The following is a 576,716-nucleotide window of genomic DNA, read 5'->3' on the forward strand; positions in this document are numbered from 1 at the left end:
ATATTGGTGTCACGTTGGCTACCTTCCAGTCATTAGGTACGGAAGCCGATTTAAAGGATAGGTTACAGACCACAGATAATAACTCAGCAATTTCCCATTTGAGTTCTTTTAGAACCCTTGGATGAATGCCATCTGGTCCCGGAGATTTGTTAACATTAAGTTTATCTATTTGTTCCAAAACCTCCTCTAATGACACTTCAATCCGGGACAGTTCCTCAGATTCATCACCCACAAAGGACAGTGCAGATTCAGGAATCTCCCCAACGTCCTCAGTGAAGACTGAAGCAAAGAAATCATTTAGTTTCTCCGCAATGGCTTTATCATCCTTGATTGCTCCTTTTATAGCTCTATCATCTAGGGGGCCCACAGGTTTTTTAGCAGGCTTCCTGCTTCTAATGTACTTAAAAAACATTTTGTTATTTCTTTTTGAGTTTTTGGCTAGCTGTTCCTCAAAATCTTTTTTGCTTTTCTTATTACATTTTTACACTTGATTTGACAGTGTTTATGTTCCTTTCTATTTATCTCACTAGGATTGGACTTCCACTTCTTAAAAGATACCTTTTTGTCCCTCACTGTTTCTTTTACATGGTGGTTAAGCCATGGTGACTCTTTTTTTAGGTCTCTTGCTATGTTTTTTAATTTGGGGTATACATTTAAGTTGGGCCTCTATTATGGTGTCTTTAAAAAGTTTCCATGCCACTTTCAGGGATTTGGCTCTAGTCACTGTGCCTTTTAATTTCTGTTTAACTAACCTCCTCATTTTTGTGTAATTCCCCTTTTTGAAATTAAATGCCAGGGTGCTGGACTGCTGAGGTGTTCTTCCCACCACAGGAATTGCTATGGATAGTAATTCCATGCTCCAATAATAAGAAATTAGCAGTAGGGATATATTACCGACCACCTGACCAGGACAGCGATACTGACATTGAAATGCTGAGGGAGATTAGAGAGGCTACCAAAATAAAGAACTCTGTAATAATGGGGGATTTTAATTACCCCCATATTGACTGGATACACGTCACCTCAGGAAGAGAAGCGGAGATAAAATTTCTCAATGGCTTAAATGACTGCTTCTTGGAGCAGCTGGTGCAGGAACCCACAAGGGGAGAGGCAATTCTCGATTTAGTCCTGAGTGGAGTGCAGGATCAGGTCCAGGAGGTAACTATTACAGGACCGCTTGGGAATAGTGACCATAATATAATAACATTCAACATTCCTGTGGTGGGAAGAACACCTTAGCAGTTGAGTTAAGCTGAACACCTCAGCTTATTTTGAGTTAAGCCCTTCTGTGCAGACACACCCATATATATTTTGGGAGGTACTTTAATTTTTTATAGATATTCTTTTTTTCAGGTGAAACTACTAAATTTGTTAAATTTTATGCTGACAGTTGTAATATAGGTTGGCCCTCCCTGGTCTGGCACCCTCAGGACCTGACTGGTCCCAGATGAGGGATTTTGTCAGACATGGGGAGGTCATTTTTGGACCCCTCTGACCGGCCCCCCCAACCTGGTCGTTGGCCTCTCAGCTGGCTGCCCATCTCCTCCTGGCCCTTCTGCCCTGCTGACCCACGGGCCAGCCATCACTGCTGTGACTCTACCGAGCAGCCCGGCTGTGGGGCTCCAGGCAGCTGTGCGCAGTGGCGCTCCCTGGGCAGCCCAGCACGTTGGGGCTTCCTGAGTAGCCGCATGCACTGGCACTCTCATCCCCACTGGGCAGCCACATGCTGGGCCTCCCAACGCCTCTGGGCAGCCGAGCTTCCAGGTGCTGGGCAGCCCCACCATCAGCTCCCTGCAGGCAGCCCACTATCCTGTTAGCCCCGCAGGAATCCTTACTGATGGCCCTCCACTGGGACTCTCTGGTCCTGCAACATCCATGCTGAACCATGGATGTTGCCGGACCAGAGAATCCTGGTTAAGAGAGTTTCAACCTGTACTTGAGATGAGAAAGAGATGAGAAGCCAGCAGATTCCATTACAGCTCCTTGGGGGCAAGCAAACTAAAAAGGCAAGGAGCCAGAAATCATTGCTAGCATGGTCCATGCCACCTCATAATATGCCAATAATCCAAATGGCTAGCTGATAGGGTTGAGCTTTGGGTGGGCAAAAGCAGATCTATCAAGCAGCCTCTGATGTTAATTAGTCTGGAGAATTCACAAATGAGTACGTGAGGGAAAAATTAGTAGTGATCTGAACTTTGTCCAGTGTTAAATGTATATTTTTCCTATTCAGCCAAAGAAATGGATGCATTTTGATCGGTGATAGGGTGACTAGATAGCAAGTGTGGAAAAACTCATGCACACTTTTTTCAAGAAGGTGGAGAGAAGCAATAAGTTGCATATGTAAGACATGGTCCCTAAGATCAGGATTGTTCTAAGAATACGGTGATATCTGGTCATACTAGCAAGTGGTCACAGGGTTTGAAATATCTTCAGATAATAGATTTTGGCCATGGTGTAAAATTTATATCAATAGTTTACATAAGAACCCATCTGATATAATTTTCATGTCCTACTTCTCTGATGTGGCTGTGCAGTACAAACTAATGTACAACACATTCACGGGGAAAAGTGAAACTAAATGTAAGTGAATCGTTTATTGTCTAACAGGGTTCAAGGGCCATACTTGGATTTCAGAATCAGGAGCTAAAAAGGAGGACTCAATCCACTGCCAATGTAGGATTGTTCCCTCTTGTACATTTTTTTAAAAGCAGTGTCCAGTCTAATTTAAAAGTGCCAACAATTAGGCATCTACCACTTCCCTACAGAGACCAACTTCCTGATATGTAGCCTAAATTTTTCCCTTTGATTCCTTTAGTTCTAGTTTCTTTCTTACCCCTGCACTTCATGTTTCATAGTAAAATTTGCACTCTCCTTGAAATTTACACTCTAAAGCTTTAGCATAGTATTCGTAGTAAGCCAGTCCAAATAAATTGCATCCAGATTTGCATCAGAGCATATTCAGGCTGTTACTTGGTGGCTTATGATGAATTACTTGATCATGTCCTATATGCAAACCAAAAGTGTTTTTGTGTAAAGTGGCGGGGGGGGGGGGGGGGGGACGGGGGGGGGGGACTTTCTGGTCTCAACAAATGTAAGGGGATTGCAGAAAATAATTTTGCTACATACAGTATCTCATAAGTAATGGTTCTGGGGATATTGCCTGACTCTATTTCTCAGTCTCTATAGATTTGAAGGATTAGATAGAGTTTTCTGATTATTTTGATTTTCTCTGATTGTAAAATCTGGTTATGCTGATTATCATGAGGAATAAAGAATTATGCACTTAAAACTGCAGTGGCAGCTGAGGCACATAGCTTAAAAATATCTGGTTGCCAAGGTGGGGGAGAGAAATAGAGACCAGCAAAGCCATAGCAGTGTGTAATCTCTGTACTAGAAAAGGGTATATGTAACAGGCTATTTAAATGGACTGAGTACAGACGGTTAAGTACAGAAGCTTTACTGTTACAAACCAGTGTTGCATATAATACTTACGGGAAAGTGAAGTGTGACCATTGCTTTATTTTCAGTAAAGATACAGAAATGGAAAAAGGGGAAATTATATGAACTTGTATTGAAAAAAATTACTTATTTTTCCTAAAATTTTATCAATTTCAAAATCTCTTTTGGGGCCATGAATGTTAAAGATTGATTTCCCCCATCAAAACTGAATGTGTACATCTGAGACAATATAGCTAATAGTTGCCAAGTTATGGTAAATAATTTCTGTTTTTTGTATCTCTGGATGTTGTCTTTCCCATATTTTGAGAATTCTTGTCCTTAATATTCTGATATCTTTTTCATTTCCTGCTCTTTGTACCCTGACAAAATCATACCTATTCACTGGAAAGAATACAATCCTAACCAGTTTCACTCTGCAAAAGCTTCCCCTATGTTCAAGCAAGAACATTGACCAATCACATGTGAATTTGTTTTGGGTACAGCCATTTCCTTGGCAAAGCAAAATATTCAAGTGCAGAAATACGTATTTTTAGTCCTCTCCAAATGTGGCATAGTCACACAGGGACTTGTAAAGCCAGAGAAAGCCATTTGAAGTTCTCAACCTAGGAATTATGCTACATATTACATTTCAGAGAGGTAGCAATGTTAGGGTACGTCTAGACTACAGGCTTTTGTCGACAGAAGTTTTGTCGACAGATACTGTCGACAAAACTTCTGTCGACAAAGAGCGTCTACACTACATTCAGTTCTGTCGACAAAGCAAGCTGCTTTGTCGACATGGTAGTGTAGACGCAAAGGACAGTTTACATGCAATAACACCTTCAGTCGACAGGAACTCTGTCGACAGAAGGCGTTATGCCTCGTAAAATGAGGTTTACCAGCGTCGACAAAACTGCTGAGTTCTGTCAACGTTATGTCGACAGAACTCAGCGGTAGTGTAGACGCAAGTATAGTTTTGTCGACAAAAGTCCACTTTTGTCGACAAAACTCTGTAGTCTAGACACATCCTTAGTGTGTTTCAACCACAAAAAGTCCTGACACACCTTCAAAAATTAACAAATTTAAAACTTATGCCCTAATAAATGTGTTAGTCTTTAAGGTGCTATAATTGTAGGGATAAACAAGTAGATGGCATTTCAGGATTCCTTGTTGTTTTCAACTAAATATTTACATATATACAAAAATAGAGCACTCTTTTAAACATCTCTCTTCCTATAGTGGAAAATAGGTAATCACAATTAACTTCAATCTTTTAGATGCTTAGACAACTTCACATCTCTTCCACTATGTCTAGTTTCTCTTTGTATCCTAGAAATCTACATGAAATCTGTTGAAATCTTATTATTCTGCATGTAACATTTAATGCTGTTACTGTTAGTTTTACTTTTAAATAAAATATTATTTTTGTTGGCTCTGCCATGGACCTGAATGTGTTACATAAATATCTTCAGTACAAAATGCAATTGGAAACAAAATGCAAACAAAAATGTAATGGAAGTAGCTGTTCCTCTTCTACAATAGAAGATAGCCAACTGCAGCCCAGAGAGAACAAATGCTACTCCTCCAAAATATTTGAAACCGTATCCATCATAGCTTTTTCCACAGTTAGGCTACATGGTGGTGATTTTTGTTTGTTTTAAGTTCTTATTCTTTGTGCAACCATTATTGAGCGTACTAAACATTTTCATAGAATGCAAATTTTACCGCCACATTTATTAAGTAGACATGTATGAGCCTAATTCTAAAAAACTGACAGACCCAGAACTCAGTTAATAAAATATTATAACTATCTAAATAGTAGGAATTTGAGGAAATATTGCTTGTAATATGGAAGGCCTTACTGTGGAAAAACCAATATGCTGATAATAAAAGAATAATAGTTATCCTTTATATGACTTATTTACTCACTAGCCAATCATGCACAAGAGAATTTTTAACTACTTGTAAAGTACTTGAAATTTTTTCCAGTGTTGTGTATAAAACTACTCTTTAATATAAATAGTTTGATTTTTTTGAAAAACATAGTAGTGAAGACATAAGCAAGAGATCAGTACCAGGCACAGAAATTGGGTTTGTTTCAAGGCACACATAGTTTAAAAAAAATGTTTACAAGTTTACTGACTTAGTATTCACTGGAGTTCTTTAATATGAATTGCTGTTATCAGACAAGTGCTATTTTATGTGAGTTTACAGCTAGCTTTCTTGCTTTGGCCCCTTACTGTAGCTAATTTAGCAAAACTGCATTTAAATGAGTCCCTGATGAGAGACCCAGAGTTCACATTTTTCCTTTAATAGACATGTTAGTCTTCCTGCATGATGAAATTTCATAAATGGGTCGTTATTCTTCACTTGTAAGACAGGTATTATATATCAGTCACTGCATTATAGTCCTGGCTTCACCTTGGGGAATTATTGTAGAAGTCATTGCATTTCTTCAAGCTGAAAGACAAGATTTTTAATTGAATAATTTAATATATCCTGTGTTCTTTGTCAGAGGAGTCTTGTGAAGGCTCCTTTTTTTTAAGTTAATTTAAAAAATAAACTAATCCAATACAAATAAGAGTGTGTTTCCTTTGGCTGGTGCTCTTGAAAGTTAAATTGTTTTAATTTCTGACTTTCTTCTAGGCAACACATGACATAGTCTTGTGGAAGCCTCCAGCTTGGGAACAGAGCACCTCAGGTTGATAGGAAACAAAGTTGATGGAGTTGTTACCCACACTGAACCCCAGCCTACACTGTTATAGAAATAATGGATCCACAAAATCAGCTGGTGGGTTTTGGTCCTCCTCATGCTTACGGGATTGTGTCTTGCAACTCTTCTGCTGTTCATATAAGGTGACCTTTTTGATGAAGGGGTAAGGTTACTTAAAGTGCTCCACCATCTAAACACAGAAAGCTGCTGTGACTCCTTGGTGATAAGAAGAAAATCTTACTTTGTCAAATAGATCTTGAACAGAAAAAGTTAGTAGGCAGCTGACGCAGAACTCTAGGTTTTTATGAAATGGCTATTGTTCATTAGGTTTATTATGATTTATCTCTATTAAACAATTCAATCCATGTATCAAATCTAAAACTGAGTAACTTCTGCAAAGATAATCAGCTATTACTTATGCCTTCCCTAAATGTATGTAATTAGGTTATTCTTACAGCTTTGAAATTCTGTGCATCTGAAAATGCCTGTTTTCATTTTCCACTGGAGAGAGACTGAAAATAAGGGGTGTGCTGTGGAAGAGAGGTGTTATACACTGTGGAGACATGTGTGACCCAGAGATTTGCCAAAGGATGAACTGTTGCCCAGTAGCCTTTTTTTTATAAGAGCAAAGGTATTCCAGCACCCCTGCAACTCAGTTTTACACAGTGAGAGGCAGAGTGTTGGTATTTGCTAAATGAGATGCATACTAAATCAATCAGAGAGTAAGAGCCCCCTCAGCCTAAAAGCAGAAAAAAGTCTGTTTGGGGCTTTGAATCTGAGAGGGATCCAGATTTGCAGAAAGTAGCTTGGACTGAGTTATCCAAATCTAAACACTTCTAAAATGTGGAGGAATTTGGGTATGTGAGCCTAATTTGGCCTCTCTCCCAAATATTCATTAAAACGAATAGCTTTTTACTTTCATTAAACAGTAAAGAGATGCTGAAATCTTCTGTTACAAAACATAGTGGAAAACCTTTTTGTGGAAAGGACAATAATGGAACTTTCTCCTGCTTTAAATACAAGAGAAAATTCTGAATTTTGATACTCCTATTCCTTCAAATGATCACTGGTTCACAATAGCAAAACACCTCCACATCACCAAGGTGCAAGGTTTGATGATACCCTTAACTAGCAGCTACACTCCCTGAGGCTTACACGGTCAGACGGCTTACCCTAGACTACCGACTGGATACCACTAACTGTTAGGTCTGTTGCGGCTCAAACCTCTAAGACCACATCCCTGCCTCTTGGCCTTAGGATCCTCTGCCCCCAATTCCTGACTCCAGCGTTCAACTGTGGTGTGACCAAGACTGACTGTACTCCTGGCTTTTACCTCTTTGTTGTACAGCCCATATTACATGTTCCAACAATGATCCCGAGCGCATGAAAATCGAACTTCTTAAATTTTTAACTTTCATATTTTAAGGTGTTAGTAAAACAGTGAAAGAAGCCTGTTCTTTTTAAAAATGTTAACCACATTAACTATTTAACTCTCTAATCTCATGATACATAGAAAGTAAACCTAGTATAATGGATCTTTGACTTGCCTAAGGTCTCTATGAACTACCAAAATATTTTTTAATAGTAATATTTTGTAGTCAATCTCTAGACATGTTATCTTGACTGTGCTCTTTAACCTAAAAAAAATTGAGCACTGAGGTCAAATGAGAGTTCTAGCTAAACTGCAGGGTTTATTATTTATTCAGCATCATACCAAGGATGGATCAGTAACAACAACAGGAACCTAAAATAAGCTGTCCTCGAAGAAATCAATGTCTGTATTAGAGAGTCACTTGTTGATAAATAAATGCAAAGGCTGAGTATGTAAGGTGAAGTATACATATTTTTGCTAAAATAAAAATATTTTAAATTGGTCTTCATCGTCATGTGACTATAATATTTCCTACCGATAGACAACATCTAATGTACTCTCTGCTACATTCTCATCTTTGTGGTTTCAAGAAGTAATACTGACATCACTACTGTGGTTTATAAGGAAAAAGAGAGTAATGTAATAGCAAAATTATGTATCTTTTCAAAAGAGTTTTCCCAACTGCTGCTCTTTAGTATAGTTAGTGAAAATCTTCTGTGATCAGTGTTTTCCTATCTGTATGAATTGGATCTTTATCCATCATTTCATTTTGCAAAACAGCACGCAAATGCATAGGATTAGCTTAGATCACTTTGTCAAGCCCATGATGTCTGGATATATGGGTATTACCCTGAGTTTGAACCAATGGTACTTAATGTCTCCTATACCCTGACCTCATGTTACATCAGAAAAAAGTTTTGAGACTCATTGACTGCAAACAGAGCTACCCTAATTTTAAATCAGCAGAAGATCTGCAGAAATAAACTTCAGATGAGATTAGATGCTTGTTGATAATTGTCTGACGTAGAATGTCTCTAAGTGCCACTTTTGTTTGCAGACTTGTTTTGAACCATTCTGATTTTGTTTTGTTTTGCTTTGCTTTTTATTTTATTGGCAGGTAGTGTCCTGCTACTATAGGTTTCCTTTCTACTTATCTTATCTGTGGGGAACCACAAGAATCTGTAGTAGACCTACTATTTAGAGTCATGTTGCTACCGGGACAATTTGTTGGCGGAAATGGTGGTGGTTCCTGCTGCTATGTTGATGACAGATCAATGTAGCACTAAAACCCAGATATTTTATTCCTGAAGTCTGTGTTGACACCTATATTACTGGATATGGACTCTAGATGTCATGACATTTGCTCCAGTTGAATGCAGATACAACAGATATAATTCTGGGGCTTCCCACAGGTTTTGAAAAGTGTGCCAGCAATCAAGATGAATTCTCAGGGACCTCTGAATCAATACTACATCTGAGGTTAGAATTCCGTGTCCTAATTTACTGTATGCTGTCTTGTAGTTATGTTGGTCCTAGGATTTTAGAGAAATGAGGTGAGTGAGGTAATATCCTTTATTGGACCAACTTCTGTTGGCAAGAGACAAGCTTTACCTCACCTACCTTGTTTCTCTAACTTACTGTAGCTTTTTTCCTCTGTAAATTCTCATCCTCCTGTTTTTTGCAAAGGTTTTGAATTTATCACTTGCAGTGTGATGTTGCCAAAATTAGGCCTTACCTTAAATCTATACCAAGTCTTGTTGGACTCTCAGCATTCTAATAAACTTTCTTCATACGACTGCTTGTTATGAATAAGTAGTATGCAGCTAGCTGAACAATTAATGAGGAAAATAATGTTTTATTCATTTCTTTAGAATTCTAGAACCAGAAGGAACATCTATTATGATCCAGATGCTCCGAAAAATTAAAACAAAAACTCACCCTAAACAAATCATATTTGAAATACATATCCTACACACAGTAAACATCACCTCAGAAACAGTATTTTCTTCCCCCTAAGCCCTAATAACAAGATGAACCTTGTTGTATCCTTGACAGTCAGCAGATCAGGATCATTTCAGAATAGGGAGAGTGCAGTGAGCAGGAGTGGCCGCTCACTGATCCCTAGGGGGAAGAACCCTTCTCTGAACCTGGGTGGGCTGGACTGGGTCCTGCTCCTTTAAATCCACAGAGGCCAAGGGGCAGGGCAGGGAGCATAAAAGCCCAGCCCAGGAGCTCAGTAGTCTCTCAGCTGCCAGAGGAAGCAGAAGCCTTCCCTGAGATCTCAAGCCAGGAGGGGCCTGAGGACCTTGGAGAGGCTGGGGACTGGCCCAGATCGCCAGGCCCTTGCTCTGAAAAGAAGACTTTCTACCCCCTGCCCCAGGGTTCAGACTACCACAGCCCCGATAACCAGCCGCCAGCGTGGAGCCTGGTAGATGTGGAGGGGGAGTTAGGTAGTGGGGCAGGAAAAGCCAATGATTGTGAGGCTGATCTCCTAACATTCTAGAAGGTTTCAGCATGTTGCAGGCCGGATTCCCGCTGACTCCAATGGCAGCCAGGGCCAGGATGTGGTTAAGTAGGGAAGGCCTGCATCCCTTCTACCACCCCACATCCCACAAATTGGCTGGCAGTCTTCCTTTCCCCGCTTGTGCCTGGGGAACTGCATTTGCTTTGCTGCCCCACCCTGAACCAGGGCCTGGGCCTTACTAACTGTGGAGCTGTGTTTGCATTGCTGTCCTGCCCTGAAGTAAGACCAGAGCCTTACTAACTGTGGGAGTATGTGTGCTTTGCTGCCCCCCCATACCAGGACCTGGGGCATTATTGACCGGGCAACTGCGTTTGCATTGCTGCCTGCCCTGCCCTCAGGTCCTGTGGTTTGAAAGGAGCCGCTGGGCCTTTACTCACAGGCCTGACCACGGGTCAGGGTCCAGGACTAAGACAGCTGGCTTACACGTGGTGGAGAATGAGGGCACAACCCAGCCAGGGTATACAGATTGTGTATTTACAAAAGCGGGGAGGAGGGGGAGAAGAAAGAACCAAGAATGGCTCTAGAGGCAGCTGGGTGGGTGGCCATGGTGGCGGGATGGGCCAAAGAGCAATTGACCACCCTTTTGGCCCCCTACTTTTCAGGGATTGCCGTGTGGACTATTGGGGATTCCCGGGGGAGTCACCCCAGGATAATGAGCAAACAAAAGTGGCTGTTTTAGAGATACTAGGGAGGCTGAAGTTGGCGATCATCCTAGCAAAAGATGTCCCGACTGCAGAGAACTCTGCTAGGCTAGGGGCTCATGACCCACCCCAGTGCTAAGGAAGTGGGGTCCCCAGCCAATCCCAAGACCCAGACTGAGGGCCACAGGGTCCCCAAAGATTGGGGAACAAGAGGGGGATGCCGCATGGCCAGGAGAGGCAGAAGCCCAGGAACTCCCAGTGATCACTTCTCCAGGAGGGCAGGATGGGCAATGTTGTTCCTCACCAGGAAATCCCATCTCAGGGGGTCACCCCAAAATGGAGCTTCACCATGGCTGTGACCACACAGACCACTTACAGAAGGGCTGCACCCAGGAGGACGGTAACTTTGGGTAGGTTTGTACAGGAGAAGCCCGTGCCCACTGTCCTGGCCTGGCCTGCCCAAGTTGACTACTTCCATAGAGCTGGACCTATGGGAGGTTGTGGCCATCTTGGACTCAGGGTGTGGCCAAATTTTGGTAAGAAGAGGGGTGCTCCCAGACTCCATAGTGAGAGATGGGGTGCTCCAACTACAAGCAACCATGGTAATATAAAGGTTTACCCCCATGCCAGGCTTGGCCTTACGATAAATGGGGTAACAGAGGAAATGATAGTAGGGATAGCTAACACCCTAGCCTACCCTGTTATTCTTGGCAGAGACTGGCCCAGGTTTAACGAGCTGCTCCGGGAAGCCAGCCTCTGGGGTTACACCTACCTGGGTTGCCCTGGAAGGGGACCCTGTTGGCAAGGGACCAAGCTAACCTGCCATCTGAGGAATCACTGTAGAAAGGCGATGAGGGGCCCTCAATGATCAATACCTCAGAAAGCCTGGAGGACCCATGCGGTACACTCGGGGAGGAATTTGGGGCAGCCAGTCTGGCAGACTTTCCCCGTGACCAGCAGAATGACTCGACTCTTCAGTTCACCTACAACCTGCTGATCTGAGTTAATGGGGCAGTGATGAACCCCCAGATACCTGAGCCGTGGCCCCATTTCAAGCTGGTGGTAGACCATCTTTACTGGGTATCTTGAGATCCCCAGACCCAGGAGGTCCAATCCCATCTACTGGTCCCCCACCCGCCAACAGAGGGCTGTTTTAAAGTTAGCACATGACATTCCTGCGGCCGGTCATCTGGCTCATCTGCCTCTGTAGGAGGCAGCAAGGGGGAACAGGAGTCTATGGAAGCTGATATGCATGGTAAGCTGGCTTGAAAGTTGGCTCCCGGTGCATATTGGCTCCATCTTACCCCCTCACCTTCTGCACTCTGCCTTTCTATCAGAGGCAGCAGTATGGGGGTGGCAGGTGCAGGTGGATCCAGTGCTCATGGGGAGCTGACTTTTAAGCTATCTCCTCCTGGGTACTGGCTCCCACTCCCCGCCCCCCCCCCCCCCCCCCCGCCTTTGCTGACTATGATACAGAGGCAGCAAGGCAGGGGAATGCATGTAGTTGACACACAGGCTTATTGGTTAATTGTGTAGTTGTCTACATGATGACATCCCTAGTTTTGAGTACATGCTCAGCTTGGCTTTCACAACTCTGACAATTCTTATCAGCTCTCCGCTTTTTCCCCAGAGGAAGTGGCTATTTTTAGTTTGGGACTTTTTAACGTGAAATGTTGAAATTTTTGGTATATTGGTCAAAGAAAGGAGACTTTTAGTTTGTACTACCATACATGTGGCAAACTGCATAGTTAAGTTGAATCCTCAATAGTGGTATTTAATACTTTGAATTGTGGCCTCTGTTGACAAGGATAGTTTTTTAGATAATTGTGTATAAAATAGAAGAATGCCTTTAAATAAAGAACTGTTGTATATACAATTTAGGCCTTGATCCTGCAGCTGGCAGTGTGTGGTGCTGCCCTCTGAATGAAGGTTTTAATTTAGTCTGAGTTAATATTTGTTCACAGGGGAGCTGACAGCCTGTGCAAGCCCCCAGGCAAGGGGCCTCATGTGGAAGAGGCGGGGCCAGGACAGCCAGTCCTCAGCCCCTAGAGCTGCCAGAGCAGTGCTCCGGCCATGATTTTAAAGGATCCAGGGCTCTAGTTGCTGCTGCTGCTATTGTAGTAGCCAGGCCCCTTGAATCACCAGGCCATGAGGCAACTGTCCCTTTTGCCCCCACATGTTGGCAGGCCTACTTGTTCGTATTTCCTGTTATTTGGAAATGCTACAGTAATTAAAAAGATGACCATCAAAGTGTACATTATAACATTTGTTTTCATAAATATGAGATGCTCCAATATCTAACAATCGTGGAATTCCTAAAAATATGAAATTTAAATGACACTTCAAAGCATTTAAATTGCTCTCAAGGATATATTGTAATTTACTTTTATTATTTCTAGTGTGGATTGGCCAGGTCCTATGGGGGTGGGAGGGTGGGGAGGGTCAACAGGGCCATCTGGCCCAGGCCTGAGGAGACAAAGGGGCCTAAAATTTTGACACTTTTTTTACCAAGTCCATGTATTATATACCTTGCGGTTATAACACTGACAATAAATTAAGATATATATACCTGCAAAAAAATATTTAAATCATTGTGGACCTCGGGTCTTTGCCAATTTTTCAGTTACACCTGAGTTTTTATCTGCATGATTGGAACACCTTGTGTGATTAGTGATTCTACGTTTATGAAATGCTGTTTACATTCTTTGCATAGTTCAGAGGTTTAGAAAGTTGTAATTAATTCTTTTGCTATAAAGTGATTTTGCTGTGTCTGAGGGTGAGTTCAGCCTTTGAATTAGATTTTTATCACTGCGCAGGAGATTTTTGTATTCCTGTTTTTTTCTTTTGTTGTCTTATACAATAACCATATCAGGCTTAGTTGTAAGTTACCTCTTCGTCCAGTGTTAGATTCACCTTTAAAGGCTTTTTTGTGATAATAAACTTTTAATTGTAGTTGCTTAATAAACATCTAATCTGGCAATCACCCCGTGTTCATATTCATAATAACACACCAGTTATTAGAGGAATTTAATAACAGGAATATGTTAGTGGACGAAATTTCAAGACTTTGTAATAAGAATATAAGGATCATAGCAAATAACAGCTTCAAATCATTATTATATAATATTCATTGCAAATTATAGACAATTAAAATTGTGTATAACCAATAGCCTTTAGCTAATTAGTTTTTTGTGTTACTGTGTTTTAAAAGAACCTGTTTATAAAAATGAAGTAAAGATTTGAAAGTGGTGCAAGTAAAAGACTGCGAAAGCAACAGAGTGAAGCAATAGTTATTAGTTTAAAGCCAATAACACCATTTCTCATGGAAAAGATGCCTCAGCCATAAGATGGTGACCATACTGACAGTGAGACTTCCAGTTCGGATGATAAAAACTTGGTACCCACAAATGACATTTCAATGCCACTGCTTCAAAATGAGGTGGTCATTCATTAATCAAGACACAGAAATACCAACAGTAGGAATAAATGCATAATCTATGCTCGATTTAGAGACCGTGCAGGCAGAAAATGAGGACTTCAGAGATGCTGCACAGCAAGAGGAAGAACTTATGACTGGCACAGCACACAGTGTAATGACAGTGGTATCAGAACCTGGTACTGGACTTCTTGATAAGAACAATGTTGCTCAAATGCAGTTGTTTTTCAAAGTTAGTTGTTTTCAGATTTCAAGTAATATACTGAAAGATGCTGAAGATCATGTTTTTCCCACTTGTCTGCTGACAAATAGTCTTCCTAATGGAGAGATCTACACAAGAGACTAGTTCTGCTGGAGCACGGAAAAATAGACTCTGTACTGTGTACCCTATTTCATTTTTAACAGTAATATTTCAAATGCATCAGTGCAGTCTGATCCATCTGGTTGGTGCATCAGTAGAGGTTTGAGGAAGTTGAAAGACCAAATACCTGAATATGAAACTTCAGTATTGCATAAAGATAACTATATTACATGGAAATCAGCTTGTAGAGCAGCACTAGCTGACAATTCAATTGAAAGTTTACTTCTGAGTGAAATAAGCACAGAAACTGATAACTTGGGGGGGAAAAAAACCATGAGCACATATTGAATGCCATTATTTTTCTTTCTGAATGGGGATTGCCTTTGTTTGGTTTCACACAACGTATTGGTGACCTTACAAATGGAAACTGTCTTGGTGTACTTGAACTTCTCAGCAAGCATGACCCACTTTTATCAGGAAATGTTAAGTGTGTTTGTGAATCGCAAGAGAGTGGAAAACACATGTAAGTCTACGAAAATACAAAACAAATTTAATGAGCTGTGTGGGACATTTGTGCAAACAAAAATTCTTGGAGATAAATCATGTGAAGTACTTTCCGATTATTATTGATGCAACTCCGGACTGTTCTAATAAAAAAACCAGACAACCTTTGTTGTTCGATAAGTTAAAATGGCAGGAAGTTCAAAGGAACAATTCATTTTGTTTGATAATTTCACAAAAATACTGGAAAAGAAATCACCACTGGTGTATTAGAAATTCTGGAAGGCTTCAAATTGAATTTTTAAGTCTTCATTGGACAATGGATTCAATATGGTTGGGAAGTACAATGGAGTACAAAAAAAATCCAAATTGTATTTTCTCCAGTTGTGGCAACCACACACTAAATCTTGTTGGTGTTGATAATGGGCGGCTGGTGAAAGCAGAGCTGAGGAAAACAATCCCCAGTCTCACCTTGCCCCTTCTCCTTTTGCTAAGCCCCATCCCTTCCCCACTCATGCGGTATGTCACACGTGAGCTCCTTCCTTCCAACCATGGGGAGGGGAGGAGAGTGGGTACGTGCTTGCTGCAGCCTCCCCAGCCCCAGTAGAAGGTGCACCATGCTGTGCCTCCTGGCTGAGCCAAACCCACCCTCTCAAGCACCGGGCGAGGGAGGAGGCTGTAAGTCTCCCTGCATCAGTGGCTTCAGGTGAATGCACATTCAATGTGTTAAAACAAGTAAAGAACTATCATCGTTCTACAATGAGACAAGAGTATATGAATGGGCTTGCAGTGCTTAACATTAACAGTGATGTTGCATGTAAATTAGATTTTTCTTCATTTATAAATGAGTTTGCACATAACAAAGCCAGAAAAGCATTTCTAAACTGAAGAGTTTTGCTTGCAGTAGAAACTCACAATTAAAGTTACATTTTTAATATACATGCTATTGGTATAATTACTTAATTGTTAATAAATAAATGTCTCAAGTGTTCATTTTCATATATTCTTTTGGTTTTAGTATGACTTTGTGGATGAGAAGTTAGATATGTTGGGGGGGGGGGGGTAGCCTCTAAACTCAAAGTGGCCTGGGCCTCTGTCATTCTCGGAGAGGGCCTGGCATCAGAGTTCCTGCTAGAGTGCGCACTTGTGCGGCCACACACAAAAAATTCTGTCCCTGCCCTCTGGAGAGCCACACAGCAGCACTTGCATGGCAGGTGGCTGCTTCAGTGGGTGGAGCCAGCCGGCTGAGATGGTATGGTGAGGGAGCCACTGGGGTAGGGGGCCAGGACCGGCCGCATGGTGGAAAAGCTTGTTCCAGTGGCTGGGGCTGCCATGTGGCGGCAGTGGAGGCCTGTTCTGGTGGCTTGGGCTGGGAATGGGACCTGCTGCATGGCGGGGGAGTGTGTGTGTGTCTGCTCTAGTGGCTGAGAATGGGACATGCTGCATGGCCGGCAGGGGGTAGGAGGTTCCTGCTCCGGCATCTGGGAACGTGTGTGTGTGTTAATAAATTGGTTGCCACAGTGCCACACATTCAAACCAATGAATGTGACCTTAATATTGGTCACTCACTCTGTCATGGTTGGAAAATCTTAGAGGGAACACTGCCTGTGACTGGCTAATATGATGTCATAGTTCAATCTATCTTTTATTGAAGTTAACAAGCGGTGGATTGGGCCCTAAATGTTTCTGTAGCATCTTTATGAAAATGTCCTGTGAACAAAATATGGTGTATTTTGAAAGCTTCATGCATTTGGATTCCCTGGTCTGGTTTCCCTTGTAAAAAGTATTAAAATAGACCATTCTGAGGCAAAGCACTTTACAATGTTCATCCAAGGCACTGTTAAATAAGAGGGTTCTCAGAACAGCAATTAGTAAAAATAAGCACTATTGACTTTATATAAAGCACCTTCCACAATAAAACTGTAAGGAAAACACAGTTGCAATAGATCTTAGGCATACTAGTTAATTATAAATGACTGTTACTAAAAGAATATGAGTGACAGAACTGAGTTATAAGAAAAACGGGTGAGTCTTAATTATTTCTAGCCCTTTTCATAGTAAATGAGGACAGAAATTGTACTTATGGGGGAGTCTACCTTCCTTTAAAAAAAAATTATTCTGCTTGTATAATTAACTAACTATTCTTTGCTCTAGGTAAGGCAATTTCTTTTTGTGCTGTGAATTTGTCCATTGAAAAATACCAGTATATTAAACAAACGTGGGAAATATAGTTGAACCAATAAATGTAGAGCAAATTAAATTTGGAACATTGCCATGGGAAACCAGTTCTGCTTTAATTATGGTGTGACAAGAATAATATAGCATTATTTACTTAGTGTTCTCCAATAACTTGTATTGTGATTAATTTGTAAGATTTCATCATAATTTATGCATTTATTATTATATGAACATTAATTCTCTAGCAAATCAAACATTGAAATGAAGTGGAGTTTCATTTTAATAAATTACTGTTTACATTGGTCAATTCTTGGAGTTCCCCAGTGGGTCATCTGGAAAGTAAGTTACTATGAGAGTCATGTACCAATGTTCCTAAAAATGTGTGGTGACTATGTAACACTGGTTATCTATTGGGAGAGTGAAACAAGTGCCCACTTATAGTGCCTGACTATTATATGTATTTGGGTTTGGGGCTTTTAATAGCCTTCCCGATAGGGTTTGTCTATGCAGGGGCGCTTCAGAAAAATTAATCTGGATTAAGTAAGGGTGAGAATTTAATGTGGATTATTTAAACTTCATGAAATCCTTGTATAGACTCTTGCTCATAATTCAAGTGGTCTTAATTTGGTTCCAATATTTGTTTCTAGACTTTGGGTATGCATAAAGACCCATGGTACTCTAGCTTTTACATACTCCCTGTTACCTGTTAGTGCTGTTGCTTCTTCTGACACCAGTGCCATCTTTGCTAAGCAGTAGCGTATGTTTATGGCCTTGGAGGCTTCCAATGGAAGAAAAACCTAAGTAAAACTTTTTATTTACACTAGTCCTGAAATGATCTAGTCAAATGGTATGCAAGACTACCCCTTCTTCCAAGAATCTCATTTTAACACCAATGCCCATTCCCAGAGAGTAGCTGCCTCAAAATTTACTCTTGATAAGAGTAGGATAAGATAAGAGGGGAAATTCTCCTGCAGCTCTCTCTGCTTCCTCTCTCCTAAAGTTGCTTTCACAACAAAACTATGCTTAGCCCAAAGTTAACATAGCCAGTCTTCTCAAGACTTTGTTGCATATTGAGAAAAAGAATGTGGAAGACTATATGTAACTATGCCACTGGAGGATGCCTACCATCTTAACAAAAATTTATAATCTTCATAAACTTTAGAAAACTGCTTTATCCTGTAAATTGGAGTCAGTATTTTTAGAGAAATTATATCTATTTCACTGTAATAACATGAAATAAGGTCAGATCACTACTGTATTTGTTTTGTATTTGGACAAAGATCTCTAAAAGTGACTTTTTAGTCAAAATGAGGAAAAAATTAATGTAAATGATCCTGTCATTAATTCAGTGGGAAAAATGTTTGATTTTTTCTAAACACTGCTTTAACTCTTATAAAATTAATAATGGGAAAATAATGAAACAAAGGGGTTTCAGAGCTGTCTAATTTTTGTTTTGATGTATTAGTATTATCTTATGTGACATCACAAATAGATACAGTGGTAGTAGATAGCTGGAAATTTCTAGCATAGTATTTCTTCACTAATTAGCTCCCAGGAGGTGCAAGACTTTTGTTCTGGCTTCAGCTCTGAAGGAAGAGAGGCAGCTTTGCTTTCCCTTTCCATTGATATTCAAGGAGTGTATTGTTTGAAATCAGAAACCGTAGCTGATAGCCTTAAATGATTAATCTGCTATTTATAGGATACAATGTATACTGAAGAAAATCTGCACACTTGTACCACCCTTTCAAGGCTTTATTAAGCCACATTACAATATAAGATAATGTTGGGTTTAAGGCTTAAACGCATCAAAATAATTCAGCATTAGGAGGATAGTCCCATGAAGCTGTTGTCTATTGTTAATACAAGTGCAATCTGTTCTCCTTCTAACCCAGAGTATCAAGGACATACAGAGTAAAATCATGTGCATGGATATGTTACTTGAGATGTAAATAAAGCTTACTTATAAGTTACTTACCTGTAAGCTGTGTGATTGTGTGGCTGCTCAGGAGAAAGTCAAATGCTGGCCAGCTGATTATCAGAGTGCCCACAGGTAGATTTTGTATTTCTATTGGTGATGCACGCTGGCGCATTGGCACATGCTTTAGTGCACATAAAAAATTATTCTGCATATGGATAGAAAAGGTTAGAAGGAACATTGGCCATGACCCAAAAGTGAAGGGGCAGTAATAGAAGGTAGCTTGGGGCAGTGGATGTAGACATCCTGCTGGAAAGTCCTTTATTCAGTGGTTGACTTTCACAGGGCCCTGGGTGGGACCTAGTTGGAGAATGAGCATGGGTGGCAGCTCACGTAGGCAGGAGGAGGCAGTACCTCACTAACTAGTCCTGCATGACCCACCGATGCTTCTCCCCAAACCTGCTCCTGCCCAGGGAAGTGCGCTTCTGCAGTTGCAGCTTGTGTGGCTGGGGCCAGATGTAATGGTGAACCCCTGGCCACTGATGCTGCACTGCCCAGTGGTTGGTTTTGAGGGGGGAGGAGGTGCTGGGCCTGCCACCCGGTGCTTGGGGGGAGATTGGGGCACTGATGTTTGGTAGGAGAGAGGGGTTCTGAGCTCTGTCAGGGGAAAGTGACACATGTTGGAGGGTGGGGACAGCCATGGGCTAGCTGGCAATTCACTGTTCTCCCCCATGAGTGGGAGGAATGAGGCACATTCCCCACTCAGGGCCAAAGTCAAGCGTTCCAACCAAAAGGCCACCCAGCCTCCAAGGCCCTTGTTATAGACCTCTTATTTACTGAATTTTATGATCACTTGAGTCACGGTAGTCCTGTATGACTAGCTCTTCCACTACTTACTAATACTAAATCTAAAATAGTATTGCCTCTTCTTGGTTTGGTGACTTTTTGGTGAAGAAATCTATGGACTACGACATCCAAGAAAATCTGGTCCCTACTTGATCTTAGCTGTTAGTAGCGCTTGTCCTCCAAAGTACATGTGGGAAATGAGTCTTCCATGGTCAACAATTCAGTATTTATTTAATCAGAAATATTAGAAGTGTCTATCCGTATCCAGACTGGATCCTGGAGGGCAGTAGCAAGCTCTAATCCACTGCAGTATGTGTTAGCTTTCTACTTTCCACTTAGCTTTCTACTGTGCTTTTGACCAAAACATTGTTTTATCCATTCTGTCACTTATAATTTCTTTACAGTTCATCCATCAGTAATTTACAATGCTTCTCTACTCACCATACCCTGTACACTTATTTCTTTTTCCTGAATAGTGCAACATTTCTATTCCATCATGTTTCTGTTATTCCCTATTACTAGTATCATTTCCTGCACCAGTAGTCTGAGCTCATCCATTTTGTAACATAGGCTCCTTGCATTAGTGTATGCATATCTTATTTGTTTGTGCTTGGCTTCATCCAGCTTCCTCATCTGATTAGGAACACTACTGCCAGTATTTCCTACCTCATTGTTACTGTCATAGTGCCAGTACCAGTCTTTCCTCTTGATGTCCATTCTCTTACTGTCTGTTCCTTTTTCCATTGCTGTATCCGCTCTTTCTTGATTTTCTTGCTGCTCAGTGTGGTCAGTAGGCCTGGAGATTATTACAACATCTTCCAACTATTCTGCCCCCCGAATTCCTAGTTCTAAAATGGAGGTTGATACAACTTACTAAAATAAGTCTATTTTCTCCCTATTCATGTGGAGTGTGCCCCATGAGAACAGTCCTGCCTGTCTCAGTGCTCATTAAAGCCCTCCTTATAGCACCACTCTCAACTCAGCAATCAGAGGTGTGCTTACAGTATGTGTAGATGTACTGAAGCTAACTTTCATCCAGCTAGCTCAAATAATAGCTTTGAAACCATAGCAACATGGGTACATATTTGAGAAGCTGGCCAATGAAGCTGCCCGGACTGAATGGTTTCACTGCTATTGTCGGAACTAGCTAGGTCAAATCTAATTTGGGTATGACTACGTGAGCTATAGTTGCATGTGATTGCTACAAGTTTCTGTCAGAATATGTCTGCACTGCAGATACTGATTTTTTTTTCATAAAAGCAAGGCTTGGGTTGCAACAGTGCAGTTGAACTTTATTACTTAATATGTCTACTAATTATTTATTGAAAGAACTTCAAAAAAATGCTAGGAAAAATCTCACAAAGCAAGTTAAATTCCATCCATGCTGAAGGCAGCATACAGTTGGAATTAAAAATAACACAAATGGGTGAAATAGGTAAGTTTGAGGGTGGAGGGAAAGACCAGGTGAATATAAAGGGATGAGAGTGGTTCATCAGTAAGGCAAATATGTCTCCCTACATTTTTTCAGAGGAAATCTTGCATAAGTTGAATCTCTTTAATATGGTGAGGCAAATGGCTTTCTGATAAAAAAAAAATGTGTATCAAAACTTTCAATGGAAAATTTAGTTTTTGTTTAAAGTAACTTTTCATTAAAAGTTATCTGATTTCAGCAGAAATTTCTATTGTTGTCTAAAAAAAACCTTGTGCCAGGAAAAAACCCTTCTTCTATTTTTGTTCAAAATTCTTTGGATTTGAAAATGCTACTGCAGTGCTTTATAGGAATTTTTCATTAGTTGTCTCATGTCCCTGTTATCTTCTTTGGCCTAGGCTTGTTATGCTTATAAGAAGCACACGGGATCTTTTTCAGGGGAAAAGCCAATATGCTGTGTTTATTGAGAATACAATAGAAACGCAATTAGCATATGCTCATGCTCTCTCTCTCTCTCTCTCTCTCACTCACACTCGCCCCCCATCTCTCTCTCACATGCACACGCATGCTGTCTTGCCAACTGATGTTTATAATTGCCAGTATATTGCTTGCCTTCACTAGTTGGTCAAGCTGGTGACAGAGATCCCAATGGAAGTGGCAGACGAACCTGAAGTCAGAGCCGGCCCAAGCTACGGGCTGACCGGGCTACTGCAGCTGGACTGGGCGGGGGCGGGGCCACACATGCGCCGAGCGCCCGAGGCAGGGCCATGCATGCGCCAGGTGCCCGGGGATGGGGCTGCGCATGCGCCATACTCCTGGGGGTGGTACCGGGATCCGGGGTGCATGAATGGCTCAGGCTGGCCCTGCCCGAAGTGTATGGCAGTGCAGCCCTTTCTTATAGCAGTTTTCTTGCTTTGGGACCAGTGGGTTTTGCATCATCCCTGCTGTTTCTCTCAAGTTGTTCTTCTCATCCTGAGTCTATTGTCTCATCATGCTGGTTTCAGTCACTGATATCTTGTCTTGATTGATAACTGCCTACCTTCCTCCTTCAGAGCTGTCAATATGGCCCCTTCTCACATTTTGATGAGGTTATGCAATCATCCCGGTACCTTTTCGTCCATCTTGGTCCCTTCCTAGAACATCTGGTGATGGCCTTCCTGCTTATCTCTTAACATATACATTCCTCAGTCATACAACAGGAGCTTTCATTCACATAGAAACATTCGGGAAAGGACAGTTACAGTTTTAACAGACACTTATCTTTTTCACAATATTCATCTCAAGTCTGAGTTCAAGTAATAATCATAAGGGTCTGTTCTTCTCCTTAACATCAGATACAAATACAAGCAAATATAAGCAATCTGCCTAATGCTAAATTATTACAACATTATCCTAACTGAAATATAGCTAAAATAGAATTTTATACTACAGGTTCCCTGACTAGACTACATCTCCTATGAGGCACCATGGTTAGAGGCTCCCATGATGCAATGATTCTGTTCTCCAATAATAGAGGCCATGGCACCTCATGAGATGTAGTGTGACCTGGAAGCCCAACTATTAGAGGAGAATGAGAGCTTGAGGCATCTAAACTACAACTCCTATGAGGCATTGTGTGGCAGGGTTTCAAATCCCTTTCCCCCCTCCCTTGCAAAGGAGAACACCCACTTTTGACTTGCTCTAGTTAGTGTGAGGAGGGAGGAAGGCACAGATTATAATAAATTTCATGTTAGATAACTGTTACTCTGCAGTCTGCCTTGGTCATGAGTGAAATAGCATTCATTCTATACTGTGACACTCATTTGTATATACTTTTTAAATATATATATTTTTTTACTTTTTAAAAGCTTATTGATGTGTTATGATAGTCAAATTAGATCCATATAATTTTCTGAAAATTTTCCATTTGGGCCAAATTTATTATGTTCATTCTTTCAAATCAGTGAAATTCCACAAACATTAGCAGTTAGGCAGGTTCACACTGGTTTTATAAGGAAGAGTTTAGCTTGAACAATATCAAAATAGCCTCCTTTGAAGATCCACATTCACTTAACACAGTGAGTGGTGAGCTCTCAGCATGTGTGAAGATCTTTGACATCATCTGCCCCCTCTTTGCAATCAAGTTTTAACATTTCTAAAAGGGACCCCCCCAGATAAACTATGTGTATCTTCTAATTTTGCCTTGTTAAGTCTATACGTGAAACCAAAAGAAGTAATCTGCACATTCAGCACCCTAACGGTATGTCTACACTGCAGTGCTATGTTGGGATACCGGAGTATCCTGAAATAGCAATTGTGCATCTTCACAACAAGCCCATTATTTCAGGCATTCTATATCGACGTCCCTGTACCATTCTATGAGGTGTAAGGGGCATTTTGGAATAGCACTTTGGTGCTGTGTAGGCAGTGCCAAATGATGAAATAACCTATTTCGAAATAGCATTGATACACAATTTGAGTTATGCAAATTATGTATATCTTATTTCAAGTTAAAGTGCAGTGCACATGCAGCTTAAATTCTTAACAAATGTGACACAACACATTTCTTACCTGAAATTAGCTTGTATTAAATTGTCTTTCTCACTAAGCATATATTATTGAAAGTCTCTGTACTCTGTGGCTATGTCTACACTACAAGTTTTTGCGGCAGAGAGTATGCTAATGACGGACTCATTAACATGAGTCATGATGTCATTAGCATATTTTCTGCCAATGCTTTTTGTGCAAGGAGCTTTTGCACAAAAAGAAGCAGTGTAGCTGCTTCCGTTTTGCGCAAAAAACGCCTGCCAGAGATGCATAAGGGTCTTGCGCAAAAGGTTTTTTTTTTGCAAAACAGAAGCAGCTACACTGCTTCTTTTTGTGCAAAAACCCCTTGTGCAAAAAGCATTGGCAGAAAATATGCTAAAGACATTGCGATGCATGCTAATGAATCCATCATTAACATACTCTCTGCCGCAAAAACCTTGTAGTGTAGATAAAGCCTAATGCAACAGTGACTAAAGCTAGCCTACTTAGCTTCTTTTTCTCAACCGTATTTATAAATATTTTCTGTTTGTGATGCTATCAGTCATTATAACTTGAGGCTTGCTGCAAAACTAATATAGCACCTAAAGAAGAAGCTATTTTAGATAAACACATACACCTAAAAGATGCCTGAGTCTAAAGCTCTTAAAACACAATTATTTTTCTTTTACCAAGATAGAACATAACAGGCCTTGAAAATAAAGTATGTCAATCTAAATGGGAAGTATAGGACCCATAAATTATGGCCACTTGGGTGTAGCTGTTGGGATGCATCAACTTAGATAAGTGATGTGCACAGTAGATTGCCATTTAGCCAATAGAAAAACAGCAAAAAATAACCAAACTATAGTCGCTTCAAGCAAAACATGCTTACTGAGCTTTGCAACTTTCCATACCTACCTCTCTTCAGTGATAGGGAGATAAAGAAAAAATTAAAAACAAACTAACAAAAAACCTGTACTGAACATGTAATACATACTGCATCTTAAATCTGAGTTGTAACTAGATGCTCTTAATAAAAATACACTGTATAAATTATAGTGTACACACTTGTTCTCTAAGACATTTTGTTTAAATATAGAGCAGTCATAGAGTACATAACTCTTTTGATAGTTTCAGCATCTTCATTGTCAGAAAAGTATGTATCTATTGGCACAGAAAAAGAAAGTCGATATAAATGCTTTCTAAGTGCATGTTTACATTAGGGAGTTATTTCAAAATAACTCCTGAAATAACAATTTCGAAATAGCGCTATTCCTCTTCACAAACAGGAGTTGTTGTTTCAAAATAACAGGCTTGGTAGTGTGGATGCTTGCCTTGTTATTTTGAAATAAGGGTAGTTATTTCAAAATAAGTACCTAGTGTAAGACATGCTCTAAATGTGTAATGTAAACAGGTGGAAACAAACTTGGGACCTCTGGAGCTCAGTGCGTGAGCTAAAAGCCAGCTGGCTCTCAGTTAAGGTTCTAGAACAAACTCATTATTCGTTCTGTAAGTGGTTTTGATGCCACTTGGTGGGACTGTACACCACAACCAGAAGGTATGTGGGTTACAAATGCACACCATTGGGAAGCATATTTTTTTCAGGGAAGGGATACTTTCTGAATATTTAACCATATTTAAGCTGATTTATATATGTGGCTCTTTGATGTTAGTTTATACAGTATGCGCAATGGAGGTCCAGGAGTGGGTATGTAAAATTTCTTTAGCCGTGAAGATGGCCTATTGGGATGCATCCTCTGAGAAGACAAATACTGTATAAAACAACTCTATGATGTGTGTATATTTACCCAAATGTGTACAAAGTCTATTACAGAACTTCATACTCATACCTCATATGAAATATATAATGAAAATACTTAAAATATAATTCTGTTTTGTTGTTCTCTTCAATTTAACTTCTTTCTTGATCCTATTTCTTCCCTTTATAGTTTCTCAGCTATTGCATTTCCCCATGTAATTACAGATTTCAGCCACTTCCACACCTTGTCATGCTTTTCCACCAGCCTGGTGGGGAGCTGCATGGTTTGGAAATTAACTTGTGAAACCTTTAAGTTCTTTTTCTCCCTAGCTCTGGGGACTTCTGTGTTCCTCCAGTGCTGTACAGATTAAGAAACAAGCAGACTAGAGAAGCACACTTTAACGATGCATTACTTCTCTGGTCTGTTTGTTACTGTTGTGAGTGTGGAACAAAATGGAGCACTTTCAAGGCATGCGTACAGTAGGAAATTATGTCAGAATAACTAAATTCAAAATAAGGACTCCTGAAATAACTATTTTGAAATATGCTTATTTCCTGAGGAAAGTAGGAATACAGATTTTAAAATAACTATCCCATTATTTTGAAATAATGGGCTTGGTAGTGTGGATGCTCCCTTTATTTTGAAATAAGAAGGGTTATTTCAAAATAACTGCCTAGTGTAGACCCAGACTTATGGTCAGAAGGAGGACTGGGTTTCTGTGGGGAGTGAAACTAGAGATGGATAACACTTAGGGTTATAGCAAAGGGAACATTTTGGGATCTAGGAATATAAGAGGGAAAAGATGAATCCTTTAAAGGGGTGGGTAGAATGAAGTTGGAGGGAATGAGAAGAACAGCATTGGGTAGGGAGTGAGTCAAGGCTTACAAGATGCTACTCTGGGTAAAAGAATGAAAATAGTGAACTAGAAATGTGATGGCAGTTAGCAGGTAAAATAAAACTACCTCCGAATGAGTTGGGGAAAGAAAATAGTAAATGCAAGGAAATACAGATTCCTTGGGGGAACTATGCAAGAGAAAGGTGGAGTCTGAAATGGTCAAACATGAACATAAAACTTTTCATGGAAAATTACTGAGGATACGTAGATAAGGAAAGGAGAAAACCAATTAGCTGTCATTCTAATGCACTTAGTAAAAGGAGGCTTATAAACCTGGTACAAGGTGGAATATTTTCCACATTTTGTCCTTGATGAGTGGCATTTCATCATTCTCCTTCTTTTTTTTTTTATCAGTGCCTTCATCTTCTGTCAAGCAGGCAGGAATATTTGCCATCAGCTACCTGTTTCAATATGGTTTAAATGTTCAGAATGCTGTTGGTCATAATGTAAGCAATAAAGTTCAAGTATTAAAATGAGCTTGTCAGAGAAGCGATTATATATATGGACTTAGTTGGTGGCAGAGGAGGGGTGTGTGTATATTGTAATAGATAGTCTCTCTGATTTTTGTACTGGCTCCGTTCAGTGTGCATGTCAAAGTAAGATTGTTCGAAATGCAAACACTGCAAGTACAATCTCTTCTGAAAATAAAATTTTCTTTCTATTTCATACATCATTATCAACAATAAAGATTCCAGGACCAGAAATGAGCTGGCAATTTTGTTGGTTTATGAAGTAGAATAGAATATAGCTTGCTCTTTTGCAACTGCCCTGACTCTGCAGTGAAAATAATAAAAACATGTTTTTATCAGAAAAATAAGTAGATATGGCTTAGAAGATTAGCCAGGGAAGAAGGTGCAGCAAACAGTGCCCTTCTCTGTCCCTTCTGACCTGAACCATGAAGGGAAAAATGTAAGTAATTTTTCCATTCTGATTTTATTCATGGGTAAGAACACTGCTCACAAAGCAAATGTGTTTACATCTCGTTATTTTGAAAATTTACCTTTACCAGAGGTGGAGATGAACAGCAGAAAAGTCATTTTGCTTTGTCCAAAAACGGATCGTTGGAATAGGAAAAATAAATGAGGGAGTTCTGTGAGGGAGTTCTTGAGGTGAAGAAGGAACTCTGTGTGACCGTTGGGGTGAGTTTGTTTTGTATGCTTGAATTTTTATACTGTGGTCATATGGTGGGCTGTACTCTTAGTGATGTGGTCTGCTAAGCTAGGCTGATAGCTTATTAACTATGTTCCTGCCTGCTATCCTTTGATCTCTTAACAGGAGAGTGGGGCCAACTAAGGGGGAACAGGAGTTGAAAAAGCAAACTTCTGAGCAATGAGAGAAGCTAGTGACTAAGGGAATGCAAGAGGCATATGCACCTAACAAAATACTCTACACTTAGATCAATAGCACCCCAAAACCAAACACACAACCCTTCTAGGAATAAAAATACAGGTAGAAGTCCAGCAGTGGAATGGAAGCTGAACAAAACATTGCACTGAATACATTATCTGCCTCATGAGCAAGTGGCATATCTATATTCAGTGCATGGCTGTCAGACAGAGTAAGGGCTCTTGAGACCACAATGACTGAACTGGAGAAGCTGAGGGAGAGAGAGGTACACACGAGACTTTCAGGGACACAGAAGAATGGTCCCATCCCTCATTTGTTGAGAATGATGAAAGTCTTGGGGAAGGAGACTATCAAGCTGGAGTGAAGGAAAACAATACCATAGTGGGGCCCTCCTTCCAAGTGATATCATGTTATCTTGTACAATGATTTTTATTTTGTATATATGCATCTGTCTGTGCATCTGTGAGTTTCGGTATGCAACTTCCTCTTACCCGAACTTAAACTTAAGGTCAGGGTTTGCTTGTGCCTGAAAAATGAGAAGTACCGGGAATTGGACTGTTTTCAATAACCTGGAAAGGGAGGGGGCAGAGAGCATATGGATGTGAAAGGGAAGGGCACAGAGAAGAGAGATGTGATACTGAGAGTGGCCACTGGGGCAGCTGCAGCACAAAGAAAGTGGCCAGTGGGATAGGAGCTTTGCCATCTTGCCTTCCTCCTGACTGGGTAAGGAGCCCCCTGCCCCAAACCCAGAGCCTACCCCTCCTGTGGAGAGTCTGCAGGCCACAGGGGCTGGTGCTGAAGGAGGGGACAGCTGCCAGAACCTTGCCTCCTGAGCCAGACAGCCTGCAGGCCACGGGGGGATGGAGGGGATGCTGGAGGGGGGATAGTACACAAAACCTTGGGGCCTCCAGCCAGACAGCCTGCAGGCTGTGGGTGGACATGAAGGCTGAGGTGACCCATGGAGCCTGGCCAGCCCCCCTGGAGCACCTCCCCAAACAGGCTGCATGATGGAGGAGGCTGCTGGAGGTCAGAGGTAGCCCTTGAAGTGCTGCCTCCCCCGACTGGGTGGGTGGGCAGCTGGAGGCCAGGTCCAGCCTGCAGAGTGCTACCCCATCCCCAAGAGGCTGCAGAACATAGTGACCATTGCCCCAAGTAAGACCTCCCTGAGCAGCAGCAGGCCAGGCGCTGCCCCCTTCCAGATAGGCTGCAGTCCAAGGGTTGGCAGCAGTGGAGCAGCTGGAGGTCAGGGCCAGCCTACAGATTCCCAGCCCCGACCAGCGTGCAGATCTAAATCTCCCCTGTCCTCCAGGAAGCGCAGCCCTCAGATAGAGCCACTGGCCAGGGAGCACTGCCACTTGCTAGAGCAGTGCCACCCTCACCACCACAGGCAGCCCTGGTAAGCCCCTGTCTCCCAGCCCTCTGTCCTGAGCCCCATGTCCTGAGCCTCGCACCTCACACCAGCCTTGACTTCTGCATCTTCACCTCCTTCCCCCTGCCCTGAGCCCCCCCACTTCCAAATCCTCTGCCATAAGCCACCCATCACCTGCCTCTCCTTACCCCTCAAAACCTCACTCCAGCCTTCATTTTCCTTCATTTTTTGTGTAAAAATAAAGTCTTTAAAATAGAGCAAGTATATTTTTCATGTATTTAAAAAAAATTACTTCAGTTAAAGATCCGAGCAATACCAGGTACATCTGCTAGGAAATAAATAAAAAGGAGTAGTCAGATGAGTGAAATGCATGTAGGCTGCATGGAAACATTTTAAAATACCATACTATATGCTCAAACTATATGAATACCCCAAAATTAAAAAAAAAAGTGAAAATACCAAAAAATAACACCCTGATTAAACAACAGAGTTTAGAGGTAAAAAGGCATCCTTAAACAATTGGAAGTGAAATCTTACTAAGGAAAATAGAAAGAAGCATAAATGCTAACAAGTAAAATTAAAAGTATAAGGCAGGCCAAAAAAGAATTGAAAGAGCAACTAGCAAAGGAGATGAAAAATAATAGCAGTTTAAGTACACCAGAAGTAGGAAACCTGCCAAACAATCAGTGGAGCCACTGTATGATCAAGGTGCTAAAGGAGCATTCAAGAAAAAAAGGGCTGTTGTGGAGAAACTAAATTAACTCTTTGTATTGGTTTTTATTTCAGAGGATGTGAAGGGGGATTCTCATACCTCTGCTAGTTTTTTTTAGATGACATATTTAAGGATCTATCTCAGTTTGAGGTGTCAATTGAGGTATTTTTTGAACATTATATAGGAATAAACCACCACAATAGATGATATTCACCCAAGAGTTCTGAAGTAACTTAAATATGACATTTTAGGACAACTGTGGTATGCATCACTTAAATCAATCTCTCTCAAATGACTGGCAGGTAGCTATTGTGATGCCTTTTTTTTAAAGGCTTGTGAGGTGTTCTGGCATTTACAGACCGGTAATCCTAAATTCAGTACAAGGCAAACTGGTAGAAACTACAGTAAAGAGCAGAATTATCAGACACCTGAAGGAATATAATATGTTGTAAAAGAGTTAGCACCACTCCTCTTGTAAAGGGAAATCATGCTTCATCCACCTATTAGAATTCTTTGTGAGTGACAACAAGCATGCGGACATGGGTGATTAGTTGATATTGTGTACAGTAATTCCTCATTTAACACGATAGATATGTTTCAGAAAATGATCGTGTTAAGTGAAAACATGTTATGCGGGGGCAATTTTCCCATTGAAAATAATGGAAAAGGTGGGGGCTGCGTTTCAAGTGGTGGTGTCTGTTGGAACCGGGACATAAGGTTGGGGGAGAAAGGGGACTGGGTTATAGCAGGGAGGGGAGGTGTTTGGCTCTGGGGAAGGGAAGGGGAGGGGAGGAAGGGGGAGGGGGTTGGGCTGGGAGTATACACCTGTGATGGGTCTGCCGGGACCTGCACTGCGTCCAGCGAGGAGGGGATCACCGGGGATTGGCATGGCAAGCGGTGAACCCTCTGCCACTTTGCAGGGAGTCAGGGGAAGTCCCACGCAGCTGCCGGCGATGGGCCGGCTGGAGAAACACAGCTGCCGGCCTGCAGGCGGGAGCGGAGGAGAGGGGACAAGGCGTCCGGCGAGGGGCAAACCCTCTGCTGCTTTGCAGGAAGGCGGGGGAAGCCCCGCGCAACTGCTGGCAACGGGCCGGCTGGGGAAATCGTGTTATTCCAGGGACAGTTGTGTAATTCAAAAAATGTTCCCTAAAAAAAATATCGAGCTATCACAAAAACGTGTTAAGCGGGCATGTGTTAAATGAGGAATTACTGTACTTGGGTTTTCAGGAAGATCTTCAAAATCATTCACCAAAAGCTCATAAGCAAAGTACAGAGTCATAAGATAAGCAAATAGGCCAATTAAAATGTAGGAAATGAAGGATAGAAATAAGGTGTCAGCTTTCAAGTGACAAAATTTGTAGTGTATACTAAATTCTTCAAGATATTTAAGGTCAAAACAGACTCCAGTGTGTTTCAAGGGGATCTCCTAAAAGGTGACTGGACAGGAAAATGGCAGACAAAATTCAATGCATACAAAATCATGGGATCTAAATTAGTTTCACAACTCAACAAAGAGATCTTGCAATTCTGGTCACCCCATTTGAAAAAAACATGTGAGAACTGTAAAAGATAAGAGGGACAACAAAAATGTCTAGATGTTTGGAAACGTTTCCATATGAGGAAAGATTAAAAAGACTGGGATTGTTCAGTTTAGAGGAGAACTGAGTAAGGGGGGAGAGATGTGATAGAGGTATGATTATGGCCAAGATTTTGTTATAGGCATTTTTAGTGAAAGTCATAGACAGATCAGGGACAATAATAATGGAGACTGCCTATCTGCTAGAACTGGAAGGGACCTTGAAAGGTCATTGAGTCCAGTCCCCTGCCTTCACAGCAGGACCAAGTACCATCCCTGACAAATTTTTGCCCCAAATCCCTAAACAGCCTCCACAAGGATTGAACTCATAACCCTGGGTTTAGCAGGCCAATGCTCAAACCACTGAGCTATCCCTCCCTCCTACATGGAACTTGTGACTTTTACTATAAGTATCTGTAAAGTCACATTTACAGATTATTTACCCTTTCACATTACAGGCAGTCCCCGGGTTACATGGATCCGACTTACATCAGATCCCTAATTACAAACGGGGTGAGGCAACCCCGCACTAGCTGCTTCCCCACAGCAGACCAGGGAGACGTGGAGCGGCTTTTCTCAGCAGACACCTCAGCTTGAGAATAAAGGACTGAGGGAAGTGAGGTGTGGGAGAATAAAACTGAGCTCTGGAGAAATGTTTGGCTAGAGTTTCCCCTACAAAATATACCAGTTCCGACTTACATACAAATTCAACTTAAGAACAAACCTACAGTCCCTATCTTGTATGTAACCCGGGGACTGCCTGTATACAAGAACCAGGGATTATCCAATGAAATTAAAAGGCAGCAGGTTTTAAAAGAAATAAAACAAAGTATTTCTTTACACAACCCACAGTTTTAACCCATGATACTTGTTGCCAGCAGATGTTATGAAGCTCAAAAGTAAAACTGGTTAAAAAAAAATTAGACAAATTCACGTAATCTATGTCTATCAGAGGCATGGGCAATATGGCCATATGGTGAGGAATGCAACTTAATGCTGTGGGTATACCTAAACCTCTGACAAGATAGGATGTTGGAAGAGAGGACACTGTGCTAGATGGTCCATTGGTCTTACTCTGTGTGGCCATTTGCATGCTGTAAGTCATTGCAGTTTTTAAAAACTTTGAAAAAGCTTCTCGTCTCTAAAAACAAACAACAAAATTGAAGAAAGTATTGAAGCATGTGCCCAGAGAGCCTAAATGGTGGCTAGCCAACCTGGAGCCCAGGTTAAAATAATCACCATGGAGAGTTGCTTAATTCCTTTTTGCTGTGTGCTTCACTTTCTTCATTTATCCACTTTTGTGAAGCACTTTTGAGATCAACAGATGAAAAGTGCCATCATTAGGCTTGCTCTGGCCCCTCCTCTGTCACTCTGCTAAGTACAGAGTGAACCTACTAAGCTATTTTGTGGCTAAAGAACTCAAAATTGGTCTATGTTGTTAGGGAAATTCCCAACTGGTGTGATCTATTGGGCATGGCCTGAGAACTTTTGTGCTTTGGCTGTTTGCAGCAAGCAGATGGCCTTTTGGGGGCACTCTTGGCATGATTTAAGCAGTCCCCAGCTGCTGTTAGCTACACTGAAGCCAACATAGAGATGGTCAGCTGCAATTGGCCTTGTTTGCCTTTGCCCCGCTGAATGCTAATATGTGAATTTAAAATATGTTTGAGTATTGAACTTGTGTTTCTAAATTCCTAGTTCAGGCTCCCATACTTTTTTTTTTTTTAAAGCATGTTCATCAGCACTGATTTTTTTTTTCCTGGCTCATTTCTTTCTAAGAGTTCAGTTGATAGTGTTAAGTTGTGTGGTTTGGTTTGTGGGTTTTTTTAGCCTTGTTCACATCTGTAATTCTGACTTTAACATACTCCTTGTAAATTATCTGCCTTGAGAAAAGACCATTAGTCTTTTTGTTTTGTTTTTCCTTGGCAGTAGATTTCATCTTTAATTGATCATTTTTCTTATCTAATCAAGTAAACACTACTTCCAATGCTTAAATGAGGAATAGGTTTCTGTTTTTCCTTGGAAAAACAAAAACTGCCTGGGATTACTTCAGTGCCTTGGAATACTTGATCTTCGCTATCTAGCTGAACACACTCTCGTTAGCTTGTACAAACTGCCAAATTTGTAAACTGGACTGAGTACCCATAGTGTTTGTTTGCTTTTCTAGCAAAAACACATAGGATTTGTGATAACAGCTAAGTAGTAAATTTTGGACAGGCTTTAGCATTACAGTTTCACACATTTTTTTGTTGCTCAGACACTGATAGAGAGCCCACTTCACAGAGCATCTGTAGCTGCTGGCTTTATTTCAGCATTATTTCTTCTGGGACTGAGTAGTAACCAGAAGCCTGTTTAAAAAGATAACTATTTTGAATGAGACTGAGGTAGCCTGTTAGAGACTCATTGGAACTCATTAAGCCCCAGTTTCAGAATGTACAGTGTTTTAAGTGTATTATGCCTGAATACAACTATCCACGAGCTCTGACATATTAGGATACATCCTTTCAAGCCAGGGAGCCAGCTGGAATATAACATAGATAGCTCTTTGGCCAGTTTTTGTAAGTCAACAATGCAGGCTTGTTGGGTGTTATATTTGCACCCACATTGAGTTAGCCTCTGAGAGTTCACATTACCGTGCCACATACCTTCCCATATCCCGTATATATGTGTCCACCTAGACAGAATCCTTAGGACCTTGCCTATTGGAGTTGGTCTAGGTATTGATTCCTAGTGTATTGTGGGGCAACATTTTTGTCCTGCTGGGGCCCTTTTTTGGGGAAATGGTAGCCTGAGAGTACTTCCTACTAGGGATGTTAAGTAGCGATTAATTTGCTAGTCAAGTAGTCAGTCAAATTTCCAGTGACTACTCAACTAGTCATTAGGGAAAAGCATTTACAGTGCTCACTTCTGGGTCTCAGCACAATTCCCCCATTGCTGCTCTGCACCCTTAAAGGAACAGAGAGGAGCTGGCATGCAAAGACGGGGAAATGAGGGGAGGGAAGGGGCCTTGTGCTGAGAGAGATCCGCGGGACCAGCTGCCACTGCTCTGTCCCTTTCAGAATGCAGAGTGGCAGTGGGGGAGGAATTGTCCTGAGACCTGGCGGGGGACCAGTGATTGAGCCAGCGTCTTTGTGTGCCGGCTCCTCTCTGTCCCTTTAAGAGTGCAGAGAGGCAATAGGGGGCAGGAAGGTTATCAAGTAGTTAAGCTCCTGCTTATCGGATAGTCAACAACTTGACTACTTGTTCATGTCCCTACTTCCTACTCTGAATTCTCATCATTTCTGACCTTTTTAACCAGGGGAAAAGCCATGGATTTGTTGGATGAGCCAGTCCTACATGCTCGTTGGAATGTCATTTCAGAAACAGAAGGTGGAGAGACTCTGAAGTCAGTTTGTTCACTGACGACAGAAATATCTAGATTGCAGTCACTGTGTCTGATGGCTCTGTAACCTGCACACCTACTGGGTGTGGTTCACTGTCCGATGTAGTGGCACTTAGACCACTTACAGAGAGAGAGAAGAATGAATTTCCGTAGCTAAGCATGCAATTGTTTTTTTTAGCTCAAGCTGTAGAGGCTCATGGACTAAGCTCCAAAGGTTGCTGGTTCGATTCCTGTTACATCTGCTTGAGACAACATACCTGATAAGTACTGCTAGGATGATAAAGGTGAAGAATAAACAAACAAAATCCCAAACAGCTGTCTTTGGGAATGATACCTCTAAAGTCCCATTTAGAAATGTCAATTATTTTAGACCTCCTAATGTGTGAAATATAGTGCTTGCATGATTCTAGCATTAACTAACGTAATGGTACTTCCTTGCTGTACTTATGTTTTTTCTTTTTGTCTCAGCAGTTTAAACTTTAGGATAGTTTATAATAGTAAATTTAGGACTAGATAAACTGTAAGAGCATTAAACAGGTCTGTACGGCACTATATTCCTTTAAGGACTGTAAGGGAGGACGTGGTTCTCGTACCATTAAATAAGGTATTTCCTTTTGAAAAGAAAGACAAAGGGAGGATACATATAAGGAAACAGTGATAGGTAAGTTTGAGATATGGTATTTGCTCTTCTGTAAATGTTAGCTGGTTCTTTGTCACCCCAAGTCACTGAGGGCATGTATAGATGGCAGTCACTAGCTGTGACTGTAGGTTTGAGCTGATATACCCAATCTAGTTTTAATCTAGCTAGTTTAGATCCTAAAGCAGAGAAACCATGGCAGCACGTTTCAACGACGGCTGCTGTTAGAAGCCCGTCTGTAACTCTGTGTAATTACTCCTGGGACAAACTATCACGAGAGCTTGCTCTGCTGTAGCTTAGTTGCTTCAGGATCTGACCCAGCTAGACACTTCTGAAAAGTAGATTTGGGTGCGTCTACACAGCAGGGCTTTACTTGAAATAATCTATACAATTGCATAGTTTATTTTGAAATTGGGGGCATGTACACAGCACTTATTTGGAAATAGAGCACTCTTCCTCTGACTTCCCTTACTCCTCATAGAATGAGGGTTACAGGAGTTGGAGTAAGAAGTCCTCCAGCTGGACATTATTTCAACATTATTTTGAAATAACTGCCTGCTGTGTAGATGCATATTAAGTTATTTCGAAGTAAAGGTGGTGTAGATGTACTCTTAATTATTATAAGGGGGGGATAGAATTTCTGGGCCCCTGGTCAAGGTGGTGGTGGCTCTGTGCTCTTGGAGGTGGAGGGAGCGGGGGCTGGGGCATCAGTGCTGCTGAGACCCTTCCCCTAGCCACTGTTGCTGCCAGCCCTTTTGACTCATTGGACCTTGGGGCAGTTGCCTCCTTTGTCCCCCTGTTGGAGGGTCTGCTTATTGTAGTAAGTCACCAGCTGTTTGAGAGAAACTTTCCCCCCATCATGCATATTTGGCCCTTGGCCCTTTTAATTTGGCAGAGCTAAGGGGACAAATCAAAGATACAAACCAGTGGTCTTCCAAGCTGCATAATGTTGCAGGCATCAGATACTCATAGTGCACTGGGAGAGGTATGTACACAATATGATCACAGCCTGAGTTCTTTGGACAAGTTTTCATCTCAGAGAGGTGGGTTCCTCCAGAGAGAGGTGCGGTTTTCATCTCCAGAGAGGTGCGGCTTCATCTAGATTGGAGAGAGAAATAGATGCTGGTATTTTTCTAAGCACCCCTCTGCTTATGACATGACAATAAGATGTTGCTGATCTCAGTATGCATCTCCCTCTCCTTTCCTTTTGGTTTTGGTCAGCAGTGAAATAGTTAATACTGAAATGATCATCTGTGGGTATGTAGTTAAAAGTCCATTGAAATTAAAGGGACAGATCACATATGCTAAACTATTACCTCAGCCTCTCTGAAAACTCGGAGAGGTATAGATGCATGGGTTGCAGGTTTTGTTCACAACCAAGAGAGCTAGAGAGACAAGACTAGATGAGCAAGGAAACACAGGAAGATGTGCTCAAAGTTCTGATGATGCCTTAACTATAGAGGGTGAGGCCAGTGATCACTCTAACACTATTAATGAATGGAACACAGGTGAGAATGGATTGTTTACAGGTTGAAATGAAAACCTTTGCAATCAATTCTGATTCTAAGCATTGGGAGCATGCTGCTTGATACATAATTATTTCTGAAATGTAAGAATAGGGCATATAGTTGTAACTGTCATCTGCCCAATTGACTACACCTAGTTCCTTCCAATTACTCTAGTGGTAATGTCATTGTGGGGGGCTGAGGTGAGAAAGATCTGAGTTATAGCTTCAGAACTTAGAGGACATCTGATTGCAGATCCAAACCTTGAGGCTCCACTAATATTAACAAAAAATTCTGCTTTGCAAGTCCCAAATAAGTTGGTGAGAAGCTCATCCCAGCTTTTTGTGACTCTATGTATATGATTCTTCATCCTTGCTAGGCATCCTTTAATATAAGGATTTTTGCATTTCCCAGTTTTAATATTGGGATTCTATTTTTTTTCAAAGAACTGATTTATTAAGTAGAAAAAGACTGATTCAAGAATACCTCTAGTTATTAAGGCCGGGTAGACTCATTTGTAGCATCTTGTTGGGCCAGGTCTTTACTCGCCACACCTGAGAATGATGTTCTGGAACTCAGTTTAGTGGGTCTTGTATTGACTCGTAAATCGAATGCTAAAGGCAGCTCCAGCTGGCATCTGTACTCACAGTCACAAGGACTAGGTGAAGTCTCCTGTTGGCCTTCTCCAGGGGGAATGGTGATAAGCTTGGCTTAAGGTAAGCAGACTCCAGTTTCATATTCTATAAAGTTGGAGTTGCGTACCTTAAGCCAACCTTCCAGGTCTAGTGTAGCCTAGCCTTAGTTAGTTATGTTAAATGCAACTAAAATCTACAGGGACTGTACTTCCAATATTGAGGACCATTATTATTTTCTTGGTAACAGTTACTATTTAAATGACTTTTTTTTAAAACTAAAACCAGAATTGTTATTAAACTATTGGCATATATAGGTGTTAAAGAAGCTAACTTTAAAAAAGCAATTTACCATGATCATTCTTTCTTGAACTCTTATTCTGTTGTTTCTTATATACCATAATGTTTTGAAGTGTGTACTTTAAAATGCAGTTTTGTTTGCTAATGTGCACTTTGCTTTTATGTCTGGGAAATAGCAAAACGCACCTAAATGTTCCTTGGGTGATTCAAAGCAAAAGTTATTTATGCCTTTACAGACTCTTGCACTTATATACACCAAATTTTGTTGCTAGCTATCTTTAGCACTTGAAACCTTTTGATACCATTTTTTGAAAACACAAATATTTGGATAAAATCAGTTTCATTGCTCTGACTTTTTTCCCAGTTGCTTGACAAGTTATGAATGGTCTCTCTCTCAAAAAAAAAAAAAAAAAAAAAATTAGCTGCCTAATATTGCATAAGCAATAACAAAAACTTTGTCCAAAATAAATTATAAAAAGACATGAATCCACTTTGATACATAATAGGAATTAGATTTTCCATTATACCAATGTGCTGGGGTTAATAAAATTCACAGCAATTAGCTGAAGGAATGTTCCATTTGAAGTTCATATTGGCATCCCTCCTCATTAACTTTTTGATTTAGTTTAAAATGTCCTGGATGAACATTTTAAAAATGACCTGAGATGTAACATGCTCATTTTTACAGAGCCACTAAGGCAGGAGCAAACTCATCAGTAAATTCAAGTTTCCTTTCATTTCCATCACTATACATCTTCAAATTACAGTAAATTTGTTCCTGAGTTGGAGAAGTGCCAGGAGTTTCTCATCTAGCTGTCTGTGGGCTGCATTTCCTTCTCTTTTTTTTTTCTTTGCAGCTTTCTGATGCCTATAGTGAACTCCTCTCAAAGGTTTTCAGCCTCACACTCGCCTGATATTCTGTAAGAGTCAGAACAGGCTCTGTAATACTGAGGAATACTGCTCCAGTATCAGGCTTAGTCTAATTTTCCTGCAGGTGATTCAGAAGCTCCAGGATGCATCTGGTAAGGTGTTTAATTTTCTAAATAAGCCACTTAGGTGTTTCCTTTGTGGTTATTTTTGGTACTTTAATATTCTTGTTTTTTTAACTAACTGAATGTAATGATGCTGGTGCCTATTGCAAACACTGATGCTGTTTGTTTTAGCTGTTAACTAAAGATGTGTAGGTAAATATCAGAAAGGGACCTTTGTTTTTAGATAACCAGGCTTACAAATACTAATGATCAGATGCCATTTATAACATACATAAAGCAATAATAAGTTTATTAGATTTAAATTAAGACTATATTACTCAAACTAATATTTGTGACCACAGAAATGAGATGTGTGTTGTTACGATAGATTTAAACGAGGATTTGAAAAATGCCTGTGAATTCACTAAATTCTAAAAGAACAGTGATGCTTCTGTAGGTTTTTAACTGCCTTTTATTTTTACTGTGGGGAGGGAGGGTGAAATGTGGATATGGTTCACAGTAACTCTTATAGGGCTTTTCTGTTTCAGTATTCAGCAGGCAGTTTAGCTATTTTAAACACTAGACCTTGAATAGTAATTAGATCTATGGAAAGCTTCTGTAACCACAAGTTAATCTATTTGCCAATATGTAAAAAAACACATGCACGATCGTGTGTGTATATTTACATGTGCACATTTATTATGTAAATTAGATGAACTCTTATAGAATATGATGTCAGTTTAAATTTGTGATTACTAAATTATTTGTATTACAGCTGGTTAACCATATTTTTGACATTGTCAAGAGACTAGTTCCATGGTTTTGCCCCTAGTGATTTAGTTTGAGGTGCTTATTAGCTGACTTGCACATGAAAGACATTCTTATAAAAACAAATTTTCTTACCCATTTTAAAATACAAAGTAGAGCATATTCAGTTTTGTGCCATGTATATTGTAAACAATTACTTACACTGCGTATTAGTTTAATAGACTTTAGAAATAATCCACACAGCTTTCTGTTTCATTCTTTCTCTTAAAATAGAGGACATAAAATATTCATCAATAAAAAGTTATTAATCTGAAGTACAGTTTGAAATGAGCATGTATAAGTTACTTACACTAGTATACCAAATTAAGAGAAGAGATGTGATAACGTAACACATTTTGGGGACAGTACATTGGAATTAAACCTAATTGTAAATTGTAGTTCTGACATTTCAATTTAGGATTCTTAGCAAGAAAATTAAAATGGCTTATACACTATGCAGGCAGTATCTAGCTCTCACTTGGCTGTTTCTTCACTTTAGGCTTGCTCCTTTTGAATTCCAGCATGGGGAGAGAATTGAATTCCAGCATGGGGAGAGAAATCAAGTTTTACATAGTGATATATCTGACATGGTATAGTTAGAGCAGGTCTGGCAAAATGTGGTCCACAGGCTCGATCTGGCATGCCAGGTCACTGGATCTGGCCAGTGGATGCAGCGGGAACCCCAGGCAGGCTCCTTGTGTGTCTCGCCCCACCCACATGCCACTCAGAAAAGTGGCTGCCAATCCGTTTCTCATTCACCACTGTGAGCCTGGAGGGAAGGAGGAGAGATGAAAGGCTTCAGGCACTGTGCCCGTCCCAAGCACAATCCCATTGGCCGGTTTCTGGCCAATGGGAGCAGCCTGTTTGAAGAACTGGCAGTACATGAAGCACAATGCCTCTCTCCCCTCCTTCTTGTAGTTATTTAGTCACGCATATGGCACCTGCAGCCTGTGCAGGGGTGGGGCAGACAGGGAGGCTGCCTCAGAAATGTGCTAGGCTGCTGGCCGGGAGTCACCCAGGTAAGTCTCCCGGTCACAGCCTTCCTCTGGCACCCCAGCCCCTTCTCCCTCAACCCTCTGCCTCCCTTCTGCACTCCTACACTCATAGACCCTCCTCCATACACCAGATCCTGTACTCCAATCCCCTGATCTAGGTCACAATCCCCTCCTGCCCTAGGTCACATCCCAGACCCCTGCACCCCCATCCAGTGCCCCAGGTTGCAACTGACTCCATCACCCAAACTCCCTTCCTGCACCCCAATCCCTTACGCCAAGCTCCCTTCTGCACCCAACTTCCATCTCAGACACTGCACTGCCTCCATTAATATCATGGAAGAGTGCAGCCCTTGACCAATTTCCAAAATCTTAGAGTAGCCCACCCAATCAAAAATTATTGCCTACTCCGAGTTAGAGAATGTAGGTTGTAGCTATAATGTGAGTATGAGAACAAATATTTAATGGCACATTTTATATAAACTAATATTAATATGAGCCTTTACATTATTGTAAACAAGCTTGCTGAGTGCATCAGAGTTGGACATGTTGGCTTTATTTTCCATTTGCAGTTTCAGTGTCTGGCCAACTGGTAGAAATCTATGAACGAGTATTCACTAGCTAGTAAAAACTAATTCACATAATTCAATATCTGAGATGATAAACGTAAAACTACTGTGGTGTTTCTAACTGCTTGAGACCTGCCGACAAGGTACAGTATACTGAACCATATTTTCTGCCATTTATCACTTGAAATCTACAGCTTTAATAGCATTTGAATATGCATATTGAAAGTAATTGAACAATACCAAGTAACTTGTTTTTAAATATTGTTCTGTGCAGTACTTTTAGCCAGGTAAATATGGTACAGTACACTTGATTTGGCATTGTCTGTTTTTTGAGATTCCTGAAATACAATGGCAGAATAATTGTATAACTTTTATCAGATTTAATCTGAGTAAAGCTTATCATAAAAGTGTCAATTATTGAAGCACTGGTCAAATAAAACACAAGACAATGACATAATTACTACTAATTGGAATTTATGTAAAGTTTAATCATGAGATGAATGAAGTGTCCTCCACTTTCTCTGCTCTTAGTGGAATTTGTAGATGCCTAGTATTTTGCAGGATCAAGTTCTTATTTTGAAAGACTATAACAAAAATTGTTTGGGAGTAAAAACAGGTATTCACTATGGGATGTTCTGATGTGGGGCTCTTTTGGTTTCTCCTGAATAAGCTGTGCCACTATGGATAAATAGTGACTGGTTGAAGCAGGCAGAGTAAACCAAGAATCTCCCACAACACGGGTGTATGCCCTGTACAGAATCTTGACCCCTCCTCACCCCCGTTCAAGTGCGGATAAATATTTACATGGTCGTTTTAAGTATTTTCATTAGAGTCTTATCTCTACTGTTTTACCACAGTGGAGCAATTACCTGAAACTAACCCAACCTTCTGCTGCAGGGTTTGCTAGAACAACTACATCTACTACTGACTGGTTATTACTACACTTGTGAAACCTTAAATTAGACACAGTTGGGCTAACTGGATATTGAAGTACAATTATCAGGAAGTAGAAGACAGCATCCGTCTCTCCTTTTGTGCACATGCACTCTCTTATAAACTAGTATAGTGAACTAATGTCATTTTCTTTGTCAGCCCACCCAACCAGGTATGAACATGTCTTTTCATGGGTAGGGAAAAAAAGAAAAGAAAAACAGCTTTGTCCTTTCAGTGCCAGGCGCTACTTTTAGTTTAGCAGCATCCTTATACTGGAAAATAATAAAAGCTAAAAGGAAGCCATTTTCTTCCTGGCTATGGATAATTGACTTAGTGAGACACCTTCAATCTCTGTCCACATTCACACAACAAGAGAAGGAATTCTTTTTGACTGACTCCATTTTTGGTGATAAATATATTGTAGCATAATTGATTCTGTTCCACTTTTTCCTAATTTTCCCCAGTAGTTTCAGGATATGGTTCTCATTTTCTGCACTAAACCATTGTCCACTGATGCTGTAGTGTGACAGTTGGTGTGATTAGCTGTTGCAGTATTTTAGCAGTAGATAATTTGCCCAGTTCTTATCCACTATACGATGTTGGTATTGGAATATGATAATGTGATATTGTATTTCATTATATAATTTGAAATCAGTTTGAAATACACATTATCATTTTGTATTCATGGTCTGTCTCTTTTAATATATTAGTCCTGGTTCTTTAAAATTCCATCTGTCCTGAAGGATGAATTGCATAAAACTGAGTCCAGTTTAGAAGTAAATCTCTACTTGTGGGACAGATAGGATTTTAATAGGGCCAGGAAAATATTACAGTTTAATACAGAATATGTAAGTTTGCCTAAAAAATTACTGGCAAGCAATGTTTGGTTTGCCGATTCTTACTAAGTTACAATTCCCTTGGAAGTTTGAATATGCGTTTTTGTTTTTTACTATGAGAGTTTGAGGACACTAACATGCTGTATTAATTGTATTATGTAGAAACATTTCAGCACTTACATTTAATACTAGAAAATCAGCTACTCCGAAAAAAGAATTTGAAATGTGGACAAAAATGGTCGAAATGTTTTTGGAGAGACTTTCAACTGCATTCCATTTTATCTTCAAGTGCATTTGTGCATTCCAGATTGGCTATATAAATTCAACCACCTTACTACTTTTGATAAGCCTAAAACAAGTATGGGATGTAAGCTCCTCTATTGTGGTCATGCTATGCTCAAAAGTAGGAGGGTTTTGGCATATGTCCTTACATCAGTTCCTCCAGCGTAAAAAGTAACTGAGTTTCTTTCTCTTACCAATCTGGGCATACCACCAGAAACATTAGGACTGGAATGCTTTCAAGAGAAATTACTCTTGATTATATTAGCTACTTGTCAAACACTTGTCTTGCCAGGAAATGGAAAATAATGATGTCCACCACCTCAACAAATGGACTAATGAGTTGAAATTGTGTAAACTTGGAAATTGTATTACAAAAACAAACCCAACTGTTCATGTTATTTGTATACTTGTAATTTTTTTTTTTGCTCTCCTTGATTAGTATTTATAATCAGGCTTCCCTCCCCCCCCCCCCAAGCAAGTCATTTCTGTGTTAATATCCAGGAGGCACAGTGTTTAAGACTGGATTGTTTAGTGGACTATACTATCCCAACAGTTACAGGCTCAACAGGAGAATACCAAAAATGATGCAGAGGCCAGCTCTATAAAAGGGCAGAGCAGAACTCTAAAAATAGGGCAAGAATATTAGTATTTATTATATTTATTGTACCTTGTGTCTGCTATTGCAGTGGTATTCAAACTTTTCAGGCTGCACACTCCTTTCCAAATGTACATGGTGTGGTGGCACAAAGGGTCATATGCACCCCGCAGAATTTTGCCTTCCATTTAGCAACAGCTTCTAGCTTTTCAAGCTGTGGGGCCTTAGGGAGGTTTGAGGAGCAAGTAGTGATCCCAGGTAGTTTGGGCCAGCTCTGTCTGTCTGGGCTCTGGGAGGATGTGCCACCTCCATCCCCTGACTTATCCAGCAGGCCTACGTAGGTTAGGAAGGCACAACCAAATATTGTAAATCAGAGGGGGCTCAGCTCAAAATGCATCGCTGCTTCCCCTAACTCCTGCCAATTTTCCCATAGTTTGAAAATCTGTGTACTAAATAAAATGTGTTGAAAACATCTGTACTAAATCCACCATTACAGGATTTTTCCTCCTGTATCTTCTGATGAAAGCTTGTTTGAAAACCATTGCAGCCTAACATAAACATAAGGGATAGGCTACTAGAAAGAGATTGAGACATGAAAGGTAAAGGAACAGCAGTGGTGGGAAAGTGTAGTTGGGGCCATATTACCCTTTACATCCCTCATCTGATCAACGTTTGGCCTCTAGTGGTAACTACTTTCCATACAGCTCTAACCCAGAAGCATCCCAGAGTGAGAGGCTGCGGGGCTTGTTATTGAAGAAACATATTTCCCTCTGTGAGCTTAATCTGTAAAGAGCTTTGGGTATGTCTACACTACAGCGCTAATTCGAACTAACTTAGTTTGAATTAGTTAATTCGAACTAAGCTACTTCGAACTAACGCATCCAGACTAAAAAACTAGTTCGAATTAGTGTTTTGCTAATTCGAACTAGCATGTCCACATTAAGTAGACCCTGAACCGGGGTTCAGGATGGCCGGAAGCAGTGCCGGCAGGGCATCAGATGAGGACTTAGAGCGTGGAGCTGCTGCCTCAGGCTAGCCGAGGGCTGTGCTTAAAGGGACCCGACCCCCACCCCGGACAGATAGTTCTCAGGGGTTCCCCGCTTGCAAAGCAGTCCTGGCTTGGAGTGCCCTGAGTGTCCACACTGGGCACATCACAGCACTCAGCCATCAGACCGGCTGCACTTGCCGCAGGCTGCCATCTGGGGAGAGGGAGCAATTGGGGGGGCTGCAGGAGAGCTTCCACCCCCAGAAACCCCCCGGAGAGCCAGCCCAGTCCTCCCCATCGGGGGCTAGTACCCCATTCCTCCCTCACCTCCTTCCACTTACCCTTCCCTAGCCTCCCTTCATGATGTGCAAAATAAAGAAAACGTGTGCTCAAAAATAGAAACTCTCTTTATTGAAAAAAACTCAGGGAGACTGGGAAAGGAGAGGGTGGGAGAGGGGAGGGCAACTAAAATGATCAGAGGTTTGGAAGAGGTCCCGTATGAAGAGAGGCTAAAGAGACTGGGACTTTTCAGTTTAGAAAAGAGAAAACTGAGGGGGGATAGGATAGAGGTCTATAAAAGCATGAGTGGGGTGGAGAGGGTGCATCAAGAAAAAATCTTCATTAGTTTCCATAATAGAAGGACTAGAGGACACCAAAGGAAAGGAATGGGTAGCAGGCTTCAAACTAGTAACAGAAAGTTGTTCTTCACAAAGCAAAGAGTCAACCTGTGGAACTCCTTACTGCAGGAGGCTGTGAAGGCTAGAACTAGAACAGAGTTTAAAGAGAAGTGAGATAAAGTGATGGAGGTTGGGTCCATGGAGTGGTATTAGCCAGGGGGTAGGAGTGGTGTCCCTGCCCAAAGTTTGTGGAAGGCTGGAGAGGGATGGCACGAGACAAATGGCTTGGTCACTGTCTTCGGTCCATCCCCTCCAGGGTCCCTAGGGTTGGCCGCTGTCGGCAGACAGGCTACTGGGCTAGATGGATCTTTGGTCTGACCCAGTACGGCCATTGTGAGCTCAGGGTTGGAGGTCTCAGTGGACCCCCTTGATTTTCATGCACACCTGCTCCTGGGTGGCCAGTCTGGCAGCTCTCCTGCCTTTGATGGCCACTTTCCTGTGCCTGGTGCGGAGGTCGTGGATGAGGTCCACAATGTCCGCACTAGACCAGGCGGGTGCCCGCCTCTTGCGGTCCCAGGCAAGCTCCCGGGAGCTGCCAGCCTGGTCCTGGGAAGAGGGGGAGGGCTGGGGGGCATCGGGGGCTGGCTCGAGCCGTGCCAGGTGCAGGGTCTGCTGGCTGGGTGCCGGCAGGGTCTGCTGGCTGGGTGCTGGCAGGCTTGCACCTGGCACGGGCATCATAGCCAGCCCGTGCCCCTTTAAGGGATCCGGGGCCAGGAGGGGGTCAATAGTTTCCCTGGTGTTGGCCAGAGTGGCCACCAGGGAAAGCTGGGGAGGGCTAGCCTCCCACTAGTTCGAATTAAGGGGCTACACACCCCTTAATTCGAACTAGTAAGTTCAAACTAGGCTTAGTCCTCGTAAAATGAGGTTTATCTAGTTCGAACTAAGCGCTCCGCTAGTTCGAATTAAGTTCGAACTAGCGGAGCGCTAGTGTAGCGCCTATCAAAGTTAATTCAAACTAATGTCCGTTAGTTCGAATTAACTTTGTGGTGTAGACATACCCTTGGAGATGTCCCTTGAAAGAGCTACTAGATAGAGTTTTATTATCACGGTTATAAAATTCATGCAGTTTACTTTGACAATAGCAATTGCCATCTGTTCTTTAGAAGCAGGACATTATTCATACATTGATTCAGAATTTAGGGACTGCACTACAGAGCTGCTGTAACTCCACCTGTTCTTGGTATTTAAACAGACCATAACTATGTCTGACTTCTCCAGGAAAAAAAAAAAGAGTACTCCTGTAGCATTTTAGAGACTATCACAAATATATAAATATTATCATGAGGTTTTCTGGGCAAAACTCACTTCCTCAGATGAGCAGAGACTTCTCCAAGTGAATAGTTGGCTCCTGGATCATTCCTAGACTGTGTGGCTTAGCTAACCAGTGTTCTGAATGTTGAAACTTTTAATTTAGATACTTCTCAGTGAGAGAGGTAATCATGTGTGCTAATTTGATTGCAACTAACACTGAACAAACTTGCATTGCTCAGTCTGCCTCTGGTATTAGAGCCTCTTCCTTTTTTACTTTCATCTCTAATATGAAGCTGTAGGCCCAAAGGTTACCAGTTGTCTGGTGCTGCAAGTAGATGCTATCATCCCTGAAAGAGAGGCACAAGTTAAAGGGCAGTTCTGTTCTCTATGCTGTGAAAGTTGCTTGCTGTTTTGGGCAATCTGATTCTTTAATAGCTAGTATTTGATTTAAAACAAAATACAATGAAATATTGATGAAAAAGTAGCTATGTAAACTAGCTCAATGACTCCTTTCCTTGTGTACTTAGAATTTTAGTGAATTTTGTGGATGATAATTGTCTTGTATAGGACCTAGCACACTATTGATGATTGATTAATAATAAGCTTTGGGAAAAACGATTAACATAATTAACTATATTTTAATTGCTTGGGCCAAGCCTCCCCTCTGTTAAAACTGTCAACTTAATTAAAAGCAATGTGTCCCAGGGCATAATTTGGAGATAGTGGGGTGGAGTACTGTCACTGATGACATAATTTGATCTGCAGAACTTGTGACTAGGGATGACAGACAAGATGCAGTGTTGCATGAAAAGTATTGAACAATCATATATTGGAAAGGTTTATTTATGTCCTAGGTAATTAATTCCATATGTTCAAAAGCAAAAATATCAATCTGCCCATCTTCAGAATACATGTGGCCTCCAAGAACTTTCATAAAACAGTAACCTTCTGTGACACTGTTAGGAATTTTTTTTCTGGGACATTGTTACGATTCATTCATGAAATATACATTCTTCTTGTCAAACAGTCTAACTTAATTACAACTTTAAAGTGTTTTGTTTTATAACCACAAAACCGTGCCCAGACATTACTCAGACCTGTACATTGTTCCGGAGCCTGCAATCTCAGCCACATAAGCAGGGTCAAGGGAACTTAGCCACTGAAATTCTGAATCATTTAAAGAAGGTGTGGAGAAATTGAGAGCTGGGATACATAGTCTTGAATCGGACTCTGAAAAGACATAAGAGTCTGGTCATGTAGATTCTATTGCAGGATTGTATAGGGCAATGTTACTTGTTTTAACCAAAATATTTTAAATATATTTCAGCTTATTGCTATGTAATTGCAGCTTACTCTTGAGCTGCATTTTTGCTAGCTACTGCAACATTATTGTGCATTTCTTGAGATTTGATTTTTCTTAAAGCCCTGGTTCCTGAATATCTGCTTTAATTTTTTAATATAAAGTAAGATTTTAGCCATGTTAGTTGCTCTGAAAAGCTTGCAAATGTGAATCCGACGGACTCAAAAACCAGAAGACAAATACAAAGAATCCAACATTTATTACTGTTTAAAATCTCATATTTAATTCAGACCCATGAATCGTTTGGGGGCATGACTCTTGAATTTTGAATGCTAATGAACTGCTGCTGAAAACTAGGTGCTCATACCATCTCAAATATATCAAATTTAATAAATTAAAATAGACCAGTTCACATACTGGTATTTAAATATATTTAAAGAACACCTTTTTAAAAAAAAGGGAAAAAATAGTGTTTACATTATATTAAAATGTAATTCTTGTCAGTTCTAATTTTCTTAGAAGCAAAATTAATAATCTAAAGAAAAAACAAAAAGCAAAGATAAAAATAACAAAGAAAAGAAATCACTATGAAAGGCATCATTTTTAGTTTTCCTATTAATTTTGTCTCCTTCCCCTTTAAGTTGGCTCTGAGGCATGGGATTCTGTCTTCCATATAATGTAGCAGATGAATAGGGTCATATATTTTTTTAAATCTTCATGTTGTAGAACTGTCCAGACTTACCAGACATTTTTAAAAGTTTGTGTTTTGCTGGCCCTATACTATTATACTCTTTCTGTTCTCTTTTATTTTTTTCATTTACAGATGTAATGTCTCTGTATCTGTCTTTAAAACAAAGATCTTTGGTGTTGCCAACACTTGTGAAATTATTGTGATTAGCACAATTTCAAGAATGACTTTTATAACTGCTCTTGATCTTGCATAAACCCCTCAGCTGCTCAGACTGCAGTGAGTACTTTCTTTGCTAGAGGCTGCTGTGTCACTTGTAGAACATGGGGAGCCATTACAGCTGATTGCTGTGTAGACGTACCCCTAGAAACTACAGTGTTATTCTGAAATAACATAGTCCACATCTACACTACAAGCAGTTATTTCGACATAATGTCAAGACAATGTCAAGCGGGAGGAATTCTCACGCCAACTCCTAATAACCCTCGTTTTACAAGGAGTAAGGGAAATCGGAGGAAGAGTGCTCTAACTCGAACTTCCTGCTGTGTAGAAAGTGCCAAAAACCGAAAGAAGCTATTTTGACTTAAGCTACACAATTGACGTGGCTCAAGTTGCATAGCTTATTTCGACTTTAGCCCTGCGATATAGAATGCCGTAGGTGTTCCAACTCCCAGTTTGTTTTCAACAGGGCATCACTGTGGAGCAGACAGAGCAGTGAGGAACCTTACCTCCAGCCCACAGAGTTCTGCAGCAGTAGACTTAACCCCCCACAGTAGTATACTGCAGTATATGAAGGGGGCAGACTCATTGAGAGAGGCAATCACAGGGATTCTAGCTGGCCAGCTCCTTCCAGCAAACATACTATCTCGTGGACTGGAATAGCCTCTGGAGCCTGCTGGGAGGGTCCCCTGAAGAGGAGCTGAAGGCTAGAACTTTAACAGGGTTCGAAAAAGAGCTAGATAAATTCATGGAAGTTAGGTCCATCAATGGCTATTAGCCAGGATGGATAGGAATGGTGTCCCTAGCCTCTGTTTCTCTGGAGGTTGGTGACAGGGGAGGGATCATGTGAAGATTACCTCTTGTGTTCCCTCCCTCTGGGGCATCTGGTATTGGCCACTGTCAGCAGACAGGATACTGGGCTGGATGGACCATTGGTCTGACCCAGTATGGCCGTTCTTATGGTCTTATTCCTTTTTTTATATAAGAAAACCAGCCTGACCTTAAAATTGGAAACTGAGAAATGGAATGGGAAACAGTACCAAAAACCCTGCTCAAGAATTGGCTATCATAACATAAGTCAATAATATAATAGGCTAGTCAGAGGAGCTTTTTGTTCTGTTTTAGATTGACAGGACTTTAAGGGAATGTGTAAATTGACTGTCTTCCATCCCCTCAAAAAATTCAGCAAAACTTTGATTCTGTATGAATTCAGTCTTACCAACTCTACGGGTATGTCTCAAATTTTGTGGCAGTGCCTTTTCATCTAAAGAAGACCCAAGAGCCTGCTACTGAGGTCAATGATGACTGCTGTGTAGCTTGCCACAGAACAAAAATCCTATAGTGACAATTATTGATCTAGAAATGTGCAGCTTTGTAATCACTGTGAAGTCCCAATGGAAAATGTCTCTCCTGCAAGATGAGATAAGTTAAGCTAGAGCTGTTGGTGAGTTTTATATTCAGCAGAGAAGTAAAGGAGAATGATATTAATCAGAGGTTCAGGAACAATTTTTATAATGGGGGGTATTCTGTGGGGAGTGCCTTTGAACCAAACTGTAAACCCTGTCTGTATATAATGGAAACCCTTTCAAGCCGGGGAGTTCTGCAGTATCCCCTGCTCCCGAAGCTCCAGCATTTATGGTATCAGGGCAAGTGCTTCCCAGATACTTTAGTACATAGTGACTAGTGCTAGCCTTTTCATGTCTTTGCTCTCCCAAAAGTGAGATCTGCTTGTTTATTTAAAAGAAAACCACCCCAACCAACCAAAAATCCTCTACATTTAAAATTTTCACTGAAATGTTCATAAGAACATAAGATCAGCCATACTTGGTCAGACCAAAGGTCCATCTAGCCCAGTATCCTATATGCCGACAATGGCCAATACCAGATGCCCTAGAGGGAGGGATCACAACATGTAATCTTCACATGATCCCTCCCCTGTCACCCACCTCCAGAGAAACAGAGGCTAGGGATACCATTCCTACCCATTCTGGCTAATAGCCATTGATGGACCTACCCTCCATGAATCTATCTAGCTCTTTTTTGAACCCTATTAAAGTTCTAGCCTTTACCACATCCTCTGGCAAGGAGTTCCACAGGTTGACTGTGCTGAATGAAGAAAAACTTCCTTTTTGTTTCTTTTAAACCTGCTGACTATTAATTACATTTGGTGACCTCTAGTTCCTTTATTGTGAGAATAAGTAAATAACTGCTCCTTATTTACTTTTTCCATAGCAGTTATGATTTTATAGATCTCTATCAAATCCCTCCTTAGTCTCCTCTTTTCTAAGCTGAAAAGTCCAAGTCTTTTTAATCTCTCTTCATATGGGACCCATTCCAAACTCCTAATCATTTTGTTGCCCTTTTCGGAACCTTCTCCAATGCCAATATATCTTTTTTTGAGATGTGGGCGTACCATGGTTTTATATAGAGGCAATAAGATAGGCAAAAGGCAAAATGATTCTGCTTAAAATCAACAGTCATACTCTTGAGGAAATAAACCTAAACACTACAATATGTATGGAAATGATTTTCTAGCGATGGTTTAAGTTAACATGGGGACCACGGAGAGCATGCAGTGGTCAAGGAATAGTGTAATCACCAACATAACTTAGTGATTTAGGAAACTTAGGTTTTCACAGAAACCTAAATCATGAAGCAAGTTAATGTTTTTTCTTATTGTTCTTTGCTTAGTGAGAAGTGGACCAGCAAATCAATGCCATTGAAGTAGAAGATTTAACTACTGATCTGCAAATTAGTCTGTTTTTTTCTCTAGGTTTATCACTTGAAGGAATATCTTTGGATAAAGTGTTGTGATTAAAAAGTAAAGCAGAGGCCTGAGGATGATAAATGCACCCTGTAGCATTTGCATACTGAGAAGCCTGTGGTTTTTCTTGGGCAAAATATTGATCCCTAGATGTATCCTTGGGACCCTGAACCTATTCAATTGTGGATTGCCAGGTGGGAAGCAATTACACATAAATCTTATTGACAGCTTCTGACACTAAGCAGCATATGAATATTCTTACATGAATTTCAAATATTGGTTTTATAGCAAAGCAATGAGTTCAATGATAGATATGCCCCACAATATTCAGTATGTAGAGATATTCTTTTCTGCACAAAGATAAAGTGGCTTAAGACTATGATTACTACTGGTGTCAATCATAAGTTTGAAAAATAAAAGCATTAAGTAACTTAGCATCCTACATTTATAATTGACTATGACTTACCCAATGATCTCTGACTGTGTAAACTTGTATTGTACTATTGGAGCATGGACTGGTGAACAAGATAAACGGTAAAAGAAGGCTAAAAACATTTGTCTTCCAACAAGAGTTGTGGCATTAATTTAGGCATGAATACTTGAATTTATGGCTTGTTAGGACTAAGCAGTGTATAATAATAGCACTTTTCAAGTTTATTACTGTTTTCAGTACCACAGATGGCTGCAAATTGTAGGGTTCTCTCCTATTGTCTTTCCCCTTTGCCAAATTAACAGAAGAATGTTAAATCTTGTCTAGCCATAATACAGTGCATATGTTCATTGTGTAAGCTGATTTATTACCCTTCTCAATTGCTCAAAGAGAAGCAAAATGTGTATGTTATTGGTTGGTTACTGGGTTCACTTTGAAATTCAAATATATGTTCTGTATTTAATGACTCTTTGGAAGACGAATAATTTTGCATTTGATGGGTGTCAGCAAGAGTGTTCCTTGTAAGATGTGGGCATGTGCAGCCGTTCGGGAGAGATTTAAATGTTGCTCAGCTTATTAACAGAATGCCCACAGCGAGGTTTTTTGTTTCTAATAGTGGTGCACATTTTCACGTGTCTTGGTACACATTAGAAATTTATTCCACACATGTAAAAATCCACCCATGGATGGAAAATATTAGAGGGAACATTGGTCAGCAAGGCAGTTTTTGTGTGCTTTTGTTCTGACTGGCCTCTACATAGTCTTCTGTATGCCCAACCAAAGAAGAAGGTGACATTTCTCTTTTTTTGAAATCAGTCATTGTAAATCCTAGAAAATAACAAGTTTCTCATCTCATTGCAGCTTGTATTGTTGGACCAGTAGAGCACGGACAACCATTGGGGTGCTGAGCAATTCTGAAGTGAAATAGTATGTCTATCTCTTATTTCCGTAAGGGGCTCAGAATGAAATGATGTTCACAGCTGATCTGACTGTGGGGTCACCATTCTGCATCCTCTGCATAATACCCTTTCCTCTTTCATGGATAGAATTGCCATTTGTCCAATATTTGACTGACCTGGGCTTTCTTTTTTATGGATTTGCTAGTTGCCAGGGAAATAATTTAATCTGACTTTTTATATGGGTCTAAAGAGTTGTGTTATCAGTGCACACTGGGATATCTAATGTTAAAAGTTTCTGTGTCTTGCTAAAGATGCTGCAGTGTTCCCAATTTTGCAGGTTAAGTGATCACAGATCAGCACAGCGGAAAATATAGCAGCTCCAATATGCAAGCACACCATGTGTGTGAGAGAGGGTCTGAGTCATGGAAGAATGAGGAGATGTGCAAGGCCATAGATTATATCTATGTGCATAATCTTTCTAGATATGATAAATGGCTGTTGAAGGCAGCGTATTGCAGAGTTGTCTTATGGCTGGAATGCTGGGATTGTGACAGGCTTTCCTAGAGGGGCGGGGAAAGGTGGTGCTGGGTTTTGGGTGTCTTTTCTGTCTTTTTTAAAAAGTGGTAACCCTATCCATGTATGATGTACTGATTACAGTGACTCTGTTGCAAATTATGCTGTTGGCCGAACTGCATTGCTCCTTTGAGTGTCAGGAAAAATTATCCTACCAAACAAAATGATCGGTGACATGTAGATATTTTAGCTCCGCCCCTAGCACCGTAGAGAGTTTGTTTCCTTAAGAATAAAAAGGCTAAGTATCATCAAACTTTAGCTGCAGCCCAGTTTGTGGGAGGATATATGGTAGGCGGTATGGGACCAGCTCTTGAGGTAAACAAGACCCCTCAAACTTCTGGCTAGGCCCTAGTTGTCTCGGGAGGTGACTGCATTTATGACTCTCACAGATCAAGAAATGCCTTATCTTACCTCAACAGTCAGGGGTTGGATGAGGAAGGTAGGCTGAACGTTACCTTCCTTGCCATTGCTGGTGGTGGATTTAAGCCAATTCTTCCCTCATACTTGACCCTTAACTTAAGTAGAAGAGTTGTGAGGCTGTTATTCCCCTTTGTAATTAAAATTGTGTTCGACTGCTTGTTGGCAGTCTTCTATTTTGGTATGTTTTAATTCATGTGAGTGCTCCATGCTAGTGATTTGATTATAGCACTACCCCCCAGAAACATTACCAATGCTGACTGGGTTTTTTTTCCTTTCAGTTCCAGGATATTAGCAGATTCAAAATTTGTCTGATTGTTGGTCCAGGTCCATACCTTGGAAAAACATATTGGTCCTGAAATGAAAGCCTTTCGCGCACAGGTTTAGCAGTTATTTCACCCCCCTAAACCACTAGCTGTGGCGCCTGATACGTCATACTTTTAAAGCTGAGACTGCCAATTTCCAGGTTTACAAAGCACTTGTTTCTAAGTGTTTGTGCCTAGCAGGTGGTTAAATTGGAGGGAGGGAGAGAGCAAGATATCAGAATGATATAGATTTAAGGTCTGACATCTAGCAAACCACTGCAGGCACTCCCAGCCTTTTCAGTCTTATACAGCAGTTATTTTCCCTCCTGTTGGTTAGTGATATCTGACCTTACTCTGTTGGACTTCATTGCTTCCTTGGCCTGGTGGATCTTTGGCTTTAAACTTGGACTGTTTTTTTAGAACTGTGTGAAAGAGCAATAAAAGTCTATATAAAAAGCATGTGAAAAATTCTTTCTGTTGTACAAAGCAGCTTGATCTGTTAAGCTTGGTGATTGATTTTAAGCAGGGCTATAATGTATACTTAAATATGGAGTATGTAGGCCAGGTCTGCTGATGGGCCTGGGAAATGGGGCAGTTGCCCTAAGGCCCAGCAATTCTAAAGGACTCAGGACTCCTGGCTGCAGCTACTGAGGCAGCCATGGTAGCCAGAGCTCCGGGTCCTTTAGAATCGCTGTTGGAGCGCCACACTATATGCTCCAGAGCCCTGCACCTCGTGCTCTGGGTGGTGCTGAGGACTGACCACCCCAGACCCACTCCTTCCACCTCTCCTCTCCATCCCCCTCGCATTGACTAAGGGTCCAAGGATCCTGTTGGCTCCCCGATGTACACTATCCTCTGCAGAGTCACTACAAGAACTACAGACATCCTTCACTAAGCTCATGCAATCCTTCAGCTCATGCAAAATGGGTACTGCATGTGTAAGAAGAGCAGGCCAATGTGAGAATATCACACCTGTGCTCTGCACTGCCTTTCACTTCACTTCTGCACAATTTGTGATGTTTTTATATGTGCTGTAGCTGGTCTTGGATTTAGCTAATCCAGAGGTTCCCCAGTTAATAGCACTTAGTGCTCAGTGGAAGTACTCTTGTTTGCCCACCTGCAGTTATAAAATTTACCCGGTTTCTCCTATCTGGAACTGCTGCTAAATGTCTAGTCAGGCTGGACTCTGATGGCCAGTCAGTCTGGATTACAAATTAGCATGGAATTTGTTGGGCCTGGGAGACGTGAGGGTGAGTTATCCCGAATATTCTGTCCAGAATGCTTGGCCACTTTGTAAGGTGATAATTCTTGTATTCATATCTAGATATTCTAGGGTCCACCTTGCTCAGTCTGAACTCCAGTTGGAAAGAATTGGATCGCTGTCTTAAAATCACAGTTGCAGTTGAATGTTTTCCTTGTTGTTTTATTCTAACTCTAACACGTCGATTCTAAAACTTTTGTATTGGTGACTCCTTTCACACCACAAGCCTAAGAGTGTAACCCTTCCCCTGTACATTAAAATGCATTTATAAATATTAAACACTATTATAAATGATGGAGGCAAAGCAGAGTCTGGGAGCGTATTGAGAACTCATGATCCACTAAGGAGCCACGACCAGTGTTCCCTCTAAGCTGCACAGCAGCAGCAGCAGCACAGCTTCACAGGTGATTAATCCGCCCTGGCCAGTCAGTCAGCTCTGTGCATGGAGCTCTGAGCCTCTGAGTGGGCGGGGCTAATTAATTACCTGAGAAGCTGTGCTGCCAGTGCAGTTTAGAGGGAACACTGGTCACAACCCCCAATTTGAGAACCTCTGCTATGACACAATTTTCTAACTAAAACTGAAACCCAAACCAACAAATAGGGCTTAATTTAGCTTGTTAGATTTCAGTGACAAAATATATACCAATGTACAAAAGCTTTCTTAGCAAATAGTTAAAATGTTTTGTCTATTTAGTTTAAAAGATCTTTCTGTAACAGTGAAGCAGAAGGTGATGATGATGATTTTTTGAGAGAGTTAATTTATTTTAATCTACTTGAAACACACACTGTCTTGCATTTTCTTTGTAATAAAAGTTAAATGAGTAAATATTTCAATGAACTCTCATTGATCCTCCTTGCCTCAAAGTAGCAGTTTAGAAAATGGTTTACTAATAAATAGCAGTTTAGTTTAATATAATTACCTTCTGTTTTGGAGTACAAGCAAATATAAAATGTGGTCTTGGGGAAATCTTGCCTAATTTGCCTTTTACACATGTGAAATTTCTCATATTGCTGATAGCTGAACTAGAGGTCACATTTGCTCCATAGATGCTTGTGCAGGTCATATTGACTTCAGTGGGAGCCTATGCAATAGATCTAAGGGAAGAATCTGACCCCATGTGTGATGTATAATTTATGCAAGTAAACAGATTTAAATTATGTAAATTAGTGTCTGCACTGAATCCACCATCTGGAAGAAATTATACATACAAAAATCTGTGGGAGCAATATGTGGGACTGAGTATCTTTGAAAAGGGAGCAAGATTTGATGTAATAAAGGAACAATTTGCCCTATAAACAAATATTTTAGAGGATACCGTCTAATAGCAAAGCTATTCTTCCATAAATACTGATCAGTTCACTGCATAAATGTGAAACTGAACAGGAACATTTTTTAAAATAAATTTTATAGCGTATTCAACAATGGCTCAGTGGGAACAAGTAGAAGGAATGGAGAAGAAAGCAAGTAAAACAGAGAAGTGAGCTCGTATATCAGAAGTACTGCTTAAGATCTCAAACAAAAGAAATAGAGGGGGGAAATTAGAAAATAATGCCCCAGAAGACAAGAGAATTTATGGGAAAAGTTTTAAATATAAAAAACTGTTTTACTCTACTATATATTTTAGAGAGTTTGTCTGTTAGTCTTTTTGATTAAGAACTCCTTCTAATCAGTAGGAGTTAGGAACCAAAATTCAGTAAACAACTTCCTTTTATCATATGTTAAAGCAAAATAAGGGTTTGGTTGTGCCAGGAAAATAGGATGTGCCTGGAATGGGATTGCTTCTTATAAACCAAACAGATGAGACAAAAATCACCAAATCAAGAACAGGTCTCAGAACTAACATAATTGAGCGAATGTTAAAAGAGACTGAGCTAAGATGAGCTAGAAAAATAGGATAAATCTGGAATAAATAAAACTTACAGAAAAGAGAGAAAACAGAGACATTTGGAGTGGTGTTCTCTTTTTGGCAAAACTAAATTAATGCTTTAGTTTGAAACTAGAAGAAAATGTTATTGGAAACCCAATTGAATATAGCCCCTTTTTTGTTAAAAACAAGTGAATGATAAATAAGTGAATTGTAAGATTTTATAGGGTTGAAAAAAATACACTTGTTAGAATTCCCATTTTAGAAATTTACTAAAAAATTAAACAGACACATTTTAACAATTCCTTTTTAAGAAATCCAAAATAGAAATTAACCATAAAATTATGCTATTTTTGAAAAATAAAATAATTTAAATTCCATTTTTATTTCCCCCCCCCCCACTTACATAACAGCATGTACATCCTGGCCCATATTAATTGTTACAAAGGTAATTTTGTGCCACTGAAAATAATAATGAGAACTCACGGATAAGAACATTGTTATGAAGAATGTCAGGTGATTCCCAGCACGTCATAGCTCTGCAGACAATCAGAGACCTCACTGAAGCTAATAGGCATACTAACCACCTTCCATTCAGGCTAAATGAGGGAACCAATACCCCTTTGATTGATTGATATTTGAAAAAATGGAAACTGCTGCCATGAAGAGCCTTCAGAATATTTGAAGGTCTCTGTGAGAGAGATGGTGTCAGGAAACTGACAAAGCATCAGAAAACCTTAAGACTATAAGGCTACGTCTAGACTGCAAGTCTCTTTCGGAAGAGGCTTTTTCGAAAGATACTTTCAAAAAAGCTTCTTTCGAAAAAGAGCATCTAGATTGCAATCTCTTCTTTCGAAAAAGTGAGCTGCTTTTTTAAAAGAGATCACCTAGGCAGTCTGGATGCTCTCTTTCGAAAAAGCCTTGTTTGCATTCAAGAATGCCTTTTTTTGAAAGATCACTTTCGAAAAAAGGCGTTCTTCCTCGTGAAATGAGTACCACCGTCAAAAGAAAAGCCGCATTCTTTCAATTTAATTTCGAAAGAACGCGGCTGTAGTCTAGACGCAGGTGAAGTTTTTTCGAAAAAAGGCTACTTTTTTCAAAAAAACCCTGCAGTCTAGACACAGCCTAAGAGTGTGGCCTTGAAAGAAAGCTAGTAGGGCTTTTGGATTGGAAAAGCGGGTTTGGAATTTCAAGGCAACTCTACTGTTGTTTGATGCTACTATTTTCAAGGAGAAAGGAATTTCTGTATATTTATTCTCAGTCAACAGGATTGCAGGAAAGAAATACCTGACCTCATCATCAATTTCTACTCCTATTGGAATCAACCTGCAGACTATTAAATATTGGCTAACCTGTTGGACTACAAAGGATAACGGTATACCATAGAATTAGCAATGACCTCTTGCAGAGAGCTTATATTTCAGTGATTTGTAACAAGATGTGGAGCCCATTTTAAATGTAATAGTTTATGGCTATAGAGGGGAATGGGAAACAGAGAATAATGGCTTTGCTGAACTGTGTGTGCACTGTAGACTTACAAAGAAAAAGAATGGGTGTTTGGATTAAGGAGGTATTTTAATCTTAAACCTAGTCAGGTGAAATGCATCCATTACATGTTTAAGAGTAAAGTACATGCTTTCCTTTTTGGAGAGTTAAGAGCTTAGTGGTCATGCTATTTTAATGCAAATTCTTCCTTTGGGGAGAAACATTGAAGAGATCATTCTCTAAAATGTCCATAAAATTTAATGAGCATATGATTTATGACCTTTATTCAAAATGGATTAATCAATAAAAACTTCTGAGTATTGTAATGCACTAACGTGATTGTTTTAATATAATTAAATTCAGATTAATTTATATACACCCTTGTGGGTCATAGTGCCCATTTATAAAAAGGGAAATAAGAACAACCTAGGAAACTACAGACCAGTTAGTTTAACTTCTATGCCATGGAAGGTAATGGAGTAAGTAATTAAGGAAATCCTCTGTAAACACTTGGAAGGTGGCAAGGTGATAGGGAATAGCCAGCATGGATTTATAAAGAATAAATCATGTCAAACCAATCTGATAGCTTTCTTTGATAGGATAACGAGTCTTGTGGATAAGGGAGAAGTGGTGGATGTGGTATACCTAGACTTTAGTAAGGCATTTGATACGGTCTCACATGATATTCTTATCAATAAACTAGGCAAATACAACTTCGATGGGGCTACTATAAGGTGGGTGCATTACTAGCTGGATAACCGTACTCAGAGTGTAGTTAATAATGGTTCACAATCCTGCTGGAAAGGTATAACTAGTGGGGTTCCGCAGGGGTCTGTTTTGGGACCAGATTTCTTCAATATCTTCATCAACGATTTAGATATTGGCATAGAAAGTACGCTTATTAAGTTTGCAGATGATACCAAGCTGGGAGGGGTTGTGACTACTTTGGAGGATAGGGTCATAATTCAAAATGATCTGGACAAATTGGAGAAATGGTCCGAGGTAAACAGGATGAAGTTTAAGAAAGACAAATGGAAAGTTCTCCACTTAGGAAGGAACAATCGGTTTCACACATACAGAATGGGAAGCGACAGTGTAGGAAGGAGTACAGCACAAAGAGATCTAGGGGTTATAGTGGATCACAAGCTGAATATGAGTCAGCAGTGTGATGCTGTTGCAAAAAAAGCAAACATGATTCTGGGATGCATTAACAGGTGTGTTGTGAGCAAGACACCAGAAGTCATTCTTCCACTCTACTCTGCCCTGGTTAGGCCTCAGTTGGAGTATTGTGTCTGGTTCTGGGCACCACATTCAAGAAAGATGTAGAGAAATTGGAGAGGGTCCAGAGAAGAGCAACAAGAATGATTAAAGTTCTAGAGAACATGACCTGTGAAGGAAGGCTGAAAGAATTGGGTTTATTTAGTTTAGAAAAGAGAAGACTGAGGAGGGACATGATAGCCGTTTTCAGGTATCTAAAAGGGTGTCATAAGGAGGAGAGAGAAAACTTGTTCATCTTGGCCTCTGAGGATAGAACAAGAAGCAGTGGGCTTAAACTGCAGCAAGGGAGGTTTAGGTTGGACATTAGGAAAAAGTTTCTAACTATTAGGGTAGTCAAACACTGGAATAAATTGCCCAGGGAGGTTGTGGAGTCCCCATCTCTGGAGATATTTAAGAGTAGGTTAGATAAATGTCTATCAGGGATGGTCTAGACAGTATTTAGTCCTGCCATGAGGGCAGGGGACTGGACTCGATGACCTCTCGAGGTCCCTTCCAGTCCTAGTATTCTATGATTCTATGATTGCTTGTTTAGAATGAATACAGAATTTAATCTGAATTTGTATAGCACCTCTTCATTGCTGTAAATGATACAACAAAATTAAAAATATACAACTAATAATCCCTAAAATACAGTTGCACATACATGGAACAGACAGGAACCTCCATATTAGAAATAGTCAAAGAGGAATAACCATAATGTTTGGCCTACCCAAAATAGGGAGTGAATGCCAAGATTTCTGACCCTCCACACTACCTGCCCACAGCCCCATCTGCAAAGCTCAGAGGACTCCAGCTCTAACACATCTGTTGACTTACATCTGGCATATTATTAAACAGGAAGAGAGAAGATCTCTCTGGTGACTTGGCTCAAAACAATGTAGAGCTTTCATATCAAACCCAACTTCATGTGGAAGCCAATCAGCAATCTATGCAAATCACAGAGCACAAGTGTAATATGCTTTGTAGCCAAAATACCTCTTAACAGGCAGACATTGCATTAACTTCAGCTCCTAAGAGTTACCAAGGTTAACCCCTTATAAAGCATACTATAGTGGCCAGTCTTAGTGACAAAAGCACAGAAGATAACTATGTGGTAAAATCTGTATCTGAGAGAGTGACTCGCGTGCTTTTGTCACCAGATATGGAATGAAAAATAACCCTTGGCCTTTCAGCAAATCAGACTGTATTAGAAATTGGAACAGTGCACTGAACTCAGTTACATTTATACGACTTAACATACCAAATGTTAGTAAGTATGGATCAGTTATTAGATCAAGTGACTTATTAAATGTATTAATATCCCCAAAACAAACTATTAATACAGAATAGTTCATCAAATTGTATTATTTTTACCGCAAACTATTGTGTGCACTATTACAGGAAGTTCTGAAAGGATTTTACTGATTGCATGCTTATTAACTCAGTTGGCTTTGTGTTTAATTTAAAAGTAACAGTGGGAGATCATCGGTGATGCTGTTATAAAATGTGCACTAGACACAGCTGCAATGCAGAAGTGAAACAAATGCTTCCCATTTATACTCAGCACACTGTAACCCTACAGAGCAAACTTGCTATGATAAACTACTGTAACTGAACTGTATCCCCCCAAGCCATTTCTATTGCCTGGTTAAACTATAACATGATCACATGTATTTCTAATTATTTGAGACATGTGAGGATAAGTGCTTCTTATAGCTATTTTGTTGCTTGCCATCCTCATAATTCATAAAGCACCTTGGAGTACCTTGTATCATTACATTATTATTGACTAAATATCCCTTTAATGAATTGTATCAGCAATACTTGCAATATACTGAGCTCTTAGGGTTTCTTAATACAAGTGATTACTAAAATTTGTATAGAACAGGTCACTATTTCGTCGCAGTTGATGTCATGGGAACAGCATGATTTTAAGGCAATACTTCAATTGTGATATGGGGCAGGTTGAGGACTGACAATTACTGGGAAGCATTTCTTCAGCTTGATATTTATAGATGCTTGCTTCTCACAGCAAATGTTTAACACTGAGTGGTTTGGGTGCCTATGCTACTGAGCTAGCTATGTAGGAAGATTTGGGCAATGCAAAAAATAGTCTGTCCTGCCTGAGAGGAAAATAATAGGGAAAGAAAATATTGTTTTATACTATATGGAGTGAATTATCCCCTATATTTTAAGTGGTTCCAGAGAGGTTTAGTCAAAATGTAGCTGGTCAGTGGGAGCTGTGAGGCTAAATCCTATTACAATTTACTATCTTTTATGAAAGAGCCCCAGTACAATCCATAAAGAATAGACCAGCACTAAGAAATAGATTCTGTAATCTGTGCCTTGGTGGTAGGTTTAGAATCACTTGGCTACCTGTTCTGATGTTTTTAGAAGTTGAGCAACAGTAAGTATCATCTGTGTTTTTCTTGTGATGTTGACTAAGTACAAGGTAATTACATGTGTGGCTTTAAATCTGCTTAACTCTGCGAACTTCTTTTTGGGCTGTTTTTCTGAGCAAGGACTTTCTTCATTTTTCTCTCATGTACATCATACAACACACTGACAGGTTAGCAAATAAATAATTATGGAAATATACAACTTTCCTCTTCCCCGCCTCACCATAATCATGTCTAGTCCTGAAGGAAAGCATCAATGCCATGTACAGTGTTAGGAAGGCATATTTGTCTGTAGGAAGTGCCAGATTATAGAGGACGTGCATCTCATGACAACACTGGTTATGGCAAGCTTATCAAACAAGTTGTCCACTATCTACATTGGCTTCCAATAGAATATGAAGTCAAGTTTAAGGTCCCAGTTCTTATTTTCAAGGTGGTTAGTGGCCTGGGTTAGAAAAATTCAAATTGGAAAGATGAAAATGTCAACAATGAGGGTAAATAACAATTTGACAAGTTTTCCAAGGGCTACAGTAGATTTTTCCATTACTTGGAAGTCTTCAAATATAAATGTCTTTCTAGAAAAGACGCACTACTTCAGACAAAAGTTCTAGGCTTCATGCAGGGATTACAAAGTGGAATTCTGTGGCCTATGTTATGCATGATATCAGACTATGCATTTGCAAATCCCTGATGGACTTAAAATCCATCACAAGTGTTGGCTACAGCTACCAGTTAGAGGACTTTTTATTGGGATCAAGAAGTAGATGTTCACTTTACTGGGACACCCAGACTATGTCTAGACTGCAGCATTTTTTTCGAAAAACCGTCACCTGCGTCTAGACTGCCACCACGTTCTTTCAAAATTAAATTAAAAGAACGCAGCAGTTTTTCGACAGCGGTAAACCTCATTTTACAAGGAAGAATGCCTTTTTTAGAAAAAATGTTCTTGACCACAAGGGCTTTTTCGAAAGAGAGCATCCAGATTGTCTGGGTGCTCTCTTTCGAAAAAGCGGATCGCTTTTTCAAAAAAAGTTGTGGCTGTCTAGATGTTCTCTTTCAGAAAAAGCTTTTTCAAAGCTTCTTTCGAAAAAGCATCTTTTGAAAGAAGTGTATAGTCTAGATGTACCCCTAGTGTTCAATTCCTAGCAATGACCAAGATGGCAGTTATTAGATATGCTTTTCCTCTTCCAGGTATAACATCTAATGAATTTAATATATGTTTTATTGTTTAAATAGAGGATGCCAGTAAGGTAAGAGTAGAAAATAGGGGCATACCAGGATGACTAGGATCAGGCATCTCAATGCTGCACTATATATATGTATATGGCTGCCACTTAAGTATCTTTCACACAACACTTCTAAAATTTAATGTCCTATAATGTGCAGCTACTTAATGTACTGTGGCAAGAATAGCAAGGGTTCCACCATAAGTGCAATAAGTATTGATTTAATCTATTGTGCTCCTCCTCTAATGGGGGAACATAGAAGGGAAAACGTAAGATTTAAATAGAAATTCATCTACTTTCTCCATAGTTCTGTGCTAAATTTAGTAATAATGAAGATCTCATTGCTTGTAACAATCTACTTCCTTCTTCTGTTTCATCCAGCATGATCAATCCTTTGTAAAAGCATAACTGTTTCCCTGCACCATTTGTAACAGGGTTTATGATCCTCTGTTGTAAGTACTGGATTAGTATGTAAGTGAGAGTATGTAGTCTGAATGAAGACTACTCTGTGGCTTTTTGTTTTTATTTTTAGCACACAAAATACTGAGATGCACTTATTCAACAGATGAAGATATTTGTTTTCCTCTAACCACACCCCTGAAAGCCATGATAGAAAGCATTTATAGTTTAAATATTTGTCTCTCTCATCACATGCAACTGTCAAAAAAATCAGCTGAAAAGAATCAACATTAGGTCAAATTTTGCATTTAATATTGGCCAGATAACCATTAAAGACTACAATCTTTAAAATGATGCTACACTCTTCTGGTCCCACTGCCAGGTAAGTCTGAAATTTCCATTTTCCATCTAAGGGCAGGAAGCTGTTCCTTCTCTCAAATGTTTGGTGGGCCTGTTCTGCGAGAATACTTGCCTAGTGCAGCTAATCATAAAATAGTGGTAGTGGGAATGCTTGTTTACCTGAAGACCTGTGTTTAGGGGGTGAGAGGTTATAAAGTCCAGTTCTTTGCACTCACGGCAGGGCCAGGCACCATCTAGATCATCCCTGACAGATACCTATTGTGGAAACCATTTCATATTTAGCTAGAAGCCATTCTGTATAACAAAAGCCATTTCAGTTTCTTGTGTCTGCACGTATGCTAGAGGGAGTGAACTGACCTTCAGCGATGTAAGAAAAGGCCACAAGGATGGGCTGTTGGAATGCGTTAATGAACTATTTTAAGCTGAAGCCCTTACTCCCTAAACCTGTTTCTTTCTTTGCTGATAATTCCTTTTTGAAGTTTGCTTTGATTTCTTGCCCTGACATCAGAGTTGTTTGGTTAAGGGTATAAAATACTAGGATTGATTGTGTTGAACAGCCTTACTAGGCCCGGCTCTGCTGCGGTCACGTTTGGCTCACTTTGCCTTATTGATCAATAAAGCTGTTGGTTAGCTGCCAAAACAGAGGGAAGCCTTTGCTTCAACACTATCTAACCTACTCTTAAATATCTCCAGTGATGGAGATTCCACAACCTCCCTAAGCAATTTATTCCAGTGTTTAACCACCCTGACAAGAAGTTTTTCCTAATGTCCAACCTAATCCTCCCTTGCTACAATTTAAGCTCATTGCTTCTTGTTACTGATCTCTTCCCAAAGGTTATGAGGTAGCCAGGCCCAAGTCTCCCAGTTACAGCCTTTGGGTTCTGTGGCAAAACATAGCAAGAACTACTTTGATGTTTGGGAGAAACCCAAGTCAGTGTGTGGCTGCGAGGGGCAGTATTGTCTAGGCTGCAGCTGATGGTACTGGAGTCCTTTACTGGCCAGCTGTCATATCACTGTAATTAAGACATTAAGCAGGGTAGTAAAACCGCATGAGAGATTGCATAATCTAGCAGAATAAACACAGGAGTAGGTGAGGAATTTCTGTACTATAATTCCATCAATGAAACTCTAGCACCTTGGCCAAATTAACTAAGGGCTTCTTTAGTAAAGCACATAAGCTGGGCCATACCCAGCTACAGAAAATACGGACACTGAGAGTAGCTCTGGGAAGATTCTGTTTAGGGGACTTACTAGTGCACCCAGATGTCCCCCCCCACCTCTTGGGGTACAAACCTAAAGTTATATGAAGTTTGCCTTCTTCCCTAATGTGAAAAGGTATGCACAGGCTCTTCTCCCCCCATTTAGAATTGTATATAACCTGGGTTATAATATAAACCAGAAATAAGTTTAACAACTACAAAAAGTCTGTATTTTAAGTGGTCAGAGAGGTAGCAAACAGAATAAAGCAGATTGCATAATTGTATTTGCTCAGTAATCTAAACTAGATTCACTAAAAATGTGGTTACAACTAATAAGTTCTTATCTTTAGATACCAGTTCTTTCCCCATCCTTTCAGTTACAGTTCTTTTTGTTTCCAGGTGTTTTTAAGTATCCCTTTGGAATGGGGAGGCAGAGGTAAAAGCAAACGGAGGATGTTCAGGCTATGTCTACACTACACATTTTTGCAGCAGAAAATATGCTAATGAGGGACTCATTAGCATAAGTTGAACATTATTAGCATATTTTCTGCTGTTTCTTTTTGTGCAAGAGGTTTTTGCGCAAAAAGAAGCAGTGTGGACATTTCCTTTTTGTGCAAAACCCCCATTTTGCGCAAGATCCTTATGCCTCTCTGGGACAGGCATAAGGATCTTGTGCAAAACAGATGAGTCCCTCATTAGCATATTTTCTGCTGCAAAAATTTGTAGTGTCGACGTAGCCTCATTGTTTTCTTTCTTCCCCTGCCCTATATAAAATTCCATGAGGTGGGAAACCTTTGATAATTCGTGGAACCGTTCCACAGTCTAAAATGTGGATTAGTATCAGGTGATCAGGTCGATCCATGGGTCAGTAGCATGGTAGAACATTCCCATGTAGGCCAGGCTGTTTCACCCAACATTTTACTAGCTGATGGGCCATTAAGCCCTGTCTGGCTTCTCCACTGTAGTTCCTGAAGTGTCTGTCAGTAGTGAGAGTGATCCACAGTAGCAAATATGAAATACAGACACACAGGTCAATATTCCTAACTTCAGGTACAAAAATGATGCATGCACACAAATGGGATAGTGATTCAGTAAGTCATAACCTTTCCAATGATACCATCTTGCATAAAGTATATGTTGTCATTTATATCATAAACACTTTCATAAAGCATATGGAAATTTATGTCACAGTTAGGATTTTAGTAACTTCCAACAACTGAGTTTGCCCCTCCCCCGTGATTTCCTACCTCTACTTTGTGCTGGTGGGCCCACATTCTTTCTGCTGCCTGCTTGCTGCTTCTAAGAATATGATGATTAATATTTCAAAGTGCAAAACAGATGGGGTTCTGTTACACTAGGGCTGAGGAATCCAGAATCTGGGTTATAAATGAAGACAAAGTCCCATAATAAGGATTAGGAAAATGTGTGTGTCCCTAGAACATTTAGGAAAAAGCAAGATTCAGATAATAGAGGGAGTTATTGGGTGATTTGAGCTGTAAGGCATAAAATGATTTTAAAGTTATGGTATTTCAGAGGTTGGCTAAATGGGGCATTAATACATATTTGCTTCATATGGGGGGGGAACGATGTAATTTAATCCATCTGTTTTTAATTTGTACATTCTGAAGTGCACAGTTACTAAATATTTTAAAATACTTGGATATTTTTATCATTCTTCATATTGTTGGTTTTCAGGATAAAAGTAATTCCTTTCCTTGGTTCATGGGCATCTCTTTAAATGCCACCTTAAAGAAAAATATTGGGATTAATTCTTGCAAACTTCAGCTGCTCATCTAATATGTGCACCATTGGATGTGTTATATTACTGTTAGCTCTCTCCAATTCTTTCTGCTTTTGATTTACCCAGCATTCTGATCAAAGTACAGAATGTCTCTCTCTGCTATGTAAGAATCTCCCCCTTTTTTTTTTTTTTTTTTTTTTTTTTTTTTGCTGGAAAAAATGAGTTAGCTTGCTAGGAAGTGGGGAACTTTCATTGTGATTGTTTTGTTATGTTCATAGTAAATAGCTGTGAAAAATAAAATGGATCAAATTATACATTCGTTATGGCAATTTAGATTGGTGCATGTAAACATTTCTAAAAGCACAAATTGCTTTTTGCAACTGTTTAGTCCTAAAGAGAGACTTTGATCACACATTTTATAGCCAGGCTAAAATGGACTGGGCAAGAGACTGGGAACCATTCATTTAAAAACGGGTAGGGCAGAATTTGTCCCTAGGGGTGTCTGATCAGAAGAACTGAAACTATATCTATAATTCATGTCCTGAGACTTAATACAGATAAGATGTACACCTGTTCCTTATGCTGCTCATAACCACTGTTGCATAACTGCATCAGCAACAAACAAATCTTTGCAATCCTTCACATAATTAAAGTTTACTTGCTTCTGAGAGACATTACATAATATTATTGATTTGACCTTTTTCCCCTTATGGTTAAAGTTTACCCACTTGTAAGGAGTAATCCATAGAACTAGTGATTTTTGACCCTTATCTCATGCTGGCAATCAAGATGAATGGAGCATATGAACACACATTTCTAACTTTTTTTTTTTATCTTGAATCTTCCAATTTTGACAGATGCATTCTATTACCACTGCAGTCTCCAGAACTACAAAGCAGAGAATCAGGGCAGCATCTCCACCTCTACATTTATACCACATGTAATATTACCCCCCACCACCACACAGAGTAAGGAAGGATGTGTCTTAATATGACTATTTGACCTTTCCTTTGGGTTCCAAGTAAATACAGTTATTTCTGTAGACTGTATAATAAGTTTTAAAGTAGTTCTGTCTTAGGACTTTCGTGTTCTTATTTCTGTATTTTAAACCCAGTGGAATAGTATATTAAACTGTTATAATTTTTATGCTCCACCACACATAAAAGGAGGTGCAACAGACCTAATTTTACAAATAATATCCAATGAACAATAAGTGTACATCCAAACAGAATTAGAACCATACAATTCTGCAAACAAAAGAAAATGGTCTTTTATTGAGTAATAAAGAGAGAAAACCCAACTTTTTTGTGATTTGCACTTTTTCTCATGTTTATTTTATTTAAAAATATTTTACACTCAGAAGGAATGGATTTAGATCTAAAAGTCATAGGGAAAACTTTTTTACAGTAACCTTTTTTGTGGCAAGTCATTTCATACCTGTATGATCGACAGTGGTCAGTCTTGCCATGCAGAACACTGAAGTAGGAGCTAATGTACTCTAAATCATAGAGAACCTATTACCCACTTTCTGCTACATGGTGAAAATTGACTCTTGTCAATAGACTGTTGGCAGCTTTCTTCGGTCAGGAAAAGTTAAGGGTGTGTTGTTGTTTTTTGTTGTTGTTGTTAATGGCAAAGAGAGCCATGGAACTCTGCATTAAGATAAGAATGAGTTAATATTTTAATACAGCTATGTTACAGCTTGCATCAGCACAACTGAACAGATGATTTTTGGAAGTTTAGCTATAGCTCTCCTGGAAATTCAAATTAACATTTATCACAGTCTGCAAGCTCCAACCATATTGTCTCTCTCATAGCTAAATTAAACAGATTATCTTCTGGGACCTCAATCTTAACACAAACTTTGATAACTGACCCATGGACCATGCCCTGCATCAAAGATTTCTAGTCTCTCTTCTCTACTCCTCAGCTTCTTTGTAACACACATGAAGAGGCTCTTTAGTGGAAACCAAGGCTATGTTCGCTGCCTATCTGATTTGCTAATGAAGTGTGTGGTTGCTTTTCTGCAGACCCATATAGGTTAGTGAAAGATCTTTTAAAACCCGTCTAAAACCATGGTGATTCAGGAGCACTCTTCTTGTCTCCTTATCTCCATCACTGGCAGCTGCTTGTGGAGAAGTTGGTTCGTACAAATTATGGCCCTTTGTGTACTGATGGAGGGGACTTCTCCTAATATATTGTTGTCTCTTAATAAGATGAAAGGGGGCGAGAAGCTCTTGTCATTCAGCAGTAATGTCAGCTGATACACAATTGCAAGGATGCTCAACTGAAAATTAGTGATGTAATAATGTAATCGATTGACTGATTAACTGATAAGCAAAAGTTTATAGGTTAATGCAATAGACTACACACATTTTTCTTCCCCCTCTTGCCAGCACATTTTTTTTTAGCAGGCTGGCTCCATCCTGGCTTGTGTCCTGGCTGAGACCTACCCCTTCTGCGTCTCTGCATTTAAAGTGTATTAGGAACTGGGCAGGTAGGCAGCCCAGCTCAGTCCTGGCTCATGCTGGGTCTGGGACCTACCCCCGCTGCAGCCCTGCATTTAAGTGTATTAGGAACTGGGCAGGCAGGCAGCCCAGTTCAGTTCTAGCTTGTGCTGGGTCCCGTAAGGGGGAACTGGTTTTTAAAATGGCTCCCCTTGTGAACCAGCTCCTGCCTGGTACCCTACAGTGCAGAGTGGCAGGGGGTCCTCCTCCAGAGTTGGGCCAGCTACCAGTCCCACCCCTGGGGACTATAGAATAGTTGATGAACTGATAAGAATTTGTGAGGTTACTTGACTATTCCGTTAACTGATATTTAACATCTCTACTGGAAATAGCATGCCAGAGCAACAGTTCTCTCTGACTTAAACCTATAACGGGCTGTAGAGGCACATGGGGGCGGTGGGTGGAGGAGAAGGCATGGATTCTCTTGTCACCACTTCTATGCCGTAGCTCTTTTTTGGAGTGGCAGAAAGTTTGAGTTTAGATGAATGGTCTGGTTGAACATGTTGTTAGCTGTTCTTGCAGTCTGCAGTCAGGATCTGGACATGATGACATCTCAATATCTTTTTATCCCTATATATCTGTGATTGTGACATCAGTTACACTCCAGTCATGTTTTCAAGCTTTCCTTTCCATTCACAAATGCTAAAAATTGTTTTTTAAATTAAATTGATTCTGATCTTGTTTGTGACTTGGTTCTAGCGCTCTAGGTAAGGACCTGTACTACTTATACCTTGATCTGAACCTGCTACAACCATTTGCTGGGGATAAAAGACTTGAATTTTTGACTTGCCTTGTCAGGGTACTAGAAATCTAAACATGAATTTCTGTAAATTACACTTATTTGCAATTGTCAAAATACACCAAACAGCAGAGTGAAACTATTCCTAAGAGAAAAATAATCAACAAATGTTATTCAATGACTGAGACTGACAACCTGTGAAAGATACCACAAAACTAGATTTGATGGAAAATAAACACAGTAGGTAATAATATAAGAGCTGATACTTTTCCACAATATCAAAGGGAAATTGTTTTGTTTAAAATGGCTACCAGGAACAGCTCAGAATTCTCTCTCCCCAAAGTGTATGGACTTGATTATTACAGGCAGTCCCCGACTTACGCAGATCCGACTTATGTCGGATCCGCACTTACGAACAGGGCTTTTCTCACCCCGGAGCTCACGGGCGGCGTGTCGCTGCCCGTGTCCTCCAGGGCGAGAAAAGCTTCTCCCGGTCTCCCTGGTCTTCTGGGGGGGGGGGGGGGTCCAGCAAAGCCGCTGGACCCCCCCAGCAGACCAGGGACACCCAAGCAAAGCCGCCCAGGAGGCGGGGGTCCTGCTGCCTGGGCGGCTTTGCTCCCGGGCAAACGAGCAAAGCTGCCCAAGCGGCGGCTTTGCTCGGGTGTCCCTGGTCTGCTGGGGGGGGGGGGGGTCCAGCGGCTTTGCTGGATCCCCCCAGCAGACCAGGGAGACAGGAGCAAAGCCACATGGGCGGCGGGGTCCCTCTGCCTGTGTGGCTTTGCTCGGGTCTCCCTGGTCTGCTGGAGGGGGGGGGGGGCGCACCAGGCTTTTGTTGCGGGACGCTTCGGGTAGAGCAGCTGGGGTGCTGCCGGGTTGGTCCTGTGGGAACCTACCGGGCAGCACCCCAGCTGTTCTGTCCCAGGCTCCAGATTCAGCAGCTGTTGAAACTGATCAGGCTGATTCCAGGAAGCTGGGGGCAGAGCTAGTCAGCCCCTGGTCAGTTTCAGTGGCAGCAGCTGAATCTGGAGCCAGTTCCGACTTGCATACAAATTCAACTTAAGAACAAACCTATAGTCCCTATCTTGTATGTAACCCGGGGACTGCCTGTAGTTTTAAACTTCTGAACAAGCAGCAAGTCATGCTATCCTGCTTTTCCTTTTAAATCTATTACTGAGAGCTACAACTTATTGCAAACTACATGGAATGGTTAGATCAGACATTTTGTTTTATTGATCCTGCCTTGCGAAAAGGAAGGTGAGTGTTTAGAGCTATGAATTATTGGAAAAGTTGGATTATAAATGTGCTTCTATGTTTGCTGTCAGTCTGGAGGCCTTACTATATGAAAGATTCTCCTTTCTGACATTACTAAGATAGTGGTAGCACATAAATAATGGTGCCCTCTCAAAATAGGCTACTGTAGTGTTGATTAGAACATATATTTAAAGTTCCTATATGCTAAATAAATATAGACCGGACATCAAAGTATATGAATTGTGTAATTTATATGAAGGACGTTCATAACAGCCATGTATTACTAACTCTTGTGTGTACTTCTTTGTGACAGATCTACTGTAATAAAGTAGTTTTAGTATATTTTAAAATGTTTCTGATCAGAGACTAAGTCCCATGTCTCTTTTCTTACCTAAAGTTTGTCTTTATAAAATGAAAAACAATGACTATATCTTTTTCTTTTAGATACCTTCACAAAATGGTCTGAGCTGTTTTTGAATTTGGCTAAGGCTTATGAATCTCCATATATGCAATGTGGAGTGATCTTTCTGTATGCTGATCTCATACAGAAATCATGAATGGTAACTGTTTTCAAGGAACTGTATGATGTATAAGTTGGATCTCCCTGGTCCAGCACCCTTGGGACCTGGCTGATGCCAAATCTGGGAATTTGCTGGACCAGGGGAGGTTCCTAGCCACCAGCCCCCCAGCATGCCACCCCTCCCCACTGCTGGCTTGGCTTCCAGCCTGGCTGCCCTACATGCCCCTGGCCCAGCTGGCCCCCCTACCAACAGCCCTGGATGTTCCCCTTACAGCCAGCCCTTCTGCTGCATGCTGGCCCCAGCCCTCCTGCCACCGGCTCCTGTCCAGCAGGCTCACAGATATTGCTGGACCACAGAGTCTTGGTTTATGGAGGTAAAGCCTCTATCATTTCATACGAGCTTCACAAGCTATTTTGTAGTATGCTTCTCACCAACACTGACACGAGATGTTACAATGTTTCAGTGAATCCTATCCGAATACAAGAAAAATATTGACAATGATCTGGATTATCATGGTGCTCATGATAAAATGTGTAGGGAACAAGCCCCAATCCTGCATTTGTTTCCTGGAACTATTGGTTAGTGCTCTTTGAAGTCCCAAGTGGTGATGAATCTGGTGAGCTACCACCAACCTATTTTCTCCCTACACTCTGTTCCTGCAATTAATATCAGTTGTGCAGTGCTTGCTTGTTTAAATGGTCAGTGTGAAGTCTTAATGTACAGCAATAAGGCTTTTCCTTCAAGATTCTCTCATCCCTGGAATTTTTTCCTTTCTTCCCATCAGTGTGGCTCAAACAACATATGGGAGGCTTATTTATTTTGCTTAGCATTTATTTAACCATTTGCCTTGTTTTTGTTGTTTTAATCACTATAATTGAAGTACTAAGCTGTCATGACTATGGGCACTGTAAATATTATAATATTCCTTTAAAATGTAGCTACCATCTTCCCCTTTCTTATGTTAAAAGGGGGCCAGATTGTGCTATTTACCAGACTTTCTTTTGAGTCACAATCTTATAAATATATTTCCATTTTTAGCCGTATTGGGAGCCATGTCTAACTTTGTCCTTTTTTACTCATATGTAAACATGTACTTCCTGTTAACATTTCTGCTTTTCAGCAAAATCAGAATTTCCATTGGAGAGCAGCAGGCTGCAAAAAAGGAGCACTAAACAAGTGAAGGTGTATTCGTGTCACAGGTGGGCATACCTGTGCTAGTTTTTATCTAGTTAGCACGAACGACAATAGTGGTATACACCAGGGGCATACCGGTGGGCCGGAGCAGATTGTGGCCCACTCACTTTGCATCCAGACCCACTCCACACCCTGGAGCTTACCCTGCCTCACCCTGGTGCTTTGGAATCCCTCCTGTCCTTCTGCTCCCTGGCTCCCATTCTTTCTTACCCACATCCCTTCTGGCTATGTCACTGGTGTAGACATGGTGGCATGAACTTCAACAGGGTTTAGCAAACAAAGAATGTATCTAGGACACTGTGAGGGCTCACAATCTCATTGCTAGTCTGTGCTGAAGCCCACGTTTATACTACTAATATTGCCTGTGCTAGCTAGATTAAAACTAGCATGGGTATTCTTACCTGTACTGTAATAGCTTCATTTGCAGTGCAGGTATAGCCCTAGATTACCAAAGAGATCCAAAGATGACAACTGGGAGGAGGAGGAAAGAGCTTTGCTGCTTGTTTGCTAAGCAGACTTCACATACTACTGAGTGTTGCATCTTAACTCTCCCATTCCTGCTCTTAAATCCAATTGGTACGTGGCTATTTTGTCAGATTACAGCAGGGATACTCAACTTTGAAGCTCTAGGGGCGACAATGATACTCACAGCACATGCCGAGGGCCGCAACTTAAGTGTGGTTGCATATACATGCAAATATATATGCAAATATATACAAATAGCTTCTTTTACAGTGGGTATGCGTACAAAGATTAAGGCAAGACTACACAACACACAAGCCCCATTTAAGTCAGTTCTGCTAATATTAATAAAATGCAATTATTTACCCAATTTCCACCAATATGACAGCAGTGATGAACCAGGAATTTAACTACTAAAACTCAGTACAATAGAAGACCATTATATTGACTACTTTTTTGTTTTGGCTCCCACCCGCGGGTAGCCTATTGAGCTCCACGTAAACCAAACTGCACCACAGACCACAAACAAATAGGCCGTGGGCCACATGTTGAGTAGCCCTGGATTACAGGATACTACTGACAGTCCAATACTGCACATTGTAAAGCTGTGACCCTGTGTTACAGTGATGGAGATTTCCTGCAATGTTCTGGGCAAACCTGACCGAATTAAGTATTTTAGACACCAATCACATTAAGAATTGCAAATATTTATGTACTATGGGATTGTATGGAACTTGTTTGAGGGAAGATTGAAAAAAATCTCTGGAAATTGTGAGCTTCAAAAGACTATGTTCAATATAATGTGACAGACACATCCAATTTTGTGGGATAATATGTGCAGTGGAATTCCTGGGAAGTACATGGGAGGGTGGTTTGCAAACTTCTATCTATGTACTCAGCCTTTAGTGTTTCACCATGGTGGTGAGGGGATTCATCTGATAATTACCTGTCATGAGAACATTTCAAAGACTAACTAAAAAGTAACTCACTCATGAGCATGTTCTTGTTCTAAATTCAAGCTATAACTAATTGTGATATAGGACTACAGGATTGCTCACCAACTACAACCTTTTTTGTAATTGAGAGGTGATCTCTAGTAAACTATTACTATGCCTGTGGGTTTTTTATTTTTAATGAGGTGATTCTGTAAAGCTTTCACCTTAGGAACAAACGTGCTTGCTTAGAAAGAGCCATTGGATAACTTTAATGTGGTAATTACACGGTTTACCATCTTTTGGGGAGGCACGTAAAGCAGACCAGTTTAGCCAGCCTGAATTTCTGGGGAAATGACAGCATAGCAGAGAGTTGTACATTATGAAAATATCTCAGACATGAGCAGGAGAGACTCAGATCTCCTCTCAAGATGACAGGTGGGAGCCTAGAATGGGTGCCCTTCCTGACCATAGCCGGGGGACAGAGATGCACTTGCCCTGAATTGAGACACTATAAATAATGCCTTTGGAGGGTGGGGAAAGAAATAAATTGGTTTCCTCTGCCCTCAAACCTGCTCTGAGTTTCCCTATGTCTTTCTGACTTCATAAAGTATTATGGTTTGTTTCAGGCAACAGGTTTGTCATCTCTACCATGTACAAGGCAAGGCTGAAAATATAGTAACATAACATTTAAGTGAAGGTAATGTATGGTAAGCATTCATTAAGGAAACATTTATTAAAAATGTAACAAATGGACAGAATTTCCATATCTACACACTTTTTTCCTCTCCAAGGGGTTAATTTAAGCATTTACTGCCGTGCTTTGCAGTGTTGTCACAGCTCCACGTGGGAGTTATTCTAAAGTCATCCCACAGTTCCATGGGGCAACTTCCTTAATCCGCTCCATGGTGACACAGTGGGGCCAACAGCCTTGCCAGGCCATTGGGCAAGGGGTGTGTGGGGGGAGGGAGGGCAGCTGTGTGCTCCCAGAATAGTTGGTGTCTCGGGTGGAAGGGACAGGGCTGAGAGCTGCAAGCCCTCATCACTGCCTGGAGCATGCTGTGTGGTGCTCTGGCAGTCATTTAAAGGGACCAGGGCTCCAACTGCTGCAGCGCTGCCCAAGGCCCTCTTTTGAATTGGGGCAACTGCCCCAGACAAAAGTCTGCCTTGTCCCTCTTCCCCCAGAAAATGGCAGCAGTTCAGGTCATCTTTAAGCTGATCTGTACTGATCACTGATCTACAAGCATCCTATCAGACAGCTTACTGGGTTTGCAATGGCACGAGAACCAATGAAGTGTTCTGCACAGCAAAAGGCAGGCAGTAAAATCTGGTGGTGGTAGGTGCTTTTTAGCACTATGCAGGCAGGAAGGAACAAGCTACTTACAGCCACATGGGAGTGGGGGAAAGTGAAGAGTTCTGCAAAGGCATGAGCCAGGTCATCCCTCTTCTCCCTACCTACAGCTGGAAGCAGCTCTTCTCCTTTCCTGCCTGCACAGTGGCTGCTGCTGGTCACATTCTGATGTGAATCCTGGCAGAAATCTGAGATGGAGCAGGTGGCCCTATGTGTTGCTCCAGGAAGATGTGGTACCAGGAGATGCTGTTCCATCCTGGAACTAAGCCAGGCAAGGAGGGTCAGGTCAGTTGACCACTTCTCCTAATCCCAACCCCCCAATGTGAGAGGTGTACAAGAGATGTTACCTCTCCCCCATGAACCCTAAAGCCTTAAGGATAAGGTAAAGACATACTACAGTACATAGTTAAATTCTTTTAAACAGAATTTGAATTTATTACTCTGAATATTTGGACTGCATTGTTCAGATCGCCATTGAATTCTCTTAAATGAGTAATTTTACCAGGTGTCCTGTATTCAGTAGAGAGAGTATGGTTAACTTACTTCTTGACGAACCCAACCAATTCAGAGAAAAGGCTGAATAAAGTAAAAAGTCACACTCTCCAGAGATGGGAGCTGAGGAGGAGTTCAGGGAGGAAGATGGGAAAGACTATATCTTGCACTTAACTAAAAAGGCTAACACCTGTGAAATGGAGTAAATGGAGCTCAGAACACTGCAGGATTCCACCTGAAAAAAACCACACAATCCACTTAATACCAACACACATTTTGTTGCATATTAAACATTTTGATATTGACACTGCCTTGATATTAAACATGCCTGGCTGCCATGTATTTATCTGCTGCTTGATGAAACTTTATCCTTTTGTCAAAGGAACCTGTTTTTTCCTGATGAGGGGGTAGATCTAAACAGCTATTGCAAGTGAATAAAACTTTGGAGAACCTTGCATTAAATTATGAATGATTTACATGTGAAGAGTCCATCAGTGTCTATTAGTGATCAGATCTTTCCATTAATGATTTGAAAAAGAATGGTAATCTGAAAAATGTTCACAAAACGTAGGTGGTCTATGGGGAAGATCTTTAGCTATGTAAACAGACATCAATTACACCAGCTGAAGATAAGGTCCACTATTTGTAAACTGCTTATTTCACAAACTCTTAATATGGGTGAACTATTTTTAACATCTGCAATGCTGAAAGAATCTGGACATGAAAGATTTAAATTCATTCTCTTAGTTTATTGCAGAGCAATATGTGTGGTTAATGGTCTTTCAAAGCAGCAGCTATTTCAGTGGTGGCTTCAAACATTCCGATTCTTTTCTTTTTCATTGATGTACATCCCACAGGTGCTCGGTGTTTAGCCCTCCTTGAAATCTGACCTCTGAAAAAGGCAGCAACACCCAGAAAGCAGCAGTTGAATGGATTTATTTTGGATTGTTGCTATGGATACTTACTGCTGATAGAGACAAGATGAAGGGGATGGAGGGATGCAGTGGCGGGGGAGGGGGAGGTGGGGGGAGGGAGAGGAGACAAGTACAAGATATTAGGTTTAGAAAAATCTTTTGCATATCAAGCCAGATTGAATGAATCAGTAAGCTGATCAAGTGTCGTGAGCATCTAGATGAGAAAAAATTCCAACTAGTATATTATTTTTAATTCTTGAATGGCATAAATATTTACCACTAAAGACCAACTTCCAGTTACAGGAAACTACAAAAGTCATTTTTGAGTATGGGAGTTCATATCTCTTGTATGGTAGCTTTGAATATGAATTGCATGACTGTCATTATGATTGTCCTAATTTTGGACCCAAATATGGAAATTTCTGCAAAATTCAAAGGGAAAAAAAAGCATGATCTCTGAACTACTCTGAACTACTTCACCCCTGTTCCACAAAGTGGAATAAATTGGCTTCAGATAGATTTGGAGGTTTACATTTCAAAGTGAAACCAGTGCCTTGTTGGGTACAGATAGTGGTCATGGCAAACTCACTCCAGGGTGTTAGGCATGATATGGTTAACTGTTTGAAGATACCAAACTCACTAAAATCAGTAGGAATTTTATCTGCAAAAGGGACACCAAGCTTAGGTCCAAAAAATACAAAGCAAAGAGGTTGGGGAATGTTTCTTTAGTTGACAGAAAAACAGGTGTTTGGCTAATTACATTTCTGTAAATTTGCTTATTTTAAAGATGACAACTCCTCCTTTCCTTGTAAGGGTTTTTTCCAGGAGAGTTGGATTTTCAATGTATGGGATCAAAGTTTCACCCACACTGAACACTTTTCAAAATACCATCCTAATCTACACTGAAATTAAGAGTTAAAAATGGAAATGATTCCATTCTGGAGTGTTATTAGTGAATAAACTTACTTTATAAACAATTGTACTTGGCTGGTTGCAAAGTAATGTATGTGAAGGCAATTAATATGCAGCAAAAATGACACTTAACATGGAAACATTATGGGTTATATTTTAATAGCTTTCACTGTGAACAAAGTAAAGTACCTACATTAGTTGACTTCTGGATGTAGCAGTCTTTGAAAAATCAGACTTCCTCAACAGCTAATTTTGTATATTTCTAATTAGATGAAAGTTCAGCTTCCTGCATTTCTGCAAAAGGTTTTTATTAAAAATTGTAAATCTTAACCTTATTCATCTTGACAAACATAAATATTTAGATACTTTAGCGGGAGATTATTTTTCTCTTGCTCATGTCTTCAATATAGTTAAAAGTGAACAGAGAGCAAGCCATGCCTAATGACATAGCTGGTAGAGCAATGAGTTACCATTAAGGAAAAACATTCGGAGAAAACTCTTATGCTATGTCAACATTACAGAAGTTATATTGGTATGTCTACATTAGAGGTTATATTGGTATAGCTATGACCGCATAACCCTATACCAGTGTTTCTCAAAGTGGTCCATGGGCCCACTCCAGTTTATTTACTTACCAGCTCCACAGCCATGGACCCTTGTGACTTCCAGTGGCTGCGGTTCATTGTTTGCAGCCATGGGGAGTCATGAGAAGCAGTGGGCCGCCGTTTTCTGTGGCTCCCCTTGACTGCAAACAATGAACTGCAGCCAAAGGGAGTCAAGGGGCTCCGTGGCTGCAGAGCCAGTAAGTAAACAAGCTAGAGCAGCCTGGTAGCAGCTTTCTCAGAGTGGGTCTGCAGACCTCTTTGAGAAACACTGGTTTAGACCAAGCCTTTGAACTTGAGCTGATGCTGACCCTGGAGAGATGGAAGTAGCATTGGTCTTTAGCACTGTTTCTGTTCATAGAGAAGCATCGTAACCTCTGGGGTTATTGTACACCTCATTTCAAGGTGTAAGCATCATGTGTATGGCAAATGTATGTAACAAGGTGAGGTACAATTAGCACTAGAATGTAAATGCAGGAAAAGATTCCAAAATGAAATTTCTAGGGGATCTTATCCATGGCCAAATTGTAGCCATTGCTCTGGGGAGCCACCCCTTAATTATTGTAACTTATTTGTAGGGGGTTAGTGTCAAGGAACCCCAGTCATGGACCAGGGCCTCGTTGTGCTAAGCATTGCAAACATGACAAACAGTTCTTGGCCCAAATAATTTGCAATCTGGCTTAAGGTAGAATTAAGAAGTGTTCTCGTGACTCTGAGACTTCTATGTAAGCATACAACATGAAATACAGACGCATTAGTGTTAATCATGGTATAACATGAAATCTGAGAGCTACACTGAGTTATTAGCACCAGTGTGAAAACAGACATCCTTACCAGTGTGACAAATGTGAGACCAGAGGGACAAGGTGGGTAAAGCGGCAATACCTTTTACTGATCCAACTTCTGTTTTGTGAGAGACAAGTTTTCAAGATACAAAACAGCTCTTTGTCAGGTGTGGGAAGCATATAGAGTGTCACAATGCAATATAAGTTGGAACAGAGGGTGGTAAACAAGGCTAAAAAGTATTTTCCATCTCTCTTTTTTTTTTTTCTTTATAGAACTGGAAGGGACCTTGAGAGATCGAGTCCAGTCCCCTGCCGTCATGGCAGGACCAAGTACCATCCCTGACACATTTGCCCCAGATCCCTAAATAACCCCTTCAAAGGCTGAATTCACAACACTGGCTTTAAGCAGGCCAATGCTCAAACCACTGAGCTATCCCTCCCCTCGTATAAAGCTGTGACACTGAGTACAGTTCCCAGATCTGAAAGAGACCTTTTTTTGTGGTTTAAAAGCTTGTCTCTCTCAAGAAACAGAAGTTCGTCCAATAAAAGGTATTTTCTTTTATTTGTTGTGTCTCTAATAGCCTAGGATCTCTGTGGTTTGTCTCTGAGGCTACGTCTAGACTGCTGGTTTCTTTTGGAAGAAGCTTTTCTGCAAGAGATCTTCCGAAAAAACTTCTTCCGAAAGAGAGCGTCTACACTGCCAAAGCACATTGAAAAAGCGATCTGCTTTTTCGAAAGATAGCATCCATTCAGTGTGGACACTATCTCGCATTAAACTGTGTTTACTATCGGCAGAACGGTCACCAAGGCACCTGTGCTTTTTCCTCTTTCCCGTCCACACACGCCTTTTTCCGAAAGAGCTCTTTTCTCGTAGAAAGAGGATTACCAATGCCGGAAAAACCCCTCTGTTCTTTTGATTTTCTTTCGAAAGAATGCACTTGCAGTGTGGATGTAATTGAAGTTTTTTCCAGAAAAACAGCCGTTTTTCCGGAAAAAAACCTCTGTAGTGTAGACATACCCTAATATCCTGGGACCAACAAGCATCATTCACCATTTCAGTGCCACTCCTGCCTATCCTGGGAATCAACTCTGGTTTGCCTATGTGCCTTCCGTAGGAATGGGAACTAGGGATGAAGGATGGGAGGGAGATACTGCATTACCCCATGGCTCCCAGCCCCACACTCTGGGTTCCCAGCTGCTGGTCCCATGCACTGGGGTCCTGGTTTGAGCCTCATATGTTGGAGGCCTCTGCTACTAGCCTCATGCCTTGGGTCCTGGCTGCCAGCTCCACATGTGAAGGCTTTGCTCCTGGCCTCACTTGGGGGTGGACAAGAATAACAAGGATCAGCACTCCCCCTTTTAAAAATATTCTCACACCACTGGCACCTTCACCAGTGTCTGGCCTGCTATCATTTCGATCTCCATCTCTAAGACACACATCACTCTCCAGAGTGTAGCATTCTCTTCTGGGCATGGCCCTCTGGCTGTGCCCCATTCCGTTATCTTAGGCCAGTAGCCGTTAGTCCCACTAGTTGCCTCTGCAACCAACTGCAGTCCAAGGTCCAGCCCCCCATTTCGGGGGCAAATTGTAGCCTGGATCAGCCACTCTCCTCATTGACAAATGGGGTGCAAATGGAGGACCCAGACGGATCCACTATTCTAGGTCCTGACTCAGGGACATTATAGCCAGTAGCCATTTACTGCCCCTCCTCCAAACTCTCATGCATGTTTTCCTGGGACACTTCTCCATAGCCCCAGCACATTTTTGGCCTTCTGTCGGGGTTTCAATCTGGCAACCAATCAGGCTCAAACTCTTACTCTCAGCTATTCTTTCTACCTTACACTACAGGGAGGGATTGCTGTCTCCTTAGCTGAGCAGCCTTCTTATATGGTCCTCCCTGGCTCTGATTGGCTGCTTCATCAAGCCTCCACCCTATTGGGTATCTCAGTATGCCCTTTCCCATTGGTTGGGGGTCTGTGCAGCCTCTCAGAGGGCTGCTTTAACCCCCCTGCAACGTCCTCACAACAACAACACAAACAAAATATCCTCACCAAACATAGACATAATAGCTCTGCCTACAAGTTTGAGATCACTCCGCTTATGGATAAATGCTTTCATGTAAACAGAACGATCATTTCTTTATAGCTGGAATTTGAGTACAGATTTGCAATAGTCATTAAGGCAAAAGAATCTGTACATTTCAGCATTCTAGAAGGAGAAATGAAATGGTATATTATTGAAGTAAATAAAAATTCATATCCAGCCTGTTTTCCATTTAAATCACCATTCCGTTTCGATAGTCTGTCACATGAGGGAATACCAAGACCTATTAGATTACTGGAGTAGATTTTAGTATTGCCACTAAATAAAATGGCTGATAAACAGCTCCCTTGTATATATCTTCCTTTAAAATAGCTACAGTAATTTCTTGAAAATAAGTAAACTTGTCCCTGCTTCTCTGGTTTCCCTCCGTTAAGGGCTCAAAGGAAAAATTGTGATTTGTCATCTGTCTCTGAATAACATAACTGCAGGGTGGTGCAATCCCAAACTAATGGGAAAGCATGTATAAGTAATACCCATTTTGTTTATTCTGCAGGAAAACCCTTAGCATACTGTAGCTAGGCATATGTTTATCACTGTGCCTGACAATGTAAAACAAACCATAAATCAACAGTTTAAGTTTACACTTGAGCATGTTTTATTGTTACTTTAATCTATTCTATAAAGGAAGAAAACCTGTTTTTAATACCTCACTAAATAAAAACAGGTTTCTGTTCTTCTATATGAGTAAGTAAATTTTCATTCCGATCTACACTTTATTTGAAGGCATGTTTGTCACATTATTTACTCTTTTTCTGCTGTGACACCAATTCAACTAAATTCACATGAATTGACCAAACATTCTGTTCTGAAACTTCTGTTAATAAAAAAAATTTAGTCTACAGGTTAACACTTTTACTCAGAAGGGGAGAACTTCAAGTCAGCAAAGTGACAGCTCCACTCTGAAGAGTGATGGTTACATAGACTATGTCTCCCTCCTACTCTGTGTATTCAGAATCTCAGCAGCTTGCTTCAATGACAAAATGAGTGTTCACTATTTTTTTGCTCCTGTGGTTCGGGTACATGCTGCTAAGTAAAGAGCTGGATTCTATTCCTTATGAATCATCCTGTTTACTGTAACAGGGTTGCTTGCTAAACCAATCTGATTAGAGAGTGAGCCCATTTGAGGGGAATCTGTCAATTCCCTATAAAGAGCAAAAGGTGGCTGCAGTAATGGAATGAGAGCTGGGCTTTAGGGGTGATAAAGCTCAGCTGAGAATGGGACAAGATTCTGATTAACCAGGAAGTGACAGAAAGACCCAGAGGTGAGCCCAGACCAGGGAGATGCGGAGCAAAGCCACGGAGGACCCGGGCGGCGGGACCGCGGCGCGTCTGGGCGGTCCTGCCGCCCGCGTCCTCCGCGGCTTTGCTCCGCATCTCCCTGGTCTGCTGGGGGGGGCGGGCCCCAACAAACCAGGGAGACGCAGAGCAAAGCCACGGAGGACCCGGGTGGCAGCACCGCAGCGCTTCTCGGTCCCACCGCCCGCGTCTCCATGGTCTGCTGGGAGGTCTCGCGGATGTCTGTGGTAGAGCAGCTGGGGCGCTGCCGGTTGGTCCCTCAGTGCTGCTCCTCGGTGCTACTGGACCAACCTGGCAGCGCCCCAGCTGCTCTGTCCCAGGCGTGCAGATTCAGCTGCTGTTGAAACTGATCAGCGACTGATTCCAGGAAGCCTGGGGCAGAGAAACTCCGCCTCGGGCTTCCTGTAGTCAGCCCCTGGTCCGTTTCAGCAGTGGCTGAATCTGGACGCCAGTTCCGACTTAAGTACAAATTCAACTTAAGTACAAACCAACAGTCCCTATCTTGTACGTAACCTGGGGACTGCCTGTACTACTAACTGTATTCCATTAGTTTTTCTTTTTATTTCAATAATCCATTTTCAACAGTATTTTTATTTGGCAGACATGATAGAAAAATAGAAAATGAGGAATTATGAAAGATATGAGAACATGCTGTGAAATCAATCATCTACTTCAGTTATATAATTGGTCCCATAATCCTCATGTCATGTGAAAGATGATTCTATCTTTGATACTACTTTTTTTTTTTTTTTTTTACTATCCTAAATCTTCCAAGTGTAGTCTGCGCATTATATTTTCAATTTGACTTTTCCCATAGAGGATCATGCCTCCAGAAGTTTTAATAAATTCTCCCCAAATGCTTCTTTGAAAACAAATTTCATTTCAAATGTAGATAATTTTATCATGGGCTATAAATAGTTAAATTCTTACTATGATGAATGTGGGAATGCCGGTAATATTTTATGAATACATTATGTTCTTTCTGTTTGTGCTATTTACTATATAATACCATGTCTACATATTCCTTGACTGACTCTATCATAGAGGCATCAGTCCCATGAATGGGAAGTGCCTATTGCTCCTCCAGGATCCTTGAAGTAGGGAATCAGTATCATTCCCATTCTACAGATGGGGACTTTGAGGCATAGAAAGGACAACTTGCCAAAGGTCACATGAGAAATCTGTGACAGAGCAGGAAATTGAACCAGCAAACCCCCATATCCCTGGGCAGTCAACCTTCCTACTCTGCTATATAAGGAAGGGCTACTTGCATGTACCCAGGAAAAGAGTAGTAGCCTCACTTATTTATAGTAAAAGGAAAATCCATGTGTCATTTGCTTTTGACATTTCACCTTTGGCCATGCTCAGTTTACCAGACTGGTTTGTAGTTGGGGGAGGGGAGAGATCCAAGAGGAAAACTGGAAAACAAACTTTGTGGCAGATTTTAAAAGTCCCTGAAAGAAAAGAGAGAAAAAAGAGACAGGCAGAAACTGTGAGAAACAGACTGAACCCACTGGGGTACCTAAAATAAGCAAAGTCCATCCAAGCCTATAGAGAAGACAGGTATGCACATAGACATCTTACTGGGTTTAAAAACATTTTTTTTCTTGTGATTACACAATACTTTCCTTTTGAAAAAGCTCTTTTGGGTCACTGTATTCACCTCTGGTCACAATGCCCAAAGGAGAAAAATTGTAGGTTGCTAAACCTGTTGGTCCTACTGAAGAACTGCAGTTACTACACAGAATGCTGTACTCTAAGGCTATGTCTACACTGGCAGCTTGTTGCACAAGAACAGCCGTTCTTGCACAAAAACTTGCGTGCTGTCTACACTGCACAAGTGTTCTTGCGAAAGTAAATTTACAGTATAGCGTTGTAAAACAGGGCTTCTTCCAGAAGAGTTATTCCTCTTCCCATGAGGAATAAGCCCTCTTGTGCAAGAGCTCTTTCACAAGAGGGCAGTGTAGACAGGCAACATGACTTTCTTGTGCAAGAAGCCCCTATGGTTAAAATGGCCATCAGAGCTTTCTTGCGCAAGAGAACGTCCACACTGCCATGGATGCTCTTGCGCAAAAGCACATCTCTTGCACAAAAGTACATGGCAATGTAGACGTGCTCTTGTGGAAGATTTTTTGCACAAGAACTCTTCCACAAAAGAGTTCTTGTGCGAGAAGCCGCCTAAGTAGACGTAGCATAAGGGTATGTCTATACTACAGAGTTTTTTCAGAAAAACGGTTGTTTTTCTGAAAAAGCTTCAATTACGTCCACACTGCAATCGTGTTCTTCTGAAACATTGGTAATCCTCATTCTATGAGGAAGAAGCCTTTTCCAAAAGAGCTCTTTTGGAAAAAGGCATGTCTGGAAGGGGAAGAGAGAGTTCTTTCGAACGAAGAGGGAAGAGGAAAAAGCACAGGTGCCCTGCTGGCCACTCTGTCCATAGTAATCACAGCTGAAATGTGAGATAGCATCCATTCAGTGTGGACGCTATCATTCGAAAAAGCAAATCACTTTTTCAATGCGCTTTTGCAGTGTGGAAGAAGTTTTGGAAGAAGTTTTTCCAGAAGATCTCTTCCAGAAGCTTGCAGTCTAGACATAGCCTAAGAATGGGTGAATTGTGGGATTCCACTGTGAGAGAGGTCCTACACTTTCACCTATCACCTATATGCATATGAAGAAGCCAGAGAGAACCAAAGGTGTAGCTGGAACTATGAAACTGACATTCAACTAATATCTGTGGTATCTTTCTTTCCAAAGAAAATTGACTTAAAGAACAACAAATGGCATTGAAAAAACTTGTACATGATGGACTGGGGTTTAAAACAGGCAAATGTGGCTTCTATAGGGTAAGAATACACTGATTGCACAAGAGCTTATGGTTTCTTCTATAGATATTATTAATGAATAATGCTCAAAGATTTTGCATATAGGGTTATACCCTACAAATAAGTCTTAAACAAAAAGTGAAAAATCATGTAATTGAAGTCAGTGTTTAACATAACAGAATGACTATATGTTAGTTTGAAGGGCAAGGCTTTTTGTGGGTTAAAGTATTCTCAGAGTAAGGAAGAAAACTAAACAAAATTTTATATTAAAGACTGTATTAAAGATTGATAAGGAACACATTTGGGAGCTGCATATGAATTTTTAATGGGTAATGGAAAAAATTATTGAAACATCAGACTTCATCTGTAAATAAAGCACTTGCAACCCATTTTTCACAATGTTGCCGAACAAAGTCCAAAGGCATTTCTGTAGTTTAGAAATCTTCTGTGTACCACAGTGTTTCAGTCAAAAACTCTGACCACTAGAATCTTACTTTTAAAAGCCTTTTATTAAAGTAACTGTGGCAATGCTAATTTGTATGATGTCTAGGGAGCAAGCACAAATCTTTGGAACAAGACTGATCTTCCTGTGTTTTTTTTCTAATAAACTGGGAGAACTCTAAATAATTAACATAAACAAATGAAAACTAATTTGCTAATTTTTAATGTTTACCCAATTGTCTGATACATGTTAATGAATAATTTACAAGTCAGAAATGAATATAAAATTAAAATATTTCTCTGTAGGGTGTACTGTAAGTGTTATCATCTGCATATGCTGCCTAGCTGACTGCTAATGTATAAAAAGTAACCCCAGAGAAAATGCCATTCATCAAGAACCAGGCTATAATAAAAAAGAGCTGCAGACTCCAGAGGTTTTACTATTTCCATATAGACCTAGGATCATTTGTCTGAGGCTGTTTTTTGAATTATTCATATAAACCAAAGCTTTTTGCTTTCAGAGATTGAATGCGACCAGCTTCCATCGTATGGTTTCACATGCTGCTTTTTTGTTTGCATTTTAGTTTTTTTATAGGATATCTTTTATTCAAAGACACTGCTGGATACCGCAAGTTGATATTGAGGTTTCCCATAGCAAATAAGGGAGCTGTGGCAGGGAGAGCCAGGAAAAATCAGGGAACGTAGTAATCTTAAAAGCTAATAAACCTTGAAAATAGTTTTAAATTTTTGCTTTCACATTGGAGTACTATCATTAAGAAAAACATATATAATTTAAGATCAAAATGCTAACTAGTAGTTACATGACTCTTTAGCACCTTGACATTTAAAATCTTTATGTAATAATTTGCAACATTATTATAGTGGATCAGACCAATGGTTCACATTCCTGTCTCTTTCACTGGTAATTTTTTTACTTTTTCCCTATGCCCAGAGTTTACCAAGGGTGCAATGCTGTATATTAGAGCAGTTTTTAAACTAAGGACTGGGGGAAAGCTGATGGGTGTAGAGAATCACGTGGATCAGACAGAGACATCTCTTAGGAGAGGGTCTGTTAATAGAGATTCTCTATGTTCTAGTCAGGAGGAGAGGATGGATGTATGGGTCAGATCAGATGAGACACAAATGAAAAAGAGTCTAATACATCAGGAAATGGCAGACAGGTAAATAGTGACAAATTACTGAAGTGCTTATATACACATGCTAGAAGTCTAAATAATAAAATGCGTGCACTAGAGTGCCTCTTTTAAAAGGAGAATATTGATATAATAGACACCACGGAAACTTGGTGGAATGAGGACAATCAATGGGACATAGTCATATCAGGGTACAAAATATATAGGAAGCACAGAACTGGTCCTGCGGGTGGGTGAGTGGCTCTATATGTGAAAGAAAATATAGAATCAAATGAAATAAAAATCTTAAATGAGGCAAAATGTTCCATAGAATCTCTCTGGATAGTAATTTCTTTTTCCAATAATAAGAATATAGCAGTAGGGATATATTACCGATCATCTGATCAGGACAATGATAGTGACTATGAAATGCTAAGAGAGATTACAGAGGCTATCAAAATAAAAAACTCAATAATGGTGGGGGATTTCAACTATCCCCATATTGACTGAGTACGTCACCTCAGGATGGGATGCAGAGATCAAATTTTTTGATGCCTTAAATGACTGCTTCTTGGAGCAGCTGGTTCTGGAACCCACAAGGGGAAAGGCTATGCTTCATTTAGTCCTAAGTGGAGCACAGGATCTGGTCTAAGAGGTAAATATAACTGGACCACTTGGAAATAGTGACCATAATGTAATAAAATTTAATATTCCTGTGGTGGAAAAAACACCTCAGCAGCCCAACACTGTGGCATTTAATTTCAGAAAGGGGAACTACACAAAAATGAGGAAGTTAGTTAAACAGAAATTAAAAGGTAGAGTGACAAAAGTAAAATCTCTGCAAGGTGCATGAAAACTTTTTGAAGACACCATAATAAAGGCCCACCATAAATGTATACCCCCAATTAAAAAACAGAGTAAAAGAACCAAAAAAGTGCAACCAACTTAACAACCAACTAAAAGAAGCAGAGACAAATAAAAAGACATCTTTTTAAAAAGTGGAAGTCAAATCCTAGTGAGGAAAATAGAAAGGAACATAAACACTGTCAAATTAAGTATAAAAATATAAGAAAAGCCAAAAAGGAGTTTGAAGAACAGCTAGCCAAAAACCAGCAAAAAAAATTTAAGTACGTCTGCTAAACAACCAGTGGGTCCCTTGGATGATCGAGATGCTAAAGGAGCACTCAAAGGCTTTGTCTACACTGCAGGGTTTTTGTGCAAGAAGCTTTTTGTGGAAAAGTGTGTCCACACCTCAAAAGCGCATCGCAAAAGCGCACCCACGCTGCATGGACACTTGTGCAAGAAAGTTCTGATCGCCATTCACAGAATGGCAATTTTTCTGATAGGCTCTTTTTGTGCAAGAAATCTCTGTTGAGCGTTCATACACACCTTTTTTCACAAGAGCTGTAGCATAAAAAGGAGTTATTTCTCATAGGGAGAGGAATAACTCTACCGGCAAAAACCCTCTGTTCTGTCGATTTACTGTATTTTTTGTGTGTGTACAAAAACACGCTTGAGGACACTCCACCGGTTTAAAAACCTTGTAGTGTAGACATAGCCAAAAATGATAAAGTAATTGCAGAGAAGCTAAATGAATTCTTTGCTTCAGTCTTTACGGCAGAGGCTATTGGGGAGATTCCCAAACCTGAGACATTCTTTTTAGGTGAAAAATCTGAGGAATTGTCCCAGCTTGAGGTGTCATTAAAGGAGGTTTTGGAACAAATTGATAAACTTAACAGTAACAAGTCACTAGGACCAGATGGCTTTCACCCAAGAGTTCTGAAAGAACTCAAATGTGAAATTGCGGAACTAACTACTGTGGTTTGTAACTTATCCTTTAAATCAGCTTCTGTATCTAAATGACTGGAAGTTAGCTAATGTGACACCAATATTTAAAAGGGGCTTTAAAGGTGATCCTGGCAATTACTGATTGGTAAGTCTAATGTCAGTACCGGGCAAATTAGTTGAAACTATAGTAAAGAATAGAATTGTCAGACACATAGATAAATATAATTTGTTGGGGAAAAGACAACATGGTTTCTGTAAAGGAAAATCATGCCTTACTAGTCTACTAGAGTTCTTTGGGGGAGGAGGAGTGTCAACAAACATGTGGACAAAGGAGATCCAGTAGCGATAGCATACTTAGATTTCTAGAAAGCCTTTGACAAGGTCCCTCACCAAAGGCTCTTAAGTAAAATAAATTGTCATGGGATAAGACAACTTTTTATGCATTGATAACTGGTTAAAAGAAAGGAAACAAAGGGTAGGAATAAATGGTAAGTTTTCAGACTGGAGAGAGGTGATGAGTGATGTCCCCCAAGGATCTGTCCTGGGACTAATCCTGTTCAGTTTATTTATAAATTATCTAGAGAACAGGGAAAACAGTGAGGTTGCAAAATTGCAGATGATACCAAACTGCTCAAGATAGTTAAGACCAAAGCAGACTGTGAAGAGCTTCAAAAAGATCTCACCAAACGAAGTGATTGGGCAACAAAATGACAAATGAAATTTAATGCTGACAAATGTAAAGTAATGCACATTTGAAAAAATAATCCCAACTATACGTACAATGTGATGGGGACTAATTTAGCTATAACTACTCGAGAGAGATCTTGAAGTCATTGTGGATAGTTCTCTGAAAACATCCACTCAGTGTGCAGCGTCAGTCAAAAGAAGCAAATAAAATGTTAGGAATCATTAACCAAGGGTTAGAGAATAAGACAGAAAATATCATATTGCCTCTATATAAAATCATGGTACGCGCACATCTTGAATACTGTACAGATATGATCTCCTCATCTGAATAAAGATATATTGACATTGGGAAAGGTTCAGAAAAGGGCAACAGAAATTATTAGGGGTTTGGAACGGGTCCCATATGACGAGAGATTAGAAAGATTTGGACTTTTCAGCTTAGAAAAGAGGAGACTAAGGAGGGATATGATAGAGGTCTATACAATTATGACTGGTGTGGAAAAATTGAATAGGGAAAGGTTATTTACTTGTTCCCACAATATAAGAACTAGGGATCACCACATGAAATTAATAAGCAGCAGGTTTAAAACAAACAAAAAGAAGTTTTTCTTCATGCAGCGCACGATCAACCTGTGGAACTCTTTGCCAGAGCATGTTGTGAAGACCAGACCTTGAACAGGGTTCAAAAAAGAGCTAGATAGATTCATGGAGGTTAGGTCCATCAATGGCTATTAGCCAGGATGGATAGGAATGGTATCATGAGCCTCTGTTTATCTGGAAATGGGAGACTGGGGAGGGATCACATGAGGATTACCTGTTGTGTTCACTCCCTCTGGGGCATTTGGCATTGGCCACTCTCGGTAGACAAGATACTGGACTAGATGGTGCCTTGGTCTGACCCAGTATGACCATTCTTATGTTCATATATATTTATTAGGAAGTGGAGATGAAGCAAGGAAACTTCTTCCTGAACTTGCGTTCAGAAGCATGAGGACTGATTGTCTTCCAGCATGGATAATCACTAATGTTGGTTGTAATTAGCCAGCTATAGAGTTGTGAGTAGATGATTGCTTGAAGTAGTGAATTCCACTGACACGCTACATGCTCTGTGTAATGTTTTCTTGATCTAAACAAAACTTTAAGATTCCAGTGATGTTTCATTTAAGGCTGAGGTGGCTCTTTACAACCTGACTTACAGTGAAGAAAAATTCCTTCTACTTTGCCCTTTTTAGATTTCTACAAGTCACTTGTTCTATACATTAGGCACTATGGCCTCAACTTCCTTTAAGGAGGCAAACAATAACATTTATAGCTGGTGTAAAGGCGTCAATGTTCCCTGGTTTTATAGCTGGAGTAAAGGCACCAATGCTATATGCTTTCACCTCACTTTGCTTTCTCACACCTGGAAGCATAAAGAGCAGCTCCATGCCTTAGAATTTTTTCTTTTCCAGCTTTCAAAAGAATGAAGAGCTGAGAGACAAGGGAATAGAGGAGCTAGTAACTAGGTAAGAGAACAGTGGAGGCTCTTCCATTGGGGCACCTGAGAAGCTGTCCTACTAAGCAAATGGATTAACTTTCAGTTCAATTCTGTATGCCATTCACAGGAGATAATTTGACAGGATTGATCTTGCAGGTGAAGAATGGATGTGATTCTTATGCCTCAGACTAAATAAACTGAATCTACAGTCGAGTAATGAGCACTACAGCAGCAGGACTTTGCTGAGCAGAGCCTTGTTAAGCACATTCCAGTATTATCACAAAGCAATGAGAACAGAAGGCTCAGCGCTGCTCCCTTATATCTTGTAAGCCACAACACAATACTGAGAATCTATTGCAAAAGTGGTCTTGAATAGTACTCATCTGCAGATTACACTGGCAACATTACATTGTGCCATTTAAAATGTTGGCTCAAAGCTGATGGAACCCATAATAAGAGGTTTGCCCTCTAATTCAAACAATTAAGGCTCATGCTTGTAGACCCTATTTAGGAAAAGACTTAAGCACAGTGTAAGTCCAGTCCCATTCAGGACAGCATTTAATCATGTATTTAAATCTTACTAGCTTGAAGGGATGTAGACAGGTGCTTAAGTGTTCTCATATATGAAGACTTCCTTGAATCAGGTCCCTAAATGAGAATCTCCTGAATTCAAATCCAGTTTGGGTCAGTTGCACTTGTACTGAGAATGAGGGGGAAGGACAGAATGGAAAAAAAAATATTTTGGCTTCAGAAACCCCATAATCAGGTCACAGGGTAAGCTAGGGCTATGTCTTCACTGGTGCGATCTTGCTCCAGAAGTATGCAAATGAGGCTAAGCATGGAATATTGCCGAGCCTCATTTGCATATCTAATGAGCTGCCATTTTTGCAGAAGAGGCTCTTGCACCAGAAGGAGCTGTCTACACTGCCCCTTCTTGTGCAAGAAAAACCCTCTTGTGCAATGCCATTATTCCTGAAAATAATCAGCGTAACGGAAGTGTGCAAGAGGGTTTTTCTTGCACAAGAAGGGGCAGTGTAGACAGCTCCTTCTGGCGCAAGAGCCTCTTCTGCAAAAATGACTTACTCTTACTTGTATGAGAACTTTTTTTTCATCCCTGTAAAATCTGACAGATCCACCTGCGTTACTACTTCAGTGGTATGTTATGATGATAGCAAGAAACTTGCAAGTATAAAAGAAAAGTGATGTTAGAGGTTGGGTTGTTGAGGTTAAGTGACTGCAGGACTGCTGAGGATTCTTACTGCACTCAAATATAAGCCATTTATTACTTTCTCCACTTTAAGTTTTGTCTGAATAGCATCTCAGTATATTTGACTGAATTCTAAAATTAAGTTTAATACAACCCTAATCTCTTGTGCTATTCATCCATATTTCCTGGATTGTAAATTGTATAGCTTGTCTCTCGTGAGCATGGTCTGTAGTATGCTATGCAGTTTTGAGTTAAGTAGTTAAAATATTTCAGAGGTGAAGCTCCCTACTGAGAGGCACGAACAGCAAAAAAGGCTTACAAGTTCTTCTGCCAGAGGAGGTTTGTCCCTTTTTTATTTCTGGCAAGTAACTTCAGAGTATAACTAACTGTGTAGGCATCAAAATTCTCAACTACTGTATATCTCCCCACAACCATCCGTTTGTGCTCCTTCCTTTCTCACCCACTACTATGCCAGTCTGGCTCACTTCTCTGACAATTACAAAGATTGCAGTAGAAATTCAGATTAGTCTGCTCTCTCAAAAGTTGACTTAGTGATTTAATGGTACAGACTCAGGCCCTCCAGCAGGGAATGGCAAGGGGGGCAGAGTGGGCAACTGCCTCAAGACCTGGCGATTCAAAAGGGCCCTGGGTTCCCAGCCGCTGCTGCTGCTAATTCGGGTGGTGCTTAATGGCTAGCGGCTGGGGGTGGTGGTATGAATGGCTAGTAGCATGGTATGAACAATGTTGAGGGCTGACTGCCCTGGCCACACCCCTTCTGGGAGTGCAGAGCCTCCCACTTTGTCAGCTTCCTTGTACAGATCTTCACTTGAGTTAAAAATACACCCTTTCACTTCCAGAGTATTAAATTTCATCCTCAGGGTTAGAAAGGTTAGAGAAATTACAGGAAAATAAAGCCACATACCATTCCACATTTCTAAAAGTTACTATTAAAGCAGTAAAATCATGAAGCTGTTTCATTTTGAACTAGAAACTTTTTCTGTTTTGAGAAATGGTTATTTTCCCATTGGTAGTCAATTTATTTAAGGAGCAAAATAAATGGAAAACATCTGGTATTGTGAGGTGGTGATTATGAGGAAAGGAAGAAATGTACAGATGGGATCCTATTGTATTGATATTGAAAAGTACTTTGATATTTTTTGAAAGATAAGATTTAGGGATTTAGGTGCCTAAATCCTATTGAAAGTCACTGGGAGTTGGTTAATTACTTTAGGCCCCTTTGAAAATCCCACCTGCCTGAAATATTTCAAAAATTCCCTAAGGCTCCAATCAGGATCTGATTCCCATTGTGCAAAGCACTTTATAAATATGTTTGAAAATTCAGGGTCTGTCCCAAGGAGAGATTTAAAGAACCATGTTGGTTTAAATTAAATCCAGCATCGGGTCTGAAAAGTAGGGGAAATTGCCTGCCCTTTAAAATAATTTCTCAGTCTAAAAATGTCTTGAATAAGAGCCAGCCCCCCACAGATGATAAACCAGGACACTTTGTTTCATGAAGTTTATGCATGATGGATTTTAGAACCTAATACTGAAAGGTAGGAAGCCCCAAAGTGCAAAAATTTACCTCATTGTATCTTTACAGGTTTCACTCTCTTCACTATTTCCTCTACCATGAAACCACTGACTGCTTAGAATCTAACAGCACTTCAAATGATATAATAGAAGTAATCTGAACATTTAGTGGCAATAGAAATTTAGCATAATGTATTGAGTAGCTAAATCCTAGCTTCGTTAATCAAAAATATTTGTATACTTTTTGTGCTATTTAGTAACTGTCATATGGTGCTCTTAATGGAAGAAAAATTCCACATGGTTTATTTTCCAGTGAACAGGATGTCCTACAGTTGGAAATTAAATTAATTTTTATACAGAAAATTAGATAGGTGGATTAGATGCGTATGTTTCCTCCTAAACCTGTTACTTTCCATAATAGCTGTAGGATTCATTTAACTGTAGCCAAGATATTAAAAAGGCAGCTAAATACTGCAGTAATTTGCCTCTGAGACTAATCAGTGTCCAGCTTTTTATATGACATGTTAAATTATACAGAGATTGTAAAGAGATCTCAGTAGATTGAACAATTATATTAATGACTATTAAGTGATTAACTATGGATTCAGTGCAGTAAAAATTAGATTATTTCACCTTTGAGACAGACAGGTAGTAAAGAGATTCCATATGACTGTTTAGCATGGTTTGTATTATAGCGATCCCCAATAGTGCAGCAGAAGTTAAGGGTGTATTAGCATTTCTTCTATAATCACCAGTTTTGTATCCTGCACTTTGGACATTTCAAATTGCTTTGCAGTTAAATGGGTGTGTTTATTGTTTCATAGGTAACAATTAAATAGAACATTTAGTTAAATGTTTATGAGACACTGTACATTTGGAAAGTGTTTTACCAAACACCTAAGCTCTGCCTCAATGAATTTATAATCTAGCTCTAATTGAATATGCTGGTGAATAACATGTATCCCCTCATTGTCAATGCATGTTAATATACCCTTTGTAAGATGCTGATATGACAGAAGGAAAAAATGAATCCCAAATCACACTGTTAAGTTATGTGCAAAATTATTTATTGTGTTTGACTGTTGTATTTTTTATTATGATAAATAGGAAAGCCAATAAACCATCATGGTCCCACACAGTGACGGTAATATCCAGTCACCAGGAACAACACAGCTATGCTAAGAACACTACAAAGAGGATTGAGTGCATTGTAGTTCTCTGTACCATCCTGTCTAAATACTAGATATCAATGTCATTGCAAAATTATACAGAACTGAAACTTGTTATCTATTTATAGATAGATATAGATATACTGTTGACTTTAGAAAAGTAAAAGCTTAAGTGTTTCCTTTTTGTATCTGAGTGAGAACCTGTACAATTAGAGTTCTGCTTGTGTCCCCTTAAAAGCCTCTCTTTATTTGGAGACTACACTATGAAAAGATGTCAACAGTAACAAACCATTTCTTATCATCAAACTAAAATTTCTACTTTGAAAAGGCTTTGGTTGGTAAAACTCTTTGTCCATGGCACAATTAAAATCAGGGCCTGCAGTAGCTAGTGTGCACTTAGAATAAACAGCTATTGCAGTTGATGAAATTATTCACTTTGTAATGCTTCTGCCTCAAATACTCAGGTACCATAGAAACAATCTTTATATAAGAGTCCAGTAATGAGTTGCTGAGAGTATTGAATGAAGGACCTTGCGTATCCAAGTGCCTCAGATAGCTATGTGACCAGAGACAGATTTGTTATGTGGCCTTATTCTATCAGTCGGTAAAGTGATATGCAAACCTACTTCCCAGGAATGGTGAAGCTGTGTTTGTAATGAACTGGGAAGTCCTTTTGATTAGATGCTATATAAATGCAAAGCATTAGTATCTACTTTGCAGGATGTTGTCTTGGAAGCAGATTATGAACAGCATCACTCAGAACAGACATAGTGCAGTGATAGTGCCATAAGGTTTTTCCATTTAGCAGGACTATTTTCCTGTTTAAGCATCTCTTTGTAAAATTGTTTGCAGAGGCATTGATATCTATGGGTAAAGAGTTTTTAGATGCGGAATATTTAATGTACTTAGATGCAATCATCCAATGTGAGCAAGATAAGTAGGAAATGTAAAACTGGGGACAAAAAGTGAGGCATTTATGTTTCTAACAAGCACAGATGTGACTGACACTTATTAATGAGTGGTGGATTGAATCTTTAGGGTTCCTTCAGACTTATAGTTCTTTGAGTGCTTGCTCATGTCCAGGGCTCGCCAAGCGGCAGTGAGCCCCGCTGCCAGCCACCCGGTTCTGCGAACTGCGCGTGCACAGATCGCACGGTGCCGGCTGTGCTGGCTTATAATCTACTCGCCACAGGCGAGTACTTGCCATGTGCAAATATGCGTACTTGCCATGTGTGCAAGTGCTGGAAATTTTTCCTCTAGCAGTACCTGTAAGGGAGTGCCTTTAGTGACCCCTGTAGTGGCACCTTTCTGGCATGGTATAAGGGATGCTGTGTGCTTGCCCCCCACTCATCCAGTCCTCTGGATTTAAACGTTGTGCAAACAGTCTATGCTGATTAGAAGCTACCTGTGCTGTCTAGGTGAGATTCATGTCAGCCACAGATGCAAAATCTGCAAGTCCTTTAAGCCCAGGACTTTGAAGAAGCAGGATGTTTGACTTCGAGCACTCCTCATGGAGTCAGCTGGCACCGGCACACTGATCAGAGGCAACACCGGGCACTGAGGGATCAGCATGTGGCATCCAGACAGTACTGCCCACTAGTCGGCAGCGAAGAACCAAGGAGGGCAACAAGGAGACACTACCCCTGTCCCATAAAAGGGGACAAGGCAGCAAAGGAGTGCAGACCCATGTCAAGTGGCTCAGTCTCCATTGAGTTAACTTGGCCCAACTCAGGCAGAGGGAAGCATCTCTGCTGACTTCGTTCCACCCTCTCCAAACAGTGGAATTTTAAGTCTCATCATGCCAGAGACCCTGCAGGCCACAGAGGAGATGCTATCGTTGCCATCACCAGCATCCTAGGCCTCTGTGACTTCATGTTCCATGCAGTAATCTGCATTTGGCATGGCAGGATCCCCTCAGCATTGGCAGTGGATTCCAGACTGGGAAGGGTGCAAGTGATAGCCAGGATACTGACAGAGACAGGTAGGTTGGCCTCACTAACCCTTCTCAAGCTATCGGGCTTGGTCCTATAGCACTGGGGTTCACAGCACTGACCGGTGCGGATGCACAGATTCTCACATGTGCATACTCCATAACACCATAATGGATCCATAATACTTCAGTGCCATAACACCTTGGCACCACTGTGATAACTCTCCATATGAGTGACACAGTCTCATCCAAGGGCGCCCCTCTTCTTGGCTGTCACCCAGATAAGGGTACCATTAACTATCCGTTTCTGGTTCCATGTTGTGCTCATGGCACTGTTTGAGAAGCACTAGGCATAGACCAGTGGCCACAGGCGGCCACCGATTTGTCACCCGCAGCCAGTCCAGGGGTAGCTGGGCTCAGAGGGAGTCCAGCTCTTATTTGTTCGCTATCTTAGCATTTCCAGGAGGCAGATAATAGTGCTGGTGAATTAGAGAGACAAGATGGGTGCTATGATATATTTTATTAGACCAGCTTCTTTTGGTGAGAGAGAAGCATTAGAGCCACACAGCTGCAGGGCTCTGTGCCAATGGATGCTCAGGCAAACCTTCTGGCGGCCCATCAGTGACTAACCCTGACAAACCACAAGCAGCCCATGGGCCAGAGATTCCCCAGCCCTGATTTAGGAGATCTCGTACTGGGAGACAAGGAACTTAATAGCCTTTATAGAATGTTAATCTTCAAGCAGTACCTGGAGTATAAGATCTTCAATCTGCCGATAAAATCGGTTGTCCTGTAATCAGATGAGTAACAGCCTGTGTTAAGCAGCTCAAATTCCCTGTTAGCTGATAGCGCCTTAAATGTTTCCAAGTTTGAGCAGATTGTGATCATGTTTCTATTGCCGTCACAAGCTGGGAAGTGATGATGTACTTTTGAGGACCCATGTTCAGGATATGTCCACGAGGAGTAATGGTAGTTCAAATTAGGATCTTTAATTCGAACTACCTACTCCGTGCCGCGTGTAGCCGCGGGCCCGGAGTTCGGAATAAGGGGGATTTAAAAATGGCGGCGCCTGGGAACATGCAAATGAAGCCCGGGATATTTAAATCCAAGGCTTCATTTGCAACTCCACTTGCCCTAATTACCCTACCTAGCTCGAACTAACGAGCTAGTGTAGACATACCCTCACTGCTTAATACTATAGCCGATGACACAGCTTCAGTCATATAAACTATTGTTGCATATGGGGAGGTTCTCTTGAGTGGAAAGCCTATTTCAGAAGATTTATTTCAAGTGAGAATGCTTGAATTTTGTTTCAGTACCTGATTTGGCTACAGCTGGCATAGTTCTTCAATCACATGATTGCACTAGAGCCAGCAGAGAAAAACAGAAAAACTACAGCACCAGATGAATGTTTTCCCTGCAAGATGCATGCTCTGAGTATATTAGGCCACATACTACAGTGTGAAAGTTATCCTACATGCTCCAGACACCTTGGAAAGAGAGTAGTTTTCTTCTAATCTTGGATAAAGTGTAGTCACTGCTCAATTCAGAAGAAAAAAACCCAGCTATTACTGTTATATCTGGCCTGTTCCTTTGAATAGAGTGAGATAGTTACTTACCGGTTCCTTTGGAAAGCTGAGTCAGAGTCTGGCAAGATTTATTCTGCTGAGCAGCATGTTTTTAATATTTGCTGATCTGCATTAGCAGAGACCATTGGGGATGGCAGGCCTAGCCAGTGCTTTTGATCCACTGATGCTCATTGTTTATTTAACAGCAATGTCAGACAGTTATAAACAAATGTAAAGTTTACTAACTTTCATCTGCCTTTCTACCTTCGATTCCCCCACTACGTACACTTTATGCATATGTTGGGAGTAGAGGAAGAAAGGTTTATGGCAGCAATTTTTATAAGTGAATATTTTTAAATGGGTAAAGTGGAGATTTGTCTTACTCTGCCATAATTTAAGTTTTTTAAGTGATTTTGATCAATGATTCATGAACATATAGTGATGCTAGAGGATTTACCTGGTCCTTGTGGGGGCTCAGATTAGAGGGTGGGGAGGTGCAGCAGTCAGGGAAGGGGCTGGAAAGTGGAGATGGTACTGATGCTTTATAATATGTGTATGTGCAGGAGCCAATGCAGAGTTTGGGGGGCTCACAGCAGAGGGATGTGCAGAAATCAGCAAAGGGAGGGCTCAAGGCACAGGGCTGGAAGGTTGAGGGGAGCTTCCTGGGGCTAGCTGTGGAGGCCAAGGTGGCACTGCTCCAAGTGCGGCTCCTCCATAGGGGCCGGGATTGTGCTGCCCTGGTGGCTTCTCTGGAAGGGGTGGGAGTGGCAGTTCATCCCATGCAGCTGGAACTGTGCTGCCCAGCCCCCATGGCCAGTGGTTCCTGGAAGGAGGGGAACTTTCCACCTCCCGCAGCCAGCCAGCCTGCTTAGCTGCTCCTCAGAATCATCCTCCCTGGCCTCTACTTGGAGGGGAGGCTGGCCCCCTGGCCTGTACTCATGCCGGGGGGTGGGCAGAGCTGGACCACAGTTCCCTGCCCCATAGCATTTCCTTGGGGGAGGTGGGGGAGGCAGAGCCAGGCTGCAGTTTCTAGCCCCTCAGGAATCTCTTGGGGGGATGGGCTGCCCTGCCTGGGGCTGCACTCCTGGGCTCTGGGGTGGTCCTGGGGGGCTGTGGTGGTGGGGCCAGTGGCCAGCAAGTCTGCCTCCCTCCCTCTAGCACTGTGGCTGAGGGCCAGGAGGGGAGGGTTTGGGGGTAGGAGGACAACTTACCTGTCCAATGGCTGGCAAGATGATGAGTCTGGCCCCAGCTGACCACTGTCTTGCTGGTGTAGCTGCCCCCCTCCAGTGGTCAGTTAACAGTATCGCTGTCCTCTGATCAGATGCCTCCCTTTCCATGTTATGGAAAACAATCCCACTCCAGTTAGGATAAGAAGAAGCTGCATAGCAAATGTGGTGGTTCTAGCTCTTATATAGGAGTGTTGGCGGGTTTCCTCGTACCCGAGGGTCACCCGGCCATGTCCCTTAACGAACCCACTTAGCCTGTTAAGTTTCTTATCGGTTCATTACCGTTCACTTTCGCTATAAGTGCGCCGAGGTTAACTATCCTCCCACCCAATTAGCATCAATTGGCCTGACGGTCCGCTGGGGGCAAGGGGGTTCGGGCCCGCCCTCGCTCCGAACCCCGACCCAGGGCCCTAAAGTCCGGATCTAGCGGGGGGGTGGGTGTCAAGAAACCCCTAAACTCCCCCGCTCTCGGGGTCCACTCCCCCGCCCTGGGCCGCTTCTTCCCCCCCCCCCCCGCGTTGGAAGACGCGTGGTCTGGGGACCCCGGGGTTAGGTCTCACCCCAAGGCCTCCACAGCCCGAGGAGCTCTGCTGGCCGCTTGCCCCGTGTTCCGCACCCTGGGGATTCCCCCCCACCTGTTGTCCCGGCTGCTCCTTTTAAACCCCCCTCCTCCATGGCTTCTCTCCTGACGTCCTCTTCCCACGCCACTTCCAGGTCGCGGGATAGTGACGTCACAAGTGACCTCACACCGGCCGGCTCCCGGATGTCCTGCCACTGCCCCGCCACCCGGCCGCGGGTTGCGGACCCCGTCACTGCCCGTCCGGGACTTTTCGCGGCGCCTTGCCCCCGTGCCGCCGCGTCACCGCCCTTCGAGCTCAGCGGGGGCCCGGCGGCTTCCGGAGGGGGCGGGTCCGACCCGCCACAAGGAGGTATTCTTGAACAAATGGACTCATGGATGGACAGATGCAAATTTCCAAAATATATAGATAGATTTCATTTACCCCTTTTGATTCTACAGCTCAGACATTTACCTCAAAAATAGTGCAATCAAGATTAAATGTTACATAGTGTGTTCTCTTTGGTTTTATGTTGTTACTCTATTGTAATATTTGTCGCCAAGTTTTATGCAAACCTGTTATTGCTTCACTCCCTCTCCTCAACACCCATTTGGCTGTTGCTTTCAGTAGTGCATCAATTACAGAGTAATACAGTTCTAAAGTGGATTAATTTTGTTTGGTTTTCTTAGCAAAAGTTAAAAAGCTGGTGTATTCTCAGAGCACTATTACTGAAAGACATAGATTCCTCTTTTAAAAGGCTTTTTTAACATGGCTCTGAGTAATACTTCAAGCTTTTCCGAACTGTTGCAACTATGGTATAATGCACTATACTATGGATTTTTTCCGGGATACCAGAGGTATCCTGGGAATACTCTGCTGTGTCCATGGAACATGTCTCCTCTTCTGCTTTTTTTTTTTTTTTTTTTTTTTTTTGCGGAAGAGCAGACGCGCTCTTTTGGAAGCCCTGTCTTTCTCCTCCCAGTGTAGATGGGCCAAATTTTGGAAAAGTCTCTTCTGAATGCAAATTTTCCAATAGATCATTGTAGCGTAGACAAAGCCATAGTAGAGCAATGGTATCTGTTTAGCAGATGCAAACAGAGATTTATTTTATTTATTTTAATGCTAGCAAAGCTGAAAGAAAGTGAGGACACTATGGGTACGTCTACACTACAGCGCTAGTTCGAACTAACTTAGTTCGAATTAGTTAATTCGAACTAAGCTAGTTCGAACTAGCGCATCTAGAACTAAAAACTAGTTCGAACTAGCGTTTTGCTAGTTTGAACTAGCGCGTCCACACTGATTGGACGCAGGGGGGCATTTAAGGGCAGCTGAAACCGGTTCTGGCAGGGCATCAGGTCAGCAGTTGCTTTGTGTGGCTGCTGTCTGAGGCTATCTGAGGCTCGTGCTTAAAGGGACCCCCCTGGACAGCCGGTTCTCCGCTTTTCCTGCTTGCTTGCCAACCTCGCCGAGGGACAGCAAAGCGTCGGTCTCTGTGCCCGTCTGTGTCGGTGCTTCCCTTCAGGGGGGCCGCCGCAGGTGGCAACATGGAGCCACAGCTCGCCCTGCACCTTCTGGTGCACGTTCTGGACTTGCTGCTGCAAGCCTGCCAGCAATGGCTCGAGGCTGCCTGGCACCACCTGGGGAATGTCAGCCCCCTGCCTCTCCGCCTGGCCGCCCTGGGGGCCATGGAGGAGCCGCGGCGGCGCCCCGGCACCGGCGTGCCCCGCCGCATCTGGCGTCTGGACACCAGCAGCGACTGGTGGGACCGCATCGTCCTGGAGCGCTGGGACGACCGACAGTGGACCCAGAACTTTAGGATGAGGAGGGACACCTTCCTGGAGCTCTGCGAGTGGCTCGCCCCTGCCCTGCAAAGAAGGGACACTCGCATGAGGCCCGCCATCCCCCTCCAGAAGCGGGTGGCCATCGCCCTCTGGAAGCTCTCCACGCCGGACAGCTACCGATCCGTCGGGAACCAGTTCGGCGTGGGGAGATCCACTGTCGGAGCAGTGCTCATGCAGGTAGGGCGCTCGTCGGCCACCGAGCCGGGGGGGAGGGGGGCTGCGAGGAGGGGATGGGCTGCCCCAGGGACAAAGGGGGGGCAGGAGGAGGCGAAAGCGCCCCGCACCGGAGGGGTCGGTCTGTCCCGGCTGTACTACACGCCGCCAGGGGGGTTGCTTCCGGGAGTGGGGCGCGGGGCACTGCCAGGGCACGCACGCTCCCAGCCACCCAGGCGCCCCACTGATTGACGCTTTGCTGTGTCTCTCTCCGCAGGTGGTCAAGGCCATCAACCGGGTGCTGCTCCGCAGGGTGGTCCGCCTCGCTGACCCGGACGCCGTCATCCGGGGATTCGGCGCCCTCGGCTTCCCCAACTGCGGGGGGGCCATCGACGGGACGCACATCCCCATCCGTGCCCCGGAACACCAGGCGTCCCGGTACGTCAACAGAAAGGGGTACTTCTCCGTCATCCTGCAGGCCGTGTGTGACCACCGGGGACAGTTCACGGACATCAATGTGGGCTGGTCTGGCAAAGCACACGACGCACGGGTGTACCGGAACTCCTCCGTGTGCCAGCGGCTGCAGGACGGGACCTTCTTCCCCGACCGCCACATCAGGGTCGGGGACGTGGACATGCCCGTGTGCCTGGTGGGGGATGCCGCCTACCCACTGCAGCCCTGGCTCATGAAGCCCTACACGGGGCACCTCAATCCCTCCCGCCAGGCCTTCAATAACAGGCTGACCAGGGCCCGCATCGTGGTGGAGGGGGCCTTCGGGCGACTGAAAGCCCGCTTTCGATGCCTCCTCACCCGTCTGGACCTGGCCGAGCACAACATCCCTCCCGTGGTGGCGGCATGTTGTGTGCTCCACAATTTGTGTGAGCGGAAGGGGGAGGCTTTCCTGCCAGCCTGGATGGCTGAGGCTGACCGCATGGCTGGACACTACGGTCAGCCCCGCACCGCCGCCGTCCGGGAAGCCCAGCGGGGGGCCATCCGGATCCGGGAAGCCCTGCGGGAGAGCTTCCAGGTGGAGGAGGAGGAGGACTGACCTCTCCCTGCATGCCCCACCGGGGCCTTCTTCCACCCTACCCCCCCCTTCCCCTTTCCCCTCCCTATCTACTGTACAATAAAGACACCTGTTTTTCAAACAAAAACGTCTGTTTATTTCAGAGAACTGGGGTGGGGGAGGGAGGAATGAAGGTGGGAGAAGGGAGGGGGAAACCTGGGACGAGGGAGCTGGAAGGGGAGGGGAGGGAAGGGAGGAAGGGAAAGGAAAGCTCAGGGGTGGGAGTCTGGGTGCCTCTCCCGTCTCGCCACACTGCGGGTCCGGGGGCGTCGGTGGGGAATGGTTGTGGAGGGGGGGGCAGAGAGGACAGGGGGTGTGGAGGAAGCAGGAGCGGAAGCAGGAGCGGAAGCAGGGGGAGCAGGGGGAGCAAGAGGGGGAGCAAGAGGGGGAGCAAGAGGGGGAGCAGGGGGAGCAAGAGGGGGAGCAGGGGGAGGAGGAAATGGAAAGCGGTCTAGCAGGCTCTGGAGGTGGCCTCGCAGGGCACGGCCCTGCTCCTCCAGGGCCTCCAGACTCCTCTGGCGCAGCCTGAGGTCCTCCTGGACCCAGTGGTCCTGGAGACGGAGCTGTCGGTCCAGGAACCGGAGATGCCGCCTCTGGTAGTCCTCCTGGTTCCTGGCTGTCCTGCTTGCCCGGGCGCGGGCGGCTGCTGCAGGCGGTGTGGTGCGCCCTGCAGGCCCCGGTGCTGCAGCTGTGGTGCAAGACGACCAGAGGTCAATGACCCCAGGGGCCCAGGTGTGTGAAACCCAGCTCCCCTCTGCAAGGCCAGGGCCCCTGCAGGATCCCCAGCTGCTGCTCCGTGGTGGGCAAGGCCCAGGCGCACGGTCCCGGGGCTCCCTCTCGCCCCAGCCCCCCGTACACATAAGGGGAACACGAGGGTACTCACAGGTGGACGCCTCCCCGGCCTCTGATGATGCAGGCGAGCGGCTCTGTGGGGTGCCTCGGGGGTCCTGGGTCCTGGGAAGACTGGCGGCAGGCTCCTGGCTCTCAGAGCCCTCCTCCTCCTCCTCCGTCTCCAGGAGCGGTCCCTCTGCCCCGGGGTCAATCACGTCCCGGGGGGCAGGGACGGCATGAGGCCCCAGGATGCGGTCCAGGGCATGGAAGTGGGGGCAGGCCTCCGGGTCAGCCCCTGGCAGGCAGGCCCGGGAGTAGGACTGCCGCAAGTCTTTAATCTTGCAGCGCACCTGCTCCCGGCTGCGCTGGTGGCCCCTGGCGGCCAGGCTGGCAGCCATGCGTCCATAGACGGCCGCGTTCCGGTGGCTAGTGCGGAGATCGTGGACATTTGAGGCTTCCCCCCAAACCTCGATGAGGTCCACGATCTCCGCACTTGACCAGGCGGGCGCCCGCCTTTTGCGCCCCCGGGCAGGCTCCCGGGAGCCGCCAGGCTGGTCGTGGGGAGCAGTGGAGGGCTGGGAGCCCTCGGATGGCTGGCTCATCCTGTGGCAGGTGCAGGCTGTGCAGGCACGGGTGCTTGCAGCCTTGCAACTGGCACAAAGTGAGTAGCCAGCCCGTGGCCCTTTAAGGGCTCCGGGGCCGGGAGGGGGGCAATAGAGTTTCCCTGGTGTTGGCCAGAGTGGCCACCAGGGAAACCTGGGAAGCCTTAGCCTCCCACTAGTTCGAACTAAAGGGCTACACAGCCCTTAGTTCAAACTAGCTAGTTCGAACTAGGCGTTAGTCCTCGTAAAATGAGGTTTACCTAGTTCGAACTAAGCGCTCCGTTAGTTCGAATTAAGTTCGAACTAACGGAGCGCTAGTGTAGCGCATAGGAAAGTTAGTTCGAACTAACGGACGTTAGTTCGAACTAACTTTCTAGTGTAGACATACCCTATTTTATTAATTTCATAGAAAATGGAATTTAGATTTCAGAGAGATACATGTGATAAATAATTGCTAAATTTCCAGACCATTGGTTTTCATTTAGACATAAGAGAATTCCAACTTTGACCTCAAAGTTGATAACAATGACAAATGAATAGAATTATTCGTGCCCGTGCTTGAAGCTCCCCAATAGGATGTAGTTTATTATGCTAAGTGCTATACATACATGGTGATAGGTGCTGTATGTTCTTGAAATGAACATACGCTGGGTGATCATGCAAGACGCCTATAACATGAAATATGTGGCAGAATGCAGGTGAAACCAGGTCCATAGACCTGGTTCAAAGGGGGAAGTTGCACCAGAGTCTAGTGATACAAAAGTCCTGGAGCTTCTGGCCTTTTAATTTGTGGCCAGAGCCCAGACAGCAGTAAGAGCTGTCTGAGGGAGGTGGTGCGCTTTCAGGGTAGTGCTGAGGGCTGCCTAGCCCTAGCCCTGCCCCTTCTGCCCAAGGCCATTCCCCTCCTGGAAGCATGGAGTAAGCCCCATGGGGCCCGGTGAAGCTGTCGACCCCACTGGATGAAACAAATCAAGAGACTGACTATTTTAATTAATGCATTATTTTTTAAAAGAGCATTATCAGTATAAACCCATGTCCTCTGAAATGGTGGCTGAGGCATGAAGGGGCATACAAATATTTAGCATATCTGGCAGTAAATACCTTGCAACTCTGGCTACAAATGTGTCATGCAAACACCTGTTCTCACTTTCCTGTGACACTGTAAATAAGAAGCAGGCAGCAATATCTTCCATCACTGTAAACTAACTTGTTTGTCTTAGCAACTGGCTGAACAAGAAGAAGGACTGAGTAGACTTGTAAGCTCTAAAGTTTTACATTATTTTGGTTTTGAGTTCAGTTATGTAACCAAAAACAATCTACATGTATAAGTTACTCTTTCATAGTAAAGAGTTTGTACTTCAGTACTTGTATGATCAAATGAAAAATGCTGTTTCTTTTATCATTTTACAGTGCCTATGTTTGTAATATAATAATATAAAGGGAGCACTAGACATTTTGTTTTCTGTGTTGCAATTGAATTAATATTGAAAATGTAGCAAAACATCCACAAATATTTAATAAATTTAACTTGCTATTCTATTAACCATGTGATTAATTGTGATTTTTAAAAAATAATGATTAATTATTTTGAGTTGATCACATGAGCTAACTATGATTAATCAGCAGCTCTGGTTAAAACATGAGCAATCCATAGCATGAGTCAATTGCTTAATGGCTACTGCTCCCATAAGTGTCTAATTTTTCAGTTAGAGCTCAAGAAATCTTGCTTGCAGTACCATCATTTAGTCATTTGCAATAAACAGCCAAGATGCTTAATGCTTTTCCCAGTGCTATTTTAATTGGTGGGTAACCTCTTTCCAGTTTGAAAGGCTTCAATTATGCCTACCATTTGTTTCTTGCTCTTGGCCTAATTTTCTGTTCAATGTGGCATTTTCTCTCTTCAAATTGCCTTTTGGCTTTTGATTGACGTTTTTATTTGATTATTTGGAAAGACAAATTCATGCATGAGAGCACCTACAACATGCAGCCTATATATCCTTATCACCTCTAACAAAAGAATAAAATCTTGTTATGCAGTAAGATGGCAGCAATGTTAAAAAAGACACATGATTATTCCAGCAATCAGGATGAAGAGCCACAAAAGACAAGTGAAGAGAGAGGTGGGGAAAAGAGAGGGAGGCAGGAATGGTAGAGGAGGTAACAGAGGAGATATCTAACTTTATTTATTCTTATAAAAATAGAATGTGCATGATATTGTATTGTTGCACCTTGCAGTCCATGCTGAGATCAGAGCCCCATTGTGCTAGGCACTGTACAAGCAAAAAGCAAGGGATAGTCCCTGCCTTGAAGAGATTACAATCTAGAAAGGCCACCAAAATAGGAAGGGAAATGAAGGCACAGAGTTAGAGATGTTAAATATCAGTTAATTGAATAGTCGATTAACCTCATGAATTCTTATCAGTTACTCAAATATTCTATAGTCTCCAGGGGTGGGGCTGGCAGCCAGTGTACTCCAGCCCCTCTTCCAAGGAGCTCCCTGCTACTCAGCATGGGTGCCAGGTGGGAGCTGGTCTGCGAGGGGAGCCAGTTGAAAAACCAGCTCTCCTCCTGGATAGGCTATTGCTCTGCGCTGCTGCCTCTGTTACAGAGGCAGCAGCAAGGGTGGCAGCAGCCCCTGTCCAGCATGGGCCTAAGCTTCCAGACCTGGTGAGAGCCAGAAGTGAGCCAGGCTGCTAAAAATTTACTGGCTGGGGGTGCGGGGAAATGTGTGTAGTCTATAGCATTAACCAATAAGCTTTTGCTAATCAGTTAATCAACTATATTACTACATCCCTACATAGAGTAGTGTAGCCCAGGTCAATCCCTAATCATTAGACAAGCTGGGAAGAGAACTCTGGTTTCCTAACTTCCAGTTCTTGCTCTATTTGCTAGAACGCATCGCCTCTCAAAGTAAGGTCTTTAGTCTGTTTTCTGATGGGTTAGTACACCACTTTGTCCCTTAAATAGGAATAAGAAGTACTTTATAGCACTCTTAGTTACTTTGAGATGGAGAGAGTATTTTGAAAGCAATGTGATGAATTGTTCAAAGAGATATCCTAGATTAGACAGTCCATAGAGTTGTTAATCCTGTCCAATTAAAAGGTTCACTATCAACATTCCAACTAGGAGTGAACCATGTATTAAACAGTGTTAAATCTTGGATTGAAAAAAATAACTTAATCTAGTTCTAAATAAGTAGAAATTAATCCCTGAGCACTCATCCCATCAGTATAAAGGCTCTCTTACAGTTTGACAAAGCAAATGTAATAGAACCCCAAATGTGCAATGTTCCATTTAATGTGAAATGCCTTTTTGTCCCTTGATCTGAATGCGTGTAGTCTTCATTGATTGCCACGAACCAGAGAGAAGCCTTCAATGAAATTTAATTGCTGTAATATGAACTTTGAACTGATGTTACTAACTGTATTAAACATGTCTAGGTGAACACCCTAGAATTTATTATTATCAGTAAAGTTGCACCCGGGGACAGTGTTCCTTGTAAGCTGTATGCTTGTGCAGCCACTAAAGAGATTTTCAAATGCTGCCCAGCTGATTAGCACAGGGCACACAATTAGGTTTTAATTGTTACTGGTGGTGCACATTCCTTGGTGCACATAAACATTTATTCTGCATATGGCTAGATAGATGAGAGGTAATATTGCCTGGGGGCTCCCTTGAAAATACTCTCCTTTACTCTGTGATAAACTCCTGAATTAGATGTGTGTGCATGACAAGAAAAGTTGGTTTAGGGATTGAAAAATCTATTTTTACTGGGTTAGAGTGAAGACCTGATAGTGTATTCTGGGGTTATTCTTGCCATTTTGTGTGATCTGGTCCATTTCTATGGAAAGTAGCTACTATGCATGAGTATAAATTAATCCATAAAATACAAAAAAATCTGTGATTAAAACTGTCTTAATGCAAAGGCTTCTTTTTTCCTGTCCTCTCTCTAGGCTCATTGTATCTCTTGCAGAGGCTTAACACTCTATTTAACAAAATATCAGAATAAAAATGTAGCTTCTTCAGAAGTTAAATCAGTGGGCATGTTATTCTCAGGGAAAATTGAACAGAAGTCTATCTGCAGAATTTTTTCTGCAAATAGTTTTTCAAATGTATTGTGAATGTATACTTTTTAAGGATAATATAACCTATTTGTAACCATTATTAAGTTTTTGAGATAAAAAGCTATCATTTTTCTACACAGTGTAAGAGAGGTTTGAACACATTAAAAATAGATTTAAGTAATTCAGCAAAGGAAATATAAGTTTGATTGTCAAGCTTAATTTGTTAAATATTTACTGGTCTATTTTTCTTTACTTATTATAACTTTACATACTAATTGATTTCAAAATACTGTGAAAATTTACTAAAATGTATTTAGTAAATTTTAGGGTGAAGAGCTTCCGTAAACCAGTGCTAATTTAGTGGCTAGGAGCCTCTGTAACTCCATTTGCTTCTAGTTTTCTTTGTACAGGCCACGTAACACGATAGCTTGAGTGATTATTTTTCTACAACCAGATTGCTTTCACATTTATATTCAATGAAATTTAGAAGAGAAGGGTAGAAATGTTGTCATCCAACACAATGTCCTCTTTCAATTGCACTTCTGTCTGTGTGGCATAGGTTTCATTGCTCTCCACATAGTTCCAAAACTTCAAATTTTTCAAATTCCAACAAATTGTCAGCATTTTTCAACCAATTGTGTAACTCATCAGTGGCTGATGTGTAAAAAATCAAATAACAGCTTGTGAACCTGTTTAAACTTCGTGAGTCATCAGAGGCCATTATTACAGATTTTTGTGATTGAATCCTACCTTACCAGGTACAATCCCATTGCCAGTAGTTTCAACAGGCTCCCCTTATTCTTGCTCCGCTTGCTTATTCCATGTTTGTTCCCATACTAGCCTGCCTTATGCCAGCCTATCAGCGCTGCTGCCACAGCTGGTCACCCAGCAATTTGGTTGAAACCTACAGTCTGATCTCAGTAATTGAGTTGCTGACCAAGGTCATGTGAACCAGGTCCAAGTTCAGAACTTCTAAAAAATGTAGATGAGCTTTTAGAGACTGAAAAATGGTGTACATTGGTAGAATAGAAATTCACCCACAAATAAAATATAAGAAATGTGAGTCCTTTTACCCACTACTCTCTGCCTCTACAGTCTTAATGAAGATAAATTAATCCTGTTTTATTTCACTATCTGGGTAGAATTTCCTCCAGGTGGTGCATCTCTCCTCTGTCATGCCTAACAAGGCTTCCCTTTTGCTTGTCCATCTTTCCCCTGTATCTTTGGAGATTTTTTGCATCTGTTTCAAGTAATGCCTTATTTATACTTTTCCCACTTCTTCAGATTCGGTCTTGAATGATAGATGCATCACCCTCCAGGAGCAATTCTCAGGATGCCTGAGATTACCTTAAATATCTTCTCCACTATGTGAAGATGCTAAAGAGGAATTTTCATGGAATTTATTGAATTACCTTCAGCAAAGATAAGACAGCTCTCACCAGCCATCCTTTATGTCAGAAGACTGAGGCTCCAAGACTCCTCTTCTTAAAACCTCAAATATAGAAACTGCCTGGGACTGTTCTTGCCTTGTTTCTTCCATTGTGGATCATGTGGTCATAGTCTTTTTCAAACAAGTCATCAAGGCTATGAAGTTAATTAAATCTAAAAGGATTAAATCCTTAATTGAAGAAGCTATGCTATAACTACATGAGGTGTGTGCCAAAATAAGAGGCTGTATTTATCATGCCTTAGCTGCTTCGTGGAACCAAAGCAAAAAGGCCTTTTAAAGAGAAATCTGCTATGCAATCACTTCATGGCTCCTGACCACATTTACAAAACACTATAGACCACATCAGCTTTTACAAAACTTTGGTTGCAACTCTGGAATGTTGCCTGAGGGGCATTAATATTGACTTTTTTGCTCCTGAAAAAAAGATTGCTCCACAAGTCATCCTTCCACTTGTTTCTCTGTCCTACCTCCAGGTAGGCATAACTGTGTGGCTGTATCCACAACATCCTTTCTTTGTTTCAGGACAGTTATATGGACATCCTTGTTCTATATAATCGTGGCAACTAAATCAGACTTTGCTTATCTGCTTATTAATTTGTTTTTGCAACTTGGTTACATTAGTACAAACACTCATCTGGAGGTGTATCATTATGTATATACAGACTCATGCTTTAACATTTGCAAAACTGAGTAGGCTAACATGATTTTTAAAAGCACAAGTACTCAACAAATAGAGAGAATTAAGAGGCCAAAGGGAAAAGTTTGAAACCCTTTAATGAAGCAGACATCTGCATGACTTTCCACAGACAGCAGGAAAACCTTACAATCTGTATTGGGGTAACAAAGTCTCATAATGCAAATTAGCAGGTGAAGAAGCTTGTAGTTCTGTCTGGTGGAGGAACTTGCTTTTATTCTTCTTGGGAAATTACTTTGGCAGTTTTAAAAACACCCATATTTATTTGGGGTTAGCCAATCAGAAACATGGCTGCTGGCACCAAGGGCTCTGATTTTCAATTCTTCCACCCTACCAACCAGGTAAGGATCATTAGCCATGTAAGGAAGAGAAGCAGGTTTCCTCTGCCACACCTGGTTTGTCTCCTTATTGGGGCCACTACCTCTCTTGCTCCTTCTCCCATTCTTTTTATCTTGCTCTCGAGAGGCCACCTGCATGAAGGGCTAAACAGATGATGCTTTATGTCATATTGTCACCTTGAGGTGCATGTCGGAGTAGTTTGCTGGTATTCCTGCCAGCCCATAACCCACTGTCCTCAGAGTCCCAAGAGAACCACTCAGATGCTGTCTGACCAAATATACCTCAGGAGGGTCCAAAACCTAAGAATCCTAATTACAGAAGCTGAAAGTCTAATACTCCTCTAGAGCTCTCACTCCTGAAGACAGGTACAGTATAGAGGAAGACATACATGGACTGTAGACATCCTTGAATTTTAACTACTCCATTTTGCATCTGATAGGTTTTGATTATTATCACAAGAAGCCACTGGCTCTTGTCCTCCTCATCCTGACCTCTAGCCTTTCCATTGACTCTCTTTACTCCTCTCTCTTTATTTCCTCCTTATTTCTGCAACGATCCATAGGCTCTTCTTCATTTTCTTAAGTTCAAAAAAATAGAAATCTCTAAAAAGGAGACAAATGGTTTACAATTTTTTAAAAGAATAAAAACTAAGGTGTTTAAAAGTCCAATAGAAACAGGTAGAGGCTTTTCATTAGGAACAAGAGAGTGTGTGCGTGCGTGTGTGTGTGTGTGTGTGTGTGTATGTAAAAAAGCAAATGGCCTGAGATTCAGGAATACCTGTTCTGCTTCTAAAAATGCATCTTCCTTGCTTCATAGAACACTAGAACTGGACGGGACCTTGAGAAGTCATGGGGGCAGAAAACAGAGCTGGTGAAACAGCACCTTCCTCTTATGATAAAATTGTTTGTGTTGCCCTTATTTAAATGTGTTTTCTGCAAGGAGAAAGGAAATAGCAGAAATATGGTTTATCTTGGGAAGTTGACGAGCCCAGCAGTAGAAAGACATTCACTCTTCTGTACCTCCATCTATTTAGTGGTTAATCAGGAGAGTTTTGTGATGGGCTGATGTTTAGAAAAGGTGCAGGTGCTAGATACACTTCACATTCTTTGAACTTAAAGCCCTTTGAACTTAAAGTTGTTTCTGCCGACAGCGGGGGCTTTTCCACAAAAAATGAGGAGTACAGGATCTTCTGGAAAAGCCCCCGCTGTCGGCAGAAACACGGCAGAGCTGCGGCTACACTTTACTTTCACTTTCGACACAGGATGATTGGCACAACGTCGGAACATGAGTATGCAAATGAAGCTTGGGATATTTAAATCCCAGGCTCATTTGCATTTTTGAAGTGCTTGATTTGCATCCCTCTGTCGGCAGAGGGATGCAGTATAGACACAGCCTGGAGTGGGAAAGCATGGGTGTGGAGAGGGTAGGAAGTGGCCCGGTGGAAAGTTGTCACCTGTAGCTCCAGCCCTGGGTTTGGTACCTATGTAAGGAACCGCATATTAACTTCTGAAGAGCCACATGTGGCTCTGGAGCCACAGGCTGGCCATCCCTGGAACTAGACTTCAGAGACCAGAAGTGGTCCAGAGTGGCTGAACTGGAGGAGCTAAGAGAGACAGGCAAGACTTTTCAGGGCACAGTAGAATGGCCCCATCCCTGGTCCAGCAGTCTCTGTGCTGTTGAGGGGGATGAAAGTCTCAACAAAGAACAGCCAACTGGACCAGATGTAAATGATCCCATAATTGTGCCCTTCTTTCCACGTGATGCTGTGATATCCTTTCACACTGAGGATACCTCTCCAGGGGAGGGAACTCCAGTTAGTAGGAGGAGACAGGTAATAGCTATGAGGGATTCAAACTATGAGGGAAGAAAGAGAGAGAGGTCCTAGAGGCCAAATTTAGCTTGCTAGGTAAAAGATTGAAGCCCAAGACCTCCATGGTAGCATTCTCTGAAATTCAGTTCCATGTGCAGGGCCAGTCTGACAGGTAGAACTGCAGGATCCCAATGCATGGGATGGTATAGGGAGGAGGGCTTTAGATTTATTAGCAACTGGGGAAACTTTTGGGAAAGGGGGAGCCATACTGTTCTTTTAACAAGGTTCTTGGATTGCATGCTGCCCCATCAAATCTATTCCAGGTACCATTAGATAAAACACCTGACCTTCCTACTTCTAATTCCATGTAGGGAAGTTAGCATTAGGTAGGATCATATTGTGCACAGTGGTGAGAGATTATTGGATATTTCTAGATATTTAGGAGAGATCCAGTGTTGCATTTGTATGGGATGCTGAGGGGAGCAAAGTGGTGGACCTTGGCTGCTTTAACATAGCAGCCTTCACAGGCATACTTACTGGCTTAATCCACAATTCTGAATCACAGTAGGGTGGAATACTGCAGGAATGCCTTCCCTCTGCCATTCCTGACCCAGCTCCACTCCTGGTATTTCTAGGTCAGGGCCAGAAAGATTATACTGATAGAGGCCCTACATTGCTGCGGTCCTGGGGGAATTCTTCCATGGTCCATTTTGATCCCTTTTACTTTCTGAGAGCAGCGAATAGGGGCCAAGGCAGGTACTAGAACTAGCACTGTTCTATATCTTCCAGAGTAATTTGAAAGCCAGTCCATGTCCCTGCAGTAGACATGAGGAATTCAATTAAAATGGGGGGAAAAAAATCAATGTATATAATTAATAGTTTTCCTGTTAGTACTCAATAGAAAGCTGTCATCTTGACAGAATTTATCATATTTACAGTTTTTCTTTAACCTAAACTAAGTGCTTTCAAAAACTGACATTTCCAAATGAAATTAGACTATTCTTTAGATTTTTGGGTTATTTTCCATGGCCTAGAAACATTCAAGAATTATTTTTTTTTACTAAAAATTGCTGCATGTGAGTCTCCTCTCTCCACAGTACAAAGACTCTTCCTCTTCCTTAAGTTCTGAATTTGTGCAAAACCCTTCCCTTTTAGTCCCATTTCATTACATCGTGTAAATTGTTTGACTTTTGGTTAATAGTTATCATAAAAAGGCAAGTTTCTATCACAATTTCTGGTATAAAATGTTAAATGTAGCTCAACAGAAAATCAGAACAGTTCTTTGGCCTCAACTTTTTTACTGTTGTTGCTGCTCATTTATCTTCTTTCTTCCATCCTCCCCTTCCTTTTATTAATGTGAAAGTACATCCCTTTCTTGCAAGTATCCAGTTCTGCTGCATGAGTAATCTCTGCAAAACTCTGGTGCATCCAGTGCATTCTCAGAAACTCATCCATCTTATTGAAGAACCATCACCATGGCAACTCCAGCACTATTATGTGGGACAGTTAACCTGTTAAGTGTTTTAAACTGGATAAAAAGATAACTCTGCATATAAAAAAACCTAGATATTACAGGAGGATTTATAATATATAGAGAGAAACTTTGCAGTGTACTTTGGTAGCTGTGTAGATTTAATATTGCAAATTCTGCAGTTGTGGTTGCAGTCTTTTGTGTTGTCTGTATTTCCACTGCTGTGCAGCTTAATATGGTAACTGAAGAGCCAAAAACTCTCTTTGAGTTTTGAACCTAAATGCCATTGCCCAAAGGGACACAGTCATACTTCCCTTAAGGTCCATATTTGCAGTATAACATTAATTGAATATACCATGTGCCAAGGGAGGTGGCAGATGTGATATTTACCAAGCTTTCCTCCCTAAATTCATTATCCATTCACACTTCTCGTTGTCGGTTTGTTGGCTGGATCATTAGCTTGCCTGGGCCAGGTACTGACAGGGAGTGTGATGTAATATGTCCCCCTCCCCCCCTCCAAATACATCTGCTGACTATAGGAATCTGAAACAGACATCTGACACAGCACAGGAACCTAATCTGGGTATAGTTGGTTAGTACAACAGTTGGAGGTAGAAATATCAGAGTCACTTTGCATGAGTAATTTCACAAGGTAAGGGCCTGAATCACTATATATGGGCCCTCACAGGGCTGGCCTTTGGGCTATGCAGGATGCAGCAATGCTCCAGAGAGAAAAAGAAATAAGACCCTCATTCCTTGTTGTTCTATAACTGAGGCACTATGTAACTGGTAAAAGCAAGTTCTCATAATGCATTCTGAATATGCAAGAAGGGTATGAAAATATAGTCTAAGCCCAGCTTTGCTTTTATGCATATTACATACTTGTGATACATCTACAGATTGAAATAGTTTTCCATACTGGAATGTTACAGTGTTTCCAAATAATTTATTTGTGTGCCATAGCAAGGCAATATCCTTCATTAAATGTACAGCTCTACAAGGCTACAGAGACATTAATACATAAATAGAATGTGTAACCTCATTGCCAAAATGACAGGAGACAGCTATTTTAGCTTCCTCATCTAAAAAGCAGCCTTGCATTTCTCGCTGTCATTACAAATTGTTTATAAATCTGATTACTTATTAATGTCCATGTGTAACAGTAAAGGAAGCAAGAACTACAATACATTTTACAGTAGATTTACATGATAGTGCAGTTTATAGAGGCATTGTAAGACTCCGTGTGTTCCAACAGAAGTCTGGATCTCTTCCAATTTAATTTTCTGAAGTTAGAAATTGCAGCTGGGTCATTCCTGGTGTAATCTATGAAATGTATCTCCTCAGGCTGTGAATTGGAACAACAACATCTCAGCTGCCACTGTACACCATCATTTATAGCACTTGGGGTCTGAGGGCAAAACATCAGAATCACTTTATGTGGACACAGAAACATAGCTAGCTTCATAAATTTTGTTGCAAGGAGCAATAATCAATACTTCATGTTTAATGACACAAAACTGAAATTAGTATAGATTTTACGTCTCCTGCTCTTTCAAATTATACAAACATTACTCACCCCTTTTGTAGTTGCCTTATTACAACTTCCATAAAGAATGTCCAGTGATATTTAATTGAATGATTGAATGTCCAAAATGTCACAATCATTTTTTTAGTTTGTCTTCACCCTTAGGTTAATATAAAATGATGTCACACACCAAAAATGATTTATGTAAGTAATGCAGGTTCTGTCACCCACGGCAATATATAAAGTCAATTGCAAATTGTTTTCACATTGTAAATTACCTTGTGATGCCCTGGGTTATACTGAAAACAAAAAGACCAGTGGAGTGATTCAGGAAACTAAAAGGTTACCTTTTAGGTTCAAGCATATTTCTGATGCAAGCAATTTTAAGGCAGTTTCTAATTTCATCACACCAAAAAAGGATCTCCTTTTTTATGAGAGAGTAGAAATGGAAGGTAAGAATAAAACGGCCATTTTATAGTTGGACTAGTTTAAATTGCCAGCTAAGTGGCAAGAAGCAGTAAACTTTTCTAAATCTTCCACAGCAATTTAGCAGTTACTGTATGTCAAGGGCAGAGATTATTAGAGATCTAGAGGAGGAAAATTTGGGGCAAAATTGGGGAGAAATCCAACTTTCCATCTTAATACATCTACTTTATGCATAAAACATATTGTGCAGTAATAGTGCTTTCAAGGCCGCAAGAAAATGAAAACTGCATTAGTAGTATATTCGCTACTAACTGATCTTGTTCGGTTTTATGCAGCATACCATCTGTACACTCTTCTAAAAGATTAAAAAATGCCCTCTAAAATTCTTCTGTTCTACAATATAAGCTTTATTTGAGAAGGTAAAGGGCACAAATGACTGAGCTGTTGTGTTAATAAATATGACAATGGCTTTACTGCAAGACAAAATGTTTAATTTATCCTCAGATCAGTAAAGATACAAAAGGGATTTATATACTGCAAATTTACTTAAATGTTATCTTTTTAATTACTTTAACCTTCCTGATCTCGAGAAAATCTTCTGTGCTAAGAAGGAAAGTAATTCACTTTAAATTTTGCTTGCTGCTCATTTGCTTCTATTTTTATTTTTATATTCTGAAATGAATGAGCTAATGAAATGGTATCTTGGCTTCTTGACTGGCCCTCAAGTCCAGTGTATATGTTGAATTATAAAGTGATTAATTCACAAAAACAAAGAGCAGGACATGTGAAGCTGCAGATGGAGTAGGTCTGCTGTTTTTTAACAATCAAGTTTTTAATAATTTTATACTAATTCTGTGTGTCAGAAGTGGGGAATGGGTGACTGGATGGTCACTTGATGACAGCCTATTCTAATCATTCCCTCAGGGACACCTGGCATTGGCCATTGTCAAAGATGACCTTTGGTCTGACCCAGCATGACCGTTCTTATGTTCTTAACGTGTTCTTTTACTATTATTATGGAATTACAAGCAGGTCAGTAGAAGCTCCAAAAACTGGGACTTGCTTTCCCCAGAGTAGATCATACACAGGGGTTGCATTTAGCTGCCTGGGAAGAAAGCCTCACCATGCAAAATGGGGTGCCACATCCATCTCCCCAAAGAGGACTGTGCAGACAGTTGCATGACGTGCTCAGCCCTGTAAAAGAATCAGGCATCTCATAATGAGAATCCATTGCAAGAGGGATAAATGGGAGCCCCAGGACATTAGTTGTATCCTCTACAAAGTTCGACTGATGACTTCCAATGACTCGAACCATTACTCAGAAACATACTGCATTTCATGAAGCTCTTGCATCCCAGTCAATGGAGGAGATAAGCTCCTCTCCACAATTTTCCATTTCATCCCTCGCTTACAACCCAAATTCCCTGGGAAAATAAACTGACATGTTATTGTCCTTCAGATCTCTCTTAAGATTCACCTTTGCCACAACATCTTCAGGAACATACCCATTGCTAATAGTGACATAGGTAGTGAACTACATTATGTACAAAGCTACTTTGTATGAAACCATGTTCCTCTGGGTCTGTCTTACTTTTCACATGCCCCTGGTCGTTTCATCCACCCATAGCATCTTGTCATTATCCAAAGTTGTGAACTTTCAGTAGGAATGCTCTTTGAATTACACATCTGCACAGCACCTAGCACAATGAGCTTCCTCTTCCTTCACTCCTTGCCCCTCAGTCATTGATTGTGGCCTCTCTTGGCCTCACTGTAATAAAAATACTTTGTATCGGTTCTGTGCCCTCAAATTTCTGTGCACTGCTAGCTAGATGAACTTTGTATGGGAGTTGACTGATTTCTGTATCCTTTCATTGTGAGAATGTAGCATTTGGTGTTACAGGGAATCTTATTGCAGTAGGTTCTGAGATTCCATTTCCTCTCAGGGAGCAGTAAAGAAATATGGCTGTATTCCAGCCTAACCCCTAGATGGACTAGGGGATGTTTTTCTAAAGGACCTTGGTCACCAATAGCTCAGGCCTGAGCTGCCCTAAAATTTAATAAACAGTTCATTGTTACTTAGATTTTACATTTTGACAAAAATAAAACTAAATACAATCAGTCTTAAAAATCCTTTTTTCCTATAACGCAATGTTCTTATTGATAACTAATCAGTTTTATTAAAAATGAAGGAATTTTAAAAATTTAAGTGGCCGTTTCCCTTTTTTCGTGCCTTTTGGACAATAAACATCTGCCAAACAGTTTTTTTTGTCCTTCTCAAACAGCTAGGTTGTGCTCCTGTTAAGTTCAATGGGATACCACCCTACACTTACCTCGAGTGGGAGGGAGACTGAGCCATGTTTGGATTTAAACAATTCTTGACATGTTTTATTAAGAGAGAACTAAAGAATTCCTCTTCAAAAACAGGGATTAATGTTGATAACATGGTAAAGATGTTGGTAAACACCAGCAAGCTATTCCCTTAACTATGAGATTTTAGCATTGTTCAGTGATAGAACAAAAAGAAATGACTGGAAATGAGAATTCCTCCGCAGTTTTTGGTCCATGCCTACTTTTTCTTATTCAGAAAAGATAAGTACTCAACAATAGGGACATACCATCATACTAGCTTTTGTGGGTTCAATATCTCTTTTTCTGGAAAAGTATGGGGTATGTTAAAGAATGTACAACTTCTCCTTGATTGCAATTAGGTGTTTGATTTGGATTACAAAATATACCATCCTGGAGTAATAGTTAAACAATTTCATCAAGGCTGGGGGAAAATGCCTAACCCTAAATGAGGTGCTCATATATAGAGAAACCTGCATAGACCCCTGGGCAAGGTGTGTGGGAGGTGGCTCCACACTCCAAGAAAGTGGGGCCTGAGGCAAAAAGGCAGGGCCAAGGCCAGCCAGCCTTTCATGCTGCCCAGAACATGTCACACACCCCCTCCCCACAACCCTCAGGGCCACCTAGAGTGCACAGAGTGGTGCTCTGGTAATGATTTAAAGGGCCCAGGGCTCCAGCTTCCACCACTGACACAGTAGTAGTGGCAGCAGCAGCTGGGAGCCCCATGCCTCTTGGAAGGCCCAGAATCCTGGGTAACTGCCCTCTTCCCACCCCTCCTGCCCCTCCCCCTCCCCGCCCCATTAGTGGGCCTGCTCATATAACAAGCTCAAAGTTTCCCAAATACTGGATTATGAAGGTCATTCAGTGTCATAGTATTATTTTATACAAACAGAATAAAAACACAGCACATTGAGGGAAGAGATGGCTTTTCAAGTAAATGAAGAAAAAATGTCCAGTTTGTGCAAGAAATATCTGCTAAAGACCAAAGTTTTTCAAAGTGGACTTAATTTTCTCCAGTTTAGAGGGATTTACAGTGATAAATGTTTCTGATAAATAATTTCATTGAGTTGTGTGTGGTGGGGTTATTTTGTTTTGGCACAGTGGCATGGCAGGGGGGCAGTTGCCACTGGGTACCATGCTAGGGTGAGTGCAGGGAGAACGGCGTGGGTGGGTCTAATGTGATGCTTTAGGAAATAGAAACATATATGCTCATACGTTTGCAGAGCTAGGTGACATTGAACAAATCACTTCAACTCTGGGCCTCAGTTTCCCCAGAGACAGCTAGTGATAATGAAACTGACTTCTTCTGAAAGGTACTTCGAGATAAATACATGTGGTCAGAAATATAAGATTAGGTCTTTAGATAAAGATTGGAACAGGACTGCTCTTTCCTGTGTATTTGTACAGTCACTAGCACAATGTGATCTTGATTAGGTGAGATCTGCAGGCACTACTGCAATATAAATGTTTGTTAATAATAACAATTAATGCAGTCAACATGTTGAAATCTGTTATTTCTTTCCAAGCAGGAAGAACTCAAAAGGCTGCAGCATACCTTAGAACAAGTTAATGATGACAAATATTTACTTGAAAGGTACGTATAAGAAGGTTTGCATAACATTTTACATAAGACTGTAAAAAATTGCTGTCACTTAAGCAGTATATTTTCTAGCGTAACGATTCATGCACTGGACAAGATAGTTTGGAAATAGTAGCTATATTTTTTGAACATCCTGCAACTATTGTCAGAACTGACAATACTGGGAGCAGGTGTATTTGGGTTGTACAAAGTAGAATAGAAAACAAAGAAGGGGCAGAGTACAGAGTAAACACTTGCTTTAATTGGGTCATTAGAAATGGAAAGGGCTTCAAAATATGCAATTTCAGTATAAGTTTACTCTAACTATTGCCTTATGCGGCATGTTTGCGGAGGTTTTTTTTTGTTTTTGTTTTTGTTTTGTTTTGTTTTTTGATGCACATTTTGTATTTCACTTGGAGGGTTGCTGAAGAATTTTTATGGTTTCATATCTAAATATTTGTTGATTTTACTTAAGGGAGGATCATTTCTGAAAACTTCTTGTTAAATGATGTAATTGGGTGTCTCAGTCTCCTAATAAAAATGGGTTCCACACTTGCAGAGTTCATCTTGCGAACTCTCATGTCCAGTGTCATCACTCATGCAAATAGTGCCATCCAAGCCAGCGTCCTTTTGCATGAGTTCCTTTCTGTTCTTGAAATCTTCAGTTTTATCTTCTAGCATTTTCGTGGTTTTCTTAAACGTATCACACTTTGGAGCATAAATTCTCTTTTCATCTTGTTTTGCTGAGAATCTCTCTTATTCTCGCATGACTTTTTTGCCACTATAATTAATTTGCTATCTAATATTTCCATATTACTTGCCAGCTTTTCAAGTTTAACCTCTGGGTTGGAAGTTAAATTATCAGGAATATGTTATAGTTATCACTGGTTTTTATTTTCATCAGTTTCTTCACCAGACATATCTGTCTCTGGTGCAGTAGCATTTGAAACTGGAAAGGTCTAGTATTGAAACCTAAAGTCTGCATGTAGATGATTGAAAGATAGGGACTGATTGAAAGATAGGGACTGTAATTTGGAATTAAAATTTTTGTTTTTGTTACCCTTCTAAATGGAGGTGGATGCTGTGTCTTCCACCTTGTCCCCAAAATGGCATTTTTAAATAAGTAAGTCTGCTATGTACATATATAGTTCTGCAGTGATTTAAAAATGTTAGCTGAAATAGATTAAACATTTTTATAGCCATCAGATTGCTATGGATGTGGAGAATAATATGGGAAAATGTCCTGTCAACTTACAGCCCCTGGAATCAAAAGTGAAAATGTAAGTAATGTAATGTATTCACATGATTCAATAATACATTCGTTAAACTTCTGTGAAGCTGAATTTATATAGTGTTTATCTTGGATTTTCAAGTAGTTTTAAATAGGAAAAAGTCTTTGAGGCTTCAGTTTAGCAAGCATATGAGTGGTCCTGCTGAACTGGGGCTTTAATCCTGTACTTGTTACGGTTGCACCAATTTTGTATTTAACCATGTAAAACTGAGGCACTATTACAGTTATCAGGCAGGTTCTGAATGTGAAGATAATTTGCACATCCCTATAGGGAAGGAGAAAATGGAGAAAGATGACCTCTTGTAGCATTTTTTAAACCTTAGAAAACTTAGGATGTTTAAGTTTTTAAGTTGCCTCAAGTCGCTTCACTCAATCTTTTGTGGGACTTCAGAGATACAATGCATAAAGGTTTGCATTAAGAATATACTTCCTAACTACATTTCACACTGAATTTCACTTTCTACTGGAAAGCAAAGTTGAAATGTTTTAAAGATATTAAAATATTAATACTATATTAAAATATTAATGATACGTGAGGTTTCAAATTAAAATCCAGTCAGTGTCATTTAATGATGCAAATATTGGCTGAATAACATATATATTTCCAGAGAATTTTTCTAGAAGATAGTTATATCTGGGAAATGTTATATCTTCCCTTTATTGACAAAGGAAAGTGTTACAGACAAATGCCTCTCCCTGTAAATGTAATGCATTAAACCATAAAAATGACTAACGTGAAAAAGATATAAATGTTTCATGTGTGAAGTCATGAGTTCTAAATCATAATTTAACTACTTCAATGTTATTTAAATTTTGAAGTCTTTGTAGATTCTCTAAGCATTTTCTAAATCATTGTCTAAAGTCAAAGCAAATGTACTTATGTGTGTCATTCCCAAGCATCTACAGACTGGTGATGCCATAATGGATTTTGGGCCTAAGCCAGCTTTCTAAGTGCCTTGATATCACAGGGTTCTCAGGTGTAACCTGGACTGTGAGACTGCTGAGTCCTCCAAACTCACCAGCCTGGGTTGTCCCCCATACTGTGGAGCTGATTTCAAGCTACAAGCCTCTGAGAGGTACTGCACTTATGCAGCCACCCACAGGCAGGGAAACACATGGCTGAGTTATCATGAACAATCAATAAGGAGGCTTCAACCAATTCCCCCAGCTCCCCAATCTTGCGCCTCTGAACTGTACCTTCTTTCACTTGTTGGAAGCCTGGCCAGTGTAAGCTTATTACCTAGTTTTCCAGTCCCTCAGTGTGGAATGGACATACACTAGCCTTTGTAGTCTGAACTGATTCCTCAAAGACTTCTACCAAAACACTGTTTTAGGTAAAATTATAAAATGGATTTTTAAGTGATAAGTAGCAGGCATAGAGATGCTGGTTAGTTAAGAACAAAAATAAATTCACAGTTGAAATTCTAAATTAAACTGACTAAACAAGATGGGAATCAAGCATTGTCTCATCCTAACAGATATTACAGGCAGCTTACTATTCCTCAGTACACAGACTGGACCCCGTTCCAGCCAGGGACCAATCTTCCCCACTTCAGTCTTTTTCCAGATGTTCTTCCAGGTATTGAGATGGTGTGGTTGGTGGTGGTAGGGAGAACAGGAAGGGAGACAAAAGGCCAAATAATAATGTCACTATCTTTCTCTTTATACCTTTTTCCTGATGTTAGAAAGATCCTTGCTGGGATTCACCACTCTGGACCAACCCGGCAGCACCCCAGCTGCTCTGCCACAGGCATCCTGATTCAGCCGCTGCTGGTCAGTTTCAGCAGCGGCTGAATCAGGACGCCTGGGGCAGAGCAGCTGGGGTGCTGCTGGGTTGGTCCAGTAGCGCCGAGGAGCGGCGCTACTGGAGCAACCCTGCAGCACTCCAGCTGCTCTGCCCCAGGCGTCCCCAAGTCAGCTTCTGCTGAAACTGACCAGCGCTGACTACAGGAAGCCTGAGGCAGAGTTGCTCTGCCCCGGGCTTCCTGGAATCAGCTGCTGATCAGTTTCAGCAGCAACTGACTTGGGGACGCCTGGGGTTCTTAAGTTGATTCTGTATGTAAGTCAGAACTGGCGGTCAGTTTCAGCAGCGGCTGAATCTGGACCCCAGTTCCGACTTACATACAGATTCAACTTAAGAACAAACCTACAGTCCCTATCTTGTACGCAACCCGGGGACTGCCTGTAGTTAATATTATACCGCCATCTGGTGGCAAGTACTGCAATAGAGATAATTAGGAAAGAGGAATCATGCTATAAAAATAAAATTTCACTTTGCTTTCTAAGTCTTTTTCTGATTTGTCAATATTTGCTTAACACATAAAATCAAGTATATACTGCATGGTACTCATAAATTTATTTTTAACAGTCTATTTAAATGCAAATCACAGTGTTTTACTAAATTTAATATGAGGTTTTATTAATTAGTTTCAAGTTTAAAATTTGGAATGAAAAGCTCCTAGTATAAGTTGTGAAAAGAAGAGTCTATCAAAGTGATGCTACTTTTCCAAAGACAAATTCAATCTTAATTTATGGGTTTAATTTTTGCTAGTTTGGATCAGAAGCTTTAATGCTCTCTTAAAATCTTATTCTGCCGATGTCTTGGCTAGGTGGAATTACAGTGAAGGATGTATATGTTGAAAAGAGAAGGAATTACTGCAATGAAAAATGCCCACACTGATCATACAAATTATCTAGTAGACATTCATGTTACATTCAAATAGGGTCATATTTTTCTTTTCTGCACAAAAGTCATTAGAAGGTTCATATTGTAAGGATCACAGAGGCACAGAATGTTCCAGGATTACCTTGGAATGTTCTTAGCATCCTGCCTCCATGGAAGGGTGAACATGGTTCTGTGACAGCTGAAAACATCCCCTTTCCGGATGACTCCTCAGTTGTTCATTTAAGTCCCCTTTGTCTACCTACAGTAGCATAAAGGGAATTCAGCATGGACCATGGTCTGGGCTCTGATATTCCAGTTGTATCTGTACCATCATCTAGCAGCAAGATTGACGAATAAGCTTCTGAAGCCCATCTTTTCTCTGATCAGACAGATATTGACTTATTACCACTTATTTATGTGGTTTTAGAATTGTTGACATAATTCTAATCTTCAGTGAGTTAAATCACTGTAATTCCAACAATTCCTAAATAATTTTTGTTTCCAGTTACACTTTTAAAGTGCACAAATATTTTTCCTCTAGCAAACATCTTTGTTAGGATGGATAGTCTAATGCAAATGCCCTGTATTGAATAGCTGTTTGGGTCAACCATGTTAGTACTTTTCATTGTTTGCGTCTCTGTGGGCATTTGTCTGAACGTTTCTTGGAGTTGTAGTTGACTGTTGTGTTTGTGTGAACAACTGAACTTACATATATATGAACACAAGTGTATTGTGTATGTCTATGGATAGAGCCTTGCAAATCCACCAATATCCGCTTTATGTCCATGGATATCTGTGGCTTATTTTTGTGAATACAGATGCAGATGCAAATTTTGTATCTGTGCAGCACTGTAGCTATGGATATCCACTATTCACACCACTAATGTTTCTCCTCTGTTTATAACGTCTCAGCCAATCAAGGAGCAGAATCCATACCATTTGACTTAGACATCCAATAGCACACCAAAAATAATAAAGATATTTTGAATAGTATGAGAATCATCTGTGGATAGTAATCTGTACTTATAATGTAGGTTGAAAAATAACAAGATTAGTAAAACCTATCTATTTGCAGGTAAGTCACAAAGCAAAGGAGAGCTAAATAAATTGGATACCTTTTTGTTAATACAGTGCACTTAGCTTTTCCTCCAAAGAGAGTCTCCTAGATCTTTATGAAGTTTTGCAGGATGGAGAACCTGTTGTTTATACATATCCACCTGTATTTTGAATTTCAATCAGTATTCAGAGAGCATGGCGTGAATATCTGCAGCGTCAGGACTTGCCACAGCAGAATCATCTGGAGAAGCGCAGTCCATCACCACCTTCCTTGTCATCTGACAAGATGAGCAGTTCAATCAGCATGAATACTTTTTCTGATGGCAGCACTCCTGTAAGTACAGTTTCTCTCTACAACTACTTTTTTGCTGGAGTCATAGTAGGCGTTGATATAAATGAGCTATTCAAGTTGGTTGGGGAAATTTAAGACTAAGTTGTTGACTAAATTACAAAGTAAAAGCTTTTAGAGTGACTGAATTTCATAGTTTCTCAAACATAAAGTGAGGAAAATGTGTTTAAACAATTATGCAACTGTGCATCAGATCTTTTTTCCCAGAGCCACCCAGAACAACATTGATAGCTTAGCATTTTAGGTGATAACAGCAGCCTCTGAAAGACACAGATTTTCATAGACATTTTGTTCCGTGAAAAAAAGTTTGGGTCCTTAGTCAAGCATATCCTCAGAGTTTTGTGTTTGCATTCTCTAAAGAAATTGGAAAATCTTTGGTGCTGTTCTGCAATATAAACATGATTCTTATGCTGCTCTCTACAAGACAGGTATGTAAGTCATTTTAATGATCATGAATTATAATGGGCTTTGGAAGGTGTCTGTTCAGAGAAAAGTAAGGATTTGGATAGTGACAAGAGATTTTACACACTTTTCTTAAATGTGGTAAATCGGAGAACCAAATGCTGTATTACAGAACACAAGAACATTGTGGAGATTTTGCTTAGCTCGGGAACTCTTTGGGTCCAAACATAAATGAATCAATCACACTGGTCTATAACCGGTTTCAAATCTGTGACAGATTGCATTCTTTGGAATGTAAGAAACAATTGGTGAAAACACCAACAATAGAAATAGCTTCCAAAAATATGCAGGAGGTTTTAGTCAGGAATTTCAAATAGATCAAGGGAAGAGCCGTCTTCATTTTTGGCTGTAGCATGTCCCCTAAATAGTGGAATGTGTTATCCTTACTGCGTAGTATATATTGGTCAGGTACCTTATGTATTGCTTGTTGGTTAGGATAGTAATTGGTGATTTCAAAATTCACTAACAGACCAGAAAACCAGTTTCTGCATATCAAATAAGGAGATGAAAGGTGCTTAGCCACTCTCCATGCTTATCTGTGAACCGATACTTGTAAGTTTAACCATAACTAGATTTGGTAAAAATTTAAATCTAGAAGCCAACTTATATTCTCGTCGCCAAGACTCTGAAAATCAAGCAACAGAAATTCGTATAGTCTGCAACCTTTCACAAAGAAACCAAGAAACACTATAGAGTTAAGCACACCACTCTTTCGAAGAGTCTGTCAACTAGATTATGGAGATAAACTTACACTAAGTAAACTGTTTCCCCTTGCCTTTGGTTCAATGACACCATAGAGAATTAGGCTATGTTAAACTTGACAGAGTTCAATAAACTATTATTGTTTTCTTTTTAGATGTTTTCTGTTCATAGCTGGAGGCTACTTTTAGTATGAAACCAGACTGCTATATTGAGTTCTGAATGCCATACACAGTAAATTGATTATTATCCTCTAATAAGTAAAATAAATTCAGATCTTGTTTGTGAGACACGAAAGAGGGTGTGTGTGTGTGTGTGAAGGGTACAAAAGCACCCCCTCATGGTCTCCCAAGTAAACATGCTCCACCCAGCCAGTGGAAAGCAGGAGTGGTGCACTGCCCGAGCCTCTCTCCCCCGTGCTCTGGCTGGCTGCGGGAAGGCTGGGGCTGATTTGCCCACTTACTTGGGGGAACACAGGGGTGCATTCACACCCTTGTAGTCCACATTTCCAAAAAAAGCACCAACCACAGAAATTCCTTCATACGGGCCTGCTTAAACTTCAGTGGGTATTTTGTGCTGTAAATTTTCTTGATCATCCTTTGCTATTTTCTGAAACACCATAAGATGGCACTCTTATCTCACAGAGGAACATTTTCTGTGGTGATTTCAAAGATAATTCATTTTGCAGCAGGGATAGGAGAGGTAACTTAATCTAGAAAACTACTTGTATTGCTTTCGCTTTCAACAAAATTTGCATATTTTGAGTTTTATTATTTTATGTGGAAAATGAAGCATGTACACTGAAGTTGCTCTTGGTGGTTTTGTTTTTCCTTAAAGAAAGGCTCATTCCAGGAATGCCAGTACTCAATAAGTTTATCAAAGTTACATTAAAAGAAAGAGAGAGTCATTTTCCTTGATGCTTAGTCTCTTATGTTGTCTCCTTTTAAAAAACAGAATCTGTTTTTGAAGGTGGAAGAGTATCTGTCTATTTTTGGTACAGTATAGACTCAATTACCAAGTATTTGAGCATTTCACAATTTTTTAATATAGTTTTCAATGACGTAAGAAAATGTTGTAAAAGAAAATATCAGGGAAAGAAGAAGATCCAAGCTGAGAGCAGTCATTATGTTTTAAAACATGGTAGTTTATTTTGACTCTTCCTTTACCATCTTACATATTTCCTATTTTTCATCCCCAGGTTAAACCAGACATGAAAGAGAGCAGAAAGGAAATATAAAAATAACTGAAAAATGTGGAGGAAGCAGTCTGATGAAAAGGCACATAAGTTCAACTCCCCACAAAACAAAAAAGATAAACACACATACCCTGGTCAGAACCAAAAATGTGCAATTTAAGTTGGATTGCACATGCATTGGCCACATACACAGTACATATTGCAAAGTGGTGTATCCAGTCAGTCATATCAGAACATTCATTTCTGGTGGATTTTTATAAGGGTTTTTAAAAATGCTATTTGATTTTCATGAGCTGAGGAAATCTAGTAAAATTGAATTTGCCTGAGGCTAGTAGGATGTGCCTGACATGTAATCAATTATTTGATCACTAGTTTTCGATCTATGGTGATGTGAACCCTCCTTAGCCTGCTTCTGATCATTCACTCTTCTTATGTTTAGGGCTTTAGAAGGCTGTGGCTTAGCCCAGTTTGCAGCAGATAACTATATTTCATTTCAGAGACAAAATGTATGTGTGTCACTTTGAATCTCAGCAACTTGATAAACCATTCATTAAAATGCCTTTAGTTTTATGCAGTGACACTTGATTTGGACCAGCTTCATACATTACTTATTTTAAGAAAGCTCTTGCTTTTAGAGCAAAGCACTGACGTGAAACTTATGCTATAGAAAAGCAGCTATTAGAGGAGAAGTCTTTTACAATCTTTAAAGAGTTAGAAAAATATGTTATTACTGCTATTCCTAGCTACATGTGTTTATTTCTCTACTAAAGAAAAACAATATAAAACTGTGTACGTGTGGACTGCATCCTCCAGCCCTCATACATTACATATTGTCTTCAGTTACATTACTTGAGGTAGTATTCACAGTGGCAATGAGCTAGTTATAGATGCAGAGGAAACTGTGTCCTGATGTTAAACAAATAATACTCTTCTCACTAAGGCAGTCAGCAGGCTTTGTTTATATGGCTTTTTGCCATTAGACCCAGGGTTGCTTGACTCAATGGTATTTCAATAGCATTGCAGAAGATGTTCTCTGTCCTTCTTTTGACTAGCTTACAACAAGCAGATGGTGCTAAAGGCCCCCATTTGTGGTTTTGGTGCACTAGCATCTTTGTCCTCATTTCTTCTGGCACCAGAGTTGGAGAGTTGGTTAGAATGACAATTCATGAAAGTAAAGGCTTTCCTGTAAAGTGTAAGAGTTTTAGTCACAAGTAACTCCAGTAAAAAGGTCAGAAATCCAACTTCCTTGAATTTTTCATTATTAAATACTGCACATCTTAATGAAATTGTGTGTACAAGTACTTCAAACTTCTCAGATGATCTATTCCTTCATACAAAACATATATGAATGGGACACATGCATAATGAAGAGAAGATATGGTAACATTTTCTGGAATTCAATGATTGTGAAATCACAGATCTTCTAACTTTTAGTTCTAGGATCAATGCAAGAGCTTAAAATGTGAACAATTTGAATCTTGATAAAGAAATGTGTTGAACAATTTGCTATGTATTGGAATTTTTATATGTAATATGCTTTGTAGTGCAATACCCTCCCTCATCATTAGGGCACTACCAAATTCATGGTCCGTTTTTGTAAATTTCATGGTCACTGTATTTTAAAAATTTTGAATTTCATGGTTTCAGATATTTAAATCTTAAATTTCACAGAGTGGTAACAGACATGAATATATATTTAAAATGGCAAAATATAAAACATGCAAAGCCCTACAGACTCAGCATTTCTCAACTTGGGGTCCTAACCCAAAAAGGAGTCACAAGGCTATTGCAAGAGGGTATTGCCACCCTTACTTATATATTGCCTTTAGAGCTGAGTAGTTGGAAAGCAGCAGCTGTTTGCCAGTACCTAGCTCTGAAAGCAGAACTGCCAGCAGCAGCAGCACAGAAGTAAGGGTGGCAATACTGTGACCCCCAACAATAGCCTAGTGACCCCCCCCCCAACAATAGTGTTGTGAATCTCTTTTAAGAAAAACTGTGTACTTTTGTATACTTTCACTTTATAATATAAAATAAAAGTACACAAAACACCAGATTTCATGGGGCACACCAGATTTCACAGTCAATGACATTTTTTTCATAGCCATGAATTTGGTAGGGTTTTACCCAACATCAAAAATTCTGTTTAATTGGAACCACCATCAAATCTACAAGTTTAGTTTTCAAGTCTTGCTATTCATCCATTGGTTTCAAGACATTTCACAAAAAACATGAATTTAAAACTTTTCAGAGTGGAAAGCAACAATCGTCTATAAACCTTACATCCCAAAAAGGAAAATATTAGAAGTGTATGAAATGAAAATATTTCTGTAATTTAGACTCTTTGAGACACCTCTGTCTCGTCAGCCAAAAAAGAGAGAATGTTATGGTTGTTTTGAGGGCTAACAACAGTTTCTTGTAAGCCTGATTTAAACCAAATGATGATAAATGGTAATGACTGCTGCTTAAATAGAAGTCTAATTCTACTTAATTGGGATACCTTCAAGTGTCACGTATATGCTCAGCCAGGGCTGTCTGTCAGGGCACCCCTCAGGTGGAGCTGGGCAAACCAAAGGCCTCCATGAGACAGTCCAGAAATTTCAGTCTTATTGAAGCTCTGCATTCTCTCCCCAACCCACATCTTTACTGTTATAATAGACTCTGTTGATTTGAGATTGCCTCTGTGTTGGTCTCTCCAGTGGACAGTTTCTGTATTAAGGACCAGACTGATAGTTGTTGAACCATCCCAAGTAATTTTGGTTGATGACCATGTTTCTGATTCTAGCTATGATCAGAATATGAATGTGCTTCAGAATTCTTCAAAAATCAGACCCGTTTCGTAACGGATACAAATAAGACCATCGTTATGTAATCACTGGACTTTTTGCTGATTTCTCTCCTTTGCATTAACAGAACATTAAATCTTGTTTATAGCTGAACTTCCATACAGGAGAATACATGCTTTAACTTTACACTTCATTTGCATTTTTAAAGAAAAATCTTAAAACTAGTGAAATTATACACCTGAATACATGCAATTGGGCAGCAAGTATTGATTATGGATTTCAAATGTATATTAGGCATCTTCCTTTTTTGCCATTTAAAGAAACAGATTCCAATTTAATTCAAACAATTTTTCAGGGTTGCTCCCCAATAAATGTAGTACTGCTGTAACTGTGTCATAGTCCAGGATGTCACTTCTTAGAATTTTTTTCGACAATTTTGACCCAAATTTTTTTGTTAATCTTTATTTAATTTTAATCTTTTTAACATCTTTTGCCTAACCAATCACTCTGTCATTATTCTTATACCAATGTGATTCTTTGAAATTACCAATAGTGGTATCTTGTGCCTGGGCATGATAGTAAGATACCATTCTGTATGTAAAACAGGGATGGCCAATAATTTTAGAAGGGGAGACCATGCACAAATTTTTGAAATGTCCTTGGGCCACCCGGGAAGGGCGGGACCTCGAGCAGAAGGGGCAGGGCCAGAACACTTCTGTGCTCCCCCGCCCACAGACCCTGATTGGCCTAGGGGTGGGGGCGTGCATGAAGTCTTTGCCCCCTCCACTCCAGAGAGATCCACCAGCTGTTCTGAACAGCTGGTGGTTCCCTGTAGGCACCCGTAATCCAGTGGTGGGAGGAGACTTCACGTGCTTCCCCCTCCCCCAGGTCAATCAGGGCCTGGGGGTGGGGCAGTGTGTGAAGTTTCTCACTCCCTGCTCCCCACCCTGAAAGGGGTGTGCAACGTCTAAAGTGCACTCTAAGCACCACCCTCCTGAGGGAGGAGACCTTGCACGCTCCCTTGTTCCCAGACCCTGATTGACCTGGGGGCAGGACAGTGGCAGGGCATCCATGAGCCAGATGAACCCGCTTGGCGAGCTGGATCTGGCCCGTGGAGGCTCTCTTGCCCACCCTGAGGTAATGTATTCTTTCTGTCTTTTAGCTACCTCCTTCTCCCAGGCTTACCTTGAATTTGTTATAAATTTCAGCAAGAGTACTTGTGGGAGGATTTCAGGTTGCCTGTGTAAGCTTTGTTTAATAGCACTGTTGCTATGTGACATATATGTCCTTAATGCTTTGCTACCCTTCCTATTCTGGGAGGTGGCTGCTATCATCTTGTCAAGAATCTGAAAAACTCAATTAGTCATCCATTGGAGTGGTGGTCTGGGGAGGGTCAAATCTCCTTCAAAAAGTGGGATCAAACTAACTCTGAGTATCACCAGTACTCTCCTATGCCTGCCTCAGATGCCTTGCCCCACCTCACCAAATCATATGATTTCATCCTGGTCTGACTGATGTCTGGTGACAAAACTCCCATTGATTTCCATAGAGCAACATTCAGTCCATACAACCGGTCAGAAAGGCCAGAGAGAACAGTGGAACAAAGCATGAGAGACCTCACGCAGTAAGACCTCTTATTCTCCTTACCTTAATTATCTAAATAAGATGTGTTTGCTGGAAATTAAGCCTCTTAATAAGAAAACACAGGTTTTGCAGAAGAGATTACAGACACTTTCAAAGAATTCAATAATTATAAATTACAATCTTTTTTAGCATTAACGTTTGTATTAATAAGTAACATTTGGGAATTATAGCTGCAAACTCATTAAAGCCATACAATTAATAACTTTAATAGGATACAGAAGAGCTCATAACTGATTTGAATGCTAAAATAATACGCTGGATGGGGTTTGTTAAAGAATCCTAAGGGAGTTAAGCATCCAGATTACAGTGAAAAGTGGGGGCCTTGGAGACATGGCTTGAAGGAAGGACATTGAAGTGGAATAAGAGAAAGGGATTTTCTGCTAAGGTTTTTTCTCATAAATCTGTTTCACCTTTTGATTAAGAACTGCGTTTGCTATATATGTAAATGTACTATTTGATTTTTTTCTTACTATTTGGATAGGACCTAGCATTAAACATCTGATAAATTATTGTACTAGAAACACATTGATAATGCTTGTGCAAGCTTCCATTTAAAAATATATATTTAAAATAGAGATTAAAATTAAGTTTTAGAAAGGGCAATTATCTTTAAGATAACATTGCATCTGTCTCTCCCCTGCAGAAATGGGTAGGCAAATAGTTTCTTTCTATGTTATGTGCCTGAAAATTCTATATTTCTCCACTGAAATAGGTGGTCTAATGTGTAAAAATCAAAACTGCTTTGTTTAAAACATGATTAAAAAGTTAGGGTCTAATGATACAACTCTTAGCCATACAAGCAGACTTTTATTCATGGGAGCAGTTCATTTGAGTTCAGTAAGTAATAACTACCTAGATAGATAACATTAGAATGACCTTTAATTACCCTATGGAAACTGGTCTCTAGGAGGTAAATGTGCTGCTAGAGAGGCTAAACCCTTTTAAGTTTCTCTTTGAGAAAAATTTGAGTGCCAAACACTCTCACAAAGAGCCTGTCTTTACATATGGTTGCAGTTGTGACCTGTTTCTCTGCTGATGTAATTTAGTGTCATGTCGCTCTTCAAATGGTTCAGCCTCAAAGTCATAATCTGTAAGAGCCACAGAGAGCCTGCTCTCTGCTGTGATAATCCTCAGCAAGCAAGCAAAGGCTGGAATGAAAATACCTGTATCCAGAGTTTTTCAGAGCATCAGTGAGGTATCCTGGATTATTTGTATTGCACTTGAATTTGAAGCAGAAATCGGAATAACATAAATTTGCTTCTTTCAGAAGAAGCAGCTTGTTCTGCACATGATTTTAAATTAGTTGTCTGGAATCGTATGTTCCACCTCAGGAGTTAAGTTTGTGCTCTACGCTTTCTATGGTGGCACGTTAAAAGACTTAGTCTACAGGCAGTCTAGTTTCTACCTTTTTGTTAACGCTCCAAGATTTTTGCTCACCCATCTCTAGGCCTTTTCAGATTACCTCTTGAGGACTGAAAGGAAACAATAGCCCTTTTTACTGCGATTCTTCAAATAAATTAATTCAGCTGAACAGCAGCATATGGATTTCTCCCAAATCAAATCAGAGTAAGCAATTCTTTACACTCAAATGGACAAGACTTGTGCTCTTCAGTACCATAGACAGCGGTGGACAGCGCACAGTCATGTGGGAGTGTGGCCAAGACAAACATTCTTATAACATACGTTTTAATTTTCTAGTGTGTTTACCTGCAGATTAATTTAAAACAAAATTACATGCTCTCTGCAGCATCTGACACGAAAGATTTCTCTAAAACTCTAAAAAAAAGATACAGTGTAAGTAATTATCTGTAAGAAGGACTATAAACATTCACAAACTAGAATTTAACAATTTTCTGCATTTCCCATTTTGTAACTTCAGTACTACCTAGAAATACTGAGATACTATTAGCTGTAATAGAATAATGCTTCATCTGATATTTGTGTTGATGTAAAAAGAATTCACTTTTTTGGAGTGGTCATTTCTTAGACATTATACAATCAATAATGGAATTAGTGGAGGATACCAAAAATAGAATATAAAGTTATATATTTACACGGAGATTAAACGAGTTTTTTAATTCTTAGTAATTTTCCAAATTAATATTGTAAGTTCTTAGACTTTTGTTTATGTTGCAGGTAGTAAATTCTAACATGTTTTTTAGCAACAAAGTAATATAAGATGCCTCAGTAAACACATGATTCTTAAATCTTTGTATAAAACTCTTCTGGGCAGTAAGAATATGTGGCTAATGTTTCTTATAACAAAACTATAGTGGCAAGTATTTGATGGAACAAATAGAAACTAGAAGCAAAGTATTTGAAAAAATATTTTAATGATCAGGTAGAATGTCCCCAAACAATCAGTGATACAGTGAATAGCACAGATTTTTATGCAACTCTGGGTAGTCATACTTAAGGTACCAAATGTCCAGTTTTGTAACTGCTGGCTTTTGGCACAGATACATTGATTATATTTACTTACAAGTCACAAAATAATTTGCCAATACTTTTGTAGCAACGGGAAAAATTGAATGTGTAGTATGTAAAGACTTCTAGATGGAACATATTAAAGTCAATGATCTTATTTGCTGCCACCTGAAATTATTTAACTCTTTGGTAGAAGTTTATATTGCCTTCAAAAGCTGCCTGCAGTTTAATTTTAGTTATAGTTAAACATTTATTCATATGTTGAGATATGATGATTAATACATGTCATCTGCTGTCATCTGAGATTGCACCTCAGCAGTCACCTGTGTGACGGTTCAGTGTAGGGTGTTCTAAAGTTCTGTACATCATCGTTCCTTTTCTGTACTTAATTTTTGTCACCTGATGCCTCTAGTGCTTAAAAATAATTATGATATATATGATGATAAGAAGATTAAATAAGTAATCTGCCATAGCTATAATGATTTCGACTTTGTATACTGCAGTGCATTACTACTTAGAGGTAGGAAGCAAGATCTAAGGCAGTGATTCTCAAACTTTTTGGCCTGTGGCCCACCTCGTTCAATGCAAATCTTTTTGTGGACCACCCTTTCCTAACGGAAATTTGCCATTAATTACATAATTATGCCCAAGCCATTTTGCTAGTATGGCTGCTAAGGAGAACAGTTTCATTTAACCCATAAGAAAGGAAATATTAATTTAAATTATTAAACACATTAAGCATTTTAACTTTCTCAAGTTAGTTTATCAAACTTCATTTAAAATAAAGTAAAATCATAGAATCATGGAATAGTAGAACTGGGAGGGACCTTGAGAGATCATCAAGTCCAGTTCCCTGCCCTCCCAGCAGGACCACGCACCATCTAGATCATCTCAGATAGAGGTCTGTCTATCCTGCTCTTAAAAATCTTCAGTGATAGAGATTTCACAACCTCCCTACGCAATTTATTCCAGTGTTTAATCACCCTAACAGTTATGAAGTTCTTTCTGATGTCCAATCTAAACCTCCTTCGGTGCAATTTTAGCCCATTGCTTCTTGTCCTATCATCAGAGGTCAGGGAGAACCATTTTTCTACGTCCTTCTTGTAACTCCCCTTTAGATATTTGAAAACTGCTATCATGTCCCCTCTGTCTTCTTTTTTCTAAACTAAACAAACCCAGTTCTTTCAATCTTCCCTAATAGGTCACGTTTTCTGGACCTTCAATCATTTTTGTTGCTCTTCTCTGGACCTTCTCCAAATAAGAACATAAGAACGGCCGTACTGGGTCAGACCAAAGGTCCATCTAGCCCAGTAGCCTGTCTGCCAACAGTAGCCAGCACCAGGTGCCCCAGAGAGGGTGGACCGAAGACAATGATCAAGCGATTTGTCTCCTGCCATCTCTCTCCAGCCTCTGACAAACAGAGGCCAGGGACACCATTTCTATCCCCTGGCTGATAGCCTTTTATGGCCCTAACCTCCATGAAATTATCTAGCTTCTCTTTAAACTCTGTTAGGGTACGTCTACACTACAACGTTAATTCGAACTAACTTAGTTCGAATTAGTTAATTCGAACTAAACTACTTCGAACTAACGGATCTAAACTAAAAAACTAGTTCGAATTAGCGTTTTGCTAATTCGAACTAGCATGTCCTCATTAAGTGGACCCAGAACCAGGCTTAAGGATGGCCAGAAGCAGTGCCGGCAGGGCATCAGAGGAGGACTTAGAGCATGGAGATGCCGTCTCAGGCTAGCCAAGGGCTGCGCTTAAAGGGTCCTGACCCCCACCCCGGACAGACAGTTCTCAGGGGTGCCGCACTTGCAAAGCAGTCCTGGCTTGGAGTGCCCGGAGTACCTACACTGGGCACATCACAGCACTCGGCCATCAGCCCGGCTGCACTTGCCGCAGGCTGCCATCCGGGGAGAGGAGGAAATCGGGGGGCTGCAGGAGAGCTTCCACCCCAAAAGCCCGCAGAGCCAGCCCAGTCCTCCCCATCAGGGGTTCGTGCCCCATTCCTCCCTCACCTCCTTCCACTTACCCTTCTCTAGCCCCTTTTCTTGATGTACAAAATAAAGGACAATTGTGTTCAAAAATGGAATCTGTCTTTATTGAACAAAACTGGGGGAGACTGGGAAAAGGAGGTGAGAGAGGGGAAGAGAGAGGCTGGGAGAGGGGAGGGCAACTAAAATGATCAGGGGTTGGGAACAGGTCCCATATGAAGAGAGGCTAAAGAGACTGGGACTTTTCAGCTTAGAAAAGAGGAGATGGAGGGGGAACAGGATAGAGGTCTCTAAAAGCAGGAGTTGGGTGGAGAGGGTGCATACAGAAAAGTTCTTCATTAGTTCCCATAAAGAAGGACTAGAGGACACCAAAGGAAAGGAATGGGTAGCAGGCTTCAAACAGTAACAGAAAGTTGTTCTTCACAAAGCAAATAGTCAACCTGTGGAACTCCTTACTGCAGGAGGCTGTGAAGGCTAGAACTAGAACAGAGTTTAAAGGGAAGTGAGATCAAGTCATGGAGGTTGGGTCCATGGAGTGGTATTAGCCAGGGGGTAGGAGTGGTGTCCCTGCCCAAGGTTTGTGGAAGGCTGGAGAGGGATGGCACGAGACAAATGGCTTGGTCACTGTCTTCGGTCCATCCCCTCCAGGGTCCCTAGGGTTGGCTACTGTCGGCAGACAGGCTACTGGGCTAGATGGACCTTTGGTCTGACCCAGGATGGCCATTGTAAGCTCAGGGCTCAGGGTCGGGGGTCTCAGTGGACCCCCTTGATTTTCATGCACACCTGCTCCTGGGTGGCCAGGCTGGCAGCTATCCTGCCCAAGCCGGCCACTTTCCTGTGTCTAGTGCAGAGATTGTGGACAAGGTCCACGATGTCCGCACTAGCCCAGGCGGGTGCCCGCCTCTTGCGGTCCCGGGCAAGCTCCCAGGAGCCGCCAGCCTGGTCCCGGGAAGAGGGGGAGGGCTGGGAGGCATCGGGTGGGTGGCTCGATCCGTGCCAGGTGCAGGGTCTGCTGGCTGGGTGCTAGCAGGCTTGCACCTGGCACAGGCACCGTAGACAGCCCATGCCCCTTTAAGGGGTCCGGGGCTGGGAGGGGTGCATAGAGTTTCCCTGGTGTTGGCCAGAGTGTCCACCAGGGAATCCTGGGGAGGGCTAGCCTCCCACTAGTTCGAATTAAGGGTCTACACAGTCCTTAATTCAAACTAGTAAGTTCGAACTAGGCTTAATCCTCGTGGAATGAGGATTACCTAGTTCGAACTAAGCGCTCCGTTCGAATTTAATTCGAACTAACGGAGCACTAGTGTAGCGCCTATGAAAGTTAGTTCGAACTAACATTCGTTAGTTCGAACTAACTGTGTAGTGTAGACATACCCTTATAGTCCTAGCCTTCACAGCCTCCTCTGGCAAGGAGTTCCACAGGTTGACTATGTTCTGTGTGAAGAAGAACTTTCTTTTACTAGTTTTAAACCTGCTACCCATTAACTTCATTTGGTGTCCTCTAGTTCTTCTATTATGGGAACTAACAAATAACTTTTCTTTATTCACCCTCTCCTATCACCATTTCAATCTTTCTTGAAATCTGGTGCCTAAAACTGGACACAATACTCCAAATATTAATTTATGTCCACACAAAAGGCTTCAATGTTTTTTTCCTTTATGGCAGGGTGGGGAATCTTTTGGGGTCGGGGTCCAGTGACTCTCAGAAAAATCAGTTGTGGACCCCACAACTGAGAAGCAAAAAAACCCTCCAAAACCCCCAAACCTTCACTGATGTGGCCCCCAACTGAGACACCTCACTACAGCACTCCAACCCCATAGGATGTGGGGGGGGGGGAGGATTGTGGTTCAGGCCTTCCCATAAACCAGATTTACTCTTCTGGGGTTCCAGGGTTAGTAGATTTTGTCAATCCCACACCTAGGCTCTGGGGTGGGGACAAAAATGAGGGATTCATTGTGCAGGACAGGGCTGCCAGTGGGTGGGATAGAGATGGGAGTACAGGATCTGGGTGGAAGGTTGGGTGCAGGTGGTGGTGAGGGTGTAATGTCTGGGTGGGAGGTAGAGTGCAGGAGCAGGCTGGGAGGAGGATGTCTGGCCAGGGGCAGGAGGCAAGAGCAAGGGAGGATGTACTATGTGGCCAGGAGGGCAGGTTCAGGAGCAAGGGTGGGTGCAGGAGCAGGATGTGGAAAGGTTGTCTGGCCTGGGGAGAGGGTGCAGAAGCATATTGAGGGTGTGGGGTCTCAGCGGGGGGCAGTGCATGAGGATGTTGGGGATGTGGGATCTGGTCATGAGAGGAATGGGGGGCACTTACTTGCTTTCGTGCCCATACCACTTCCAGGCATCGTGTCCCAGGCATGGCCTCCCATTGCTCCCATTGGCTGGATTCTGGCCAATGAGAACAGCGGGAAAAGCCTCCAGGCATCATGTCTGTGTTCTGCTGTTTCCCCAGCTGGGGGGAAAGGAGAGGCAGTGTGCGGAACTGCTTGCTCCCCCTGCAAGCTATGTCTGGCGGCAAGGCTTGAGGCGTTCTCCACACGCTCCCCCAGTGGGAAGCCAGCGCTGGCACTCCAACTTTGGTGTGGGGGGAGCCTGGAGCACCAACACAGGCTCCCTGATGTGTGGGGAGAGGGAAGGGAGTAAGATGGAGGGGCTGAGCTCAAGCTGCAGACCATCTGGAAAGCCACCTGGACCACAGTTTGAGAGTGACTGATCAAGGGTGAAATCCTGTCTCCCATGACGTCTGTGGCAAAACTCTCTCTGACTTCAATGGGACCAGGAGTGCACCCCCTACATTTAAAAGCAGAGGAGTGGGAGTTAGGAGCTCTCTTAAAAGGCTTCAGAAAATCAAAGATAATGCTTTAGAGAGGAATACCTGCAGGTGTCTCCATTTCTATTTGACTTCTGGATGCAGTGAATTTCTTTTTCCTCTGCACTTTCTGTAATCTGTCAGAGGCACCTATAGCTCAGTTCTGTCTACTTGAACTTGCTATTTGCACTGTAAGCGTCTCAGAGCAAGGGCTGGCTTCTTTGTTGTTTTTTTCCCTATAGTGCCTGGCACAATAAGTACTGACTTGACTGGAATTCTTAGGCACTTCCACAATATGAATAATAAATAAACTTTTTTGTCTTGAAGGAGATATTCCTTCATGACATCAGAAACTCCCAACTATTTTTTTTAACTATGTATTTTTGACATCCAATGTGAAGGCAGAAAGATTTATGCTTTTACCAGCTGTGGTTGTCAGTACATTTCTGGTATGTTGTCTGGAAGTTTTAAAGAAGATATACTCCAATTTTATCTTCCAGCACTCCTTCCCCACCTCCCTACACACCTACTAAAAGAAACCTGTGAATCAAAATACTTGATTGAAGAAATGTCTTTTACGGCTCACTACTGTCTACTTTTTTGTCACATTGTTGGAAAATCGGACATGGGTCCAAAGCTTTTTTATGTCCTGGTCTAAAGCAACTTGAAATAAGTCATTTTCACTAGGAGTTTGCAGTGATACTGTACATTCCTACATGGAATTTTTGGTAGGTCTTTATTCCTTGATCTCTTGATAGGTTGTCCCAGCATTCCAGCTGCTGATCACCCCAAAATGCAGTTATATAATTTATATGAATTCTAGTTCCCATCAACTCCAGTTGACATTTCCCCAAACTTTTTTAAAATAAATTTCTTTTTCAAGAGAAGCTTTCCAGTTATAACAGTGAATCTTCATATTCCTCTCCCTTGACTTCCTACGTACACTATTATCTCAAAAGACATCACAAGGACACTGTCATTAAAAGCAGATTTATAGATGGACGAGAATGAAACTCAGAAGAATGTTTAAAAATGTGTTCTTCACACCTGGGCCCCACATTTTTTTGAATTGGTGGTTCAAGGCTGACAGGGTAACATTTTTGCTCTCTTCTCTAGACTGACGCTTGCTATCTCAGTGACATGAGTGAATCATTGATTTAGATGTTCCGTATTTCACTGCTGTTTTCATTTGTTAGTCCACTGGCACAGATTATTACTTAGAATGTATAGATTACCAGAAGATTCTTAAATTCTAATATATATTATAAATATTTAAACCATTCCTTATGGAGGTCTTACAAATTTTCGGACAGATAATTTTTTATCTCAGTATATTAATTGAAGAACAGTTTTTTAATATAATCTACAAATCAAAGCTCACCAGAAAATTATCAGTATCTGTGCCAGAAAAGTCCTCTAATTGACTGTTTTACTCTGGAAGCCCACATCTAAGGAATTATTTTACTGTTTATAACAGCACAGGTAAGTGCTTGGGACTTCACAATATGTAGCCCAAGAAGCTTATAAACCTAGTAACATGCATTACATAAAAATGAGGGGTGTAGCAAGACAGCAGGGAGGGATAACATTTGAAATTATGTGGATATGAAAACAAATGTAATTTTCAATTGCTTTAACTTGCTTAGGATAATATAGTTCTGAATATAAATAGAGACTATTCAATACTAGACGACTAATGGGACATTTTCTTTTTGAGTGTGTTTCTATATTAGGAGTATTATGTTCAGTTTTATACATGTTGGGTACGTCTACACTGGCACGATTTTCCGAAAATGCTTTTAACGGAAAAGTTTTCTGTTAAAAGCATTTTCGGAAAAGCACGTCTAGATTGGCAGGATGCTTTTCTGCAAAAGCACTTTTTGCGGAAAAGCGTCCGTGGCCAATCTAGACGCAGTTTTCTGCAAAAAAGCCCCGATTGCCATTTTCGCAATCGGGGCTTTTTTGCGGAAAACGCTACTGTGCTGTTTACACTGGCCCTTTTGCGCAAAAGTCTTTCAGAAAAAGACTTCTGCCCAAATGGGAGCAGCATAGTATTTCCGGAAAATCACTGACAATCTTACATGAGATCGTCAGTGCTTTTCCAGAAATTCAAGCGGCCAGTGTAGACAGCTGGCAAGTTTTTCCGCAAAATCAAATGATTTTGCAGAAAAACTTGCCAGTCTAGACACAGCCGTAATGTCTGAGTGTGACTGTGTGATACTCAGATGGCTTTTTAACACAGTAATGCAAAAATTTGTTGTTGCTCATATGGCTTTTTTACATAGTATTGGGAAATTAGCATCTCAGTTATTTTCTTCAATGGTAGCAGGATATACCATTATTATTTTTGTGTGTGTATATAGTAAATGTTGTGTGTTGATAGGGTTAATCAATTTAATGTATTTCAGCTGAAGCTAAGGTCAGTTTAGAAGTGATTTCAACTGATGATAAAATGATTGCCAAGGAACTCTTTAAACATTGCTTTTGTGAGAAAGTTGGAGTTGAAAAGAATGTGAAAAAGAAAAAAAAATAAAATCCTCTGCGTATAAAGGATACATTTTTGCTTGAATGTCATGCTGGCCTTTGTAATTTGTGTCTAACAACACAAAGCATAGTTCTCTTGTACAGTATTTAGGCATGGGGGTCCTGATTGTTCAGTAATTATGAGCTTCACCAGCTCTCTTGGACTTCACTTGGGTTTGACTGTTGTGAACTTCTAAAAATCAAACCTGATATTTTTTACATGTCCTGTTATAAACTTGTAGTATAGAAATGTTGCATTGGATTATGTAGTATCTACACGCCAAGACTTTTTAATGTGTTCCCTCACATGTAGCCACGCTTGTTCTTTTAAAGAAAAACAATGACAGAAAATACTGTTGTTTAGTTTATAGATAGAGTAAGGGATATACACGACGAGTTGACTAATGTTTCAACTAGTCGCTTTCTCCCCTCCTTGCTGCCTCCCTCAGAGAGAGGCACCAGGTGGGGGGGGGGGCAAGACCCAGTGCTGCGGGGAGCTGACTTAAAAGCCGGTTCCCCCTAGCACAGTCTCCATGGGTGGGGGGCAGGGGCACAGCGGGGAACTGGCGGCACTTCCACCTTTGAAATGTAGTAGTTGTCAGGCTCTTGCTACATTTCAAAAGCAGAAGTGCTGAAGAAGCATGGAGTGAGTGGGGGACTAAAGCAGTCCCATGCTGGCCCCGTGCTCCCTGTTTTTGAAATATGTACAAAAGCTCCTTAAGGGGCTCTTGTACATTTCAAATGCAAAGTGTGCAGGGGAGCAAGGTGCCAGCGGTGTGGGGTGGCAGCAGCCACTGTCTAACGTGGGTCTGAGCTCCCGGACTCAGCATGAGCTGGAACTGAGCTGGGTTGCCTGCCTACTTGGCTCCTAATACGCTTTAAATGCAGAGCCTCAGCAGGAGTAGGTTCTGGACCTGGTGTGAGCCAGATTTGAGCTAGGCTGCTGGGCAGCCTGCTAAAAAATTTACTGACAAAGGTGGGGGGAGGGAAATGCGTGTAATCTATAGCATTAACCTATACGCTTTTGCTTATTGGTTAATTGATTAATCGACTATACTATTACATCCCTAGTCCACGCTACAGCTATTTTGAAATAGCTAGCTCAGAATAGGCATTATTACTCTGACTTCTGTAAACCTCATTCCATGAAGAAGACATCGGTTATTCTGAAAGTATTTCAAAATAATAGGTTTGCTGTGTAGATGCTCGCATCATTATTTTGAAATAACATCAGTTATTCCAAAATAACAGTGCTGGGTAGATGCACCCGTGAGTGAAGTAACTGCTAGAGGTTTGTAGCTTGACATGAGCATCACAATCTGAAGGCTAGCCCGGGTTCATGGGACAGAGGGCTGAACAGTTTCACAGTCCAGATTGCACACTAGAGACTCTGTCACAGCTACAAATAGCGATACAGACACTGCTTTTACACTGGGGATCGCGCTGGAGCTTGGGCTCTCAAGATGGGTGGGCAGGGTGGGGAGTGTATGTGTGTGTGAAGCCAAAGCTCCAATCTGAATCCCAATAGCAAAGCACGGTGTAGAGAGCTATTTTTAGCTCACTAGCATGAACAACACAAGCAAAGGCCTGTCAACCTGGATTTGGCAGCATGCCCCCAGATGCAGGGCCCCTCTTCCCTATAGTTAGAATAATTGCTGGGATTAGTTGTTCCTTCCTTTCACCCCCACAGACATCACACTCCAAAGAGATGCCCACAGCTGGCCTGTGCCAGCTGACTTGGGCTCACGAGGCTTGGGCTGCAGGTCTGTGTAACTGCTGTGTAGACACTGTGATTCAGCTGCAGCCCGAGCTCTGACATCCTCCTATGTGATTGGGTTCTAGAACCCAGGTGCTGGCCAAAGCCCAGATGTCTACACTACAGTTAACCAACCGCACAGCCCAAGCCTCAGGAGTTCAAGTCAGCCGGGAAGAACCAAGCATGTGTGTCGAGTTGCAGTGTAATCATATGCTTAAAGTCTAAAGGGCCAAATATCTGTTTTTCGTAAAGTTCCTTTATACCATAAAGGGAATTTAAAGTGGGTGAAAATAGGCCTTGGGTGGAATAAACCCCTGCATAAAGGGGATTTTTTGCTAATGTTAGATTGTTGGAGTAACTCTGTACTGGGCCTGCTCTGAGCTCCTGGTATAGGAAGCTTTTCATGGTCAATCCAGAGAGGAGAAGAAAATGTGCATGTGATTAGAATAGAATAAGCTCCTGTTTTTCTCTGATAGAGCTGAGCAAATATTTGATTATTCAATTTAGCGGTAAAAAAATTATTTTGTAGGGAGTTTTTCTCCCTTGCCAAGACAAAAAATTAAATGTTTAGCTCCGATTGAGTGGATTGACATGTATGAAACAAAATGTTGACTAGAATCAACTTGAATGAATTTTGAATTTTTTTCTTTATTCAAAATTCAGATGAAAGTATTAGCTGCATTTGTCTTGAATTAGTGAATAGTTTGATTTCTTAAAGCTGCATTTTTGGCAGCTTTACTCTTCACTGAAAATATATTTCCTACCTTTATTCTCTGATTCCCGTATTCCATAGTGGACAAGACAACCACATAGCTATCCAGGAATAGAGAGAGTGAAAACATGAGTAACGGAACTTCCCTCCCAGTTCCAGCTCTTAATGTAGGGATAGTGTAACACAGAATCAGAGCCTAAGTATTCAAACTGCAATGAGAAATCTCCAGGTAACCCAGACAGTAAGAACTGGCTTCAAATTGGCTAGAAGGGAAAAGCTGAAACATGGTAGGAGCTGCAGTGCAGATTTGTTCTAATAACCCATTATCTGGTACATAATATAGCCTGTCAAACTGCTTAATTTAAATTTTGTTTTATGTTTTTCCAAGACCTGGGGTTGGTATACACTACAGACCAGATTGATATTGATGTAATCAATCCAGCAGGAGTTGATTTATCATATCTATTGGAGACATGATAAGTTGATCACCAATTGCTTTCTCATCAACTCCAGTACTCCACCTCAACAAGAGGCACAAGGGGAATTGATGGGAGAGCATCTCCTATCAACACACTGTTGCAAAGACAACGTGATAAATACATATAAATATATTGACTTCAGCTACACTATTCACATAGCTGAAGTTGCATAACTTAGATCGATGTCTCCCCCATTGTGTGGACAACCCCTAGGTGTCCCTTATAGTATCTTTCTAGTGATGGGAGGAGAGAGGGCAATCTTGTACAAATTACTCAGAAAATGTCTTTTGGAATATCTTCTTTGTGGCAACTGCTGTTGCCATTTTTTCTAGTTATCAGGTGTGGTGAAAGGGAGAACTTAATGACTCACCTCCAGCTCCAGGTGATTTGAGACCAGAAAGTTTCAATCTGGCTTTAATACCAGCTGATGGAGTTAATTACCAATTATAATCTGGCATTAGGAAAAAAGACAGAAAATCTGGTTAACAAAACAGGAAATGCAGTGGTGGTTAACATGACTGGTAAGATTAATAAAATCTGAATAGTAGTGGTGTTCTTAATATTTAGGGAAAGCTTATTACAAATTTAAGCAACAAAATTGTAAATGCTGTCCCGGTCTTCATGAGGTTTTAAATTATTTAAAAATAGATGCATTTTGTGTGTGTCAGCTTGAGTACTTATATTTACAGAGTAACTTCTTAAGGTAAAAAAGTTCACTATTTTAAAGGATTTTTTTCTGAGAGAACAGCCTTAGCAGTTCTTACAAAGGAATACATTTCAAAAGAACAAAATATGTTGAAGTATTTTTATACTTTTTATGAGCACTGTAAATTGCTTTTATATACACTTACAATATATAAAACATTACAGTGATTCAGGTATAAAGAATACAGGGACCTACAGGCATGATTCATGGACACACTCACTGTAAAGTTTATTTATTTCCTATTTAGTTGGTGTTTGCTTGTTTGTTTGTTTATTTCCTGTTTAGATGGTGTTAAATAGCTCTTTGACTTTGTAATGAGTTATAATTGTCTAGATTTAGAGGAAAAGACCACATTTGTGAGAGGCATAAAAAAACCCAAACCAGACTTCAATCAGACAAAAAAAAAAAAAAAAAGGCAGCTCCACTGACTTCTTCATTAGGATGGACTAATGATCAAGTCAGAAGTTCTGTATAGTCGAAGGCACATATACATATTGTGAGAGAGCTCCCAATTTCACACAGTGGGTCTTACACTTAAGGTTGGCAATAGGCTGAGTATTATCTCGCTCCATCTGGGGAAAAAGGCAACCTCCAGTCTAACTGCTCACCTCAGTGGCTCACAACAACTGTCAGTCCAACCCTTTCCTACAGTTCACACTATTTTGGATTGTTATCTAGAGCAGTGGTCACCAATCAGTAGATCGGGATCTACTGGTAGATCTTGGAGCCTCTGACAAGTGATCCTGACTGGTTTGGCCGGGAAGCTATTAAGAGCTGGCACTTCAGTTGCTCCTTCACCCACTGTCATGCTGCTTCTTCCTTCTGCCATGGAGTCTCCCCCAGGAGCCTCCTGCTTGCTGTCGAGTGTGGGAGGAAAGAGGAGGGAGGGGCACTGATGTCAGGGTGTCCCTCCTCCCTCCATTTCTGTACCTGTCTCCACAAAGAGAAGGGGATGGAGAGAGCTTGGCAATGCAAATCTCTGTCACTCTCACACGCTATGTCTCTGTCATTCTCACAAAAACCCAGCTGTGCTCATCTCCTGACCTAACACTTATGTGGTGGCGGCGGGGGGTTTGTTCCCATTACAGCTTGAAAAGTGGATTATTTTTGGTTTTTGGCTGGTCTGTGCATTTCATAATATTCATTTCTCTCTTATGCTTAAATTTAATTCTTTGAGTAGTGAGTTCTAGAACACCCAACCTGTCGTGGCTGGAGTGATTATCCCTGTGATAATTGCTGCTCCTGGAAGTGGCTGGCATGTCTCTGCAGTCCCTGAGAAAGACAGAGCAGGGGCTCTCCACGTGCTGTCCTGGCCTGCAGACACCACTCCTGCAACTCCCATTGATCAATAACAGGGAACTGTGGCCAGTAGAAGCTCTGGGCTCAGTTCCTATAGATGTGGGGAAACACATGGAGCCATTCCTGTACGTGCCAGCTGCTTTCAGGATTTGTGCAGGGCCAGAGCAGGAGTAAGCCTGCCTTAACTCCACTATCTACAACCCATCTCAGTCAAACAGTGCCCAGCTAGAGCCTGCTTCCTGAACCCCTCTCCCAGCCCTGAACCTCTTCCTACTCCCAATCTCCTACCTCAGATGTGAGTCCCCCTGCACCTAAACTCCTTTCCAGAGCTTGCTCCCTGAAACCCCTCCTGGATCCCAAGCCTTCACCTTGGGATAAGCCCACATCCCCTTCCACAGACCAAACCCCTTGGCCCAAGACCAGAGCCTGCACCCCAAACCCCTACCCCAGCCTGGTGAAAGTGAAAAAGGATGGAAGAGAAAGGAGGATGGAGTGAGCAAGGTGAGACCTCAGAGAAGGGATGGAGCAGGGGCAGAGCCTCAAAGAAGGGGTGAGAAGGAAGTGGAACAAGGGTATGTGGGTTTGAGGTAGCTCTTACACTGCACTTAAAATGAAAAAAAGGTTTTGTGATTAAAAAGTTTGGAGACCACTGATCTAGAGGAACCAGTTATCAGCAAGGATGCATGTCTTCTGGAACAGTGGTTGAAGCATGAAGGGATATATGAATCTTTTGCATATCTGGTACATAAATATCTTGTGACATTGGCTACAACAAATGCCTGTTCTTGCTTACAGATGACATTGTAAACAAGAAGTAAGCAATATTAACTCCTGCAAATGTAAACAAACTTGTTTGTCTGAGCAATTGGCTCTCCAAGAACTAGAACTGAACCATCTTTCTAAACTCTAGAGTTTTAAATTGTTTTAGTTTTGAATGCTGGTTTTTTTTATGCAATTCTATGTTTGTAAGTACTGGTTGAAACTCTCTTAACCAGGACTCTCTGGTCCTGGAATATCTGTGGTCCAGCAAGACCACAGGTGTTCCAGGACCAGAGAGTCTTGGTGGAGAGCTAGCACCTGGGAGCCCTGCAGGCTGGCAGGACAACGGGAGCCCAACACATGGCAGTAGGGCTTCCCGGCAGGGCAGTGAGAACCCTGTGCATGGTAGTGGGGCTGCCCAGTAGAGCAGTGGGAGCCCAGTGCACAGAGGCAATGGGGCTGCGTGGTGCAGCAGCAGGAATAGGAATGCGGAGGTGGCGGGGCTGCCGGGCACTGCAGTGGGAGCCCGGTGTGTGGAGGCAGCGGGACTGACAGGGCAACAGGGGCTGACAGGGCAGAAGGGGCCCATAACAGGGGGAGACAGCTGGGAATCCAGAGGTTGAGCCCGGGCTGGAAGGAGGCTGGTGGCAGGGGGACCAGAAATGACCTCCCCATGTCTGGCAAAATCCATAATCCAGGACCAGTCAGGTCCTGAGAGTGCCGGACCAGGGAGGTCCAACCTGTACAACCTTCATGCACGCTGCATCCAGAGATTTGCTTGACCTTATTGTCACTGTATATCTAAGGGTATGTCTACACAGCAAAGTTATTTTGAAATAACTTTACTAGCATCTACACAGCCAAACCACTATTTCAAAATTAATTTGAAATAGCGGAGCGCTTCTTTTGAATTTGGTAAACCTCATTCCACGAGGAATAATGCAAATTCAAAATAGCTATTTCGAAATAAGTGCTGTGTAGACACTTATTTCAAAATAGGGGGCCTCCAGCCCTTCCCAGGGTGCCCTGGTGGCCACTCCAGCCTCAACCAAGAACACTCCTCTCCCTCCCCCATCCCCAGAGCCCTTAAAGGGGTAGACTCTGGCCACAGTGCCTATGCCAACTCCAAGCTTTCCAGCCCAGAGCCAGCAGTCACTGCCCCTGACCCAGTGGTCCCAAAACACGAGCCAGCAAGCCACTGGCAGCCAGCCCTCCACCACTCCCCAGGAGCAGTCTGCCAGGGCCTGGAGATGGCGGGTGCCTTCCTGGTCCAAGGCAGAGATCATGAGAACAAAGAGGGGGAAGGGACCCTGAGCAGAGGGCCTAGCTAGGATTGCTAACTGTCTAAGCACACAAATCCAAACACCTTTGCCCTGCCCCTGCCCTTCCCAGAGGCCATGCCCCTTTCTTGCCCCTTCTCTGAGGGTTTGTCCCTGCTCACTCCATCCCCACTCCTTCCACTCACTCACATCTACCCTGACTCACTTCCCCAGGGATGGGGCAAGAGGTCGGGATTGTAGGCTCTGGGCTGGGATCAAGGGGTACAGAGTATGTGAGGGGCCTCTGGACTAAACCTGGGGCAGGGTGTTGGAGTATAGGAGGAGGTAAGGGCTCTGGGAGGGAGTTTGGAATCAGTGCTTGGGGTGGGGGTAACACATGGAGACTGCCTGTCCCCCTGCCAGGGGCCACAGGGACATGCCAGCTGTTTCCGAGAGCATGTGGGACCAGTACAGGCAGGAAGCCTGCTTCAGTCCTACTGCACCACCAGACTTTCAGCAGCCCAAAATCTCCCGGATTGGCTGAAGTAGCCTCCAGGATATTAAGCCCAATTCTATGAGATTCTGGGCAAAACCAGAAGAGTTGGCAACCACAGGCTTAGTGCAGGGAGACCCAACCAGTAAAAAGGTCCTCCAGGTCAGACATGGAAGTGGATTGTAACCCAAAAGAGGGGGGAGGATCTGTGAAGAATGGTTCTGTCACACAGAGACTGAAGAGCAAGTGTCTGACATGCAGCATCCAGGCAGCACAGCCAGGAGGAGGCTGGAATGTGTGCAGAACAGACTGTGAACTTCCCTTTCACTCCAAGAGACTGCTGTTTGTGATGTCCCCATGCCACAAAGCAGGGTTATGGGTTTTCCTTTAACTTTTCCTTATTAAAAAAATTGATTGTTTTAATAAATTATATGTGCTTGAAAAATATGCAATGATCGGTGGGTCAGGGAAGCATCCAGAGAGGAGAGAACACTCTAGCCCCTGTCCTAAGTGACCACAACAATACTGTGGAGTTGAGAAGCCCCCTCCACCCAGGAATCCTGGGCCCAGCCTTATTGGGGTTATGTAGACTCTGCTGCACAGGGGAGTCCTGAAGGTCAAGCCCTAAGGCTTCTGGGTAAAGGGAGTGAGAGTGAAGACTTAGATCCTTTCACTAGCTAATTCCACAAGATAGTTGATAAGCCATGAAAGTTCCCCACAAAAGTGAGACTATTTCTCTACTTACATCTGCAATAGAGGGTTTGTCTACATTTCAGGCTGCAGGTGTAAATTCCAACCTGAAGAAACATACCTGTGCTAGCTCTGCGCAAGCTAGTGTGTTAAGAACACTGGGTAAGTAGTAGGAAGAGCTAGCCAGCACAAGGAAGTACCCATTTGATATGATAGGTACATACTCCCGTTGTTATGGCTACTTTTTATTTTTAGCCCATTAGCTTAATCTGACCTTGCACCAATATGTCTCCTCAAGATGGAATTTTCACTCCCAGCTTGAAGTGTAGAAATGCTGTCAGGTTTACATTTGCTCAAAGTGTATAAAAAGTGCTGGTGTTGGGTTAATTTTATTCCGTCTAGTGAAGACCCACTAATTCAAATTGAGAGGGCGCTCCCGTCGGTGCTGGTAGTCCTGCTCTTCATGAGGAGTAAGGTAAGTTGATGGGAGTGTGTGTGCTCCCATCAACCTCCTGCTTTGTGGACGGTGCCAAAATGCCAGTTAAGATACTTCAACTTCAGCGACGTAATTAATGTAGCTGGAGTTGCGTATCTTAAGTCAACTTTCCCCTTTAGTGTAGTCCAGGCCCACCTGACTTTACTATAATGGCAAAAGCTTTTTGTGTTAAAACTGACTTTAGGCTGTCAACAGTTTTGGAGTGAACCATGGCATATTAGCTTTATTAATATCTTACATAATTATCTCCATAGGTTCTTTATAGTTGGAGCCATGTGTCTGTGTATGTATAAACCTCTCTCCTGAATTCAGTAATCTCGCTCATGTTAAATTTTACTCCCTTGTTTGCAGTTAAGTTTATTTCATGCATTTGTTAATTTTCTTTCTCTTTTCTTGATCTAAAGCCATGGAGCTTATTAGCTTTATTGCCACTTTTGTAATAACTTTATTTCAGCCAGCTGTGGCTTCTTCAGTTTTTTTCTAGAAATGTGGCATTTAGTTGCCCTCTGAGGAAGGAGATTGTTTAATATACTTCTAGATCCAGTTCTTTGAGACAGAATTTGCAAATTTTTAAATCTCCTTTGCTAATTTTTTTTTGTTTTGCTTCCCTTTCTTTCTCCCCTCCTCTGAGATGGTAGGCTAATTAATTTCCCTCTCTTTACTGCTTTAGATGCATTTCTGACCAAGTTTTAAAATGGTTGATCTTTATCATTAGTTTCTGTTTTGAATCCAGGGCTGATGATGGGGGAGCACAAAAAAGGACAGCTGTTCCAGGGCCTGGTGATTTAAAAGGGCCCCTGGCTACTAGCACTGTGATATGTGATAGTGGCAGCAGATAAAGCCCCCTTTAAATCATAGCCGAAGCCTTGATTGGCATGGGTTGGGTGGGACAGGCCAGGTAATGCTGAATAGCTGGCTGGTGAAGGCTAGCCCCTGCAGTCTTGCCATCTGCCAGAGGCCCTGAACCTTTCAGGGGCTTGGAGTTGCCCTTCCTTGCCCGCCCACCCCACTCTCCTCTCATTGCCCTGAGTGCCAGCAATTCTGTCACAGCCCTGGTTGGGAGAGGAAAATGTACAATCTCTGAGAAAGACGTACTGATACCTCCCAAGGCAATAATGTTCAGAGTGCTTCACTGATGTTTTTGATCATCTATTTATGTTTTTTTTAAATGTTTGTCATTAGAGTCTTAGTGGGATGTTTAGGTGTCTCCAATTATGATTTTGACTATTGAAAAATTTATAATATTAGCCTAAAATTGATAAATTATTTTGCACCCTAATTAGGGTATAGGTTGATCCCTTATCAATATAAATCTTCTTTCTACATCTCACCTAATTCCTTTTGAAGGAAGGGAAGATTCTTTTATATAAAAATTGCTGCTATTGTCTTTTTTTTATCTATATCGGGAAAAAATCTTTGCCAACATGAGTTGTATGCTTTTTTATGCTCTTTACTTTTTTTATATGCGTTTTCTGGAGACATACGACAGCTGATCTTTCCTTTGATAGTTCACTTACAAGTAGCTTTTCTTCTTCTTGGATTATTTAACACATTAATAGTGAATGTTTTAATGTTTGGTTTGACCATTTCATTTTTTCAGTGTTATCACTATCTCCTTTTGTCATCCCTTGTCTCCTAATCCTGTTACATCTTCCTGTGCAGAGACTGAGTTCTGTTCTCCATCTCACAAATAATTAAATATATTGAATTACATTTGCAGCTCAAATGTGATGGGATATCTTCTCTGTCAAAACACATAACAGTATTTAACATTAGTTTCATTTCCTTATTCTCATTTCCCAGTGCTCCCTTCCACCCTTTTCTCTCTTGTTATTGCCTGATCCCTATACTCTGGGCATGCCCAGACTCTTGTTTCTTTTGCAAGGGGTGTTAGTTCCCTGATGGATACAAATTTAAGGAAAAATCAAATTTTATTAAATATTCATGTGTTACATACACCATTTGTTTTTATATTATCTTGAATTTACTTAGTGTTAAATGTTGTGCTTCCAGCCTCCTCAACTGAATATTGCAAACAATATGAAACTGTAGAATCAAGATGAATTCACTGGATAAGAACTGGATCCTCTGATAAATATTAATTAATTACTGTACAGAGAGAGGAATTTCAAGATTTTGAAGGAAATGGATCACAGGATCAGGAGCAGTCTGCCAGCGTTTATAGACTCTGCTGAGAGGCTGCAGTCTTGGGAGCCAGCTCTCTGAGAGCCTTGGACTCTTAATTTGCTCAGCCTGTCAGGTGGAGCCAGGCAAAACAAGCTGCCAGGAAATCAGGAAGGTTTATGATGGAATCATAGAATCTTAGAACTGGAAGGGACCTTGAGAGGTCATCGAGTCCAGTCCCCTGCTCTCACAGCAGGACCAAGTACTGTCTAGATCATGCCTGATAGAAGCCTATCTGACCTGCTCTTACATATCTCCAGTGATGGATATTCCACAACCTTCCTAGGCAATTTATTCCAGTGTTTAATCACCCTGACAGTTAGGAATTTTTTCCTAATGTCCAACCTAAGCCTCCTTTGCTGCAGTTTAAGCTCATTGCTTCTTGTCCTATTATCAGATGTCAAGGAGAACAATTTTTCTCCCTTCTCCTTGTAACACCCTTTTAGATACGTGAAAACTGCTACCATGTCCTTTCCTCAGTCTTCTCTTTTCTAAACTAATCAAGCACAATTATTTCAGTCTTCCCTCAGAGGTCATGTTTTCTAGACCTTTAATAATTTTTGTTGCTCTTGTCTGGATCTTCTCCAATTTCTCCTCATCTTTCTTGAAATGTGGTACTCAAAACTGGACACAATACTCTAGTTGGTGCCTAATCAGCACAGAGTAGAGCAGAAGAATGGCTTCTTGTATCTTGTTCAATGCTCCTGTTAATGCATTCTGGAATCATGTTTGCTTATTTTTCCAATGGTGTCACACTGTTGACTCATATTTAGCTTGTGGTCCACTGTGACCCCTAGATCCCTTTTAGCAGTACTCCTTCCTTGACAATCAGTTCCCATTCTGTATGGCTGTCTAGACTGGCAAGTTTTTCCGGAACATCATCTGCTTTTCCGGAAAAACTTGCCAGCTGTCTACACTGGCCGCTTGAATTTCCGGAAAAGCACTGACGATCTCATGTAAAATCATCAGTGCTTTCCGGAAAAACTATGCTGCTCCCGTTTGGGCAAAAGTCTTTTTCCGAAAGACTTTTGCGCAAAAAGGCCAGTGTAGACAACTGTTTTCCGCAAAAAAGCCCCGATCGCGAAAATGGCGATCGGGGCTTATTTTGCGGAAAACTGCATCTAGATTGGCCACGGATGCTTTTCCACAAAAAGTGCTTTTGCGAAAAGCATCCTGCCAATCTAGACGTGCTTTTCTGAAAATGCTTTTAACGGAAAAGTTTTCCGTTAAAAGCATTTTCGGAAAATCATGCCAGTGTAGACGTAGCCTATGTGTGAAACTGATTGTTCCTTCCCAAGTAGAGTACTTTGCATTTGTCCTTATTAAACTTCATCCTGTTTACCTCAGACCATTTCTCTAGTTTGTCCAGATCATTTTGAATTTTGACCCTATCCTCCAAAGCAGTTACAACCTCTTCCAGCTTGGTATAATCTGCAAACTTAATAAGCATACTCTCTGTGCCAATATCTAAATTATTGATGAAGATACTGAACAGAACTGATCCCAAAACAGACCCGTGAGGAACCCCACTTATACCCTTGCAGCATGATTGTGAACTGTTAATAACTACTAAGAACCATTATCGAGCCAGTTATGCACCCACCTTATAGTAGCCCCCTCTAAATTGTATTTTCCTAGTTTATTGATAGGTCATATGAGACCGTGTCAAATGCCTTACTAAAGTCTAGATAGATTTGTTAATTACTTGCTCCATTATCTTCCCTGGCCCAGAAGTTAAACTTTTGGGTCTGTAGTTTCCTGGGTTGTTCTTATTTCCCTTTTTATAGATGGGCACTATATATGCCCTTTTCCAGTCTTCTGTAATCCTTACTTCCATGATTTTTCAATCATGGAATCCTGCCTACCAAGATGGAACCCTATTTGGGTTCCATTGGAAAATCATCAAAATCAAACTGTCTATACAAAAAAAATTAGAGGACATTGGAGGAAAGAGATCTTTAGGGTCCCTCTCAGTACAAGTGTTCAATTGCTCATTTACCCTTTTATTCTTTAGTTTTTCTTTTTATTAATCTCACTATTTTCAATTGTGATGTTCTAATATTGATCTGGAGTTCTACATTCATCTCCTTATTCATCATATTTTTGTCTAGTGGTATCCTTCAGGTCAGGCTTCCCTTTCTGACACCGTAAGTAAAGAGGAAATGTGACCCTTTTTATGGTTTCATTTGGGGAGAGCAGAAGGTCTTTATCTGAAAGTGTTTTTCCTTATTCAGATATCTAGCTTCTGTCAAAAGATAGCCCCTTGGTGAGTTGGAGTCCTTTCTCCCTTGCTTGTCAGTCTCCTTTCCAGATAGTCACCACCCTGCTTTCTCACTGCTTGTTTGCTTCTTCTCAGTGTCGCTGCCCCTGTGTCTCCTCTCCACTTGACTGTCCAAGATGATTTCCACTGTACTTTTAGCCCCGTCACTTCTTCCTCCCCAGCCCAGTAAGTTTTAATGGGATTTATATTTCATTTGTTAACCTATTGCCCTTTTACACAATAGTGAAGGTTCAGTTACACATACTGATGCCATTGGATTTCTTTTTTTAAAATGTTTTTTCAGAGCTGTCATCTTTGATGGCTACTCAAATTTAGGACCTAATTGTAGGGTTTGGGTTGGTTTGCTCTTTTTGCTTTCTTACATTTTATTCATTTTCACTCTAACACAAACAAATATGTGATTTGTAAAGAGAGAGATTCAATCATCATCTTGTTTCCTGGTTTAGCCACACCCTTACAGAAAAGATTCTTCCAATCAAATATAACTTCTGAATGCACATGCTCTGTGGTGTTTGTAATCATCTGCCTTGCTGTTGCTCAAAGCATGTCTGAATTTGTCTGACTGTGCCTCATTAGAAGAATCACTTAATTAAACCAAAACAGCTTTTCTATCTGGCTAGGGCAATATCTGATGAGAGTAAAATTTATGGGAGATTAACAGTTAACAGCAGGAGAAATGAGAAATTAAAGACCCATTGTTGAACTGAAAAATATCTCTATAGTATATTACATTTCACGTTTACTGCTGTCTCTAATAATGCATTCTCCACATTGTGTGCAATAGCCATGTTACTTCATTATTTGACATTTTGGAAGGCTTTGTTTAGCAAACTAATAAAAAATCTGGGATTTCAGTTCCTCATTATGGTGCCTCTTTTAATTGCAATACTTTTTTCATTGTGTGATTGAATATAGCCATTCCACTAGTGCTTCTAGAATAATGTAAATGGTAATGTCTTGGTTTTTTCCAATGTATTTAAAATTCTATCATTGTTTGCATAAGCCACAGACAGTGGCTTATTTTTCATGGACAGACAGTGCATCTTTCTCTTGGGGATTGTATGGACAGAATGAAATGATAAAACAATGAATGGGGCACCTGCCATACTCTATCTACTGCTTACATCAGCTATTTCAGACAGAAATTCAATACGGTAGAGAATATTTCAAATAGATTTTCAGGTACTAAACATAACAAGGAATTTTAAGAGTCTTTTTGGTGCATTTATATTTGTTTAATTATCTTCAAAGCATAAAAACTGCATATGGATACATGCCTCTAATGCTTTGGGAAGCTGTAAAGATACTATATTTATTATTTGGGAACCTGTGAGAACTATTCTATTTTAACTGTATCATGATAATGCCCAGTGGCCCCACTAATTTCCTAGGTGATGGATAAATAAACAAAGTCAGCCCTTGCTTTAATAAGCCTTTTCTTTCTTGGTTTGTGTGCAAGAACATATAGAACATTTCTCATGGTGACCTGTATCTCTATTAATTAGCATGGAATAATATTTTACATTGTAAATTGCATGAAACTTCTATAAGAAACATACTGTAACTCTCCCAAACTCAAATAAAATGGAGGGCATGTAATCTTAATAATTTTGGCTTCTGAGCATCACTTATGTCATGTGTTTATTTTGCACTCCCAGACAGAACACAGAAAAACAAAGCTTAAGGGCAAAATTAAAAATTGAGTAGTCATATAGCTATGTTGCCATGCAAGTTTAGGCTATGTTAAAACAAAACAGAATGTGGATACTCAGTGTCTTTGAAATTAGACCATTTTATTTAGGAGCCTAATATTTAAGCACCAATGTGTGGAAATGATGTCTTAGATTTCTCTGTTAAAGATTGGCATAAGTGGTATAGACTAGACCTAAATCTTAGAAATTCCATTGTTGCTACTGGAAATCATTGCATCAGTTTCTACCTCTCTCAGCCCTGGTCTACACCCTTATGTAGAAATAGCAAGTAGAGCGCCCACACTACCAAGCCCGTTATTTCAAAATAACAGACTGGTTATTTTGAAATAATTATTCTAGCTTTCCATGAGGAATAACGCTTATTTTGAAATAATTATTTCAGGGGTTATTATTTTGAAATAAGTCACTTTGAAATAATGTCCTAGAGTAGACATGCCCTCAGTGATAGTAAAATTTCATCTGAACCAAAATCCAAACCTTGGATGAACATTTTGTGGAGCAGGATTAGGCTTTTTTAGGTAGTTCTGGGCTGCTTACTGCCTTTTTCCTTCTGCTTTCTGGATCTCTACAAGTAAGACTTAATTGGAACATTGCTTTTTGCAAGGGTAGCAGAATTACATTTTGATGTACAAATCAGAGCTTCAGATCACAAAAGAGTTTCAGTTTTTCAGATTTTACTTCTGCATATTTTATGAAAGCAACTTTTAAAATGATGAAATACTTAATTGGTAAGAATACCTCCAGTAATTATTTTACTCCCCATTAATTATGCAAGTCAGTTGAAGTTTTGCATACTGATTGTGACCCTCACTTCAAAACAGATTCTTGATTGCTCTAAAACCTAATCAAATAACCAGGACATTAGGTATTCTTCACTTTCCAAAGCAAAACAAACTTGGTACAGAAAATTGTCCCAAAGGATTATCTTAACCCACCTTGTGGGGGTCTGGAGGAATAGCTTTTTATGTTTAATGATCCAGAAGATTAAGAATGATTTCAATTTGTTAATGGAAAAAATGACATTTCTTCTACTTAAAAATTTCCTATGTTCTTTCTTTAAAAACCTTTAGTGTAGGTATAGATCTTTGTTTTCTGTATCAGGTACAGTATAAAGTTTTTTTTTTCATTTATGAAAATTGCACCTTCACTTTCTGTATTATTTAGGTTTGCTTCAGTATTATTGTCTTTTGAAAGGATGAATAGTGTATGTGAGGATTTTCAGATTCTCTTTCCACACCCTTAACAGTCCTGTCTTTCTGTTCATTCTAAATATTTTCTATTTAAAAATACCCCTACGTTAAAAGAACATTAAATTTGCAAAAATATTAGTTTAAATTTAGGAAATGCAGCCTTCATTCAGCTGTGTTGTACATAGATATTATGATAACTTTTAACTGCAGTCTTAATGGTATTTTAGAGTAATTTTCTGAAAGAGTTATGAGTAGTTTATTATATATAAAATGCCTTGAACATTGTTGATCAAAATCTTGTAGCTTGGCTTGACCAAATTGCATATTCCAAATAAAATATATAAAATCTCTCTTGTTGGCTGACTTAAATAGGTCTAAGAAAGATCTTCACTTTCCTTGCCTCTACAGTTTCACATTACCTCTACAACTTGTAACAGTTAGATCCCTGAACTATTCAAGATAGTCACTCCTGGGGTCTTTTTCTAATATTTACACAGGGCTGTGCTAAGGACTGAGTGCACTTGGCCCCACCTCTTTTGCCTGAGGCTCTGCCCTTTCCAGGGCCACAGACCTGGATCCCCACAAACCTTGCCCCAGACCTACGGTGACTGTCGGCCCCACTGCAAAATATTATCCTGCATACATCAATCTCTTCCTAAATTATCTCAGAATAACAATAGTAATAGATCTTTAAACTTTCTTTTGGCCCTATTAAGTGTATGGCAATAATCTTACCATAAAGAGCAAGCTACCATTTCCTCCCCCCTCCTAAAATGACAGTGCTTTCTCTAGGCATAGGATCCAACATAGAATTTTGGTTTTGGATTCTTTTTCTCATGAATTCAATGCTTGCAAAAGGCTCTTCATTAACAGCCCTGGAAAATAAGGTAATCTCTTTACTAACAGAATGGATACAGTTTTGGCAGCTGCAGCTGGGTGAATTTCTCCCTAGCTGTGAGTCACCAAGAACTGTGGGTTGTACTCAGAATCAGCCCAAGCTACGGGCTGACCAGGCTACCGCCTGGGGCGCCCCATTGTAGGGGGCGCCGCGCAGGGCTGCCAGACCAGGCGGGGGCGGGGGCCGTGCAGGAGCTGGTGCTCTGGGAGCGGGGCCGTGCATGCGCCGCACTCTCGGGGGCGGCACCGCGCTCCTGGGGCGCACGAATGGCTTGGGCTGGCCCTGGTTGTACTAACTTGAGTTTATCTTTTTGCTGGAATTTTTGGTTTGCCCACAAATCAAACTAAGTTGCTAGCATAATGACATCTTCCATTCCCTAGTTTCTACCCTATCTCAGTCTTTCTTCCCTTAACTGGAACTTTCCCCTTCTCACTTTTGGAGTATCTTGTAGCAAAGAAAGTATGTTTTATAGTGCCCTGGTACCCTTGTTTTAGGACAGCTGTTGAGCTTCATTTCTGCTTCTTGGTTCTTCAGAAAATGAATGTTAGATCCATTCTACATGTCTTAAATGTTTGAGTTAGAGTGTGGTGAATAGCGGGGTAGCTGGTTTGTAGACCTTTCCCCCCCTGAAGTTGTTACATCTGTCTTAAGGAGAGTTACGAACCCTATCTGCCTATTTTTCTACCCTCCAGGAAATGCACTTTCAGGTATGCTGATATTGATTATGAATAACCTTTGAAATGAATCCCTAGCACTGATTCTTTAGAGGCAGCCCCTAGAGGACACATTCAGTCCTCAGATTCTATGCTGAAATTGCAGGCTCATGCTATTTATGCTAGTATCTGTGACACGTAGTCATCAAACTGGAGCAGTGGAACTGGAATAATTGTTAGGGTTGGGGATGCTGAATTCTGCCCCCCTTTCACCTGTTTATGCCTCCTCTGATGGTTGCCAACTCTCCTGGACTGGACCACCCGGATGCTACTCACGGCAATGACATCCAGCCAACAGTCTGGGAGAGTTGGCAACCCTAGCCCCTTGCTGCCCTAGTCTGAGGCCACAGCTGGGGGCAGCTGTTAAGGCACAGGCTGTCAGTGATGTGACAATGGCGGCTCGAGTGTCAGTGACCTGGACACCAGGGCCTGCAAGCTGTGGAGCCTTCAGGAGATGGGATCTCGACATCTGGCAGAGCAGAAAGGCCAGTGGGCAGCAGGACACACGGGTATGATGAAGCCATTGAGGCCAGAGCAGGGTTGCCAACCCATAGAAATTTCATTTACGGACAAAACGGGGGGGGGGAAAAATTACGTACAAATTTTTTTACAGACATAATTTTTATACTATATTAAGACAACATAAATGGCCAAAAGTGAAAAGTAATCGTTGTCATTCATACATCACAAGAACAATATGCTATTTAACTCACTTGAATTTAGTTAGTCCTGGTCCTGGAAGTTTTCCTTTGAGCTAAATAAACAACTAAAACGTCCAAATTCCGCTGCTCCTTAGTAAAATGGTTGAAGCATCACAGAAAAAATGTAATTGCTATAAAATAATTGCTGTTTTTTGAAATTTTATTGCACTTTTACGAAATTATGGACACCTAAATCTTTTTTACGGACATGTCCAATTTTGGCTAATTTTTTATAGACTGTCCGTAAATTTACTGACACTTGGCAACTCTGGGCCAGAGGCCCCCCCACATAGGCCCAGTGGGATTCCATTGGGGTTAGGGCAGGCAAAACTGGTGGGTGATTGACAGCGGGGCCAGCCCCTGGAGACAGGGAAGCTAGGAGTAAAATGTAGTGGTGCTGTAAGCATCCCCACTTCCCATGCCTAAGAACTGTAGTAGTTTGAATCAGAGGCCTGGTACCTATTTCTAAAGCCCCCGCCCCCTTCAACATTGGGTACATTTTCACTATCTCAGTATAGTTCCAAATAATGAACTCTGAATCTAGTAACTGTACTGTTCACTAATTGTGTATGTTTATTGCTCAATTCATATGCAAATGGAACTTGTAATCTTTACCCTTGTCTTCTTTCTTTGTTCCTGGCAACTTAAGGGAAAAAACCCTTGCTGGCTGTTTCCAAATGTAATTTTAATAATAAAACATTATTCCTAATTTATTGTGTGTACTATAGTTATTCAGCAGCATATTCATTTTGACAATTTAAACTCCTAATTGTTCCATTGGTGTTGGCTGCAGTGTTCTTCCCCTGGTATTTGATAGTTTGCTGTTTGCTGATAATACAGTCAATTTATAGAGTGTTCCTTTGATTCCCTTCTGCATATTTTATAATTGAGCTGTTATATTTCACCAATATTCTCAGATCTCTATTGCACTCTGAATTTAGATATTTGAAGATTGCTTGTTAACATGAACATTTGTAGAAAGGCTCTGAAGATCAGAAGCAGTATATTCTTTGGAAACTCTTCATACATATTTTCTTAAATAACATCTGTTGCTAAGCTTTGAGCTGGGTATTTTTTTAAATTTAATTTAGATGATGAAATCTGCATGAGTCTTTTTGAGAATTAACCTTTATCTTTATTCATATGATAGTGAAATTAAAATAGGACTTGCGACACAAATATTACAATTTAATAGTCCCATGCTTTTTGTTACATCCTTCGTGTTTCGCCGTTTCAAATTACCACTGTATGTTCTTCCAATTTGATATAGAAAATTTTCACTTAAATTCATTGAGTATAATTGGGAAAAAGATTAGATAGGAGTGCAGACTTGGAAAGAACATATAGTTCACAGGCAAAGTATAAAGATTGTTTTATGCTGACACCATTTGAAACTTTATGTTGAGGATAAATTTAAAAAGTGTGTTGTAATCCCAGACTGTGGTGGAACAAGTGAAAATGACGTTTGAATTTATTTTTCCTATTGTCTTAATGTCAGTTTTCATCTCTACAAATCTATTTTATAAAATTATTGGATTAAAATAATATGACATTGGTGGCACATGACAAATAGGTGTTAACATCAGATAAAGTAAATAGGGCTCTAGAAATGTTTATACCTTATTAAAGTTCCTTTCAACCTGGCTTACTGTTGACACAGATAGAGAAGCCATGGTACAATAATAATCTACATCAGAGTTTTCCCTTCCAGCAGTAATAGGATTCATCAAGGCTACGTCTACACTGCTATTCCATGTCTTAAGAGCAAGCCCATTGTATCGAAATAGAATAGGCTTTCTATTCTGACATCCCTGTAAACTTGATTGCCAAGGGTTAAAGGACATTTCGACATTTCGAAATAAGCTATTTTGAAATTACCTCGAAATAAGCCTATGAAATTTGCACTATACAAATTGCATAGCATATTTCGAGGTAAGGTTGCTTGTAGATGCACCACAAACATGCTTTGGGCAAATATACACGGAATTCTGCACCGAGGTTGTCACAGAAACGAACAAAAGCCCCACAGGGTTGGACATTAGGTTGGACATTAGGAAAAACTTTCTAACTCTCAGGGTGGTGAAACACAGGAATAAGTTGCCTAGGGAGGTTGTGGAGTCTCCATCTCTGGAGATATTTAAGAGCAGGTTAGACAGACATCTATCAGGGATGGCCTAGACAGTACTGGGCCCTGCCATGAGGTTAGGGGACTGGACTCGATGACCTCTTGAGGTTCCTCCCAGTTGTAGTGTTCTATGATTCTATGAAAATGTATATATGGAAGAGAGGAGGGGGAGCAAGGTGCATGTATTTTTGATAACTCCACTGATGTAGTAGTGTTAGCATAAATATATTACCAAGCATCAAGCACTATGTTTCCTTTGATACAATGGCTGCTGTGCGGGGTTTTTTCCCAGAAGTATTTCACATATTTGTGCTGCACTGTCTATTTAAGTAGGAAAAAATAGGCACACGATTCATTTCCTAAAGGTAACAAAACTGTGAAGAGTGAATGGGCAAGGCTAAGCCACACGTAGTGGCCTAGGTTGAGTGTTTTACTATTTTAAGACAAACAGAATGTTGTATTTAAATTGTCTGTCTTTGTGGCACTTTCTCCCCCATCTCAATGTTGCATGATTGCAAATTGTGCTATTTCAAGTCTGATATGCAAGAGGATTTCATAACAGAACCAAACAATGTATATAAAAGCAACACTATCATGGAAATTTGTTACCATGGCATTGTGGAGGTATATAGCCTTCCTGCATTGCTGCCTATGCTTACTACCTATACCGTTGGGCTCCACACATCCTTAACTGAGCTTATTATACCTATACTACACTCGCAAAAAAACAAAGGAAGGAAGGAAAACTTATCTAGTAAAAATAAGGAACCTGTCACGACAGATTTTATAAACATATTTTACTACAGAATATATTAACCCCAGTAGGGTTTGACTGTATGGACAGAGGAGAGGATAGCCTGCTTAGACATCACAGTGCACAATATAACACTTAGGCATCCGTTCTGCTATGTATTTTGCATGCACAAAGTCCCAGTTCCTATCAATAGGACTCTGCATTAGATTGGGAGTCTGTCTATGAATACATTGCAGGACTTGGGCCTTAAATAGTATGCAACCGTATACGCACATAATTAATACATGTTTAGTAAAACCCCATTCCTATAATCATTTGCTGTCAGGAACCGATTTCTTCCCTTGTATGGGACATGTTCCATTGCTATATCACTTGTGTTTAGTTCACCTAGATAATAATATTTATGGTCTCCTTTACCCTCAATCTCTGGATACTTTGTATAATAAATTACACATTTATTACATTAGAAAAACATTATTCAGAATGCAAATTCAAGCACTCGGCATTTAGGATTGTCTACGTGCAGCCATAATTCCCCTCATATGTGAATGTCTTGTGAAACAATATTTAATGATCATATTCTCTGTTTTCCACAGGTCCCCTGCCTCATTCAATGCACAGAATTGATAGTGTTCACCTAACAAGCAATTCAATATTTTGTTTTATTCTTGTTGTCTAATATGTGGTCCCATGCCTTATTTACTGCACACAATTCAAACTCTGCTCTGAATAAGAAATTATTAATTTCCTTTGGGACTTTTCCATAGCACTCATTACTATAGCATGAGTGCTTCACAGTTTCCTTCACTGCATAATCCTGATGAGACATACAGTTTATAAAATTCAAGCCTAAATGTTTAAAATTTAGCAAAGTTATAAACAAAACCATATAAGGTTTTCTCATCACCAGTTTTTCCTTTTGGTGAGAGTAAATTGTACATGTTAGTTAAATGAGAATTAGCACTGTGTGTGTGTGTGAGTGTGAGTGTGAGAGAGAGAGAGAGAGAGAGAGAGAGAGAATGGAAGGAAGGAAAAAACAACCGTGCTCTTCTTCCCACCCCACCCTTAGAACTGGAATGTTGAAGCACGATCTTATAGGTTGAAATTTGAAATACAGCTGGTAGCATATTGCAAGGCCTCCTTCAGAATGGAACAGATTTTTCTGAAAACTATGTTAATCAAAATAGGTGTGCATTTACATGCTGAATTTGCATGTTATTCGTTTGTGCAGCAACAGCCTTTTTTGCATGCAAATGACTAATGGGATACGAAAATGCTTAATTCATTGCTGGGAATATGCACAAAAATTATCATGACACAATTTGTATGCAAATGCATGTGCATTCTTCCACACAGTTACAACATTTTAAAATTCAGGTTGAGTGCTGGGAGAATTGATCCTAACTGGGAGATAAAGATCATAGTCCTACACCCAGAAATTCAAAACCAAAATGTAAATATAATGTCCGTAATGTTCTATTTAGTTTTTGTATTGATAACATGGCCACTGGTTCTGTACTGCATTATGCTAATGAAGCTTCAGGTGAGCATAGGCATGTTATTTCTGTCTCTCCAGAGTTGTTATAGTGTTACCCAGGAGATATGCACTGAAAAATCCTTTTCAGATGCATATGCTCCATAAAATGAAAACATTGTCAGTAAAATAATTGATGCGCAGTGCTTCTTGACATGTCTGTTTTTAATTAAAACATATTTTAATTAAAAAGGGAAAACAATTTTAAGGGAAGCATTCTGCCAGATGGTGATTCCTAATTTACCTCAAGTGTGTTGGATGCAACATGGTTCTTTTCTGATTAGCCAAGGTTGATCAGATGTAAAAGTAATGGTTTTGTAATGAAAAACAATTTGACAAATCACCAATTCCCTGTGATATGAACATGTGGATCTCTTCTCTCTTTGACATCTGGGAGAAGTAAGCATTAATAGGAGAACTTGTATGCAGAAAATTACCATTGCTGATTCAGTAAATGGGAATACCTTGGATGCCTCACCAATGCTGTGTACTGCATGTTGCCACTGAGCTACTACATTAGTATACTTTCTTTCTATTTACCACTCACATGTTGGTTTAGGGAATGTCAGTGCTCATCTGCCAACATTTTTACTTGCAAGCTAAGATTTCAAAGCAATTCAGACAGGTTCTCTGAATTCATACAGAATTCACTATCTCATCATCAAAAAAAGCCTTAAAGATGGTGTAACTGGGAAATACAACTGCAAGATGAACAACTATTAAAATTAATCTTGTCAATTTGTTCATCTTTTGGTTTTGCTCTCTCTTACCGGCTTTTAATTTTTCTGGGTGTTTTTGTTTGTTTGACTGATGGTTGAGATGTTCACTGAAATTAAACTTACCATGTGCTAGCAACCAAGCTCAATGCCATACTCACACAATGTGTAACTGTTTCCTTAAAAAACAAAAACAAAATATCAAAATGGCACAATAGACATTTAGATTTCCCATCTGTAAAATACTGTTGTGTGGTTCGATTTATTTTATATCTGAGGGAAACAAGGACACTCCAGAGAGACGTAATCACTTTCTTATTCATTATGAGCTTTAAGCACTTAATATAATTGTTTAAATTTTACAACCCTTAAAAACAATTACTATGCAATATAAACCTTAAATACTATAAATTCTAAATCAATTAATACAGCACTAAGCAATGCAAAAGCAATTAACAGAAAATCTACTATAATACAATAACAAAGCCTAGTTCACTTTCACTTCACCCATATGCTACTTACAGTATCAGGCAGGAAGTCATGGTTCCTTTGATTCCAACCTGTCAGAATGCCATGCACTGCTGTAGCCAGAGTGAAGGGTCTACTGCTTCTAGTTACAATGAGCAGGACCTGTGGGTCAGTTCTGCTCACTCACTCCCATCGATTCTTCTTATTAACCTATTTTATAACAAAGCGAGACTTGATCATTCTAATTTTTGCCAATTGATTACATACTGTGTAAGATACCCAAAATGACCAGTGCCCTATTTGGCTTACATCCTGCTACTCAGGATGTTGCAAAAACAATGTGCATAGTCGACAGTTTTATGGCTGCATCTGTAATTTTTGCGTATCAGAAACAGAAGTACCAGTACAAGATTGCTTGTCGTGTGTTCTTGACATGATCTAACGTACTATACTTAATCTACATTGTTATACAAAACATTCCTGCCTCTCAGAGCTTCTCCCTCCCAAACCTTTCCTGCCTGCTTATGTGCACCAAACCTGACAGGTCTGGGTTTTGCTTTTTAGGGATCCACACTGTGATCAAGGCAGTCATCACCATTTATTGTCAAAGCAGGGCCGTCCAGGGTCCCCTAACAAATACCTATCCCAAAACAGTACAGTACTCATTTAAAAATAGATTTGGCAGAATTCAATTTTTATTTTTCATATAATTTTGATGGAGAATATCAATGTTTATTTTAAGATTTTTTATTTAAAATGTCGTACAGTAATTCCTCATTTAACATGATAGATATGTTTCAGAAAATGATCGTGTTAAGTGAAAACGTGTTATGCGGGGTCCATTTTCCCATTGAAAATAATGGAAAAGGTGGGGGTTGCATTTCAAGTGGTGGTATCTGCTGGGACCGGGACATAAGGTTGAGGGAGAAAGGGGACTGGGTTACAGCAGGGAAGGGAAGGGGAGGAGGATTGGGTTGGGAATATGCCCCTGTGATGGGTCTGCCGGAGATTTTTATGTTGTATTTCTTTACACATACAGTCTTGAAAACTTAAAATTCTACCACTCCTGCCAGCAAGAACTCTCTTCCTAGATAAGTGGAATTTTAAGACTTCACTATATTTAGTTTTATTTATAAGGGTCACTCTCTTAACAGACAAATTAGCAATAACTATACATTATATCTAAGATCGTCAAGTTCCATTTTGCATAATAGTTTATTTCTTATAGACTAGGTTCGCAGCATTTTCAACTCTTTTAATTTTTTGTTTCAAAATAGCTATTAAAATATGTATTCCAGTGCAAAGCATTAACATAAAACCACTCAGTATTATATATTCTGTCACAAATGCCACAAAGAATTCCACAACTATTGCATTGCCATCTGGTAATCTTTTCCTACCCTGAATGTTTGCATAAATATTTTAGCAATAAAATATAATTATGAACTATAAACTCTATACATTCTATTCCAGATTGATAACATCTTCACAGTTTAATGAGCAAAGGAACTATGCTATTGCAAAACAAGCAAACAAAAAATCCTACAATACTGCTTCACAACTATTTCAAAACTTGGAGAATGGCTCCCTACACTGTCTTAGGATACATCTATACTACAAGCCTCTTTCAAAAGAGGCTTTTTCTAAAGATACTTTCAAAAAAGCCTCTTTCGAAAGAGAGCGTCGACTGCAGCCAGTACTTTCGAAAAAGCAGCTGCTTTTTTGAAAGAGAGCACCCAAGCAATCTGGATGCACTCTTTTGAAAAAGCACAGTTTGCATTCAATAGCACCTTTTTCGAAAGAGTATTTTCGAAAAAAGCATTATTCGTCGTAAAATGAGGTTTATCGCGATCGGAAAAACTGCTGCGTTCTTTTGATTTACTTTAGAAAGAACACGGCTGCAGTCTAGATGCAGGTGAAGTTTTTTCGAAAAAACCCTGTAGACTAGACACACTCTTAATGTCTATTCTTTTTTTCTATCCCTAGGAAATCACTGTAGAGTAGCTGAAGAGTATACTTTTATCTACTACAGTTTTGAATGTTACATTAATTCAGTGAAGGAGGAAAAATTATTTAATCTTAAATGAGATACCTGCATGCTGATTATAGTGACAGTTGCCTATCAGAGTAGGATGATATATATAGCAGCCAATTTTCTTCCCAATTTGGTTGGACAAAATAACCCTAATTGGCTGCATCTTTGTAAGTTAACGCTCGGCTGTAGGTCACCTAAGTCTGATGACCAAAAACAAAATTCTCCACTAAAAAAACATAAAAATCCATTTTTTCCTGCTGAAGGTTAGTTTCCTATGTATATATATATATATATATATATATATATATATATATATATATATATATATATATATATATATATATATATGAATGACACGATGCTTTACTGATATCAGTAGAACCCATTTATTCAACTTTCTGTTATTTGGCTTTCTTTCTTAACTGAACCACCAGCCACCCATCACTGACAGTGGTGGGGTTTGGGAGGTCAGCGCCCAGTGACTGAGGTGCTGACTGCATGAGTCTGCCCCCCCCCCCCCAAAAATAAGGGATAGAAAGCTTTTTGCAAAGTGTCCTGATTATCCCAGTTTTTCATTATCTAATGTAGCCCTGATCCCTATTAGATCAGAGTTCCAATGTAAATGTAAAGCTCTTTCAAAAATCAGCCACAACAGAGGGAGATTGTGTTCATGGTACTTACATTAATTATTTACTAAATTTTACTGAATGCTTTTAATTAAACATTCTCTGTAAAAATGCAAATTTCATGATTTTCTGCGGCAAATGGATTTCTAAGATCCTGCCAATAACATGGGACTATATATTCATTTTTCATTCTGATCATGGACTGGGAGTACAAATGTGTTTGGCTACTGAAAAGGCAGTTTAAGTTGAAACCACAAAGGGGTAAAACCTCAGCCAATGTACACTATTGCAACTCCATTGAAGTCAGAGGTCCTATGTTGATTTGCTTCAATTGAAGATCTATCCTGTAGGTTGACCTCAATCTTCTTAGGTGAGAAACTGCCACTTTGCTATGAATCACCAAATTTCAGTTGGAATGTAACTTATTCTTGTTTTCAAGGCATTTACTTACTTGCCTGTTGCTTAACTACAGTAGAACACCTCAGGAATGGAGGTAGTAACTCTGAAATGTTTGTAACTCTGCACAAAACATTATGGTTGTTGTTTCAAAAATTTCCAACTGAACATTGACTTAATGAACTTTGAAACTTTACTATGCAGAAGAAAAATGCTGCCTTTAACCATCTTAATTTAAATGAAACTAGCATAGAAAATGTCCTTACCTAGTCAAACTTGTTTAAAATTTTTCCTTTTTAAAAGTAGTTTACATTTAACACTGTATTGTACTGTATTTGCTTTTTTTATTTATCTCTGATGATGATGATGTTTGTTCTTTGATTCTAAATGAGGTATGCGGTTGACTACACCTATGTGTGGTTGTCAGTTCAGAACTCTGGTGTTGATAGCTCTGAGGTTTTACTGTACAGTAGTATTGTTGTTGTTATTTATTATTTACACTACAGTAGCACCTAGAAGTTCCAGCATAGATTAGGGCCCATCATGCTAGGCATATACAAATATATAGTGTGAGATAGTTACTCTCCAAGGATATGTCTACACAGCATTATTATTTCGGAATAACTGACATTATCAGCTGCTAGAAGTGGGCCTCACCCTCTCTGACTCGTTATCTCTAGCCTTATTCTGGCCTGCGTATTTATACCTGCCTCTGGAAATTACCACTACATGCATCTGACAAAGTGGGTCTTTGCCCACGAAAGCTTATGCTCCAATACATCTGTTAGTCTTTAAGGTGCCACAGGACTCCTTGTTGCTTTTGACATTATTCTGAAATAACAAAGAGCATGTCTACACAGTAATCCATTATTTTGAAATAATGGCAAGATGGAGGACTTCTTACTCCAACTCAAGGTAACCCTCATTTCACAAGAAGAAAGGGAAGTTGAAGGAAGAGTCTTCTTCCTTTGACTTTTTGCTATGTAGACAGCACTAAAAGCCGAATTAAGCTATTTCTACTTCCAGTACGCAACTAATGTAGCTGAAGTTGCATAGCTTAATTCGATTTTTACTATGCTGTGTAGATGTGCCCCCAAATGAGCTCACAAACTATAGAGAACAAGCAAAAGGAGGGAAGGGGAAACAATTGCAGCTATGAAGTAGCTTGCCCAAGTTCAGATGGTGAGTCAATGGAGATTGCTAGTACTGGACTGTACCACTAGATTATGCTGCACCTCAATCCGTGCTATATAATCCATTCAGAGGTATACAAATCACATGGTACTGCTCTGGTACAGTCAGGTTGCTTGTCATCTAGTTCACTTTATAATTTTTTGTTTGGGATACAAACATGAGGGTCTGCATTTGCTCTTTAGAGAATAATTACTCCAGTCTGAGTGAATGACTAAATAGCTGAATATGCATGTACTTTTGTCCTTTGGATGCTTTTTTTTTTAGCAGATGTTGGCAAGTGCACTAAAATGAAAGATAGGAAATGTCACTACAAATACTGACAAGGAAACATACATACCAATAGTAAGAACAATATGCACATCATTATGTTTAGCCAAGTGGATACAGCTGTTCAGTCTTCTAAATGCCTAACTTTGGTATCTGCATACTCTCAGTTAATACGAATTTATGGAAAATAGCTCTCATCAAACTAATTTGATGTCATTTCTTGGTGCGAATAGTATTGGTTTGTAAGGTAGTGTGTTGATGTAATATACTTTCTCTATGACTTTGTACTGCATGACATAAAATCATAGAATATTAGAACCGGACGGGACCTTGAGAAGTCCAAGCACCATCTAGATTGGGGTGGGCAAGAGGCAACTAGTGAATGGATTCGTCCTGCCAAACCACTGGTTCTGCCTGCCTCGCTGGGACTCTTAAGTAAAGTGCAATGGCAGACGCTTTAAATGTGGCTGTTCTATGCTCTGGATGCTGGGGAGCAAAGAGGGAGGCTTTGCACTCTGTTCCGCCCCCCAGCAAAATCTCTCAGCTTCCATTGGCCAGCTTCCGGCCAATAGGAGCTGAGAAATTTTGCTGGCGGGAGGGGCAGCCAATGAAGCCTCCTCCCTCCCTTCCCCCACGCTGCCCAGAGCAGAGCCATGTGGAACAGCCTGCAACTGCAGCTCAGGTTCCTGCAAGGCTGCTGGCTGGGAGCCACAGCATGCCTCTGGCACCCTGCCCCCCCCCCCCCACACCCCAACTGCCTGCCCCAGGCCACCACCCAAGGCCTCTGTACCCCTTTCCCCCTTTCTCCCAGGTCACAGCTCCCTCTCAGACCCTGCACCCCCTCAAACATACCTCCCCCAGGCCAGAATCCTCTCCAGCACCCACACCCCTCCATGACTCTGCACCCCATTTCACTGCCCCAGGTCACCACCAAAACTCTCTGCATCCCCTTCTCCCAGGTCACAATTCTGTCCCAGACCATGCACCTTCTCCTAGAGCCCTTCCCCCTGATCAGAATCCTCTCCTGCACCCATACTTTCACCTGGACCCTACACCCCAAGCCTCTGCCCCAGATCACACACCCCTTCTTCACCCAAGTTCCATTTCAAACTCCACAATCCCACCTGCACCCCAGTCTCCTACCCCAAACTTTCTTCTGCATCCAACCTCTGTGCCAGATCCAAGCCCCTTAGTAGAAATGTGGCCCTTGATCACTTGCCAAAATCTTCGGGCCCTCCATTAAAAATTATTGCCTACCTCTGCTCTAGATCATGCCTAACAGGTGTTTGTCTAACCTGCTCTTAAAAATCTCGAATGACCAAGATTCCACAGCCTTTCTAGGCAATTTATTCCAGTGCTTAGTCACCCTGACAGGAAGTTTTTCCTAATGTCCAACCTAAACCTCCTTTGCTGCAATTTAAGCCCATTTTTCTCCCTCCTCTTTGTAGCAACCTTATAGGTACTTGAAAGCTGTTATTATATCCTCTGTAAGTCTTCTCTTTTTCAGATTAAACAAACCCATATCTCATGTTTTCTAGACCTTTAATCATTTTTGTTTGCTATTCTCTTGACCTTCTATGAGATGGTATATCTCCGATTAATACACCCAAGAATGCTGTTTGCTTTGTTTGCAATCGTGTCACACTGTTGACTCATATTTAGCTTGTGGTCCACTCTAACCCCTAGATCCCTTTCTGCAATATTCCTTCCTATGCAGTCCTTTCCCATTTTGTATATGTGCAATTGATTGTTCCTTCCTAAGTGGAGTACTTTGCATTTGTCCTTATTGAATTTCATCATATTTACCTTGGACCATTTCTCTAGTTTGTCCAGATCATTCGGAATTATGACCTTGCAACCCCTCCCAGCTTGATATCGTCAAACTTTAAGTATACTATCTATGACATTATTTAAATCATTGTTGAAAATATTGAACAGAACAGGTCCCTGTAACAGATTTCTCGACACCCTGTGGCCCCGGTTGCCCCTTCCTTCCCCCCCCCCCAGTCCTGTGTTTTCACCCGCGCAAGTGTCTTTACAGTTTTTGTGGCTGTCCTCAGTCTTCCCCTGGGATCAGCCTACTCCGTTTGGGGAGTCAGCTGACAATGCTGTCTGTGGCAATGGGGAGAGGGGGATCTGGGCCTGCCCTCACTCATGGACCCCAGCCCAGGATCCTAAGGACGCAGACCTATCTGGGTCCAGTCCGGCTGGCAGGGCTTCCCACTGAAACACAGCAGCCCGCAGGCATTCCAACTGCCCTGCCCTGCCCTGAGCTGCTTCCTCTCCCCCTTGCTTAAGGTTCGCCTGCAACAATTGTTTGCCCCCTTTCAAAGCAGCTGTGCTCGGGTTAGTCATCTTGCCTCTCCCTCCTGGTGCCACCGTCCCAAGTCTCACTCCAAACCCCGCCTCCTTACATCTCGTCCCGCCCACCATGTCTCCCTATGTGCCTTCCCCCCCAGCTGTTTGGCGGCGTCCAAGCATGCTGTGCGTGTACATGCTCCAGTTCGCCGCTTTCCGTACACTGCTGGCATGGGGGGTTTTAAAGTGCGGGGACATAGCACCCCATCACAGTCCCAAAACCTGATCCTGAGGAACCCCACTTGTCACGCCCTTCTAGCATAACTGTAAACTGTTTATAACTACTATCTGGGAACAGTTATTCAACCACTTATGCACTAACCTTATAATAGCTCCATCTCAGTTGTATTTCTCCAGTTTATTAATGAGAAGGTCATGCATGTATCAAATGCTTTACTAAAGTCTAAGTATACCATGTCTACCATTTCCCCTTATCCATGAGGCTTGTTGTCCTATCAAGGAAAGCTATCACGTTGTTTTGACATGACTTGTTCTTTACCAGTCAGTACTGACTTAATTATTTATTCATTAATTATTTATTCCATTGTCTTTCCTGGCACAGAAGTTAAGGTTTGTAGTTTCCTGAGTTGTCTTTATTTCCCTCTATAAAAGGGAACTATTTTTGTGCTTTTCCAATCTTCTGGAATCTCTCCTGTCTTTCATGACTTTTCAAAGATAATAGCTAACAGCTCAGATACCTGCTCAATCATCTCCTTGAGCATTTCATCACTCCGTGGTGACTTGAAGACCTCTAACTTGTCTAAGTGATTATGATGGGGCTGGCCAGCCCTGCACTGAACAAGGGGCAGAGAGCCCACCTATTGGGTAGAATACGCCCCTCCCCCTCAGCCCTGCTGGGCATGCTCCCAGTGCAGCCCAGGTATAAAAGGCTGCAGGGCTGCTCAGTTGGGGTGGGCCACTGGAGGGGAAGGAGCTCCTGTCCAGACACAGGAGCCACAGCCGTTGCAGCTGGAACAAGAGGCTCCGGACCAGTTACCCCTGCCGCTGTTGTCCGTGGGACAAGCCAGACTGCAACGCCGGCTGCGCTGTGCAGCCTCCCTAGAAGCTGTTGCTGCCCCAGCCACTCCTGTCTCCAAGGCCACGCCGGCCAACGTTGCTGCTGTAGCCAGACCTGCATCCACAGGTGCGACCGCTGTTGGCCAGGGCAAGGGGTTAGGAAGCAACCCAGGGCAGGGACCAGGAAAGGACCCAGCGGGTTCGGTGAGTTTCAGGGAGAACTCCCCGCTGAGCCAGTGGTGGGAACCACCCACCACTAATAGGGCCCTGGGTTGGGGCCCGGTGGAGAGGGAGGGCCTGGGCCTCCCTACCCCTTCCTCCCAGATCCCGGACGAAGAGGGGCTCCCATAAAGGACTAGGCCACTGGGCCTGCATTCAAGGGACTAGGCCGCGGGGCCTGCATTCAAGGGACTAGGCCGCGGGGCCTGCATTCAAGGGACTAGGCCGCGGGGCCTACATTTAAGGGACTAGGCGGCTGGGCCTACATTTAAGGAACTAGGCGGCTGGGCCTACATTTAAAGGATTGGGCCTTGGGCATTGGAGGGGGCGGGGCTGGTGACCCTGCCACAGTGATCTTTAACTTATTCTTTTCCTATTTTAACATCTGTACCTATCTCATTTTTACTGACATTCCCTATGATAGGCATCCGAATGCCTCCAACCTTCTGGGGCTTGGGCTCAGGTTCATGGGCGGTGGGTCAAGGTAGGGCTGGGAGAGGCAAGGCCTTAGCCCCACCTCTTCTGTTGAGCCCCCCCCCCTATGAGACCCATGCTCCCACCCTGCCCCCCTCACCATGGGGAGTGGGGTAGCATGCTGTGCCATGCCCCCTGCAACACAGGGAGAGCAGGCAGGTGGACACATGGAACCAGGCTAGTTCCCTGGCCTGGAACACAGGGAGGGAGGACGTTCAGGAGCAGGGTGTGTCCAGGGCCAGGCTGGCACTTTGGAAAGGCAGTGCCTTCCCCTGCCTAGCATACCCGCTGCTTATGGTCAGGCTCCAGCTGTTGCTGCTGGACTGAGGCTCAGGCTTCAGCCCTGGCCCCCCTGCTACTGACCTGGCCGGGGCTCCCCACAGCATGAGTTCCCTTGCTGCTGCTGGCCCCCCTGCTGTTGATGCAGCCAGAACTCCCCAGATCTGGAACTCACCAGCTGCTGCTGGCCCTGTAGAGTGCCCAGCTGTGCCATGGGGCTCCCAACCACACCACTGGCCTCCCCAGTGCCATTGGCTTCCCCCTATGCTGCAGGGCTCCCAGCCAAATTGCCAACCTCCATTGCTGTGGGGTTCCTGGCTGTGCCACAAGGCTCCCGGACGCATTGCTGCCCCACCTGCCAGGCTCCTACCTGTACCACCAGGCCTCTCTGCCTCTGGGCTCTGTGGTCCAGGAACATCTGTGATTCTGCAGGACCATGGATGTTGCCAGATTGCCGAGTCCCAGTTTAGGAGCTGTAATAGCAAAATCAAGTTTTCATTAATTGTTTTTCTGTTTACAAAGTTTGTCTTTGAATAAGAAAGCAGAGATGGGATATGAAAGAACAGTGATAACTCATCATAGAGTTCTCAGAAAACCCACTGGATAAAATTTGTTCACAAATTCATTTGTAGTTGTTTAAAATCTGCAGATAAATCACAAGTAGAAAGAAGATTTATTTCAATCTTTAACCATTAACTCCACCAGCTGAAGTCACCACAGTGGCCATAAATGACTTCTGATATCTATTTGAACAACTTAAAGGTGAATTAGTAACAAGGGCAGGGAAACTAGAAGTGGAAATCATAGCTCTCGGCTTTATAATCTATTTTACATGCAGTAATATGGAAGCTGAAGCTTGAAAACCAGCTAGCTTAGTAGACCATCAAGATGGAGAATATAATGATCACATACGGGGAAGAGAAAAGTTTAAATCAACTTCTCTAAACCCTAGACACAAGCATAACTGAAACCTGGAAAAATGTTTCTAAAGTGATTCTGAAATCGTAATAACCTTTCAAACCTGCTGTTCAAAAGAAGCTTGGAATAAAAAATGCCACAAAGATTCCTAAATGAACTATATACAGACTACTATACATCATCAAAATCCAAACTGAAAATTAATTTGCCTCGATCCATACCGATCATAAAATCAAATCTACTTTTTTAGTTTAACAGAAGAGAATTGGCAATCATCTGTAACTTGATATCTGCCAGAAATTGAGTAACATGATTTCATTATGCTGAGTTAACTGACAGATAAGTCTAGTTATGATTGACCTAATACTGGAATATACTATTATGACTACAGATAAATATTATGTAAACATACAGATGCTTAATATCAAGCCAGTATAGAGCCCTATGGAATATTAGAACTAACTACGCTAATGGCTAGAACTGATTCTTATTTAGAATTACATCACTTAGGCAAGCTTCAGAGGGATAGTCAGGAACTGGAAAAACTTTAAAAACAATGAATAGTCTTGCAGATGAAGTGAGCTGTGCCCATGAAAGCTATGATCTCCATGTTTTGTTAGTCTTTAAGGTGCTGCAAGTCTATTCGTTGTTGTTTTTTTAAGTTTATCTCTTAGGCAAGTATTTTGTACACTCTAAAGTGGAGAAGAATGCTGGTATGAAATGTGACTCACTGATCAACTAGGATAAAAACATTTTAAAAATCCAAGGTCTGTTCTGGTAAGATCATTTAGAAGTGAAACAAATGCCTGTGTAATGTGATGCACACAAAACCTGGGTAAAAATGGAAAGGAGGATGGTCATTTTGTCTATAGAAAATGTAAATGGGCCAGAATACTATTGCTGTGCCAACAGCAAAAATAGCTAGCTGCTTTCTTAGGGGGATTATTATTAGTCAGTACTGACATCTGTACTGGGTCCTGTGGCTGGCTGATGGGAGTTGAGTGTCTCTTCTATAGGAATGGAAACACTCTGTTGTTGCAACTGCTTCTGTCCCAGTTATTCTCTATCTTTCACAGGTTGATGGGCTATCTTGCCTATAAATGAAGGAGGGGTCCCTAAATTCAATCTATTATAGCATTTTATACTGCCATGCATCTGAGCTCCTGTCATGAAAAATCAATGGCAATAAGCAGGGTCCTTGACTTCATAGAGTCTCTGGCAATTTAGGGAAATAATGATATTTTCTGATAAGTCGGGGTTACATAACGTAGTGACAAGTTGTATATTAAATGTGTGTGACAAGGAAATATAGTTGTCCCAAGTGGTTTTTAAAAATTAAATAATGTTGTCCTTCCATCCTTCTGCTTATGAAGTGCTTGTCTCATGTACATAAACAGGGCTCGACAAACTATACAGTCTACTCACCCGTGATGAGTAGATTTTAGCCACATGCCCCGTTCATTCGCGGCGCGTGCATGCGCAATGCAGCTCTTGCACATGCGCAGTGTGGGGCTGGTGAGTGGTTTTTGCCGCTGTTTGTCAAGCCCTGTACATAAAAATCTTTGGTACATTGGCTGCCAAAGAGGTTTAAAATGCACACTAACCTCCTGCTCTGGTCTCTCATAACTTCTGCCAAATTACAGCAGAAATGGAATCTTCCCCACCCTGCCTACTATTCTGCTAGATTCTTATTCAACTGTCCAAAAGGAGTTGCTTGATGTTCTCCAAATTTGAAAATCAGGCTACTTATTTAATTCGCTAAATATACATTTAGGGGACTACCTTAACTGAAAATCGCACCAGCTCTTGTACTGTAGGAACTGAAATCTGACTCTATATACATATGTTTCTCCACTTAAAATATCAGTTGACGCATGAAACATTAACCTTCTTCTTCTCCCTTTATATACCGTGCAGAAAATTTCTTCTTTGCTATTCCATTAAAAATCAAAAGGCCTGGTTCTTAATTATTCTTTTCTTCTTTACGGCCACAGAGGTTAAAATGAACCTTAATGAAGATTCTTAACTTTCAATTTCTAAGCTTTCACGTGTTTGGTTTGTATTTTGTTATTCTGGTAGCACCCAAAATGCACTAAATGTTGTTCACACCCACAGTGCCCACCCAAACAGCATACAGTCTAACAATGGGTTAATCTATTTATGATCTGAACTTTGTGTTACAGATTTTTCTTTGGGAACATACATTAATGTGATAAATCTACTTTCTTTAGAATCATTAGATACCAAAGACTTGGCATAATATTTTGTCTGATGCCCATTACAAATGTTGGTAATAAAATGTTGAACTTTTGTTTTTATTATTTATTTATTTTGATTTCTAAAATGTGTCCATCACTGTACAAAATAGTGAATAATTTACAGCAACCTCTGGTTTGAAAACAGGGGCTTCAGAAGACATTGCTACATACGTATCTCATAATGAGTGTGCTGTTAAATTGCATTCAATTCCACACTAAAAAAAAAAAAAAGGAAAATGTTATAGCTATTGCTTGACAATGAGTATTAAAATTCTAGAGAGAGTTGCTAATAAACCATACTTTAACCTTAGGCTTTCTGGAATCAATACTTGTAACAGGTAATTGTTTAAGTGATTCCATATTTTTCGGAAATTGGATGCAAGTACAAATCTAATCTGTCGAGGGCATTAATCTATGCCCTATAATAAATGTTGAAATTGGATAGATATTTTTGCTCATTCATGCAATGCAGGTCTTTCATTGTTAAGGTCCAATCCTTCACATAGATCTGCATTCTAGGACCTTCTTTCCTGGACAGATTTGTATCAGTCTGTCAGTGTTGAGGCCTGTGGTATTCCATGAGCTGCAAGTAGGCATCTGTCACCCTATGTCACACCTGTATTTTGACTTTTGAGAAAACTGATTACACTCAGACAAGCCTCAGGGGGGAAAAACAAAGACTGGATTGATAGATAATGAGGCCTTAGATTACTCCTCAAAACAATAATACTAGTGAAAACAGATAATGTAAACTTTTCTCTGAGGAGTAGGTCTACTTTGAATAAATGTTTTTAAGAGGCCAGGGGCTTTGCACACTCTTTTAATAATATGTATGCCTATGTAATTACATACCTTGAATTTTTGAAGCTGGGAATGCAGAGGTCATGAGTTTGTCAGGTTTCCCTGGGATGCCTCCTAGAAATGGAGTATTACTGAACCATCTGACCCACCAGCGTGGGCTCCCTCTCATGCTCTGCTGCTGTGACAAGCTGCAGACCTACTTCCGGTCCTATGCTTCTGCCAGTATTACATAGGTAGGGACACAGCCAGCAGCAGTTATATGTAGACTCTCTGACCAGCTACTGCATGAAACAACAGTAAAGAGCCTCTAGGCAAAATAACCACCAGCTTCCCAGACACTGACCCCCTACTGAAATAAAACCCCCAAATTATACCATCTTGTGCTGCACAGGAAAACTACAGAGTAAGATCATAGAATTCGTCCCTTCCTCATTGTGGAAAATTATATTTCTCAAGTTCTTCTTCGAGGAGAATCATTAACGAAGTTGCTCTGTCTACGGGCACATTCCACTAGGGCGATGGTCATATCTATGGCCTTCCTATACAACGTGCTTATCAGGGACATTTGCAGGGCAGCAACGTGGGCCTCCACACATACATTTGCAAAACATTACACCATAGATACTTACTCTTCACAGTGTACCACATTTGGTATGGCAGTCCTCTCAGCAGTCCGCCGATAAGGTCTGAAGCCCCTCCTTTTGAAATCTCAGGGAACTGCTCCACAGTCACCTACAGTGGAGTGCCCACAGGGACACTCCTTGAAGAAGAAAAGGGAGGTTACTCACCTTGTACAGTAACTGGTGTTCTTCAAAATATGAGTCCCTATGGGTGGTCCACGACCTGCCCTCCTACCCTCGGCTTCAGAGCTTTAACACTACTACATGGTAGAGAAGGAACTGAGGAGATGGTTGACAGCACGCATGCATCGGCATGTTCACTGCTTCACATGCAGTGTCATGTGTGTGCACCAGCATCCAGGGGAAATACTGCTGCAAAAAGTTCTGATTATAAGTGCACAGGTGCCTATACACCTACAGTGGAGCACCTACGGGCACACCCATTTCAAAGAACACCAGTTACTGAACAAGGTGAAAAACCTCCCATTCTACAAACAGTTAATCAGGCTAAGAAAACTGATTTAAAAGAGGCTTAAATTAAGAAATTTCACATGTAAATGAAACCAGAGGAAACTGGAGTCATCTCTGAAAATACACTAATAAAACTTGATGGTTAGATTGTGTTTTTAGGGTCTGATATGAATCCACAGCTGTCATGCACACTTGTGGGAGGATAGGTGTTCAACACTTCTAAAAATAAAGTCCTTAAAGCACTGCCCTTCCCAACTGCACCATGCAACCAGGGAATCTTTGGCTCATGTATGCAGGCCTTTTAGGGCTCTTTTACACATTTTAAATGAGGCTGATGTATAGCCCTGGATCCTGGAGCCTCCTGTCTATATTCAGGTGCAGCATGGACAGTGACTATGCATGTTACTGCTTCTCACTTAATTTTGATTGGAAAAGATCATCTCTCAAGATGAGAGTGTAGCTCAGTCTCTGTATATGCATTTCCCTACTACGACTCATGAAATTTACATGCCCCTTCCGGAAAAGAGGCCAGTGTAGACGTAGCCCCAGACAGCTGGGGAGCTTTGTATCATGCAAGCAAGGTACTAACAAACTTCAACAGGACTTTATTTACCAAAGGTGAAACCTCTTTAGAAAGCTGCTGCTGCTCCCCTCTGTAGCTCTCACTCAGCCCCGGTCCATCTCCTTCCCCCTCCTTCCTGTTTCCTGTGCTTCCAGATTCCCAACAGCCAGTGATCCTAGTTCTAATCATTATAAGCAGCATCTAAAAAACCACATTCCTTCTCTCTTAAGAAGTTCTCTCAATTATAAAATAAACATTATTGTTCTAACCACAGCAACAAATATGGAACAAGACACTATACTGTTGGCAGAAATATTACACTAAAAACACTGTAAATACTACATAACATAGTCTGTAGTCCAGACAGGTGGTCATCTGGGTCTGACAGACTGTCTCTCAAACCCCAATTCCAGTGCAATGTCTTGTTGTGTTGGTGCCACAGTGAAGTCATACAATGCGGACTGGGTGTTGGCATCGTCTTCTCTTGGTGCATAGGCAGGTGCAAGATAAGAAGCATTCCATACCCGCCCATCAGAAAGTCGATAGGTGTAAGGTCCCTTCTTTGATTTTAAGAGGAGATGTGAATTTATGGTCCCCTTTGCGTAAAATTCCAGGTTTTCTTACTCTAATGAAGGAACTACACTCAAGCTTTGGTTCCTTAGCACCCCACCGTTTGTCTGTGAAAGCTTTATACTTTTCTTAGTTCTGTTCAACTGTTTTTCTCACATCATCCTCGTTTGGTGCATCAGGTCTTGCCTTTAACAATCCAGCAATGTTCAGTTTAGTATTCATCTATTTTCTATGCAGTAACTCTGCGGGTGATCTTTGCATTGTGGCATGTCGTGTAGCCCTGTATGCTTGCAAGAAATCAGTAGTGAAGGTTATCCATGATCACCCTTCCAGTTTAGCTGTTTGCAAACTCTCTTTCAAACTTCTGTTAAACCTTTCGATTTCCCCATTGGCTTGAGGGTAGTACAGGGATGATCTTCTATGTAAAATGTTCCTCTCTGCTAGAAAAATTTCAAATTCCAGGGAAGTAAATTGACTACCATTATCTGAAACCAGTTCTTTGGGGTTACCTTCCCTGCTTAAAACTGTAGAGAGGAATTTAATTACTGTAGCAGAAGAGATTTGTGATGTAAACACTATCTCAGGCCATTTACTGAAATAGTCTGGCATGATGACAGTCAATTGGAGAACTATCAAAAGGTCCTATGATGTCAATCACAATTTTTTCCCACGCAGAATCAGGAAGAGGAACAGGCTGTAATGGTGGGGCTCATGTCATTACTGTCTTATCATGCATTTGGCAAGTGACACAGGATTTTATGATTGCTTCAGTTTGGGAGTCCATCCCTGGCCACCAATACAGATCCCGTAGTCGTTGTTTGATTCTGACAATTCCTTGATGAGTATCATGTGCCAGGTGTATGAGTTTTGACTATAATTCTTCTGCACAAGTAGCCGGTGTGTACCTCGTAGCACACAGCCATCAAGCAAAGAAAGTTTATCCCAAACTCTAAAATAAGGCAGCAAAAGTGGGTCAAAGTTTTTAGGGTTACTGGGCCATCTCTTTGTCAGAAATTCCCATAACTTTTGTTGAATTGGACATGCTGAACAAGCAGCTTGGAATTGCTCTTTTGTAACTGCAGTAAGAGTGCTTGTAATAAGTGCAACTACTTCATCCTCATCCTCCGGTGGACCATCTAGTGAAGACAAAGGCAGGCGAGAAAGGCAATCAGCTATCACATTTTGGTTTCCAGGCTTATATTCCAGTTCATAATTGAAAGAGAGTAGTCTTGCAGACCATCTAGCAGACTGCTCTTCCCAGTCCTTTCGTGGTTAGCAATGTTGTCAAAGGGCTGTGGTCTGTGCGCAGCTTGAATGTGCAGCCCCATTGGTAAGTTCTCCATTTTTTAGTAGCCCAGACACAAGCAAGTTCTTCTTTTTCAACTGTAGAATACTTTCTCTCAGCATCACTCAGTGTCTTTGAAGCAAATGCAACAGTCATTTCTGTGTTGTTCTCGTGAAGTTGTGTGAGGACAGCCCCAAGTCCATAATCAGAAGCATCAGTAGTCACAATTGTGGGCAATGAAGGACCGAATAGTGTAAGTACTGGACTATGTACAATCAAGTGTTTCACAGTTTCCAAACTAGCTTGTGCATCCATTGTCCATACCAAGGTTGCACTTCTCTGTAGTAATTCTCGTAATGGTTCAATGACAGAAGCATAACTGGGAATGAATTTTGCATACCAGGAGGTAAGACCCAAGAAGGAACATAAGGTTTGCAAATCTGTTGGAGGAGGAGCATTTGAAATTGCTAGTATGTGATCTGGATCAGGTTTTAGTCTAGCCGGTGAAATTGTATGCCCCAGAATGGAGAGTTCTGTTGATCTAAATTTGCATTTAGACAAATTGAGCTTGTGGCCTGCTGTGCTGATGCGGTTTAGTACAGACTGCAGGTTATTGTCATGTTCCTCAGAAGTATTTCCAAACACAATAATATCATCCAGATAGCACTGATCTCCATGTTGATTCTTCAGAATCAATTACATCATTTTTGGAAGGCACTTGGGGCAGATGCAAGACCATATGGAACACGTTTAAAACGAAATATTCCTCATGTGTAATAAATGCTGTGAGGTCTCTGTTATCTTTATGAAACATAACCTGGTGGTATGCGCTCTGCAAATCAAGAGTAGAAAACAGCTTTGCTCCACGAAGTTCTGCAATTACTTCTTCTATGTGAGGAAGAGGGTGGCTGTCAGTCACAATAGCTTTATTTGGCTCCCTTAAGTCCACACAAAAGCGAATGCCTCCATTCTTCTGTGTCACTACTATACATGAAACCCATTCTGAGGAGTCAATCTCTTCAATAATGTCCTTTGGAACAAGTTTTCTAAGTTCCTCTGAAACAGCTTCCCTGACTGAAAATGGTAAGCACCATAACTTCTGTCATACAGGCATTACATTATGTCACATTTAACTTTATGCACAAACCCATTAGCACAGCCAAGTTTTTCCTCAACCTGGTCTTGGGTCCCAGCTGAAACTGGTGTGTGTACTGCAAGAGTGCTTTGCTGAGGAAGATCAACTTGTCCATTAACTACCCTGAGGCTTAAAGTAGCCAATAAATCTCTGCCAAGGATAGGAGTACTTTTGTGGACAATGTAGAACTCTGCAGTTACACAGGCCCACTTTCAAAGCCAGTTTTAGAAGTGCTTAATGAGGCTGTTAAGAATGCTGGAGACACAACACAGTTCATGTGAACAAATATGGCTGTGGCATCATACTTTCTATTTAAGCAAGAGATATCACACACTACAAACTGGAGGCCAATGTTAAGTGCATTGTCACTTGTTCATCCTGAAGTTGAACACTGGTTCTGAACAAGACCTGTAAATGCTCACTATCTTTCTGCAAGAAACTCAGCTGACTGGCTAGAAGCATGCGGTGCAACAGTGAAAGACTCAAGTGAAGAGCTCTCTCACTACATTCAAAAAATGTGCATACATGGCTGATGAATGCACTGATGCAAATGGGCATCAAGTATTAAGTCATTGTGTACGTTATCTTGATGTCAGTGGTAGGCTAGTAGATGCATTTCTAGATGTTCAAGTTATAGAAAACACATAGGCTGTGACAACCCACATCTTAGAAGAGTTAATTTCAATTCCTAGGGAAAACACTGCTGTGCTTCCAGAGTACAGCCAGAGCTCTCAGTTCTAATAATTATAAGCAGCATCTAAAACACCACAGGGAGTTCTGCCAATCTTGAAGTAAGAAGCTATGATCTCTAGAGTGAGGCTCCTACAAGACTTTTGCAGGAAAGCTGAACTGTGTGTAAGTAATTTTCTTAGATCACAGAGCAGATTGTTCACAGGAAAGCTTCTGTAATATTTTGGCAACATATAGTTCAACTTCGATCGCAGATGTATAATAGGACAAAAAGATTTTCTTCTGGGTTGCTTTTTCCTAAATATTGTATCTTTCTACATACTTAAGGCATATGGCAAACTTAAAGGTAAATGGTCTTTACAGTAAGTGAATAAATAAGGAGTTTATGCCATGCACTCTATATAGGTTGACAGATAGTTACTCTAGCTTTATCATAAATATATGCTAGAGACTGTAACTGATTTAGTTACCGACCATACTATATTAAATATAGTATATACTGCATTTTGAAGACAAACTAGTTCCAGTGATGACTCATCACCATTGCAGCAATAATTATAGTTTAGCAGTAAAATGTGTACCCAAATTAATTCAAGCCTTAAGACTTCCAGCAGTGTTTAAAGATTGTGTGAAATAGAGTCTCTTTTTAGACTGAAGGCTTTCTCTAGATTGATTACTTATTGGAACAAAGGTGAGCCCTTTTTAAGAGTCCAAGGAACAGAACATATGCCCCATACAGATGTATCTGGTTTCCAGGAACTTCATGAAGTGTAACCCCTATTTGCACCCTAATTTGGCATGGATAAAATATAGAGGTACAAGCTGTTCGTCTTTTTCTCTGTAAAGGCTCTTCAAGTGTGTGTAGCACTGATGAGCTGGAAGAGGCCTGTGTGAGCAAGTCACTTATGAGCTGAGCCAGCTCTTTTGGCCCCAAGCAAACTTCTAGTACTTTTCCTTGGAGATAGACTAGAAATAACAAAGTGTTGTAAACCAAATGATAGGATGAAAATAAAAGTGTTTGGGGTTGATATCTGTATCAGATATGGAGGGGAGGAGGTATTCCCCTCCAACACACACACAGAGTCTGTCTCTCTCTCACTCTCTCTCTCTTTAAAATGAGTCAGTTAAGTTTGGTTTGCATCTCAAAGAATCTAACCATTCCCCCAGATTAGATGTCAGATGGACATAGTAGTATAGTATAATCAGTTGACTGGGTGAGCGTTGCACAATCAGCCACTCCTAAAAGTCTTGTGGCTATTTCTGCATATTAAAAATGTCCTGCTTTCTCTGGTTTAAATTAGCTACCACTTTTATAGGGAATGTCTCCTGGTTGATCTGTGCCAATGGACGGGGAAGGTTTAGTTGTAGAATATTGCAGGATTGGGCTGCAGCCTGAGCTCTAGGACTCTTACACCTCACAGGATCCTACAGCCTGGGTTGCAGCCCAAGCCTGAATGTCCACACCACGTTTATGCAGCCCCTTACCCAAGCCCTGAAAGCCTAAGTCAGCTGGCATGGGTCAGCCACGAGTGTCTAACTCCAGCATAGACGTACCCTTAGGATGCTCCCTGCTTCCTCCACCTAGAGTGCATGAGAGAGACACTGTCATTCCCCACACCACTATCATGTTAGCCACACCCTTAGCGCATAAATAAAGGTAGGAGACAATGGAATCCATCAGCTGCTGCCATGCAGGGAGAAGGCTCCAGCCTCCCAGAATGTGAGGGGCCTCGAGCAGAAAGGGTGAGACTGGGGACAGCCAATCCTCAGCTCTGCCCAGACTGTGCCACCCACTCCCCACCTCCCCCCAGTGACCAGTCCTGAGCATTCCCTGGACTGCACTGCCCAACACTCCAGTGGTGATTTAAAGGACCTAGGACTCCATTAACCCTCCCCCTCTATTGGCATGCATGGCTGGTGCCTTGAGAGCTTATTCTGCAACTTGCCTTGCTCCTGCACAGTTCCTTCCTGCTCAGTGCCAGACTGCACATGCCTTTTTTAATTTGTATCTAATGGCATTTTCCTACTTTTTCTCTGCTTAATAGCAGCACCGATTTCTTACAACTGTTTGATCCCAAAGGAAATTGCTGCAAGAGGTTGCTGAGCATCACTTCATTCTGGATCCCAGTAGTTTTTCTTGCTCATCCCCCAGTTCCTGACCATTCTTGATGGGAGTAATCATGGACCATCTCATTGCAGGCAATTGTGCAACAAGGAGCCATCCCTGATTCCACAGGGCCTATGTGTAGCATTTGTGTAGGGTGCTTGAGCCATACCAGCCAAAACATCAAGTCATTGGATATAGCTGTAAAATCCACAGATCTGGTACCATGATGTGTAGCTGCTACCAAGAAACTAGCTGGCTAGTAGCTTTTTATATTTTAGTAGGCTGTCTGTTGAGTCGCGGTAGGAATTAATGTGAGTATCTCAAATTTACAAAATCATATTGCTGCACTGTGTATTTCTGCACTACATGCATCTCATTTCCTACATAAATTATCTGAGAACAGACGTAGCTTTGCTTTCCAGGAAAAAAGACTTAATTACATAATACACTGAGCACAAAAGCTGCCTCTCAGTAGGCTCCAGTAAATGAAGATTGGTGATAAAATACATGAAGACTTCATTGGTAGTGTTTACCGATTTCTAATAGTGGTTGTGGTCTTCAGCGATAGCAGAGGCAATAAATAAAAACCATTGGGACTGTTCTTTTCATTATTGTATGATTCTTATAGCTCTTGATCTCTTAACTGCTCATGCATAAAAAACTAACTGATATCATTTGTAATTACTGTAAATTAACCATTTTAATTCTTCTAACGGATATTTAAAGCTTCAATTTGATTTGTAGGGTTCCAGTGGGCTGAAATACTATCCTTCAGAATCTTGTTTGTTACACTCTCGATCTTTCCTTTATGAGGGTATGTGCAACAGAGACAGGAAACACCCCTCCATAATATGTCCAAAGGGATTTGGGAGTCATACAAACTCTCCCAAAAAAGACTTGGATAAAGAGGGGGAGCAACGTATGATGCCAAATTCTATAGAGGATATGGCTGACTTGCATTTAACTGGAGGTTAGATAAAAGGCAATTACACTTTAATTACATTCAGCTTGATCAAATATTAAAGTCATTTTGTCAATGTTTTGATTAGCAATCTCTGCTCATTACAGATCCAGGTTTCCCTTGAGTCTCATGTATGCTTAGAAGCTGCATATTTTAAAAAAATGGATACTTTTTTAACTTAAACATTTGTTTTGTCTTTTATCACATCAGTTCTCTACTCCCCTCTATTCTACCAGTCTTGAAGACCCATTTACTCTCTTCTTCAACAGCACCCTTATATGTAGGCATCACAGAAGGGACTTACGGAAGGATTTAAAAAAGGGGTAATGATCACACAGTTCTTGCTGGATATTCTACATATAAGGGAGAGTAAGGTTTTTGGGGATGTCATCTTCATAAATATCTGTACAGTGACTAGTATATGATGCTTCAGTCCTGATTTGGTATCTTTAGCTATTATCACAGTACAAATTAATACATACTGCGTACAATAAATATTTGAAGTGCATGTTGTCTGTTGTCTTCAGCATGTTTCAACTATATCTTGAAGGGTATCATTTGTACTTCCATTCCACATAGCTCTTGAACACTTTCTAATAAATGTTGCACTCTAGAAAGGTTGAATCAGGAAGACTTCAAACATGTGAAAAATATAAGTTACCCCTAAGTAGCTGTAACATTCATGTTGAGATTTCGTCAGTGTCACACAGAAAGATGCTAGCCACAGCCTTATTGGGATATCTATTACATTGCTAGTATTGCCATACCTCACTTTAAAATATCAACCACTTCTATAGACTCATTCCGTGCATCATACAAATACAGTGATACCCTTGGGACTTTGAATGTACTGCCCCTGGTCTTCCCCTGTACTGACCATATGAGAAAGTTACAGAGTTCTGCAATCTCACCCTGAATGTTCCAGAGTATAGGACATTGAACCCAATAAAAAGCAAAGAACAAGTGGAACAAATATTTTTCCTAGAAGCTCCTTTGGGGCAGGGACTGTCTCATTGTACATTTGAACAGTGCCTAGCACAATGGCACTGTCAGACATTACTGAAACAAGTAGAGACCAATAGTCAGCAGCAGCCCCATGACATCAAAGTGGAGGAGGAGTGTGCACATGAAGAAGGCAAAATATATTCAGCCAGGAGGCAGATTTCTGCTTATAAATAGTGGAGGAGAAAAAAAAAAGAGAAATACTTTGACTCTCTTGTAAAGCTGATTGATGGATCACAAGATGGATGACTTCATGAATAGAACAGAGACTTCTGGGAGGATACTAGTAAATGTGGATCTGTGAAGGACATCTATGCCTGTACAAGAGAAATTGGGACAACAGGACTGTAGAAAAGGTACATTTCAACTTGTGATCTCTGTTGCAATGACATGGTTCAGATGGCTTGGAGCAACACTGCAGTAGGGGGTCTTTTGCTCCTAGAATCTTCTTTTCCCTCCTGAGCCATCCGGAACTAGAAGCAGCTTGTTCTGTGCTACAGGGGAATATAGAGCATGAGCTTTATGCTGACCCATATTCACACTTTCTGGCCACTCAAGTGTCATGTGAACTGACCTTCATGAAAAGTTCTTCATCCCATGGATTTCATAAACTCCCCAGGTATGGGTCAGTGGGGCCAGTTGAAATATTATCTGTAAGCAAGGAAGGCTAACAAACTTCTAGCCCTTGCTTCAAAATGCAAAAGAAAGAGTCAATGTGCTGGAAAATAGAAAGGGGAGTATGGAAAGAGGTGCCTCAATCAATAATAATCTGTGCAGAAAATCAAAAGCAAAGTCAATTCCTATTTATAATATTGATGAGTGTGCTTAATGTCTGGTCACAGTGCAAATGGAGAAGATATGAGACAAAGTTTACATTGGCAACATTCCACAAATTTAAATAACTGCCTTGGCTAGAAACTCCTATGGGTCTCTCTTCTCAGAAGGAAAAGAAGTACAGTGTTGAGGAATTCTTTAGCTGTGTATAGAGATGTGACAGCTGAGGTTTGTTCATTGGTAGTCATTTTTAAAAATCTGGGGATAGTGTATCAAATGGAGGCTCTCCAACTCAATTTAGGGTGCCTTCATTCTTTTGTTTGGTCATCCAACTTGAGACTTCTTTAAAAAACCTGGTTTTCAGAGGGTGAGGCCTCTTGCACTTTTTGAAAATCAGGCTGCCTTAAGGTGTTCAAAGTTGGGCACCCAAAATTCAGGCACCTAAAATTATCAGTTACCATCTGTGGAAAATGTGTCTGCAATACCATGGAGAGGAAGTTTTGGGGCCAGGTTTCAAGCTTTGAGTTCTGAATCCTTCATTTGTTCTGAGCAAGTCAAAGTAATATTGAGACATGTAAGCAATGTCTTTTTTTGGAAGATGGGGTTCCATGTTTATACATTAGGATTACAATGACAGAAGTGAGAACATGAGTATCTGTTCTAAAATGACATTAACAACAATATAGGAGTTTGTGTTGGGTTGTGGCTCTGGAGCAGTGTAATTTATTTATTAAAAACTCATACGTCATGGTTAAGACTAACTAGTAAAAAATGTTGTCAAAACTCCTTTTCAATGGAAAATGCATGTTTAACATGTGGGAGAGTTCCTTTTTCTTTTCCCAGGGAAAATGATGGTAACTAGCACTATAGTAAGTATTGACTAGCAACTAAGTCTTATTCTCTTGGGCATGGTAGAGACATGGATCATGTACTAACCTGTGCAGTGATACAAATGATGGGGAATGGGGTATGTTTTCTTCTTTTCCTGACCACCAGATCTCTGGCTATGTCTACACTGCAAGCTTCTTGCACAAGAAGCTTTTTGCGGAAGAGATCTTCTGCAAAAACTTCTTGTGCAATAGTGTGTCCACACTGCAAAAGCACATCGAAAAAGCAATCCACTTTTGCACAAGAGAGCGTCCAGACTACATGGACGCTTTCTCGCAAGGAAGCTCTGATTGCCACTAACAGAATGGTGACCAGGGTACCTGTGCTTCTTTTGATAGGCTGTTCTTGCACAAAACCCCCGTTTCCCGTCCACACACACCTTTTTGCCAAGATCTTTTGCGCAATAAGGAGTTATTCCTCATAGAAAGAGGAATACCATACCGCAAAAGCCCCTCTGTTCTGTCGATTCACTGTAAATTTTCTTGCACAAAAATGTGCTTGGGGTGTGGACGCTCCCCGAGTTTTTGCACAAAAACGGCTGGTGTTGTGCAAAAATTCTGCAGTGTAGTCATAGTCACTTTGTCTCCACTCACCCCTGGCCAGAGTGGCTATAGAAACAAAGTTCCCTCGTTGATCATTTTTTAAGGAATGTGAAAATGTAAAAGAAAAAGCCTCAAACCAAATGTGTCAGCTGGCAGGACCACCACTAGTGCAAAAGCTGTGTTGGAAGAATTGTAGGTGCATTTTCAGAACTTTGCTATTTATATTGGAGCTGCAAGTAAACTTCCTTGTCAAGATCTCTCTCCTTTCCCTCTTTCTCTGAAGCAGGTAGGAACAATAATTCCACAAAGAAAGTCTGCTATAGTTTCACAGGCAAGTTTTTGAAAGGTAATTTTAACTCAAAGTTCAAAACTGCTATCATTATAAAACCAACAGAATGCAATGCATTCGTAGATAGATGGAAAATGCTAACAGAGTAGGAAATCCTGTAATTTTATAAATCAGACTGTTCACTGAAGTCACCATTTCTAAGGTGAATCCTAACTGCCACTCTGACTCAGTCTGACTCATGGCCCAGTGGCCAAATATTAAGTACTTTCTTTGTTCCTGTATGCATTGTGCAGCACGTGAGTTTGCTTTAGGGCGGTTTTGCTTTGATTCTTCTATTGCACGTAATATAGTTTAAGGTCCTGATATAGATGAGTCTAGGGTCAAGCTTGATACAGAACTTTTATTTGAATATGTCAGATCCTGAAGTGCAGTTCTCTGTTATCCTAGATCTGGCTCTTTCTTGAGAAGTGGTTACCAACTATGCAAGATGGCATATTGATTTTGGTATATAATCAATTGGGAATTTTGTCACAAAATATTGTCACAGTCTCCAAAGGATCAGCCTTTGATAGTGGCATTTCCTCATCTAATCAGACACAGTTTCATTTCCTGGTGCTCATGTAACTGATTCATGAAAAGTATGTTCTTAGTTTTGCACGTACAACCCATGTTTAATACTGTTATTTCTTTTAACTGCCTATGACAAAGGAAAAAATAGTGTCATGAAGTGTATCATCATTATCAAAAGTACCAGTGGAGCAGTTCTGTAGCTGCAACTGCCCATGGGAAGACAATATTGTTAGAAAAAAAAACCTAGTAAGAGGAATTCTCCATAAAAAGAGACCAAGTTTCTATTTACCTGTAGGATTTAGATAGAGATGTCTCATCTCATTTTTCCAGCTTGTTCCATATCACAGTCACATAAGGAACAGTTGTCAGTGCCCCTGTCTTTTATCATTGACATTGTATATGTTTTTAAGGCGATGTTTCCAATTTATGTCATTGATTCTCATCTGAGCCACTGGTAATATGTGGGCTTCCAGAACATTGAACTCCTAAGGCTGTGTCAAAGGCATTCTTCTGTCATTGAAATGTAGCCACTGTTAGGCTATAAACTTACCAAATAAGCCTTGCTTTCATGTAAGTAATTTAGATCACATCACCAGGACCATTTGTAAGAAAATATTTAATTTACTGCAGCTGGTTTATGTTATTGTCTTAAGTGAGCCATTTTCAGTAGTTTAAGTTTTATACTTCTGCAAGATTTGGCATTGGTTAATAAAACAAAAGATGGGCCAGACTTGCCACAGTATTATTCTCTTACACAGAGCAGGCATATGTGATCACAAGATACATGCAAATGGTCAAAATGCAACTGGAGAACACAAGTGAAAAGGCAAAGTGAGGGGCAAAATACATGTGGCATGGCAGCTAAGGAGGAATCAGGAGATGTTATTTGGGATCTGGGAGAGAGTCAAGTGGGAGATGGGCAGGCAGAGATTCTACAGTATAAGCTGGGACGGGGGCTGAGAGAATATTGCATCTGCAGCCTGCTATTCTAGAAGTGGGAGAAAGAACTGCTGTTGTGTGGTACCAAAAAGGAAGGAACTGTTCCCAGACAGCTTGATTAATACCATAATGTTTACAAAGCTGCAAATTCAGCTGTTTTAGATAGGATACAAGAAGTAATAAAAATTGTGCAGAAGTTGTCATTGCATCTGTGGAGTTTTTGCTAATTCCTTTAAAATACAAGACATTTTTGCAGACACAAATAAATAGTCTTCATGATTGCATTTGGAATGAGTAGTCTTCTTTACTCTCTTAGGGTATGTCTACACTTGCCCCCAAGTTCGGACTAGGGAGGCAAATGAAGCATACCGAAGTTGCTAATGAAGCACAGGATTTAAATATCCCGCGCTTGATTAACATATTCACGGCCGGTCGCCATTTTAAAATGCCGGTATCCCGAATTAACTCACTGCATGTAGACGCAGTAGTCCGATCCAAAACCCTTCCCTCGAATTAACTGTTACTCCTTGTGTAATGTGGCGAGTTAATTTGGGCTACCGGCATTTTAAAATGGCAACCAGCCACAAATATGCTAATCAAGCGTGGGATATTTAAATCCCGCACTTCATTAGCAACTTCGGATTGCTTCATTTGCCTCCCTAGTCCGAACTAGGGGGCAAGTGTAGACATACCCTTAAAGAGGTTTCATCTACCCACCCAAAATAAGTTCTGAGCCATCCTCTCAGTTTGAATCCCTTGATTCACCTTTCCCTAACTCATCCAGCTCATATTGTTCTTTATGGATCATATCTGACTGATTGGTCCACAGTAGTTCAAAACATGTTGGTGAAGTTTTCTATACTTTCTGACCCAAACTTAGTTCAGTATGCTGAAACCTTCAGTGAATCTTTAAAAATGAGACTAATTCAGTTTTGGCTGCCTATCCAGTTTTCAGCATAGAAATAAGGCATATGTGGCAGGTGTAATATTCAAGACATGTATTTGTATATATAAGTGAGAGAAAAATAGAAATGTAAGCTTGTATCTTGAGCCCCAAGCTAGAGCAATTATCCACTCATGCAGTATTATTTGAAAGAGAAGGCTACATATTCACATTAAAAAAGTAGGAATAGAGACCTAAATCTGTAAAACTGTGAAGTGCTGTTTGCTCTTACCTTGCGTGCAATCAATCACCCATTTTAAATGCAGAAACCTTTATAGACCAGCCAGTAACAGACAGTTTAATTTTTTCTCTCCTTTAAATGTCTCTCTTTCAGTAACACAGTATTTTATTAAAAAGTGATGTCTCTGTAGTCAGTATGATAAATGTTAGGACATGTTGAGAATAGTTTAAAGAGTTTGTTTTAACCATTTTGCATTTAAATTGTCCCCTTAGAGTGGACATGCTCTCCTTCTTTGCTAATAAAAAAATCAGTTTTAAAAGAGCCAGTATCTTTCTTTAAGGAACTATTTTTGCTATTTCAGTACTTCTTGCACTAAGTATTTTATTTTATTTTATGAATGAAATGAGGATTATATACAAATGTTGCATGATCTCAAATTTTCTTTCAGTTGATATATCTTTGTTTTCAATATTTTTGAGCAATAGTACAACATATATGTTCTATTTAGCTTTTTGAAAGGTTGTCTTAAGAAAATGAGTTAGCAATACCTTGAGCTGGGTTTTCAAGATATGTGGATCAGATATGTGGTAACAGCTCTTGGTTGTGGTTGAAGTAGCTATTTGGCCACTGCAAAATAAAAAGATGTGTAGAAACTTTGCCTCAAATAATCTTTGCTCAACTATCAACATAGATGGGAGTTTCACACACACTTACCATGAATTGACACTGCAAAATTCAGGGCATTTTCATTCCTTTTTTGGTGTCCAACCTGCTTCCATTTAAGTTGATGGGAATTTTGCCAGTGGTTTCAATTTATTTATTTAAAAAATCCTGTTAAATTTAAAAGGAATGAAACCAATAAGATTCTTTAGAAATTACTCTAATGGATATAATGGAGAAGGATATCTTTTCTATAGGTTTACTGAACCAACCCATAAAATTCTGTAGCAGGGATATAATTTTCTAATATATTCTCAGGGAGATTTAGTCACAAGGTTATTTTCTTTTACATTAAATATAGGACCTTGCCAGAACAGATGGGAACAGGAATAAGCCCTTTATTATTTTTAAACCAGAAACTATATATCAGATAATACCCATTAATGTATCCATGTAGGATTTGCTTTAGCAGAGCAAAGAGCACATCACAATGGTTACTGAATCTAAGGAATGTTAGGGACACTAGGTCCCACGTGGCCCAGCCGACCTGGCCATGTAGATTTTAGGAAGGAGCCAGGTCAGAGAAGACAGAGATTCACCCCCAGAGAAGCTTGCAGCACCGATGTTGGGAGTGAGTTCCTAGACATTTTGTATGGGGGGTTCTGGATGCTAGCATAATACCAACAATAAGCAATAGTAGTTACATGCCTGATTACGCAGTGGTAACCTGAGGAATGTTTGATTGAGTCTAAATTGTGACTCTGTTTTGCTTCAAACATAGCTCATGCTAGCAGTGTCTTGGTCTCCTTAACCATGGATAGGGATAAAACAGTGGGTACAAGCTATTTGTTTAAAAAAAAAACTGTTGCAAACCAGGTAGGGAGCCTACCTTTACATGATTCATGCAGCAGTGTTTCAACATACAAAGATGGCCTTTTGAGATTCATGCTCCTTCATCTGGCATAAAACAAAGCAAAGCCTAATTCAAGTCATGGATGGGTGTTAAAAACTAGTTTAATTACACATGAGGCAATGAGTTGCTAATTTCACTAATTCTCTTGTGGCTGCTCATGCTCCTGAGTTCTGTGGTTTGGTGATACATTGGATACTTTAAAAAAAAATATCTACAGTGGTTATTGTTAAAGATCAGCTTTTTCCACCTGTTCCCAGATACCTTGGATGTCCCCTTTATTTAGAATAGCAAGTACCGTATATGTTTGAAAAATGTTGACTTGTAATGGTTTGTTTAACCTTTGTCTCCCCACTACTTCTAAAAAGACTTTGTCTGGCTTCTTTCTAACAGAAATTTCCAGTATTTGTGCTGAGTCCTTTGAGCAATAAAAGTGTAAACTGTGTCGGTAAAGATTTGGAGCTCAATTTTGATACAGACTCCGCAGCAGTTTAATGAGATACATTAACATAGGTTCTTCGGGAAATAAAAAGGAAGTTTATTGTGATGAGTTAACTGATCACAATAAAATAAGAATTGTCTTCCAAATCTCTAACCACATCTTCAGGGAGACTTGAAAGAGTTGAAGACTGATTTTTTTCACTTTAGCTTATCTCTGAGTTTCCTGACTCCTGACAGAACCAAAGTAACAGAATATCCGTTCTAAGGTGTATAAGGTATATTTGAATGCATTATCTCTGCATGTGTACTAATACAGATCATATGCACACACACATACGTAGTACATGCATAAGTGTGTGTATTTACAAGAAGAGGTGATCTTCATGTGATAAATTGCATTGCTGCTTTGACCACTGCTAATCTCCTCTGGGATTTCTAACATTGCAAATCCATGAACAACTTCAAACAGCTGCCACTGAGAGCAAGCAAACACACAAACAAAAACCTGGTTAAGAAACATGTCCTTCTCTATAAGTATGTTAGTAAATTCATAGCTGTTTTAATTACATTTTCAAAACTAGAAGGTTAAATTTAGGTTTCTAAATACAGTGTCAATGGGAGTGGTATATGTAGGAGTATTTCAGAAAATTAGATCACTTTTATTTAGGTACATAACTTTAGACTTCTCTCTGGAAAATATTTATCATGGATTATCTGGAGGCACTAAAGTCCTGTTTCTCAAAGACAAAGGACAAGCTGGCACCTATAACCAAATGTCATCAAAGTTAATAGGTAATCAATCACGTGTCAAGTGCTAATATTTGGTGAAGAAAGGGGGCAGTGACAGATGCATCCACATCTTTTGCAAACAACAGCATGAGAACCTCTTTTCTCCTCATGACTCCATGTCTCCAACCTCACAGTGGGAATTAACTTTATCTAAGTGAACCCCCAGGGAAAATGCAAAGGGCAAGACACCCTCAGGTATCTCTCCCTATTAGCAATCTATCTTGTTCAGCTAAGAAGACAAAAGTAACAGCCATTTGAATATTGGAGAGATTTTGACCTGAAATTTGGTCAGCCCCATTGCTAGGAGAATGTGGTAAGAATAATTATCTTGAACTGAGTCTAGTTTAAGATTTAGCAGTACAAAGCATTTACTGTTAATTTTCTTGTAACCATTTTTGTCTTTAATGCCTTATAACTGTATTCACTTAAAATCTCTCTCTTGAAGATAAATACTCTTGTTTTATTCTTTAATTAAATTAATTCAGTGTTGCATCCAAAATGAATTATTTGGGCAACTCCATTTAAAGTAGAAAACATTGGATATTTTTCCTTGAGGGAGAGACAACAGATCTAAAATATTTGAATTGCCCAGAAAGCTCTGAGAAGTATAGATTCCATATTTTGATTAGAAACTCAGTCTTGGGGGAGTTGGATGTCACCCAACAAATTGTAACCAACTCACAGTGTGACTGGAGTGTGCTGGCCGGCTGTTGCTCTTTTCAGATTGCACTTTAGAATGTCCTACCCATATGCCAATTTTTAACTGGGATCTAATATTTCCCTATAGACTTACTTCAGGTTTTGAATCCTCATCTGGAAGAATCAAGCGTTTATAAAACTTGTAAACAGACTAAAAGTCTAGTAAGAAAGAAATGAGGCATACGGTAGGTGCACTGAAGCAGTGTGTCAGTGGAATGCTGGCTTTACATCAAAATTATGTGTTCTAACCTTCTCCAGTGATGTTAACATTACAGTTGTTGAAGCTGAACTGATTCAAAACACTTTGGATCAATAACTGCTTTTTTGGAAACCAAGAAATCCTTGTAAAATCAGATCTCTTCTCTCTAAAGCATCTCTAAGCAGTTTTAGGACAGCCTAATGCCAATGCCTTTGAAATTCATGGTGGCAGTCAGATCTGAAATATTTCTTTCTGGTTCTGGGCGCTCATTACTGCTCCTTCTTGCAGTAAACTGTACATGTAAGGCATTGCTATCAAAGGGCAATCTATTGTTATTTATATTAAATATGGCATACTACTTTATTCTAACCCCATCTAAAGCATACTAATATGAGTTTTTGAAAAGTTCTATGAATTCCTATGAATTTCTCTTTCTACAAATGAAACTATTTATTACACACACAGAGAGATCCTTTTATTTTATTTTATTATGGATGAAATTCTGGCTTTGTGACAGTCAATGACAAAACTCTTATTTACTTCAGTTGGGAAAGGATTTCACTCTCTTTTTATTCCTCAGCCACAAGAGCATGTATATTCCTGTTCATGAACTGAGTATAAATGGCCCTCAGCCAGTCAGAACTCATGGTTAGCATAATCACTTGTTATTTCTTAGTGAATATACACTTGGTAATGTCACTTTCTCTGCCTTGATTGGCTATATTATATTCCTCCACTCCAAAAGGGCACATCCACAAAACTCCCAATAAACATGCTCACCGCATATATATCCACCTTAATCTTTGAAGCCTTCTCTAAATTTTCATCATACCTAATCCATGATATTAAATGTCATTTTATTTTAAAAGAAAGCACCGTTGAGTGTCCCCAGAAGGAACAAAGCTAAGTGTTGGTCAAGGAGAATATAAGGTAGGGCAACAATGAAAACACAGTTCGTTAGGTTGGAGAAGTTATAAATTGATGTGGTCATGTTTGTTGGCATTTGGGTGGGGAATAGCTAGTCAGAGCACATGAGAGAAAGGAGGACACTTTTTAGTGTAATAACTTGAGGGTAGGTTGGTCAGAAAACAGGAATTTGCAATTTTGAATGTTCTCTTTTCACATTGCAATATAAACAAGACATTTCCAAATTATTCATGAAAAATTGAGAGCCTCCCCAGAATAGCTCAGCAGTTAGAGAAAGTCTCCTGAATTAGAGAAGGAACTTGAATGTGGATTTCCCACAATCCAAATAAGTCCCCAGACTGCCAGGTTATTTTCTTGTGAGAGGAATAGGTTGTCTCCTCTTCCACCCCTGCTTCTCTCACTTCCTTTTTTCCTCACCTCCAGAAGTTCCATCCTGGACCTAAGAAACCTTGTCAATTAAAGGTTTTTCCAGTTGTAATGAATTATTATTTTCTTATTAAAAATATTTTATTGAAAGCTTCCTGACCAACTCTAATTGATAACTCAGTATTAAATGAAACCTATGCTAAAACCCATTTGATCTTCAGCCTCAAAATTTATTTAGACATATTCATTGCCTCATAAGCAAGGAGCTCCTTCAAACTATGGAGAAAACAGCATCAAATATAAGGAATTCTTTGCTGGTTTTGTAAGTACTTAATTTGAATCCTGAGAGGTATTGGGAGGGGAAAATAATTTTCTATAATCTGACTCAATTTTCATAAGAACCAGGTTTACTGAAGCATACCATTCTGGTGGGATATAGACAGCCATCTGAGCTAAGCAGAGGTAAAGCAGATTATTCCTGTTTGCATGATAAGGGCCCCCTAAGAGTGTTCTTTAGTGATATGATCTGACAGCCAACCTGAAAGCTTCAGTAGAGAACTAATATAAAATGAAAGGACTTAAAGGCATTCAGCATAATATATGTTCACTTAAAGCAGCCATGTATTATTTTAAAGGAGTTAATATCTGCATTGTTTTGTATGGGCCATTACTTACCTGAAACCTTTTGGCTACGTCTGCACTGGCCCCTTTTCCGGAAGGGGCATGTAAATTTCACTAGTCGTCGTAGGGAAATGCGCGGGGGATTTAAATATCCCCCGCGGCATTTAAATAAAAATGTCCGCCGCTTTTTTCCGGCTTTTAAAAAAGCCGGAAAAGAGCGTCTACACTGGCCCCGATCCTCCGGAAAAAGTGCCCTTTTCCGGAGGCTCTTATTCCTACTCCAAAGTAGGAATAAGAGCCTCCGGAAAAGGGCACTTTTTCCGGAGGATCGGGGCCAGTCTAGACGCTCTTTTCCGGCTTTTTTAAAAGCCGGAAAAAAGCGGCGGACATTTTTATTTAAATGCCGCGGGGGATATTTAAATCCCCCGCGGATTTCCCTACGACGACTAGTGAAATTTACATGCCCCTTCCGGAAAAGGGGCCAGTGTAGACGTAGCCTTTTTTGTTTGCAACCTAGAAAGATTGGGGGAGGAGGTATGATATTAAAGTGCTAGCCATTTTCCACTAAAGGTTTGTAATAAGAATCGTATTTGGCAATCTCTCAGCATTAGATTATGACTTTGACTACACTTGTGTACGACAGCAATAAATGCCCTTCCTGATACCATTAGACTGGCTACCCTAACATTGGGTCCACGGAGATAGGAGCAATAGGTACTATGTGCCTACCACCCCTGCTCACAGAAAGGATTGAGACTCAGAGGTGTCTGTCAGAATGCCTCATGGGATTGCTCCTGGTTTGTGCAGTTTATGTACAGGTACCAACTTTTGCTGAGACCTATGCCTGTGAACTACATTCTAGCCCTCTGAATGAAAATGATGAAATGCCTTACATATGTGTATTGATAAAAACTTATAAAGGAAGGAAGAAACTGCATCTTGAATTGCTCAAAGGATTTAAAATTCCTTGATTCAAAAAGATCACCTATAAATTAATGTCACCTACCTTCTATTTCTTGAAACTGAATTAGCATGAGAAAGGGTACTACAGGGGAGTTCAGGAGATCATTCCAGTGGGAACAGGGTATGTTTAACTTTGTTAGAAAATGTAAAATGTATCCTAGCAGATATAGTTTTTACCTTTTCATTGTAATAGCCATCTATCTTGGGGTTTCATGCTGCTTGGCATTTCTTTGGGATTATTCATTTTATCTAGATGAAGAACATACATTAAAATAAATCTGATCATTTTGCTAATATCTTTATTTAAAACCTTAAATTATATAGTGCTTGACAAGAAGATTTTTGATTTAATGAGGGATTATTACAATATTCTTGATCTAAAAAAATGAGAAAATAACACAGCTCCCTGCCTCAAGAGATCTGTCTGTTTCATTAACAATTAATGGAAAAATCTTACAATATGAGAGCTGCAAATTATGCTTACCATAAATAATATAAAGCAAGGCACACTGGACTCTACTCAAATGCATTTCCATAAACCTGCCATCTTTCGCTTGAAAGAGTTTTGTGTATGGCTGCTATTTTTTCTTGACAGTAGAAGGAGAAACGTAAGCCAGTAAAGTAAATTGTTCTTTTTCTGATGATAAAAATGAAGAGTATTTGACTTTCTGAATAGATATTACTTCATTTACTAACTTCATTTACTGTGTTTCTTATGATATAACTTTCACAGGTAAACATATGGTGCTTAGAGTACCATAATCCTCAACTATATTGCTATCTAGTTTTGTTTATAGATGAATTTGCTGAAGCCATTTTCTGGAAACATGAAATTTATTTGTACATTGAGAGCATTAATAATTGTAACTTAAAGCAAGAAGGGTAGAATGCATTTGACTTTCCCCATCCAGTTTGTTTCATTATTCTGATGAGAATGCGCCACACATTCTCAGTAAAGGTTCATTGTAAAATGGCCTATAAATTGCATGTTTGTATATCAGCGGATTGTCTTCTGCATTCTTACCAAGATCAATAGAACTACTTTACACATTCTCATGGTGTGAGAATTGCTAAGTGAAGATAATTGTCTCTGCCTTGAGGTACAATCCCTTTGCAGTTTCGTATTCACATTAAAAAGTGAGCTGTGTTTTTAAAGCAAAATTCCATTTAGAAATGAATGGATACTTTAATTTTTGTGTTTAAATTTTTTATGCCTGCGATGGCACTGACTGTGAGATATTACATTCTGTTACCATCCTGGGAGGGCAGGATCTTGAAGTACTGCTGTGGGACCACATTCTCTTCAGGAAATTGGAAAATGTGTGTCACCCACAGGAACCATCCCAATAACTAAACTATGAGTTACTAGAATCTGAAGAAGTCCTTTCCACTTTTAAAATGAGGAAGTAAAACCTTAGGAGGATTTATGCCACGGGTGGCAGGAGAGAGGAAATTGGAGGGGTCTCTCCCAGGATTTGGAGGCTTCCATAAGAAAAATATCATCTATATGTATTGTGACAGGGTCAGTCCCACTCCTGGGTCCCAGACCCCTGTTCTCTCCACTATCCTGCAATTTAGGGGTCATGGTGCAAGTCACACTTGCCTTTTCCCTGTGTTTGGTCTTCTGTCCCTCAGCAAAATTAAGGGATGTTGGGGCCAATGCCCCTGGTTAGTTGGGGCTGAGTAAACAGTTCTCCTCAGCCACCCACTGAAGTTTCTGGCCACCTGAGGGAAAGGGAACCTCCAAACAGTCTGGCTATGTCTACACTCACAGCTTCTTGCACGAATAATATACAAATGAGGCTTAGCATGGAATATCACCAAGCTTCATTTGTATACCTAATGAGCCACCATTTTTTTAGAAGAGGCTCTTGCGCAAGAAGGAGTGTCTACCCTCCTTCTTGTGCAAGAAAAACCCTCTTGCACAATACCGTTCTTCCTGAAAAGTAATAGGTGTAATGGCATTGCACAAGAAGCCACAAGTGTAGACATAGCCACCCTGTCCAAGCCCCTCACCTCCCCCTGTGGCTTTTAGTAGTACCAATGTTGTTCTGCTCGGCTCCTCTGAATCTCCATATCAGTTGTTCGTTCGTTCGTTCGTTCGTTCGTTCGTTCATCCCTCTCCCTCTCCCTCTCCCTCTCCCTCTCCCTCTCCAAACTCCTCCTGCACTCTCTCCTACCCTCTCCTCCAGGGAAGGTGTTTTAAAGAAGTCCTGTGGCAGTCTGAAATCAACGCACCTGGCCCTTAATTGATTTATAGCAAGCCTGTCTCAGCTGCCTCTGATTAGCCAGGGCTGTTGCTGTTTTTTTTTTTTTTTTTTTTTTTTTTTTTTTTTAAGAGTTGCCTCTCCCCTTCCATCCAGCCTTTTAATCTGCCCTGTCACAGTATATAGGACTTAATGTAAGCACTATGGACATATCCTGGGTACCTTGAAGGAATGGTAAGAAAATTAAAGAGTTGTTTTCCTGCCTGTATCTTGGACTAGATTTACAGTTATATAGGCAGCAGATGTAATATGAGAAGAATAGGTATGTTTTTGCCAGACCATCTCATTTAACTGCCAAGCTATTGTAATAGGTCAGTTGGATCTTTCAAGCAGAGATGAAAGTAAGCAAGTGTACTCTGGTGGGCAGCTCCACCCTGCTGGCAGGGATCCTCATTGCAATAGGATACTACCTATAAGAAATTTTAAGTTACTTTCACTGCTTTCATGTAGCCTTTATGATGAGTCTCAGGGAGAGACCTTTTGTTGTGGTGTAGTCAGGAATTGATTAAGGCATGAGTTATTGTGGTCATGTGTGCCTTATGTGGGTAAGGGCACTGACTTTTCAGACATAAGGTGAAAGAAAGTGCTTTTGGCCACTTGACCTGTGTGGAATGAGTCCAACTGGATAGGACACTGAACTACAAAGTAATTCAACTATCGGAGCGCAAAGCCCATAAGAGAACCTGAAAAATTACTCTTGCCAGCTTTATCTTTCCTATTAGCATTGCCTCAGCCTTATTTAGTTTTAACATGAGCCAGCTGCTTTTCATTTAGGGTAGGGCTAGACTGCGAGGATCTATCGGAAAATATACGCAAAATATGCTCCACATTTTGAGTATCTTTTTCCGACACTTTTGTTGAAAGAGGCTTTTCTGAAATTTGGACCATCTAGACTAGGTCAAATTTCAGAACCCCCCTCCCTTTCAAAAGCCCCCTTCTTCCTCATGGAACGAGGAATACAGGGGCTTCTGAAAGAGCGCATTTGCTCTTCCACAAAAAAAAGCAGAAGAACAAACGTGTTCCCTGGATGCAGCAGAGTTTTTTCAGGATACCTCCGGTATCCCGAAAGTCCCACTGTCTTGCCATACACTTAGGCTCCAGTTTCCCCTAACTATTGGGATAGCTGAGAGAATGTATTGTCCATACATGAAGAGGCTATAAAACATAAAATTGAGCATTGGGAACATACTGTTGTTGAGGCTTTAGTCCAGGGCTTCTTGCTAAGCGCTTTAGTTCAAAGTTTCTACATTGGCAAGTTACTTGCACTATTACTTTCTTGCATGGGGTGTGAAAAAACACCCCTCCCCTCCAAGCATTAGCATGTTGCAGTGCTATAAAGCACCAGTGTAAATGGGTTCCAGGGGCTGATCACTTTTAAAGCTCTGCTGCGGAAGCGCTTTAATGTTTTGAGTGTAGATTTAGCCTAAATCTCCACTGGTTTTAGATAGATGTTAAGAATTTGGGAATAGAAATCTGATAAGTCATGTCAGCCATTATCCATAGGCTGTCTGAAGCATTCTCAGGTGAGGAAAAGCCTTTTCCATGTCCATTGTATCTGATGCCCCATTAGCACTGTCTAACTTCTTCCTTCTTGTACCTGAAGGGCTAGTTGTGGATGTTCCCGACTTCACAACATATTTCAGTAATGGATACATAGCAAAACATCATAACTTCAGATGCAATAACATATACAATGCAACAGAATATTAAGGTTACAAATTGTGACTTTTAGAATAACTCAGAAGGCATACTTTGTGCAAAACTTATGACAGTGGTGAATATGGGTGTGCTTGGGTGTCACAGACCTATTAAAAGATTGTTATCATCTGGGGAACCTGGGGAACAGATCAATAGTGTATTTCTTCCATCTTAGCATATCACTGGCAAAAGGGACTATTCTTGTTTATTGTGCCCATCTTGTGGATTTCATGAGCCTTGACTCTTTTAGCGCTTTAGATACATATTGCATGGCACATGTTATACCCCAAGAAATAGATTCTATTTTCTCCCACTACTGCCACTAAAACTAGACTCATTCTGAAAGGTTGGTCTGAAAGCTTCTTGTTCATGAATATTCAGGAGCAGCATAAAATGAATTTTTTTGCATTCTTGTTTTTAGGATCGAGTGGGGGGTTGCTTGTATGCACCTTCTGTTTTGAAATATTCAGTCTGTTCAGCCACACAAATTCTCGTCTTTGTGTCAGAAGAGACTCTGTTAGAACACATATGCAGTCTGCTTGCAGCTGCATTAAAATCCCTGGCAACTGGCTGTATTTGTGTTCCTCTTCACAGAGAAACATAAATTAATTTGTGGAAAGTTCTACATCAAAGCTTTTGATATGAGAACACAGCTTTACAGAGAAACTTAAAAGATGCTGGATTATATTCACATTTCATCTTTAAGGTCTTTATATGAAATAAGATATATTTTGACTTGAATTCATCCATTTATGAATAACAAATGGTGGAGATGCTATAAATACCTTACCACTGGTAAAAGCAAAGCTGAACCTTTTGTATCCTTTTTTCCTCACCTATAGTACCAAGAAGTCAGACTTTCATATCTGCTAATTTCCTTACAATTTGACAATGTAAAATAAATGATTGCATTAGACTAATAGTGCTGAACAGAATTTCTGCTGAAAGAAAGACATAGCTTTTTATATAAAAATCAAGAAGGCATTTACGATCAGTAGCCAAAAAGATGGGGGGGGGGGCGGAGGCGGGGTTAATTGCAATCTAAGCCATGTTGCCCTCTTTCCAGGTGTTCTGGTTTTGAATCAAATATGGTTGCAATTCTGACTTTCTTTATCTGGCATGCTAAAAAGTAGGAAGAAAAAATGTAAGTCAACTGTGTGTTACAGGCAGTCCCCGGGTTACGTACAAGATAGGGACTGTAGGTTTGTTCTTAAGTTGAATCTGAATGTAAGTCGGAACTGGCGTCCAGATTCAGCCGCTGCTGAAACTGACCACCAGTTCTGACTTACATACAGATTCAACTTAAGAACCCCAAGTCAGCTGCTGCTGAAACTGATCAGCAGCTGATTCCAGGAAGCCCGGGGCAGAGCAACTGTGCCTCGGGGTTCCTGTAGTCAGCGCTGGTCAATTTCAGCAGCGGCTGACTTGGGGACGCCTGGGGCAGAGCAGCTGGGGTGCTGATGGGTTGCTCCAGTAGCACCGCTCCTCGGCGCTACTGGACCAACCCAGCAGCACCCCAGCTGCTCTGCCCCAGGCGTCCTGATTCAGCCGCTGCTGAAACTGACCAGCAGCGGCTGAATCAGGACACCTGGGGCAGAGCAGCTGGGGTGCTGCCGGGTTGGTCCAGTAGTGCCCAGAGTGGCGCTGCGGGACCAACCGGCAGCACCCCAGCTGCTCTGCCCCAGGGTCCACAACAAAAGCCTGGTCTGCTGGGGGGGGCACACTAGCTGCGCCCCCCCCAGCAGACCAGGGACACAAGGAGCAAAAGCGGCAGCGGGGGGGTGCCTCGCCTCTGAGGCTTTGCTCTGGCGCGGGACCCGCTTTGCTCCCGGTGCCCCTGGACTGCTGGAGATGGTCCCCAGCAGACCAGTGGCACCGCAAGCAAATCCGCAGCCGCGGCGGGGTCCCACGCTTCTGAGGCTTTGCCAGAGCAAAGCTTCAGAAGCGGGGGACTCCGCCGCTGCTGCGGGTTTGCTCGCGATGTCCCTGGTCTGCTGGGGACCGTCTCCAGCAGACCAGGGGCACCGCGAGCAAACCCGCCGGGGCTGCGGCTTTGCTCCCGATGCCCCTGGTCTGCTGGAGATGGTCCCCAGCAGACCAGGGGCACCGGGAGAAGCTTTTCTCGCCCCGGAGGTCAAGGTGGCTGACCGCTGCCTGTGAGCTCCGGGGCGAGAAAGCCCCGTTCGTAAGTGCGGATCCGACATAAGTCGGATCCGCGTAAGTTGGGGACTGCCTGTATAAAGTAGAAAATAATCATTGCATAATTGTCAGTGAAAAGATGAGCCAACGCTGGGAGCTGTCACACATTTGCAATGCTGTGGCATGGGGAAATTGAGACCAAGCTACTTTATAAGGGATACTCAGTCAATTTCTGATGCTTGTAACGGATGCTGAAATTGGTTCTCTAGCCCAATAAAACGGCTTCATAGGAGAGAAACAAACCCTTCTCTGCTTTAGTCCGTGATCATCTTGCATGGGCACCCTTTGGCTTCCTCCCCATTTCTTCTTGCCAGCAAAGGCTATTTCTTCATCAGGCAAACTTAAACAAGAAATCTAAAAGTTACGACTACTGGCAAAATTTCAGATTTTTGTCCTTGTCATTGCAAATGTTCTTTGCCCCATTTTTTTTGTAAATGGCCAACCAAACCATATGCCCAGATCCCATACAATATTTGTGGAAGCAAATGGTTATGTAAGGGTGCAAAAAGGGTAATTAAAAGTCTGTCTGTGTAAGCCAGCTAATAGACATGGCAATTAAGCACCATTGTTGGAAAAGTGGGCTCTATCAGCACTTTTCAGACTCTTCTCATCCAGAAGCAGTCAGTGGCATGAGTATAATGATATTCTGTTCCTTCTGCTTCTGTGACTGCTGCCTACTGTACTAAATCCATGTGAGAAGATATCTCAAGAGGAGGAGCAGTAATTTTGTTCAAATGGATGCGTTGGGCCTCTGTTCAACGAGTCATTGTGACCAGCTACTTAATTAGGAGCAGTACGAACCGCAGCTTAATCTTCACCTTTCCACTAAAGCTTGAGGAGAAAAATTTACAGTTCAAATGCAGCATTATGGATTTCTTTCATTGATCCTAAACAGGACATGTTGCAGTTTCCAGATTCTAAGGTGTGCTGCTTCTCAGTCAGTGGATTGGAAACTTCTAGCATCTTTTTGTATTCAGGCTCTACAAGGGATACAATCCCCACCCACTTTAAAGTGACTAATATGATAATTATATCATTATAGCAAAACACAGTGTTATAAGAGAAAAATACTTTCCTAGTGGTTATGTTGAAGTCTGAAAATGAGATTTCCTGGCGTCTAATCTCAACTCTGATACAGTTTTGCTATTTGATCTTGAATAAATAATTTAATTCCTCTTTCTCCATTAACTGGATCTATAAAATGGATATAAGGCCATCTATTGAACGGGGTGCTGAGGCTCTGCTTAAGTATCTGTATGCAAAGAACTTTAAAATCCTTGGATGAAAGACTGCAAGGGACAGGGTTTGGGCAGTCTGGCCTAGTGTTCACAGCTGGGTGGTGTCCAGAAGTCAAGGTCAGCTACAATTTGGTAAATCAGCAAGCAGAGTTCAGAGTAATTACTAGACCCTGGATCCACAGGCAAGAGTCAGGTTCAGAGTTAGGCCTTGTTCAGAGGCCAGAGATCAGAAACCAAGCTGAGGTCTGGAGTAGTAGCAAGTCAGAAATCTGTGTGGTTGCTGAGATTACTTCCTCGGACACGCTCCAGGGTTAAATAATTAACATGGCTAATTGGAACGCCACAGGATGCTGTCACTTTGGACCTTTTTGATGGTTCTTTCTGCAATGGTAAATCTCCACAGAGTTCGTTGTGGGTACTTCTATTGGAAATGTTAGCTGACCCTGGATTTGCAACCCGAAGTTCCACTCATGCGGATCCTTAAAAAGGATATAAATGAATGGTGGTGCCACTATTTATTTTTTGAAAATACCACAAAACTATTAGAGTTTTTTTAATGTTTGCATACTGTTACTTTATTGTACTGTACATTATATTGTCATGGCTTATGGCCATGTTTTCAATATTAAAGGTAGAACATTAAAATGTCAGTAAAAATTTTTTTTACTATAGATTCCATATTGTCATTTCACGATAATGCGAATGCAACAAACTGCACAAAGTTTATCAATACCTAGCTAATTGATTTTAAATTTATGCCTAAGTCTAAACAAGACCTGAAATCACTTTAGGTACCATATTAACTCTCTTTAAGGGGATAATCTATAAATCAACACATTCTGCATGTACACAAAATGTTGAGTTCCAATTCTGGATTAAGAATGTCTCCTGATTAAAATAAAGTATTATATATCAATGAGAACTTGTTTAAATGTTGCATTTAGACAGAAACAAAAAAGGCCTTATTGTTTTGCTTCCTGTGATAAATGATGGAAAAATTCATTCCCTGTGTCTATTTGTTAAGTCACTGATTGAGCATCAATCATTTTGTGTAATGAGGTCAGCATCTGTGGGGAATTCTATTTCTTCCCCTAAGCCTCAAACAGCCATCCATACTGCTGGAGAATGCCAGCCTCATTCATTGCACTTCTATCAGGAGTTAGGCATGAGAGATCTTTAATGCTGCATCAGTGATGTGAATTGCCAGTTGGAAATGTGATGAAATGTCACTAACCACTATGAACATTTGAACAGCATTCATGATGACATATGCATTGGAGAGCTGCAGAATGAAGCAGAGTGCCAGTGTGCTTTGAGTATGGGTGTTAGATATATCTTAATATTTTCACTGTAAAAATAATTAAAATTTGGGTTAGGGCAGCTCCAGCTATAGTTATCAGATGAACTGTATTAGTAATTTAGATATACTGTAATAAATGTTGGCTGTATCGATATAAAATTCCTACATATACTTAAGTATTTCTCACTGAATATTTTGTGTTTGTGTTTGTTTTTATAGCTTAGGCTATTAAATGGCATACAACTTTTTTTAAACCTATTAGTGCATCTAAGTGAGCAAGCAGGGATTTGATACAGATTTTTTATGGAACATTAGTTCATGAACATCTTGGTAAATACATAGCCCCCATCTACAATTGACTGCAATGATCCATGGGTGGAATCCCATCCTTATCAGTTTTACTGTGTTCATTGACCCTGATCAACAAAGACTTATGGATATGATTGACTTTACATATTAAAGTGCATTCAGTTAAGCAGGTGCATGAGTATTTGCAAAACTGGGGCCTTAGAGTACAAGCTCCTTAGGAGGGACCTTAGGTAAAATATTCATGTTGAAATCAACAAGAGTTTTGTCATTGATGTCAGTGGAACTAGGATTTCACCCTTTTGTCTTTATTATCTATGGCATCCTCCATGCACATCTATGGCCCTATGTAAATAACAAATTTACTGAGAGAAATACTCTCTAAATTATATAGGTTAAGGGAAAGGACAATTGTAAATTAGCTGTTTACCTATTTGCAGTATACTGCAATTAATCTTTGCATCCCTTATGCTCCTGTGAGCATCTGTCAATATTTCCTTAGTCATTTTAGGTTAAACTGCAAAAGTGAGTCAGTAATGAAGTTATAGACTGTTCTTTAATTGAGTTGTATTGTACATTAGATTACTCCATTCTTATTATATTAATCTTGAGGTTATACTGATACTATATTTCCCTTTAGATTGATTTGTGAGATTATTTTTCCTCTTCAAACATAATATGCAATTCTTCTGTGTTTAAAGGGATTATGTAAAACAGGTTAATTTAGACCCAAATTTAAACTTTGGTTTAAAAAAATTACAAGATCTAAGATCACCTATAATGTTTAATAACACTGCAGCAAAAACACTGTTTTGTTTCTGCCATTCTTCTGTAGTATTTGAAACCCAGTCACTGAAGAACTGAGCTAATAATACCTAACTCTGAAAGCTGAACTGATTTTAAAAAAAGGAGGATAAACTAATCCTAGTTTTCATGCTAACTATATTCCAAAAAGTAAATAACCATTCATGATAAAAATATTTTTTAAAAAAAAAATCTGTACAATTTAATATCTCTTTTAATGCTTTTTCTCCACCAGTTCCACTGATCCAAATGTATAGACTTTCTCATATCTATAGTCCTTTATCAGCATGGGATCAATACAATATATAAAGCACTATGAGTAGAGGTTCCAGCATTATCTGACTTCAAAGCTACAGAACTTGTTGTAGAATCCACGTTTTCCACAGAATTATGCTCCAGGGTCTGTTTTCATTCCATACAAAATATCTCCTCGTGGTGATTGTGAAGGTAGCTTTGATGTTGTGATCCATAAGTAAACTGATGCTCTGTTGTGTTTCTGAATCTGCAGGTTGCCTGCACCCTTAGATCTTGAAGGTGTGCTATTTCACTACTTATCATTTTAGAAGACATGTCCAACAATTTTGTTTTCCCAATCACATGCTTCCATGGTTGAGGAATTTAATATTAAACTAACACTGGAAGCTGTTTTACTGATTTTACTGTTAATTTTCATATACATTAAACACCTCAAGTTTTAAACAAAGCAGCTACAGAATTTCTATTCTGCGGCATTAAAAATCTGCTGGAAAAGTTTGATTAAATAAAGGTTTGTAGTGAAACATTTTCTGATCACCTAACCAATTCTTTTCAGAATTATCACTTTTGCATAACCAACATGAGTAAGATTCAATGATCAGCAGTAGAAGACATCTTAGCTGATATAGCTTAATTGAAGTGAATGTAGTAATAATAATGCCTAACCTTTGTATACTACTTTTCATCAATAGATCTCAAAGCACTAAAATAATCAGCAGCATGATCCCCATTTTACAGATAGGAATGCTGAGGCACATGAAGGCAAAGTAATTTGCCATGGTCATCCAGTGTGTTACTGGTGGAGCTCGGAATAGAACCAAGGTCTCTGGTGTCTCAGTCCAATGCTCAATTTCAACTAAAGATCAAACCCATAGAATTGACTGATTCATATTTATAGACATAAGAAAGAAATTGTTTATCATACCTTTCCTGTATTAGAAAATAATATGATAGTACCATAACTGTAGGAATATTTAATGGTGGAATTCATGCCTTTGGGTGAGGATGGAGTAAGAATTCCAACTTCCTGATTCAGTTTCTACTTTGTTTTGCTTGTTTTATTCCATGTAATGCTAACTTCTTTATAGAGACCTAATATTGGGTCTTTCAAGGGATGCCTTGTACTGAAAATGCAGCTACCTTTTAATAAGTAGACATGTAATTACATTTAGTTAATATGAACACTATTGGTGATAAAAAAGAATAGAAAAGCGAAATACTGGATGTGAGGTTGTATCGGGACACTAATTGGTGTAATAATGTAGTGACACACTCCCTTTAATGTGGAGCCCTTGATGTATTTCATCTGAGAGATGCTGGTGACAATTGCTTTATAACTAACAGGGTAACACTACAGATTTACTGGGATGAATTCTAGGCTGATCCCTTGTGATGTTATAGACATCTTCTCAACTTCAATGATGATTTCAATAATGAATATGATGGTGTTGATTGGTGCCCTGATGTTAAATGTACTGCAAATAGTATATTTAATTCTTGTATAACAATAATTCAGCTTCAACTTGGTACTGAGATGTGCTAGCAGCCATGATTATTCAATAGTTCAAAAGTTTTGGAGACCGAACTTTAAATTTGTAACCATAGGCAGTTGATGCAGCTGGGGTTGGGAAAGGCAGGCCTCAGCCCCACCTACAACCCCGTCCCCTCTGCTGAGACCACACACCCATGGAAGGAGCTGGGGCAGAGCGCTGAGCATGCCCCAGCCTCCCCAGAGCACGGGGGAGGGGAGGAGGCAGGGCAGTGCGCTGAATGTTCCCCAGCCTCCTGGAGCACCAAGGAGGGGTGGAAAAGTGGAGCAGTGTGTCAAGTTCCCCCCAGTCTCTCTGGAGCACCAGGGAGGAAAAGAGGTGGGACAGCGTGCTGAGCGCATCCCAGCACTGGGGAGGGAATGAGAGGAAAGGAGAGACTGTGCACAGCGTGGCTACTGGAGCACGAGGGGAGGGGAGGAGGTGGTTCCGGCTCTCCCTGCCATAGGCCTTGCCAGCCATGGCAGAGATTCAAGCCCCCCGTGACCCTCCTGGCCCTCGCAGGGAGCAGCCCCAGGTGTCCCAGGACCCACCCAGGGGGACCAAGAGCAGAGATCCTGATCCTCCTCAAGTTGTGGGGTGAATAGGACACATTGCAGGATCTCCATTCCAAGCGCCGAAACACTGACATATTGGAGCGCATGGCCGAGTGCCTGGCAGAGCACAGACACCCACCCCGGACCTTGGAACAGGTCCAGAGCAAGGTAAAAGAGCTCCGTCAGGGATATGTCTGGGCCAGAGAGCGCAGCTTGTGCTCAGGGGCAGGACCCCACACCTGCCCCTATTACCAGGAGCTGCACCAAATCCTAGGGGGGTGGAGCTCCATGGCACAAAGGAAAAAGCTATGCTGTCCCTTGAAGAGGTAGTCAGGCAAGCAGCAGAAGCAGAGAAATGAATGTCCAGGGGGGTCCCTTTAAGCGCATGGCTCTGCAAGGCTCCAGCACCAGCACTCGGAAGCAACTGGTGACCTAAAGCCCTGCCTGAAGTGGTTCCAGGTGGCCTTTTATGCAAGAGAGTGTCCAATCAGTCTGGATGCTCTCTTTCAAAAAAGTGCGTTGCTTTTTCAATGCGCTTTTGTGTGTGGATGCTCTCTTTCAGAAGCAGTTTTTCTGCAAGAGCTCTTCCGAAAAAAGCTTCTTCCAAAAGAAGCCTGCAGTCTAGACACAGCCTGGAACTACTCTGGCTGGAGCTTCTATGACTCACTCTGCCTCTCCCCGGCATTGCTGTGTCCCTGGTACCTCACTAGCAGGCAGCTAGGTTCCTCTCCCACCAGAACTGGAGCAAGAGTGTGTGCTCCTGTCCTTCAGGAGCCCTTCTTATAAACCAGGCTTACCTGGTCCCTCATTGGCTGTCACTGGCTTCACTCTAATTGGCTCCCAAGACAACTCTCTCCTAGGGAAGCTTTTAACCGTTTTTATCATGGAGCAGGGTGACTGCCCCGATGCGCCATGATAAAGAAAAGGTCATACCAATCATTGCCTATTGACTCTTAAGGACTTGGTAAGTCTTATTCCCTAGTCAGGCATTTGCCAGGCATGAAGTTGTGACTGAATGTAGTTTCGTTTGGATTATTTTTGTCCTTGGAAAAGGTTTTCAAAGAGGCCCAGAAGTATTTAGGTGCCTAAGTACCAATGGCTTCCAAGAGGAGCAGGGAACATAACTCAAGAGCTTTTGAAAGTCCTATATCATATGTTTTATAGATAGATGGTGGTTGTTGAGAATGCATGTGCCCAGAAGTTGCCAACACTCTAAAACTAAAATAATCTTGTACTTGGGGTAGGATACCAGCATTAACACACTTCTGTTGTAAAATGGCCCTGGCTGCTTTGATTGTAGTATCTTCAGTTTTCTATTTTACATATTGTGACAATCCAGATAACCCAGTGATTCCCAAACTATGGGCTGCAGCCTGATACCGGGCCACGGGAAAAAAAATACCGGGCCTCAGCGTGGCTTCCAGGAGGGGAGTGAGGCGGGCTGGGAGGAAGGATGTGTGTGTATGTGTGTGTGCATGTGAAACTGGCCGCCGGGAAGCAGAGTTGTGGGCAGCGGGGCTGTCCGGCGGAGATTGGTGGGGGATGGAGTGGAACTGGCCGCCGGAAGCAGGGTTTGCCGGGGAGATCGGGAGGAGAAGCAGCGGGAGTGGGGAGCGATTCGGCTGTGGGAAGCGGGACTAACTCGGGCACATGCAGACCCGGGCACACGAGTGAGTCCAGCCCCAAGGATTCCATTTTGTTCTCTCCCCCCTCCCAAGCCCTTCCTCAAGTAATTGCGGACTGCCTGGCTTGTAGAAACATTCATGCAGTGTGAGCACATCCACCAGCCAGGCAGTTCGCAGCCTTGGACTGATACACCTAATAATAATAAAACTTACCTAATTAGAGAGTACTGGACATTTTGTATGTCTGGTATTTTCTACATTTGTTTCCCAGACAGAACCCTCAAATACTGGACTGTCCGGTACAAAACCGGACACCTGGCAACCCTACCCCTCCTTGCGCCTTCCCTCCTAGCCAGATACCCTACCCACAATCTGCTCCTGCTCCCGCCTCCTGAAGTGCCCATGCGGTGCCAGGTCTCCCAAGCCCCGGCCCAGGCTGGGCAGAGGATGCAGACGGGTGAAACACTGAAAATGTATTAATTTTTAATTCTTTTTTTACATGTGTTTATTTTTGTGGGCTGCAAAAAACAGTACTGAAAAAAAAACAGGTTCAAACTAAAGGAAAAAGTTTAGGAAATCCTGCTCTAGCCACCTTTCTATCCATCTTACAGTCCAATTATCCAATCCATATTCCCTTAACTTGCTGGCAAGAATATTGCGGGTGACCGTATCAAAAGCTTTGCTAAAGCTGGCATTGGGGGCTTTGGGAGGACCAGAAACAACTTATTTGAATATTCATCATTTGCTTAATGAATATGCAAATATGCAAATTAATGATGCCAGTCCTCCAAAAGCTCATGAATGGATTTACTGGTCCCTGTATCAAAAAGTTTGGAACCCCCTGAGATAACCTATTTGTTTTTAGATCAAGTTCCCCCTGAATTTTGTGCAGCTTTGTGGGAGGATGAATTAAAGGTAGTAAGTGTTGCAATGACTCTGAAATACTTTAGAGAGGACAGCAAGGACCCTAAAGTCAATAAATGCTCTCTACTCAGCCTTGAAAAAAATCCAGTTAATGTAATTTTAAAATCTCGCTGTAAGAGAGAAGAGTTTTGTTCTAAGCTTGGAGAAATAAAATAAGTTGAACAGATGAGCCATTTCAATTTTTTTTTTTTTTTTGGCTAAGCAATCATTTTAAATAACGTCATGAAAAAATGCAACATTTAGATTGGGAATACAAGTAAAGCGTGTAGTAATTATTTTAATGAATTGGGGAAGTATGTCACAAAATTTATCATCAAAAAAATATCATTTTATCTATAATGCAGAAAGAATGAGTTGCACTTGACTTCACTATGTTGTCACAGTGGTTGACTCAAAACTTTGAGATACTATCCCAAAGTAAAAGTAACAGATAGCTTCCAGCTCTGCATTTCTATATTGTGTATGATATATTTGGTATTCTGGTCTTCATCTTTTTATCATACTATCTCAAGACATCATCTAGTTCGTCATCCTGCAGTGAGGTAGGACTAAGTATATCTACACCATCCATGACAGCTGTTTGTACTAAAAATCTCCAGTGTCAGGATTCAAAAATCTCCATAGGTAACCTGTTCTTAACTATCATTATTGTTAGAAACTTTTTTTCCCTAATAGCTAACTTAAATCTCCCTTGTTGCAAACTAAGCTGATTATTTCTTGTTTTGCTTTTGGTGAACATGGAGAACAAGTGATAAACATCCTTTTAATAATAGCTCTTAATGTTTGTGAAGACTGTTATAATGTTCCCTTTTGCTCTACTCTTTCCTGTGCTAGTGTTCTCTAAAAGCTGTGTGCTTGGGCAGCTGCCCAGGAGAGATTCAAATGTTACCTTGCTAATTATCAGAGCCCTCATAGCCACCCACAGATGGCAGCATATGTTTCTATTGTTGGTGTACATCCACACATATCTTGATGCACATAACAAAATTTATTCTGCACATGGATTGGAAAGAGTAGAGGGACCATTGCTCTGAACTATAGAGTAGGGCATGCAACCTGTACCATATATTGCCATCTGTCTGCACGTTCCACTCCCTCTGACTTTAACAGGAATTTGGTGCGCTGATGATCAGGGTCCCCTCTATTTTTTTCCCATCCCTGTGCAGAATAAATGTTGTTATATGCATCAAGTCATGTGCAGATGTACATGATTAATAGAAGCACATTCTGCTGGCTGTTGGAGGCTGTGGGTACTCTGCTAATCAGCTGGGCAGTATTTAAATCTCTCGTGAGTGGCCATCCAGTGCTCAGCTTACAGGGAACATTGCTGATGATGGTCCCAAGTTTATGGGGGTTGATATTTAAATGACTTTCTTCTGTGTTTCCGTATGCTTACCCTGTCAACCAAACTGGATGGAAGGGTTTTCTTAGGGAAAGGATTACACCGAGGAATTTAGAGCTAATATTCCAAGGATTAAATATATATATCCAAGTGGCACAATGGGGCAAAGTTTGATGCAGTCACGCTCAGTTGCCCTTATAATCACCAAATAAAAATGATACAAATTGTAGCATCTTGAATTCTTCATGATTCAATCTTAGAATCCTTTCTCAGTTTTAATTTTGACAGAAGTAAAAACAAACTGTATTTCTTTGGTGTTTTACCACATTCAAGATAGGGAAAAAACAAGTTAGGATTTTAGATTTTGTCTCATATCTGAATGCATGCTGCTTTGTTGTTCTATCCAAACTATCCCATCATAAAATGGGATTTTCAGGTCTCTCCTCCACATCTGTCTTCTCTACTGAGCCTCTGGTCTCTTGCTCCATTTCTCTTTCTCTTCCTCCTACTGCCTCCTCCTCTCTCAGCTCTCCTCCACCTCCTGTCTCTAACATGAATGGAGAGTGCCTATCTCCTAGAACTGGAAGGGACCTCAAAAGGTCATCAAGTCCAGTCCCCTGCCTTCACAGCAGGACCATCCCTCATAGATGTTTGCCCCAAATGGCCTCCTCAAGGATTGAACTCTAGGTTTAACAGGCCAATGCTCAAACCACCGAGCTATCCCTCCCTCCTCACCCTTTCTCTTCTCTTCCCCCCCATTTGGGCTCTGCACTACCTGTACTGCATGGGGAGTGCGGAGCCCAAATGGTCACTTGCGCCACTTGCTCCCACACAGTGGTCTGGCTGAGTGGCGCAGAAGTCAGACAAGCGCCATGGCGGGAGGCGAAGGGGGGTGAGGCAGTGACATTCATGGCCAGGGGGCGGGGCCTAGAGCCACTGTCACTCCACATGTCACCGCCCCGCCCCCCTTCCCTTCCCACCATGGAGCTCAGATGACTTCTGCACCGCTCAGCCAGGCCGCCGTGGGGGAGCAAGCGGAGGAAGCAGCTGTTTGGGCCCTGCACTCCCCATGCAGCATGGGCCACCCAGAGGGAACAGCCAGCATTTCAGGCAACAGCACCGCCCAGAGGGAACAGCCAGCATTTCAGTGTTACAGACTCTCAGACACTGAGTTACTATATATATGATGTTCACTCATACATAGTAAGAAGTAAAAGAGCTGTCTGATTAACTTGCAGAACCCTGAATTTCTTCCAGTGGAATCGACTGAAGGGCAGTGATTTACTAAAGTATTTTATATTATTTCTGAAAAAAATACAGCTCACTGTATTTGTGTCCAAAAATTTTTAGTGAAATAACCTAAGAGGCTTGGCTATAACTATGTAATTTAGGAAAAATAGAGATAAGGCATTGAAATGTTGCCATTAAGCTGCTAGATAATAAAAAATAAAAGTTCTTAGAGAAGGGATTACACTAAGGAATTTAGAGCTCATATTCCAGGGATTAAATGTATACATCTGAGTGACACAAAACAGAATGATTATTAAAATGGACTCAAAACACATTTATTCTTAAAATAACAATTGGAAACTAACAGCAGAAGAGGGCTATTTCAACTTTTTACTGGAAACTTGCAAGATACTGCATGTTTTATTGAGTAGCTAGTCTGATGGTCATAATGAAGACAATTAAGCCAGTTTTCCCCTTTTGTTGTTCACAGTATGGTGTGAGTATTTTACCAGTTCCTGCAAACAAGCTATTCAATCATATTTATTGTCCCTTGACATTCTTTACAACATCTTAACAATTCCAACTGTATAGGAATGTTACTGTCCTAGAAATTTAGTCCTCAGTGTGCATCAGTAATTTTATAATGCCTGTATTAGAGTTCAGTGATTTTAATTACCACCATTTTCGGTTATGGCTCAGAAACTGCTAATCAAAAAATGTTAATGAAAGGCATGTTCGTTTCCCCTTCTTTTTAACATTTTTTGCATCTCATTATAAACTAACAGCACAGTATGTATTTTATCATCGTCACTTTCGCTAAAAAGAAAGCAGCCTTCACTACACAAAGATAATGGCTTTTACAGAAAATAGTAAAGGATGTAAGGGAGTTAAAGTCAGAAAATTAAATCTGTATAATTCCACAAACCTTTTAATGGGCTTTTTAGGAGTGGAAAGATAAGAGTAAATACAATTTATATTTAGAAGTCATTGTGTTTTTTATAAATGAAATAAGAATAGTATATTATTTGACACTGGCGTGCAGATGGAAATATTAACTATGCATTCCCCAAAACTCCTTTGTAAAGGTAATATTTTTGTTTTCATGTGCATCATTCCAGATGACTGCAATGTTTCAATTGTAAAATATACTTCCATTAGTGAAACACTGAGTCAGATCCCTCTCTGGTATAAATTCAATGAAGCTGTGCAGATTGAAACCAACTAAGGACCTCATCCAGTATCAGTATCATCCTGGACCATTCTACATGAGAGATCCACTTCCTGGACACCACAGTACAAATCGACAATGGAAAATTAGACACCACTCTCTACAGAAAACCCACCGACTCATACAGTTACCTACATGCTTCCAGCTCCCATCCAGAACACACCACATGATCCATCGTCTATAGCCAAGCCCTTCGATACAACCGCATCTGCTTTAATCCCACTGACAGAGACCAGAAACTTCAGGATCTCTACCAAGCATTTATAAACCTCAAATACCCACCCGGAGAAATAAAAAAGCAAATTGAAAGAGCCAGACGAATTGAAAGAGCCATCTACTTCAAGACAGACCCAAGAAACCCAACAATAGAACACCACTTGTCATCACCTACAACCCCCAACTTAAACCTGTCCAACACATTATCAATAAACTACAGCCTATACTGGAACAGGATACCATACTCCAAGAGGCTCTGGGAAACAGACCCATAGTCTCCTAGGGTATGTCTACACTACCCCGCTAGTTCGAACTAGCGGGGTAACGTAGGCATACCGCACTTGCAAATGAAGCCCGGGATTTGAATTTCCCGGGCTTCATTTGCATAAACCGGGCGCCTCCATTTTTAAATCCCGGCTGGTTCGAACCCCGTGCCGCACGGCTACACGCGGCACGAACTAGGTAGTTCGAACTAGGCTTCCTAGTTCGAACTACCGTTACTCTTCATTCCACGAGGAGTAACGGTAGTTCGAACTAGGAAGCCTAGTTCGAACTACCTAGTTCGTGCCGCGTGTAGCCGCGCGGCACGGGGTTCGAACCAGCTGGGATTTAAAAATGGTGGCGCCCGGCTTATGCAAATGAAGCCCGGGAAATTCAAATCCCGGACTTCATTTGCAAGTGCGGTATGCCTACATTACCCCGCTAGTTTGAACTAGAGGGGTAGTGTAGACATACCCCCATAGACAACCACCTAACCTCAAGATGATTCTTACCAACAACCACAGGACATACCACACTAATACCAACCCTGGTACCTTCCCTTGCAACAAACCCCGTTGCCAGCTTTGTCCACATATTTATTCTGCTGATACCATTATTGGACCTAACCAAGTGAGTTATAAGATCAAGAACACATATTCCTGCGCATCCAGAAATATAATTTATGCTATCATGTGCCGAAAGTGTCCGTCTGCTATGTACATTGGACAAACATCTCAGACACTTCGCCAAAGGATTAATGCCCACAAAACAGATATCAGACAAGATCACAAAGAAAAAACAGTTTCTTGCCATTTTAACCAGAAAGGACACTCTCTCAATGACTTAACCACCTGCATTCTGCTACAAAGACCTTTTACATCTGCACTTGAAAGGGAATCCTCTGAACTGTCATTCATGTTAAAATTCGACACTCTCCAGGAAGGAATGAACAAATGCTCAAACTATCTTACCCATTACCAAGATAGCTTCCCCAATTATCACCTCTAATACCATTAACTCACAGACATCCCACTCTCCCTACCTCTAATATCATCAATTCACAGACACTTACCTTCCTTCCTCCCTCCCTCCCCCGCATCCCCTTCCTGTTCTGAAATGTGATTTGTCCTTTTCATATGTGTTCATTTTTTTTAATTGTATCCTTTGGTATATATGGTTGTGACTATTTTCTTCCACTATTTGATCTGAGGAAGTGGGTCTGGCCCACGAAAGCTCATCATCTAATAAACCATCTTGTTAGTCTTTAAAGTGCTACATTGTCCTGCATTTTGCTTCATCCAGTATCTTAATTCAATAAATGAAAAGAAAAGTCTTGTTCATGACTTGGATAGTTTGCCTTCATCAGCAATCCATTCCTAGCTGTTTTTAAAATTATCACTGTGCTACATATTCTTCTCCATCATCATCAGAACTCAATACCATTTTGGGAGCAATGTGCATTTGGATGCACTCAATTTTTCTGTAAAATCTTTATAATCTAGAATGATTAGTGTATACATTTCTTGGATTAATTTTTACTCATCTAATCCTGACTCTGAGTACTCAGTGGTAAAACGAGCTGCAACGAGCTGAGGCTGTCAACCTATATTTTTCTTTTCTATACTTTACCTTCTGATCAGGGGAGGCAATGGCCACACCTGGCCCACCCTGTGTTGGGGGGGCAGGCTCCCATCAGTAGGCCTGTTTTGGACATGGGGCGAAATCTTCATCCCATTTCATGGCAGTTTTGCCACTGACTTTATTCAAGTCAGAATTATGGTGACCAGATAGCAAGCGTAAAAAATCAGGGCACTTTTTTCAGAGAAGGGACGGATATAGTTGCCCTTATTCATGTGTCTAAAATACAACAGTTGGCTTCTCTTTTTGAGGAACTGGTGTTTGAAATGCAGTCTCTCTTTCATCCTGCAACATCTTTCCAAACTAAGGAGCAATGCAGCATCATTCATTCCTATCAATGGCTTTTTTTTTTTCAGCTAAGCTCAGCCTGGTCATGTCCCTGTATACACTGTCCTGCCCTCCAGTCAGTGGCCAGCTTCTAGGTTGGACTGACCCGAGTGTTCGTATTTTCTTTGATATCCTGTCATTTCTTTGTCTTCTACAGTGTTTCCCCCATAGTAATCTTTCTTATTATACCCAGCCCATATCTTGATTTCACATCCTCCACTCCTGACTTCAGTTTTCTGCAGATCATTCCACTTAACATCTGCCATCTTTTGAAGTATTCTCATCTCTACTACTTCCATACTTCTGATGTCTGTGTTATGCAATGCAGCTGCTTCCAGACTATCAAACAGTTCTGTTCATACACTGATTTGATAGTTTTTACTTTGATACCAAAGATGATATTTTTATCTGTTTTAAATATTTAACATTTTAAATTGACAAAATTATGGTCAGATAAAAACATTGTTTCTATCAAAGTAGAACATTTGGATCATTATATTAGGCCCACAAGATCTATGTTAATTTTAATGCTTAGCCTATGTAGATCTGACTAAACAATATTACAGGGTCTGTGGTGCAGTAAAGAAGTTCAGCAATACATATTGTATGTGTCTGGTCTTCCTGTGTGCTGTCCCAGCTCTGTGAAGACATTTGGCAGAAGAGACCTCGAGCAAACTGCCTGATGAGCACAAGATTGATTAAGGTACAAAGGCATCCAGCCAATTTTATTGTCTACTAAGCATGACTAACAGACTCTATGAGGATACTAAGACATGTATGTCTGTGACAATGGAAACAGCTCAGTCAGTGCCTTTCCACTGCCCCATGGTCCGGCCAAAGAGACTCCTTGTAAGATATATCTTTATGACCTGATATAAACAAGTCATGTACTGTCATCCTGACCTTATCTTCCAGGGAGGATCAGTGTGTCTCTGTTATCCTGGAGAATGTTTTTGCACTATACATGATATTGGCATGTTCTGGTACCATTTAATATCAGGACGAGTTTGCATGAGTACTCTCTATTTAGCACTTCTCAGAAATTAGTATGCGTGCAATACTAATTCTGTTCTTCTCAGATTCTGTGAGCAGGTCCTGTCTAATACCAGGTCTCTAATACAAAAGCTTATGTCTTAGGCTGTCTTCCTACTATCCATTTCATATGAAAATAAACTAAGAAATTCACTAGGAAAATACTACAAGAATTTATAACCCAAAATATTGTTTATAAATCAAACTGTGGGTTTGTGTACATACAGAATTCCGTTTGAAACTGCATCATGCAGTAAAGTGATCAAAATCCATATTAAAAAGTTTATAACAATGGGGTGTGCCAGTTAAAAGATCTTTATTGTTCATTAAATTATTTCATGCTTCCATTCAAATTCAACGATGCTCTGAGTTGCATTTGTGTAACTGTTAGTTTTGGTCACTGTATTTCCAATAAATGAAATTTACACTCATGCCATGTTAACAGCATTTCACATTCTAGTGCTTCTGTAACCCATGGGTCTTGGATCAATTGAATGAGAGAGGCTTCTGCTAGTTTATTGATTTTTCATTTATTTAAGCTCATCTATTTACTTTGTGGTCTGTTCAGCTATAGGACTACTGCACACATTCCATATGCAGTATTACTGTGCTAATGTGGGTTAGTTCTTCTTCAAGTGCTTGCCTGTATCCATTCCTGGTTAAGTGGATGTGCTCTCCACATGCCCTGGTGCCAGAAGTTTTTTCCCTTAGCAGTATCTGTAGGGGACTGGCTCTGCTACCCCCTGGAATAGTGCCTGCATGGTGCTACTGACCCACCCCATCAGTTCTTTCTTACCACCACTGATGGTGTTGGGACGTTCCTTTGCTCTGCACACAAAACCATGACCTCAGTGCAAAGCATCTGGCCGGTACTGTCATCAGACAGGTGAAGATCCACCAGCTGGTAGAAGAAGGTTGGTAGGGGCAGATCTGCTTGCCTGCAAGAGCAAGGAAAAGACTGGAAGTGAAACTAGACCCAGGAAGGGAAGCTCATTCCCTGCAAGTGGCAGCTGGGCCCCAACTTCAGTCAAACGGGCTAGGCCTCCTAGCACATGTCCACCACCCTGGATAGTGTTCTGGGAATCCAGCACATGGAGATGCTGTTTACTCTGGAAGTCCTGCAGGTGGTGTCAATGTTGACAGCAAGCAAGTCAAAGGGAATGCTCCCTCAGTCCCTATCTTTGCAGCTCTTCTCGCCTCCTCATGGAGTGTTCTGCCAGCACTCACCTGCTGAGAGCCACCATGCCATGGATGTAGGGCTATCAATAGTCAGTGTCATCAGCCAGACTAGAAATTGTTCCACTTAGCCTGGCAGTGGTGATGAAAGTGTTTATGAAATGCATGCCGATAGTGGAGGCATACCTCAGGTATCAGAGTATCTTCATTTATCCATACCTCAATGACTGGTTAATCAAAGGCCAATCCAGATTTCAGATCAAGGACACTGACACAATGTCACTGTCCATGTCCAGATGCTGGACCTGTTGATAAATGAAGAAAATTCAACATTAGTCTTTGTACAAAGTTTAGAGTATATTAGGATGAATCTTGACTCTACTAGGAGGGCATTTCTACCACGTGATATGTTCCAGACAATGAGAGACCTCATCAACAGAGACTCTGCAATCCCTCTCACAAAGGGTTGGGTCTGCCTGGGACTGCTAGGCCACATAGCAGCATGCACATATGTTGTCTGCCATGTGAGGCTCCAAACATGACTTGTCCAACAATGGTTGGTAACAGTCTATTCTCCATCCAGGGATCATCTGAGCAAGGTCCTCAGTATCCCACCAGGTGTACTTACTGCAATATGATGATTAACCAAGGGGCAGTTATAGACAGAGTCCCATTCATCAGCCCACATCCATCAGTGCAGCTGTTATTGGATGCCTCAGACCTCAGCTGGGAGGTATACCTTGGGCCAAGATGGACACAAGGTATGTGGTCTTCAGAGGAATTGACATTGCATGTAGAGGTCAAAGAGCTCACAGCAATTCAGCTTGTATGCACAGTGTTCCACCCTCAGCTGTCTGGTCCTGTGGTGCAGTCTCAATGTTTCACATGAACAGGCAAGAAGGACCATCCTCATTGCCTATCTGTCAAGAGACGCTACTTCTATGGGATTTCTGAATCCAGCATGTGATCCAATTGGAGGCTTTTCACACCCCCGGCATCAAAAACACACTAACGGATCCTTCTTTTCTCCACAGAAGTGACTGCTCCATTCGGGGGTGACCTTGAGTGGGCCTGTTCATCAAGAGGCAGAACAAGAAACGTCATCAGTTTTGCTCCCTGCAGCGTGTTAACAACAGTGCTTTTGCAGAGGCCTTTCTCTTATCCTGGTGGGGAGATTTGATGTACACGATCCTACCCATCCTGCTCGTAATCAGAGTCCTGTCAAAAATCAAGAGACAAAGTTCAAGTCATCATGATTGTTCCAGTGTGGCCATGCCAGCATTGGTTCAGTATGCTGCTGTATCTAGCCTCCGTTGACATTGCTTGACTGCCCAGACCCTCTATCTCAGGACCATGGACATCTCCTGCACCCATCTTCACATCCCTCCCCCTCAAGGCATGGAAGCTGCATGGTTGAAGGTGGAGGAGAAAGCTTGCTCCATTGAGGTGGGAAAGGCCCTACTGGGCAGTAGGAAGGCCTCCTCTACAGTGACTTACCCAGCAATGTGGACAAGATTTTTCCTCTGGACATCTAAACATAACATCTCCATCTTTGTCTTTGCTGTCCATCTTGGAATACCAGCTTTTCCTAACAAATCAGGGTTTTGGCCCTTTCTTCAGTCAGGGTTCATCTGGCAGTCAATGTCCACTTTCAACCCTCCAATTCAGGATTGGTGTTTTTGCACGAGATGTCAGCCCGGTTCCTCAAAAGACTTGAAAGGCACTTCCCTCTCTCTCATCAAGGACCTTATCCCTCAATGGGACGGACCTCAGTCTGATCTTCTATAGACTCATAGGACTGCACTTAAACCACTGAGCTCTTGTTCCCTCAATCACTTTTGGAAAGTCACCTTCCTTGTAGCAGTAACATTGATTAAACAAGTGCTGGAGATTAAAGCCCTGACATCAGGGCCTTGTATGTGGTATTCTACAAGGACAAAGTCCAGCTGTGACCACACCTGGCCAAGGTGTTATCCTTCTATGGTAATCAGGACACTTCCCTCCTGGTGTTTTATCCGATGCTACATGCCAATAGGGAAGAAAAGAGGCTGCACACTCCAGACATCAGGGTGCCCTAGCGTTTTAGCTTGAATGCGCTGAGCCCTTCCAGAAGTCAACCCATTTCTTTTTGCAACTGTGATCATCACATGCATCAGAACTTGTTTCAATCTGATGCATGTCCTACCTCCGCTAATTTTGAGAGCATACTCAATAAGAGTTCAGGCATTCTCAGCAGGATTGTTGGCTCAAGTTCCAATCCAGGGTATTTGTACAGCCACAACATGGTCTTAAATCTAGTCGTAGTTTACTATATACCATCATCCAGCAAGCCAGGGAACATGCTGTTTTTTTGGCAGAGCTGAAACAATGCCTACCCAACTCTGTAGGTATTCTGTGGGAATCCTACTCTGAATTGGACATGTGCAAGCATTTGAAGAAAAAGAAAAGACAGTTACCTGTTCTGTAAAGGGTGTTCTTTGAAATGTGTTCCACGACTCTCCCTTATTCATTGTCAGTTTCCAACAAGAAGGAACTGAGGGTGAGGAGATCCAGCAGCATCCCTTATACCATGCCATATGAACCAGGCCCCCATTGGAGACCACTAAGGGAAAAAACTTCTGGTACCATTGCATGTAGTGAGCAAGCACACCTAACTTGGAATGAACACAAGCAACCATCTCAAAGAATACCAGTTATGGAATAGGTAACTGTCTTTTTTTTTAAAAAAAGGACCTGTGTGTGGCCTCTGTGTGTGTTTCCATATATATATATATAAAATACACGAGACAAAAGCCAATACAAATAGAGTATATGCAGAAAACAAACAGATTGGTCAAAAATGTAAAAATTCTGTTTTTAATCTGGATTGTACAATGTTAGCTTCTTTTTTTCTAATGATTTTGTTTAATGTATTTTTATATCCTTTAGTAGTTGGTCGTCTTCTTCTTCTTCTTTGCCCTTAGCTCCAATGGGAGCATAGGCCATCAACAATTTCTTTCCAAGCCTTTCTGTCTTGTGCCACCGTTTCTAATTCTCTTCAGCTTTTGCCCGTTTTCCTCACATTCACACCCAGGTCTCTTCTCCAACTATTCCTTGGCCTTCCTCTTCCCCTTTTTCCCTGTGGGTTCCAGGATAGGGATTGTCTGGAAATACTAGCTGGTGGCTTCCTCAGTGTATGGCCAATCCATCACCATCTTCTTCTCAATATCTTATGCTCTACTGGGCATTGCCCTGCTCTTTCCCATAAGCTAATGTTTGTAACCTTGTCAGACTACTTCAAGCCAATGATCTTGCACAAATATTTGTTAATAAAAGTTTGCAAACTTTTGATGTTTGTCGTTGTTGTTCGCCATGATTCTGAGCCATATAGAAGTACTGATTTTACATTTGAGCTGAAGATCCTTATTTTGGTCTGTAGCTTGATCTCTCTTGAATTCCATATGTTCCTCAAAATAACAAAAGAACCTCTTGCCTTCTGTATTCTGGTCTTCAATATCTTCATCAGTATCTCCCAGTTTATTTACAAAACTACCCAAATAGGTGAAGGTATAAACTTCCTCCAGTGTCGTTCCTCTCGGGACAATTGGGCTGCTGTTATTTGCTGCATTTACTTTTTTTAATAGTTGGTATTTACTAAAAAATATTAATCTAACTTTGCAGTTATCCAAATTTTCTGAACTATCTCAGATTTATAGATATGGCACTGGCCACTTTCAAGGAAAGTTATAATTCTGTATTGCACAGCTGACTGCAATTACATTTTACACATCTAGTATTTTACAATTACAGAACAGTCTTCACATGATCTGATGATGTCCTGCAGCTTTACTGGAGCACAAGGGTGATCTGGGGTTTAAAGCACTGGATTGTGACTCAGGAGAACTTATTTCAGTTCCCAGTGATGTTGGGTCAGTCTCTTAGCCCTTATTTTGAAAATTACCCCCTTAGATTCAATTTGTAAGCGGAGCATCCACACTACTAAGCCTGTTATTTCAAAATAATGGGCTGCTTATTTCAAAATCTGTACTCCTGCTTTCCTTGGGGAATAATGCTAATTTCAAAATAGTTATTTCAAAATAGCATTAGTGTGGATGCTCCAGTGCCACTATTTTGAAATAACTGCTCCCCAGACTAATTCAGACTAATTACTTCCCAGTGCTTCCTAGGGCTCTAAGTCAAGGAAGACTATCCACATTAACAGGGCCTGCCTTGGATTAATTTCAAGGCTTCCCTAACAGTATTTCAATTTTTAAAATTGGGAGATATTAATTTAAATGTAGTTATTCCAAAATAATTTCCTAGTGTAGACATGCCCTTTGTATCTCTGGTTTTCATTTCCTCATCTGTCATACAGAGGTAACAGATTCTTCCTTACTGTCTGGTCTCTGACTGTAAACTCTTTGGAGCGGGAACCATCTCCTTCTTTCTAAGTGGCTGGATACTGCCTAGCACATTTGGACTCTGATCTTCTTTGAGTCCTGTGTGTGCTACCATAATTAAATACAAAATAGTAATACCTCTTCATTGGGCCTGCCTATTAATATGGCTGAAAGGTACCTTCTCATTTTGACTTTTGTTAATATAGTTGCATTTTTCAGACAGCTATATTCTAGGACAGTGTTTCCCAAATGGTGCTCCGCGGAACCCTGGGGTTCCGCAAAAAAATTCTGCTCCCCCACTCCCTGCAGAACCCGTAGGCAGCTCCCATTGGGGCTTTGCCGGTGAGGACGGGCTTCTGGAGGCGCGCGGCTTTGGCTGCTCCACCACCCACTGCGGCTGCTCCACCCCTGCAGACTGTGCTGCCCCTCCTCAACCTGCAGGACTGCCCTGTCCCAGTGCCTTGCAGCCTCCTCCTCCTGGTGTGCAGGCGGCCGCTTTTACAGCAGCTGCTGCTGCTGGGACGGGGAGGGATGGCCAGAGCCGACGAGCTGCTCTCAAACCATGGTGTTTTAAAACTGCCACCTGCGTGGAACCTGGCTCGGGCTCTGCTGCCTCCCCAGCCACCTGGGGGGCACTTGGGCTCTGCTGCCCTCCCCTCGGGGCGTGCTCAGGCTTTGCTGCCCCCCATGTGCTGCTGCTCTCTCCCCTTCACCCCTTCCCAGCCTGCTGGGGAAGTGGCAGAGTTTGATCTGGAGGAGAAGGTCGGGGTTTCTACTCCTCCCCCCCCCCCCCATGCCCTGCCAATGGGAAGCATGATCTGGTGCTGCAGCTGCGCTAGGTTCCCCACTGCATGGGGGGGGGACTGAGCTCACTCCCCCCCCCTCCCCCAGGAACAAGAGTGTGCTGCCTGGAGGCTTTCCCTGCTGCAGCAGGATTCCAAGCCAAGAAAGTGTTCCCCCTCATGTCCAGACCCTGCACCCATATCTTCCTCACTCCCCCCCCCCCTCCCCCAGGAACAAGAGTGTGCTGCCTGGAGGCTTTCCCTGCTGCAGCAGGATGCCAAGCCAAGAAAGTGTTCCCCCTCATGTCCAGACCCTGCACCCATATCTTCCTCACTCCCCTCCTCCCCCCCCGCCAAGAGCCCGCATTCCCAGCTTGCTCTGACACCCTGCCCCAAGTCCCCTCTTGTATCCTCCCTCCTAGCCAGACACCCTGCCCCAAGCTTTCTCCTGTACTCTTCTTCCTGACCAGGACATCACAGATCATCTTTGAGATTTACACATAACATCATGAAGTATTTTCCAACCATAAATGACAACCATAACTGGATTTGAAACCATAGAATCATAGAGCTGGAAAAGGCCTCAGGAGGTTATCAAGTCCAGCCCCCTGCCCAAGGCAGAACCAAATCCATTAAGTATAACAGGAAAGCCAGTGAGTTTTTATGTGCAAGATTATGAAAACCTAATCGAAATCATTTCAGATGGCCAATTAATAAAAAAAATTAAAGAAATTTCTCTGATTACATTTTGGTGTGGCTTATGTCAAGAATATTCAGCTTTATCAAGATGTGCAATTTGTCAGTTGTTAACATTCACCAGCACATATTTGTGTGAAACTGGGTTCTCAAATTATGCAGCAAAAAAAAAAAAAAAAAAAAAAAAAACAGAAATCGACTGAATGCAGGGCCAGATATGCAAATCCAACTTTTTAGTATTAAACAAAATATAAAAAGAATTTGCCAAGAAAAGAAGAAAAACCACTCTTTACATTGAAAACTGCCGATATAATTCATATTAGTTTTTGAGCTTTATTTTTTTGTACACATTAAATGTGATTTTTGTTTTTAAATATGTGCAATTAAACTAAATATTGATCTCATGACCTTATTTAGCATTTGTTCATTATTATTATCCTTACTTGTTTGTAATCTACTTTTTCAGCTCCATATAGTAGACTGTCTTCCTGGGGGCCTAGGTGTGTGTGTGTGATTTTGTTTTTGCTCAACAAATTTTCCATAGGGGTTCCTCAAAATTCTTCTGAGTTTAAAAGGGTTCCATGACCAAATAAAATTGGGAACCCCTGTTCTAGGAGGTTGCTACACGGTAAATAAGAATATTTTTATGTAGCAGACATTTGGCCGAACTAGTTTTAACAGGGGCAGCAGGTTTGTGTAATTTTTGGTGATGCCCACAATGGGTTCAAGTCCTGCCCTACCACACACCTGCCTAAGGCTCTGGGAGGGAATTTGGGGTCTAGGAATAGGCAGAGGATTGGGGTGCAGGAGAGGTTCTGAGGTGCAGGCTCTGTGAGGGAGTTTGGGTGCATGAAGGACGGCAGGGTGTGGGATTTGGACTGGGGTGCAATATTGGGATATGGGGCTTGAGGCTAGTTAGGGATGAGGAGTTGGAGGTACAGTGGGCAGGCTGCCCCATGACTGAGGGCCAGAGAAGAAGAGTCCCCCCCCCATCCCTCTTTCTGCCAGCACGGTGTGCTCTGGGGGAGGGCCTCCCTCCTCTCCTTGCCTCCCTCAAGCTCCCACACTTCCCAGCTGCTGTTCATGATCTAGCCAGCATAAACCCCTCCCCTTGGAGCTGACATGGAGTTGCTGCCCAAGGGCAGGGGCTGCCAACCACTTCCTCCTTCCGCAGATGCCGTAGTTGCCTGAGCTTTTTCCTGGCACTGCTTCCTTGTAGTTGGTGACAGCAGTGGTTGATGAGAGAGCACAGCACAGAGCTGCAGGGGACAGCCAACCACCACCTCGGGCAGGAAGGGACAAGTCGGGGGAGGCATACGGGGTGGCAAGTGGAACTGGGAGATGCTCTGAGGGTGTTGTGCGAGCACAGAAGGCTACGCTGAGGGAGAGACCCAGCCCCGAATATTTGGGGAACCAGGCCCCTAGGCCTGGAATATTCCTGGAGGCTGGACACCACAGGCCCATACAACTCTCTGCCATTGTCCTGCCCCTTTAAATGGAAAAAAACTACAGAATTCAGCTGCATTTAAATGAGATGAGCCTTAGTTCTAATCATTTGCTTAGAAGCCGCTAATTGACTCCATCTACACAGTAGCCAGGAGATGACTACTCTGCAGAGGAATTTTAGATAGTAAACCAATGGTTGATCTTTATTATCACAATAAATCTTTTGCTGCTCTTTTCCCTGTGGCTGGCTTTAATGGGACACATTAGTTATACCTACTAATATGGTGAACTTTTTTCAATTGTTTGTCAGATGTACCCTTCTCTGAGAGGTTATAATCTCGTGCCTCCTGGCTGTGGCCAAATTTTCCCTTATATACATGACTCACCAGAGGCAGAATTTGGCCCTTAGAAACTAGATATAAATTACTATGTTGGAGGTCTTGCTAATTGAAATGCCTCAGCTTTGTACAGAACAGACTTGTCAACACAATCTTAGTGTTCAGAGTGCCCCATTCAGGGAGTAATGCAGAACTGCCCTGGCAGTGTCTGGGGCCGTCTCCAGCACACAGGGACTGTTCACCTGCTGCTGTACCTCCCGAAGGGAACTTCTTACTCTCCCCACTATTTACTTCCCTCTCCTCAATCTTTTTTGGTCACAGGAGAAATTCTTACTCTATAATGAGCCTCGGGACTGTGGTTCTACCTCACCTCTACTTGAGCTACACAGGTAAAGCTGTTTGTGCCCTTCCCACTGCACACCCATGTAAGGGATGGTCGCATTTTGGCCCTTGAGAGAAGTATTCTGGGACTAGGGTTCTCTGCCATGACAACATTTTATAGGCCTTACATATGTGATTAAAACTTATTTGCATTTCATTTGTTTTAAGTAGTTAGAAAAGGCTTCTCTCTTTGGAGGGCAAATATTAACTACATTATTCATATTAATTCAGCTGCGATTCATATAAACCATTTGCAACCTCTGCAAATGAAACAATGAGTAAATATGTTACAACATTTCTAAATAAGATTGATGGTATAGTGATCTCTGTCATCATAAAACCTAGAAACATCTATACAGAGAGGTTAAACCACAGGATCTAATTGTGGTCTTGTAATATTTTGTAACTACTTCATCTTTACATTCAGCATCCATTCCTTTCAAATTCATTCCCTAATGTTTAGTCTATTATGTTAAGAACCTTTGGGGGAAAACAGATTATATTAGTCTGGCTACTGGAAGCTGAGAGTTTTGGTTGTGTATGTAAAAACATCCGTCTGCTTCCTCGTGGTAAATACTGAAAAAGTAGGTTTCCTAGACTTAAATCACTCCTGATACTCAAACTGTCAATAGACTATAAAGATAAACATGTATAGTATGTATAGTAATTTTGCCTTATTAGAATTACTAGTAGAATGGAATGGATATAAAACACCACAGACAACTGGTCTGCTGAGATGCATTTTTTTGGTATGTTTCCTCAGTCCCCAACAAACAGACTTCCCTGATGCTAATACAGCAATGGTTGCCATGTGGATGATGGTGTAATGTACAGAGTACCAATCTAACAGTGAGCAAGGTGAATCTAGGCAGAACCTTACGGTGGAATTTTCTTTGGACAAGTGTCAGAGCCAGCTAGTACAATGGCTGGGTCAGAAAATGGTTGGGACTGAGCCAGCCAAATGAAGAACTACAATATGTCCTGAGACTTCTCCTACAGCAAAATTCCTCTGGAACCCAATCAGGTTTTAACAGTCAGAACTAGCTCTATTTGAATCATGGATTAAATAGTCCCTTTGTTATTTATAGAAGCCCCTGTCCATCGAGGGCCCAGTCTGGTCCCCTCATTGCAGGTTACATGCTGTGATTCCCCAGGAGTGGGGCTTGCAGGGGCTGCTGGTCCCGCTCCCAGGGAGCCAGCTACAGAGCCCGCAGAAAAGCTTCCCTGGGAGTAGGGTTGGCAGGGGCAGCACTGCAGCAGTAAAGCCTTCACTGTGGCTGTGAAACCCCCTCCCAAAGAGGGACCAGCAGGGGCAGCCCCACTGCTGCGGAGGCTTCGCTGTGCTTGTAACCACTATGATTTTTTAGCAGTTACATGGTTACCTTTTAAAATCATTTTTATATCCCTAATGGTAATGTCATCATCTGCTTCACCATATCTGAGCAGGGGAAAAGTGGCTCAATGGCATGATGGTAAATATTTGGATCTTAGCACATGGTATTATCAGTTACTATAAGAGCTGCTGCTGTTCCAGTATCTCCTACAGTAAGTTGCTCACTTGAAAACAAATGCTCAGAGAAGTAGCTACATTGTATCATCAAATTTGTGCAATCAAAACAAATTCAGATAGTTCATACATCTTTGACTCATCTTAAGACAGCTCTGGCCTGTTACTATACCACAACAATTCTGCAGACTCACCAGAAGCATTGAAAACCTATAATCAATTATTATTTTTGTTTGGTCATAATAATTTCACATTATCATATCATTGACTCTGTTCCATATTTTCTAGCAACAACTGTGTGATTTTAAAAAAACCCACCTTTGTGTCAACATTTTATCCCTTTTGAACAAATTAACATTTCAGCAAACAACAAGGTCAAAGAAAACAAAACTGGGAAGGAAAGGAGAGGAGATTGAATTATGATAGTAGAATTAAAAAAGAGGAGAAATTAACAAAGGAGAAACTGAGGAAAAAGAAGAAATCAAAGCACACATACATAATAGTGAAGAAGCTGCTATGCGGATGGGTAATAAACCACCTCCCCAAGATGTAGTAGCCATATATACAGGAGATGCTTTCCAGTGACATGCCAGATGAAGGCTGAAAGAATTGGGTTTGTTTAGTTTAGAAAAGAGAAGATTAAGGGGGGACATGATAGCAGTTTTCAGGTGTTTAAAAGGGTATCAGAAGGAGGAGGGAGAAAACTTCTTCATCTTGGCCTCTGAGGATAGAACAAGAAGCAATGGGCTTAAACTGCAGCAAGGGAGGTTTAGGTTGGACATTAGGAAAAAGTTCCTAACTCTCAGGGTAGTTAAACACTGGAATGAATTGCCCAGGGAGGTTGTGGAATCTCCATCTCTGGAGATATTTAAGGGTAGGTTAGATGACTGTCTATCAGGGATGGTCTAGACAGTACTTGGTCCTGCCATGAGGGCAAGGGACTGGACTCGACGACCTCTCGAGGTCCCTTCCAGTCCTAATATTCTCTGATTCTATGATAGGTCAGGATAAGTACATTGCTCGGAAATGTGGATTTTTTTATGCACCTGAGCAAAGTAGTTATACCAATATACATTAAGGCTGTGTCTACATTGGCACCCTTTTCCGTAAAAGAGATGCTAATGAGACCAGTCGGAATTGCAAATGCCGCGGGGGATTTAAATATCCCCCGCAGTATTTGCATGAACATGGCTGCAGCTTTTTTCCGGCTTGGGGTTTTGCCGGAGAAAAGCGCCAGTCTAGACGGGATCTTGCGGAAAATAAAGCCTTTTGAAAGTAGGAATAAGGGATCTTGCGGAAAAGGCTTTATTTTCCGCAAGATCCCATCTAGACTGGCGCTTTTCTCCGGCAAAACCCCGAGCCGGAAAAAAGCGGCAGCCATGTTCATGCAAATGCCGCGGGGGATATTTAAATCCCCCGCGGCATTTGCAATTCCGACTGGTCTCATTAGCATCCCTTTTACAGAAAAGGGTGCCAATGTGTAGACAGCCTTATAGTGTACACCTGGCTTCAGTTGTAGGATAGAGGAAAGGGAGAAAGAGAAGAGCAAAATAGAATTTAAAGCACTGAAGATATACTTTAAAAGTAGTTGAACCTGTAAATATTAGGTCAAACAAACAGTGATCATCCACAGTAAAGCCATGTTTCATTACTGATTATGAGACTCATATTCTGCTATATTATATAAAGATTAATAAAAAGGAATTCCATGTCCAAAATGAAATCGGAATGCAAATACCACATGGGCCAAAATATAAAAGTCAGAGCAGAGCCATAAATATGAAAAATGTTCACACATCAGCAGTCCATTGAAGTTAAGAAAAGTAGCCTTATTTCTGTTGAGTGAGAAATTTTCCTTTTTCGTTTAAGGAAGTTCAACAGGAAATAAACAGATCTGTGTAAAGCTGTTGAAAAGAGAGAATGCCATATAAAGGATAAACATCGCCACAAGGCCTGATTCAAATGCTTGTTTTTTAATTTATTTTTAAATAAAGCAGGCCTTGTTAAAGTAATTAGCCTGACTGTGATAGCTTTGCTTCTGTTCTTTGCATTCCCAAGATAATAAAGCTCATGTTGAATAAAAAGGCAATTCTGAACCCAGCCATATATCTCAAGGGCCTTTTTTTATACGTTTATTGCCCAAATTCATAATAGTTGAGCTAATGTAATGTTTTAATTGGACTTGATACTCTGTATGTAGAAGTATAGAGTGAGTCATAATACTGATTGATTTTATAGTTTGATTAAGTTGTATGAAAATTCAACTCATGTTTTATATTAATCATGTTGTACTTATAATCTAATATTCTGTGTACAAAGTTGAGGCATTCCTTTTGTATGGGAACTATATATAATAGTCCATTAGTTATACATTGTGATGGATATTTCAAAAATACATCTAGTACGATAAATCATTCAAAATATTTTATCATATTTGCCATGTGTGGGGAAAAACTTAGCAGTTAGGAGAATAATCTAAAGGAAAAGTTGTAAATGTGTTTGATTTTATCCATCAAAAAAGGTACAACTTTATCTATATGTTGAACAATAATACATGTATAATAAGTCAAAGGCCAGAGCCTACGTACATTTTGAAAGGAGTATTGAATAACCTGTATATAGGATGTCAACTGAAGTGACTGCCAGTGATAAGACTCCTGAACCATGATAGCTCCAATATCATTGTGTGGTATCTGTTGGGAAATACTTTTTTTGTTGTTGAGGTTTTTTTTTTTGGGGGGGGGGGGGGGGGGTTGTTGTTTGTTAGTTTTTTGTTTTGTTGTTATTGTTTTGTGGTGGCCAATGTATTTCCCATATAAGGTATGAAAATAAAAGGCTAGAATTTGGTACTTATTCCAGGAAATTACCTAAAAAAGTTAAAATTTAAACAACTTTAGTAACCAGTAATGTTTTTGATGGTACTTTAAATTTAAAGTCTCCTGATGACAAAATTGTTTAACTAAAATGAGCAGCTGCCTTGTCCAGCCTGCTCTCAAACAGTCAACAAACTGTGTAGACTCCAAACTCTTCCTTTAATGAGACTTGGTTTTATTAATACAGAAATCAGCAATAGGATAAACATGAAGTTAGGTAAAATCAGAGGTGAAAGTAAGTGGGTGCACTGTGGTGTGCAGCTTTGGCAAGAGCTCTCTGAACTGCAGCAAAAGCCAGCAGGGAGCTATTTAAAGAGCTTGGAGGGACCCATGTTGCAATGGGACAGTACCTATAAGATATTTTAAGTTACTTTCACTGCTGGATAAAATCTTTTCGGCAAGTATAGGTGTTATAAGGCTCCCCCCTCTGGGTTGCTCTGCCCATACTCTAGCGCCTCTCTAGATTTTTCTAGAGAGATCCTTCCATCTCCCTTTGTATCTAGGGGTATGTCTACACTAGCCCCCTAGTTCGAACTAGGGAGGCTAATGTAGGCATTTGAAGTTGCAAATGAAGCCCGGGATTTAAATATCCCGGGCTTCATTTGCATCTTCCCGGGTGCTGCCATTTTTAAATGTCCCTTAGTCCAAACTCCATGCCCATGGTTACGGAGTAGATACGGAGTAGGTAGTTCGAATTAGGATCTCTAATACCAGGTGTACTGGTAGTTCGAATTAGAGATCCTAATTCAAACTACCTACTCCGTGCTGCGTGTAGCCTTGGGCACGGAGTTCGGACTAAGGGACATTTAAAAATGGCGGCACCCGGGAAGATGCAAATGAAGCCCGGGATATTTAAATCTCAGGCTTCATTTGCAACTTCGAATGCCTACATTAGCCTCCCTAGTTTGAACTAGGGGGCTAGTGTAGACATACCCTAGCCATCTGCCCTAGTATTTCAGCAGAATCCATTTAACCCTTTCTTACAGTGTTCAGCACCTGTTAACAGCATGGTGTGTTTTAAGCAAAAACTGCCAAACCATTATTCTTCTATATATCAACATGCAAACTAAAAATGGCTTAATATTTCCATGTTTTGTACAGTGTTTAAATAGGCAATATTGTATTCTGCTGCGCAGGCAACAAGTTTCCACAAGACATCAAGTTTCTTGTTCTGCCAGAATTAGGGCATAAAAGTGATGATGTTAAACACAGCTGCACCACAAAGATACAAACATTTCATATCAGTTTAAATGGTTACAGTTTTCATAAAGAGGATGTTATTTAGGACCATCCTTTTAATGATGGGGAATTAATCAAACAAACATTATAGAGAGTTTGTGTTTTTCTGTCTGTAATATATAAATGAATTTTAATAGCTTGTTTTAATACATTTTTTAAAAGACCAAATATGACATAATACATAAGAAAAATGCATTACAGGGTCAGTCATTTACAATTAAACCATGTAGCTCCTTTTGTATGCTGAGTGGCACATACATACTAATAGAATGAGAATCTCAGTGGGGGATAGGCAAAAATGTATACTGCACATTAAAATTACATATTGCATGTTTATTTCATTGGAGAATTATTCATTAGTGGAGATTCCAAATGTTCAACTGATATTCTAAATTAGATCTACATAAACAGATCAAGCAATTAATTCTACCTACAGCTTCTGGTACGCAACTGTTGTCACATTTATATCATAAAATTTTGTTTACATAATTATTTAAGAACTTTAGAGAAAGCATATAAAATTCTGGCTTTTAGTGAACAATTGTAATGTTGAAATGGTAGTAATATTCTACCAATGAGTATGAAGAAGAAACAAAAGAATAATCAGTAATTCTTTCTACTTTAAAGGATAATAGCCTTAGATAGCCAGAAGGTGATAACAATAAAATAAAATAAAATAATCATAGTAACTATTTTCCTTGGGAGAAACATTAAATAGTTCTGAATAATATAGGCCAAATTCTGCAGAACTTTATTGAGTCATGTCTCACTTGTTTTGTTAAATGTTTTGCTTTAATAAGGACTGTAAAACTTGGTGCTTCCTGTTTATAATAGCTGTGCATTTGCACGATTATGGAATATATCTGCACTGAAACTCAAGGTATAATTTCATAAGTTCAAGTTGATGTACCTGTATACTAGTTTTAACTCACCAAGCATAGTTAAAAATGTCAGTAAAGATTTGGCAATATAGGCTTCAGTGTGGGCTACAAACAGGAATTCATGCCCTTGGTTCTACATGGGCTTGTGTAACCCATGCTACAGCCCGTGCTATCATAACTTCTCTGCTGTTTTTGGCTATTGCTAGCTACATAAAAGCTAATCATGGAGATTCCTACCTGAGCTACAATCACATCATTGTTTACAGTGCAGTAAACTCATTGTTAAGGTTGTGCTAGCACCTCCATTGCCAACTTTTTTCATCTATTTTTATTTCCTTTCCATTCATTGTTGGAAGAATCATTTTTTATTTTAAAGTTTCAGAGGGGTAGCCGAGTTAGTCTGTAACTGGAAAAACTTAAAAAACAACGAATAGTCTAGCAGCATCTTAAAGACTAACAAAACATGTAGATGGTATCATGAGCTTTCATGGGACAACCCATTTCTTCAGATGACTGGAATAATAAAAGTCCACATCAAAGAATAAATAAAGGGGGTGGGAGGATAAAAAAAAATTTAATGGTGAATTAGATTGTTCAAGTTACAAGAAGTTAAGAACAATTTGCATCTCTTTAAGTACTCATTGTTTGGTTGGTTAAGTAATTAGGATGTGGAAGGTAGTGTGCTAGCCAGTCAATGTCCTTTATTCATTCCTCTCTGATAGGACAAAAGGAAAAGTTATGTAGCACTTTAAAGACTAACAAAATGGTTTAATATTAAGCTTTTCTCTTTATTTTAGCAAGATCAGACTAACACGGCTACCTCTAATAGGAATCAAACTTGTAAAAGAAGTTAAGTTCCAACCCTCCCCTGTGTATTTGACTTATGGAATTGGCCTGAAACAACATGGTGACTTTGAGATCCATTAATGCCCGGGCAGGTTAAAGTGTTCTCCAACAGGTTTCTGTGTGATGCCTTTTCAGATATCTGATTTGTGTCCATTAATTCTTTGTTTTGTTTCTCCATCCCTGCCTGAGTGCTGATGCTCTCCCATTGTTTAAACCTCCCCAAATCTATGATGCTCCCACGTATCTAAGATTGAGGAATAGCAGACAGCAGGAGTGTTGTGGTGTGTATAGAAGGCCTGGGGGAGGGGAGGAGTCAAGCCCCACACCATTTGGCCTTTGACAATGGCAAAGTGGCATAAGAACAAAGACCTTTCCCTGATGGCATTATAGAGGGGAGGCTGAGTCAAATTTGAGTAGTGTTGTGACTGTATGCGCCAGGTTACAATGCCAGCCAAATAGGGGCAGCTGTGCTGATAATGTAGGCCCTCTCCTTAGCAAAATTCTGGCACATAGGACTCCATTCAGAAGCCATCAGTATCTATTTTAAATGGCCAGAGATGTCAGTGGGATAGGGTAAGGGACATGAAAAACGTTATAGTAGGAACTCATACCTTTCCAGAATGAACTTTCTATAATACCTCTACAGGATTATCTACACAGTGCTGATGAAGGGCACTACAGGGATGCGACTTGTAAAATGCTCTAACCTTTAAAGCACTTCTGTTTCAAATAGGACTATGCTGATGTGAACTAGAACAGGATCATGGGACCCCAGCAAGGTGTATATGGGACAGAGTGCAGCTAGTTAGTTTGCTTTATAAATCACACCCCTCCGGTGGGCTTTGCCATGCTGTATAGACAAGTCCTAACTATATTAGAACTAGGCTGATTTACACCCATTGAAGTTCCTGCCCATTCCTCTACAGCGTTTGGAACCAGCAAGCAACAGATAGCGATTAAGACTCAAATCTATTTTCACTGCATTTGTTTCTTGTTTGGATTAGTACCGTCATGGCAAAGTGTAGCATTTTTATCCTTGGAACATGCATCCATCAAGCTGTCAGGCTGGCTTGCACAATATCCTGGATAAAACTTTGTTATGGAACACTTGATATTCCGATGACAGAGCTGTGATGCATGTTGATAGTGCTTCAGAGATGTTTATGATATAGCTACTGATCTTATATCCTGGTGCAATCAATATGTAGCATATAGATTTTACTTTTGTTTTGGAAATTAGCTTTATGAATCATGTATTATATGTTGGTATTTCTCTGAAAGTATGTTGCAATTAATCTGCTCTTTGCTCAAGTTTAAAATTCTCCTTGGAGTTGACGCAAAATCCATATAGGCGTCTTTCCACTGACTCCAGCAGGGTTTGAACCAGGCATGCTACGTTTTTCATGTGGCAATCCTGCACAATGCTATAACAAACTACATTAAATGCTGATTGCATCTTTAATACCCCCACAACACTTATTATAATTTTCCATTAGTGGTTATGGAATATTCATGAATGAAAATGTTAGTTCTTCTTGATACTGCTGAGTAATGTTAGTTAAAGATAAGGACTGGAAATTAAGACATTTGCTGACTCGGACTTTCATAAATGAATTGAGCCTACCATAAACTAGAGATCTTAACTCCCAGGCAAATTAAATGTGAATATATATCTCATCAAACCTAAAAATAGACTGTTTTAGCATACAGACGAAGGGGTATATGCAGTTAAAATATGTATTCTTTCTCTCTTCTATATATTACAACCTTTTAGCTTTGCATCAACTCAATACAGATTTTTCTGATTAATTACTCTGGTTATTACAAGAAAAATTGTAGAATAAATTCTAGTTTGACATCAGAATTGTATCACCCCTAAAATGCTAGATCATTGAAGCATCTAATCCTTCTATGTCATCACACCCCTGATCTAACCACAAACCATTTTGATTACAGAGAACCTCTAAAAATATGTAGGTACTTGTTTGTGTTTATTGTTGTTCTCATGTAGCTGATTAACTTTAAAAAAAATAAGTCTAACTCGCAATTTCTTACTGGTCAGTAGAAGATAAAAGTTAATTTTTTAAAGTGATGTGAGGGGATTTAGCCATAAGATGCCTATCAACATCAGTGAACACCAGCTATAAAACACTTAGAAAATCTGCCTCTTTCTTTTTTTTTTCCAGAGTACTCAGTCTAAACAAATCTTTCCCTGCAGTGCTGTTTGATCATTGGTAGTCAGGTTCTGCTCAATAAGGAAATAGGCTATTATATTACCAGCCTAAATAGCCTTTTCATGGCTCAGTGTTTTTTTGATGTACTCATTATGTACAGGCTTTAAATAATCTAAATTGCTTTGCCAATTTGCTTTTATGACTCTACCTGCGGTCTTAGAAATTCCACTCACACTAGAAGATTAGAAATAGGTATTTAAAACACATACACACACACACACACACACACATGCTACCTACAACCAGTAATCAACTACTGTATTAGTTAAGTATACAATGTCTGTCTACTTCATGATACAAGCCCCCCCCCCCCAGTACATCAAATAATGTATTTATTGTATCAACAAAGTAATATGGAAACCAAAAGATCAAAACATTTTTCCTTTCCTTTCCTTTCCTTTCCTTTCCTTTCCTTTCCTTTCCTTTCCTTTCCTTTCCTTTCCTTTCCTTTCCTTTGTTAGGTCAGATGCATTATTCATAAAGGTCATTTAAATTACGTACAAAGACATTATCCTGTCTTTCAAACACTACCAGTTTTGATATTACACACAATTCACTGTCAGCTCTTCTTTTAGAGGAACACTGTTGTCTAAGATACTAGTTATTTCAATGTATAGCAAAGACAGAAATGTCCAGCTATGAGGTCCCCACCCTCTTTTGTTTGGTCTAGGATCAGTGCATGGCAAGGATCCATGATCCTGAAACTCTTCCCCTCCCTCAGCTTCCTCTCCCTCTCTCTCTGGATAGTTGTAGGGACATGAATCCCCACTCTGAGAGGAACATAGCCAGAGGATTACAGCGGATTAGACAGACACGACCTGTGTGGCTCCATTCCCTTCCAAAACCCATGCTTCTTTTATGTGAATAAGGCCATGGGGAAAGGCCATAGAAAAGCTTGGAACTCATCCATTTAGTTTTGCCACATGTTCTGCTTTTCTCTACGCCAGTGATTGATTGAATTGAAGAGAGGTTGTATAATATGCAGGAGGTAAAATTGCCCCACTGCTCAGCCTCTGTGAAGTTATCGTACCAGTTTGGGGATATAACAGGCATCAGTAGTTTAGATTGAGGAGATTCTTAAGTTCATTTCTATTGGAACTATAAATATTACTAGAATCTGAAAATCTTGTGACTAGAAATAAGTGATCAGTATAAGTCAACATCTTCACAGATCTTTGATATTAATCCTCTGTTTCTTAGCACCATAAGAACTATAAATAATGCAGAATAATTTGAGGTAAATTGTCTTCTCTTTTCATGCAAAAGAACCTGTTAGATTCTGACTTTCGCTGGCCTGTAGTAATATGACAACATGGAGCTATGACAGTAACACTTCTGTTCTACCAATAGCAGACTTCCTCTTTGCATTTTTAATGTTTCTTTAAGAACACATTACTACAATCAGGTCACTCTACATGTCTCAGAACTTCAGCAAAAACAAATGCCTTCAGGAATTTCCCGTGAGCAGACACAATTATAGTGACTCTGTTGGCAGCAGCAGCAAGAATAAATGTCCTAGCAGATGGTAAATTCAGACATTTGTCTTCTTTGGTCTGGTTTAAAATTGATCTTTTCTTCAGTTTTTAGCATTTTAACTACCCTCTTATGACCACAAAAAATTATTTCCCATTGATTGAAGTAGGAATTTTAATCAAGCATTCTGGTGGTCCTAGTTAATAGGATATATGCCTGCATAATGGAACTAATGTAACATTTTTACACTGCTCTAAATATAAGAAATTCTAAGTGTAGGAAAATAATGTAATGTCTCAGATACTGGGATATGATAACTGTTAAATTTTAATAATAATCACAGTATCTTTCACTAAAGATAGTAATAGTTTATCTATGAAACTTCAACACCAAACTAAAACTTCTGTGAGATTTGTATGAAGGAGTTCAAGGGCAAAGGAGTGGGATTTAAGAACATTCCTTTTGGTAGCATTCAGTACTTCAAGGTGCTGTTTACCTATAACTATCATTAACTTCAAGATGTTTCCAGGACTGGGTCCTGCACCTAACTGAGGTTCTGATCCTATTGTAACTTAAGCCTAGGCATAATTTATAAGAACAGTCCCATTGAAATCAATGTGATTATTCATGAATAAAGTGGTTTGTGCACTTAGTTGTTTACAAGAGCAGGACCATAGCCATAGACTCAATAACTTCTAAGAAACAAATGGTAGCCAGTGTTAATGTGTGGCTGTGAATTACTTGGGCCCAGATATAATTCTAGTATGAGAAAGTTACCCAAGTTTAATAATAATATTTATCAATAAGTTATAAGGGTTTTAAAAACATCTGCAAACTGGCTCTGCTTTTTAAAATCCCTTAACATTTTTTAGATTGCTACTCAAAACATCTTACATTTAGTATAGTTTCCAGATCAATAAAAGTAACTGAGGGCACTGGTTAAGGAGAATAAACAATATTTTGCTTGTAAATCCTGACAGGATTTAGATCATATTGTTTCAGCAGATATCAAGGTGAAAATGACAGAAAATAAAAATGACTTCAAGCAAAGCATATTTGTGCCACAGAATATGAATAATTGTTATTTATTATGTTAGTCTGTTATGCTGAGGGACTAATTAAGGACAGAGCCCCATAATACTAGGCTGTGTATTGGTTTCGAGAATATTTTTGTCCTCAAAAGAATTGCTTTATATTACTAAATCAATGTTTGTGTTTTATTTAATGGAAAACAAATTCTTTAAATCTGTGTTGAGGTTGCTCCTGATCATGGGTGTGACCAAGTTTCCCACTGTCCCATAAAGTTTGTTCACAGCCACTTGTACTGGCTTCAAGTGTTCTGTGATGTTATTTAGCTCTAATTTAACTCTAAACGTCTTCTAAGAGCACAGTAAGTAGTGAAATTGTTGGTAATGCTGATAGACAATGTTGTTCTGGAAATTCTGTGATTTGGCACCAGTCAAGTCCTGAGAGTACCAGACTAGAGAGGTTCAACCTGTAACCCAGACTTTGGCACTGATCCTAAATAATAATAGTCTTCGATTTGTAATACATTCTTCCCTCTCTTCCTCCCACCATCCTCACACATAAAACAAGATTAAAATACGACAGGAGTTATTAGGCTCCCTCTTAAAGATGAAACAATTTAATCAACGGAGGAGTGAGATGGGTACAAGGAGGGCAGATAATTCGAGGGAGCTGAGGCCGAAGGATAGATAGAGGCTGCTGAGTGAAAGGGTGGTAGAGACAAAACCATGCTGAGTAACTAGAACCCAGTGTTTGGTCTAGTGTGCTGCACCTTCTTTCCTTGCTCTGAATTCACCTTGCAGTAAAACAACATTTTATTCTATTAAATTCAAAAGCCTTTTTGCCTCAGGGAGTTCCCCTGCTAATCAAGGTGGTGACTGGACATCTAACATAGACAATGTCAGTGAAAATAAGACAGAATCAGAGGCTAAACTCGGAAATTATTTAGACAAGTTAGCTGTCTTCAAGTCACCAGGACTTCATGAAATGCATCCTCGAATACCCAAGGAGCTAACTAAGGGGTTATCTGAGCCTTTAGCTATTGTCTTTGAAAAGCCATGGAATATGGGACCGCTTTCAGCAGACTAGGAAAGGGAAAATATAATTCCTATCTGCAAATGAGTCAGCTTACCTTCTGTACCTGGAAATAATTAAGCTTGCAAGCATCTAGAAGATAAAAATGTGATAAGTGACAACCAGCATAGATCTGGCAAGAACAAATCATAGCTAACCAACCTGATCATTTTCTTTGACAGGGTAACGAGCCTTGAGGATGGAAGAAAACAGTATATGTGGTATATCTTGATACTGTTCAGAAAGGGCATAACAAGTGGAGTCCTGCAGGGGTTGGTTCTAGGTCTGGTTCTTTTCAATGTCTTCATCAGTTATGTAGATAATGACATAGATAGAATACTTTAAAGTTTGCGGAGGGGTTGCAAGTTCTTTAGTGGATAGGATTATAATTCAAATAATCTGGACAAACTGGAGAAATGGTTTGAAGTAATAAGGATGAAATTCAATGAGGACAAATGCAAAGTACTCCATTTAGAAAGGAACAATCAGTTGCACACATACAAAATGGGAAATGACTGTCTAGAAAGGCATTCCTATTGAAAGGAATTTCAGGTTCAAAGTAGACCACTAGCTAAATATGTGTCATAAGTGTAACAAAAATATGGAACATTATTTCTGGGATGTATTAGCAGGAGTGTTGTAAGAGAGACGCAAGAAATAATTCCTCTATTCTGCTCTGCACATAGTAGGCCTCAACTGGAGTATCTTGTCCAGTTCTGAGTGCCACATTTCAGGAAAGATGTGAAAAAATTGGAAAAAATCCAGAGAAAAACAACAAAAACGATTAAAGGTCTAGAAAACATGACCTTTAAGGGAAGACTGAAAGAACTGTGTTTAAGACTGGAGAAGAGGGAGAGGGGATATGATAATAGCTTTCAAGTACTCAGGGAGGCCAACAGCCTTGTTGGGTGCCTGGGCAAGGTGCAGCAGAGGCTTGGCTCCATGCTTCCGGAAGAGGCGGGCCTCTGGTGTAGGAGGCAGAAGTAGCCAGCCCTCAGCACTGCCCAGAGCACACCACCCAGGATTCTGATGGTGATTTAGAGGCCCTGGGGTGCCAGGTGCCACCTCTGGGAGAGCAAGGCCCTTTTGAATCCCTGGTCCCTAGGGTAATTGCCCCCTTTGCTCCCCCAGTTGGCAGGCCTGCAAGTATCTAAAAGAGTGTTGTAAGGAGGAAGAAAATTATTTTCCTTAACCTCTGATAATAGGTCAAGAAGCAATGGGCTTAAATTACAGCATGGGTGGTTTAGGTTGGACATTAGGAAAAACTTCCTTCAGGGTGGTAAATCACTAGAAATTGCCTAGGGAGGTTGTAGAATTTCAGTAATGGAGATTTTTAAGATCAGGTTTGACAAACACCTGTCAGGGATGCACCTGTCATGAGTGCAGGGGGCTGAACTAGATGACCTCTTCACGTCCCTTCCAGTCCTATGATACTAAGGGTACGTCTGGACTACATGCCTCTGCCGACAGAGGCATGTAGATTAGACTACCCGGCATAGGAAAATGAAATGGCGATTTAAATAATCGCCGCTTCATATAAATTTAAATGGCTGCCGCACTGAGCCGATCAGCTGTTTATCGGCTCAGCACGGTAGTCTGAATGCTACACGGTCGACATCAAAGGCATTTGTCGATGTCCCTGGTATGCCTTATCCCAGGCTCAGCGCGGCAGCCATTTAAATTTAAATCGCCGCTTCATTTTCCTATGCCGGGTAATCTAATATACATGACTCTATCGCCAGAGGCATGTAGTCTAGACGTACCCTAAGGTTGCTTTTTCGGGCTCCCTCCTCACTCCAGAAATAGTTTCCATGGCACATGTAAATACTCCCACCCGCAACATCAGTCACCTCTCTGCAGCCATCTTCTGCTCAATACTGCCTAAGTCCATTCAGAAGTTCTCTCAATTCCCTATTCATATTGCCTCTGGTTCCTTCCCCTAACCCTAATCCATTTATGAAAGAAAACAGCCCTATCACTAGTGAAGTACTTCCTCAGATCCCCTTCTCTAATGCAGAAGGAGTTGCCTCTGTGCTCACGAATATTGGCTTCCCCCAGTTCTCTCCACTTCTTGTAGTCCTATATCTCTCTTTAAAAGAAACTGAATTCAAAGGCCACCTGCAGAACTCCCTTCTGCTTGCTGTGTGAAGTGGATCCCCCACCTACATCAAAACTAGTGGAAATGGTCTGTAAGAGGGCCCCTTGAGATGGAAAAAGAAGAAAAACCAAATGATATTTTTCAAGATTACCAACAGAACAGAATTGCTGTTTAACTTCCAAACACCCCCAGAGTTATGAAATGTGCAAATTACAGAAAGAACAGCATTTCATGGAGAGAAAAAGGCAAACAACTGAACATGATGAAAAATGAGCTGTGTGAGAAAACACAAACATTGAAGAGTGAAGAGTCCTCAAGATGCAAATGAAAAAGAGGAGGCTATGAAAAGGGAAAGAAGAAAGAAAAAATACACTCAGCCATGCAAAGGTTTAAAAGACCTTTGTTATGAAAGGCTGACTTTTGTCATTTTCAGTGACCAGTAGTAGCGTGTGGGCTTTTTACCGTGAAAGAGAAAATGAACAAAAGCTAGTGTAAATTTTCCCAGCTTCTGAATGAAGAAAGGTTAAACTCTATCACTGAACCTGACCCTCTACACTTCTCTTTATTTTCTTTCTGGAAGTTTAACAGGTGTTCAATAACAGTAATGTCAGAGCAGTATTCTGCAGTGCAAATGGTTAAAGGGAACAATTAATCACTGAAAAATAAAGAGGAAGCCTAGGGGCAAAGGTAGTTGCTAGGGGCAAAGAGGCTTAGCTACAGGAGAATCTTTATGTTTTATAAAGGTTCCTACATCGGTCTCTCTGGAATTACATGCTTTCAGGGGAGCTGTTTATAAGATAATGACTAAAATCTACATGTGATAGTGCTGATGTGCCTTGCATTGTAAGTATCAAACGGTTCACTGATTTACAGTTTTTAAGAAAATAAAACAGTATTAGGAAATTTCATTTGGAGTCTGATAATTACCTGTTTAACCTCCAATCCCTTGGTTTATGGTGGTGCCAAAATCTGTTAATGGTATTAAAGCCTTGGGTAATGCAGTGGCTTACCTGATATGCTGCAATCAATTTTAAAGCATTCCTGAGATGTAAATTAAAATAAAAAATCTACTCAAGCAAAGTAATATACATTCTTAAAAATAATAATCAACCTCCAGATATCTTGTTTGCAACCTGCCCAGGGAAGGAATAGCATTCAATCCATTAGAATCAAAAAGGCATTTTGGTAACAAAATATCTGTTCATTGGGATAGCATCCTCCCAGCTAGCTGTACGTTTTTGTGTTGAAGCAAAGCAGCAACATGAAATATTTAGGCATTCTGAGTGTTATATTTATTGTGACATAAAATCATGCAGAATAAAGATTGTAAAAACCCTTTCAAGAAAGCAGAACAAATCAGAGTGGCGGAAACAAACACATACCTTCATCAGAGGAAATGAGACTTGCACTACTTTTTTAAACTGATGCATTTTGCTTAAATGCACATTGACCATTCCTACTAAGCTATAGAAAAATACAGATACCAAAAAAGTTGTGTGTGCATGGCTTGTCTCTTTCATGACCTTCTCTATATATCTAAATTGATTTGTATGGTAAGAAAAGAAGTGAATGGTTTAAGAGATATTTTATATTTAAATTAATTTAGAAAAAAGGCAAATTGACTATCCCGATTGTACTGTGCAATGTAAAATAAATTAATGAGATCAAACATCAGAAATTGTTTAATACAAAAAACATTGTCTGATGTGTTTGTTCCATTTGGCCTTATGCCCATTTCTGTGCTTAAATCAGGAAACATATGCATTGAAGCTCCTCTCTAAATGCAGTTAAGATTGTTAGAGAGCTTTGTACCTGACCAGAATACAAGGATGCTAAAATGTTCCAAAAACTGTAGGAGCAGACATGATTTGTCAAATGCTGGCATACCAAAGTCTTTAGTCAGTAAATTGTAGAAGAGAATTCATGGGCTTGTGAAAAAGCAATTGCTGAGAATTTAATGATCCTTTTATGCTACCTGCTTTGCTTGCTTGTTCTAAGGTCCTCAATTAGGGTGCATCTAAACTGCATCCGAAGCTTGAAATAAACTACGCAATTTGAGCTACGCAAATTGTGTAGCTTATTTCTAGTCAATTTCAAAATAGCTTATATCAAAATTTGGTGCTGTCTATACAGTTTTATTTCTAAATAAAACACTATTCTAAAACATTCCTTAGTCCTTGTGGGATGAGGTTTACCGGGATTTCAGAATAGCGAGCCCGTTATATTTCAAAATAATGGATGCACTCAAAAAACGCAGAATAACTATTTCAGGAATAAAAATGCAGAATAAACCCCCGTTAGCTGCCCCTGTTCACAAAGCTCCCGGGTGGCTTAGTCACAGGCTTTATAAAGCCCTGGCCTTCCTTATAGCCATGCTCCTGGCTAAGGCTCGACCAATGAACAGAGGTTCCAACTGCCGGCCACAGCACATAGACCTTCAAACAAGCAGACAGACAAACACAAGCTTACCACACAGTTTCTTTCAGGCAACTAGCAAGTAACCCCCAAATACAAACACACACTACAGACAGCCCATATTTTAATGGTCCCATACTGGCTCCTCCTTCATCTGGAAAACTCCCTCTCAAAACTCCCTGTTGGTTGCCCCATTTGCAAAGCTCCTTCCCCTGTCACAAAGCTTGACGTTTGCCAGGGGATATGATAGAGGTCTAAAATCATGACTGGTGTGGAAAAAGTGAATAAGGAAAAGTTATTTACTTGTTCCCAGAACTTAAGAACTAGGGGTCACCAAATGAAATTAATAGACAACAGGTTTAAAATAAACAAAAGGAAGTTTTTCTTCACTCAGCACACAGTCAACCTGTGGAACTCCTTGCCAGAGATGAAGGCTAGCACTTTAACAGGTTCAAAAAAGAGCTAGATAGATTCATGGAGGTTAGGTCCATCAGTGGCTATTAGCCAGGATGGGTAGGAATGGTGTCCCTAGCCTCTGTTTCTCTGGAAGTGGGAGACAGCAGAGGGATCATGTGAGGATTACCAGTTGTGATCCCTGCCTCTGGGGCATTTGGTATTGGCCACTGTTGACAGACAAAATACTGGGCTAGATGAACCTTTGGTCTGACTCAGTATGGCCATTATTATGTTCAGGATACCTCCAGTATCCCGAAATAGCGCTGCTGTGTAGACGTACCCTTAGAGTTCTAATGAGTGGCATTGGGCTACATTATATTTTTACAAATTGCAAGCTAAAACTATATTATCCAATGTGGTGAAGCCCCTCAGAGATTAAAAATGACCCTTCCACTACAAGCTTGAATAACAGTGATTTGGTCTGAAATGGAAGTGACACACACAGAGTGAAACTAGACTATTTTAAATAGTGTAAACAGAAAAATGAAAACTTTTTCCCCCTTAAAATTTCATGCAAAATATTATCAACTACTTCCTGCATATTTTTTGCATGAAATTTCTGTAAAATAGCCATTTTCAACAAAAAAAACCATGTAGAATTCAAATCTTTGAAGTTTTCAAGATCAAATTATTATTGGTTAAATGAAACTTTGTTTCAAATTTTCAAATACATTTTTTTATTTTATTTTAAGACCATAAAGTTGGACTGGCTTTTCTATAAATAACTTTTTTAAAATTTTTAATTCAAAATGAAATACAAAAACCAGTTCCTGAGCTTTTCAGAATTTTATTTTCAAATCTTTTTATATGGCTATTGACAATTAAATAGAATTTGCCATTCTGGCCTGAATAGACAATGGCTAATCTTACCCTTTTCCTCACCTGCATTCTCTCTCCTCAGAATGTTACTTGTTTTTAAGATTCTAGAGCATTGACACATTGTTGTTCACTGGTGCACTGTTTGTCACAGCATCCCCCTCCTCCTCAGTCTAAATGGATTAGTCCTGGCCTTTGAAAACAATCCAATGTTAATTCTCCCTAGTCTGATTCCTCTCAAAAAATGGGAGGGCAATTAGAATTCATACACAAATATCTGGTTTGTACTTTTTGTCTAGGTTACTCTTTGTATACAGTGATTGTTGCTTGCAGAAGAGAGCCACTAAACTGTAAAAAGTGCAACAGTTCATCATAATCTTCTGTAAACAGTGAAGAAAGCCAGGATGATAATCCTTCAAAAGCTTTCTCCCTTTGTGTCATAGCAGATTGAATTTTCCCCTGCTGTAGCCCATTGCTTAATTCCTGCTTCCAGGAATTCCAGGGACTTGTCTTCCTCAGGTCCCAGAAGGAAGGGGAGTCTGACATAATCCTGCAAATAAGCTAATAGCCAACACCATGGGAAAAGGGGAAGGAACTTACACTTCAGCCTCTCCAGGAGGTCTCATGCCAGCTCCTCATTCACTGTAACCACCCTGGAATATTTGATGGACATTTCTTCCTTAATATCGAGGTCAATACCATTTGTGGAAATTTGCTCCTTTGTGTTTTTATATTCCCCACTGAAGTTACAAGTGTGGTCAGTATCTAGCTAAGGACAATTCTGATAAAGCATCTTTCTGGAATTTTCAAACTATCTCTATCTCTGTTTCTAAGTTAAACACCTAATAAAGCCACATATATCCACAACATGAGTGACCTGCTTTTCCGAGGTACTGAACGTCCACAGTTCACACTGACTTCCATGGGAGTTGTAGGTGCTTCACACTTCTGAAGTAAAGATCACTAATTTAGGTGTGTGATTTTAGCTACCCAAGATTTTTGAAAAGTTAGCTTCTATTGTTGTGTCTCCACATCAGTGCCAAGAGGCATTTTTATAGACTTATCAAAGTTGATAGTTCTTTTGTATTAATGAATCCAACTCCTAGCAGGAGTAGGACTTTACTTTGCCATTCAATCTCATTATTTAAGGGCAATGTTTTCTCCTTGGGGAGAACTAGGACATATTCTTCCACAGGATTCTTATTTAGTGCCCTCAAAGTTTTCTTTTTCTCCTAAGGAAGCATTATAGTCCACCCTTCTTTGAACAGAAATCGGTAGGTACAAAAATCTGCAGCTTTTTTGTGGGAAGGGTGGAAATACTTTTGCATGGGCAAAGGTCTCTGTCTCAGAAAGTCCCTATTGATCCTTGCAAATAAACCATCTAAAAATATATGTGCATCAAAAGGACTTTGGTACTAGGTTAATTTTATAGGTGAAAAAAGAGACTATCTATCTATCTATCTATCTATCTATCTATCTATCTATCTATCTATCTATATAGTTGCAACTTTTTTTGTGTTTAGCACCTGAGTTTAATTAGTCTGGCTGTGCTGAGGGCAGATAGAACTGAACATTCTGGAACTGAGCAGAGTGTTGATGGAGAAGTGACCTGTCTTTCCGCCTCATTAGATTGCTGCTTAGGAAACTCTGTTAAATAAAAGTTAACCAATTGAATTCCAAATGAGCAGCAGGCCATTTTTTTTTCAGTACAAGTAGGATTTCAGATAATGTGGTATTGGAAGTGCAATCCATTAAGCAGAGCTAGCAAATTAGTTGTTGGCACTCTTCCAGTGCCTGATGGAGTCTCTTCAATTTCTACTGTAAGGTCAGAAGGAGGAAGAACTTTCTTGACATTCTTTCTCTTCACTTATTTTATTTATGAAGTTTTCATGGTGATTCATCACTGTAGTATCTAAGTGCCTCACAACCATTAATGAGTTAAGCCTCACAGGACCCCTGCAATGTAGGGAAATAATTTTTCATGTGTAGTGTCCTTAATACAATGTGTATGAAATTAGCAATGTTGTATTGCTAATCCTATTTAAATTGATTAAACACCTTAATTAACATAATTGATAGCGATATAAAATAACAGCAGAAAAATGATTTTCAGGGGACTTCAGAATAACCGTGGATCCACTGTTTTTAAGACAGTCGATACATCTGTTGGAAAAAATGCAGTCATATGTCAATTTCTTTATGCAGAAATGTATTATTTCTGAAAGATATCATAACCACAGAAGTAATCATATTTCAAACTTAGAACCAAACCTATCATTGTTCAGATTAATGCAAATTTTTCTCAAATTCATTTACATTTGGATGTTTACCTGCCATATCGAGATAAAACTATGCAAGTGGCTGTCCATTAGCTGTGTCAATATTACTGTATTAATGGAGAAGCTATATTTACTTGGAGTGAAATACAATACTGTGTTTGATAAAAGAATATCTTATTTATTGTTGGTTAACCTCTTATTCATTGGTTCAGGAAGCTGAGAATGAATGTCACAATTTATTTATATCCATTTGATACATCATTACAAAAAGCAGACAATGCTAAAGTAAAAAACTGTTGTAGGCTCCCCTTACTATAGGAGCCTCTGACTTTTACTGGGAGGATCCTTGATGGTATAATCTAGCCCTAGAGACCACAACTCCATGATGCCTTGGGAAAAAGGAAGATAATTGTTGTTCTCTTTCAGGCAGTGCAGGGAGAGAGTTGGGGGTTCCTATTTGGAGAGAGGAGTCAGATTGCTGGTGCGGAGCCTTTTCCTACCCAGCTGCTGCTGGAAGATAGGGCCTGCTGTTGAGAGCCTGCTGGGGCTTTGATCTAGCAGGCTGCTTCAGGGGCTGTTGGGCATTGTCCTTGAAGGAGAGAGACCCCGACTGTGCCTGTGACTTATAAGGGCCTGACTAGAAGGTACTGTGAGTAACTGTGGCAGTTTGGGAAAGTGCTACCTGCACAGCTTCAAGTGTACCCACACAAGCACTTGGGACACTGAGATCTAGAGGGTGCACAGTCTTGGGTGGGATAAATGGTGACAGTATAAATTCCAGTTAGATAAGTTTCCTTTATTTTTGTGAATTTTGTTAATTGATTTTATTCACTTTTAGTCTGTTAAACTCTGATTCTTTAAGTTAAGTAAAGTTGTGTTAATGCTAATTTAATCAATTTGATGTATATTATTTATAATTGTTGCTTTGAATTAGATCTAGATTATTACTGGAATAAATTTATTCCTGGAGACTCCCAAGGCACACCATTAAGTGTGTACAGGGGCCAACCATGTGGAGGCATTGCCATTTTATATTCCTTTAGGGGCAAGGGACAAGAGCAAAAGGAATGGATAGGGGATCCCCAGGTATCCAACATCACCACTGGGGTACTCAGGATCTCCTTTTATGCTAGAAAACATTAGACACACAGGGAAGTGTGGCCTGCTCTCAAGTAACCCAGGGAGTGTAATAGGCATTTTTCCAAGGAGAATTAAGTGATTTGGGGGGAAGGGGACAGAAAACAAAATGAGCATGAAGTAAGCCTCCTTCGTAACTCAGCTTCTCATTCCACCAGCCATTGCAGATCATATGGTAGCATGTCTCTGAATATTCTGTTGCTTAAGGAGTTGATAGCTTTGCCTCTATGGCATTCTAATCTCTTGCTGACCAATGGAATGAAAGAGTAAGAACAGTATTGAAACTCTGGTCCCTTGTAGTGCAGTTTCATCACCACAATGCAATTGAACTGCCACTTTAACACATAATATTAAATCTTTCTGTTCAATATTTTTGTATTTGACATCACCCTGAAATAAATTGACATATGAAACAATAACAAACATAAATATGCCCTACAATCTGTCCAGAGCCATCTGTATAATGTTATTGCAATTTATGCTCCTGGGAAAATAGATTAATGGTAAAGCAGCATTAGCCTTGTAGTAAGGGGGGAAGAAATAATGTAAATTGATTTCTATTTTTGATAATCCGGTAAGTTCTTTCACTCTACTTAGTGCCAGATTCCCATTCTATAACCCCCATTACTTGATGATTGACGCTAAAACAATGCTTTACACTGTTCCTCACTTGTTACTTTAAACTTTAGTGAGAATGGGTTTGGCAGCTTCCTGAAGGTCTCAGGTCAGAGTTTGCTATTGTTTCTAAATTTCTTTAGCCTAGAAATGTGAATGCAAAATGTGTATTGCCCATGAACTGTGTAAAGCACTTTGAGTTTAGACACTTTACTGTTTGGCATTCCAGTGCAAACTCAGTGGTGTAATAGGCAATCAGTTATTGATTTATTTCACTCTTTAGTGAGCAGGGGCCATGAAAAATGTTTTAATATACACATGTCAACTAAAAAGAATCTTCTAAGAATTTCATTATTTCATCTTCTGGTTGTGCTCAGTAAAAATTCATTTTTTGCTTGAAGCATTCAAAGAGTTTTTAGTTTGCTCAGAGAAGAGGACAACACAGTTAAAATGAATGTAATTTGTGTTTAATGGCAGAAAGTAAATTATGCTCATTAAAACTACAACTGGTTATTTCCCCAGTCTACATTAGTCTTTTGGTCACCTTTGCACAGGACATGCTTTTTAAGTACCATAGCCAAACTCACATTTGGATAATTGCTGAACATTGCCTACATAAATTGCCCCTGAAGTTTCATTTGCAGACATTATTCCACTTCCTTTCCTAGCCTAATCTATTGTGCAGTGGTGCTATGCCTTGTTAAATAGGCTGTGCCAACAAGCACCATTACATTTCAGCTATAGGTGAAATTACACCTCTCTCTGTGTGTATATGTGATCTTTGGGGAGTCAAAGGCACTAAATAACTAGACAGCTTATTATTAAATGTCACAGTACAAAATCACTTTATTGTATTCTGTAGTGAGAGTAAATCTGTTATAGTAAATATAAATTCATCAACAAATCTATTGCATCATAAAATAATCTGCTGCAATAAATCTACCATGTATTTGAGAGAGTTTATCTGTATGTGCACATGTTTGTCTGTTCAAGAATTTCTCAAAAACAGTAAATTCAGTGTGCAGCTTACTCTTATCATAACTTAAACCAAGGTAAGGATTTTGTTGTGCCGGGAAAATGGGATTTACCCAGAATGGGATTCCTTCTCATAAAAGCATATAAAAAAGAGACTTAATCACTGTCCCAGCCCCAAGCCTTTGACCCCCTATGCCAGTGTTTCTTAATCTTTTTAAGACTGAGGAACACCAAACAATAATTTTTTTATGAGGAACACCAAGGGTTTTTTATTGGGGGGAAAAAAAAACTTGACCAGATGATACTTTTACTTCTGATGACAATATTGGCTTCCTGCCCAATGATAAGTATCTTTTAAAAAGTATCTTTTTTAATCTAAGTATCCCAAATTATATTACAATAACTTTAAATAGTATATTGTGGTATGTTTGTGAGCAGCCTTCAACGATACACACACACACACACACACACAAATACACAAACAAAACCTGGCAATCGCTATCTATGAAATAAAAAAAAAGTAGTCAGGCAAACAAAAACAAAGAAGTAACATTGTGCCTCTCATTGTGGAAGCTTCTGATGTGACCTCCAAGTTTTCCCATTCTCTCCCCAGGCAGGAGCTGGCCTGGCATCACTCCCAGCAGCCTGGTGTGGGGTTAATGACGTCACTCCACTTGCTTTCCCCACCCTCCTCCAATCACAAACTTAGCCCCGGCTTTCATTTTTAAAGCTGAGCAGTCCAGTGCCAAGGGACAACTCCCACTTTTATTTTTTAATTCTATTTTTCCGGGTCCTTTGGGCCCGCCCCTCGAGCCTCCGGACCAATGTGGGCAGCCTGACGTGGCGAAGTGCATGCATCTCAAAGGTCCAGAGAGTTGCTGGGGGAAGGGGAGGCAGGGCAGGATATGAGCGCGTGCCCCAGGGGCAGAGTTGGGTGGATATAAGTGGGAGGAGTTTTGGGCAGGCTGCGCAGGTGTCTCGCGCACAAATCCAGTGGGGCAGAACAGAAGCATAGGGATTCCCCTTTTAAGGCGGCTATTTTCTCCGCGGCACACTGTTTAAGAAATGCTGCCCTAGGCACACATTAGAGAAAGCAGCGGGGCTGAAACTTACCCTCCTCCAATTTGTATGGGGGCATTGCTGGCTGTTCCCCTTCGCCAGGGAGCCAAGGAAAAGTACATAGTTTGCTGAATTCCTCACTCTGGCTGAAGAGTGTAATGGGCATACAAACCTGGACCTGACCCAACCTGGGGACATGTGTTCCCTGAGTGCCTGCTGGAGCTGCAGCGGCCATGGAAAGGCACTTTTAACATGGTTCCAAGAGAGGGCTGGGGTATTCTTATCTCCCTGGAACAGCTTGCTTACTGAACCACTCATCCCAGTCCCACTCCAGAGGGGTGAAATAAAGAAAAATAAAAATTAATTGAGTTAAGGACCCAAGCAACCGGGATCTTATTTTGTGAAGTAAAAAGCTGTCTGCTGGCAAAACCTACAACATATAGAATCATAAAATACTAGGACTGGAAGGGACCTTGAGAGGTCATTGAGTCCAGTCCCCTACCCTCATAGCAGGACCAAATACCGTCTAGACCATCCCTGACAGACACCTATCCAACCTACTTTTGAATTATGACCCTATCCAGATTAGTCGCAATCCCTCCCAGCTTTGTATCATCTACAAACTTAATAAGCGTACTTTCTATACCAATATGTAAATCGTTGATGAAGATATTGAACAGAGCCAGTCCCAAAACAGACCCCCTGTGGAACCCCACTTGTTATGCCTTTCCAGCAGGCATATCTACTGTACATTTGAGAGAATAAAACAAAAGTTAAGTTAAGGACCTGAGCAAGGTGGGGATGTTGAGAAGAGACGAAATAGCTAATCATGAATTGTTTAGGAATTCTGTTGACTACACGATTAGTCGATAAGGGAGGAAGCCTCTGGGAGATACCATCCACTGCGGCTCTGCAGTTTAAATATAGTAAGAGGCAGGCGGGGCGCCTGGCTCCTCCTATATTTAAACGGCAGAGCTGCAGCAGGGATAGCTCCTGGACCCAGCACAAGCTGGGACTGAGCCGGGCTTGCTTAGTCCTGGCTCATGCAGGATCCAACAGCCCCTGTTCTTGGGGGGTCCTAGCAGGGAGCTGGAACCCCTTCTGGATAGGGGCTGCTCTAACAGAGGCAGCAGCATGGCGGGGTGGGGGCAGGCTGTACTACGGAGACAGTGCTGGGGGGAACCAGCTTTTAAGCCAGCTCCCTGCAGCACCTGCTCCTGCTTCCTCCTACCCCCCAGCTGCTTCTGATACAGAGGCAGCAAGGGGGGAGGAATGCAAGTAGTTGAGTAGTTGACTCGACTACCGGATAAGCCTTGTCCTATTGGGTAGGCGACTACTCGACTACTTGCATACATCCCTAGAGCAAAGCCAGGCAAATCTTCTAATACCATATATAGTCTATTAACTGAAGTGGCATGCAGTAGTTTACTTTATGGTAAACCAAATACGACAATGGTACTCATTCCATTAATGTAGAATACTAATTTGAAGTTGAGTATGATGACAGAATGCTGAGATTAGTAGCCAGATGTTTATTACACCTATGCTGACCAGCTAACTTGATTTATATGGTGTGTCTCAATATTTGGGGCTTTGTCTTATACAGGCTGTCATGGTTATGAGGGTTAGCCAGCAGCCTAGGGATTAAGGGGTTAACTACACCTAGCCAGGTGGAGTGACCAGTAGGAATGTAGGTGGGACTTTCAAACTGGGACAAAGGAATTTGGGTTTTTACTTTTTTCCATTTTGTCTCTCTGGGGGAGTTCTCTGCAGCTACAGAGAGGGACAAGCATGTCTCTCTCTCTCTCCAAGACACCATTCCTCATTTTCTGTAAGTAGGGCAAAGTTTAGGTAGTTTCGTTAGGCTTTATTGTTTTAAGGGTTGGGTATGGGATCTGATGTCTGGTACTGTTTAAAAGATGTTTTGGCTTTTCTTTGTAACTAAGTTCTAGGCCCATGGAGTTTCTCCATGAGTATATTTTGTTACCTTCCTATCTAGTCATTATACTTGCAACAGGTATATTGTTGTAATAATAAAAGTTCTTTCTTTTCTTTTTATTAACCTGGCAGTGGTTAATTGTGTGCCCTGATTCTTATTTTAGGGGTGAGATTTCCCAAATGATCTTTCCCCTGATTTCTTTATCAACATTTGGGTGGTGGCAGCAGAAGTTTTATTCCCAAGATCTAGGTTTTTAAGATTTTGGGGGAAGTTTTATACCAAAGCCTGGTAGATAAGGCTTTGGGGTACACTTACTGGCCCTCACTTCTATTCGCCTGGTCTCAGCCTTTGGTTCCACTAGTCTCGCCTGTGCTGCTAGTAGCCTCGCCTATGCTGCTGCTAGCCTCGCCAGGTATTCTCATTCATTGCGCTCCTCCTCAGCTTTTATTGCTGATAGCCTCTCCAGATGTGCTTGTTGGGCACACTTCTCCTCGGCCTCTGCTTCCGCATCCATTTGTGCTAGCCTCGCCTGGTGTTCTTGTTCCTCACACTCATCCTCCATTCGTAGGAGGAACAAAACCTCCTATTCAGTTAGAGGTCTGCCTGCCTTACAGGCAACTTCCCACGTAGAAGGCATTGGTGAGGGGGGAGAAGCACTGCTATACATTGCTCCTGCCCTCTCCTTGGGGAATGAATCTGTCCTAGAGCTGGACATCCTGTCTTAACTAGCCTAGCTATCCAGTTGTCCCGAAAGCTAGAAAAAAAACAAACTGTTTGGGTAGGTCTGTGTCTGGCTTAAGGTCTGCCCCTCCCTGAGGCAGCCCAGAAACAAAAGAAAAAACAAAGGGAAAAAACTGCAAAGCTTGCAACTCAAAAAACTTGTGCCCTTTTAAAAATCCTGGGTTCTCAAAATAATCCCACCCCAGGGGCAGATGACCGTTTTGTGGGGACCCGGGCAGCGTAATTCCGCGGGGCCCCCCCTTTGCCACGGCGCATGCGCAGTGACGCCATGCGCATGCACAGTGGTGCCACGGCGCATGCGCGGGGCTTTCTGAAGCACGGGGCCCGGGGCAGCCACCCCGTTCGCCCTGCCCTATATCCGCCCCTGATCCCACCTCTATGCCACCATGTCATGGCTCCTTCCCCACTCTGGCATGATAAATGCAGAAGTGGGGGCCAGCAAGTGTACCCCAAAGCCTTATCTATCAGGCTTTGGTATAAAACTTCCCCCAAAATCTTAAAAACCTAGATCTTGGGAATAAAACTTCCACTGCCACCACCCAAATGTTGATAAAGAAATCAGGGGAAAGATCATTTGGGAAATCTCACCCCTAAAATAAGAATCAGGGCACACAATTAACCACTGCCAGGTTAATAAAAAGAAAAGAAAGAACTTTTATTATTACAACAATATTCCTGTTGACTAGATAGGAAGGTAACAACATATACTCATGGAGAAACTCCATGGGCCTAGAACTTAGTTACAAAGAAAAGCCAAAACATCTTTTAAACAGTACCAGACATCAGATCCCATACCCAACCCTTAAAACAATAAAGCCTAACAAAACTACCTAAACTTTGCCCTACTTACAGAAAATGAGGAATGGTGTCTTGGAGAGAGAGAGAGAGACATGCTTGTCCCTCTCTGTAGCTGCAGAGAACTCCCCCAGAGAGACAAAAGGGAAAAAAGTAAAAACCCAAATTCCTTTGTCCCAGTTTGAAAGTCCCACCTACATTCCTACTGGTCACTCCACCTGGCTAGGTGTAGTTAACCCCTTAATCCCTAGGCTGCTGGCTAACCCTCATAATCATGACACAGGCTCCTGTTGTTCCCCACTCTCAATCTCAGTTTAGCTATCTGGTCACCTTATTGTGACCAGTAGGGCCACTGAATTCAGACCGTAATTTGAAGACCTATACAATGAAATTGTCAAATCTAATACGTACAGAAAAATGAGTCACAAAATTACAGACTGAATGTTAATCCTAAAATGTAAAGTTTCTTATTGTAACCAAAGAGGAAATTCACAAGGGATTTAGATGGAATTAACAATGATCAGATTTAAGTATCAGAGTTTAATAACCAAAATGAATCAATGCATTGAGTTAAGGAAATTCACAACATATTGTATTTAAGTGACATGGAGTGCAAAAGCCAATAGGCACAAACTCATTTACCTCTTGAGACAAATTATTGAATATTATCATGTGTGTGACCTAATCCACATGCTGTCGTGGATCAAGGGAGATTATCCATGTTGCTATGCGAATGATTTAGGCATTCAGGTTTCATAAAGAAAGTTTATGAAAGCACAACACATAATTTACTTGTAGTTATAAGTATTACAACTGAAAGACCTTTTGGATTTAAAAATATAAAAGGCTTGTCATGTCAGAATGGCTGCTTTCAGTAAGGATGAGTGTTAAGTGTTGCCTTACCTTCACAAGATGGGGAAAGTGTCTATGCAAATAAATAAATCACTAAGATCACTAATCAAAATAGTAAAAGGCAAATATAGCACAGTGATCAGCTTGTGCCACTTAATATGTCCACATTGCATTAAGCCCATTGGCAGATGGTAAAGGGAAGACTGGGGGAGGCAAGCCCCACCCTCAGCCCCATCCCTTCTGCAGAGGCCCCACGCCACACCACACCACAGGAGGTGAAGTGAGGACACGCACCCCAGCCTCCCTGGCACTGGAGCACCAGGGAGGGTGGAGGGCATGCAGACCAAGCCTACATAGCCCGGAGAACTGGGGAGGAAGGAGGGCACATGTCTCCAGCCTCCCTGGCCTGGTGCACGGCGAGGGTGGGCACTCAGGGCCAGCAACACTCAGCCTCAGTACACCTATAGTAGGTGCTTTGGGGACGGGGATGGGATCTGGGCAGGGCCAGGTTGGATGTTTGAGAAGGCAATGCCTTCCACTGCCTAGTATACTAGATGCCCATGATTAAGCCTTTCATAGCTGTAGATATGCCTAGCTGCTGATTAACTGTCTACCTTTCCCAGAGATATTTACTTTATTCAGAACTTGGAAAACAATTGTTTGGAAAAATTGAACTGTAGCCTATGGTCTCGCATGATATTCTTATCAATAAACTAGGGAACTACAACTTAGATGGGGCTACTATAAGGTGGGTGCATAACTGGCTGGATAACCGTACTCAGAGAGTAGTTATTAATGGTTCACAATCCTGCTGGAAAGGCATAACAAGTGGGGCTCCGCAGGGGTCTGTTTTGGCACCGGCTCTCTTCAATATCTTCATCAATGATTAGATATTGGTATAGAAAGTACGCTTATTAAGTTTGCAGATGATACCAAGCTGGGAGGGATTGCGACTCATCTGGAGGATAGGGTCATAATTCAAAATGACCTGGACAAATTGGAGAAATGGTCTGAGGAAAATAGGATGAAGTTTAATAAAGACAAATGCAAAGTGCTCCACTTAGAAAGGAACAATCAGTTTCACACAATACAGAATGGGAAGCGACTGTCTGGGAAGGAGTATGGCAGAAAGGGATCTAGGAGTTATAGTGGACCACAAGTTAAATATGAGTCAGCAGTGTGATGCTGTTGCAAAGAAAGCAAACATGATTCTGGGATGTATTAACAGGTGTGTTGTGAACAAGACAAGAGAAGTCATTCTTCCGCTCTACTCTGCGCTGGTTAGGCCTCAGTTGGAGTATTGTGTCCAGTTCTGGGCACCGCATTTCAAGAAAGATGTGGAGAAATTGGAGAGGGTCCAGAGAAGAGCAACGAGAATGATTAAAGGTCTAGAGAACATGACCTATGAGGGAAGGCTGAAGGAACTGGGTTTGTTTAGTTTAGAAAAGAGAAGATTAAGGGGGGACATGATAGCAGTTTTCAAGTATCTAAAAGGGTGTCATAAGGAGGAGGGAGAAAACTTGTTCATCTTGGCCTCTGAGGATATAACAAAAAGCAATGGGCTTAAACTGCAGCAAAGGAGGTTTAGGTTGGATATTAGGAAAAAGTTTCTAACTGTCAGGGTGGTCAAACACTGGAATAAATTGCCCAGGGAGGTTGTGGAATCCCCATCTCTGGAGATATTTATGAGTAGGTTAGAAAAATGTCTATCAGGGATGGTCTAGACAGTATTTGGTCCTGCCATGAGGGCGGGGGACTGGACTTGATGACCTCTCGAGGTCCCTTCCAGTCCTAGTATTCTATGATTCTATGAGTTTCAATTAGGCATTCAGACACAGTTTGTGATATCTGCAGTAATTTACTGCTCTGAAGAAAAGATGTATTAAATAGTTTCACACTTGACTCTCTTGGACATTATAAAAATATACAATATAATACATAGAGTACAATTTCTTAAACTCGTGTATTTGGGTTTTTTGTCACAGACATACCTGCTTTTTCGTGTATGCTCCTGAAATTAATTTAGTTTCTTGTCTCATTTTTAACTGTTGGTTTTGACTATATTGCAGAAGGTTGAAAATAAAAGTTGTACAGCTGACGACTCTGGTGCTTTTGGGCAACATTATACTTTTCTTCTGGTACAAAGCTGTCCTAATTTGGTAGATCCAGCAGGTGGTGGATTCCTCCTGATCAGAAGATTTTGCCAGTCATGTAGAGATGCTTAGTTCATGGAACTGAGGCAAGGCTGAAATGTAACTTAAATTTCAGGACAGGTTTGAATGTAGAAGTCCTGAGGCTCCCATATCTGCTCTCTTCCAGAGTCCGTGGGAGGAGGGCTGCTCTGCATGGAGGCAGGTAGCAGGCACAGAAACTGTGGGCGTCAGGGGATTGCCAGTTCTCCCAAACCAGATGGATCCAGGAGAGTTGGCAACTCTGGGGCAGGGCAGGGCGGGACGTTCACCTATAGCCTTAGGGCAGCAAGTGGGAAGCAAGGTGGCAGTGGATGACACATGCATTGGGCAGAAAACTCAGGAGAAGAGGACAGTGCACTGCCAGGTGAAGAAAAATGGAGCTTTGAAGGGACAACTGATGTTTCTCTCCAGCCACTGCCTGCATGGCCTCTCCTGTTCCTCCAAAGCCCTCTGGCCATGCTCACACTGCCAACTGCCTCCTGGTTAGCAGGGTCTGGCTGCAGCTGTGAGGAAAAGGAGTGTCTGGGCCAGAGCTGGTGCGAAGTCCGTGGGAGGGACTGCAGGGAGCCACCAGATCTGGCACTGCCTGCAGCTACTTAACATCTGCTCCCCAGGCATATGCAGTATAGGGCAGTGTTTCTCAACTAGTGGTACGCGTACCCTTAGGGGTACTCGAGACATGTCTGGGGGGGGGGGGTGTAAGTCAATACAAATGAAATTTGGAGAAAATGGAATTTTTGTTAAGTTTTATAGTGCTTTATTATTTTTGAACTTTTTACACCCAAAAAAAATCATTGCCTGCCCAGCTACAATTAAGTTGTTTAAACAAATGTATTGCAATGGTAGAAAAACAATTGTGTCTGAAAACTGTAGGTACTGGGGGTACTTATAATTTTTTTAAGGGGTACTTTATAAAAAAACGTTGAGAAACACTGGTATAGGACACAACTTAATCTGGGGCATGCGAAAGCTGGGAATGCCTAAGGACAGCCCTGTTAGTGATGATCTCAGAATGAGGTTCCAGGTCTAACGAATATTTCCTTGAGTAGGCTCCTTGTCTTTATCCATACAGAAGTCCTACACAAGTTCAAGATAAGGGTCCATCATTGTTTCTTAACCTCACAGTGCCCCTTCCCACCTCTTGAGTGAGAATGATACCTGAAGGTGTTTTCAGGGACAGTATAACTTAGTGCATCTTTTTGCTGGAACTGTCACTTCATTAAGAGGTTTTTCTCTTCTTAGGGATTCACAAGAAACACTTAGCTATAGGAATATTCCTGTCCGAATCTAGAAATAATATGCATGGGGACAGCTATTTCTTTGTGGTGCTGATAAAACTTTAAAGACAACAAAAATATTCTGTATATAGTTCCAAATTCAATTCTCTTTCTTCTGGACCATTATACATGCTGTGAGGCCAATGTTCATTAATATTCAATTGAAATAAATGGAATGCTAGGATTTAATGCATCAAGCTGCACATCATGACCATTCTGTGTGACTCTACCTGGAAATTATAACACAGCTAATGGGAAACTAATGTAAGCATGTAATATTAAAGATTACTCTGAAACAATACAGCTACATGAAATAGCCTCAACTTAATGATTTTTTCACCTCTAGTTCAAGCCTATTCAGTGTTTTTCCTTGACAGTCCATATAGTATTGCAATATAACCTAGAAATTAGCTATACAGGCAGTCCCCGACTTACGCGGATCCGACTTATGTCAGATCCACACTTACGAACGGAGCTTTTCTTGCCCCGGAGCTCACGGGTGGCAGGTCGCCACCCGTGTCCTCCGGGGCGAGAAAAGGTTCTCCTGGTCTCCCTGGTCTGCTGGGGGGGGGGGTACAGCAAAGCCGCTGGACCCCCCCAGCAGACCAGGGACACCCGAGCAAAGCTGCCTAGGCGGCGGGACTCCCGCCACCTCGGTGGCTTTGCTCCTGTCCCCCTGGTCTGCTGGGGGGGGTCCAGCGGCTTTGCTGGACCCCCCCAGCAGACCAGGGGGACAGGAGTAAAGCTGCGGAGCATGCTCGCAGCGGGATTGCCCGGGCGCGCCTGGGCTGTCCTGCTGCGGGCGTGCTCCAAGGCTTTGCTCCCCATCTCCCTGCAGACCAGGGAGACGGGGAGCAAAGCCTTGGAGCACGCCCACAGCGGGACAGCCCGGGCGCGCTCCGTGGCTTTGCTCTCCGTCTCCCTGGTCTGCAGGGAGACGGGGAGCAAAGCCTTGGAGCACGCCCGCAGCGGGAAAGCCCGGGGCGCTTGGGCTGTCCCGCTGCGGGCGTGCTCCACGGCTTTGCTCCTGTCCCCCTGGTCTGCTGGGGGAGGGGTGCAGCTAGTGCCCCCCCAGCAGACCAGGCTTTTCTTGCCTACCCCTGGGGTAGAGCAGCTGGGGGCTGCCGGGTTGGTCCCGCAGCGCCGCTCCGGACCAACCCGGCAAAACCCCAGCTACTCTGCCCCAGGCGTCCTGATTCAGCCGCTGCTGGTCAGTTTCAGCAGTGGCTGAATCAGGACGCCTGGGGCAGAGCAGCTGGGGTGCTGCTGGGTTGCTCCAGTAGCACCGAGGAGCCGCACTACTGGAGCAACCCAGCAGCACCCCAGCTGCTCTGCCCCAGGCGTCCCCAAGTCAGCCATTGCTGAAACTGACCAGCGGCTGACTACAGGAAGCCCGAGGCAGAGTTGCTCTGCCCCGGGCTTCCTGGAATCAGCCACTGATCAGTTTCAGCAGCAGCTGACTTGGGGACGCCTGGGTTTCTTAAGTTGAATCTGTATGTAAGTCAGAACTGGCATCCAGATTCAGCCGTGGTTGAAACTGATCAGTTTCAGCAGCGGCTGACGCCAGTTCCGACTTACATACAGATTCAACTTAAGAACAAACCTACAGTCCCTATCTTGTATGTAACCAGGGGACTGCCTGTATTTAAATAATCATTTCAATGACTGAAAATTCAAGCTTAAAATTAATTATTTGTGAGTAACAATACATGGAAAATGTGAGTGTTCATATCTCCACGGAAAATAAACATAAAAAGATTGTGAACACTTTTTCATCAAAATTCACTGATGAATTTGAACAATGTTTGTGGGAAATATATTTATCCACTCACCTCTAAGAATTTATAACAGTGACCATCAGGTGACAGAAATGCAACCTGGGATACTGCCAACATTCGCGATAACAGTACTGACAGTCAAATTATGGGTCAGATTCTGATATCTTTGTGCATAATGAAGTATATATTATTCCATAAATAGTCCTATTTGAAGTCAGCAGGACAACTTCTGATGTAATGTGGTTTGCAAAATGAATAAGGATATCAACTAGTGGTAGATTTTTGTCTATAGCTATGCACATATGTTGTGGCAAGTTGGTGTAAGGCTGGGTTTAGATTGCATCTCATGTAAGCCATGTGAACTTTCATCTTGAGACTCACCAATCTGGCTAATCTTTGCTCCCCCAATATAAAGAAAGTGATGTAAGTGGATATCATCAGTGCAGCAATAGTTCACCCCAAACTACCAGACAATATCACCCTAGACTCTTGTGGTGAAAACTGTTTACTTGTTTTAATGCTGTCTTCCCTGTAAGAAAATATAATATTGAGCAGACTAGCACATTTATAATTCATTACCACATTATAGTTTTAGTATAGTGTTATGCTGGCATGGTAATAGTTAATCATTTGTATTGTAAGTCTCTGTGATATTGTAAATCATCAGACAAAAGAAGGACTTTACACTATTAAAGTGCTGATTTCCAACAGAAGCTGTAATGTACTGCCAATAAGGAAGGCCTATTAACACCAGAGAGACTATTGTAGAACATTAAAGAGAACAAAAGACTGTTGCTCTGATCACCTCTCTCCTTCCACTCATGAAGATGAGTCATGCCAGAGGTTTTCTTCCATCAGCTGAGTTTGCAGACCACATTGGTGTATGAGGGGAATAAAAACCCTTTAAAAAAGAAACTGTATGCTGCTTGGACCTGTAGAGGGGGAGAGGAGCACATTTTTAATGCATAAGCAAAGAATCCCCAGCTACTTAGCATGGCTTAGCCCTAAAGCACATATGGAGATTGCTTTATATAGAAGTTTCTGTTACCTTTTGAAATTTAAGATTATAATTAATTTCTGTAAATATATTTTCCTGCTTTAACCTTGTCAATAACTTACATTTCCTTTTCCTATTTAATACACCATTAGATAGTTTATTCTCGGATTAGATACAAATAATGTGAGATCTAAGATGGCTGGTATTTTGGGACTGCAAGTAACCTGAATATTGCCATGATTCTTGGTGTAAGGGATCAGTTATCACAAAGAAAGACTTATCTGGGTCGCAAGACAGACTGGAGCTGTTAAGGCTGTTCCCCACTCTGGCACTTCAGGGCTATGGCTACACTAGGGCGATCTTGCACCAGAGCTATGCAAATGAGGCTGAGCGTGGAATATCACCAAGCCTCATTTGCATATCTAATGAGCCACCATTTTTGCAGAAGAGGCTCTTGCGCAAGAAGGATCTGTCTACACTGCCCCTTCTTGCGCAAGAAAAACCCTCTCGCGCAATGCTGTTACGCTGATTATTTTCAGGAATAATGGCATTGAACAAGAGGGTTTTTGTTGCACAAGTAGGGGCAGTGTAGGCAGCTCCTTCTTGCGCAAGAGCCTCTTCCGCAAAAATGGTGGCTCTTTAGATATACAAATGAGGCTCGGTGATATTCCACACTTAGACTCATTTGCATAGCTCTGGCGCAAAATTGCGCCAGTGTAGACATAGCCCAAGTGCAGAAGGTGGAGGCCCATAAGAGATCTTAAAAATACCTACCCTATATAGAGGACTATGTAGCACTTTAAAGACTAGCAAGATGGTTAGTCCTGTGTTTTGTTTCAGCTACACCAGACTAACATGGCTACATTTCTATCACTACCCTATATAGGTTTCTGCTTAAAAACTCTCCAAAGTCACAGACTTCCTGGGCTTTGGAGACAGCTGCCACCACCAAAGTGAAAAAAATTCTTTCTTCTTGAACCAAGAAAGAAATCACTTGAACTTCTTCCAGAAGGGTATCACAAGCTCTTTTACCATAAGACAGCTTGGGTAAAAAAACCCTGTCATCACTGAAAGCTGCCCTCTCAGTCTTAGGCATGCATACACAGACCTCCTGTTACTTTTCAGGACACAAGAATCAGGTTATATTCTTTAAAAAGATGATATTTTATTAACAAAACAAAACTATATACTTGGTATACATACTTGGTTGCTAGGTATTATAAAGCAACTGAAAAAAAAACAGATTAAAGCACAGAGAATTGCTTCCCATGGACTCAGCTTTAGTTACAGAGCCTGTGGCATGGAGGGGATGAGGAGGGAGAGCACATGGCCTCAGTACAGAAGAGTTTACCAAGCAACAAAACAAAGGAAGTACGCTGATTGCATTTAACTAAAAACATTCTCTATCTACTCACGTATCCGTACTTCCAAGGTCTAGTCCAATTCTAGGCATGATATTCTTTTCTGGGCATGGTACTCCTGCCTGGTTAAATTCTTGTTCCCCCAGCTCCTGATTTGCACACCCCAAAAGACCAGCAGCAAGCAGATTCCATTTCAGTTCAAATCTCAACATTTTCTTTCCACTGGTTCTCCTGGATCCCTGCCAACACTTCCTAGCTACCTGGGTTTAACTCTTTAATTAATGAATGCTGGGATGTTTAGAAAAGGACAGGACTCCTCCCATCCATCACAGGAATACTCACAGGAACTGTCAATGACATGTTAAGCTGTTAATTGGCTGGTGAAATCTAAGTATTGAACTGACAACTAATTTAAGGCTTATGCATTGGTTCTTACGTCTGCCCATTGGATACTCATGTTCTTGAGTCATTGCAGGACAGCTTGACATACAATATTTCCAAGAGCCCCAACCAACACCCCAACCCCAACCTGGTGTGCTGGACATACTGTGCCAAGAAGCTTGAAATCTGTGTTCCTGATCTCGCTAACAGATCCATAATGGCAGACTCTGATGTCTGCACAGAATCCGACTGAAGTCAGTGGGGCTCTGTAAAGCCAGATGTGTCTGTCCACGTGGCTCCAATGGATAGATCAAAACCTAGATAAGAAGAAAGCATGACATTTGCATGCAGAATACAAGGGAAAAGAGGATGAGAATAGAGAGATAGTAATAGAAACTCAATATATAATATTTTTGCTAAGTGGATAATTTGCAGCTTCATGGTTATGATTTTAAAAGAAGGCAAATTAAAGAGTTATTAACACATCACTATCTGGTCACCTGCCTGATCATTATCTTGTGAATTGCTTTCCAGTAGATGAAATTAGAACTGCTTGTGTGTGTGTTATTGAGGGTGCCCTGCCTATAGGTAGCTTCAGTGATAGAGACCTGTATTTTTGGATCTGGGAGATCTGAGATCTGACATTCTTAGCCATTATTGTGTGTAGCATCATAGAAATCAGGAAGTGCTTGATGGCCACAGATTTATAACAAAAGAATCATATTTCAAAAGAGAAGCAAATTAGCCAAAATATGTTGGATTTTTTAAATATGTAACTTTTTTAATATAGGAAAAAATACATATGGTTAGCTGTGGAAATACATTTGGTACTCTGTGTACCAAAATTAATTTACTGTGTTCCAAAACCAACATGTTGATTTGTATTTCATTCGGCAATTGCGGTGCGATTCAGACTGCCAAAATTTCATGTGTTGTAGAGGTTGCTAAGGTAACTGTGCTTGTTTGTGTGTGTGTGAATTGTGTAATCACATTAAGAAAAACCTGTGTAGTCTGTCAGTCTGTCAGCCCCAGGGTAGCAGTAATTCATGACTCCCGTTTAAGGAAAGGGGAAGTAAAAATCAACATAACAGGGGGAAAATGTTGACCTTTCATTTTCACTATGAACATTTAAATACATAATAAACCAGAGACTGGCCCTTCTGGCATTCCATTTCCTTCTCATATTTGGCAGCTAGGGCTCCAATTAATGCAATAAGTGCAAACTTAATAAGTCATCTACATGAACAAGCCTGGAGTGCATCGTGTTTTAACTGGAGGAAAGCATATAATATATTACACGCTTTTCCTGTAAAGTGCTGTTCCTTAATCGGGGGCAACACATTTCAACCATCTCCACTGTAAATTATCCACACATTCAGTCAGGAAGGTCTGTCATAATTGCATTCTCATGGCCAAGATCCTTAACCCTGTATGTGTCAAGTTGCAGCATGCAGCAAGGAGTAATGCCGCATTAAAGTTCTATATTTAATTCCAGAGACAGCATATAGTGTACTTTAACTGGGCCATATAGTATCATTATGCCACATATACATCACTAATCCTGAGAGGTTATTGAACAGACAGTTCCTAACACTCCACAGACATTAAAACTTGAATAAGCCAAAGCTAGAGTTTTATTGTACAAACCTTGCATTTTATTTACAAGTAGGCTGCAGGTGTAACATAATTTATTATACAAAAAATGAGAGGGTAATGTGTCTTGTATAAACATTTACACTTTAATTTTCTCTTAATTTCTCAAAGCCTATTATATGTTTATCAAGGCGTGTAACAGCTTTACATTAACAATGCAACAATGCACCATTAAACGTATACCAGCTGTTCATATTCCAGGTCCTGTTACTGATAGGAACATTTTCCATCAAGGGGAAAAGTGCATGCTCTTCTTTAATAACTAACACAAATGATTCAAAACAAGAAGCAATAAAAGAAAGGACCTGACATGTTGCTTTGATAAAATATTGCCTTGGAACTCATTAGTGTATACGAAGCAGAATATCCAATTCTGAGTTTTATGCCTGAAGAGCTCAGTAATGAAGATATCAACAGAAGGTTAATCCCCAGGACTGAATAGTTACTATTTCTGATGACAGGTTTATAGATGTCTCGTGGATTCTGGATCTAAAGTAAATACCCTGAACTTTTATTAATACATCCTGCAAAAATAGTTAACGAACTTGTTAAAAATTAAGAAAAATATTAGTGTTTAAAATCAGGCATCCAGACAAATACAATAAAGGAAACAGAGGATGTCTCTGCGCAGTAGGAAAGTGATATCTCCATTTTGTAGATGTCAAATTTGAATCGGAGAGAGGCTAAGTGACTTACCAAAAGTTTCACAAGAAGTCTCTGGTGGAGCATGGAATTGAAACTCATGACACTAGCCAGAAAGTCCCATTCTTATCTGCACTTGCATAAGAAAAATGCCATAAAAAAGTGGTTTCTTATCTACTGTTTTAATTTTAATCTCTTGCAGGAACAAAGAGGTTTTGCCTGTATGGCTAAGTTTTGGTATTTAGATCACTCTTACTTTGAAGTACTGTCAGCTGAGATATAGCAGCTAGACTGCCACCTTAGACAACAGCACAACTTTATTTGACTGTTGGAAGGGAGACTCAACCCCAAGTATCAGGGCTGGCATAGGAAACCATCGAGAAAACTAAACGAGTAAGAAAAACTACTTTTGGGTCATAGTCTCTATATGGACTACAGGCAGTCCCCGGGTTACATACAAGATAGGGACTGTAGCTTTGTTCTTAAGTTGAATCTGAATGTAAGTCGGAACTGGCGTCAGCCGCTGCTGAAACTGATCAGTTTCAACAGTGGCTGAATCTGGACGCCAGTTCTGACTTACATATGGATTCAACTTAAGAAACCCAAGCGTCCCCAAGTCAGCTGCTGCTGAAACTGATCAGCGGCTGATTCTAGGAAGCCCGGGGCAGAGCAACTCTGCCTCGGGCTTCCTGTAGTCAGCCCCTGGTCAGTTTCAGCAGCGGCTGACTACAGGAAGGGGACGCCTGGGGCAGAGCAGCTGGGGTGCTGCTGGGTTGCTCCAGTAGCACCGCTCCTCAGCACTACTGGAGCAACCCAGCAGCACCCCAGCTGCTTTGCCCCAGACGTCCTGATTCAGCCACTGCTGAAACTGACCAGCAGCGGCTGAATCAGGACGCCTGGGGCAGAGCAGCTGGGGTGCTGCTGGGTTGGTACAGTAGCGCCGAGGAGCAGCGCTGCGGGACCAACCTGGCAGCGCCCCAGCTGCTCTACCCCAGGCGTAGGCAAGAAAAGCCTGGTCTGCTGGGGGGGAGGGGGGCACTAGCTGCACTCCCCCCCCAGCAGACCAGGGAGACGCGGGTGGCGGGACCGCCGTGTCCTCCACAGCTTTGCTCCGTCTCCCTGGTCTGCTGACCAGGGAGACGGAGAGCAAAGCCTTGGAGCACGCCCGCTGCGGGCGTGCTCCAAGGCTTTGCTCTGCGTCTCCCTGGTCTGCTGGGGGGTCCCCCCCCAGCACACCAGGGAGACGTGGAGCAGCTTTTCTCGCCCCGGAGGATGGGGGCGGCGGGACTGCAGCGCATCTGGGCGTCCCGCCGCTCCAGTCCTCCAGGGCAAGAAAAGCCCCGTTCGTAACTGCGGATCCGACATAACTCGGATCCGCGTAACTCGGGGATTGCCTGTAATTAGATTGCATATCGCAGACATGATAGACAATCACTGCTTCTGCCTGAGCGTCTATGAATTACTTTTGCCTTCTACATACATGCCATTTGAAGCATCTTTGGGAATGACATGAAGAACCTTTTGTTTACAGTTCCTTTGTTATTCCTGAAAAGCTAACCTGTGGGGGTTTCTCAGACTCACAACATGTTCAACAAAACATATAGCCAAAATTTCATAATTCCATACACAGTGTGGATACATTACACTACAATAATAATATGCACCAGATTATAACTTTTTCAACCATACCTCACAAAGCATACTTTATCACAATTTTGTAAAAGTGGTGATCATGTTAGTGTAGATGGTCACATTCCACTTTAGACAACATTACAAATACTATTGCCATCAAAGCTTCACAATGGACTGGATCTGTAAATGGTGGAAAAGTTAACAGTTGAATGGCACCTAAAATATTCTTTGCTTCATGCTTAATTTTGCTTACTTTCTTTCTTTTGTGAATGTGCTGAACTTGTAGATGATTGGCCCAATCTTTCAAACATGTATGTACCTGGGACTGCCTAAAGAGTAGAAAGGGATGTGGTGAGAGAAAATTAGGCTTATAGCAACAAAATTGAGTTCTCACAAATGAAGACATGTGTACATAGCTGGATGCTTCGACTAACGCATGCAGTTGGAATGATGATGACGATGGCATTATAACAACTTGAATAATATAGAAAGAATTTTTCAAAATTAAATTTTTCAAATTTATCTAAAAACTGAGAGAGCCTGCAGCTTTCAACATTGCATTCAACACTACATCAATTAGACTTGTTTTCAGCCACATTAGATGACACAGTGCTGAAAGCAGTGGCAGCTGCTGAGAGAGAAAGGAGAGGAGCACCAATCTTGCCTCTCCCCACCCCTTACTCCACCCCGCTCCACCCTTCCCTGCCTCTTCCAAGCACTCCTCTAAGCAGCACAACCAGGGAGCGATGCTGTGCCGGCTGCAGCTATCTAATCACTGTCTTCCCCGCTGCCACTGAGTGGAAAGGGAGGTTTGCACTGACTCCTGCTGCCGGCGGCAAGCAATTCCCTCCCATATTGGGGCCCTGCATACACCCCCAACATTGCTGCTGCTGCGCAAATATGATCACCCCATCTAAAAAAAAGATATATCGGATTTGAAAATGGTATGGAGAAGGGCAGCAGAAATTATTAGGAGTATTAAACACATTCCATATAAGGAGAGATTAAAAAGACTAGGACTTTTCAATTTGGGAAAAGAGAGAATTAAGGAGGGGATATGACAGAGGTCTATAAATACATGAATGATATGGAAAAATTGAATAAAAAGTGTTGTTTACTCCTTCACATAACACAAGGATTAGGAGACATTCAATGAAATTAATAGGCATCAGATTTAAAACAAACAAAAGAAATTATTTTTTCACATTCAACCTGGGAAGTTCTTTGCCAGAGGATGTTATAAAGACTTAGACTGTGACAGGATTTCAAAAAGAACTAGATAAGTTCCTGGAGAATAGGTCCCTCAATGGCTATAAGCCAGGGTGGGCAAAGACCCAACTTCATGTTCTGCACGTCTCTCACCTGTGTTTGCCAGAAGCTGGGAATGGGTGATGAGATGTATCACTCAATGATTGCCTGTTGTGTTCATTCTCTTCTGTAGCACCTGGCATTGGTTACTGTTAGAAGACATTGTACTGAGCTAGACCTTTTTTCTGTATGGCCATTCTGATATTTTTACATAGGACCCAGGTAAGTATGCCCACGCTATAACTATTAGACTCTTTCCAGAACTGAGATAGAATCCAGGAATCCTGATGGTTTCTCTCTGTCCACAGAGTTAGTAACAAAGTACAAATATATATTAAAATTTAAACCTACTGGTGTCCCTTATGTGACTTGCCACAAGACATCAGAATATGTTATTAGAACTGAGTGAATCTAATATTTATTTGTATTTATTTTATATAGGAATTAGATACAGGGCTCCTGTAGGCTAACAGATAAATTACCTGCTGAAAAACTAGTTTTTTCAAATATCTAAGTAGACCCTAGAATCTTCGTTAAAGTTGCGCCCTGCGCATAAACACACACACATACAAATCTAAAATGGCACCCCTAGGAAAGTTTAGGAGGAAGTTGGCAGGGAATGGAATTTAGATGGTGAAAGTGAAGTGGTTAAGAGGGTACAGTGTTTAGAAGAAGGTGTGTGTGGGGGGGTGGGGGAATTACAAGGTATGAGGACTTCAGAGGCTAATGGGGGTTAACAACAGAAACTGTGAGCAACTGAAAAATCTGGGGGAAAGCGGTGTGGCTGAGATGAGATGACAAGTTAACTACCTGCCTTTTGTAGGTAAGAAGGATTAATTAATGTTTTTATAGTGCTTTGAAGTCTATTATTGATTAAATGTGTGCCTGCCTATTTCCAAGTTCACAAGAGAATTCAGTGTACAGAATACTGCTGCCATGATTTTTTGAGTCATTTAATGTCAGTGGAGCAATGTCTACTGATACCAGCTGAAGTTCTTGCCCAGATATATCTATTTATATAAACATAAATAAAGATAAAAGGTATTGTAATATTATCTTACAGAATCTTGAATCTGTATGTTCTTATAAATCAGGGACAGGCCAGTCCTAAACATCAACTGAGGAAGATTTAAATATACCGCACTGAAAGCAAATTGTACAATACTATCAGGCTTATGTAATACTTGTTCTGAAGCTTCAGTCACCTTACTCTTAACCTTACCATTGATTTGAAGAACTTCCTTTTATTACCTGACAAGCTACCTCATTCTCTGCATTTATTTTGATTTTGTGCGGCTTTCAGCCATGCCTTTATTGCTGCCGAGGAGTAAAGTATCTGTTATAACCAGGATCATAAATCTCTTCTGTTACTAGGGAATGATCTCCTTATGGCTATAGATCACTTCAGTTATTGTCAAAAAGTGCCATCATATCACATTGCAAATTAGGAAACCAAAAGACATTGCTATCTGGATTATGCCTGTTAAATGTGTGCAAGAAAAATACATTATTCCAAAAACAAAGTTTAGAGAAGTATTAAAAGCTTTGAGTTAAAGCCAGAAAATCATGGCAATTTCCACAAAGTAGTTTCTCTTTCTTCTGGTTAGTCAGAAGAAAGATCAAAAAAGGGCAATAAGTCTGCACAATATAGATCTATGATACTTTGGAGCTTTACAAACTTTTTTGTAAAATGTTCCTTTCAATATAATGACGGACACATAGTTCTATAAAAGCTTGATGTTCCTTCCAGTGAAATTGGTGGCTACACCCCCATTGACTTAAATGCTGTAGGGTGAAGTGTAAAATGCTGTAGTTCTCCTGATTCTTCTCTCTTGCAGCTTATTTTCTACAGCCTTTTTATTGTAAGGAACTCTCTATCTCCAAAAGTTCAACTTAATTACAAGATGAAACACTCATCATGTAGTCAAATACCATAAATAGAACTGGCTAGAAAAAAGTCTTTCTCCCATGAAAAAATTTAGAATGTTTTGAAAAAAAAAAAAACTCTAATCAGAATCAGAGCACCATGTGCCTGGAGAGGAAAGGCAGCCTACCAGGTGGGTTGCACTGGTGCCAGGAAACCTAGAAACCAAGGCACCCACAGAGCTGGGAAGCCTGGTCTCCTTGGTAGTCCACCAGGCAAGCACCAAGAAAGCTGGAGCCCTGGCTCCCAAGCTCTTCTCCAAATGGGCTTCCAAGCAGGCAGTCTTTGAGGAGCCTAGGGAAGGCAGACAAGTTGACAGGAAATAAAATAGATTTTCATGGGAAATCTGCAGATTCCATTGAAAGTTATGGCAAAGTCAAGATGTTCTTGCAACCCTGGGCTGGGAACCTAGAGTTGTGAGCAGACCTGGGTCCCCTCTCCCCTACTTTCCTCTTGCACCATACCTAGTTCAATGAGGAATGGCCTTTATGGACTGGGGCTTGCCCCTGACATCAGGGGCTACACTGAGACTGCAGTTTTCCATGGTGGTAAGTGTGAGACTGAGGACCATTGATACTCCCAGAATGGGGAGGTGAGAAACCAGTGTCCTGAAGAAGATGTGGTGGTCCTGGGAGTGACATTGGTCCAGAGCAAGAGCATGGAATGACAACTGGTGAGATGTGGGCCAGAAGGGGGTGCCCTGCTGAGGACAAAACTAATTCTTAGTGTGACCAGCAGGAGGCACTGTTGTTCATTACAGCATCTTCCTTTTATGAAGGCAACACTCTCCCACTTTTAGGTACATTATGAATAGCATTGCAGTTACTGGTAAAGAAGTGCAGGGTTTACAGTTCATGTTCACACAGGTAGCTATGCCAGAGGGGGATTTCACCCTGAGCAAGAGTAGGTGGTTGTAGCATTGCTGCAGTCCCTTAGGGATTCTGCTGAGGAAGGGTAGGTTTACATTTTGGCTCGTGTTCCACTGGCAGACACTTGTTGAAAGAGGTACTGAATCAGTGCTACTTCTGGCTGCCCCACTCATCCCTGCTGACTTCATGCCCCTTTGAGGTCTACTATAGTCTGTTATAGGAATCCCAGTGGATTGGAAGTTGCAGGGGGCTTTACTTGGTGAACTTTTTGCCACGAAGTTCCTGTGTCTTAATACCAACAGCCCAATGGCTCTATTGTGAAAAAGAGTTGTTAGATCTCATGTGTGGAGGGAAAATTTTGTGTGCCTTCCTGGAGTTTTGATTGAGTGTATGAAAGATCTTTGTTACTTTGTTTGAATAATTCCTAGAGCTAGTTTATACACAGGTTTGGGGGGAGAGGAGTTTTGGTGCTAAATCCAGATGCACATATCCATTTGCTATTATATTTAAATCACAGACCTGTAGCTCAGATAGACCTACTGTAAGCAAGTGCAACATCACTGTAATCAATTGATAGCTCATTTTAATTGAGGGTAACACCTCTTATGCCAGGTCTGAATCTTGCTCTCTGAAGCTTGGGGGAAAGCCATATTAAAAGTTCTTCAACACATATTTATGTAAGCTGCATCCTGAATTGTCCTAATGTGAATTGGCACAACAGGTGTCACTAACATCTATTACATATACTGCGTATATGTGGCATTTTTCAAATTTTTTTAAAAAAAAGTAAGGCATCACAGTATTGTGTATGCTAAAGTGACAATCAGAGAAGAATTCACTTGGGAAAGACAAAGAAGTTTGAAGTGATACGCCATCCCAAATTTGTTCCTTGTAAATTGGTTCATGATCCTACACACAATTTACATCTACACTTACAGTCTGATAAGTGCTCTAAGATCAGTCCACCGGTGGTTGATCTAGCAGGTCTGATGAAGACCTGCCACATTGACTGCAGATCGCTCTCCCATCAACCACATTATTCTATACCAGATGAGAAGAACAAGGTTAGTTGGCGGGAGAGTTTCTCCCATGGGCTCCTTCCCCCTCCCCCCCCCATGGTAATTCGACTTAAGGTACGTCAACTCCAGCTATGTTGTTCATGTAGCTTGATGCATAGTTTAAGTTGACTTTATGTTGTATTGTAGATATACCCATAGTGTCTCTCTATATAAATCTCCATCCCATAAAAACATGAATGCTTCTCAGATCTCTTCCAGCAGAGCAGCTGAACTGGAACCAATTACAAAAAATATGAACTGTTATCAGACCCTCTTGCTCCTTCCCAGTTCGTCACATTTTTATGAACATATATCCACTCAGCAAACCATGATTTACGCTGCTTTTGGTGATTAAAAACTGCTAGACAGCTTGGGTGGGAGGGAGGGGCAGAAGGGAAGGGACAATAAAGGGATTGGGAGCCATGTTAATAACCAACCCATTAAATCAAATCTCATGGTCTACAAAAGCTGATGTTGTACAGAATGTGACTTAGGCATTGATGTCACTTAAGGGCCTGACTGCTGAAGGCAGTCAATGAAAATAAAATGAGGTAGATTCAAAGCCTGAATCACATGATTTAATTGTGATTGTCCTTTCTGTTTTATGGTTTTTGTACGGTCATTAGCTTTATTGTAGGGTTTTGCCTTACTTGTTCTTTTAGTTTTATAACAGAAAATGAGGTCGTGTGGCTGTGGCATTGTTTACTCAGTTGCAGCTATTTAGGACATTGCAATCATTCCCATACATATAATCTAAACCATTTCATTCATTACAGTATGCCAGATCATTCTTGAAATAAAACCACAACCCGAAGGTCCTGCTGCAACAGGAAACATTTCCATATTAGAAACGTACAAATTTTGCAAGGTTGCAAATACTGCATCTACAGAAGGCCTAACTTATTTCAGAAATGCTTGTAGCTGATTGCTGAGCTGTCAGATCCTGTGTGTTCATGCAGAGTTAGTCAGACAACTCAGTCTGGTAGCTAAACCAGGTGGGTCTCATTAGTGTCACTCAGAAACTCAGGCTGAAGGTGAAATCCTGGTCCCACTGAAGCCAATGGCAAAACTCCTATTGACTTAGTGGGGCCAGGATTTTGTCATAGAATCCTATAATCTTAGCACTGGAAAAGACCTCAGAAGGTGATTGAGTTCAGCCTCCTGCCCCAAGCAGGACCAATGTCTCAACTAAATCATTCTAGCCAGGGCTTTGTCAAGCCGAGACTTAACCTCTAAGGATGAAGATTCCACAACCTCCCTAGGTAACCCATTCCAGTGCTTCACCACCCTCCTAATGAAATAGTTTTTCCTAATATCCAACCTAGACCTCCCCCACTGTAACTTGAGACTATTGCTCCTTGTTCTGCCATCCGTCACTACTGAGAACAGCCTCTTTCCATCCTCTTTGGAACCTCCCTTCAGGAAGTTGAAAGCTGCTATCAAATCCCCCCTCACTCTTCTCTTCTGAAGAGAAAATATGCCCAAATCCCTCAGCCTCCTAGGTCATCTGCTCAGTCCCCTAATCCATTGTGGTTGCCCTCTGCTGGACCCTTTCCAATGCGTTCACATCCTTTCTATAGTGAGGGGCCCAGAACTGGATACAATACTCCAGATGTGGCCTCACCAGTGCCAAATAAAGGGGAATAATGACATCTCTGGATCTGCTGGCAATGCTCCTCCTAATGTAACCTAATATGCCATTAGCTTTTTTGGCTACAAGGGTACACTGTTGACTCATATCCATATTCTCATCCGCTGTAATCCCTAGGTCCTTTTCTGCTGAACTGCTACTTAGGCAGTCGGTCCCCAGCCTGTAACAATGTTTGAGATTCTTCCGACCCAAGTGCAGGACTCTGCACTTGTCCTTGTTGAACTTCATCAGATTTCTTTTGACCTAATACTCTAATTTGTCATTCTGGACCCTATCCCTGTCCTCCAATGTATCTACCTCTTCCCCTAGCCTGGTATCATCCACAACTTTTCTGAGGGTGCAATCCATCCCTTCATCCAGGTCATTAATAAAGACGTTAAACAAAACCGGCCCTAAAACCGATCCTTAGGGCACTCTGCTAGAAACCGACTGCCAACCAGACATCAAGCCATTGATCCTTACCCTCTGAGCCCGACAATCTAGCCAGATTTCTATCCACCTTACAGTCTATTTATCTAATCCATACTTCCTTAACTGGCTGGCAAGAATATTGTGGGAGCCAGTATCAAAAGCTTTGCTAAAGTTAAGGTATTTCACATCCACTGACTTCCCCATGTCCACAGAGCCAGTGTCCTCATCATAAAAGCTAATCAGATTGGTCAGGCATGACTTGCCCTTGGTGAATCCATGTTGATATTCCTGATCACTTTCCCCTCTTCCAAGTGCTTAAAATTCCTTGAGGATTCCATGATTTTTCCAGGAACTGAGGTAAAGCTTACTGGTCTGAAGATTTCTTTGGCTTGAGAGCCTCTCTAAGGTAAGAGAGAGCTTAGTCGAAAGGATAGTAAATCCTACAAAAAAGAAATCCTAATCAGCCTGCTCAGGAAAAAAACTGGAGCTAAAGCTTATGTTTTTAAATCTCAACATTTTAACTCGAGGGCTACGTCTACACTGGCCCCAAATTCCGGAAAAGTCATGCAAAGCAGGTAAGTCAGAATAGGGAAATCCACGGGGGATTTAAATATCCCCCGTGGATTTAAATAAACATGTCCGCCGCTTTTTTTCCGGCTTGGGAAAAAGCCGGAAAAAAGCATCTAGACTGGCGTGATCCTCCGGAATAAAGCCCTTTTCTGGAGGATCTCTTATTCCTGCTTGAATAAGACGCTTTTTTCCGGCTTTTCCCCAAGCCGGAAAAAAAGCGGCGGACATGTTTATTTAAATCCGCGGGGGATATTTAAATCCACCGCGGATTTCCCTATTCTGACTTACCTGCTTTGCATGACTTTTCCGGAATTTGGGGCCAGTGTAGACGTAGCCAAAATGTTTGCGAGTTTTCTTGGTCAAAACATAGATGGCCAATGAAATGGCCATTTTGTGAGGAGGGGGTTCAGTTGCTTTTGTTGGTTGGCTTGTTTGGTTCTTTTCTTTTCTTTTGTGGGGGGGAGGCAGCTGAAAACTGAAACTGAAAACTTTGTCAGTTTTGGGACCAATTGATTGCTAAACATTTTCAGGTTTGAAATTTTCTTTTTTTCTACTTTGTAACAAAATTGTGATGACAATTAAATTCATCTTTATCAATTTCCCAACCAGCCTGATCTTCTGTTTGTCTGTCTATTAAAGAGTTATTTGCATCTGAGGGTCCCTCTCTCTGTGAGTATGTCTGTTCAAGAACTCCTAAATGGTAAAAGATACGACCAGTATTTCTAGGAGCAAATCTGATATGTAGCATCCTCTTATCCTAACTCAAAGCATGGTCAAGGTTTGTCTGTGCCATGAAAATGGGAAGTTCCTTTAATGGGATTGTTTTCCGTAGCATAGGAAAAGGAGGGGCTGATTGCAGGGATAGTGATATTGCAGAGTGACCACTGGGGGAGGCGAGCATGGGGGACAGTATTACTATTTAGTGAACCACCCCAGACCACCTGGAGTCTGGGGGTAGGGGTAGCTGGAGACTGGGGCCAACCCTCAGAGCCCTGCTCCGACATGCCACCTGCGGACAACTGGAGGCTAGGCCCAGACCTCTCAGGCTCAGCCCCCAAGAGGAGTTGCCAGCTAGGGAGTGCAGCCACGGTCCCCCATGAGGAGCTGCCACTGGTTGGCCCTGGTAAGCTCCCTCTTCCCCCCTTCCCCCTGCCTTGAGTCTTGCACCCCCGGCCCCTGCTCTCCCCAGGGACAGCCTGCATACTCTCATCCCGAGCCCCACCTAAACACAATGATTTAAATGATGACAAAGAAAAAATAATTGAGTTTAGGACCCAAGCAATGCCAGGTAAATCCTCTAGTTCAGAATAAAGGCAAACAGGGTTCTCTGGCCCTGAACTTCTACATGCTTCTGGGGTTCTCCAGCCCCGGCCAGAGCACTGCTGTGCGGCTTTGGACCCACTGCCCCTGGCCCCAGCCGGACTGTTGGCCCTCCTGTCATTAGGCTCCTGGGCTTTCTCATCCAGGAACATCTGAAATCCCGCCGGACTATGCATGTTGCTAGACCAGAGAGTGCCAGTTTTCAGAGGTGCAACCTGTAGTACAATGGCTTATCTCACCATGTAGCTCCTAGTGTGTGGTCTCTGGAGTCATGAAGTGCAAGAGGCCAGTTGACAGTGATGAATATGTATCTAGGTACTTAACTAGCCCACATCCACATAATGTTGCACAACTCATAAGTGAGTAAGGAAATATTATCATCTCTTTTTACAGCTGGAGAATTGAGACTTTGTCTGTACTTAAAAGTTTAAAGCACAGCTGTCATAATGTTTTAGAGTGAAAGTGTGGCCACAGTACAAGTATTGGGAGAGAGATCTCCCTGCGCTCTATGTAAACCACCTGCATAAGTGGTTCACACTGGCTCTTTACAGTGCTGTAACTTGCCACACTGTAACGTGCCAGTGTCGCCTTAGCCAGGTAGAGGATACATCTAGACTGCAAGTTTTTCTGGAAGAGATCTTCGGGAAAAGCTTTCTTCAAAAGAGAGCGTCTACACAGCAAAAGCGCAACGAAAAAGCAAAGTGATTTTTTGAAAGATAGTGTCCACATTGATTGGATGCTATCGAGCATTTCAGTTGTGATTACTGTGGATGGAGTGGCCACTAGGGCACTTGTGCTTTTTCCTGGAGGCCTCTTCTCTCAAAAAAACCCACTCTCTTCTGCGTCCACCCATGCCCTTTTCTGAAAAAGCTTTTTCAGGAAAAGGCTTCTTCCTCATAGAAAGAGGTTTACTGCTGTCAGAAAAGCCCCTCCGTTCTTTCAACTTTCTGTCGAAAGAATGCAATAGCAGTGTGTGGATGTAAGTGTAGATTTTCTGAGAAAACGGCCGTTTTTCTGGAAAAACTCTGCCTTGTAGACATACCCAGAGACAGGTTAAGTGATTAGCCAAAGTTACTCAAAGTGGAGCTAGAAACTTAACCCAGATCTTTTGATTCACAGTACGGTGCTTTAATTACAAGACCATCTGCATCGGTGGCACATAACTAGTTAATTAGACTCTCTCTTGCATTACAATACATTTTCTGTGAAGAATCATTTTCCATGTAAAGTTATTTTATTCTTGCCATAGATTTATGTAGGTAATGATTTGAATGATGAACCTTTGCTTTGTACTTAGTCAAACTTTAGAAACATTTGGCTCAAAATCAAGCAAATGTAACATTACTAAATGGCTAATTATCAGAGATGAATGAGTATAAAGAAGACCATTGTCCTTCATAACTCATCTTCCCCACTTGCTCATACATATCTAATAGTCTGGAGCAGAGAGAACCAGATGATGTACTGTTCATGCTTGAAAAGTTGTGAAGTGTGCCTCATTGTCCTCTCTTACACTAGGAATGACTCCATTAAAGGCAATGTACTTACACCAGCATGGAATCAACCCTAGAGATTCCATTTTTATTATAAATGAGGATCAAGGCACGATAATTTAATGTGAAAAGCTTTCATTGAAGTTACTGTTCTCTTGCAGTGTTTGGAGTGGGGATGGGTAGAGAAAGCAACAGTATGATCCTGCTCCTACTCACCAATGCTGAGGATAGCTTTTATTATTCTTTTTATTTCCATCCCTTCTCTTCAGGACTATGTTCTGTCCTACATAAAGTTCCTTTTTTCTCAGGAACATGCACTAACATACAGGAGCATGAATAATTGAAATAAAATATTAATTATTTACTCACCCTAAAAGCCTCTTCTTGCTTTTTTTAGTATTTGTCATCCCTCTCAACCTCTTTCTTTGCACAGCTCCATTTTATTTTTTAAATTATCCAACACCTCTTTCTGCTTTTACCTCCCCCTGCAACATTAAATAATGAATTATCTTTAGATTTGGTACTTCTTTCAAGCAGAACCAGTGAGTTTACGGAGTTCTCACAGAGAGGAAGGCTGGTCCTGTGGCTAAAACCCTAATGTTGTACTTACAAGACCTGGCTTCAAGTCCCTGCTTTGCCCTAGACTAGTGTTTCTCAACTAGTGATATGAGTACACGTAGGGGTACTTGAGAGAAGTCTGGGGGGTGCATCAACACAACTGAAATTTGGAGAAAACTGAATTTTTGTTTTAAGTTTTATAGCGCTTTATTATTTTTGTTCTTTTTACACCCAAAAATTTCATCGCCCGCCCAGCTACGATTAAGTTGTTTAAACGAATGTGTTGCAATGGTAGAAAAAAATGTGTGTCTGAAAACTGTAGGTAAAGGGATACTTTATAAAAAAAAAAGGTGAGAAACACTGCCCTAGACTACCAGTATGAACAGCGCAGCTGCTCTGCTGAATTCCTCAGCTGTAAAGTGGCGACAGTAATCTTATCTCAGGGATGAGATGAGGATAAAAAGATCCCCCCCAACAGAGGGAAAAGGGGGCAATGCCATTAGGTCCAGTAATTCAAAAGACATCTCTGTCTCTCCTCTGTGTGTGTACGAGTAAAGAGTAGTGCACAAATGGGGTACTGATACAGGCAAGATTGCGTGAAGAAGCGGCTTTTGATTTTAGTTTGCAATGAGATGAGATTGGTGGTCATTCATACTTCCTCTCACAGGGTATGTCTACACTACCACCCTAGTTCGAACTAGGGTGGTTAATGTAGGCAACCAGAATTGCAAATGAAGCCCGGGATTTGAATTTCCCGGGCTTCATTTGCATATTGCTGGGCGCCGCCATTTTTAAATGTCCGCTAGTGCGGACTCCATGCCCGCGGCTACACGCGGCACGAACTAGGTAGTTCGGATTAGGCTTCCTATTCCGAACTACCGTTACTCCTCGTGGAACTCCTAGTTCAAACTAGGGTGGTAGTGTAGACATACCCACAGTGAGTTCCATAGTGTAGGCCTCTCTCCCGTAAGGTTACTACAATCTGTCTCTCTCTTTTTTCTTTATAATCTTTTTCTGTTTTCCTTCTCTTTGTCTGATTTTCATTCTTCCTCATCTTACACATCTCTCTGTCCCATTTTGCTCCCACTCAGCTCTCACACTCAATTCTTTCTTCTGCCTGTTTTTCATTTCTCTTGCATTTTCCTGAATGGTGTTTCCTGCCAGTGGTCCATGCTGGAAATGTTTTGAAACCAACATATTTTTGTGATATTCACATGATATTTTCAACAACAGATGGACCTAGAACATTTAACTCTTGCTGTTCGAATGCAGATTGTTTTTAGCTGATCTTGCAGTAACCATGGTATATTTCAATCTTTGACAAGAGTATTTCTTGTGATTTTTCCCCTTTCTTGCCTGACAGACATACAGAGGGTTTTTTGAGATTTTTCCTGTTTCCTGTGGATCAGAAACCAAAGAAGGCTTCAGTTCACATTCCTGTGTTTATTGCAGACCTCATGAATATCAGGTGTGACACTTTGAAGGCAATAGTTTGCTAAATATGCAGTCCCAAATCAAAGATATTGAACCTGTCTACAGGGTTTTTTTGATAGTTTGCTAAATATGCAGTACTAGAGTCCCATAATTATGAGTCCTACATACATTTATTTACTTTATATATTATATAATATATACGGTTACATTTATTGAGGGATCAGACATCCTCAATAATAGCTAGTCATAAGTTTTCACACACATCTAAAACTTTACATTTTTTCCTTTTGACTTTGAAATACCCCTAAGAGAAATTGATAGGGAGCTCTGTGGGAAATTTCTCCCTTTCTCTTCCAGATGCCATCTTGAATTTCCTGTAGCTGAGATGAGAATCCCAGTCTGAAGCTTTACAAGTTTCACTTTAACTGAGGAAGAGCATTCTCCATAGTCAGAGTCATTTAAAATCCAAAACATATTTATACTCAAAGGGGCTGTGGCCATTTCCTCTTCAAAGGAGCCAAGGTATCTTCCATTTGGCAAATGAGGAAACCCCTTTTTTTAAATATAAAAACAAGCAGAACCTGATGGGGAAATTGGTACGTTTAACACACTCCAGGACATCATGTGGAGTTACAGTCATGCTACATTGGTGCAGAAAATGCTCACTATTTTCCCTCACACCGTAGAATATACTGATAGCTAATTACAGTAAAGTGATACTCCATTGTTGTTGAGAACATAGCATATTTTTAATCATAATAGTGATGCAGCACTGCTTTCTGCAGCAGAGGAATCACAGTTGTGGTCACAGATGGTGAATATTTGTTAAACGATTGCACACCAAGGGGTCTATTCTTCTCTTGCCACACATGTGCATAACTCTCTTTGACACTAATGGCAATTACGTGTGTTTGGAGGGGAGTACAGACCCCCTGAGTGTTGTGAAACCGAAGCAAATTAGTCTATGAAAACTTTTAATTAGGGATGAGTTGTGCCAGGTTGGGGGGGAGGCCTTCTTTTCCCAAATCCTACTCCTTTCAAGTTCAAGCAAGAACCTTTCTCTCTACTATTGGGACCATTTCTACATCACAGTCGAACTGAACACCTGATAGGGTTTTTAAATGCTTCAGTAAAATATTATCTGCTTCTCGGTTCCAGGCAGAATCATAAGTGCTAAAAATACCATAGAAGACAGTTTACATTGGGATTTGGGGGACCTGAGACCATAAGCTAAAGTACCAGAAATATTGACAGAGAGATTGTTCTCATGAGATATCTAAGCTAGTTCTGCAGCCTATGGAGGTTTGTATACGTTTTCAGTGTGTATGTGAACAGAACTCAAATGCTGAAGCTTTTTGTAGCTTGTCCAGTGTGTATATTCTCTGTCTCTCTCTATATTTTATTTCCTTAATATAAGTTTACTTAAGCTTAGTAATATTAGTTTCAGGCTTGCTTAGTAAATGTTGACCCTACCAGTGGCTATGAAGAATATAACAATGCATTTGTATTTCACATTGTGTACTGAAATAACTATTCAGACTAATTGCCTCTGATTTTTGCACACAGTGCAATAGTAGACATAGTTGTATTTCATATATTTTCTATTCAGAAGTCTAGCAAGAAATATAACTTCCAAGAACTGAAGAGATCATGCCCATGTAGCCTCTGTTGCTCATCAGTTTGTTTTTCCTCACTTGCCTAGAATCAAATGTGGAAATTCTGTCAACACTAAAGGGGAATTTTCTCAGTAAATTAAAAATAAACTTGGACCTCCCTGGTCTCGCACCTGACTGTTCCTGAATGAAGGAGTTTGACGGACCATGGGAAGTCAATGTCAGCCCCTCTGCTGCTGGAATCTGGGCTTTCCAAGGGGGGAGGTTTGGTGCCTGCTTCCTAGGTGCTGGGCTCCCCTCCCAGCTGCCAGCCCATGCTCCCAGGCTCCCCTTATGGCTGCTGACCCCATTGTTGGCCTCTATCACCATTCTCCATTTTGGCTCCAGCCCTGGCAAGGCACCTGGCTGCTAGCCCCACTGCCACCTGACTCCCAGCCGGCACCCCCTCCCAGCCACCATGTCTCTGGTCCAGCAACATCCGAGGGCCAATGGTGTTAGACCAGAGAGTCCCAAATCAAAGATGTTGAACCTGTATAAAAAGGTCCATCAATAAAGTTTATGAAATATATAAAACATATGTAAAAGTTTTCCATATGGGAAGAGATAACAAAAGATAGAGCAAGCATCTTGCCCTGCTACAGGAATTGTTAGCATGGGGTATCAAATTCACTATGGGTCTGTCCCAAAGCTCATTGAAGTCAATGGAAGTCTGCATATTGACTCTGTGAACTCTGATTTGATTCTTATATGTCTATGTCAGCAGCTCAGTTCGTTACAAAGAAAATGGTCTCTGATCAAATAGTTTCAAAAGTTAGGGCTCAATTCTGAAAAGAGGCATGTGTATGAAATTACTCCTGAGAGGTTTTGAGTACCATAGTGGCATTTGCTAAGTCCTGTAAATCAATATATTGCTTTCATGTAGTTTATAATCTAAAATAATCTATGTAAATGTTGCATGTAAACAAGAGCCATTGTCATCTTCCACAAACCTCCCTTTAAATGTTTAGGAATCATAACGATTCTACAATTCTGAACAATGCTTTAAATATATAACCTTTCAGTCATATGTTATTCTCTGCTGTAATTCCAAATATTTAAATTCTCTGTAATAACATTTAAGAACCATACAATCCCAGGCAATTTATAATACTTGCTGAATTAAAAGGGCTATACATTTTGGTCACATTAAAAATGTACCCTATTCACAAATTAAAATTACAGCAATTTAAATCCTGGATAATGTGGTAATTGCTATTTAATACTTTTATATCCTAATACTGTACCTCTAAAAAGGGTAAAGAATTACTAGGATTATTCTTTTGATGAAGACAATGTTAGCTAAGAATTATTGGTATTAATTCTGGGAGTGAGTTTAGCTAAAATTGATGACTTATAGTAAATTCAGATTCAGCTGGAATAGGCAATATCTCAGAGCCTAAAGCAGTACAAAGAAGAGAGAATGAAGAGACACATACATTTTGAAAACAGTTTGAGAATAGCTCAAAATAATAAATCACAGCTTTATAAGAGAATCTCCCATGGTCTGGACGTATTTAACCCCAGTGCATATGTATTATTCAGCGTCCCTGTATGCTTTTGTCTCTAAACATTTCTATCAGATAGGTAAGTGTATTTTGCTGGTAGAGGATTACATCAGTGTTAGGATATTCCTGATTGTTTTGAAGGTAATCCAAAAATCATTTTAAAGAATATATTACTGTTTATTTGTACTTAGAACTTGGTGAATAATGAACTTTTTAGTTCATCGGGAATTTTGAACAATTTTAAAAAAATAATTTTTGATCGTACCAAATATTAACATCTGCAATTTCTTCAGCTCATTGAAAAGTCAAAGAGGAAATATTTTTATTCCAACTAAATGGTTTGATTTTGAAATTATTAAAATGTTTTTAATTTTAAAAAATTAAAAGATATTTCAAAATTTTGAGCAAAATAAAATGTTTCATTTAAAAATGCCAGTGAAACATTTTAATTGACTTTGTTCTAAATTAACATTTCAGCAAAACAGATTTGCAAAATGGTTCAGTGTCACCAAAGCTGCATTTTTTTCACCAAAAACAAAATGTAGTTTGAAAAAATATGCACACCTGTTTCCACTATACTCTGAGAAACCATAGGAGATAAAGTTATAACCTCTATTCTAGACATATAACTTACAGTTGTCCCCTGCCAAATAGAATGTCAAAGATAAGCTAACCCAAGAGTAAATATGATGAGCATAATTCAGAACCACTGTGTTAACAGTCCCAATACAATAATAGTTATCTAGCTCTTGCTTTCAAATTTATGTATTGTTTTATTCTCCTACTGTTGACCATTGTTTTGTACTAACAAATGGTCCTTCAGGTTTAAAAAAAAAAGCTTTCACTGTAGTGTATACAAGTTTTGGGGGGTAAGTTCTCCTTTTCTTTAATTTATCCTCTTAGATGAAGATATTTTATAGCTTTCCAGATTTGTAATCTCTCCCTCTAGAGATGTGAATCAATTTGTCTGCTTTCTTTAAGGTAATAAGACTACCCAATTATCTGCCCCACACAAAGACTTTTAGAGCTGATTAGCATTATCCTTCAAAGAGTGCACAGTGTGAGCTAATTTCAAAGAACAGCACAAATTTTGTTCATATAAAGCAGATAAAAAGCTAGAATCGGGGTTGTAGACTGAATAAAAGCACAAGTCCATGGTATGTGCCCAATGCTCTCTTAATGCTGTCCCTTACACTATCCTGGTGCTCCTGCATGTCTTGCAAGTCAACCCCCCTGTGTTGAGTTAAACAGGAGAGTGGCTCTGGTTGGCTGCAGTGACTACAGGAATCAGAAAATAACCAAGGCTCAGCAAACAGCGTATTGGTAGGCTGGCTAACTCCCCTTTTTCTACCATGTTGACAATCAGGAGATAGGAGCACTTATGTCAATTCTGCTCCATCAGAGGGCAATCTTTTTGACAGGGTAGTCCAATTAAACTTACTTAAGAACTATATTATGCCAAGTGTATAGAACAAAGCGGCTGCAGAGCACCTGAAAATCTGGGCCAAAGTGTTGATTTTTGACTAGAGAGTCTTCCTTTTTTACCCAAAATTTTACAGGTTATATAGGTCAGTAAGAGTGATTTCTGTGATGCCTTATAACATAATATAAAGGGATGAAATTTTCTCTGGGTGATCTTAGCACAAATGTGATTTTTAAGAAAAATATGTTTTACCAAATCAGATCAGCAATATTTTATTTGAAGAAGGAAAAGCCCAACATAGTAGGAGTGAGAAATTTAGTACTCAGAAGACTGGAAATTTGACAAGTCAAGATTGAATGTAATAATACAACAAAGGAAGATACACAAAATGAAATTTCTTACACACATTGCATTTAAATACTGTTAAGGCTGAGAAATGCTAGGGTTTTGCATGCAGTTCATTATTGGATTAGACCCTAATAAAAGTCCATAATGAAACTGAACACAAAGGCTACGTCTACACTGGCATGATTTTCCGAAAATGCTTTTAACGGAAAACTTTTCCGTTAAAAGCATTTTCGGAAAAGAGCGTCTAGATTGGCAGGATGCTTTTCCACAAAAGCACTTTTTGCGGAAAAGTGTCCATGGCCAATCTAGACGCGGTTTTCCGCAAAAAAGCCCCGATCGCCATTTTCACGATCGGGGCTTTTTTGCAGAAAACAGTACTGTGCTGTCTACACTGGCCCTTTTGCGCAAAAGTCTTTCGGAAAAAGACTTTTGCCCGAACGGGAGCAGCATAGTATTTCCGGAAAAGCACCGACGATCTTACATGAGATCGTCAGTGCTTTTCCAGAAATTCAAGCGGCCAGTGTAGACAGCTGGCAAGTTTTTCCACAAAAGCAGATGATTTTGCAGAAAAACTTGCCAGTCTAGACACAGCCAAAATGATTCACTGAGCAAATATAGCTGCAACGTTCTACTATATATTTCACTTAATCTAGTTCTCCCTGCCACTGTTGTAATCCTGAAAAACCATGTATCAAAGATTAAATTGTTTTCTGTGGTGTGGTTAGTTGAACAACCAAAACATAACAAAAAAAAAACCTACCAAGAAAACAAATCTTCCTGGAGTATTTTTTGATATATCAATGAGCATATTGAGTCTTCAACGTTCAAATCTGGCAGGATTTGCCAGAAAGGAAAGTTTAGTGATTGAAGTGTCAGGTTTCAAATGATTTAGTACCCCTGCTGCCATAGCTTTGAAAAAGCCCACCAGCTCAGCCCCCTCATTCTTCCTTACATACACGAAGTAATATACTAATTTTTGCTTTGCATAGAACCTTAGAAAGGGACAATTTGAAAAAAAGTTTATGAAGTAATGCTCATCTTTCAGAGGTGACTGCTAGTCAAATTGTAGTCTAATTAAAATGAATTAGTTTGCAGTAACTGCCTGAATGGCAATGCTGACTTTGTACTCTGACCCACTGACAGAGAGGACAGTCATCATCCTCACTACTGTCTGGAGTGTCACCACTGTTTCCTGGCCTTGTGGGTGGTGAGAGAGGCCCCTCAGCAACAGCAAATGGCTTGTTGGCATGAAAGGGCAAATTTACCATTCACCAGCAGCCCAGTGGTGACGCATTCATTCCAAACCATGGGTTTCCCTATTCTCTCCTTGGAAGGAGAGCTGCCAGCCCCCTCTCCAGCTTGCCAGTCTGGTGGACAACAGAAAAGCTCTCTCCAACCTTCACTTCATCTCTAGTCTGGGACAAAGAGCAGCTAAGGTGGGGGACACTTTTGGGGACATCACCCTGGCACCTCAACCCTGCTCAATAGTAGAATATGACATTCAAGTCAATTCCAATTCATTTATTCTCATGCCTGGAGTTCCGTATTGCTGACCTATTTCTTTGGATTGTCCATGAGGTATCATAGCATGCTTGATGTATGGCTCTGCAGCACCCTGTCTTAAGCATTTCTGTTACACACAGCTCCTTACCCTTGAGCTCTGCACGGTGAACTTTTATACGAGGGACCTCCTGCTGCTGTAGGTTTCACTGTTTGTTGGAACCACCACAGGCAAGTGTGCTAGCTGAAATAACAAAACAATTATGCAGGTCCACATATCTCAGGATCAGTACAAACTCAATTCACACTGGTATAATGTATCAAAATGGTTTTAGAAATACCTTATGCCGTTAATCAGCCCTGTGGTGGGGTCACGCTCAGTCCAGCCCCGCTGGCCTCCCCCCACCTTCTGACCCTCGCTTTCTGGGTCCCTACCTCTGCACTGAAGCCGCTTCACTGTCCTGACCAGCCCGCTGGCCTGGTCGTTCCCCGCTCTGGCTCCCAGGTCATCAATGTCCTGGGCCGGGCTCGGCTGCCCCACCTGCCGGGGGCCGCGTCACTCCTGGGCCCTCCCAGGTGTGTTCCTCCTCCACCGGCTTGCTCCGATCCGGTTGGTATGAACCATCTGTAATACCTGGCCAGCCCCAGGAATTGCCATACTTGTTTTTTTGTCATTGGTGTTTGGTACCCCTGCACTACCTCGACCTTGTCCACCTGCGGCTTCAGCTGGCCCTGCCCCACAACGTATCCCAGGTCTTGGTCTTCCTGAAGACCTTGGTCTTCCTGAAGGCGCATTTCCCGGGTTCGCCATCAGCTGGGCCTTCTCCAGGGTTTGCTGCACCGCTCGGATGTGTTGCAAGTGGTCTGCCCAGGAGGTGCTATAGATGACCACATCATCAATGTAGGCGGTTGCATACTCTTGGTGGTCACTTAAGAGACGGTCCATCAGCTGCTGGAAAGTGGCTGCAGCTCCATTCAACCCGAAGGACATGGTCAAAAAATGGTATAGGCCAAAAGGGGTGGCAATGGCCGTCTTCTCCTGGAAGTCTGGCATGAGCGGGATTTGCCAATATCCCTTTGTAAGATCGAGGGTGGACAAGTATCAGGTGTCCCCCAGCCACTCTAGGAGTTCCTCTGCCCAGGGCATAAGGTATACGCCGAATTGGAGATGGCATTAATCTTCCAAAAGTCTATGCAGAAGCGCAGAGTGCTGTCATGTTTGGGGACCAGGACAATCAGGCTGCGCCATCTGCTCCGAAACTCACATATCATCCCCATCTGGAGCATGCTGCGGATTTCTTCGTGTACAATCGCCCACAATTTCCTCGGCAGTGGCCAGAGGTGCTCCCGCACCTTCATCCCTGGCATCGTCTGGATATGGTGGCTGGCCACTGGAGTCTGGCCAGGCCGAGTTGAGATCACGGCCGCGAACTCTTGGAGGAGTGCTCGGAGCTCCTCCTTCTGGGGGCCTGTCAGTGTACTCCTGAGCGCGGCCTCTCCACCTTGGGCTGTTAGGTCTCCGCCCTAGGGCCCCAGCTAGGGTTCCAAGGGTTGGGTGGTCGCCAACATGCTTTCTCACTCATTCCATTTTTTTTAACAGGTTCACGTGGTAGAATTGGGTGCTCCTCCATTTATCTGTCAACCGGATCTCATAATCCACGGGGCCCACCTGGCGAAGGACCTCGTTGGGGCCTTGCCACCTGGCCATCAATTTTAACTCGGTTGTGGTTAGGAGCAGCAGGACCCTGTCTCCCGGGATGAAAGGGCCCCCTGGTTGTAGCATCAGGCCTGCCTCTGCTGAGTCCGCAGTAGGTTATCCCTCGCCAGCTCCCCCGCGGTTTTCAGCTTCTTCCTCAGGTCCAGTATATAAGGGATCGTCCCTTTTACGCGGGGGTCTTGTTCTTCCCAGCCCTTCCTCAGGAGGTCAAGTATGCCCTGCAGGTGTCTCCTGTATAATAATTCAGCAGACCTCCCTGATGGCAAACAGGAGGGCTGGTAGGAAGAGGTCCCATTCCCGGGGGTCGAGCTCTACGAATTTCCTCAACATGGATTTTAGGGTGCAGTTGAAGCGTTCCACCAGTCCATCTGTTTGGGAGTGGTAAACCGAGGTCTGGAGCTTTTCACCCCCAACAACTTACACAGCTCCGTCATCACCCGTCCTGGCACATTTGTCCCTTGGTCCATAAGGATCTCATGAGGTATCCCTACCCTCGCAAAGATCTTCACCATTTCGGCTGCTAGGACCGGGGCCTTAGTGTTATGGAGCGTACGGCTTCCAGTAACAGGTGGCATAGTCTATCAGGACTAGGATGTACTGGTTGCCCCTCTTTGACCGGTCCAAAGGCCCTACCAGGTCCAGGGCTACCCTCTCAAAGGGCGTGTCCACCACCGGGAGGGGGACCAAGGGCGCTTTAGGCACCCCCCTTCCTCCCACCCGCTGGCAGTCCGGGCAGTACTCACAGAAGTCTTTGACCTCCTTGTACACACCAGGCCAATAGAAACGCTGTAGCACTCTCTGTAAGGTCTTTTCAACCCCTAGATGGCCAGCCCAGGGGTTGGTGTGGGCCAGGTCTAGCACCTGCCACTGGAAGCATGCCGGCACTAGCAACTGCTGGGTTTCACCCAGCTCCCCCGGCCAGGTGAGGATGCGGTACAACCGGTTGGCTCTTACCTCAAACTGTGGCCTCTCCGGTCTTGTTGTCCCTGTTCCTGGGCTCTCGCCGGCTTGCTCCCACGCATGCCTGAGCAAAGCGTCCTCTCTTTGTTCTCATAGGAAGTCTGGCCCCTTGCCCACTTCTCTCCAGTGTGCTGCTGCAAGCTCCGCTTCTGCAGCTTGGGCCTCCGTGGGCTCTTGCCTGGTCCCCAGGCTCTGGGTCATCCTGGCCGTCACTTCGCCTTGCCCTTGTCCCCACCAGGTGACCAGTCACCGAAACCCCGGCCAGTTTCACCCCAGAATTACCGGGAATGCCAACTTCGGGGCTACCGCCACTCGACACCGAGCCCTCAGGGGTCCCTCACTTATGTGCACCCACTGTGTGGGGTAGTGTCTCACCTCCCCATGGACGCACTTTATGGCTACAGGCGGGCCCCCAGCACCCCTCGGCGGCCCCAGCCCTTCCCAGACCAGGGTTTGGTTGCAGCCGGCATCTACCAATGCCCAGTCCGGCTGCCCCTCCAGGCTTACCTGGACTGTGATCTGTGGTGGGTCCCGCCGCTGTGGCCTCCGCGGTGTCACCCCGTCCCGTCCATATGAGCAGTCCATAAAGGGGCAGTCATGGTGGAAGTGGCCCTCCTGCCCGCATTCAAAGCAGGCTTCCCACTTGGCTGGCTCCGGCGGTCGGGGTGGGGCCTCCTCCATGGGTCCAGTGGCGGTGTCCTCAGGGCTTGATGGGGTTCCTTGCTTCATTCCTTTGCCCCATCACCCCCAGGGGATAGGTGGGGCAGCCAAAGTCCCCAGGCCCCTCGTGGCCCTCGCCTCTGGGCACGGCTTGACTCCTTACCAGGGCTTTAGGGCCTCTCGTGCTGTCTTCCTCCCACTCTGTGGCCATGTAGTTCTGGAGAATCAAGACAGCCTCGCCCAGCGTCGTGGGTTGATGTCGTCGCACCCAGGTTCGGCTGTCGGGTGGCAAAATCTGCAAGAATTGGTCTAACACGATCATGTCCACCACCTGTGTGGCTGTCTTGTGCTCCGGGTCTAGCCAGTGCGTGGCGGCTTCCCTTAGCCTCTGCACTACCGCTCTCAGCCGCTCCCCTGGCTGGTATTTCTCGGAGCGAAATTTCCGCCTATGGGACTCCGGGGTAATGCCGGCCTGATCTAGGATCACCTCTTTAACCTTGCGGTAATGCAAGGCGTTTCAGGTGCTGAGTCCTCTATAGGCCCACTGTGCTGGCCCCGTGAGGTAGGTGGCGACCCGTTCAAATGTAATCAGGAAGGCTTCGGGGTCGTCACCCACTGTCATCTTCACCAGCCATAGGGGTAATGCCAAGGCAGACCCCCCCCCCCCCCCCAATGCTTGCCTCCTCGGAAGCGGCGGGCCCCCAGCCCTCTGTTTGGCCCATTGTTCCTGCTGCTTCTGCTGGTGCTCCACCAGTTCCCGCACCAGCTGCTCAGTCAGCTGCTGGAGCAGCTGGGTCTGCTGTTGTTGCTGCTGCTGCTGGTTCTCCGCCAGCCATTCCAACAGCTTCCCCGCTTCCATCACCCCTTTCTATTGTGCCTAACCTTATTGCCAATATCGTCCTCCTTCGGGGTTTTTTTCCCCCACGTGCTCCCCCTTTCACCCTAGCGTGCCCACATGCTCCATAAGTGTGGTGGGGTCACGTTCAGTCCAGCCCCACTGGTCTCTCCTCGCCTTCCGACCCTCACTTTCTGGGTCCCTGCCGCTGCACCGCGGCTGCTTTACTGTCCTGACCAGTCTGCTGGCCCGATCATTCCCAGCTCTGGCACCCAGGTCGTCAGTGTCCTGGGCCGGGCTTGGCCGGCCCACCTGCCAGGTGCCACATCGCTCTTGGGCCCTCCCAGGTGTGTTCCTCCTCCACTGGCCTGATCCACTCTGGCATTGGCCGTCCCGGGCGCTCCCTGCTCCTCAGGTTCTCCACCTGTGGCGGTTGAGAGTGCAGCCAGTCCTTGCTCTTCCCCCTGCTCCTCTCCGCCCCCTCCCTTTTGGGCGTGCAGCCCGGCGTCCCACCCTCGACCTACCAGTGGGCTGGCGACCTCTCCCTGGGTCCTAGTGCCCGCCCTCGGCAGCATAGCACAAGCCGTGCCTGTGCCTGTGTCGCTGGCGCCCCGCTTGCCGGTGGTCGAGGCAGCACCGCCGGCAGCACTTGTAGGGGCCAGAGCCGCCGGACAGCAGGGGTAAGTGCAGGGAGTGGTTTCCCTGTCACAAGCCCTTAACATAAGTGAATAATATATGTATCTTCTAAAGTGCTTTCCCGGCATTTTGGGGATTCTGTGCAAAATTAAAACAATAAATCCAAACTGGATCCAGTACAGTGTTGTCTGTGATCTGGGTGCTTGTGCAGCTGCTCAGGTGAGATTCAAATGGCACCTAGCTAATTAGGAGAGTGCCCACAGCTAGGTTTTTTGTTTCTACTGGTGGCGCACATTTTACATGCCTCAGTGCACATATACATTTATTTTGCACATGGATGGAAAAGATTGGAGGAAACACCAGTTCAGTGCCCTAGGAAAACCACCCTACTTTAGCAAAAAGCAAATACTCCAGAGGGGAAGCATGAGTAGTTCATGTTCTTGAATTAACACTCAATGAATGAAATGTATGAAATCCATGCCTACATGCAGGGGTAGCTGAGGTTCCATGTACTGCTTTATTCTTAAATGGCACATAGGCCCTGATTGCTTTCAGTATAGGAATGAATCTACCATGAAGATCATGGGTGGTGAGTGAACCTGCCCTTTCTACCTAATGCCCTGTACGTACAACACAGGACCCCCTGGAAACCAATATATGAGCAGCCCAGAAGAATGGGGAGGGTGTGCTGCCCCAGCTTTCCCTGCTGCCATGCTGCAGGAGACCCCCTCTGGCCTTAGAGTGCAGGCAGCACCTGGCCCAAGCCTCTCCAGTCCTGGGAAGGCTGGCAGCATGGCTCCAGCCTCAGTGGGTTGAAGCTCAGGCAGCCCCAAGAGTCAGGCAGCCCTGCTGAAGGAGGCTGGGGGTGGAGTATGGGAGTAGCCATCCAGACAGTTTGGGAAGACATTGTCTTCCCCTACTTCTGGTAGCCACCACTATGATGAAGAAGCCAGGGTTCAGCTATGGAAACGCTTTTTAAATACATAGTTATTCAAATCTGAATTCATTTGGGTGGAGACCATAGTTGCTTGAGTGTATTTTGACCGAAAAGTCCAAGTGTATACCATATACTCTTCTGCTCTCCTTTAAACCCTTATGTTTCACACTATGTATGTTCATAATAGCATGTAACAGTACAGTTCTTAGTGTTAATTATATAGATTATGTAGACTACTTAGAAAGTAAGCTGTTCAGAGCAGGGATTATGTGTACAGTGCCTAGTACAGTGGGGCCCTGATTCTAGATTCAGGCCCCTAGGCAGAACTGCTGCACTAATAATAAATACATATGGAAAGAAAGAAATTGCATATTTTGCATCCAGTGTTAGCATTGAAGAACATAGCTTAGCTATTAGTTGCATTGCATAGCTACTATTTTTAATACAGGTATCTATTCTTTTTGGACTCCAGGCACAGTTTTCCCTCATGGGAGCCCAGCTCTTCCTGCCCTCGGGCTCTCAGCTCCCCATTTCCCATAAGGAGCATGGGTGCACCCAGCTGGGGATGCCACACCCAGAATCTGGTCAGCTGCCATGCTCCTGGTAGACAGACAAGAGCCCAATAGGGCTGCAGGGCTCCCAGCAGGGAGCCCAGTCAACTTCCCCATTCCCATAGGAAGTTTAGAAGCCTAGTGTGGCTACCCCATTCCCGGGGTGGGGTGGGGTGGGGGGGAGTTGAGAGGAAAACAGCCTAGCTCCTTGCAAGGAGCAAAGAAGACTGGTGGGGCTGGAAGCCAGAAATAGTTTCCAAGAGTATCAGAGACCTCAGATGCTGGAGGGCTTGCATATTTCTCAGTAGACTGTAAGTAATGTATTTTCTGGAATTAACTTGTTTGCTTTTTATCTTGGCAGAGCAAATGAAATGACAAAGAGGGATATAAAAATGTACAAAGAAAAACAAGAATTAAGCTGTCTGTTAAGAAATGGATTAAAAGAAAGAAATATCCAGGGAATATTTTCTAGGGTTACTCCTTTTGTCATAGAATATCTATTACATACTGGGTTGATGGGCTAATTGTCGTCCGACATTGAGTAGCAATAAGATATGTTCCTCTACAAGGATGAAACATAAAGTTAATTGAAGGAAGTAGTAATGCAAATATTGGATTCTTTCCATATACAGGTGAAAATACAGCATCTGGCTTGTAAAGCACACTGATGCTTGCGGGAGAGGTGTTATAAATCAATAAAATGTGGGTGTTCTGAATGCAAAAATGCTCACCCTTGAACTCCTCCAAAACTATTAGGACTTGGAGGTTATCTCATGTCTCAACGGAAAGATAATTTTCTCCAGATTTGCAAATGTCTTGAATTTAACCTATGACTTTAACCCTGTAAAATATTAATTATCTCCATACAGGTAACATATGACATAGGTATCACATTTGTTTGTGGAGTTGATTGAAAATCTATACATTTCCATGTATAAACTAAATTAGTAGAACTTGGTCATGCTGTGACTTGTTTGTGTCTAAATATACCCATGCTCATATGCCACTGTAACGAGTCAATGCAAAAACCTGGTGTTATGAATTGAGAGGTAGGCAGTGTGGCCTTGTAGTCAGAGCAGGACAAAGATCTAATGCAGTGGTTCCCAAAATTTTTGGCATCTTGCCCCCTTTTTGATTTTTGAAAAACCCTCATGCCTCCCACCCCCAAATAGCAGCAAAATTTGTTGAGCAAAAAAAAAAAAAAGTAAAAAAGGAATTGAATGGGGCAGCAAAACTTGAGGGGGGGGGAGGCTGGGTCACCTTGTGCCCCCCTGGAATTTCTTCATGCCCCCCCCCGGTTTAGGAACCCATGATCTAATGGGTGGAAGAAACATCCAGGGAAAGAAGCTAAGGCTCAGCACCAGAGACGATTGCCAGTTACCAAAGTGAGAACCAGGACTCAAGGTTGAGGGTCAGAGCCAAGGTCAGATACGAAATGCCAGAGCTAAGGGGCAAGGTAGTGTCAGAAGTCTAAAGGAGGGTCGAAGCCGGGACTGGTGACTAATGATTGGATGTGAGGTGTAAAGGCAATAATGGGAGGAGATCAAGGATCAAGGGAAAAAAGTAGGAGCATGGTAGAAACTGAAGCAAAGGTAAGGGTTCTGACAAGGTACATTTACACAGCTGCATTATTTCGGAATAATGTCAGTTATTGCTTCCTCCCATTATTGCCTTGCTCTCCTCCCGTTATTGCCTTTATAGTTATTCGGAACGTTATTCTGAAATAACAAAGAGCGCATCTACACTACTAGCCTTTATTTTGAAATAATGTTGAGCTGGAGAACTTCTTACTCTGACTCATGGTAACCCTCATTTTACAAGGAGTAAGGGAAGTTGAAGGAAGAGTGTTCTCCCTTCTACTTCCTGCTGCGTAGACAGCGCCAAAAGCCAAATTAAGCTATTTTGACTTGAGCTACACAATTGACGTAGCTGAAGTTGCATAGCCTATTCTGACTTTAGCCCTGCTGTGAAGACATACCCACAGAGAAGCTAAGGAAAGTCACAAGATCGGTCATGTAATCCTCCCCAGTAGCTTGTTTCAGGTGCCCAGGGTAACCGGCATAGAGGTAAGGGAGCAGGGCTGGGGAAGGCCTACCTGATGGCATCTATCCTGCACCAGACTCAGCTACTAGTCCCAGTTGGGCTGCAGAGGATGGGACTTCCTGTTACCCCTGCACAGCATCCAGATCAGGGTCAGACCTACCATCAGATTTTTCTCCTAGCTTCAGAAAGCTCTGCAAACAACCCCCCTCCCTGCTTCTTGTGCCCATCGCTCCTCAGCTGCAGGGGAAGGGATCCCTGTTCAGGGATCTGCTCTCCCATCTGTCCAACCTACATGCATCTAGAACGACTCATACTCAGAACCTCCCACTGAGTCTCAGCCTCTTCCCTCCCCTGCTGCCCTCAGAATCCTCACAATGAGCTCCACTGCCCCTGCACCTGACAAGCCACCCAGCCTTCTCATAGAGCCCTACTCCCTCATCATTGGATCCCCCTCTTGGCCCTCCACACCCTGACTCCCTTGTCAAGCTCTATCTCCCCCACACCAAAGCTCTCCCTCTGCACTGAACCCCAGCCAATCTGGATCCCTCTACAAAGTCCCATTATTGTTGCACCCACACACACCCTCAGCAAGCTCCTATGTATCTAGGTCCTTCCCCCTCACCCAAATCCCCCATTGAGCTGGCTGCATCCAGATTGCCCCACGCAGAACTCTCTCAACCCACAGCTGGATCTTCCCCCCCACACTAAGCCCTTCCACACTTCGAGTCTGTCTTTCTGATCCTGCCCAAACCTGGTGCACCTGACATGGAGGCACAGGGCCCTGGGATGTTTCTAGGACTGGCCCAATCCTTGCATTGTGTTGGACTTGGGTGCTGCCTCATTGCTCAATTCATGTCCCAGGAGTGAGCTGCACTAGTGATTTACAATCTTTGTACAGCCAATAGCCTATGTTCCCCGGTGCCATACTGGAGTCTCCATGTTTATTTGAGAAACAAAAATTTGCAAAATTTTAAAATATGGTGGGCAGAATTTTTAATTTTTTAATCAGATTTCTTCTTTTTTTTGGCACAGAATGTCTTCGAGAGTGCTATATATATAGTATTCAGTATGTTTTTACAGTTCTGTAATTAATAGCTTTGGACAACAATTATTAGGCTCCCTCAAGTGAGGCAGAATTACATCGTACATGTGATCCTCCAAAGTACAGATCTGCTTATGCTGACCAATTATACATTCAAATGCATTTTAATTAAAAATAGAATGGGTAAATGAATAAAAACCAAAGTGTAATCAAGACTGGCAATATCATAATATTAAATTGACTTTGCAGTGGTCACTTTGAGTTAAATCCTTTCCCATTGAAGTCAAATAAGATATTTTGTCCTTGAATTCAATTTCTTTTTACTGAGTACGTGGCAATAGAATAAAAAAGGTGCCATTATAGTGACCTTCTTAAAAGATCTCTGCTCTGACTGTGACAAGCAGCAGTGGAACAAACTATGTTAAATAGATAAAAAAGCGAAAGCTCTAATAAACAGGGATCTTGCAATAACTACTTTATGAATTTTAATTTGCTGTATTTACTGATCTGCCAAATTAAATTTCACACCACATGTAATAATTAAAAATGAATTTTTAAAAAACCTAGTAGTTAATTTATGTGATTAAGCTAGTACTTGAACTCTTGACAGTAAAAAGGAACTATAGAGTGTTAATATCCGCAGCAAAAACTGAAAAGGATCAACACAAATCAAATATAAGGACATATAAGTAGGAGGCAGCATGGAATTCCAAATAAAAGATGCATTTTAATTATTAAAATAGTATTATAATGTTCTAGATTCTAACAGTATATAATGGGTAAAAAGTCTGCCAACCTTGAAAAGGTGTAGGGATGCATTATTGTAATAAATGATCATACAGTTAAAAAATATGAGCTTAAAAGACCAGACTGAAAAAAGCAAAATTTAAAGTCAAAGATGACAAAGAAAGACGCTTTAATAAAAACAGAAGGAATTTTATTAAATATAGATAGCTACTTGTGCCAACATTGCATGCGCGGCAGAACATGCATCATTGGGCACAGAAGAAAAGCTATCCGCTATGGATGGTAAATGATTATTTTTTTGAGTTAGAAGCCAAACCTGCAGAAATCTGTACTAGACACAATTGCTGAGGTAATAACACTTGGGCATTGATGAGACACTCATCATAATAAATGTCTTTCAGAAGAAAATGAAATGTTCTGTGTGGATGAACCTGAATATATGTGGTGCTCACTGCACTATCTTCTATATTTTTTTAGTTTCCATGGAGGGTATAAAAAATTCTTGGATTAAAATGTGTCTTTCCAATAAAGCCATTAAAGTATCAGACAAAAATATAGTACAGCGATTGTACTTCTTCTGAGTTGCATAGTGTGATATGTGGAGTCCGAGGGGAGCCAGCTGAGGGGACTCGATTAGAGTGCACTGCAAGAAAAGGGACAGCCAATTCCCAAACCTGGTAGTTATTCCAATATTTATAGTCACCAAGCCAGCACAAAGCAGCTTCTGTATGACCTTATTGGTCAATCAGAAGTCCAAACCACACAGTTCCCATAAAGCAGTGGTTCCTAACTTTTTTTATACTGCAGACCGGCAAACCCTTTCACAAACTTTTGGCAGACCGGCATCATCCTATTTACACACCTCTCCCAGCAGCTGTGGCAGGAGGGGAGGCGCTGGGTGTTGTATCCCAGCCCCAGCCTACAGAGCCCCTGCGGCCCGGCAGCCAGAGCTTTGTGGCCTGGCGCCAGTCTGCGGCCTGGTGGAACCAGCTGTTGGAAACCACTGCCATAAAGTACCCAACCTCAGGCCACCACCCAGACCTCAGACCCATGGATTGGTCACATTACCTTCCAGGTTAATGAATATTTCAGACCTTACCCCAAATACACACTTACAGCCAATTCTTATTAACTAAATTAAAACTTGTTAAAGAGAGAGAGAGAGAGTATTGGTTAAAGCATTAGCATACATATAGACATGAGTTCAATTCCTGAGGTTCCATTACATAACAAAGATGGTGATCTTGTAGTTGCAAAAGTTCTTTTAGAATTTAGTCCATGGCTATAGTCCAAAATCCATATCCAAGGTAATTCCAGCTAATGTCTGGGACCTCAGTCCTTGTGGCTTCAGTTTCCTTTGTATGAAACCTCAAGCAGATCTGAGACTGTAAGTCAATGTTCATTAAGGGGGAACCAAGATAACTTGGGATCTCATTTCCCCATGAGCGTCCAAGCAAATACAAGAAAAACAGGATCAGGACCCAAGGGCCTTTATACATTTGCAGCAGCCTCTTGGCCTGAGAGAACACAACATTATTTTTATGTAACCTCCTGGTAATTAAACAACAGGTAATAACATGAGATAATTTATCCATTAAGCAGTTTATCACAAACTTTAAAGAGATATCTTGACAATGATATTTTCTCACCAAGATTGATTCTCACCAAGATTGATCTCTGAATCAAGTTATAGGGATAGACAGAAAATGTCTCTTTATAGGGAAAAAAATAAAAAACAACAAATAGTCATACAGCATTTTAGAGACTAACAAAAATGCGGATGGTATCATGAACTTTCACAGGTACAACCCACTTCTTCGGATGAATGGAGTTAAGGGGTACAGGGTACAAATAAATAGCAGATAAATAAAATAAAAATAACTGTTTACATGGTTAGCATCAACACATATAACTAGTAAAAACAACAAGTAGTTCTGTGTCACCTTAGTGGCTAACAAAAAATTATGTATAGTATCATGAGCTTTCATGGGCAAAACCCACTTTTCCAGATGAGCTTGAGTGGAGCAAAAAAGGAGACCCCAAATTTATTACTGAAAAAGAAGAGAGAAGGGGGGAAAAGTACCTGTAAATTATAGCACAAGTGCTAATGAGGATAATTGAGTGGTCTGGGAGTGCCATATACATATATATATAACTAGTATTACCATTAATTTCTAACAATACGGGTTTTTATTTAAAAGTTTTAGCCTAACTAGCATTGAGTGGCCTTAATTACAATTTACATATTTTTTCTCACTTGCCTCTACAGGTTGACTCTGGGTCATTTGGCCTTTTAATTATTTAACCCTTTCTGGCCATGTATCCTACCATGCACAAGATTTGTTGTAACTGTAATACAGTGATGTCAATAATGGTTTTTATGGTCCTATTATGGTCAGATGATGCCACACAGTAAATGGATAGATGGTACCTAGAGAAATCTCTGCAGGATGTCTGGCTAGTCCCCCTGCAGTTCTGAAGAAGGCCATATCTAGATAATACTTTTGTATGAATATGCCCCTGTCTGTGTTTCCCTTTTGACATGCAGCCGCCGACTGTGCTTGGGTCCATTAGCAATATCTTGTGATTTTATCATGACTCTAGTGATTTGGGAATGGTTTTTTTTTACTTGTCTCATGAAAACAAGAGGAAAGGCTGTAAGCTCATGAATTTCTCCTTATTCAAAATGGCCACTATTCCCTATTACTAGGGTCATGGCAATCACAAATTTGAACAAAGTCTGTGAAATTTTGGAAATGGCTGTAAAATCAAATTTGATTAGGCCCCCAAATTGAGTAGAATGGCCCACAGGTTCACAGTGCCACTTGGGTTTGAACAGGGGATGTGAAAGTGTAGTCAATTAACCAATTAACCGATAAGCAAAAGCTTATAGGTTAATGCTGTAGACTACACACATTCTCTCCCTCTCCTCCTCCTGCCCCCTCCCCCACACACACTTACCAGTAAATTTTTTAGCAGGCTGGCCAACAGCCTGGCTCAGCTCTGGCTTGCAACAGGTCTGGGATCTACCCCCGCTGCAGCTCTGTATTTAAAGTGTATTAGGATCTGGACAGGCAGGCAGCCCAACTCCATTCTGGCTTGCTCTGGGTCTGGGAACTCAAACTACCCTCTAGACAGGGGTTACTGCCTCCCCATGCTGCTGCCTCTTTATCAAAGGCAGAAGCACAGGATGACAGGCAGTTGGTCCAAAAAGGGAGCTGGTTTTTAAACTGACCCCAGGCTGCTGTCTCTGATACAGAGGCAGCAGCGTGGAGTGGCAGGGTTTTCTCTGGAGTGAAGCTTGAGCAGCCCCATCCCTGGGGACAATAGAAAAGTCGACTAACAGACAAGACTTCATGAGGTTACTCGACTATCCAATTAACCGATATTTAACATCCCTAATTCGGACATTCCTCCATCCCCATCTACAGAAGCATAAGTGGGCCAGATCTGAGGGCATCTGGGGGTGTACACCGGGGAGTTATTTCAAAATAATTCCCTTATTTTGAAACAACAAGGTAAGCATCCACATTACCATGCCTGTTATTTTGAAATAATAACTCCTGCTTGTGAAGAGGAATAAGTTTATTTCAAAATAGTTATTTTGGGAGTTATTATTTTGAAATAACTTATTTCAATATTTATTTGAAATAACTTATTTCAAAATAAGCTGATAGTGGTAACAAGTTACCTTGTTACCATAGCCCGAGTGGTAACAAGTTCCAATGTCTGGAGTGGGGAGCGATGCCATGCCCTGCAGGACAGGAGCCACTGGTCTAAGATGAGTGCCAAGTGAATTTGCTTGCCACCCTCCATCCCTTTTGGACCTCATCTTTCAGTGAAGACTACAGTATTTGATGACCTTTCTTCTACGACTTATCATTTGTCCTGCACCTCTGCCTTGAAATTTACTTTTAAAAGCCATGCAAAAATTGAAGCCTTGCTTATTATTGTCATTGGTTCTGAGGCCAGCAAGATAGATTGTAGGGAACTGGCAGCTATCTGGATACAGCAGTGAGGCACACTCCAGTCATCTGAAGAAGGGGGCTGTGCCCACGAAAGCTCATACCATCTACATATTTTGTTAGTCTTTAAAGTGCTACCAGACTATTTGTTGTTTTTTAAGTTTTTCCTTAATAAAACTGCCTGCCACCTCCCATTGTTTTCAGTGACATTGAATTGAGCCCCCCTGAGAAAATGGCTGCTACTCTGTGGTCAAGATAGGGACTGTGAGGAGCAATAGAGACAGTGAAGAGGGCCAGGAGTTGGATTTAGAGGTTCACTGGGAGGCAGGAAGAAGAGGTGGAAAAGGATCCAATGTAGAACATAGGGGAATGGAGGGGGCGTCCAGGAGGCATGGAAGATTGTTGCCTAGTCCTAGGTAAACAAGTTGGGATGGAAAGGTCTCAGGGAGGCATTTCATCTTGTACAAGGCTAACCCAACCCCCTATTATTTTTACTGTGATATTATCACATATAAATTATTTCTTTAAATTTAAAATGCTTCCATATGCATATCTGTAACTCAACAACCCTAGAAAGCAAGGTAAGTTCTATGGGCAAGTGTGGATACATTCATCCCCGTCCTTCTTTTATTAAAGGACATAAAGTAGAAGGAGATAAAGTCAAGTCAGTAACCAAGAATGGAGGAGTAGTTCTGTGGCACCTTAGGTTATGTCTATGCTACAGCATTAATTCGAGTTATCTTAATTCGAAATAGTTAATGCGAATTAAGTTAATTCAAATTAACATGTCTACACATAAAATGCAGTTCGAATTAGCATTTTGCTAATTCGAAATACTGCATCCACACTGACTGGACACAGAATCGGATTTAAGGCCAGCCAGAACCAGGTCAGGCAGGGCATAAGGTCAGAAGTGTCTGTGTGTGTCTGATGCCTGTGCTTAAAGGGACACCTCCCCCAGTTCCCTGGGCAGCTGGTTCTCAGGTGTCCCTGCTTGTTTGCCTGCCTTGATGAGGGACAGCAAATCATTTGTGTCTCTGTGTGCTCTGGTTGCCCTCACTCGGGACACCACAGCACTCTGCAACATGGAGCCGGAGCTGCTCCTGGGCACTCTGGTGCGTCTCGTGAACATGTTGCTGCAAGCCTGGCTGCACTTTCTGCAGGCTACCATCCCAGAGGTCCCTGGTGTGCCCCACTGGGGGCTTGTGCCTCATTCCTCCCTCCTTCCACTTACTCCTTCCTAACCCCCCTTCCTGATGTCAAATACAAAAAATGGCTGTACTAACACTTCACTGTTTTATTCCCTCTCTTGGTGAAATTCCATTCCTTCCTTTATCTAGAATGCCCTGGCAAGATCTGTTCTGGTACTGATCGTCATTAAGGACTGTCCTTAAGATACTCCAATCCAGTGCCCTATCCCTTAGCACAGGGAGCATGAGCTAAGAATACAATAAAAGACACCAATTAAACATAAGGATCCAGACAGTTCATAAAATCAAACTGGAATTCATAAGTTGTACATAGACACATTTCCCAAATTATCTCAGTATGATACTGTCATATTTTTGTGTAGCACTGAAAATCATCTGTTAGATTGAGTCCATACCTTGAAAAGCCACAATTTTAGACCTTCACTGAGATCATAGCAGATATTAAATGACACCATACAAGTCTAATCAGTTATGCTTCATTTAAATAGTTAAAAGAGGAAAGGAGAGAGATATTCAAAGACATAACTTGCAGTTAGGTACTTAACTCTTTTGAAAGCCTGTGGGAATTGTGCGTGTCATAGGACCTTTGAAAATCTCCCCTAAATATGTATTTGTGTTTGGGGAGCCAAAACAGAGTTCTGAGGTCTAAGAATTATATTTGTAATTTTCCCCCTAGCTGATTTTGTGACATAACTCACAAACAGCAAAAGCACAAGAGAGTCAAATATTTATGACAGCAAGTGGAAAAAAGAGTTATATAACCTCTTAAAGGTATTGTTTTTGTTTATTTGGATTTCTGTTTCTTTTCTCTTGTTTGCTCTCAGAACAGGTCCAATCTCTGCTGTACTTCAGATACTGAACAATTGGTGGGATCACCAGAACTCTAATTTTTGTTATTGTGAATGGACAAATGAGTCAAATAAGCAACATCATTTTGGGATGAAGTTTCAGTGTTTTAACACTTTCACACACTCTCGCCTGCATTTACACTGCAATTTCAACAGTTTAAACATAGACGTTTCAACAGTTTTAAAGGTGACTTGATAAAATATATATGCAGATTACTTCAGAGCAAACGAGCTAAGCTATCTATTCATGACAGGTCAAAGACCCACAAAGATCGTCAGTTAAAAAAAACCCTGCAATACATTGTATGTTTCATTAAGGGTTGTTTTTCCAGATAACTGTTGTGTTGGATTTTGTTTGTTTTTCTTTTTTTTTAAATTTGACTTTGTGTGTAGTGTACCTAAATATAGATATAATAATATAATATAGAATATTATATAGAAAGCATTGCATATACTGCATCCATCCATGTGAGTATCAGTCAGTCCCACATTTCTGGCACCACTACAATCATGGATTTATCCAATGGATGCTATTCTGTACTTTTTATTGCAGTAGTTCATGCTTGATAGTCAAACTTCGTGCTGCATATAAGAACTCTAACAACTGTTTCCCTCCTCCCCTTACTGCTTATGAAAAGTGAAGGACTGACAACACTGCAGATTGAAAAGCTACCTTTACCTGACAGTCTGTGTGCAATTTGCCTGCAATTGGCACTGTTGAGCCAATGTGCTTCAAATTAACCAGAGGACTCAGACCATCTCTTTTAGAATAAAAATATAATTCTGTCTTCATGTTTGTATAATCTGACCATTGGTGAACAAAGTCTGCAGATTGCTTACTACCTTTGTTTACTAGAGACTTGCGCCCAATAAACTAATGTTTCTTGCTGTGCAGACTGTGTTTTAATCTAGGTTGGTATTTAAAGAAAAGGATGTTCATAAGTAAATCATCAAGCAATGCTTAATTGACATGAGCCTTTCTTTATATATCAGAAATTTCACACCTAGGGTGATATTATACAACCCTTCTTTATGCTAACTGGTACTTATTCCACATATGGTTCCATTTAGATATATAGAAATATACGTGGGGTAAGGTTAATTATTCATTATTAATCTGGGTGACCCTACCCGGCACCCAGTCATCATTATTTTCCTCTTCAACATTTAAAAAAACACAAGAAACTAACCCATTACAAACAGGTAATACAAAAAAAATGTATCTCGCATTTCCTCATCAGAATTAATAATGGCAATGACAGGAAAGTTAAAGCTTAAAAGCTACAAAAGAAAATATAAAGAAACAAGGTAGGTGACATAATATCTTCTATTGGGCCAAACTGTTGTTGAAAAAGACAGACTTACATAGAGTTATTCAAGTCTGGGCAAGATATTTATCATGGGCAAATCTACACAGCAGGGCTAAAGCTGAAATAAGCTACACAACTTGAACTATGTCAATTGCGTAGCTTAAGTCGAAATAGTTTATTTTGGCTTTTGGTGCTGTCTACGCTGCGGGAAATCAAAGGAAGGACACTCTTCCCTTGACTTCCCTTAGCCCTCATAAAATGAGGGTGACAGGAGTTGGAGTGAGACATCCTCCAGCTCGACATTATTTTGACATTATATCAAGATAGCTGCTTGTAGTGTAGACTTGGACTATGTTATTTCGGAATAATGTCAGTTATTCCAAAATAACACTGTTTTGTAGACGTACCCCATTGGAATAGAGAAGGAGTTAATACATTTGCAGGACGCTATTCAAGGTGAAATGAGGAGTTAAGATCTGTCCAAGACTAGATTTAGGGATAGGCCGCTTAGGTGACCTCCTAAGGTGCCAGCCTTAGGGGGCACTAGGCTCAGGGTACTGTTTTTAGTATTGTCCCTCCCCCCCAAAAGGAAATGAAAATGTTTGTCGTTTCTGGTATTCTGTATATGGATTCATTTTTTATTACCTTCTAGAATGTTATGGTGCTGGGTAGACTCTCGTGGAGCTTCCAAACATTTTTCTTGAACTTTCTAGAATGTTGTCAGCCATGATCTCCCTGGTATAGAGGGGGTGGGAGAGGCATTGTCAATGATCTGGTGAGATATAAGGACAAAATGAAGTGAGAACTCAGGACTAAGGTTAACATTTGGCCTAGGATTGGCCCTTATCTCTATAGTCTTAGGATAAAGACGAGTTAGTGAGTCACAGATTATGGTGATAAGCCATAAATCCAGTGTCTTTATTAAGACTATGATTTTTGGTATTTAGCAGAGTCATTAATTAAAACGTTTGTTTTTTGGAAGGTGTACAGGTTTCCTTTGAGAATGAGGACTGAGAGGTCAAATATAGCGTGATTCTTCATCCACAAGTAATAGAGTACTTTTGTTTTCCTGTGTGAGCTCGTTCAAGAGTATTGTGATTCTCATTTCACCCATACAGTTGTTGTTGGGGCATTTAGTGGAATAGTGTTTTCAGCTGTGACAAAGAGAGACTGCAGCCAAAATTTGCAATGCTAGCTGCAAATAACTGTTTTTTATTTCTGTTGTGGCAGTACCTAAGGACCACAAGTATATATAGGCAAGGTACCTCTAAGACAATACTTTCACAGAGGTCTGGGTTTCTGCAAAAGAGATGACGTTTTCACCAGTGCATAGGTGGACTGGGTTTGGCATTTGTGCCCTAATAAATTTAACTTAACACTTTGTGGTCAAATAAAATGCCATTCTAACACATGAACAAGAGTGATCATGTAAATACATGTATTGTGAATGATAAAGGAGAAGATAATAAAACAGGAATGTCAACACAGCTGTCTGTCCAAATTTCCTTATTTCTGGCCAGGAGGATATACTATTTCAGAACTGAGATCACACTCTGAAAATAGAACAAAAAGCTGTTGTTGGTCTATAAGGTGAATGTTTCAGAGAGTCATGATTACTGTATGTTTGAAGGATGTACCACTAGTTTCATGAAGTTTCCACTCCCTTTCTTGTAGGTGCTGATTCTTTGGGTCCTTCAGGGCTGAAGCACCCATGGGAAAAAAATTAGTGAGTGCTTAGGACCCACAGATAACCAAGCTTCCCTCCTCCTGCCAGTTCCTCCCACCCCCCACAACTGTACAGAACAACTCCTGACCCTCCCTCCCAGCACCTCCTGAACATCAAGGAACAGCTGTTCAGCAGTGTACAGCAGGCTGTGGGAGGTAGGAGGAGGAGTAGGGATGTGATGCGTTCTGGGGAGGGGCAGGAAAAGGTGGGGACAGAAAGAGGCAGGGCCACTGTGGGAAAGGTATAGGGATAGAGTAGGGCAAGACAGGTTTGGGGGATTGAAGGACAGGCATGGGTTGGGCATGGAGTTAAGCGGGGGTTCAAGTGCCTCGTGAGTAGAGAGCAAGTCAGCACCCGGGCACTTTCTTGTCTCCCCTGAGACACATTTTTGAGGACTGAGCCCTTTTCACACAACATATGCATACCATTTTTACTAAATCAAAGCCCCATGAGCTGTAGCCACATCTTATTTATTTCAAACTTGAATTTTGCATTTTAAATCTTTCAGCTACATTTTTCAAACATTGATTTCATAACCTGGTTTGAAATGTAACAAGAAAGAGTATGTTTCAGCTTCATGAGCTTTGACATGGGCAAGCCAGCCCAAGTGTCTACATGTTGCAGAAATATACCCATAGTAATCAGGTGAGCCATGCAGCCTGCTATGTGAACTGCATGAAAGAAACACAGGCTAGGAAACACAGGAACAAGAATGGAAAAAAAGGCTCTGTAATACATTGAGTGGCACATGCTATGCATACCCAGGGGCCATGAGGTTTTCCACCATATTGATAACAGACTTAGACTAGCAGGAATCTCCTGTAGGTCAATGTATACTGTTCAGAAATGAATACAAATAAAACTTTGTAGTAGTGAGGACATTGGGGATACAATAAGGCCAGGTGAGTGCTGATACTTTCTATTGTTGTAGCCATATCAATCAAAGCATATTTAAGAGACAAGGTAGGTGAGATAATATTTATTGTATATTATCCTGCTGAGCAAGACAAGCTTTCGAGGACTAATGGGTGGATATAGAATGATGACTTTATGAAAAGCTTTCACCCACAGTGATAGGGTGTTTTTATTTTATCATATTCTGTATGAGTTCATTTGAGAATGCAGGGATTGACTGGTTTCAACCACATGGTTGTTACTGGGACATTTAGTGCTCTGGGTGAGGTACACCGCATGGTGTGATAGGCATGTGCAGGACATGCCTTGAGAAGTGTGCTGTGGGGTATGTTTGTCAGTGTAGTAGTTGAGATATGTCTGCGGGTTTTATATCTGTTGTTCTGGCAGTCTAATGCTACTTTGAAGGTTGGTGTGTCTTTGTGTGTGGTGAACTCGTTTCTGATAATGAACTCGGAGAGGTAGGAGGGTTGTTTGAAGGTCAGAAATGGGGCTTCATGAAAGATTTCTTTCAGAATGCCATCCCCATTGAGTATGGATCATTGATGCTTATGATACCCTGTATGGTTTCCAGAGTATGCAGCATGTGATGAGTAGTGGTATGTGTGAGACAAAGTGGGGATTTTATTTGCTGTGTTTGCCTTGTTTTGTTGCATGTGATTTCTACTGTCCTGTGTAACCCTGTGTGTGGGTGCCTCAGTTTCCCTTGGCACTGCACCAAGACCTATGGTGATGGGAATTTTGGTGTGATAGTCTCTCTCGTGTACACAATGGCTGATGCTTTCTGTAATCTGAACATTGGAGGAGGGTGTAACCAGGTGATACCTTTTGCCTTGGAAGATGGACAAAGGCCAGAGGCGGAGCTGGCTTCATGGGGAGAGGGGCTGTTGGGTGTATGAATGAGTCTCACTGGCATGGGTGGTAGGACCCTTGGTTCTGAGTCCCCTCTCTCCAAGATGGATTGTACTGACTGCTTTTGGTTACTGTGTGGACAAGTCTTTTCTACGCTATATCCCTGTCAACCAATAAACTTTTTGTTCTGCCTGCTGGCTGAGAGTCACATCTGATTGTGGATGGGGGCGCAGAGCCCAGTGACTCCTCACGCCTCAGTGAGAGTGTGCAATAGAGCAGGGTTGATTTCTGTATTGAGGCATGTTCTCTTGTCATCTACTTCTCTGGTGAAGTGTCCTTCTTTGGAGGCATTTTTGAGGGAGTTAAGGTGTAGTTCCTGGACTATCTCCTGAGAGCATATTCTGTGGTATCTGAGCACATGGTTGTAGGTAAGATTTAGTAGATATGGCAGGGTCCACTCCCTCCTGCCTCTGCTCAAGGCCACAAACATCTCAGGGAGATTTCTGTTGGTAAAACACCCATGCCGTTTGTTTATAATATTGGTTTCCACCAGCATTTTTTCCTGATTATTTTCTCAGGGTTATTTCCATCTCTACTTCTGATGTCACCAAACTATGTACATTTGTACCTGTTGATTTCCAACAACAAGGTCTGCTTTTCTCCAGAAATATTTCTAATATAAGATTTGTCTTCTTTGTCCAGGAGATAAGAAAACTGAAGCCTTTGAAATGTGATGCTGGTGAATACTATTGCTTATCAGCAACATTCATTTCCCACAATTCATATCAATAAGTTAGTATGAAAAGAATTAAGATTTTCACTTATCAAAACTTTGTACATTTTGAAGTGCTGTGGTTTGTAGGTTTTTTTCAAGTTTCACAATAGATCCCATAGATATGTCAGCTAGTCCTAATCTTCTAATTTCTGAGGAATAGCCTCCTTTGGTTGGATGTGCATAATTACAAATAACTGAATTCATCTACTGCCTCTAAAATTTGACTATTAATCATGATGTCTGATGGAATTCTGTTTTTGTTAATCGTGTCAGTGTGCATGTATTTTGTTTTTTACCTCATTCCTGGATATTCTGGAATTCCTCATTGATTGTTTTAACTTCAAGTTTTGTTGCATTGCATTCATGATTGTAGCTAAAAGCATCATGTTATTAGTGTATTTGAAGTCTGCTAAGAGGAGTTTGCATATGAAAATCTCAGCTCCATCCATTTTACCAAAATGTTCCAAACAACTTCTGAGTACAGGCCTGGGAGTCATAATACCCTTGTTTCACACTCTGTCCTGTGAAATATCATTTGCTGTCACCTGCTGCTGTTGGAACCATGGGCTACTGTTGACAGTAGAAACTAGCAGTGAGTTCAGTTAAATGCTTTGGAATCCCCATGTCCGCCAAGATCTACCAAAGATAGTCACATCAGGTGGTATCTGATAGGCTCATAAGCATCTGATAAGTCAATGAAACCCATGATCAATGGGTGATTATATTCCCTCCATTTTTCTGTGACGTGACAGATGTTTGCAATTTGATCATATGCCTCATCTGTCTCTGAAACAAACTTATTGTTGTGTTACTTCTCTCATTCACTTCATGCAATCCTGTATTGTGTAGAGTAGAACTTTGCTCAAGTGCAGTATCAGAGGGATAATACAATTGTTACTACACTCCGTTATGTCTACTTTCATTGGTTAGGATAGAGACTCCCTTCATCCAATCACCCAGACAATTTCTACTTTTCTATACATTGCTGAAAATTTTCCATATGATTAATACTGTGATCACCAATCACTTCTAAAAATTTTGTTTGTGCATTATCTTCCCCTGGTGCTTTTCGGTTTCATTTTCATAATAGCTTGCACCACTTTCTTTCTCAGGATTGATGGCTCCATCTCTAAACTCTCCTTTCTGCCATCCTCTATGGTAAGTAGCTCAAATGTGGCATACAGCTGGACACAGTAATCTCTCCAGTGGCATTTGATATCTTTTTCAGTGAGGACTCAGCCATTATGGTCTCTTATTATGTTTGCTTGTGCTAAAACATTTGGTAAAAAATCTGACCTTTACAAATACACCTTTTGTATTATTACTGTCTGTCACTTTCAAATTTTGTGTACTTTTCCCTTATTTATTAGTTCTCTTCTTACCTAGTCTGCTTTTGAGTCTGTCAAGGTGTTTTTTACTCTCTACTGAGTTCTTCACTATCAAAGCCATTATATTTTACTCTGCATTTTTAATTTTGCAAATTAAAACACTTCTCATTTAACCATATTGTAGTCCAATCCTGGCTGGTTTGTTTGTTTGTTTGTTTGTTTGTTTTTGAATGTGTGCTTTGGTGGCTTTGAGCACAATAATTTTAATTTTATTCCAAAGTTCTTTTTTTTTCCACTTGTGACAATGCCTTAGAACCATTCTGAACAGAAGCCGTGTAGTTTTCATTGATTCTGGACACGTTCTAGTGGGCCTGCCAAATGTTTTATCTTTTCAAGTTTTCATTTTATATTTGAGGCTAACAATTGATGGCCTGACTCCCAGGCTGCATTTGGGAAAGTATTTATCCATTGAACACTCAATCTCCAGAGTTACTGAATCATTATATAGTCAGTTTGGTTCTTTGTCATGCCATCAGTGACCTCCATTTATATAGACATTTAGGATGCTGAGTGAAAATGGTATTTGTAATAACCAGGTGATTCCAGTAGCAGAATTCAGCTAAATGCCATCCTCTCTCATGTAAATATAAGAACGACCATACTGGGTCAGACAAAAGGTCCATCTAGCCCATCCTGTCTTTTAATAGTGGACAATGCTAAGTGCTCCAGAGAAAATGAATAGAAAAAGTAATCTTCAAGTGATCCATTCCCTGTCACTCATTCACAGCTTCTGGCAAACGGAGGCTAGGGACTCCATCCTTGCCCATCCTGGCTAATAGCTGTAGATGGAGCTCTCTTCCATGAACATATCTAGTTCTTTTTTGAACCCTGTTATAGACTTGGACTTCACAACACCCATTGGCACAGAGTTCCACAAGCTGACTATGCATTATGTGAAGAAATACTTCCTATTGTTTGTTTTACACTCGCCTAGTAATTTCATTTGATGACTCTTAGTTCTTGTGTTTAAAAGGAGTACATAGTACTTCCTAATCTGCTTTCTTTACACTAGTCATGATTTCATAGAACTCAATCTTATCCCCACTTAGTCGTCTCTTTTCCAAACTGAAAAGTCCTAGTCTTATTAATCTGTCTTCATATGGAAACTGTTCCATACCTCTAATAATTTTTGTTGCCCTTTTCTGAAACTTTTCTAATTCTAAATAATTTTGAGAAGGGTACTCTCATCTTCATGCAGTATTCAAGATATGAGCATGTCTTTGATTTATATAAAGGCAATATGATAATTTTTTAATGATTCATAACATTCTGTTCCCTTTTTTGAATGTTGCTGCATATTGAATAGGTGTTTTCTGAAAACTATCCACAATGATTTTAAGATCTCTTTCTTGAATGGTAACAGCTGATTTCGACCCCATCATTTGATATATGTAGTTGGGATTACATTTTCCAATGTGTATTATGTTGCATTTATCACCATTAAATGCCATCTGCCATTTGTTGTCCAATCACCCAGTTTTAAGAGATGCTTTTGTAGCTCTTTGCAATCTGCCTGTGACTTAACTATCTTGAGTAATTATGTATTGTCTGCAGATTTTGCCATCTCACCGTTTGCCCCTTTTTCCAGATCATTTATGAATTATACTGAATAGGACTGGTCTCAGTACAGACCCATGGGAGGCATCACTATTTACCTCTCTCCATTCTGAAAACTATTAATTTATAACTATCTTATTTTCCTATCTTTTAACTAGTTATCAATCCATGAGAGGAACTTCTCTCATCCCATGACAGCTGACTATATTTAAGAGCCTTTGGTGAGGGACCTTGTCAATTCTAAATACATTTTATCTACTGGATCCCCCTTGTCCAAATCATTGTTGTCAATTACTTGTTTATGACACCTGAACTTCTAATTTTTGCATTCATGTTCCTAATTACAAGAGTGATATCTTTCCTTAGTATTTTAATGTCTCTTCAAGCCATTCATAGAACTCATCAATCACCTTGTCCTCAACTGCTGTCATAGGACTATAAATCTGTATGATCAACATATTGACTGGCTTCACTTGAAGGTAGATTGTGATGGTTCGATAGCTGATTTGGTTATATACAAGCACACACTATGTCTCCTTGGATAAGAAAAATACAACCCCATATTCTGTCGTTTTCTCAGACTATGAGGAGTACCCTGCATATTAATCCATTGTCCTGAAATGACAATTAAATGGGTCACAATAATGAGCATCCCTTAATACATCCGTCTCTCAGTCTGTGTTCTTGTTTTGATTATTCGTTTATGAAGGTTCATGTCATTCATTTGCTTGGTGCAAATATCCAGGTGCTATACTTCCTGCAGGGTTAAGAATAACAGCATCACAACCACAGTCTGTACTGTAGGCTATGTCTCCACTGCCAGCTTTTGTAGGCAGGGAGTATGCTAATAAAGCACTCATTAGCAACTTCTCGCACTTCATTTGCATAATCTCTGCCCAAGGGTTTTTGCACAAGAGGTTTTTGCACAAAAACAAGCAGTGTAGATGGGTCTATTTTGCGCAAAAAAACCACCTCTTTTGTGCAAGATCCTTATACCTCCTTTTTTGAGACATAAGGATCTTGCACAAAAGAGGGGTTTTGCACAAAACAAACCTGTCTACATTGATAGTTTTTGTGCAAAAGCCCTTGGGCAGATATTATGCAAATGAAGCATGAGAAGTTGCTAATGAGTGCTTCAGTAGCATACTCTCTGCCGGCAAAAGCCAGCAGTGTAGACATAGCCTTAATGATCAGAACCTTCTTCCCAGTATAATTTGTCATGCCTTCTGACCTGGGGATCTCACCATCTGGTGCTTCACATGAATCAACACTTTGCCTTTGTTCCATCATGGGGATTCTGGTGAGGGAAAATACAGAGTATTTTCCTGTTGCCCTCCTTATGGTTTGTACCAGCTTATTAATTCTCAGTGATCCCACTGTACTCCACAAGAACTCATCCATCAGAAGCTGTTAGCACTTCCTGAGGTTTGCCAAGCAACTTGAATGCCTGGCATCAGCCAGTCATATATAGTCCCATCTATTGCCATTATAGTAGCAGACATAAATGCAGCCTGAGTTGACTTGGTCTTTTAACCTGGACCTGATTAAATCAAGAAGGTCCCTGGATTTTAGGACAGAGAGCAATCTGTGTACCATATTATCCTTTGTGCTTTTTTACTTTTCATTATGTTTGACATTTCTGAAGCTGGTTTTTTTCCAGACTAGATCTAAAGTTTATTGCATTGGTCTGTTAAGATCTTTAGACACACATGATAAATAGAAAAAGGAAATTTGTGATAGATATAAACAATAAGACAGAATTGATTTATTTCTAATGTAGCTTACTGGTGCAGAGTGTTCACAAACAGTGTATGCAATATGGTTAAACACTGCTATCTTCCAAGCAAAAAAATTATAGCACTCCTTAACTATGTGCTATGCACAGGACCACTTTGCTGTGTAAGTAGAGATGATGATGGAAAGAAATTAGATTTCATTCCATTATTCCTTGTGTGACTAGATATTACAGAATGGCCATACAAACACATTTCTTCACTTCTGTTCCCTGTCAAGCAGGTATGCATGGAGTGAATGTTTCCATGTACAGTGCAATAAAAAGGACACAAGTTGAAGTGCCTGATAAAGTGATATGCCCAATAAGACTAGAGAGAGACAAGGTGAGTGAAGTCATATCTTTTATTGGACCAATTTCTGTTGGTGAAAAAGATGATCTCTTGACCTACACAAAGCTTGTCTCTTGTCACCATCAGAACTTGGTTCAATAAAAAAATATTCCCTTTCCTACTTTGTCTCTCTAATATCCTGGGGCAAACCTGGTTACAAAATTATGTACAATACGATTATACACAGAACTGCCCAATATTTTTAACAGCAAGGACTCTACTATGCCATGTTCTGTACGTTTTCTTTTTGGGAAAGGAGAAGATGTCCCCCCCCTCATTGATGTTTAGTAGCCCATAGGAAGATAGACATTGAAGTGTTTGCTTCACAGTTTCATCTTCTCATTACCATGTATGTCTGTTTATTCTAGGAATGCTTATGAAAGGGAAACTACTAGGAAAGTGTGGAAATCTTTTTAAAGATATAAATCATGTTTGTTTCGCAAAGAGCTGTAATGAGAAAAAGATTGAATTTTGGATCTAATCTACCATAACAATCTTTGAAAGGTTCAGTAGATATCACAGTCATTGGTCGAGCCTGTGTGGGGTTGTGAATATTTATCCTTCATCTCCACACTCAGAATTGCTCCTCTATTTTCCACCACCCAAGAATACTGCAGTGCATACGTATAAGATGGTTTGGTAAATCTCATCCAGAAAAGACACACTCCCTATTCAGAGTATCATACTGTTATTCTTTCAAAAGAATCAGCATACTTATGCCATTAGGGTGCATCCCTCTGATGGGAATTCTGTGCTAACCAGCTTCTGGACTCATTGCATCTCTTGGCTAAGCAAAGGAGTCCAATTAGCAAATCATAGCATATGTCAGGGCTGGATCTTATGCAATCATATAGTCATAGGCATGCACAGCACATTTCATTAGGGTGTGCACCCAAAGAATTTTTTTTAAATGCACTTTGATCCCCCCACTAGCCACACCCCTGACCCCTGTTAGCCACACCCCTGACCCCCATTAGCCACACCCCTGGAGATAACCCTCTCCGGGCAAGATGGGCACATGACCAAAAGTAAAAAGTGTTATGTGACCCCCGACCCAAGGAATTTTCCCACCATCCTCCTACCAATAGGGATTAGGAGATAGGCAATCTCCATTAATTTAACTATCCTGCAATTGCTGGAGTTGCTGAAATTTTAAGTTACTTTCACCTCTGATCTTAATGATAGAAATCTACAACAGAATGCCCTGGGAGCATATTGCCCAATATAGTTTGGCCACATCTCAATCAGTTCCTGGGAAGCTGATTCAATACAAATGAGACCAGGCTCAAATTTCAACCACTTTGTAGTACCAGACCCACTCTCACATCAGATAGGACCAACTTTCTTTGCCAGAATCCTACCCTAACAGTGTTTCTCTTTTCCCTGCAACTTCCCAGTAAGTCTTCAATATCATCTTACATTCCAAGATCCAGCTTCCTCTCTCTCAGCCTTGGATCAGCTGAAGGTACATCTATACTGCAGAGCTTAACTTGAAATAAGCTACTCAACTTGAGCTACGTCAATGGCGTATCATTTTTCGAAATAGCATGGGGGCCCGGCCACTATTCTGTTTCCAGACTTTCTCTGGTAGCTTGTAAGTTTTGTAACAAAACCTTATCTGTATATATGCTTGAATGGAAGAACTGTAGCTTCATTTTATGGTTCTGGGTATGAGTTTGTATTATCCCTTGAAAGTCATGGTTTTCATGATAAACTTGCCACCCTTGTCTACATATTTCTGTTCAAACTAGAATTTCAATGAGCTTGTGTGTGTTGCAGCTAGCTTCCAATGCCTAATTTGTGCTCTACAGTTGAACATTTTAGATGATGATATTTATACAGCACTTTCTTGTTTCCAGGAAGCATACATTAGATGTGAATGAGACACTACACAGTCATGCATAATCATTACATTTAAAACTATTCTTTAGGTTGCTTTCACATTCTCTCTTCTTTCTTTTGATTTTCCAGATTTTGTTAAAATTCCTCATTCTTCTAGTGATTAATAGCAACTTCATATGCAAATTTAACAGCACAAAGATGAAACTGTGTTACACAAAGGAACTACATTTCCGTTCCTACTTCTGAAACACTACAGCCCACATATAGAAAAACATAAGCAATTCTGGCAATGTGCAAGCCCTGTACATAACTTAAGCTGTTAATGTAGGAAGTAAGTATAAAATGTCACCATGGTCATTTCATTTAAAAGAGGAATGCTGTTAACTAGTCCAAAATCTAGGTTTTTCTTTCAATAATTATATTTCAAAATCTAACATGAATAGACATGTTTCATGACATTTTCTCTTAAATTGCATGGAAAAAAATCAACTTTTTTTTTACATGCTCCCCTTTGTTGCCATCAGAACCCAAACACAATAGTATTGTGCCAGTGCATGAAAACCAACCAACACATTGGACTAGAAATGGGCTAGTCTTGTGTCATTCTCCATGTCAACAAAAGTAAATAAAGATGTGTGTGATGGGGTGTCTGCGCCTCACTGGCCCTGTCGAGGATTACTCCAGCCCTGGGAAAGGAATGGGGCTGTGGAGCCAACAGTTGTGGCAAGTAGCAGCTAATTAGGGCCCAGGTGGGGCTGTATAAATAGGAGTGCCTGGAGAGGAGGGGAAAGGACACTCTTGTTCCATCCGTGAAGCAGGGGGGACCTGGCTGCCATGGAAGCTACAGAGACTTCTTGAGACAGAGCGGGACTGCAGAAAGGCAGGCAGAGTTGGAAAGCTCAGTCCAGGCAAACTCCCAGGCTGGGGCCTTGCCTTCAAGGGCTGAGGATACTAGGGCTGCAGGGAATCAGCCAGGGCAGGAGAAGGCAGCAGGTCCCTTTCCCTGGCCAATGATGAGTGGCCATTTCAGACTGCAGTTTGCCCCTGAGATGGACTAGATGAAGACTGGCAGTGGGTCACTGAGGCAAGGTGAGCAAAGGGGGTTGAGGGTTCGCTGAGGGGAAGACCCCAGTGTGTGTGGGCACTGTGACAGGACAGTACTCTGGAGGAGGTCTCCTCTGTCTGGGAGGTTTTGATACAAGCTGGTGAACAAGACGTAACAGCATGTGAGACACCAGCCAGAAGAGGGCATTCCGGGGCTAAGCTGAGTTGATTCCCCGAGTGACCAGCAGGAGGCCCCATGGTGGTGAGTTGCTTCCTGTTACACTGTGCGAAAAGTAAATCACGCAGAATGAAAGGGTAATGATGTGGGGGTTTAACGGTCTTCTGTTTCTCTGAGTTATGCTGGTGGCAGTGGCATGAAGAAAAATGTTTTCCCCACATATAGCTAAACCTCATTTAATGCGCCTGGAGAGATCAACTGCAGATTCACATAACTATGAGTTAGAGCCTGATCCTGATAGGTCCTGAGAACTAGCTACAACTGGAGTCGAGGACATTATGTATCTTGCAGGATCAGTCCCTTAAGTGCTGTACCCAACATGCAGCACAAGTACTAAATTGTGTAGACACTCTGCAGTCCAAGGGAAGATGGATCCTCTGCCTTGTATTCCAGAGTGCACTGCAGATGCCCTGGACAGCTACTATTGTTGCCCTGACAATGCAGCAGCTTCCACAGATTCAACCTACTCTCTCCATTCTAGGGGAAAGAGGATCTCCATATCTCAGCTCTGCAACAGCTCACCCCAAATATGTCATCTAGCATATGTCTGGCACAGGGGAGCTGACAGCCTGTGCAGGGAGGGGTCAGCTCTGCACTCCTGGAAGGGGAGGGGCCTTGGATGGAAGGGGAGGAGCCGTGGCTGGAAGGGGCGGGGCAAGGGCAGCCAGCCCTCTGCACGAAACAGAGCAGACCGTATGGCGCTTCAGTAGCAATTTAAAGGGCCCGAGGCTCTGACCACCACTGCTGTAGTGGCAGTGGCAGCAGCTGGGAGTGCGAGGCCCTTTTGAATTGATGAGCTCCGGGGCAACTGCCCTTTTGGGCCCCCTTCTATTGGCAAACTGATCTGGTAAACAGTGGACACCCAAGAACTGAAGCTATATTCACCCCAGAATTCTGCCTCTTGTATGGCGGAACTGCTAGAACATCACCTGTGATCATAGCTCCTATCTATGGATATTTAAACCAACTAGGTGTAAAAGGATATTGCATCAAACAAGTCAAGCTTTGTTAATTCAGTTAAATAAATGTGGTTTACTTTTAATTATTAAACAGAATGTTTCACAGTACTTTAGTGAGTGCACTGTAGATTATTTTGTAAAAGCAATGAAATCTTACCAACAGGAGACCATCAGTATAACAGTTTGCCATCTCTTTGACTATATCTACACTGCATGCTTATTTCTAAATAAACTCTTTCAGATTAAAAAACCTCAGAAGTAGCTTATTTTGAAATAACACTGCTGTGTGGACATGCTCTTTGTGACTAAGACATACTTAGTTTATTTGAAGAATTCAGGTTACCAAAGTAAGAATTACTGAGGGTTTTTTCTGTGTGCGTGTTTTTTGTTTTGTTTTTTACCCATGAGATTTTTCCTTGAGTTGTACATCTACAGCTACTTAGTCCCTTTCAAATTAAGGCTGAGTAGTGTAACTGCAGTCTCTCTCCAGCATACATCTAACAGTGTTCTGTGTATGGATCCACAATGTCTTAAGTAAAAGAAAAAGAAAAAACAAGGCAAAACTTACTTTCTATTAAGAAACAATTCTGAAAAAGAGATTGACATGAAAGGCTTTTATCAAAGCCCTACATTTTAAAAGTACACTATAGCAGTGCTTCTATGGACAGAAGGGGGAATTTCAGTATATTGAAGCAATAATTCCCTTTGAACTATAGGCACTTGTAACAGAAACAGCAACATATTAAATCGATTTCAAAACACAGACTAAGGCCAAAATAAGCATTCTATCCTTGTATATTTCTGTGTGTGGTGTTGTGGCTAATCAAATGTATAGGAAAAAATATAATTGCACTGAATTCCCTAAGCAAAATATAGATGTTCAGAGATTTATAATTTACTAATATGCAGCCATTGCTGTTGCTGTATATCTTCATAAACCTCTGACTGGTTTATTCCGCATAACCACATGGCTGTAGGAGTGAATTACTGTAACTAATCTACTATATGACAGACTCTATGACATTGGTTGATAGCTTTTTTGTTACGAAGGCTATGAAAATAATTTGTGCTTTATCACAGCCCAGTCATAATTTATTTTACATTATAAGATTAGATTAAGAATCCTTAACATTCAAGGAAAGCAACCTGCTCTGCAACCCACCTTATAATGAGCACTGAAAGCATTAACTTCAAATTCTCTTGATATAAATGTGAGAGGGAAGGGCATGCATGCATGGATGGGGAGAGGGTGTGCCTGGGTGTGTGTATGCATACATAGTGTATTTGTCTATGTATACAACATAGACCGCATTAGTGTCTTCTACTTACTCTAGTCCTTTATTCTTTGTTTCATATTCTCTTAATCTACTTGATCCTCAACTTTTGTTGGCATCTCTCACCAGACTTTCTTGTATGAGGATAAAGTTTCCTCTGAAATTCATGCCTATGAAATTTCTTGACTGGACCCAACAATCACTCTATAAACAGCATGGCTTGTGTTCCTCAGAGGCTATGTACAGTCCTCCTAAAAGTAGGCAAAAATCCTCAAATCCAAGGTACAGTAAAACTCCGATAGTCTGGCATCCAACTGTTCGGCACTCCCGATATTCCAGCATCAAAATGCCAAGCGCTCCTGACCAGCTGATTAAAAAGCCTGCCACTCAGCACAGGTGCTGACTGTAACCAGAGGGAACATAAGGTTGGGGGTGGAGGGAGTGGGATCGAGAAGAGCAGTTTGCTTCAGCAAAGGGGAAAGGGGAAGGGAGGGGGAGGAGAATCAGGTTACAGAACAGAGGAACTGCGAAGAGGAGTGGGGAGAGGGAGGGAGATTGTATCCTGGCCAGCTGTTGAGCCGTGCAGCTGTACCGAACCTCCTGATTCTCCAGCAAATCTGATAATCCGGCACCACCTAGGACCAAAAGGTGTCGGATTATTGGAAGTCTACTGTAATCAGTGCCACAATTAGTGGTGCCAGTAAGTGTACTCAGTACCATAAGATTGAATCTCAGGTGGTGGTGCTGGTTGAAGGTATGGAAAGAGTAATATCTGACTCTTCAGCTATGTGTGTATCATTTGTTGTTCAAGTTCATCATTTAGGGATCAGGTTGGACTCCTAGATGCTGTTAGAACAAGAGGTAGCAGCAACATCCAGGACAGGCAGTTATTAGGGCTGTCGATCGTGGTTAACTGAAGCAATTAATGCAAAACAAATTAACTACATTTTAAAATGTTGTGTTTAATAACAGTATAAAATGCACTGATAACTAATAATACAGGTTGGACCTCCCCTGCCACTGGCCCTCCCAATCCACTGCACCTCAATGCTCCATTTCAGCCCACCTGGCCCCCCTGCTTCCAGCCCCCATGACAGCTACTCCTGCTGGGCTGCTGGCCCCACTGCTGCTGGCCTTGGCCAGGCTTCCTGCTGGGCTGATGATCCACTGCCACCTGCTCCGGCCAGGCTCCCTGCCAGGCTGATGGCCTACTGCCACCAGCTCCCATTCCTAACCAGACTGCCTGCTGTAAACAATGGAATACTACTGCAAATCATTTTCTTTATTTTAGTTCAAACCTGAGATATATTTGCAAGAATGGAGGTGGGGTAATTGGTGAATTAATAGATGTCTATCTGCTTGATAAATATATCACCATAAAAGCCACAAATGAGCATTTTGAGAGAGTTGTCTTTTAAACAATTTTAATAACTGCAGATATTTTGAAAAATGCATTGTTACATTTTATTAGTAGCTAACTTATAAAACAACATTTGAATGTCATGCATTCCCAACAATTACCCTATAGGTGCAAATACATGCACAGTGTGATTTCTTATTGGTGCCATGGGCTACCACAGGCTCTGCTTTCTGCAGCCAGGCTGGTGGGCTGCTAAAACTATTTTTCAAATATAGTGCTTTCAAGACACAGAATACAACGTGTACAGTGCTCACTTTATTTTTATCAGAAATATTTGCACCGCAAAAAAGATAAATGAAAGAAATAGTATTTTTTTCAATTCACCTCATATTAGTACTGTAGTACAATCTCTGTCACGAAAATGCACCTTACAAATGTCACCACACAATTGTCCTTCAAGGAAGTCAGTCACAAATTTAATTAACATATTTTTAATGAGCTTCATCAGCATGGAAGCATGACTTCTGGAATGGTTATTGGAGCATGAAGGGACATATTAATGGTTAGCATATATGGCATGTAGATATCTTGCAACACTGGCTCCATTTCTTAATTTCAGGTAACATAAATAAAAAGTGGAAAGCATTGTTTCCCATAATTGTAAACAAACTTGTTCGAGCAATTGGCTAAACAAAAAGTAGAACTGAGTGCACTTGTAGGCTCTAACACAGTGGTCACCAACCAGTAGATCGGGATCTACTGGTAGATCTTGGAGCCTCTGACAGGTGATCCTGACTGGTCTGGCCAAGAGGCTATCAAGTGCTGGAACTTCAGGGGTATGTCTAGACTGCATCCCTCTGTCGGCAGAGGGATGCAGATTAGGCAGGTCGACATTGCAAACGAGGCAGGGATTTAAATATCTGGCGCCTAATTTGCATTAAAATGGCCACCAAGTTTTGCCGACTCAGTACTTTGTCTGCAAAAAGCGGCAGTCTAGAGGGGGATCTGTTGAGAATCATAGAATAATAGGACTGGAAGGGACCTCAAGAGGTCATTGAGTCCAGCCCCCCGCCCTCAAGGCAGGACCAAGCTCCGTCTACACCATCCCTGACAGATGTCTATCTAACCTGTTCTTAAATATTTCCAGAGAGGGAGATTCCACCACCTCCCTTGGCAATTTATTCCAATATTTGACCACCCTGACAGTTAGGAATTTTTTCCTAATGTCCAATCTAAATCTCCCTTGCTGCACTTTAAGCCCGTTACTCCTTGTCCTGTCCTCAGAAACCAAGAGGAACAAATTTTCTCCTTCCTCCTTGTGACACCCTTTTAGATATTTGAAAACCGCTATCATGTCCCCCCTTAATCTTCTTTTTTCCAAACTAAACAAGCCCAGTTCATGAAGCCTGGCTTCATAGGTCATGTTCTCTAAACCTTTAATCATTCTTGTCGCTCTTCTCTGTACCCTTTCCAATTTCTCCACATCTTTCTTGAAATGTGGCGCCCAGAACTGGACACAGTACTCTAGCTGAGGCCTAACTAGTGCAGAGTAGAGTGGCAGAATGACTTCATGAGTTTTGCTTACAACACACCTGTTGATACAACCTAGAATCATATTTGCTTTTTTTGCAACAGCATCACACTGTTGACTCATATTCAACTTGTGGTCCACTATGACCCCTAGATCCCTTTCCGCCATGCTCCTTCCAAGACAGTCGCTTCCCATCTTGTATGTATGGAACTGATTGTTCCTTCCTAAGTGGAGCACTTTGCATTTCTCTTTATTAAACCTCATCCTGTTTACCTCTGACCATTTCTCTAACTTGCTAAGGTCATTTTGAATTATGTCCCTATCCTCCAAAGAAGTTGCAACCCCACCCAGTTTGGTATCATCTGCAAACTTAATAAGCGTACTCTCTATCCCAATATCTACATCATTGATGAAGATATTGAACGGTACGGGTCCCAAAACAGACCCTTGAGGAACTTCACTTGTTATCCCTTACCAGCAGGATTTAGAACCGTTAACAACAACTCTCTGACTACAGTTATCCAGCCAATTATGCACCCACCTTATCGTGGCCTTATCTAAGTTATAGTTGCCTAGTTTATCAATAAGAATATCATGCGAGACCGTATCAAATGCCTTACTAAAGTCTAGGTATATGACATCCACCACTTCTCCCTTATCCACAAGGCTTGTTATCCTATCAAAAAAAGCTATCAGATTAGTTTGTCATGACTTGTTCTTCACAAACCCATGCTGGCTATTCCCTATCACTTTATTACCTTCCAAATGTTTGCATATGATTTCCTTAATTACCTGCTCCATTATCTTCCCTGGGACAGACGTTAAACTGACCGGTCTGTAGTTTCCTGGGTTGTTCTTATTCCCCTTTTTATAGATGGGCACAATATTTGCCCTTTTCCAGTCTTCTGGAATCTCCCCTGTCTGCCATGATTTTTCAAAAATCATAGCTAAAGGCTCAGATACCTCCTCTATCAGCTCCTTGAGTATCCTGGGATGCATTTCATCAGGACCTGGTGACTTGCTGACATCTAACTTTCCTAAGTGATTTTTAACTTGTTCTTTGTGTATCCTATCTTCTAAACTTACCCTCTCTCTGCTTGTATTCACTACGTTAGGCACACCTCCAGACTTCTCGGTGAAGACCGAAACAAAGTCGTCATTGAGCATCTCCGCCATTTCCAAGTTTCCTGTTACTGCTTCTCCCTCCTCACTAAGCAGTGGGCCTACCCTGTCCTTGGTCTTCCTCTTGCTTTTAATGTATTTATAAAAATAAAGAAAGAAAGCCTTTTTCGACAGATCCCTTATGCTTCCTGCAAGGAGGTTTACAGTGACTTAGCCTCACTGCACCACCACCCAGAAGCCACCTGTGGTAAGCAGTGTCCAGATGGAGCCTGCTCTGATCCCCTGCTCCAGGCATGAACTCCCTCCTATACCCCAAACCCATTTCCCAGGCTCAGCTTAGAGCCCCTCTCACACTCTAAATCCCTTAGTCCAAGACCAGAGCCTGTGCCCTAACCTTCTGCCCCTCCCTGGTGAAAGAGAGGGAGAATAGGGGTCGGAGGGATGGGGGACGGAGTGAGCAGGGGCAGGGCCTCGGAGAAGGGGCATGAAGAAGGCAGGGCAAGGGTATTTGGGTTTGAGGTAGATCCTGGATTGCGCTTAAATTAAAAAAGTGATCTTGTGCTTGAAAAGGTTGGAAACCCCTGCTCTAACATTTTACATTGTTTTGGTTTTGAATTCAGTTATGTTAAAAAAGGATATATTTGTATGTTGTACTTTCATGAAAAAGAGATTGCATTACAATACTTGTAGGAGGTGAGTTGAAAAATACTATTTCTTTTGTGTATCTTTTTTTGCAATGCAGATATATGTAATACAAAAAATTAACATAAAGTAAGCATTATATACTTTGTGTTCTGTGTTGTAGATGAAAATAAGTTATTTGAAAAATGTAAAAAAAATCCAAAAATATTTATAATTTAAATTCATAATTTATTACAGTGTGATTAAAAGTGCAACTAAACACTACTATTTTTATCTCATGATTAATTGCAATTATATTTAATTGTTTGACAACCCTTTTATTTGTCATTGATGTACAGTAAGAAGATTGTAACTGTTCCTTTCACATACAGATCTTGCAATTATTATCCATGTCTTTGTTATCCCCAGATTGCTTAGCTAGTGTACTATGCTTTACCTTGGGCTTCAATTTAAAATAATCTAAATCCTAAAACTAAAGCACAGTGCTACAACCCAGTGGATACGTGAAATATTTCACTGCAAGTATATGATCTGTAGTGGCTGCCTGTGCTTTTCTGGGTAGCATTTAAAGTGCTGCTTTTGACATATAAAGCCCAAAAGTGTTTAGGAATGATCAGTTACAGTTGTACAAAGGAATGTAGTAAGAAGAATTGGAGGAAAACTGTAGGACATACTAGGAAAATCTTTTTGACATTAAAATCTATGTTTTGTATAATACTCTCTGAGGGTACGTCTACACTACCCCCCTAGTTCAAACTAGCGGGGGTAATGTAGTCATACGGAGTTGCAAATGAAGCCCGGGATTTGAATTTCCCGGGCTTCATTTGCATAAAGCCGGCCGGCGCCATTTTTAAATGCCGGCTAGGTCGGACCCCATGCCGCACGGCTACACGCGGCATGGACTAGCTAGTTCAGATTAGGCTTCCTATCCGAACTAGCTGTACGCCTCTTAAAATCAGGAATAAGGGACCTTTCAGAAAAGGCTTTATTTTCCGAAAGATCCCCGTCTAGACTGGTGCTTTTTTCCGGCAAAGCCCCGAGCCGGAAAAAAGTGGCAGCCATGTTTATACAAATGAAGCGGGGAAACTTTAAATCTCCCGATTCATTTGCAATTCTGACTTGTCTCATCTGCATCCCTTTTCCAGAAAAGGGGTGCAGTGTAGACACAGCCATACATTAAGGCTGAAACCCCTGGACGAATCTCCTAGTTTATATATGAAGCATCATTCTTTATCTGATTTTATGAGATCTATTTCCAGGAGGGTATATCACCATATTTCCTTATCAGTAGAAAGGGAAGCTTCAGTAAAGACAAAGGGAAAGTAATGCACTGGAGAAGAAAAAATCAGATACACAATCAGAAAATGGGGAATAACTGGCTAGGTGGTAGAACTGCTGAAAAAGGTCTTGGGGTATGTTTACACTGCCACCCTAGTTCAAACTAGGGTGGCTAATGTAGTCATTTGAACTTGCAAATGAAGCCCAGGATTAAAATATCCTGGGCTTTATTTGCATGTTCCCGGGTGCCGCCATTTTTAAATGAACAGTAATTCGAACTCCATGCCCATGGCTACACATGGCACGGGCTAGGTAGTTCGAACTAAAGCCCCTAATTCGGACTACCGTTACTCCTCCTGCAATGATTAATGCAATGAGGAGTAACGGTAGTCCAAATTATGGGCTTTAGTTCGAACTACCTAGCCCATGCCGTGTGTAGCCGTGGGCACGGAGTTTGAACTACCGGGCATTTAAAAATGGCAGCGCCCGGGAACATGCAAATAAAGCCCGGGATATTTTAATCCCGGGCTTCATTTGCAAGTTCAAATGACTACATTAGCCACCCTCGTTCGAACTAGGGTGGCTAGTGTACACATACTTATGGGCTGTAATGAATCACAAATTAAATGATTCAATAATACGCCGCAATTGCAAATAAGGTTAGTATCATTCTGAGGTACATTAACTGTAGTGTGTGTGTGTGTGTATTTCCTGCAGGATAACAGAGTGACATCAACATGCCACTCACATTGCCCCACCCCCAGCTCCAGGCCAGGATCTCCATCCCCTTCCTGGGGCTCAGATGCTTCGTTCTTGCCAGGCCCGCACAGGCAGCAGCCTTAGCTATAGCTGGGCTCCCTTCCCCAACATCAGGCTGACTGCTGACTGCTCCTCCAGGCCACCGCTGCCACCCCCCTTTGGGCCTCTCTACTCCCCATAGCCCAAGCACAGAGCCGAGTGCCATCAATGGCCATGATCTCCACCCCCTCCCCTGCTGGCCCCACATGGGTAGCAGCATAGCTATGGCTAGGCTCCCCTCCCCAGCAGAAGCTGGGGCTGTCCGTGGGCCAACAAAGCAGGCCCAGAGCTCAGCCCTCCCTGGCTGCCGGGGGCAGAGCTGGGGCTGGCACAGCCTGGGCCAGAGCCTGGGGATGGAAGAGCAGGGACTGGTGTGGTCTGGACCACGGAGGTCGGGAGGGATAGCCAGGGCTGGCACTGCCTTGGCCTGGCCCACCCAGTGGCTGGCAGGAGAGTCGGGGTTGCCTACTTCCAGAGGGAGGGGAGTTGGTAAGTGTAGCAAGTAGGGGGTGCAGCCCTCTAGTATCTTATGTATAAAATGCAGGAGCTAATTGCCCCATTCCACTCAGCATTAGTGAGGCCTCAGCAGGAGTGTTCTGCCAAGTTCCATACATTAGGGCAGTTCTACCATGCTGGTCAGCGGTAGGCTGTGGCTCATGTGGCGGGTGATGGTGCATTTTCCTGCCACAACCAAACCATGACCTTGCTTTAAGTTAGGATAAGAGGAAGCTGAATACCAAATTTGGTGGTCCTAGATCTTACTGTTTAGGAAGAGTTCTTGAACAAATGGAGTCTCAGACAGACAGATGGACACTCGCAGACAGACACACAAATCTCTAATACAAATACATGCGCACACTCATATTCAGCTCATGTGCAGTGAAATAAAGGAGCAGGAGAACACTAGAAAATATTTAAATATATTATGTCTCTAAGGCTATGTCTACACTACACCACTATTTTGGGATATCAGAGTATCCCAAAATATCTATCCCACGTCTTAACAGCAAGCCCATTAATTTGGGCTTGCTGTTCTGACATCCCTGTAAACCTCATTCCATGAAGAGTAAGGGTATGTCTACACTACCCGCTAGTTTGAACTAGCGGGGTAATGTAGGCATACCGCACTTGCAAATGAAGTCCGGGATTTGAATTTCCCGGGCTTCATTTGCATAAACTGGGCGCCGCCATTTTTAAATCCCTGCTCGTTCGAACCCCGTGCCGCGCGGCTACACGCGGCACGAACTAGGTAGTGGAATGAGGAGTAATGGTAGTTCGGACTAGGAAGCCTAGTCCGAACTACCTAGTTCGTGCCGCGTGTAGCCGCGCGGCACAGGGTTCAAATGAGCAGGGATTTAAAAATGGCGGCGCCCAGTTTATGCAAATGAAACCCGGGAAATTCAAATCCCGGGCTTCATTTGCAAGTGCGGTATACCTACATTACCCTCCTAGTTTGAACTAGGAGGGTAGTGTAGACGTACCCTAATGGATGTTTCTGAACAGTGGGTTATTCGGAAATATGATTGAAATAAGATAGGCAATTTGCATAGCTCAAATTGCATATCTTATTTTGACCTACAGTGCAGTGTAGACACACCCTAACCGATCGACTACCGGGTAAAGAGAAATGAGAAGTAATTGTCAAGAAAAAATACAAGTGCTAGCACAATTGTAAGTGTTTTACCTTGAATTTAGATGGAAAAGATCATGATTAAAATATGTTGGGGGAACTTGTTTTATTGTTGGTATTTAGATGTAACACTTGAAACTCAGCAGAATGTTTAATGTGTAGCCTCAAGCACAAATAGTGGACATGGTGGGGGAAAAAGAAAACTGCACTTTTATAGCATCGTTCATCTGGATCTCATAGCTCTATGGAAACATTTAACTAATTAACCCTCATTACATCCACAGGAGGCAGGGATGCTTTCTCCCTCCCAATGGGAAAAAAAAGAAATCTGAGAGAAAGAGGAACCGCTGACTTTTCCAGATTTGCAGTCAAGTGATTTTCAGACTCGGCTGATTTTCAGACTCCTGCCCTAACCACTAGACCCCGAAGCAGGATGCAATTCATTTATGTATTTATTAACATTGAACAGAGGGCTGAGAAGTAATGGCTCTAGAAATCCTGTATGAAATTATAAAAAATAGTATTTTATTATATTTCCACACAATATCCAATCTGGGAGGCAGCTCTTGGTCCAAACCAAGGATCAGCAGATCTAAAAGTGCACATCCAAGTTTCCAGATTCCACATGCTGAATTTATTAGGTTGAAACTTCCTGCTCTAGCACACCTGGTGGCTTTGCATCACCATCCAATTTTGGGAGCTGCCAAAGACCAGTTTGACCCCTGAGTAGCTCTGAGGCTCTGCCAAGCTTCACTATTTCACTGGCTGAGACATGCCTTAAGGGGCCGTGATGTCAAGAGGGAGTTCAGCACATTCTGGCCATATTCTTACCTGCTCCCATAGAACCTTATACTGCAGATGGAGGATAGTGTGGAGATAGTAACTATAGCTCCATTTCAGTTAAGGAGGAACCAGCTTTTAAGCTGGCTACCTCCAGCACTGGCTCCTGCCTCCTCTCTCCCCTCCCCCCCCCCCGGCTGCTGCCTCTGTGGGAAGCAGCAAGGTGGGAGGCAGGTGGATCCATGGAGCTGGCACACAAGGGGAACCTGCTTGAAAGCCAGCTCCCTATGTATATTGGCTCCAGCCATCCCCCTCACCCAGAGGCAGCAGTGCGGGGATGGGGGAGGCAGGTGGATTCGGTGTTCATGGGGAGCCTGCTTAAAGCCAGCTCCTCACATGCACCGTCTCCCTCTCCCCACCACCCTTTCTGCCTCTGATACAGAAGCAGCAAGGGCAGGGAATGCATGTAGTCGGCAAGATTATTCATTTAGTCATCTACACAGTGACATCCCTACTGTCATTCATGTTAAAATTCGACACTTGCCAACAAGGACTTAACAAGAATTTGAACTATCTCACCCATTACCAAGACAGTTTCCCCAATTATCACCTCTAATACCATTAACTCACAAACATCCCACTCTCCCTACCTCTAATATCATCAATTCACAGACACTTACCTTCCTTCCTCCCCCCTTCCCCCCCGCATCCTCCTCCTGTTCTGCAATGTGATTTGTCCTTTTCATATTTGTTCATTTTTTTAATTGTATCCTTTGGTATATATGGTTGTGACTACTTTCTTCCACTATTTGATCTGAGGAAGTGGGTCTGGCCCACGAAAGCTCATCATCTAATAAACCATCTTGTTAGTCTTTAAAGTGCTACATTGTCCTGCATTTTGCATCCCTACTTAGAATATCTTTAAGTTCTCTATGTGCTGCTCTTAACAGACCAATCAACTAACCCTCTGTATCTACAGTAATGTACAAGACAAAACTCTACAAAATTGTCACCAAGAAATATTTTCCTTGCCTGGTGTGGACTGTTTGTAACAGTGATGAAATATAAATATTAATCTTCCTTCATCCTTATTCGTTCCAGAGTATCTGTTTGGTAAGATACAATGAATGTACAGTTGATCATATGGGTACTGATTTAGAGAATGGGCAAATAATGGAAACAGTTTGCTACAAATATTCCTATTTGAAATGCAAACATGCTCATCGAATCAGGGAATAGAAGCAATAACATGTGATTTAGCTGAGCAATCACAATTCTTAGCTGAGCAATCACATAGTTCAAAATATTTGTCGTCACTCCACAGAGTGAAATAAAATGTACAAGATATTAGTTGATTAAACTTTCTTTATGAATAAATGTGAGGAAATCACAATCAACTACTGGATATTCCACTAGAAGAAAAGGAGGCTGAATTCAGCTAATAAATTATTCATTGCAAATTATTCATTCAGCTCTAGTTTAGATAACAAAACAAGCTGCTCTCATTTGCAATAGATCAATAAACAAGTGAGTACAGCTATTTAATGCTGCCTAAGCCAAGACTAAAGACAGAAGTCATGGATTGTTGAGTGTCTATTAAACGTAACAAAAAGAATTTATTTTTTTGTGATTTTACAAGGTAAACACATTTCTTCCTTCTCTCACCTATTAAAGTGAATTGGTCTGACCTCTATTACCATTGGTATTATGGATTATTTTTAATGATAGGACCAAAATCCAGACTCCAGTCCTTGGCTAGTGTAAATAATTATTTACACCTGTACAGATGTACACTAATTGGCAATTGGAGCCATATAGGGTTTATTATATATATATATGCACACAGTTTACTTGCATTTCAGCTCTCACTCTGAAACTAATTTAATACTGTGTCCAGCACACTCAGCAATGAACTCTGGAAAAAATGACAGAACCGGAGTCATTAAAACCCACAAAGCCCTTGATAATGGAATTTATTTGTCTCATAGTTTCATGGCATGCCAAAAGCATCCCTTGGCAAGAAGAAAATGAATATTAGTGGGTTCATAATTCACTGTACTATATGCTGTCCTGTCTGGCCTGCAGCTCTAACACTGAAGCATACACATCTTGAAAAAGGAAGCAATACTAGGAACTGAAGACCATGATTTATAATCTTTGTGCCTTGTTTTAGACTGTATAGAACACCACATGCTTTTTAATATCTTGGATGATAAATGGTAAACCAGTAAACTTGTTTTTAATTTTAAATGCTAGATTTTCTTAAGAAGAATCATGATATGCTTTTGGTGATTCTGTGACTATATGAAGTGCTGGCCAGCTTTATCAGTCACAATAAATAACATTGTTAATTGCATGCCTCTGCAGTCATTAGAATTTTGCCTGGGGAAGCTATTATGTCTAATGTTATGACATTTGTGAGCATTTTTACCCAGCAGGCTAGCCAGCTCTAATATAATGATTTGGTGCTATACAATTTCCTGTACTGTAGGCTGCATAAAAGTTAGTTGTAGATTGTTGCTAGCTAGAAAACTGAGATCTTAAATTATAGAAACCTTTATGTGGACTAAAATGGCTGTGGGGAAGTAAACTTTTGGAATTATGGAGTGATGGAAGCTGATATATAGTTAAGGTCCCAGCTGTGTTTCTATAATGAGACCAATTTTCGTGTCTATTTAAAATCCACAGACAAAGAAATTTCAGACTCAGGGTTGGTAGGTTAGATTTGTGGCTGAAGTAGAAGTTGTCTACACTGTTGGAGATAAATTGGGCAAGGGATTAATGATTTTTTCCCGGGGCAGGGGGATGTTCTTCTAACTGTATTCCAGAGTTTAAACATGTATTAACATTGTAAACCATAGTATTAGTATAAGTTGTTGGGAGCTGGCTAGCTAATAACTGGATCATTAGCAACACCAATGACCATGCTAGGAGGCAGGAGGCATCAACCAGTGGCATAAAGAAGCTCAGTGGAGAGACAACTCTCCAACTTATCTGTAAAAACAATAAGGAGTCTAGTGGCACCTTGCAGACAAGTAGATTTATTTGGGCTTTCATGGGTCAAAACCACTTTATCGGATGCATGGAGATACATGCCTGTATTAAGATTTCAATACATGCTGTACAACTATAACTGATACATACATATACACATGCATACATAGAAATGATAGTTATCTACCCATCCAAATGCCAACACATGCACTGTTCAGTGCTTACCCTCAGTGCTACACAAAACATGGTAACATTAAACTGAAAACAAAAAGATGAAAAGAAAACTGAGGTAAAATTATTTCACCATCATCAACATGCCACATTTGTGCAAACCAGTAATGTTTTACTCCTGGAAACTCCGTAGCTGCTTCTCAGCAACAAAGGTGGGTTTTTTTAACGTAAATTATTACTTTTCTTTGTGTAGCCATTTCCAGTGCATACATTACATTATCCTCCCTCATTAATTCACAAGATCTGATTCCTTACTGTGTTACCAGTTTTACACTTCTAACTCTCATTCGTCAGGGACCTATGTATTCATGCTTTTGGGATATGGTGCCCCTAATGTGGATCTGCCTTGAAAAATGTGTCCATGGAGGAAGGGGGGGGGGGGCGACAAGATGTATTGCACAAGCGGTACATCAGTGCCCTACTATTTAGAAGGCAGTTCACTCCCCATATGTTTCCATTCCCTTTTGTGCAGAAGAAGCAGAAACACCACTGCACTAGCTTGAAAGCCGGCTGAGTCAGAGGAATGCTAAAGTGGCATCGCCCCCACTGGAATCCTATTATGAACTATGAACAGGAGTTAACACTCCTGTTACAGAGTCCATTCTGTGGTTAACACCAGCATTGTGTACATTTGTGAACAGTGGTTGGAAGGCAAGAAGGCAAAAGCACCATTCTTCTTGAGGGAACCATCTTATCAAGGGATATGAGATTTGGGCAACAGCAGGTAGGAACAGTCTATGTGTGCCCTGAAGCCCAGAGGATATTCTTTGTAGCAAGGAGATAACATACCCTGTGATTGAAAACATCACACCTGTTCCCTCCTCACCCCCAGAGGAGCAGATAAAGCAGAATCTCCAAGTATCATACTCAGAATTTTTCAAACCTCTTTGCCTCTCCTATAACTTTTTCTGTGAGAATGACATAATCCTAAATTTATAAATGTTTTAATAGGGTTAAATAAAAATAATTATTATAAAGGAACACATACTAACCTAAAATGCAATCATGGTAGTTTCAAGCAGCACTATTGAAATTAAAGATAGGTCAGAGCTACAGAATTCAGAACTGGATCCTAACTTTCCCAAAGGTCAGGATGTTTTGGCCTAGCAGTTGTGACTCAAACCCCAGTTCAAGTGCACTTCTGATTAATTCTCTGACAAGTGTGGATAGGTATTTTGAGATTTGGAAGGAGTGGGGGAGAAAAGAGCAACCATCACTTAAATCCATAACATTGACCAAATTCTGTCCTCAAAAACCGCGTCTAGTTTCTATGAGCCAGGTGTCTTGCATACAGTACTTCATTTATTTGTCATTCCTAAATAAATGATCACAAATAACTTGTATTAAACTTAAAAAGTTTCTGGACTTGACTACATGAGAGACCTGTGTTGCAATTAGGTCTAGCAATGATAGCTAGGCTTAGTATACACATGACTAAGCCAGAATCTTTCTCTCATCTATGCAATCCAAATGTATCAGTAAGTCCACATCAAGTGTAGAAAATAATTTAAGCAATAATAAAAAGCTGTGAGTTCAGGCTGTGATTTTATTGGTAGGAATTTCCTGCTGGTGAAATATCATTTAGTCCTTCAGATAGCAGGACAGAGATTTGAAATCTTCTAGTCATGAGCTGATCAGCAGGGATTGCAAGAGGCATTAGCCTCCCGTAGACAAGCTAATTGTTGTATCTGATTTTAAATTAATAAGTGCCATCTATGTAAGAGAACAAACTTATAGGACTTGAAAGCCAATGGAGCTTTATTATGTGGATGCAGTTACTATGGTGACAGTTTTATTCTCCAAGTTAGGTTACGTTCTTTGAGGATGGAATCAGGAATGAATGGATCAAGAATCAGAATGGAATGAGGATGGAATATTCCACTTCCATCCATATTCAGTGACTGGTTCAGTCTCTGTACTGGGACTGGGGATATAACTAGATAAAGCCAAAACACTGGTTAAGATTTCATGCACTAAATTTTGCTCTGTTCCACAGATACAACTCTTCAACCTATGAAACTAATATCTCAGGGTATGTCTACCCTGAATGAGAGTGGCTAATGTAGGCATTCGAACTTGCAAATGAAGCCCGGGATTTAAATATCCCGGGCTTTATTTACATATTCCCAGGCTCCGCCGTTTTTAAATGCCCCATAGTTCAAACTCCCTGCCCGGGGCTACACGCGGCATGGACTAGGTAGTTTGAATTAAAGCTCATTGCAGGAGGAGTAACGGTAGTTCAAATTAGGAGCTTTAATTTGAACTACCTAGTCCGTGCCGCATGTAGCCGTGGGCAGGGAGTTCGAACTACGGGGCATTTAAAAATGGCGGCGCCTGGGAACATGCAAATAAAGCCTGGGATATTTAAGTCCCGGGCTTCATTTGCAAGTTCGAATGCCTGCATTAGCCATCCTAGTTCAAACTAGGGTGGCAGTGTAGACATACCCTCACATGGAAGAGAAATGTGTCTCAACTTCATACATTAGCTCAGTTGATTGTTTTTATAATGAAGTCTGTATATGCCTTTAAGCCATTGTAGCAGCTTCTCTGCTTGAAGAAAAAATCTAGAAATAGTGCCCAATGCATGTGTGGTAGCTGGCAATCTATGAAAACTAGTGGAACTATAACACCACCAGGAGTTCTTTGAACCTTTATCATTGTTATGCCTGAACCATTTAACCAAGAACAGAAACTTATGAAGCTATGACCTACAGACCTATCTAGTGTCTTCACTTTAATTTGGCTCCTGCTGATGTTAAGTACCTTTCTTTACTGATTGAGTAACATCACCTTTCCAAGCACCATAGAATCATGACCAATGTAATGAGATTGATGTAGTGTCAGAGTAGACTTAGCTGACTGGGACTGGCTTTCAAGAGTCGTCCCATGATGCCCCACGCTGTTAATACAATCAGTACAAGCACTTCTGGTGTTGATGTACACCTCTGGCACAAGGAGTCATATTTGCATGCACACAAGCAATTTAATAATACTAGTGGAAGTATGTCAATATAAGTTAGGTTGACACAATTTTATAATGTAGACATGGCCTAGGAAGTTGCATGTTTATCTTGACTGCATGTGAGAGTATTGTCTGTGGTCTAAGCACTCAGCCTTAAGTACGTGTAGGAGGATCGCAGATGCATTAGTGCTGGTGAGCTTCTATCCAAGTGTGACAAGCTGCCTCCTACGTGGCTAGCTGGCAAATGCTGTGTGATAGATATGCACAGATGTTAGCTATCTGACTACAGAGTGTGTGATTTTTCAATGGCTTCATTTAGAAAGAAGGAATATAAGCTCTATTAGGGCATGTCTACACTAGGAAATAATTTCAAAATAAGTAAAATTGAAATTATAACTCCTGAAATACCAAAATCAAAATAGCATGTCCCCACTATGGGGGAGCATCAAAATTGCTCAGAATTATTTCAAAATAATTTGTCCACACTGTTTGGAGCCTGTGTCTGATTTAGAGCTTCCAGAAGCAGTCCAGGGAGGGCACCAGGAGGGTGGATACTTCCTGTGGCTGCTTGGTCAGGCAAGCTGCACTATATGCTTTCAAGGGCTCCTCTCTATGGCCACATCCCACACGCCTCTCCTCCATTGTCTCCTCCCTTGTGGGACACCAAACAGATGCAGTATGCTCTGGTTGCCCTTGAAGACACCATAGCACTGACACCATGGAGCCGTAGTTGCTGCAAAACAGTGCCAGGCTCACAAGCCTAGTACTGTGCCTCATGGTGCAGTTCATCCAGACTGCCACATGTTACTCCAGCAGGATGATGATCAGCCCAAACCAGAGGCCCTTATCACCCAGGTCCTGACATTCCTGCTGCTGCAAATGCCCCTCCACCCCCTGGACACCACCAAACACTTCTTCTGGCAGAGGGAGACCAGTTCAGACTGGTGGGACTGCATCATCATGCACGGATAGGACGACCAGCAGTGGCTCCAGAACTTCCACATGCAGAAGGCCACCTTCCTGAAGCTCTGCAAGTGGCTCACCCCTGCCCTCAGATGACAGGACACCCAAATGTGACCTGCCATTCCCCCTGCAGAAGCGCATGGTCATCATCCTGGGAAGGTCATCACACTGGACAGCTCCTGCTCCATCAGGAACTAGTTTGGCGTGGGGAAATCCAGAGTCAGGGCCATGCTCCTTCATAGCCAAGGCCATCAATCACATGCTGCTACCGAGGGTTGTCACTCTGGGCAACGTGGACACCATTGTGAATGGCTTTGCTGCCATGGGCTTCCCCAACTGCGGGGGGGACATAGACGGTACTCACATCCCCATCCTGGCCCCTGCCACAATGCCTTGGACTACATAAACAGAAAGGGTATTTCTCCAGGCCCTTGTGGACTAAAAGGGACACTTCACAAACTCCCGCCTGTTCCAGAAGATGCACGCTGGCACTTTTCCCCACAACTACACCATCAGGGTCTGGGACTTAAACATGCCCATCTGCATCCTGAGAGATGCAGCCTCCCCTTGTTCCCATGGCTTATGAAGCCCTTCACGGACAGCCTGGACCCCACTAAGAAGAACTTCAACACCAGGCTGAGTAGGTGCCACATGGTCGTGGAGTGTGTGTTCAGATGCTTAAAGGGAAGGTTCAGGAGTCTCCTCACCCACCTGGACCTCACTGAGTGCAACATCCCCTTTGTGGTGGCAGCCTGCTATGTGCTCCACAACCTGTGTGAGAGCAAGGGGGAGACTTTCTTGCCAGGGTTGGGGGGTGGGAGAGGAGAGGCTGAACAACTGGCCAGGGCGTACAAGCAGCTGGTCACCAGTGCCATTTGTTGAACAAATCAAGGGGTTGTGTTCAACAGGGACGCCTTGAGGGAAATTTTCAGCCAAGGCCAGCTGTGAGACTCTCCCCTGCTCCTCTCCACAAGGGGCCCCTGCATTTCTCCTTTGTGCCTTTCCTCCCCATCCCTCCCTTCCTGTGCCCTCGCTTCCCATCTTCCCCCCTCCCATGCAGAGCAAATAAAAAATCCTCTTTTTTGAAAACACAAGTCTGTGTTAAGGGGATATAAAACGGGAAGGACTGGGAAAGAACCTGGAATGGGGGAGGGAGGAGGAGCAGGGAGGTGCCTGCCTCTGTCAGCTTGTGAGGCTTCAGCTGCCCTCAAGGTCCCACTGCCTGGTGTTCTGGGGCCCTGATAGCCCCTGGACGTGCTAGAAGGGGAAGCTATGATGGGGGGCATGGGCAGGGAGGTGGCTATTGTAGACTTATTGTAGGGCTGCCGGAGCTCTTTGACTTTCATGTGGACCTGGTCAAGGGTTTGGGTATGTCCTCAGCCAGGCTAGCGGCCATCCGGCCATAGACATCAGTGTTTCTCTTTCTGAGGTGGCTATCCTGGTCATTGGTCTCCTCGCCCCAGATCTTGATGGAGGATCTCTGCACTAGTCCAGGCCAGTGCTATCCTGCATCCGTGGCCAGTGACAGCCAAGGGTTCTGTGGAAGTGCTGGCAGCCATGGAGGGCTCAGAGGGAGCACCAGGGTCTGCCATAGTTCTTGGGATGGTCCTGTGTGGCTCCAGGCTGGCAAAGCTCTTCTCATGCCATAGGTCTTTTTCCTGCAGCCTGCTGCTTTAAGCTCCACACGAGAAGGAGAGCAGTGGAGCTGGCAGGTGTGGCCAGAGCAGCCACAAGTATAGTTGTAGAGGTCTTTGGAGGCCAATTATTTCGAATTAGCAGCACCAGAGCATCCACAATAATGCTATTTCAAAATAAGTGTTATTCCATGAGGAAAGCAGGAGTACAGATTTCAAAATAACCAGCCTGTTATTTTGAAATAATGGACTTAGTAGAATGGGCGCTCTGCTTGTTATTTCGAAATAAGTGGGGTTATTCTGAAACAACTCCCTACTGTAGACCAGGATTCTGAGAGTTTACATCAGAGAGATTTTTTTTCTTATTACACTAAGAATCTGTCCCATCTTTCTCTATTAAACAGATTTACAAGCTTTGAGAGCATTACAAAAAGGTGAGATCCCAGGTTTCCCCTACATTGACTTAAATAAAACCAGATCTCTCTCACCAACAGAAACTCATCCAATAAAAGATATTAATTACCTTATCCACCTTGTCTCTCTTAAATAAAACCCATCAGAATCTTCTATTCAAGCACTGTCTCTTTCTAATCAGCAACAAGGCTACAGTGATATTAGCTGTCGTGAAGGATGCACATTAAAGGTGGTAGCGCTTTTGAGTTTAGTAAATCAGATTAATACTGATTAATACACAAGTTACGGTACTTTTAAAGATGGAAGTCATGTAGGAAAAAGGGGAAATGAAAAAATCATGGCATATTAATGATTTAAAATATATGCTGGAACTGGCAGAACAGTAAGTATCATGAATAATTCAAATGAGACAGAATTTTCCTCGCAAGGTCGATGAATGTAAAAGGGGAAGGCTTTTGGAAAGATCAGTTCCTATTCTTTCAGCATTGTTGAGAGATCTCCATCATCTGGAAGGTTAAGACAAGTTCAAGCAACACAGAACAGTGTCTAGTTGTTCCGAGAGAAGATTATATTGAAATCTATTGGCACCACATTTAGTTCGGTCGGAACCTTGACAGCTGCTGGGGAAGAGTTAAGCCTGAATGTTTGATGACAAAAGAATTAAAGTCTATTTTTGAACTCAACTTCCATATCCTGAAGGAATGGTTACTAAAGGGAAAGGAAACCAATGAACAATACGCTAGGCAATCGATACAAATGATTGGAATTCCTTACAAAATGGCTTGAAAGGGAAGTACTGTTTGTAGAAGATGAATGTGAGTACACCAAGAGAAAATGCTTTCAATACATGGTCTGCTTTAATATTGGTCATTTTCATTTTCTGAAACTGTTTTTTAAGCACATCAGAAGAAACACAGTCTAAGAGACACATAATGTCAACAATGCATGGATTATTGTAATTTCTGTGCCTGTGTCTTTTTATTTAAAAGGTGCTTGGAAGCCCAGGATTTGAATTCTGCTGAATGTAATCTGTATGCAGTCATGAACATATTGCAGATCTAACTGTATTTCTAAGTTCTCTTATAGTAATCTAGTATAATAGACTTTATTTTTTATCATTTCAGAATCATGTGGCCCAACACAAATCATACCCTATGTTGCTTTTCAGTAGCTTGAAAAGATGTTAGCGAGGAAACAGCAGAATGTATTATATAGTCTTGCTCACAATCAATATGCATTGCAACTTTCAAGCTGAGATTCAGCAGCCTGCAGCATCGGTGTTTGTAAGTGCAACTGCTAATTATGTTAAGCAAGACAGTGTTAGGAGAGGAAGATACAAATATTAGATACAATTTGTGCAAATTCATTAAATGAAAGGAAATATACAGACTGAATTTTGGGGTGAATCCTAATAAATTCTAAATGAATATTTTTAAGTTTATTGAATATAGTTAATCTGTTTTTCACTCATGTTTTTTCTAAATATGTTTTCAAAAGCTCTATATAGACTTTTTGGTCTTGATTGTCAGGCTGAACTTAAACTGTTTTTTCTTTCCTGCACACATAATTTTTGCCAGGGGAAGGACTTCTGGGATGCAATTTTTCACCTGTTGTTAGTTGTGAGTGCAAATTTTGTTGTTTAGACATACAACTGCCTCATTTCAGTTGGTCAGACATATAAATGAATCAAATTGTGCCTGCATGTACAAAATTCCAATTAAAACTTCCGGGGGGGAGATGGGGGGAGGAAAATCAGGTGTTTTAAAAATTGATTCCTTTCAGCTTGCTTGTACTAATATGATTCATAGTTTACATGGGTAGAAAGATTCACTGGTTGTGTTGTATTCTGATAATGAAATAATTGATTTCACAATCATTACTGTTATGCTGAAATTAGCTTAATTTAAAGGAGATCTCATGATCAGGTAAAAATGCAGTTTTAACCTCTGCATGTGCATTCTGCAACTAATTAACATGAATAAAATGCAAAAGTCAAGCTGGAGAATTCAGGTCTCTCTCATGGGGGCACTCTTTCTCTTGATTGGGAAGTGTAGTTGGCTACATATTTTCTTTCAATTTAAAGACAGCTCCAGACTCTGCTGCTGTTAAGAGCTGGAAAGTCAGTATTCTGCTGTGACAAACATAATATGTACATCAAGCACTTCTACCTGACAGGAAGAGGTAGAAGTGTGTTGTGAGAGAGAGTGTGTGTGTGTGTGTGTGTGTGTGTGTGTGTGTGTGTGTGTGTGTGTGTGTACACATACTGTAGTATGTATATGCTGCACAAAAATAGCTTATTTTAAAAGCTTCAGGGGGTAGCCAAATTAGTCTGTACAGAATAAACTTAAAAAACAACAAATGGTCTGGTAGCACTTTATAGACTAACAATACATGTAGATGGTATCATGAGCTTTCATGGGCACGTTTTGTGCTACCAGACCATTTGTTGTTTTTTAAGTTTATCCTATTTTAAAAGAGCATTATAAAGGTTGTAAAATCAAGCACTCAAGCAGTTAGAAAAGACCAGAAATAAACGTGTCTGTGCAACCTTAATTCAGCCCCCTTGTGCATATGCATTATGATGCAGCCTTTAATTATATTATTACCAGGCCACTGATGGAGGTTGGGGTAAAGGATACAACGGTCCCAGGGCTCTCAGCCACTGTTGCCGCTATTGCAGTAGTGGTGGTGGCTGGAGCCACTAGTCCTTTAAATTATCTCCAGAGCCCTGGGCGGCATGCTTTGGGCAGTGCTCAGGGCTGATGGGGGAGGGGGAACAGCATAGTATGGGCGATATTGAGTGCTGTCCCTTCAGCCTGAAAACCCACCCATTCCCAGAGTGCAGCACTCCCTCACCTTGCCCGGGGGCCCAGCAATGTTGTTGTCCCTCATATGCTTGCATACTATTATGTCCTGCCTCATTCAGGGCACAGAATGGATGGTGCTCATTTAATGAGCAGGTGTTCAATATTTTGTTTCTCCTCATTCTTCAGTACATGGCCCCTGCTTGAATACAGAATTAAGTTCCTCATTGGCTCCTTTGTGGGTACTCATCATTCTAGTACTGGAGTGCTTCTCATATATGAATTTATTTTTAGAACATTCTGTGAGATGAGGAATTGGTATTACCTTCAGTTTATAGACAGAGAACTTAGGTACAGAGATATTAGGATCCAGAAGTATCCATGGGCAGCAAGTTATATGGGCCTGTGATGCCCGGGTAGCACCAAGAATATTCCTGGCCCGGGGCTCAGCTCCAGCAAAGTTTGTGGCTGGGTCTCTTCCCTGGCCCCACCTGCCCTGTGTGACCCCTCCTGGTGTGGCTGCAGGCCCACCTGATGCTCCTGGGCAATTTAAAACATCCTATAAGCCCCTGGCCACTGCAGCCAGCAGCGCAGTGGAACTAGAGCGGCTTCCGACTACTTACTCTGCATGCCTGCCAGCTTGTCCCTGTGGTGCGGGGGGGCGGGAGGGGAAGGGAGTTGTCCACATGCTACCCTCTGCCCTGAGTGTTCCTGGTAGCCAATAAGAATCTGCAGTGCTAGTGTCTGCAGGAAGTAGCACACCGGGATCCCCCAGCCTCTCCTGCCTAGGAGACTACCAGAGATGTAGCCCCAGGTAAGTGCTACACCCTGTATCCCTTCCTACTCTCCAATCACCTGCCCCAGCACAGAACCTGCACCCCAGTCCGCCTTCTGCACCCAACTTCCTCCCAGAAACCAAACCTTCAATCCTCTTGCACTTGAACACCCTCCAAAAGCCTGCACCCCAATTCCCTGCTCCAGCCAAGAGTCTGTACCCAACACCCAAATTCCCTCCCAGAGCCTTTGGTGAGTGAGGGGAAGTTGTGGGGGAAAGGTGTGGGCTCTGGCTGTTAAAATTTCTGCAAACCTATGGTCCCATAGGAGATCAATGAAAAAGAAAGCTTTCCCCTTTCTAATTCCAAAACACTTCCTTTTCCAGCACTGCATTGCTTTATATCTGTATATCATGCCTTCTCCTTCAAATTAACAGCCTTCCCACGTGGAAGTGCAGACATCCCAGACTAATGCACAGAATTTTGATGGGCATGTAAAAGTACAACAGGGCAAAAGAGCAGCTTGTGGTGCCAGATGGGAATATGCTTTCAAGTGACTAATTTCCTGCCTCTTAAGCCAAGTGAGTAGCTTCTGTTCCTCTGGTCATTGTTGCTCAACATTAATACTTCTAGACATAGGAAGAGCTGGAGGAGATGTTCCTTCCCTCCCTGATGGATGATCCTTTGGCAATACAGCCCTGGGCAGGGAAGAAAGCAAGCCCAAGAAACAGAAAGAACTGTTGTCTACTGAATGGGAGAATAAGACCAATGAAGGAAGTTAATAAAAAAAAACCCCAACAACAAAACTTACATGTTGATTTGTAACAATTAAATGATGATCTGGTTCTGCTATGTGCAGCAAATTGCTGTGAGTTATTGTGCAGAAAGAGCAGTTCCTCAGTCAGTACCAAGGAAGCTGAGAGCAGAACTAATTTGCTGGTGTTCATACATGTTACAAGAAAAGTGAAATAATGTTATTTTCTCTATCTTTCTCTCATCATAAGAGGCCTCCAGTAGACCTTCTCCCAAGTGGCCCTAAAAGGAGAGAGCTTGTCAGCCCTTTCTGATGGGCTGCGTCTAGACTGCAAGCAGTACTTTCGAAAAAGCAAGCCGCTTTTTTGAAAGAAAGCACCCAGGCAGTCTGGATGCTCTCTTTCGAAAAAGCCCTGTTTGCATTCAAGAATGCCTTTTTTCGAAAGAGCACTTTCGAAAAAAGGCGTTCTTCCTGGTGAAATGAGGTTTTCCGCCGTCAAAAGAAAAGCCGCGTTCTTTCGATTTAATTTAGAAAGAACGCGGCTGTAGTCTAGATGCAGGTGAAGTTTTTTTGAAAAAGGGCTACTTTTTTAAAAAAAAAAAAAACCTTGAGTCTGGACACAGCCCATGGTGATTATCTTTCAAAGGCGTTACGCCTTTGTCTTTCCATCTATTTTGGCACTAATTGATCTCAAATAAAAATCAAAGTTGTTGAAGTCTTTGCTGTTATTGTTTAACAAAAAGAGAGGCTTTTTGCAATATGCCCCTCTTAATCCTTACTCTTGTTGTGGACAGCGCTGTTTTGTTATAGCAATATCTCTTGTTTAAGCATGTTCAAATAATTAACAAAGTTTAGGAAATCATGGATAGTCTCCTGAATATTCCGTCAGGACCAAAAGGTTAAAACTGTCAGGTTTATCATTTGTATGAATTATTTACTCAGTTTTAGAAGCAGTGGATGTTTCTTGAGGCAATGCCAAATGGAAGGTGAAGAAAAGGATATTAGAGTTCAGTTCATCTTTTTCTGTTTGCAAATTATAATGACTGTCTTGAATGTGGTAGGTTGGCTTGCTCTTACAAAACTGTTGCCAGCATGAAAACTGTATTTTAAAAGTCTGCAACGGTAGTACTAAAACAACATGCAACATGACGCGTAACTTTTTAAAAATGGAATGTGGACATGAGTTGGGCTGGGTGGGGCCACTATAAGCACTGCAAGAGATTAGGATTTATATATATGGTTCATATGAGCCTCTCCCATATCATCATAGGCCCTATGTATAAGACTACACACATTGCTATATGACAGCGCCTCTTTAGGCTATTGTAGCAGTAATTCCATTTATGCAAAGCTCGTTTATTTTGCTATCACAGCAGAAGTAATCACTTCCTATTCATTTTTCAGAGGTAAGACTAAGTTTGTAGTAGTGTGCAAGTTGCTGAGATTTGAAATGTGTTGCAGAAACAATAACATTAGAGTGCTGCATGTTGGAGAAATTGTAGTATTAATATTTTGCAGTTACATAGTTCCTTTCATCTGAAGATATCAAAGTACTTAACAAACATTAATGAGCATATTCATTCTCTGACTACTTACGTCTCATCACCATTCAGTGCAGATAGAAAAATGAGTGCAGTTAGTCACTCGCAGGCTTTTGGGGGAAACAAGGAATGTTGTTAGTTTGTGCAATATTTACAGGAGTGGAAGACAGAAAGATGAGTTCTAATCCTGGCCAAATTGCATTTATCTCTCCCTCAGTTTCTCCTAAAAAGGGGATAAAAGCTACCAGAGGTGTTAGGAGGATTAATTGATGTCTGTAAAGCACTTTCAAGATATAAAGCATTATCGACATGCTGAATTACTCCAGTGCTAAAGCATATTGGAAAACCAAGGCCCTGATTGCACTGAGAACCACGCAGGTGACCCATCCTCTCAAGACCCTCAAGATCGGAAATGAGTGGAGACTTGGCAGACCAGTTCAGAGAAGTTCCAAGTATATAAGGCTGCATGAAGAAAACTCAGAAACACAAGTGAGAAAAGAACACAAAGGGGTACGTAGTTGTCCATCTTGGAGGGGGAGGAAGGAAGGTGAGAGTAGAGATGCAATCTGGAGCTACATAATACAGGACTTAAAAGGCTACAAAGACCATGAATTGGCTGCAGCTTTAATGCTTAGCTATCTGTACATATATAACATTTGGTTAATATTTTAAAAAGGCAATTGTGATGGGCTGTGCAGGTTATCAATGCTCCCTGAAGAGAAACACACAGCTCTGCAACAGGGATAGTCAATAGGAGGACCCTAAGCCAAAATCCGGCCTGCCAGATGCTTTTAAATAGACCCTGAAATTTTTATATTTCCTTTTTTTTAAATCATGGGTGGTGCTTGGCTCTGGCATTTGGAGAAGCTGGGCCTAAGTACCAGAAACTCTCCCCCCCCCCCCCCCTCCCAGCAGCTGGATCTAGAACCACCCCCTCCACCCCCACTCTACATGCTCCATTCACACTCAGCCACCTTACCTGCCACTCACTGAGTCATTCACTCCCCAGACCTGACACCTCCACTGCCTGCTGCTCACTGAGTCCCTTCCCTCCTCTACCTCTTCCCCCAAAGGTCCCTCCACCCACCACTCACTGAGTTGCTCCATCCCCCTGAGGAACTCATCCAGAGCCTGCATCCAGGTTGCACTACCCTCTCCTGAGGCCTCTGTGGCTCACCACAACCCTCCTTGTCTTTACCCCATGGAGGAGGGGAGGGATTCAGTGAGCAGTGGGCTGGGGAGAGAGGAAGAAGTGAGTGGCAGGCACGTTGGGGGAGGGGTGGAGCAGGGATGGAGCATGGGCAGGTCCACGGGGGAAAAAGTGGGGGAGCGCTTTGGGGCAAAGTGGAGCAGGGCCACCATGGCCCAGGCATCTGTATCCTTGAAGACAGCAGGTCGGTAGCTGTGTTACAGGGGAGGCTTTGCTTCCCTGGGCCTATTATACCTGCCACCAATGTTTTTTATTATTATAATTATTTTCTCTCAAGTGTGGACCTTAACTATACCTTGACCAGTAAACCTTGATAATAAATAATTGACCGGTGGACCTAGATAATAAATATTTGATTACTCCTGGCCTGCAACACCCCACCTCAATGGATTCCTTAAAAGCACTCTCTGCTAAGCTACATGACCACATAGAATTGGGAGGGCTCAGTCCCAGCTAGGACTCAGAGTTGAACTAGCCAGGAAGCAGAATTTTCATCCTGTAAACAGTTGAGTTAAAAGAAAATTAGCATGGTTGTTGATTTGATTGATTGTTGTTTGTTGGGGTTTTTTTTGTTACTTGGTTATTTATTTTAATTGTCCTGAGTTGGTATGACAAGATTTGTGTTTTTTTGTTTGTTTGTTTGGTTGGTTGGTTTGTTTAGATCTAAATTCTACAATACAGGTTGAACCTCTTTAATCCAGAACTCCCTCATCCAGAAACATCGATCTTTCTGGAATGATTTTAGTTAGCCAAATGTCCACTTTTCATGGGTGTGGCCAAGTTTCCCATAATCCCATAAACTTGGTTTACAGACACCAGTCCTAGTTCTCAGTGTTCTTTGCTGTTATTTAGTTCTAATTTATCCCTAAACGTCGTCTAACAGCCCCTGTAAACAGTGGAAGCATTGGTAATGCTTCTAGATTATATTGACCTCCTGTGGTCCATCTCCCTGAGGAGTCTGGCATCATGGCAGCCCACCAGGTGAGCTGTCATTGGAACCAGGAAGACGGGTGGACTGACAGGAAACTCAGCTGGCTGACCAATCTGCCTGGTTTCTGTTGAAAGCTTCAATGGAATTAGCACATTTCCATGGAATATGACAATTCCTTCAAATCAGCATTTTCTGTTGGAAAACTATGTTGTCAGAAAATTTTTGACCAGCTCTAGTTCAGAGGCAATTCCAGAAGACATTATTAGCTGAAAGCTAATTAGGTGCACCTATATCTATATGGGGTCAGCACCTTTTAAAAAGGAGACAGACATGGGAGTTGACTGAAACCAGGGCCACTTGTATTTTTTACTTTGTGAGTTTACTGCCTGGAAGGAATGTGCAGCTAGAGACTTTTGCCTTATTGGTGCTAATTTAGGTTAAATGAGATCCCACTGCAATAGAACTCTTCCCCAAGGAGGATTTCTGAGCATTCAGCAAGTATTTATCTATCATTCTGCCCTGCCCCCAAAATAGTCTCTGCCTGAATTCTATTGTAACCTTTTTTGGTCAGGGCATTAGAAGTAATGGTTAAAAACTTTTTAAATAGCTGCAAAATTTTCACAGAATATGGAATTAAGGGAGGCCTCCAAACACAGTAATATGAAACCCTCTGCTGCTATTTTTAAATATCTCATGCCTAGCATGGATAGGGAAGATACCAGGTCCCGTCTGTGGCTTAGGTTAGAAGAAAATGACCTACTCTCTTGCTGCCCAGAAAGCAAATCACATTGCTTTAATGTGACTCAAATTCTAAGTGAAGTATATTCTGGGGCTAGGCAGAAGATATGTGTTGTGTATCTATCATTCCAATTCATATAGACTACATCTGTCTAGAGACATTAACAAACAAGTCAAGAATGAAAAGGAGACAGATATGAAAGTCCTGTTCTAATTGGATCTGTAGGCAGCTATTAGTGTCAGTCTGTGTCTTTGTCCTTGTTAATATGATATCAGGAAAAAAAAAGAAGACTGATGTGTGGTACACAGTTTGCATAGATATGTTCATAGTTTATGTTTTGAAGGGTAAAGGATCTGCATGTGTTGTGCTGTGTGTCAGTTCTGTCATGGTGACTCTGAGTCCCCCCCCCCCATGCACACACAACATCTTACCCTACCCCCACCTAACTATCATCACTCTTTCTAACCCTCACCATCCAAGGGATGTGTTGCCTTTTAGTTCTAGTTCAACTAACAGATTTTTGTAATCTTGTTGTGAAGCTAATCTCTTTTAGGAATGTAATAATTGCATGCTTTTTGTTTAACCACAGTTGATAATCATAGAAGCAACATTGTCAATGTGAATAAGCCCCATATTTGACCTGCCTTGACTTCTTATCTGTAAGTCTACAGCATACTTGTGTGTTTATCCATCTTCTCTGAATTCTTGCAGCCTAGCATTCAGGAGTGGCCTTCCATAATGAAGTCTGTGTGCATGTGCAATGATTTCTGGAATGAAACATTTCTGTTTTAAGGGCCTCATAGAATGCCATTTGTAAGCAGTGTAAAGATGCCCCTTGACTTCAGCATGCTTTGGATCAGCCCAAATTCACCAAAAGATTACTACAAATAAGTGAGGAGAAAAAAATTGTATAAATTGTGAACATTCTCTTGCAAGAGTTCTTTTTTAAAATTTGATTTTAACCTATTTCATTAACATCAATTCTGCCCCAACTATCTGGACAGCAAATATCTATTCCATAAGAGAAAAAAATAGAACATTAAATGCTAGCACTGCAATTCAGCCCCATTGTGATGTGTTTGTACAGTACAGTTTTTAAAGGGACATCCATTTAAAAACAAAGAGCTTAAAGTACTATCAGGCATTAATTCCCATCAGTGCCCTTGCCCATTTTTGTGGTTTTAGTTAAACTTGTCTGGATTTTGTGTGTGTAATTTCCTTCTATGTTTCTCTGTGAAAGCAAACAAAGAAAACCAACTGACTTTAGGTATGTCTATACTGCAGAGTTTTTCCAGAAATATTACACTTACGTTTCTGGAAAAATTACATTGCTATTGCTTTCTTTCAACAAAAAGTCAAAAGAATGAAGGGGTTTTTCCAACAGTGGTAAACCTCTTTTACGAGGAAGAAGCCTTTTTCCGAAAAAGCTTTTTCGGAAAAAGGCGTGTGTGGACACGGAAGAGCCCTCCAGGAAAAAGCACAGGTGCCATGGTGGCCACTCTGTCCAGAGTAATCACAGCTGAAATGCAAGATATCATCCTATCAACGTGGACGCTATCTTTTGAAAAAGCACATCACTTTTTTGTTGCGCTTTTGCTGTGTAGATGCTCTCTTTTGAAAAAAGTTTTTCCAGAAGATCTCTTCCGGAAAAGCTTCTTCCAAAAGAAGCTTGAAGTCTAGACGTAGTCTTTATTGGGGAAAGAGTGGGATCTGTGCTCAAAAGGGTGGATCCAAAGCTCACTGAAGTTAATGAGAAGATTGCCATTCAGTGGATGTTGGGTGAAGTCTTGGGAAATGCACAAAATAGACAGAAACAGTAGAGAGAGATCTTCTTTTCCATCCAATCCCTTTTGTCTTTGGTGGGTTTTTAAAGCAATTCAGATAGAAGAATGGTTATTTTTTTAAGTTGTATTTGTTTTCAGTGAAATGAGCATATAATATGTCTCTGATAGTGCAATTTAAAAAAAATATTTTTCTACATTTAGCAGCTTCAGCATGTGCAATGCAGTTCCTACTATAATATAGCCAGTGTGATTTAATTACAATTCTGTAAAAGAATGTCATTAGTTTGGTTGTTGTGTTGCTAAAATTAGAAGCCATAAACATTGTAAATAACCTTTGTTCAGTATTTGAAATATGCAATGAACTTTCAAAAATCGTAATTATGTGAATGCCTAGATCATTACTATAAGTATCAATGTACATGTTAGGATCTGGATTACTGCATAAATTACATGTGATTAAATTGTCTAGTGACAGTTTTATTTAGGTGAGTGATGGTGATTGGGAACAGAGAGAAGAAAAGCATGTCATGGATTCTGCTCTTAGAATCTTAAATTTGCACCCGTTTTATGGGAAATGTCCTGTCCCAACTAGGGATGTAATAGTGTAGTCGATTAATGGATAAGCAAAAGTTTCTAGGTTAATGCTGTAGAGTACACACATTCCCCTCTCCCCCTTGCCAGTAAATTTTTAGCAGGTTGGCCAGCAGCCCAGCTCAGTCCTAGGCTCTAGCCAGGTCCAGGATCTACCTCTGCTGTGACTCTGCATTTAAAGTGTATTGTGAGCCAGGTGAACAGGCAGCCTGGCTTAGTTCTGGCTCATACTGGGTCTGGGAGGTCAGTCCCTCCCCTGGACAGGGGCTGCTGCCACCCTGCACTGCTGCCTCTGTATCACAGGCAGCAGTGCAGAGCAACAGCCAGCCAGTCTGCAAAGGAAGCTGTTTTTCAAACTGGCTCCCCTTGCTTACCAGCTCCCGCCTGGCACCCCGTGCTGCTGTTTCCGATACAGAGGCAGCAGTACCAAGTGGCTGGGGGCTCCTTGGGAGTGGGGACAGACTGCACTGGCTGCCGCACGCCCCCCCCCCCCTCCCCCGGGACTATAGAATAGTCGAATAATCAATAAGAATTCATAAGGTTAATCGACTATTCAGTTAACCGATATTTAACATCCTAGTCCCCAATAAGGATGTTAAGTAGCATGTATTTTACTAAGCAAATAGTCAATGCCACAGTGTTTCAAAGGGGCAGCACCACACAGCTGATCCTGGGCTCCATGGGTGCTGCCCCTTTGAAGTACCCCCCTTTTCTCCACCCCTTGTTGCCTCTCTCCAATAGAGGCAGCAAGGGCAGGGGAGTGACTAGTTGACTATCCTGTCGACTATCAATAAACATTTGCTTATCACATAGTCTATTAGTCAACTAGTCCTTAACATCCCTAGTTCCCACCAGGATTAAAGCCATTTGAAAAAAAAAAGAAAAGAAAAAAAATATCACCCTTCTGCATGACAAATAAAATTTTAAGGCCCCAATGCTGTATTTCATACAAGCTTACTTTACAGTAATCTCTTGTGAAAAATAAATAAAGAATAACCTTAAAACTCTTTAAAAGATCAAAATAGCCTTTTTCTGTTTAAAAAATGTCATCAAATTATAGGTACTGCTTGAACTGTATTTAGGGGCAGGTCACTATTAGCAATTGAAGAATGACTTCGGTTTTGTCTATACTAACACTTTTTTCAGTAGAATGTATGTCACAGGTGTGGGAAAAAAACACCCCCCGAGCAACATAAGTTACATGAACAAATAATTGGCATGAACAGTGCTCTGTTGGCGGGAAAGACTCTCCTGCCAAAATAGTTACTGCAGTTCATTGAAGGTGGTTTAGTTATGTCTACGGGAGAGCTCTCTCTCATCAACACAGAACAGCTACATGGCAAATCTTGCAACAGGACAGCTGTGCTGTTGTACGCTCTCTAGTGTACACGTGACTTTAGTTCTAAAGGTAAAATTAAAGCTTAGTTCTAATTCATGCTAATATGGCCCACTGCAGGGGAATAGCACTCTTTCTAATGAATCTGTAAAGCACTTGTATAGCTCTCAGGAGCTTAGCAGTGCTTTTGCATTGTGATATAGAAGTAGACATTTAACATTTGCATGTAAATATTACTGTTGTTTATTTTCATTTCAATGGACTCTTGCGCATTACATACTACCTATTCCTCGGGAACAAAGGTATGTTAGTCAACTAAAAATTAATATAAACCCCAGACAGCTGGTGCTTCATCATTTAGATGAAGGGTACAATTTTCAAAAGCAGCTATAGACCAGATTTTCAAAGATATTTATATGCTTATAGATGCAGTTAGGCGTCCACTAGGATTTTCAAAGGGGCTTAACGGGTTAGGCTCCTAACTCCTATTGAAATCAACTCATGAGCAATTATCTATGAAAATAAGGTAATTTTTTAGTGTCCTGGATATCGTTTCAAAAAGCTCTCATGAGTATATTCTCATCTTGGTATGCTGCAGTTACACACACAAATCTCTATGCTTTTTGGAGATAAGATTATACCCCTGAGGCAGTTAGCACTTTTCTGTTCATGCCGTAAAGAAAACTAGCTGATCAGGCACTTAGGGAATGGTGCTGAAATATATAAATATGGAAGTTAAGTGCTTTGAAAAGGTTGTCTTTTCAGTTTTTCTTCTTTTTCATAAAAAGTTTCCCTCCCCTCGCTTCCACCATTTTTTTTCTTCAATGAATATTTACAGATATGCACCACTGGGGGAAAGGGCCTGATCCTTTAAACCCTTACTGATGCCTGGGCCTGCAACGTGCTGAGTACTCTCAGAATGGAGGGGGGGGGGGGGGAAGGCAACCCTCTGCTGTGTAAATTGTCATAGCTCTTTTGTGTTGTTTATGATTGTATTCACCACCTGAGGATCTGCCCCTGAGAGCATTCTACACCTCCCCAAGACCCTTCAGCAGCTAATGGAGTTGACCTCCAGCTGCCTTGGAACTGTTCATACATTTAAAATCCATTCACACATGTGAAGGTTAGTGTTTTGCCCATGAAAGATCATGATACTGTGTGTGTGTGTGTGTGTGTGTGTGTGTGTGTGTGTGTGTGTGTGTGTGTGTGTGTGTGTGTGTATTTGCTACTCTTTAAGGCACCACAGGACTACCCATTGTTATTAAATGTTACTTTATTGAAATAGCTTCAGTATAAAATGACCCTGTTGTGGGTTAAATCTGCTGTCAGTTGAGTGATCGTACTGGACAGCATTTGTACTTTGGACCAACAGAACAGTAATTTTGAAGAGGCTGATTCCAATATGCTGCTGATGCTTAAGATAACATTATTAAATAGAAAATTCCAATTCCTCTAACACAGGATGCCTAAAACTTAGTTTGGCACGTTGTTCCCTTGAGCAGATCCTGATGCAAAACTGGCTGCACTTCAGCCCAGGAAAACACCCAGAGCGAGAACCTGGTAAAAAGTTCAGAATTTATCATTATAGTTTCAAAGGAAAAGTCCTGGTGAACTATTGTAGTTTATATGAAGTTTCTTTTCATTAGAAATTATTTAAAAAAAATCAAATAGCCTTTACTTCACAGTAAAAATTGTTTCCAGCTATTTAATAATAAAATAATTTAAGAACACATGTCCCGCTGTGTCTGTTCCCTTTCATCTCCTCCGATTCTATTATCTCCTTCATGTGTGATCAATGAAACAACAGAGGAGTTAATCTGAATAATGTAAGAATATAGTTCCAGAAGAAACAGCTGCTGTTAGTATTGATAGGGAGCCTTTGGCTATTAGTAGTCTAGTTCAAGTGAACAAGAAAATCTCTGATTTACCTAAAAAAAAGGCTACCAGATTCTTGAAGTAAGCATCTTGCAAAAGCAAGGTTTAAAACCCTGCTCAGTAGATTTGTCGGAGGCTGACAGACAAAGAGAGGGAGGCAAAAACAGACCAGTGATGTTATTAGGAACATGTTTGTATCAACTTTTAGTATTGGGGCGCAGGCAGGAACAGAGAAGCAGTGGCCACAGCAGTAAGTCTTTTTATTACGTGGATGATGACATGGATTAGCATAGTCAGCACTACCTCCCAGTGTTTCAAGAGCTACTACAGGATAAACACTTCAAGTAATTTTAGTACATCTCCTCTGTTAACTAAAGCATAACCCTCTACAAATCATGATCAATTTTCCACTTCTCATACATATTAATATCAAAAGGCTTCACTATTCACTTTAATTGGAGGCAGGTGGAAGACAACCTGAACCTCCTTCAGGCCTGGTAAGAGAAGCAGTCACTTCTTAATTAGCTGGCTTTCAGTTTTCTGTGAAAACTGCAGCATCACCTATTGTAGTTGAGTTGTGGCTGTTTACACCAGGATCCTCCCAAATCCTGAAGCACTACAAGTAATTGTGGAAAATATAAAATATAAGGTTCTAAACACCTGGGCTGCATCTAGACTGGCATGATTTTGTGGAAATACTTTTAATGGAAAAGTTTTTCCGTTAAATGTATTTCCGCAAAAGAGCGTCTAGATTGGCACGGATGCTTTTGCGCAAAAAGTGCTTTTGCGCAACAGCATCCATGCCCAGTATAGACACACTTTTGTGCAAGAAAGCTCCGATGGCCATTTTAGCCATTGGGCTTTCTTGTGCAAAAAATTAAGGTACTTGTCTACACTGGCCCTCTTGCGCAAGTATTCTTGCGCAAGAGGGCTTATTCCTGAGCGGGAGCGTCGAAGTATTTGCGCAAGAAGCACTGAATTCTTACATTAGAACATCAGTGCTCTTGTGCAAATTCAAGCACAAAATAGTCTAGACGCACCCCTGTAGTTTATAAGGCAGTATTAATACATTATTGATATGGACTTAGGCTGCAAAAATTTCTATGTGCTGAGTTAGAGAGCTGGGCCCTAAACAGTTCCTCACAATCCCCTTCATGCTGGTCCACAAGACTTGTTCATATGATCCTGAGGCTTACATTGGAGAATAACTCTGAAGAAGAATCAGATTTAGGCTATAAGAAACAAGGGGAGGCAATGCCTTCCCTGGATCTTATTGTTCAACCTTCTCTTCCTTTCCCTATTTTGACCATTCCTTTCCCTATTCTGAAGGCTCTTACAGCAGGCTGATTCAGATTGGAAAAAACTTAAAAAACAACAAATAGTCTAGCAGCACCTTAAAGACTAACAAAACATGTAGATGGTATCATGAGCTTTCATGGGCACAATCCACTTCTTCAGATGACTGAAGTACTAACAGTCCAGATCCAAGAATAAATAAGGGAAGAAGGGGAAAGAAAAAAAAAGAAGAAGAAATGGTGAATTAGATTGTTCAAGTTACAAGAAGTTGACAAGAACAATTTGCACTTCTCTAAGGATCCATTGTTTGGTTGGCTAGGTCGTTAGTGTGCATCTCCAGTCTTCACAATCATTTTCTTTACAAAGAAATTTTAGAAGCATGTTTTTTTGTCATTTGCTATGTTTAGGCTCAGGGATTTGGCTGGAAGGGGTGAACAGGGTGCGGGGACGAGAATGGGAAGACAGCAGGGTGAGGGGCCTGAGCAGACTAGGGGTGGAGCCACAGGCTGAGGCACTTGCCTCCCCAAGAAGCAGCTTCACCCACACCCCGTGGATTTAGGACAAAAGGGCTTGGTACTTGAGACACTGAGTCTTATTCCCCACATGCTATCACCACAATTCCTCCTTGCACCTCTGCTGCTTTCCTTAGTTTTTCAGTTAAATTAAGTCAGCCAAAATATTGTAGACGTCTCCATAACTGTAAATCTTCTCAAAACACCAGATGAGAGTCAACCCAACCATATTCTGGATAATTACAAAATTCAAAGCCAGGAGAAAGAAATTATAGACATTTTAGGAAATTTTTCCTTTACATTTATCTACAATGGCTGTTGCTTTTAGTGGTTGAAATACTACTGGCTTAGAGGCTCAAGTGATCCTGTGAAATGTAGACTAGGGACACCTTATAAATAAAAAAGAGATGAGAGAGAATGCATTTGTATATAATACAACCTTATGTACACTAGCCATCCCTATGCCTTCTGTCTGTATAAATATTCATATCTGTCTATGGTGCAGTGTTTTAATGGAAAAATAACTCATCTTTTTTTCTTTTTTTTTTTTTGCATTAAAAAAGCATCTAAACTGGAGACTACTGTTCTTACAGTTGAATAGACTGCAGATACAATATTCAGGATCTCAGCTTCTGATCATGATGCATAGTTCTTAGAAATTCAGCACTTCATCCACATTATTTTAGGATAACCAGACTGTATGTCTAAAGTTTCCCCCTGCCTCCAGAAATATATCAGTAGTATTGACTCTCACTACAATAAAACATTCTGTCTTTTTGTTGCATGTGTTATATAAAGAATTTGTATTAAATATCAGAGGCAATTTTATAATCTAGGATTTTTCTTGTTAATTAATTATTCTTAGGGTGGATATTTTTAAGGCAAGTTATTTGCAAATTTTGGGTACTCGTGTCTAACTCCAGCTTGGGCTACATAAAATTTGTCCTTCCTAATGTAACCTCAATCAAAGAGTTTACATATAAATGCAGTTTGCATATTTGTATAGATGTTACTGATGAGATGTTCAAGGCAGTTCAGGAGGTTTAGACATAAACTTCCATTAAAATTGAATATCTTCTTTTGTTGTTTGAAGTGGTGGTATAGCCATGTTGATCCATGCATATTAGAGAGAGAAAGTAAGTGAGATAATATATTTTATTGGATCAATTTCTGTTGGTGAAACAGACAAACTTTCAAGCAATAAAAAAGCAAAGTTCAAAAACTGTCTCTTTCACCTACAGAAGTTGGTTCAATAAAATATATGATCTAAGTACTTAGTCTCATTAAAATTAAAGGTTTGTCTTGATTTGAAACTCACAAACAACATGTGTGGAATAGTGTTTGTAGTCAAAAACAGTTTCATAGCATTTTGTTTAAAAAATTCATGTCAAAAGAGATTTGTTAGAAACTAGTGCTCATATAGCTAGATCTAAAGTATAATATTATAGCTTAGTCTCTGGAAGGAGTAATACTCAAGGTCCAGCTGTCCATGTTATTTTAAGATTGACTGTGTGCAGCTAAAGCTTCATCCTACTTTGAAGATATAAATATACCCAGCCTAACTAGGGAAACCAGTTCTATTTATTCATTAAAAAAAACAGAATGTCAGGGAAGATGGTATTTTCTTATAACTTTCAAAAATCTATAGCTATATTTTCAGATGAGCAAAAAAACAGAGCTGTATAGATATACTGTCTTAAACATTATTGTGTTCAACCACATATATATATGGCTTGATATTTTAGGTCCCAGTACAACCAAGCTGTTAAGTATATGCTTAAGTTACATTAAATGGGATATAAGCATGCATTTAATACCCCAATTCAGCCAAGCACTTGAAGTACTAAATACTAGAATACTGCAGTTATTCAATGATTTGAGAGCTCTTGTAATTGCTCTTCTAAATTACATCAATGGTCCAACACATTGTCTCTGACAATGACAAAGACAATGTGTTGGACCATTGATGTAATGACAATGACAGTACCAGAGGTTTCAGACCAAAGTGCACACTCCATGTTAAAGATGACTATTCAATATGAGACCTACAGAAGAATTTCTTCCCTGGTCCAGAGAGTTAGTGCTTGAATTTATGTATGAAGGCATGAAGGTTTATAACCCTTATAGATTTTTGTCATCTGTAATGTAACTAGGTATTTTTTTATTAATCATATAAACATCTAATCCTTTGTGAAATCCTACAGAACCCCCTCAAGCCCTGTGGGAGTGAGTTTCATGATTATATATGTCTTAAGTTTTTTAAACATATTTTGGAAGCAATACTTAGGCAGTAATGTGTGTTAAAGAAAAAACAATTATCAATATTTCTTCCTTTAATTTTTTGTGAATTTATTACTGCTAAAAGATTGGTAGATGATTTCAGTCTCGAGAGCTGTCCACACAACAATACATTGGACATTGCACTACACAGGAACTATGTCAAGGAATGAGAAAACAGTTCAGCCTTCATGTCCTTTGTCCTGTTGACTTCTCTGCTGAGACTGCCAACGTAAATGGGTGCTGTGGGGATGATCTTTATTATTTTGGCTTCTTAGCCTCCATGAACTGGACTAAGATCACCAGTTCCCTTTTAGGTAGGCCAAGAGATAATAACATTTTTTAGATGCTACTAGTCTGGACTGAGTTTAGCCACAGATAATGGTTGGAAAGAATCAATGTTCTGTTAAAAATTCCCTCAAACATCTTTTTCCCCTCTTCTGAAAATTATATATATTATAAGACCTGATTTTGAAATGCTGAACACCCATATCTCCATCTGAAGTCAGTGGGAGGAGCTGTAGGTGATGTTATATATGAGAATCAGACTCTTAATGTAAGGCTTGTGAAAAGAGACTTATGAAGTCTAAGAGGGGTAGCCATGTTAGTCTGTAACTTTAAAAACAACCAGTAGTCCTGACAATCAGTAGTCCTGTGGTCCTACAATTGACAGGTGCCTTTTTTCCCCTCCTTTTTTTTCTGTTATAAATTCTAGGTTCCTGTTATTCCTCTCCAGTTCATCTGATGAAGTGGATTTTGCCCACGAAAGCTCATGATGCTATATTTATTTTTGTTAGTCTCTTATGTGCCACAGGACTACTGTTTATGAAGGTATACACATTCTCCATGTGATTGTATGGATTTCAGTTTGGTGACTATTTCAAAGTTAACAACAGGGATGTTATTAATATCTTTTCTGAAGAAAGAATTATAGAAGTAAATCATGTTTATTGGATATAGAAGATATGTAAATAGGTGCTGTTTTTCCCCTCAAGCAAATATAGATCAAGTCCACCTTATACGTTATTCGCTACTGAAAGCTGTTATAGCAGTGGTTTACTTTACATTTGTACTAAACATTTGTGTTATAGCCTTGACAAATTATAACTGATTACTTTAGTAATCTTTTTTCATATAACACAGGATCAAGGATTACTGAAGTATAATTTTTTGCCCATCTTTCCAAACAGTTTCTCCACAAAGCAGTGCAAATGTGGACATCACATTTTCTTGCAGCACATTCAAAAATGTGAAATCTGCTTACTTGCATTTTGAGAGAAGTTGAAATATTAACTTCCTGCCTTGAAACAGCTGTGTAAACCAAAGAGATAAAGCTATCATGAGCTGGATTAAATTTGTACCAATCCTTATATAATTGAACTGCTGCACTTGGTATGCTGATTATTAAGGCATTTAAATAGATAGAGCTGGTTTATTCAAGATGTTATCCTGAAATGTCTGAAGGAGAATGAGCTTGAGAGTGTATTACCAGTCTAGCAATGCTCTTAATATATAACTGCTGCTGATACAGAGAAGCTTTGTAAATTTCCTTGTGGCAACAGCAGTCTAAACCTAGGAAATGGGCAAATCAGCTTTGAAGAGCATACCTGCCGCTGCCCATGGGAAAAAGCAGAGCAGATGGATAAAATGTCAGGAAAATGAAGTAGACAGAGCAATAATGAAAGAATTAGACAATCTGAACTATGGTTTAATTTCACTTATTATTACAGTTATAATGTTGACTGTGAATTAGTGGAGGACATAGTAAACTTTAACTCTGAGCAAAGGTAATTCAGTAGCATTGCCTGCCAACACAAACTGTAAAAACAAGACCCGAAGCCTCAACATAGAATCACAGAATTATAGAACTGGAAGGAACCTCAAGAGGTCATCTAGTCCAATCTCCTGCACTCCTGGCAGGACCACGCACCATCTAGACCATCTCTGACAAGTCTTTGTCTAACTTGCTCTTAAATATCTCCAATGACAGAGATTCCACAACCTCCCTAGGCAATATTCCAATGCTTAACCCTCTTAACAGTTAGGAAGCTTTTTCTAGTGTCCAACCTAAACTCCTTTGCTGCAATCTAAGCCCATTGCTTCTTATCCTATCATCAGAGGTTAAGAAGAATAATTTTTCTCACTCCTCCTTGAAACATTTTAGATACTTGAAAGCTGTTATGTCCCCTCTTAGTATTCTCTTTTCCAGACTTAAAATTCTGATTCTTTCAATCTTCTTACATAGGAAACGTTTTCTAGACCTTTAATCATTGTTGTTGCTCTTCTATGGACCTTCTACAGTTTGACCAAATCTTTTCTGAAACAAGGCACCCAAAACTGGACACAATACTCAAGCTAATGCCTCATCAATGTGGAGTAAAGTGGAAGAATTGCTTACAACACTCCTGTTAATATTTCCCGGAATGATGTTTGCTTTTTTTGCAACCTATATCTCCATCTCATCTGGAGCAGCCAATAGGCACTCTTGAATTCTGACTGCAGTTACTCACAATATGGCCCTCTGTTTCAATGTATTAATTTAATGCTTATGCAGCTTTCATGAACTATGCTGTCCATAGTTCTCTGTTGTGTGCTGGTGAGATATGGAATCAGATTGTAAATGCTGGTTCTCATTTGTTCTGTAATGTTTTGGAAGGTTTTTGTGAACAGGTGATCCATGTTAGGTAGTGTTCAAAGTGGATATTCATTTTTAAGCCATATTTAAAGCTTCACTTGTGTTTTATGCATGTGTTAGCAATGGTTTCGGTTAAGGCTGCATATTGGTTGAGCAGGAGGAAGGTTGCATATTAACAGAAGCTGAGAAGTAGAGGGATGCTGCTTATTTCCTGTTTGTTTTTGTTATCTTTTTATCGTTGTTATAATTTGTATTGGTACAAAAAGGAGTCTAATCATCTTTACCTTTAAGTTATGTTCTTCATTGGGAAGTTTCCCAGGAAATTGATACAGAATTTCAAAAAGTTCTCCTCCCTCAACTACAGCCTGCTCTGGATACCCCTGAGTATCTGGAGAGAGAGAAATCATCACAGAGCAGGTTCACCTGGTGGCTTCTTGAGCAACAGGTGTTGCCTTGAGGAACGGTGCAGTAGTGTCTGGGCAAAGAGGTGGCTGCTAAATCATGAATCACACCTTTTAAGTCAAAAGTGACCTCTAAGGTGTTCTTATTCAAAGTGTTTTATTTTACTGAGTTATTGACTAGACAAAGTTCTTAATTTTCTTTAGTTTTCCTTTTCTTTCAAGTTTTCATTGTACCATCAGATTCACTTCAAAGATATTTTCCTCTTTGCCTTTTTTCATTACTGCATTGCTGAGGCAATATCCTGATAAATAAATCTTTTCTGAGTACATTGCTTGAAAGTTTGCTGGGAATAGGACTGAGGTGGAGACCTTCAATAAAATCTTTCTTTATAGTGAGTGCTTTTCTTCTTTGTTGTGCCACCAGGCCTATGTCTGGGAACATCACGAGTTAGTCAACAGTTATCAATTTTTGTTGTTGCAAACAGGAGTCTTTCTCTTGCCCCCATCACTCCAATAAAGTATCAATTACTGTATATTTTGTGGAATAGTGATAGAAATGTAGCCGTGTTAGTCTGGTGTAGCTGAAACAAAATACAGGACTATGTAGCACTTTAAAGACTAACAAGATGGTTTATTAGATGATGAGCTTTCGGATCTGAGGAAGTGGGTCTGGCCCACGAAAGCTCATCATCTAATAAACCATCTTGTTAGTCTTTAAAGTGCTACATAGTCTTGTATTCTGTATATTTTGTGGTGTTTTATATACAAGATAAACCAGTATTCAAGATACACTGGATCGTCTCAAAGATTCAGAGATCATAGAGATTTTTTTCAGGTTCTGATAGATGCTTTAAACTTTTCATCATCTTAAACACCCAGAATTCCAGAATTGGTTTTAGCTCTGATCAGATATTCTAGTTGCTCTATTTTGCAATTGGCCCACACTGTCCTTTTAAAACAATTTTGTTTTTCTGTCTGTTCATCCATGCAGAGCTATAAAATTGTAAAGATGATGTGTTTTTAAAAAAATCCCTATATTCTCTTAGACTTCTTCTTTTGTGAAACTGTATTTCACGTCAGAAGGGCACACTGTCCTTTTAAAACGATTTTGTTTTTCTGTCTGTTCATCTCTCTTCTTTGTTTTTAACAAAGGGATGGGTGCTAAGTGGCCTGCAGGCTGTAGGCAGTTTGCCAGGGTTAGCCCCTGGAAGGCCACCAGCACTTGATTTACCTGCACATCCACTGGTATGGCCGCTTGCTGCTCCCATTTGCCACAGATTGCCATTTCCAGCCATTGGGAGCTACAGGAATAGCGATCTGCAGCCAACTGGATGTGCAAGTGGCCAAACCTGTGAACTTGGGGGGTAAATTAAGTATCTTGTAGCCTTTCAGGTGCTAACCCTGGCCAACGCCCTTTGGCTTATCGCCCATCCCTGTGTTAACATCTTTCATTTCTCCTCAGAGCAAATTTGCAGGGTTCTAGATACAAAATCTGTATCTGCATCTACATCCATTTCTGCAAATATGAGCCACAGATATCCACATTCACATCTGTGAATGCGATTACCCATAGATATAAATATTGGCAGATTAGCAGGGCTCTATTTCCACTGTTTGTTATTGAGCAGTCAGTATGCTTGAGGTTTATTTAAATTGTTGGGTCCCGAGGATTCAAAAATTCTTCCCTCTAACCTTCTTTCTTCTCCCTCTCCTACGCCCCATGACTTAGGTTACAAAGGGCATCCTATCTTTAACTTTCTGGTCACTTTCAACACACTCTTCATTATAAAAATACACTGACTAGTTCCTGAAATGTTTTAGTTTTGATTGTTTTGTAGTAAGAAATAGTTATAAATGCTTTAGCCTAAAGAGTTGCTGGTTTCATGGAAGGAAGAGTAGTTTTCTTTAAAACAAACTTTTCCTCCCCTTCCTATCCAGCCACACCTAAACTTTCCTCATCACCCTCTTCTCTTATTTAAAATTAAGAGAAATTACAGTATTGAGATCCTGGTAGGATGTCATTGGTAATTGATATACTGATGACCAAAACTTTCATAAGGCCAGCTGGAGTCTGACTATTACTAGTCTTGGGAGGACAATTGACTTTGTGTTTACATTTCTTCCTGTTCATCAGTGAACTATGCCAAATTATATTTCTATATTTAATTGTTAATTTTGCTTACTCATACTGCATTTGTTAGGGTGAAATAGCTAGTTCTAGACAAATAGTACAATGACTTTGGTCTAGCTATGTTATATGACAAAGAGGTAACTGCAACAGCCAAGCAGGAAGTGTTGTTCCTGGCAGGCCAGTGGAAATGTATTCTGCTGCTAAATGGAAGAACTGTGCAGTTCAAGAAAGAACAGAGGTGGCTTTCCAAGAAGCAAACATATACTAAAGCTATTCCCTCAGTTTTCAGGATATTTCTAAATGCTAGTTCTGAATTGCTATAGTGCTCTGCATATGTAGTATGCAGAAGCAGAAAGCATATACTGGAGCTGCCCTGTACAAGAACAGCCCTGATGGCTGGGCAAGGAGATGTATTGCTGTTAAAATGGATATAATAGTCATGTAGCATGTATTCCCAATTGAACTTGGAAAGAATCAGGGGTGTCCGGTATAATGCTGGGGGCGGAGGGGAGGAGAGGTACTGCCTTCCCAAAATGCCAGCTTAGCCCCGCCCACGCTCCACTCCCAGAATGCCTACTGTGGACATTCTGGGGTTGGGGTGTTGCTGCCCCCAGTGCTCCTGGACAGGGAGGCTGGAGCCACATGCTGCCCGCAATCCCCATGCTCTGAGGCCGAAGAGGCTGGGGCTGCAAGCCACTGGCCCTTTCCATATTCCGGGGCTGGGGAGGCTGGAGCCATATGCCCTCTGCCTTCCTCAAGCTCTGGACTGAGGCACGCGCGACCATCTGCCCTCCTCCCTCCCCCATGGTGGTGGGGAGCGCTGCCCCACCTCTCCATGGTGGAGGGAGTCGGGAGGTGGTTTGACAAGGCCCCAGCCCTGCCTTCACTACCTGCCCATGAAAAGAATCAATTGTGGGAAAGCTTAAGAGTCTCATTATCAGGCAAATATATTGTTCTCTGACCTACTTATGGATCTTTGGGGACATATATTGAGTAGCGGGATAATATTAAACTTTAATACCAATCCAATGCTGTTCCTAACAAAAAAGGTGAAGGAAGATCATGAATATAGTGGAACAGGTGTGCTTTCTTCAATGATAATATGCAGCAATTACTTACTAGCTTAGTCATTTCAATTTGCTATACACATACATTAACTAAAATTCTTTAGTGAAGAAAAAAAAAGAAATTCTTTCAAAAAATTATGTTCCAACAGCCACTTTTGAGAACAATATTAGTGCAACAGATATTTTTCATAGAAGCAATTAAAAATCATTTAACTTGTCACCAATAGCATCAAATGAGAGTATAAAATGTTGAAGAGATACATTCACAGTTTAATAACATAACTATATTCAATACCTACGCTTGTAACTTATTCCACACTGTCGGGTAATTATATTGATCTGTTCTGCAGGCACATGGGCATCCTGGTTACAGGATCTTATCTAAAGCCCATTGAAATGAAGGGAAAGTTTCCTGTTGACGTCAGTGATCTGTTGATAGTCCATGCACTTTCAGGGATGACTATTCATTTGAGCATCCTGCTCTCCTAACACTTATTTGGCAAGGTATCACACTAACTTCTAAAAAGAGTTTTTGAGCCCTCTGCCATCTAGTCCATGAGAGTAACTCAAATCACAGTAGGACTTTGACTCAACTGAATCCCTACCACATCCCCAGCAAGCTCATGTGTCCTGAGTTAGTATATTATATTGCCTACTTCCTGGGGTTTGACTTTATTAGTAATTCAAAATCAATAACACAATATAAACATCTGACTCAGCTATAGGTGCTGGAACTGGGGGTGCTGCTACATCTCTGGCTTGAAGTGGTTTCTATTATATATTATTTTATAGTTTAGTTCAGTGCCTCTCAGTACTCCCAGTATAAAAATTGTTCCAGCATCCCTGGCCTCAGACTCCTCTAAAAGTTTGACTGTTCCCAGGATTTTCACGCATGACGCGTCTATCGTAGGTCTCTCTGATCTAAAAAGAAACAACCACCCTCTTGGCTGGAACTACTTAGACAGCAACGATTTCAAGGTAGCAAAGAAAAACCAGCCAACTCAGGCTTCTGAGGCTCAGGTTGCAGGGCTATTCCATTGCTGTGTAGACCTCTGGGCTGGGGCTTGGTCCGTTGGATCCTGTGGAGTGTGAGGGTCCTAGCACTCAGGCTAAGTCCAGTCCAAGCCCAGATGACTACACAGCAATTTTTAGTGCCACAGCTTGAACAAGAGTGAGTCAGCTGACCTCCAAATGACAGCAGTTGGGGAGAACAGTTACAATAATTCCAGTAACACTTGAGGTTAGGGCATGAACAAGGAGTAGAATATGGGGGGGTTGATGTGATTCTTTGAAAGCTAATTGAATATATATTAATGGTCCTCATTTAGTTGACCTCACTTGTGAGCGGTTGTTGATTATTGGGGGAAGAGAAAGCAGGAGCCAGGTTCAGACTGGCAAAATGGTGATGTGAGGAGGGATTTCTCCCTCACATGAAGCCAGCTTCAAGGGGGCAAGGCAGGGCAGTCAGGGTGTCAAGGCATGAGCAGCCAGGGATATTGCTAGACCCACAATTGACTCCACCTCTCCAATGGATCTCTTATGAAGTAGCAGTGAAAGGCATTGAAGGGACATGGACTCCAGTTCCAGTGCAGCACTAGTTCAAGGTCCTGCTGTGGCATTATATATTATTTGTATTAAGATAGCACCTGTTACTAATACCTCAGTTTGCGCTAAATGCAGAGAGAGAAAGAGATAGGCCCTGCCCCCAAGCTTACAGTGTAAATAGACAAAGACAGATAAAGATAAAGAAAACAAGCACGGAGGGGTTGAAGGGATTTGCCCCAGGTCACACTGCAGGCCAGCTGCAGAGCAAGGAAGAGAACTGAAGTCTGAGTCAAGTGTAGTGCCCTAATCCAGTGCTGGGCCATAGTACAGTCATGACCCAGTACTTGGTTGTGCCATGTCAGGCACTGAGTTGTTTTGCTATAGGGTGATGAGGTGACCAGCAGGGGTGCTAAGGCAGGTTGTCTGCCTCTTTTAGCACCATGGACTTAGTGCCATGCACACTTCTGATGCTGTAAAAACTATTCAGTGGGCTACTTGTGTAAGTAAACGTAACGTGTGAAAAAGGATTACAATATCAAGCCCTAAACTCAAAAAACTGTAAACCAGTAAAGGGAATGATTGATGTAAAAGACAACACAAAGTCTATCCATACAGTAGCTTTCACACTAATATGTAGACTTATGCATAAAACAAACACAAAGAGCTGCATCTGTTACAAGTATAAACCAGCATCAGGTAAAAAGGGTTTTTTCCATTTACAATATAAATACGTGTTGTAATTAGGTATTTTATTTTTCTAATCTTTGTATGACATGTCTGTTGTTTTATTGTCATCAGACTTCTTATTTTATACAGGATTAGTAGCAAACCTGTGTTCAGTAATAAATAGAATGAATCTTAATCTGGTAATTTATTTTAAAAATCCTTCTGTTGCATATTGAAGATTTATAAAACAAAGTAGGTGGAAAAGATAGCAATCACTTTTGGAATGACTGCAAAGCTATTAGGAGTGATAGTAGATAATGTTTTCATTGCCTTGCTGTATTTGCAATCTATTTACTGTTCAGTGACACAAAGGGATGACTGAGCAAATGTTTTTTAACCTCAATTTGCTGCAGGAATCTCTTATTTATGCACATACACATATGTACATATGCACTTAGAAAAGTATTTCCTCTTTTGTGTTTGAAAAGAGGCATGCATAATATAGATTGCCTTCCCAGCTGTGTGTAGGGTTGCCAGTTTTGGCTGGACATAGTTCTGGAGATTTCATCATGACACAATCTTCAATTCCTGGAGACTATGAACCAGTATCAACCCTGGAGGATTGTGGTGGTAGTGGTGGTTTTAATTTACAATTGCTGCTGCCTTTGGAATGTGTTATCTTTTCTCAACTCATCTCCTCCCAGGTAGCTGAAACATCCAATGTGTCTGGCAGAGCAGACTGCTCATGTCAAGCAATTTGAATGCTCTTTTGTTTCAAATGTCATTGTTGGGAGGGGAGCAGGATGACTCTGAGATTAAGAGGTACAGATTATTTCTGACTATAACTGCCTGGTTCAGAGTAAACCCCAGGCTAAATGTCCAGCCATGAGCTCCACTCTGTGGCTTAGCCATAGAGCTTTACAAATCCACAGATATTTACTTTCTATCCAGGAGTATCCACATCTGTGGGTGTGGGTTTCCGCAGCTCATTTTTCCAGATACATATGTGGATGTGGACACAAATTTTGTATCTAGAACTCTGCAAATTTGTGGAAATCCATTTTATATCTACATGTATCTATGGTTCATTTTTGCAGATACAAATGTGGTTACAAAATTTGGTATCCATGCAGGGCTCTCTACTATCTACAATTTAGTACAGGATCAGTGCCCAAGTCAGTGTTGAGTAAAAGCTGCTGCCATCTAGAGGTTGGTTGTTAACCACATGAAATATGAGCATTTTTGTTAGTCATCCCCATCATTGGTACTCTGGTTGTCTATCTCAGCAGAGGAACCAGAATGAAAAATATGCATGGAGAGAGAACCTCCTTTACGCTGTAGGGATGGCCCCTCCACACAACAGGGTTGAAGTGTGTTGTGGTGCAGGTTGGGAAGATCTGGCCTGTGTACGCAACACTTGATTTGTGGATGGACTTATGTCTTTGGTCTACAAAGCTATCAGGCCAGTATCTTTCAAAGGCTTTCACACGCACCACATTTACTCAAATAATAATTACAGAATGCTGCCCACACAGATCAATTCTGTCACTGTCAATTAGAACCCAATTGAATAAAACACAGTATATTCTCACCCAGTTTGGTGAGCTGAGAAGTTAATAATGTATATCACAAAAAGGCTGTATTACACATTTAATAAATCACTGGGGAGAAGAAAAGTAGTCATCTACATTCCTCTAAAACCTGAATTGCATCCAAATGAACTGCTTCTAAAGATGCAGAGACAGACAAACTTCTGAATGCCATTCTCTACAAATGACAGTTGCCCTTGAATGGAAACTGGGAATCAGCAAGAGTTACAGGTACAAATGTAAACTGTAATGTCACCTTTTTATGTGCTTTGAAGGATGTCTGCAAAGTTTCTATTTCACCCATACTCGTGCCCTCCCATTTGTTCCCAGACCATATCTCTTGTTTTCCAGTAACACCTATGCACCCAAAGAATGTTATTATCTGAGAGGAGGCATATGTGCATCAAAGTAGATTCGGCACTTAATCGGAATCCATCCCTGCTCTGTCTGTTCAAATAAAAGAAAGGTCAAAAGAGAATGATAGTGTTACATATGTCTTGTGCATTTCTAATATTGCAGAATATGGTTCATAATATGCTGATATTGTTCCAAATCAGTCTCAATTGTTCTATCTAAGTTTAGAAACTAAGACTGGAAAAGCTTTATTATAAGAGGAGATTCAATTTTCCAATAATGTAAAATCATACATTTAGGAGCTATTTTGCCTTGGATCATCCACAATTATTATAAGATATATTGTCAGAGAATCATAGAATACTAGACCAAGCCTGCCTTAACTGAGGCAGCACACACCTTGCTCCTCCGTTCCCCACAGCAGCGAGCACCGCCCGAGCAGCTGAAGCCAATATAGTCTTGGATCCCCACCCTCTCCCCCGCGCACAGGAAGGCAGCAGGGGAGCAAAGTCCCCAGAGCACGATGGACCAGCGTTTTAAGTACCGCGCTGGCTTTTGGGGTAGAGGGGAGAGCAGCCCGTGCACTTCTGGGACCTGACGTGCAGCTGCAGAACTGCCCCCCGACCCCGCAGGAAGCCCGTACTATCTCTGTTGACCCTGGAAGTTCAGCGCGGCATTCATCTTGGGGGTTGCGGGCAGCGAGGCAGGCTCTCTTGTAAAAAATTTTCTGAGGACCGGTATTTTTTTCCTAAGGACTAGTACTGGGCCATGGACCACAGTTTGGGAAATGCTGATCTAGATCATCCCTGACAGGTGTTTATCTAATTCATATCTCCAATGATGGAAATTCCACAACTTCCCTAGGCAATTTATTTCAGTGTTTAACCACCCTGACAGTTAGGAATTTTTTCCTAATGTCCAACCTAAACCTCCCTTGCTGCAATTTAAGCCCATTGCTTCTTGTCCTATCGTCAGAGGTCAAATAGAACATTTTTTCTCTCTCCTCCTTGTAATACTCTTTAGATACTTAAAAACTGATATATGTCCTCTCTTAGTCTTCTCTTTTCTAAAATAAACAAACCCAATTATTTCAGTCTTCCCTCATAGGAAAGGTTTTCTACACCTTTAATCATTTTGGTGCTCTTCTCTGGACCCTCTCCAATTTCTCTACATCTTTCTTGAAATATGATGCCCAGAACTGGACACAATACTCCAGTTGAGCCCTAATCAGCACAAAGTAGAGTGGAAGAATTACATCTCATGTCTTTCTCACAACACTCCTATTAATGAATCCCAGAGCCATGTTTGCTTTTTTTGCAATAGAGTCACACTGTTGACTTATATTTAGCTTGTGGTCCACTATGACCCCTAAATTCCTTTCTGCAGTACTGCTTCCTAGACAGTCACTTCTCATTAACTATGTGTGAAACTGATTGTTCCTTCCTAAGTGTAGTACTTTGCATTTGTCCTTATTAAACTTCATCCTGTTTACCTCAGACCATTTCTCCAGTTTGTCCAGATGGTTTTGAATTATGACCCGGTCTTTCAAACCACTTGCAACCCCTCCCAGCTTGGTATCATCTGCAAACTTTATAAGTGTACTTTGTACGCCATTATCTAAATCGTTAATGAAGATATTGAACAGAACCAGTCCCAAAACTGACCCCTGCAGAACACCACTTGTTATGCCCTTCCAGCATGGCTCTGAACCATTAATATCTATTCTCTGAGAACAGTTATCCAGCCAGTTATGCACCTACCTTATAGTCGCCCTATCTAAGTTGCATTTCCATAGTTTATTGATAAGAAGGTCATGCAAGAATATATCAATGCTAGGTATACCACATTTACCACTTCTCCCTTATCCATAGACTTGTTATCCTATCAGATACATTTATTACATTGGTTTGACATGATTTGTTCTTTACAAATGCACGCTGGCTGTTACCTAACATTTTCTTATCTTCCGGATGTTTACAGGTGAATTCCTTAATCATTATCTTTACAGTCACAGAAGTTAAGCTGACTAATCTGTAATTTTCTGCGTTATTCTTATTTCCCTTTTTACAGATGGGCACTATATTTGTTCTTTTCCAGTCTTTTGGAATCTCTCCTGGCTTCTATGACTTTTCAAAGATGATAACTAATGGCTCAGATGCTTCCTCTATCAGCCCCTTGAGTATTCTAGGATGCATTTCATCAGACCCAGGTTACCTGATGACATCTAATTTCTCTACATAATTTTTAACTTGTTCTTTTTTTATTTTAACTTCTAAACCTACCCCATTTCTGCAACTTCCACGTTTTCTGTTATTGTTTCTCACTCTTCATTGAATAATGGATCTATCCTGTCCTTGGTCTTCCTCTTGTAGAACATTTTCTTGTTACCTTTTATGTCTCTAGCTAGAATGAACTCATTTTGTACCTTTGCCTTTCTACGTTTTACCCTCCCTGCTTGCGTTATTTGCTTATATTCATCGCTTGTAATTTGACCTAGTTTCCACTTTTTTATACAGCTCCTTTTTGGAGTTTTAGATTGTTTCAGATTTCCTGGATAAGCCAAGATGATCTCTTGCCATATTTCCTGTCTTTATTATGCAATGGAATAATCTACTCTTGGGCCCTTAATAATGTCCCTTTGAAAAACTGAAATTGTCTAATCAGTATACATCACAAGACAGATAAATGGCTGGATATTCTACAATCTTTTATATAATTTGGCTTTAAAATGGTTTCATAATTGAGGTTTCCCATATCTTCCTATGAATGTTTTTCCTCTCCAGATACATCTAAACATTATAATTCAACAGTGGTATTTTTCAACACAATTTATGAAGTATGCATAGCTTTTAAAAAGCGTTTTAAATAGAGATGTCTTCTTCTCTTAGCTTTGTAACCATTGTTCATTATGGCTTTGTCTTCACTACCAAGTTTTGTCGCAAAAAACAAAAGAAACTTTTGTCAGGAAAAATACCCAGTTTTTGCCACAAAAAACTTCTACTACTCCTCTTTTCCCCTCCATTTTTTGTTGACCAAGAACCCGTGTAGACATTGATGAGGTTTCGTTTTGTTGACAGAACTGGTTTCTACCAGAATCCCACAATGCCTGCCCTGATGGCTCTGCTCAGTGTCTTTGTAACGGGGCGCTCCCGCCCCGCACTCGGGGTGCTCGGGGTGACAGTGGATGGACACGCCAGGGGGTGGAGAGCCGGCGCGCCTCTGGGGTGGCGGGCTGCGCTGCCGAGGCGGGGCTCAGTGCGGCGAACGATGGGGGGCAAGGAGAGCCTCTGGGCGAGGCCCAAGGAGGAGGGGCTAGAGAGGTGCTGGCGTGTGACGTCACAGGGGCAGGGGGGTTGCTGGGCGGCACGGAGGAGATGACGTGCGGGGACAGGGCCGGCGGGGGATTTAAACCCGGGTCTGGCACCGCGGAGGGGGGAGAGAGCAACGGAGAGTCAGGGAGCAAGGAGGAAGGAGAGGTGAGGCTGGGATACGTGGTAGGGACCAGCCCTTAGGAAGGGCGGAGTAGGAAGCGGCCCAGGGCGGGGTCATGGAGCCCGTGAGCGGGTGTGTTTTGGGGTACTTCCCCCATCTGCTAGAGAGGGACCGCGAGTCCCTGCCTTCAGGGCCCTGGGCCGGGATTCAGAGAGGGGGTGGGCCCGAACCCCCCTACTCCGTTGGCCAGAGAGGCAGCCTCGGGCGTGCATTGAGAGCGGGAAAAAAGGAATGTGAACAGGGCGGGTTTCCACTGCGGGTGGTGCCTGTGGCTACAGGACTGTCCCGTAGGACCAATAAGCATGGGTGGCATTAGCCTTGTTGGTGGTGAACTAGTACTGACTCTCTTACACGTGGTGGAGAATGTGGGTAGGTCCCTGAGCGCCGGGAACAAGAAGGGGCTCTAGGGAGCGGTGTGGCACACACACACACACACACACACACAAAAGGAGGGGGGGAAGAAGGTCAATTATTTTTTTTTTCTGTTTCTCGGGAGAGATAGGTTTTGGCCACATACATATTACCATTGACTTATCCACAAGGTTCAATATGGAAGTCAACAAGATTATAGAGTGGCTGGTAGACAACCAGAAGCAGCAACAGCAGCATCAGAATCAGGTGCTGCAAGAAATGATGACCCAGTTCCAGGACCAGCAGTGGCAAATGCTAAGGGAGATCCATGAAGGAGCGATGGCAGGGGGAGGCTCACCAGGTTGGGAGATGAGCCCCCTGGGAACAGGGGAAGGTGATGCCATCCCGGGCGCCCAACTGCCCCTTCGTTTGACCAAGCTAGGACCCCAGGACGATCCAGAAGCATTTCTGGTCACATTTGAATGGGTGGCCACAGCCACCAAGTGGCCACAGGAACATTGGGCCACATTATTGGCCCCTTTCCTAACAGGCCCGGTACAATTAGCCTATAGAAGTATGGCAGACAAAGACGCCTTGTGTTATTACAAGGTCAAGGAAGCAGTGCTGGACCAGCTGGGCATATCCCCAGAGACGCATCGGCAGAGGTTCCGGGACACTCGTTACGACCCAAAGGAGCGACCCCGGGCTCTGGGGCAACGGGTAAGGGAGGCCGGCATGAGGTGGCTTGAACCCGCAAGCAAGACAGGGTTGCAGGTAGCGGAACAGGTGGTGCTGGAGCAGTATATCAGGATCCTGCCCGCCGAAGGGCAAAAATGGGTGCGCCGACACTGGCCTGAGTCACTAGAGGAAGCAATTATTTTGATGGAACGATTTATGGCGGCAGATGAGACGGGGGAAGCACCCTCCCATTACCCCATCGGGACCCCGGCGAAGCACACTCCCTGGCGGGGGGCCGGACACCCCGCACCGGGTGGAACCAACCCGCCGACTGTCATGGGGGCCAGAGGTAGAACAGAAGCTGGCCCCAGTCTGGAACCCACTAGAGAGTAGTGGAAGCCAACCGGGGGCGAGTGGGGAACCTGGAGCGCCCAACCCTATGGTCAGCCCTAGCCCGCGAGGGGCCTGCTCCCCTAGGCCAAGAGGGGCACTTCAAAAAGGACTGTCCCTTGATGGATTGCACCTTCGGGCAGAGAAGGCGAGACGGGGCAGCTGGAGCAACCTCGTCACAAGCACAGGTAACAAGGCCAATACGCCTGAACGGGAAGCGGGTAAGGGCAGTCGTGGATTCGGGGTGCGGGCAAATCATGGTGCGGGAGGATATGGTCCCTGCTTCACTGCCCCGCGGGCCCCAAGTCTGGATGAGGTGCGTGCATGGGAACGTACATCCGGACGTACTACACCACCCGGGTGTGGATCGATGACGGAAAAATAAGGGCTAGCTGTCAGGCCGCCATATCCCCCAAACTCCCCTACCCGGCACTACTAGGGAGGAACTGGCCGGGGCTGGCCACCCTGCTGAAAGAATGGGGTGCGGGCCAGGAGGGCATGGGGCCGGGGCGAACGAGGTCTATCCTGGCAGCCCAAGGAGATGAGGTTCCAACCTCAGCAGAAACCGAGCGGGCGGTACGTAGGGAACCCCCTGCCCCGCTACACTTGGAGGTGGATGAAGGGCACTTTTTAACACACCAACGAGAGGACCCGACATTGCAAGCGGCATGGACCCAGGTGCGAGCGGAGGCAGAGGAAGCTCCAGACGGTGAGGGGCGGCGACGCCAGGGACCACGCTTTGAGGTACGGGGAGAGTGACTCTACCAGGTGGTAGTGGGGGCTGAAGGGCAAGAGAACCCGCAATTATTAGTTCCCCGCCCATACCGATGGAAGGTATTGGTACTAGCCCACGACCACCCTTGGGCCGGGCACCTGGGCAGCGAAAAAACCCAGCAGCGGATTCTGCAGCGGTTTTATTGGCCAGGGATGTACCAGGAAGCTAAGAACTTTTGCCTGTCCTGTCCCCAATGCCAAAAGACATCCAGTAAGAAAGTGGCCCCCGCACCGCTGGTTCCTCTGCCCATTGTGGGTGTCCCATTCGAACGGATAGCCATGGATTTGGTGGGGCCCCTGAAAAAGTCGGGAAGAGGGCACGTCTATATCTTAGTAATTGTAGATTACGCAACCCGCTACCCCGAGGCCATCCAGTTACGAAAGGCCACTGCCAGTGTGATAGCGGAGGAACTAGTCAAAGTGTTTTCAAGAGTGGGTCTGCCGAAAGAATTGCTGACGGACCAAGGCACCAACCTGACCACGAGGGTGATGACTGAGCTGTGTAAGTTCCTACGAATCCGAAAGAGCCGCACCTCCGTCTACCACCCCTAAACCAATGGCCTCTTGGAGAGGTTCAATAGGACATTAAAAGGTATGCTCAGGAAATTCGTACAAGAGGAACCCCGGGGATGGGACAAGCTACTGCCCGCCCTTATGTTTGCCATCCGGGAGGTACCCCAAGCCTCGGTGGGCTACTCTCCATTCGAATTACTTTACGGGCGTAAGCCTCAGGGGATCCTGGACCTGATGAGGGAAGAGAGGGAAGCGCAGGTTACCCCGGCTCTAGGGGTGGTCCACTACGTGGCGCAGCTCCAACAAAGACTACGCTCCCTGGCCGAATGGGCCCAGGGAAACTTACAGAAAGCCCAGGAAGGGCAGTGCCAGCAGTACAACCAGAGGGCCAGGGTTTGAGAATTTGCACCCGGCGACCAGGTGCTACTCCTATTACCAGACGGAGAGTCCAAGTTGATGGCCCGGTGGCAAGGACCCTTCCGGGTATTAAGAAAAGTCGGGGAGGTAGATTATGAGATACAGCTGGACGGCCCTCGGCGGGCCACCCAGATCTACCACATTAACCTCTTAAAGCAATGGGTCCCCCGGGAAGTCTTTCTAATAGAAGCACAAGCGAGGGACATGGAAATCGGACCATGGGGAGATCCAGAGGTAACGGTCAAAGAAGCCGCGCTCGGGGCCGAACTCATGGGACAACAACAACAGGAACTCCGGAGTTGGCTGGAGGAATATCGGGATATACTAACAAGCAGACCAGGGCAAACGCACCTGATCCAGCATGAAATCGTCACCAAGCCGGGGAAGCGGGTGTTGGACCAGGTGAGACCCCTCCCACGCAAGATGTGGGGCACCGTGAAGAAGGAACTAGGGGACATGCTGGATTGGGGGGTAATCAAGGAGTCGCACAGTGGGTGGCGGAGTTCAATTGTTCTGGTCCGTAAGATTAACGCGATTTCTCAATTTGATGCATACCCCATGCCGCACATTGATGAACTGTTGGCCAGCTGGGAAAGGCCCAGTACCTCTCGACGAGGTGTACCGGTAGTTCGGAATAGGAAGCCTAGTTCCGAACTACCTAGTTCGAGCCCCATGTAGCCGCGCTGCACGGGGTTCGAACCAGTGGGGTTTTAAAAATGGCGGCTCCCCGCTTATGCAAATGAAGCCCGGGAAATTCAAATCCCGGGCTTCATTTGCAAGTGCGGTATGCCTACATTACCCCGCTAGTTCGAACTAGGAGGGTAGTGTAGACATACCCTCACAGTCTTGATCTGTAGGCATGCACCTACAAAGTCCCTTTCAAAGCCCTCGGAAGTATCTGACGTCTGAGAGTGCGTCTACACGGCAGGGTTTAACTTGAAATAAGCTACGCAAATTGAGCTATGTCAATTGCATAGCTTATTTAGAAATAGGAAGCACCTACACAGCACTTATTTTGAAATAGAGCACTCTTCCTCCAACTTCCCTTATTCCTCGTACACTCAGGGTTACAGGAGTCAGATTAAGAAGTCCTCCAGCTTGAGAGTATTTTGACACTATTTTGAAATAACTGCCTGCTATGTAGATGCGGACTAAATTATTTTGGAATAGCACTAGTTTTTGGGAAATAGTGTTGCAGTGTAGACGTACCCTGAATGAGCTGCTCCGTTTGAGGAACAAAGAAAGAACAAATCATTGGCACGCTCCTGTTCTGCCCTGCACGAGGTACACAGCTGCAGGCAGACTGCTGCTGCTGGGGGAGGGCTGGAGAGACTGAAGAGCTCACAGAGCTACTCATAGTACTGCTTCCAGCAGCTGAGAATGCTGTGGAAAAACTCAGAGGGAATCTCAAGAAGCGCAGGTATGAGCTCGGCCTTCCAACAACGCTGCACTGTGAGCTGCTTGCCCACATTGCTTTGCTGTTTGTCAACAGGGTGCTAACAATGTGGCCATGAAATGTGGGCAGTGGGAGACAGAAAAACCGGTTTGACCGGATTTTCACTTTTGGCATTTTTATTGCCAAACCTTCCCAGTGCAGACAAGCCTTGCAAGAAAGATTGGGACAATAGAAATCCAAGGATATAAAGTCTTTTTACATATGTTGCTGTATTTTTCAGAATCTAAGTGTTTTATTTTTTTTTTAAATTTGTCCCTTTTGCATGCAAAAAGAGTTTATATAAATCAATTCCAAACATGTTGAGCTTATCAAATGCCTCCCCATCTAGTCCTGCGGCCAGGACCATAGTTTGATCTGGTAATTAATTATTTCCTGCCTCTGAGTTGCATAGTGAATGTAGGACTGTATAGACTCTTAAACCACAGCACCCTAGCAATCAGTTGCATCACAAATGCCTCAAGCCATCCCTGAAATCAATGTACCGTTGTCTTGTTTGCATTGCTGTCAGACAGACTGAAATAAAGTGTTAACCTCCCCCTACTTTCATTAATAGTTAACTTCAACACCCATTTTTGATCATGTGATACCCATAACAAAGAGCAAAACCGGACATTCTTCACTGAAATTTAACTGAGAGCCAGATTCTGTCTGCCTCTTTTGTGCTGTCTGAGTCTTGTATAGCAGCCAAAATCTTGCTATAGCTGTCCTGCCTAGAGTTCACTGAGGTGGAGGAGTTATATCCCCAAACCTAGCATACGGTGAATGCTATGGGCAAGGGGAAGCAGATCTTTATCTATTAATTCTCAGCAAGCCAAATTCTGCTGATGGGTCCTTAAGTATGGCTCTTAATGGCATCAGTAGGAGCCATGCAAAAATGATTAAGGACAGAATTATTTCCTTAATGTTGCTGCCCTGTGGTGTAATGTACATTTTTTAACATAGCAAAATTCATGAGTTAATACCTTTGGCCAGTAAGTAACCAATATAAATATTGAGACATGCAGCACTGTTTATGGAGTCATGTATTTTAAATATTTCAGCTATTTCCATACTTGCATTCCTTACAAATGCGCCTGCGAGGTCCGTTTATAAAGTAGCCTCTTTTTAAAGCAATGATAACTGCACAAAATTCCACAGATCTTTTGCAAGGACAGAGGAACTATCCTAAGAGTCTGACAAATGTTTTGCTGAGACTTATTGATCCTGCCTTTTGTTTACCAAGCTTATTTACTCTAAGTGCTAGTGTTTTTAATTATTCCTCTCATGTCTGACAAATGAGACCTGGCATTGAATAGGAAAGGAAGTCAAATGGCAAACAAAATGAAAGATTAACTCATAAGCACAATGAGTTTGGATAAACCTCTGCGAATCTGTGCTGATTTGAGTGAACCACAGGACATACCACACTAATACCAACCCTGGAACTCTCCCTTGCAACAAACCCCGTTGTCAGCTTTGCCCACATATTTACTCTCCTGACACCATCATTGGACCAAACCAATTCAATTATAAGATCAAGAACACATATTCCTGTTCATCCAGAAATATAATTTATGCTATCATGTGCCAACAGTGTCCGTCTACTATGTACATTGGACAAACATCTCAGACACTTTGCCAAAGAATCAATGCACAAAAAACTGATATCAGACAGTTTCACAAAGAAAAAACAGTTTCTTGCCATTTCAACCAGAAAGGGCATTGTCTCAACGACTTGACTACCTGCATCCTGCTTCAAAGACATTATAACACAAGACTTCAAAGAGAAACCTCTGAACTGTCATTCATGCTTAAATTTGACACTTTACGACTGGGCCTTAACAAAGATGCTAATTATCTTACCCATTACAAAGATAGCTTCCCCAATTATCGCCTCTAATATCATTAGCTCACAGACATTAACTCCCCCCCCCCCCCCATTCCCTCCTCTGTTCCAAAATTTGATTTGTCCTTTTTATATGTGTTCACTTTTTTTGATTGTATCCCTTTGGTATATATGGTCATGCCAATTTTCTTCCACAATTTGATCTGAGGACGTGGGTCTGGCCCACGAAAGCTCATCACCTAATAAACCATCTTGTTAGTCTTTAAAGTGCTGCATAGTCCTGTCTTTTGTTTCAGCTAGATCAGACTAACACAGTTACATCTCTATTACTATTCTGCCTTCATGTGTGAGAGCATTCAAGGGTTCAAACTTTTTAAACTGAGTTTCTGAATATTATTAGCAAATCTCACATTTATCCCAACGTCCCAGGCCTCTTCTTCCTCACCCAGCCGTGTAGCAAATTTGTGTATACCTTTGGCAGGAGCTGCTCATCTCTCAGACTTCCTGATTAGTTATGTCCTGCAGTGTATGGCATAGTTCTGAAACACATGTCTGAGATTTTTTTTCTAAGGCACTTAAGAGTACATCAGAACTGGAGAGGGCTGTCTCTGTAGGCAGAGTGGCACTTCAAGTCATTTATGTCAAGAACACCAACTATTCTTGAGTACCCTCTTGTCTGAAGGCCCAGAAGAACTAAGCAGGCAGCTTCTACATGGCCATTCTCCTTTTTCTCCAGTCCTCTTCTTATACTCACTATAGCACAAGAACAGAATATAGAGTAGGGAAGATGATCAGGCTACCCATTCCCCCAAATACATCTACATGTATTTGTCCCAGCATTATGAGAGCAACATTCCCACATTGGCGACAAGGAGTCCTGTAGCACCTTATAGACTAACAGATGTATTGGAGTATACATAAGCTTTTGTGGGCAAAGACCCACTTCATCAGATGCATTTCCACATTGGTAACAGAGCTGAGGCAGGAAAGGGAAAGTGAAGAGAAGAGAAATGGCCAGGAGAGGTGAGCAGGACTGCCTTGTGAAGGATGAGATGGGCATAGGAAGGAATGCAGGGGAAATGGGTATGATTGCTAGAGAAGAAACTAGTGTGGGATTTTGGGGACGATACTGCCATGGACTGGTAGGAATTGGGTATGGCATAGATGATAAGTTGGTTGAAGTAAAACAGGAGACAGGAGAAAGAAACTATGCAGGGAGAATACACAAGAGGGGGGTAATATGTGGCTCATGGGACTGAGGCAGTTCGCCCTAGACACTTTATTTACCCGAGAGTCCACAAGTACAGCTACTCACAGCTCCCGTTGGCTGCAGTTCGCTCCTAGCCATCAGCTTCCACTCTTTGGTTGCCCAGCTTTGAAGACAGTGCCACCAGCAGCAGTAGTGCAGAAGTAAAGGTGGCAATAGCATGATCCCTTTTTAAATAACCTTGCAACACTCCCCTACCCTCTTTTGTGTTAGGACTCCTACAGTTATAACACTCTGAAATTTCAGATTTAAATTTCAGCAATCATGAAATTTATCATTTTAAAATCCTATGACTGTGAAACTGACCTAAGTGGACTGTGAATTTGGTAGGATTCGGAGTGGAGAAAATAAGGCCTGTGAAAGCAGGAGGGAATGGCATAACAAATGATTGAGAAAGTTATAGATGGGAAAGATAAACAGTTATGCAAAATGAACCCATCATCAATGAACACATCATCAATTATTTACTTCCTTTGGTGCACCACACTTTCAGGTTTAAGATGTAAACAGTGTTGATTTTGATAAGAGGAAAAGAGAGAGAGAGAGAGAGATTGTTAAGCAAAACTAGATTCTTCACATATACATAACCAGTGCCAGAGGACTTCTTAGAGTGATGCTGATACTAGACTGCTAATAACTTAATTAAAACCTATTTATGTATTGAAATCTAATTGCCTTTAATGTACCTTTGTTAAATCAGTAAGGTAGTATTTGCTTTTTACTGACTCAAGTGAAATTGTAGTTTAAATATATGCAAGTACCCTACCTCAGTGAAACAACAATAAAACTTCTGGTATCTGTCTCTGTTAAATGAATATTGCAAAAATTGTACCTCATTTTTATAACAAATGTTATAAAATAAGGGCTCAGCTTGCACAGATTGTATACGCGTGGTGATGGATAAAATCAGTGTTTGTGAATAAAATCTAACTGGTCAGATCATTCTTCAGAATGACATGAGCCCAAGGGTTTCAAGCAGCAGACTTGTCTTCTCTGTTCTGCCATGTTAAAAGTAACCTTCAATGAATTTTAAAATCATTGGGTGTGTTCCTTTCCTTATCATTCAGCTATAGCCCAAAAGAGTTGTGGGCATTTTAAAAGTTTTTTTTCCCATGACTTTTCCCTTTAGAAATATTGAAAATAGAAACACTCTCATCTACCTTGGTTTAGCTGTGGAGATGTTCTCAGATAACCACTGCCATTTATTTTTCATGCCTTAACTGAAAGGGTGCTGTATCTTTAACAAGGACTTGCTTTCTCCAAAATGTTAATATTTATCTAACTTGAAGGGTAATTAACGAAAGCCAACAAACAGGTATCTAACACTAATTAATTAAATAATCCTTTTCTCAGTTGTGTGGTTCTTGTAATGTTGCCATTTTAATAGTTCTCCAGTTGTCACAGAATGCTTCAGACTGTAGACAGAATCTGAATATATAATATAAAAAACAAGCCAAAAAAAGGAGACTGAGTGAACCAAACAAATATTTCAGGCCTTCTCCCTCTGTTATAGAAAAGCAAAACAGATCATGAGACTAACTATATTTAATCTTTGTAACTCGCTTTTTGGATACCTTACCCATAAAATACAAATCTGTGTCAATAGTAACACTGACTAAAATTTAAATTTCGACATGGTACTACTAACATGCTCTCTGTTGCTCTATTGTAGACACTTGCTCCTAGCTGAAAAGAATGAGGACTGACTGTCCACTGAGGCACCACCCACAAGATAAGGCCTGGGTTCTCAATCTAGGTTCCACTCTTCTTTTCTGTAAGGATAGGTGAAAAGGGCATCCCAAAACTATGAACAGGGGTAGGTGGCTTGAAACCTTTTGCTGCTGTAAAATGGAATCACAGTATGGAAAAGGCTGGAAACCACTGGCCTAGGGGAATCAAGAAAATGGTCAAAACTTAAAAGCTGCAAGACAGTTTTCCCTCTTCTCCAGCCTTTCCTCTTTTGTCCCAACAGAAACAACAAATAAAGAAACTTTAATCATGTAGACAGGCTGCTTTGTGCTGCTCCGCACACCTGGCCTTTGTAAGCACAGGTTTAAATTGCTACACTTAAAAGTTTAAACCTATCAGCTCTGAAAGGAAACACTTGCTCCCTTTTTTAGCAAGAGGATTTCATTGCAAATAATATAAACTGCCCCTTTTATTTATTCTGTGTTGAAAAGGACCCTGTACCTTTAAAATCAAGAGATTTAAGATGCAGATATTCCCAGTGAAGTTTGCAGACAGACAGATCTAATATCTTGAATCGTGCTGGTTTGCAGGTAGGCTCCTGAGTTTTTATTCTAATATATCATGTTAGATGTGGTTAATTTTTAAAAAGAAATTGCAAATGTGTGTGTTTTCACATTACAGTGGTGGTAAATATTCTTTGTATTGCTGGAGTCTAAACTGTAATTAGAAAAAACAGGGCTGAGAATAAAATGTGTAGCAATGCAGCAAGCTAGCGTTTCTAACTTACTAAGTAAAATTATCAATATTACAGTATTTGTAACCCAAAATATTTTAGACTAATCTTAATATTGTCTAAACATAATAATTGATTTTGCAACTTTAGACAGAGAGCCCCGTTTACGTAAAAATAAGCAGTAATAAATGAGAGATTATTTCACATATCAGAGACAGTACAAGTTTAAATGAAACACAGAAAGTCAGCAGCATACAAGGACATTATGCTTTGCAAGTTTTAAAAAAGTTTTCCATGAACATTAGGTTTAAGAAATTGTGTACTGGTGAAATGAAAACATTCCTCAGAACCAGTGTTGGAATCTTGTTTGTTTGCAGGCTGGCACTGCATGCCCTTACATATGTGTCAATATATTGCTTCATGGGTATGAAAGGATCACAACTATTGGGCCCTATCACTATCCCCTTGAAATCAATGACAAAGCTTCCATTGACTCCCCGGGAAGCAGAATTGGGCCTTCTATTTGGAAATGTAGAGTGGCTTGTATATTCCATTGCAGGTAGACTATACTCTCCAGGCAAAGAAACTGTACACAGCACAAATGACGATGGCGAGGGGCGGACTTTGAAGTTCAAGTGACTAGATTCACAAATTCACATTACCCTCCAATTTGGTTTCCACCTTTTTATTTTGCTTGGCACAGCCAGAACCAATATTTTTTTTAAATAGATGTTTCATACCAGCTGCCTTCCTGCAGACCCAAATGGCTTTATCATTTCCATCACTGTTGAAGCTATATTGAAAGAACTTTTTTATTTAGTAAAGAACATTGACACCGTGTATATATGTAGATAAACATAGCATGTCACACACAGACATGCAAATGCAATACCTATATATACCTTATTCCATATACAAATATGTACGTTTGCATATAAATGGTCTTTAAGCTATGATATAAATAGTCAAGAAGCTAAGGAAAAAGCAGTAGCTCAAACACAGAAAAGAGATGTTTACATTTTTCAGGGATCCTCCTTGTCATTTTCCATGGCATTCAGGTGTCATAAATCATTTAGAGCTGAACCATTTCTCTGCAGTTGTTATGCAGGGGAGCGAACTGTACATCTGTATTAAAAGTCCTTACATGCTCCAATCCTTTAAAAATATTTTTCTGTCTGAAGTTGCCAAGGAATATTTATTTTAAATAACAAATGTGCTGTACTGATCTGTGAAACAGAAGACTGTGTTAACAAGCACATTTATCATGAAACTCCCCCTCCAAAAAAATCCCACTGCTCAGCAAACCCGAGCAATTTAATTTTGTTTGTTTTACATACAGACTGAACAAAAATGTAAGCTCCCAGCTCTACAGGTCACATAGGATTTAAATTGGGTCTCAAAAAGTCAGTCAAACTGAGGTGCTGAGCAAAATATTCACATCTCTCTTCATAGTTTAAAGATAAGTAAAGCCCTGGGGTCTCTTTTTTCTGCATTTTGTGGCAAACTGAATGAAGAAAGCTGTATTCAGTAGAGTAATGACTGCTGTCAAAATACATAAATCCCAGTCCCATGAGATAGAAAAATCCTAAATCTATGATTCTACTGACTTCCATAAGTAAAGTTAAGGCATTAAAAAAAAGACAAATCTTTATTGCCCTTGTATATGAGGAGAGTATTCATGTGCAGCAATTTGCACTTTAGGACCTATACACAAATTTTGCCTAGATTACCACCAACACTGGCCACCTTTCTAAGGGCTCTCTCTTTCTTGGCACTCAATCATATTCTTGGCACTCAAGTATACTTTCTCCCAGCAGATTTCACTTTTATAGGGGTTTGTCCCAGGGCTATACTTAATACTCAGCTCTAAATACAATCTTCCCCACTTTTCTGTATCCTCAAATATGTGTGAAAAAAATCTCAGAAAAAACAAATGCAATTTCTGTTTTACTTGGGATCAAACTATCAGCTGCCTCCCTACTACTAAAATAGCTGCACACAGCTAATTACAGACAGACCTATACAGAAAAACATCAAAACCGTAATGATGTTTCAGCTGAATGTGCTCCTACTTTGAGACTTCTAGTCCGAGGGCATCCCATTTGGCTGGATGCACTGAATTTTTAGTACATATCTCAGGCATTTACATAGAGTAGGAATGTCAAAGGCTCACACAGCACAGTAAAATTCAGATAGGCAGTGCATACGGGGACAGGTCTGTACAGCCAGGGAGGCCACTCAGAAGAGCTGCATTTAGTATTTTTCCCTAGCTAGGCCTATAAAAGGCTGTGTTGTAGCTCCTATAGGTTTTGATCTGGCAAATTGTACTAATGACAGTTATCCTAGACAACTGATGCCAGGCACATGTTGTTCATATTTAAAATTTGGACTTAAAATAAAAATTCACAAAACTCTAATTGATTTTGTTTATTACAAGTATTTTAAGGCACTCATCGCTATGGTATCTGTGTGCATTTTGCATAAGTCAGAGCAGACCCAAATAAAGATTCTCTAATTAGAGAGCATATATTTTGTGATCTTTTTGCCATAGCTGTGACCTGTATCAAGGGAGATCTTTAATGATGGGCAGTAGCCAGCAGAGTATCAGAACTGAACACACATCTTTCACCATCCATGAGTGTCTATAATGACATGTGGTATACTTCAGCCAGTGCACCAAATGCCCCAATAACAACTATCCAGACAATCACTAAGTTTTCAGATGAACTCACACAGGAAAAGGATGCACTGAATTTTTAGTACATATCTCAGGCATGTACATAGGGTGGGAATGTCAAAGGCCCACATAGCACAGTAAAATTTAGATAGGCAGTGCACATGAGGACAGGTTTTGTCTTTATCAGACAAAAACAGTAGATCGCCTGTGAGTGAACACTTTTCACAAAAAAATCACTCTATATCTATTTTTTTTCACATCCCTAAGTGACATAAGGTTGCTGACATAATTGGTAGTATAGACATGGTCCAGATTTCTCAGACCTGAGGAAGAGTGCTACATAAGCATGACAGCTTGCCTCTCACCAATAGAAGTTGGTCCAATGAAAGAAATTACTGTGATGGTTTAGGACTCCTAGGATGTCATATGAGGTACTTAGATACCACTACACCCCCCACCCCATGCTTTCCTGGGCCCCCTTTCACCTGGTCTTGCTGAGCTAGACTCTCCATCCTCCTTTAGCAACATGCAAAGTCACACTCAGCAGCAGATACAAACTCTGAGATTAACTCTGGGAAGACACTGCTTAAGGGATTTACTCTAGCATCCAGATGTTCACACACTCCATTAAATGAAGTTTGCCTCCATCATCAATATGAAAGAAGGTATACACAACTTTCCACACCCACCCATTACATAAACTGGGTTATAATCAAGAAAAGTTTAACTAAAAGTAGAAGGTAGATTTTAAGTGGATATAAATGAACAAAGAAGATCACTTCATTTTATAAATAAAACACACTTGCTATCCTTAGTACATTACAGAAATAGGCTACAACTAATATTTCTCACCATAAGTATTGTTCCAGGCAGAATCTTTCACAAGCCAGACAAATGTTTGCTGCCTGGGTCAGCAGCTGTTCCCTTCTCCAGTCAAATCTTTTTGTTCTCAGGTGTTTTCAAATAGCCTTCTGCGGTGGGGAGGCACAGGTAAAATTCATCTGAAGACCATCATTGTTTCCTTTCCCTGCCTTAAACAGCATTTCCATAAGGCAGGAAACTTTTGATTCCCCCACCCACTCTGTGGAACAGTTCAGCAGTCCAAGATGCATATTAGTATCCAGTCACCATTTCACCTGACTCTACACTGCATCCATGAGTCAGTAGCAGTGTGGTTTATCCCCAGGAAGGCCAAGCCAATTCACAGGCCATCGTATTAGGCTGAAGTGTCAGCAGTGGGAGTGACTTCAAATATGAAAGACAGATACACAGGTCAATATTCCTAACTTCACCTTCAAAAGTGATCCATGCACATGAATGGGTTAGTCAAATTCAATATATCCTAACCTTCCCATTGATGTCTTACATGACCTACTTTCAATAAGGAATATCTCAGTTATGTCAGAGTCCTAGCATAGCATATTTTCATAAAGCATATGGTATGCCCCCAGCACAATATCCTTTCTCACCTTGTCTCTCTAGACAATTGAGAGGAAGAAATGTAGTGAGGCTTCCATTTATTCTATGGCATATTAGTTGGCAAGGTCCAAGGTTGCTACAGTTCTATGGCAAGGTCCCTGGATTCAGGGCTTAGGTGATTTAGATGAAGAGATAATACAATCCCTCTAGCAGATTCTGTGTTATTTACTTTATGCCAACCTCACCTATTTAATCTTAAATATTCACAGATTATTTTTATACTGAAAACACCCAACTCTGTCACAGAACTTGTCAGGAAGGAAGCCCAAAGTTCTGACAGCAGAATGGGAAACAATTTAGTCTTTAGGGACCTAGGAAAATGAGGCAGCCAGTTGGTGAATGATGGCTAAGCACAGTAACTGGATATTTCCACTGAAGTGATCAGCAATGAAATATTTAACAAAGCTGGCATGTCAATAGTCTTCCCTGTGTTTGAGTTAATCCACTGATATGAAAAAAGGGGCAGTTCATCCTTCTCACAGTTACTGTTTCCAGCTTTCTGCACACTTGGGAAGAAGACATTGCAGCTGTTGCACTTGTCTTGTATTTCCAGAGCTAGTTTAATAACCACGAAAGCAAGAAAACTATTCTTTGTGAATGAAAGCTTAGGTTCTGGAGTATAATTCTCCGTAGCGAACTCAGCAGATGTGGAATTATGGAGGACATAGGGTGATGTCTACAACAGGCAGAAAGCCTAAAAAAAAATCTTACAGGTTACTAAAAGTGGACAGGTTTGAGATCTAATACATATCAACCTGTGAAATGCTTTGCCAGAGGATGTTGTAAAGGCTAAGCCTATATCAGGGTTCAAAAAAGAACTAGATAAGTCAGGCCCACTGACAGGAGGTCAAAAGTGGCAATTGCCCCAGGAACCAGCATTTCAAAAATGCCTGGCCATTGCTGCTACTGCAGTGGCAGCTGCACCCAGAGCTCTGGCCCTTTAAATCACTGCTGGAGTGCCATGTGGTGCGCTCCAGGCAGCTCTTACGACCGCCTGGGGAAGCAGGGGCATGGCAGGGATAATTTTTCAAAAGTAGAAATATGTATATAACAGTGTCTGCAGATAGCAGCCTGGAGATAGTCTCATAGCTGTGAATTTTGGTACAAGAAATTGGGTATCACACTATACACTGGGTGGGGCTAACAAGTGGGCTGGAAGGACTCTGAACAACAGGAAGGAGAAGGAGCTCACATTGTAATACTTGTCACAGACTTCCACAGGGTTGTCTTACACGGAAGGTATATCAAGGGATATGAAGAGAGTTAAGGTTGCTCGGGACTTCTTAAATCTGCATTCTGTGCAACCTTTTTATTAAAAATAATTTATTATTTTTATGTGTGAATTGTCTGGCTCCCAGTCTCTGTTTCTTGAAAAGGTTAGCTTGCTTATTGTTACAAGTTAATGCATTTATTTAATTAACATTTTAGCTTCATTATAACGTCAGTCTAGGACATTGTGAATATGTATGTGTGAGTATATATAATTTACAGACTCTGTATATGAAGCTAAAATTGTAATGAAATAAATGTAACAGCTTGCTTATCATTACAAGCTGTTAACTTTGTAAATGACCATGCATTAATTTGACAAAAATCCTAAATACAATATTTTATTTTCCTGATGTTTCTTTTAGTTTAAGAACAAACTTGCATCACTTTGTGGGCATTAAAATGTCTTTGTTGCACTGTATAAAATTCTGTAAAGCGTGTTCTTTCATCTACAAGAACCTATGGTCACACTCTTCTCCCTTAAAATTCCTGTACAAGTTGTTCATGAGTTTGGAAAGGCAACCTATTTGATATAGACTTGTAAAAAAAAAGATACATTCTTTTTAATAACAATATCTGGCTTCTTCTTGTGAAGGGTCATGATGAGGAAATATACTATATTTATGTAATTAAAAAGGTAGAGTACTAACTACATTTTTAAATTAGACTGAATATCCATCTTCATTTTAACAGAAAACAAATATAGATGGGATAACACATGTATCTTCATTACCATATTGTAAGCAGTTAATTACTTGTGGAAGAAATACTCCAGGTACAGAGTATTCAATGTCTTTTAATATGAAAGAATTATGTTTGATTAAGAGGATAGTATTGCATAGAGATGACTAGTTTTTTTTTATTTTGAGGGCTTTTGGGGGGAATGGAGGAAGGAGCCATAACACATATCTGGGTCTTTCTTTTCTTCATCTACGCTGACAGATTGATATAAATGTCTCTCTGGTTGATCTCTGAAACAGGCCAGTTGTTTCTACTAACTTGATGAATGGATCTTGAAAACTTGAAAATGACCCACGAACTGAACCATTGTTCATTTTACCAAGTCTTTATACTGTATGGGTACGTCTAAACTGTAGCTTGAAATAGCTTATTTCATAATTTGGTGCTGTCTACACGGCACCAAATTTTGAAATAACCAGCTATTCTGAAACGGCCCCTACTCCTTGTGGAATGAGGTTTACAGGGACGTCAGAATAGCGAGCCCGTTATACTTTGAAATAACGGGCTTGCTGTTAAGTCACAGGATAGCTATTTCAGGATACCTCCAGAATCCCGAAATAGCGCTGAAGTGCAGACATAGCCTATAAGTGTTGTCTAGTTACAAGCTAAGCTTCAAATATGAAATTATACCCAGTGTATTTGTCATTTCTTTCTGAAGTATGCATAAGATCAGGTTCTTTTCCCTCTTCCTCATATATGGTCATTCCTATGCCACTGAGGGAGGAACAATTTTCCTAAGAAAACAAGACCTCTGTGGTGTTCCCTTCTCCTGATATCATGCTGGAGAGTCCAATTTGTCCCTACTGTCAGTGAAGCTGGGAGGAAGACAGAATAGCACTGAATGTCAGCTAGTTAGGTGCTCTGTAGTTGCTGAAATATGAACTATACCACAAGAAAAGAATTAAAACCAGTTAGAAACACCATACATTGTCCCCTCACCAATACCTTCAAAGGCTAAAAATTTCAAATGTGTCTTAGGATAGCTCTACTCAGCAATGCTTTGTCGGGATAGTTGTCAATCATGGATGTGAAGTAAAAAAAAAAAAAACCCTCACGCCACTAATCAATGTGGCTATACCAGCTAAACCCCCAGGCTATGTCTACACTGGTGAGTTCTTGCACAAGAACATCTTGCGCAAAGGTTCTTGTGAAAGAACCTTTGTGAAAGAACACATCCACACTGCCATGTGCTTTTGCGCAACAAAATCCACGGCAGTGTGGATGCTCTCTTGCACAAGAAAGCTCTAATGGCCATTTTAGCCATAAGGCTTTCTTGCGCAAGAAACCCTTGCTGCGCGTCCACACTGCCCTCTTGCACAAGAGAGCTTACACTTGTTAGAAAAGAGCATAGCTCTTGCACAAGAAGCCCTCTCTTACCACACTTTACTGTAAAACTTCTTGCGCAGGAGCGGGCAGGCAGTGAGGACGCTCTGCGGAAGAACGGCTGTTCTTGCGCAAGAACCCATCAGTGTAGATGGGCCTAGCTGATGTCATTCAGGGAGGTGTTGTTTACTACACCAAACAACTCCTCCTTCTGTTGGCTTACACTGGGAGTTCTGATGGCATAGTTATACTGGTGTAGCTGTTGGCAGAGTAATGTACATGAAGCTAGGCCCAAGTGATTTGGACACTTAATTCCCTTAGATTCTTTGAAAATCCAAAGCATAGTCTGCACCAATGTGGTATACCCACTCCTGATTCTCTTTCCCTTCCCCCACTCACACCCACAGTAACGATGCTCTGAAATTATAATTCACTTTCAAAACTATCTTTCAACAATTACTATTTTTATTAACCCCTCTCTCCCTGCCAAATAATACTGAGAACTTTTTTTTTAAAGCTAAGTGTGGGGCCTTTGACTTTGCTTTGCATACTACAAAAAGATAAAAATTAGCATATTACAGCCTGATGTCACAAAAATAACTATTAAATTACTTTGCAATAAAATATTGTATTTATTATAATCAAACAATGATAAAAATAAAACCTATGCTAAGCTCCAGGAGCCCTTTCCTCCAATTAAAAATGGAGTCCTTGTGCACTAAAATCAATGTGGACAAAATAACACCGTATCTTTTACTGTCAATCAGGCCACAAGAACATATTTCCTAATAAAATCATTCTACCCCCTCAGATTTCCAACAAAAAAACTTTCCCAAATATCTACTAAAAAAGACAAGCTTTGTAGCACATCCAGACATTCAAGACATTTGAGTTACATTGGACCCACAGAGACAAATACAACATTGTAGCCTTTCTGTAGTGTAGAATACCTTTCCCGTATCTAGTCACTAACTTCACTAATAGCACAAACACTGAATACGAATAGTGACAGAATAGAACCCTTTTGAGCTCCACATGTGGTATTCCTGTATTTGAATGATCTTTTTATGCTTGCTTTGCATGCAAAAGCATCCACTCTCCACTCCTTTGCCCACGTTTCATTGAGCTCTGCTTCTCTCTATCATAATCTGTTAGTGTCTGCTAACATGGCAAAACTGTTACATTACAACTTTTTGCTTTCACACACTCAGCTTTCCAAAACATTTATTGCAGTGCATGTTTTGGTCTCTAACTGAAGTTGATTGATTTTTTTTTTCTTCTGGGAGGCTGAAGCAAAATTCTTTGGCTTTTTTAAGTTATGGGAAAAGAGGAGGAAAAATACTTCTCCATTGAAAAACAAAAACACTTGTTGGGGTCAAGGCTATGGAAACATTTGAAGACTGATATAAATAATTCTCACTGTGGTTGGGGTTTTCTGATTTGTTTAAACGTGTTTATTATGATAGTTTCAATATGTTTAAATGTGTTTATTATGATAGTTTCATGCTCAGGATGAATATGAATCAATCTACACGTGCACATTTACTGAGCTGAGCATATGTGAGTACACTTTATACACCTACATTAAATCAGACTACTCACATGCATAAAGTTCTGCACTTACCTATATGCAGGATCAAGGCCTAAGTGTAAATATCCTTTTTCCTTTAAGACACTTACAAGATCTCCTGACAGAGCCTGTAATCTACTAAAGATGAATAGCTGCCTAGCAAGGAGCTTAAAAGCCCTGTGAGAAAGATAGCTGCTGCCTTTTCCTTTCAGTTCTTTCTCTTTTTCTTTAACCTGTTTAAACAAATAAACAAAAACCTATAGAAAATTTAGTGCATGTGTCCTATTTCTCATTTTATGTTTAAAGATATTTTATTGTGTGTCATAAGCCCAGCAGCTCAAAACATGTATAGCACAATTAACGTTTGCACTTCTGGAAATTTGTCACATTAGATATCACCCTTAATTTTGTATGAATGTAATTATTTGTCTTTAATATATTAGTACTATTCATTAAGAGGTCCAGGCATAGTCTAATTAAAATATTAAACTGAATAACAGATTAAATTTAAGGACACTATTGAGCTCTCTACTTTGATAAATCCCTCATGATTCCTACATCCTCAATTAGGGTACAGCTACACAATATGGTTATTTTGAGATACTGGCAGTATCCCAAAATAACTACCCTGGGTCTTAACAAGCTGCCCATTATTTCAAAATATTTTTCAAAATAATAGGTGTTCTATTTCAGCATCTCTGTAACCCTTGTTCCATGAGGGTTATGGGATGTCTCGAAATAGTGTGTTATTTTGAAATTTGGCACTATGTAGATGCACCAAATTTCAAAATAAGGTATTTTGAAATAAAATTGAAATAAGATATGCAATTTGCTTAGTGCAAATTGCATATCTTATTTCAAGTTTAAGGTGGTGTGTAGACTTACCCTTAGTGTAGAATCTTTCACTGTACTTCAGTAACCAGCATCATTATCCAAAACACCATAAAACAAAGTCTCAAGTCCAGCATGATCAGTTACTGTATTTTTGCAAATGTAATTTTGAAGTTATTACTAGAGATGGCATTGAGAATACTTATTTCACATCTTTTTCAGTGTTTGTTTTTTGGGTGTTTTTTTTCTGAGTCAGCAAATGTGCATGTTACATTTGGCTTCAGTGAGCCAGAATATAATAACATTTATTAGCCATTTAAGAGAATTATTTCTAGAACAGACAGTAATTAGTTACTCTAGTTTTAAAAGAACAGATTAATTAGAGAGAGTTGGTAAAAACTGATAATTTTATGGATTTTACCTAGTTACATCCTCCAGTGCCATTGGTGGTAAACTACTTGTAGCATTGTAATTACAGTTAAATCTAATCCTTCAAACTACAGGCATTTAAGTCTGTCATCAAACCAATAGCAAAGCCTGCAGAGACGTCACCTAGGTATTTAAAAATCTCTGCTTTTTTCTTACGTAATTTTTAATTTTCCAAAAAAAGGCATTTCTAAAAGTCCACCAGTTTATAAGTTATTAATTTAATACACGACTTAATCACTTGCATCCTGCTTCAAAAGCCTATTAAATCTGCACTTGAAAAGGAATCCTCTGAACTGTCATTCATGCTAAAATTTGACACTCTGCGCTTGAGTCTCAACAAAGACTCTAGCTATCTCACCCATTACAAAGATAGCTTCCCCAATTATCACCTCTAATAACATTAACTCACAGACATTTACATTTCCCCACCTCTAATACCATTAGTTCACAGACATCTACCTCCTCCCCACCCCCGCATCCTCCCTCTGTTCTGAAATTTGATTTGTTCTTGTCATATGTGTTCATCATTTTTTTTAACTATATCATTTGGTATATATGGTTGTGACAATTTTCTTCCACTATTTGATCTGAGGAAGTGGGTCTGGCCCACGAAAGCTCATCATCTAATAAACCATCTTGTTAGTCTTTAAAGTGCTACATAGTCCTGTATCAAGTATCAGTCCTTTATTTTGTTTTATTTTGTATTTTTAGTCCTGTATTTTGTTTTAATTTAATACATGTGTGTTACATTCCATATTTTTAATAATTCAGCTACGAAACCCAAATTAAAGGTGAGAAATAAGAGCTTAGTTTCATAGTTTTCAAAACAAGCTGCCAAGCAAGTATCAAATTTTCCTGTATGTTTGTGTATTTTCGTGGTGCTGGTGATTTTTAGGGTTTTATTTTATGGGTTCTTAGAAATTAAAGAAGAGGGAAGGAAAAATGAGTGGTACAAGAAAAGAGTCTGGGAACATGAGCCAGCAGTAAGGAGGGGAGACAGGGATATGGGTCCCCACAGTTCTGAGTGATTGGGGTTCACCATTCCTAGCCAATGGGAGCTGTGGGAAGCAGTGTGGACTGGCAGCCGGACTCTCACCATTTCTCTGCTATCAGCAAATATACGTTAAATTCACTGGCAAAATGTGTCTCATCCCCCTCTTGCTCTGGTTCACACAGAGGATATTATTGAATGAGGCCAGAGTATCAATATATTGTGTGATGCTATAATCAGACACAGTGTCGTTATGCATATGTACAAGGGGGCTGAGATAAGGTTCCAATGGGCAACTTTAATTCAGGCTTTTCCTAATTTTTTAGTTTTGACTTTTCAACCTTAATAATCTTTGATATAGCAATGAGTGTGTTTATATGGGGGGGGGGGTATGCTGTTCAGTCCTAAAGTAATTAATTAGTCACATCTGAGGACACATAATTAAGATTAAATAGAGAGGGGTTTTCTTGTTTTAATTTTGGTTTTTTGAGGCTATCATTTGGGTTTGTCTTTCCATTTATCAATTTTACCTAGAAGATTATGACAAAATATTCACAGTATCTAGCTGTCTCTGTCCAATCTAATACACATGTGGCATGGGTTGATGAACACTCTGTAGGTCAGAGAACCAATCTAAAATTATAAATCCATCATCTGTCTTTGACCCTGTTACTTATGCTGCATTACAGACTCATTGACCTATCAGATAGGGTTGCCAACTTTCACAACCGGATGTATCAGATGCCATTGCTGCAAATGGTGTCCAGTCCATCCATTTGGGTAAGCTGGCAATCCTACAGTCAGATTATACGTAGATGGAGCATCTTTGCTATTTTCTTTAGGAGAGTTCCATCTGGGTTTAGTTATTGCTATTTTGCTCCAAAAACAGACTTATGTAGGTTTTCTGGAGAGTATATTTTATTACATCTTTTATTCAATGTATGTATGGGGCCATAGGAGTGGTTAACAAAGAGACAGGAGCTGAAATGCTTTCAGTTTGCTGACAACAACTACATTTTTTCTTTTATCTCAACCAGCTGGTGCAGTTCAGCATCTTCCCCAGTGTTTGGCTGAGACTGGAGCAGTTGATTAAAACTGCATTAGATTAGAGTAATGAAGATATGTACGAGAAGATTATATCAACCCCTCTGTCTGCCATTTGTCACCAATGTTCATAACTTAATATTGGAACCTCTGCTGCTGTTAGATGATCATATAGCAGCAATGAGTAATGCAGATGTTTTCATTTTGCATCTTTTCAGAGGTTGCAGTCATTTCTGTTAGAGGCAGACCTTGTTACCAGAACCTATGTCTATGGTACTTTAAAACTAAACTAATGCATACAGTGCATACAAGAGCTACTTATATGCTAAAAACAAATAGTCCTGTGGCACCTTAGAAGCTCAAAAATTTATATAGTATCATGAGTTTTCATGGGTAAAACCTACTTTATCAGATAAGAACATAAAAAGGGCCATACTGGGTCAGACCAAGGTCCATCTAGCCCAGTATCCTGTCTTCTAACAGTGGCCAATACCAGATGCCCCAGAGGGAATGAACAGAGCAGATAATCATCACGTGATACCTCTCCTGTCAACCATTTCTCTGACAAACAAAAGCTAGGGACACCATTCCTACCTATCCTGGCTAAAAACCACTGATGGACCTAACCTCCATGAATTTATCTAGTTCTTTTTTGAACCTTGTTAAATTCCTGGGATTTACAACATCCTCTGGCAAGGAGTTCCACAGGTTGAGTGTGCACTACATGAAGAAAAATTTCCTTTTGTTTGTTTTAAACCTGCTATCAATAAATTTAATTTAGTAACCTCTAGTTTTTATGTTATGGAAGCAAGTAAAGAGCTTTTCCTTATTCACTTTCTCCACACCTGTTATGATGTTATAGATCTCTATCATATCCCCCTTTAGTCTCCTCTTTTCTAAGCTGAAAAGTCCCGAACTTTTCTCTCTTTTTATATAGGACCTGTTCCAAACCCCTAATCATTTTTGTTGCCCTTTTGTGAACATTTTCCAATGCCAGTGTATCTTTTTTGAGATGAGGCAACCATATCTGTATGCAGTATTCAAGATGTAGATGTACCATGGTTTTATATAGAGGCAGTAAGATAATCTCTGTCTTATTCCCTATCCCTTTTTTAATGATTCCTAACATTGTTTGCTTTTTGACTGCTGCTGCACATTAAGTGGATGTTTTCACAGAACTATCCACAATGACTCCAAGAGCTCTCTCTTAAGTAGTTATAGCTAAATTAGTCTCCATCATATTGCATGTATAATTGGCATTATTTTTTCCAATGTGCATTACTTTACATTTATCAACATTACATTTCATTTGCCATTTTGTTGCCCAATCACTTAAGCTATGTCTACACTATGGGGCTTTATCGGAAAAAGGTACCCAAATTGCGCTTTGCAATTTGGGTACCTTTTCTGATATTTGTTTCAGAAGAGGCTTTTCCACAATTTGGCCAGTCTATACTGGGCCAAATTTTAGGGAAAAAAAACCCCTTCTGGAAGAGCCCTTTGCATCTGCTCTTCTGGGGAAAAAAAAGGGGGAGGGAGTCCAGTTCCCTAGACGTGGTGGAGTTTTTCCAGGATACTTCTGGTAGCCCGGAAAAAACCCGTAGTCTAGACATAGCCTCAGTTTTGTGAGATCTTTTTGAAACTCTCTACAGTCTGGTTTAGTTTTAACTATCCTGAGCAGTGTAGTATCATATGCAAATTTTGCCACCTTAGTGTTTACCTCTTTCTCTAGATCATTTATAAATAAGTTGAATAGGACTGGACCCAGTATGGACCCGTGCAGGACACCACTTGTTACCTCTCTCCATTCTGAAAACTTACCATTTATTCTTACTCTTTTTTTCCTGTCTTTTAACCAGTTATCGGTCCATGAGAAGACATTCCCTCTTATCCCATGACAACTTACTTTGCTTAAGAGCCTTTGTCAAAGGCTTCCTAAAAATCTAAATACTCTCTATCCACTGGATCCCACTTCTCCACGTTTGTTGACCCCCTCAAAGAATTCTAGTAGCTTAGTAAGGCATGATTTCCATTTACAGAAACCATTTTGTCTTTTCCCCAGCAAATTATGTTTACCTATGTGTGCAACAATTTTATTCTTTACTATAGTTTCAACTAATTTGCCCAGTACTGATATTAGACTTATTGGTCTGTAATTGTCAGGATCACCTCTAGAGCCCTTTTTAAATATTGGCATCACATTAGCCACCTTCCAGTAATTAGGTACAGAAGCTAATTTAAAGGATAGGTTACAAACCATAGTTAATAGTTTTGCAATTTCATATTTGTATTCTTTCAGAACTCTTGAGTGAATGCCATCTGGTCCTGGTGACTTGTTACTATTAAGTTTATCAATTTGTTCCAAAACATCCTCTAATGACACCTCAATCTGGGACGATTCCTCAGATTTGTCACCTAAAAAGGAAGAGTCAGATTTGGGAAGCTCCCTAATATCCTCTCCCATGAAGACCTAAGCAAAGAATTCATTTAGTTTCTCCACAAAGGTGTTATCATCTTTGAATACTCCTTTAGTGTCTCAATTGTCCAGGGTCCCCACTGATTATTTAGCTGGCTTCCTGCTTCTTATGTACTTAAAACATTTTGCTATTACTTTTTGAGTTTTTGGCTAGCTGTTCTTCAAACTCCTTTTTGGCTTTTCTTATTATAGTCTTACACTTAATTTGACAGAGTTTATGTTCCTTTCTATTTTCCTCACTAGGTTTTAACTTCCACTTTTTAAACGCCTTTCTATCTCTCAGTGCTTCTTTTATTTGGTTGTTAGGCCACAGTGGCACTTTTTTGGTTCTCTTAATGTGTTTTTTTAATTTGGGGTATACATTTAGGATGAGTTGGAGTGAAAATAACAGAAACCAAGATCTATATAACAGCTAAAGAAGTTCTTGTCAACTGTAGAACACGTTTTAATTAGGCCAATTAGGTGAGTCCCATATATAGCTTTTGATGTGAAAATGCAGACACTAATGGCAGGAGAAATTGGCTTTGTAATGCACTAACCAGTTAATGTCTTTGTTTAGGCTCAGGGTAAGGGTGTTAAATTTGAAGATAAATTCCAGTTCTCTGTAATTGGTTAATGAAATTATTTTATAGAAGAATGGCTACTTTAAAATCCATGATTCAGTGACCAGGCAGGTGCAAACATTCCCCTTCAGGTTTATGTATTACCATTTCTAATGTCTGATTTGTGTCCATATGTCCTTCATCGTAGAGACTGTCCATGGAGACATACATGGTAGAGAGGCATTGCTGGCACTTGATAGCATATATCACATTAGAGGATGTGCAGTTGTATGAGTCCCTGATGTTGTGGATTATTTGATTAGGTCCTGTGATGATGTCACTTGTATAGATGTGTGGACAGAGTTGGCAATGGAGTTTGTTGCAGGAGTAAGTTCCTGGGTGAGTGTATCTGAGGTGTGATGTGTGACTGCTGAAAAGGATTTGCTTCAGGTTGAGGGGTTGTCTGTAGGTGAGGATTGGCCAGTGGAGAATAAAGCAGCACATTTATTGAGTGAAGCATCTGTTCATGAACACTGGGTTCTCCATAACTCTAACCACCTGGTGTCATAAAGTGCCCGCTTTCTCCAGTTACACCTCTTAATCTGTCACCTGGCTGAGAGTGGAATTACATGGTTCTCCAATACTGATCAGGCCCTTGTTGTGGGCTTCTGCAATCAATTATAATTGCTTCAGCTGGAGCAATTCTGTTCCCAGTGACCAAACAACCTTCTTAAAACAAAGACTTTATTAAATGTATTAGAATTAAAATATTTTAAAAAACAGATCTTAAAAATAATAAACCAGACTGTATACACATCTGCTTTTCCCTAAGCTTCACTAATGGCTGAATCTGGGAAGTCTCAGTTCCTCCAGACTTTCTCCTCAAAGTCTCTCCCTTGACAAAAGTAATAATAAACCATCTTGTTAGTCTTTAAAGTGCTACATAGTCCTGTTTTTTGTTTCAGCAAGACCAGACTAACACGGCTACATTTCTATCACTATTCTCCCTTGACAGACTGTGACCAAAGCCCTCCTCCCTGCTGCCTTCTCCTGAGAAAGCACTTTTTAATTGTTTGGTGTTTTCTGGATCTCCGGGATATTAGTTTTGGCAAAACAGGGTTTGAAACTTGTTGGATATAGCTTTAAGGATCCTGTCTCCTTCCTGCTTGACCTGTGGCCTTTCAAGTGTCTTCCTGGGTGTTAGTGATAGAAATGTAGCCGTGTTAGTCTGGGGTAGTTGAAGCAAAATGCAGGACAATGTAGCACTTTAAAGACTAATCTATGCTATCATGTGCCGAAAGTGTCCGTCTGCTATGTACATTGGACAAACATCTCAGACACTTCGCCAAAGGATTAATGCCCACAAAACAGATATCAGACAAGATCACAAAGAGAAAACAGTTTCTTGCCACTTTAACCAGAAAGGACACTCTCTAAATGACTTAGCCACCTGCATTCTGCTACAAAGACCTTTTACATCTGCACTTGAAAGGGAATCCTCTGAACTGTCATTCATGTTAAAATTCGACACTTGCCAACAAGGACTTAACAAGAATTTGAACTTTCTCACCCATTACCAAGACAGTTTCCCCAATTATCACCTGTAATACCATTAACTCACAAACATCCCACTCTCCCTACCTTTAATATGAGCAATTCACAGACACTTACCTTCCTTCCTCCCCCTTCCCACCCCCCCGCATCCCCCTTCTGTTCTGCAATGTGATTTGTCCTTTTCATATTTGTTCATTTTTTTAATTGTATCCTTTGGTATATATGGTTGTGACTACTTTCTTCCACTATTTGATCTGAGGAAGTGGGTCTGGCCCACGAAAGCTCATCATCTAATAAACCATCTTGTTAGTCTTTAAAGTGCTACATTGTCCTGCATTTTGCTTCCTGGGTGTTCATTGTGCTGTTTTCAAGTTCAGGCCTCTATCTCCCATGTAAGTTACTCAATACAGTCACACTGGAAATTCTAATAACTTCCTATAGTTACAGTAACTTCCCTTCATAGGTCACACACAATTTCATAAAATTATTACATCTCAGTATTCTGAGATAGTTATGGAATTGCTATGTTACAATCACAAACATCATGGCAGATTCTGTACCTGCCAACAACTGGTTTCTGTTGTGGTTTAAAGTGTTGGATTAGACATATGAGTTTAAAGTGTTTGTAACTTGACTGCTTGAGATACTACATCTCTTGTGATGCAGATGCAGCTGAGATCAGCAGAGGTATCCTAGCTGTAGCTCCTTTGATTTGTAAGTAATTTTTTGGTATACTGCTAATCCCATCTATTAATTCAGGCATTTGAGGAACAGATGAGTTGCCTGCATTGGCTACCTTTTTGGGAAGACTTAGAAATAAATATTTTGGTTCTGGAGTATTAGTACTAGTATGGGGACTGAGTTATCTGCTTATTCTGCTGCACTTGTTTTTGTGCTCTTGTCTTTTCCACAAAACATTTGCAATGTTTCTAGAGCCCCAGAAAGGAGTTGGGTTTGTGTATTAGTTGATTTGTATGAAACAATAAAGAATATTCACAATAAAACTTATTGGCTACGTCTACACTGGCCCCTTTTCCGAAAGGGGCATGCTAATTTTCAACTTCAGAATAGGGAAATCCGCGGGGGATTTAAATATCCCCCGCGGGATTTAAATAAAGATGTCCGCCGCTTTTTTCCGGCTTGGGGAAAAGTCAGTAAAAAGCGTCTAGACTGGCCCGATCCTCCGGAATAAAGCCCTATTCCGGAGGATCTCTTATTCTTATACTTTGAAGTAGGAATAAGAGATCCTCCGGAATAGGGCTTTATTCCGGAGGATCAGGCCAGTCTAGACGCTTTTTTCTGGCTTTTCCCCAAGCCGGAAAAAAGCGGCGGACATCTTTATTTAAATCCCACGGGGGATATTTAAATCCCCCGCGGATTTCCCTATTCTGAAGTTGAAAATTAGCATGCCCCTTTCGGAAAAGGGGCCAGTGTAGATGTAGCCATTCTATTTTGACTTTGATAGGACTGGCACCTGCATGTTTTAGGTGATTTTGTTAACAGGATTGAGACTACAAAGTGATTTAAGCACTTCTGAAATGTTTAGCCTTTATTTTTACACAGGGAGAAACATTTTGTAATATGTACCTTGGACAGTGAATAGGAAACTTGCTGCTTACTGAGCAAAATATAGTCTTCTGGGAGAAGGTATCGACCACTAAACTGTTACTATATTTGTACCAAATGTATTGTGTTCTTGAGCAGTCTTCACCCATGAACCTTAAAATACAGAGGCAGATAACTGAATCACAGTTGGGGAAGCAAAGATAACAAATCTCTGGCTGAAGTGGGTCTCAAACCCAGGTTTGAGTATACATCTAGTATCCATTCTGAATCAGGCTTTCTCTACTTGGTCTTAGTTAAAAAGCCAAGTTGTTCAGGAGCTTGCGAACAGGAACAGCTAACAGGGAGTTTGGAAAGGGAGTTTAGAGGGGAAGGTTAGAGGGCACTAGTGACTTCTGACCTTCTTTAAAACATAACTCTTATAATAATCTATATTCCAGAGGTTTAAAAAGAATCCCAGTTTATACTTAAACTTATTCATTAGAAAAATGGAGACAGAAGCCCAGCAGCAGAGTGGGGGCTATCCTGTTTATTGCGTCGAGTGTAACATGTATGATTATCGGCCCTGTGGGCGGGTGGCATATGTGTGTACCCGTTGCAAGGAGCTCCTGACCCTCAGAGACCAAGTTTGGGCTTTGGAGGCCAGGGTGGCTGAACTGGAGGAGCTAAGGGAGGTAGAGAGATATGTTGATGAGACTTTCTGGGACACTGTAGTACTGTCCCACCACCAGTCTGAGAGCCCCAGTGCTCTTAAAGAGGATAAAAGTCTCAAGGGAACAGAGCATTCAATGGGAGCAGAGGGAAACCATCCCGTAGTTGGGACCCTCCTCCCAGAGGATGTTGCAGTATCCTCTCGCACTGAGAATACTTCTGAGGGGGAAGGGAATGACAGTTAGGAAGAGGCAGGTGTTAGTAGTCAGTGATTTGATCAGTAGAAACATAGATAGTTGAGTTTGTGATGACTGGGAGAACCGTATGGTCACTTGCCTGCCTGATGCGAAGGTTGCGGATCTCTCGAGTCATTTAGATGGACTTATGTGTAATGCTGGGGAGGAGCCAGTGGTCGTAGTACATGTAGGTACCAATGACGTAGGGAAGGGTAGGAGAGATGTCCTGGAGGCCAAATTTAGGCTGCTAGGAAAGAGACGGAAATACAGGACCTCTATGTTGGCATTCTCGGAAATGCTTTCAGTTCAATGCGCAGGGCCAGGTAGGCAGGCAGAGCTTCAGAGTCTCAATGCGTGGATGAGACGATGGTGTAGGGAAGAGGTGTTTGGATTTATTAGGAACTGGGGACACTTTTGGGAGAGGGGGAGCCTATACAGGAAGGATGGGCTCCACCTAAACCAGGGTGGAACCAGACTGCTGGCATTAAACATTAAAAAGGCCGTAGAGCAGTTTTTAAACTAAGAGATGGGGGAAAGCCGATTGGTGCGGAGATGCACGTAAATCAGAGGGAGACTTCTCTTAGAGGAGAATCCATTGATAGAGATTCTCTAAGCTGTAGTCAGAAAGAGAGGAGCGGAGAGGGCAAACCATGGGCCAGAGCAGACAAACAACCGCATACAAAGGAATCCAATGCATCAGGGAAGGGCAGACAAATAAGCAGTGGCAAATTTTTAAAGTGCTTCTACACAAATGCTAGGAGTCTGACTAATAAAATGGGTGAACTAAAGTACCTAGTATTAAATGAGGAGATTGACATAATAGGCATCACTGAAACCTGGTGGAATGAGGAAAATCTGTGGGACACAATCATACCGGGATATAAAATATATCGAAAGGATAGAGCAGGCCGGGTGGGTGGCAGAGTGGCCCTGTATGTGAAAGATAATGTAGAATCAAATGAAATAAAAATATTAAGTGAATCAACATGTTCGATAGAATTGCTATGGATAGTAATTCCATGCTCCGATAATAAGAAATTAGCAGTAGGGATATATTACCGACCACCTGACCAGGACAGCGATACTGACATTGAAATGCTGAGGGAGATTAGAGAGGCTACCAAAATAGAGAACTCTATAATAATGGGGGATTTTAATTACCCCCATATTGACTGGATACATGTCACCTCAGGAAGAGAAGCGGAGATAAAATTTCTCAATGGCTTAAATGACTGCTTCTTGGAGTAGCTGGTGCAGGAATCCACAAGGGGAGAGGCAATTCTCGATTTAGTCCTGAGTGGAGCGCAGGATCAGGTCCAGGAAATAACCATTACAGGACCGCTTGGGAATAGTGACCATAATAAAATAACATTCAACATTCCTGTGGTGGGAAGAACACCTCAGCAGTCCAACACCCTGGCATTTAATTTCAAAAAGGGGAATTACACAAAAATGAGGAGGTTAGTTTAACAGAAATTAAAAGGCACAGTAACTAGAGCCAAATCCCTGAAAGCTGCATGGAAACTTTTTAAAGACACCATAATAGAGGCCCAACTTAAATGTATACCCCAAATTAAAAAACATAGCAAGAGATCTAAAAAAGAGTCACCGTAGCTTAACCATCATGTAAAAGAAGCAGTGAGGGACAAAAAGGCATCTTTTAAGAAGTGGAAGTCCAATCCTAGTGAGATAAATAGAAAGGAACGTAAACACTGTCAAATCAAGTGTAAAAATGTAATAAGAAAAGCAAAAAAAGATTTTAAGGAACAGCTAGCCAAAAACTCAAAAAGAAATAAGAAAATGTTTTTTAAGTACATTAGAAGCGGAAAGCTTGCTAAAAAACCTGTGGGTCCCCTAGATGATCGAACTATAAAAGGAGCAATCAAGGACGATAAAGGACAATTACAGACCGGTAAGTCTAACTTCAGTACCGGGCAAATTAGTCGAAACAATAGTAAAGAATAAAATTGTGAAGCATGTAGAAGAACATAATTTGTTGGACAAAAGTCAACATGGTTTCTGTAAAGGGAAATCCTGTGTTACTAATCTATTAGAGTTCTTTGAAGGGGTTAACAAACATGCAGACAACGGAGATCCAGTAGATATAGTATACTTAGATTTTCAGAAAGCCTTTGACAAGGTCCCTCACCAAAGGCTCTTGTGTCAATTACATGGCCATGGGATAAGAGGGAAGGTCCTTTCTTGGATTGAGATCTGGGTAAAAGACAGGAAACAACGTGTAGGAATAAATGGTAAATTTTCAGAATGGAGAGGGGTAACTAGTAGTGTCCTCCAAGGGTCAGTCCTGGGACCAATCCTGTTCAACTTATTCAAAAATGATCTGGAGAAAGGGTTAAACAGTGAGGTGGTAAAGTTTGCAGATGATACCAAACTGTTTAGGATAGTCAAGACAGAAGCAGACCGTAAGGGACTCCAAGAAGATCTCACCAAACTGAGTGATTGGGCAACAAAATGGCAAATTAAATTTAATGTGGATAAGTGTAAAGTAATGCACATCGGGAAAAATAACCCCAACTATACGTACAGTATGATGGGGGCTAATTTGGCTCCAACAAATCAGGAAAGAGATCTTGGAGTTATTGTGGACAGTTCTCTGAAAACTTCCATACAGTGTACAGCGGCGGTCAAAAAGGCAAATAGGATGCTAGGAATTATTAAGAAAGGGGTAGAAAGTAAGACTCAGAATATCTTACTGCCCCTGTATAAAACTATGGTACACCCACATCTTGAATACTGTGTACAGATGTGGTCTCCTCACCTCAAAAAAGATATTTTGGCCTTGGAAAGGGTTTAGAAAAGGGCAACTAAAATGATTAGGGGTTTGGAACGGGTCCCATATGAGGAGAGGTTAAAGCGACTGGGACTTTTCAGTTTAGAAAAGAGGAGACTGAGGGGGGATATGATAGAGGTATATAAAATCATGAGTGGTGTGGAGAGAGCAGATAAAGAAAAGTTATTTATTAGTTCCCTAAATAGAAGAACTAGAGGACACCAAATGAAATTAATGGGTAGCAGGTTTAAAACAAATAAAAGAAAGTTCTTCTTCACACAGCATGTAGTCAGCCTGTGGAACTCCTTGCCAGAGGAGGCTGTGAAGGCTAGGACTATAATAGAGTTTAAAGAGAAGCTAGATAATTTCATGGAGGTTAGGTCCATAAAAGGCTATCAGCCAGGGGATAAAATGGGGTCCCTGGCCTCTGTTTGTCAGAGGCTGGAGAGGGATGGCAGGAGACATATCGCTTGATCATTGTCTTCGGTCCACCCTCTCTGGGGCACTTGGTGCTGGCCCCTGTCAGCAGACAGGCTACTGGGCTAGATGGACCTTTGGTCTGACCCAGTATGGCCTTCTTATGTTATGTTCTTATGTTCTAAGAGAATAAGAATGACATTGCTTAAGTGGCTGCACTAAGGCACTGCTTCTGCTGCTAGGTAAGTCAGGCATTAAGTGATCCAAAACATTCTTTACAATTACTCAAAGAAAACTTGTATCCCTGAGACAGAGGTATGATTACAAAGTGTGCTGAGCTACTTTGGCTTGATGATACATGTAAATATTTATAATATGTGGCCTTATTCCTCAATTGCTGCACACTATTTTTGTGTGGCTTTGCTTTTGTAAGAATAGACTTAATTTCGTGGCTGGAGTCCCAACTGTACATGCTGGAGGGCTCAAAAAAGAAAGTAAATGAATGAGAGCAGAATGGGTGTTTGGATTCCTGCCAGCCAGCAGTCCCTTTATCAGAAGCTGCTCCAAAGTTCATAGGATCAGACTGCGTTTCTTCTCCCACAACAAAGGGGAATACATGGCTTTGTGCCCGTGCCTTAGCTGAGGGCCCCTAGAGCGTCTGCTCGCGAGCCAGGCTCTTGGTGCACACGGGCAGAAGGTGCAACCCTGCGGCGTTGGCTGGAAAGGGGCAGTGAAAAGAGACGCCCAGCAACTCCACGCAGGGTCTCCCCCTCCCCACTCCCTGCCTGAGCTGCGGCTCCGCGTCGTACCCGGCTGTACCGCAGGGGGCGGTGTGAGCACCAGCCTCCAGTTGCTCCTTACGCCGGCAGCGTGGGGACGGGACTTCATGCCACGGCTGCCGGCCGCTCTCCCCCCCACACCTCTCGTTTCGCTGCGCTGCTGGGCAGCGGGTCCCCCGCTCAGCAGCTGGTAGCGGCAGCCGGGAAGTTGCGGCAGCCGCCAGAGGAGACAGCTGCTGCGCTGTGGGGCCGGCGGCCGCCTCCTGACCGCGCCATGGAGCCCTAACGAAGGCTCCTGCCCCTCCCCGGGGGTGAGCGCGGGGTCCGGAGGGAGGGGGACCCTCAGACCCGCTCCCCCGACGCGGGCGCAGATGTTACCTCCGGCCGCGGGGCGGGGGCAGGAAACTTTGGGCGAGTAGGGGAAGCCGCTGGTCTGGGGGCGGCTCGCAAAGCCCCCAGAGCAGCCTCCCTCCCCTCCCCCGTGCAAGTCTGGAAGCGGCGCTAGTCGGGGAGGCGCACCCGTGGCTCGGCTTTCTGCGCCCGGAGGCGACGAGCTTCCCGCGGCGGCGGGTTCCTGCCCTCTAATCCGCTGCGTGTTTCCTTCTCTCCCCCCCCAGGATTCCCGAGAGGATGGGATGGATTTAGGAAGCGACGCTTGCAGCAGCCGCTCCAGCTCCGAGTCCGGCTCCAGCAAAGTCACGCCTTGCTCGGAGTGCAAATCCTGCCCCTCGCCCAGCAGCCTGGACTTGGCGGCCCTGGAGGACTCGGAGGAGGAGGGGGAGGATTACCTGGGGTACGGGAGCAAGGTGCCTGCCGCGTGGGAGGAGGACGGCTGCGATGCCCGGGCTGCCACGCGAAGGAGTTTAGCCGCGGAGCCGGAGGATGTGAGAAGCCCCGGCGCCTCCAACCCCATGCCGCCCCCCGCCCCGAACGGCAACCCCCCGGCCCAGCGCCCGCTCCCGCCCCAGGACCTCCGGCACAACGGCAACGTGGTGCCCTCCGGCCGCAGGACTGGACGCCGCGAGGCGGGCGGGCACCAGGCCCGTCTCCAAAGAGCCCAGCCGCCTGTGGGGAGGCTCCGCGGTGGAGGAGGGGTGGCCGGCGGGCACCCCTTGGACAGCTCCACAGGAGGGGCTTGGCTGAGAGAACAGGAGCCCCAGCTCCCGACTATGGACTGGGAAGCGTTGGAGAAGCACCTGGCAGGGTTACAGTTTCAGGAGGAGGAGATACGGAACCAGAGCCAGAAAACAAACTACACCTCAGTAAGTTGGTCCCCGTTGTCTGCAAGGGCTGTGGGGCGGGAGCTAGGGCGGGAGAGCCGGAGTAAACGGAATTACTTATGGTGACAAGACATGTTACTAGGCAGTGAGTCACGTCCCTCGCCGAGATCCATACGGAGCATTGCCATAGATGGTAATTGGGCAGATGGAAATCGCAGTTGCCCTTTAATTGTGGCGGGTTTTTTCCACCCTTCCAACCTAGGAGGCAGGCGCCCCCCGCCCCGCCCACTTAGAGAATGCAACATTGTTTCTAGTAAGAAGCTTCATTGTGTGTGAGTCTAGAGCTGTCCCCTTTCCTGCAGATCTGCAAAGAATTTCTGTCTTTCTGCAGCCTCTCTCATTTGTTCAGCTGTGAAGGAATAGCTTGATTCTGAACTGCCCTGAGGATCAGGGAGCGTGTGTGGGTTGAACAGACCGAGCTGGTGACTCAGTGACCATTTATAATGTATTGTGAATGTTGAGATTTTGGTGGGGCTCGATGACGCTTCCTGTTTCTTATCAGAATGACACCTGTCTGGCTACAGAAAAGCCAGACAGAGTGGGTGGCATCAGGAAGGGGAGTGAATGGAACAAACATAAGCAGGAATCTTAGGCTATTTAGTTCTCTTACCATTTATAACCTGGCCCAGGGAAAAAGGCCGGTATCTCCTTTTTGAAGGGTGTTTCCCTGGTTGCTTTATTTTCTGAGGTATAGCAACAATTGTAACCTGAGAATTTCAGTATGTACCTTAACCAAGAAGGATTGCATACTTTAGCTAGGTTAAAGTATGTGGCAACATTTCAATATGCTTTCATTTGGTACCTTGCCTTGGGGTGTGGCTTGAGAATGCAGGGCCTCAGGCTACTGGAAATTGGATGCCTGCACTTTGACTTCAGAGCATAAGGACAAGTAACAGCATTTCTCAATGTAATTGGTATTGCTAATAGTAAAAGTGAGGAGGGGATGCTTCCTTTGTTTTGTAGAACTTGGTTTTAAGACCCCCCCCCCCCCACCTTTTGTATTTCCTTTACCTATGACAGATTTTCCTAGGTAGTCTTTTAATCAGCATTCAGCAAATATGATCTTTAAATAGCTAACAAAAATAACCTTTGGACACAAAGTTATTACATTGTAAGAAAAAAAAAGCCCTTTCCTTGTAACTGGCTTAAATATCTTTTTATTTTGAACAGATTTTAGAAAGTATGACGCTAAAGAACAAAGTTTTGTTGGTAGTCTGTGATTGTTGCAACTGTAACAAAATACAATGGCTTTTAGTTTCAGTAGTAAGATCTGATGTCACTTTGTTTTAAGCATCGCATAGCCTCAATGAAGATTTTATATACTGTATTCTGTAAAAGTTGTCTTTGTGAGCATGTATGTGAATGTAGGTGCCTGCACTGTGAGGGATTAAACGGTGCTGACATTACTATACATAGAGCCCTACCAAATGTATTGTTCATTTTGGTCAATTTCACGGTCATAGGATTTTAAAAATAATAAATGTAATTATTTTCGCTTTTTAATTCTGAAAGTTCACACTACTGTTAATTGTAGGGGTCCTGACCCAAAAAGGAGTTGTCACGGGTGTGGGTGGGAGGGATTGTGGTACCTCTGTCCTTACTTCTGTGCTGCGACTGGTGGTGGCTGATGGCCAGGAGCCAAACCCTGAAGGCAGAGCCATCTCTAGCAGCAGTTTAGAAGTAAGGGTATGATATTGACACCCTTACTTCTGTTTGCTTCTGGTATGGTGCTGTCTTCAGTGCTGTGTGCTCAGTCAACAGCCACCACTCTTTGGGCACTCAGCTCTTAAGGCAGAAATAATTGTGGCAATACTGTGCCCCCTAAAATTACCTTGTGACTCCCCTGCAACTTCCTTTTGGGTCAAGACTCACAATTTGAGAAACAGTGGTCTCTGTGAAATGTGCATAATATAGGGTAAAAGCACACAAAAGGGAGAAACCCGACTTCATGATGCATTTTTTTCCATGGCCATGAATTTGGTAGGGCCTTACTTATATTGTTCTGAGAGCGAATGACATGCCTAACTGGCCAGAACAGTGGTATTTCAATCCTGGGCTGCTCTTGAACAAAGATTTGTCACACAGCATGTATATATGTATTGTGTGAAGGGACTTTGTTCAGCTCTAATGGCTAGATGAAAACATTAAACATGTTTTCACTTGTAACCTGACTCAGCATTTGAACCCAATCCTCCAGAGATTTAAGAACCACAGTCAGAATGGAAACTACTTCAGTTATATAACCAAGGTGGATTTATGTAAATCAAGGTGATTTAAATCAAGTTTCCCACTGATACTTCACATATTTCTTCAAACAACAGTGCACATCTAATCACTAAAACATTAGTTTACAGCTTAGTACAGAGTTTTACATGTAAGTGGGTATACTTTGTGTAATTTTTTTAGATAACTTGATTTTTATTAATTTAGGAAATAGTACATCATACTCATTATGTGTGTCAAACTGCAGCTGTAGCAGCACTACATTAAGACTGGTAAGAACTAAATCACACACAAAAAGTAGCACTTATATTTTATTAAACTTTCACATTTGCAATTGCAGCAGTGTCTTGAATTGTCAGCTGACACTTGCCCTCTTTTTTAAAAAAAAATTAATCTTATTAAATCTAACAGACAAGTCCTCAAACACTAAATGTACAATGTCCTTAAAACTTCTCCAACTAGCTTCCATTTTCCTCACTCCCACTGTTATTTCGATGTGGATCCAATTCCAAGTTATCAATCAAAAAAGCTAAGACTGACTGTGATTAGAGTGCACTTAATTTTGGAGTAAGCCCCATTGACAATAAGTATAGGATGGGGTTCCTTTGAGAGAGCTGAGTTATGCTGAAATAAAAATAGGGAATAGATTTATGGCATCACCATTTTGGCAATGATGTTGCGAAATAAGAGGGATGTATTATGTAATATAAAATAAGAAAATGACACTCCAAGGCAACTGGCAATTCTAGATTTCTCTTATTGCAGCTTTCTGTACTGTACCTGGATGATAGATTCTAAACCTAGTTAGCTAATCCTTATGGCTTGTTTAATTAGTTAAGATAAACTTTTTTTTTTCTAGCAACATTCAACATAACAAAAAGCTTAGGAATTTACTAGTTAAATCACACTTATACTAAAAAGGCATATAAAGAGTCTTGAAGAATGATGCATTCCAAAGTTGATCCATATTGTTCTTCAGACATATCCACATCATTTGCTCCCAGTAAGCAATTTTCCTTATGATGTTTCATTCTTGCAGCTAGGCCCTGTATCATCAACATCTTGTGCTGTTTACACTTGACACATTTTCCTTTTTCATCTAGGAAACATATTTCTTCACAGTATTCCCAGAAAAGCATCTCTTTTACACCCAGCAGCCATGACAGTTTTTCTGTAGCCAAAGTGTAGGGGAATATAGGAATCTGTGTGTGTGCTGAATAATGCAGGACAATGTAGCACTTTAAAGACTAACAAGATGGTTTATTAGATGCTGAGCTTTCGTGGGCCAGACCCACTTCCTCAGATCAAATAGTGGAAGAAAGTAGTCACAACCATGTGACTGACTAATGTTTTTCTTTTTTCCCAGTCCACTCCACTGTTCCTTTCTATGGTGCCTCCATCCTTTCCTATACATTGTCTCTATCTTTAAAACAATGTCTTAACTAACTCTGCTCTGCTTGGCCCCAGGTTCACCACCACATAAGCACTGAACAAAAACAGTTCTATCCAGTCTTTGCACATACTAGAGAAAGAAAAAGCCCAGAACTTTCAAGAAGCAAGATATGATTATTAGGCTGGACAGAATAAAGCCATTAATTCATTTTTATGAGGCTTAGTGTAGGTGAAGCATGTTTGTGATTAGATTTAATTGTAGCTTTTATTTTTAAATGAGATGTTTAGTATTGATGATTGATAAAGTCCATTTTTTTAAATCATTGATTTTTATCCACCTTGCATAGAGCTACAGTACTTGGAATGGCAAATACAGTATATTGTGAAATCTCATACTACTGTATATGATTTAGTATATAAAGTAATAATTTTGGAATCTTTAAGGAAGAAAAAGAAACTAGCACATTTATTCTCTGATAAGCAGGTATCAGTGGTGGGTTGGCTATACAGCACTGTATGCAGGGATATATGTGATCTCATTCATTAAGAATCTTTTTCATAATATGTACATTAAAAGAAGGCATGAAATCTCCATATTCTTTAGAACCGCTGAAGGTGCATTCAAATGCTACTTTGTCTTGGGTAGTGTAACCAGTATATCTTGCATTAACTTCTGCCTTATAATTTCACTTTGCTAGGGCTTGATTCTATAAGGTGCTCTGGAACCTGATTTTTTATTGATACCTGCTGAAAAGATGGCATTAGTCTACTAGTCAGGCATCTAGGACTTTGATACCATACTTACTATTTTTTGAAATGTCTTGGTTGAATCATTCCTTGACAATTACAAATTATTTTTTTGAAAAAAACTTGTGGTTATTAGATATTGTGATTAGGCCAGTCTAGTAGCATGACAGCTGCCATGCTGTGCATTTTTAAAAGACTAGACTTGGAGCTAAGGATGAGCTAACAACAACATGGAGAGACTGAGTTTGAGAATAAAATCCCTGATCCCATGACTTTTTAAGTAATCTTGTAATTGTGGCTTATTCAGAAACTAAACTTTTTATCGGAAGAAGTGGGTTGTGCCCATGAAAGCTCATGGTGCTATAGGACCACTGTTGTTTTTTTAAAAAAAGTTGTTTCTAACCTTTATTGTTATGAGGATAATCTCACCAATATAAATTGATGTAGTCTTACTTTCAGTCACTCAAGCTTACAGAAAACCATCTCTAACCCAAGTAGCAGTAGCAAATGTAGGACCTCTTTTTTTTTTCTAGTTATATGCTTATCTAGGTGAGGTGTTACGCTGAACAATTTTTGGCTCATTGCCATTTGTAATTCTAGCAATTACATTTAAGGAAAAAATACTAATTGGACACAGTGCACTAAAAAAATAAAACAAACCTTGCCTGTCTTGGGCCATGTTAAGGGGAACCTTGTCCGCCCCGCCAATGAGGATGGAGAAAGTCCGCTGTGAACCCTCAGACTCCTGTTCTAGATAGGGTGTCCTGCAGGACAGTAACAAGGGTGAGGCGAGTGAGGCACTTGCCTCCGGTGCAAACCAACCTTTCTCTCGGCTTCTGGGTACTTCGGCCATGTGCCCATTGAGTCCCCGAGTGCACCCTGCAGGCTTCCTGTCCCTGTTCCTTTCTTCCCCAGCGCCTGTCTTTACGGAACAGCAGTTCTCACCCACCCTGGAACGTTGAACCCCCTGGGCTGCAGCTCTGTGCCCTGGCGTGGGGCCAGTCGGGCAGAAGAGACACGGCTCACGACCCACAGGTGGCAGCCTGCCGGCTCCCCCCGGTTTTTTTTTATCCACTCCAGCTTGGTGTCTGAGCACTGCCTAGCAATGGCCCTTGGGGTGGGAGGCGGGGAGGGACCCATGTGCTGTGTCGGGGTGGGCAGGCTATCCAAGCAGCCCTGCTCTGTGGGTGTCGCCTGCACAGCTGTTTTCACTATTTAAAAGGGAAAAGGCTGTGATGGGGGGAGCCTGCAATTAGGGCTTGTGCATCCAGCAGAAAAGGGGGGATGGTCTTTTAAATTCCCTTCTCCTTGCCAGCAAAGGGTCCATTTTTATTGCCCATTGGGTGCAATTCATCCCTCTGCAAATCCTTGGCTCCCAGCCCCACACTTTATCTCCATCCCTGGATGGGGAGGCTAGTGGGTTAGCACCCAGAAAATTTGACTTCCTTCCCCACCGCTCACAGGACTCCTGCCCCCCTTGCACAGAAGCACCACACCATCCTCTTGCCCTTGCAGTGTCCTTGCTGGCATCATCCCCATTGAGTGAGCCCCAGGCACCTGCCCCAGCCCAGGCCGGGCAAGAGAACAAACGGGCTGCAGCTCTCCACCCTGCTTTGTTGCCTGGGGTGCACAGCCCAAGAGTAGAGCAGCTCTTCCTATTTTTAGAAGATGCCCCAGCTCCCCACAGCTGTAGCTGGGCTGGTTGGATGTTGACTGCGTTGGAAGGGGCCAGGGCTGGCTGGCTGCCGGATTGGAGAGGTTCAAGGTGTAGATTCCTAGACAGGTGCTGAAATCCGTAAATAGCCCAGCCCCAACACTCAGTGTAGAAGGGGCCAGTGGAACTAACATCCTCCTAGCTGGTCTCCAAGGATTGTGAACTGGAACGTGTCCCAGCCTGCCCTGGGGACCTGCTCCCCCTTGACCTGCAGTCAAGGTGTTGGTGGTGAAATGCTACTGGGGGCGGGTACAGGAGTGAACGCCGTGCACCCGATTTGCTCTGAGAATCAAGCCCAGACCTTTGTTAGCCCAGACCTGCCCCCAGCAAGGTCCTGCCCCAATGGGATCTAACAGGCAATATTTCTCTGTTTGTCAGTGACCGTGGCTTCTTGCAAAAGAAGTTTTAGTAAACTAAAATTAATGAACTACTACCTTCGAGCATCGATGGGTCAGGAGGGATTATCAAATATGTCCATCTTATCAAAAGAACATGAGGTAGCAAGTAATATTAATTACAACCAATTATTGATAAGTTTGCCTCATTAAAAGTGTGCAAAGTACAATTATAAACAAATACCTAATAGTACCTGACATGGTGATATTTTATAATGATATGTATTAATGGTTTGTTTATGCAGATCTCATAACTATAATAAATTTTGATGTTATTGTTTATGTATTTTCTCTTTTTCTACAAAATAACTACTATGAATATATAAACATGAGGAGGTGCAATTTTATATTCTTGCCTCAGGCACAAAATTAGCTAGTTAATGGCACAAAGCCTAGGTACTGCAACCTATGCTCAGGGCAGTATGTCCCCATGGCCCCAGAGTCCAAACATTCCCGCTTTCATAGGATAATATGGTCTAGCAGACACAGAGTCTATGCACCATGCAGCTTAGTGGCCTCAGAGTTTATATACAGTACAGCCCAGCAGCCTCAGTGCAGCTCAGTGGCTTCAGTCAATATGCAATTCCCCCTTATTCAGGGTATTACCTCCCGATAGCCTCAGAGTTTACACACACAGGATAGCCTAATGGCCTCAGAATCTATACAGAGTCTCTCTGGGATCAGGGTAGTACAGCCCAATGGCCACAGAGTCCATATATAATAAGCAAATCTCGCTCCCCACCCCCATGTGGGTATCTGAGGAAGGGAGAGAGAGGGATCCAGGCCCCCTCTCTCCACCAGGTCCCAGTCCAGAGCCCTGTTAGCAGTGGTGCATTGGCTGCTAGCTCAGCAGGGATGCCTATTGCCTCAAGCTGAGCTATCCAGGAGCAATTTCCTACCCTGGGCTACTTCCTACTGGATCTTGTCAGAAGTCCTCTCCGTCTTCGTGCTCAGGTCCCATGGCTTCTACTAGAGCCCCTCTTGGCTTGGCTGCTGCTGTTTGGTCTGGTTAAAGTTAATGGTTAACTAATTAAACAGGATTTTACATCTCTAAAGTACACTGTGTTAGACTCATTTTTACTGATCTTCACTTATTAGAGAAAATCTAGAAGTAAATACTGGGAAAATGGAGGATCAGAGCTATCATGACCAGTTTCATAACTATTTTGCTGTGCTCTCCTGCAGTAACATTCTCTCTAACCCCCATTCACTCAGCTCTGTTCCATCTCCAGGAAGGGTTTCCCCTAATTTCTTGGGATGGCTTCACTATAATTAAAAATCTATGGTTAGCCTATGCCTGTTAGTAGGTTCACAGGGCTTTGGCTAAGAAACCACTTAATTATAGTGTAGACATTTAGGCTCATGCTAGAGCTCAGGCTATAGGACCCTGCAATGTGGGAGGGTCCCAGAACTTGGATTGCAGGTGGATCTGGAACATCTACAGTAGGGGTTCCCAAACTCTTTGATACGGGGACCATTAAATCCATTCACAAGCTTTTGGAGGACCGGTAATATTCATTTCCATATTTTCATATTCATTAAGCAAATGATGAATATTCAGATAAGTTGGTTTTGGTCCTTCCAAAGCCCCCAGTGTCAGCTTTAGCAAAGCTTTTGATACAGTCACCCAGGATATTCTTGCCAGCAAGTTAAGGGAGTATGGATTGGATAAATGGACTGTAAGATAGACAGAAAGCTGGCTAGACCAAGGTTTTCCAAACTTTTTATTTTAGTTGGAACCCGGTTTTTTTTTTAGTACTGTTTTTTGCAGCCCAAAAATATAAAGGCATATTCAATAAAGAATGAAAAATGAATTACATTTTCCACTGTTTCACCCGGCTACATCTTCCACTCAGCCTGGGCCAGGGCTTGGGGGACCTGGCACTGCACAGGCCCTGCAAGAGCAGGAGCAGATTGGGGGTAGGATATCTGGCTAGGAGGGAGGGTGCAAAGAGGGGTAGGGTTGTCAGGTGTCCGGTTTTGTACCAGACAGTCCGGTATTTGAGGGTTCTGTCCAGGAAACAAATTGAGAAAATATTGGACATATAAAATGTCTGGTATTTTCTCATTACGTAAGTTTTATTGTTATTAGGTGTATCAGTTTGTAGTTGCGAACTGCCTGGCTGGTAGATGTGCTCAGGCTGTGTGAGTGTGTCTACCAGCCAGCCAATTTGCAACTACTCGAACGGGGGAGAGGGGGCAAAATGGAATCCCCAGAGCCAGACTCTCACATGCTTTGCTCTCCCCTGCTGCCCCTCCAGTCAGCTCCACTTCCCCCAACCCCCTCCTGGCTTGCCGGTTCTCCCCCTCTTCCCCTCCCAATCTCCCCGCTGCCCCCAATAAGCCCTGCTTCTGGTGCCGGTTCTCCCCTCCTCCTTCTGATCTCTCCCCCCCGCCCCCCCCCTTCCCGGGGCAGCCCTTCTTCCACTAGCCAGTTCACTTCCCTTCCCCCTACTCCATCTCCCATTTCAGCCCTGTTTCCGGCAGCCGGTTTTCCCCTCCTCCTCCTTCTCCCGATCTCCCCCCCACAGCCCTGCTTTCTGGCAGCTGGTTTTCCCACCACACACATACTTTCTCTCAGCCTGCCCCCTTTTCCCCCCGAATCTGAGATCAAGTGTGTCCGGCATTTTTTCTAAATTCACCTGGTAACCCTAGCTACGCCTCTGCCAGGAGCCCAGAACATCCAGCTGCATCCTCTGCCCAGCCCGGCAAAGGGCTTGGGGGATCTGGCACCACATGGGTACTCCGGGAGCCCGGAACACCCCAGCAGCCACGCTGATGCCCGGTATTTTTTTCCCACAGCCCGGTACCGGGCCACGGCCCATAGTTTGGGTAAAAACTGTTTTACAGTACAATTAAACAACACTGCAAACCCAATTCAGCTAACACAGGCCAGCATTGGATGTCTAATGGCAGGGGTGTTGGATCAATGTGCATAGTGGGGGTGCTGAGAGTTGTTGAACCAAACTGGAAATCCTGTATATAGTGGAAACCACTTCAAGCCAGGGGGTGCTGCAGCACTCCTTGCACCCTAAGTTCCATCACCAATGTCTAATTGTACTTTAAAGATGCCCTTCAAGGTTGGGGTCCGCATGTTTCTTCCCCTAGTGTTTCTTAGATGTTGAGGGTTCTCTCCAGCCTCTCCCTGTGCTGGACATGAACAGTCCTTTTGCCCCCATCATCCAGCCTGTTAGAGCTGTTTCTTCTTGTATACCTCTTCTTGACCACCAAGCTCTAGTTTGAAGTGAATTTCTCCTAATTTTTCTCAGGTTTTCTAAGAGGATTGGAAAGCAGGCAGAGCAGAGCACAAGTGCCCCTTTCTACTCTTCACCTTTCTGTCTGTTGTAATGTGAGAGCTGCAGATCCCTCTTCTTAGGACAGAGCTGCTGCTGCTGCAGGTGAGGAATTGAGACACAGAGAGATCAAGCTGCTTGTTCACAGTCATACGGGAAGCACATGGAAGAACTGGGAATTGAATCCAGGTTTCCAGAGTCCAGTGCCATCAACACAAGCCAACTCTCCTTTTCTTTATAACACTCCTAAAAATATTACATAATTAATTCTAGGTTATTTGTAGAAGCCTGTGACAGGAACTTCAGGTATAATAATATTAAGTAAAATCTGAAGCCTTAAAAGGATTCAGATAAAATTAGCTGATAATACCTTAGCAGCTGACCCCATAAGTCAAATCAGCCATCCTAATGCTAGGTGACTCACTTCTTAAGAGAGTTTTATGAATCCAGATAGAAACTATTTTTTTCCTGAATTGAAAGTGTATATTATTTAATATATAAATATTCCTTGCATTGCTGAAAACTTGTTGTTTTACCATGAGAATCTTAGATTGAAACTGATTTAAAAGTAACTGACTGAAAACTAAAACTGACTAATTTATTTCTATTGCTGAAGAAAAATTAGATTTAAAAAGAATGAGTTGTAGTAATCTTAGAATAGTGTTGTGTGTAGTGGATTTAGCTTTGATTGTTAGTGGTTCTTCTAAAAGTGAATATTAATAAGACTTCCCTGCAGATTCCATGAGACGGTATCGAAAGAACAGCCAGCAAAAGTCTGATTAGAAATTGGGAAAATCCAGAATTCTTTTGGAATTAGTATTTATTTTTAATTTTTTAGCATTTACAAGAGAAGATTCTACCAACTACTAAAACTTAAGCATTAATTAATACTCTGCTTGCCTTATGACTTGAGTACTGGGTGAGTGACAAATTCCCTTTATCTAATAGTTTATTCGATATTTTAGGTCCCCAGTCTCCGAAATACTCCAGGTTATAATAGGTTATCTTCCTCTTCAGAGTTTTGTTTACTAACTTGAGATTGCATCATAAATTCTGATCCAATGGTCCTGTTCACTTCAATACTCATGTATTTGAAACCAGTTTCAACAACAGCTCTGACAAGACCCTACTGTAATTAGGAATGCGAAGGTTACAGGTTACATGTAGCCCAACCTTCTCTCTCCCCACGCTGTTGTCTCTATCAGAGGCAGTAGTTTAGGGAGCTGTTGTTTAAGCTGGCTCACTGTGAGCACAAGGTGATAAGGGGCATCCTGAAGGTAGGGTGGTGGGGTGGGTCCTGGTGTGGCTTAGCGGATAGGCCCTTCTCCTAGGGGTTCTGACCCTGACCCTGGGAGAAGATGGACAGAACTGATAGAGGGAGCAGCACAGGAGAAGGGCGAACAGGTGGGAGCTGGTATGTGTGAGGAGCCTGCGCTAGCTTCCCGGGGAGCCACCTTCCCCTCCCCCCCCCCCCCCCCCCCATGCCTGCGCATGTAAATGTGTAACTGCTGAAATTTTCAGTCGTTCAGCATTTCCCAAAACAAATGCATTTTAACATCCCTAACTTTAATACAGTTTGCATTTATTTCTCACACTAATAAAAAAGTTATGTTAAGAACTATGCTAAAGTCATGCTATAGAAGGGTAGTTTGTCATGCTTTCTGCTAATAATGATTTTTTTAAAAATCCTATCTGTACTGAACACTTTACCTTTATTTATACTTACTCCCCACCATCACCCTGACATTTCCCATTGTTGTGCCTCCCTGTAGCAGCAACAGTGGAAGATCCAATTTAATCATTGTTTCCTTGTCTCCTCCTGTTTGTCTTTTGTTAGATTGTAAGCTCTGGAGCCATCATCTTTTTGCTGTGTTTGTATCATATCTAGCCTAGAGAGATCCAGCTGTAGACCAGGACCCTTTAGGCACTGCTGCACATCTAATATCTAGGTTTGTCCTGCACACAGATGTTAAAATGCCTGCAGCCTTTTTGGCCTTGTTTATTACAGAGAGACCACTGGTAGACTTGAACAGGTAGCAGCAGCATTGGGAAATAATAGGACTAATGCAGACACATCCTAAAATTGTGCAGACTGTGTTTTGTGTGCTGATGATTGTGAAGGGGACTGTAAAATGTGGCTCCATTGTTCTCTGAGAGTGATATAGTTTATTTTCAGTCAAATAATTTTTGAAGATAAAATATGCTTTTACACATACTCTTTTGATCTGGGCTAGATTTAAACTAGCAACTCTGGGATTGGATAGCTCTTCTTTCCAGTTACTTGAGTTATGAGGATACAAGTGGTAGGGTCTGAATTTCTGAAATAAAGGAGTATTTCTGGGACTTTTTGGATCCCTTAGAACAATTTAAATTCCTTTAAAATGTTCGTAAGCTTTAGATTTATACTGTGCATTGAATAATTTCATCAGCTGCTACTAAGTGTCTTGGAAGTTACACTGTCTCAAGTTTTTCATAACATTTTGCGAAGTTGTGGATGCATACAAACGTGGTAACAAATGTGATGTTTGTCTCTTTTGGGGCAGCTCTTCTAATTGCAGCATTAATAACATATTGAAGAGAGACTGCCCTTTTGCAAGCCAATTCTAACGTGCATAGATCATGCTTTGGATTTATTGATTGCTCTAGTCACCTCTTTAGGATCTTAGTCCTTCCTCTGATAAAGAATAAATTATATCTTTTCAGAATATACTCAATGCTCAGAATATTCCTTCACAGCTATTTTGAACTACTCTCATCATCCAGGTGCTGGAATTCTCCCTCCAATATTTCCTCTTCACACACTATTCAATTACTGAGTCTTAGCTGCATTAGAAAGAATACCAAACTTGTCATGACATGATTTATGGTACTTAGTATCTGTTGCGTTACAACCTTTTTTGTGAATAGGAAGCAGTCCCCTTCCATTTTCAGCCTCTGTTAATGGTTCTTATTAAATTAACATTATTGGGCTGAATACCATTTTTCATCATGTCTCTGTGGATGATAACTATGATCAAGAGTGTGTTTTCTGAAAATGATATAAGCGTGTATTTCATAGTCTCTAAAACAAAAAAAACCTGAGCAAACTAGTAAATTAATTTAGCAACATGACTTAAAAAATTACTCTAGCGCTTGTGATGACTCTAGGATTGATGGCCTTAGAAAATGAAATCTGGTGTGCATGGAACAGGCTTCCTGTGGGCAGTGGTTAACACAAAATTATCCTTTCAGTTCCTGTGACTTCCTCAATGCAAATCTGAGGTAGCTTCCTGTAGCGGTAGGAGGTACTCCCATGTCCCTTTTCATCCACTCAGCCTTTAAGCTTTGTTTGTGTACACTGTCAAGAAGCATTCTGGATATGGTGCTTTGTTCACTACAAACTAAACTGGAACACACCAGTTAATTCCATGCAGACCATTGAGTAATCTTCAGACAATGACAATTTGGTTACTATTTAATTTAGCAGAATTTAAACATAAAAACATATAATTGTGGCCATACTGGGTCAATGACCAATCCATTTAGTACAGTATCCTATCTTTTGACAGTGACTAATGCCAGATTATTCAAAGGGAATGAACAGAACAGGACAACTATCAAGTGATGCATCCCTTCATTCAGTCCCAGCATCTGGCAATCTGAGATTTATGGATATTCAGAGTTCATGGTCTTATTGTTTTTTGAACCCAGCTATACTTTTGGCTTTCATGACATCCCCTGGTGTTGAGTTTCGTGGGTTGTCTGTGTGTTGGGGTGCGGTCACAGAAGACTCCTAGGGGTGCTTCCCAGAGTGCTGACAAAGCCACTGATACTTGCCTTCTTGCTCTCTGGGACCTCTCATTTCCCTGTCCTGCTGGGCCAGACCAGCTGGTCTCCCCCAGCCAAGGCACAGAGCTGAGATCACCTTCTTCCCTCCCTTCTCCCCCCCTCCCCCCCCCCGCCCGCCCCGAGAAGCAATACAGACACTGAAACTCTTCAGGTCCAAGGAAGATGGAGTTTTGGGACCATCTTCCTGGGATACCACTCCACAAATGGGATCAGACCCCAAATGAATTATTTAGATAAGCCCCTTTAACAATGAAAGGATTATGTACACACTCATTGCTCTCCCCCCCCCTCCCCCGGTAACAATTATTTACATGGGTCTTGATTAGTAAAAAGAGATTTTATTAAGTACAAGCAGTAGGATTTAAGTGGTTGTAAGCAAGAACAGACAGAAAGTAGATTACAAATTTAAAATAACAGAAAACGTGTAGCTAATTCTAACATTAAAACCTCAGTACAAAGTTACTACAGACTCACCCTAAAACTTTTCTTATTCTAGCTAAGCCTTCATACCTCCTTTTCCCTGGGGTCTTTAGTAATTCTCTTGGGTGGGAATTATGTTTCTACATTCCATCCTTACATTTAGGTGGGAATTGTGTTTCTATATTCCATCCTTACATGGAAAATTGCAGCTGGTCAGACCCTACCAGTTGGCGGGGGGGGGGGGGGGGGGGAGGGAAGAGGCGTGTCACATGACTTCCTAGGACCAATCACTGCTAAGACTTAAAGGACAAAAGAAGGCTGTCTACAGGTCATCTAGACATTGAGGGTAAAACCCTTGATGGCTTTCATTTGCACATTTAAAACCATAAAGCATTCCATACTCTGTATATATAACTTTATGCGCAAGAATGATACATTCACCAAAATAAGATTATACAGATCCAGCGGATTAAGACATTAAGATAGGTTACAGAAGGCAGTTTGTCCCAAGCATCTTTGAGTTATGCATATTTGTGTCCTTAAGTCCATTTCATAAAGCATGGGGGGCGGGGGGCACAGTCTGTGTAATATGTGAAGAAGAATTTCCTTAGGTTTGATTTAAACCAGCTGCTTAATTTCATTAGGTGATTTATGTTTCTTCTGTTGTGTGAAGTAGGGATGTTAGATATAGTGTAATTGAATAGTCATGTAACCTCATGAAATCTTACCGGTTACATGATTATTTGATAGTCCCCAGGGGTGGCACTCTCAAGGAGCCCCCTGCCACCAGCTGTCCACCCAAACCAGTTCCCTCCACTGTTGCCTCTGATACAGAGGCAGCAGGGTGGGGTGGCAGTAATCCCTGTCCGCAGGGGTCAGAGCTCCCCATGGACAGAGGCTGGTCCGGCAAGTAGCCCCTGTCTGCAAGGGTCTGAGTTCCATGTGGACAGAGGCTGCTGCGGGGAGGGGGGAGCGGGCCATCGTGTACAGAGGTTGCTTCACAGCAGCCCCCACTCCTGTGCTGCTGTCTCTGATAGAGGCAGCAGTGCAGGGAGGGGGCAGGTGGCACTGGGGAGCTGTCTTTTAAACCAGATCTCCCCCCAGCACTGGCTCCTGCCTGTCCCCCCTCACTGCCTCTATAGGAGGCAGCAAGGGAGGTGATCAGACTGTCCATAGCACCCGCAGAGAGCCAAAAGCCAGCTCCCTGAATATATCATCTCCAGCCTGCCCCCCGCACCCTCCGGACTGCTGCCTCTCTATCAGAGTGCATGTAGTTGATAAAATTAACCAGTAAGTCAAGGCTTATCAGTTAATCATGTAGTGGACTACATTGTTGACATCCCTAGTGTGAAGGGGTAAAAAAACCACTTCCTTATTCACTTTTTTCCATGTCATTTATTATTTTTTAGATGTCCTCATATCTCTCCTTAATTGTGTTTTTACATGTGGAACAGTCCCTGTCTTTTTTTTAATCTCCTCTCATATGGAAACTGTTCCATACACCTAATTTTTGTTATACTCCTTCGTACTTTTTGTAATTCTAAACTTTTTTGAGAGGGAGCAACCAGAACTGCATGCGTTATTCTAGGTATGGGCATGCCATGGATTTATAACATGGATTTTCTGACTTATTATCCATCTCTTCCCTAATGCTTCTTGACATTGATAGCCTTTTGTACTATCACTGTACATTGAGCAGATCTTCTCAGAGGGCTGTCCACAATGACTCCAAGATCTCTTTTCTGTACAGTAATAGCATTCAGACCCCATCAGTTTCTATGTATATTTGGGGTTGTTTTACTTTGTATTCATAAACATTGCATTTCATCTGCCATTTTGAGGCCCCCAGTCACACAGTTTTGTGAGATTGCCTTGTAAGTAATTTTATCTTATCTGCAAACTCTGCTACCTCACTGTTGCCCTTTTCTACATCATTTATGAATATGTTGAAAAGCACTGTTTGGTACTGATCTTTGGGGGACTTCTGCTATTTAACACTCTACACTGTGAAAACTGACTCTTTATTTGTACCGTTGCTCATGTTTTAACTAGTTACTGATCCATGAGAAGCTCTTTCCTCTTATCCCATGACTGCTTACACAACAGTCAGAAGGTAACATTTTCTATATCCTGCCATTAGTCTTCTGAGTCATCCCATTATCCTGCTCTTCTTTGATTTACATAAACTGGCAGAACACTCTTTGTTTTCCCGCTGTAGAAGTTCTTTGAAGCCCCATGGGGAAATTAATGTGCGGGAGGTGGAAGAACAGGATTAGATCTATGCCAATAAAAACATTTGGGTTTTTGTGTGTAGATTAGTTTTGTGGGAATCTTGAGGTTTGTAGAGGGTTTTTTTTCTATTTTTGGAAACAGAACTTCAGGAGAATTTATAATACAGGTTTAACATACCGGATTAAATCCTTAAAGCCAAGTATTTAAATGAATTTTTATTGGCCTTGTGGAAGAAGCGGGTTCTAAGGAGAGGCAGATTGGCTCTGTAAGGGGACTTAAGGCATAGTCAGTGCATGGAGGAGCACCTGCACATACACAACATTAACAGGAGGAAATAATTAAGCAGGTGCCCTGTAGGGATGTTAAATATATCGGTTCATTGAGTAGTCGATTAACTCCATGAATTCTTACCAGTCAGTCGACTATTCTGTTGTTCCCGGGGAGAGGCTGGCAGGCAGTGTACTCCAGCCCCACTCCCAGGGAGCCCCCTGCCATCCTGCGCTGCTGCCTCTATCAGAGGCAAAAAAGATGTATTGGAATTAGAACAGGTTCAGAGAAGGGCAACAAAAATGATTAGGGGTTTGGAATGGGTCCCATTCAAAGATTAAAAAGACTTGGATTTTCAGCTTAGAAAAGAGGAGACTATGATAGAGGTCTATAAAATCATGACTGGTCTGGAAAAAGTGAATAAGGAAAAGTTATTTACTTGTTCCTATAATATAAGAACTTGGGGTCACCAAAATTAAACTAATAGGCTATGTCTAGACTGCAAGCCTCTTTCGAAAGAGGCTTTTTTGAAAGTATCTTTCGAAAAAGCTTCTTTTGAAAAAGCGTGTCTAGACTACAATACGCGGATCGGAAAATTGATCCGCTTTTTTGAAAAAGAGCGTCCTGACTACTGGATGCTCTTTCGAAATTAAAAGCCACCCAGAACAACTTCTGCCAGGGCATAGGGGCAGCATTTCCTTCCGGGTGCTGCTGCCTGCCCTTTGCAGAGATGCGTGGTTAAAGGGACGCCCCTGAACACCCGTTGCTCTGCTTCTGCAGCTGCCTTTGCTGTCCCTCTAGGAGGTAAGCAAGGCATTGCAGTGCTGGTTTGGAGTGCTCAGCTTCCTGGGACACCCCAGCAGGTTTTTTGTTTGGAGGTTTTTCTGTTTTAGACCCGTTTTTTTGGCATGGAGCCAAAGCTGCCCCTGGGCAGGCGATGGCCCCACGCCATGATACTGCAAGTGTTGCTGCATCTGCATGACACAGTCATGAGGCTACTTCCCCATCTGGACCCAGACCAGAGGTACGAAGGGATCGTCCATCATGCAGCCCCCCTGCCCTTGCCTCCAAACTTCTTTGTGGACAGGCGTTTTTGGAGGCTTGACACCAGCTCTGACTGGTGGGACCGGCTCGTTATGGAGCTCTGGGATGACCAAGACTGGCTACGCAACTTCCGGATGCGGAAGACCACTTTCCAGGAGCTGTGTACCTGGCTCGCCCCTGCTCTGCAACGGCAAGACACCCACCTGCGGCCCGCTATCCCCATGGAAAAGAGGGTCGCCATTGCCCTCTGGAAGCTGGCAACCCCTGACAGCTACCGCTCCGTGGGACACCAATTTGGAGTGGGCAGGTCTACTGTTGGATCCATCCTGATGGAGGTATGTCATTTTCTGGGGACAGTCACAGTTTGGGGTGGGGGGAAGGGAGACTGTCAGGAAGGGCAAAGTGGAGTGTGAGTGTGAGGGAGCTCCTCCACTCACCCTGAATTGTTGGGGGGGGAGTTCTGAGGAAGGGATTCCCAGGGTGTTTGAGATGGAAGGTGGGTGGTGGGTTCTCCTCCTAAGAGATAAGGCACCCTTCTAACATTTGTTGTCTGTCTCTTTCTGCAGGTGGTGAGGGCCATCAATTCGGAGCTGCTGAACAGGCTCGTCTGTCTAGCAGATCTGGACAGTGTCATGGCCGGCTTTGCTGCCCTTGGCTTCCCAAATTGTGGAAGAGCGCTCGATGGGACACACATTCCAATCCATGCATCGCCCCATCGAGCAGCCCAATTCATTAACAGAAAGGGCTACTTTTCTATGGTCCTCCAGGCCCTGGTCGACCATCTTGGCCAGTTTTCTGACATTTGTGTTGGGTGGTCTGGGCGGGCTCATGATGCCCACATCTTCAGGAACTCGTACCTCTACCGGAGGCTTCAGGCAGGAACATTTTTCCCTCATCACGACTTTGTGGTTGGGGATGTGCACATGCCGGTGTGCATAGTGGCTGATGCCGCCTACCCCCTGATGCCGTGGCAGATGAAGCCCTACATCGGCCACCTGGATGCGAGCAAGGAGCAGTTTAATGTTCACCTTAACCGGGATCACAACCAGGTGGAATGTGCGTTCAGACGTTTAAAAGGGAGATTCCGGTGCTTGCTCACACGGCTAGACATGGGGGAGCGCAACATCCCTGAGGTGGTGGCCGCGTGTTGCGTTCTCCATAACCTGGTGGAGAGGAAAGGGGAGGCCTTCCTACCAGGGTGGGGTACAGGTGCTGATGGTCAGGAGAGGCACTTTGCCCAGCCCCGGACAGCTGCTATCCGCCAGGCTCACCGGTCTGCTGTTTGCATACGGGAGGCCCTACGGGAGCAATTCTCAATTGGAGGCCACTGACTCTACTGAGGGGCTTCTGCCTGGGGACTGGGCCCTGGCCCAATAGAAGCTTTCCTCCACAACCCATCTCCTGACCCTGTTTGGAGAAATAATAAACACCAGGGTTTGTCTCAAAAGAATAAGTTCTGTTTTATTTTTTTAAATATCACTCACTGGAAAATAGTATAACTGTTGCAAACATAAAAAAGCTTTTGTTCATTTTTGATGTAGAAAATATACTTTTATGCCAAGCTATGTACAATAAACATTTTGTTTAACACATTCCTTGTCATTTAACTGGGGTGATGGGGGTGCTTGAAACCTGGAGGGGGGAAGGGGACTTGACACCTGGAGGGGTGAAGGGGATCAGGTTGCACGGTGCTTGCCTGATCTCAGTTTCCTGCTTGGCCCTTGTGTTCGGGGTCCACCATGGCCACAGGATCGGGTGGTGCGCCTGTCGGTTGGCTGGATAACAGCGGTTAGGTGCTCTTGGGACTGGGAGGCCTGGGGGAGAGGAAGGCCAGGGGGAGAGAGGGGCTGGGGAACTGGGGGGGCTGCGGGAGAGGGAGGTCCAAGGGGGGAAAGGGATGCTGTTGTGGAAGGGGGGTTGGTGGGGCAGAGTCATGGGGTGCTGGAGGAGCAGGACCAGGCACAGGAGCAGGCAAGCCGCAGACCTCCCTGAGACTGGCACACAGGGACGTGCGCTGCTGGACCAGCTCCTCCATCAGCCGGTCATGCCACCGATCCTCTGCCTCCGCCCTCTCTCACAGGATGGTGTTGAGCTCCTGCACGGCCTCCACATGCTGCGTCAGGATGTCCACATACACACGCCTGTGTCTGCGGCTCCCATGTCCCCGAGATGGAGGTGGGGCTGGGGTGCTGCGGCCCTCTTGCACGGCTGGTCCGGCTGTGGAGGAAAAGAGGAAGACACAATCAATCATAAAAAACTGGACTCTGTAGCACTTAAAATACTAACAGGATGGTTTATTAGGGGATGAGCTTTCGTGGGCCAGACCCACTTCCTCAGATCAGAGTAACACGGCTACATTTCTATCACAATCAGTCATGTGTGCAACAGCTGTCCAAAAGGGCATGTCCTCTCCTTGAGACGGGGAATCAGACATTTCTGAAGGTAACACCGTGTGTGACCTGGGCATCAGCCTGAGCATTACAGGTTTCCCTTGTGCATCAACCACTGTGCACCCACCTACCCCCCCCCCCCCCCGGGGTGTTACACAACCTCACTGCACTCACCTGCTGCTTCATCTCCGGTGTCAGATGACACCTGGGAGGCCTCTGGGGTCTGTGTGACTGGCTCCAGGGTGATGGTCACGGTCTCCTTACTGTCCTCCTCTGGCACCATGTCCCCGTTTCCAGACTGCTCCGGGTCCTGCTCTGGCGTGTCCACCACAGGGTCCGCCAAGCCTCACTGCACGAGACGCCATGGTGTGCATGCTTCACCACCACCCAGGATGTGGTCCAGCTCAGTATAATAGGGGCAGGAGTTGGGGGCTGCCCCAGAACGGGAGCTATCCTCCCTGGCCTTCACATATCCTTGGCACAGCTCCTTAACTTTGGAGTGCAGCTGGTCCTGAGTGTGGGGGTAGTGTCCTTTCTGGGCCAGGGCCTGTGCCATGCGGCCATAAATGTCCGCATTTCGCCGCATGCTTTTTAGGGCTTGTAAGGCCTTCTGCTCTCCCCAGAGCTTGAGAAGGGTCTTGAGTTCTGGCCCAGACCATGATGGTGCCCGGTGTTTGGAGCCCCTGGTTGGGTCCCCAGAAGGGTCTCTAGAAGGACCAGGAGGGTCTTGGGGCTGGGACATGCTGCACTTAACCAGCCATGTGCTCTGGCTGCTTTGCTGCCACAAGTGGCTGTGAGGGTGCCTGTTCCTTTAACAAATGGCTGCAGACAGGAACCAGAGACATGCAAGGCGTGCCCCAGATTGTCCACCAGGGCTTCTTCCTGGAGGCTATTATTTTTGAAAAAATGTCCTCCCCGTGTCCACACTCACTTATTTTCAATGGATCTCCGTCGAAAAAGGCGTTCTTCCTCGTGCAATGAGGTTTACCGCCGTCGAAAGAAAAGCCGCGTTCTTTCATTTTAATTTCGAAAGAACGCGGCTGTAGTCTAGAAGCAGGAGAAGTTTTTTCGAAAAAAGGCTACTTTTTTCGAAAAAAAACCCTGAGTCTGGACACAGCCATAGGTAGCAGGTTCAAAACAAACAAAAGGAAGGTTTTCTTCATTCAGCACACAGTCCACCTCTGCAACTCCTTGCCAGACGATTTTGTGAAGACCAGGACTTTAACATGGGTCAAAAAAGAACTAGATAAATTCATGGAAGTTAGGTCCATCAATGGCTATTAGCCAGGGTGGGTAGGAATGGTGTCCATAGCCTCTGTTTGTCTGGAAATAGATGACAGGTAATCATACCTGTTGTGTTCACTCCCTCTGGGGCATGTGGCATTGGCCACTATCAGAAGATAGGATATTGGTCTGGATGGACCTTTGGTCTGATCCAGTATGGTCGTTCTTATGTTCTTACAGAGGCATCAGCATAGGGTGGCAGCAGCTCCTGTCCGGAACAGGGTCTGAGCTCCCAAACCCAGTGCAAGCTGGAACTGAGCAGGTCTGCCTGCCCACCTGGCTCCCAGTACTCTTTAAATGTGGAGTCGCAGCAGAGGTAGGTCCCGGACCGTATGCAAGTTGTGACTGAGCCATGCTGCTGCACAGCCTGCTAAAAAATTTACTGGCAGAGGGAGTAGGGGGGAGAAATGCATGTAGTCTATACTAGTGTTTCTTAAAGTGTGCTCCGAGGGAGTTGGAGGTGTGCTGCAGAGAACAGAGTTCAAAATGGCCATCCTTAAAAGGGATGGCTCTCCCCTACCCCCCCCCCCCCCCCCGACCCTCATCCCTTCTTCCCCCGCCCCCAACCCATGGTGTTCCAGATTTTTAAAAAAATTGTTTGGTGTTCCTCAGTCTTAAAAAATTTAAGAAACACTGGTCTATACCATTAACCTATAAGCTTTAGCTTATCCATTAATCGACTCTACTATTATATCTCTAGTGCCTTGGAATGTGTGAAAGGATGAGTGAGGTGTCTTAATACTTCACAGTCAGACTATTGGAAAGTTCTGGTTGCGGCCCTTTCTGTTCAGATAAGAAAGAATGAACTGGAGTTTTATCCATCAGCTTAGTTCAATTACATAATGCACGTGTACTGCTTGGACGAGGGAGAGTTTCCATTTAATTTGTGCAGATTGTCCACATTATGCATGGAGTAAAACTTGATTTGTGTGTAGATTCAGTGGGAGACCTTTGACTCTGTATAAGAATATTGTGTGTGTCTTGTTTTCTGAGAGGTTTTGTTCTACCATTAATGGTTTATTTGCTCATTGCTTTGAAGAAGGAACATTTAATATTTTGAAAGCATGGGAATAACATGATGGACTCTTTCATGCTTATAAGGTGTGGATTTGTCAGTTTTTGCCCAGGAAAACATAACATACAAATTATTTTCCTCTACTCTTACCAACAGAGAAATTCATTTTGAAAATTAGTATCTGGTTTAAAATATATCAGAGGGGTAGGTAGGTAGCCATGTTAGTCTGTATTTGCAAAATATGTGGTTTACAGGATCTTTCAAAAAAGGCTTCTATTTCTGAAAGAACCGTGTCTAGACACTGGTTTTAATTTCAAAATAGCGCTTTTTCGAAAGAGCGCCATGATGCAATTATGCAAATGAAGCACAGGAAATTCAAATCCCAGCTTCACTTGCAATTTCGAAGTGTCTAATTTACATCCTTCTGTTGAAAGAGGGATGTGGTCGAGACACACCCTTAGAGCCCAGATTTATTTGTGCATAAACTGTCCATTTCATTGGATACATACACGGATCAGATGGTTTAAAATGCTAAGTTGCAACTTCTTTCTACCGATAGTGCCCCTGCCACTTATGAGCCCAACAGGGTGAATATTAAATGATCTTCTCCCTCTCTCTGATCACTTCTGTTAGGTCTATCATTTAATTTAATTTATTGATTTAATCATGTAACTCTTCAAACATTAATTCGATGAGCAGGAAAAAAATTATTTTGGGTACAGAGTTTCACAAAGCACTGTCAAAATTTGTTTTCTGTCTTAATTGACATGAATATTTTCATTAGATTGAGAAAATGTCTTCAACCAAACAATGGGTTGCTTGCTTTGAATGTCTTTTTAATTTGTTGTAATAACTGGTTTGGTGTGATGTAATGGTTGATACATCATTGATTCATTGACAGTGTAATGTGGCAAAGTGACAGTGTACTTTGCCCACTTTCCACCCAGCTCAAAGGTTAGCTGAGGCTGGCAAGATATTAATGATTTTACCTAAAGGTGCATTTCATTTAGCTTAGAAAATACTATGTTATACAATGTACAGTTTCTTGAAGACCATTTAGAATTCCATAGATCCAAAAGATGTTTTTTCTGAAACACTTCAACAAGATCAGTACAGCTATTCAGTTCAGCCCAAAGTTTATTCTGTTGCCACTATAGAAGCTTTCATTAATGAAAATGCATGTGGGATCGTTAACAGCAAAATTTTTCTGTATATGAGTACTCAACACATTTTATGGATACAAATAAGTTGGCTGCATTTCATAATCGTTGGGTAAGTGAAATTCATACAGTCTATAGAAATAGTAACAATGAATTGATAGAGTTTGTGCAGACTTTTTGAGTTTAGCTAATAATATCTTTTTAATTGTGGTAGGAAAACTGCTATTTTTATAGCTGAAATTATTAGAAGGACAGTAATTGAGTTAAAGTATTCTTGTATACTAAAAAAGAAAATAGTAAAATGTTTTGTTCTAAAAACAAATCTAACAGTTCATTTCCCCAAAGCAAACTCTATTTTGTGTCAGGAAAAAGCCTATTTCAAAATATATTTTCTTTTCTGTAATTTTTGGAACCAAGACAATTTGTAGTCTAGTATCTTGGTGGGGGAGGGGAAGAGGAGGAGGAATACTTCAATGTTTCTTTCAAATTTCCACTTAAATGCAAGTAAGTATCTTTTGTTGTAGTAGGAAGCAGAAATACACACTTCAGATGATTTATGCATCAGGTTCTTGAAGGTCAGCTGCAATAAATAAGTTAGGGATTTTAATACTCACAATAGTCATGCTTCATATAACCATTATTTTTAGTGTCAAAAGAAATTGAGGAATGCACTTTCAAAATTTCAGTCTTGAACCGTACCAGATAAAATCACCTCACCAGACAAATGAACAAACTGCCGATGATAAAGATTGGTAACAATAAATATAAGACTCTCAATACACAAAATCCCCTGTATATCTAAAAAGGAATTTGGCTCAAGTGTAGTTAGAAAGAAGATTCGAAAAAAGGGGCAAAACATAAATTCATAATCTTTCCAACTGTTCTCTACCCCTTCCTGCCCCCCCCCCCCCCCCACACACACACACATACACACCCCTTAGACAGAAGGATGGTACAGATTCGATCTGGCATATTTATCTGGAAGGAAAGCAAGTGGAAAAGGCCCTGCTCTCTTGTATCATAGCACAGTCATTGACTCCAAAACAAGTCAGTCTCCACTGCCACAACAACAGAATTTAGGGCAGGTAGACAGTTTCTTCAATTCCTTTTAAAATGGTATTGGTGAGACTCTGAAAAGGTTAACAAATATAGTAGTATAAATTAGAATGACAGCAGCAAAGCAAAAATAATTATTTTATTTGTTGTTGCTACAAAACTGATTTAAATTCAGAAACCTGATGCTTCTGATGATCTAGTTCTGCTAGTTGGATAAAATAAAGAGCAACTTTGTATAATGATTATTTTCATTGTTTGGTTAGAAACAAGGTCAAAAATCAAATGTATGTATTAGTTTTTAAAGCTGGATAGATGGTTTTTATTATTTACTCTTTCTTCTAATTACCCTTCCAAAATGACACTGTTTTTGTTGAGAGTTTTTGTGTTTGGGACATTAAAGGAACAAAAATATTTATTCATCACATGAAGGTCCACAGAGCTGTTACATTGGGTATTTCTGCCTACTTGGATGTGCTGGGAATGCCTTGCCACCTAAAGTTCCTGACAGTTTTCTTCATCTTTATAGTATGGGAAGACTCAGCCAGGGCTTTCTGCTGGAGAGCTTTTCTGAGGGGAGTCCCAGTCACATCCCAGTACTGGATGGCTACGTCTAGACTGGCATGATTTTCTGGAAATGCTTTTAACGGAAAAGTTTTCCGTTAAAAGCATTTTCGGAACAGAGTGTCTAGATTGGCACAGACGCTTTTCTGCAAAAAGTGCCATTTTTGCGATCGGGGCTTTTTTGAGGAAAACAACTCTGAGCTGTCTACACTGGTCCTCTTATCACAGGAGTCTAGGAGTGCTCTTTCATCTTTCAGATATCTTTAGAAGCACTGCCAGTGTATTGGGCAAGTTCGATGAAGCCCTGTGTTGAAAGAAGTTAAAAGGTCATGTCATGTGGCCATCAATTCATCACATTGGTCTTCAGCCTATTTAATTTTTCTGCAGAAACCATCTTTCTGATATGGTAATTTAATCGGGGAAACAAAGGATATATAACCCACCTTGTTTTGAATATCCATATTTAAAGGATTATCCCACTTCTCACCCTTGGAAGCACACTTCTGTGAAAATCTCAATGTAACAAACCTGTGGACCTCACTATAGTGAGATGTAGAAATATACATTGGGAATATGCATTATTCTCAGGGAATTCTGTCCCAAAACATTACAAATTCTGCATAAAAATATTAAAAATTCTGTTTATAATACAGGCAGTCCCCGGGTTACGTACAAGATAGGGACTGTAGGTTTGTTCTTAAGTTGAATCTGTATGTAAGTCGGAACTGGCGTCCAGATTCAGCCGCTGCTGAAACTGATCAGTTTCAACAGCAGCTGATTCTGGACGCCAGTTCTGACTTACATACAGATTCAACTTAAGAACCCCAGGCATCCCCAAGTCAGCTGCTGCTGAAACTGATCACCGGCTGATTCCAGGAAGCCCGGGGCAGGGGCTTCCTGTAGTCAGCCACTGGTCAGTTTCAGCAGCGGCTGACTTGGGGACGCCTGGGGCAGAGCAGCTGGGGTGCTGCTGGGTTGGTCCAGTAGCGCCGCCGCTCCTCGGCGCTACTGGACCAACCCAGCAGCACCCAAGCTGCTCTGCCCCAGGCGTCCTGATTCAGCCGCTGCTGAATCTGACCAGCAGTGGCTGAATCAGGACGCCTGGGGCAGAACAGCTGGGATGCTGCCCGGTTGGTCCAGTAGCGCCCAGAGCGGCGCTACGGGACCAACTGGCAGCGCCCCAGCTGCTGTACCACAGGTGTCTGGAGCAAAGCCACGGAGCACGGGGGCAGCGGTACAGCCCAGACGCGCCGTGGCTGTCCGCTGCCCGCGTGCTCCGCGGCTTTGCTCTGCTTTGCCCCCCCCCCCCTGTCCTCCTGGTCTGCAGACCAGGGGGATGGGGGGGGGGGGCAAAGCAGAGCCAAGCCGCGGAGCGCCCGGCCAGCTGACAGCCCAGACGCATCTGGGCTGTCAGCTGATCGCGCACTCCGCGGCTTGGCTCTGCTTTGCCCCCCCCCCCCATTCCCCTGGTCTGCAGACCAGGGGCAGCGGAGGGGGGGGGCAAAGCAGAGCCAAGCCGCGGAGCGCGCCATCAGCTGACAGCCCAGAAGCTCTGGGCTGTCAGCTGGCCAGGCGCTCCGCGGCTTGGCTCTGCTTTGCCCTCCTCCCCCCCCCCCCCCCCGCTGGTCTGCAGACCAGGGGGATGGGGGGGGGGGCAAAGCAGAGCCAAGCCTCGGAGCACGTGGGCAGCGGACAGCCCTGTCCGCTGCCCACGTGTTCTGCTGCTTTGTTTCTTCTCCCTGGTCTGCTGGAGACCAGGGAGAGGAACCCCGTTCGTAACTGCTGATTAACTGGAATTTCACATCCCTAATTTGGGGAAATACTGTTGGGGATGGGAAGATTCCAGGCTCAAGAGTTTTGAGAGCTATTGCAAAAGGGGCCTAAATCTGGAATGAACACATCATTGTTGATTGGCCCATAATGTTATAAATCCACTAAAAAAGCTTTTACTAGCAAATGCAGCACAATACTTTTCTGTGGGTTATTTCATATATTACTCCAATAATTCTGCAAACAATATTTTAAAATCCTGCATATATAATCATGCCAGCTTCAGTTGTTTGATAAATTCAAAATTTCCCTTCAGCAAGTATGCCTGTAACAAGGAAGACCAAAAAATAAAATTCATGAAATTTGTATTTCACAAATAGATTGCTTACTAGGCATAGTTAACACAAAACTATGTGTAATTCATTTAAACTACAATACAGAAATGTATTTCTTCCATCCCTCAGAAGCAGTGCAAAGTGATAGAAATGTAGCCGTGTTAGTCTGGTGTAGCTGAAACAAAATAGAGGACTATGTAGCACTTTAAAGACTAACAAGATGGTTTATTAGATGATGAGCTTTCGTGGACGAGACCAACTTCCTCAGATCAAATAGTGGAAGAAAATAGTCACAACCATATATACCAAAGGATACAATTAAAAAAATGAAGACATATGAAAAGGACAAATCACATTTCAGAACAGAAGGGGGATGCGGGGGGGGGGGGGAGGTAAATGTCTGTGAGCTAAAGGTATTAGAGGTGATAATTGGGGAAGGTATCTTTGTAATGGGTAAGATAGCTAGAGTCTTTGTTGAGACCCCCGCATAGAGTGTAGGTAGGTCCCCCCAATCAACACAAAAGGAAAAATAATTCTATATGGACTCCCCCTGACGGTCGGAATTACAGTCTGGATTTCTATATACAAAGCTTCCGCAACAATGCACAGACTGACATTATTTGCAAACGACAACAAGCGACACACAATCTCAGCTGCGCTGAACACCATGCCATCCAGAGTCTCAAAAACAACCTGGACATTATAATCAAACCAGCTGACAAAGGTGGTGCCGTGGTCATTATGAATAAGGCCGACTATAACCAGGAGGCAACCAGACAACTCTCCAACATCACATTTTACAAACCTCTCTCCTCTGATCCCACCTCGGAATACCAAAAGAAACTACACTGTCTCCTTAAAAGCCTCCCTACAGCTACTCGGAAACGAATCCGCTCAGAAACACCTTCTGACCCCCGACCCGGATTGTTCTATCTGCTTCCCAAGATCCATAAACCTGGACACCCCGGACGTCCCATCATCTCTGGTATTGGCACGCTCACTACTGGTCTATCCAGCTATGTAGACTCTCTCCTCAAACCCTACGCAACCAACACCCCCAGCTATCTCCGAGACACTACTGACTTCCTAAGGAAACTACAAAACATCGATAACCTCCCCAATAACACCATCTTTGCCACCATAGATGTAGAAGCTCTTTACACTAACATCCCACATGAAGACGGATTACAAGCAATTAGAAACACTATCCCAGAGGACACCACTTCCAACCTGATAGCAGACCTATGTAACTTTGTTCTCACCCACAATTATTTCCAGTTTGAGAACAACTTATACCTCCAGATCAGCAGCACAGCCATGGGTACACGCATGGCCCCACAGTATGCTAATATCTTTATGGCAGACCAAGAACAAAGTTTCCTCAACTCCCGTCCCCTTTTGCCCCTTCTCTACGTACGCTACATCGATGACATCTTTATGATCTGGACGCATGGCCAAGAAACACTGGAGACATTCCACAGAGATTTCAACAACCTACACCCCACCATCAACCTCACCCTGGACCATGCTACACGAGAGATCCATTTCCTGGACACCACAAATCAACAATGGAAAATTAGACACCGCCCTCTACAGAAAACCCACTGACTCATACAGTTACCTACATGCTTCCAGCTCCCATCCAGAACACACCATACGATCCATCATCTATAGCCAAGCCCTTCAATACAACCGCATCTGCTCTAATCCCACTGACAGAGACCAGAAACTTCAGGATCTCTACCAAGCATTTATAAACCTCAACTACCCACCCGAAGAAATAAAAAAGCAAATTGAAAGAGCCAGACGAATACCTAGAAACCATCTACTTCAAGATAGACCCAAGAAAGCCAACAATAGAACACCACTTGTCATCACCTACAGCCCCCAATTTAAACCTGTCCAACACATTATCAATAAACTACTGCCTATACTGGAACAGGATACTAAACTCCAAGAGGCTCTGGGAGACAGACCCATAGTCTCCTATAGACAGCCACCTAACCTCAAGATGATTCTCACCAACAACCACAGGACATACCACACTAATACCAACCCTGGTACCTTCCCTTGCAACAAACCCCGTTGCCAGCTTTGTCCACATATTCACTCTGCTGATACCATTATTGGACCTAACCAAGTGAGTTATAAGATCAAGAACACATATTCCTGCGCATCCAGAAGTATAATTTATGCTATCATGTGCCGAAAGTGTCCGTCTGCTTTGTACATTGGACAAATGTCTCAGACACTTCGCCAAAGGATCAATGCCCACAAAACAGATATTAGACAGGATCACAAAGAAAAAACAGTTTCTTGCCATTTCGACCAGAAAGGACACTGTCTCAATGACTTAATTACCTGTATCTTGCTTCAGAAGCCTTTTAAATCTGCACTTGAAAGGGAATCCTCTGAACTATCATTCAAGCTAAAATTCGACACTCTATTCGGGGGTCTCAACAAAGACTCTAGCTATCTTACCCTTTACAAAGATAGCTTCCCCAATTATCACCTCTAATACCAGTAGCTCACAGACATTTACCTCCTCCTCGTCCCCCCTGCATCGCCCTTCTGTTCTGAAATTTGATTTGTCTTTTTCATATGTATTCATTTTTTGAATTGTATCCTTTGGTATATATGGTTGTGACTATTTTCTTCCACTATTTGATCTGAGGAAGTGGGTCTCGCCCACGAAAGCTCATCATCTAATAAACCATCTTGTTAGTCTTTAAAGTGCTACATTGTCCTGCATTTTGTTTAAGCAGTGCAAAGGTTTGAGAGAGTCAGGGATAGCAGAGGGGCTGAAGAAGAGGTAAGGAGTTCGGAGTGAACTTAGAGAGTTGTTGAGTGTGGGTAGAAAAAGACTGAACCCGTTTTTTGGGGAGGAGGATGATTAGGGAGTTTTGGGGAGCATTCCCCAGGCAGATTGTGCCTGACCCAAACATCTCCCATTCAGTCAGGCTTCTCCTCTGTCTACTTGAGTGTCCCTGCACTCCCCTACTCTTATGTGGCAGTGCACACCCCTCTTCAGTTCAGTCCCTGGCTCAGTGCTGTCATCCCCCTAGCTCGTAAGCTTACGCCCCAGTTTATATCTCTCACTAGTCCTTCTGAGCTTCAGTCTAGCAGCCTGTGTGCCCCACTTTAGTGGCTACTCACTTGGCATCACTGTGAGCAATGCAGCCTCTCTAGCTAGTTATCCTCTCTTCTAGTGCCACAGCAGACTCTGGTGGAAGGGGCAAAATATGTAACTTCAGTGCATCTTCTGCAGAATCTGTATTCTGCAGAGAAAAAATCTGCAGGGCACGTGAATTCTATGTGTGCGTATTGGTGCAGAATTTCCTCCAAGAGTAGGGTGAAGGGTGGGCCATAATGGCATTTCTTCTGAGATGGGATATGTGCTAACCCGTGAGCTATAGTCTGCTCATTGACTTATTTACATTAGAGACTTTTGTTTTCATTTTTCTCCTGAGCCCAGTGGACACTAATGATCATCATTGCTATCTATAGTGCAGCTTTATGATTTCTGGAAAATGGGTGCACAATTTTCTAGTGTAAACTTTGTAGTTGTGTGAAACCCCATACAGGCTGACTAGTCTATCAGATAATTTTATAAAAAATTCCCATAATTGCTAACATGAATGACATAAACACTGATGCAACACTGCTATTCACAACAAAAGAGCAGTTTTTTAATACATTTTTTTTGATAGAACAAAAGAGGCAATAAAAATTTGTTTTTTCTGGGCCGTACAGGCAGTCCCCGGGTTACATGGATCCGACTTACATCGGATCCCTACTTACAAACGGGGTGAGGCAACCCCACACTAGCTGCGCCGCCCCCACCAGCAGACCGCCGAGACCCGCCGCGGTCCTGCCGCTCGCATCCTCCGCAGCGAGAAAAGCTGCTCCGCGTCTCCCTGGTCTGCATGACTGAGGGAAGTGAGGTGTGGGAGAATAAAATTGAGCTCTGGAGAAATGTTTGGCTAGAGTTTCCCCTACAATATGTACCAGTTCCGACTTACATACAAATTCAACTTAAGAACAAACCTACAGTCCCTATCTTTTACGTAACCCGGGGACTGCCTGTATTGTTCTCTTCCTAACTCATTGTCTGTTATGTATGTTTGAAAGAGAAAGTACTTGTATATAAAATATAACAACTTTTCCCCCCTTCAATTTAACAAAATAATGCACTTCCTATGTGGTACATTTCAGCCCTTGTTAAAATGATAAAAGTAAGCAGAGAGACCAAATACCACATCATTAGAGGAATAGTTTGTTACAATGGAATCGTTTTGTCAACAGAAACTGCAGAAACCACTAGTTATGTCAGGATCTCCATCAGCAGTATTGATTCCTACTGTTCCCAATCATCTTAAATCCAGCTTCTCAGTTAAATCCTAGAATGAAGAAAAACGGAAGTATTTACTTCTTACCTGAAGTATCAGAATGTCCTTGTTTGGGAAAAGCACTTGAAATTCTATTTTTTCCTGCAAAACCAAGGAAAGTATAGAACGCAAAAATCAACTATACTTTCACATTCAGTGCAGGCTACCTAGCAGAGACTCAAATTTGAGCCAAACCATTTTGCTTTATGATAATTAAGGCCTTAAGAATTAATAAGGTTTCTAAAGTACAAAATATCAGCTTGAGTTTTCAAACCCTTTGTATGAGTAATCCTATTGAAATAAATGGGACTACTCAGACAAGATGGTTTAATTGAGACACTCAATAAGTGTTAGTGTCTTATGCATACTGTATCCATAAAAGTTCCAGTATTTTGAAAAGGTGTCTTGAGTAATTCCTATTTTATGGGTTTTAAAAATTTGATTATTTAAAATAAAAGCCAGTTATGCACCACAGAAATGTAATTAATGTTTTTTTATATTAAAGTCATGTTATTGTGGCATGGAATTTTTCATTCTCTTCCATATCGCTGTGCAGTGATTAAATATTGATCAAGGAAAATGAAATGGTGATAATTGGCAGTCCAGTCAGTGGTAAACGCTGATGTGTGTTAAGATGGATGTAAATAAATCTCTGCAGAGCTATAATCTTTTTGATTGTGGAAGAAAAATGTGTTAGATGTAGAATTTCCAAGAGCAGTAGTAAAATGAAGTCAAACCAAACACACATACAACCATTAAAAATAACCTGTTTTGATTTGACTGCCAAGTAAAGGATTTAAATAACAAAACAAGGATTTTCCTATTGATTAACAAGTATGGCCTCTGAAGACTGTTAGCTCTTGTCTTGCAAAATCATCCAAAGCACAGGATTTGGTGATGGGGATTTCAGCTATCCAGACATATGTTGGGAAACTAACACAGCAGGGCACAGATTATCCAACAAGTTTTTGGACTGCATTGGAGACCATTTTTATTTCAGAAGATTGAGAGAGCTACTGGAGAGAAGCTGTTCTAGATTTGATTTTAACAAAAGAGGGAGGAGCTGGTTGAAAATTTGAAAGTGGAAGGCAGCTTAAGTGAGAGTGATCATGAAATCATAGAGTTCACGATTCTAAGGAAAATCAAGACAATGGATTTTGGGAAGGCAGGCTTTAGTAAACTCAGAGAGCTGGTAGATAAGATCCCATGGGAAGCAAGACTAAGAGGAAAAACAACTGAAGAGAGTTGGCAGTTTTTCAAAGGGACATTATAAAAGGCCCAAAGCAAACTATTCCAGTGCGTAGGAAAGATGGAAAGTATGGCAAGAGACTACCTTGGCTTAACCAGGAGATGTTACATGATCTAAAAATCAACAAGGAATTGTATAAAACGCGGAAACTAGGTTAAATTATAAAGGATGAATATAAGCAAATAACACGAGTATGTAGGGGCAAGATTAGAAAGGTTGAAGGCACAAAATGAGTTCAATCTAGCTAGAGACCTAAAAGGTAACAAGAAAACATTCTAAAAATATATTAGAAGCAAGAAGAAGACCAAGAGCAGGGTAGGCCCATCCCTCAGTGACGAGGGAGAAACAATAACAGGAAACTTGGAAATGGCAGAGGTGCTCAATGACTTTTATTTTTATTTCCACCAAGAAGATTGATGGTGAATGGATGCTTAACAAAGTGAATGTTAGTGGAAATGGGGTAGGTTTAGAAGTTAAAATTTTTAAAAAAAGAACAAGTTATAAATTACTTAGTAAAATTAGATGTCTTCAGGTCACCAGGGTCTGATTAAATATGTCCTAGAATACTCAAGTAGCTGATAGAGGTGGTATCTGAGCCTTTAGGTATCATCTTTGAAAAGTCATGGAAGTCAGGAGAGATTCCAGAAGACTGGATAAGGGCAAATATAGTGCCCATCTATTAAAAAGGGAAATAAGAGCAACCCAGGAAACTACAGTCAGTCAGTCAGTCAGCTTAATTTCTGTGCCAGGAAAGATAAAAGCAAATAATTAAGGAATTCATCTGAAAACATCTGGAAGATAATAAAGTGATAAGTAACAGCCAACATGGATTTGTAAAGAACAAATCCTGTCAGACCAACCTGATAGCTTTGATAGGATAACAAGTCTTATGGATAAGGGGAAAGTGGTGGATGTGGAAGAACTTCTTGTCAGGTTGGTTAAACACTGGAATAAATTGCCTAGGGAGGTTATGGAATATCCATCACTGGAGATATTTAAGAGCAAGCTAAATGGACATCTATCAGGGATGATCTGATGGTGCTTAGTTCTTGAGGTCCCTTCCAACTCTAGTATTCTATGAAAAATTAGAATGAGAGATTTAAAAAAAAACTTCAGTTCATAATTCATATTAAATGGAAGTTGTTTGTGGGGCAATATTTGAAATGCCTTCAATTTCAGTTTTAATTATAAACACCTCAAAGGGTCTTGTTTATAAACATGTTGAGTGAGTATTTCAAACTCTGTTTATGATGAACAATTTTTTGTAAGAAATATGTTTTTGCTGACAGTCTGATTATGTTTTATTGGAGTGTTGAGGGGAAGAAGTAATATTTTATGCCATTATGAAATCTCAGTTCAGTATATGAAAATAATTGCTTTGTAAATATAGTTGAAAGAGAATCTGACTCGTGTAGTTCCTGCTTATTTCTTAGTGTAGCTGTTTTCTTTTAGAAAATAAATGATTATTTCAAGTGATCAGATTGCAGGAGTATCTTTGGCTTCCTGACACTTGTCCCCATAGACTGAGTTACTATGGATACATGAACACTCTGTGATTAGGTCATTCTAGACAAATGTAGCAGCAGCAGTGTCAACATCAGCTATGTGATACGGTAGTAACTTTCTGATCATGGCTAAAATATTCTGATAGTGGCATTAAAATATTTTCATTGTTGATCTTCATAAAATTTAGTGTTTGGGCTTGATACACATAGTTCACAGCAATTGGGGGTGAAAAATCTATCCTGTTTGTACCCTTTTGCCCTGCAATAATATTTAAGTGCTCTTTTGATCTACTCCCACATAAATATATGATATTGTGATAAATAGATAAATATTTTTTCTATAAGTATTGGCAATGAACCTTAGGTATGAAAATACTAGAGTATTTCTACTGTTCATAAAGCTTCATACTTTTCTGATGGTATGTCATTTTACGCACAGGATCTTTTTTTTTTTTTTTTAAACTATCCCCAAATTATAGATGTATTTGAGAATGACAGATGGTACATATGGGTCTTGGAGGTAGTAAATCTTGTCAACACCAAGATTCTTGTTGAATGACCTGCAGTGTTCCCTTGAATGAAAAAATTACAGAAATGTAACAAAGTATTTAGTTTATATTAGTATTAGTTTATATACTTATTTATATAAACTAGAGACTCCATGTAAGGTTCTAGGAATCAATGTTTGTGGATGGAAAGTGCAGAGATGAGATTGAAATTTCTTTTAATTAGGAATGTTAGGGTTTATCTAAATAACCAGTTAACCGATATGCTTATTGGTTAACGTTACTGGTTAAATGCTGCTGCTGCTGCCACCCTCCGCTGCAGCTCTGCATTTGCACTTGGAGCCAGCAGGTTCAGTCCCAGCATGTGCCTGGTCCCAGCAACTGTCCCCACTGCAGCTCTGAATTTAAATTTGGAGCTGATAGAAAGACTCAATCATGGATGCACCAAGTTTCAGCAGCTAGTCCCGCTCCCAAGCTGCACTCCCAAGGTACATCTAAACTACATGGCTCCATCAACGGAGCAATGTAGATTTGTTTGTTCGGCAAAGGGAAATGAAGCCGTGATTTAAATAATCGCGGCTTCATTTAAATTTAAATGGCTGCCCCGCTCTGCCGATCAGCTGTTTGTTGGCAGATCGGGGCAGTCTGGACGCTCTCCTGCTGACATGAAAGCCCTTTATCGACCTCCCTGGTAAACCTCATCCTACAAGGCATAACGGGGAGGTCGATAAAGGGCTTTCAGGTCGGCGCGGGAGTGTCCAGACTAGCACGCTGAGCCAGCAAACAGCTGATCAGCTGTTTGTCGGCTCAGCGCAGCAACCATTTAAATTTAAATGAAGCCGCGATTATTTAAATCGCGGCTTCATTTCCTTTTGCCGATCAGCCTAATCTACATGGCTCCATTGATGGAGCTATGTAGTTTAGACACACTCCCAGTGAGTGCCGGGACTGAGTCTACCTGCTGGCTCCAAATGTAAATCCAGAGTTGTAGTAGGAACAGCCTGGGAGCACGGCTAACTGCTGGGACCCAGTGTGTGCCAGGACTGAGCTTGCTTGCCAGCTCCAAATTTAAATGCAGAGCTACAGGGGGAACTGCTGCCAGGACCCGGCGCATGCTGGTACTGAGCCTGCTGACTCCTACTCCAGAGCGTACAGGCTGTAGGAAATTCCCCATGCAAAAAACTAATAGTGCACCATGTAACTGACAGGATATTCCACAGTTGCAGTTACTGTTTTAAACTATTTTTAACATGCCTACTTTTAACTAGTAATTTGCAATAGTGAATTAAGAAAAAAAACCTTAATTCTTCATGTGTATAACAACTTGCTTCAGTGGTAGTGCATACGGTCCACAGAGAACAGATATGCTTTTAGTAAGTTGTTAAAAATTTATCTTATTTTTCTTATTTAATACTATATAGAATTTATTAAGATGGGATTTGGAGAGTATCAGTTTTATGTTTTTGTTTCTTACACAGCCATCGCTATGGTGCATGTAGTTATTCCGTATAGTTTCCTTGCCTGTAGTAATTTTACATCAGACTGTTCCTATCAATTACAAAAATTGTACCCACTTCATTTAATTCATTATACTATGTGACCTTAATATTCTAGTGTAGATTGTTATACATGACAGTTTCCGTTTTCTCTTATTTTTCACATTCAATGTTGGAAATAAAGTTTGATTAAAAGTAACTTGGAAATAAGGAAAAACAATTTTGTCTCCTCTCCCCCATCCCATTAATGATGTAGAAGACCTGTTTTTTAATCTATTTTTTCTGCTTTGGTTTTATATTAGAAATATCAGATATTGACTAATCTGTTTTTGTTACATGACTCTAGGGACAACTGGAAAAGTAATTCAGTTATGATATGAGATATTTAAATTTGAACAGTAAGCAAGGATAGGGTAGAAATCTTAGGCTTCCTTCCATTTCAAGTTAGAGCTGAAAATTCCCACACTTGTTATCTTGTCCTGCAGTAGAATCAGGGAAAATTAATCCTGATATTCCTGAAAAAAAATTCAATCCTTCATAAAGAAGCACAAAAAGAGCAACAAACACAATATTTTCCCTTTGTGGATCACTTCTGATGATATTGGAAAGTAAGCTATTACCACAAAACCACATAGTAATTTTTAGCTTAATATGAAGGATGAGGCAAGATTTATAATCTCAAGAATGCTGTAATTAATCATTGAGAAGACTATTAGCACAAAATGGAAATTTCTGTGTTACGTGTAATTAGGCTTAGCAATAGTAAGGCTATCCAGCCTTATTATCCACTTACATTGTGCTGCAAAAGATAATCATACCCACAGGCTTCTGTAAGATCACTGCCTCAACCCTTGGCATTCTACAGGCAGAGTTTTGTAATCAGGCTTTTCTCGTTTTCTGATTTTTACCAAAATCAAAAGAGTTCTGCCATTGATACCTGGACCATTTCCTGTAATTTTAGAGTTGATCAGATGTGGTTTTCTAAAAGCACTGCGCTAGAGAGAAATTCCATTGAGTTTAGTGTAGAACTAGGGATGTTAAACTTTGACTAATCAACTAATTGAGTAGTCAATGGATTTTCCATGGACTACTTGATTAGTCGATAAAGTGGGGGGTGGGTGCTTGTTATGCCTTTGAAATGTAGCAAGAGCCCTCTGGCAGCAGTGCAGCAGGGAACCGGGGCAAGTGGGGTTTCAAGCAGTCCCCGCTCATGCCGGGTTCAACTGCTGTGCTTCAGCCTTTTAAGGCTGAGACGCAGCAATCAGCCCCTAGTGCAAGGTCCTGGTCCGGCGGGGCTCTTGCTATGTTTAAAAGGCAGAGGGCGTAGCTGGGATAGCAAGCCCCCTACCATCCCACTTTTTAAAAGGCTGAGGTGCAGCAGTCAGACCCGGCACGAGTGGGGATTGCTTGAGTCCCTGCTTGCGCTGTTTCCTTCATGGTGCCTCCGCCCCTTCATGGCGATGGTGCTGGGGGAAACCAGCTTTTAAGCTGGCTCCCCCCAGCACCAACTTCTGCTCGCCCCTTCGGTGTCTCTGATGCAGAAGCAGCAAGCTGGGGTGCAGAGAGCAACTAGTCGAGTAGTGAGGCTTATCAGGTAGTCAACTAGTCTCTTGCATCCCTATTTAAAGCCTCACTTTAGCTGGCCAAAAAGGTGCTCTTTTGGATTGTTAAAATTCAGTTGAAGTACACTGGATAGTTGTGTGCTCAGTTGCTTATATAGGTTGAGCTTATGAGCGAACCTGCAGGAGTATTACAGGACACTACCACCAAAATGTAATGTTACTGTTAAACCATCTTCTCTTGCTTTAGTATTTCAAGCCAACTTCCTCTTGACAATGCCCATTTGGTGCTGCACAGAGAGGAGCCTGAGCAGTAGTATGACATTAGAGGTAACAAAGCCAAGTATCACTCCCTCCCTCCAGTAACCCTAACCCTGCTGCCTGCTTTGGTCTTCTGTTCCCTGGAAAGTGCCAGTTTGGTGCTGGAGGTAGAACTGATGGAACTACATATCAGTGCCTAATGTGGAGTAGTCCCATTAATCCAGTTCTGAAACCATGCACCCCCTTTTCCCCCGTTCTGCTCTTCCTCCCTCTCTCCCCCCAGCATCTCTCATTACCTCAGTTTTGATTTGCAATTTTATTTGCTGCCTTTATTCAACAGATAGGATTGAAGTATGCAAATGGAAGTGACTATCCAAGTAACCTCTGTCATTCTGCCTGGAAACACAGAGCAACACTATGTGGAATCAGGCTTTTCTGGTTTTCTCATTGTCTCTAGAGTCGATTGGGCTCTCCCATTGATGCCTGGAATGTTCCCTGAAATTATGGATTTGATTGGAGGTGGTCTGTACTGAGGCAGGATCAAGTAAACCTAGAACATCCCTGGCAGGTCTCTGTAACCTGTTTTTAAAAGCCATCAGTGATGATGGGGATTCTTCAGCCTCATTTGGAAGTTAATTGCAGAACTTAACTATCCTTGTGATGAGAAATTTTTCCTTAATAACTAACCTAAATCTCTCTTGCTGCATATTAATCCATTACTTCTTGTCCTACCTTCAGTGGCCATGGAGAATAATTGATCACAGTCCTCTTTATAATGACCCTTAATGTATATGAAGATTGTCAGTCCTCCCGCACATCCTTCATCATCATCTTTTCTCAAGACTAGATCTGCTCAGTTTGTAATAATTTCAGAGGTCATATTTTCTAAATCCTTTATCATTTGTGTTACTCTCCTGTGGATGAGTCCCAGTTTGTCCAGATCCTTCATACAGTATTGTAGCCAGAATTAGAGACAATACTCCACCTGAGACCTCACCAATGCTGAGTAAGACAGTTACCTTCTTTGTTTCACATACAACATTCCTGTTAATGTATCCTAGAATATTAGCCTTTTTTGCAACTGTATCATGTTTGTTACCTCATGGCTAATTTGTATTCCACTATAACCCCCACTTCCTTTTTCAGCAATACCACCATATATTCAATTATTTCCCATTTTGAAGTTGTGCATTTGATATTTTATTTCCAAAGTGAAATCATTTGCATTTGTTTTTATTGAATTTCATCTTATACTTAGACCAGTTTTCTAATTTTTTAGTCATTTTAAATTCGAATCTTGTCCTCCAAAATCCTTCAGCCTCTTCCAGCTTGATGTCAGCTACTAATTTTATAAGCTTACTCCATTATCTATAAATATTCATGAAAATGTTGACTAGTCAACCCTAGGACTGATTCCTGCAGGACCGTTACCTAATACATCATCCTCCCTGCCCTCGTGTTATACAGTGAACCATTGATAACTAATCTTTGAGTATGGTCTTTCAACCATGTATGGTCTCACTTTGATTTAATCTAGACCACATTTCCCTTGTTGGCTTATCAGAATGGCATTTGGGACTTTGTCAAAAACCTTACTAAAAATTAGGATATGTCACCTTTACAGGCTTACCCCTTATCCACTAAGACAGCAATCCCAACAAAAAGGGAAATTAGGGTGTTTTGACTTGATTTATTCTTCAAAAACTAGGAATGTAATAGTGTAGTTGATTAATCAATAAGCAAAAGCTTATAGGTTAATGCTATAGCCAACCACACATTTCCCTCCCTACCCCTTGCCAGTAAATTTTTTAGCAGGCTGGCCATCAGCCTGGCTCAGTTCTGGCTCGCAACAGGTCTGGGACCTACACCTGCTGTATCTCAGCATTTAAAATGTAGTGGCCAGGTGAGCAGGCAGCCCAGCTCCGTTGTAGCTTGCGCTAGGGCACCATGAGGGGAGCTGGTTTTTAAACTGGCTTCCCTCATGGACCAGCTCCCACCTGGCACCCTGCGCTGCTGCCTCTGATAGAGGCAGCAGCACAGAGTGGCAGGGGGCTGTACCGGGCCTGCTGCTGTGGACTATAGAGTAATTGGCTAACTGATAAGAATTCATGTGGTTACTCGACTATCCAATTAACTGATATTTCACATCCCTATCACAAACCCACACTGGCTATTCCTTATATTATCTATAAGCCTTACAAATTGATTATTTAATGCTTTGTTCTAGTATCTTTCCAGTTAACACAGGCTGACTGGTCTGTAATTTCCTAGATCCTCTTTGTTCCCCGTTTTTAAAAATTGGCACTATGTTTGTCCTTCTCCAGTCCTCTGAGGCATCACCTGTCCTCCATGAGCTCTTGACGATAATACCTAAGAGTTCCAAGATTGCTTCAGCTAGTGGCTTATATCCCTAGGATGAATTTCATCCGGCCATGCTGACTTGCATGCATCTAATTTATCTAAATATTCTTTAGCCTGTTCTTTCCCTATTTTGTATTGCATTCCTTCCACCTGTTGTTGTTAATACTAATTGTGTTGAGTATATGGCTACCATTATCCTTTTTAGTGAAGACAGATGCAAAAAATAAATTCTTCAGTCTTCTTGATGTCATCAGTGTTAGCTCTCCTTCCCTACTAAGTAGTGGACTTGCACTTTAGGAGAAGCAGAAAGATTAAATAAAGTATTGAAAAAAGTTCTTATTGCCTTTTATGTCCTGTGCTAAGTGTAACTCATTTTTTCCTGTAGCCTCTCTGATTTTAACACTACCTATCCCATATATCTTAGGTTCTGTCCAGGTCAAACTAAGGATGTTAAAGACTAGTAGACTATCCAATAAGCATTTGCTTATTGGATAGTAATGTCGACTAGTCAATCGTGCCTCCCCCCCGTCCCCCCCCGCTGCCTCTATAGCAATCCATTGGTCACTGGTAACACTAACAATAGACTGTTCCTCTAGCAGAATATGAAATCTGGACCAAACACTTCCAAGGAAACCTAGATAAAATGTCTTCCAAACCAACAAAATCCTCAGCAATTAACGAAGACAAAATGAGTATTTGTGTATGAGAGCCCAATTCCTGTATAAATTCTTCTTTCTGATCTACCCTCTGCCCTCAGTCTTAAGAAATAGCTGGCACTAGTGAAAGCAAGGCTCACTTTGCACCTGTGCATAACATGCCAATCAGTGCTCATTCATAACTTAAACAGCTGCTGGGAAAGGATTTATATCCACCAGTTGTTTAAAAGTCAAAAAAAGCCTTTGGATTCTGTTGTAGTGAATTGCTCACTGAGGCTATGCCTACCCTGCATGCTTATTTCAAAATAACTTACGTTATTAACAGAGTGTGCATCGACACAGCAAGCCCATTACTTCAAAATAATGGGATTCTGACTTCTGTAACCCTCATTTCACAAGGAGTCAGGGAAGTCGAAGAAAGTGTGTTCTTCCTTCAACTTCCTGCCAAAAGCTGAGATAAGATACTTTGACTTCAGGTATGCATTTAACTTAGCTGAAATTGCATATCTTAACTTGTCTTTAGCCCACAGTGTAGACGTATCCTGAGGGATAAAGCATACTTAGTTCTGGCTATAATTTTACCTTGCTATAAATGATAAAGATTTATAAAGATCCAAAGTTTCATTGGATTGTCATTCCTAGCAATAGTCATCTGTAGCCAGTTATAGGCAGTGGCTAGGATTGTTGGTGTAGAAACATGTAATTCAGCAGGGATTCTCCATTAGCCTCTTGTGCATTTAGAGATCTGGACAGAACTCAACCAGGAAATTTCTTTCATTGGCTTAGCCAAATTGTGTTTCTGGTGCCAGGAAAACAAACCCTTTAGGGCTGGTACTTCCTCTTTGTTTATTTTTTTGCACAGTACCATGGAGCATTTATGTATAGATGGTACTGTTATACAGATATTATAATCATCGAGTTCTAGCTGCTAAAAAGTGTGATCTTGTCAACAGAAAAGGAAGACACTTTCCAGTCTATTATATTAAGAGGAAAAAAGTCTTATCTGACAAGTGAGAACGGAGAAAATTTCGACTTAAGACATGAGATACTGTCTCTTGCTTTTCCATGGTGCTGTTTGTCACAATATGAATAGCCAGGGAGCGTTCTCTGTCCTTCCATGACTAATAATGCTCACTTGAGATCCACCCTAGAGTTTCCTGTTTTTTAGATCTGTACATTGTATTGCACTCCTTTCAAAAAATATATCCTCACATCATGATTTCAAATAGTTTTATTAACATGATGTTCACATCAGGAATTGTTTCTCAAGCGCTAAGAACACGGCTTGTTGATTTCAGAAATGATTAGTGAAACATTATTCAATTGTTATCTTTTGGTATGAATAATATTGCTGTTATAGCTATTTGTCAGTTTCCAAATGTGGGATTTAAACAAATATAAGCATAATATGATCTGATGGCTGATTTGTGTGGGACCTGATTATGCTATGCTTTCTGCCAGTCTCATTAAAGAAATGAGTGCATCCTTAGGAAGCTGAACAAATGTTGGTATTATGACTTTACTAAATTTAAGCACAACAATTTTTATTGCTGTTTGTTAATTGACAGTTGGGTTTGAGAAGTTAGAATGTTATTTTTACATTCATTTTTTGATAAAACCAAGACTGAAAATGTAGACTAAACATAGTTAAGGCTCAGACTGATGCACTTAATTCTAAAGCCTTTATTGTGCATGTTAGATTCCCCAGCAATGTGGGTGGCTAAGATTTTAACCGCTGAATCTCCCAATTGGAAAAATGTTGGTTTTGGAGGATTATGCTCTTAGATTATGCAAGCAATTGGGTATAGGATCTGAAATATGAAAACTCCTGAGGGAGTTCTAGAAATTTAATCTTCCATTTACTCTTTCTGACCCTGAATCGGGTTAAGCTCTGCTTTACTGCATTACAAAGTAGTGTATTTTGCATGGAATTTACACTATATTTCCTATTATGTGTTTAGTGTGGGTGTGTGTTAATGTTGGAATCTAGTTATATAGTTTTAAAACGAGAGCTTTACATTCATGGTGGTGATAAAGTTTATATTAACATAATCTGAAAGTGTCCATCCTAGCATCTGTTCTATTAAAGTCTTCTAACATAAAAGAATATACAATATATAAAATAAATTATCTACCTTCAACCCACTTCCTCCTCACAAGTCTGAGGGTGAATAAAAGAGAATTGATGTGTTGCTGATATCACCATATTTCTCACTCACTCTCACTTAGAATTAATTTTGGCTCTTTTGCTCCAGAAACACAAGCTACTTAAACTGAAAGTTGTCTTAATCCTCTCTGAGAGTCAAAATCCATTGTTCATGCACACATAGTGCATTCTAGTGGGTATATTGTGGCCTAAAGGTGGTGGCTGTATGGTTTGGCAGGGATATTTTAATAGAAGAGGGTCATTAATATAGTTTCCCATCATTCCTGAAGTGTCTAGAGAGTTTTCAGTAATATACATGTTGATTGCATCTGGTGTGGTATAGAAAGTAACAACTTGACAGTTACCTAAATTTCACTCTCAAATACATGTGGTTTAAAGCTATCTCAAGTAGATACAGGAAGCATCAAAAAACAAATAGGTTAGAGGCATGTAAATATAGGTTGCATACAAAAAATAGAGCTGCCAAATCTTTGTTTAGGAGATCATTTACACTTAAACAGCCTTAATTTTTTCATGCATAAAATGCCTATGGCTAACCTTTACAGTGAATTCCCCAAACTGGTGAGAGATTTTGTAACTGTGTTCAAAGAATTTTCTATACATTCTCTAAAAAATAGAATTAGAATCACATTGCAACTTGACTGAGTTGTAAATATACCCCAAGAAATGCAAGCCAGGGCCCACATCTAGCCAATCCACTTCAGTGTTTTATTGGTGTGTATTCAGTGCCATTGTGGAGTAAGATTTAAAGGGAGCTGGAGAGTTTATCATGCTCAAAGAAGGATGAGAACCAGATAGGGAGGAGCTGTGTGGCTAATACAGTTTAAGAACTTCAGGTCAGAAAGAAACAGGAAGCCTATAAGGTGAAGAGATTTTGGGATCTTCTTTCAAAAAAGGAAACTCTGGTAAAAGACCTGTGACCAGTCTTAATAAAAGGGCAGGAACTGGATTTCCAGGGAGAAAATCCTGTTAGGTTTTGTTTATTGCAAAAGGCAGGGGAAAACTGTATAGCCTTGAAAGTAGCTGGGACAAATAGTCTTGAGACAACAGGCCATGGTACAAATCAATCCAGTAAGAGCAAGTAGTCTGGGTGGTAGACCTTAACACAAGGGTAGGCAATTGGTTTTTTTTACCGAGGGCCACTTCAGAAATTTTTGAAGTGGCTCTGGGCCATTGTCTGAAGAGGTGGAGCCTCAGGCAGAAGGGCCAGGGCCAGGACACTTCCCTGCTTTGCCACCCACAGACCTTGATTGGTCTGGCAGTGGGGGAGCGAGTGAAGTCTTTGCTCCCCCCCCTCCCAGAGATTCCCTCTAAGTATCCATGCCCCTGGTGGTGGGAGAAGACTTTGTATGCTTCCCCTTCTGTCCCCAGGCCAATCAGGGTTTGGGGGAAGTGGGGGACTGTGTAAAGTCTCCTCCCACCCTGCCAGGAGTGCATGGCACTTCTAAGCACCACATGCTCCTGGTGGGGCTGGGGCAAGGCAGAGGAAACTTTGTGCACTCTCCCCTGCCCCCAAGCCTTGATTGGCCTGGGGGTAGGGGAGTGGCAGGGCCTCTGCAGTCTGGATCAACTTGCTTGGTGGGACCGATTTCACCTTTGGAGGCCCTTTTGCCCACCCCTGCCTTAGCAACATGCAATGGGATTTCTGGACTGGAGCCCAAAGTAGAGAGAGGGCATCAGTTCCCATTCTGTGCAGTGAGGAAGATAGAACCCCCAACACATAGGGTGAAGTTTATTTAAAAACTTGAGACAAGAGGTATAAAGAACACAGCACCAGAGTTGAAGACTTGGTGGAAGTACACTGGATCATTGTCTTTTAGGGACTCTCTTACTCTGGATGGGGTAGAAATGAATGTGACCCAGCTAGAAAGCCAAGTCAAGTGTAGAAGCATACCATTCATTGCAGGGCTGGAACAGCTGTTAACAGAAAGTACTAGAAGGAGATACTGTTATGCCAAGCCTGACCACAAGGGGGCGCACCATTTGCTTAGTCACCTGCACAGCATGCTGGACCTTAGGCATATTAGTCCTTTTGACGTAAATGAAAGAACTCGTGTGGGGTTTTTTTTAACTCCAATTTTAATGTGTTTCTGTAGAATAAGATGTAAAAGTATTTTTACTTCAGAATAAAAATGACTAACATGAAGATAACTTTGAAAATCACTTTTAAAAGTATTTTATAAAATCTGTATTTCAAATTAGGATGAGTTAATGAGCAAATAATTTATTGAAGTTCTGTCAAAACTATTTACTTTACTTCAGCTTCCTAAGTCTCGTATGTTTGTCCCTGTGTCAAAGGGACCTCTAAAATTGCATTACATATTATATAGCTTTCTTGATCCTGAGGATGATACTTACATGCTGGCTTCACACTGTGAATCTACCAGTGTGAGCTCATTTGATATAATTAAAATTAAAGTTTGAAATTAAAATAATGAATTAAGTTAATAAATTCATAATAATGTTTTGTTTTATGGGATACTGGCTTTTTATTCCTTTTATTCATGCCCTCTCTGGAATTGTGGCGTTAACAAACTATGATTCCTTCATCTGTTGTCCAGGCTCTAAATACTCAGTTTCTCTGAAGTGTCTAAATCGTAAAGCTGGTCATCTCAGCTGGAAGCACTTGTAACCTGTCATTGAAGTACAACGAACGAATAGTGTGTACAGTATGAACTCTCCACTCTAGTTCCTCTAAGTTAAGATTAAGGGACATAGGGCAACATGGGGATGCTTGCACTGCCCTGCTCTTACTTAGTAAGCTTTGGGGTGTATACAGGCACATAATCTCTTATCTATAGATTTGGGGATGGGGCAGGGAGGTTAGACTCAAAACTTTGAGAAATCCAATTTTTTGGTAAGAGAATTCCACCCATACCATTTCTCTCTCCCTCTTCAATGCAATCTTTTGTCCTCTTCTTTCCCTGATTTGTTTCTTTTCTTTGCACCACCACATACCAATCTCTAATTCTTCTTCTGCCACTCCTCTTACATAGATAATTCATTTTACTGTTCTTTTCTCTCCAAACATTTCAGGAGTGGAGAAAAGAAGCAAATCTAAAGCTCCCACCTGTCAGTCCTTCAAGCCTACTTTCTGTCTTTCGTAGCTAGTTTCCTGCTAGCAGCTGAGAAGGGACAGAGTTGAAGGCCCACATTTAGTATGGATATTATACTCTCAATCTAATCCCCAGCCCCAAATTCTCCAGACTCTGACTGCGCTACATTTGGAAGCCAGTTCTCTGAGGCATTTGACATACAGAATCCCAGAGGCCATGAGAAACTGCTAGGGGATAAAGTGTGGAAAATATTTTTTCGCAGGCATCATGGACTGAATCTTAAACCCTTTTTGTCTTGAACATTCAACATTTTCCATTGCCAGTATAGTTTTTTGTAGATGAAAATATTCAGTAAAGATTATCTGGGAGAAATTCATAGTAATGCTTAGTAAATTTAGACCCTTACCCAAAGCAAATGGAGATGAGAGAAGGGGATTTGGTCAAATCAAAGAGTCCTGGGTTTGCTACTATGTTGGGTCCGTTAAGTGTATGTGATCGTAAGAATGAAAATGTTATTTGGAAAATATAATCAGACATAAGACGAGCCACCTTAAAATATTTCAGAGAATCCAGTACAATGCTTTGTTTAGGAAAAAATTATCTGTCTATTGACATTTTAACATATTTTCTTAAGAGCACAAAATGAGGACTGTAGTAGTCCTGTGATCCTAGTTCCTTAGCTGGAAAGAACACTGTTACTGCCAACAAATAGCAAGATGTTGCCATGTCAAGTATAGCAACCCACTCCTCTGTCTGTTCTCCCTTCCCTGCTTACTCTATTCTTGTGAGCAAGTAGCATCTACTGGATCTGGGGATGCTACTGCACCCTCTTGCTTGAAGTGGATTCCATTATTTTTGGGTTTACAGTTTGATTCAATGGCTCTCAGCACCCCTACTATAAAATTGTTTCAGTGCCCCTGGCATGTAGAGTATGGAACTGAGAAGATTCCTTTTCTAGGGCGTGTCTTCACTATGTGGTAGATCGACGCTACAGCGATTGAGCCACTGGTAGTCAATTTATCGCATCTACTTGAATACAATAAATCAACCACTGAGTGTTCCCCTGTTGACTTAGGTGCTCCACCAGTACTAAAACTGTACCTGGAGTCAAGAGGAGAGTAGCCTCCGCCAACATTACTACATGGAAAATGCTTTTTAGCTGAAATTGCATAGGTTAGATCAACAGGGGTGAGGAGGGATAGAGTAGACAAGGCCATAGTTAGAATTTCAGAGAAAGAATCTTTACAAATTTAGTACTATATCTCTTTCCAAGAATGAACCTATGAGGAAAAGCAGAGTCTCAATCAACTAAATTTAACTATCACTGGTGGTAATGTATCCAGTTTCCTTTCTTGGTTGCTGGTGGGACACCTGCCATAATAGTTTGCTTTTTAGTATAAGTGCAGCTCAAGTTTTAGAAAAGGAAAGTCTGGAAATGCTTTAATACATGCAGCATATTTTTAAGGGGGTGTTTATCTGATGACTTCTATTTAACCCTCTTAGTTTGCATTCACATTTGCTAAATGTGAGATGCCATTTATTTCATTTTGCAGCTTTGAGACCTCCATTTTACCTGTCATCTCTTTCTAGCAGTTGCATAAGTCATTGATAAGTACTGTCCCATGTTGTTGTTCAAGTACATTATAGTACAAATGCAGCAATTCAGCTATTTCTTTGAGAGAAGATAATGTTAAATGATTTACACTAGTTTACAAGACCATCAAAGCTTTGAGTAATTCACTGTCTAAAGTTACTACACATCTCCAGTATCACGAAAGGGCTCTGGCAGTCTTTCCTGGTTGCTTCCCCATTGCCAGAATCTTTCATTGCTGTATGTAACTAAGCATCACACTGGGTGCATGCCTTAATTTCACTGCAGTGTAGACCAGGGGTAGGCAAATACTGTCCTGTGGGCCAGATCTGGTCTGCCAGGGTTAGCTCCTGGTAGGCCCCCACCTCTATATTTACCTGCACAGCTTCAGGTACTGGCAATTGCAGCTTCCATCAGCTGCAAATTGCCTTTCCTGGCTAATGGGAGCTGTAGGAAGTAGAGTCCAGGTTTGCACCACTTCCTTCTGCTCCCGTGGCCTGGGAATGATGATCTGTGGCCAATGGGAGCTGCGATTACCAGTACCTGAGGTTGTGCAAGTAAATATAGGGATGGCAGCCCACCAGGGACTAATGCCAGCCAACCACCACCATGTTACTGCCCATCTCTGTACAGAGGATTAGGGAAAGCTAATGAGGTTAAATATTTTTAGTTTGGTTTGTAGAGCAGTATTTCTAGGGCTAGAGGTGGGTTTAAAGTTTCAGAGGGGCAACCATATTTGTCTGTTATAGCAAAAACAAGTAGTAAATGTGCTATATATATTGTGCCACCTGAAAGACTAAAAGCTTTTGTGGGTTGGAACTCACTTTCAGATGCATCTGGCAAAAAATAGGCTTGTTTTCTGTTTGTATCACCTTGCACAAATGTGTGTGTGGGCGCATATGTGTGTTCATCCAGCATAAATGCAGAGTTGTAAATGAACCTTTGGACAGTTTTTTTTCCCCAGGCAATGCTTTTCTACACATCCAGATGTGGATTTAGAATAACTTTTTTAAAAGAACTTTTCTGCTACGAAACTTAATTGGAATTATTGTATGAGATGGAAAAATTACTGCTTTCATTGCATGACTAATTTACTGTTTGTGGTATCAGAATGCCATAATACTGTCTCTCTTTTATTTAGCTTAGGCAACTATGTGGCCTTCATAACCATAGTGTGAGTGCCTCACAATCTTTGATGTTTTCATCTTGTACAGTCTTTATATCAAAAGTCATAGGACTTCTTAACTTTCTCTGCAGAGCTCCTCAAGAAGGACTTGGAGGGAAAAGGAAGCTGTACAATGTGTGTTGTTTGATCCTGAGGGGGAAATATATTACTTCAATAAATATTTTCCACTGCTTTCTACAGTTACTCCCAAAGTTTAATGTGTCAAAACGACTTTCCTAGTTATGAATGATCAGTCCATCTGCTTGGAACAGACTTTCACATCTGACACTTTGGTCTTATAGCTTCTTTTACTTGGATGTGGCTCTTTCTACAAAGAAAAACACTATAAATATGGAGTAGTCCTGTGGCACTTTAGGCCATGTCTACACAGCAAGCCATTATTTCGAAATAATGGCAAGCTGGAGGACTTGTTACTCTGACTCCTGTACCTCTCATTTCACAAGGAGTAAGGAAAGTCAAAGGAAGAGTGCTCTTCCTTCAACTGTGTAAACAGCACCAAAAGCTGAATTAAGCTATTTTGACTTCAGCTACGGAATTGTTGTAGCTCAAGTTGCATAGCTCAATTTGACTTTTGCCCTGCTGTGTAGATGTGCACTTTAAAGATGAACAAATATATATAATAGCATCATGAGGTTTCATGGGCAAATCCCACTGCCCTATGATACTATATCTATGGGCCTAGCTAATATGAAGTACTTCTGAAAACTAAATCTGAGCCTATCAGTGAACCATAAACGCTGTTTAGTTTTAATTTACACTTGATGCCTTTTTGTATTAGTTCTCCAGGGAGAAGATGTTGGAGGAGATTTTATTGCCTATCAGAGGCAGCAGTGCAGGGGTGGGTGGGTGAGGCAAGTGGATCCTCATGGGCACTGGGTCCTGCTACCCCCCTTGCTGCCTCTGATACAGAGGCACCAAGGGGGGATGCATGTATTCGACAAGCTTAACCAATAAGCCTAGGCTAATCATGTATTCATCTACATGCTGACATCCTAATTAAGAGTAATTTTAATGTTTCATTGTAACGGATTTTGAGATACTACCCGTAAATGTACTGTAATATGAAACTGTGAAACAGTTGTACTGTTCCCCATGTTTATCGAGAACATGGAAATCAAATAGATGTTAAGATGTACGGAGTTTTTTTTTTATAAGGGAACATATTGAAAATGTCACAAGTAATTTTATGAGGGAGAACTGCACAAGTGTATTGTCACAAAGAAAGCAGTAGCAACATATAAAGTATATTATTCTGTGTTGGGGTGGTCCATTCACAGCTAGGATATCACTTCCTTCTTGAGATTTTTGGGAATAGCTCATGAGGTCAATGCTCCTTCCCATATACATGGAAGCCATCTACTGCACCTCCCTCTGGCTCTGCAGCCCTCTCTCCACAGCCTGCTTCTGCCTCTCTGCCTCCAGCCAGATTGCCAAATTGGTTCCTGTTCAGAGGTATCAGAGTCTTTCCTCATCAGTAGTCCTAGTCAGTCTTCCCGCACTGCCTAGTAATACCTCTCCCTTCAGGGGCTGGCAGGAGAATCCAAACCTGTCCTCTACTCTGGATTCTGCCTCATAACCTTCTAGCCAGCTGTCAAGGTCTGTTCCCTTTTGGCTTACGGAAGAGCTGTCAGGTCTCTCTGCTACTTTCTTGACTGTCTCCCCCCAGCTCCCGAACATACCTCCTTTCTTCTAGGGGTGATCACAGACTTTCGCATTAAGCTCCCTCTGCTTCTAATTTTCTATCCAACTTTTGCTTCTCAGCTAGACTCTCTCACTCAACCACAGGATTAGTCAGTCCAACTAATTCACCTCTGTTGTAACCAGTGTTCCCTCTAAGATGTGCAGGGGCACATCTTCACAGGTGATTAATCAGCCCTCCCAGTTAACTGGAGCCCTGAGCCTCTGACTGGCTGGGGCTGATTAATCACCTGTGAAGCTGTGCTACCCCACAGCTAGAGGGAACACTGGTTGTAGCCTGTTGATTAATTATCCTCCTTCTCAGTTTGTATTAACTCTTTCTGTGCAAGTGTGGGGTAAACACTTCTTTGTTCCTTTTTAAGGATGAAAGTTTTCCTGATCAAGAATCAGCATCTATTTTATACACACATTTTCTTGGTTTTTTAATGCTAAGCTTTTAATCCCAGATAGGCTTCCTAGTATGCTATATTTCTAAGAAGCAAAGAAATAAGTGCAAAATAAATAACATACTCTGAAAGGATTTATTTAACATTCCATAGGTAAGTGCTTCTAGGGGCATGTCTATATTACAGTTTTAAGTCAATCTATGTTAAGTTGATTTACAGCCACCTTAGTAATTACTGCAGTGGCTGACATCCACACTACCCACCTTTTGTTGGTGATATGTGTCCTTCCAGGATCTCTCTCTCTATCTGAAAAGAAGCAGTGGGGATGAGGGGTAGGGTTGGCATATACCTGTTTACACAATTAACCAATAAGCTTGTGGTCATCCATTAATCGTAATGATTTTATACACACCCACACCCTGCTGTCTCTGTATCAGAGGTAGCAAGGGAGGGGTTAGTTGGGAGCCAATTAGGGTTGCCAGATACTTTCACAAAAAATCCCGAACATGGCAGGAAAAAAATTGATTGAGCAAAAAAAAAAAAGAAAAGAGGAGCCAAATTTGTTGAGCAAAAAAAAGTCTGGTATTGTCTGTTGTTGTTTTTTTACCAGACATGGGCCAGAAATAACGGACTGTTCACACGAAAACCAAACACCTGGCAACTCTAGAGCCAATGTCTGTGTGGAGGTGGCACTATGGGGGAAGGGGGAGGCGAGAGCTGGTACATGCGGGGAGTTGGCTTAAAAGCCCTCTGATAGGGAGTCAACAGTGCAGGGGAAGGGGGGCAGGCAGGAGCTGGTACATAAGATGCTGGATTTCAAGCCATTTAGCTGCCTTCCCTCCCCCGCACCATACTCCTCTCCTAGAGGTGGTGTAGTAAGGTTGACATAAGGTTACTTTTATTGGTCTAACTCTGTAGAGGAGAGCAAGCCTAGGTTAAAATGGACTTTGCAGTATTATCTCTTCCTGTGTGAATAGATGGATACGTTCTTTATCCACATGATCACATACAGTTTCCAGAATTCAGTATACCACACATTTTCTATATCTTTATATCTACCTTTGTTCGATATTGTGTGTATGGAATGGGAGTTGTTGTTTGCTTGTTTGTTTTGGGTGGGGCTTTTTGATGGTGGTTTGAAATCTTGTCCACCTTTGCTATACTTTCACTATTTTAACTGCCTGGCATAGCTTTATTCAGGTCCAGAAAAAAACTCTTTTGAAACTTTCTTTGGATGAGAGGATTGACAAGGTTAGGAGGAGGGAGAAGGGAGTACAGCTGCCTACTTCATCTTTAATATGATGAAAAAGGGCAAGAAGGGAGGGTGCGGTGGTAAAATAACTGGTTTCCCATCTGCCCTAGCAATCTCACTGTTGCTACCACAGGGTGGAGTTGCACTGATGGGAGAGTATCTTAACCTAGTATGTATGGTACACAGACCTCCCAAAGCAAACCAATGAAACAGTTTTTATCCTACCATGTTTTCTAGGGTGGTATTTTTATTTAGGCTTATGGTTTATAAAGCAGTTTAAGAATCTTTATTGGAATTGTAGAAGTGCAAAGAATTTTTTTTAAGCCTCTAAAGGATTAGTTTGTTGCAGAGAATAGTGATATATTCAAAATTATGGAAAACATCTCTGCAGCATCCTATTTAAATAGGAAATTAATCTCAAGAATTATATATGAAAGTGATCTGAGGAAAGACTCCAGTTTTTCATACAGACACGTTGTCAAACCAGATTGCTAGCATTGCTCATTTTCAAAAAATATTCTTTCTATTTTTGCCAGGTGCAATAGCCCTGAAAAATGTGTAGCTTAACTTAAAATACAGCTAAATATGTAACTCCAACTAAATAATGAGCAAATTACCATTATACAGTAAACTTCCGATAATCCTGCACCTTTAGGACTCAGGGGGTGTTGGATTATCAGATATGCTGGACTATCGGAAGGGAGGGCTATGAGGGGTCTGGGGTGGAGTGGGGGTTGGATGCGCCCCTTGGCACTGCAGGACCAACCCGGCAGCACCCCAGCTGCTCTGCCCCAGGCATCCCCAAGTCAGCTGCAGCTGAAACTGACCAGCCGCTGACTCGGGGAAGTCCTGGGCAGAGCTGCTCTGCCCTGAGTCAGCCGCTGGTCAGTTTCAGCAGCGGCTGAATGGGGGAAGCCGGGGACAGAGCAGCGGCTGAATGGGGGAAGCCGGGGACAGAGCAGCTCCAATTGTCCGGCTGCCCGGAGCACTTCCGGGTTCCAGATGGTGCCGGACCATCAGGAGTGCCAGACCATTGGATGCCAGACCACTGGAGTTTTACTGTGTTTCAGTAATTATGTCTGTATTTTATAGTTCATTGAAAATACATTCTGCCTCATGCAAGTATTAAATATTGTACCTCTAGTGCTGATGGAAAAAAATTAACCATTGGTGAAGAAAAAAGGAGTATGAGTACTTATGAATAGGTATGCATAGCAGGAATATAGTGTCATTTTGTTTGAATTACAGCCATATAACTTTCTCCTAGAAGTGAACACTCGGTTTTATTAATTACCAGTTACATGTAAATAACTTTTAAAAAAAACTCCTAACAGATTTTACCTTGCTCATTACATGAATCGGGCATATGTTAATTATGAAGTTCCAGAAAACTAAATTAAAACTGACTCCAGCATTGTCCACTGTAACTACTGTTAGCCAGAAGGCCCACCTTTCTCCCAGCTGTCCCAGGTAAACAGAACAGGTAATATAAGACATCATAATGTTGAATGGCAGTTTATTGTGAGGGTGATTGTGGGTGGGAAAGTGTGTTGCTCCCATTATATTTAGGGCAAAAACACCTAGGATCAGCTCTGGCCAATAATTAAGGGAACAGATTACTAGTAAATGTTCACATATCACCTAAACCAGCACCTGGGTTTTGCATTTATCTTTTTAAATCCCAGAAATACAGAATGAAATTCACTTCATTTAAAATCTGGAGCAGATTCTGCCTGAGGTTGGAGGGGCGGTCACTCCAGCTGGAGCAGATTCTGCCTGAGGTTGGAGGGGAGGTCACTCCAGCGTGGCTGCGGCAAGTGACTGGAGCGCCTCCCACGGCACTTCTACTTTATTTAGTCAGTTAACTAGTTAAATACCATGTTGCGGATATGGTTAATCAAGTAAACAGGATTTTAAATCCTTTGAACCAATCATCTACCATAATGTAAACCTTAAAAACAGACCAGACTTCTGACAATTTAGCACAAATCTTGGCTAATTTTGGATAGCGAAGAGTAAGCAAAACTAAAATACTATTTGTTGAGCAGTTTAGTCCATTACACAGGCATTGATTCAGGAGGGCTTTTTTGAGTTTAACTGATGGCTTGCTGCACCTGATACTTTTCTTTAAAAGAATATTCTTTAACATACAGCAATTCAAGAAATAGTTCCATTATCAGTGGCACCACGCATGCGCTGCATACCCGGGGTGGGGGCCATGTATGCGCCGGGCGCCCGGGGCGCAGAACACAAGAATGGCTCGGGCCAGCCCTGGTCACTAGGTGGGCACACATAAATGCTCTGGCAGGCACCATGGCACCCACGGGCACCACGTTGGGGACCACTGCATTACATGAATAAAAGAATATAGAGATGTGCGCAGGACTAAAAGCTAACAGTAAATACAATTTATTTTCTGAATCAGGGGACACACAAAATGGTAATGCCTGGGTGCTGCTCTTCCTTCTGTAATTAGACAGATAACATTATTTTAAGATTCAGACATTTTGATGTTTTTTGTCATGTTCATTCTTCTTAGCCCTTCCCCCCATCCCCTGATACAACCCTCCTGGTCACTCACCTCAGTAGCAAATGTGTAACTGATACCTAGATCCAGGGCAGCCCTCTTATATTTAACCACTAATCCCCTCAAACTGATGCCTAGAGCCCTGCAAATCCACGGGTATCTGTGGCTCATTTTTGTGGATGTGGATGCAGATTCAAATTTTGTATCTGTCCAGGGCTCTACTGATTTCCTCTTGCCTTTATCCATAAAATTCACCGAACAGTTCAGTAAGTCAGTTTGTTTTATTCTAGTGAACCCAGACTGTTCACAGTAGGCTTAGCATGTGGCACTAGTTCATCAATTCCCATTCTTCTGTCACAAAGATCAACCATAAATCCCAAGATTTTTCCCCCTTCTCTTAAGCCTTGTATTCAGAAAGGGAACAGTTGAACTGATTGTGACTTCTTTAAACTGCGACACGCTTTCCTCCATTCTCCAAATCTGATTTGTAGGTGGACTTTCAGTGAAAGTATCTTATAGTGATGCAAATCTTGGGAGGTGGTCACTTTAAGAAACTCTCTCTTTAACAATCCATGCAATCTTGTGGAGGGGGCTGCCTAAGGGATGGTCCCCTAGCTCACTGAGAGCAAGTCTACATTAGGAAATTATTTCAAAATAACAACTCCCAAAATAACTATTTCAAAATAGCATGTCCACACAACAGGAAAGCTTCAAAATTAGTCCGAGGCAAGCTCCCTTAGGGTACGTCTACACTACATGCCTCTGTCGGCAGAGGCATGTAGATTTGTTTATTCAGCAAAGGTAAATGAAGCCGTGATTTAAATGATCGTGGCTTCATTTACATTTACATGGCTGCCGCGCTGAGCCGACAAACAGCCGATCAGCTGTTTGTCGGCTCGCCGCTAGTCTGGACGTTCCCCCTGTCGACATCAAAGCCCTTTGTCGGCAGCCCCGGTAAACCTCATTCCACGAGGAATAACGGGGCTGCCGACAAAGGGCTTTGATGTCGACAGGGGGAACGTCCAGACTAGCGGCGAGCCGACAAACAGCTGATCGGCTGTTTGTCGGCTCAGCGCGGCAGCCATGTAAATGTAAATGAAGCCGCGATCATTTAAATCGCGGCTTCATTTACCTTTGCCTACAACCCTAATCTACATGCCTCTGCCGACAGAGGCATGTAGTGTAGACACAGCCTTAGTGTTGACATGCTACTTCAAATTAAAGCCCTAGGAAGCACTGTGGAGTAATTACTTTGAATAACTCTGTGGAGTAGTTATTTTGAAATAGCAGCAGTGGAGCATCTTCACTCCAGCTATAATTCCCAAAATAATTATTTTAAAATAAGCGTCATTCATCATGGAAAGCAGGAGTTATTTCAAAATAAGCAGCTCCTTATTTCAAAACCACTACTGTAGACCAGGGCTGAGAGTCCCAGGTTTTTACTTTTGATTCTGCTTGGTGAGAACTACAGGACAGTGGCAGGTTCCCAACCTGATAACTAGGTTTTTGGAAAGAGGATTATTTCTCTTTGGAGATTTATGTTTATCCCATGAAGCTTGTGTTCATTTTGTAAACCAAAATTCTGTTTCTATCTTTTTTTTATTATAAAATTGGAACTTACTGCTACTCAGTAGAGATCTGTTCATTCAATAATACAGGACTGGGACTCAGCAGGACCAGGGTTCTATTACTGGCTCTGCCACTGGCCTGTTGGATGATCTTGGATAAGTCATATCACCTCCCTGCTGATTTTCCCATGTGTAGAATAGGATTAATGACACTAACCACCTTTGTAAAGTGCTGTGATCTACTGTCGCATATAAGAGCTAGATGTTACTCTTTATGATGCCGTCTTTTTTTGGGACCCAGTAGTGCCGTATACTGTTCCTGCTTTTCTTTATAAAATATTGCTTTTTCATATCTGCCAGAAGACATTCTTCATTGGTTTCTGCCTCACCTCAGTCCGTCTGACACTGTAAGTAGGTAGCACCATCAAGACTTATAACAGACCATTGTATTTATTTAAATTGTAGAAAACCATTTTGTAAGTCAGGAAACATTTTCCCTTTTTTTTTTTTTTCATTTGGGAAAATTTCTCTAAAACCACCATGGTTTAAAGTTGGATTAAATATTCCATTATTTAAAAATTGTCGGAAGAGAGGGAGAAGTCAGTGCTTGCTTTGCCTGGCTAAGACCAGGTCTGCACTTGGGAATAGGCATGTTAAGAAGTGAGTATTTTACTAATTGTGTAATCGATAGAATTTTCATCGACCACATGATTACTCGATAAGGGAAGGCACTTAGTCCTGGCTCACATGGGGTCTGGGAGCTACCCCTGCTGCGGCTCTGCAGTTTAAATGTAGTTGAAGCCAAACTGCACAGCTGAAGCATGGATAGCTCCCGGATCTGGCACAAGCTGGGACTGAGCTGGGCTGCCAGAACAGCCTCTGCCCATGGCCAGCTCAGGCCACCGTGGACAGGAGCTGTTGCCAGAGCAACCTCTGCCTACAGCAAGCCTGGGCCTGCCATGGGCAGAGGCTGCTTCACAGCAGTCTCTCCTTACCCCTCTCCCCATACTGAGAGAGGCAGCAGCGCAGGCCAGGGAGTGAGAGCAGGCAGCACCACAGAGACAATGCTGGTGGTAGCCAGCTTTTAAAGGCCAGCTCCCCCCAGCATTGTCTCCTCCTTACCCCTCTCCTTGCTGCCTGTGTATTAGAGGCTGCAAGGGAGATAGGGTTGCCAGCTGTTCGGTTTTGAATCGGACAGTCCAGTATTTGAGTTTTCTGTTCGGGAAACAAATTGAGAAAATATAAATGTCCGGTATTTACTAAATAAGATGTAATGTAGATTGTGATGTAATGTCAAGTGTGTCCAGTATTTTTATTGAAACCATCTGGCAACCCTAAAGTGGGAGGGAAATGCGAGTAGTCGAATAGTTGAGCCTGGCTTACCAGTTAATTGACTACTTGCTTGCATCCCTCCTAGGGAATCACTTTGAATTACAAATAAGCTACTCCAGCGATGTTAATTGCATAGCTGGAGTCCACGTACCTTGATCTGAACTTTGGTGTCATCCCGAGAGAGAGGCACCCATTGACTTCCCGTACTCCTTGCAAGGAATAGGAGTACCGGTGCCGACAGGGGCACTCTCTGAGTTCGATTTAGCGGGTCCTTACTAGACCTGCTAAATCTAATGCTAGAAGATTGACCTCTGGAGTACGGGTAAATATAGATGTGGTGTAAGAGTTCTCTCTATCCAGGCAGCATCTTTCTCCTGGGCAGAGAGATGCATCTCTTCTCAGCAAGGAATATTTAGACTAGCAGCATACTTATACTTGCATGTTTTCTCTAAACATTGTAACATTGATGCTTTTGTACTGTCAAAAGCTGTTTTCAGACCAAGAGTTTCTTAGGACTGTTAAATTTAGTTTATTTTCAAGACCACTCCTTCCTTGGTGGACTGTCATTATGTAGGTGCCAAAATAGGAATGTTTATCTGTTCCTTTCTTTAGCAAGGAAAATCATTTTGTAGTGACCCATTTGGGAGGCAGCCAAATAACTTTCATTCCTTTGAAGCACCTACTGCTTTCTTTATTACCTATCTATCCAACTTGCCCTTTGGACGGATAATCATAAACTGATGAAGAAAGAGCAGGTGCAGATGTTTCCCTGGCTCATAGCCCAGCACACTAATCTCTAGACACTTTGAAGAAGTGGAAGGATTCTGTACAGCAAACCAAAAGTTAAATGTAATTACCTATACCATGCACAAACACCTATAGAAGGAATAAACTGTTAAACAGGATGATTTTGTATACTTCGCACCTCATTGCACCAAAGCTTGTCCAACAAGATTCATTCTATCCTTGTCAGATATCTGCTTTGTGTGAAATGGCACTGAGTCACTTCAACTATAAATAAGCCAGCAATGTGTGAAGAGTGGGATAATTTAATGAGTCTTTCTTATGACACACATGATAAATGTCATCAGGAGATTATGTAACATGGGAAGCTGCTTTCAGCATTAGCAAGGGGTTTGGTTTTTTGGTTATGGGGTTTTTGTTTTCGTCTACCTGGGGGCAAACATTTTGCTCTCTATAAAGGAAGCTTCTGGAAAAAAAAAAGTCTTGCTGAGAGATTCCTTTTCATGTCTTCAGAATGGAAAATTAAAGTGTAATTGTTTTATATCATTTATATCATTCTTTTTTATATAATAAAGTTTATGATCTAGCCAAAAAGAAAACTTTAGCTGATGTTAGCCCCTCAGAAGTAGCTGAGATTTCAGAGCACTCAAGTCACAGCCACTATTCCTGATATTAAGAGGGCTCACCCCATCCCTTACCCCCATCTGTGGTGTGTCTAGTTAAAAGATCCATCTTTTTATCCTCTGCCCAGATCTGGAGTTTGGAAATTGCTCTGTTATGATTACCCCACATATGTGGCAATTAGTGGCTTGACTAATTTATGTTCAGATTTCCTAAGCATGAATAGTAAATTCCCACATTGACTGATAAGTGCTCTTCCGCCTGAGTGAAAAACAGCCACCTGGAGAAGCCAGTGTCTGGCTATCATTATCAGTTTTCTGCCTTCTATTTTGGAGTTCAGCCAAAAAGAGGAATAAAGCGTTCAGGGATTGAAGGGTAGCCTTCTTCTTTCTCCATACTTCCTAACAGTCAAACTTTCTTGCCTTTCCTCCTTTCTTCACCACTCCCTCCACCATGAGTATTATAATGGGGACTACATTATAGCCTTTCTACTGAGGTGCTGGATAAAGAAGAAAAAATAGTATTATGGGATTTTTTTCCTTCCTCTCTTTGCCCTCCCACTTGTGTGAGAGCTCTGGTGAATCTCATCTGCCCACATTTTCCCTTGCTTTTTTAAGCGAGAATGAAAAGCTGAGAAAAGTGGGGGTGGAGAGATCATCATGCAAGGCCATTTTTTGACAAAGAAATCCTGAGCCAGAGATGAATTTTTGGCACTTGAATCAGGTGCTCTGAAGAAAACTCAAGATTCCTGTTTTCTCATAGCTATTTAAATTTGTGGGCTGAGCCTCCACAGGCCTAAGAAACAGTGCCAATATAAAATAGAAACACTGATAGTTTTTCAGTAATGAAACTGGCATCTCAAATTTATAGAAATACTAAATTTAGGAAGAAGCATATATTTACATTTTATTGCAAGAGATAGTTTTGTGCACTTTCATTCCATACAGGCAATTGTGCAAAAAGTGAATATTACTCCATACATTTTAACCTTTTTACCATGTTTTATCAATAGCCTAGTTCATAACACATCAAGCATCAGTCTCCTATAGTAGAGTGGTGTATTTCTCCACTAGCAGTGCAGCATAAGAAACACCCCATCACTGATATAATCATTATGTAAACTAGCAAATGATTGAAACATTATAGCTATGCTAGTAAAGGGGCAATCCCAGGGGATGACATTTTGCAGGACTTGCTACATCTAATATTCCTATGCAAAGACTGGCTGTTAATACTAAGCACTAGATGGTGCATGATAGGCACTGGTCAGTTTGGGATTGGTGCAGTTGCATCATCCCACATAGAACTCTGGAAGGGATTTGTCTCAGATTGCACAATTCCTCCTGGAGTTCTCCAGCATTTGGGGGGAAAGCATGACAACTGTGATGTACCATAGGAAGGTTGATATTCTTTTGATAACTATATGTCTCCATGACCTTTTCTGTATGGCAAGTATCCTGTTGGGTACTAGGAAGGAGCATTTCTTGCATACAAAAGCAAAAGAATGCTCTGATGTCCTACTAGAACTAGACACAATCTGACCCAAGCGTTTTATAGGTTACCACTTGGCTGTTAATGTACCAAGACTCCTAACATATTTTCACTGTTTTAAATTGAAGGTGAGAAGCCCAGCAGTGAAAGTGACTCTGAAGTCTTGCGTTTTTCTATGAGCTGCATGCTAAAACTCCCAGGCCAAAGTCATTAAACCTGAGACAATTTAAAATAGAACTTATTTCTTCTTTCACTCGTCTTCTATAAGTGTTTTTAGTTAATGGAATACAAAGTTTGTATTTAGTTGCTTTTATACGTCAAGAATCACAGCCTAACCTGTACTGCCATTAGCAAAACCAGCGTATAATCTCAAAATATAATTCTGAATGTGCAGAATATTTTACAAAAAATTAAGGTTTTTTAGTTATTATTGAACAATTATCATTGCCATTTTGGAATATTTATTCAGCCTCTAAGAATTTTCAGGCCTAATTATCTCTCAGCTGAGGATTGGATGACAGGGTATTACAAACGTTATTTTAAAAAAAGCTCTGATCTAAAATACCACGTCATAGTTATCCCTGAAAATGCCGTTCAGGCCAGCTGTGGCTGTGTATAAACTTAAATCTGCATATTTGCCTGATCTTTAAATTTTGCTGATGAAAAGATATTTAGTTGTAAAACAGCCTATTTTTTGGGTTGGGGCTGTTGCAAAATACATAAATGCTTATTTCATTTTAAACAAACTGTGTGACAGTGTTCCCTAAATTGGATAATATCCATGTTCAAAGCTCCAGCTCAAAATGGACATTACATTGCAGAAAGTAAAAACTTTTAAAAATGTCATTGTATCCTATAATTATAATTTGTATCCTATACAGTTACAAAATATCCTCAAGAAAATACTTTGTTTCTCAGATACATTGTAAAAGGAAATAGCTGGAATACATTTCCACCTCTTATTTCATTATTCAGCATCTTAAACCTGCTTTGGGAAGATGAAATAGATAGCTCATTTCTTTTTTTGGATGGAATGTACACCTGTCTTTGGGTTTATTTAGCTATAAATGTCCTTGTCCAAAGAAAGAAACATCTGATGATTTAAATAGATTCATGTTTTTAAATTACAAAGGCAAATGTTTATATTTCTGTAATATAACATTATGACTAGCTGTTTTTAAGCATCATTAAAACTTCTAAGCAGTAATAAAATTTATTTGCAAGCGATCTTCCACATGCACTAATCGAAGAATGGCTATAGGAGGTAGAATGATGCTGAAGGTCAGAAATGTTCAATTGAAATATTGATATTTTTTTTTGCTTTTGCTTTTTTCCCTTTAATGAGGACTGGAATGTTTCCACATCAGTAAACTGCCTTCAGAAAGCACCAGAAGGTCACACCAGCCTCAGTCTGATCCTTTTCTTTGTGTCTATAATATAATTGGCCGATTGTGTTAGTGATGAGTGAACCCCCTCCCCCATCACAGTCTCAGCTACATGTTGTTAAACCTCATTGCTAGTTCCCCGAGGAGAACAGCACTGCTACGCTCCTCACTAGCAAAGGCAGTGCCATTGCGCAGGTTGAAACAGCAGAAACAGCATCCATTTTAATCTGCAGGAAGCCTCTCGCCTTACAAGGGCGTTCTTTTCTCCTTCAGATGCTGTAAATTTTAACTGTGCAGCTTCTGTAAACATTCCTGGCTTTGGTGTCTGCTCTCTGTATGATGCACTGAGATGGTACACCAGGAAAACTGTTCGTATCAGGTAAGAATTAAAGCTCTGTTACAATGATAGGCATCCTTTGGGAAGAGAAAGGCCTGCCTTTTTCTGTGCAGCAGGTTGGCTCTCCTTGGATTCTACAGTATTGTTAGTACTATGGTTAGTTGCAAATCTGATAAGCAATGTAGAAAATAATTTAGTTAGGCTGTAAAATGTGAATTGTATAGGTATAATCTATCCTGATTTGAATGGATAGATGAACTCCTTTACATTACGAATTGTTTAAGATATGGGAAACACTTTTGGGGAGTAAATTATAGAACTAATAATAGGTGCATAAAATAGTAAACAAATATTTTAAAATGTTACTTTAAATGTGTCAATGCCTAAGTTTCTGTGTAAACTACAGCAAGTTTACTAATATAGTATAAATCTTTACATGAACTAAGTGTAAAAGGAAAAGGTAACCAATTTATTGACCCTGAATTTCCATGCATTGCTGCTTTACATTCAGTAATACATATTTATCTGAGTCTTTATGTACAAGCTGCATTTTACATTGTATAATGTATCAACAATTACTCTTCTACACGTACAAGTATAAATGAGAGTATCTGATTAAAATTACTTGTACAAAGTGGCTGTTTTAGCATCTTTGTAGTTATTATGTTTGAAAAGAGATTAGCTTTTCATATATTGGAGTTCTGTATTCACTCAATAATTGCCTGTTTATCATGGTAGATGCATTAAAATATAGTGGGCAATTTCATAACTTTCCTAACAATAGAGGGACAGTATTATCACATATTATATTTCAGATTCTACTCCTAGGGTTTGGTCCTGTTTGAAGATTTACTTTTAAACACATGTTCCCATATATAAAATAGGATGAAACGAAATAAACAAAAGTACAAATATATATATATAATTACACAGTTAAATATTGTCTGAAGATTTTAAATCCAAATAGCAGTTTAAAATAATTACTCCAGTCTATCCTCTTGTAAAAATTTATTTAAATCTTTCTGAAGCATTTAGCCTGTCATATCTTAGTAATTTTATACATAGCATCATTGTTGTGTCTCTGAGAATGTTTTCCCAGCATAGTTCTGAGAACGAAAGGGTTAAAGGTCACCTATTGTTTCATCTCAAATGGAAGTTGGTCTTCTGGGAACCAGAATGTACATTAGATTCAGTCAAGATAGACTGCTGCTACTAGCCTGGGTAGCATCCTACAGCATTTAGTTTTGTGTGATCATCATATCGCTATATTTTAAATAATTTTAAGCAGCTTCTTCATTATAAAGAGTTCTTTCAAAAGAAAAAGAATTAACTAATAGTGTGTGAATCTTTATTTTAGAAAAAAATCATAGGAAAATGATCTTTATGATTTGTTTAAATACCTCTGTTTGGGTGCAGGAGCAGTGCCATATAATATAACCTATTAACCTGGAGGCCAAGTTTTAATCCTTCTGTGATCAGCAATCCAGGGTTTAGAATCAAACTACAAGCCATAAATGATTGGATTTCACCATGCTGGAGAGGAAGGGTGTCTTCCCTAAACACTGCCTGTGATGTGGGAAGGGAAATTGTCAAGTGTTAAGACTGCTACAGTTGCTTGTGACATTTGTGGTTACATTCCTTTATGAAATGTGCTTTAGGTTTTATCAGAGCTTTAAAATACAATTAATAGTGAAACCCACGCGTAGTGAAAATTTACAGTGCACTAGTTCAAGGAATGTACAGTTTAGATGCTAAATCCCTGAGATTACCTAATACTACCGGCAGTGGCTGTTTTAAAAAAAAGAGAGAGTGGTGGGTCAGCAGCACAGTTTTATCTTATGACCTGAGACAGCAAAAAAGCAACTTGTTCATACACATTTCACCGCTCAGATCTTTGACCTATATCAAATACTGCTGTTTTCTAAATTAAGAAAATGATCCATAAAACTATTAATTTAACAGAATTAACAAGTCTAAAAAGAGAAATACTAAATGTTTAATTAAACAGTTATTTAGATCATATTCAAAATAGTATGATGACAGCATTCCTGGGAAGCTTAGCAATCTGTGCTTTTATATTTGGAATCTAAGAAATAGGAAGAATTATATATTGGTTGCAATGAAATTGAATGTCACATGGTAATGGAATATGAATCCTTTCACTTATAGGTCACCGATTTGGATCCATATCAGGTTAGTGGTGACCAAAAGTTATTACCACCTGGGGCTTTGTAATGTGTCTTCCTTCCACTTCCCAAGTGATCTAGACATGGATCTTTTCACCATTTCAGATTATCCTGTACAGGCATATTGGCATTGGTATGTCAGTACACTTTTCATTACAACACCATTAAAAGTAATTACAATTATTTTTGTAAGTATTGCCAAACACTTCTTAAAAGCAGGGAAATATTTAAAAGAATGGGTGTGTGGTATTAATCATATGAATAAATACAATTTAAAAGTAAATTGCAAGTATGTTTTCAACTGATCTCCCAAGGGCTGTGTTTTAGGGCTCTATTTTTTACTCCTGTGAATTTGACATGAAAAATACCAGCACTCACACTTTTGCTTAAAATATATCAGACATCTGTGGTGTCATCAACTTGCTTTGGGAAAACACAGCCTTAACTCAGGGCCTGATCAATAAATAAATGTACTTCCTTGTAATTTAAATATACCCATGTACTATTTTAATGATTTAAGTTCTTAACTAGAATCAAGTAATAAAGCATTTCAGTTCATCAATTAAATTTTGCAGGGGACCATTTGCAGAGAGTAACAATCTGAAAATGAAGCTGATGTCAGCTTTAGGGATGTTAAATATCGAATACTGAATAACTGAATAGTTGAGTAACCTCGTGAATTCTTATTGATTAGTTGACTATTCTGTAGTCTCCGGGGCCACACTTCCGAGGAGCCGCCTGCCTCTGCACTGCTGCCTATCAGAGGCAGCAGTGTGGGGTGCCAGGTGGAAGCTTGGTCTTCAAGGGGAGCCAGTTTAAAAACCAGCTCGCCTTGTGGACTGGCTGCCTATCACCCTTTGTTGCTGCCTCTGATAAAGAGGCAGCAGTGCAGGGTGACAGCAGCCCCTGTCTGGGGCAAATCTGAGCTTCTGGACCCGGTGTGAGCAGCGCACAGTCAACCTGTGGTACTCCTTGCCAGAGGATGTGTGAAGACTAGTACTTTAACAGGATTCAAAAAAGGGCTAGATAGATTCATGGAGGTTAGATCCATCAACAGTTATTAGCCTGGATGGGTAGAAATGGTGTCCCCAGCCTCCGTTGGTCTGGAGATGGATGACAGGAGAGGGATCAACTGATGATATGAGAATTGAGTCAGGCTGCCTGCCTGCCCGCCCGCCCACCTATCTCCTAATACATTTTAAATTGCAAAGCCGCAGTGGGTGTAGGTCCCAGACCCATCGCAAACCAGGACTGGGCCAGACTTCTGACCAGCCTGCTAAAAAATGTACTGGCAAGATGTGGGGGAGAGGGAAATGTTTGTAGTCTATAGCATTAACCTATAAGCTTTTGTTTATTGGTTAATCGAGTGCTCTATTACATCCCTAGTCAACTTCTTCCATATTTTCTTCATCTTGATGAGTGAGTCTATTGAGAGTTCTTCAGATTAGTTTGCCTTTTTGTTATGCATTTTTACAGTGCCTAGCACAATGGGATCCTAGCCCCTAGATGCTCCCATAATACTACTACTAATCAGGCCTTCCGATGAGAACACAAAGAGGGAAATTGCCCAAGGGCCTGGATATTTAAAAGGATCCAGAGGCAGTCATTGGCAGCACAGCAGGGTTAAGGTAGGCTTCCTGTCTGCTCCCAGAAGCTGCCGGGCAGCCCCGGAGAGGGAGGTGCCTCCCCGAGCACTGATTCTCCAGCTCCCTTTGGCTGGAAACTGTGGCCAATGGGAACTGTGCCTGTGGTGCAGATAAGCAATGGTGCACAGAGACCTCCTGAACTCCTCGCATAGAAGCTAGTGCCAGATGGGTATGCCGGTTGCTTTCGGACCACTTGAGGTAAGCACTGACCTCCTCTCATACCCCACCACAAAGCTAGTGTCCAAGCGCCCTCTGAGAGCCTGCACCCCACACCACTTCCCACAACCCAAGTCCTTGTCCCAGCCTGGTGAAAGTGGGTGAGGGAAAGCGAGCAGCAGAGGTAGGGAAGATGGAGTGAGTGGGAGCAAGGCCTTGGACAAGGGTGTGACCTCAGGGAAGGGGTGGGACAGGACGAGAATCTTTGGGTTTGTGCAGTTACACAGTTGGCAACCCTGCTGGGGTTGGCATTTGGAAGCCCTGACCTTGCCACAAGAGCGTGTCCAACAGCACAGTGGGCAGCCTGCTGGGCACCAGCCAGCACAGATGTCAGATGAAAAAATGAGGTGTGCGGGCTCTTTCCAAAAAAAGTGGTTTTATCAAAAGAACCCCGTCTAGACTGTGGTTTCTTTTTCAAAAAACCCTTTTTCGAAAAAGCGCTCTCATGCAATTATGCAAATGAAGTGTGAGATTTGTAAATCCACACTTCATTTCAGTTTTCGATCGGGCTCATTTACATTCCTCTTTCAAAAGAGGAATGTAGTTTAGACATAGCCTAGAATATTTATCTATTAGCAGCTTATATGCACATGTTGAAAATCAGGCTGCCCTTCAATACATGTATCAAATGTGACTGTCTGCATGTCCATAGAAAGAAGGTAAGAGTGTGATATTTCTCAGTAAAAGCCTCTGTCTTTGCAGACTTTTTAGGCAGTTGATCAGCTTGTATGCCACAAGCCCTCCATTTTGAACAGTCCTTTCAGTAAAGAACTATGTCTATAGATCAAGAATATGCCAGTAGCCACGTGGTTTCCTTGGTGAAAAGATAGGACCTTATGTACTATGTCAGCACATTTTAGGCACTTGATACCACAGCTATATCAGTTGGGGATAATTCTTCTTCATATCTGTGACTGATCAATCCAGACCAGCAGAGGTCTGTAGCATACACAAGACCTTAGTAATGCTAATACCAAATACTGAAAAATTGTGAGTCTAGCTCCCCCAGAATCATGAAATTTGACTTATAAGTCATTAGATTTTTAAACATAACAAGTTTGGAGTCCTTCTATTTGCTTTCTGTTTCTAAACTTTTAGCATTCATATTGAAAAGATCTCTTAGCAACCATAAATTCTAGAAATGAAAGCTGAGACTCTTGGAGAAAATACACAAAATATCATGAGGCTACAGATATAACAACAGGAATTGGCAATGCTACAGTCTACTTCTCCTATATTGGGACAGAAGACATGGCTTCCATCCTGCCTTCCAAAATAATTCTTTACTTCAGCTGATTTCTGCATTTCATAAACATTTTGTAACAAGGGAGTAGGGCCTCAGTATATCAATAGCTCCAGGGCACATTGATCACCAATAGAGAAACTACTGCTATTAAGTAGTACACTAAAGGAGCCTTCCACCATTGAGATGGGGTTATGGGAGACCTTTGATAGCTTGACATGGTGGATAAAAATCAATTATTTAAAAAAACCCTCAAAATTGGATTTTTTTATTTTTTCTAAAAATGTTTAATAAAATACTAAAGATTTTATTTTAAAATAAGTTACAGATAGGCATAACAAATCTTGCTACACCTAAACTTAGTCTCATCAAAATTAATTAATGGCTCTAATCTGTCCAGCCTGTCATCTCTCTCTTCTTGAAAGTTCTGGACTTTCAGTTTCTGTTGCTCAGTAGTCTCAAGTTGCATGTGCAAAGAAAGACACAGACTGGATAGGAATGTTTTTGTTCTGTGTTTATATGGTGGACCTGGGACAAGATCAGCAAAGCTGTTAGATAAGACACTCTCTCACTCAAGGGAGTAGAAGGATCCAAACTAATTCTCCCTCCAAAAAGTTTGGAATTCTGTGGTTGATTGTTTTGAACAATTTATTAAGAATTAGCCTACTCTCATTATACTTTGTGAAGAAAACTGTGATTAAATATATTGAAGTATGTCATCCAAAGGATTAAGGAGGAATGTAGAGAATATGCCCAGTATACTGAAACCTATTATCCATAGCCTTAAACAAACATCAAGAGAAACTGCTGATGCTGTTGAAATTTGGAAGGCGCCTCAGGAGACGTTGACAAAAGAAATACCAGACAGTTAAACTGTGGGCAATAAAGAAGTGAATGGATCAAATACTAACTCTACCTCATTTTCCTGAGAACGTTCTTAATCCCAGTTAGATGTCTAACCTCTGAAGATGATGCTACTGTCTGTATAAAAGGAAAGGCAGATGATGGCCAGCCTGTAGAGTGGTCCTTTAATAATGACTGATTCAAAAGTGTTTTTCTAAAGTAACAAATTCAGACCTCCACAGTAAAACAAGTTTCAGAGGAGTAGCCAAGTTAGTCTGTACAGGATAAACTTAAAAAACAACAAATAGTCTTGTTAACACTTTAAAGACTAACAAAACATGTAGATGGTATCATGAGTTTTCGTGGGCACATCCCACTTCAACAAGTGTTCCTTAAATAGCTGTCTAATTATATGAAATTTCTCTAGGCTTGGCAAAAAAAAAAATTTTTTATAATTATGATGGATAATATTAATGTATATTGTAAGCATATTTCTATTTTTATCTATTTAAACCAGGCCTGGGCAGAATATGGCCCACGGGCCAGATTCGGCCTGCCAAGCCACCAGATCCGGTCTGCGGAGGCAGCGGGGAGCCCCAGGCAGGCTCCTCAGCTTGCCCTGCAGCCCCGCGTGCTGTAAAGAAATGCGGCTGCAGGACTCTGTTTCTGTTTTAAAACTGGAGGAAAGGGGGGAAGTTTTAGGAGCTGCCCCACCCCCAGTACATTGCTATTGGCCAGTTTTTCAGAAACCAGCCAATGGGAGCTGCCTGTTAGAATAACAGGCAGCTAGGAAGAATCAGCCCCTTCTCCAGTTATTCATGAAGTACATAGCCAGGCAAGCAGGCTGACTGGCTGGGAAACATTTTAAGCTCTGCAGGCAGGCAGGCTAGTTTGGCAGCTGACAAGTAAGTCTCTTGGCCACAGCCTGCTTCTGGCATCCCAGCCCTTTCCTGCCCCAACTCTGTGCCTCTCCCCCACTCAACATACCCAAACCCTCTGCTCCCTTTTATCCCCATACTCCCTCTCAGTTCTGGCACCCCAATCTCCTGCCCCAGATCACAATCCCCCTCCTACCATAGGTCCCATCCCAGTCCCCTGCCTTAAGTCACAACCGCCTGCTTCATCCCAACTCCCTCCCAGACTCCAGTCTCCCGCTGCATCCCAATCCCTTTACCCCAAGCTCCCTTCTGCACCCAACCTCCATTCCAGACCCCGCATCTCCATTAATATAATGGAAGAGTGCAGCCCTCATCACTTTCCAAAATCTTGGTGTGCCCTCCCCCTTCAAAAATTATTGCCCACTCCTGATTTAAACTTTTACAGTTGCAGGTAATTTTGGGGCAGGTCAGATAATCTTGTAATGATAGCTAAGGTTCAAAAAGTTAAAGCTTTGTAACCATTATAATATAAATTGTCAGCATCACATAAAAATATACAAATTACATATCGTTAAATCAAGCTCAGAAGTTCTGAAGCAGCATTTTTCTTACATTGCCTCTGTCCATTTTGATTGTTATTGATGAAAATACATTTTCATAGGCTTGTGTGTGTATATACAGTGAAATCAATGTTTATATGCTGTTACTGGTAAAAATCTAATCCTTCCAAATCTGTCTATATCCTAACCATATATTAAAAGTTCTACTAATGAATAGTAAACTAATAACCACTTCTGAGATATTGTGAGAGGTGTTCATAGGTATAAGTACTCTACTTAGGTTACCATAATCACTTAACTAGATAATCTACTAAAGTGCACTATTTGGAAAAGATTGGATTTTTGGAACAAGAAAATCATTATGGTTTCTTCTCTATTCTTTTTATGGCATATCTTATAAAATTTATAATTCATTATTTAAAGTTTATGTCATTGACTCAGATAAGTGTTATCCATGCTTAGTTGAATCTAAATATATCTTGAAAGGGACAACTAATTTTGATCCTGGAAAGTGAAGGAGTATGGAAGAGGTTGTCACATTATATTCTTAACAGTAGCAGCTTTAGGTACAGAAGGGCATTGTGATCTATTGCATTGGGCATTAAAGAGAGTTAGAAGTCCTTGGTTCTATTCCTGGCTCAGCCACTGACCTGGTTTGTGACCTTGGGAAAGTAACTTCCCTTTGCCTCTGCTACTCTTCCTCCTATTGTCTCGTCTACTTAAATTATAAATACTTTGAAGCAGAGACTCTCACTTTGTGACAAGTATCTGAGGGCTAGCCGTGTTAGTCTGAATCTACAAGAACAACGAGATTGGTTGATGGATTTCCACTCCATACAGCTAAGTACAGTGGAATAAACCTTGGTGCCAACTCTGCCCACGTATCTACACCAGCGACACCATTACAGACCCTAACCACATCAGCCACACCATTACAAGGCTCATTCACCTGCACATCCACCAATGTAATATATGCAATCATGTGCCAGCAGTACCCCTCTGCCATCAACCAAACTGGACAGTCTCTACGTAAAAGAATAAACAGACACAAAGCAGACATCAATAGTGTAACCATCTCCAAGTGGCTTTATTGCCAAAAACTGCCAATGGGAAGAAAGTAGCTGTCTATGGAACTGTCCAGACAGCTCTGGAATGTTTTAACAATCTAAAAATAAATTTGTTTTATAGTTTAGTTTTCAAGACAATCATTTAAAAGTTAGTAATGCCACACCCTCTCACAGAAGTAGAGGTATAATGCCTTTGTACAATTACCTAAGAAGCAACTGAAAGAATGATGATTGCTGGTGGCTATAGTGTGACCCCAGAAATGGTATTTAGATTGTGCAAAGAATATGCTCTTATTATCAGAAACCTGTTGTCCAGCATATTATTCTGAACTGATTTTTCTCTCTTTCCTTCTGAAATAAGATGTTCACTGAACAAAGAATTTTCATTTAAGGCTGTGATGTGAGTTAAAACCAGAATTACCATCATCTAGACTTAAAATCTAAGGCAACGGGTTTGACTCTTTGCTGTTGAAATGGTCTCATTACAAAGTTAGTCCTGAGAGAATCTCAGGAAAGATATTTCTCCCAACAGTACTTGGATGACAGGGTAATCAGCCTGAAAAAGCTTAAGTGAAGGGTAAAGAGGTAATTTAGGTGAAAGATTCTGTGTGAATGTATTTTAAATGGAACCTGTCTTTTTGTCTAATGAAAGAAGTAAAATATTCTGACGTAGTTACTGCAGTGGTGTGTGACACTCCATTTCATTTTTCCTAAGCATTAATACCAAGCCCCAAAACTTTGGTTTTTGCTTTAGTGATGCTGAAGTAAAATAAAATAACATCACATGCATTGTCCAAATACATTAATTGTATTTATTATTTATGCAGTGGTAGTTCCCTAGAGGTCCTTACCAGTGTTCCCTCTAAGATGTGCATGGAGCCCTGAGTCTCTGACTGGGTGAGGCTGATTAATCACCTATGAAGCTGTGCAGCTCAGAGGGAACACTGGTCCTCGCCATTAGCATGGTCCAATGTACTAGACCAGCGTTTCCCAAACTATGGGCCGCAGCCCGGTACCAGGCTGTGGGAAAAAATACCAGGCCTCAGCGTGGCTGCTGGGAGGGGTGCAGAGCGGGGCGGGCTGGGGGGGAGGGGAACCGGCCACCAGGAAGCAGGGCTGGGGGCAGTGGGGTCTTCCCGCAGAGATCCGGGCAGGCGGGTGGGCGGGCAGCTGGCGAAAGCAGGGCTGGGGGCAGTGGGGCCGTCCCACAGAGATCCGGGCAGGCGGGTGGGCGGGCAGCTGGCGAAAGCAGGGTTGGGGGCAGTGGGGCCGTCCCACAGAGATCCGGGCAGGCGGGTGGGCGGGCAGCTGGCGAAAGCAGGGCTGGGGGCAGTGGGGCCGTCCCACAGAGATCCGGGCAGGCGGGTGGGCGGGCAGCTGGCGAAAGCAGCGCTGGGGGCAGTGGGGCCGTCCCGCGGAGATCCGAGCGGCTGGCGAAAGCAGGGTTGGGGGCAGCAGGGCTGTCCTGTGGAGATCCGCGCGGGCAGCGGAACCAGGGCTTGACAGGAGCTGGGGTGGGTGGGGGCGGGCCGGGGAAGATCAGGAGGAGGAGGACGGGAGAACCAGCTGCCAGAAACAAGGCTGAACGGGGGCAGTGGGGCTGGTCGGAAGGGGTCATTGGGGGAGCAGGGCTGACCGGGGGAGATTGGTGGAGGGTGGGGGGAACCGGCCACCAGAAGCAGGGCTGGACAGGAGGCAGCAGGGCTGGACTGGGGAGATCGGGAGGGGAAGGGGGAGGGAGTGGGACTGACCTGGGCACTTGCAGATGAGTGAGTCTGGCCAGGGATTCCATTTGCCCCCCCCCCACACACACACACAGACACATACCCTCCCTCCAGTAGTTGTGAACTGCCTGGCAGGTAGACACACTCAGGCAGCATGAGCACATCTACCAGCCAGGCAGTTTGTAGCTAAGGACTGATACACCTAATTATAATAAAACTTACCTAATTAGAAAATACCAGGCATTTTATGTGTCTGGTAATTTCTCAGTTACTTTCCCAGACAAAACCTTCAAATACCAGACTGTCTGGTACAAAACCGGACACTTGGCAACCCTACCCTTCCTTGCACCCTCCCTCCTAGCCAGATACCCTACCTCCAATCTGCTCCTGCTCCCGCTTCCTGTAGTGTTCTTGCGGTGCCGGGTCCCCCAAGCCCTGGCCCAGGCTGGGTGGAGGATGCAGCCGGGTGAAACACTGAAAATTTATTCATTTTTCATTTTTTTTAAGTGTGTTTATAGTTTTGGGCTGCAAAAATCAGTATTGAAAAAAATGGGTTCCAACTGAAGTAAAAAGTTTGGGAAACTCTGATCTAGCCAGCTTTCTATCCATCTTACAGTCCATTTATCCAATCCATATTCCCTTAACTTGCTGGCAAGAATATTGTGGGTGACCGTATCAAAAGCTTTGCTTACGCTGGCACTGGGGGCTTTGGGTGGACCAGAAACAAATTATTTGAATATCCATCAAATAAAGCTTGTGAATGGATTTACTGGTCCCCATGTCAAAAAGTTTGGGAACCCCGGTACTAGACACCATACATACATACATATAATGAGAGAGAGCTTACAATCTAAATATATAAAACAGGGAATTTTATTTCCATTGTACAGGCAGGAAACAAGGGCGCAGTCAGTGACTATAGAAGGACAGATGGGGGAACTGAATCCAGATCTCCAAAGTCTTAGGCCAATGCTTCAACCACAAAACTATCCTTTTTTTCTGGATTAAATTAAAATGATGCATAAATTATTTGTACAATTATTGTAATGTGAACAGGTTGCTTTTTTTCATGACCTAACATGGGTGGGTGGCTGTGTTTTTTTGTTTTGTTTTGTTTTGTTTTGTTTGTTTGTTATTTGGGGGGAAGGTTGGTTTGATTTTTGTTTTTACTTATTCATTCTGATTTATTACAATCCTGTTCTATCAGGAAGTGTAGAAAGAGTATCCTCCTATTGTCCAGGGATAAATGGTCAACCAGTAGTGATTACAGTAAAACTCCATTTGTCCGGCATCCAGTGCTCCGGCACTCCTGATGGTCCGGCACCATCGGGAACCCGGAAGTTCTCCAGGCAGCCGGACAATTGGAGCTGCTCTGCGCCCGGCTTCCACGATTCAGCCGCTGCTGAAACTGACCAGCAGCTGAATGGGGAAGCAGGGGGCAGAGCAGCTGGGGTGCTGCCGGGTTGGTCCCGTAGCGCTGCTCCTCGGGGCTGTCGGACCAACCCAGCAGCACCCCAGCTGCTCTGCCCCAGGCATCCCCGATTTAGCCGCTGCTGAAACTGACCAGTGGCTGAATCGGGGATGCCTGGGGCAGAGCCGGACTATCGGAAGGGGGGGCTATGAGGGGTCTGGGGTGACAATCCCCACCCCACCCCAGACCCTTTATAAACCCCCCCCCCCTTCCGATAGTCCGGCATATATGATAATCTGGCATCCCCTGGGTCCTAAAGGTGCCAGATTATCGGAAGTTTACTGTAATTGCTTCAACACAACCTTCTTCTTTGCGTGAAAGTGTATTAGTTCCATGAAAAAAATGTGGCCAGTATTTCTGAATATCAGTTTTAATAGGCAAGCATGATATTTTATTACTGGATTAATAGTGGTCTGTTTCAAATTATTTAAGGTGGAAGCAAGTGCAAAATAGCTGAATAAATATCAGCTCTTCATATTATTGATTAATTTATATTGACATGATAGAAGAGACTGATATAATCAGTATTTATAACATACCTGAGAATAGGGATATGAGGAACAAGTCAATAAGCATAGGCTTATCGGGTTGTCAAGACACTGCTCGACTAGTCGCTTCCTCCCACCCCCCCTTGCTGCCTCTTCTATAGAGGCAGCAAGGTGGGGGCAGCAGGAGCCAGTGCTGGCAGGAGCCAGCTTAAAAGTCAGTTCCCCCCCAGCACTGTCTCCAGAGGGAAATAGAGCGAGCGGGGACTGAAACCAGTCCCTGCTCACGCTGTGTCCTGATTGCTGTGCCTCTGCCTTTGAAATGTAACAAGAGCCCTGGAGGGCACAGCAGTCAGGACCCGGCACAAGGGAAGACTGCTTGAATCCCTGCTCACCCCGGGTTGCCCACTGCACCCTCTGCCTTTTAAACGTAGCAAGAGCTCCATGGAGCTCTTGGTACATTTCAAAGGCAGAGGTGCAGCCGGGATAGTGAGCGCCCCCCACCCTTATCGACTAATCAAGTAGTCAAAGAAAATTCTATCAGCTACTCAATTAGCTGATTAATCGACATTTAACATCCCTGACTGAGTATGTACACAGCATGCAAGAACAATGAAGATTTATGGAAAAACTAGTCCTGTTTCTTCAATTATGGTGCTTTTAATTTAAAAATAAAATTATTTGGTGTCCATAATTTTTTTTAAAGTATAATATAATTTTTAAGATAAATTAACTAGCACACTTTTTACACATAAAGAAATCTCTTCAAAGCATTCCATACTTTATTTCTGAAAATTAATTTTTCATATATTGTACAATATTTACATTCCTAAATGCATATGTACTTAATAAAAATTGGAGAATTCTGAAAGTACAGCGCAATCATTCTAATCCATGTGCTCCATACCCAAATGTGAATATTCTGAATGTATTTGATGGCATCTCCCTAATAAGGATAATAAAATGTGATTTTTACCTTCAGTGAAGTCGCACTTAGTTGGTGTGGATTAGTTTTCATGCCTACTCTTCCCTCCCTCCCCTCGCCCCCTCTCCCCCGCCACACCAAAAAAAGCTCAGGGTACTGTCTGATCAAATGTTAGACCTCCTTGCCAATGCAAGATACACACAGATCCCTTTTGGTACACACAGTAAATAAATTTTATGAACATAAGTGAATTTCATAGCATGAACATTTTGCAGGCTGGTTCATCAGATTTAGACAGGGAAGTTGTACTTTTTTGAAAAACTGATTATTCTTATTAAAGCTATGCAACAATACAGGAAAGGACTTTTCTTCTCTATAGTTGATAACCTAGCTATCTGTAAAAATGTATTTTGAAAGGAGACCTTGAGAAATCAAATGATGATATTAGAAATAAATATCTGGAGGCCTACTGGAAGAAGAAGGAAGTTAATTTTAGTAACATTAGAAAATAACACACTTGAGTCAGCTGTGGATAGGATGGCAAAGGAACCAAAAATAATAAAAACAAGCACATAATTATAATTACTTTGTGCAGCAAAGTAATTACAAAGCAGCCAACTAGGAAAATAATTGATTTTAGCCTTCCCTATTTATTAATGCTTTTTTCTTGAAACTTCTGAGTAGAACGTTTCAGAATATTACTCTGCACCATTCATACATCATTAAAACTAGTAAGCTAACTGGCAAAATTCATTTTGTGTGAACCTATGTCAATAAAATTTGGGTATTTGAGAGCACATGAAGATTTATATTGAATCATGTGATTTCCTGGAGCTGAGTCTTAGTAGGTGAAAGTTAGTGACAGTAGTGAATGCAGTGGACTAATATAATTAAACTTGAGCTAACCAAAGTGACAGGTGTTGCGCAAGCACTGCCATACAGCTCAGGAATTTCATCTCTCTCCTGACCTGCAAAGCTCTGACCAAAACAAATTGGAATGACTGTCAGTCATGCTAGTATGCAGAATGGGTTTCTGCAGTCTAAATATTAGGGATGTCAACATGCAGTTGACTAAAAGATTAACCGATAAGCCTGGGTTTATCAGTTAATCCTATCAACTACACACACTCTTCCCCCCATCCCCGCCCCTGCTGCCCCTGTATGAAGAGGGAGGCAACAAAGCAAATTATGCCCGCTGTCTGATGTCAGAATTTGCTATGATAAAAACAAAACCCTGTTTCTTATATTCTAGAAACAGATAAGCCTTTACGTACTAGGGGCTGAAGCAGGGCAATAATTTTTGATGGGGGACAACTCTAAGAATTTGGTAAGTGATCAAGGGCCACATTCTTCCATGATATTAATGGAGGAGATGCTGAGTCTGGGTTGAAGGCTGGATGCAGAGGAAGCTTGGGGCAAGGGATTGGGGTGCAGGAGAGGGTGTGGGATCTGGGGAGGAGTTTTGGAGAAGGGGGTTGTGATTGAGGCAGGGGATTGGGGTTCAGGATATGGGAGGGGGCATGGGTTCAGAAGGGAGACAGGGGGTTACATGGGGTAGGGGACAGGATGGGGTGGGTAAGGGTTGCGTATGGGGGGAGAGGTGGGAGGGCTGGGTGCCAGAGGCAGGTTCTGGCCAACAGATGTTTACCTAGGTGACTACTGGCCAATAGTGCAGCAGGTTCCTCAGCACGCTCCCTGCCTCCATGCCCCCACAGGCCATTCAGAAAAGCTTGCTATGGAGCCATGTGCATCTGTAACAGCTGCGAGATTGAGGGGAGGAAGGGGTACTTTGCATGTTTGCCTGCAGAGATTATTTTGGGGGCAGGACAGCGTATGCAGCTTCTCCCCCGAGGTTGCAGCTGTTCACAGGCGCACATGGCCCCGCAACTAGCTTTTCTCAACAGTGGCTGGAGGTGTGAGGTAGGCAGGGAGTCAGATTGGTGGGCCATTTTTAAAGTTTGCTTTCTATTATACTAAACTCACTTCCCACTTACACTAAACTCTAAAATACTACCCCTTGCACACAATGATGTGTGAATGAGTTTAAGTGCTTAATGGCCAGAAGACAATTTTTGTCCAAAATTGAATTAATCAGAAATTATGAGATGGGATGGGGAAATTAAGATTTCAAAACTCGTGTATCTGTATTCGGTGGGGTGCTTTTTGTGGATTTATGTATCTTTGGTTTTTTGGCCATAGCTCAGAAAAGCTTTACAAAATATTCAGGTGAGTTTTGCTAGAAAAATTTGGTAATACCTAGTCTGGGATTTTTAAAGGTACTGAAGATCAATGGGTGGCAAACTCCCTTAAACCCTTTGAAAAGCTCAGCACTTATGTGCAAGTCTTCTGCTCCCCCTCTCCCTCCCTTAGTACCCTACTAGCAAATTAAGAATGCCATAATAAACCATTGGGCTCTGGCAGGCTGAAAAAGAGCGCCATGTGACTGGTGGATACCTAGACTTCCATTTTGAAAAAAAACCACCATTTTTTCATAGCCCTTTTCCTTGGGAACATGGTCTTCAGAATATAAACAAACAGGATGTAATCACAGCCTGTCTCCCACCAGCGGCAGCCGGAGCACTTAGCTCAGTTTCCTGTTTCTGGTATATTCTGTTCTGTGTCCTACAAACAGGACAGGCACACGTGAAATTTTTATTTCTGGTATGTTTCTACTATTCTTGGATTGTTTGGTTAAGCCTGCAGCAGAAACCATCCATAATAACTCTTCATTCCTCTCTGAGAAAATGAAGACTAACTTAGAGTTGATGTATCTTGAAGGCATACACAGGTACTGAGAAAAATTCAAGAAAGAAGTTCCTTCTTCAGCTACCTATGCAGAAGATACTGGGCTAAATGGACCACTGGCTTGAACCAATGTTGCCATTCTTATTCTCCCTCTACAGTCTCACTATACCTGAATCAGACACCAGGCTCTTCTCAATGGAGTTCCCTTAGGGAGCGGGAAATGAATGTTTCTGTAAATATGCAGTTTGGAAAATCTAACTCTTCCCTTGCATGGGACACGTGGTGCTAAAACATCAAAGCTCCTTGTGAAAAAGGGTGAGGGAGCACCACAAGTGCTGGCTACCAGTGCCCCATGTGCAACAGGATCTTTACATCTTGCTATGCAGTGGGAGGATCTTGGTACATTCACTCATTCCCCCTTTGCTTCCTTCACTGACAATTGACATGCAACAGAATTAATACTTCTGAGTGAATTACAATGATGTCTTCCTCTGCAGAATGTTCTGCAGAAATAACATAAGTCAGTCTGAGCAAGGCTTAAAAAGGGAAAGACGCTGAGCTCAGAAAAAAGATGGAGAGCCATAAAAATCTATGACTTCATAAATTCCATTACCAAACTATTTACTATGTCCACAAGTCTGGGGTGAGTAGAAAGCTTTATGAAATCCAAAAGGAAACCTGATATTGAGAATGGAGAGCAGTGAGGAACTTATTTGTGATTGGCTGGAGAGCAAGGTTCCACAACATTTTTTGAATTTGTACCTACCTGTACCAGTGAGGCTTCATTTGACTGGAAATATTATAAGATTGTGACACATGAAATCTTTGTATTTGAATGCTTCCTTTTTCTTCACTGGATTAGATTTACGGTTTCTCTTAAAAACCTTATTGTGTCTGAAAAAATATTCCAGACAAGGATTCACCCTTAAAATAGAGAATCCCTAGTTAGATATGAAACAAATGTATGCATAAAAATCTTCCAGTTGAAGATTTTTCTACTCCTGTCTCTTAAACAAGTAAGCAAACTATTTAATGCTTGGGGATAAGAAAGGCAATAAAAAGAATAAAGTATTGGAAAGGTGCACTGGTGAGTTTCCAAACAAATTCTGGAATTCTTTTTTGCTTCCCCTAATAGACTAAAGTTGTGAATATTGAAACAGAACAACCAATCTATACAGAAAGTGTTGTGTTGTACAGGGAGATTGTACATGAAAATCTCAGAAGTGAGTCCACAGTTTTGCTTTTGTAACCTTGAGTTTGAACCAAACTGTTTTAATTTTGTCATAAGATACTAAGATTTTGTCTGCCCTTGTGTAGTCTGCTAGGGAAGTTTCTATCTATTTTTATCCTGCACTACCAGTGGCTGGAGGAAGACTGCTGCTTTCCTCTTGTAGCTACAACATACACGGCTAAGCAGTGAACTCAGTGTAATCAGCTGGCTAAGACTGAAAGGCAACTTTTTACTTTATTAGGGAAAAAGCATGCTTTGTAGAGGATTCCAACAGAATTATTCAGAAGGTGATAACAGAGTGTGAGAAGACCATACCCATGGCAGGCCCAAATGTCAGCAAGAAGTCAGATTTTAATTGCATGGAGTGACAGCTGTCCTCACGTTAAAGTGAATGAGACAAGGGAATAATCACTGGACAGTCTGAATGAAAAAGAGCAAGGACACTGACAGAATTTCAGGTTTTCATTTGATATTTCAGTTTAAAAATGAGAAATCTAAACAATTCTTGGAGAATGGACTAATTATGGATACAGTGAATAGTAATTTTATCAGGAAATATTTAATCTGCTGCAACGGGTTTTGAGAGTTAAAAGAATGAATGTGGACAGTGATGGTATGGATGACATCATCAGTGAAGTATCTCTATTGGAGATGGAGGGGAATTATAGAAAGGTAAGAGACAAAAAAGAAGCTTGTCTTCTAACAATTGCTCTGCACGAGATAGTTTCTGCACAAGAGAAGGAGTTGAAATCTGAAGAGTTGGCTAATACTGTTCACAGGACTATATGCTACAGTTCATCCAGATATTCAAATATTTCTTCATTGTTTCTTTTATCTTTATTTTCTAAAAGAGTGAAAAATTCTGTTGCATTTAACACACACCTATTTTTTTCATTAAAATGTTGTTCAGTTTTTGCTGTACTACCATGTTCTTTAGAACTTCTTATACTCTGCATTTAGTTGTCAAAACTGTAATTTAAGAATTAATTCAGAAATATTGTGGTCCTCTAGTTTTCAGTGTAAATTGAAGTGCATGTTAAGAAATGAAAAATGTTACTCTACATTTTAATTGTATTTGTACTTTACTGGAAATACATCTTAAAGTGAATGATGCAAAAACAAGTGTTCTATGGGTACAAGATTTTCATCAATATTTTAACAGCCTTTGTCCCTTTAAGAATAAAGTATGCCTTGTATAGTTTTGGAACTTTAAATATAGTAATTGTCTACATCTGGTAATGACAGACCTAAGGCAAAAATAGCTTCAGTTGCATGCTTGAAGTCCTGACATTAACTGCAAGTATAGGCTTGTCCCTACAGAGCCAGGATGTTATGCAATTCTCACTCGTCCCTCCCAAACCTCCTCCCAAGGGAACAAGTGCTGCTCTAAACTGTTTCATATTATGTAGGAGTATTATTCCATAACAGACTAACCATCTTAAACTCTCACTAACTATAGCACCTGCCAACTACCTGACTTAGGTGAATCTTTATTCTGGGCATTGCCATGCTACAGAAGCATTTAAAGCAGTGGTCCCCAACCTATAGAGGCTCCCAGGTGCCTGGGGGCGGGGCCACGCATGCGCCGGGCACCCGGGGGATGGGGCCACGCATGCGCCGGGCACGCCAGGGGCGGGGCTGTGCGTCCTGGGGCACGCCAGGGGCGGGGCTGTGCGTCCTGGGGCACGCCAGGGACGGGGATGCCCTTGCACCTGGCGCCGGCATGTCCCCCAGGGCCGCCCGAGCGCCTTGTGCCGTGGGCCTGGGGCCGGCGCCGCCTCCTGAGCTGCGCGCCTGGGGCCGGCACCGGCGCTGCGCGCCCGTATGTGCCCCAGGGTTGGGGCTGCCCAAGCGCCGTGCACCAGGCGCCGGTGCGTGTCGCGTGCCTAGGGCCGGCGCCTCCAGTGCGCCGCGGGCGGGGCCGGCCCAGGTTGTCGGCGGGCGCACACAAATGCCCCGGCGGGCGCCATGGCACCCGTGGGCACCGCGTTGGGGACCACTGATTTAAAGGTATTAATATTATCCATTGGGCCAAATTAATACGTGCAATGGGCCAAAGTCAGATAGTATTTGCAGAGTTGTGTAATTGCTGCTACATGTTAGTTCTAAATATACATTTTAATAAGTTTTTTATATATTTTACTCACTATTTCAGATGACTATTTGGTGTGTAAAATATATTAAAACAGTAGGATACATCGTAGTGATCACCTCTCAGGTGATGTAAGTATTCACGTATGAATTTGGTTAATTTATCTGGAAAATACTGTAAGTAGGGCCCTACCCAATTCATGGCCATGAAAACCATGCAACAGGCCATGAAATCTGGCCTTTTGTGTCATTTTACACTATACTATTCAGATTTCATGGGGGAGACAAGTGTTTCTCAAATGGAGGGGGGTTCTGACACAAAAGGGAGTTGCAGGGATGTTGCAAGGATATTTATGGGGAGCCGCCTTACGTCTGCACTGCCTTCAGAGTTGGGGACCCAGAGAGTGGTGGCTGCTGACCAAAGGTCCAGCTATGAAGGGAGCAGAGTATAAGTAAGGGTGGCAATAGCATATCATGCTTCTAGCCAGCAGCCGTCCTCTCTCTAGCAGCCCATCTCTGAAGGCAATGACAGCAGCAGCACACAAATAAGAGTAGCAGTACCACAACCTCCCCTTGTAACATCTCCCCAAACTCCTTTTGGGTCAGAAATTTCAGATTTAAATAGCAGAAATAATGAAATGTAGAATTTTTTAAATCCTAGGACTGTGAAATTGACAAAGTATAAGTAAATCCTAAGAGTTGACTAATGTATTGCTGGTATTGGCTTGCCATGGCTTGTGTTTTCAGTACTGTATAATTGCCAAGAAGGGGAAAAGTCTGAGGTGATAAGTGTCCACATTCATGATATCTTACCAACCCCTACAGAAAAGTTCTTGTTCTGGGAAGATGTCACGTTAGTAACACATTTCATGCTGATGCCCAATAAAAAAAATACTTCAGCAATAACTACATTTAAATCAATTTACTATATAGATTGATATAAAAATCTACTGTGTATACAAACTGTTAAATCCCATATCAGTGTCAATTATTGCTGTTAGATGTGGAATGAAGTGTACATAAAAGTAGGTCAGTAAAATATAATAGTCTAATGTATTATTACTGATGGATGAGCAGTCAACTAATGTTCCAAGTTGCTTTTCTGGGATTCACATTCATTTTAACATACAGTATAAATGACAGGAATAAGCCAGTTCTATTTTAAAAACATTAATAAAACTGAGCAAAACAGAAAATAATGTCCAGTAAATAGTGTCTTAACACTCTCTGATATTCTGTGAATTAGAAATAAAATAGAGCTTAATTGTACCTGTACTCCCAATGTAAGAATTGGAGAAAATATGGCACTAAAGCATTTGAAGTCTTTCCTTTGCTTGAAAGTTTTGGGATTAACAAGAAAACTAAAGCAAAGAAAGAAAATGTGAAATTAATTCAGGAAAGGAAAGCAGGTGTAGCCAAAGCAAATGAGAAGCAGTAAACTGTTGGTAACATGTACACAAATGTCTTAATCCTTTAAATTGTCAGAGATATGACAGCATTTGTACTGCCCACGTTATTTAATCCTTTAATGAGATTGTGGAGGAAATTCTGCTTTTGGTTACATTTATATAAATCCAAGTGACTCACTGAGTCAAAAAATGTAGTAATATTTCAAATATCTGGTATATTGTGAAGAAAGACAAAATCAGTAAAGATTTATCTATTAACCTCCTGTTCATACATGACAAAGTCCTCTTTATATTGAATCTCTGTGCAAAATCTGCTGGAAAAAGATTGCCCTACAGGGCCGGTTTTCCCAGTTACTAAACAGTATTCTGTGTCTAATCATCATTAAATCCTACACTTCTACTGGACGTAGTATTTAATGCCTTTCAAAAAAAATTCTGTGATTCCTACCCATATTAATTTTGTCATGCTCATGAATCTACCAAGTAACAGAAAACAGCATGTCACCCTTCAACAGAGTGGGTCATTACATTAGAAAGGTTGACAGGATTGTAAATCAGTTCCCAAAGAGCAGCTACTAGTGACTGAGGAAGTTGTAGCCTCTTAAACGTTCAAGCCAGTTCAGATTTTCAGGCAGCAGATAATTATTACCTCAGTGATTAAAAATTAAATGGTCAATACATGAATCAGAGAACCAACTTAGTTTTGCCAGAGCAGGTGCCCAAAAGTTAATGGCATAATTCTCAACCCTCCAACTTCCAAGTGAAGCGTGTACTATTTGACCTTTTAATGCGTTGTAAACAAAACTTGGAATCCATAACTACAGGTTGGACTTCCCTGACCTTGGGGAGCTGACCAATCCCAAAGGAGAGATTTAGCAGAACAATTACTCCCCTCAGCTAACAGACTCTGGGCTCTCCTCACGGCTGCTGAGCTCCCTTACCCCTCAAGTAGCCGGGCTCCCAGCTCTGCAGACAGCCCCAAGGCTGCTGGGGCCTCTGCTGCCCTGGGAATGACAGGGCTCCCAGCTCTGCTCTCTGTTCCAGGGCTCTAGAGAGCATAATGAAAAATAAGAGATGCAAGCATTATTTATTTAAATAGTACCGTCACTGTAGAGGGACATATGCTTTAATTCTTATGCGTATAATACATACAACTTTTATAAGCCTCTTGTTTGTGCTGTCATCACCAGAGCAGCTCTAGGGATGTTTCTCCTTTCTAATATTTGGCAAGAAGAACAGATGGTAAATAGATGGGACAAACATGGAAAATGGAAGTTACCGCTGTGCAGCTGATAGATTGTTGAGAGGGTTTTTATTTTTATTGGGGGAAAGATAGAGGGCCATTAAGAAAACAAACTAAGGTATGGGTGAATAAACAACAAACCTATAATTAATATATATATTAAAAATAGTAATTATATAGATGTGACATGGTAGAATATAATCACAGGTGGCAATATTGCTGACCTCCCCCATGGCATTTTAGTTGTTAAATTACTGAGGAAAATGTGGCCCTTCTTTTAATGTAAACTAGATGTAGAGATTCTTGTTTTCCTTTCCTTAACTAACCACACATACCTCACTGGTTTAGCCAGACTGGCCTTGAAACTTACCTTCCAGTAAGGTTTTTAGGAACATAGTCATATATGATCAGTGGTTAATTGATCCATGAATATGTGTTCTGTGTTAAACCTTGTTACACATTGATGAATACCAAATCTTATTGATTTTCTTGTAAATATATTTGGTATTGTTGTTTAAAGGGGGGGAAAATAATAGAACAGTTCTATTCCTGTGGTTAAAATTAGATCCTACTATGATTGTAGAAGGAAGAGATTATGTAACTTTTCCTTCAGGAAGTGGTTTAGTTGCAGGATATAGTTCAGAATTATAACACCATTTACAGCATACATAATTTGGGAATTCGAACTTGTTTAGTAAGCAAACAACTCATAATATTTCAGTGAAATTTAGCATTTACATTCTCCTAGGTAACAGCTACAAGTAAACCTTTTTTTAAAGAAACTATGTCTTACGCAGATTTTCACACAGTTAAAAAAAGTTATCTCACTATAGATTTATCAGAAAAACGTACCTTTGAATGATATATATGTATATAATGTTAATATTTATGTTAATGTTTAAATGCAAGTGTTTCATTGATTATTTTATGTAGGAAAATAATATAAACATTCTTGGTATCAGAGGAATGAAACTGTTGATTTTGGTTCCTATCTGAAACCAAGTTTCTTAATATCTCTCTCAGAATATTCAGTGTACCCCTTAGTGACCTATTTGTGGCATGAAATCCAGCTCTAAAGTGTTACCCACAAACATTTCTCTATCCCTTCCACACTTTAGGGACACATACCTTTAACCCAGTTCCTAGGGCTCAAGGTGCAACTCTGTTAATTTACACATCCACCCTTGCCCAGGGCCGTCCTTAGGATTTATGGTGCCTTAAACTTCTGCCCCTATGCCTAGGTTTGTTGAGCAAAAAAAAACCCCCACCAATACATTAAAATCACATTCCTTCCCCAAGACCTCTCACATGACTTGCTCCATCCCCACCTTCCTCATGCACACCCTTTATTTCAAGCCTTCTCCCAGCACCCCCCCTCCAGCCCCTAATGCCCTTACCCTCTCCTCTCCCAGCATCCCTGTCCCACTGACACCTCCCCTCCTGCTCTTTTCCTCATTGTCTCCACTGCCCCCCCCATTTGTCTCTCTCCTCCACCCTGTCCCTTGGTGCCTGCCCCTTTCTTCTCCTGACCTGCCCCCCTCCCATCAACACAAGCCCCTTCCTCTCACACCCCTTCCCCCTACTTTTCCCGTACCCCTCCCCTCCACCTTACAAGTTTGCAGGGCTGGAGTCTGCAGCGATCTGGCCCCGGAAGTCCCCGCACTTCTGGCTAGACAAGGGTGGGCACCTACAGAGCAGGGTGCAGAGACCTCCCTCCCCTTCCCCCTCCCCGCCCCAACAAGAGGGTGCAGGTGAGCAAAGTTCCCTCCACGTGCTTTGCAGGGGGGCGGATCCCGCATTGCCGGCAGGGCTCCTGCTTGCAGGCAGTCTGACCTGCAGGGTGCCCTCCCGCCCTCTGCACACTCGCGGGGAGGGGGACGGGGAGCGCTGCACGCTGCCTGTACTTGAGGTGGGCACAGAGACTCACAGTAGAGCAGTGCAATGCAGCACAGGAGCACGATCCTGTTCAGCCAGAAGGTGCCTGGGCACAGCGGGAGGCGGGCAGGGGGTGCCTGCTCCCCCTCCTCGTGGCTGGGCGCTTGCGGGAGCTTGGAGACTCCCTCCACCCCCCTCCTCTTCCTCAGCATCTCCCTCTGCACAGCCACGGCTGGAGCATGCACCAGTCGCCACCTGGGTCCGCCTCCTCGGCCCGCACAGTGGGAGCTGCGCCCGGGGCACCACCTCTGCCAGAGTGCACGGGGTGTGCAGTCCCACTTCCCAGAGTGCGGTGCTGAAGGGGAGGCTCCAGGGGGTTGCGTCCCGGCAGAGGAGGGACAGGCCTCGAGAAGGCGGAGAGAGGGGCCCAGCTGCTCGCTGTGCCCAGGCAGTGTTCGCAGCCCCAGCCCAGCCACCATCCCGGCTCTGCTCCCCCACGTCCCGCTCCGCGTGTCTCCTTCCTCCTCCTTTCCAGATCCGTGGCTGGCTGTTTTTAAAAACGGCACCGCAACATCACACTGATGTGGCACCGCCCCCTCTGGCACGCCACGCGTGACCCTGGCCCCAGTGCCGACCCAGCTCCATCAGTCCCACAGCCCTGGCTCCAGTGCAGAGCTCACGCCTATGCTTCCTGTCCCTCCCGGCAGAGTGGTGCCCCAGAAAGGGTGGTGCCCTACACAACTGCGTACTCTGCGTATGCCTAAGGATGGCCCTGCCCGTACCTATTTCCTAGGGCTCAGGGTGTAACTTCCTGCAGGTTTGCAGGATCTTTTGCCATTGAAAGAGCCTTACGCAGTAATATTCTTATTCTCTATTGACAATCCTCAAGCAAGCAGAATATATATGCTAAACACGCAGTGTTGTGCTCACCAATCCTGATAAAGGCAGGCAGACTTCCCTGTTGGCCAGACAAGGTCAGCCTCTCTGGATCTTAGCTGCTGCACATCATCGTGGTGCAGAGGAGTTCTGGCAGCTCTGGTCTTAAGCTGTGTCTTGGAGTTGAGTTCTTCCAGGTCTTCCCTCCTTCTTTTGGTGTTCCTTTCTTTCTTTCCTTCCCTTTTCCTCTTCTTGCTTTTCCCCTTTTCCTTCTTTCCTTTTGCTTGCTTGTATCCTTCTTGGATCCCAGTTTATACAGCGAAACTTGAGTCCTACTTAGCTATACCTTAACCAATTATTTTAGTATAATTTTACTAACCAATCATATCACACTGTAGTAGAATTACCTAAGCAATCATATCACACCATCTTAGTTGATTTATACATAGCAAAATTAATTTATACAGCACATAGAAACAGTTACAAACCAGACAGATCTCACAGACAAACAATAGGAAAGTGAGGACAATAATCATAGAATGCGGATTCCACAACCTCAACTATTGGTAAACAAAAGCTTCAGAGGGGTAGCCGAGTTAGTCTGTAACAGGAAAAACTTAAAAAACAACAAATAGTCTGGGTGCACTTTAAAGACTAACAAAACATGTAGAGGGTATCATGAGCTTTTGTGGGCACAGCAATTTAGATGGAATGTGAGTATGTGACTCTTTACAGCTAATGGCTGCTGCTCTTCAGTCTGGCTGCAGAAGAAGGCTTTAGTTTAGGTCTTCCAGTATGGCTACAGGCCTTCCAATGTGGCTACAGAAAAACCATATTGTTACACAAGTATAATAGACTTCTTAGGGATGGTTCTTGATTTATAACAACTAGTGGTCCAATTGATTCCTTTATGGTGACTATCTATAGTATCCATTACAAAATGAGATAATGTGGGCTCAGTATTGGGAATTTAATATCTCAGTAATGACTTAGTGGATATAATAAATTGTACATTGATCACAGGTCCAGATAGCAAACTGAGAAGAATTGCAATTGCATTGCTGAAAGGATGAAAATTACAAAATGATCTGAAAGTTAGAGATATATATAAATGGGATGAAATATGTAAAAGCAAAAAGTTATTCTACCCTGCTCAAGGAACAGTAACCCCAACACAAGCATAAAAGATGAGGATGCTACTTAAACAGCAGTAACGCAGAAAAATCTGTAGAGGTATGAAAAAGATGGGATATGAACTCAAAATGAAATGAAGCTGCAAAAGCAAATGACATTCTGATCTCAGTGTAGTGCTAGCACTGGTAGAACAAGGAGTTGTTAAAAATGCTTCATACCAGCTTGGCAGAAGTCTCATATTTTTGACATTTTATTTCTAAAAGAATATAAATATCTCAGAATCTAATAAAGGGCCACAAAATTGAGAAATAAATTAGAAGATACAGAAATTGTGTGACATGGAGAAAAGTGATATTTGAGGCAGTATATTAATGCAAATTGAAAAAAAATGTATAGTATTGAAATTTTGTAATAAGCAAAATACTCGATGTAAAGAAAAACTTAAAATATCCTAAAGATATAATCAACATACAATCCAGTCAGAGCATGGACTGTCTCTTCTCCTTTTGTACAGCACCAAACACAATGGAGCCTCTCATTCATGTCTGGGATCTTTAGGCACTCCTCTCATGTAAATATTTAATCATCATAATGTTCAATTCACAGGCATCTTGAGACATTCCTAATCCAGTTTCTTAGCAACAAGAACACTGTTCCTTCCAGTAGAGGTGCTTAAGAGTAGATTAAATGGAAGAAAATGTTGTGCTTTGCAAGCACTGGAGCAAACACATATTTCTCAGCTGGAGGGGTATGACTCTCAGGTGCATATTAAGAGAGCACAGACATACTATTATCACTAGAACCCACTGGGAACAAAGTTAGGAAGGACAGAGAGGCAGCAGTTTGCTCTCCATTTCCAATGCTGCTTATTTTCATCCTTACCAACATAGAAAACATTGATCCCTGATGGGGAAAAAAGGTGAGAACTGCCAAACTAGATGACAGATAATTTAATTTAATAATAACATTTAATAAAACCTTGTACTAAATAATATTTGCCATCTGAGAATATCAACAAATTTTGGAAATTGTTAGTTACATTCTGCATAAAGCATGCCAGATGTATGAAAGTACATAGGTAGGACCCTCCCAAATTCAAAGCTGTGAAAAATGTGTTATGGACCATGAAATCTGGTCTCCCCCATGAAATGTGGCAGTTATAAAGTGATCTTCGTATTGCCATCTTTATTTCTGTGCTGCCTTCAGTGCAGTGGCTACTAACTGCATCCAGCTCTGAAGGCAACATTACCACCAGAAGTAGTTCATAAGTGAGACTACATCAACACTACACTCAAATCAATGCTCTGAGATCAGTCCACTGGAGGTCAATTTATTGGGTCGAGTTAAGATCTGCCAAATCGACCACAGATCTCTGTCCTGTTGACCCTGCTATTCTACCCCGGAAGAGTAAGGGAAGACAACAGGAGAGCTTCTCCCATTAACTACTTGTGTTGTAGATCCTGCAATAACTCTACTTAAAATCCAGCTATGTTGTTCATGTAGCTGGAGTAGCATAGCTTAAGTCAACTTTCTGTTGTAGTATAGATATAGTCTGAGGATGATGTGGTATGTGGGGAAGCAAGGATGTTATTATGGATGGACAAGTGGTCAGGGAGGCACTATGGTTGGTTGGTCTTTCTCTCTCTCTTACACGCCCACCCACACACACACCCCTCTTTAACACCAAGCGTGTCAGTGAAGTTGCTTGACCAGAGGCTCATCCCATCTGCCAGGCTCCAGCTAGGCTTCTAAGGGTGTGTCTAGACTACTGAGTTTTTTCGACAAAAGTGGACTTTTGTCGACAAAACTATACCTGCGCCTACACTACCGCTGAGTTCTGTCGACATAACGTCGACAGAACTCAGCAGTTTTGTCGACGCTGGTAAACCTCATTTTACGAGGCATAACACCTTCTGTCGACAGAGTTCTGTCGATAGAAGGTGTTATTGCCTGTAGGGTTGCGTCTAGACTACAGGGTTTTGTCGACAAAGCAGCTTGCTTTGTTAACAGAACTGAATGTGTCTAGACGCTCTATGTCGGCAGAAGTTTTGTCGACAGTATCTGTCGACAAAACCCTGTAGTCTAGACGTACCCTAAGGGACAGTTACCCATTCACATCCCTAGAAGGATACTGTTTCCTTAGTGCCTTCGCATCTTGATTTGCTCTTCAAGCTGACATTTTTCTAGTTTTAAAAATGCTGATAGAAATTAAGGGTGCAAGCACCTTTAGCATGTAATAGATTGCATTAAAAATCTAATCGAGTCATTTGGTGGCATTTACTTTATGGTATCAGCACTTTTGGTGTGCTGAAAACTAATATACCAGCTTATTAGCTTCAGTAAGTATGCTTTTAAAGCTATTGATTATTTTTATTTTTGTTTGTGCTGCAGTATGTTACTTCATCGTGTTTGTAGAGAAAAGCATATACTAAATGAATGAAAGACTGTAAGCTACTGTTGATTTTAAAGAGACTAGTACACAGTGAGCATAAAAATCTAGGTTTATTCATTAATGAGGGCTACTAACAATGATGCTATCAGAATTCACTAGACAGAAGGTTTCACTGAAGCTGAGGGATTAATATAATTGCTTCAAAACAGACAATGTGGCGACAGCTACAAACAATCTGACAAACAACCAGGAATTAAAACAAAGCTGTTCTTTAGGTTCTGTCTGGCTTGTGCTTTGTGAAACAGACTTTTCTACCCTTTTAGCTGTTGTAACTGAATGTATTCTTTATTGATCACTAGAGAGACAGTTAACTGGTAATATTTGCAATCTAGCATAGCATTTCATTGCATGAGATAAAATATAATAAAATAACACTGAGATTTAAAAATAAATTGCTTGTCCTCAAATTTATATTTTATTCATTAGTTTAAGAGATTTAAGGGTACAGCTAGACTACAAGAGTTTTTCATGGATACTGGAGGTATCCCGGAAAAACTTTTCTGCGTCCAGGGACGCGTTTGCTCTTCCTCCCCCCCCCCCCCTTTCAGAAGCCCCTGTATTCTTTGTTCCCAGGGTAGACGTGCCTCTTCCGACAAAAGGATCGCATTTTGTGTAGCTTTTTTTGGGGGGGAGGGGGAGCGGAAGCAACAGTGTAGCCGTACCCAAAGTTACTTTGGATTGCCACCTTCAAGTCTTTCTTCTCTCATTTTTCTCTCTAAAGCTGTTCTTTAAACAGCAGTGATAAACACAATGCACTGTTTTATGTTGGAAAAAAGTGCCATCGGCCATATCCAGCCATTTTTCATTACATGACTCTTATTGAAGTCTGCGAAGGTCTAGCATAAAAATCAATGATGGGCTATGGTCTACTAGTAACTGCTGGAGGCTGCAAAAGGATATAGTACTATGGCATATATTTTTATCATAATGAGGAAAGATTTGTGTGAAATTGCTCACGTATCGCTAGCTAGCAAAACTATTTTGGTTTTCGGATGTTTCCAGAAAGGTAATAAAATAACAAATAAGTAACAAGAAGAAAAAGTGGCATTTTTGCCTAACCTTATTTTTTGAAATGACTAAACCATTTTTACTACAGCTAAAATATATATATAAGATTACACTGCGGCAGGAAACAAACAGAAAAATTTGGCCAGAACAGTTAGTCTGACAAAGTTATAAACAGCTGAAAACTGGGGCTTATAATTGAAAATGCTGAGCAACTTTAATTATAAGTTTTGCTATCAGGCCTGCCTATAATGGAGGGGTGGGGGAGGCTCCAGAGTTAGGGTTGACAGATGTCCAGTTTTTTACCAGAAGGTCTAGTCAAAAGAAAAACCTGGCAGGGTCCAGTTAGTACTCCTGGACAGGCACTAAAAATCTGGTTACCTTCAGTAACTGGCCTCTACCATTGGGTGCAGGGAGAGAATGGGAAGAGCAGAAGCTGCTGCTGGAATCTGAAGGAACAATTGAGAATGGTGCCAGCGGAGAGAATTAACAGCAGCTCCTCTATCTTGTCCCAAACACCACCCTCCCCCCCATTCATCTCTACGTCTGGCACCAACTAGGTGACTGTGGCAGGCGGAGGGGAGATCAGGGGTGATGGGGCCTCATCAGAAAGAGATGGAGCAGGGGGTGGAAAAAGTTCCCAGTGCTTAGTATCTGGATAAGTGAGGAAAGATCAGGTTTCAAATAAAGTCCAAATTCTATGACAAGTCTAAAGTTATAATGGATAATTATAATAATGTAAAGTCAATATTCAGGATTGAGATCATAACTAAAATACGATTATCTGGTTCTTTTGTGCTTAAAATTTTCATAGAATTTTATATTATCATCCAGAATTGGAAATTATAAAGTAAAACAAGTCAAGTGTATGTGTATGAAGATAGCAGAAGTAAACCCAGACAGTATACTTTAACTTTACCTATTACATATTTTACAACATGAACTGTACATAGTCTTACAGCAGTTGATAGGCTGAACATGTTCTTTCCAATGGGCCTTTGCCTTCCTACATGTATTTCCTGTCAATGTTGAGACACTAATTATTTATGATCCTCTAGGACGGTATTACATAAATATTAAACATATATAAAGTTTTCATTTACTGCATATTGATTGATTCGGTCCAAAAATCAAGCCTACAGTCATTGATAAGTGAGTTTTAAAGCACTTTGTAGCTTAAAATGTAAAATATATTAAAAAAAAAACCTGTAAAGAGTATGTCAGCAGAAGCCATGGTCAATATCTCTTGAATAAATTGTTTGGAGACTAAACGATCACGTAAGAAATATATATATATATAGTTACATAAATCTGATTGATGTATTAAACTATTCAGATTAGTTTAATTGCTTTTCAGATGTTCTGTTCAGTGTCAGCCATTTTTTTCGTAAGTTCAGATATAAAAAAGATAAAAACATAAGCTCTTTGACACAGAAACAAACATGTTTTCACACTTTATATTTTTGGCGTGACCACTTTATAAATTATTATTTAAAAACATACATCTGAAAACTCATCTTATGAAAGTTTTTTTACATTTTTTTTGAAGAAAGTTAATCAATGTTTATACTCTATGTATGATCCAATAAGAACATAAGAACAGCCATACTGGGTCAGACCAAAGGTCCATCTAGCCCGGTATCCTGTCTTCTGACAGTGGCCAATGCCAGATGCCCGAGAGGGAATGAACACAACAAGAATCATCAACTGATCCCTCTCCTGTCATCCATTGCCTGCCTCTGACAAACAGAGGCTAGGGAAACCACTCCTACCCATCCTAGCTAATAGCCATTGATGGATCTGACCTCTATTAATTTATCTATTTCTTTTTTGAACCCTGTTAAAGTCCTGGTCTTCACAACATCCTGTGGCAAGAAATTCCACAGGTTGACTCTGCACTGCATTAAAAAAAAAACCTTCCTTTTGTTTGTTTTAAACCTGCTACCTATTAATGAATTTCACTCTATTTTTTTCTATAATAGCTATAGCTTCCTTTTGCACAAATTTCATATTAAGATAATATAAACATATGTTGCTAATGTTTTAGAACATCTTCCTTAAAATGTTGTGAGTCCATAATCCAAGAAACAACATAAACAGTAATTTTCTAAGTTTATAATGTGGTTGATTGACATGAAAGGTTGGTTTTCTTCAGTACCTTTTTTTCTAGAACCATCAGTTCATCCCCATTTATCATTTCCACTGGAGACTAGATTTTTGAGCAACAGTCAATGGGCAGGAAGAAGCTGCTGTATAAAGCATTGAGGCTGAGTGGACTAAACAAGCTCGAGATAAACAAGGCTGAGATAAATAGTATAGCTAAATCCGTGGCAGCTGAAAGATTTTTACTTTAAAACAAAGCCTCTGAAATGTCCTTAATGTCATGGTGGGTTTTTAGCTTTGCTCATCTAATGTTACAATATTGTACATGCTAATTCTGTACTGCAGAATACTAACTACAAAAATAAGTCGTCGTAACTGATGGATTAATACATTATCTACCTGTACTTTTAGGCTCAGAAAAATGAGAGAGAATCTATCAGGCAGAAATTGGCACTTGGAAGTTTCTTTGATGATGGCCCAGGAATTTATACCAGCTGTAGCAAAAGTGGCAAGCCAAGTCTTTCTTCTCGGTAAGTATAATGGCATAGTAAGCATCCCTAATGTTTATGGATTTCATGTGACATAGTATCGCAGGGAATTTATATATGTGTGGTGAAAACTAACGTGAGGCTTTGCGTGGTATATGATATCTTTACTACAAAGTACTGTCAGAAACTCATTAGAATATCAATGGAGGGCCATCGTGTCTGTAGGCTCCATTTTCTCTTCTGGTTGCCTACCTAGATTTTAGTGGCAATCACACCTTTTAAATGGCTCTAATTTTAGATCCATGGAGTCAAGGGTTTTCACACACCTTTGATACCTGTCATGTCCATTTGTTGTGAATAATTTATTAAAGAAATGAACAATTTTGGGTCTGAGGTTATAGAACGTTGACTGGGGGTGAAGTAGGTGGCCTATCCCATAATTTACCGTTATTTTAATTTCCAAAATTCTATAATAAATTACTCTTTTGCCACAAATACTAACAGAAATATTACAGTTGCAAAGAGCTTTAAACAGAGTTGAATTCTTCCACCATAAAATGTTCACTATACTTTTTCTTCTATCACTATAAAGCAACAGGAAACAGAACTTTCAACTCATTCACACAAGATACCTGAACATCTTCAAATATCCCTGACTTCAGTGGCATTGAGTAGACTCAGCACTTTGCAGAATTAAGTTGCTGATTAACTATGAAAATAGCAGTAGAATAACCTGTAATCTAACATGCATGCAAACAATATTCTGATTTTATCTTAAAGTGACCTATCTGACCTATCCTTTCGTTATTGCTTGCTGCTGTTGCTGAACATACCCAAAATAAACTCATCAACACAAGCAAATGTCCCAGCAGTTAACCCCATTATAATACCATAGCTCTGGACAGTAAGAATGTTGCAGCTTTACCCTCCCCTCCAGCTAAATGTGAATAACACTATCTGCCTGAAGATGTGCAAGAAGTTGGCAATAGAGATAGCATAGATCCACCTAAGAATCTACATTATCAAAAACAGAACCTGATTTGTCGTGGTCTCTGCATATCATTAGAAAATTGGACAGTAGTGTATTGCTTAATCTTTTGAGTGTACTAGATATTTTGTATATGAGACGTTAAATGTAAGGAGAGCACATAAATGCTTCCAGAACTGGGACTGAGGTAGGCATGTTCCAATAGAGGAAGGTAGGGAATTTGGTCAGGACTCACAAAAAGGTAGGATTGCCCTTGAGCAACAATAGTTTTTGCAGACATTAGTAGTCCTGTTCTGTATATTTTTTTCTTTTTTTGAACTATGTTTTTGATGTGTAAGTTACAAATTATTCCCACATAAAGATATTCTCTGTGGTCATATATATCCTTTCAGTAGGTAAAATAATGATGCATTTCATACTAGCTTGGGAACAACTTATGTTTTCTAGTTTTTCTTAGTAAGTTATTTAAAACACCCATTAAGAATATAACATACTATATATACTTGATCATAAACTCATTTGGTCATAAGCCAACTCCCAACCCCCTCAAGTTAAAAAAAAAAAAATTGTAAAAATGGCTATGATCCGTTCATAAGCCGACTCTGTCGGTAGTTTGCAAACTTCCAGTCCCAGCTCATAAGCATAAGCCGCTGGAATGTCAGGATGTTTTGTTTACCTGCAGCATCTGCAGGCCTGGAGTTTCTCAGCTCCCATTGGCTGCTGTTCACCATTTCCAGCCAATGAAAGCTGCAGGAAGCAGCACTGGCCAAGGGACGTGCTTATCACCACTTCCAACCGCTCATGTTGACCCAGAAAGGTGAACAGCAACCTCTGGGAGCTGAAGTGTCTATGTCTGCAGGCACTCCAGGTACATAAAATGTTCCAGCATGCCAGCAGTTTGCCCTGCTAGTCTGGGAACTGAAGTTTGCTGACATCTTGCCCTCGCCCTTTCCCCTGGTTAAAAAAATATTGATAAAATGCAGTGACCCATTCATAAGTCCTGCTCTTTACTGTGTCATTTTTTTTACCAAAAAGATTATGCTTATGGTCGTTTACATATGGCAGTGTTTCTCAAAGCGGATCCACTCTGAGAAAGTTGCTACAGGGCCACTCCGGTTTGTTTACTTACCGACTCCATAGCCGCAGCACCTTGCAGTTCCCATTGGCTGTAGTTTGCCATTTTCAGCCAAGGGGAACCATGGAAAGAAGCAGCCCGGGTCTCACTGCTTCCCACTGTTCCTCTTGGCTGCAAACAGTGAACCGCAGCCAATGGCAACTAGTAAGTAAAGAAACTGGAGCAGTACAGTAGCGGCTTCCTTGGAGTGATCCACAGACCACTTTGAGAAGCACTGATATACGTTAATATGTTTATATAATATTTGTTTCAAATCTGCTTATATTTAAGAACATTTTAAGTGGAAAATAAGAAATCTTCTCAGTTGTATTTTCTGATTTTTCTACTATTTAAAGAAAGCAACAGTATGGAAATTCTCTTGTAATCTGTTGTAAAACTCTTTCATAAAGTTAATAAGATGCTTTTTTGCCCTTTATCATCTATGCCCCAGTCAAACAAGGCTCTTGATTCTCTCTCCTTTGGACAGCTTCATAAGGTCACTCAGATCTCATGAAATGTCACATACTCATGCATCACCCCTATGTGGATGAAACTGAACTGTTCATTCTGCCAACTCAATTACTGGGTTTTTTCTGTCATCAAGATGCCTAATGCCTGGATAAAATGACTGGATTTGGTGGCCAGTCTAAGAGAGAGCATTGTGATAGTAGGAAGGGGAAATGCATCCAGGAAATTGCCAATATGCTAACCTCCCCAGCAGTCCAAATTGTCATCAGTTTGACATGCAATCTTCAAAGCATGATGATGTTAGCATCTTCTGTTAGCTAGGACATTCTACCCTTTCCTCTCTTGCTAGACTCAAGCCATGGTGATCCATGTTTTCATCTCCTCTAGGTTAGATTTATACAACTTATTCAACCTGAAACTAAACACAGCCACCATGAGAAGGCTTAATGTTAAATAAATAAATAAATAAATAAAATAGCTGGAAGTAAAGGATCTTTTCATTAAAGTCTTTCTTTACAAGGCATCTGTAATTTTTTTAAAATAATTTTAAATCCAGAGGGAGCAAAGAGAAAATCCAATGGGCCATATTCTTCAAAGAAGTGCTGCTGCTTTTGCTGTGCTCCCAATATAAACTGGCTCCAGTGTTGGTATAATTTGCCCTGGACAGATACCTGCAATGTATGGGTATTTGCGCAGTATTAAGAGCCAATATAGGAGCCGTATGTTACACTCATTTTACTCTCCTCCTCCCTTCTTCTTCCATTATGCACACATCAGAGGGAACAGAGCATGGACAGACAAGAGAGTGCTAGGCAAATATGATTCTGCATTATTTGATCATTGTTTTAGCATCCTAGATCTGTTTGCAGCCAGCATAAGTTAGAGAAGCCATCTGTCTGTTCTGCTTTAATTAAGGGGAATCATCCCTGAAAAGAGCAGCCGCAGGATGTGTAGAATAGAAAGATAAGCTTAACGCCAACTTTCTTTCCCACCTTTAGTTTGCACTAGGTGTGAATGTCATTATTATGTTGGATGTTTATACCGAAATGGTAATCCATTATCAGGTCCATACACAGAAATTTCTGTGTGGGACTTCTTTTGTAAACAAGGACTGCAATTTTTTTTTAACTAGAAAGGTGTTCAAAATAGTCATGCAATGAGTGTGCAAAGAGAGATTAATGAAAAATTTGTTTTATCTCCCATAGCAAAACTAACCTTATTTTGGAAGTTTCTGAATGGACACTCATGTTAAGAGTAGAGATGTGCATGTCACCAGGGTGTGGCAAAGATGCACAAAAGCAGGAGAGAAGTAGCCATTATTTGAGAGAGGCTATAATTATAAAATCAAGCTTAACTTCATATAATTTGAAAAGAAAAACAATTTGATTTTGTTTAGTAACCACTTTCCTTTAAAGCAAAGCCAGTAACCCCATCTTCTAATTATACAGCAGATCTAATTAACAGTGTGCATGCAGAATTTGGCAGATGTACCAAATGAAATTACCAGATGTACTAAATGCTTTTGAATTTTGTTAATATTTATACACCAGTCAGAACTTTAAAATACGTTGCTTGTTGTTATAGGGGGAGGAGGAATCTTTATAGGATTCCCCCCATCTGAGATCAAGTGTGTCCAGTTTTTTTTTTTAAACCATCTGGTAAACCTATTAGCAGACAGTCCAAGGATTGAATGGATATGAAGACAGATTTTTACCTCTTGATATGGTCCCTCTACAACAGGATTTAAATATATTTACATAGCCCTGTGGAGACGTTTGTACTATTGCTGCTTTCCCAGTACCTATTCTGAGACTGAACAGAGGAGCGAAGTGCCTGGATTTTTAATCTTACATCTTTCAAGAGTATGAAATTCTCAAACAAAACTTAAACCCAAAAAGGCAGATTATGAAAGTTGTCTGTGAACATCAAACAAACAAAAAACCCTTCCTGTGCCTAGCAGTTCTGCACATGCTCATATTAATATTGGCCCTGCTGTTTCACTCACTCACTCCAGTCTTAAACAAAAGACATGGTTCTACAAGCATTTACATGCATGATTGACATTATTACTCTAAGTCAGCGATGGGTAACCAAGAATAGTGACTTAAGTTTTTTAAGTTTTTCAAGAATAGTGAGCCGCATGAGTAGCCTTCTTTGCAGATCACTGTGGCTCATGCATGCCTCCTCTGTCCCTTTCACCCACCTGCCTCTCTCGCATGGTGGCACTGGAACCCCACACTTCCTACTCCTCCCTCTCCCTTCCAGAGTTTGAACACTGCAAATCAACAGTTGAGGGCATTCAAGCTCTAGGAGGGAATGGGAGGAGCTGGGACAGCACAATTCGGGCAATTCGTGGCAAACCAAAAATGCTAGAAGGAAGGGGGAGGAGTAGGAAGTGCGAGGCTCTGATGCCCTAATGCAGTAGTTCCCAACCGCCAGTCCGTAGACTGGTGGCTGCTGGGCTGCGACACGCTGCCTGAGTGCATAGGTAGGTGTCGTGCTAGGATCCAGCAGTAGCAAGCAGGCGTCTGGGAACCAATTGCTCTCTAGAACTCACTTGTGGTGTTGCGGGGTAAGAGGTGGAGTGGTGCTGCTGGGCCCCCGCAGCTGCAGCTGAGCGGGGGAATCTCCCACAGGGCCAGTGATATATAGAAAGCTGCTCCCCAGGAGCCTCTCCCAGGGCAGCACTTACGAGGCAGGTAAGAGACCCCTCTCCACTCCCTCCTGGGACCAGGGCCCTGGGACTGCAGGAAGAGGTTTGGCCCCGGGCTGCTTCCAGCACAGCTGGCTGCAATCCCTGCCCGAGGCCAGGGAAGCTGCCACCAGCTCCCAGTGTGTGCGGGCTGGGGGGAGCCAGCCTTTGAGGGAGGTGGAAAGGGGCTACAGAGGGGTGGGGGCAGATAAGTGGACTATGAAGGACCAGGGATGTATGAGGCAGGGGCATGAGGGGGATGCAGAAGGTGCTGAAGGGAGGTTGGGGAATTCAGGGGAGACTTATGGTACAGATGGGAGCAGGGGTGCAATGGAGGGAAACTCTGAGAAGGGTCACAGGGAGGGAAAGGGGAGGGGAGACTGGGAGCAAGAGCAGCCTGGCTTGGAAAAGGAGAGAGACAAGACAGTGGTTGTAGAAAAGGAGACGGGGGAAATACAATGGCAACTCCCCCACCCCTGGGGCAGGAAGTGGGGGAGGGCAGAGATGAGTGGTGGTAGAACTTGGAGGTACCAGCCTCTATGCCCCTCACAAAATTTCAAAAGTTTCTAAATAGGGTGCCCAAAATGCCCACTGTTCCTATTGGTGCCCCTCTCTATGCCCCTCCCTCTCTATGCCCCTCCCTCTCCCTGTGGGAGGGGCTGCCACACCCAGTAGCTAGAGAGGAATTTTTTCTGTTTTTTTTTTTTTTTTTTTAAATGTAGTTAGTTGCAAACTCTGATCTGTTAGGGACCAGTAACATTGTATTTACATATTTGAAATTATTTTCATAAACGAATATGCAAATATAATATTGCAAGTCCACCAAAAGTAAGTAGTCACAGCGATATCTGTCATGGTAGTAAAGCTACATGCATGTGCAGATGTTTGCAGGGTTAGGGCCTAAAACTGTAAAGTCTTGGGGCAGGGACTGCATACTATCTATATAGATATATGGGCTATGGCAACTAGATCAAAGGGACCCTAGTTTGGCTGAGGCCTGTAGGCCTACTGTAGTAGGAATAATGCATAATAGAGTGCTGGATGTATTACTATTAAAATATAGTCCAAGAAAATTATGCTTGGCACAAAATAATGAAAATGATAGTACTGCTTTTAAAGGCTGAATTCCCATCATGGAGTGCCATGAAGTGCACTTTATTACTGATTTTTTTTGGTTTTGATTGCTATTGTCATGTGAATGTGCATTCAGTGTGCCATTTATTTGGTAAATTTACTTTGTCTTTGTTAAATTGAATTTAAAAAAGAGACTATAGTTCTATGTGTGCAATGTAGAAATTCATAGTAATACTAGGCAAGCCCTGCTCTAATATAATAAGAAATCTCTTGTCTCCTATGGTTTTAGAGTTCTGAAGTTATGGTCATTGTAAGAACAAATAGCAGTTGTAAAGGCATTTTTCCATGTTAACATTTTATTACTCCAATATTGCATTTAGGTGTTATGAATAAGATATGAATGGTCACTGCTGGTGGAAATATAAGCAGGCATAAAAATAGAAACTTTGAACAGCTTTCCGTGTAAGCTGAGCTGAAACAGCTCCCAGGAGACACAACAATATACACATTTGAAAAGTTATCATCTGGAAAAACTCCACTGTTTCCAGCCATGTATCCCAACAGAAAGGTTTTTGGGAAATCCAGTTCAGTGTCTCAAATTGTAAATTTCCCTCTAAATGTAATCACTGGCTAAACCTAGAAGTCAATCCCTTCTTTAAATCTGTGTAGCACTTTGATCTGCCTTGAATAAAGACAGCTGTTCTTAATACATCATAATCAATAGAATCTAGGAGCATGTATTCACTCGCTGCGCAATAGATCGCTCTTCTGGTGTTCGATTTAATGGGTCTAGCTAAGACCTGTAAATCAAACGGTGAGGGCAGCTCCAACCGGTGCCTGTACTCCTTGCAGTCATGAGGAATAGGGGAAGCCAACGGGAATGTTTGCTCCCATTGGCCTCCCTCTGTGAAGACAGTGCCAAGCTTGGGTTTAAGGTATGCTGACTCCAGCTACAAATATTATGTAGTTGGAGTTGCGTACCTTATCCTGACCTTCCAGATCTAGTGTAGATAGACCTGGCCTAGTTTTAACGGTTATTTCCCATGTGAGCTCTTTGCTCTCAAACCTGAACTATGTGTTAATTCATTTATTGCTTGTACTTTTGAGGTGCTCAAGTTGTGGCATTGAAAGGGGTCTGAGTTGAGTAAACCAGTATGTTATGCTTCTTTCTCTGAACAATGCAATATTAAGCAAAATAGAACAATACTATATATATATATATATATATATATATACACTCTGTAATATACTATAAATACATATAATGTTACAGGTTTACCTGCATAGCTGTATTTTCAATGCCTAAAGCCCATTGAAAAGTTATGTTGCATATTAATGCATCAAAAGAGCCTTTAAAATAAATGAAAAAGAATGTTTAACTAACCATTCCCATTAAATAGAATATAAGCAAATCTGATGTTTCAGAGTCTGTGATTGTAAGTTATGATATGTTTGATGTGTTTCGTGCACTTTTCCCCCTGGCTATCAGTGCAGATGCCATAGCATAGCAAATATGGACCCCACTCAGCTACACACTGCTTGGCAAGCATTACAAATACCTCACACATTATGTTGGGTTTGTCCAGAACCTAGCCAGGAGCTGCTGGTGTGAAGAAGAATGTGAGGAAGCCACATGCACAGACATGCAGGAAACCCATACAATGGAATAATTGGCATATGCTAACGGCCATCGGGCACATTGACATGAATTCTGGTCTCAGGAGACAAGAACAGACTGGTAGAACCACATAATTTATGCAGCTATGGGACGATGACCAGTGGCTGCAAAAGTTGCACACGCATAAGGCCACTTTCATGGAACTTTGTGAATTTCTTCCCCTTCACACACACAGGGTATGTCTACACTAGCCCCCTAGTTCGAAGTAGGGTGGCTAATATAGGCATTCGAGCTTGCAAATGAAGCCCGGGATTTAAATACCTTCTTCATTTGCATGTTCCCGGGCAGGCGCCATTTTTAAATCCCCTTAGTTCGAACTGACTACACACGGCAGTCAGAAATTAATCCGAACTAAGTCCTTAGTTCGGATTAACTGTTACTCCTCCTGAAATGAGGTATAACAGTTCATCTGAACTAAGGACTTAGTTCGGATTAATTTCTGACTGCCGCGTGTAGCCGCGGGCAGTCAGTTCGAACTAAGGGGATTTAAAAATGGCGCCCGCCCGGGAATATGCAAATGAAACCAGGGATATTTAAATCCCGGGCTTCATTTGCAAGTTCAAATGCTTACATTAGCCACCCTAGTTCAAACTAGGGGGCTAGTGTAGACATACCCACTTACATAGAAGCACAGCAATACAAGAATGAGACCCACTCTGATAGTTGAGAAGAGAGTGGTCAGAGCCCTGTGGAAGCTTATAATGCCAGACTACTACTGGTCAGCTGGGAATCAATTCAGAGTAGGTAAATCTACAGTGGGTTTTGTTGTGATCCAAGTAGTCAGGGCAATCAATACCCTTCTGCTAGGGAGGATAGCAACTCTTGGAAATATGCAGGACATAGTGGATGACTTTCCAGTGATGGGATTCGCTAACTGTGGTGGGGTGATAGATGGAACACACATCCCTATCACTCTGTCTAGACAGTTCTCCTATTTTCCTTTTGATGCTTTCTAAAATGTCCTCTGGTTATTTTTGATGCTATAAGAGCTCTTCTGTCTTATTGGCCACAGACAGAGGATTCGTTCTCATTTTGAGGCATGGAATTTGTGCACATAATTCCCTGTATGGAGAAACATTCCCCACGTACTTTTTAGTTTTCCTATGTATCTTGGTTCTGATTAGGAAGTTGTGATGGTAGCTGAAAGGGGATTAAGCAAATGTTATTTTATATATAAACTTTAATCTTAAATTAAGTTTTGCCTGATAATCCTAAAATTGGCTTCTAAAATTACACACCTGAGAAATTTGGTATTCAAAGGAATAATCATTTATCTGAGCAAAAGTGGGGTAAAACTCATAATTAGAAATGTTAATTTTCAACCCCAAAGCCTACAGACCTGTCTTATTTGGATTTTGAAACCACACCATCCAAAGTTTTCTAAGTCACTACCTGGGGAAAATTCAGTTGAAAAATTAGTGTAGGTGTTTTTGGAAATTGCAAATGTCGCACAGAACAGGTTAGAAAGACCAACAATGGTCCTTGCCTTCTTTTGTCAATAAAGGCACATCTGTTACTTTGTATCCCAGTAGCAACTTGTGTCCCCTGTTGTAATGAGGGATGCAAGCCCTTGATACTGTACAAACAAATCATACAATAGAGTTCCTACCCCTACAGAGTTTACAATAATAGACAAGTACAATGAGTGGGGTTAGCGGGGAATGTCTAGGTTGGTGCCAGTCTAAAAAACGGTCAGGTTATACAAAGACACTAACAGGAATACTGTAAATTCAACCCTTATATGAATATCACTTCACTGTGGCTGTTGATCATTATATTACAAACTTCATGTTTTCTAGCAAGAAAGGTGTAGACACAAATTGTAGAGGTTTAGTAATACTATAATTCAACAGTAGATGGCAGAAAAATCACATGCTGTTACTGAATTGGAGAACTTTTTCACTGAAAAATGTTAACTATGATTTAAAATCAGCTGTTGTGTTTCGATATTGTGGTAGAGCACAAGACTTGTAGCTAGAAGGTCTGGGTTCTGTTGCTGGCTCTGCTATTGAATTTGTTCTTGATTTTGGGAAGTTAACTTCTCTTTGTTGGAAATTAGTGCATGATGGAGAAACTGTGCCAGCAGCAGGAATGGTGAATGGCAAAAGAGCTTCTGTGTGGGTTCTAGCCTATCAGAGGGTCTCTCTCAACACTATGCCCCTTGTTTTCCTTTTCAGCACTGAGAATCAGTTAAGCCCATTACACTTTTGTTTATAGTCAGGTTCACTTCAGGCACTCTAGCATTTTCTTTTCTGCTGGAAATAAGTCTGGCTGTCAGAAGGATATGTTCATTGAGACGGTTAACCCCAGTGTTGATTTAGGTCAGATCTCCTATGTTTGCTAATATGTTAGCATATCTTGTTAAGCGACAGTGATTGCTGGTGACAATACTTTAGATGTGTTGTCTAGAGAGAGAATGCATGCTAACACCTGTCTCTTTCTCTCCCTCTCTGCCCTCTCCTCCCCCAGGCTACAAAGTGGGATGAACCTGCAGATTTGTTTTGTAAATGACAGTGGTAGTGACAAGGATAGTGATGCAGATGACAGCAAGACTGAAACAAGCTTGGATACACCTTTGTCTCCAATGGTAGGTCTGATAATTAGTCTCACAAAAGACCTTAGTGAAGAAATAAAAAAATAAAAATAAAGCACAAGTGTATATATGAGCTTCTTTCATTTAAAATAGTTTTTTGGCACATGCATGTGTCATTCTTAATATATTTAGGATAGGTATAAATTAAGTTATGAATGGGAAAAATTATAAACTCACAATGATATAAGTATACAAGGAGCTTGTTAAGATAAGCTGGTTATAAAAATTGAAGAACAGTTCTTGATTATTTGTAAAAAATATTTTGGCTGCTGGTTGCAGTTGGCAAACTACTAGGTAGACAAGGTGGGCGAGGTAATATCTTTTATTGGACACACTTTTGTTGGTGAGAGATTCAATAAAAGCCTCAGTCACCTTCTCGCAAATATCCTGGGATTGACACAGCTACAACAGCATTGCACATTTCTAGGTAGCGCAGATGTGCTAGATTTGTGAATGTCACCTCCTATTATACTTCCCTTTTATGAGCTGGTAACAGTAAGGAAGGGAATGGCATAGCCTCTGCTTCCCAACATTCCTTCCTTCTGAACCCATCTGCTCTAATTCCCTCTTTCCCCCTATATTAACAGTACCTGAGGGCCTCCAACCCTTACTGGGATTTTCCAGAGTTTGATTGAAACCCACTCCCTTCAAGCATTCACTGATCTGGCAGGTTCCTTTTCTCTAACTACAAATATGCAAGATGTGATAAGCATTTAAGTCTCAGAGTGGTAGCTACGTTAGTCTGTAACTTTAGAAATGAGTAGTCTTGTGACACATTGGAGACTAGCAAAAATATGTATAGTATCATGAGCTTTCGTGGGCAAAATCCAGTTTTTCAAATGAGTTTGAAGTGGGTTTTGCCACGAAAGCTCATGATACTATACATGTTTTTGTTGGTCTCCAAGGTGCCACAAGATTACTCATTAGCATTTAAGTGTTCCTGTCTTTGAAAATGGTTTTTGATATTTAAAAATAATTATCTCCATCTCCCCTAAAGAAATCATATCACTTGCATACATGAAAATTTTGAAGCTTAAAGCTAAAACTTCTTACAATGTTGTCTATCTTAAAATGTGAACATTATTATTCATTTAAAACTGTGTGCGCACTTTCCTAGAGCAAGCAAAGCTCTTCATACTCTGATAGAGACACTACTGAAGAGGAATCTGAATCTCTAGATGACATGGATTTTCTCACTAGACAAAAGAAACTGCAAGCTGAAGCGAAAATGGCTTTGGCTATGGCAAAACCAATGGCCAAAATGCAAGTAGAGGTGGAAAAGCAGAACAGGAAAAAATCCCCAGTAGCTGATCTTGTGAGTATCAAACCTAAGACCAGTATGCATTAAATAAACTAAAAAATGTTTTTAATTTTTGTTGTTTTGAATACTTGACCACTCAACCATAATGATTTCTTTCCAGTTACCCAAATTCTGTACCAGTTCATGCAAATATCTCCAAAACTATATTGAAAAAAATTATTTACAAAGAATAAAATGCACTTAAAGTAATTTTTAGTTCTCATTATAGTCCGAGAAAGTAGAGAAAATAAATTTTATATTAGCTTTAAGGTGTTCTCTTGTACCACCACATGCAGTCTTATTTAGATCAAGTATTATACCTGCTAATAAACATTTGCAGGATCAAATCCATACTTAATGTTTTTATTATAATAAAACTAAATAGCAGGTGTGTGCGTCTGTTTATATAAGTAATAAGTATGTGCATCAGAGAGAGAGAGAGATTCTTAGCAAACTTTTTCCTAGTTGTTACAAAATTATCTTATGTTGTTCAGCTGGAAATTATCCACTTTAGAACTGGGTTTCTCCACGCAGGGTCAGAACCCAAAATTGTGTCTCCAGAATGTTCCAAAGGGTAGCCTACCATCCCCTTTATCTCTTGACCCATGGGGCTGGTTGGACTCTTAACTCCTTGCACTGGGCATTGAAACTCTAAAGGACCAGCACCTGTCAGGTTTGGCCCAGCCCTTGTCATAAGAGGAGTGCTGTTAGGGCAAATTTGAGTGAATGGCACCGCAGTCCCATGAGGCAGGTGACAACTCCACCAACAAGTTTGATCCACGAGAGCGGGGTCAAATCTGAGCAACCCTTCAACCCCCAAGGTTTCAACGCCCGAAGTGAAGATCGAAGCCAGGCCTTCAGTACAGGGGCTGCTACTGTGAAGTGGCAGGGCAGGATCCAGCAAAAACCACCTCAGGGCCTCCATGCCAGACCATTTACCGGGTTGCTAAAAATGCCATAAAACAGCTACAAATGGGTTCAGAATGACAGCTTTAGAAGATGTGACAGAATAATAAATGTATTCAAATTCAGAAACAGAGTAAGGCATGCAATACAGTGTACTTCAAAAGCATGTTTTTGCAATCAGTGGAGCTACCCACAAAACAACTTCTGTTTATTCCCATATAATACCTGTGTGTATGTTGAAAAATAAATGGCATATATATTTTTAATATGTTAAAAAGCTTAAATATTACTTTAGGAGATAATTTACATCCTATTATCAGTAAATGTTTCAGAACTAACTGCTTAGATTTTTATTAAGCCTTTGTTCATTTTGTAAAATATGTGTGTAATGTATGTATATATAGAGAGAACTAATCAATCGTTACTACTGCTGTTCATAAATCTGTTCAGACTAGTAATTAAGCAATAAATGCAGCAGAAACAAAACTAAGCAGGAATGAAAAGGAAACCACAAAAAAGTACTTGAAAGTAGAATGTACATTTTATAGTCCTTCATTATATAGTCATTCTTCCAATATATATATAAAGTAATGTAATATATGAAAAGGTTAATCCCAGATTTAAAATAGTTTCTGTATGTTTTTAAATCAATCTCTCCTGCTCTACTTTGTATAAATCACTCTCTGAAGAGCAGCAACAGATAAAGCTGGCCATCCATCCATCTATTTCTGCCTGCCTATGGTAAACATAAAGGCAGATTGAGAATTAAAATGATATCTTAATTTAAAACTGCCCATAATTGGTAACATCTGTCTTTTTAGATGTCTTTTCATCAAGAATTTTTCTATTTAAGTTGACACTTGTCTAGTTTAATGCCACATCAACATTTATATTGTGGTGATGTAGATACAGCCCAGTGGCTAAACACTTTTGTTTTAAGCCTGATTCTTACTGTTTTAGAAATGACTCGGTCAGAAATATCCATATATGCCAAAGAAATGTTCAGTTACCACGTATAACTTCATATAAGGCAAGAGATTTATGTATGAAATTTCAATCAGGAGCTACAGAGTCAACATGGGTCACTGTATTGGGTCATTTACGAGGTGGTATCTGGGGGGAAAATGAAGCGATGAATCTAGAAGGTTATGATTACAGGGAGGATGATTATTTTTGTGACAGTTTCTCATAAAAGCATTCATCCTTGTTCTTTCCTTTGAAAGATTGACTTACACATTAATCAAGTTTTCCTCAGGAAGGGTGTGTCTTAGACTACAGGGGTTTTTTTTCGAAAAAAGTAACCTTTTTTCGAAAAAAACTTCACCTGCTTCTAGACTGCAGCCGCGTTCTTTCGAAATTAAATTGAAAGTATGCGGCAGTTGTTTTCGATCGCGTTAAACCTCATTTTCAAACGTACTCTTTCAGAAAAAGGCGCTATTGAACGCAAACTGTGCTTTTTTGAAAGAGCATCTAGACTCTCTTTTGAAAAAGCAGCTCACTTTTTTGAAAAATCTGCTTGTAGTCTAGACGCTCTCTTTTGAAAGAGGCTTTTTCAAAAGATTATTTCAAAAAAGCCTCTTTCGAAAGAGGCTTGTAGTCTAGATGTAGCCAAAATGGGCTTTCTATGGCTACATGTAAGTGTGTGCATGCATAGGGAGGCAGGGAAAGGGGAGGATTAGTACTTAGAATGTTTACACATTTTTATCAGTTTTAGAAATGTAAGTTAATTAATAATTATCTAAAAGGCTTTTATTTCATATTTAGCTGCCACATATGCCTCATATAAGTGAGTGTTTGATGAAAAGAAGCTTAAAACCGACTGACCTGAGAGATATGACTATTGGGCAGCTACAAGTGATAGTTAATGATCTCCACTCACAAATAGAAAGTAAGTGATTTTTTGGTTTAATTCTTTAGTATTTCCTTTTTAATTAGCTACAGAACAATAATTTTTGCATGGAAAAAGGTGCAACATGTACGTTACTACAGGAAGAAAGTAAGTCTTGTTTGTGTTCATTTTGATGTATTAACTTAAGAAATCATATTTGAATGGGCCTTAAACTCAAGTTGCCAGACCTACTGTCTCTGTGTATGTAACATGAAAATGCCTCATTGATCAAATTGCAAAATTTCACAGACTATCCTAGGCAGTTGGCATATTTCTACTGATTTGGGGGAAACTAAACAAGAAAAAATGGTTCTCTTTCTCTCCACTCTTCGGAGGAAGTAGATTTTTCCCAAAAAGTTGCTACAGGACTACTCATTGTTTTTTTAAAGTTACAGAATATCACAGCTACCCCTCTCAGATGAGGAAAAATAGTAGAGCTGAGACATATCGATTGATCTCCCAAGTAGGGATGTAAGCGGGTAGTCAAGTCAGTACTCAACTACTTGCTTCTCCCCTCCCCTTCCTACCTTCCAAGGCAGCTCTTATTACATTTAAATAGCAGAGGTGCAGTGGTCCAGAACGCAGCGCGAGCTGGTGCTGCTCAGTCCCAGCTTGTAATGAGTCTGGGACCTACCCTCTCTGCAGCTTAAAAGTAGTAGGAACTGGGCTATTACATTTAAACTGCAGAGCCACAGCCAGGGTACATCCTGGACCCCATCTCACCTTATCAACTCAGACCTCTTAAGGAACAAACCTGATGCCTGAGCAGTTGGAGCTGGCTCGGTCCTGGGACTCTCCCTCCCTCTCCCTTCACTCTCCCCCCTCCCCGGAAGGCAGCAGGAGAAGAAAGTTGCCTGCGCATCACAGACCTGGAATTTCAGGAAAAGCGCCGGCTATTTGGAGGCCAGGAGAGCAGCTCGTGCTTCCTGAGACCGGCTGCAGGATCCCCAGGTACTGGCTCTAGCTGACCCTGTCCCAACCCTTGGCCAGACCTCCTCTCCCCCCCCCCCCCCGCACAAGTACCTTGCCCCAGTACCCACCAGCACCCTGTTCCCTGACCCAGCACCCACTGGCACCCTGTAACCTGACCCAGCACCCTGCCCAAGTACCCTGCACCAGCACCCACTGACACTCTGTCCCCTTCCCCAGCACCCACCGACACCCTGCCCCAGTACCCACTGGCACAGTTGGGGCCACATTAGTGAGGCTTGGGGGGTTTTGGAGGGGTTGTGGTTTTGCATCTCACTTGTGTGGCCCTGACTGAATTTTCTGTCAGTCAGTGACCCTTGACTCAAAACAGGTTCCCCACCCCCTCATAAATAAAGACAATGCTGAAATCTTTTGTGTTTGACATATTTTATTTAAAAAAGAAGCCTGGCCTGCAAGCCCCCAGTTGGGGCCAAGCCCCCATCTGGCCACAGCATCATAACACTCCTGTACCCCCCCCACCCTGATCCCAAATATGAGCCTATCATACACTGGAACCCCCTGTCCTGCACCCCCACATCCTCAGTCTTCTTTCACAACACTCTTGCACCATTCACACACTGCAAATCTGGGTCCTGAGCCCAGCATACTCCCAACCGCCCTGCTATGAGCCCCTCATACACCCCAACCCAAACTCCTGCACCCTCACATCCACAAGCCTGTGGCTTGCTCAGCACCCCAATCCTCCACCTGAGCCCAAGACTCCCCAACCTGGAGCCCCCTCCCCGAGCCAGCATCCCCTTCTCCACATCCTCCTGCATCCAAATTCCCTCCCAGAGCTTGCACCTCTCACCCCTTCCCACACCCAAATCCCTGATTCCCACCCCAGAGCCCACACCTCCTGTCTCAACCCAGTGCAGGTACGGCTAGACTACAAGAGTTTTTCCAGCAAACATGCTCTTTTGGCAGCTCCTGTATTCCTCGTGGATGGGCCAAGTGTCGGAAAAACCTCTTCCGACAGAAGGATTAAAAAAAAGCAGCAGTGTAGCCATATCCTGAGAGTGTATAATGGGCGGGGGATAGCAAGTAATGTAGAGGAGGGGAACAGAAAAGGCAGAGCCTTAAAGAAGGGGTGGGGCCTTGGAGAAGGGATGTGGTAGATCTTGTCTTGTTGTGACATTTAAAAAGTAATCTTGGGTGTCAAAAGGTTGGAGACCTCTGGTGTGGGACAACAGTCAAGCCATTCAAAACATATGGTGTGAATGGCACATATAGGAGAGAATTGGTTTAAAAAAAAGCAATTTTAATTGATTGTTATTTTCGGTTTCTGAGTGGGACAGTGAATTATAAGAAGAACCATGACCTATATCATTAGATTTTTATTCTGAACATTTCATTTAGGAATAATTTTTCTTCTTGCCTGATCCCTACCCAAGTCTTCTTTTGTTTACCTTTATCTGTTGCATTGTGGTGTGTTGCTACTAGTTTGAAAGGCAGATTTTGTGTGTGCACGCAATCACATTTTCCTTTGTGGTGTTTTGTGGATTAGCCAGATATTCTGTAGTCTCTCACCACTCTCCAGAATGATTCACCAAAAAAAAGAACCTCCATTTGTCATTGCAATTCATTGTATTCCAGGCAAAGCAGAGCCAACATCCTGTAACATTTATATAGTTATCCATTGTGACTTGTGTCACGATTTGGCTGTAATTTTGCTCAGAATCACTACATTCCTTAACCTGTAACTAGGTATGAACCACAGGTTTTTTATTACAGTCTGCAAGAGCTCAGGAAGTCTGTTGTATTATTCAATATGTCTGGTACTACCACAAATCTGCTACAGATTTCTTTTAGTGAAGTGCAGCTCTTTCATTTGTCTAAGCTGTTCTGAAATACTGTCCTTTTGCTTCACACAGTTTCATTTCCATTCTTATTTTTGAACATAAAAGGCCTGTGTTCAGATCAGGGTGCAGATTTTCTGGACTACAGCACAGTGTCCGACGTTTGCAGTTATGGCAGCAATAAGAAGGGGAGAATTCTAAGAAGCTTGTTATGCTCTAGGGACATTTTCCTTTTGGATTATTTTAGGTTATTTTTTCCACACGCTTTTTCCTAATGAGGGATTTTTTTCTTAGTGGGTACAGATTACTCAGACCAAAAGTCTTTCCCTACTGTCTTTAAGTAGATAGTTGGACATGGCCTTCCCATCCCATGCTTTATGAATATGCATAACCTGAAGATGCTTTGGACAAAATACCTCATATTGACCTGTCAGTTTTAATGTCACAATCGACTGGATCTGTCTATCCTATTTTTTATGTGAAGTCAGAAATACTAAATGTGAATCTGTTTATGGTTCTAAATGTATTAATGGCCATTATGAGTGCTCTGAGAACTTAATGACTTGGTGATCAATTCAGCAACCTGTAAACAACTTTGTCCTATAACTCCAAACAGTGGTTGGTCCTAGAAAGATGTGTGACCACACCACCTGGTACTGGAATCGATTTTGAAACTGCTATTTTTCCATGGAAATGGGCAGGGGATGCCAAAGACAGGTTCCTGCCATCAGTGTTCCCTCTAAGATTTTCCATCCTTGGGTGGTTTGAATTTTCTTTTGGGCAGGTTGAAATTTCTTATGTGCAACACCAATATTGAGGTAGTGTGTGGATGTGCACCCATCAGTAGAAACAAAAACTATAGATATAAATATATATTTTAAATAGTCCATGGGTGTGGAAGAAAATGATTAAAAACAAAGGATAATTAACAAGGAGCAATATTTATGAATATTTAATATTAAATCAAATAAAAAGAAAATTAACACTTCTCTTGGCTGGAAAAGTGGGTTGTGCCCACGAAAGCTTATAATACTATTTATATTTTTTTGTTAGTCTAAGAGGCCACAGGACCAGAACTCAACAAGATAGCAAAGACCTGGCCTTAATGCAATACAATTTACCATGTATTCATAACAGAGGATTTTAAAAAATCATTAAGATCAGAGTTTTAGGTATCTGCAACACTCAAAAAAATTATTAAAATAATCTTTTTCTTTCTTACCTTAAGCTATTAACACAGGGGTGGGCAATAATTTTTGATGGGGGGGATCACTCCAAGAATTTGGTAAGCGGTGGAGAGCCACACTCTTCCATTATATTAATGGGGGAGATGGGGGAGTCTGGGTTGGAGGTTGGGTGCAGAAGGGAGCTTGGGGTAAGGGATTGGGGTGTGGGATCTGGGAGGGAGTTTGGGTGAAGTAGAGGATTGTGACCTAGGGCAATGGACTGGGATGAGGAGGGGGTACAGAGCTTGGGAGGGGATTGTGACCTGGGGCATTGTTGCAGGAGAGGGTGTAGGGATTTGGGCTGTGACCAGGGATAGCAGACTGAAGTGCAAGGTCTGAGAGGGGGTTGTGACCTGAGGAGGGGTGTAGGAGGGGATGCAGTGTCTGGGAAGGCATATGGGGGCTGGAGCTGGGGTGCAGAAGGTTTGGGTTATATGGGGTTGGGGCAGGGGCTAGGGCACTAGAGACAGGCTCTAGCTGGGAGACCTTACCTAGCCACAAGCCAGCAGCCCAGCAGGTTCCTTAGCCAGGATCCCTGCCTTCCAGCCCTTGTACGTGCTGCAGGAGCCATGTTTATTACTCTAAACTGATTGGTGTGAGCCCAGGGGATGAAGGGCACATCCCATGTGGCCTGTCCTTCAAACAGGCATCTGCTATTGGTTGAAAGTGGCCAATGGAAGCTAAGGAGGGGTAGGGACAGCATGAGAAGCCTGTCTCCCCTCTCTCCAGGCTCTCACCATTCACAAACACACATGTGGGGCAGGGCAGACTGGGAGCTGGCTGAGGCTCTTGCAGCTGGATCGGGCCGGCTGATTATCTTCTCCCCAGACCCGGAGTAGAGGCTGGAGCCAGCTTTTCCATTTGTTGCTTCTGCTCCTCCAAGAGGGTGAGTGCCCTGCCTCCTCTTCCCCAACCAATCAGCTGAACTCTCTGCCTGTGCAGGGAGCTCTGAACCTCTGTGTAGGGCTCAGAGAAGGGCTGTGGGGCCATGCAGCTGTATAGCTTACAGGCAATCTTGCCCACCAGTGTTCCCTCTAAGTAATGCGGCAGCACAACTTCACAGGTGATTAATCAGCCCCACCTAGTCAGAGGCTCAGGACTCGGTGCATGGAACTAACTAACTGGGCAGCACTTGTGAAGCTGCGCTGCTGTGCAGCTTACAGGTAACACCGATTCCCACCCTCGGGAAAAGTCTATTTAATAGGAAGCAATCAGTCATTTGTCTTTAGCTGGCTTTTGAAACTGCCTGGCCCACCCTAAGAGGATATAAAAAAAACTTTGGAGGCGTCGATAGACTAAAATCAGAGTAAAAGAACAACTTTGATTTGAAGTTTTATCGAAATAAGAACAACTGAAATAAGAAAACTATTTAGGGTAAGAATTTGCATAGCTAGTTCTAATCCACTAATAAATGTATGGATTAGAATTTAGTGGATTAGAACTAGCTATGCATTTTCTATTTGTTTCAAGTTAGTAACTCACTTTGATCTGACTGTTTTCACTTGTTTCACTTATATCCTACTTTTTATACTTGTTAATAAACAAGAGTTTTTATTAACTCCCATGTATATAATCGTTACCTGGTGGAGCAACCACTATACGTATCTTTCATTGATAGAGGACTAACAGATGAGCTTTCCCTGTGTAAAACTTTTAATGGGATAAGGATAATTTATTTGTGGAGGTTTGGGTCCCATTTGGGAGTTGGTTTCCTGGGTGCTAAGCCCTTAGAACTACGTCCTTCCAGAGCTAAAGTGGTTCAGTATCTGCATTGCTTTGCAGGGGAGGTGGTAACCCCATCTCTGTGCCTTCTCTGGGGGAGGATCTGGCACAGTAGGACAGAGTGGTGAGGAGCCCCAGAGAGCAAGAAGACGGGCACCAAGGATATTATCAGCACACTGGGGAACAATTGCAAGGGTATTTTTGTGATTGCACCCATTACAGCTGGATTGGCTAAAACCTGTAATTGGAATTGTGAATACTACATTCAGTTATTTGATGAGACCCATAGTAGTTAAAAGGCTGTATTTGTTATAGCTCTCAGTTTTATAAGTAATCACTGTTTTTATTCCATTTTGTGATATGCTTCCTTTTATGCGGACCAAAACCTTACCTAGGGAATCTTTCTGTTTCTCTGAGAGAGCAGTTGTTTGCTATATATACACAACATGATTTAAGCAGAGCTAACAGATTTGCTAATAATTAGTCCCTGGTTCTGTAGTAAAATTCCTTGTTTCTGGTACTAGGCTTGAATGAAGAATTGGTGCAGCTGCTGCTTATTCGAGATGAATTGCACACAGAGCAGGATGCAATGCTGGTAGACATTGAAGACTTGACCAGGTTAGTAATGCTTTGTGTTAAACACTGCTGCTAACAATATTCAAAGTTTCATCTACTTCCTATGTTTTGTAACAGCATTGCAGTAAAATGCTAGGCCTAAAAATTGGGGGTGATGGGTAATCCCTATATTTGTAAGCTATCATAGACCGGCTGAAATGAACGAATCTTCCTTTTGCTAAATGTCATATTGGATCATCAGCATAAGCATTCAACGTATCATAAACACTTAAGTTATCACTTTGATCACCCATTACATATTTTCATTACAATTCATGCCATTTTCTGTTTTATTTAGAAATCTGTTAGAATCCACTGCCAAATTGAGTGTTTTTAGCAATAAAAAAAATCAATTGAATATTATTCTGAATCAATTTGTGAGTAATTGCTGTTACTTAATGTTATGTCATTCACCAAATGAAGGTTCCTCATCTGTGAACCTAATTCCTGTCTAAAATCAAGCCACAGTTTTCTCTAAAAGCACTCTCAGTAAGATGAGTGGAACTTCAGAAATTATTAATGCTAGGAAATTAGAAATCTGGGTTAATTTTGGGGAATAGCAACAGGCTAAAGCCTGGCAATCTGTCTTCCTCAGAACAGAAGTGACTTTTAACCTCTTAGATATCAGTGATGTTATCTGACTCAACTTTCTTCTGTATGAGTCCTTTCCTCTCTGTTGCTTCGTTCTTTCTTTAGCAGGTTCACTCACTCTTATGCATGGCTGACTCCCTCAGGGTGGCTTGTGGGGAAGTCACTGGCTGCTCCGATGCCAACACGCACCCTTTGGGTGAGGTGTTCTCTTCAGATCACTGCTCTCCGGCAGTGACCACTCCAATCTTGGTCTGTGCTCCCTTCGGGGGGGGACAGAGAGGAGAATCATTGCTCTTCCATCATTCCTCCTCCAGGGTCCTCCCTACTCCCCAGGACCACTCTTCTGCCACTCTGCCTGCCCAGTTGCCTCCTGCAACCCTGCCTTGTGGACTTATGGCCTGGGGCTTCCCTGGCTCAAACTCCCCCAGCCTACTGTAGCTGCCTCCTTGCAGCCCTGGACCTCAGACCGGGTAGCCTGGGTTTGCTAGGCCGAAGCCTCTCCCATTGCAGGTGGGCAGGCTGATTTCATCTCTCTCTCCTCCTACCAGGAGCTCCTTTATATGGCCTCCAGCTGGACCCTCATTAGCTGCCTCAGCTGGGCTTGCCTCCTTCACTCAAGCTCCCAGCCCCTTTAAGGGCCAGTGCAGGGCAACACCCTGCCATGCCACAGTTCTTTCTTTCCCTTATAACCCCTCTGCTGCCAACCTCTGTCCTCCATGCTTTCCCTCAGTGTTCGCTGTTTCTTATTCCCTTTTTCATATTAACCCACCCCTTCTGCCTTCTTCTCCCAACTCAGTCTTCATAATGTATATTTTTAAGAACAACCTGGAGTTAGCATATTTGATAAATTATCCCCAGTCGCTTTACACAGTTGCTATCTTCCTCTCCTACCTCAGCCTTTATCCTTTTTTGTTAGTTTTGTAACCCTGCAGAATAATGAATGTCTTCCTAGACTTTCAGCTTTAACTGCAGACACAGATAAGACAAATGACACACAGCCACAAGGCTTTTTTACTTGTGATATCTTTTTTATAGAGTGGTCTCAATCAGTGTTACAATATTTTAAGGCTATTTCTGCAACAACAGCACAATCATTCAACCACAGGCAAAACTAAATATTTTAGCAACTTTCTGCTGAGAAGTATCCACTAACTGTCCAATTCCATATCTCTAGAGACCAGTATTCAATATTTTGCCTTATCAAGGTCTGTCATTTCTGAAAAGTGGCAAATAGATGCTAATTTAGACTAAATCTGCTTTGGTGCTGCCAGAATATTTTAATTCCAACACATAATAAAAATAAAAAAAAATCCCCCCCTAGCATTTGTCTGGTGCTGACTAGATGACTAGACTTTGTAACTAGAAGGATTACAAGGAGATATAACAGTAACATTAAGCAGTGGGTTGAGAGAAAACACACCAGAATATGGGCATCAAGTCCTCTTCATCGTCCCTGACATGATTTAAGTGATATTTTTAACTGTTTTAATATTTTGGCAGTTAATCTATCAGATTTTAAAGATTTCTGCATTAAACAGATTAAAAGGATTATGTATTACTTCCAATGCTTATTGGTCACAGCTAGTATTTTCAGCACTGCAGCATTAAACTATCTGTGTAAAATTGTATGGGATGTCAAAAACATTTTTAATACAGTTTTAAAAATCTTCCTGAATAAACATTTTTAAACCAAGTCTATTTTTCATATATTTTCAGAATTTCATTTGGATGATATGGAAAAGGGAGGGGTGAGAAATGGTCTGAAATGTTTGATTTTTTTTTAACGCCTTTCTGTTGCATTATATTTAGTTGAAATACAGTTTGCCACTACCTGGATAAAGTTTTGTCAAATGATATGGCAACTGGAGTGTAATGAAGGCAAATACCATCATTCAAAATACTTTATATGCTATCTATGGTTTCTTTTAGATATTGCAGTCCTAGCTCACCTCTGTTCCAGTCACAAGAGAATATTGAAGTAAAGCCTCCTCATTTAGAAATCTTGCACAGGCGCAATTACTATATGGTAATTAATAGAGTAACAGTAAAACTGAGGAGGATTTGAGGTTAGGAGTGGAGCTGTATAATTAAAAGTCTCCTTTTGGGTGTACACAAGTTAGAGATACCAAGTGCATTGTAACAGAATTTTATGCAAAATAACTGTTACGTGCCAGAGAATCTCTCATTTAAGTCCAATTTCTCTGCCCGGCCTTGATCTGTTATATACTCCCATCTTTTGGGGCTGAAGGATTTGTACAGAAATCGACTCTTGCTGCTGCATGCTGTCTCACAGGGACTTCATTCAGAACAGGGTTCTGGGCTGTGTAGTTTGTGTGTCTCACCTGCACATCTTCACATCCATCCAAGTTTCCTCCCAGTAAGCAGAAGCACACCTGCCTAGATAAACTTACAGGAAAGAGGATTGTAGGCACATCTCCCCATCATTATCAAACACACAGTCTTCTGAGAAGTAGTATGCCGCAACATGACCCTGGCTGATGGTATTGCACAACCGAACAGCACCAGGGTTCTGGTGGCCCAGCTTAGGCTCTGGAATGAGGCATGCAACCCCATAATGGAGGCAACAACACCTTAACAACTTTGAAAAGCAGTGCTGAAAGTCTCTGGCTTGTCCACAATGAAGGCAGTGTCATCAGTATAATCTTGATCAGTGAACTCTTTTTGACCAACATTGATTGTGACATTCCTAATTTCCATTAGATAGCTCAGTAGAAGGGTGCCATCACTACTGCATGTCTGAGGTTATTTAGAAATCCAGTGAAAGCAGTTGGCCACATGCACACTTGTGCTAGTACTAGTGTGAAGATTGTGCACCCTATTTAGCAGAATTCTGAGATGCCAAGACCCTTTTGTTTAAAGTGAAGTGTTGATCTGTCAGCTGAATCAAAAGCTGCTTTGAAGAAGATATATGCCACATGAAGTCAACTGTTAAATTCTCTGTACAGCTCATCCAGAAGCCAGAGAGTAACAGCAGCGTGTGTTGTCAACCTCTCAGTAATGAAATCTGATTGTCCATAGCAATGGTATCCATTAAGAAGCAGCTGTATCCTACCAAGCAGATCATGAATGCAGACCATTCCAGGGATTGAAAACAATGAGATCAACCTGTAATTCCCTCCCTCAGTGTGAAATACTTTATTCCTAGTACCATGATGGTGTGTTTCCATTCTACTGCTACTCTGCCTGACTCCCGCACTTTTAATAACATATGCAGGCCAATATTCATTGATTCCAAGTAGGGATGTTAAATATTGGGTATTTGAATAGTCGAATAACTTCATGAATTCTTAGCGGTTACTCAACTATTCTATAGTATCCAGGTTTGGGGCCGACAGCCAGTATGCTCTGGCCCCACTCCTGAGGAGCCCCTTGCATAGGGTGTCAGGCAGGCTTAAAAAACAGCTCCCCTCACAGCTGGGCTGCCTGTTGCTCCTTCCTGCTGCCTCTGACATAGAGGCAGCAGTGTGGGGTGGCAGCAGCCCCAGTCCGGGAGCAGGTCTGAGCTCCTGGACCTGGCATGAGCAAGAACTGAGCCAGGTTGCCTGCCCACCTGGCTCCTAATACACTTTAAATGCAGAGCCGCAGCAGGGGTTGGTCCCAGACCCATCGTAAGCCAGGGCTGAGCCAGGCTGCTGGCCAGCCTGATAAAAAATTAACTGGTGGGGGGTGAGGGGGAATGCATGTAGACTATACCATTAACCTATAAGCTTTTGCTTATCATTTAATCGACTACACTATTACATCCCTAGTTCCAAGATATCTTTGAGCTGCTTGGGTGGAATGGCAGCATGTGCCAAAACTTTTGAATGGCCTTTTGTATTTCCTAGAACCTTGATCCTCCATGTGTCTGCTGTTGAATGGTTTGTCAGGTAACACAGGGGGGTACTTCAGGAATATGAATTAGCACAATAATTTACACTGCTTACTATTATTAAATACCTGGCAGTGGTGTTTGTTCTATTTCTTTTTCTTTTGCTTCCAAAAACATTTCAGCATTCTGAAAGCATTTTGCATCAATCTAAATAATTTCATTTACTAAACATTTGTAGATTTCTTTGACATCCTCTATTGCAGTGTATTTCATTTTTACACTTTGTAATATTAACTCTCTACAGTCACATCATCAAACGTCAACCCTAATTCCTGGTTAATGTCAACTTGTCACAACATCTAATTTTTTTTAAACTGACAAATTTAATTTCCTTTGATGGGAAAATTTTGCAGAATGTGATATGATCCCAGAGAGTTTCCTTGAGTTTAAGAAGTATTTCTTTCCTCTGAACACATACTGTACAATAATTAATCAGACCAAGTTCAGGAAAGACATGTTAACTAAGATAATCTGAACAGAGTAATTGTTTGCTTAATATTTTCTTCATTGGGAAGCCTTATTAAAGTTGAAGTATGGTTTAAGATATTGAATAGTCCATTTAATTTTTCTTAGTAGTAATATAGTTTTTCCCCCTTCCCCAGACATGCTGAAAGTCAGCAGAAGCACATGGCAGAGAAAATGCCAGCAAAATAAAGCAAGAAGCCATCAGACTACAGAATAAACTAGCATTTATTTTGTTTCTATGGATGTACATATGCTGATGTTCAAGGTGGCGCACAAGAAAATGAGTGTTAGTCATTGATCATGTCTGAAGCTTTATGTCCAGTGATTGGCCTCTGCTCCTTAATTTATTTTAATTTTTTACTTGTGCCACTAAATATCAGGCATTGTAATAATATTATTACAAAAATGTACAGTACTTATGACATTACAAACCATGGATAAGAAGAAAAGGTAATTTACCTTCATTTTTGTTTGTTTAGAGATTTTAAGTTCAACAGTATTTTACCATTGACTATTTTTTATTCTTCACTGTAGTTTTAAACAAAGAAACTGTAATTAACGGTGCTATACAAGTAAAAAAAAAGAGGAAAAAAAAAACAAAAAAAATGCCTGCCTCGTAGTGAAATTGTAGCGTTCAGTAATCTGTATATTTTAATCAGTTTTCAACATTTTGTGAATGTTGACTACCTGACATTCAGTTTTAGATGTGCTATTAACATTCAGTTGGATTCAGAGAGTTACCTTGAAAATTTTATGTATAAATATGTAAAATAAAATTTAAAATGTTTCATACGTCTTTTTGTTGACTAGTGGTTGACTTAGGTGTTGCACCAGTAATATATTCATCCTACTAAATGTGCAATTCCTAATTTCTCATTACCAGAAAGAGCCTTTTTTGCATATTGCATTTTACAAAAAAAAAAAAAAAAAGAGAGAGAGAGAGAGAGAGAGAAAATTGAGACAGGATCAGATTTTTGTAGATCTATTTATTTGTAAGTTCATAAAGTATATGTAACATGGACTTAGGATATTCTTATATATAGTATTCACTAAGAATCCTAATATCATGACTATTGTTAGAATCAGCAGGAACATACAGTAGATGTTTTTTATATTTTAATGTCTGGGGCTAAATATTCAAATAACCCACAAACTGTCAAAAGTATAAATGTGTCAAAATCTTAACACTAAATGTGTCATGTATGGTAATTAACCACTTCACTGCCTTTTGGCTGAGATCACATTTAGTGTCCTCATCAGTTTAGTGGCTATATTTGTATTGATATTAACGACTAACTAGATAAACAAATAGTTCTCTTTAGTCTTTTGATTTCTTTGATTTCATACTGACATACCAGGTCAATCTACCTATTCCTAGAACTAGACAGCTGTAGCCAGCCACTGAAATATATATTATGCAAAAAGGTTATCTTTTACATTTTGCTTTAATGATTTTTTTCTCTGAGGTGTGACAAATTTATCTTGAGCAAAGTTATGGCTAACAAATTATTCAGGATATTTTAACAGAGCCATATGTGGTAAAAAATTCATTAAAATTTCACCTCGCATGAAGAATGTATTTTATATAATTATTTATTTAATTTTGTCTCAGCAATTATGCAGTCCATAAATGAGGCACCAAAACTCTGTGGAGTTTGATAGGTGTGGGTGTTTTATTTTTAACAGAGCCCTACTATGTTATAAGAAATGTCTCTTTGTGGCATAGGTGTAATCTCCACGTGGCAGATAGCATCTGTTTTAGTAGGGATGAGTTGGATCACACTTTCTAGCACTGATGTATATTCTGTATTTTTTTATTAGAAAATATTTGCTGCTCTGCAGCTTGTCATGAGGGAAATGTTCACAGTTTTTCCTTTAAATCTAGCAGGAAGAATGTTATTGCTCTGAATTTGCCACTACAGTTTTGTACTATGTTGAAGCTAGCACAGGGTTCTCAAACTGATCTGTCGATTAGGGATGTAAAATCCCAATTAATCAGTTACCTATTCACATCCCTACCGGGAATTCCTTTTGGCTGGCATGTCATGCTAGTGATGCATCTGTCAGTCTCCAGTCTGTGACGTCCCCAGTCATTTGTAGTCCAGTCCGGGACTTTATTTTTAAATGGAATAAATGAAGTACACTCTGTTCCCTTTCTACATGACTGCATCAGGATGCTCTCTGTCTAGTGTTGCTCTGGGTTCAAACATAGAGCACGCACAGGCAGATATGACCAAGCTGCAATCACCTGCAGAGATGAAAGTAGGTGCTGAAAGGCACCAAGGAGAGATTTGGTACTAATATCTCAAGTGTGGGATTAATATTCAGTTTTGATGTAACTGCTTCCACTGACTTGAGTGGGAACAGAGTTAAACCAATCCTGATACTCCCAGCTGTGAACTCCTTCCAGTCATCCAGAGATAGGAAGTAAATAGCACATGGAGGGAAATGTGGGAATGTACCAAATTGATTTTCATTCTGTCTCCTTAATACTGTTCTGTGATTAGTTTTCCAAGTAACCAAAACATGAATTGAAATTAGGAAATTGGAGGGGGGAAGTGTCCAGGAAAGAGTTTGTCTGTGTTTTAAGAAGTGATCCCTAGCATGTACAGAGTTTGAGAACCACTAAACTAGCCCATAAAATACATATAAAACAGGAATGTAAAACTGAGATTATTTATTTTTTCTTTCTTTGAATCTATGCAGAAAAAATATTTTGGATGTTATTTCCATGTATTTCTTGGTTGTCTTGACATTGTGTGTGCACTGTGGTTTCAAGTATTTTTATATTTCTGCTTTGTAAAGGTCCATGTTTTAAGTGCTCTAAGGCCAAAATTGTCAAATTTGGAGACCAAAATTGGGCACATAAATTTAGATACCTATTTATAAGTGGCCTGTTTTTCAGATGTGTGGAGCACTGCAGTTTCTGTTAAAGACACTGGCATTTTTGGCGCTTAGTATTTCTGAAAATTAGACCATTTCTGTGAATTTAGAGGCCCCAAATTTGAAAACTTTGGGCTATGCTAAATAAAATAAAATCCTGGTATGCTCCTAGGTGTGTGTGATAACATACAGTAATAAAGTTACAGTAGTAACACCTCTCTCACATACCTTCATCTGTGGTAGGCATACAGATTATTTAACACTACTGATATGCTGTAATACATGAATATGTGCAATGGAGATAAATACTGTCTCTCGAACAGTGTAGTTGGATGAACCTCAAGGCCCAACTGACCATGTCTGGCAGTTTGACTGCAAGTGCTACTGTGTTCTATGAGAGGTTGTATCTTCAGTCATTACGTATTGATTTATTATAAAGAATTAATTTTCTGCTAAGTGTAGCATAGAAGATTTAATGGGGTCCCTTACTACAACATGCGTATATAAATCCTATTAAATATAATTGGAGTCCTAAATCTGTATCAAAGTTAAGGATACATCCCTAAAAATGATTTGCTTTTCAATCCGTTTGTGAGAGAACAGTGAACACCAAATGCTCCATAAAAGGACAGTTTTTCCATGAAGCACTAGAAAGTACATTATAAGAAGAAATTCCGGTGAATGAACTAGATCATGCAATAAGTCTTTTTCATCTCTGATTCACCCTATCCCTGCAAAGAACATCACTCTTGTTGGCTTTCAAAGGTGAAAAGTCCTTTGCTCTGTGTTCAGGCTCAGATCGTCCTGTCTGAATGCGTCCCTCTCCCCAGTCTCATCCAGAATTGGTGCCCAGGGAAAACAGCTGGATACATAGCACCATCATTGGACTGCACCAAGAGCTATTTGTGGGAAGAGATTCATGTGTATGGCGGGAATGCCAGATGCATACAGTCTCCTCCATTTCCCATCAAATGGCAGGAAATGGGCTCAAAAGTTAATACAACTAAAGGCTGCAAATCTCCCAATAGTGCTGTTCCAGGGATAAAAAAGTATGGGCAGTTTCATTCAGCATCAGAAGCCACGGTGTCTAGGGAGCCCTAAACCTGAAGGTATGGAAAGGTCTTTGCATGGCAAGTCATGACATACAGTCAGCCCCTACTTACCTGGCAGCCAACTGATTGCCCCAAATTTCCATTTATTCTGCTGGTCAACAAATCCTGCCCCAATCTAGATAATAGTGGAAAAGTGCAAGGTAGCCTTTGTGAAGTTTCACACATTTCCCCCATACACCTCAGTCCCTGCTGCGGTTTTTTAAAAGCAAAGTGGCAGCCCGATCTCAATTGTAACTTTTTGCTCTGTGCTCGCTCAGGCAATCCCCTTGACTAGAGAAAAGGGCCAAATTCAGCCTTCAGATCCTTGCTCACATCTAGCTCCCATTTACTACACACAATGACTACCACTCCTGAATCTAAGGGGAGATTTGAAAAGCCTCTCAAGACCTTTCCTCCAAGTATAAGGTCCAGCATAGCAATAAGGACTGCAGGAAATAATTTAATCTGCACAAGAGCCATTTATTTCACAGCGCAGCATGACCAAGCATTCAGGCATCTGTTCTGTATTTGTTTTGGTTTATTGCTGTGAAATAATTGGGACAGAGGTGAGTGATGGGCCCATAATGAATGAGGACTAATGCATTGATTCAGACAAGCAAAGGCATTAGGCCCACCTTTATATGCGCGTTTGAGTGCAGCAATTGGCTTGTATTTATGACCCAGCAAGTTTGGGCCAGATTCTTTTTTCATTCTCTCTGCTATAAATCTGGAATAATGCCACTGAGCTCAGACACAAGTGAGAGTAGAATTAGGCCCATTATTTGCTATGATGATACAGTCTAATGACAGAAAACCTTTGCCAGTGCTGTCAGAGCAGACAACAGTTGTGGCAAAATACATTTGCTTCTATCCAAATGACTTGTACTCTTAAGGAGATATAACACTGCCTGCATACTGAGCTCAGACATACCTTTCCACTAACTTTTGTGGAATTATGCTGTATTTACAGCAAGGTTGGAGAGCTCAGAATCTGGCCTTCAGTCCTCTCTAGATTTCAGGGCACTTGAGACAAGAAGCGTAGACAAATTGGGAATTTTGTTAACATAAGTGCCTTTAACTTGATAATGAAAAGTAGTGATGTGTTTAGTCAATTAACCTGCTGGTAATTATAACCAATATTTTTTCCTGTTACATCTTTAGAATTTTGTTTCTTTTTTTCTTTTTTTTAAACAAAAGAATATTGCTAGGTAATTGCATCTTTCTTGGGTACTGTCCAATGTACTTAAATATTGTGCTGATGTGTATGATGACTGCTGTAGAATTAATGGATTAAATTACATTTTTAAAACAAGAGTTTCTTGTGAGTCTTTGAAATGCTGTTTGTTCTGTATCAGTGATATCTTAAGGCTTGTGTTTGCCTGTTTATGCCTCCTTGTGGTCAGGAGAGGGGCTACCCAGTGCCTTTGTTGTGCTGGTCATTGTTTGCTTGGAGGTTTATTTTTTCTAGATTATCCACTCAGAGGTTTGGCATAGCAGTTGTTCTCATTTTGCATTGATTTTCTATGACAATGTGTATTTAAAAATGAACCACAATTTAAACACGAGAACAATAGTCATGTTCCAGCAAATGCAAAACAAAAAAAAGTTCCCTTTGGATTCTAGGAAGGGGACAGGCTAAGAGAGCTTTAAACCACTTTTGAACCCTTCCTATTCTCCAGGTTCTGAAGAGGTCCACTGTGTAATGTATGCAATGCAAGGGCATATCTACACTGGGGAGTTATTTTGAAATAATGCCCCTTATTTTGAAATAACAAGCAGAGCATCCACACTACCAAGCCTGTTGTTTTGAAATAAGGGGCTGATTATTTCGAAATACTAACTCTTGCTTTCCTTGCGGAGTCAGCTAATTTTGAAATCGTTAATTTGGGAGTTATCATTTTGAAATAACTTATTTCAAAATAATCTTGTAGTGTAGACATAGCCTAGAGATCTGGCCAATTTACAGAATCCTTCCCAGGCTGATGGCAGTACTGCAGCTCTGCACCCTACACCAGGATTTTTAAAGAGTTCACAGAAAGTAATTTTATGGTCCTCTTTTGCAAGGAAAATCCTCCCTCAGACTGAATTAAGAATTTCAGTAATAATAAATCATAATACTAGAGAGATAAAATCCTATTTAATTGGTTAATAGGTTAAACACTACATTTAACCGGCTAACTGATAAAAGGGTGGATGAGTGGGGAGCCACTCTTGCCGGGGGGGGGGAAGGGGCAGATGGAGAAGGGGCTCTGCCAGGCCTGCATAGGACTGCTGCTTCCCTAAATAACACCTAGCTCTTTACAAAAGAGGGTAGTATCATTATCCCTATCTTATTTCTAGAGCCATTTACACCACTCCTACTTTTCTACCCGTCAGAAAGGCAACAGCACAGAGATATGGTTCTCATCCCTGATGTTCATAGCCTAATCTATGTAGAACAGTAGTACAGGTATGCCTGTGAACTACCTAATAGTACAGCTTAATAGTGGTAACTATGAAGAACTATGAAGTCTATAAGAAATGTAGACTTAACGGCTCGTCTGCATAGCAGGGTAGTGCACCCTAAAGGGATGTGAGTTTTAAGGCATGCTGACATGTGCCTTGACATGTCGATGTAGAACCCACCATCCTCATTTGGTGCCCTTCTCCTACCTCCAGAGCCCTCCTGGTATACCAACTAGAAGAACTGAGTTACAGTTTAGGCTAAATCTATCAGTTTTATGGGTGTGTATATATAATAAAAAACTAATTTGTTTCCCATAGTTGTGTTTCATTTTTTTCCATTCTACAATCTCAGGGCCCACTTTTGAGTCGTTTGTCCTCCATTTATTTTCAAGTTCTCCTTTCCTTGTCTTTTACAGCAAATGCAACAATTTGCATATGGCACACACTTTTTTATTATGTGTATTTTCTTATAACAGGCCACCTTCCTCTAGCTGTGTGCAATAGGACAACTTGTTTTTACTTCAGAAAAGTACCAAGACTAAAAATTACATAAACTAGCTAATATCATTAATAAAAACAATTATAAATCACTCAACATCCATAAGCACAAGTCTGTTTTATTAAAGCTGTAGTGGCTATGGGTTCCTAAAGCCCTTCACATCATAAGTCCTGCTTAGTTAAAAATACAGTCAGCAGGGCTGCTATTTAACTACACTCTACCTTTAAACAGAAGTTACTCTACCAATGTTTTAGAAGTATTGTTTGTTTTAAACATTTACAGAAAGTACAACTATAATTTCCAGACTTTTAGATGTAAATAAACTGAAGGTACAACTAGGGAAATATTATTGCCATGTGCGATGTTCTCTTTGTGACTTAGGTATTATCTGGCTGCATATTATTGTAATAGTGGAGCAATCTTTACTATATTGCTCCTCACTCTGTGAGGTAGGTCAGAGCTGTTATCTCCATTTACATATGGGAAACTCACATACATAGGGACTAACATGTTTAGGATTACATAGAATCCTAGGCTATTACTCTAACCACTGGAAAATTCTTCTTCTCTGAGCATAATATCAAATACTGAACAATCCTGATACACATATAAATTTAATCATCACAGGGACTGAGTGAGGATCAATAGCTCTCACTTAATAAATGGGCATTGAGAATCCTCAGCATGTCTGAAGCTCAGAATCATTAGGCCAAATACAAAGCAGACTTTAAAAAAATCTTAACTGTGTAGCTCAATTCCTTTATTTTAGTTTGTGATGTTATGATTAACATGTCATGTTATATGTATTCATTGTATGCTACACAGGTTTAAGTTGTAAGCCTATAGAATTATAAACCTGATTAGCAGTAAGAAGGGATGTATTAGGTATCTAAGAAGGGCTGATACACAAGGCCTACAGGCTGAAGCCTGTAAGATTTTAGCTTAGCCATATTAGGCTTAAAAGCTTGAGATATATAAGTGATTGAAAAATAACCCAATGTCACAAGTTTACAGGAAAAGCGTTACCAATCAGGGCTGGCTTTAGGCCGATTCACCTGATTTCCCGCGAATTGGGCCCCTTGCCTAAAAGGGCCCCGCACCTTAAAGCCAGAGGGCCCCGCGCCCTAAATCCTGAAGTGGGCCGGGCGTCGGCCCCAGAGGAGGAGCGCGGCGGCTTCTGTGTGCCGGGAGGGGGAGTCAGCCCGTGGGTTTGGCTGGAAGGCGGGACTCTGCCCTGTAGCTGAGGATTTAAAGGGGCTGTGAGTTGTTTCTTTGTGTGCTGGATGGTTTTGGTTTTGTTTTTGTTTTCTGCTCAACTAAAATTTGGTTCGAATTGGGCCCCGCACTTCCTAAAGCCAGCCCTGTTACCAATGATTGGTATTGCCAAAAAAAAATTACCCATAAGATTAATTTTAGATCATAAAATAGCCTAGCCTAGAGTCACATTCTTTTATAGTACGTGCTTTAGCTATAGGAGACACATTGGGCATCACTCTTAATGAGACTAAAAGCAACTATATGTAGCCTATGGAAAAATGAAGCACCCTAATATTCTTGGGAGTCATATGAATAAAGAAGAAGTGGGTTTATGCACATGGTGTGAGATACAGTCAGAGTCACATTCTAAACAATGGTGCCAAGCTTGGGAAAATTGTGCTCCCTACAGGAAAATTCCAGCAGAAATCATCCCTCTACATATGCTCAATCCATGAGAGGCCCAGCAGACCCTAATCTAGGAGGATGTGAGTATATCTATAGCTAAACTTTGTGCATGGATATATGTAGTATTTATCGATGCCTGGATATTCATAAAATGGATACAAGGTACTGGACATTGTTCTTATCAATGTGTTACTTTCCTTGGGCTTCATGTGTTCCTAGAAGCTCTAGCTCTGAAACAAATGCTGGACGTAACACTGTTGCACTTGAAACTGTTGCCAGCAGAGCCAAATCTACACTGGTGTAAAACAACAACACTAAATTTACTTTAAATAAAAATAGATGGATACAGCCAGCTACTTGAGGAGTCCTCTGGCACAAGGAAATTGCCAGAGTCGAGATATGATTGATTTAGCAAGTCCAGTTAAGACTCGCTGCCCCTGCCCGCTGCCAGTACTCCTGCTTCCCGTTGGCCTTCCGCTGTGGGGATGGCGGGGAAATGCAAAACAAGATGGCTGTGTCTACACTGAGCCACTTATTCCGGAAAATCAGCCGCTTTTCCGGAATAAGCTGCGAGCTGTCTACACTGGCCCCTTGAATTTCCGGAAAAACACTGACGATCTACTGTAAGAAATCCGCTGCTTTTCCGGAAAAACTATGCTGCTCCCACTCGGGCAAAAGTCCTTTTTCCAGAAAACTGTTCCGGAAAAGAGCCAATGTAGACAGCACAGTAGTCTTTTCCGCAAAAAAGCCCCTATCGCAAAAATGGCGATCGGGGCTTTTTTCCGGAAAAGCGCGTCTACATTGGCCACGGACGCTTTTCCGGAAAAAGGACTTTTTTGGAAAAGCATCCTGCCAATGTAGACGTGCTTTTTCCGGAAATACTTATAACAGAAAACTGTTCCGTTTTAAGCATTTCCGGAAAATCATGCCAGTGTAGACGTAGCCGATATGTTGACTCCAGCTACGTAATTAACATAGGTAGTGTTGAATATCTTCATTCAACATTACTTATGAGTGTAGACCTGACCTCAGTCTCCATATGGTTTGGAAGGAGACAACTCTTAACACCATGCCTACAGTAGGGGAGCAAAGTCAAACTAAGGTACGTAATTCGAGATACATGAACAGCATAGCTGGAATCGATGTATCTTAGTTCAACTTACCATGGCATCACCACCGCACAGGGCCAATGGAAGAAACTCCCATCAACTTCCCTTACTCCTCATAGTTTGTCACTGGGGGAGTACTGGAGTTGATGGGAACATGAGCAGCAGTCGATTTAGCAAATCCTTATTAGACCTACTAAAAAATCAACCTCTGGGAGATTGATCTCTGCAGCATTGATCTCCCCGGTAAGTGAAGACAGGGCTTAAGGTTGCTGTATGTTAAGATGTCACAAATCTATTCATATGCCCTTTCCTCAGTTGCACTGGGTGTAGTACTAACAGCGCTGTGGCCCGTAGCATGTAAATGTCGTTATTGATTAAATACATTTAATACAGCTTTTATATACTGAAAACTTGAGTATGTATGATTCTTACCGTAAATATTATGTAAATGTATATCCTTCGGTTCCTAAACTGCACAGAAACCGGCATAAAGGTTCCAGAATCGAAGCTGCCCATTACAGGGGAAGGGGGACTTGAGACTGGGGGAGTGGATTGATAGAGCCATATTTCAGTATATATGCAGTGTGCATTTTATTTTGTATTTTTTTAAAATGAATCGAGATTTGTGGCGTTTCACTACAATTTCACGTTGGCTATCCTCTAACACTGGAGACAAATTCCCCAGAAAAGATTCAATGAGCTTCTGGTCAAAATGTTACTCCTGGTGCAGAAATATCAGCACACGCAGCAATAAGCAGTTTTTGTTAAGATGTTAGCCCACACACTAAAGTTACAAGAAACACTATACAAACTTGTTGCAGGCATCTGCCTTAAAAACACATACATACAATAACAGAAACTACACACAGATGAACACAGAGAGAATTAACATTAATGTGAATGAAAGCTAATTCAGTTTTTCTGCTGTTGATTTGGTTTTCAGTTTCATTGCCGTACATGTTATCCTAACTAGTTTCCCTCTGGTTTTTGCCAATGCTTAGCTGCTACTGATGAAATGCCTTTGTGCCATTTGCACTATGCTGCCTCTTCCTTAACACCCAGCAGATTGCAGAAGTAAAATTAATATACTAGTCAGAATTAAAACTTCATAAAATGCTTATTTTGAGGCAGTACTTGTTCTTGATACATTTAGTAATGGGCAACATTGAAAAGTGCTCACCTCCTGCTTTAAAGGTGGAGAACAGGTACCCTCTGGAATCGGGCTGTGTCTACTAATACCATATTTGAAATGCTATGACGGGCCTATACGCCAAGGAGTGGGAGGGGGCAAAGGGTGTGAACGTAACTCCCCATGGTTTTCCATGGGGCTGATTCTGGCCAGGCTGAGGTGGCGCATTGCCCCAGCCTCTCTCCCCCTTGCTCTGGCTGGCAGGAGAAAGGCAGAAGTGGCACGCTGGTTGAGCCTCCCTCCCTTGGCAGGGGAAACGATGAAGCTTGCTGCTTCACCCCCTCTCGCAGGAGTGAGGTAAGGGGGGAAGAGCACTGCAGCAAGAGAATGAGGCTACATCTATACTGCACCTCTCTTCCGCAAAAGCTTCTGCAAACGAAGCACGGATTAGCACATAGTAGTCTACACAGCTCCTTTTTGCACAAAAGCCTCTTGCACAAAACCAGCCGCTGATTAATTATGCAAATGAAGCATAGCAATATGCTAATCCGCACTTCATTTGCATTAACTTTTGTGGAAGAGAGGTGCAGTATACATGTAGCCCGAGTTGTGCCTGACAGGTTGGTGCGCAATGTGGAACTCAGGCAGATTTTCCGGTGCTTTGTCCGAAACAGAGCAGCTCTTCAGCCAAAACAAGGCTGGAGCACAATCTAGTCCTCTCTCTCACACACTCTCTCTCTGGTTATGTCTACACTGCAGAGCTTTTCTGGGATACTGGAGGTATCCCAGGAAAGCTCTGCCACATCCAAGGAATGCCTCCGCTTTTTCAGAACAGTTTCCAAAAAAGCGGACACATTCTTTCGGCATCCCTGTATTCCGCATTGTATGAGGAATAAGGGATGTTCCGAAAGAGGAGGTTTTTCTGAAATTAGGCCCCGTGTAGACAGGCCAAATACTGGAAAAGCCTCTTCTGAGGAAAAAAAGCAGAAAAAGATACGTAAATTGCTGTTCGCAATTTGCATATCTCTTTCCAATAGAACTCTGCAGTCTAGACATAGCGCGCGTGTGTGTAAATCACTCAAACAACACTAATTGTAATAAACATCCAAAAGTTAAAACACAGTTAATGCCATAAAATAATTATTCTGTTGACTACAACAAACCTACTTTTTTTACTAGGTGATTACTTCACCTCAACCATCAAGGAGGCATGAATGGTTAAACTTAAGAAAAAAAAGTGTGATGTATAATCCTGAAAAGTCATAAAGAAAATACAAATCAGTACAAGTGGCTTATTAAATATATTTGGAAGGAAGAGCCATTGAGTATGACACTCAGATTTTCATTAGTGTCCACTAATTTTGAGTTCCCATTCTTGGGTTCTCCAATTAGTCTTAGATGCCTTAAATTAAGTACTTAAAAAATAAGTGAACATTTTTGGAAAGAGGAATATAAGTAAATTTAACCTCTCTTTTCTGGACAGCAGGATTCAAATCTTGTCTTGGAGAACACAATTGAAAAAGCGTTTCATTTTATTCCCCTCTTTTGGTCTTTCCACAAAAGAGCTGCACAAATGATCACAATTGGCAGCCGCCAGTCAAGGGAAGCCTAAGCGCAGTAGAATAACATTTGTATGTTTGTCATACCAAGACTGCAGTGTAGCACCATTTCTGTGTGGGATTTACACCTGTATTGTTCTGCCAGTATTAAGTTGGCTCAAACCAGTGATTTTAGTCCCACTGTTCATGAAATTCACATATATTTTACAGATAATGGTACAAAGAAAATTCTTATGCACAAAACCACCCATTCTGATAAAAAAAACACTTATTCATTTACACTATCACACGTTTATTTTTTCCAATAAAAAGTTTTTCTGGGTTTGCCATGTAATTTAATTATTCTTAATAAGATGCAATGACTCCAACAGCCTTTCTACTAGTTAATGCAGGCCCGCACGCAAGGGAGGTGCGAAGGATGTGAATGCAGGTCCCCCAAGGGGAAGGCAAGAGCAGTGCACTTCCCGAGCCTCCCTCCCCCATGCTCCAGCTGGCCAGGCTGAGACTGATTCGCCCCTTCTCCACCAGGAGCAAGGCTGGGGACAAGGCTGGGCCTCGCTTGGTGTGGGGGAGGAGGTAGGGACAGTTCCAGCCTTCCCCTGGTCAGTCAGAGCAGGGGGGAGGGAGTCTCTGGCAGAGAGCATCTCCTGCCTTTCCTTGGCCATCTGGAGCACACTTACTTGGAGAATCATGGGGTGGTGGGGAGGCATTTGCACCCTTGCGGTTCCCATTTAAAAAAAAAAAAGCACCCCCCTGCCATGGAAATTCCTGTGTATGGGCCTGTGTGACACATCAATCAGCGCAAAAAAAGGTGAGAAAAGGGGTCAGCCGAAGACCTCATAATACCAAAAATGTTGCTTCAATTTGTTGCTTCAGTTCTTTTCTGATTTACAGGTGAGGGTTCTTAAGTGAATACTTGCAGATGATTCATAAGATCAATTGTCTTACACTACCATCACCACTAGGCTGCAAAGCAAAATGAGCCTGTATAATTGTACCACACAACTATGGCAAGATTAAATCATTCTAAATCAATAGCCGCTGCTCCTTTTGGACTTCCAGAGTGATATACCTCAATTTACAGATCACAATCATCAGTGGGCTGATATTTTCCCTGTACAAATCAGTGCCTACTTTTTCCAAACTTCTACCCCATTCAAAAAATCCTCAGCCACCAAAAGGTTTGACCTATGGGTGCAAGCACTCATTGTAGGTGAGAAAACAAAGATAACTGAAAGGGGTAAGACATTCAAAGGAAAACTCAGCTTTGACAAATACATTTCTTTTGTTCACCCACACACACATGCACACGCACAAAAGCTTTGCAATCTGCTGAGTCCAAGGAGAGAGGGTGCTAGCAGTGCACAATGGTTGCTAGGAGATTTAGAAAGAGGGCCATGTTTGGCACTAATGAAAAATTCTGCATTGCAAAGGGAAATGTGAAAAGAAGGTCTTTATCTGTTTCTGGCTGGTACCTGTGAAAACATTCTGTCATTTGTGTAGTAATAGGAATGAGTGCCAAAGGCCAATCTACACAACACCACAGAGGTCACTAGCAGTAAAACCCCTGAACCGGAAAAACTTAAACGACTAATAGTCTAGCAGCACTTTAAAGACTAACAAAGCACGTAGATAGTATCATGAACTTTCATAGGCACGAATAATTTGTCACCCTCCTTGTAACAACCTTTTAGATACATGAAAGCTGTGGTGCTCCTTCTCAGTTTCTCTTTTACAGAATAAACAAACCCAATTCTTTCAATGTTTCCTCATAGGTTATGTTTTCAAGACTGTTAATCTTTCTTCTTGCTCTTCGCTGGACTTTCTCCAATTTGTCCACATCTTTCCTGAATTGTGGCACCCAGACATTTCAGTTGAGGCCTAATTAGTACGGAGTAGAGAAGAAGAATTACTTCTCATGTCTTGCTTATACCACTCCCACTAATACATCCCAGAGTGATGTTTGCCTTTCTTGTAAGCATTCCACATTGTTGATGCATATTTAGCTTATGGTCCACTATGTGGTCCTAGGTAATCATTTCCCATTTTGTATGTATGTAATGTATTGTTCCTTCCTAAATGGAGTACTTTGCATTTGTCCTTATTGAATTTCATCCTATTTATTTCAGTCTATTTCTCCAGTTTGTCATTCAGTCATTTTGCATTTTCAGCCTGGCCCCCCCTAATACCATCTGCAAACTTTATAAATGTACATTTTCTATGCTACTATCTAAATAATTGATGAAGATAGTGAATAGAACTGCTACCAAAGCTGCTCCCTGAGGAACCCCACTAGTTATGCCTTTCTAGCATGACTATGAACCATGATTTACTAGTACCTGGGAATGGTTATCCAACCAGATATCTACCCATGTAATAATAGCTCCATTTAGCTTGCATTCCCCTAGCTTGTTAATGCATGTGAGACAGTATCAAAAGCTTTTATAAAGTGTAGATCAGCGGTTCCTAACCACCGGGCTGGCTGCCAGGCAGCAGCGGCTCTTGAGGCCAGGGCTGGGGTACACGACTCTCACTGCAGCTGTTGGGAGAGGCATGTCCTGCGCTGCCTCTCAGCCAACCAGTACTGGACAGGGTCTCCTCCTGGCCACAGAAAAGCGCTTCCATGCAGGTTGGGAGGACCACACGGAGCAGCTCCGCAGCAGAGAGGAGACCCCGCTCTGCACAGCCCTCTCACTCTGCAGAAAAGCACTCCTCTGTGGTCAGAGCAGACCCCACCCCTGCCTGACATTGGTTGGCTGAGAGGCAGGGCAGGACCCTCCTCTCTCAATAGCTGTGGTGGTAGGGGAGGTACTGGGCGGTGTGCACCAGCCCCGGCCTCAGAACCACTGCGACACAGGCAGCAGCACAGGGCTATGTGAATGGGACAGGCACTGGATGCTTCAGGGTCTAGTGCTGGGGGGGGGTGGGGCTATGAAGGCTGAACTAGTAGTGGGGGAGCTATAGGGGTTGGGCTGGCACTGCCATGTCAGTATAATTTTTTTTAACCCTGATGAACATCATGTGCCCAGAGCAGAAAATAAAGTGAAGTATCTTTTTAGCATTTCACACCCTTCTGTCAGTTTCTCTATTTGTTCACCATTCATTCAACAAAGATTAATTTCTCCATCTATGAAGTAAACTAAGTTTTCCCCCATCATATTATGTTGCTGCCCATCATCTTTTTTGTCAAAGCATATAGGAAAATAACTTGGGATTATTTTAGTATTACTACACCTTAGATGAAATCCTAGCCTTATTGAAGTCAGGAGGATTTTGCCCTTGATTTCAATAGGACCTGCATTTCACCCTTAATGTGTTTTCCATTGAAAGAAATGTATAGGCCAATTTGAAATAATAGTAAATTAAAAGCTATAATTGAAAGCATTCTTCCCTTTGGCAGAAAATCAATTGGAGATTATTAGTCAGAAAAAGCCATTATACCATTTATAATGTTGTAAATTAACTATAAGCAGAACAATATGCACCAACTGTTATGCAATAATCACTAGAAGTTAATAGTTGTGTCCTCAACAGTAGCTATTACTGTTCAGGGTGAAATTTACCCAAGTGTACAAGGCTTATACTTCTATCCTGTAATATATCCCGCTTTCACTGGAATTATGTTAATAATTTGTATTCAATTGACAAACTGTCTCAAACTCAAATATGAAGAAGTAGTGGGACAATATTGAACCCATAAAACAAGTGTTTTATTTTAAAAACAGTATTAAGGAGCATTATAATGTTTTTAATACAACTCTTTGTGAACACTTCCTTTGCTCATGACATATAGATAAAATACATATTGCTTAAAGCATACTAGCACAATCTGTAAAAGGCTCCTATTATTAGTTGGTTCATTTCTTACCCTTTGATTTTGTGGTGTCTGTCTAAATTAGCAAGAAAAAGGCACGTATTAATGTTAACTCACAGTTCTACCTGACACAGCTGAAATTACAGACTTCTAGGATATGTCTACACAGCAACATTTTGAAATAACTAGTGTTATTTTGAAATAACTTAGTCCACATCTATACAGCAAACAGTTATTCAAAATAATATTGAAATACTGTCAAGTTGGAGGACTTCTTACTCCAACTCCTGTAACCCTCATTGTACAAAGAATAAGGGAGGTTGGAGGAAGAATGCTCTATTTCGAAATAAGTGCTGCGTAGACGCTTCCAATTTTGAAATAAACTATTTTGAAATAAGCTATGCAATTGACATAGCTCAATTTGTGTAGGTTATTTTGAGTTACGCCCTTCTGTGTAGATGCACCCCTGTACTGCACTTAAGTTTCTCTGTTAATATATCACAGTTCAGCAATACAATACCTAATCACCATCAAGGAATTTACAGCTGATGAATTTAATACAGCCTCCCTTAAACTGTCTTTAACCTGATCAATCTTTTTCAAATGGATTTGAAATTGTCTTTATTCTGGCCAACCTTTTCCATATGGAATTGGAACCATAATTTAATACTACAGCCAGAAAACAACACATTCATTTGGCATCTTCTGTAGATTATTTCAACGTATACCAAGAAATGGAAACACTCCAGAATCTTCACAGATACAATGGGAGTCTTTGTAGTGGAGACTGGGATTTCCCAGCTCTAAAGTACCGGGCAGAATTTGAGCATTCAGCGGGAAGACTAATAGATAGTTGTTGTTATTGTCTGTAACCTCAAGAGACCCCTCAGTACCACAAACAATGGGTCTGCTAATGCATCTGCAAATCAAATAATAAAGCACAAGTGAATGAGTGAAGAGTAGGCAAATGTGCTTTGAGGAGGTCCCACAGGCAATATTTTTAATTCTATTTAAATTCAAATGTTTGCAAGATGAAAAATAACAATTTCCCCATCTCTCAACACTGTTTAAGGATAGGGACCGGACTTCAAAAGGTGCTAATCATCCACATTTCTGAACAACCTCAAACTGAGTCTCTTTATTCATTTAAGTTAAAGTCCAGTCGAAACTGTTATCCGGCATGCACAGGGATTAGGTCCTGCCGGATTTCTGAAAATTCCAGATATCAGGAGGGGGGGTGCGGGAGCCATACGGTGCTTACGGGGGAGGGGGAAAAGCCATGTGGGGGCCAGGATGTGGCCTGCTGGGGGGGGGAGCATGGGGCAGGATGTGGCCTGGTGAGCGAGGCTGGAAGCCAGGGGCAGAGATGGCAGGGGTGGCCTGTGGGGGGGGGGGGGGGGGGGAGAGCCACGAGGGGGCTGACCTGCTGGAGAGGAGGCCAGGAGGCACGGGGGTGAGCCAAACAGCCACAGGGGTACTGGGCTGCCGAGAGTTGCGGGGGGGGGGGCCGGGATGCGGCCACAGCAGCCATTCGCCCCTCCCCTGGGTACAAGCTGCACACACGGCTTAAAGCACCAGTTTCCTTCCCTCCCCCCCCCTCCCCCACCAGCTCGGAAATTTGCTGGTTTCTAAAGTTTTCCGGCCAGTTACGGGCCAATTAGCACAGGTTTTACTGTACTGATATATTTCTCCCCAGAAACTACAGATCCCATAACAACAAATTAGATTTTTTACCCTTCCCTGGTCCACCAGACACTCAAATATCTTGCCATTGACAATGTAATGGTTTGGGACTTTTTCAGATTTTTAAGAGCCATCTGCAACTTTATCATAAGCTTGAGGTCATGGTCTGCATACACTCTAGGTAACATTCTGAAGCTTAACCCCAAAACTCTAGGATATTGCTCTTTGAAGAAAGGGAGTCAAATGTGTATCAGAGGTACAGTATGACACAGCTGTCAGCTTTTGTGTGCAAAACCATGAGCAATTTGCAAATAGATCCTTTTTGTCTGGAGAGCACTGAAATAAGGTCACTTCAGCTGAGTAAGACAACCATTTTGGATGCTAATTATGGCACTTGAATAAGTGCTTTTAAAAATTCCTGCATGCCTGCTTTACTTTTTCCATTTTGTCATTAGAGACATGTCCAACACTTCTCACTGTGTTGAAACTGCAGCAAGTCTCCAAGTGGTACTGCAAAGAATACTAAAAAGCTAAAAGAATCCAAACCTAAGGGGTTGTAGCCAAGCTCCTCTGGCTGCCCTGGACCCCAGCCCTAGATCATCCAGAATGTCTGTGATATGTCTCACATTTTTTCCCAATTGTGTGCCAATTTTGTGCTTGTGAAAAGTTGATAGTCTGGAAACCCTGGAAAAAGAGGACTTCTCTCTGCAGAACAGCTACAGCCTAGAAAGCACCACTACGCGCAGCGCCATCAATGGATCTAACTGTGTCCTTACATTGTGGAATAGTGATAGAAATGTAGTCGTGTTAGTCTGGGGTAGCTGAAGCAAAATGCAGGACAATGTAGCACTTTAAAGACTAACAAGATGGTTTATTAGATGATGAGCTTTCGTGGGCCAGACCCACTTCCTCAGATCAAATAGTGGAAGAAAATAGTCACAACCATATATACCAAAGGATACAATTAAAAAAAATGAACACATATGAAAAGGACAAATGTCCTTCTCTAGGCAGGAGGTGTTCCTTCTTGTCTGCCTAAAAAATTCCTAGAACATAGTGGGGACTACATTAAGCAAACATTACATTATCGACAACATTATCATTACTAATAATAATTTCACTTAGTACAGGAACAGTAATTAGATTGTAATAGCTCATGGTTTATAAAAGAAAATCTCTAGATCCCTCTAATTCCATGCTATGCAATTCACACAATTCATTACTTTAAAAGAATCATTGATAAGTTTTGATTTCATTTTTGTATTAAAAATAATTTTGCTTAAAATTATCTCTTAATTGGTATTCTACCACAGACATCCCAGGAATTAAAAACATAACAAATGCTGCAGCTAAATCAGGTTAAAGTGTCACCAGCATAGTGTTGATGTGGAACTTCTATGCCACGTTTTAATTAATCTGTATTGACTGCTGTATCTTCACATAGCCTATCAGTGCACTCTAGCTCCTGGGCATTCCCCAAAATGCTGTGTTCAGATAGCCCAAACAGTATTGTGGTGACTGCAATTCTTCACAGGTATGACATATGACAAAATTAAGAGAAATATTTGTCATTCAGGAATGCAAAGTAGCTTCATTTTCAGAGGCTTCTGTAATTTTTCTTCATGCAGGATAGAGGGAAAGAGGTATACATCTGCTTTGAATTTCATATAAAACTGGAGCATTATAACACTTTGGATTTAAACATTGCAAATAATTGAATTGATAAAAGAGCTAGGAATTCAGATGCTATTGCCAGTTTTAGATCTTAACTTTTAACTATTCTGCAGTTTAATCAGTGTGTTTGATTACATACATATATTGGACACATAATATATGTTTTGGGCCATAAGATATGTTAACAGAAGACCTAGTATTTGCCTAAGTAAAGGTATATGATCCTAATTTAAGAATACTGTACTGACTGAATTACCTAATTACTTTGTGTACATAAATAGACAAAAATATGTATTTGCCATTTCAATATCACGTAGTATATTTAAGATACCAGGAATAGCAGCATTAATGTGCAATTTTGCTTTTAAAAATAAATCTTGTTTTTGCTTTAGGAGTAATTTCTTTATGAAATTGAACCAATACTGCTTGGTGAATATATTATGAGACACTTCAGACCTACCCACTTCTTGTTAAAATAAAGAAGAGATATTGCAGCTTAGGTTCTTTTTTTTAAGTCATCAAAAAAAAAGTATCCATCACAGAATCACCTCACATGGACGTTGAAGAAGAACAGCATCATTCCTAGCTAGAGATTGTATATATTTTCTCTGCCTCTTACTGAACCTCTGTGTCTGGGCCCTTAGATATCATGGTTGATGTGCAACATTATAAAAAGCCAAATAGATAAGGGTCTCATTCCCCTTCCACATCCATTCCTAAAGGAAAAGGGAGTAATACACATGTGATAGGGGAAGAAAATACACAATAGAGACAATTATTCAGCTCATTTCTCATATTGTTAGGCATGGATATACTATCTTCTCCAAAATATCACCCATTTTTACTGCTTGAATGATGTTTGAGATCCTCCACTGTTTCCCCCTAATTTGTGCTATCTACCCCCCAGCTACAAGATTATTAACCAGATGCTAAGTAAGGGATCAGTCTGCTCTGAATTTATTGACAGTTTTGCCATTGACTTCACTAGGAGCAGAGTAAAGCTATAACTGACAATCTCATTCTCACATCATGATTAGGGCCCTACCCAATTCACGGCCATGAAAAACATGTCCCATACCAAGAAATCTGGTCTCTCCCCAGTGAAATCTGGTCTTTTGTGTCTTTGTATCCTATACTATACAGATTTCAAAGGGGAGGTAAGTACTTGTTATACTTGGAGTCCTGACCCAAAAGGGAGTTGCAAAGTTATTTTAGGGGGAAGTCACATTTATTGCCATCTTTAGTTCTGTGCTGCCTTCAGAGCTGGGAAGCTGAAGAACAGTGGCTGTTGACCAGGCACCCATCTCTGAAGCCACTGCTCAACAAACAGCAGTGCAGAAGTAAGGGTAGTAGAAAAGCAGCATTCCCTCCTCCCCCACAAACCTTGTGATCCTCCCAATTCCTTTTGGGTCTGGACTCCTACAATTCTAACATTCTGAAATTTCAGATTTAAATGTCTGAAATAATGAAATTTATTTTAAAAATCCTATTACTGTGAAATTGATCAAAATAGACCATGAATGTGCTAGTGCCCTAATCATGATAAATGGAAAAATCAGCCTGGCTTTTTGACAAAAATTTTCAAAAGAAAAATTCCCCTTTTTGTTTTTAAGTTTTTTCAATGAAAACCTGAAACACATTAATTGGTTTCTGATTGTCAGAAAATTAAAATGTGGGTGTGCTTGGATGGTTGGTTTCACACAAAAAATATTGATGGTATTAAAACATTTCTTTGCTTTTTCTTTCAATAAATACATTTATGAACTGCTAGATCTTACTGTTGAGAAGTAACAAACAGAAGCTTTATAAGTCAGCACAGTCACAGAGCTCTCTAATTTCTTCTCAGACTTTCTCAGACTTCCCACTGTGTAGACAGCACCAAAAACTGAAATAACATATTTCGACGTAAGGTATGCATTTCACATAGCTCAAGTTGTGTACCTTATTTTGGCTTCAGTCCATCTGTGTAGTAGATGTGCCCTAACAGATTTATTTGGGCATAAGCTTTCATGGGTAACAAACACTTTGTCAGACACATAGGCTGTGTCTAGACTGGCAAGATTTTCTGGAAAATCAGCCGCTTTTCCGGAAAAACTTGCCAGCTGTCTACACTGGCCGCTTGATTTTCTACAAAAACAATGACAATCTACTGTGCGAAATCAGCTGCTTTTCCGGAAAAGCTTTGCCGCTCCCGTTCGGGCAAAAGTCCTTTTTCCGAAAAACTGTTGCGCAAAAGGACCAATGTAGACAGCTAGCTAACGCTTTTGCGAAAAAGCAGAATAAATGGAAAAAAGCGGATTGGACATCTGGAGAGCCCGTAGGAGCCCCGGACTTCCTGGTAACACGAGCTCTTGAAGAACACTCAGGCTGCTTAGTGCACGTGGCAGGACTGTGCCACAGAGCTCTTGGGCCTGAGGTCTGCCACAGCACCCCTGTCCTGCTCTGCAGCCATCACAGCCCAGCCATGGCAGCTCCGGGCGGTGAGCCACCTGCACCCCCAGTTCAGGAGGCCCCCAGGGGCCGGAAAAGACGGGCTCCCTCCTGGTCCCCCAGGGAGCTGGAGACCCTCCTTGACCTCTAGCAGGAGGAGGAGGGCCTCCACGATATGAGGCCCCGGTGCCGCAACGCCGATATCTTCAGCCACATGGCCGAGGCGCTGGCCCAGCATGGACACTCTGCCCGGAACATCGACCAGGTCTGGGTGAAGGTGAAGGAGCTGGGGCTCGGGTACGTGCGGGTCAGTGAGGGCAGGGGGGCAGGACCAGACACCTGCCCCCACTATGACGTGCCCGTGGACACCTGCCAGCGCCCCCCCGTCATCCGAACCACCGTGGCGGGGGAAGGAGAGGAAAGCAGTGCTTCGGGGGAGGAGGCCAGCGGTGCCACCCAGCAGGCCCCTTCCAGCAGCTCCTCCGAGGCCAGGGAAGGATCCACCGGTGAGTCTTGCAGTTTGCACTCACAAGGGTGGAGGCACGGGGGGGAGGGCAGCCAGGGGCCCAGAGGGGGGAGGGGAAGAGCTTGTCATTCAGGCCACGTGAGCTGCACGCTGTGTAGCATTAGGCAGCAAGCAGCACGTGCAACCACGTGCAGCCTGGTGACCGAGCGGCACGTGGCCGCGGCAGGCAGCTGCAGGGCACGCCTGGGACCGTGCTGCTCACACACATTTCGGCAGGACCAGGGGGAAGGGTGGATGCCGGTTGGAACCGGCCAAAGCCCCAGGGACTCAGCCCAGAGCCCGCACCTCCGCCAAGGGTGCAGCACGGAGAACGGCACATTGTCCCATGCCTGGCTGTGAGGCACAGCCAACTGCTCCTGGGAAAACTGCAGCATCACAACCCTGTGACCGTGGCCCCCACCGAGCCCCTCGCCTGCTCCCGGTGCCTTGGCTGGCTCCCCGAGGGAAGTCCCCACTGTGGCCACACATGTCCCTGGGCTACCGGGGTTGTGTGAGAGAGAAGGGAGGGAAGCGCTCGGGCTGCCCTTAGGGCCGCCCTGAGTTTTGCTGCAAGGATGGGACACCACCCCCTCCACAGTCACTCTTCTGGTTCCGTCCAGGAGATATCCCACGCGATGGGGATCTGAGAGCCCAGACCACCCCATGCCAGATGTGCTCCCAGGCACTGTGTGGGGATGCATCTCACTCCCTGTCAAACACCAGTGATTAGCCCAAAGCCTTCAGTCTCCACTGGCAGGGAGTTCCACAGGTGAACGCAACACGAGCGCCCTCCACGGGGCCAGGACACAGACCGGTGGTTACAATACATGGAGGAGGACCCATGTATTGTAAACATACAACACGGGGGGCAGGGGGGAAAACCGAGAGCCCAAGCCACACAACTGTGGGGTCACCTGGGCTCAGGGGTGGAGGGCATGCAGTGTGGGGACAGTGGCCGGCCTGCCTGACTGACCCATCCTTTCTTCTCTTCCCTGCAGTGGGACCGAGCACAAGCCGGGGACCCTCCAGTCCAGCAGCAGCGGCACCCCCAGCTGGCTAACCACGCAGGCGCAGGCTTCGCCACCGTGACCAGCTCCTTCGCCGCCACGTCCAGGCGGTGGAGGGAATACAGGGCTCCATTCGCAAGTGCGTCCAGGGGGACCTGCAATGGCGCCAGGAGGCCTGGGGCGCCTTCTAGGTCCAGTGCACGAGGATGGCCGACTCCATGGCCATTCTCACAGCACACATAGCGTACGCAATTCACTACGGCATGGCCGTACCCCATGCCCCTGCCATCCCTCCCGTAGCACTGCCCATGCCCCCTGCCGCCCCTGCAACGGCTCCTGCTCCAATGCCCCCTCCTGCCCGTGCAATGGCCCCTGCTCCAATGCCCCCTGCTGCCCCTGCAATGGCCCCTGCTCCTGCCCACCTCCCCATGCAGCCTGCCCCGATGTGGCCTGACCCACATGTGCAGGTCCGCCCCCGCAGGAGCGCTCGCAGGGGCCACCCCTCCCATTAGCTCCTCCCCCTCCCCGTCCCAGTTGAAGGTCTCCTCCCCCTCCTCCTTGTAAATAAAAAGACAATTTTTCTATTGATTATTGTGTTACTCGAGGTAACTGTAATAAATGATTTGAAATGCCAATTAGCCACCTAAATTTAAAAGGATTACAAAATGCAGACACCAAATTCTGTATCAATCACCGGTGGTCCCTTTAAGTGGTCATTGGTTTGTGGCGCATAAATAAATACTGAGACTTTTAAGTAAAATTTAAACCACAACTATATTAACATAGATAACAAACAAGCAAGAAAGGTTAAAAGACGCACACAAAAGAATATGTAACATAGTCTAGACGCAGGGGGACGATTGTAGTGTTGCTGGCAACCTTGGTCCTTCCGAGCCTCGGGAGAGGAACAACCAGGAGATCCCTCGACGGAAGATGACGGCAAAGCTGGCAACCTCAATCCTTTGGTCCTTCCGGGCCTCGGGAGAGGAACAGCTAGGAGAGCCCTCGAAGATGACTGGAATCGGTACGCTGACTCGAGCCTTCCGCACGAACCACGAATCCTCCTCCTGTTCTTCGGGACAGCTCGGACAGACAATGGTGGCCTAAACTAAAAGAAAAACCCTAACTACATACGACGCACCCAACAAACAGTCAGGATGATAGCCAATGAGCTTGGAACCGACGCTTTACAATTGGGGGGGTGGCAAGGTGAGGGGTTGGGGAAGGGTAGAGGATGGGAGGGAGTCGTATGGGGAGACCCAGGCAACCCTACTATGAGGCTTGTGCAAACATGTCCATCAGGGCCTCTCTGATGCGCACCCCATCCTGGCGCGCCTGGCGGACGGCAGCTGTGTGGGGCTGTTCGAATATCTGTGCCTCAGCTGCCATCCATGCAGGGAGGAAGGCCTCCCCACTCCGCTCCACAATGTTGTGGAGCACGCAGCACGTGGCCAGTACCTCCGTTGCATTCCGCTCACCCATCTCAAGACGGGTGAGCAAACAACAAAAGCGGGCTTTCAAGCATCCACAGGTGAGCTCCACCTGATTTCGGGCCCAGTTGAGGTGGTCGTTAAACCGGGCCCAGTTCTGGTCCAGCCGCCCCGTGTAGGGCCGCATTAGCCAGGGCAGCAGGGGGTAGGCCGTGTCCCCGATGACGCAGATGGGCATAGGCACATCCCCGACAGTCAAGTCCTGCCGGGGGAAGTAGGTGCCCGCCTCCAGCCTGCGAAAGAGTCCGGAGTTGCGGAGGATGCGGGTGTCGTGTGCCCAGCCAGACCAGCCCCCGTAGATGTCCAGGAAACGGCCCCGGTGGTCAATGAGGGCCTGGAGAACAATCGAGCAGTACCCCTTCCTGTTCATGAAATGGGGCTGCTCGATGCTCCAGGGCCCGGATGGGGATGTGGGTGGCATCCAGGGCTCCCATGCAGTTGGGGAACCCAAGGGCAGCGAAGCCGGCCATGGTACCATCCACGTCGCGCAGGCGGATGACTCTTGGGAGCAGGACGTCGTTGATGGCTTGGATGACCTGCAGAAGGGTGCAGAAAAACAAAAGGGAACACATCATCTACGGCAGAGGTGAGTGTGCACTCCCTTGGACCCCCCCCCCCCCCGCATGATTCCCTCTGTCCTCATGCACACGCACACACACACACACCAGGGCCCCCCTCGCCCCACGCCCTCCCCCCTCCACCAGCAGGCCAGTGCAAGGGAGGGATGGCCCAAACCCCTGGGCGACCCAGCCTGGAGTCTTGGCTGCTCCTGGGCATGGAGTGCAGCACCCTCCCCCCACCCCACTCCCCCTGGGACTTATCTCCATGACGACCACACCGACGGTGGATCTTCCCACCCCGAATTGCTGTGCCACCGAGTGGTAGCTATCCGGGGTGGCCAGCTTCCACAGCGTGATGGCGACCCTCTTTTTGACGGGGATGGGTGCCCGCAGCTGGGTGGTGACTCTCTGTAGCGTGGGGGTGAGCCAGGCACACAGCTCCAGGAACATCTGCTTTCGCATGCGGAAATTCCGGAGCCATTGCTGGTCGTCCCATTGTCCGAGGACCAGCCGGTCCCACCAGTCGGTACTAGTGTCCAATCTCCAGAGTGGTCTCGCCACGGTGGAGTGCTGATGGAACACCAGGGCACCGGCCTGCAGCATGAGCCGCAGGGGCCAGAGCAGGCACATGGCCACCCACAGGTCCTTGGCAGACAGGGCAGGGCACAAGAAAGAAAAATCAGGAAAAAGCAGTAGGGGGCAAAAGGGTGGTGTCCCCAAAAATCTGAGGGCAACCACCAAACCTGCTATGGCTGTCAGTCCCTGCCAGAGGTCCTAACGCACGGAGCAGGAATCAAACGGCTGTCCTGCGAGACCCCTTTAAGCACGTGTCTGAACAGAGCTCCAGCCCCGCCCCTGGAAAGGTCTGGTGGCCTTTTGCCCTCTTCAAAATGGTTCTGGGCTTCTGCTTTTGCGCAAAAGCGCGCACCCAATCTACACGCGCTTTTCCACAAAAGCGCATCATTATAACGATAACTCTGGGACCAATCTAGACGCGCTTTTCCGGAAATACTTTTAACGGAAAACCTTTTTCATTAAAAGTATTTCCGGAAAATCATGCCAGTCTAGACATAGCCATAGAATCCAACTACTCCATGCATCTGACAAAGTGGTTTTACTCTGGAAAGCTTATGCCCAAGTAAACCTTAGTCTTTAAGGTGCTACTGGATGCCTCGTTGTTTTGTAATCTCTTTTTGACAGTAAGTTCTATGACTGTGGGTAACACATTACCACCAAGAAGCCCCAGCCATGAACCAAGACTCTACTGTGCTAAGTGCTGTACAAAACCAAAAGATGGTCCTGACCTTATAGTCTAAACTCTTCACAAGTCATAAGCATATGCAGGATTTGGCCCTAAGACTGCTGGTTGGAGCTACAGCAATATCCTTATATGGATTTTTCTTGAATAAAAATTAAAGAGAAATGTTAAAAAAAAGTCCTATAGCCTTCAGTCTATTCATATGGTTTCAGCCCCTATTTGATATTTGCCTAGGGCCTAGCAAAGGGCATCCCCAAGAAAATTCAATGGGGGAGGTTTACGATCTGGGAAGTTCAGATTCCTATATAAGCCTACGCTCTCTAATGCAGTTTCTCTTCCTTGTTATTGTAAAACAAAATGAAACCTATATTCACAAAAGGCCAGATCCTGCAAATCCTTAGTACTGGATATAGTTCTAACTGTCATGAGTCATTTCATTGAAGCACACTCAGTACTAATGCCCTGATCCTGCACATGCTTATGCATGAGCTTAAATTCATGCACATGCATACATAAAGTAAAGTTGAGTTCAGTAATAAGTGTCTGCAGGATCAGGCCCTAAACTGAAGATAAGAGATTCAAAGCATAACATTTTCCAGTTAAAACAATATATATTACATTTCTCTAAGCATATGTTAAATATAATATATTTTAAACTAACCTTGTTTTTTAAACTTATGTGCCAAGATTTACTGTATTTATACAACATGATTAGATTTTATCTATGTAACTTCTGTAAATACGTCACAATTTAAAATACTTGTAGTAAATTATTTGACATTGAGACTCCGAACTGAAGGGTTTCTGGTACAAGGAGGTAAGCTATAGTGGAAGCTCCCCAAACAGTTAAGAAACAGAAGTAGGAATTATCCAACCAGATAAAAATATTGGGGCATCTATGGCAGCTTCCCAGCTGTTTCAATGAACAATGACTAATGCTTCAGTAGAAAACATGATTTAAAATTTCGTAAAGCACAAAACAGGCAATTCAGTAGATGAGTTGGAAGGTTTCTTCCCTGATCTCAGAAGGCTCACGGCCATGTAAATCCAGACAGACACAGTATTTGTCTCGGTGGTCTCTTATGTAGCTCAGACATTTCCACATGCTGATTTTCTCCCATTCTCATAGAGTTCTACCTTATTTCTATGGAAGTTGATGGTAAAAATCTTTTCTTGGTGCCAATGGAAACCGGAATAGGCCCACTGAAATGAGGAGCAAACCAGATATATTTTCAGAGATGTGGGTCAGATAAGCAAGTTCAGGTTGAGCCAAAGTTTATCCAAATGTCTCTGAGTGAGAAATCCTTGCAACATCAAGTTTCTCTAAGAGCCTAGCAAGAAGGTATTTTGGTTTACAGACTCAGCCAAAGCTTACAAGTTCTGCTAAAGCATATGAAGATGGAAATAAAAGAAGGCAAACTATTTGAAAATTGAAAATGACTGAAGTCTAGTTGGACTGTAAAGTTCTTATTTCTTATTTGAGCCTAACTCCCTTAGGGTATGTCTACACTACCCTCCTAGTTCGAACTAGGAGGGTAATGTAGGCATACCGTACTTGCAAATGAAGCCCGTGATTTGAATTTCCCGGGCTTCATTTGCATAAGCGGGGAGCCGCCATTTTTAAATCCCCGCTGCTTCGAACCCCGTGCAGCGCGGCTACACGGGGCTCGAACTAGGTAGTTCGGACTAGGTTCCTATTCCGAACTACCGTTACTCCTCGTGAAATGAGGTGTACCGGTAGTTCGGAATAGGCACCCTAGTCCGAACTACCTAGTTCGAGCCACGGGGTTTGAAGCAGCGGGGATTTAAAAATGGCGGCTCCCCGCTTATGCAAATGAAGCCCGGGAAATTCAAATCCCGGGCTTCATTTGCAAGTGCGGTATGCCTACATTACCCCGCTAGTTCGAATTAGCGGGGTAGTGTAGACATACCCTTAGGGTACAACTACACAGCAACATTATTTCGAAATAACTAGCATTGTTTTGAAATAACTTAGTCCGCATCTACACAGCAGGCAGTTATTTCAAAATAATGTTGAAACACTGTCAAGCTGGAGGACTTCTTACTCCAACTCCTGTAACCCTCATTGTATGGGGAGTAAGGGAAGACAGAGGAAGAGTGCTCTGTTTCTAAATAAGTGCTGTGTAGAGGCTCTCAATTTGGAAATAAGTGATTTCGAAATAAGCTATGCAATTGATGGTAGCTCAATTTGCATAGCTTATTTTGAGTTAAGCCCTGCTGTGTAGATGCACCCTAATTACTTATCAGTGGTCTCAACAGATAGGAAATAAACTTGTAACTCTTTAATTTCTTCCTTATTAACAGAGAGAGAGTTATGTAGTTGTAATCTTAGCATCTGGTTTAGAATGTATCTGAAAAAACTTAGTTAACCATGCAGTTAAGTAATATATCCTGTCTGGACCAAATTCTGCTCTCAGTTGTATGAGTGTAAATATGGAGTAACTCCACTGAAGTTAGTGGATTTGCTGTGGATTTGCCCCAGTATAAATGAAAGCAGTAAATGGCCTCTTGTGTATACATTTATATCACATGTAACATCAAGATCTGGTGTTCTCTGTAGCAGCTGCAAAATCTTTAGGGGTTGATTCTTCAGTTTATTGTAGCTCTTTCACTCCAGTGTGACCCTCCCACTTAACCAAGCCCTCCCTGCTCATTTTTAACCATTTTGCCTTTTTTTATTAGAACATGATTTAATTCACATCTAATTGTTCCACTATTTTCATATTGCCATAGTTCTGTGTATGCTTCTAGCTGTTTGAAAATGTTGATGCAAAACTAACACACATTTTTTGGGTCTTTGATCAGGATAAAATCACATGCAGCTGGTATAAACTACTGTCAGGCCACTACCTTCATGGACTTTCGGGGCCATAATTTTCAACATCCAGTGAGGAAAAAAATGCAAAAACAGAACAAGCACAAATCTTGTAGAAAAACAAATGAACAATATTTCATGCTCCCATAACCCAGGAACCAGACAGAGCTGCATGAAATATGTAAATATAGTTTTGTCTTTCATGATAACATTATCTGGGGAATAAATATTCCTTCAAAATAAAAGTGAAATATATAAAAAAGGGAATTGCAGAGTTTCACTTATATTATTTCAAATAGTGACCTAAGTCCCAAATAAGCATTTCCAGTTAGACCACACATCATTTCCCTAAATGGATTGTTTGACACATGAAAGCCATTTAGGAAATGTGGGTGGAGAAATTTTCCCAGGTGTTAATCTTAGACTGCATTGAATGTATACATGACATACAGCTGGACCTGATCCCATAGTTGTTATTTAATAAAAACTTCCACTGACTTCGAAAGAAGTTTTTTTTGAGTAATAAATAAAGAAGAATGAAACACATGCTCAGTCAGCTCAGACCCACAGTAGAAAGGTAACGTGTGGATTTCCCTAAGTCCTACAAGATCAATTCTCCTTTCACTGGGAGACACATTTTTCCTTTTTCCCCACGGAAAAGAGAATGAGGTGCTGGGTCTTCCCTCCCCAAACAGGGAACAATTGAGGGCATATAAGAAAACTTCCAGAAAAAGGATGGAGAAAGAGAAATCTACCTCACCCTCACTGCTGCTAGAACCTAGGGATGTTAACAAACATCTATTTGTGTAAATGTTTAAAAGGAAGTTATTCAATGTGTGCAGTAACGACTGCTCTTCAAGGTGTGTGTCCCTATAGGTGCTCCATTGTTTGTGACGGGCCATCCCGGAGCCACAAATCAGAGCTTTTTTAAGAATTTGTCAGCAGGCTACATGCACAGAGAGCACTTCTCACTACCCTTGCTTTGGCGCCTTATGTGCGCAGCCTAACCCCTCCTTCAGTTCCTCATCTATGCCTGAGTAACTAAAACTCCGAATAGAGGGAAGGGAAGGGAGGGTCATGGACACCCAGTAGGACACACATCTCAAAGAAGAGTCATTATTGCACAGGGTGAATAACTTCCTTTTCTTCTTCGGGTGACGTCCCCGTGGCTGCTCCATACTGTTGATGACTACAAAGCAGTGCCCATTGTGGATGGTGGGAAGTAGAGTCACTGCTTGGCAGCTGAAGATAGGACTGGTGTAGCCACTGCCGTATCGTTGCCAGTTGAGGCATTATGGCATACTACATGGCAAAGGTGTGGTCTGACGACCAAGTAGCTGCTCGGTAAATGTCCTGAAGGGTCATGTTGCTTAGGAAAGCCGTGGAGGTTACAGTAGTATGGGTGGAATGTGCCGTTGGTGGGATTGTCAATGGCTTGCTGCGGGGGGAATGGATTATATCCATTTGGAGATACGTTGAATGGAAATTGGTGTGCCCTTCAAATGTGCTGTGATGGATATGAAGAGACATGGGGACTTTCAGAATAATTTTGTCCTATCTATATAAAAAGACAGAGCTCTGCAAATGTCCAGGGAGTGGAGCATAACATCCCAGGGGGATGCATGAGATTTGGGAAAAAATGTTGGTGGTAATATGGGCTCATTGACATGAAATGCTTTGCTGACCTTACACAGAAATGTTGGGTGCAGTCGCAAGGACACTTTGTCCTTTGTGAAGACTGTATATGGTAGTTCAGCCATCAGGGCTCCTATCTAGCTAACCTTCCCTGCCGAGGTAATAGCTGTCAAGAATAGTACCTTCATTAGAAGGAATGGAAGTGGGAAGTCGCCATAGTTGTGGGGTATGCGAAGACAGATGATCCGTCTATCTATTTGTGAAAGGCCATTATTGCTGCTAGGTGTATCTTGATGGAGGAGATTGATAAGCCTCCAGTTTTGAGGTAGTATATATAGTCAAGGACACAATGGAGTGGTGCTTTATGAGGATCAACTTGGGCTTCTTGACACCAAGAGGTGAGCCGCTTCCATTTCTGCAGGTAAGTGGCTCTGGTGGATGGCCTCCTGCTGTGTAGAAGAATGGATCTCGCTTATTCTGAGCATAGCGATTCTGATCTGTGGAACCAGACAGGAGCCACATGTGCAGGTGAAGGGAATGGAGCTGGGGTGAAGGGCTGTGTCTACACTGGCACCCTTTTACATAAAAGGGATGCTAATGAGACACTTCGGAATTGCAAATGCTGCGGGGGATTTAAAAATCCCCCACGGCATTTGCATGAACATGGCTGCCACTTTTTTCCAGCTCGGGGTTTTGCCGGAGAAAAGCGCCAGTCTAGACGGGATCTTTTGGAAAATAAACCCTTTTCCGGAAGATCCCTTATGTAGGAATCCCCCGCGGCATTTGCAATTCCGAAGTGTCTCATTAGCATCCCTTTTACGGAAAAGGGTGCTAGTGTAGACACAGCCAAGGAGTTTGCCCCATCCTGGAAGAGTATGTCATGGCAAGATGGAAGAGGATGAGGTGGTGTGATGGACATGGAGTATAGGTATGGAAACCAGATTTGTCTGGCACAGGAAGAGGCTATCAAGATGACTTGAGCTCTGTGAATGTGGATCTTGCATAGAATTCTGGGAATGAGCAGTGTAGTGTAGTGGCTCGTTCCAGTGGGTTAGGAATGCATCTCCCAGGGATCCTTCACCCAGTCCCACCTGAGAGCAGAAGCAGGGGTGCTTGGCATTGTTGGGGGTTGCAAAGAGATCTATTAATGGATATCCCCAGTGGTGAAAGATGGAGGCAAGTACTGCAGGGTGTAGTTCCCATTCATGGTCGATGGAAACATTGTGGCTCATGGCATCCGCCCTGACATTGTTCACCTCAGAATGCTGAGATGATGAGGCTCTCAGAATGACCCTGTGACAAATGCACCAGTTCCAAAGGTGGATTGCTTCCAAAGAGAGGAATTGGGAGCGGGCCCCTCCCTGCCTGTTTATATAAAACATGGTTGGTGTGTTGTCCATAAGTATACAAACAGCATGGTTGGTGATGACAGTAGTGAAATGGTGGCACGCATTTCTCACAGCCCTGAGTTTGAGGAGGCTGATACGCAGTACAATTTTGCGCAGCAACCATCTGCCCTGAATATTATGCTGGTGCAGGTGTGCACTGCAGCCCAGGAGAGAAGCATCCGTAGTGATCTGTACCAATGGCTGGAGTTGGTGGAAGAGTAACCCTGCTAGATTTCTGAGTAGTGCCCACCTTTGAGAGAGTCCAGCACCCTTTTAGGGGCAGTAACCTGTTTGTGTGGGGGATGATAAGACGGCTTATAAACCAGTGTTGCAAGACACAGAAATGGAAGCGTGCATATCGGACGATGTACATTTCAAAGGAGGAATGTGGGAGTGTCTATTGACTAGTCGAGTAGTCGATGGAAATTCCATTGACTGCTCAACTAGTAAATTAATCGTTACTTAACATCCTTAGATGTGACCCTCCTCCGCCTCGTTGTCCCTAATGGGAGCAAAACCAGTGGCACTTTCTGTTTTACATGGTCCACAAAGGGAAACTCCCACCTCTAGAAGATTGCACAGGCCACTTCCAGATGGCCAGCTGAGAAGTTTGAGTGAACCCCCACCCCTATGGCCACCCCAGAGGGTGCATCATGGTGTATGAGGGCTGAGCTGTAGGCATCAGGTCTTATTCCAGCAGCAAGGAGCCCTGTTTGATACTGGCCTCCAAGGCCCACAGCCACTGCCTAATGAGCAAGAGTGGGAAGAACGCCAAGTGCCATCTGCCTAGTGATGAGAGCTACAAGGATCTGTCTGAGCGAGAATAAACTCTGTCTTGGGACCTCAGAGAATAGTATGGGCCAGTGGATCAGCAACTGGACCCTGATGATCGACGCCTCCTGATGCTTGCTCGGTGCCGAGACTTGGAATGGGAACAGGACCTGAAACAGGTCTTACAGTCCAACATCTTCAATGACCATCTACAGGATGGATACTGTGCAACTGAGATCGATGTCTCTAATCAACTGAACAGTTCCTGGAGCAAAGCTGATGTCTTGGAGAAACGGGGGACCAGCCATATCGCATGGGTAAGGCACATGAGAGTCAATGCGTCCATGATGAGGTTCTGTGGAGCATCATCTTGAGTCCTGCTTCCTGCACCCATACTCAGGGCAAAGTTCTCTCAATATTTGAGGCCTGAAGGCTTCACAACAGAGAGCACTGGCAGGACTGTGCCTTGGGAGGAGACCAGGGGCCACTGGGAACAAAAAACCCAGAAAGGGTCCAATAAGGGCTTACCCCAAACATGCTACAGCCTGGATGGGTGCCACTGACACCAACAAGGCCAAAATGTCTTGTACTGCCCATAAAGCTTCTGGTGTAAAGGACGCTTCCACATGCCGTAGGCCTTCACTACTACTCAGTGGGATAGGGAGAACTGGATCTCTCTGAGTCAGTCTCCAACTCCCAGACAAACGTGTTGAGCTGCCCACTGCAGGACTTGGCTCTCCTATCAACTTCCTCTTGCAATTACAGGACAGTAGGAAGGATCCCTTCACCAACTCCATTAAAAGTGCCCTGAGGCAAATGTCATTTTCCTTCTTCATTCAAGGCTTGAACAATTCACAAATATGGCATTTCTCCTACAGCTGTTGTGTAGGTCACTAACATGCATAGGATGCTTGCACTCTAGACATGGTTTGAAGCCTGGAGCTAAGGGCATGTCCCAACCATACACTACAAATTACAAACTAAGAATCAAGAGAACTATATACACTAAGCAAAGACTGCATCATAGAAACAGCAATAACTGGCCTAAGTATAGCAGTTCTGTTGGAACTAGGAAGTTGCCTAGGGCACCGCTGGCCCGGGCACCAGATGATGATGTCACGGCCATTGACAGCTGTGCAGGCGGGGGCGCCGATTGCACCTTCCGCCTGAGGCACCAGCTGCCGCAGCCGGCCTCAGGCCATTCCTGTTGCACAGTCACTGGTGGCAAGAATGAACTTGAGGTCAGAGAAGTGTGTGACATTTATATCATGCCATGGAGGCACCTCTCCAGGGGTAGCTAGAGCCACTCACCTATGGGTACTGTGACGGACCGGGCCGTGTCTGGGCACAGCTGAGGGCATCCGCTCAGGGCGAATTGCTCAAATCCAGGGCTCCTTACAGCTCCCAGACTGGTGACCTCTCCAAACAGGCCACAAACCAGTCCCACAGAGCGCTTCAGCTGCCTGCCTGAAGCCTCCTGAGCAAAACCCCTCCGACACACCAGCAATATCCATGCCCCAGATGGCCCCAGGTCTATACACAGGTGGGGGGGTCCTAGCACCCAATCCCACCTACCCCGAACAAGTTCTGTCCGGTTTCAAGAAACCAGCCACAGATCCTTGGTCAATTTACCCTCTGGATCTTACCCACAAATCACGCTGGGCCAATCCTTTAGAATCTATATCTAAAGGTTTATTATCACAAGAAAGAAAAGCATGAGAGCAAGGTTGTTAAAGAATAGTACATTACATGCACCGAAACTCCCAGTCCTCGATGCAGGCTCTAGCAAAGATGTTACAGCTGCTGGTTTAAAAGTTCTTGTTGCACATCCTAGCATCAGGATGGGTTCACAGGTCTTCCGGGCTCTTCGATCCCTGCAATGCTGCCTCTGGGATGAAGTGCTGAGCTGAGAACCAAATGGCATCGACCACATGGCCTCTTTATACCTCCTTCCTGGCCTCTTCTGGTATGCAGCAGGTCACCTGGTCCTCAGCCTCTCTCTGCTGGCTGCTCTTAGGTGTCCGCCCTCATGCTTTAGGTGTGTCCTTGGCCCATTGAGTGCCATTGTCCCACAGGGCCTCGCTAATTAGCATGTCCACAGGCCCGGGCTCTGCCCAATGCTCAACCACATGCCGAGAAGTATTCAGTATCCACACAGACTACAGATTCCTAACTACACACAGACATTATACAACCATATAAATAGCTTACATAGGATTATGAGATAATAAGCTTCCATTCAGCACCCCACATGGCCCCCTTTTATACTATTGTTGGGGCCAGCACCCCCACCTATGGGTGCAGCCATGATCTGGCTGCTTCCCTCAAATTCCAGTAACATGACAGGTACTACTGAGGGAAAAATTTCCAGCACCTGTGTATGCGGCAAGCACACACATCTAATGTGGAATTGACATGAGCAATCACTCAAAAAACTATTTACTGTGGTGTGTAACTTATCGCTTTAGTCAGACTCCATATCAGATGACTGGAAGATAGCTAATGTGACATTGATTTTTTTAAAAGGGTCCAGAAACAATTCTGGCAATTATGGGCCAGTGAGCTAAACTTCAATATCAGGCAAGTTAACTGAAACTATAGTCAAGAATAGAATTATCAAACATACAGAAGAACACAATATGATGGGGAAGAATCAACATAGTTTTTGTAAAGGGAAATCATGCTTCATGAATCTATTAGAATTCTTTGAGGGTGTCAACAAAAATGTGGACAAAGATGATCTAGTGGGTATAGTATACTTGGACTTTCAGAAGAGCTTTGGCAAGGTCTTTCACCAAAGGCTCTTAAGCAAAGTAAGCAATCATGGGATAAGAGGGAAGGTCTTCTCATGAAGCATTAACTAGTTAAAAACAGGAAACAAAAGGGAGGAATAAATGGTCAATTTGCACAGGGGAGAGAGGTAAATAGCAGGGATCTACCAAGGTGCTGCAATGGGACCAATGCTGTTCAATATATATGATGTGGTAAGAGAGGTAAACAGCAAGATGGCAAAATTTCCAGACAATACAAAATTACTCAAGATAGTTAAGTGCAAAACAGACTGTGAAGGGTTACAAAAGAATCTCACAAAACTGGGTGACTGGGCAAAACATGACAGATGAACTTCAATATTGATAAATATGAAATAATGCAGACTGGTCACATAACTCTAATGATACATACAAAATGATGGGTTCCGAATTAGTTATTTCCACTCAAGAACGAGATCTTGGCATTATCATGGATAGTTCTCTGAAAATACCTGCACAATGTGCCGCAGCAATAAAAAAAACCTAACAAATATTAAGAACCACTAGAAAAAGGATAGATAATAAGACAGAAGATACCAGAAAGCTACTATATAAATCCTGGGTATGCCTACACTTTGAATATTGTGTGCAGCTCTAGGCACACCATCTCAAAAAAGATAAATTAGAACTGGGAAAAGCACTGAGGATCACAACAAAAATTATTCATGGTATGGAACTGTTTCTGTCTGATATGATATAAGAAAGACTGGGAGTGCTCAACTTAAAAAAGAGATAAGTGGGTAGGGATTTGATATGAGTATATAAAACAATGAATGGTGTGGAGGAAGACAATAAGGAAGTATTATCTACTCGTTCACATAACATAGATCCAGGGGTCATCCAATGAAATTGATAAGGAGAAGGTATAAAACAAACATAAATAAGTATTCCACATAACACAATCAACCTGTGCAACTTGTTACCAGGGGATGTTGTGAAAGCCAAAAATATAACTGAATAAAGAATTATGTAAGTTCATGGAAGATATATTTATCAATTGCTATTACCCAAGATAGGGATGGTCAGCAATCCCATGTTCTGAGTGTCCCTAACCCTTTGCTTGCTAGAATCACTCAGTAAATTATGCTGTTCTGTTCACTCCCGCTGAAGCAACTGGCAAAAGCCACTATCAGAAGACAAGATACTGTACTACATGGACCACTGATCTGACCCAATGTAGCCCTTCTTCTGTTTTTAATCCATCCTACAAGGGACCTTGAGGTGAGGTAAGCAGTGCATGATAGTCCAAAATTGTGGGTGCTCTGGGGCACAGACTATATTGTGCAATATGTTTGTACAGTGCCTCACACATTTTGGGTGCTATTTGAATATAAATAATTTTTGATATAATCAAATGATCTATTCGCACATAAAATAAAGCCTGATCCACAGTGAGTTAATGAGTAAAAATTTCCAAGGCTAGTGTCAGCATATGATTTCTGGAAAACTACTAATCTACACAGCTGAATTCCTAATAGCAAGCACAAGCTGCTACTTCTTTAAATTAAAATGGCAGCAGAGGACTGCCCTGTAGAACTGCCACTGCTTTTGAGATGGTAATAGTTCAGAAGCCTGGGAACTAGCACACAGTCATGTGTTTGTAGTAATCATTCCAGACATGATTTTTTTAATTCACACTTCATATGCTCTACCAAGGAGAGAAATTACTGCTTAGAAATTAGATGAAACGACCAATCCAAATCCCGTCAGCAGCCTCAGAAAGAAATGCGACACATATTACACTTTTCAATTAATGCCGAGAAAGGCTAAGTAAAAGATGAGAGATTCTCATAGCTGAAATTCTCTCACTTCCTCCTTGCTGCTAGCACTGCTCCTCAGTGCAGCTATACATGTGATGGGCCTTTCGCAGACATATACTCAGCAGCTATGGTTACTAAAATTACATAAATGCAGGAAGACATGTAAATGCTATGTTAAGACTGAAAAATGAGATGCTCACAAAAGTCAAGAAACCCAGAGATTAATGTTCTGCAGTTGAATTAGTAGATTGGTAGATTTAGGTCCAAAAGGGAGCATTAGACCTTTTAATCTGACCTCTTGTATATCAAATGCCATAAAATTTCTCCTAGCTACTCCTATATAGAACTTAAAACATTGCTTCCAAAAAGGCATCCAGTCTTGATTTGCTGACATCAAGAGCTAGAGAATCACCAATTCCCTTGGTAGTTTTTTCTCATGATTAATCACCTTCAGCGTTAAAAATTTGTGCCTAATTTCTTGTTTGAGGTTGTCTGGCTTCAGCGTCTAACCACTGGTTCTTGTTATGCCCTTCTCTGCTAGATCGAAGAGCCCTTAAACTTAGACATATTTCATACACATAGTACTTTGGATGGCAGCCTAAATTATTAAATCTATGCCTAGGTGTGCAGAGTGTGAAAATGCACACACAATATCATAAAAAGTTGCCCTGTGTCTGCATAATATACTACAAAATCATTTTTACCAGATGAATAGGGTGGAATAAATCATTGAGGTTTTAACTGTTAGAGAGCCCCTGACGTAAACTTGAGAGAATAGGGGAGGGATCAAGATCTATTGGGTCAGTTCTTCTTTTAAAAGTAATTGTAAAGGGTCCTTGTTAAGCTCAGAGATCTGACCCTTATGCATGTTAAATACGCAGCTATGGGAGAAAGAATGCAATGCTATTCAGCCTCATGTATCATCATCACACTGCATTCTAATTGCAGAATCTTTATTGTTGATGTTGCATGAGCCAAATATTGACGTCTCTTCCTTTTGTAGTGCATGTTCATTGATTACTGGTAAACAAGTAGCAGGTCCTAATCTGTGACTGTGAGTCATGCAGAGGCTGTCCAGGCAAGCTACATAACGACTTCACAATGAAGTGATCACAGGTCATAAATGTTACTATGCTCCTCTTCTCTCTCCCCTTCCCACCACTACTCACAGCTGTTTCCTGGTTCTCCCTTGTTGAAGACAGAAGTTAACCACAGGGCAAACCACCAGCTCTTGTAAAGTACATGCTGTCTTCATATTAAAGCCAGACTTTGATCTCATTATTCTTCAGTAAATCTAGAAATATTTGATCATCTTCAGTGTAGCTACTTGAGATTTATAAAGGAATTGCTATCAGAATCTGTCCATAGGACCAGATTCAAATCCATCTCAAGTCAATGGAAAGACTGTCACTGACATCAGTGAGCTTTGGAACAGACTCCTAAGAAAGTGCTGGTGTATATTTCCACCATGCAGTGTTTTTCTATTTGGCTAAAGTATGTTATAATACAATAAAGGGTTGCATAGTTTAAAAAGCCTTCATCTCACATTATGAGATCTCTGGTTCCTAGTAATTGAATGATTTGATGATGTGACTGTTCATTTTTCACTATGAACCACAAGAACTGAGAAGTGGCACTGTATATGGCAATAGCTTAAATTGCTCTCTCCTATGGGATTTCTATATCTCTTTTCTTTCTTCCAGTTTGAATACAAAATTCTGTTCTCAGGGTCACTAGCAGATTTGAACTCCAATGTTCCCCCACATGTGCAAGTCTGCCATTGAGGTCGATGGATGTTCAATTCTGGAGCACACTATCACAGTCCTATCTTTTCTGTGTAACATAAAATGGGGATTTGCCTTATGAACAATTAAGTACATTTAGAAAGTGTGAAACTTGCTGTACATTTTATTATTTTGATTTTAAATCTATCTTAAAATATTTTGATTAAAAATCCCTTTCACACAATCCAAATGCACCTGGACTTTTATAAGGGCTAAGTTAAGTTTATACCACCATTAATTTGTAGCTATTCAGTCTATTTATAAGAATAATTAAATTTCATACTTCAAGACATAACCTACCAGCAGGTCTGTAAGGAAATTTTTTCTACATGCCTTATTGTACACCTGACTAGTTATCTTTGCCTTGCTCTGACACTTCAAGCATTGAACAGTGCTGGAGGCCGGATACGAGATTCGAGAATTTTTTTTACCCCGTTTCACACTCATGCATTTTCCTTTATGACTGGCCAAATAAAAATAATGTTCACGGCCTACAGGCCTATTTTACTCTCCAGTCATCCACCTGCACAAGACAGAAGAACCATTTTAGAGTGCCCTTAAAGAGGGTGCAGAATAGCAAATTTCAGAACTAAATGAGTATTCTTGAAAGATTCCCTTATCACTGCTGTGAGTTTTCTTGAGAAAACCATGAGAAGTACACAATAATAACGGGAGAGGGAGCAAGTAGTTATTGTCTATATTGTAAAGAAAGATACTATATTAGGACACTCAGTCCTTGGTCTACCAGCTGATAATAGAGGAAGCTGGAATTACATAAGTAGAGGAAGCAGTTAAATCTCCACAGGCATCCTTAGATTAGCTTCATGTTCTGATCACTCTGGAAAAAAGTGTTCTGCCCCTTTGCTTTTGCCTTGGATTAAAACACAGAGTAAAGAAAAGTTCAGGTTTAAATGCCTGGAGTCTTTGCCACAAAAATGTGTTTTACAAACTTTTGTAATCAACTGTTATATATTTTTCCCAAGGATAATAGTGTATATTTCACAGCTGATTCAGTATTTAAAATGGGATTGTTATGGATATGGATTACTTTTGAGTATATTATGATGGAAGTACGAACAGCCATGCATACAGTTCTCTTAAACTAACATTAAATATTCATAGATCCCAAAGTCACAATGGACCATTTTGATCATCTAGTACCGTGGTCTCCAACCCGGTGCCCATGGGCGCCATGGTGCCCGCCGGGCCCTTTACGTGCGCCCGCGGAGCAACCTGGGCTGGCCCCGCCCCCGGGCGTGCGTCAGGTGCCAGCCCCGGGTGCATGGCCGGCCCCGGCCCCGGGTACGTCGCACGTGCCCTTGCCAGCCCTGGCCCTGGCCCTGGCCCTGGCCCCGCCCCCGCGGGTGCCCTTGCTGGCCCTGGCGCTGGCCCCAGCGTTGGCCCCACCCCCGGGTGCACTACATGTGCCCTTGCCGGCCCTGGCCCTGGCCCCGCCCCCGCGGGCGCCGCGCGTGCCCTTGCCGGCCCTGGCCCCAGAGGCACCTCGCGTGCCCTTGCCGGCCCTGGCACTGGCCCTGGGGGTGCTGCGCATGCCCGCACCGACCCCAGCCACGCGGAACCTGGGCAGCCCCTGCCCGGGATCGCTGCACATGCTGCTGCCGGCCTCGGGCGTGCGACGCATGCTTGGCCCTGCCCCCAGTCACGTGGCCTGTGAGTGGCCCCGCCCCCATACGCGCAAAAGTGAGCGGCCCCCGCCCCCAGGCGCCCGGCAGTCCCAAAAGGTTGGGGATCACTGATCTAGTATGACCTCTAGTATAGTAAACGCCATAATCTTCTCTAAAATAATTCCTCCAGCACGTCTTTAAAAAACAAACAAATCTTGATTTACAAATTCTGAGTAATGGAGAATCCACCACAACCTTTGGTAACATTTGAATGTCTAATTACTCTCACTGTTAAAAATGTTTACCTTATTTCCTGTCTGAATTTCCACTTCCAGCCATTGGTTTGTCTTAAAGCCCATTATTAAATACATTGTTTGTTCCCCACATAGATACTTATAGATTGGCAGGTTACTGTGCAGTAAATCAGCCCCCAGCACTGTAATTTTAATGGTGTCCACACCGTCAATGCATTTAGTGTGCACTAGCCTCATAGTTGGTGCGCTCTATGTAAATTACCTCTGCAACAAGCATAGAGCTTGCTGTACTATAGATAGTATACTGGGGTGTCAGTGTGGACACCGTGGTATAGCACTGCATCCTGACTGCTGTCCAGCTGCCTGCCCACAGTTATTGTTTTTGCCTCACTGGTCATCTGTTTGATCTTTACTGCCCTGCTCTCAGGTGACCAATGCAGACCCATCCTTTGTGTTCTTTTTGAAATTGAAAGTCCCCTTCCTGTTTGCTTAGCAGGTGTGTTCTCAGTGTCTCTCTCCAGCTGGCCAGGCCTGCTCATGCACCAGGAGATCCTCTGCTCGGAACCATGCCAAGGTGCTGGACCTCATCAGTGTCTGGGAGAGGAGACAGTCCAGTCCCAGATGCATTCCAAATGTAGGAATTATGATACATATGGGCACATCTCTAGATGCATGACTGAAAGGGGCCATATCCGGGATGCACAGCAGTACAGGGTGAAAATGAAGGAGCTGCAAAATGCCTACCACAAGGTGTGGGAAGCAAACTGTGCTTTGGTGCTGCGTCCACAACTTGCAGGCTCTACAAAGAGCTGGATAATATACTTGGACGTGACCCCCCCCCCCACTTCAAAGACTCCCATAGATACCTCAGAGTCCAAGGGGCCATCCAACATTGGACTCAGACAGGAAAAGGAAGTTCTAGCAGAGTGTGCTGAGGGGGAGAGGGACCTAGAGCCACAGGAGGATTCGGTATCCATAGTGGCTTGCAGATACGAACTGTTCTGTGCCCTTGTTGAATCGAGCCACTCAGAGGCTGTGGATGATGCACCTGGTAAGTAGGTTGGATCCCAGGAAGTACTCAAGCAACTTGCTGGGAGTGAGAGGGGTTACAGAAAGGAGGCTTTTTGGTTGTGTGTGGTGCTGCTATCAGCAGAAGGTCAGTCAGATGGCAGACTGCTGATGCAATCTCTTATGGCTTGGTAATCTGCCTTGCAGACCTTATCAAAAGTTTCATGCAACTAGTGTGCCACTCTTGTCTTCAAATTAGCTGGCAAAGCAAATGTGCTATTTTACTCTTGAAGGCTGACTTTCCCTCACCATTGGGGGGGGAGGGGTCACCATCACTGCACAAAGACAAGCCACATATGATCCTTGATGGAACCCACAGTCAAATAAAAGACCCTCCTTTGCTTTTCTGCTCACTCTAAGCAGGGAAATGTCTTCCAGGGTGAACACATCCTGTAGAAATGAGTGGCCATTACTACTCCCCGGCAGTGCTCTCCCCCATTCACTCTAAGGATATTAATTTACTAGTCAAGCAGTCGATGGAATTTCCTAGTCGAGAGGCACTTCTGCAGGCCACCTTTGAAATGTGCATTTAAAAGTTAGAATGCTGCATGGAGCCCAGGGCCAGTGGGAAGTCCCACTGACTCTGGGCTCCATGCTGGTGCATCTGCTTTGAAATGCTTCTGCTTTCTGCTCCATGCTGCGTTTCCTCTTTGAAATGCACAAGAAACCCCAGCCGTGGGCTCTTGTACATTTCAAAGCTGGCATGCTGCACAGAGCCTGAGGTCTGCTGGGGAGTCCCCAGTTGATCCCAGGCTCCAAGCAGCTCTGCTGCTTTGAAATGCCACACTAAGCCCAGAGTCAGCTGGGGAGTCCCCAGCTGATCCCAGGCTCTCCCCAGCATTTCAAAATGGCAGCATCTCACGGAACCCGGGCTCAGTAACCCTGTCTTCCTCCCTCTATCTGATAGAGACAGCAAGGTGGGGGAAGCAACTATTCAACTATCCTGTCGATTATCCAATAAGCAAATGCTTATCGACTAGTCCTTAACATCCCTAATCACACCTTCCTAGAGCACAGTACAGCCATGTGCAAATGAAAGCACCTGCTCCCTGGCAAGAATGAGAATCCCTGCCTGGCTGCACCAAGGGATACGCCCTTACAGCTACAGAAATGGTTTTCCTGGCCCTCTCTTCCTGCCCCACTGAACCTAGAGTTTCTGCTGCCCTAGAAGTGAACTCCCCTTGGACCAAGGAGCTTGCGCAGGTGGTGCGAATGGAGAAGATAGGGCAATCAATTGGTTACCTGAAGTGTTTGTACACTAATGCGAGAAGCCTGGGCAACAAACAGGAAGAACTGGAGGCCCTGGCCCAGTCCAAGAAATATGACTTTGGAATAATAATTGGGATAACAGAGACTTGGTGGGATGACTCGCATGACTGGAGCGCTGTCATGGAAGGGTATAGACTGTTCAGGAAGAACAGGCAGGGGAGAAAAGGAGGAGGAGTTGCGCTATATGTAAGAGAACACTACGATTGCTCTGAACTCCAGTATAAAGAGGGAGAAAAACCTGTTGAGTCTATGGGTTAAGTTTAAAGGAGCAAACAACAGCAGTGATGTTGTGGTTGGTGTCTGCTATAGGCCACCGAATCAGGTGGATGAGGTAGATGAGGTTTTCTTTGGACAACTGAGCGAAGCTGCCAGATCGCAGGCCCTGGTTCTCGTGGGGGACTTTAATCACCCTGACATCTGTTGGGAAACCAATACGGCAGTACACAGGCAATCCAGGAAGTTTTTGGAGAATGCTGGGGATAACTTCTTGACACAAGTGCTAAAGGATCTGACCAGGGGCCGTGCGCAGCTTGACCTTCTGCTCACAAACAGGGGGGAACTAATAGGGGAAGTAGAGGTGGGTGACAACCTGGGAAGCAGTGATCATGAGATGGTAGATTTCAGGATCCTGACCAAAGGAAGAAAAGAGAGTAGCAAAATACACACCTTGGACTTCAGAAAAGCAGATTTTGACTCCCTCAGAGAACTGATGGGCAGAATCCCCTGGCATGCTAACATGAAGGGGAAAGGAGTCCAAGACAGCTGGCAGTATTTTAAAGAAGCCTATTGAAGGCACAGAAAGAAACCATCCCGATGCGTAGCAAGAGAGGCAAACATGGTAGGAGATCGGATTGGCTTACAGGGGAAACCCTTGGTGAACTTAAGCACAAAAAGGAAGCTTACAAAAAGTGGAAACTTGGACAAATGACCAGGGAGGAGTTTAAAGGTATAGCTCAAGAATGCCGGGGGGTTATCAGGAAGGCGAAAGCGCAAATGGAATTGCGACTGGCTAAGGATGTGAAGGATAACAAGAAAGGTTTCTATAGGCATGTTAACAAGAAGGTGATCAGAGAGGGTGTGCGGCCCCTAATGGATGAAGGAAGTAACCTAGTGACAGATGATGTGGGGAAAGCTGAAGTACTCAGTGCTTTCTTTGCCTCTGTATTCACGGACAAGGTCCGCTCCTGGACTTCTGCGCTAAGTGACGCAAGATGGGATGAAGATGGGCAGCCCGTGGTGGGTAAAGAACAGGTTAGGAACTATTTAGAAAAGCTAAACGTACATAAATCCATGGGTCCAGACTTAGTGCACCCGAGGGTACTGAGGGAGTTGGCAAATGTCATTGAGGAGCCTTTGGCTATTATCTTTGAAAAGTCGTGGAGATCGGGAGAAATCCCGGATGATTGGAAAAAGGCAAATGTAGTGCCCATCTTCAAAAAAGGGAAGAAGGATGATCCAGGGAACTATAGGCCAGTCTTGCCTCGGTTCCTGGAAAAATCATGGAAGGGATCCTTAAGGAATCTATTTTAAGGCACTTGGATGACAGGAAAGTGATTAGGAATAGTCAGCATGGATTCACAAAGGGAAAGTCGTGCCTGACCAATCTGATTAGCTTCTATGATGAGGTAACTGGCTCGGTGGACATGGGGAAGTCAGTGGATGTTATATACCTTGACTTTAGCAAGGCTTTTGATACGGTCTCCCACAATATTCTTGCCAGCATGTTAAAGGAATGTAGATTGGATAAATGGACGGTAAGATGGATAGAAAGATGGCTAGAAGGCCGGGCCCAGTGGGTAGTGATCAATGGCTCGATGTCAGGATGGCGGTCGGTTTCTAGTGGAGTGCCCCAAGGTTCGGTTCTAGGACCGGTTTTGTTCAATATCTTTATTAATGACCTGGATGAGGGGATGGATTACATCCTCAGCAAGTTTGCGGATGACACTAAGCTGGGGGGAGAGGTAGATACACTTAAGGGCAGAGATAGGGTCCAGGGTGACTTAGACAAATTGGAGGATTGGGCCACTAGAAATCTCATGAGGTTCAACAAGGACAAGTGTAGAGTTCTGCACTTGGGACGGAAGAATCCCAAGCATAGTTACAAGCTGGGGACCAACCAGCTAAGTAGTAGTTCTGCAGAAAAGGACCTGGGGGTTACAGTGGATGAGAAGCTGGATATGAGTCAACAGTGTACCCTTGTAGCCAAGAAGGCTAATGGCATATTAGGTTGCATTAAGAGGGGCATTGCCAGCAGATCCAGAGATGTCAT

General features: G+C 41.7%; 2 protein-coding genes across 18 annotated transcripts; both read left to right on the forward strand.

The window, feature by feature from the left end:
• The first annotated feature begins 36,156 nt into the window (after positions 1–36,156).
• On the forward strand, positions 36,157–334,077 carry IQCJ (IQ motif containing J). 8 transcript variants are annotated; one of them, XM_075937809.1, is made up of 6 exons: positions 36,157–36,459; positions 38,769–38,933; positions 121,338–121,405; positions 122,590–122,670; positions 126,586–126,736; positions 133,440–133,742. In XM_075937809.1, exons 2-6 carry the CDS (start codon positions 38,925–38,927, stop codon positions 133,548–133,550), a joined length of 420 nt encoding a protein of 139 aa, XP_075793924.1. In that variant the 5' UTR covers positions 36,157–36,459; positions 38,769–38,924; the 3' UTR covers positions 133,551–133,742. The 8 variants fall into 8 exon arrangements, with proteins under 8 accessions (XP_075793924.1, XP_075793922.1, XP_075793925.1 ...); XM_075937807.1 differs by lacking the exon at positions 36,157–36,459 and adding an exon at positions 37,164–37,299; XM_075937810.1 differs by lacking the exon at positions 36,157–36,459 and adding an exon at positions 37,317–37,695 and having other exon boundaries at positions 121,341–121,405; positions 133,440–133,744.
• A 74,820-nt stretch (positions 334,078–408,897) lies between these two features.
• SCHIP1 (schwannomin interacting protein 1) lies at positions 408,898–531,496 on the forward strand. Of its 10 annotated transcripts, none has more exons than XM_075937801.1 (9): positions 409,984–410,107; positions 472,510–472,615; positions 474,743–474,766; positions 504,393–504,511; positions 514,953–515,070; positions 516,194–516,391; positions 519,047–519,170; positions 525,411–525,504; positions 530,587–531,496. In XM_075937801.1, the coding sequence occupies exons 2-9, from the start codon at positions 472,586–472,588 to the stop codon at positions 530,636–530,638; spliced, it is 759 nt and encodes a 252-aa protein (XP_075793916.1). In that variant the 5' UTR covers positions 409,984–410,107; positions 472,510–472,585; the 3' UTR covers positions 530,639–531,496. The 10 variants fall into 10 exon arrangements, with proteins under 10 accessions (XP_075793914.1, XP_075793916.1, XP_075793919.1 ...); XM_075937800.1 differs by lacking the exon at positions 409,984–410,107 and adding an exon at positions 433,333–433,641; XM_075937799.1 differs by lacking the exons at positions 472,510–472,615; positions 474,743–474,766 and adding an exon at positions 408,898–409,156 and having other exon boundaries at positions 409,463–410,107.
• Positions 531,497–576,716: the final 45,220 nt, after the last annotated feature.

The sequence above is a fragment of the Pelodiscus sinensis genome, chromosome 10 (genome assembly GCF_049634645.1).
Source record: "Pelodiscus sinensis isolate JC-2024 chromosome 10, ASM4963464v1, whole genome shotgun sequence".
Lineage (NCBI taxonomy): Eukaryota > Metazoa > Chordata > Testudines > Trionychidae > Pelodiscus > Pelodiscus sinensis.

Excerpts from the sequence above, each read along its gene's own strand:
- IQCJ (XM_075937809.1), top strand. Across the intron at positions 121,406-122,589 it reads GACAAATATTTACTTGAAAG|CCATCAGATTGCTATGGATG; the intron begins GTACGTATAAGA and ends ACATTTTTATAG. Across the intron at positions 122,671-126,585 it reads CTGGAATCAAAAGTGAAAAT|TATTCAGAGAGCATGGCGTG; the intron begins GTAAGTAATGTA and ends AATTTCAATCAG.
- SCHIP1 (XM_075937799.1), top strand. The coding sequence starts at position 409,481 with ATGGATTTAGGAAGCGACGCTTGCAGCAGCCGCTCCAGCTCCGAGTCC. Across the intron at positions 515,071-516,193 it reads ATACACCTTTGTCTCCAATG|AGCAAGCAAAGCTCTTCATA; the intron begins GTAGGTCTGATA and ends GCACTTTCCTAG. Across the intron at positions 519,171-525,410 it reads TCTCCACTCACAAATAGAAA|GCTTGAATGAAGAATTGGTG; the intron begins GTAAGTGATTTT and ends TTCTGGTACTAG.